The sequence below is a fragment of the Acanthopagrus latus genome, chromosome 2, assembly GCF_904848185.1.
Source record: "Acanthopagrus latus isolate v.2019 chromosome 2, fAcaLat1.1, whole genome shotgun sequence".
Classification (NCBI taxonomy): Eukaryota; Metazoa; Chordata; class Actinopteri; order Spariformes; family Sparidae; genus Acanthopagrus; species Acanthopagrus latus.
In genome coordinates, this window is record NC_051040.1 from 7,845,161 (window position 1) to 8,421,876 (window position 576,716).

Genomic DNA, 576,716 nt, shown 5'->3' on the forward strand with positions numbered 1-576,716 from the left:
TGTGTGGATGGCCTTGGAGATCAGGTATTTTTCAGCTTTTTCATTAATTTCTTACTACATAATCTTGATTTTGATGAACCAATCTATCTTATTTAGGCGGCCAGAGTACGATTTGATCCAGATCCAAAATAAAAACCGCAATTAGACGATTTGAATATGTTTTATTTAATGTTGGATTAGGGCAATGCTGGGACTTGGTGAAGGTTTGTGCTCAACTGAGTGCCATTCGAGTTACCCAGTGGATCATTTAGTCTGTTAGATGTCCAGTGTGTGGCATTTAAGAGGTATATAAAGAGAAATGGAAGTAGTGTTCCTAGTTATGATTACTATGTTTTCTTTACCTTAGAATGAAACTTCAGAGGAGTCAGACATTTTGCACTGCCATGTTTCTATGGAAGCCCAGAATGGACAAACCAAACGCTGGCTCCAGAGAGGCCATCTCACATTTTCTGCAGCCACTTAAGGGAAGATTTAGTTCAGTTTAATAAGGAATTAAACCAAAGAGAAGCAGCAAATCCTCACATTTGAGAAGAAACTGCACCAGATCATGTTTGATAAGTGACTAAAATGATAACTTGATTGCTGGATTAATTAATTTGATGGACTGATCCATTATCTAGCCCGTACTTTCTAAACTTGTGATTTTCACTTATTCTGTTTTAATCAAGTCAAGTATTTATTGTCATATGCATAATCAAAACAAGCTTCCCTGTACAATGAAGCCATTCCTTCGCCTTCCACTCTGAATGATGTTTCAAACGACTACGAGGAACTTTCAGTGTTTCAGTGAATAACGATCTGTTGTACGAATCTTTGCTGGTGCGTTCAGGCTGTACGTGCATTTGTCGTCCAGCATACAGGTCATTTATAATCTTCAGAGGAATCACAAGACTGTTTCACAAACACTTAAAATTTCCTCGTAGTCATTTTAACAATCAAACAAATCAAGATATGTAAGAATGCACAAGTATAAGAAACTATAAAAAAAGATATAACAATATACATAAGAGTTTATAAATGCAAATGTAATATTTAAATATAAGTGCAGATATAAGATAAGATGATCAGTATGTATTAACATTTACAACACTGGCAGTATGTAGGTACAGTTTTCCTCCAGGAAGTTAGAGCAGTTTTAGATGCAGCATGTCACAAACTCCTCAGAGCTGATTTTTTGACATGCCGCTCATTCTGCGCCGCTGAGTTTACACCTGCCAAATTCAAAGCAAACTCTCACAAGGCAAAAAGACGGAGTCAGGGAGAGCCCAGGGCTGCAGGTACGACTGCGAGAGAATCGAGGAGCTGGTAGGGGCAGAGATGCACTCGTCTGACTTCCAGGAGATAGATGTGTCCTGCCACTGTATAAATTGGCTGTCGGAAACATTGCGCGAGGAAAAATGCTGCAATCGCTGGGAAGTTAGAGGCAGAGTGACAATGACGGAGAGATGAAGAGGAGGGGAAAGACGGGATGAGGGTCAAACGGGAAGTGAGGTGAAAATTGGGGAGAAGGGCAAGGTCAGTGTTAAATGTCTCATAAAGGGCTGGAGATTAGGGGGTGAGGGTTTCAGAAGCAAAGACCTTCACAGACAAGAGAATAAATGAAGACAAAGATGGCTTGGATTCAATTATGGACAGAGAAAGCCACACGTAGCTAAGCTATCATAGAATAAATCTACTATACAAGCAGCAACAAACGGTTATTAAAGCTACAACTGTGATCGTTATCATTTTCATAATGACCGTGTTATTGTTTTAGTGCCTTAAAAGCCTCACTTGTACAGCATGTCTCCTGTGAACTACGCCATAAACACTAGAGCCACCTCAGTGCTGAAAAATGGCTGGCATGAATTCAGAACAATAAAGGAAAGAGCCACACTCTAGAATAGCAATTATTCAAAGGATCTGGCAGGTCTGATAAAAATGAATGAAACCTTATGACTTGGCAAACTAGCTTCATGGTTAATGCAGGACTTCCTGGACGGAGGTGGAAGTTATTGGAGGAGCGTTCCCCCCGCGGGATAGTAAAGTGATTTGGCCATACTCTGCAGATGTCTGCCATACAGAGGAGGAGATAGTGGCTGTCCGTTGCAGGATGGATGAGATGAGGAAATGAGAGAGGCATAGACCCGGGATCAGACTATGACTAGGCTGTGGATAGAGAGACAAAGTCACACCCCTTCTGCTGGCCCATCACCTTATTTCAGAAGCGATACATATGGTAGTGTTTTTTTCATATGGTTTGAATTGCACCATGAACCAAACATGATGTTTTTCAATTTAAAAGATCATTTTTCAACTTGAGAATGTCATAGTTTGTCATAGAAGTGAATACTGAAGAATAAGAGCATGGTGAGAAAGCCTACACCAACAGTCGCACAAGTCAGGTCTCGTTCAGCACTCACAGAAACCCATAACTGAAATGTAATTCTCACATAATTCTAGCTGCCAGTATGGCCAGACTTTTTCTTTTCCGTCTGAGGCGACGGCCATGTTGGTGTTAGTGAAGTAACATGATTTTCTCGGGCAGCTCACTGATGAAAGAATGATTGGTGATACTTCCGGTGCTCGACTAGCGCAAGTAACAGAGTTTCTTGGTCGTTAACCTAGATCTTCATGTCTGAACATTCGACCATATTCTCACAGCAGCCATTTTCACCTTGGTCAGTGTGGGAAGTGTAATGTCGTACTGCTTGCTCCAGCTTGAAACAATTGCCCATCCATGCACATGCATATATGCACCAATATCTCAATATGCCAAACTAATTTTATTGCCTTGCAAAGTTATCTTTTGAATAGACAAACATCGTACTGTACAAGGTCCTGTGAGGGAAACTGGAGGCCCCCCTATGACGGTATCAGAGGAGCAATGCCAAGAAAGACACAATGGATGCCACTCCGTTTCTGTTAGTTGCTGCCAGCAGAAGATCTCATTCCAAGGATTCCGAGGAGCACCTACTACAGAGAGAAGATAAATTGGCGTCCCTATAATTGCCTGAACCTTTAACCTGGAGGCAGGAAGTGGTCACTTTACCCTGGGAGGTCTAATGTTTGGCCTCTATCATAGAACAGCATCAGCTATTGACACACAGCAGTAATGGCCTACCTTAGGGCCGGTAGCTTCACGCAGAGTAATGATGACCCATGCTCGCCTGCAAGCCACTGCTTTTCTTCTCATCGATGCAATTACTGCACTGAGGCATGGCCGGCCGAAAGCGCCCATAGCAAGACGGAAGATCCCAACTCCCTGCTTGTTCCTCTCACCACCAGTGCTAAAGCAGAAAATAGCTCAAAGAAACAAGTTTGTGTGAAAATGTGAAGGTAATTGGTTAATCTGTAATGTTGAAACGGATACAGGGGATGTTCTGTGCGCAGGTCGTCGTGATGCATTAATTATTGTTGACGCTCGTGCGCGTTTAGCCCCCACCGCTGAAAAATGAGATGACAAAAGAGGTAATTTCCTCTTTCTCTCAAGATGGTGTGTAATTGTGTGAGCTCCAGTGAGGAGGGGGGGCGCGTCGGTGTGAGACTTCTCCCTCCCCATTCCTTCTGACAAAGACTTTAATTCACCGTAATTATACAGATGGATTGAAATATACAGCAAGACAGGGAATCACTCCAATTATGCAGAGTTGATTAAAACTTGGACCCCATGCCAGGGTGCTGCAGGAGCATGGGAGGAGTCAAGATGTGCACCAAGGAAGCAGTGAGCATGTAAGAACCAGCGAACATCTGCACCACGACGACCGAAAACACAGGACAGGATTGAAGTGTTTCTCTCTTAGCTGAAAAGAAACTGAGAAGAAACAATACACAGTTTGATGGTCTGATGCACGAGGAGGAGATTCTGCCTCTCGACAGAAGGCAAACTCCTCGCGCTGAATTCTCGCCGCCCCCTAATGAAGATGGATCAATGCTATTCATCCGCTGACAGCCGCACACAGTGTACGGCACAGCCCATCTCCTGTGTTGTGTCACCGCATATAGCCGCAGCATTTACACGCAGTGGTGGGGATAAGTCCTTGGCATCTGGAGAACCATGGTCAGCGGAGGAGAACGAGGAAGAGACAAAGAGGGGGAGGAAATGAAAAAAAAAAATAAAAACAGGAGACGGAGAATAAAAAGAGAAATGGACTTGGAGACAAAGAGAACGAGAGGGAGAGAGGAAAAATATCACAAATGGGGAGGAACAGAGTGAAAAGGGCAAGACATTTGTCACCCTCTCCTACAGGACCAAAGGAAGAAAGAACAATATCATTAATCTCCTGACATTTCAATATTGTATTAACCTTTCTCGTGGAATTCTCTGGGCTCATTAGTCTTTTTTGAGGGGGAGAAAAATAATAATCGATAGAACAAGCCGCGGACACGATCTAGAAATATGCCGCAGTCAAATAACATACAACCTCAAGCCAGTCATGATGCCCGCCTGTCATTAGCAATCGCTCCCCTTTTAATCTGCTTTAAAGTCAATGGTTAAGAATCCCAACCTATCAAAGGAGAAGAAGATAAATGGAGGTGAAAGGGCGTAGCTGTTGCTCCCCGCCAGGTCACGGTCATAAAAGAGAAAAATGGCCGGGGCTGTAAAACAACAGCTTAAGATGGCAACACAAGCACATCAGCCATCTTTATGTGAGAAGAGGAGGGAAAAAAAAGCCTCAAGGCCACACAAAGCGTGATGAACCCATGTCTCATCTCCCCCGCTCAGTCAGTCAGCAGCCTGTCACGTAGAGAGAAACAGAGGAGGAGGAGGAGGAGGAGGAGGAGGAGGAATCCAGAGGTGCCCACACCCTTTAAACTCCACCGCCTCGATCCTCCCTTCGCTGTAACACCTTCCACCGCCCGCTCATCCGTGTCCTCACCTTCCATCCATCAGTGCCTGGGAGAACACCAGCCACTCAAATCTCCAGCACTCCCCAGGTCATTTGACTAAGAAAACACACTAATTCATCCCCATTATGTGTCCTCGGCTGTACATCCGAGCAGCGCCGGCCGGGCCTTTTGTCCATCATCATTTGCATTTAGCCTCCTCCGTGATTGGCCGCGTCGAGCTGTTATGAAAACATGTCGCTGGTGAATGGTGTGATTGCATGTTTGCATTGGGCATTCCTAACCTCGTAGGGAGGCGTCACCTGGGTTCAAGGGTTATTTCAATGCTGTCATTATGGCTACAGCTAACACCTTGGAGAAGACAAGAGCCCTCTAATGGGCTTCTTTGAATTCACGTGGAAATGAGTGTGTGGCACGTTCACACACCTACACTATATTTCCCTCAGTGTCAGGGGAGGGGGGCTTTTAATTAGTGCTCAATTTTGTAATTTAGCAGAAATCAATAATATCTGTAATGAGAGAATTATTGTATCGGACAGGGGCCTGATTGAGGATCCACAGGGGGTGGACAAAATAACAAATACACTTAATGAAAAGCGACTCTAAATATGGGTTCAGTCAGGCTATAGATGTACATGCTGCTGTACAGTCGCCACTATGCTGTGCCTTTAACATCCCAGGTTGTATTGAACCATCACAGCTCCATGTCTTTAAGCAATGAGCTGGACTGTTTTATGGCAATAGAAAATAAACAGAATGTTTGCATCAGTGTGAAGTACCTTGTCAGGGTATTTGATTTACTGCATTAGCCCCCAGAACAGATATTCACATCTGGTTATTGATGATCCTGAAGGTTTTGAAACCTCAGTTGTACAGAAAAAATGTCCCATTGGACTGAAGGTCCATTATCCCATAAAACAAATGCTTACTGCTCTGAAGGCTCCTGGTTTCAAATATACACACTCCCTGGTGTGTTTCTGACGTTGATATCTTTGTGCTGGGTTAGGGTTAGTCTCATGGTATGTTGTCTGGTGTAAGGCCAGAATGATAGCCCATTAAAGGCTCATTCAGCACCATGGACAAGGCCAGCAGTAAGCGAACAAACAATGGCAGGAAGACATAAGGAGCAATGGGGATTTGTTTTTGGGATAACAGGCTGCTGGACAATAGGGCTTTCTGTCCAATGGGACTTTTTTTCTAGACTAGTGAGGTTTCGGATCAAAGTGCTGAATGGCATCGAATAAAAGCTAGATTTGTTCACTGACAGATAATTTGATAATCAGTGGCTTAAGTTATATATCATGCAAAATACAGCTGCCAAACACTCACTGGTTGCATTTTTCTCAGTTATGAGGAGAGGTTGGTTCTGTATCAGGATGAACTTTGTTTTCTCTCCTGTGTTTATGACTTGAGAACTGGTGGGAAAAAAAGTTTGCGTGTCATTTGTGAAACTGAGGAAAACAAAAATTTCAGCAGAAACAAAGTTTAGTAAAAAAAATTTTACTTGTGAAAAAAGATTTTGCTTTAAAAAATCTTTTTCGTGAAGAAATGTTTTGCTCCTGAAAAATGATTTGCTTGCATTAAGAAGATCAGCCTTACAAAAAAAAAAATCCCCTGATAAATGCTTTTTTGTTGTTGTTTATTATTTCCCCTGAATTTTTCTTTCAGATGTTTTTACAGATAAAAAAACAAAACAAAACAATTACAACGTGAGGTTGTGGTGCACTCCTGCCCCTTGTTGTCAATGTGAGAAAAGACACACATTACAAAAAACTTCTAAAAAGGGGGGTTGGGGGGGGGATTCTTGTGACAGAATGTTTTGCTCATGAAAAATCTTTTTCTTGTGGAAATTTCTTTTGCTTGTGAAAGATGTTTTGTTTGTGAAAAAGTTTTGTTCCTGAAAAATAATTTACTTGCATTAAGAAAAATCAGCCTTACAAAAGAAAAATTCTCCTCCCAATTATTTTTTTTTTTTCAATTGATTACACACATGAAAAAAATAACTCAGGAGATTTTTTTAGTTTGTTGTGTGTCTTGAAAATGACAATTGTGACAATGCTATTCAGTCATAAATTGTTGCTTTTAAGCCTCGTTGGCGCAGTAGGCAGCGCGTCAGTCTCATAATCTGAAGGTCGTGAGTTCGACCCTCACACGGGGCAGGTGTTTTTGAGGCAGATGATCACAATGTGGGACACACGTGGTGCACTGCTTGAACTGAGCCTGTCAATAGATTTCTGACAGAAGCAACATGTGGGCCAGATTTCTACAGCTATTGGATCTCGTCCCAGTAATGCACAATATTGGAGATGGAAGCTCCAGAGTGCTCTATCAGTTATGTGCTCAGTTAAGTCTTAGTATCAGGAAATGTAACAACATTCAGCTCTGTTTCATTACTGGTTTTGTACCTGTGATGGTCCTAGAGCTGCTGTCAGTCCAGCATCTGTCCTGCTCGTCTCTGTTGTTTTACATGATGCAGCGTGAATCTCTGGCACCATACCTCACACTCATTCATGCACACACATTCACCACTAATACAACTGACTACATCGTTGTATTATAACTTCATGTCGTAATTACATTTGTAGTCTTCTGTTCCCTCAACTTACACTGACCCTCTTTTGTCAACAGTCAACTCTAAACTAAATAAGAACCCCAAAAATGAAAAAGTGCCCAAGAAGATCCAGCGGTGAACAAGTGCTCTAAATGAATGACAATACACATGTTTTTGAGCCTCGTTGGCGCAGTAGGCAGCGCGTCAGTCTCATAATCTGAAGGTCGTGAGTTCAATCCTCACACGGGGCAGGTGTTTTTAGGGGCAGATTACAACAAATCACAATGTGGGAGAATATTTTTTTTTTTTCAAGAAAAATATTTTTTCTACAAGAGAAAAATGTCTTCCCAAGAAAACTTGTTTTTTCCCCCCAAGAAAATTGTAATTTATTTTTTTAAGTATTGAAGACTTAGACAAGAAACAGGATGAGAGAGAGGGGGACTGACACGCAGCAAAGGGACCCAGGCCGGGACTCGAACCCTCTGCATACGGGATGCCTGCTCTTTGATAAATAGTTTTTCACAAGCAAAACATTTTTTCACAAGCAAAAAGTTTTTTGGAAGCAAAACATTTTTTCACAAGCAAAACATATTTTTGCAATCATGTTTTTTCACGAACCCTAACCGTTCATTACTTATTTACAGTATGTAGTTTATGTCTTCAACATTCTACATTGCCATGAAGAGATAATTGTTCTCAGTGAAACTGGGCGACATAAAGCTTCTGTTAGATTCTTTTAATCAGATGTATGTTTGTGATTTTTATGGAAGCCTACTGACAGGCTCAATTCAACCCATGGGCCACATGTCTCCCACATTGTAATTTCTGCCTTTAAAATACCTGCCCCGTGTGAGGATTGAACTCACGACCTTCAGATTATGAGACTGACGCGCTGCCTACTGTGCCAACGAGGCTCAAAAACAGGTGTATTGTCATTCAGTCCCATCATTTTTTAAAATGCCTGCGTGTTAGAGCACTTGTTCACCGCTTAGCTGATGAAACTATCTTAACACATCTTCTTGGGCACTTTTTCAATTTTCAAACTTGGGGTTCTTATTTACTTTAGAGCTGACTGTTGACAAAAGAGGGTCAGTGCAAGTTGAGGGAACAGAAGTCTACAAATCTAATTATGACATGAAGTTGTAATACGGTGATGTAGTCAGTTGTATTAGTGGTGAATGTGTGTGCATGAATGGGTTAGGGTTAGGTTTGTGATCATCTGCCTCTAAAACACCTGCCCCGTGTGAGGATTGAACTCACGACCTTCAGATTATGAGACTGACGCGCTGCCTACTGCGCCAACGAGGCTTCGAATTTGTTGTCGTGTCCCATCATTTTTTCAAAAAAACTTCTGCATATTAGAGCACTTCTTGACCTCTTATCACATTTTTCAACTTGGGGTTCTTATTAACTTTAGAGTTGACTCTTGAGGAAAGAGGGTCAGTGCAAGTTGAGGGAACAGAAGACTACAAATGTAATTCTGACATGGGGTTGTAATACACTGATGTTGTCAGTTGTATCAGTGGTGAATGTGTGTGCATGAATGAGTGTGAGGTATGGTGCCAGAGATTCACGATGCATTGTGTAAAACAACAGAGACAAGCAGGACTGAGAGCAGCTATAGGACCATCACAGATGGTAAATTCAAACAACTTCAACTGAATGTTAAGTTTCCTGATACTAACACTTAGAGCACAGAACTGATAGAACACTTGGATTAATTTGAAATCTGGCTCACATGTAGTTCAATTCCCCACATTATGTTTTGTGATCATCTGCCTCTAAAACACCTGCCCCGTGTGAGGATTGAACTCACGACCTTCAGATTATGAGACTGACGCGCTGCCTACTGCGCCAACGAGGCTCAAAAACAGGGTTCTCGTCATTCAGTCCCGTCATTTTTTAAAAATGTTAACACATCTAATTGATCACTTTTCATTTTTCCAAACTTGGGGTTCTTGTTGACTTTAGAGTTGACTGTTGACAAAAGTGGCTCAGTACAAGTTGAGGGAACAGAAGACTACGAATGTAATTCTGACATGGAGTTGTAATACACTGATGTAGTCAGTTTCATTAGTGGTGAATGTGTGTGCATGAATGAGTGTGAGGTATGGTGCCAGAGATTCACGCTGCATCGTGTAAAACAACAGAGACGAGCAGGACAGATGCTGGACTGAGAGCAGCTCTAGGACCATCACAGATGCACAACTAGCAATAATACAATTTCAACTGAATGTCTTTAAGTTTCCTCATACTAAGACTTACACATACAACACTTCGAATTAAAATCTGGCCCACGTGTAGCTCAATTCAACCCATGCATCATGTGTCTCCCACACTGTGTTTTGTGATCATTTGCCTTTAAAACACCTGCCCCGTGTGAGGATTGAACTCACGACCTTCAGATTATGAGACTGACGCGCTGCCTACTGCGCCAACGAGGCTTAAATATTGTATATGTTGGCTGAAATGAGTTGTCACAATTGCGATTGTATTTTTTCACACATCTGCCTGATGTCGGCCAACAAGGCAGTTAGAGCCCTTGTTACATTTGGTGGTGCGCCAATCTGTTCACGTTGACAGTTCATCATTGACCGTTTGACACAACAATTGATGAAACTCTTCTTAAGACGCTGACTTGATCAGTTATCAACCTCAGAAAAGACTGCACGACAATGGTACATTGCAGTATATGCCTCTAAGATGAAACTGCCATCAAAAAGCCACAAATAATGCTCAGAACAGCACCAAACTTCAGCAACAGTACACATAGGGTCTCAGCACATAGTTCCAGGCATCAAACCTCCACTAGCTTAGCTGGATTTCTATTGTAAAGTGAACACAACTCACCACTCTCCTGCAACAGCTTCCTGTTGTGGGGAAACACTGCGAATCGATTACAGAGTGCAGTAGAGTTCCGCAGCTCAGTGATGAAAATGTATGATTATTACTCTATGGAAATGCAATCAAAATTCATATGTGTCTTGCCTACCAGTTCATAACAGTTGTTATCGAGAGTGGACAGGGAAAAGAACAGAACTGAGCATTTCTAACTGCACTCGGTAATCGACTCACAGGGACTTCCCCATAACAGGAAGCTGCGGCAGGAGTCTTTTTCATGTGTGAAACTGAGCGCAATTTACCCTGTAAGAGAATACATTGTTTTCTTTCTGAGGCTTTTTTTAAGTGTCTGTTTTTTTGTAATACTTATTTTGAACACAGGATGGAATGAAACATCCACCCCCTCAGATTTCCACCTTCAAAAGATAAACAAGGAGCTTAACGGTCACCATTTTTACAGCGATGATGGTGTTTTCTGGAGATCTAAGATGCCGACTTCTACAAAGAAGGGATGTTATCAAGCTGCTGTGCCACTGGATTAAGTGTCTAATTGTAGGAGGTGACTATGTTGAAAAACTTATTTGGTTTTACTTAATTGACTCCTACTACCTTCGGCCATGAACAGAATTTTGTACATGGTCAAAGAAACTATTCCTGTGAACACACTGAATAATACTGTGTTATTTTCTGACTGATACCTGCAGTTAGCCTAAAATGATCTGGTCTCTGTCAGGCGGCTCTTATCGCTTTTCTTAGTTTTTATCCCTTTCCTTCTACGCCATGCGCATAATTAGCTCAGCAACTCTGGTAAATTAATCCACTAATCAAAGAGCTTCTAACAGTTTTCATAATCATCATAAGCACTTTTGATAAAGACCATTACTCATTGCTGATATTAAATGTTAGATGGATGGTGAGATCAGCTTACAGATGCAAAGAGGACAGCATAGCAAAAAAAAAAAAGCTGAGGGAGGGAAGATTCCAGGGGGACGCTACGTGGAGAGTATATTCCTCTGGGTTAATTGTGCGGACCCCATCGGTACTAAATAAGGATGGTTAGAATGACTGGCTAAGTGACAAATGGATGTACAAATCACCCAGATTACTTCCCAGTTATTAAAAAAACTCTGATTTTGGCTGGTGTCCACATTCCCTCTCTCATTATGTCTGGCAGTCTCACCACTGACGGCTATCTTTTACAATAACTCATCTCGGTTTAGTTTTCACAAGTCGAAACAAGCCTAAGTGTTTAACGCTGATTAAAGACAACTTTTTTTTCGTTTGGTAACGATGTGAAATTGTGATGAGTTGGTCATTAAACGTACGCAAGTTTTTTGATGGATCGTCTGAAGAGGTGGCGTTTGACCTGCAGCTGTAGTGTAAATGGCCGTGGAGAGGTGCTTTGCTAAGCTGTCTAAACACTGTGCACCTGTGATGACGGGCTCCTCGCTGGCGGTTCCTCGCGGAGGGTAGCGACAGTGGGATGAGTTGTCAGACAGTGCACAGCTGTTCACTTAATTACCTCCTAGTTTGGGAAGGAGGTTAATGAAGCAGTTTGGCGATCAGAAATGAGAGACAGCCTGAATGTGCACAAAAGAAATTAGTTTCTGGCTGCTGCGACGGAGCTGAAAGCAACAGCCGCTTAAATTATTGATTGCAAAAAAAACTGAAACACTGAAGGCATAAAGAAAGAGGAAGCTGGAGGAGGAGGAGGAGGAGGAGGAGGAGGAGAGGTTAGTGTGCTTTACAGATTTCTACATGTTTAGCATATCCCTGTACAGAGCAATTAGGCCTCATACTGACATTGGCGTGTTAAAATCGGATGAGTGACTCTTTTGTCTTCACTTCCTTCTGAGAAATTAGACTCATTCATTCACTCGAAACTTGGATTCACTTATTTGTAGGGCTGGGTAGACGGTGACCCTGATGGGTGCAGGTGTTACTTTTTAGTCGTGTAAATATGGCTGCAGCTAATGATTATTTTCATTGTCTGTTAATTTGTTGAATTGAATCGCAATTAGAATAAATAATAAAATGCCATGAAATTGGGAAAAATTGTCAATCAGTGTTTCCAAAAGCCCAAAATGACTTACTAATAATGTTCTGTTCATCCACAACCCAAATATAGTAAGTGTATGGCCAAAGAGGAGAAAAGAAACCAGAAAATATTCACATTAATGAAACTACAAGCAGAGAATTTTGAAAATGTTCTTAAAAAAAAATCTTACACTGTTATTTTTGACATCCCTTTCTGCCTCAGTGGTTGAATGTATTTATTATTAGAGATGCTATAATACAGAGCAGTAATCATGCGTCATTGAGATTACCATCATACAACCAGGATTGTACAAATTAAATGATAAAAACAAATCATATATATGGATGATTAAATAATAAATCATAAAAATAGAAAATCAAATCATCAGGTGAGGTGATGAGAATGAGTTCAGGAATCTCTGAGCCTGAATAAAAAGAAGCTGTCCTGTAGTATCCTGTGGGCTCTGTGCAGACTCATCACCTCACCGATATAATTGATGTTCGCTCTTTGGGTACCAATGATGTCCTTGGTGGTTTTAATCACCTGCTGCAGAGCCTTCCTGTCCTTGGCTGTGCACGAGCCACACCAGTTTGCGATGTTTCTAGTCAAGATTTTAGTAGTGTGCAAGAAATGTTTCACAAACTATACTGAAACAGCCAGAGATATTTTTGCAACCAGTTAGGGCTGCAACCAACAGTATTTTATTTAATAATCAGCTTAAAATGATCGTTAAGAATAGTTAAAAATGTCCATCTTTGTTTCCAGGAGCTTAACATGAAGTCCAACCAACACTCCACAGCCTAAAGATCTTCTGTTCACTGTCACATGACATAAAAAAGCACCTAATCCTCACAATTTTGAAGCTTTCCATCTATTTATTTATTTAAAGTGCCTATAAGGAACCAGTATGAGGTTCAACTGATCTGGCTTTTGTTATGCTTGTGAAAGAAAGAGTATTTTTTTTATACTGTTTTCGTTATGAACACAGCTGTTTGCCGGATGCATGACGATGAGGTCACGTATCTGATTGCGGCCTTATTAAATTAATCACTGTGATCTCTAGAGTTTGTTTCGGTACCCTGCTGTACTCAACCAACTAGCATCTCTCCTCAGGCTGTGTGGCTGCTAAATTCATCCTCAGCACCCCGCCACGAAGACATGTTTACATTTTATGACTTATCTGACCCAGATCAGAAATAGCAAATCTTCTTGCTGACGGTCTCTTTTGCCTATGTAGGTCATGTATGGAATCAGTTAATTGTGTCATTGCTGAGGATAAGAGTTGGTTGATACTACCAGGGTGTATTTATAAGTACAGTAGTTCTATTTTTCAAATATAATCCAAGGAAACTTCACAGTCTGGGAGTAAAAATAAATGATTCTGGTAAATTCCCCCCCCCCCTTCATCCCCCCTCCCCCCAGTTTTAATGTTGTGGACGTGCCGCTACACCTTTGAGCCCCCCCCCCACCCCGAGCACACAGGTAGAGTAACTGTAAGGACCAGACCAAAGACCGTCCAGCCTCGTCGTGCATATTCATGCCATAATGGGGTGAATAACCCTGGCAGCCAGTGTATCCGCTTAATATCCTTAATCACCTGCATCTCATTGTGGGGCCCGGACACACCTCCACTCATTAAAATGATGGATGGAGGCATAAGGGGGATGCTCTCCCCTGTACCAAATTTGTTCCTGTTTAGAAAGGTGCTTATTAGAGAACACCTGGGGGAATGCAGAGGGGAGGGGAGCTCGGATATCTGGGAGAGAGCGGGGGAGGAGGGGGGAGGAGAGGGAATCCAGACCCCACAGTTGTCACTGCATTATAACAACATTACTGAAGTGTACTGATATGTTTTTTTTAATTTGTCTTGTATCTGTTAAGATTAAAAACATGTATATTTGATGTAAAACCCAATTCAATTGTCTTTTGAAAATGTTAAAAACTGAGCAGTTGTCGCACTAAATGAGTTTAGTAGACGCAGAATCTCTTGTCGCTCTGTTGGCTTCGAGCGCAGCACTTGAGGCAGTCGGTCTCTGGAGGCTCCACGATGTTGAGGTGGGCAGCACTAGTTCATTAGCTCGTGAAAACAGGACCTCCACCGCAGTACTTTGAGGCTCAGGAGGGAGTATAAATGGGGAGGAACCATCTCTCTTTCTTCATCACTGATGTTTGAATAAGCCAGACAGACAGCGGTTGACATTAAAGACTCCCATAGGCCAGGTTATTGCCTGTGTGAGAACAAGCAGTCGGCAGGTTAGATGTAATAAACTGGAACAAATGTATTTCGGTCTCCAATTAGGATAAGTCGCCGTCTGGAGTCGCTCGCTGATTTTATGGATGTTTTGTTTTGCAGCGTCAGCAGCTACCTCAGCGCTGGCTGCAGTGAGTGATGAGAAATAAGATGAGCACTGTATTCTCTCTCTTATGTAACCTCATTGGAGCCTCCTTACGCCTAATTGGCAGCAATCTAGGCCTGTCAAATTGAATATAATCCTTTCACCGTTGGTTTTAGCCTCCCTCTATGGCTTCAAATGCCTTCACTGAATGACATGGGATGCTGACATTGTGAGTAATGGAGAACACTAATGGAATTGGCATTAGGTAATACATTTGAATAGCTACTGTATAGAGCAGAAAGAGCTGCTTAGCCCCTGAGCCAAGGATATTGATGGTTCCCTCCTTGACTGTGTTGTTGAAGTACATTGTGTCCTTTGGGGTGAGGCCAGCTCACATGATTTCAGATTAGAATGCAATAGATGCGCTGACATTGAGCTTTATTATGAAGCTATTCAATTATACCCACAATAAATGTGTCAATAAAATTACATTTATGACTTTTATGAATCCTTTCTCATATCTCCATAAATGTTAAGTGTTGTGTACTTTGCAGATATTGTTAATAACCATCAGCTAAATTATGGGAAATGTAAGTTGTTTCCATTTTGCAATGTCAGGCGGCTGTGTTCTTATATTGTTCACAAACCCCATGAAAAGACTGAAACCAAGACTAACACACCGGATGAACTGATGGTCCACTGCTCCAGCAGTTAGCTTCACGGTTACACTGTTCCTTCATTAGCATAAACATGAGCGCTGAAAGTTCTTAAATTTTCAGTCCCACGTCCAGTGTCATAGAGAGGTTACATGCAAACGTATAAATGATGCATGATGCTCAAGAACCATGAAAACATCTCCAGCTGGCTTCAGCAGGAGTGTCTGGACTCGTTAAGGGCTGCACAGTCAATTAAAATATTAATACAATTTTGCAATGTGGACAAGTACAATATCCAAATCTGGTTCAGACCTCAGAATCAGAATCAGAAATTCCTTGATTAGATCTGCAAATGGGGAAATATGTGCATCACAACAGCCAAAGGACAGCTGAATATAACAATAATAATGAGAATGCTCATTCCCACTAATCATGATTCATACCGCAATCATATCTGTCAAAAAATAACTCTTTTTTTACTAGTCTCAATTTATAGCCACATCTGTGTTTAATGGTGGCCCTTGACAACCGGCCTCATTCTGTCACAGAATCACAGAAAACAAACGACCAAAAACACACGTTTAGTTTGAACTTTTTTATTCATCTTTTTTTTTTAGTTCTTTTTACTTTTTTTGCTTTACGAAACAAATGTTTGCAGATGTCCTATGAATAAACAACAGCACCCTTTCTCCTTAAAAAACAAAAAACAAAACAGGGGTCCGTCACCCCTGCCTCATCGAGAAAAGAGACTCTTCTTGTCCAATTACAACCTCTCCAGATTCCCAAAGTGACTCTTGTTTCCTGTATTTGACATTCGTTTAAGTGCATTAGTAGACGACAAAACCATTTCGATTAATGTGCAATAGCTGAGTTTATGGTCAATGCGAAAAGATATTTACATTGCAGCTATGAATCACATTAACTGTCTTTTTCATCACTTGAGCTAGCGTCAGAACCGGAGAGGGAGACAATCACAACGCAAGGAGTCTCCTTTCAAGCACAGCCTTCGTAAACAGCAACCTTTACCTACATCATTATCATCATCGGCATCATCATCATCATCATCATCATCATCAGGATTAACTAGACTCTTTTGTCATACCTGTTTTCCTCCAGTAAGACAAAAAGGTTAATAGATAGAATGGTTTAAAATAAAGTTTAGTGATTGTGCTTTTAAAACCAAAGTAAAACAAGTAACAAACATTGACGACAACACGAAACATAACAGTGCATTACAAAAAACAAAATAAAATGAAAAAAACAAAACAAAAACAAAACAAAAAAATCCCAAAGTGGCACTTTCTTGGGGCAGCTAAATAATATAGCAATTTACAACATGGATGGAAATGATAAAATAATAATTATATTTACTGGCATAATAAAATTAGAAATTCGCAAAATAAAACAAGGAAGACAAATTTGAGGTACCACGATGGGTAAAACAAGAGGACATCATGTATACAAGGATATTTACAGACAGTCCACCCCTCTCTGCTTGCAGCTATTTTATTACAGTAACGTCTGACTGTAGGGGCTCCCAGTTCTTGTCAAGGCAAGCCGAGTCATGTCAATGTCTGGAGTCGGATTTCACTCCATATTGCATTGGAATTAAACATAAATATACTACTGCGTATTTTAGTTTTGAATGCACCATTCTTTTTATCTTCAGACACTCTTTCCTTTTTTTTTTTTTTAAATGGACATAGAAAATGATAAGTTAGAAAAAAAAAACCCACTGGTCTGTTTTTTTCCAGATGTAAAGAAACACTACTGATGTACAGTATGATGGCAGCCAACATGACGGTGAAATACTGAGATATTTAAAATTGTAAGAGAAACAATGGTGCTCCGCTCTCGGGGGGGAAAAAATCAGGACAGTCCAGCGTTTTCTTCCTCCTTTCTTCAGCTTTCTACCATCTGGGCGAAACAAAAACAAACACGTTGGTTAGTACGGCTGCAACTAACAAATATTTTAATTATCAAGTAATCTGCCAGTTACTTTCACAATCATTTATTTCATTAAATTTCTAAAAAACCATGATAAATGCTAAATCACACTTTCCCAGAACCCAAAAGACATCTTCTTTTGCAGACTGTGAGGAACCCAAAGACTCTGAATTTACTATCAGAAATAACAAAGAAAGAGAGCTAATTCACTTTAAGTAGCTGGAATTGTAAAACTGTGATGTCAAGTGAAAATCTATGATATGTTTGCCACAGAAATTAATAATTTATCAGAACAGTTGGCGATTAATTTAAACAAACAATTACATTTGCTAACTGATCAATCAGCAGACATTAATGTGTTGTAGATACATCAGTATCTGTGTATATGTCAGCCAAGGAATTGACATACAGAAATGTGAAACTGAGTCTGAAGTCAGACACAATGTCACTGGTAGATTTCAGAGAGAGAGTAATAGCAAGTTGATTTTTACTGATTAAGACTAAAACATCCTGCCTAGTACTGTTAAGATCATGGCCACAGTTGTTCTAACTTGAAGGATCTGTATCAATATCTTTCATAAAGACATGCAATCGGTTGATATATCATTATCATAACATCCAAATATCAGCTTCGCTCGGGCTGCGTTTCTGTAACTGTCAGATGTGCTGAGTGTTGAGCTGTTTACTTGATAACTGTTCCCACCTCTAGCTCTTCGTCTCCTGGTTGAAAGGCTCCCGTGGTGTTGAGGCCCATGTCTGCAGGGTTCCTGCGGCCTCCTTCTCCTCTCCGCCGGCCCCCTGAGCCCCTGGAGGACATGGAGCTAGAGGAGCTTGGGTCTCGGGGGCTGTTGACTGTGGGGAACTGTGGTCGGCTGTAGGGCTGAATGTCCTCTGAACCTGGGGACCAGTAACAATGGCAGGGAGAGTTGAGACTTGCACAATTAACAATACTACACGTGGCATTGAGGGATGTCATCACATTGTATTTGTGAGCATACCTGCGTGTTGGCGTGCCTTGTTGGCGGTGCTACCCTCATGTTTATTCCCTTTCCCTCCATGACCAGTCTTTTGTCTCTCCTGAGCGTCTCTGCGCTCAGACGAGCTGGTTCTGGGGTCCGAGCCCTCTCTGGGCCGATAGCTCCCCGTCCCTCCTCTCTTGTCTCGACCCTCACCTGCTTTGGGGGAAATCACTCCCCGGCCCTCCAGGGCTGCCTTGGAGGGGTGCGTAGGCGACTTGAGCACTGCTGGAGGTGGGATGGGCGGAGGTGGGAGATCTAAAGGATAAACACAGGAAGTAAGAACACATTAACCACCGACATCAATAACAAGGCTTTACGGTAATTGCACAAGACTGAGGAACAAGAATCTGTGTACTCTTGAAACTTCAGTGTGTATCGTCTGTCACTCAGTTGTCTCACACCTGCAAGGTGATGCACAAACACAGCTGCACAGTGTGTACATACACTCAGATCTGTACACACGGGAACTCCTCGGCACAGACAGTAAACAGAACAGATGACATTAGAGAGGCCGAATCCGGCTGGAGAGTTATGAGATTTGCGCGCGAGGCGAGAGAGGAGGAAGAGGGGAGCATGACGGTCAGCAGCTGGGCTCTCTGACCTGCTCGACTTCCCCTGTCGATGAATCAATGCTGCTTGTCCTTGAGCCATTATTCATATGAGGCCAGCAAGTGGGCCGCCTAGCCTCTCACACATCACACAGCCATCTAAACAAAACAGCGAGAGAAAAGCCTTGTCCGCCTGCGATCGATGGCTTTTCATCTTCTCATCAGTTTCCCGACCTGAAGGGTGATTTTATCCATAATCCACACAGGATTATAAAGTTAATAAATGTACAAAAGTGCAGACTCTTATACCTTGCTAACATCCCGGAGGCTACCTTATACTCTTAAGAGTAAGGAACGCTGGATTTCATGCAGAATCAAAGCTTTTATTTTTATTTTGATACACGCAGGGCGAATGGGACAGGTGATGTCTTTGCTGCGTCTTGTTGGTGGAATCAAGCAGCCTCAATACACTCTTGTGATTATCCTCCACCTCCATCCACTCCTCCTGAATACAAAAGGGGGCCAGTCAATATCATAGAGCAGAGAGGCGTCTGCAGTTTTTTAATATCTCTCTTGCCTCCTGAGTCCTGCCTCAGCCTGAGTCCGATCAATGCCACAGTCTGTGAGATATAGCTCACTACACGGGAGGAGCGCAGCGCCTGTTAGATTTATGAGGAAATATCGGCGAGGACAGAGCTCCGGTCTGAAAAAGAGTCCCCTTGGCTTGCCAAGGAGGGTGTATCAGAGGGCCTGGCGGTTAATTAGGCAGACAAGGCTGAGACAGATCAAAAGAGACAGCGAAGGGTTAAGTTCAGAGAGGAGGCAGACAAAGGCATTAGAGTCAAACGCAATATGAATCATGGGGGGAAATATAACCTGGGTGTTTCAGGATCTACTGTGCAAACAAGAGTGAGATGAGAAGGTCAAAGAGGAGTGAGGGAGGCTGGTTCACGTGTTTTCCTGGCTATTTTTACTGCCGCCTTAACTGATGGTATTTACGTGTATTTGTAGTGATGCTGCCCAGATAGTCAGAGCAGCGGAGAGACAAGAAAGAAATAATGGAAACGCACATTACAGCATATTGCGTCTGCATCACAACATGGCGGGTGTTTCTTTTCTCTTCTTCCTGCTTTAAATTTCATGAAATCACCTTCCCTCACCTATCACCTCAGCGTCAGTCGTCCAGACCACAGACGGGATATGTAAGGAGGGGGTTGAAGTGGAGACAGAGGAGGTGGTTGGGGTGGGGTGGGGGTGGAGGCAATAACCTCCAAATGAAAAACAATCCATTCAGATCAAATGCAATCAGCAGGAGGGCTGATGGACAGACAGAGCAGCAGAGCTGTCAGTCCACCCCCTCGCTGCTCAAACAAAGACTGAGGAGAGGGGAGCATGGGAGAAGAGGAGAGAGTGGAGAGGGATGGAGAGATCACTCCAAAGGGAGGGGCAGCGGATGAGGAAGAAGCCAGGATATCAGGATGATGGTGGGAGGCGGAGGTTTGGGGTGGTGGAGGGGCTGGATTTTCTGCAGTGATATAGCTGGTCTGGCTCCCAGTGAGCTGGATATTAAATCTCCCTGCCAAGTGCTTCCAACACTCAAGGACACCTGACACTAAGAGGAGAGCCAGCTCCAGGACAGCACATACTGTACACAGCAGAGTGAGCGTGTGCGCACTCACATACAGATACATCTTTGATATTTCCACAAGATCAGAGCGGAGAGAAAAAAACAGCCAGAAAAAGAGGCTTTCCACCAGCCGGCCCTGTGCTGTAGAGAATGATGCTGTAAAAAGTCAGTCGCTCTTTTACTTAACGAGGTTAAAGCTTTTCCTTCTGTGTACAGCTGCTCTGGTATTTAGCCCGTGTTTGGTTTATGTTCGGGTCCTGCCGAGTAAAAAGGTGGCACTCCAGTATGAGCCAGAGCACCTGGATCAATTTCATTAGTGGCTAGAGTGGAGAGACATCCCAGTGTCAGCATAGCCAAGCTGGGCAGAGCTCCCCTGAGACAGCCCCCCTCCTCCAGCCCTCCCCTCTCTCCGCCATGGCCCTGGCCTCCAGCCTGCCACTCGCCCGATCTGTTCAGCACCGTCACAGATTAGGAGTGAGGCCATGTATGCATGTGCATAAACACATGAGAGAAGATGATTAAAACTCTGGCTCACGGCACACCCGTACTCAGTCGTTTACGGACACTACATCACAGTAAACTGCTCTTCTCCTGGCCATATCTGCCGAGGGGATGGTGGAGAGCCATTGATACAAACTGACCATCTGTGGACTTGTGGGAAACAGCGAACCCGCTACTGCTGCTACATGTCTCACTCTCCCTCAGTCTGTCGGCTGGACAGAGTCATTCACACCTTTGTTTACAGAATCATGTACATACCTGCCAACTTAGTTTGTCAATAATCAAATATTGAATTGTGATTTTAGATTAATATTCAGATTCAAATTGTGATTTTTGTCCTAAAATTTAATTGGAGGTTTACTGTAAGCAATGATCAAGGCGTGTTTGTACCAAGTGTAATCACAAACCTAGTCACCGCACAGTCTGGTTCCTACATTAGATTCAATCATAGTTGTTTTTGTGAGTAATTGTAGCTAGTGTGATATAGTAAAAACAGAATAAGCTCACTTAATGTTTATTTTTAGAGTAGGAGTCTACAAGAAATTTACAAGCAGATATCTAAAATATTATATGGTTCTAGTTTCTCAGATGTAAGGATTTGATGCTGTTCTTTGTCTTTGGCTCTGGAAAATTGTGATGAGCACCTTTTTCCCTTCTATAAACTACAGAATCAATTAGGAAAAACAACAGGAGTTTAATCACTTAAGACGATGTCTGTTAATTGCAGCCCTATAATATCATAGTGTTGTCCTGAATATAATTTTCGGGGCTTCGAGGGAAACGCTGAAGTGCAGTGATTGGGAAGAGCAACTGATTTAAAAAGCTGTTGCTTTCTCCTCTAACGTGTGAAATCCCATAGGCTACAACTTCAGGCATTTTCAGTGGTGTAAGTGGGAAATTGTGCATGCTTGTCATAGAAACGGATCATAAGATTGGGATTTTTATTGCAACTTCAGCAATATCTGCTGTCTTCCGTTCGACACGTGCAAACACTCAAAGTGGCATTTTAATGCTGAGCTGAATGTCCATTACCATGGCAACTGTAGAAGCTTTGGAACACTTGGCAGCCCTTGTATGGCGAGCGAGAAGGATTTTTTCCATTTCTGACATTTTGTAAATTGCTTGACATGATTGTGTTTGTCTAGTTATGAAATGTAAATCATATGTGTACCTTCATTATAGACTTCACGTCGTTGGCTCCCTGGATGAGCTGCAGGATGCTGTTTCTGCTTCTTCGGAGGCCTCCGGTGTACAGCTGCCATGCTCATGTTGCTGTCTGTAGACACCGGGCTGCCAGGACGGTGGCCTGACGGGTTTATTTGGTATTTTCGTGCTGAGAAAAGAAACAGAGAAGCTTGATTTTACCATTCTTCATGTTTCTTGCAGTAGCATTTTCTTGGGGACGTGTCCAACTGTTTGAAAACGTACCTGAAGCTCCTCCGACTTCGTGGCCCTGTGTGTTGGGATACTTGGCCACCCTGAGGCCTGAATACTCTGCGGCGGCGGCGACCGCTTGAGCGAAGTCGGCGTCAGTGAAGAAGGATCCATCTGATGAGCTGACGGCGCTGGACCTCCCCGAAGAGACATTATCCTCTTCAGAGGCCGACCCCCATCCGTTGATCATGGAGCCGGTCACTGAGCTCTCCAGGTCGCCCATGCTGGACGCAGGCGTCTGTTCAAGTCCCCGTAGCAGCAACCTTCGCGGATGCATCTGGGGATGGTGGGGGTGTGTGTGGGGGTGGGTGTGGTGGTAGTGCATCTTGGCTACCTCTGCATCTGTCTCATCGCCCTCCTCCTCCTCTTCCTCCAATATATCCTCCTCCTCCTCCTCCATGCCGTCAGTGTCCAAGGCCAACGGGCTGGTGATGTATCCATATGTGTGTGAAGGAGAGAGGGGCCTTGGAGGGGGTGGGGGGCTCACAGCATGGCGTCTGTAACAGACGAGACACGCTCGGTATCAGAATCCCATCACGTTTTTCAGGTTTTGGAAAAAGTTAAATAAAATACACATGGGACCATATGACTAATTTATCTTTTCTTTTCTTTTCTTTTCTTTCTTTTTTTTTTTTAAAGCAAATTAACTACAAATCACTTTTAACTCAAAACTGGAGAGTTTACAACCATGTTGTCCAGAAATCAGATCCCAAAAAAGGGGCATTAAGAAACCATAAATGCTAAAAGGAATGTGAATTTGACTTGTTTATTTTTAATGATTTCTGTTTGGCAGTTCAGTCTTAAATGAACGAGGCTGTGGTTTCTGTTCCCGCTCACAACTGAATTACCACAGAATGATAATACCACATGGACAAAAATAAAATGACCTAGATTTAGACTGTGATTTATTACTTTACATTACTTCTTAAACAACTTTCAAATTGCTGGAAGTTGATTTTTTTTTAATGCTGCGCTGAAATGAAGTGAAACCACTGGCTCCCTGGAAGGAAAGAAATCAATCTAAAAGCTAAGATATGATTTTGAGAAATGGCCGACAAGGCTGTGAAATATACAGGAGCTGGAGTTAATGGGCTAAGACGTGAAAAACACTTTCATCTCTATGAGACCTCAGAGAATAGACATATTTCTTGAACATCTCTACACGGGCTAACCACTTGTTCTTTTGCTACTTGTTATCCTCGCAGATCACGTTACCTGCGTTCGTGGCTGTCATGGGGGTCCTGGAGCATCGGCTGCATCTCCTCCTGAGGCGAGGGGGTGAGGGTGGCTGTGGACTGGTGACTGTAAGATACAGCGGCAGGGGACGAGGCGGCCCCACGGATGGGAGGAGTGGGCCCCCTCTCCATCTCTTCTTCCTCCTCCAGCTCATCAGGCTGCAGGTACATGTGAGAGGGGGGCATGGGGCACTGCATGTCTGGGTCACAGCTGCCAACAGAGAGAAACAAGCCTCATTACCTCCGTATCACTCACAGAAAAACATGAATGTTTTCATATACGGAAGCCAGAAGGAAAAAAAAAAAATATGCGCTAAATATTCATGCCACCCTTCTATCAAGGTTTGACATGAGTCTAGCGCTAATAGATAGAAAACCCTTGGGGCACACGCTTGCAATGAATGTGAGAAACAGGCGAAAAAGGCAGGAACTAGTATTTAAATACAGTGTGTGCGCGCCTGTCAGAATGTCGGAGTCTTTGTGTCTGTGCAGACGTGTCCCACCTGTCTTCCATCGATAGAGAGTACTCCTCTGTGCTCCGACTTGGGGGTGGGTTTGCAGGGGGAGGGGGCAGAAGGTCAGCCCAATTCATTGTGCTCTGTTTGGGTAGTTTGGGGGTGCGCACTCCTTTCTTCTGACCCTGACTGCCTGCTCCAAAACGGGGAGAGAGAGAAAAAAAAAAGCGCTCCATCAGTCACAAGACACCTACAAACACACAGACTTACACTCGCTCCGCCTCAGAAAAAAACACATAAATTATTAATGTTGAAGGAAAATCGCCAGGTAATGAATTGACAGCAGATGAAATGCATTAACAAGACTGTCTGAGAAAGGAAAGATCATTTTACATGTGAGAGTGCAAAGGCTAATGCAAACCCCTCGCCTTTATGCAAGTGTGCACACAGTTATTAAATGAAAAAACTCTGAAATTCCCTGCAGCAGTACTGAGAGAAAAGGTTGGAAGAGGACGGCAGAGAAGGGTCCAATTAATACCAAACTATTAGAATTGTGAACCAATGAGCTATGAGGTGCAGTGAGCATTAAAGGCTTCTCCTTAATGGCTTGAACTTCAAACGCAATATCAGAATGGATACATGGCATTAAGGTGGCAGTGTTGCATGCCGTCTGCAATGTGTTACCATTTGTCCTTGTCCACAGACAGACATTGAGGCCCTGATGAAATTAAGGCTGCGCCATACTGGAATTAAAGTAAAGCCAATTAACGAAAGCAAGGAACAACCACACAAGGACAACCAGAGAAATGAAATAAAAGGCAGAAAAACAAAACACACACAAAAAAAGAGTTGAAACCAAAATATCCCTTTCAGCTAATTTGCTTTAAGCATCCCTTGGATGACACTGCACCAGAGCACAAAAGGCACAAGAAAAGCCTGGTGCGGTGTTCATGCAGAGCCGTGTTCATTTGTTGCCAGTTTCTCTTCTCTTCTCTTTGTATCCAGCAATTTTCCACTCTCTGAACGCATCTCTCTTTCAGTTTCTCTTGAAGATAGACTGATGTGGAAATTACACAAATTAAGGCGTGCATTATTAGCATCTCAGTGAGATATACTGCGTTTGAGCTAAACTGGGATTCTCAAATAGAGCTGAGGGGGGTGGGGATATCTGATTGTATAGTTCACAACAATAATAAGCTGAGAAAATACTTTGGCAGTTAAATTAAAAACAGGCACAAGGGGATAAAACTCCAAACAACCTCAAGAGAGAGTCTTACAAGTTGATTTTAAAAACTTTGACTACCCTTCCCCGGAACTACTCTTATTCTCAATGCCTCGACCCTCTTACCCGAGGTGCTGCTGCTGCCCCGGTCGGAGCTGTTGTAGGAGCCTCCGGTGTGGCTGTCATGGGTCTGGTTGTAGGGTATGGTGGCTGGCATTGGGCTGTCACCTCCTCTGTAGCGGTCTGGTGATAGGAAGAGTAGTTAGTGCAACGTCTTGCCAACTTTCAAGCAAATCAACCACTTTGTAATGATCAAGGAAACACAGTTTGGTACAAAATACCTCACAGTGGAAATGTGACATGAGCACAGTGTACAGCATAACACGTGGCAAAGGACATGCATATCATGCTTTGTAATGTTCAGGCGAGTGTGTGAACACATGCAACATCCGCACAAAAAAATCTCAAAGCTATCACACCAGATGTGGTTCCTTTCTGCAGGTACAACAAGGTGATGATAGCTTTGTTCAAAGATCCAGGAGTTATCTTTGTCTTTCCTTTAGAAATCTGACACCAAAGATAAACCCTCACACCTGCCTTCATCACAAAAAGACAACCCAGATACCGTTCGACGACAGCCATTCAGCCCCGGCCCACATTTAGCGGCAAAGATTATAGATGATTGCATGGAGGGTGATGAGGGGTTACATGAATGCCGCACAGACAGGCAGAAAGAAAGAGTGATGACGCCTCTGTCGGCTGAAAAGGAGCGAGACAGAACCAAGAAAAATATGCGCATGAAACTCTTCTACAGGCTTCCACAGTGAGGCTGGAAGAGCCGGGAGAGGAGAGAACAGAGGGGAAAAATCAAGTGGAGGAAGATCATGGCTCGGAGTTGACCTCTTTAACCATGGCTGCTGGGTATTCCACACACTCACCCTTGTTCAGCTTGTTTTGCTCCATGATGTTATACTGCAGCTGGGAGCCCATTTCCTGTTTCTGCTGCAGGACTGAGGTGGGCTTCCAGCAGTGTTTCTCATTCGGCTCCCCTCCAACCCCGAGTCCTCCTCCACCACTCCCTCCGGTTCCTCTTTCTGAGTTTATGTTGTTGCCCATGATGGCGGACTGGATGAGTTGGGTGGTGGCGTACGGTGTCGGCTGGCCGCCCGGACCAACAAAGCGGCCATCTTTCAGGTTTGGGCTGTTGAAGGTCTTCATTTCATTGATCTTGTTGGATAGGTCTACATCTCCGTAGACTCCTGACTCCGGCACAATGAGGTTGGTCTGCTTATTTTCCATCTGGTTGTTATAATTGGCGATGCAGTCGGCTGGAGAACATGAGGAGGGTATTTAGTCAGTCGCGTCTACTGCTGATCAGCTTAGCAGCAGCATGCCAGTTCGGTAAAAGCTTAGAAACAATAGGGCATCATCTGATCTACTGCAGCGCTGAAAGCCTTTATTTGAGGAAAGTGAAATACATTAACATAACTAAAGGTCCGATTTTTGCAGATTTTCAGACTCATACTTCTAATTTCTAAATGTTTCTGGCTATAATGTTCGATACACAGACTCTGTCAAACCGCTCACTTTAAGTGACCCTTAAGTGACCCCTCCAGAGAAGCCCAGTCTGTCTTGATTCGTCACCTCTCACACGTCTGAGCAAGCAATGCCCACCTGTGCTTACACGTCAGCTCTGCCGGTGTTTTTTGCAGCCACGGCTGTGCTGGCGGCGTAGCTGAGCGACTGTATAGTTGTGATATCACAAGCAGAAGCCCTGACAGCTCTTTTTAAGGGCTCAGTTTTTAAATACAGACCACACAAATTTCTCTGTGGATTAGGCATTTTTATACTTTGGCAGTATTTATTTAGCAACTAGACCTGCCTGTTATCCAAAAAAAAAAAAAAAAAGACAGGAAAATCACACTTTCTACGGTATGGGACCTTTCACTTCAGACAGGATTTCTGCGCCCATCGGAGAGACAGTTCCGTTTCCGTTTAAAGTCTCAGTTTTGTTTGCCAAATGATGATCTACTTAAGGTGCGTGACACAGGTGGTATTACATCTCCCCGCTCAGCCTCTTCTCTTCTCAGTCCCACCCGTGACTCAATGTGGGTGTCATCTCTGTTCTCTCCCATCTGACAGTGGGAGCATCTTTGCTCATTGAGAGGGACAGGGAGACATGTCTGTATCAAAGACCTGGAATGAGATGCGCAGTAAAAGCACAGCTCCACTGACAGATCCAATTTTCCCTGGCTCATAAAATATTCAAATCCTCCAGCAGATCTGAGAGCCAGCCTTGCGGTAAATACCAAGGACGGCCATAGGTGCACGCTGCTCGTGCCGCCCGCCTCACGTTTCAGCAGCACGGAGCAGCTCGACACTTCAAAGGTTGATGTGTGAAGGCGCCCCTATGGCTGAGATAAAGGGACATTAACTCCTATTTCTTTGCTCTGTCACCTAGTCAGTGATCCTCTTAATGTTCACAGAGTTTAGGTTTGGCACAAACACAAAGCATGCGTCTGGCAAGCTCCTTAGTGTCATACAGCGGGGTGTCATGCGAGGAGTGAGGGCTGCCTTTAGCCTGTTATTCCCTGTTAAACATCTCGCTCCATGTTAAGGCAGAGTTAAACACTTCGACCTCGGAATAGTGATTAGCACAGAGAAAAAAACTGAACTTGATGACTATAAAGTCCACAAAATGAATTATTAATCTTCACTGGGAAAGGTTTCTGATGTAAGGAGAAACTCCTGCACGGCTGGACGGATATTAGGCTGAACAGCTGGATAGGAATTATGGGGCTGGCCCTTAAAGGCGCAGTCCCAAAGTGCATAATTTAGAACATAAAGCATTTCATTGCGGTCCAAGTTTCCGAGGATCGAGCTGTTTAAGACTTGAGTCGCAGCTGAAAATTAATAACATTAAGTCCTGTGTCATCCAAGCTGAAGTTTTTGGCTGCAAGTTCCACTTTGTTCTCTCTTCAGATAGATCACTCTGTGTGCGTGTGCAGTAGTGTATATTATAAAGCAGTGTATTAGATTCTGGAGGCCAAATCTGCTCCCTTTACTGTACTCGTGCTGAAGAAACTAAAAGGCCACCTGGTGGTTCTCCACCTACCCGACTTTACTTTATCTCATTCACGCTCTGTACCTCCGCCCATACATTTCAGGGTATGTTTTAGCATATACTTATTCTACTCCACTCCTTTCTCCTCCCTTCCATCTGCTCTTCCAGGTGCACCTTTCTCCCTCTATCATTCTCTCTTCCTCTGCTTCTGGCCACCATCTACAGTCCAGCCTTGACCTCTTCGCCCGCTGCACATTTCTTAAATAACTGAGCACTTAGGGGAAATTACATTACCGGCTATAACAACAGTATGGAAATCAGCAGAGCAATTCGATTAGCAACAGAGTAGAGCCATAAGCCCCTCTCAGTGTGCTCCTTTTATTTCCCTCCTAAAACAGCTCTACTTTAACCTTCGATAAATCAAACACACAAGCGCGCAGCCACTCTTAATCCTAATATTTCTTCTGTTTTTTTTTTTTTCTTTCGTGTGGAGACCTACAGAAAAGAGAGATGCACTGAACATCTCTCCGGGGAGCTAACCCAGATATCAGATTTGTACTTCCTTTTGCACTGCAGATTCCCGCCGCTCCTACATTTCTTATCTGTACAGTTATTTTTGTTTAAGGGGGGGGGTGTTTATTTTGGTTGTTGCCTGCGCACGGAAGTGCCGACGTTACTCACCTGGGCGGCTGTACGTTGCCAAGTTGCTGTCGCTGTTGCCATTGCCGGCGGTGCAGCAGTTGATGCTGCAGTCGTTGTGGTTGGAGCAGGAGTTGGGCCACGTGTCAGCCAGCCAGGGCTGAGTGGCAGATTCCCCGATGTTTAGCAAACCAGGCCTGTAAAAAGAAATTGGACCAAATGGGTAACAATAGTACGAGACTAAGCCAACACCACATTGACATTTATGTGAATGAACTCAGACACCCACAGTAACATGATATTTGAAAGAGAAGATTATGTGGAGTTTATTTATCCAGCAGCTGAGAATAAGAAAAACAGAAATCCGGCTTTAGTACTTTTTGCCTTTTGGCCACACACACACACACACACACACACACACACAGGCCCGTGGAGCGCATTATAAAAACAAGCCCAGCTAAATAAATTGTGTGTGCTTGACTTGCCCACAGCCGATGACACTTTCCCTGAGCCCTCGTGCGCATTAGCGATCCGCCTGGATTAGACAGCCAGATAAAATTCAGTCCCAATGTTGCAAAATGTGCGTCTTCAACAGCCAGTGAACCACAAACGCTCCCTGACTGGATTCCATGGTGTCACACAACATCTCCGTCACGATAAAAGTTTTTTCAGCTTTACAGAAGGAAAGAAAAAGAACCTACACCGACCAGTCCCTTCAGTTCACTTCATCCATCTCCATTGTTTCCACGTCTTGCTCCTATTTCCTCCGCTTTAATCCCAACACAATACGAGGCCGCTTGTTTAACAGGATTCTACTGTACAACCTGACCTCAGGCCAAACCACTGAGTGCTGAGAGAGCTGAGAATAAACAGCCTCGTCTTGCTCATGAAATGAATCAATCTAGCACACAAAGAGAATGCAGGCTACTCTACCAGGGCCATACATTGTCTCAGTATTCAAATCTCCACTGAACGACTCCCAGTTTGCATATCCCAACAGTGAATTAGCGTTGAATTACGTCTCCTCATTCCCTCTCAAATGACTCATTTCTTGGATTCATTTTGGGTAATGAACACATTTGTCTTGTACCACCAAATACAATCCCACAATAGCTCCTCAATCACCCCGGCAGTTGCATGTTGATATCGAATGGCCATTGTCTTTGTGCAGAGCTGACACAGCCATGCCGCATACGGGATTCAATCATAGGACTGAATAATATAATGAATATGGATTTACTGCTGATGGCTCCGAGCTAACTATTCATTAGCACATGAACAACAACAAATGTACACTTCAAGTCAGCATTGTGTACATTCTGTAATTCTACTGTATGTCTTCTTTTTTTAAATCAGCATTCTCAATTCTCTGTCGTTCACAGCTGTATGAAAACACCACAAACACCATCCGGTGATTGTACAAATGAGCGTTAGCAAGTTGATGCAGTGTTTACCAAGCCTGATCCTGTACAGCCTGACTGTCTGTGCACAATGCACCATTCCACAACATGTAGAGGTGTGGCGTTGCAACCAGCTCCGTGTGTGTGTCTCCGAGAGGGTTTTTAGGTGAAGCTATGGCACAGCCTTGTGGTTGGATGTGGCTCTCCACCATATAGGATGAGGATGGGCTCCTGGCAGACTGCATGGGGCTTTGTTCCTGTTATCATAACATACTTAATGCACCTCCTTACCCCTCCTCAGCTCTGTGCTGCCTAAGAAAGTCACAGCACTCCCCCTAGTGTTTGCTGAAGAGAATTACACCTGCCCAACCCTTCCCATCTATTCAGAGGGGGTTTAACACCCCATCGTATAAAATTCCAGTCATCATCACGTGAAATATTTGAAAAATTAGAATAACAAATTAATTCTTACCTTCCAGCGCTGCTCACACCTTCTCCACCTCTCTGATACGCCACTGAAAAGAGAGAGAGATACAACGAGTTTCCAACGTTATTATTGCTGTCATCACATCACACCATCTCTGCCAGTTGTCATGCAAGGTCAACATGAGATTATACACAGTGTGTGTGTGCGTGTGTGTGTCTCATTGTGTCAATTCAAGAGAGCTTGTGAATGAATGTGTGTTGCATCATTTCGGCTGAGTCACACACACACACATAGCAACAGGAGCAGGAAGAGGATATGTAAGAGGCTTATGAAGAACAGAGATGCAGAGCTCTTTGGTTTTCTGGCTCGGGTTCAGTGTGTTTGAAGCTCGGCACGCTGCAAGTTGGACTCTTTCAAGGAGCTCTAAGCTGCCGGTGTGTGAAGCAGAGATAAACTTCCAACTTTAATTACAATCTCTTCCCTGAGAGGAGGGAAAGCGGGAAGAGGGGTAGGTGCGGGCCCCTGTCTCTTTTTCAACACAGGAAGTGGGGTTTTTTGGTCTTCGCATGCAGCCAGAGGAGCTCGGAGATTAGCTCTCTCTGGTGCACACCAAAGCATCACGATCTGGTTCTAGATGGGAATGCACTGTAACGTCCTGGTTGCACACCCGGTGCCGGGGGAGAGATTTTTCCTCTTAAAACATACAGAAAGCGAACCACACAAGCAAGGAATGTGTTTCACCTGATGAAACACTCTTGCAACTACAAAAAATGATTCTACCTGATTGCGAGCCTCGAGGCGGAAAAAAAAAGAAACAGCACTGGCTCTGTTTAGATACGACCTCTGCACAGACAGGATCAGCCAGTGCAACCGCAAACACAAACTGTGTATTGTCTCTTTAACTCTCCTCCTCCTCCTCCCGCTCTCACTTTTTTTACCGTTTCACATCCACTATTGCACCAAGCGCTGCCAACACCCCTGACACACCTCTGGGGAACAAAGAACTTCAAGTCCACGAGTGAGGAGAAATAAAAGGGGGAGAGGACTGTAAATACAAGCTCAGAGAGAGAGAGAGGAGATAGAGAGGCACGGAGAGCTTTTCTTTTATCTGTTTTACGCTGTGTCACTTCAATTCGCAGATAACCTCCTTAGCCGCGCTGCTGCTTGCCTATCTAATTGGTGTGTTGGAGTGCTGGTGGTGTGTCATTCTCTTGAATCCCATGATGTTGCCAGCAGTCCTTTGATCAAGTCACCACTAGTTTTTAACAGCTCCTCAGTCGAGTGGCCTGCCTCTCTGTAAGCACGACATTCTGACACGACATTTGGTGGAACGTCTATTTCTTGTTAAATCTTTTAAACTTTGGCTCCTTCGACCGACTTCTCCGCAGTCGTTTTCCTCTCATCTATTGGCCGTTTCATTTACTAAACGGAGTGTTTCACAAGGCTGGTGCTCATGTACAGTTCAGTGTATTCATAAAAAAACCCCCAAAAAAACAAAGAAAAAACAGACTGAGAGTGCTTACCTGTTGGTGTGAAAGTAAAGGACGGCACTGTAGGGACAGAGAGAGGGGGACAGAGTTAGCTCCTGCTGCATACTTTCTATGCTTCATCACCACATAGTTTCTGTTCAAGAACCCAAATCCACAAAAAGTACTGTAGCCTGTATTCACACGCTACTCGCTGCCCCATGTTCTTTGATCCCAGCAGACATCCCCGGACCCCAACTGGGGGAAAGTGAGTGTTGAACCAGCTGCTGGTTCAAATCCTCGCCCAGACTGTCAGAGGCCTGCTGGGTGGGGGTCACACACCCGGGAGATATCTGTTGCTATCTCGAACACTCACATCATCACCCACACGGCTCAATTACTCACACTTTGGCATGGAAGAGGCCCTTGTGCAACGAAAATCAGGCTGCTGTAAGCAGATTCATATTCTTTAATGGCTGGTGTGGTCTGTGTGTGTCTTCTGTACAATGTGCTGTGTTTGTTGTTGGCCTCTTTGAAGACGCGGGGAAGGCTACAGTATTCATTTCAGTTGATGCAACATTGCTCCGCGCTCGTCGTCATCTGCCGAGCTGCCTTAAATATGTGCATTTTAGAAATGCTGCTGTCTCCCTTCAACCTACAGGAAAAAACATCTGAGAAGAAAGTCGCTGCCTTCGTCGTACATTTCCTTCCCTCAAGTTACATATTCGTACAGCACCTGTGCCAACAAATGTCCTTTAAATGCCACAATCATCCTATCATGTGTGAATGTCTCCTCTTGACGCTCAAACAAGTTTATAGATATGAGTGACTGGGTGGCTTTCATCTGTTGGTGAATGCCTTTGAAGAGGAGACGGGGTAACACTTGCTGTGACAAATGTAAACGTGATTAAAATACATACGAGACTGTTGCATATGTTCAGTCCCAGGCTCGATGAAGCTTTAACTGACCTGGGACGAGTTGAGTACTTGTTTAGATGCTGATATCTAAGGTTTGCACACTGCACAGCGTTGTAACCTGCATGAGCCGTGACCAACACAAGCACAAGCACGCCATCAGCTTTGCACGGCTGCATTCATTGTCAAGGAAATAAGAGAAAGTGATTGGATGAGTTTTTTTTTTTTTCAAGTTTCCAAATTGAAATACATAGTCCGAGGCAACACTGCAGCCCAAAGCTGCACGCATCGCACAAGTCTCGATTCAACCTATTTCACCCTGTGTGCAGATTGTTGCTTCATGTGGTTGCAATTATTCTCTTTTCAAAACATTCTTAGTAACCAGTCCCAACAAAGACTGTGGCCTCTTGTGGTCTGGGTGCAGGAGGAGGAGAAGGAGGAGAAGGAGGAGGAGGAGGAGGGGGAGCGTACTGTGCCCCTGAAGAGCTTTGTGAGTTTATGAATGTGAATAAACACAAATACATAGAATCATAGAAAGTCAGAGGGTAACCTCAGCCTACACAGTTCCCTACCGCCTGACCACAGCTCATTACTGCTCTCAGAGTCTTCAAAGTTACGGTTCTGTATTAGGGATGCAATGAATGACCGCTCATCTGAAAGAGAGAGACTCTACATTTGCTATCATAATTGACAAAGAAAAGCATCTAAACCCTGAATTTTATAAGCTGGAAGCAGCTAATGTTCACCGAGGAGTGAATGTTGTTAATGTGCCTGTTGGGTTGGATGGAGATGTCTCAGATTGCACACAACTGCTCCCCATAGCAACGCTCTATAATACTGTATATTAGCTCCAGCTTGCTATCAGACCTACAATCGATCAAATAAATAAAACATTTAAAATGTCATAATGGCATTCAGAGGATGTTCATCATGATTGAGATAAGGAACAGCTCTGACCATCATGGACCACACAGGTATGTATAAATCTCATAAAGACCACAGAGCTTAAAGAAAACCTCAGCTGAGGTGTCTCTCACTTGCACATAACTCACAGTTCCCACTATTAACGTGACTGCGGTGTATTCACAGCATGGACAGCCTGGGTTTTCTATGTGACAGCCGCAGATTAGCAACAGCAACACTTAAGTCAGTCTATTGTCTGCGTGTGTCTCAAGGTTGAAGGCTGAATCTCCTCTAACCCTGGCAGTCGGCAGTAAGCCTGAGCCCAGGAGTGGGGACGGCCGGCACAGGTAGCGCTCACAGGCAGCAGCTGCACAGCCCAAGGCCACGCATTAAGCCAGCCCACACATAAATGAGACTCACAAAGAAAGGCTAATAGCTCTCTTTATACTCCAACTATTGTCGGCAGAGGTTGGGCATGTCATGAACCCTGTCACTTTGACTTGAGTCAAGTAAAAAACCCCACTGGGTTACACCGTGGCTACTCTGAGAGGGAAACCAAAACACGCAAGTTGGATTTTTCCCTATTAACAGGACTGCTCAGTGCTGAACTCCTCCACATCTGAATTCCTGTCTCTAAATGGATAGCAAGAGCACTTCAAGCACAAAAAAATGTAAACATGTCCTCGATAAAGAGGGACTATGGTGAGACATTCTCTATTTACTAGCAGTGTCATGAGGGAGTTGTTGGACCTGAAAATGTACTTTTTAGTGAAAACACTCTGACAGAAATCAGCGCGACAGAAGTATGAAAGAGACATAAAGGATGTCATCACGCAGCACTCTCAGCGGGAGCTCGCATGGCGTCTTGAGGTGCTCTACTGGAGAGTACTTTCAGCTAGACGTCACCTGGAGCGCTCTACAAAGACATCTGTCTGTGAGCGACGGGCAGGATGTGAGGTGGGTTGGGAGAATTTGGGAAGAGACAGAAATAAACTGCATATCGCGCCAAAGTTTGTGGGTGAGAAAAATGTCTTCGAACCTCAAACCAGAACTATGAATCAGACAGTCGAGTGGATACCCCAGGCACGGCAGCATTCACGGTGTATCGTTGTATCGATATACTGACCTTTGCGTATGCCTGCATAGCTGCTGGAGAGGCCGTTCCTCTTCTTCCGGTGTCTGTACAACCAGATGCTGAAGACCATGAGGATGATCCAGCAGGCAGCTCCTATCCCTGCTATGAAGGCCGGCTGCTTGACCACATCAGAGATCTGCTGGGACAGGGGGTTCTCCTGGCTCACAGTCTCGGTCATTCGCCCAGATGCATCTGAGGATGGGGAAGCGATCGGAGGAGCGCAGGATTAGAAAGGATAACGGTGCCCTCGGTGGTGCAAACACACATGAAATGAAAGCAGCTCGGAAACGTGACAACAGTCGAGAAAAGAGGAAAAAAGAAATTTATTTGGCAAAGCCTGAAATAGGTAAAAAATAAATGGAACAATAAATGGAGTCAGCATGGTACATAAATAGGAACATTCCTCTCTCTCCAGACACACAAAAAGATTCTTCATCTCAGCAGGCGCTCATGAGGCTAGCTTGTGAAAATGGGAGTCGTTTTCTCTCCATTATTCAAAAGGCTTTCATCGCAAATCCCCGTCAACAACGGCAGGTGAGCAGACGAAAGCAGCCAAAGACATTCAAACACACGCCTGTGTGCCACACGAGGCCGATGGAGCCGGGATAGCAACAAAAAAAAACACAGAGAGGCATCATTTACAGCGAGCGTCGCCGGTTTCATAATCATATAAATAAATCCAGTGAGATCATCCCTCAAATACAGATGCCACAGTAATTAGCGGAGTGAGACACATCTGTGAGAAGCTGAGGTGTGAATGCCTTGAAGCCGTTCTCTAATGTGAAATGCACCGTAAAGGCAGCGTCTGTACAGAGGCACACAACAACCGGCTCTCGGTCTGTTTTTCTCATCTGTCTATTCTCTCTGTGCTTCTCCCTCATGTGTGATACATGAAAGACCTTTTTTTTTTTTTTTGGTTGCCCCACCCCCGCTGCCATTCTGAAATGTTCTTCATGTTTGTGCTACTTTGTCTTCATCTCTTTCTCTCATGAAGTCTTTCATTCTGCAGCCACTCATCTCTACCAAGAAAAACAACTTCCCCAGTGAAACCAGCTCCCTGCCTCTGCCCCTCCATATCCCTCCGTCTGCCTTTGTCTCAGTCGCTCAGTCCACGTCTCTGTTCGACTGGCTGTCTTCTCAATTTGTGGCTCTGCCCGGCCGAGTGAACGGAGCATGCCAATGTGACTAAGCAGCCCACGAGGGACGGTACAGGTATCTGGGCTGTGATGACGCATGCAAGCTCGGAGTGTGACAAATGCATTTGGGTGAAGCGCTGGTCCCCAAGGCGCATTGTTCCACTCCAGTGTTGGAACATGGCAACAATCACCACAGGAACTCTTCAAGGGGGAGAAATTGTATCAGTCACAGCCAGTGCTTCTTCATGCCCATCCCAGCCCACTCAATCACACATTTAAAACCAGATGGACTTCTCTCTCTTTCTGTCTCTCTCCGCCTCGTCCTGCTATTCACGTGTTTTCCATCCCATCTCCCGTGCAGGCCAGGCGTCGGAGCTTTGGGGGAATAAAAACTGAGAAAACGTCTCAAAATATCTGTCCGTCTAGACTGAGAGGACACAAAACAAGAAGTAAATTACAGCAACTGGCCGCGACGCAGTCTGTTTCTTAGCATTAATGGCACGCCATGTCAGAGCCCAGAGTGCAGGATTCATTATTGCCTTTGTTGTTTGAAGCGGAGCAGAGGCAGGGAACACTGCATCCTTGACTGGAGAGCGGAGCAGGGTGGGGCGGCCGTCTCGACAGGAATTTAATGTGTTGATCACTCTGACAGCTACTGGAGCTGAAAAGTTCCCTGTCATTCAAACTCATCACACTCTTCCGTGGCGAATGTGATGATGTTTGTATAACAGTAATCACACTGATTACAGTTTTTAGGCATCACTGTCAGTAATGAAAGGAAAAGCAGGCAGAGGCTTGAACATGTCCGTCGCTACAAAGAAAGGAATTACATAACAGTCTGTTTACTGGCAGGAAGTCATATTACTGAAAAAGCTCTTAATTTGAGATGACTGGATTAATGCCATAATTATTTGTCAGATGACTGGGCTCCATTCTGTGTGTGAGCGTTGCCAGAGGACAAACACATTGAAACACAGCGAACGCGTCCACTGGAGCAAAAAACAAAATAATTATCTGACCTCCTGTGAGACAGAAATAAAAAGGTTGTTTCTACCCACCAAGCTGGAAGAAGGTGATGTCGCTCTTGACTCCCGGACCCGCCCCGGTGCTGGCTGCTACCTCCACGCTGTAGCGGATCCCCGGGGCCAGACTGGGAATCAGCACGGATAAGGTTGAGCCGTCGACTGTGCGGTTGATGTGGTATCTGCTCTCGTTCCCCAAGCACCAAATCTGCCATAACAGAGACAAAGACAAAGTGGAGATTGAGGCAATGTTATGAGGGATTCGTGACAACATTCAGCTTGGTAGCTGCCACCAATCTGTGTCCTTATAATTGGCCGGTGCTGCCATTGCAGCGTTTCGGCGCGCTGTGGGTATTGTGTTACATCTCTGAGGTAGGAAAACATTTTACAGCGTGGGCTGAAGTTTTACAGGCCGTGCTCAACACAAGGTCAGTATTCGCTGAGGTAGCCATAACATGTCTCTGTGCTGCCTTAAGCCCATGAAAAACAAATGGGGATCAGTAATCACCCCCATAACCCAATTTCAGCAGAAGTTAAGTGCTGTCACTCCCAGGAAGGAGAGCGGTCACAAAGAGAAGTATACATTCACCTCAGCGTGAGGCCTGGAGACCTCCACATCCTGAACCCCCCTGACATTCTGCTTTCTTTACCCCCCACCTCCTCCCACCACCGGTTAACCAGGTTAACGTACACACTTCCTGCTACACACGTCTGCTCGTGCGTACATTTGTATTTGTGCGATGGAACTACAGAGCCCTGAAATTTTTCTGTGTATCTTAAAAAAATTGCGGTGAGTGGAAGTGCCGCTAGGGACCGAGCTGGGTAATGAGCAGGGAACGCTCTCGAGCCGCGCTTAAAAACCATGAAATTACTCTAAAGCCTATCACCAGAAAACATTTACCTGGAAAATTAACAGTGGCTTAAGTTTTTACTGGCTCTGCCTCAACTCCCCCCCTTCCACCACCAGCCCATATTCCCTGTGACACAAAAAGCTTTCCAATTAAAAAAAAAAAAAAGAAAAGAAAAAAGGACTTCTACAGCATAATGTATGAGAGGACAGCGCTGTCCAAAGTGGGGCCATTACAAAAAAAGAGCATACATTATCAGGAAAGGTGGAAGAAAAGGGGACTGAGAGAGAGCTGCTATAGGCTGAAGGACACATTAGCACAGTCACAGACCAAAGAACTAACAGGGATTATAATGGAGGCCTGTTGCTTCACGCTTATGTCCGCTGGTCATTCTCATAGCTTGTTGTCCTCCACGCTACTACACTGCTACCTGCCTCTGTATTTAACGTGGTGGTTTGTAATGTTAAAATCATTTTATTTCCAATACAAACAAATAGGTTACGTATACTATCTGACATGGAAAATGTCAGCTAGGAGGTCTATAATCACAATTTAAGGCCAAACTGCTCTGCCTTACTAAGCTGAACTGCAGAAACTACACTACCTCTGAAACTGGCTTCAGCGTATTTGACCATCTGGCCACATGCATTAAAGGTGGAACAGCACTTGTGTTATTATTTAATACGTACACTTCTAGTCATTTTTAATGTCTTAAAATCCAGACAACTTATTTGACCTATGGCCCTAAAAATAAAGCTATCTGAATCTGAAATGACTCACCTGAACAAAGATATTCAGGTAGTGCAACTGCATATCTCCCTCTTGTCTTCCATCTGAGGAAATCTAATTCCATTTTTTATTTCATATCTGTATTTAATTATTTTCATGTTTCCACGGTTAAAAAGCTGCAATAGAGAAGAGAGATTCAAACAATCCTCAAGTGATATTTTGTTGAATTTTAACCTAGTACAAGGATTTGATATATTTTGTGTTATTGTAAAATGTATGCAACCTTTTTTTTTTCTACATGATTTGCTCTCATACAGTATAATCTAATCCCTGAGGAGGAACATGTCCTGTGGTCTGCCTTTGTTTTCTGCCTTGGTTGGATTTTTTTAGTTACTGCAAATTTAACGTTGCTTTTACTCTGAGAAAGAGCAAGATTGAACTTAGAAATTATGTCACAAGATAAAACAGCCATTTAAAAGTAAGATTTCAGTCACTTTTGACCAAAGTTATGGTGCAGTTTGGTTTTGTCGGGCAGCACAGTAAAAAAAAATGACACCTATCAATAAATAGCACAGAAATTGCTTCCCCAGATGTGTCAGTCTCCCTTGTCCACCAGATGGCACTGTTTCACAACAGTTCACACCAGCTCCCTGTGCTCTCCACACATGTGCTCTCCTGTCTGTGAGTCTGTCATCACGCAGAGGAAGAGCTCTGGGGAGTGTACAAAGGTGTGCCTCAACTAGGAATACATTACCTTTCCATGTCTGTGCATCGTCTGTGTTATCTTCGCTGTCTGCGTCCCTGTTTTTCTCTCCTTTGTGTGTCTCTACAATAAGAGCCCCACTTGCTCCGACCTGATGTAACTGCTGGCTCTGGTTTTTGTTACCTTGTATTCCTGGACCACCCCGTTCTGCTCCTCTTCTGGAGGGGGTTGCCAGGAGACCAGGATGGCTGTCCCATTGTCCCCGCTCTCTGTCACTGTAACCTCACGAGGCGGGGCGCTGGGGGCTGAGGGGAAGCAGACAAAAGATTAAGGGGGAAAAAAAAAAAAAAAAACACCTTCACACATATGAAGCAGATTTTCTGTGTCATAACTGCGTTCAGTCTCTCCCCGTCTCCCATCATCCCGTTTAGCTGTCAGATTCTTTCCTTCATCTCTGCGCAAGACTGAAGCCGAGATGAGAACAAAGGACTAATCATCAAAATGACGCTGCTTTTTATCTGAAGACGGAGTTTGTACAACACGAGTGCTCTTGTGGGTAAATAAAAGCAAATAACTGTTTACTCAAACCAGACGGCGAGTTAAGACGGTGGCGTTTGAAAGCCAACCTGTGGTCCAACGGTGATTAAACTGAAATAATTATGAACACGACATAAAAGGCATAATCGCCGCGTGTCTGAATGCTATCAAAAGAGGAATTTTTCCCGCTTATGGGGGAACAAACATCGCGTTTAGAGCTGTGAAAAACAAATATCAACAAAATTGGGAACAAAGGAGAATCCAGCACAACAAGATCAAAACACTCCCACACATGAATCACTCACAGAAACTCTTAAATACTCTTGTGCGCTCACATCTCTCTTAACTGTTTGCTGCAGATTGAAATTTGTAGCTGGGTTTCAACCAAACCTCATGAGACTGCCACAACCACACCCTATGAGAAATTAGTATAACACTTGCACTGGAGCGGTGTATATGGGTTTCCATAGGGCCCTTTAAAGAGCTGAGCATGTACCCTAGCATGCTTCAATGCGCCACATTTGAACATAACATAATCCTGCCCTCGCTGCCTGCTGTGAACAGCTGTTGTACGCTCTCACACATGCAAGCTGTGCACATAAAAACTGTGTAAACATGAAAACATGCGTGCACACATGCAAGCTCTGAAGCAAGCCTCGCACACACAGTCACACACGCAGTCACACACGCAGTCACATCCCCCCCACCTTCCTCCAGCGTTTTGCCAATTTTGACGTCGCTGTCCGTCCCCTGGAATTCATTGAAGAAGGGGCGGACTTTGAATTCATATGTGACTCCTTTCCGGAGCTGTGGCACGACAGCGCTGTCCTCCCCCGGGGTGCGCACCTCGAACACAGCCCACTCGCTCCTCTGCAGCCCCTCCGGTGAGGGCCTGTACATCACCTTGTAGCCCTGGATGTACTGCGACTGCTGCTCCACCTAGTGAATGGCAAGGGAACACAGACCGGTGTCAGCTTGACTTGATTAGCTGCTTCACAGTTCCTCGGTGGAAAACGATACAGCGATGTAATGGATTGTAGCATCTCTAGACAGCGACGGATGCGTGCAACTGATACACCAGGCGCTGTATGGAATGAGGTGCTAACTCATCGCATCACCCCTCTGTTTATCCATCCACATCTACATCTCTTTTTGACTGACTGTCTATGCGCCATTTGGAGCGGCAGCGATTTGTGCAAACCACAGTATGAGGTCATTGGCCAGAGGTTCCTCTAAGTCTGGAGCTGGTTAAATAGGGCCCCGGCTCCCAGAACAGCCTGTCTCATCCTGTCCTGCTCTCCAGTGTACTGACTGGCTGCCGGAGTCGGCGAAGAAGGAGGAAAAGTGGACGTTTTGGTAAAAGTTAATCGGCATCTGATGTAGCTAAACGAAGAGAAGAGATGTAATTGGAAGAGATTTGTCTGTTGGTTCAATTTAGGGATAATTAATGTTGCTTTGTTGGAGAAGAGAATAACCGCTAACCAGTAGGCTAATATCCCTGAGAGTCCCTGTGGAAGGCAAGCAGCTCTGGCTTGTAAAGATTTTAGTGATTTCTTTATCCCTCCCCTGTAAAATATGCTGCTGGCTCAGGTGGTCTTCATTAGCCTGAAAGCTGTGCAGCCATTTACCACAAGACAAAAGGAAAATGTTAAAAGTCCACACTGGGAATAGATTTAACCCCACAAAACACGGAAACTGTGGTGTTTTACTGTAATGTCAGTCTCCTTCATGTCGTGTGTTTTTTCTGGAACATTCCACAGAGACAGGGTAACTGGGCAGTAATGTTTTAAATCAGTCTTGACATGTCAGTATCCTTTTCAGTCCCGTTCATCACTCACTGTGACACTTCATAATACCTGGGAATGCAGGGGTGGCCTTCTGTCAAAACTGGGACTTACCCTTCAGTTAGCCATCCCAGTCTAATATCTACCATGTATAGTTTTACTATACATGGTAGATATTAGACTCTTACTATATAAAAAGAGATTATATTAGGTGACATTAGCCACATCAGTTGAACGTCAGTACTTCATATTCAGCTTGTAACAGCAAGGAAACATCATCGCAAGCCCAGCTCCTTCCTCTCCCACCTATCCGTTTCAACATCTGCAAGCCATTTCCACTTAAGAGCATGAGTTGGCCGCCTCTTCCTTCTCACTTGTATTATTTTAACAGCCGTCAAGTGTTTTCAATCTGCGAGGGCACAGACTGGCACGCCACACACTGCTATACGGTGCTACGCGGCTAGTAGAAGGCCGGGCGCTGCAGTCTAGCTTTTGGAGCGGTTAAGAGAGATCTGCTGTGGGCAAAGCTGCAGATTTTTGGTCTCTGGCCAGTCGACCAGTTCAGGCTCATGCCAGATGGACACTAAGAACACTTGGACTGTGTTCCGGGCTGCTCTCCGCGGCGTCCTTCCTCTGTAGGGTGCTAGGACGTTAGCACATTAGCTCGGCTGAGTGGCCTGACAAATTGACCGCGGGCGTATCACTAAACTAACCTTGGAGCGTTGGTGACCAGCCGTACCAGTGATCCATGTGGCGATATGTAGCTTTAGGAAACAGAGGCGACAACAGTGCATTAACAGTGAAAATGATACTCACCGTCCACTGCACCCTGACGGATGAGGAGGAGAGAATGGTGGGGTTGTGAAGGTGGATGACCACTTCTTCAAGCTCCCTCTGGATCTGACGATGGTCCACACCCTGACTGGTGGGAGGGATATCTGTATGCAGACACGCAGGCATAAAGAATTAATGATCTTGTCTTTAACTACTGGGACATCTGGAACACTGTGTGCAGCTTTTCAATCCAAGGGTGCAGCTCTCACCTTGTGTTTTCACAGCATCAGTGATAGGACTGGGATCACTCAGCCCGTAGGCATTGGCTGCCCGTACTAAGAAGAGGTAGACTGCGCTGGGCTTCAAGCCCTTCAGTACAAATGACTCAGTTTTCACATGCTCTGCCAAGGTCTGCCAGCTGCTCCCTGATGCATGACTGTGGACACACAAAAGAGAGGATTACCATTAAAAAGGTTTTATTAAGGCCGTCAAATAATTTAGTGCGTCGATCGCCAAGCTGATTAGTTTTACCTGAAGGCCTCTATGATATAGGAGGTGGGTGTGGCTCCAGCATTAAGATTGGGTTTCCAAGTGAGGGTGACGGAGGTGCGGGTAACGTCAGTGACCTCAGGTTTGGACGGGGCACTGGGGATCAGGTTTGGGTCGGTAGGTCTGTTTGGCTGGACTGGGATTCCAAACTCTGAAGGCAGAACAGACAGTTGGAAAAAAATGGAAGGAACAAAGTTTATTGCTATTTCCAAGGAAAGGATATTCAATATTACCTCTAGCATTTGGCCTTTTTCGGATAATCGTTTTCTTTCTTTGTGAAAGAGAACGATTATCCGAAAATTTCAAGAAATTAAAAATGGACCCCACACCTCAGTATTAGGCTTACCGTGAACCTCTAGGTAGGCTTTCCATGAGGCCTCTCCGCTGGGTGTGGAGGCGATGCAGGTGTAGGTGCCGGTGTCACCAAGCTGGGGGAGGGAAAGTGGGAGGATATTTGGTTAAATGTGAAATCATGTGCCACAGTTTCCTGAACCGGTGGTGTGTCTTTCCCTCTCTCTTCTTCTTCTTGCCACCTCTCCCCCCACCGCCACCATCACCGCTCTGCTTATTGACATTCTGGTGCAGTCTGAAGCAGGCAGCTGTCATTGCCTGATAATCTCAATATCATCTCTTTCATAGCAGAAACTGGGGGGAAAGCAGCTGGAAAGGCCAAGTGGCAGGGCACCGCTAGCCAAATGGAAAAGATTTCCACAGGATCACAGACTAATTGGAGACCTTTTTCTTTCTCTCTCTCTGCCATCCCAGAGCACAAAACACTGAAGTGACGGCTCTGTGTAACAGATGTGGTAACAATCTGCACTGAATTTGATATGGTGTAGTCATTTGTTGTTTTGTTATGTTTTAGCTCAGAAGCTACAACTCCAGAAAAGTCTGTTGAAGTTAGTTATAGCTGAAAATCTGCATTGGATCTGGATCTGCATCAACATATATATATCAACATGGAGGCAGGTAACTGTGTGGTGCATGTGCCAGAGTTTCTTAATTGCAAAGTGCAGTAGTTCATGAGAAAAAAAGAGCTGGAGAGAAGCCCTATCGCTCTCTCACAATTCTTGGCTCATCACCTGGATTTTTGGATCCAGACCTAAAACAAATCAGTTCTTTTCTTGGCGCCACTGAATTTAATTGAATTGACTGACAAGTTCCTTAGATACTCTGCTAGCTAAAAGGCTGATGAACAAAACACAAAATGCAGCCGTGCTGGCAAAACGTATATGGCATGTTTTCACATTACTGCTTTTCTAAAGATGTCAACCGCAGTGAAGGACAAATAATTCTGCTCTGGTTTGTTGGTGATGCATCGTGCGCTGAGGGCTACAGTGCTGGTGTGTAAGCAAAATAAAGATAGAAAAACAGAAAGAGATAAATTATAGTATGATTATAACCCTCAAGGTGTGTATTTATTTGTCTGGGTGGTAAAGGAATGTATTGAAAACTCAATAATAACACCCGCACGATCACATTCATATATTACCTCATGCATCAGAAACATCTTCATTAAAATGGTGTCAGGGAGAAGTGACGAGTTCATTAATGTAAAGCGCCTGCGGAGTTTGCTCTGGCTACAGTGGGAGCGGGGCTCAGATGCATCGCCTCCCGCCTGCCTCACGCCGGCGGCCCAATCACACCGCAATCTTGTCCCCCGCAAGACACGCCGGCATCCATCAGGACGCCGCAAACTGACGCGAACTCTGACCCCGTGACGCCTCCATCTGGAAGACACGTCAGCACCCCCTGCTCGTCTCTCCCGGAGAGTGCGTTCGGCATCGCGCAGCTTGTCGTCACACACACACACGCACGCACGTACGCTCACACATGAAATAACTCACAGAACCCACTGCGCTCAGTGACTGACAGGAGCTGCAGACTGTTCGACTTCACAGACTCCATTTCAAACCCGCGACAACTAACTGACAGCCCACTGAGAGCTGGTTGCTGGCAGGGAACACATGCTTTATTTACCAAGCAGCGGGGGGTTTGCCCGGCACATTACGGATGTGATGTGGACGACTTTGAAGCTTATTGGAATGGATTTGGACATTAAAAGGCAGCCCAATAAAATATCTTGATAAAAAGCATCATTATGTTTCTACATAAACGTGTATGGAAATGCCAGGCAGGTTTTTACATTCATAGTCATATTACAGACTGCTGTGTCCTGTGGTGTGTTGTTCACTTTGCTTGATGTTAAAAAAGACATCTGAGGATGTTTGTACATGTGTGCAGGTGTCTCACCTTTGCATAGCGTATCTGCAGTGCACCCGTGTCCAGCTGTTTCACCCTGGAGTCATGTGTGGACACCAGGACACCGTCCTTCCTCCACAGGATGGTGGGGCTGGGGTTCCCCGATGCCATGCAGTTGAGGGCCACCGTGCCGTCCACAGCCACCGTCTGATTGGTCGGGCCCTGTCGGATAACTGGTGGCGGGCGATCCGAAATGACTGCGGAAGGGAAGCAGTGGAATGAGCAATTACTGTATGTGGCGGGGAAAGTGTGAAGGTGTTCATGTGCTGTAGCAGGCACAAAAGGAATCCAGTCAATTACATCGAGCTTGTGTGAGAAAACACACAAAAGGCAGAGAGCGGCAAGCATCTGACAAACAGGGGGCAGCGATGGGAGCATGCGAGAACTGCAACGAATGTGGGAGAGGAATTAAATCCAATTTTGAGAACTGGAAACAATTTTCTAATCATTCAGCAGCAGGAGACGGAGTTAGCCAAATAAAAGCAGCGCAATTAAAATGAAACGGCCTCTTCAGTCTTCTCGCTGCAGCTCCACCAGACGCCTGGCACTGCACATACGGACGCTCGCCGCCAACAGTCCCAGAGCCCATCCCCCCAGCCGTAAAAAAAAACAAAAAAACACGAAACAAGGGAGAAAAATGCTTACAAAAAAAGACATCTAGCCAGAACAGACAATGTTATTAGCATGAGGGCGTTTAAACTCCTCCCTGCCTCCCAAGCCAGCAAACCCCAGGTGTTAAAGCAGAACACAGGGACAACAAAGACAAAGAGAAAGCGTGCATTCAATGGAAAGAGACATGGAAAAGAGACTTTAATTAAATGCATCCCATGATTTTTTTCTTTTTTTTTCATTTCTATTTGGTCTGTACTGTGTGTGATACATCATGTTCCTGCTACAGTTCGTCTGCCCCCCTCTGATTATTATTATCACCCACAGTACTATTGATGACTGTGCTGCTGTCAGCACCACTGATTTAGTACGAAGTTACATTCAGTGAGGAGCAATCAAATTAATACCTCACACAGTGTAAAGGCAACACAATGATGTATGTATGTGTCCATAGATCCTCAGAACCATGCTGCGGTCTAATCTCTGGTTCGCTTTGTATTTGCTTTTGTGCCGGGGATGGTGCAATTACTAAAACATTGTCAGCATGACCTGTAATTACCAGATCTGCCTGCGGAGAAGTGGTGGCCTCAGAGCGGCCTGCTCACTTATAATAACTGTTATTATTATCCAGAGAGCATGACAGAATGAGAGAGAGAAGAAGAGCAAGAGAGATACGGAGCATACCGTCGCAGGCCTGAAATGAAGAAGGACATTTGCTAAATGAAGGGATGAATCTAGGTGTGTCGTAGACAAAATAATAGCTGCCCAGATCTCTGTGGGAATGGTGGAAACGAAGCCAAGGTTAGTCCACCAGGCTGACAACGATTGGCTACCAGGGTAATTAGAGGACCCAGTCCAGACCTCAACACACAGCCACAGCCTTCCAACGGTAGACAGCAGCAAGCCAGCCGTGGAATACCAAAGGAGACATTAGCCAGTGTGAAGCCAGCGAGGCCAAATACTGAGCCACGGTCTGGGTGCACAGGCACCAGAGAGTCTCTACCTCTGACAGGAACACACTGAACAGGCCAGACCAAACCTCACAAACCTCAATTTGGATATTAATATGCTCTACAGTGCTACCACAGCATTTCAGATGAACTGCATTATCCTCGTGAGCCAAAGATTATCTGAAACACCAACATTTATCCACTCATTTTCTTTATTTCTTCCTTTAATTCCCTCTGTATGCGTGTAGTGTGTTTTAAAAAGGAAGGCTGCTCACCATCAGTGACCTCGAGCAGAGCTTTGGTGATGACGCTGCCAGCGATGTTGAGAGCTTGGCAGCTGTAGTATCCCATGTCTGAACGCTCGGCATCAGTGATCGTCAGGTCTCCGGTCTGCGATACAGAAAATCGGCTGGAGGGTTGCGGAGGTTGGTAGGAGAAGAGGAGGTTCTGAAAACACATTGCACACAGAAAGGATTTTATTATCAGCTATTTGGCTTGAATACGTTAATTGGCATCTGCCTTAAGGTATCAGCTAACAACTACAAAATAGTTCTTTCCAAAGCTTTGACTGAGTACACAAGCATGTTCTCTGCCGCCCTGAAATGAAAAACCTTTTATCCTCGTTCATTTTGTTTACCTGACTGCCTTCCCGCTGCCAGAATATGGCTGGCTGCGGGTTTCCAGTGGCCTCGCACTGGAAGGTGACGGTTCTGCCGACGCCAACCACCTGGTTCCTTGGTCTCACCACAAATGCCGGGGGCACTGGAGGACAGCCATGAGGGTGGTTAGCCATTGAATAGACAAACACGCCATAATATATCATTATAATCCTCACGATGTTACAGTTCCATGTGGTCTGGGATATTTGAATGAAAGAAATCTGACTGCAGCTACGGCTCGAGTATTCAAATCTCCTCTAACGATTTTATGCTCTCTTTCCAAACTTTGCATGGTGTGTGTTGTGTGTGCGTGTGCGTGCGCAGCAGATTAAACAGAGAGCTGATCAAATTCAAAATGCAGGCATTATAGATGTAATGAATAGAAAAAACAAGGGTTGCTCACATGCCCCCCTCATTTGCATGGGCAAGGGCACGGACCATTAAAATTTACATGGAAATGGAGAATAAATTTGAGCCATCTGTCCACGCTGACACCCTCCAATAGCGCAGGCCTCAACCAGGATGCAGTATCCATGCATCTTAATGACAAATTCCATCTCTTACTAAGTGTGGTGTCGCGGGCCAATGTCATCCGTGCAGCTCCACGGTGACACTGGGCCTTGCTGGTCTAATAGGCCGTCTATGTGAGGGGACACACCCTGAATTTAGAGGTCCAGGAGACGGCCCAGTGTACAGCTGGATGTGCCCTCAGATATCATAAATCTGCTAACATTCTAATCATTTTCATACAGGGGCTGTGATATAAAAGCAATCTGAAAACTGTCATTGGAAATACAGACATAATCTGTCCATGAATAAGATGGAGTGTTTGGTAATGCATAAAAAGGAGCAAATAATAGAATGAAATGATGCGGCTTTACCTTGGAGGGCCCAAAGCTGAGCATATTTTTACCCATTAATGTCCTTTTGTCACTGTTGCCCATGACAACAGAAACATGAGTGCTGATTGGTGGGTGGAGAAGTGATGGGAGGTGGATGGAGGGGGGTTGTGACAGCTTCCTGTCTCTGTCAGGGCGGTGAATAGGTGACGGGTGACATTTCAACTTACCAGACACGACTAAAAAGGAAACAAAAACACAACAACAAAAAGCCCAACGATGAATAAATAAATCATAAACAGCATGACACAAGGATGACAGATAAGGAAAACAACAGAGCGTGATGTCTGTGTGTACAAGCAATCACGTTGTTATTATGCTTTGATTAAAATACATATTTCACCCCCAGAGACCATATGATACACACGGCAAAGAAGAATTACCATGAGTGATCAGGAATGCATTGAGATCCACACACACACACAAGAAAACACTGACGGACATCTGATTCAACATTTCTACTTAGTCTTGGGACATGCTCAAGGACAGGAAAAAATGCCAGATTAAAGGAAACAGAATAACAGAATCAATGCACACAGACGATAACATGAAACACACGGGACAGATGTTCTCTGCTTTGCAACATTATGCTTTTCGAACGTCCTTGTAACCTTAATGAGGTTTAGAGCACCCGGAGGATCGGCTGGATCCCGGTCCTTCAGATGCAAGCCCGATTCATAAAACCACAAGGTGAATGTTAACTGTCAGTCTTTGGCCGTAAATCTCCCCCGGCCAATCGCTCACCTTATCTAATCTGTCTGCTTCAACGGCTCCCACGGAAACATAAACGCTGTCAGTCAGAGTAATGACCGGCCCCTCCCTCCTCCCCCTGCTGGCCTTTAAAATGCAGATAAGACTCACATCAAACACTCCCAAAAGATGACGCTCGCCGCTGTCCGCCGCGCGAGAGGATCCAGATACACACAATCGTGAGAACATACACAGTCACGAGCACACAACCCCCCCGAACACCTACACACATCCATTCATGTGTGTCTGAGCCTTTAATTAGGTAACCCTACCTCTCCCATGCTGCTGTGATCACAGTTGTGGACCTGGAGGGAGAGGTGAGCCTTAAATCTGACCGGGGCGACTTTGTTGTGGGCTTTCCGCTAGCTTACAGCGCGGAGGGGAGTCTCTATCAATAAGCTGATCAGAGCGGTGGAGGGAAACGCACCGAGCACTGTGGCCTCCAGCCCAATAGGAGGCAGGCTGCCTACCAAAGACCACAGCGGAGATATTAATAGGGATTTGAGCAGTGCTGCTGTTCAGCAGGCCTGACATCAACACAGGGGCACGACTGCATGCAGAGGATTTAGCATGATTAATAGGAGCTCCCATTGGGAGGTCTGCAGCACGCATTAAATGTCCTGTCCCTCTGTGAGATTCTTTATACCACACGTCAAAACAGATAGCTATGACCATGAAACTTCCCAAGTTAATCACCTACAATTATTTTTTTGCATTACAAGTTTCCTGAAATGTTATGTTTGAATACGCAAATTAGGCTTTGTCTCTTTGATAATGCACAGATTAGATGTTTTTTTTTGAGAACAGAAATCTGACATTGGATAAATCAAGGTTTCGCAAAAAAAACAAAACAAAACACTATGATAATGTTTTTAGGAATAAAATCTTACATAAATCAGGCTATGATTGAAATAAATATGCACAAACAATTCTGGAAACAACCTCCATAATATACATGCAGATAAAGTTTGGTACATGTAAGTGCTACTGCGGTGGCGTTCCCAGGCTAGGAGTTTCAGTAAACTGACCTTTAAAGGTGCAATATGGCTGATACATTTAAAAATAGTAATTTAAGTTGACAACATACAAAGATTTACTAAAATTAATACAAGCAAACCCGCAGCAAAAGCTCCTTTGCTCGCTGTGTAGGCAGCAACAGAGTTAGCAGGTATTCTGGTGATGTGCTGCCCCCTAGGGGTTATGAGTATGAATGCACAAAGTGGACAATTCTTACATCATGCACCTTTAAGGAAACATATTTTGAAATGTAAACAGGGTAAAAAAAATATATACAAATATCATCAAATAACACCTTGTTGTGTGTTTTGGACATTGTCTCCCCTTAAATGTGGTTCTGAGAGTGCCTCAAGCACAATGAGGGTCTATTTGATGGCTGGGGATGAATCAAATGTGGAGATGCAGAGACAGAGAGACACAAAGCATCAGTTGTACGTGTGGCGCCTGACCAGGTTTTGGTATTTATCATCACTGTAACAGCACGCAGGCTGCTGACAAGAAAGTTCCTCTCGTTCTCTCTCTCTCTCTCTCTCTCTCTTGGCACCAGTTCCATGTCTCCTTCCAGACCCTTTACATGGGTTATTAGCAGCGCTGCTCTGGGGACTACCATTCTATTCGAGGACCATTCTATACATAAATCACTGCTAACGGCAAACTTAACCAGCTGAGAAATAGAAATAACATGTTGATTTTCTGGACTCTGTCCAATATAGTGCTGAAACAATGTATTTACATTCCTATGGAGGAAGTCCACTGGTGGGGTTTAATTAACAAACTACAGTATAAACATTATCTAACCACACCAGACCCCCATCAAAAATGCCCCTTGTGTAATTCTTTAATCTTTAAAAACACACACTCGTACTAAGCAGACTGGCCAGCGGAACAGCCCATCTCACTACTGCATTCTCATGTGGCTTAGATTAATGATTTTACGATGAAACTATAAATGCGGCTTGTGACTCGGCCAATTATGCCTTTCTTCCATCAATCACGCAAATATTTTACTTGACGTGTTTATAAGTCCAGAGGAGGTGTAGTGCACTGACAAACACGTGTGGAAGACAATAATTCACTGATTAAGTTGGTAACGAGAGCGGAGCGCATTGAAAGAAAAACAGCCAGAGGCGGCACGTCCACAATGGCGACATTGTTCACCGACAAGTCTGACCAGGGAAGGTGTGAAAGTCCCCCTCCGTCCACACAGGGCCGGATTCTTCTCTCAAACCGTCCTGCTCTTTAAAGGGATCTGCTTTGTAGGGTCTTGCTGTATTTTTTTTCTGAATATAATTTGCAGTGATAAGCAAATTGCGTAATGACACCGCAGGGGAAAGGCTTCTATATTTAACCGAAAAAAATCCAATCTTAACTCAGTTGGTTTTATAGTCCATTTACACATCACAGCAGATTTAGCAGAAAAAAACTTGAGTTCAAAGAATATTTACATTAATTCCACTTCAGCCTTCAAGATCGGATTACCCATTTTGCGGTGAAGCTCTCTCTGCCAGTAGCTCACTGCCACTGAAATTATATTATTCGGCTGCTCGGTTGTGCAGCAGGCTCGGCAATCGTGCCCTACTTTGACTCATGATGAAAGGTGACAGAATTGCCCACTAAACCCACAGACTAAACTCATGCCCCCCCACATCACTGTTGTCCTCGCTACAACAGCGGCATCTCACTACCTATACATCGCTTCTGCTCCTCTGGCCTGTTCAGACCTACAATTACCCGGCTTTTCTTTCCTTTCCTATGCCCGCATCTGTAATTAGAAGCATGTCATTTCCGGGCGTGGGACTGTGGCCTGCTTGTCTCTAATTAGCTGGACTACTCAGTGCCCACAGCCTCCCTGGCCTCCTCATGTCCTGGTCTGGATGAAGCTTAGGGGATCTGAAGAAAAGATGGAAATGTTTCTAGGAACTCTGCAAGCTTGGAGGTTCAGGAATCAGTTGGATATAACCACGAGAGCGGAGCGAGGATTCCTGTGATTTATGCAGTGCCTTTCACTTGAACCCTACACTCTAAGAAAGCAATTTGCCCCCTAAATCTATGGCAGAGGTTCTTCTTTGCTGAAGGGTAATCAATTTAAACGATTTTTTTTGGAGTTTTCATGCCTTTCTAATTCTTATAACATGCTAGGTTGCATAGAGCACAAGTAAAGGGGTCGGTGGATTTTGTCAGGGAGGTGGCGCGAGGTTAAGACATTTCATTTCCACCGAGGACGAGGGTGGTTTTAGCATTTCAAATATGTTGCTAAGCCTGGAGAACAGCATATTGAACCAGCACATCAATGCTGTTCCCTTTCATTAACTAAGCTTTCATCAGGGAGAGGGACAGAGTGAAAAAAGGTAATAAACGGAGCAGATATATTGATGTGGGTATTGGCAGGTGTGTCTAATCTCGCTCTTCAGACCAATCCAGAGATCGGTGTCTTGTGGAGAAAATCAAGAAATAATTGCAAAGGGTAGCCAAGTGAAGATGGAGTATCTGTGTTCGCTGGTGGGGGTTGGCAGAGGAATGGAACGGCCCTGTCTCCTCATATCTCTACTGCGCCGACTGCTGGGAGTGACATTAATATGACTGACCTCACCACAGAAACTCTCTCCCCCTCTATCCTCTTCGACACAATCGCCCCCAATTCCCAAGCCGTTCTGCATCAGCGGTGAGCCACCACCAAGACCAACATACTCACTGTCCTCCCATCCAGTCCTCATCACCCAGGCACTAAGCCTCCTCCTTCTTCCCTCCGGTCTCCTCTCACCCGACTCCCTACATTCCCATTAGTTTGGTGTTAAATGGCCCCTGTGTTCCTCTGATTCCCAGGGGGGTTTGGGGGGTGATCCCAGCCCCCCACTTCCTCTGAATGGTTTCTTTCTGAATGTTCACACTGTGTGACCGGCTGCTTTATATTCCAACTGTGTTAATAAGATGTCCACTGCAGGGAGCCACAGGAGACACATGACATATTCCATAGGTTCAAAAATAGTACAGTGCTGTCCTCAAACATGAAGGAAGGCAGGCCTCCGGAGAAATGCCACTTGTATAGGGCAAATGAAATCGATTGCTGCTGAGCTCCCCTGAGCCCAACTCTACAGCTGTTATGGATTTCTGTGTTTGGTTTTATTAGAAATCAATCAGCTAATTGAGAGAGAATAGTTGAAAGTGATGACCGTGTAGTACTAAAGCTGAAGGCTATTATTGCAATGTGGCCCGGGCTAAATTGCATTGGAATCAAGCTGCACAATAACCCAAAGTGGAAATGAATTTAGGACAGCTGCCCAAGGGCCTGTAGATGAAACATCAGAGAAAAGGGTTCTGTCTTACCGTGGACGGTGAGCGTGGCCGACGCCTCCGCCTTGCCCACCATGTTCTCGGCCACGCAGGTGTAGGAGCCGACATCAGCTGAGGTCAGACGACGGATCTTCAGGGTGTGGTCCTCACGAATCTCATATCTGGTGTAAAAACAGGTGTTCGTGTATCAGATGTTGCCAGACACAGACTCACTCAGCGCAACATGCGTCAGCTGACGGCACAGACAAAGGCGAACAGAGGATGGAACAAAGGCAGGGTGAGGGTGAGGGAGGGACGTATTGTGTCATGAAAGTGGACCAGTGGGTGAGTCATACCTTCCTTTGGGCAGGTCGCCGTCATCCTTCCTCCAGCGCACGGTGGGAACTGGGTCGCCACGGGCCTCGCACCTGAACTCTACGGCTTGGTCCACCAACACCACCTGGCTGCCTGGCCGACGGACGAAGCTGGGGCGCTCTGCGGGGAAAAAATCAGCACGCAAATTAAAAAGCACAGGGGTCACAACAGTCGTGCTGGACTAACACTTTTGATTAACGGGTCACTCCACCAATTTTACACATTAAAGTGTGTTTACAGGTCTTGGGGGAGTACTAAAAAAAAAGCAGTATAAAGTCATTGGTGTCTCCAGAGGAAGCTGCATGTAATCTGATGAATTGCCTCCAGTGATGTCACTCATTGGCTAAGTTGCATTGTGGGTAATGTAGGCAACAGATTTTGAAAGCAGTCCACTGCACTCCTGTAACACTGTTGGACTCATTATGGGCAATTTATAAACAAATGGTACAGCAGAATCAGAGATACTGCCTTTTTTTTTTTATTCCACACATTCTTCTTCCTTTTCAAAACCTGTACCTATATTACCCACAATGCAACTTAGCCACTTACAACACTGGAGGCAGTTTATCAGATCAAATGCAGCTTCCTCCGGAGCCGCAAAGGTTTTATACTATTTTTGTTCCCACATATGTGGTAGAACTCCCCAAGAACTGTGAACACACTTTTATGTGTGGAACTGGGGGAGTTACCCTTTGAGTTAAAGTCATTAAATCTGTTGCTGCTCTCAATAAATCCTGGTTTTGTTCTATACAGTCAGGCTTTAGAGCCAAGTTGAACATTAAATTAAAAATTGAATGGAGACCAGTGGAAAAAAGCTTCAAGATAAAAGCCTTATTTAAATCATGCCATTTTAGGTGCTGTCTGCTGTCCTCGAATGAAAATAGTGAAATAATGCGAAATGATCTAATTGAGTTTGTCCCCGACAGGGATAGCCAATTTATGGTTAACTTCACATAAAATGAGACAAAAATACAGTTTAGACCAGACAGTACGCATTAGTCACAAGGACAGGAAACAGTTGTGGTTCTGTAGGTGGTTTTAATTACGCACGAAAAGACAGTAGATTAATTGAAGACAGGCTGCTAAACAAGACCCGACACAGAGAGTCTGACCCCTCCTGTCGTCTTGTTAACCCCATCACCCTGAAGTCCAGTTCTGATTCTCTACGGTCACCAAATCAAAACAGCACAAGGTCAGCACAGCTCTTATGTTCTCTCAGGCTTTCGGGCGTTCTGAACACATTACATCAGACTTGGTCCCAAAAACTAACCAGGCTGGTTTATGATTAACCAGAGTTTCTGTGTTGCAATACTCACTCAGATGGACAAACACAAAAGCTCCAGGCTGGCCCTCGTTGAAGCCGTGACACTATTATTTAAGTACAATTATTCATCTTTACGAAATCCGCTTTGTTGTTGTTCAGTCTGACCGATTATAAGAGGTCTTGGAGGAGAATGGGGGGAAGGAAGTAAAAAAAAAATGTGGCGATAAAATCAAAAGTCTGGACATGTTCTCTGCGCGGGACACAGGAGAGTATCGGGGTCAGAGGTCGCTCATGGTGAAATAGGGTGCAGCTGGTCAGAGGAGAGAAGCTGCTGGGGCCAGCGTGGGATTCGTAGTTAAGTGTGAGATTGGAGGTCATCTCACACTCTATCTGATAAAGGTCAGTGACACCATTTAGTTCCCTGGGAGATAGACAATCAAAGCTTAACATCTGGATTATGTTTCTCGCTGCGGACAAACAGCAAGAAAAAACACACGTGTGGATGTGTGTGTGTGTGTGCACAGAGAGGAAAGTTGTCAACAGATTTAAAACAAACAAAGAAAAAAGGATAAATTACCAAGCACTGTAAGTTCAGCTATTTCACTTTCGCGTTCTCCAACCATGTTTGTGCCGACGCACACGTACTTCCCAGCATCGGTCTTCCGGGCATTTGTGATCATCAGCTTCCCTCCTCGTATCTAAAGGGAACAGAAGAGGAGGAGAGGAGGTGAGAGGAAGAACGGCAACATTAGAGTCTGAGAGACACTTGGGGCCTGTGGTTGACACACAGAACACAGAGAACGGCATAGCTCAATCATTACAAAACATTTCCTGATTGCATTTAAGGACGCCTGTGAGCATTTAGTTACCAAGAAGCCATTACAACACCGTGATGAAATGTACTCACAAACTCATAATGGCTTAGTGCTTAAGTGTTTTTATTGGGATTCTGCTCTGCAACTCTCTCTCTCTCTCTCTCTCTCTCCCTCTCTTGCAGCTTTTTGCAGGTCCTACCCGGCCTCCAATTGAAATCACTATCGGCCGGCCCCTTCCTCCTCAGGGTAAGCTGAGCCAAAGAACACTTTCCCAATCCAACACAACCGCAGGCCCCTGAGGGAACACCTGAGGCACTGCACAACTGCAAGCACTTCTGAGCTTCAGGACAGTTTTGTCTATTATTGTCGGGGAATGTTTGAAAAGAAAAGGTTTCTTGGATTTTTTTTTTTTTTTCCCATGTGTGCCTACAACTGCAAGTGACAGCAAGTGAATGTACATTCAAGCGCGCATACACACCCAACTCTGCAGAGTGAATGTGTGTTTGTCCAGGTGAATGTCATGTCTGTTATTTCCCAGGGCTTTGATTACAGGCCAGAGGAGGTGCTTTGTTCTCAGGCAGTCAGAGAGGCAGCCCCGGCCCCGGCACAGGCCCCTCAGCCCCTCTCTCAGCTCACAGCCATGCCAGTCAGCGCGCAGGCAGACAATAGCACGGTGCGCCAGTGATCTCTGTGCCTCGATAGGGCTTAAGGTTTTAAATGCACACATCAGCCTGGACCACCACCTGCAAGCGTGTAATCGATACCCTCATTAGAGGAGCACTGACGGAGAACTTGACACGCAACATTGCAAAAAAAATCTGCTTTCCCTGTGACTACCACTTTAATCCCAAAGCCTCCTATATGTGTGTTCGCTTGTAAGACCTGTCTGTACAGTTTCATCACTTGCACTCAACAGACAGACTTAAGACGGTGTGTGTATTGACTTTACTTTCATTAAGTAGCCAGATTCTTGAGCTTTCCAACCAGACAAATTCTTCTGGATCTGAGGCATTCCTCAGCCCTTCACCCCTGTTTAATATTCATGGTAAAGCAGGAGGCACTGGGACTTGAAGAGGCTGCGGAAGGCTGGCTTATTTAGGGCACCCTGTGGTGTTGGAGGGGTTTGAAGTATCATTATGTTACTGTTTGTTTGAGGAAAGGCTTAACAGCTAAAACACTGTGACACTCACAAAGGCCCAAGGTCAGGGCAGACCATGCAGCAGAGAAAGAGGGGGGTGTACTGTTGGGTCCACAGGGGCTTTGACATGAGGATCCACTTAAGGCCCTGTCCACTCTATCCATATTCTTACCTCTGTGGCGGTTTCCCATTCTCCACAGGCATATTTGGAGTGCCAGAGCAGCAGGGACTCTGAGAGCCAGCTAAAGTAAATGAATGCAGCAAGCGGCCCACTTTTTCTCTGCATGCATATCCTCTCCACACAACACAGCGGAGCTGAAAGCCCCAACAATCTGACCATTATCCCTGCATTACAGGGAGATGGCTCTATCCTGTCGCCTTTTGTCTCATGTCATTTGGCAATGCTGATAATGAAAAAGCCCCTATTCAGTGTGCACTCTGTTGGTATTCGCGCAGCAGCTCATTTTCCAGACATAATAATTAGCCACAACTATTGCACAAAAGGAGGAGGACAATGTGCTGCATTTTGACCATTTATGATGCTCCTGACAGACTCTTGCTCTGAGCAGACAATGGTCTGGGCATTTCTCCTGCTTCTGTTTATTTATCCTTTACTCATTGTTCCTGAAAGACCTGTTTGACTGAGCTCAGAGGAATGCCGCCAGCTGCTCTTAGCAGCACAGCAGCATTACAGGGTAATAGACCCACCTCAGTTTTTATGGCTCAGTGGGAAACTTTTCACAACCGCCCCACATGAAGCCATGAATATATGTGAGATGGCACACAGCATGCCATTGGTGTTTACACACAGCTGACTAAAATAGATAGAAAAACAGAAGGGTTCCCTCTGATGTGTCTCTGAAGTCCGCTCCCTGCTCTTTATGCTGCGGCAACCAAAGCCGAGCCGACCCATCCCAGTAAAGTGCAGTGTGGAGAGAAAATCCCCACTGCAGGTGGTTTGGGACCTCGCTCAGATCACCAGTGATCACCAAGGAGACTGCACGTTCCAGCATGTTGCATGGTGGGAGGAATGGACTGAACCAAACACAACAATGCAAGGGGGCCCTTTGACGAGCTCAGCTGTTCATCACATTATAAAGATCCCACCCTCTGCTTCTCTCTCTAAAGGCCATTTCAGATTCACTATATCATAAACAAACACTGGACGTCGCCACATGATTGTCCCATTTCTGTTACATCTTGATCTGCTAACATGGGTGTCTCCAGGAGAGCGTCAAGACTGCAGTCTGTCACCACAGTTGATTACTCATATTTAGTGCTACTTCAAAAGTGGTCTTTTGGGAAAGCTCAGTCTGTGAGGTTTTTTTGCTTGACAGGAAGTTTACAGTGAGCAACACCAGCTGGTCCACACAACACTGTTAAATCTACCAGAGCCTGATTTCAGCTCCAGAGGAGGCCCAACACTGCTGCAGGCTACAAGGACACAACTCTGAGTCATTTAGCCTGTGTTACAGCAGCACTGCTCTCAGCGTTTACTCAAAGGATTTCACCCATCGGTGCACAAAATTATATGTACAGCAGCATGAATAAGTCCTCAGTTCCACTTGCATGTGGTAGGATGGGCATCATAAACGACAAATATAGTGTGCGTGTGCTGTATTAAGTGGGGCTAAAATCTAATTATGGCCAAGGCCATGACAGCGAGAGCTGCGCATCATACAGAGTTGGAGCAGGCCTGCTTTGAATCTCGCCTAGTTAACAGTATGAGGTAGTTTGCCATTAGGCGATGAGCAAAACTGAAAATATAAGTGACAAAATAGTTGAAGGCATGCTATTTTTTTATTTCATAACAGAGCAAGATCAAACGCGCAACATCAACCGGCTCGAATGTCAGTTTTGGGAGAACAGGATGTTGAACTTTGCCTTAATAACCTTCTGTAGAGCAACAGTGGGCATTAGAGAGGTAGTAATCCACGATACATGCATGACTCCAATGTGTAGGAAATACACAACAGACCTTAAAATGAACGGCTACAAAAGTTCACTATGTGGCATCGAGGCTTTGTGCTTATCAGTAACTCCTGAATTAACCCTAGTACGGATATGATTTGATTCCCTTTAAACGTGATTATCCGCTTGTTCCTTTCAATTACGCTGCTCAGCCACCAGACACGGACGCTTCCATCTTCTGCCTGTGCGGCTTGGAGAAAGACAGAGAGAAAGAATACTTGCACTGTTTATGAGTTTAAATCGCGATCAGGGCTCAATGTGCCCAACCTCAACAGGCCCTCACCGAGCAGGACTGTGATTAGTCATGTACAGTCCTTCACTGGAAGCTGCCAGCAGCAATAAATCAGTATTTTAGCTTGAGCGAGTGAAGAAAATATATTAGGGACATCGAGCCCAGGCTGGATTCAACGCTGCGCTACGGGCGCACAGAGTGGAACATCTTTATTAGTATGTTGTATTTATTATCTGGGGAAGATTTGATTTTCCATGACTGTGCTGTGAAGTTAGCCCTCGTCAGCACTCAACAACTGCACAATACGCAGGGCCTTGAAAACCAACCGTTCAGATTGGGAAAATGGGATCCAGACCCACAGCTCCTTCTTCCCTGCTACCTGCTTGTTTTAGCCGAACGCTGAGTCAGAGTCTTTTATTTCCCTAAAGCACAAATCCAATCAGACACAACTAAAAACCTCTTCCTGCTCAAGGAAAATGACTACGGTCACAAAGTCGGGTCTGGTTGAAACAGTTGGAGGGAAGATTACACAAGGCAGGCCTTTAGTAAGCAAGCATGTCGAGCTGATTTACGCTGCAACGTCGGCTGTGCAGTTGTTTTAATTAAAGCTGAATAATTGGGGGATTGGTTGCAAATCAAACATAGGGAGTTGTTTGGATTCTGCAGGCGCTCCTGCTGCCGCTGCTGCGCACAACTTTTCTCCTCTTTGATTCAGCTCATTTCTCCTCTCCTGATCTACGTTCCTCCTCTTTGATTTCATCAGCAGGTCATCCCTAATCAATGCACTGCTGCTGGCTGATGGAGCAAGACTGATTCTATCTACCTCAGTCATTAAAGGTTGCAGCCACCAAAATGGGCTGCTTCGGGGTTTGGTAATTGCTGTACGTGAATAATGAGCCAAACAAATCAATCTTTCAACAAACACCGAATTGCTGGTAATGACTTGACCTGCATTGCTGGGTCGTTCGATCTCATACGTTTAAACACATCAACCTTATATACCAGGCAGGCTTCAGGCGTTTAGATGAGCCAACGTGTCAGGAATGACAATGTGACAAGTCACAGGGTTTCCAGATATATCTAAGAGAAAGAAGATGAAGAGTCTTACAGTGATCCTCTCATCTCGGTCGTCAATGTTGACTCCGTCTTTCTTCCATGATATGGTGGGTTCGGGATGTCCTCGCGGAGGCTGACACTCCAGGACGGCCGGCTCTCCTGCTGCCACGATCACATCTGCGGGGTTTTGTCTGAAGTCATCGCGGAGAACTGCAAGAAAACAGGGGGAGAAACACAGCACATGAGTGATTGCAATACTTAAAAAAATTATTACTAAAGAAGAAAAAAAAAAAAAACAGAAAAACTAGAAGCTGCTACATTTTCAAAGCCTAAGGCAGATGTTAAGACGGCAGTGAAGGTGCTCCGGAACACATAATTCATCCTGCACAGTTGCCAAAATGTAAGACAAACATCCTTATTGATTTACTGAATCCAGCCTGCCCTGAAAACTGTCTCTACAGCATGTCCTCACACCGACTCAAGTTCAATAAGGTAGAGTACATGGTGAAGGCTACTTTGTATAGAGGGCTTTTACATATACAGTTGCATTGTTTCTCTCATATAACCTCACTCAATAAGCTTTACAGCAGCAAGGATGTTCACATATCTGAGCCCATCATCATCTGTAGCAATGACCTTCCTCTTTGTTGACTGAACTACACAGACTCACATGCACACCCACACACACACAGTATATACCCTGATCATCACCACTCCATCATCGCTTCTTCATCTCTCCCTGACACTCCGTATTTACATCCCCTGCGCTCACACACCTGAGCTATCTTAACACAGATGAAATCTGCATTAGATCCAATCCACTCGAGCGGCCTTGCTAAGGACTTTGGTAGGATACGATTCTTATTTGCATTGATTTTCCCTGCTAGAGGAGCTGTAAAAAAAAGATGACACAGCCATGGATTTCCATTATTCCGACATGAGAGGCCCGCGGCTTCTCATTCCTAATAATTTGATACTGAAGAGAAGCGAGGGTTTAAAGAGATGAGCTGAGCAGTCCTGATTTTCATTTGGGGCTGAATGCAAAATTACAAAACCCAGCAACACCTAAACTCATTAGCTGTTGCCTGCCTGCCTTATCAGAATATCACATCAATATCATTACAATCCGGTAGTTCCAACACAGCGGATCAATGCATATCTATTTTGTGAAGAGGCAGGAGAACCACACATGTCTGAACTCCATATCTCCGGTGTTAAAGATAAACTGGGGGTTTATTGAGAGGGGAGAAAGTAATGAAAAAGCAACAAGCTCCCTCCTGCGCTCACTGTGCCAGTAATCATTTTCCCAGCTTCTCTGGATATACATATAAAAACATAAGAAAATAGCGCTTGTAAATTTCAGGCTGAAATTCGGGCCACACACTAAGTTTGCAAGGTCAGCGCAGTGTGTGCATGTGCATTGTTATCCCCTGGTGAATGCCTGCTTGTGTCTGTGTTTTGGGGGAAAAAAAAAGAATTGTGCTTTTTGCCGTCTATTGTCTCACGCTCCTCAGCTTGCTCTAAAGTCACCTCAGTCACAGATCAAAGTCAGGCTCGCTCCAGGACCCCTCACCTACTGACAGCCAACAAATTCCAGACTAAACCCCTTTAAGCACTTAATTGGTCATTGCCGAGCCCAGATACCGCTCTCTGCTTTCTTTCTTGCGAATCCGGTCCCAACTGTAGGAAGCTGGTTTTGGAGTCAGAGATGGGTGGTAACAGCTTCCCCAGTCTTCTGCCGCACAATCACACCCACACTTACCGACGTATGGCTGAAACATTACCCAGCCTTGATCCTTAAGCACAGGAACAGTGTTTATCGGGAACAAAGCAAAGAGGATTCATCAGATATTCTGTGACTCACAGCCCCGGTGCCGCCCATGAGGAGGAGGCACAGATACATGCACAGTGTGCTCTGCCACAGATGAATAATGATTAAGTGCGTGACCCCTTAAATTTTCTACGCTCGCTGCGATCCAAGCCAAACTCGGAGGTGCAGCTGCATGGAGAGTGAGCTCATTTGGTGCGGTTAAAAGCAGATACAGCCATCCAGGAATGCAAATGTAAACACTAAACATCCGATCCATTAGCACACCGGCTCCATCTGAAGAAACACTGTCTGCATTTGTATCAGCAAGGTCAGCACACTCTGAAGAGCCTCATTGTAAAAGCCGGCCTTGAGTGTGAAGGTGAGGGGAAACAGTGAAGATGCTCAAAAGAGATTTTTTTTTTGTTTTTTAATATCCAAACATCTCTCCTCGCTGTTTTTGTTAAGCGAGTATAAAAGTGTATACATTCTGTGTACGCTGGAGATCATGGCTGCTGATCCAATGTATGTGCACGCAAGAATTAAATGCAAAGAGCGTGTGAGAGAATTCATGGACTTGCTGCAGAGGCTGTAATAAATGCTTGGTTGAGTAACTTTAAGTGCACGTCGTCTCCTCTCGGTGGGTCTCTTCCTCCCCTGCTGGCCTCCCTGTAACTCTTTCAGCTAACATGCAGATGTATTTGTCCCTCCGGAAAATAAAAAAGGTATGTGTGTGGTGGGGAAAAGAGGGGGAAAAAAAAAGGGATGCAGGATTGACTAGTTGGAGGCCCCGAGGGAGAGCTGGCATCATCCAGTGTTTACACCAACAGCGCGGTGACCTCCACCCCTCCTTAACAGCATTCACTCCCCCACCTCACTGCCCTCTCTCCTCCTCCAAACCAACACCTCTTTGTTATAAACACAGCTGAGTGCAGCGCAGCGGACAGCCTCGAACATCTGCGCAGTGGAAAACAAAATCCTCTGGGATGGAGGGAGAACGAGCATAAACGAGACGAGAGGCGGCCAGACAGTCTGTCAGGCAGACAGACGGACGGATGGACCAAGATCTGGATGGGGTACAAAGCCCAAACTCTTCCGCCAGAGGCCCTGTCAGATCCGGAGCTGTGGTGGACTGGGTTGCCTCTGTCCCCCTCCCCAACCCCCGGTTCGAATAAGACATCCATCCTCTCCCTTCCTGTATTCATACTGCATACGGCCACGCTTGCCTTGCTGTTCCCCCTCTAGGACCCAGCATTGGGTGAAAAAAATGGGATTCAGAGGCTCTCACGCTGTGCGCTGCCCTGAAAGTGTGTGTGTGTGTGTGTGTGTGTGTGTGTGTGTGTGCGGTGTGGTCTGTGTCCGTGTTTGGGATAATGAGCCTACTCTACCATTATGTCTCTCCAGTGAGCCTGCAGCTGTCCCCTAGCAGATAATATTTCCTGCGCTATTAACAGGGAGGCCGGGACTCGATGTGTGCGTGTGTGTGTTTGTACGTACAGGGAGTGATTTTCATTTTGTGGCTTAATGTGTGGAAATGGGCCAAAGTCACAGGTCCCAGCATGAAGACGTCTCTTTGTCCGTCCTGGATTTGCTCAGATACGCTGATGATGGGATGAAACAGAGTGAATATCCGGACCTGGACAGATATCAATACGCGTTGTCGAGGTAAAGGGATCTACTCTGCGCTGCATTTCCTCTTTCGCAGGAGGTTATGAAGAAAAAACACGTCCTATCTCATCTGGCTGACATGCCTCGCTGCAAGTCAAACAGCTGACTATGCATAAAACTACCATTTTTTTAAAAAAAAAAATCAAAGCAGAGGTTTAGCTAGTAGTGGCAAAGCATCTGCTGGGCCAAACCCAGTCTATCCACACTCCACAGTACTGTGTGATAAATCGCTCCCCAGGTCCACGGTAGCAAATTGGAGCTACACTGAGGCTAACGCAATTAGCCGCCATCATTTCTTACATCCAAACCATCCTTCAAAGGTCAGCTGAGATGGCTGCTCACAGCTCTGAAGACTCCCAGGTTCATCACCCCCACAAACTACCCCCCGTCCACCCACACACACCCGCACACAGGCTCGCATGCACACACACACACACACACACAGGAAATTGAAAACAGATGTTTAAATGTCAAATTAAAATGAGATTCCCGTGCTGCCCCTCCAACATTAATGAAAATGGAGACTTAATGCCACACACAAGTCTGGGTGGGAAGATCAGATGAGCTTTGTTCTGAGGAAATTAAACCAAGTACAACAAGCCTCCCCGCAAATCTTTGGAAGGATACAAAAACAGACCGACCAGGGAATTAAAGATTTATCAGAAGGCACCAGGAGTCAATCCTGCAGAGACACAGAGCACAGCATGGGTCTCCCCTTTGGCTTTGGATTTTTTCCTTGAAACGGACTGGACATGGCTGAACCCCAGAGTGAATGTTAACAGCAGGAAAAAGCTACTAAAGGGAGAAAGAGGAACAGTAGAAGCAAGGGAAAAGGAAGAATCTGCATTAGATAACGGAATAATATGCCTTTCTCTCCCCCGTGGTCCTCCTGGAGGTAGTTTGCTTCTTTTAAACTCATCACATTTGCTTCATAAACTGCCCCAATGTCAGAATATCAGGGGTATAACATAATCAAACATTACCTGAGGACACAGAGAATGGATGAATGGACAGTACAACAAACACTGAGAACATATCAAATGGCTAAGCAGCTCCAGATGTTCATGGTTATGTGTGAGCGCTGCCGAAGAATCGCTCTTTCTCTCCCATTTACTGTCGAGGCTTCTCCATCAGGGGCATCATTATTCTCCATATCCACCATTTGATTTAATTTATTTTCAGCACTGACAGCTGTGCCATTGTTCGACTATCAAATCCTGATAGCGGTAAAGATAAACAGATCATTGGATTTATCCCCCCGACAACTGCCATTTAAATGTTCAAACTGTTCTTTAAACAAAAGCTGCTGGTCACAGCCGGTACCAGGCACCAGTACCAGTTGTGTTTTTCTTCGGATACCATAAAAACAAGTGGCCGATCTTCATCCTCACTTTATGATTACTGAAAATAAATGCTGATTTCAATTTAGAATCATATTTGGATGCAAGTCGATGTCTGAATGACGACAAAACACAAGGTCACAGCAGGGTCTCTGTGATTTTTCCACATGTAAAGCAGTCTGTTACATATTCACAGTTGCTGCCGCCAGGAAATTAAAATCTTCCCCATTTTGGTCAAATGACAAATGTACGTGTATTAACCTCGGGCTTACGCTGGCTGAGCTCTCTGCCAGTCCATTCCTGCTTACTGTACGACATAATTCCTCTGCCCCCTTCATGAGTGTTGTTTATGCCGCGAGCGAAACTCACTCTGCCTTATTCACAGTGCGGCTCCAGCATGTTGTGTGCTAAAACCTCCCCTGTCGACGCTCTTCACCCTGCCTCCAGCTCCAACCTGTGGGACGCACACCTCTCGTTCTCTCCCTCCACGTATCTCCCACTTTGTCTCGAAATTTCTCTCTCCCCTTTCAGCATTTGACCCCCTTATCTTACCCTCTCTCTCTCTCTCTCTCTCTCTCTCTCTGTCTCTCTCTCTCTCGGCTCACACACACACACACACACACTGAGCAGCTTACATCAAAGACGGGCTCGTAGCGGTGCTGTGTTAACCCATGCCACCCTCTTGCAAAAGGCTTCTGCAGGTGGGTAATCTGCCAGCGGCGTGCGTACAGGGTGTGTGAGTGTGTGTTTGCGCTGCATGAATCTGTAGTTTTGCTGGTGGGTGTGAAGATATAACAGGACTCCTACTGTACTCTGGAGAATCGCTGCCTCCCTCCACCTCCCTCCTCCCACTCCTTCCCTTGTTCCCTCTTGACCCCACCACCAGGGAGATGAGATTGGACACGGCAGACTCCCCTCTCTTTCTCAATCTGGCTCTCGTTCCTCTGTTCTGAGCTCATGCCCTCTTGCCTGCCCCGCAGACACTATCCTCTCCTCACAGCACGCAATCTGCACCGAGCGTGGCCATAACACCGTCCAGGATGGATGATTACGGATATAAACTTCACGCAAACACAAATACAGAGATAAAACTGACAGGAAGGGAAGTTGTAAATAAAAGTGGACTTGAAGCGAATGAAGCCAGCGTACGCCCGCCGCTCCTAAGTGTTTTTGTTCTTTTAGAATTCAATTTATGGATTTCACATTTATTTCCAAATGTCGTGTTGATAAATCATGTCCAAAACAAAAGCACCTCTCTCGACAGCCGTGACATTCAATACGAGGTCACATCTGCGGAGTCACATTGGTTAAAAATGCCTGACAGCCTAAGTGCCGGGTTGACCGCGAGACACCTTGTGGACACCCGTAAATATGTCAACAAGAGCAGACAGGCTATAACCCGACTGGCCTTTAGGGTTTGCACCTGCACACGATGCCATGAGGTCATCCTCCAAACTCAGATGTGATGCCCAGTCGCTGAGCAGAGACAGGATGGCCCGATTACCTCTTATAAACATCCAGAGCCGGAACAATAAACCCTGTGAGTCAGTCCATTAGTAAATAAACAAAACGCAGGCCTGCCAGTGCCTGTCAACATGTTCTCTCAACTGGCCTGACTTGCTACGGTCTGGAAATTAGACAAAAGGTAAAAACGGAATGTTTGTAAGTCATTTAAAGTGATCTTGACAACTGCTGATTGAGGTATGGCTTTAAAATAATACAGTGATTTCTTGGCACTGACACAATATCGATCTCAATATTTTTGAAATCTCCTGAAGAGCACTTCATGAATTCAAACCAGACTCCAGAGGAAAAGTTGGCAAAGGAAGTTTCTACAAAGCCACAAATGTTATGTTGCGACTTCATGTTTGTTTGGGTTCAATTTTCTTTTTTGTCATCGTCACAGTGCTGTGTTTATGCTCTGGTTAGGTTTAGGCACAAAAACCACTTAGCTGGGGTTAGGAAAACATCATAAATACCTGTTCTATTCATGACAAAGTCAACCAGAAATGTCCCAAGGTTTTATTACAAACATCAGGTTTGTCAGCTGCAGACTTTTTTGACACAACACAAACAGGTCTTGAAATTGTCCTGAGGTCTCCTTAAAAATATCCAGTGGTGTCAAACTTACAAATGCTGAAATGCAAACTTGAACAGTAGTCAGTTGCTTGGGAGTCATCTCTAAAACTGTCACCATCCTCTGAACCTCACGACATGAATCAGTGGTTTGCAGAAATGTTACCTGCTAACATTTTAGCAACACAAATGCTAGGTCAGGAGGACACAATGCTTCTGACCAAAAACCACAATACCGATATCGCCTCAATATTATAGGTATGACTATTAGTACTGTCACATATTAACACAATGAGACGTTTGAAAAATAATCATCAGTAACTCAGAGGGCAAGTATTGGAACAAGTAGGTTCAGAAAATGACCCAATTCTACTGGACTGGAAAGAAAAAAAAGACACTTTTCACAATATAATCCAACATCTACGATGATGTCAGTCTCATTTCACAACAACAATATATTTCCCAGCTTGATGTGCTACTGACTGTAGAGTTACACAGACACACATGTAAACCAGACCATGTAGGGATATGAACCAGGCTGGCCCTGCCAGTGTGAGGATTATAGCAGGGGTAAGGCGAGGGCTGTAAAGGCATTTACACTGTGCCGTGCCAGATGATTACAGTCTATACCTGGCACTGGCAGTGGGGGCAGATGGCTTTGCGGACCATTCAGTGGCACAGCAGAGGGCACGTCTGCGCTCGCCGTGGCCGCCGAGCGCAGACGGTTCAGCCTCAGCGCTGCTTCATCTACTACGCAACACATGTGCATCAGTATCCAGTGGCAATTATGTCTGTACATAAAGAAAACACAAACATGTGCGCACACACACACACACACACACACACACACACACACACACACACACACACACACACAGGCGCAAACACAGGCCTACACCACATAAAGGAAGCCTTACCCCACAGCCGCGCAGACAGAGAGGCCATTGAGTGCCTGTGTTTGTTTAAATGGTCATAAGTCTTCTCGTCAGGCTCGGAGAGAGAGATGGCGTTTGGCGAACACGGCGAAAGGCGCGGAGGGCAGCGGGGAGGCAGGTTTATGTGAGTGACTGAGTGAGTGAGTGACTTGGCACCTCGTAGTTCAATAAACAGTGCCTGTTTGATTGGAGTGCCGGGTGAGCAGGAGTTGGACTAAAATAAAGAGTGTTTCGAGTGCCGGGGTTTGCACAGGCAGGAATGTTGGGGTGGAAACAAAAAAAAAAAAAGAAACACGGCTCAAGAACAACTCTCTCTCCAGAAATGTTATAAAAAGGAAAAATACAAATCCTATAAAACCCTGATAGGAACACCCGCCACAATACGAGCTGTGTAATAAACATCTGTACGGGATTATCACATTTAAATTTAATGATTCAAAAACAAAGAGAAGCCATTTGTGGATTTGTCTGCTTCTGACAGATCAGCTTGTACATATGAAAGTGATTTTGAGGCTGTTTTGATTCTGAAGGAGAGTTTTACCTGTTGTGGAAACACAGCATCGAGTGGAACACTTACTAAATGCACTGAGACCTGTATTGTTTTCTTGTGACGGGGAGGCCAAGCTGAATAAAATATTCTGTTTACACAGCATAGAGCTGATGCCAGGCTTTACAGTGCAGTAAAATAATAATGAGGGAGATAAAGGTGGGAGAAGCAGGTAAATCCACACATTTTACAAGTTGAGAATTACCTTCATTTAAAAAAGCTGGCTTAATGGCGTGGCTACAGCAGCCTGCACTGAGCTGCCGGTACTTAAAGAAGCACGTCTGCGACATGTCCTCACTTATAGGTGGAGCTCCGCTGCTTACTCCCTGAGGACCGAGAGCAGAGACAAGAAACCCAGTAACTTAGCTCTCATCACTCACTGTGTAGTCATGAGCCTGGAGCTCTCTGCACAGAGACACAAAAGAGCAGATGTAACACTATAGTTCACACACAGATGTACACCTGTACAGTATGCTCTCTCATTCTCTGGCTCTTTCTCCCTCTCACACACAACACAGAGTGAGGTAATGGGGCTCTCACCTGCCCTCAGCGAACTGTGTCATGGGAATAAAGTGTGTCCTGCATACACGTACTTAGTAAGTGTACAAAACAAAATGTGGATGTGGACAAAAATCTTTAAGGCAGGAGAAGAGCAATGTCACCAATGTTATTTGCAGCTAGTGTAGTTGATGATTCATCCTCAGATTCTAAGGAACATGTATTTACAGAAACGGTAGCCACAACATGAGTGTAGTCGTTCTCTTTGCACGCTAGCGTCTGTTATTCTGAGCATTTTCCTAATAACTGTATCGCTATAAACGACCTTACTGTTGATGTTTCCATTGAACTACTGAAAAATAAGTTCCTATGAAAACTGCTGACAGGGTGTTCTGTGGATTATCCACAGTAATGCGGACATCGATTCTGGAGAGGGATGTTGCTGTTGAGTTTTCTGAAGTGTTCTTTTAACTGCCGCGAGCACCATAAAACAAAATCTTCCTTCCTTTGTGTTGAGGAAGAGAGGCAGACATCTCAGAGATGGATATCTGAAAACCTGGCAAAGTTAAACCAGCTATCTGCGTGGCCAGATGAGGTAAGTGAGAAAATATGTTTCTGTGTCATTTTAGTGAATCGACCCTTTATGACCCTCTCTCTCTGCCTCACTCTTCCTCTCCTGCTTTTCTCTCCTCTCTCTGCCTGTGTTCAGCGTTAGTAGGCTGTGCTAGCCTGCCTGAGTCTTCACAGTGTAATGGGATTTTGCACAACACAGAATTGGTGAGTGTATGCAGATCGCACATTTGTCACCATAGAATGCTCATTACAGTAAATCCCTTTACCTCCAGAAAAGCAGGCGCAAACACGGCAAGAGCCGTGGAATATCTTTATCCAATTGTGCCTAAATCTGGCTACGTGTTTTACACAGCTCAAATCACATTGTGTCAGCTATGTTTGCTGACAATATCTCACTGTGAGCTGCCCTCCCGTCTGTGTGGCCCCGCCAGCTAACCCTCTCCCAGCATCTGCAGAGATGAGGGCCTTATTAAAACAATCTTCCCAATTAACATTCCTGGCCCCCGGAGCCCCGGCAGCCCTCCCCCTGGACCTCCTCCACAGCTCCTCCAGATCTGACCCCTCCTCGGCTCCACAATGACAAAGAAGCTGTGTATGACCCGGACCAGCCACGGGACCCTCAGTACGACTGGACTGAGAAGGGGGACGTGAGGCAACTTGTTTTTGTACCCGAGGAACTGAAATCTGTGTGGTTGTCTTGTTTCTACGGCGTGTGTTTGTTTGTGTGTGAGAGAAAGCAAGAATGAGGGAGAGAGAGAGGTGATACAGGAGTGGATATATGAATTAGCGCCAGTCGCCATACACACACCTAATTTGATATGACGTGCAATGATACAGGCTCATTTACACAGCGTGGATACCTCATGATCCCGGGCAGGAAGGAGTACTGTAAGAGGAGCCTGTCAGCCAGCTAACTCGCACCATCAGAGAAATTACATCCATAAACACGGCCGGCCTTCCTGCAGAGTGCCATTTGACCTGCTGCTTACCCTCATCTGAGCATTTCGGAACATCTGCTGCAGATCTTTTCACCTCTCTGTTAGCCTGAGATCTCGCGACCAGATTACAAGACGCTCCCCAGTCTCTCTCTTACCTTCCCAAAACAAAGATATATTATCGACAAACAGAGACTGATACAGTGTTATTCTATAGCTGTGCTGTGCAAACAGGACCAGTGGAGAGGGAATTAGATCCTGGTGTGGAGCTGGAGATGAGACCATTATACGATGACAGCGGGTCTGGGTTTGCTTAATGTCAGAGATAATGGAAATCACAAACATGATACAGCTCCCGGTCTCCTCGGCTCACTTGGACCTTCCAGTGGTTCAAGTTCCTATGAAATGACGAGTGCAGCGCTGTTTTCTTCTGCATATTTATGTATTTTCTGGAAGAACAGGCAGCTAGGGGGGGACTTGTTGTGGATAATGATTAGTAGCCAATAGCTCTGGCTACGCATTACACCCCTACCATGCAGCTCTGGGACCTACTGGGATGGAACAAATGCATCCTCGTAGGCCAGTTTAACGACAGAGACGACAGCTAAATGCTAACTACCTAGCAACAAAGATGGACTTGTATCTGTCCATCAGGAAACATAAGTCACCTTTGTATTTCAACTGGCCTCTATCATTCTCAGAGGCAGCGTGGGGCCACAGTCTGGTTGTGATTTTTGGGAGGCTGCTCACTAGTAGTATTTAGCAGTCACTTTAGCAACAAGTAAAGCGATGTGTCCAGAATTGAGGCAGATCTACCAGATGACATCAGAGAATATGATGCAGTTTCACCCAGATTAGCTTTATATAAGACATAAAGTAAATTTTGTACAAGCGTATATGGATGTGTTTTTGTGCTGTAATCTATGAGGCTAAGTCCCAAGAACCACTACTCCTACTACTACTTTATATACTTTATATACATCGATGGCACCTGCATAAAAATAAAGAAATTGCTTATTGGACAAAATGTTAATGTATGTCCTTGAGTGCAGGATGAGTCGTTATTCAGGGGAAAAACAAAACTACCTACGAAACAACTTTTTTCCACTGTTTGGCCTGATGCTCGTATAGCAAGTCATGTGACTTCACAGGAACTTTAATGTTCAGCACCCTCCACTGCTACTGCACAGTTTCGGCTGAGTTTAGTATGCCTGAGTGGGCGCTCATGTGCAGGAAGGTGTGTTTGCTTGTGTTTCAGTTCTCCCTACTGATTACACTGCCAGTCTGTTTGGGCTACGCCTTATTAATGCATGCTTAATGAGATCCAGTGGACATGCGGTGTGCGGATGTTTCTCTCTGTAGCATATGTCAAACAAACTAACTCAAAGCAGACGAGTTAGAACTCTCACTTTCATCTGTAATTGGTGTAATGGAAATCTTAGCCTAATACACTTAGTTTCCAATGAAAGTCTAATTTGACAGAGGTTTAGGAAACAGTAGGAGTGAGCGATTGTTGTGGAGAACAGCGCGTCTCGGTTCGGGACGGGACCATAAAGTAGGATTACATCAGCGGCTGTTGCGGAGGTGACTGGGGAAGAGTAATATGATAGCGGCTGCGTGGAGGGAAACAGGCAGGCACAGAGGAAAATGGGGAAGGAAAAAACACAAGGGGGATCCAATGTAATGTTACAGCAGATCCCTCAGCCTTTCGTCATGGCCACTTTCATTTCCACCATGCTGATCCCTCTCCAATCACTTTACCAGGCACAGGGGAGACGTGGGGAGAGAGGGAAGGGAGTAAGAGAGGAACAAGGGTTGTAGAGGTTAAGTAAAAGTGTGGAAGTGACGGAGTCCTCCAGAGATATAGGGCACAGGAATGTTAAAGAGGGTGAGACAAAGCAAATAAGGGCACTGGGATCCAAACATGTGCAGCAGCTCCAGAGGGGCACATCTTTCTCTGATCAGATGCCGTCCCCAGTGCAATGGCTTCCACATGGACTCTAAACTTTCCCAGATGGACCCCGGGAAGATGAAAAGATGTCCATATCCCTATCTAGGAGGGGATCTGTTACAGTGGGAAGAGATACTGCGAGGAACGGAGCGAGGGAATGCCGTCACAGATACCGTGCCAGAAAGAAATAAGAGAGTCGAAATTTCATCTTTAGCACTTGCCCACCACGTGAGTGTGAACGCCTACGTGATCACTGCCAAACACTTTGGTGCTATAGCTTTTCACTGCATTTGTCAAGTTGTCCAACATGCAATATCAAGTATGACTGATGCCAAGGAGGAACTATTGCAAGTGTGCCAGAAATTACCCTGATCCCTGTGAAATTGACACTGTGTAAGGTTTCAGGACTGATGTTAAGCCCCGGATTTTCCATCTTTACATTTTCATTAGACAAGGAACAGACAAAGAAAAGTGCATACTCTTTTATTTTTTTTCCTACTCTTGTTTTATGGTATACTTTGCTACTGTTAACATGGCTGAAACATCCCGGTGAGCTGATTTATGATCCCTCTCCCCAGGGTACAAAGTCGGGCCCAGCAGCAGGGGAAATTTAAGGCTACTGCACCAACTCCACTCAGAGAGGACTCTAAAATATCTGCTAGATTTATAGAAGTGGGAGAGGAATCTTTTCCTCCTCCTCGGATTTGCGTTCATCTTGCTACTAATTCAAGTTTGGCAGCCAGAGACCAGCCCGACGGAACAGAGGGGAGTGTCAAGGTGCAATCTGTCTAAAAATATTTGTGTTAGTTTCTTAAAATGTATTTGAGCTTCAGATTCCACTTGGCCTGTCCATTTGAAAGTCTGGCTCCTCCATCTTTTCATCCTTGGCAACGCTTTCATGAAGGCTAATTTATCACAAAACGCACAAGGGAACTCCCCCCTTTATGTTTTTTTTTTTTTTTTATCTGATTCTCAAGTCTAGAAATTTCTCTCCAAAGATAAACAACTCATACAGCTGTCCATTAAAATCTCATCTGTTAAAATCATGTTTACACTAATACACTAATGTTATGATGGCTGTATAACTCAAAATGACTTAAGATTGAATAATTGCGAAGAGATGAGGGGAACACTGCTGGCTCTACTGGGTGACATTAAAAGAGAATATTAAATACTGGTCTCATATCTTTTCGATCCCATCCCCAGCTGCCCTCCCTGTAATATAGTTGGGTGATGGGTCTTCAAAACATCGGCTTCTGAAAAATTAATATATGAACACCTAATCACATTCAAAAGGCTTCCTCTGGCAGTTAATCCTCTTGGGAAGAAGTCAAGCTTTGGCAAGGATGGTATGAAACCTATCAAATGCACGATATAATAAACTCACTGCAGATCAGATGTTGGCATGTTTCAATTTTATTTTAATAAAAGCGACCTATCCTCCTGATTCCACGTTTCATTTTCTCCCTTTCAGTTATGTATTGCGCAATGTGTTGCTGCTCTAAGTAGGAATGATAGAGGTTTGATATTCTCTTTTTAAATTGCATGCAAAGATCTATGAACAAGCTTTTAACCTCGAACCTTACGGCTTATCTCCTCCCCTCGCCTCCTTCTCTGCACTGTCTCGCTGAGCAGGTGTCTACAGGGACAACCACCGGATGCAGCAACCTCTAGTTCACCCCTTCATAAAAAAAAAGAGAAAAAAAGAAAATCCTACTCAACACGGATGCCATTCCCAACATCCAAAGGCATGTGGTCAGCCCAAAGCCCCCGTGCATCGTAGACAGATTACTGTGAAAGGAAAAGAGGAGCCCATCTGGAGCAGGAGGGACGAGGAGCGAGTGGGAGAGGAAATTTAAGAAATGGAGGAGAAAGAACTGGTCGGATGAATGAGGATAAGGGAATGCAGGGCAGAAAGAAGGAGAAGTATGGGGGGGGGGCAGATGTTTGAGTTTTTCTGCCGAAGGGGGATGCAGGGATGCATTAGAGATCTGAACCGCTAGAACGCCAACTTGGGTGTGCTGTATAAATCAGGCTGCAAAAAAGGCAAGACAAGGTAAAATAGGAGCTCGTGTGAAGGAAAATTTAAATCTCATTAGTCTAAATTATTTATGAGGAAAACACTCAGTCAGAAGAGAAATATAATCCAACATGAAGACACATTTAATGTTATGCGGAACTTGGCTGAGATAGTGATATGCGTTAGCCTCTAGGTTCCACACACGGGCTTGAAGGAGTGACGGAGTTCAGTGTGTGTTTGAGGTCAGTGTCCGTGTGTACACACACAGCAATGTGTTAAGAGCTGCCGGGTTGTGTGGTCAGTGGTACATCTCATTAGCACCCTGCTGACCTGACCGGTTCACCGCACCCGCAGAGCAGCAGCGCCGTGGCGTATAGCAGGCAAGCGTGAAAGCAAACATGAAACACTCCTCTGTGCCAGCAAATAAACTGTCCCCTGGCAGGAATATAGAGGGAAAGAGTATGAGATCAACAAGCACTGGAAGAAGCCCTCGCAACCATCATCCTCTCCCTCTGTATCTCGTCAACAAACTGAACATCATCAGCTCAGCGAGGTCAGGACTGAGCGAACAGATAAACTCTCCCTCCTTTTTTCCTGGCTCTTCCCAGAGATAAGACATGCCTATCGTGCCTCACATGGGGAGACAATGTGCCGCAAAACTCTGCCACTGGCTCCCCTCTGAGCAGATCATCAAATAAATCCATGTTTAGTTTCTGCCAAGCCCAAATATGCCTACAAAGCTGTGATAAGAGTGCGTGCAGCTAAAAAGCTACATTGTGCTCAACAAAGGGGAAAGAGCGAATCCGGGCCAGGATGTGATGGGGCTTGTTGCCCTCTGGAGCAGCAGATGAGGGTGTTCAGTTTGTTGTGGGGAAGAGCAAAATAAAACAGATATGTTCACTTCATGTGGGTGAAACCTGCCTGAGAGCACAGGCCATATGGGTGATATCAATATAATGTGTTCTCTACTCTTTCAATTGAGCACAGTGTTATAATTTGTTAGGTTGCAGAGTAAGTCCTCACTGCTAAGAGTAGGGATGGAAATTGCATGCATGCAATAGTTATGCTGTCCAATCAAAGTTTAATGCAAGGATGAGAAAACACAATACCAGCTCAGAGAAGTTCTTTCTTTCCAATCGTCAGCAGGGGGGCACTCCACTGGTTATATGAAATAAGTCCAATTCTATGTAAGCTTATGAGAAAATGACTCTACTTCTCACTTCAGTAATACCAGCTTCCTAATGAGTTTATGGTCTCAATCTCTAGCCTCAAGTCTCCTTCAATACGGCATGATGTTCATTTGGTAAATCGTGGTCCAATGTAGAGTAAAACTTATGATAAGGCAGGGTATGCTTTATGGCGTGGCCACATCATGACTGATAAATTACTACCATGGTCCATCGTTGGGGCCCAGATCCAGTTAATTGTCCAAATATGGTCAACTCTGGCTCCAACCAAACAAGACGGTGACGGCCATAATGCAAAAGATGAGGTGCGCTGAAAAACTGGAAACTGTGATTAGTTGGGGTCCAGTTGGCTGTTTTGTCTCTCAGCCAAGTCAGTGCATGAATTTATGACTGTTTGATTGTCTAATCCGACCATCTGACCATCTCAAAAAGCAAAAATTGTGCGTACTTTGATCCTGGCATAACACAGATCGCCAGACTGCCTGTGAGAGGCTTCATTCTGCCTGATTTGCATCTTTGTTTTATTTTGGATTAAACTGGCACACCAGGGTCACATTATGTTAGATGGAAAACTCTGCACATATTCTAAGTTCCCCTGCAACCAATTGGATCTGCCCACAAAGTTTAGCACTGATTACAAACACCACCCGCCTGCAGTACTGGAGTCCACATGCCTTCTATTGTCTGAGTCCCCACCATGCTGTCTGTCTCTGGGAGAGATAGCATCTCAGCAAGCCCTCTCTGTGGAGCTCTGTAGCTTTCTGAGACCTCCAGAGCCCGTGGGAGGCGGCACACCTGCACGACAGACAATAGCAATGGCTCCTAAAGATTCTGCTTGTTCTTTGAAGTGGCGATGGATGTGAGCTCAATACCTCAGGCGCTGTGGTTGGAGCACGCAGCCTTTGTGATGAGAGACGGCTTTGAGATGAGACGACCAAAGCTTTTAAGGACGTTCAAGTGTCTGGTTGACCAGCCGGTCCACATCAGAGAACGTGTTCTGAGGAGACTCACGCAAAGTGAAAAAATTACAAGGACGTCTTAAGGGGGTACAAGCTCCGGTGCTCGTCCAGTGATCTGCCACATTTTCATAGCACAGTTAATTGGCTTTGGGTCAAGTCTCGAAACAGAGACAGGGAAAATATACAAGTGAGGGGGAGACGAGTCATGGAGGAAGACCCGAGAGCTACAGTGTGTTTGGGTTTGGGAGGGAAAACTCCACACAGACACCAGAGTATCACAGCCACGTCTCGTATCTCTTCCTTCAGTCTGAGCTGTTAGCCCTCCTAAGCATAAACTAGCTGTGAAATATGCCATCATAAACAGCAGTGGGTTTTTCGATTATGAGGAATCTATGAATTATTCAGAGGCAAGTGATGGCAATAAAACTCTCCGTATCCTGCTGCTTCCTGGCTTGCCTCGTAGTTCCGTCTTGTCTTTTCTCACTCACTGCTGCTTGATTTAGCTTTTTTCTTCCATGTATCTCATTTTTTGTCTCATCCCCCCCGCGCCCCCCTTCCAATTGCCTCCCTGCAGCATGTGTAGCGCTAGTGTTGAGGGGAAAAGAAGGAGTCTGGAAAACAAGGGAGTGTTACACCGTGACTGACTGGTGCTAAAGTGGACACCTCACCTCTTGACAGGGCTACAACAAAGTCAAGTGAGTGACTAGTAAACAGAGACATCGCCGGAATGCCAGACGACTGACTCCAGTGTCAACTCCGTCATCATGTGGCTAGAGAGCCCGCCAGTGTTGTCCTGACAATCCCACTGTCTGACCCTCTATCTGTCACCATCTATTTCACTATACCCCCTCAACTACACAGCATCAACACGCGGCCTTGGAATAAGACCTCTTTTACTGTACATCACAGTGGTTTACTTTGCTTGCCTAAGCGTGATACTGCAGGGGCCACTGGGGGAATGGACCAGTCACAGAAGTGCATCTTCCCCTCAGTGGTGACAGACAAGGCCGTACAGCTCGTCTCTGCATAGTGATGACTAATGATCTCTCTGGGGTTCTTTGCCTGGCTGCATCTCACACATTCATACATTTGACTGTATGTCCTGCTTTCTAGCCATATGAGTTTGCATAAAGAAACAAAAGCAGGCAGTTCCGGTTAATGATTCAACTACGCGGCAAACTGCTGATGTGGGTATCTACAGTTATGACGCCCGGGATCAAGGGTCCCTTTTACAAGCCTTTTCACACCAAGCACGGATTTACATTTGACCTAATCCTTGTTTCCAGCTGATGTCCCGATCAAAATGGGAGAAAATCTAAGTCAATTTAATCACACAGCATTCAATACTGTGTGACAAACACGACAATGATTACCTCAACAACCAAGTCAAAGACAATAAACTGTATGGCTTGATGTCTCCTTGCAGCTAGGATACAATGATGATGGTAATTTAGTTTATAGTCACTTGATTAAGTTATACACAAGTCATGCAGAGGGGCTTTTTTGGGGCCTGGGGCAACTCTTTGGGGTTCTTTCAATATCTAAATGATAAATTCATGTTTCTGTAAACAGGGTGGATTGGGACAGGGACCAAAACGGACTTGGTACCGCATTAAAACCTGCACCAATATAGTTGCAATGCGGAAAATTGCAGTGGGATTTTAACCTTTCGCATATACGTTTTGGCATTACAGCCACGTAATCTGTTCCCAGTGGTTGGTGCTTGCTATCGTCTGGTCGTTTGTTTACAGTGTAAGCAAAGAAGCTGAGAAGAAAAGGTCAGCTCCAAATGTTTGCCAGATCTATATCCAAGTATGGATTTGCACTTCACTCTCAATCCATATTTTACATTCCTGAATACTGTTGAATCTGTAGGATGGGGTAATGTTTTGCTTTAAAACTTCTTCTTGGGAGGTAAACTGCGCAAACTTGAGTTTTTTGGCAGACGCATGCAAAGAGCAAATTCATTTGAAGCCAGTGTGCATTCTGACAAAGCCTCCGCACCAGCTTGAACCCTGGACTGAAATGAATGAATATTTACTTGGCCCACTTCCAGTTACACACTTTGGGTTGTAATTTAGACCGCCAAGGTAATGTGCACTATACGTGTTTGTCAAACATGTCTGTTTCACCATCTACTCCCTCATACGGTGTACATGATTACTGGGCCACATGTTATTTATCACTGTTTTTAACTCGCGCGGCATACATGAGGATGTGATTTCATGCAAGTCATTTGACCCGAGCTGTCCTCTTCTTTTGCTACACTGTGTTTTCTCTGATTCACAAAAACATGATCACGGTGCACCAGTCCAGTGCATACGGGCACGGTGCCAGCCACAGAGGAGGACACAATCCATGAAAACTTAATTTCCTGATCCAAATCACATTTTCTTTTCTTCTTTTCTGTAATAACTCAAATAATGAGAAAGAAAATGAAATTACTTTGACGAATAGATGAAGCATGACATCCATTCACCAACTAGGCCGCACGCTCTGATTCCCTCCTCTGTTTCATTCAGGCCTTCGTATGCGCATGGATGCGTACACGTTTATTACAAATGCCGCACAGGTGTGAGCAGCAGGACACTGGGTGGAAAAACACTGCTACGCCTGTCACTAATGTACTCCAAAGTATGTGCTTCAAACGAGACACCACCACTAGCAAAAGCCATTGTTTAGAACGGCTGAGGTAAGGACCGGCAGTGATCAACTTGAATGGAGTAGTAAGAGCAATCCACGGCCACTCCACATGAAATAGAAGAGCGATGCCCGGGCTGAGGAGGCCCTCCACCTTCTCATCTGTCCACTAAAAGCCCTCTGCTACTGCTTCATGCATGCATCCTCATCCACCCACGCCCTGTATAGTCCAATAATGAGCTCAGGGCTAATGCATAGAACAACACAATTAAAGCCAAAATGGACAACTCCCCACTTCAGTCCAGGCACAAGCGTGCCAGAGAGCGCTCGCTGTGCTGATGTGCATCCTCCGATGTGAGCTTGACCACTCATGCATGTGTATATCGTGTGCCTCTGAGTGTGTGTTTACTCTAAGAAGCAGAACAGAGCTGACAGCTCCAGCCAGTAGCCCTTTGACCTGTGGCCTGAAGTCCTAGTCTAAGACGGCAGTGCTGGTTTGCAGTAAGTTCCTCCCTCTGGCACAGAATCCTTGGCAGGTCACCATGAAACACAAAGGCTAGAGGCACATGGACCCGATCCAGGATGCCACGCTTGGTTTGAACTCTTTCTTGACAAAGAGGAAAAAATAATTTCCCTGTAGAAAATCCTGGAAGAAAGGGAGCCGAGGAACAGTTCAGCAGTGTGCTGCACTGAAGTCAAAGAAATCTAAGTCAGATTTCCGCTCGAAAAGGCCAACCTCGGCTCGCAATCATAGTTCCACAGAAGCAATATTTGCTTACAACTACACTGTGTGCATGTTAAATTGCATACACAATGGCCTATTTGTTATGGCCCTGATATATTTGTCTTCCTCTGTCTCTTTTTTTTAGGGCCAAGAAGAAAATCATTCTCGGTTTCTGGGCTGCCTCGCCTTTCCCCATTTCTGTCACAGCTATTATTTCATGAAATCTGACTCCTGGTATTCTGTTTCTTTTCAATTTCCTTTTCAGCAAAGCCTGAGCGTTCCCTCCTTCCATGTCAACCACCTCTGAGCGCACAGCACAGCGTGCCAAAAATATCTCCGTACCAAGAAACAATCTTGAAACTACATTCAATTAAATTTGCCATTCCATTTCAAAATAGGAAGACTGAGCTTGGCTTTTTCACAGAAAAACAAAAGCCACTCATCCTGGAATCTCAGTCTGCCTTTGTTCTACATCGCTGTCAGTCTGTTTATTTACTCCGCTGAGAGTGTTTGTGTTTGAGCACTTGTTTTGGACAGGCAACACAAGCTCAACAGACTACCAAAGACTCCCTGACAGCCCTCCCATGATTTCCTCTCCCCAAAGATAATATACACTCTAATGTAGACAAAGAAAGAAGCAAATTGACCTGAAATCAAAGCTAATTGGCTTCTATTTAGCCTCTTCCTGTCCTAGAGCAGTGCAGTGGAAATATTCCCCGATCCAAGTCACAGAATACCACCAACAAATGTGCGGTAATCAGAAGTGGGAAGTGTGATACTGGGCTGTATCTGTATCTGCAGGGCGCGGTGAGCCCCGGGCTGAGCTGCCGGCTGCAGATGACCTGACCCGTGTGTCCTGCACCCTGTCGGCTTAGCTGATAAATATCTCTGTCTCTGGCAGTTCCCACCGTAAGGTCTCGCTCAAACGGCTATACTTCATCAGAGTTACCCTGCGACCTGCCCCCAGCTTCCCATGGATCATTTTCTAGATTTCCTTTCCGGCATGAACTGGTAACACTTCCTCCATGTGTGTCTGTGTTTGTGTGTGCGAGAACATTATTTACACAGGAGAAGAAAGAGACCTCCCCACTCACTTCACGCTGCTCTTCAACTTTTGCACTTTGAATTCTGACTGACTATAAAATCTCTCGAGAAAAATGTTGGGACTTTTTAGAGTCTCGGTTGCTGTCAATCAGCACCGCAAAAGCAATCCGCTGAAACTGTGAACTTATTTATTAATATCTGGGGTTTTTGCCTCTCAGGCTGCCCTAGCCAAAACACACTTGCAATGCCTGTTTCTCTGGAAAATAATCTAATATTATATCTATATCTAAAATTCTAGTTAACAACGTGCAATGTGAATGTCTGCCATGTTGCATGTTGTAAGACAAAAAAAAGGTAAGCAAATATTAGCAAACAAATAGTTAAAGAACAAAAAAAAAGATTTAAAAGACAATAAAAACAAAAGCCAGCTGAAAAAAACAGTAAAGTGTTCATCTAATCTGTATCATAATTATGTAATTATGTATTTATCAACCAGCACAGGATTTTATTAGGTTGGTGCATTAATAATAGCACCATTAATACATTTGTCAGGCTGCAATTGCCGCTATTATAGAAAGCATGACATCAGAATCTATACATCTGCTGTCAGAGAGACAGAGGTTCAGTCTGGGGGGTTTCATGCATTTCTTTGTCTTTTCTTTTGTTTGATTCGTTGTGAAGGGATGAGTTCATTTGCCACCCACACTTCTCAGAGCAAACTTATGCCCTCTTGTGTGACTGTTAAGTCAATAATATGTACACGGCCCTGAGAGGAGACGTTGCTTTGATTTTTATCTCAGCTCCACGGGTGCAGTGAAACGCACATAAGACACAAAATGGAGCGAGATACTCAATTTGATACATGAGGTGCAAAGGCAGAACATTCGCAGTACACAGTGATGGGTAATAAAACAAATGAAGCACGACTCAAATGCTGTTTGCACCACTGTGGCTACATGACCTACATCTGTACGAGTGGAGGAATGCTGATCCTTATCTAATGTAGAATATGGCCCGAGGACAAGACAAGTCATCTTGGCACACAAACCTCTGTTATTCTCTGTAATCTTCCCCTTCACAGTGTTTGTGACTACAAGAGGGAGCTTCAGAGTCGGTGAGTGTGCCGCCTCAATTGATGCAGCGATAGAGTTCGATTCATGTTACATTCTACAAGGAGAGCCATGAAGTATCCGATGAGAGCCCGGGCAGGGTTACATTAAAGGCATTCCCGTGAACCCTCGGCTCTCCACGGCACAGGATCCCAGTCTCTGTTTCTCCCTTCCAGACAGATGCCCAAGTCATTGTTTTTTCTGAGCCTGCTTTTCAGAGTGAAAACCCGATCCCACTGGCTGCCAGTGTCACCAGTGGCCCCCCGTCCTCCCCTGTCATTCAATCCCATCTCTCCTCCTTTCAGGAATGCACTTCAGTCACTCTTTCTTATCCTCCCTTCCCTCTTTTCTCCGGACCACGGTGCCCTAGGCAGTCTGGGGGCAGTGTGTGTTTGGTTGTCCCAGATCTATTCATCCTCTCTGGTGAAACGGGATACGGTGACCTCCTCTGTGTCCGGTGGTCTCCATCCCAGGCTCCTGTCTGGTAAGTGTCAAGAGATCGAGAACCTGCGAGGGGAGGTGGGTGGGTGGGTGGGGGGGTGTCTCGATGGCTGGTCAGGAGACAAGCCAAGAACATGAGCCTGTCGGGCACCGCAGAGCGATGATACTGGATCTGAGTGAGCCGACCAGCAGGAATGTTCTGCAGTGAGTTTATGTAAACTGTTCCACAACAGTTTGGACCAAAATCTCGGAGCCATCTGTTGTGCTGTCATCGTTTGACTCCCTCCAACAAAGCAGCAGAGTATACCCAGCATCCAAACCGTGACTAATAAACGATGCAGATTGGTGAGACATGCCATACTGTACCTCAGCAGGGGAGGTGCACATAAATGTGTCCATATCGATGCTATTTTAACACGCGGTGACATACTTCAGCGCTGTGAGCAAACCCCTCGCTTCCCATTATGTACAAAACTAGGGGCAATTACAGGAAGGGTTCCTCCATTATAAAAGGGGAATATATGACACCCCCCACCTCATGAGACATGACAGCCTCTCTGCACCTCACATTAGCATAATGTACGTTAAACACGTGAGCCACAATTTGTCTGGAAAAATCTTTCCCCCCACAGGTTTATTATTGAGAGTGTGTCCATTAAAAACAACTGAATTTCCATCTCAATTGGCTCACCATAAGGTACAGTGTTGGCAGTCTTTGAAAGAGTAATTGGATCCATTAAGGCTGAAAAAAAAAATGCAAGAGACTATAAGATGCGTGGTCTTTTGTGTGCACAAGGATGGTGTGTGTGTGTATGTGTGTGTGTGTGTGTGTGTGTCAGTAGATGTCTGTGTAAATGCTGGTACATGTCGGTTCCTCTTGAATTTCTTGAATTTCTTCTTTTTTTTTGCTGCACTAGCAGAACAATGCTTAATTGGGACCAATTAAGATAAAGTTTCATAATTTAATTTAGTATTCTCTCTCGGCATCACGGTAGCAAGTCATTTTAATGAGAATCCTCCACGAGAGCAGCGCTGGACACACATTTTAATGCGGCTCTGTCAGTCAGTTCCTGGCTGTATGAATTGCCCAATTTCTGTGATTTTTCTGATGTAAAACAACCTCAGAAATTCATCGTTTACCGTTTTAACCCCATGATTTCTACTTAATTTGAAGTGATCACCATTATTACGGGTGGTCGATTCTCATAAGAATTTCGACGACTGAACGATTCAGACTTGATTTATAAACGTAGAAAAAAAAAATCATATTGTATTTCATCGGATTAAGGACAGCTGTGAATGGTTTGGTACAGTACACCGGAGCTTTCTATTCATTAAATCCAGAATTGCTTTGAATCAAACTGACCGCCCAAGAATTAGAATGGAATGGAATCATGAGATTGCCAGAGATTCACGCCCCAAATCATTGTGTCCTATAACTGTATTGTTTTGTATAGTCGGCTGGACAACAGTACACACGACTGCAGTCACGCGCTCAGGTTTTTTGGACAAACAAGAGCTGGCAGCTAAAAATGATCCATGAGTAGAGTTTTCACCTGGGTATAGCCGCTCACTGATGTGAATCCATTTACACTTTAGCCTTAATAAAAGTCCCTTTAACTCTGCAGCACCTGCAGCTCTGGACGCCTCATCTAGCTAATGTTAACAAGCCAAACAGGAGTTGTGCTCCGTGATAAATCAGACCACAGCCGGAGAAAAGCTCCCGCAAACAGCCTTCCCCCCCCTTATGACAAATGAACAAGCCTGCGAAAGTCCTTGAAACATGGGGGTTACCAGGCAATGCCACAAACCTATCCATCTCAATTGTGTTCAATGGCCTGTGATTTCTATGAGCCCATGCTGGAATGTGTGCATCTCTGTGTGTGTGTACCCCTGAAAAGAATGACTGCTGTAAAGCCATTACCTGTCTAAAATGGTGGCCCAATTATGACAGTCTCCTTCAGCATGCAGCCTTGCAAAACCAAACCCCATGAAATTGATTACCCGCACACCTGGACCTCATTTGTGACTCTACTTTTTTTCTGGCCGTCCCCTTGTCACCGACTCTCTTGCTGGGCCTCTTTCATTTCAGCGGGAAATAAACGATTTAAAGAAACATGCATGCAAAGTAACGGAATATTAAATCCTGGATGCCGAGGCAACAATTGTGTTGGGAGACAAAAAAAAAAATGCTTGGAGAATTAATTTCTGCTGAGAGGTGAGAAAAGTCCGACAATGGCTTTTTCAAACCAATTTGAGACAAAGAGAGGGCGAGGGAGAAAGATAGAGAAGAAAAGAAAGAGAGCGGGCAGGAGATGAATTTCCTGATAATGAATTATCACCTGGCTCCCAGCGTCGCCCTCCCTGCTATCATTAGCAACCCTGAGTCTTTTATTGCCTCATTCTATTCTGTATTCCTTCTTTAAAAGACTTCCCCCCGTCGTCTCCGCTCCAGATTGACCTCCCCCATGTTAGGCTCAAGGTTACCGGGGCGGGCACAAGGACATTCCTTTGAGAGGAACAGCAACGCTTGGCTGCCACTAAATAAATAGAGATGTTTTATGGGGTGCCGGTGACAGTAAAACTGTGTGAGATGACAAATCTGCCAGTCGGGTTATTTTGAATACGCACAGGGGAAATACATTTTATTGCTGAAGTGAGGATTTTACAACAGTTAATCATCTTTCAGAAATACCTCTGTATTCTGGATTATATTCGCTGAGACAGAGACCGACAGTTATGCGGCACAAATTCACCGATACAGGCTTAAAGAAACACACCGGCAGCCGACAAAGAAGACAGTGATGGCATTTTCACCGTCCTCGTTATTGCCCCGTCCAGCTCCTGTCTTTGGTGGTAGAAAGGACTGTTGTCAGACTCCCTCCTACAGCTCCTGGAAATAAAAAAGCTTATTTGTGCTCTGCTGTTGACCTCCGTCTCTCAGTGCGAAAAAACCTCTGGGGACTCCCGTCTGCTCTCCATCTCGCCATCCTTCCGCTTGTCCAATCCTCCCTTCATCGCTGACTGCCCAGTAGCTATGCATATCTGCTGATAATGTTACAGGGCTCTTTCCCCCCACAGGGATACCTCACGGGGCAGCGGGATGACAACACTGGCAAGTCCAACTGCACACAGATGGCTTATATCACTGGCTGTTTTCAAGAGAGCTCAAATGTTGAGTTATTTTTCTCTGGGTCTACAAGTTCCTGACTTGATCTGAGTGTTTTTTCTTTTTTGTTTCTCAGATGCACTCTCGGGACTGTCTGAACTCCCACTCAGTGAGCTGAAATGCAACACTGTGCAGTGGGTGTACAGATACACGACACCTCGAAATGTAAAATACGTTTCGTAGAAGAACAACGGCTCTCTCAAGAATGTGTAGGCACGTACTATAATGGGGTAAAAAATGACTGCAAAGCCAAGGGAACGTGTCGTGATCAGTGTGTGTGTGTGAGGTAAGACGAGTAGTCACGCGGTGGTGGGTCCCACATAACAGTAGCTGTTGAGTAAGCCTGGCGTACGGCTGACTGCGAGGCGACCTCTCCTGTCTCTCCTGACTGTTGTTTTGCATTCTTCATAATTAGAAGCACCCAAGCATGCCAGGCATTCCTAATAGAGGTGTTTTACACTAGCGGCTGACACCATCACTCAATCTGAAGCCAGTGGTCCTTTCCCAAAGGTCAACAGCTCAGCCTTCATCCTCTTTTTCGAGCTTGCCTCCTTCCTGGAGATGGGGAGGGGGGCTCGTCAGTGTGACAAAGCCACACGCCTCCTTTCTTTTGTTCCCTCCCTCCTGCCCTACCTCAGTAAACCCTGACAACCAACACGGGCGGTTAAACCAAAGTTAAACCAAAGCTCCCCATAGTGACGGATGACTCCTCTGCTCCCTGCACCAATGAAGACGGATGCTAAGCATGAATTATTAAGGGCCTGAGCGGAATATTTTGATATTGAACCCCTTATGAATAATTCCAGCACGGCTACCCCCCAAAATGAATTACCTTGTTCTCCATGTACTGCAGAAGGAGACACTGCTCTTTTGTCTCCAGGGGTTCACGTAGCGGAGGGAGGCAACATACTGACCATAAAAAAATCCATCTCATGCCAATAGTTTGGTATGGTGAGCAAGGACCGGTGTAAAAAGTCTGAGCTGCGATGTGTTTGGACAGTGCAAGATTGCATATTCCCTTTGATCCAGTGGTCAAAGACTGGTCCACAGAGAGACTCACACTGGGATGAGAAGTGCGTAGAATGCAGAGGGGGCTGGTGGGAGCCGATGATTGGGATGCGAGGGCTGGGGTTGCATGTCCAATTATCTAGCAGGCAAGGAGAGAAGGGGAGCCAGCCAATTAGAGGAAGAGGGGAGAGACCTCTGCCATAGACCGACTATACTGTATCCCCCCACTGAGAGAGACAGGCAGACAGAAACAAAGCCTATAGAGATGTATGGAAGAAGAGGAAAAAAGGTCATGTCAAGAAGACAGAGGAAGATAGATAGATAGATAGTGAAGGAAAGAAAGGTGAATTTTTCTTTTGTGTGTGTGGCTGTGCACATTGTACAGGACCCCAGTGTAGCTTGAGATCCTAACGCAATATATCACTGAATACTTTATTATGGCGGGTTCATTCCTAGTTCTGCTGAAGAAAAAATAAAAATAAATATAAATAATAATCTGGGTAAAATCAAACATTTCACCTGTTTTTAGCGAACATTTCTGGACTTTGCCGCGTGTGAAAGGAACACACTCTACGATGAACATCGGAATATAATTACTTTTCAGTGCACTCTATCTGTTGACAGTCAGCTCAAGAGAGAGAGAGAGAAAAAAAAACAAGATGATTATAACCTCAGAGAAACTGCAGCTAGCCAAATCCTTGACTGAGGAACTCTTAATAGGGTTATTACTTAATAAATAATGTCATCCACCTCTACAAAAGCTCTCTGTGTCACTGCCAGTGTTCATGGGGTTTGCTATAATTTAGAGTGAGGTTGACTATAATTACACTCTCTCTTCAAGAATCTTGTCAAAGTGACTGGGGATTAAATCCAGGGGTAAACACAGAGGAGGACAGAGTCTGCTTCTTTTGCTAAGACAATGGCATCCTGTCTTTCTCTGGATATTTCATTATCTGCCGAGTGGAAAGATGCCATTTTAACGAGAGTCCTCGAGCACATCTGGAGCAGAGATAAATAGAACAATTAAGATTCATCCATTCTCACTTTCTAATTAATGGGTTCAATGCCTTATTGACCTTCAGATCATAACTAATTGCTCAGCTTAGCAGTACTTAAACTCCTCGAAGGTCTTCCAATATATTGTGATTTGTTTCTTGTAGGGAGATTCAGAGATTGGAGGTTTGGTAAGAATGTAATTTCATGAATAATTTCTCAAGATGATAAATGTGCCATGTTGAAGAAAGTGAGCATCAGGCACATAATCCGTATTCAGCAGCTATGCCTTCAAATAAACTGTAGGGACGTCTGTAAGGTCATCGTGTTAGAACTACACAGTAACGATTGTTGTGGCAAGAACACCGGCAGAGCTATTGTTGAAACATGATGGGCGGTGCTTGCACAGGCCTGTGAGAGCTGACCAATCAGAGCACGAGGGCACCTGAGATGGGCACTGAAATGAAGCATTCAGAAAAAGGTGTGCTCCAGCTATAACAATATAATCCAGGGTTAAAATTGTGTTTTTTTTTAATGTTGAAGCCCTTGACACCCAAGATAAAAAGTAAGAACTTAAAATGAGCATAAAATGAGACATTTAACAGCTGCCTGAAGATATAAACGGAGGATTATTCATTTAGAGTGCACAGGCACAGACATGAATAATGGCGTTAAGTAATTGCTGAAGTTAGTCATTGACCCACAACAAGCATGATTGGATTCACCTACAAAAAAAACAACAAAAAAAAAACAGTTACAACACCTCAGTTCCAGGAAAACCTCAGATTCCAGTAAACACTATCAATATTTGTGGTAACCCATAAACCTGTGGCCTACCTTCACCATTCCTCAATTACTTTATTACTTTGCTCTATCATTTATTTGCCTTGACAATACAGACCGATAGCTCACTCATTTCAGGAATGTCTGGTGACTTCTCAATGTCTCATTTAAGTCTGAGCAAATTGAGGGGTTTTTGAACTAAATGGCACTGCACTCCGTGGCCAAGTCAAGTCCAAACAGCATATTTTGTCTTTTCAAACCGACTGTATAATTTCTGACACCACAGGAATGAAGCCGCAACTCTAAACTGAGACAATGTTCGCTCACTTTGAGGGAAGAGCAACGCTGTCCTGAAGTCTGCCCTGCCGTTCTCCCATCGCACTCCGCGATAACGGGGAAACGTTCTTCACTGCAATCAAGAGGGAGCATTCTCTCTCGAGGCACGCGCGTTGCAGATTATCATCTGCTTCCACGATTGGAGGACATGGCCAATCATCATCAAAGCAGCAGCAGCCTCCATTTCTGTCCTCTTTCAGGAATGCTCCTCTGTGATACAGAGAAACATTTAGGTGCTGCAAACAGGATATTAAAGACCTTAGTCCTCTTGTCCTACAGCTGGCTCCCAGTACAAAGGCTCTCGGCAAGCCAATAATTAGCCACAGGTCTGTTTCACACGCCTGCCATGACCTCTGACCTTTTTTACTCACCACTACTTCCTGTGAGCATATTTAGAGTCCTGTTGTAAATGGCCCTTTGATCAAGAAGCAGCACAGATGTTTAATACATGCAAAGCCATTAGTAGTCCTTTGTGCCTTAATACATCATAATTTGGAATTAAGCAGACAAAGGTCAAGAGGGCACTGTGGTCTGACCCGCGAAGGCCCTTGGCACTTGATCAGTGGTCAGCCTTTAACAAGGCTCCTCAAGGAAGGCTAGTGTGCCGGACTGAGAGAGAGAGAGAGGGGTGGCCGGGTGAGGGGGGGGTTGCTTGCCGATGTGCGAAGCAATACAATTTACTTCACATCAGAACAGAGATTAGGAGTAAATGGGGAAAAGGACAGGGTCATCAGTCTTTTAGCCCTCGAGCCCACACCTCCTTCTTGCATAGCGATTTCCACGGCTGCACGCGTATAATTGTGCTAACTAGAAATCATGAAGAGAGCGAGCTGAAATGAAGCATGCTGTCAAAGAAGAAAATGTTTAAAGATGGGGGGGAAATGAGTGCTGAGACAATGTGCATTTGGTCAAAACTTTGTGGAAGACTTCCTTAAGCACGAACTCATCAAGTGTACTTGTGTACATTTTCTCAGCCCGCTTCTTCCACTCTATCCCCATCCATCTCTGATTCTGTGTTGTGGCTCTCGAAACCCACGTGTTTGATATATCACACACTAAATCCTATGGCATGGGATACATTTCCTTACAATGAAGGGAATACATTTATAAAAAGAGCAAATAATGGGTCCTTTTCAATCGAGGTCACGCAAATAAAGAGCTGAATTACTGCGGGTGCACAGATGGGTCCAAGTGTAAATCATCGGAGCAGCAGCAGTTTGTTAAATGTGCTGATGTGGATATCAAATGAAGACATCAATAAAAACGAGTACAAAGTCTGAAAGCACATTATGAACCAGGCTTTAAATAAATCAATCTATTTCTATGCCACGGCAAAATAGCTAGTTCCCTGTCAGCAATTACAAAGCTGCATGGAGCATTCACTCAGAGTCATTCATCATCAAATACTGTGATTTATGCAGAACCAAATAGCTCTAATAATACAAACCCCCTCCCTGGCACTCAAAGGACACTGTAAAAAACTTGAGACAGATGAAACAAGATGTATTAGCGCAGTAGGAGGGATGGGGATGGGGGGGGGGGGGCAGAGGGTGGCATCTGGATGGATTAAGATGCAGGAATTTTACAGCCCAGCATCTGTCTTTCGTGTCCTCGGGCCTTAAAGAAGACCTCGGACTGTGCATCTTTCTGATTGTAATCTGTGGGTGACCGCAATCAATGATGGCCTCTGTTTGCCAGATCAATGGAGGACAACAGTAGGTGATAGGAATTCATCACGCTGGAGTGGTTTTGGGTGCGCGGTTATACGTGTGTGCGTGTGAGTGTGTGTTACATAATCATGAACGCATGGGAACAGAGCAGCCCCCCCATCAGCACTCATCTGATTGACTAGAGGACTTGAAGGATGATTGGCAATAGTCCCCAACACCAATCACATCCCGGGATCTGCATCCAGGAGCAAGGTAAAAGTCCCATGATGCTCGAGTGTATTTCATCCATGTCATTTGTGCTTTAAAGGTGCATTATGTAGTTTGGGAGAAAAACGTTTTTATCACAAATTGTAAATATTAAAGTTTGAATTTCTTCTCCAAAACTACATACTGCCACTTAAAAAGACTTAAAATCACATCATGCATCAATGCATTTGTGTGTGCAGGCATTTACCCCATTTCCAAAGTCCAATCCAAACCTCAAATAACCAGAATTACAAGAAATTTCAGGTTTGGGAGAGTGCAGAAAAATACCCAGAATGATTGTTTGGGGTTGAATAAAAAGGCAAAGAGCAACGGAGGGAGCAGTGTCCGTCCATAAAAGGCCGGCTTCGGAGAGATGAGAGGAGAGAATGTAGGTTACTAATCCGCCCAAATTAAAGACATAAAAGAGATTATGTCTACCAGAGCTCTCACTTCTAGGCCAGCACACTGCTACCCCCTCCGCTCTCAGCTTGACTTACTTTCTGTGTACTCTCAAAACAATTTTCTCTATCCCACTTAAGCGTCAGCGGGCGACGCAAACAGACAACACAAATCAGATGTGTGTCATCGAAAACACTGTAATGAAAAGACGAAGCTCACGGGGAATTTATGCGAGCAAAGTCTAAAATCTCGTTCAGATTCTAAACACATAACTGTACACAAACACGGGCGCACACACACACACGCTGACACGTGTGCGCCCAAATGTGTGTGCTGACACATTATGCACGCTTGCCCGACACCACCATGAACGCACCGCAATTAGAATAATAAACCTTGTGGAAAGCGCCATAGGACAGACACTGTGAATGATTTACCAAGGGAATTTAGCCCACGGAGTACGGTGGGTTTACTGGAATATGTGTGTAAACACTACTTAGATGCACTTACCTCCCTTCGAACACCTGTCTAAACACAGCACAACATTCAAATGGCTGTTTATGCTCAAGCGCAACGCCACTGACCTTGCTTTCATCCTTGGGAGGACTCTAAAATAGAAAGCCTCATCCAGCCTGTGCATATGCTTAACACACATGCATACTGAGCTAGCTTCAAAGGCGGGGCGCATTTTCTGAACCGGCTATTTAAGAGGAGCTTTAACGTCAAAGTGTGGAAGAGAACCGCCCCGCGCTGACCTGGCTATTTTGAGTGGTGAACTCTCACCTCTGGACAAGGACATGCTGGACGTTGAGCAAAAAGCCAAACGCTGACACTGTGAGCCCAGGTTAACAGCAAACTACCAAAATAGAATAGAGATCTGAGCGCAGTTAATCACACAGTAAATACATGTGGCAGATCAGTGAGCACACTGTATCATATGCGGAATCTAAGTGAGCTGAGAGAATGCCCTTCCAGTCTGCTGCTCCTTTTCCACGTAATGAAGCTATGCAATGAGACCGCTCACGGCGAACGGCACACAGACGAGTGTAAATACCAATCACTCCCAGCTGTGTCTGCTCGCCTCACTGAAGGAGCGGTGGAGAGAAAAGAGAACGCTAACAGAAGACCAGGGAGCAGATAACCTGGAGCAGAGCCTCCCCGGAGCATGACGGTTATTTTGCATGCAGGGCAAATAGGAGAGGAAGGAAGGGAAACTACAGAGAGCAGAACGCACCGTGAACCCACCTCTGTCCCAGGTAATGACAGGGCAGGGCTGCGAAATGAGTAGGTGCGGAGAAACATGTGGAAAGACGAGTGAGTTAAATAGTGAGAGAGGAGGAAGGAAGAACTCACAGACAGATATGTAGCTGCAGATCGCTTCTCTGACTTTTTTTTTTTTTTTTTTTTTTTTATCTCCAGAGGAAAAGTTACCCAAAGTTTCCCCCTTTAAAGGAAACGTTCAAAAGAGGGAGGATATCCTCAAATGCCTGGCACTCCTTTATTGTAAACCTAATTATCCGTAACATATCTGTCAGAGGATGAGGCCTCAAAGAAGTGTTTTGTCAGAGAAAATACATAAAAGATGAAAAGAGCGGGGGACTAGAGGAAATATTCGCTTTGATGAGAACGCATTTATGCTAGTTATGGACGTCTCTTCTCCCCGTGTTGTATTTTCATTGCCCTCCCTCGTGTTCGGTGAGATTTTAGGGGGTCTTCTGGAATCTCCCGAATCTCCGTTGGCGGCAAACCACATCCCGGGGGAAACGGAGGATGGGAATGCTTTCATCCTTCAGAAAACCGTCTCTCCCCGTATGAAGTTTATCACAACACCGCTGCATTGCATCGGATACGTCGGAAGGATTCTTCAACTGAAGAGGTGCCAGAGTTCAGACGCTTCAGATCAAAGACACCTGTTGGTTTTCCCGAGACGTGGCTGTTTACAGGAAGACATAAATGAAAGCCTTTTTTTTTAAATGTGATCTGTGAAAGTCATTACTTCCACAGGGCTCATTAACAGCAGCACTATCATCTTGTGTGATCATCCCTACCAGCACCATCCCTCACCCCTCTCCTCCTAACTTTTCTGAAAGGTTAAGAGGGAGGTGATTTGTCATAAATAGAGGATTAATGCAGCTGTCTGACTAGCACTTGGCTGCGGGACTGTGCTGATAACAGGTGCCGCTGCGCACAAAACTGACACAGACAAATGAACAGCATCTCTGTCCACATTCGTCTGATAGAAAGTTAGAAAATGTAGTAAAACTCAGACTGGGGGGGGGGGAGCAGTCCACTTATGTGTTAAAACCTGAAATACAGAATCGCATTGTAAGAAAAAATCAGACGGACTAACAAGTGAAAGCACAATCACGATCTGCCAGACAGCCAGATACACCAAACGTGTGCTGATGCAACACACAGCAACCGGCAAACACACCTCTGATATACCTGTGCCACCACATAGCTAACGCAGCTCACACACACTGTAACATGGAATCCCTTTATATGATAATTCGCCATGGTTGACAACACGGCAACAAGATAAGACAAGTCGGGCTGAGAAGATAAATGTGGCGGGGCCCACAGGGGGATCACCGCCGACATATATGGAGTTTATTTGGGGACAGTCTGGCGTGAAAGTGAGGATATGGCCCAGTGATCTTCCTTGTTCCAGGTGAGGGCTTTGGCTATTACATTCAGTTTCATCACGGCAGCAGCTGACATCCGTGCGCGGGGAGCCGCGGTAAAGATCCTCACACAGGTGATGGAGAGAGAGCAACACCTGAGTATGTGATATAACGTTCTAGAATTATTTAACAACCCGAGAACCTTTGTTTATCTTGGGGAAGCTGACCTGGACCTGGAGTTGATCTACGACAGCCTGTGACAATTGGCTGCTGACCAGCTCTGATAGCGTAGCTGGAAGTTAAGCACACCTTGACAGCGAGATGTTGAAAAACGTACAGAGTATGATGGCGGCAGTGTAGTGGAAACAAAATTGAAATTGGCGTGCTTAGAGAGCCCCATTTTCCTGCGGAAAAACGTGAAGATTGAGGGGATCAACCTTGGCAAAGCGAGCCAGAGACGCAATCCTTATCCTGACGATGATAGGTCAGCAATTCCAACCAGCGCGCCTGACAGTTTAACTTATGTGACTGCAACCGTGCAGCAGGTCATGTACTGTAGCAAGCGTGACTTATAACCCATTATAGATAACTGATCCTCGAACACTGCCAAAGTAAAGATAGTTCAGATCACGAGGCCAACCGATTTCAGCGATATATATATATATATATATATATATATATATATATATATATATATATATATGTACACATCAGTGAAAACAGGTTAGCGATGAAAATAGCGAGGGATAAAAGGTGAGTCCACGAGCGTGTGTTTACTTCTACAAGCAGAGTCAGCCGTCAGCAGGCTTTCCTCCTGTAATTTCTCTGAAGGTAAGACATTACAGTGAGGAATAATAGCGCGACTCGACGCAGGCGGGAAAACTCAAGGATGTTCAGCTGATAGATGAAGAGACCGTCAAGTGCTGCGGAACACTGCTGATACGCAAGCTAACTGCAACCAAGAGGGAGCAATTAATTATTAGGAACTACAATCATTCACACTTACCTGAAGATGGTGATTAAGTATCTTTCAACACTCCCCCGTTTTATCTTGGCACGTGTGTGTGTGTGTGTGTGTGTGTGTGTGAGGGGGGGGGAGAGAGAGATATGGAGGGAGGGGGAGAGGTTGCGCACACATCCCATCAGACTTTGAGGTATGGTGATGAAGTGTGGCAAACAGATCTTATTAACACAGAGAAAAGCTTTGAGGCCCTCGTCGGCCCATCTCCACCTCAACGCCACAAAGCAAACAGGGTGACCCCGCTCTAACCCCGGCCCCGTCCATCCATCACCCAGCAGCAACACACACACACACACACACACACACACACAACTAATGCCCATATCTATCTGCATCGTCGACATTAGGCCGACCCTGTGGAGAGATTCATGCTGCTCCACTCCATTAACATCTCCGGCTCACACACACAGTTCAACACCACGAACAATCTAAGAGCAGTGACTGAAGGACTACCACGAGTACTGTACTTTACTTGCCCTATACTTCCACTCCTCTACATTTTGAAGGAAAACATTGCACTTGTTTTTACTCCACTCCATTTATTTGATAACTTTAGTTACTAGTTACTTATTTCAGATTACATGACAAAGCAAAGTATCTTTAGTTATTTTATCAATAATCACATAAACACTCATTCTGATAATCAGTCGTCCTATAGTTTTACATTAGATACTTTTACTCAACTTTGACTTTGGGTACTTTTACAACACTGTCAGTTTATCAGAAACACATCTGGATACAATGCTGTCACTGTACAGGAAGGTAATCTGATAAGTTACTGGTAACTAGAGTTGTTAGACAAATGAAATAGAGTACAACATCAGAAATGTAGTGGGGTAGAACTTATAGAGCTATGCTATAAAACATTAGATACTTTAAGGTTTTTTTTTCCGACACTGTCTTTGAACCATCACATATTTGAACAGGTTTGTGTGATTTCTGTATATTTGGAGAAGAAAGTTGCTCGTAAATTGACGGCAAACTGTAAACTTTAATATTTAATGTCTTTCCACTTGCTCATTAACAGAGTTGGAAGGGCGAGTGTGTGCTCTGTGTGTTCTAAGTAAATAGTTCCACAAGTAATATTCCTTATTTCCTGGAACATATTTCACTGTGAACATGTACTTTCCAACATTTACTAAAAAAAAAAGAAGAATTGCTTCTAAAGGGTTAGAGAGAAAAAAAACCTCCTGACATGCAGCGTTACTGCCAATCTCTTCTCTCTGATCTCTTTCGCTTTGTTTCCCCAAACTCTGTTTATTGTATTTCTAAACTGTGGGCATCTAACCGGCTAGTTAGACGGTACGTTCCATTCCTCATGACACCAGACAGACGGATAAAAGATAAGGGCTTAGACAGTCAGACGTGGTCAGTAAGGCAGAGGAAATCCCTATCATTTGTCTTAGGCCCTACAGACGTATGTTCAAGCTCAAGTCTCAACCCCCCTATCTGCCTCTTCGCTCGTCTCTCACTAGTTTAAGGTTCATGCGGAGGTGAGGGTCCCTAGCTCCCCCTCCCTTTCCACTGACCCCTTGCTCCCTATGTGTCTCGGTGCAACAGACCCCCTCAGGGATCGACCTCTTTCCCCTAGAAACAAAACACACACACACACACACATGCGCACACACACACACACACACACACACACACACACACACACACACACACACACAAGCACACGTGTTGCTTTTATGTGCTCCACAGGTGTTGCAACACACTGTCGAGCATACACATTACCAGCACACGCACACAAACACATTAAGAACACCAAAGACGGAGCAGGGTTCAGGATGTTGGGTGATGGTTCAGGCATTGTTCCCTTCTCCAAGAATAAAACCAGATAGGAGCTCTTATTGCTTTCACTTTGCATGTTTTTCAAACCGGTGAGACCTCACTTGACACTAGCCATCTTTATCCTAGTTGAAAAAAAATACCCCTTCTTACACTGGGCTATTGATTCAAAGAGCAGGTAAGGTCTGCACCCTGTTGTTCACGAGAGGATTTAGAGGATTTAGACAGAGTGTGGTGTGCCAAAACCTCTCAGAAGATGTAATTATTGTAATTTGAGCCTGTGCGGTGCAACAACAGAAGAAGAACCACTATTGTTTCTTGGTGGGAGGGCTTTTGGAGGGCAAGGGGCAGACAGACCTGGGATGACCCTGTGATGCATAGAGAGAACTATCAGTCAAAGTGCCAGACCAACTCTAAATCACCAAACATTTCACTGCTGCGCCTGTCTCCTAACACATGTGTTGACGGATGTTTCACAGTGTGACTGTTCAGGTCATGCGTGTATTCCCACTTACCTCTCACCCATCTCCCCCTGCAAATACATCCCGCTTTTCTGGACTTTTCAACCAAATCGTCCCAGCAAATAAAGAGCTCGGGGGGAAAAAAAAAACAAAAAAAACCAAACTCAGCAAATATTTGTGTCTTTGTCATCCCATCCATGGACTGATAAATGTGTGTATCCTACATGACCAACCAGTCCTGAAATAGGACCTCACACTGTTGTGCTCCAGCTGCACATGAATGCAGTTTCCTTGTGCATACACACAGATAATGTTATGCAGGGCTGAGAAGCTCAATCAATTTTCATCATCCGCAGTCAATAACAGACGGCATTAAGTTCGCTCGCCCATGAAAATGCAAGCTTTTTAAACCATATACCTGGTGTGAGCGCGAGCGGAAACGGCATTGTGCCCTGACCCAGCTGCTTCACCTCTCGGTGCCCTGGCAGCACCCCCAGGCCTGGTGGTGGTAATGAGAGGGCAAGAGGACAGGCAGCCTGGGTTCAGCCACAGAGCAGGGGGCAGGGGGCAGGCCAGGCAGGCCAAAGGATACGCTGGCCCTGAGATGCATACTAAAGAGGCATCAATTACAAATTCCACTGCCAGCATTCCTTGTCAGTCCCATCACAGCTAATAAAATTGCCCTGTGATCCAAAAAAAACCCTGCTGAGCTCAGAAAAATCTAGAGGGAGAGTTCTGCATATCTTAATCCCTCCGTCAAAGGCAGCACGTCTCAACATTAACTGTTTCTGTCACCTTTAGTGGGGGGAGGATGACAGGAGGACGGAGCTTCTTTCCATCACGGACAAGTGGCAAACAAGAGATGAGCGGAAGACTCATTTGAATATTTTCAGCATGAAACAATTACATTTATATTCAACCTCAACATGCAGATGTTTGAGGTGCCAAGAAAGAGTGGGTGTTGCGTCCTTTACTCCTGCGACTGCTCTTCATTCCCCCACAGGACTGTGGGTTAAGTGACAGCTTGGGCCCATCACTAAGATGAATGGTTCTGTCCCACACAAGGCCTTTTAATTAGCTCCACAAGCTGCCTTTCATGAAGTGCACACACAGGGAAACGCACCCGCACACACGTGGTATTATGCACATGTGTTCACAAATATGTGCCCACAAGCAAAATGCAGAGACACATCTATGAAGATACACATTTTTGGGGTTTTGGGCTGGTTTCGCTGGATACACATTTTTGCGAAAAGTGAAGGGTAAATAAAAAAAGCACACTAACACAACAACAGACAACAAATACCTTTGATAAACCACAGCCCCCCCCCGCCGAGCACAGCCAAAAAATGTGGGCGTTAAGGAGTCATTTCCGCTGGGCGAGATCAATCCATCATCATTTTAGATGTAGAGAAAGGGGGGGATGGGTAGCACTGGTGGATTGGGGGAGGCACTGGTGGGGTGAGCAGCCTGGCTACCAGACGGGTACCATCAAGAGCGGGACAGGGAGCAAGAGATCACACTCCTCCTCCTCTGGCTCCTTTTCCTTCCCTCCCTTTTCCCCTTCTTCTCCTCCTCCTAGAGTCTTCCTACACACATGGTCGGGAATGGCGAGCCCCATTCCACCATTAGAGCGTGGGTGGGGTTAAAACAGGGGCCTGGGAAGGCTACAACCAACCACCGGGGCTGTTCCAATTACAGAGTGACTGATACCAGATGATGAAGCTTGTGGCATCTCGCATTAACATCCACCATATCCGCAGCATCTGCCCAGATGAAGGGCTATGGAGGGACGCTGAGCTCCACACACACACACACAGTACCATCCAATTAGTGAGGCTGCCAGCTATCCAGCATCATGTTGGTGGGTGGAAAAAAAAAAAGAAAACTGCCTGAGCGGGACTCTGACAAAGTGGAGCCACTGAGCAAAGAAGCTGTAATTGTGCTATACGCACTCATTAGCAAAAGGTCCTTTGTTGAGCGGCAGTATACTGGCTTTTCAAGTATGTAGATAGAAAACAGGAGAGAGACATCATTTTTTTTGATCTGATACAGCCTGAGACGGCCAGTGAAGTGGACATAATGGGTTGATCTGTCAAGCTCTTCCTCTGGAATGTTCCCCTTTTCTTCTTCCTCACCATTCTTGTTCAACCACTCACACACACACAGACACACACACACAGACCTAAAACACACAGACAATAAAAAGCAGCAAAGAGGCTTACACTACATCTGTCACACTGCTGGAGCAAACACTGTAGCCTCACAAGACACCACCAGCTGTTATGGAGCCCGACTCGAGGTTTGTTTATAGCCCATTGTTTTCTCTGCCCCGTCGTTCGCTCCTCAATTTCAATTTACTCAGATACACGCTAACACAAAGGAGGGCAGTGTGTCAACGCCCACAGGCCTTTGAAGTGCAGGCTGAATGTTAGTTTAGACATCTGAGAGCAGCTCCAGAGTGAGCACGCTCTCCACGCTGCCCGTCCATTTATTGGACACATTTGGCAAGTCACGGGACACTCGGAGTATGAGGAAGGGGTGGAGAACACTCGACAAGCCGCTGCCCAATCCAACTGTCAGACGACCCTGGCAGTATCATTCCTAGAGATATTTGGCACACCAAGAGCTGCCTGACAGAGAGAAAAAGTATGATCTATATTGAACACCTTGGAGGGGTATGCGTTCCTACCACTCATTTCCTAACCTGCTCGCCATGGAAATAAAATAATTCTTTATCAGATCTACTTTAAATACTGACAGACCCACAAATCTGTCAGGTGCACGGTGAGTAACTGCATTCCATTCACTCAGTCCTGACATTCTCTGCCTGCATGGAAAATGGTCATAGCTGCCGGGCAAGTCAAACAGATTTGATTTCACTCATATCTAGTAACAGTACGTTTTTCTTTCTCCTGCGCTGGCTGAAACAGAATATGCCTTGTTCCCCCCCTGGCCTCGGGAGAAATCTTCTGCCTAGCAGGGCCCCGAGATGGACGGAGAGAACCCTGACTGCCTGTGGCTGGCGGCGGGTCTGTGGGGAGCGGGCTCATCAGCAGTCTATTGGAGAGGGAAGGAAGGTTGGACGGTTAGAGGATAGAGGGGGAAGGGGGGCCAAGGGAGGTAAGGAAGGGGGAAATCAATAAGCCAGCCAAGTGCATCTTTTCTCTGGTATGAGCCGGCCCAAATTTCCCTTTTCTCTCTTTCGCATAAAGGAATGGTCCACAGCACTCCAATCACAAAAACAAGATATCTAGAGAGAGATATTGCAGACAATCTTGAGAGGACAAAGAATCCAATCATATACCCACCAGGAAGACAACTTTTTCTTAGTTTATGTGGCAAACAGCTGGTCCAAACTTATTATTGTGTGAAGGTTATAGTGCTAGATATATCTACGGGCAAAAAATACACCAAAGCCAATATTACCGAAAGAGCCATGGGGCTCCAAACACATCCATATATTCTCCTAAGGGGGATTTATTCATTTCATTAAATACACAGACTTTTTCTCCATTTTCTTTTGTTTCCTCACATCTGCATTTCTTGCCAGGTTGTTTCAGTATCTACCTAATCCCCTTGTCTCCGAGTTGTCAGGATGTGGAAAATGTAAAGACCTGGTTGTGATGAAATGTACAGAGGCTGGACTCCTGGGAGATGACGGCAAAAGACAGCCTCCCCTGACAGGTGCCCCCGTCACCTCTGTGGCAAAAAAAGACGCAGGAAAGAAGAGCGCTTTCTCTAAAAAAGTTGCTCTGCATTTCAAGCTGGAGGCAAATTATCTCATGCAGCAGCAGCAGCACCCATATCTGACAAATTCTTCATCATAATCCCACTTGTTAGTCATGTGTTCAAAGGGCATCTCTGTTACCACATTCATTTAGAGAGAATGCATTAGTCAGGCCGGCATTAGGACACTTAACCTCTGCCCACGGAGTCAGCAAATGGCCTAATCGATTCCTTCAGATCAGTAAAGACTGGCAAACAATGGCCAGCAATCACTGTAAACACTGTGTTGAGGGCAAGGCCGAGAGCCTCTCCCACAAGGTCAATATTGGAGCCACTCGAAACTGATAAGGAGCCACCGGGAGATAAAGCAAGGGCAGAGGCGTTGAAGAGTTGACACTGCGGTACTTTCCAGTCAGCCTGATTCATAAAGAAGATGACCTCATATCCTGTTTATGATCTTCCCTCTGGCTAGGCTCAGAGTCCTGAATGGATGGATGGATGGTTCGAGAGACTTCTGTTTGATAAAACATATATTACAAAAGCTGTCTGATACAACCTAGATCTCTAAAGTGGCGTCTAAAAACCATTCATTCAAACTCTTGTCAACAAGACCGTGTCACTGTTATTCAGGCTTCCTCTATCTGAAAGGGCCGTGTTTGATGAAAGTACAGCTGTCACAGTGGGGGACCGGCATAAGTAGTATGATGACAGAGAGATGCTGAGAGAAAAGGAGGTCATGTAGCTGAGGGGCACTTAGGAGCCGTGGACCAAGGGGGCCAGGATATTGTTCGTCAACACGACTAACCCCACAGGGCTCACTGAAAACAGTCTGGCTCTCATTTGGCCTGTCCCTGTCTCTCCAGTTGGAACCCCAGTCCGACAAACACACGGGCACTTAAAGATGGATATTCCAAATAGAGATTCACTGATAAGCAGCAAGTTTTTCATTACCCATTAGGTCATGAAGTCAAGGACGTCTTGATTGTAATTGGATTATACATCTTACATGTGCTTAAATGAAACTCAAATGGTCTCTATGGTGACATTGAGAAATCAATGCATGTTTATACAGTACGCAAAGACCACAAATTAATCCAAATCAGATTGGTGCTTAAACAGTAACATCTGCTTCAAGTTGTGCCAGGCAATCTATCGCGCTGATTCTGAAGAAGAGAATTTTACCAAGAAGGAAAGATTCATCAGTATCAACTAAGACCCGGTGAATCTAGTCTGTTTATAAAAGAGCACAATCCATGTGTGAACACTCTGCCTACAGGAAGTGACTAATAAAAACACAAACAGTTTTTCAAACAGAAGCCTCGAGGACTCCATCCAAGAAGGGCTACACTCACCAGATCCTGACTGGCTGGGCTGTTAAACATAAGCATGCTATCTACAGTTCACTGACATTTTCCTGGCAATATTTCTGGGAATATATGTTTCAGTTTTCCAGTTTTCATTCGCCGCTATTTGAAGCCACCAATGTGTGAGTTGGCCGGCGTAACCTTAAGTCTATAAAAAACGGAAATGTTGAACAAGCCAAGGCATTAAAATTAAACCAAGACAGTAGCAGAAGAGAACGCAGCAAACACTGGCATGTGTCTTGTTGGTTTAGAGTAACATGCAATCAACTTTGCTCCTTTTCATCTTTATTTTTTTTTTTTCCCCCTGACAAGGGCTTGCAAACAAAACCGCCTCGTTGGAACAATAGAGCCATGATTGTTGTGGGCATAAAGTGAAACTTATCTGTCACGTCCCCCCCCCCCCCTTTTCAGTACGCAGCATTGAAGCCTAGAGAAGGAGAAGAAAAGCCAAAAAATGTCCCTGTAATACAATGGCTGCCTTTGTCAAACTGCAGGCTGATACATAGCAAACAAAATGGTAAATGTTTGAGCAATGAAACTGAATCCGTGTTCATTGCTCAAAGCAGGGACCAACCTGCTCAGTTTTCTGGCAGGGTCTCGATGTGTATTCGGAGAGGAGAGGAAAATAAAGTGGAGGAATCGTACAAAAAGCATTTGCAGTGCTGTAGGAGCAAATATCAATCTAACTCTTTTAATTTTCCGCCTTTTCATTTAGAGGGAGGAATTGCTTGCAGCAAGCATTTTTTTATTCCTAACGAGATGAACTTACAGTATTTCCACGTTTGGTCCTCGGCTGACAAACCTATGTTTGACTTTTTGGTTAAGGTCATGTGCTCTGTTTGGATTCGGGCCCCTGGTCTCAGACTGCCAACACATACAGCACAAATCCATAAGTCACTCAGCTGGTTCACTGCAGGACCCAAGGCAGTGAGTGTTTCTTCAATCTGAGTGAGGAAAAAGCTGAGATGACGGACGCACAAGGCAGATAATGACTACTTTCTCTGGCTGTCAAACCAATCCAAAGGTCCCCTGGATTTGGATCGTGGTGCCTCTACATGAATGGACTTTGATATTTACATGAGGAAAGCCAGACCACTCCTCCGATCTCAAGGGACGACGCTATGGTACTGGTCTTTTGACATACTTGACCAGATTCAAAGCCTCGTCCGTGCTCACTCACCCCTTGAGAATATCCAGATTTATCCTTTTTCACAAAATCTCGGGGCAGGGATACAAATTACACGTGACATCACATTGTGGAGACATTGAGCAGAACAGCAGCATGGAAGGAGGCATGGACAGGAGGAAGGAGAAGATGAAAGGAGGCACCAGGATGTCACAGTGAGTCTATTGTAGATTTTTCTCAAGACCCAACGTGCCCCATTGTAGAAAGAAATCAACCGTGCCTTCCTGTGCACGCCTGGTAATGAGGGTGTCCAACCAAGCTAACAACTGCCACCCAAACAGACCAACACACACACACGCAAAGACACATTGTCAAGACATTTTTACTGCTGAAACTGGCTTTGCTTAGTCTACCTATTCACATTGTATAGTCCGGGTCCATAAATAGATGCGGCCAAATGGTTCAACATAGACTTAAGACAGAGTTGTGTCCCTCAGCAGCATCTGCCATGGAGTAAATCTGCCCACAGCCTGCAGCTGTCAACAGGAAGCCCAGAATGACCTCCACACATACACACACACACATGCTCCAAGAGTCAAACACACACTCCTGAATTGCACACACACCAGGCTTTCATCTGTCCATGATTGGCTCGAGTCCAGCCTTACATATCAGTTCCAGTCTCTTAAAATGTATATATATAATTCTTGTTCAGCCACACTCCAGGTTATCATTATTAGAGGAAAACTGATTTATCGAAATAAATTCTGTTAGAGAAGCGTTAGAAATAAGCACATGAAAAAGTGCTACCGGACGTTTTGTAAACACATGCTATATTTAACCAGTCCACATACCCTGAAGCATAGTGCCAGCAAATGCATGCTCTGGAAGGAGGGACGGGTTTCTGCTTTTTGTCAATGCAATAGCTCCTAGCACCTCAAGTGCCGTGTCCAGATTGTCAGTTTGCTCATATTTTCCCTCAGCCTGTTGGTGGAAAATTTACAAGAACGTTTTTAACAGTTTGTTATTTCATGGGCTGGCAGAGTCAGTTTTGCTGAGTGCCTTGTAAATGTCTTTTAGGACCTCTGATAATCAGGGGGACTACGGGCACTTCACTTAGTGGAGTACATGAAAGTAGCAGTTCCCCGTCATCTATCACGCAGAGACAGAGGGAGCGAAGCAACTGGTGTGTCTACATGTGTGTGACCGCCCCCTCTGCAGCCTGTACTGGGACACATCATGTCATGTTTAATAATTTTCAGTTTTTCCTATCACATCATGAAGATAAGGCAGGCTGCTGCAGTTTTCACTGTACAGATGGGTTTTGGAAAAAAGTGTTGCAAGTGAAAGCTGAGGCAACTGCCCTCCACAAATCACATCTTTCATCAGTCTTCATTAAACCGAACACAGTCAACAGCCTTGATGAAACAACAGGAAGAGAAATCATGTACACATACACACACACACACGCACTCCCAACACACACGAGTGCAGTCAGGACAGACTAACAGCGATCCATTAACGGTAATGAGCGTATAGTAGTCGGAGGGATCTCAGGGCCTGACAGCAGTAAGAAGACGAGGGGGGGTGTGCACCCTGTTTCAGTGCCAACCTGCCATCTGCGCCCAGCGCTGGCTGAGTTAATGAGGGGATTAGGCCCACATGCACAGCCCTGGGACAGGGCCCCTACCCTGCCACCAGCAGGAGCCCACCACACCAGCACTTTTATATGGAAAACATGACAGAGGCAAGGTGGGCTACTGCACACATGCTGAGCAGAAACCCCACTGACTGCCGACGTGCAAGGGCATGCGGGTTGTCTGTTTGGCCATTCCTTTATGGATGAAATTGTGTGTGCACCTGTGTGTGCTTTTGCGCAATGATGTACTAATAAACGAGTGAAAATCCGAACATGACGTGGGATACATCGAGGCACACGACGCACAGAGGAGATCACAGCGATCCTCTCCTCATCTGGCACAGACAAAAGAGCAGCTTGATTAAAGGGGAACCAGGAGGCAAAACAAGTCTGTTCACCTAGAAAAAGATTAATATGAAGAGAAAGGGACAATCTGTTAAACAAAGCAGGAATATGTTAGCAGCTCCATTTGGCAGTGACCCGAGCCAGCACTGGGAGCACACCACTATTTACACCCAACAAACCCAACCACCTCCAGAGACCGCATGTCCTGAGGCAGCCTACCCTTCAACACCGGTCCACAAGGAGCACAGGGGCCCGCAGGCCTTCCCGGTGAGTCGCGACACCTTTATGTGTCACTGCCTTCCTCCTTACGGCCATCACCACCTCAGCTCAAATTACGGGGCTGAGGTATAGTGTTCTGCTGCAGAGGACGAGGAGACAGCAGGACTACGGCCAAGGACTCAAATGCCAAACAGCAGACAGAAAAAATTACTTACTAAATAAACAAACAGATAAGTGAATAAATCCACTGACCTTGGGTGCAATTAGCCCTTAATTACTGCACACTATGCGCCCGGGGAGATAAATTAATTAAAAGAGGATAATGGAAAGCAACAAGGGAGGCTTTGTGCGGAAATACCTGCCAGCAAAAAAAAAAAAAAAAGAGTCACCATAAGCATCCAGCATGAGGAGTTCTGCGTGAAAAGCTGGAGTTGGTATGTGTGAGAAGAAAAAGACAACAAAAAGTGTAGAGACGCAAGAAAACAGAGTCCTTGGCATTTTTAACCAACACTCAAATCTCACGAGGCTTACGATTTATTATTATAGGTTTGGGAAGTAATGAAATGTGAAATCACAAAAAAGCTCTAAAATGCCACCGAAAATGGCTACCATTAAAGGTATTATCCGCAAACATCATGTTGGACATTTTAATACAAACCTTTCATGCCCCATATTGCCTCCTGACCACAGCGAGGAAACTTTAACGACTAGTCAAATTGGGTCTTGGCAAAAATGTTAATTCGCCCTGTCCCTGTTTCACTCCATCTGCGTCTGAGCTTGTTTCTGTCCCCCGAACTGCTGTTAAATCGGCTCCCGCAACAAATACGGACATACTTTCCTGGCTTTTTTATACATTACGGCAGTGGAAACCATCGTTACCCTGCCCACCACACATTATAGCACTCCTCTGAGGGCGCGAAGAGAGACAGAAATCCACAGTCCGTAGACACGTCCAAGGGTCAGTCGTAACTACAACCCTCAACATTTGGACTCTGCTTCCTTTCCCCTCAATGCTGTGCGAGGCTACATCGGTCTTTAGGAGTGAGTGTCAGTCTTCCCATGAAACCAAAGGACAATTATGTTTATGTCCTGACCGTCCCTCTCTCCTCCCCCCTGCCCCCCTCCGGTCTGTCTGTCTCTCTACACTGGCTGATCAAGGCCCTGGGAGCCCTGTAATAACAGTCTGTTTAGACACTCATCACTGATTGTCAATTAGTGCTTCTCTCTCCTGTGACCCCCCCCCCCCCCTCCCAACACGGAGCCTTTAAGAAGCTGTTGACAGGCTCAGTCACCTCTACCTGGTTAGTCACCGTACTATTTAAAGGCCGCGTCACTTAAAAACATCCCCTAACTGCTGAGTGTCTCCAGAGCTGCTCCGGAGAAACAACACACAAAGCCACGGCCTGATGTCTAACTGCAGCGTGCGTTTAAAAAAAAAACTAATGAAATAAAATGGCTGGCACTTTCAGATATGGAATGAGTCATCACTGTTAAACCACAGACTAATAAAGAAAAAAACAGACCACAGAATACACTCAGATGGAATGAATGGCATGGCTCATGTACAGCCGTATCAGACCACTGGCAGAGCTGGAGGAACATTGTCCAGCGGTGGTGTTTTATTGGAGGCTAGTATTTGTTAATGTGTCTGGGCTCACTGCGCTGCTGAGAGAGAGAGTGGAGTCCTAACAGAGAGGCTGTTGTGCATGAGTCTGGCTGCCGTCCACTGTCCCCTCCAGCCAAACTACCATATTCACACTTTTTTTTATAAAGCCTTATGAACTGGGGGGCACTCTGTGTGGGTGAATAGTCACTCTACCTCTTCACACACAGACTACTTTTTTTTTTTTTTTTTTTTTTTAGAGTTCACCGTGTCAGCTGGGCTGAGAGCAATTGTTCCAGTGAGAGTACTTTTGCTTTATTTCCATCACTTTTTCTTGTCCGGCCTTCCTCTGTGTCTTTCCGGGCTGCTGAATAGCTGCCTACACCCTCTCTTTCATGGTGCCCTCACTGTTGCTGGAACAGTGACGCCTAGGCAGGACCTGGGTCTTAAATAAGGGCTTGAGGCCTGACACATGTGGCCTGTGTACTGACAGCAGCTTTGTACGGCTACAGGGGGTGTGGGAGTTTGGGGGCCAGGGGCCAGGGACACTCAGGGAGGAGAGACAAGCTGAAGGAGCCCCTTGAGAAACAGCCTGGGCCAACAACCACAACAACACCTCAACAAGGGCTCCAGTCATCCAGCGGAGTCGAGCTGGAAGGGAAGGAAGAAACGGCACCGCTGCTAGATGCCAACAGGAATCAAGACGGCCTACGCAAGAGGAAGGCAGAGGAAAACCTAAAAGGGGGACTGGGCAGATGATGGACAGAGGGAGAAAGAAGGTGAGGGGAGAGTGAAAGGAAACAAACTACACTGGTGGGCTAGCAGCTCCAAAGAAAACTCCTTTTCTGTTTGTCACAGAGAGGAAGCTGGAGAAAGTCCTGAGGAAAATAATCTGGGTAAAAGCTGAGCAAAAGGGATGCTGTGAAGAAATAGGAACAGACAGGTGAGAGGGAAGAAGAGAACAGCTTGAAAGTGCGCTGTGTGTCACAACACATTGCCATATGTACCGGGGAGTCTGTGAAATGGCCAGCGGGGAGATAAACAACAATGAGAGAAAAAAAGCAAAGAGTACTTCAATGTGACGGTGGGGAGATAACAAAGATAAGCACAAATTTGAGCGGAAACTGCACAAAAAGAGTTGTATGTTTGCATCGTAACACAACAGTATTGGCTACTGTTTTATCGCTTATCACCTATAGGATTTCAGCCAAAGCTCTACCAAGCTGAAAGAACTTCAGTGGGAGGGAGAAAGAAAAGGCGAGGAGGAGGAGTGGGTGGTTTTCCAGGACAGCAGACAAAGAGAAAAGACAATTACAGCGGCTCTAAAAAATCTATTCAGTGCATTTTGCTGGGAACGGTTCCTCCTCCATCTCTCTCTCCCTGAGTCACTGTGCACTCCTCTGGCCCGATCCCAGCCTAATCCTCCACTTTACCTCCATCTCAGATGATTTCACAGTTGTCACTGAACGCTGAATTTCCTCTTTCTTCCCACAAATGTTAACCGGGGGACATGCCAAGATGGCGCCGAGATAGCAAAGCGGCTGGAGTGGTGTGTGGGGTGTGGGTGTGGGTGAGGGTGGTGGGATGTGCCTCTCAAACTGGCAAACGTTTCCCTCACGGTTGTTAGCCCTCTCCACAACAGCACGTTGAAACACTTGGCCGGCAGCGTCATTTAGCAGGTGAAAACATCCATGCTGTCCTCAGAGGAGGCTGAAGAGCGCTCACGCCAGCCGATGTCCTTCACCTCACGTTAGAAACCATCAACATTTCACTAACGAGACAAGAGAGCCTCTATGTTGGCCGCACGTCAGAGGACTCCTCAGAAGGCAAACTGAAGGTCATGATGACATCGCCACCTGTCCCCGAACGATCAGCCGATGTCCACACATTATGTTGGAAGTCGTCGCTGTGGCTGGCCTTCAAGAGACTGAGCCTGAGCAGACACCCTGTCTAATTACAGTTGGAGGGGTCACTGTCCTTCCTGCTGCTGATGTGGATTCACCGACACTAAATCCTGCCTTAACGAGGCATGGAATCTATCTGACAGAAGGGAGAAAAAAAACATACAGCTGCGCGACATGGACAGTTTGGGTAACAAGACAAGAGACGGTAGCTAATGGTTTAAAATGCCACTGATCACTAAATCCCCTCTGTCATGTCCGCAATTGTTGCCCATTGATTCCCCGCTACAGCTGCAGCGCCGCTTTGTTCCCTCCACGTCAGATCTCTTGAGCTTCATGCCATGAAGCTATGCCGCTGGTATGCCACTGCCCCTGGCAGGTTTGAAGCTGGGTCAGAATAACCACGCTGGGCCAGTGCTCTTTGCATGGACGGCACCATGTGTTACCCGGCTGGTAACCACTACACACGGTGGAGTGAGGTGTGGTAACAGTAAACAGCCCAGACACAGGAATTCAGGGGGCAGTAAAAGGCTATACAGCGCCATTCATCACAGCACCCAGAGCTCAGCAGGGGCACAAATATCAACGTTTCCCCCACATGCCCTGTTCCACAAACAGATTTCAGCATACTTTCAGTCTCCCGCGGTCTATAATTCTCCCCTGTGTGCCTTACTGTCTATAACCGACCGTCTGGCATCCGTGGCGTCTGTCACTGATGTGCTTGTCAGTGAAGTTTTTTTATTAATAGCCTGGTGGGTAAACAATTTGAGGTTTAGCGTAATGCCACATAGGCCGTGGCGGTGGATGCCAGAGTGGTCACCTCTGGGACAGAACCTCAGAAAATGTCTCCAGAGTGGAGCGGGACAGCAGCTGACGATTGATAGCCTAATGCATGACGATGGGAAACAAAACATTAGGGATGCACGGTAATAGATTTGTCGCCAACATCCTGTCTGATGAGGAAGGAAATATCAAAGGTGCAATATGTAACTAAAATGATCAACGGTGTTGGCATCACGTCAAAGACGTCTATGTGTTGTGTTGCAGAGATGTCTATTGAAGTTGGCATGCTAAACAATCTAGCTCCTATCCGCTTCACACTCACCTCTGCTCTGTGCTTCCAATCTGAGCAAAGTCAGCTAACACAACTGCCAAACTAGCTAATGGCAGCTATAGCAGCAGTTAATGGTTACTCTGGTGATCAGCTGCCCCCTATTTTTATCTTTATTATAACAGCTAGTCATTAAAAGGGCATTCATTAAAAAAGCCAAACTAATCGATCAGTCTCTTGGTCTATAAGATGTCAGAAAGTGGTTAATCCATGAGCAAAATAGTTCACAATTTAGTGATGGCCAACTGATCAGTTAATCGTTGCAGCTCTAATATCCAACATGTCAATCATTTCCAACTTGGCCAACTGCCATACACATGTTGCTTTTCATCTGCTTGCAAACAAAATCAAGTCCCAAATGCAAAAGAATGAACACATTATTATGTCTGCTCTTATTGTGATGGAGAAAATGTGCAAAAATCATAGTTAGTCAATGGTTTGCATTCCTTGCACATAGTTAAAGGATCGTGTTGGTGGTCTGTCAAACTAGCTGAAATGCTCATTTTGTGGTGATTCTGATGTTTCATTTAAAAAAGATTTTATCTGCAAATACTGACGACGTGCTGACATTAGTGTGCATCACTACAGAACAACGTTTTCAGTAAATGCTGGAGGAGGACAAAAAGAAGTACTGACCTAAATGACGTGGCAGTAAACTGCGCCGTGCTGATAGGCAATGATATATGAGTCAACATTTGTACGGACTAACCAGGTAGATTCAATAAAAAGCAAGTGGATGTGACCAATGAGTGGAGGTGCAGTGCATATACACCGATACGGATCATTTAGTCCACCATCAACAGAGCAGGGCAGCAGAGCTAAAGCGTGTGACTTTCAGGAGCTGGAGGTGTCTACAGACGTGTGTGTGTGTGTGTGTGTGTGTGTGTGTGCGTGTGTGTGTGTGTGTGTGTGTGTGTGTGTGCGGGGTGTGTGTGTGTGTGTGTGTGTGTGTGTGTGTGTGTGTGTGTGTGTGTGTGTGTGTGTGTGTGCGGTGTGCGTGTACAAGCTCCTTCAAAGCCTTCGGTGATAAATCCAAACATTTCTGGTCGACTGAAACGCAACATAAATCTGTCCTCAGAGCCAGTCAGCATCAAAACGCCTCAGGGACGGACGTGTAAAGAGAACGAGCGCTGAGTGACAACCAGAAATCTATTCTCTGCTCGATGTGTCCCTCCTGACGGCGAGGACCATCACAGTTCATCTCACTAAAGGATTTCAAATTTCAGTCCCCACTTCCTCCGGTCGCCTGGACGAAGCAAGGCAAAAAGCACGTGTGAGAACCAGACACTCAATATGTAGCCACATGTGCTGCGCCCTCGCTATTCTCTCACTGATTCCCAGGGATATTGGATCGGCAAATGATTTAACAAAAGAGCCAGGATTAGAACAGTGTGAAACAAGGTGCTTGAAGCAAAAAACAAAAAAAGGAAACAATGAGTGCAAGGGAAGACTGCGGCGGGGAAGATAATTAATGAATGGCTGCGTCAAATAATACAAGCTGTAACAGTGGGACCTCTTGTCCTACTTCTGCTGCGCATTACGCACACACAGAGACACACACAAACAAATAAGGGGGAGGAGGAAGAATTAAGAAGCGGTTCCAAAAGGAATTTAATAGTGATTTACCAACAGACTTCCCCCATAAAAACGTCTTAAGGAAACAGAATATGGAACGGCACGGGTCATTGAGAAAGACAATGGAAACAAGAGGAAATCTGGCAGACAGGGACATTCTTACAATAATGATGGCGAGGCCGCGCTGCATTATAATATATTGGTCGCATAGTGGTAAAACACAAAACTTTGGGGGGGTGGGAAGGGGGGTGAGGTCAGGAGGGTTCAGGGTTTTTGTCGTGCACAGAGTTCACTTTTGATTTGTTGGGCTGTGTCAGCTAGTCAGAGCCACAGGGGAAACAGACGTGCCCTCCGAAAAAAAAGTGGACAGAGCCGAACCGGCCTGAGAACTATTTTATATGGAAATCCTGACACCGCCTTTGCATTAAAAATGCAAGTCGGACCAGGACATACAGGGCAGATAATGAAACTAGTTTCCAGAGGTGCATATTTACTATAAAATGTGATTTGTAAATTAGTATTCAAATGTATTCCGTTCATGGGTCCTGCCTTGAATTATGGGAGGTCATTTTTTTTTTCCACTGTTGAGAAAGTGCCTTATTTCTGTGGCAGGTAATTGAGAGCAGCGATGTGAATAGAGTGTCGGATATGGTGAAGGCCTGACTCTCCCCTCGGCGTCAATGTCTCTCTGAGGCCCAGGAAAGAACCATTGTTCCATCAAGGGACACAAAAAAGGGATTAATTTGAATTTGGTTTACAATGCCATGCCTTTCAAGTTAATCCATCTGGCCTGTGCCCCGGAGTTGCCGGCTACTCCCTCCATTCCCCATTCACTCTGCCAGCGCTCTTTGTCTGCAGGAGGGGTAAATGTCAACTCTGCCACTGCTTGGGCAGAGAGTCTCCTACTGAGCCAGGAGGAGAAAATGAAGACAGAAAGAAAAAAAAAAAAAAATGGCCGCAATTACAGAAATAAATCCCTTTTTTTATTATTCTTCAAGCTGTTTTTATTCACTAATCAGTGTTAGTTTCACTCCTACGGTATGCTACACATGCATGTATATTCAGTACTCACTAAGATGAAGCCTAACCAATTATGATACGCACAAAATGAAAGTCTCTCTGAATGCGGAGGAATTATGTGCAGCACTGCTGTAATTTGCCGTTAACAGATGGAGATCTGGCACCAAGATATTGTAAATAACAGGCTGTGTGGAGAAAAAAAAATCCTTCCTGTGTCGTTACTAAGTGGCCCGCATTATCTGGCACCCCTGCTGAGAGTGTTAAGATGAGTCTCCCCATACATCCATCATGTCCCCCCCACCCAAAAAAACTACCAATTTGCATGGGTCGCTCAGAGGCATTTTAGTTGCCGTTTGTTTTTGTCTATTGCTTTAATCATTTTGTAAAAAATGCCCTTTATGTCATTTAAAAAGGCTCTCTATCTTTCAAATTTTCCAAATGATGTGGCATTGAGGTAAAAAAAAAAAAGAAGAAAAGAAAAAAGAATGTGGTGGTAACTTCTTAAAATCCAGAACAGAAATAAAAGAGCAGAACAGAACTCCATGCTGTCATTTCTAAACTTGCTGCTCACACATTGTGGTGGGCTTTTTTTTTTTTTTTCTTTAGCAAAGCATCCAGAACTTTTTATGCATCCCTGGTATACAGTATTCAGGAGGCTGCACTGACCCGAAATCATAAAATCTAATTTTACTGCAGAGTGGTTTGGAGAATGGAGTGAGAGGGTGACTGCGAGGGCTGCGATGGGAGACGCATCTACAGGGAGAACTTATAAAACGTATTGCTGCCATCACTGCCTCCCCTTCACCGTCTCCCTTATTCTCCGGCTGCCACCGGAGGGACGCTCTGACTGCTGACCTGTATTCTTGCTGCACAGCTCCCTGTACACCCCTGAAGGACACGCACCTCCACAAACCAACAGAGGACAAACCCGAACAGTTGCAGCAGACATCTGCAGGTGGAGGAGCGACTGAGGGATACAGATGGGGTTTTTTTTGAAGTCTCTTGGCTGTTACCTAGTTAACAAGCCTTTCAATTAGCAGGCAGGGGCGATCCACAGCAACAAATATTACTGAAGACACAGAGAAATAGTTCATTTGGATCCGGGCTTAATGAATGCAATTTATCTTGCTCCCGAGAGAGCTAAGTAAAATACACATAACATGTACAGAGAACAGCGGAGAGGAACACAGATTGTAATTAGAGATGTTTTATCAAACAACTCTGGCGTCTCAGCTGATGTCCTCCTGGCACCACTTAAACGCTCCCCCGCATTAATCAGGCAGCTCATGTGAGGTACATTATGCAGAGAAGATGTCAGTGCAACTCTCTATAGATTCTAACACATGGCACCAATTCTCAGCTTTATCTTTAGCGCCCGCAACAGTACTTCTTACTTTGTCCCCGTTGCAGCGAAGAGGATGTTTTCAGCAGGCCGATACTAAGAAGATGAACGACGCTCGCGCTGATGTTTAATTTAGACCGTACGTAGTTGTGTGCTGAGCACAGAGCTAATGATGCCAGATGATCTGTGCATAGATTCATCCCGACAATTGACAAACCATCTCTGTAAAACAAGGCACAGCTACACAGTTGTTCCTCAAGAAAGAGGAAGAAAAGTTGGATAACCTAATTAAATTAAGATAAATACAAAAGTAGAAGGCTCGGGGGGGGCAGTACTCTCCACAATTACAGATGTCTTTTTTAGGTCAAATCTCAGTAGTATGGCCAGGATTTAACTAATATTCAATTACACAGTGGCTTAGTTTTAATATAAGCCAGCAGATTTAGCTGTCAGTCAGCGTTTGACACACGCAGCATGTAAAACTAGAATAAATGGACGCAGTGTTTTGGCCCTGACAGATGTGTTTAACCTACAGGGATCCAGCATCCTGCTCGCTATTCCTGGTACACAAGCATGCTGTCAACATTGTTTACGAGAGGCTTTTTTTTTTTCTACCTAAGAGCGTCCGTTTTCTGGCCAGTGTCACAAGTGAGACTCACGCCACGCTGTGATCTCAACAATGCTGCTATTCTTCGGAGCCAGAGGGACAAAACATTGCGAGGCTGAGAGTTGGAGAAATGCAGCTGCGAAGAGGTGGATTGAGGTAGACAGCTCATACCGCCCCCCTCTCATACGCCATTAGTCCTGGCGGTATGTTGCACATTCCAGCCCCCCTGAGTGTGTCAGGGAAGTGGGGCCCCTCCGCTGTGGACCCATCTATAGAGTGCTAATCCACCGCTGGGCCATGCAAAACAGGGGACGACCCAACATAAATAAATAAGAATGAGTCGGATCTCTAGTCCACTTTTCCCATTTCAATCAAGTACTGGGATGGAAACCAGACAGTGCAGTCGCATTCAGGGGCAAGTCAAGGCTCAATTAGAAAAGCCCCTCACCGAAAACAGCGAGTGATTATTTTTAAGCCCTTAAAGTGTCTCTCCCTGCTGGCTGAGAAGTGGGGAAGTGGGGCTCAGGAGAAAAAAAAACAAAACAAAAAAACGTTGCCTTTCTCCCAGCACCGGCTGTCAAAATGTATAAAGTTTATAAACAGAGACAGAAGGGATTAAAGGTGCAAGGAGGGAGGTCAAAAAGAAGGGGAAGGCAGATTGAGGACCCCCGACCCCTCTCACTGACAGATACCAGTCGCCAGCAAGCGCCAAGCGGAGGCCGATCACCAGGACCACACCGCTGCGGAACGAAACACAGAGGACAGCAGGACCTGTGATGTCTGCAAACCAAAACCCACTCCATTTATTCCTATCGCCCGCTTAGCATTCAGCCCTGTGCCAGTATGCACGGCATAATGACAGGCACCGCACGGAGGGAAGAAGAGTGGAATACATGGTGGTGTTAGCAGTTTATATAGCCCAGGAGCATTATCATGAAAATGGTAGTTACTGTACAGTAAAAACCCTGCTTTTAAAAATGATAGCAGCTGGGCCTTGGAGGGGGAGGGATGTATCCTGAACGTAAGTGCTCTTCAGGGACACTATCCCTGCTTTTTGTCTACTACATCAAAGAGATGCAGCTGAAGAGCTTCCATTTCCATTGCTGAACACTGTGTACTTTGTCTATGAAACTTACATATCACTCCCCCCCCCCAACGGTATCCATGTGCAGAGTATGACAGGTGCAGGTGCACAGGTTTGTGATAATGAGTGATCACGCTTGTGCCTGTCATGTTTCCCATTATATCCAGTCGCTAAGTTCTCCCCAGCGCGCATCATTCAGCTTCCATAAATATCTGAATTTGTGAAGTCAAGATCACTCCGAGTATTTCATTAAAACTCAGCTTGATAGCGCCGTTCATTTGATTACCTTGATGACATCCAGCTAGTTTAATGTTCTACAGCTGTAGCCTATTAAAGCACTACTTCCATCTACTTTCACTCATCACCCAAAGTGTAATTCTACCCCGAGCAATACGCGTTGCACAACAAAATTTCATTATCTCGATGCCAATCCCTGCAATTTTCGCAAATATGGTGATGACACTTCTTTGGATGAGGAACAAAGGGATTAAATTGGTTGGAAGAGGGCAGCTGGGGGCTGTCGCTGTAGTTCAGGCATGGTGGGTGGAATGCGGTCCAAGAAATATGACTCATATTTATTCTCTTTGTCACTGTTTACTGACTGTGTATCATTGTGTTCCTGACCCAAGGGCCAAAGTGTGGCGTTACCCGTGTCAGTTAAATGTCTCCGGCCTGGACCAATAGAAGAGGCGCTCACTCAGCCCCTCAGCCAATTACAGGCCGATGCTGTCAGCAGGACAGAGCGATGCCGCGGCTCCCTGATGAATACAGGCACGTCAACGACATAAATCTGTTTCACCTGATGTCTGTCCATACATCCAGCGTGCACATATCCACAAGCACACATATCACTGCTGAAAGATTCTCCCGCGGGTCTCATCCATCTCACTTTGTTCCACAAACTCACTTCTGATTATTTGCACAAAAAAAAAGAAAAAAAGCAAACTTAGAGAGCATCTGTTTAACTAAGTTCTACAGTAGTGCACCCGAACAGTCTTTTAACTCGACATCAAAGCTGACCGATGAAAACGGTCCCCAAAGTCCCAACAGTGCTTAACAACTATGAGCACTCGGTGCAGATCAAATGGGACTAAGAGGAGCTATGATTTTTGCACAGAAAACTCCGACTATAAGGCGCTGCATTGTGCACCTTGTGAGCAGGGTCACACCAGGACTCGGATAAATCACGCCATGAGTTTTCATGACGAGGATGAGGAATTTGTATGAACAAAAAATTCTAGTCTACTCTGCTTTGTTGTGGTTGCAGCTCAGAAAAGCTCTAAAGTGATAAACCGTCGCACTCAGCAACATCTGGTCTCGCTCAAGAGAAAAAAAAAGAGAAAAGTGAGAAAAAGAGAACTTAAATTTAAAACTACCCATTTGAAAAATGGCTTGATAATCCTTGACTTGAAAAATTCATCAAATCCCCTGACATTCCCTGTCTCCTCAAAGGTATTCCAAAACCCCATGACCAATGTGAAATCTGTTAAGATAAAATATTTTCCAATTACTCCACCAAATTCCTCATGAAATCCATAGTGGAGGTAATATAGATGTGTATTTAATGTCTACCTTTTTCCATCCAGCGAGCCTTTTGTCTACAAGCCGGATAGACGCTCATTCTGCATCTGTGGCTGAGAGGATTAGCAGACGGGCCGAGGGAGAGTCTTATCTCACCTTGCACAGATAAATCAGACACTGCTCTGGAGAGCAGCAGAGAGGAAGACAGAGGCATTTGAAGAGAAAAGCCACACACTGTGCTCCTCGCCAGACTGTTTGTTTAAAACCTGCTTTAAGGGGTTTCTGCTCTGCTCTGCCTGCCCTCAGGAATGAGCGGCCAGTGGCCACAGGCTCCAGGGTTGTTTGGAACGGGCAGAAATGGTCACCTTGATCTTCTCTCCTGTGACAGTTACCAGACAACACGGACAAAAAAAGTTGTCTGCCGAGGACTTGGCCTAGATTTTCCTCTACCTCTGACCAGACGACCCCGATTTTTCCACCTTTCGTGCGGAAAATCCTGACACCCTCGTACGCATACATGTTTCGCGGTATAAATACAATTGGAAGAGTTGCTGTTTTTATCAAGTCGGAAAACAAATTCACACATTGAAGTTGAGAAAATACTGAATTAACACGCTCTCAGTAGTTACACTGATTTGTGGCACGCATCCAGAATAGCTACAAAACTGTGAGACTGCCATCTGACACACACACACACACACACACACACACACACACACACACACACACACACACACACACACAGTTGTAACACTTGTGTGCACAGATGCAAATATACAGTTCTGTATCACAAGAAAGTCAACGCTGACATTTCCCCTGCGTCCTGCTGCACATGCCAAAGTGAATGTTATGGGACGCTTTACAACTTTATGGTCAAGATGAATAGCGGTTGATGTTCAAAATGAATATATTTATAGTCGTATGAGGACAGCTATAATAATGTCCGTGAGTCTGGAGGACAAAGCTGGCTCTTTGTGGCTTTGCCCGAGGGGAAATAGTTGGAATCTTACGCGGGATGAAAGGAAACCATACTTTCTGATACAATTCAAGCTTGAAAGTAAAGCAGCAGAAAATCTTTTTTGCGAATCTAAAACGGGTCCAAGTTGTGCGTGACCTAGTCATTGCTCCAGCAGGACTGCTTTCTCTGCACTTTTTTTTTTTTTTTCAGAAGAATAACATTGCCACTCTCACGAAGGACAAATACTGAACACATGCCTCAAGCGCAGACACTGAAAAGCGATTCTCAGTGCTAAATGTTGCGTGAAAAAAATTCAACAGGCATAACTGTTATTTTACCAGAGACAAAAGGACCCTTCCGTCTTATAAAGAATTTTTCAATTGAGAGGAGTGTGTGTGTGTGTGTAACAACCCCCAAGCAATTAGAAATTATTGATCTGCAGGATTGTCTCAACAACAGTTAATTACGAGGAGCTTCAGTCTAAATGATTACCTGATGAGATGCACATCAGGAATCTTGATGGAGTCAATCAGCTCAAATGATGAAATATGTGAAGGTAAGTGTGATTACGGTCTTGAAGGATATACAGTGACATTATGGGGCTACTTCAACAGCTGATTAGATCAGGAATACATTGCCATCACTGTTGATTCATATGTGGTGGAGGTACCAGCTTATAACAAAGACAGGTGGGGAGCAATATGTATAGAGAAAGGTGGGAGAGTGGATACAGATGGCGCTGGTGAAGAGAGCGCTTTCATCTTAAAACACCGTCATTTATTTTTGCATATGAAAAAAGTTCCCCCGCCCACAAAGAGGGCATCCTAGTCAAGGTGACCTCTGGGGCGTGAAACATCAATGGATCAGGTGCAGGCCAACTGTTCCATTGAAGGCTGGAAGCTGAAAGGAATCGCAGCGGCTTCAAAGAAACCGCTGGCAAAACACGGAGAAGAGAGACGGCACTTACAACAGTTGACATCAATCAATAACGGTCTGAGAAATGGATTCCCATTCTGTTGACCAAAAGCAGCGCTGGAGGGGAATCTTTATGCTCCGCCCGGGCGCGATTGCCATGAAGAGTTTAAGAGCATGAATTACATTTAAGAGCGACTTGCATTGTGGACAAACTCTGCATCGCCAGGGGATGAAAGCCAGCTGTCAGGCCACAGTGGCAACTGAGTGCTTCACCACTGAGGACAGTGTCTGTTTGCCAACAGCAAATAACCGCCTCTGGCCCATTTAGTACCATCTCTTTTACTTTTCTGCAAACAAAAGCAGTCTGCCACTGAGATGACACGAGCTCTTCTCAGTGGCCACTGCTACACCGCCCGATCAAACACAGAGCTGTATGTGGAACGAGCCCAAAGCCAACACAGTAAAGGACTCCGAACTAACCAGAGTACATGAACACTGCATACTGCCAGGCCAACACTAAGGAATTTTAAGTCCCTGCTGTCCTGGCTCATTTGTTATCCCTGCATCTGCTTTGCATGGAAAAGTTTTCATTGGTCATGAAATCAAGTTTATGAGAAAAGCAAAGTTAACACAAAAGAATACCTCGAATGTTTTAGACTAGAATAGGACATGTATATTTTTCCATTTGTCAGCTTTAAAAAGGCACAATATGTGCCAAACATTACCACATTGCAATCTTTAAAAAATACCAGACTTTTGTATTTTGTTGAGTTGTGTACTTCCAACAAAGTTCAAACCCAATGAAATCCGTTGTTCCATTTCGGCGTTATACCCACTTTACCCCCTCTAATTACTTTAACTTCTGGGGAAACACAGCAAACACCCAGTGTTGGCGAGCTACCTAGCTAACCACTCTGTTGGTTACTGTTGTCTGTAATGCTCATTCATGATTGAGTATTACTGCAACATCTTAGGTTTACCGCCGGCCAAGACACTTGTGATTCGCTTAAAGAAACACAAACAAGCCAGATCGATTTTCTCTTCTATTCCTGAAAGATCATTCATGCAGCCAGGTCTTTCTGAAGTCCTGACACTGAGCTGAAGTCACATAAAAAGGCAGAACAGTAGGTATGTGGCAACAGATGATGCACAAATCAGACTGGAGAACATTAATACATCTCTCCTACAGTCGGAACCGGGTCAGAACGGGAATCAACCTGCTAGGCTGTGGCACATTTTTTGCTTTAAAACTGAAGCCCTTACACGGAGAAAGACAAATATTCTAGTAGAACAGTCTGGTATAACATGGCCCAGTGCCACGGGGCTGCCAGTGAGTAGAAAAAAAGAACAAGGAAACTACAAAAAAAGAAAAAAAACAACAAAAAGCCTAGGTATGAGAGTCGAGACTGACTTTAGGGAGATATCTCTGCTGGCAGGCGTTCAAACAACTGCCGAATGCAGGCACATGTAGCCATAAACACACACGCACACACACACACAAACAAATGTCACACAAACACGCATATCACACTCTGAGGGACACGCACACATGCATTCTATGGCAGCACGCTTATAGCAAGAGAGTTGCCAGCTGTCGGAGATCTTTGAGAGAACAGAACACCACCTGTCCCCTTATCTTCCCCTCGCGAGCCAAGAGAGACTCTCCGTCCAACTGGAGCCACCTCCATCTACTCTCTCATCCCGAGCTTAATTGCAGCTTGTCCGCTGTTTTCTATTGGACAATTTATCCTCGTCTTTGTTGTTCCTTCCCAAATCGCTCCTTCTGTGCGTTTGATCTCGAAAGCGCCAGATTCCGCGCAATTATTTTGAATCACATCAAGGCTTTTTTTTTTTTCTGACAAGTGTAATCGGTATGTTGTACCTGGAATCCTTGTGGTGATGAGACCTGATGAGGTTTAGATCTAAGTTGAAGTGGACAGTCTTTCCAGATGTTGCTCCTGTTGTTGCCAGATAGGAATTTTACCCATCGGGTCAGCGGCGGTGTGTGTACGCAACGGGGTGCAAGGTCAACACTTCTCTGTCTCTGTGTTTACACTATGTCACTAATTCACCACTCTCCTCTCCTTTCTGTGCCGTTGTTTTGCTCTCGGTTAACTGAGCGTTTGGGTGCAGACAGATTGATAGAAGGCAGGCTGAAGCATGGGCAAACTCAAACCGCCGCTGAACCTGCTTTCTGTGTAAACACAAGCCAATGTGATACCCTGAGAATAAGCATGGTGGGCAGCGGGTTTTGGTTCTAAATGATAGCGCCGGCGCAGGGGTTAAAAACAGTTATCCAACTCCCCTACAGTCCACGCACTGATGTAGGGCTCAGCGTTAACAGCAGCTTTGCTCAAAGCTGTTTAAATAGGGGAGCATTCTCTCAATCTGTGCTGGCAGCTCGAGGGCCACCAGTCAAATAAAAGCAGCATGTGCAGTTTCCAGGTAACAAGCCGTAGTGAGAATGTGTATATGATGGCAGTGCTAATGGGCCAGAGTTCCTCTGAGGAACACACAGACCTTCCCGCTCATACTGTATACACATGCACACACTGCACAGGAGCACTTAGGCCTGGAAAAGGGTAGTGGAAGAAAATGAGTGATGGCCCGAGCAGCTGTCTGAGAGTTATGGTCTGAATCACCGAGGCCAGGCTGATGTTTTTCAGACAACCTGAGCAGTGCTATAGCAGATGGAGGTCACCGCTGGGTAGCATAGCTAAAATTAACCCGCACAGCTTAGCATGAATTAAGCTGGGCCCCTGGGCAGGGAGCCTGCGTCCCACAGGATTGAGGCGGGTGCTGGGCAGGGAGGACCAGGCCGGCGGGGACCAGACCGCAGCTGAGGAAAGGTTTCACGAAATCAGCAGGCCCCCCTCCACCCCCCCTTCCTCCAAGCAGTCACTCCGACTCCTAAGGTTGAAAATGAATTTACATGGAAGTGGTGATCCTTAAGTAATGTGATTAAATCCTGGCAACACACTGAGCGATGATTAACTTATTCTCTACCCTCTCTGTGCCCTTCTACGCTGCGTCTTGCATCTCTGTCAGGCAATCAATAAGCTATTATAGCTCCAAACAGTGGGGCAAATTAACTTACGGCTCCACCTGCAGAGTCGGCACTCTCCGATAATCCCATTGGCAGGGAAAAATGAGACTGGACGCAAAGGCCAGGTCCCGAGATCATCTGCTACCACACCACGATTATCGGCAGTCCAAGCATGTCCTAATGGTTCTATTGTAACTGTAGGGGAGCAGGTGAGTTGCACAATGCCTTATTTTATGATAGTTTATCACTACAGTAGAAGCAAAAGAAAGGGGCATTAATGGGCTGCGAGCAATATCTTGATATTACATATTACAAGGAAGTGAAGAACTCTGGGAAAAGTACTCGCTACATCCCGCCCGGTCACTGAAGGGCTTTCTGTCCCATCCATCAGATGGCAGCCAATCGCCTAAATGGAGCCGAGGCACCACTGACAGATTAGAATCTGATACTAGTGCAAGACAGAGAGAGAGAGACACAGAGAGAGAGAAAGAGGTCTGGCAGGGAGAATAGAAATGTCACCCTGAGCCTAACAGCAGCACTACGGTCATACAATACCGGGCCTCACTGAGTCAGATGTCAGCTATTCCAAACTTACCCACAGCAACCGACTACTGTTTGAATTTTGAATGGATCCTCTCTACTTTTCTCCTTTTACACATGACGTCCCCCTGTCTGTCTTTTATCCGACTCTTTCTGCAGTATATGGTTACATGGAGACCCTTTTGTGTCCCTGCCACACCCTGTTCAGAAAGGTCACGCGGGCACAAAGACGAGGTGAGAGTGTATCTGTTCTATTCATCGCTCAGTCAAGCCGCCCCTTCTCCTTATGGTCCTAATTAGACTATTGTATGTGTTTACATACACTCCATTGAGGATGATTATGTTCCCCGCACATGTAGCGAGGCCCGAGGTGTGTAAACAACATTCTCTCAGTTAATAAAAAGAGACAGATGTTTAAACAAGTCAGACTCAAACTTTCAGATATGACCTGCATACTTTCAATTATCTTTAAAATCGGTTTGTTGTTTTATGGTTCATCCGTTTCTTTTTACGTCCTTTGTCATTAGTGCATCATTACTGCGGTAATGGAGTCAATCCCTTCATTTGTAACATGAGGCCTAGTACGGTGGAAATCTGGGCCTTAGAAATTAACTGCTAGCGTTACATAAAGGTCAGGATACCAGAGGAACTACACCGCGATAATGAGCCACAACTCTCACTCACACTGGTCCTATTTTAGGACACACTCTTGTATCCGTGACACGACAAGGAGAAGCTAATTTTCTCCCAATTGTTGCTTTAATGATCAGATTAGCTCCCACGGCAACCAAGGGCAATTAGATGACAACTGAATGCCATCATGTATCCCCTGTTTGCGTTTGTCATTGACTGATGGCAGGCCTGCGACCGTCTCGCAGGCAGCAGCAGCAAGTTGACCGCATTTCATTTGCAGTCAGAAAGCGCGAGGCCGATCTTTATCAGTGTTTGGGTCTACTGCGTAGCTCAACCAGCTCTTCCTGCCTGCCTGCCTTGCTCCGGGATCAACAACATGCTACAACTCAGATAACATTTCAGATGTCTTTTTTTTTTCTTTTTCTCCTTGCCTTCTCCTTCACAAGGGTTTTGGAACTAACCCCTCAATCATTTTCTCTCCAGCCTTTCACAGGAGACGGTGTGAGGAAAAAAAACAACATGGTGGGAAAAAGAAATAGAAAATAGAGAGGAGAGGAAAGAGGAGATAACATGTTGGAAATGGAACATCCATTATATCAGATAAAGGCTGATACAGCAGTGTGTTTCCTGTGTTATCAGCCCACCGAACCCGGCGCAGAATCGGCTTGTCTTCCTGCTACAGCTGAGCAACCAAAACTCTGCGTCTCAACACCTCTACAGACCCTACAAAACTACAAATCACTATCCATGTCCGTGAGGAGAAAATAGATGTGCCATATACTTGAGGGCCGACCCGAGTGCTTTGAAGCTTCGCAGCTTCGACCGTTGCCATGGTACTCGACGCATCCGTACTTGCAGGAAGGAAAAGTTGCACCGGCTGCACTGATAAAGAGAGAGTTTGTGTGCACATACAAACAAGTGAGGAAGCATTTCTGCTCCACGTCCAAAACGTTGTCCGCTTCTCACGTTGACTTTTGAGAATTTTCATTAGGGGGCAGCGGATGCCGTTTCTCCTCCCGTCCTTGTCTCTCATTAGATTCATAAAAACAGCAATAGAGAAGCAATGTAAAAATATAGATAGATAATGACTGCAAGTTTGATTTGCTTGTGTTGCATCCACCCACCCCCAAACCCACACCCCTGTCAATGCTTTGAATAGTCCTAGATAATCCTCACTGACATTTCAAAGCCTCGGGACGGTTATTATACTTGCATCAATCACGCCACAGTGCATTGTCACTTAAACATAGTATAGCAAAACCTAGTATATCACTGTCGCTGTGCCAATGGACAATAACAACTGAATGTTCTTACTATGCTTTAGAAAAGAAACAGGACTTTTTTGGTTCATTTTCACAGAAGCAACTGAAACTCTGAATCAGTATTTTGGAGCAAGCTTGTCAAGTACATGTGCCTGACATTCCTCTGGTCTGGTTTTGTCCCATTGCTGTACTTATAAGATAGATCTCACAGCTAGATGACTTCCCTGCCTGCTGTAAAAAAACTATCAATAGGTGCTGCATTGGTCGTCTGCCTCATGGGAGTAAACAGTGAAGAAACAGACCTTAGCAAGGTCCATGCAGGCTCACCCTAAGTGGACTGAGCGTGCCCCCTGAGCACATTTTTCTAACTTTGCCAAAATGTTTGCTGAAAATCCCTGAAGTTCCGTCCTCCAAACCCTTTAATCCCCCCTAACTCCATCGTCTCGGATCGAGGAGCATGATAGAAGGTTTCAACCGAGGGCTTAACCCAGGTTTAATAACAGCATGTCCGCAGAGCAGAACACCTCGTCATATGACCAGACACCAGACTGGACACCTGGACTCAAGAGCTCACATTCTGTATCTTATCTGCTCGAGACTAGCACTTCATAATGTTAATATCATACTTCACTATCCTGGGACCCTGCACCCATCCTTCCCATGATCCTGCTCTGTGCTATAGCCAGAGGCAAGGATTACACAGAGATGAATAAGCAGTCACTGTGACGACCAGAACAAGGAGAAAAAAGAAGCTCTGACGCATGAGAGTTTAGGGAAGACACCCGGACAGAGAGCTGCGCAGTAGCACCACTTTTTCATCCTGAGGTATCTGGGCAGTGTCAGCGTGTGCAAATGGATGGACTGCGAAAACCCTCACAGAAACAGAGGAAAGTGCTTAAAGTGGACTCCATAAGTCAGCGTTCCCTTCCTTGTTAACAGAGGCCAGCCATTTCCTACATGAATGCACACCGAGGGGAGACCAGAAAAGGCGAAAAAACAAAAGAGGATGTCGGTGTGGAACAGCTGTGTTTAGCACATCTAATGCATGTCATTCTCCATCTGCAGAGACAGCAAGATTAATTATACGTCTAATAATTAAATATCTGTCACACTAAAAGGAACTAATGCAAGCTACGCCTTCAGTGGAAGTGTTTTATGTTGTCATTAAAAAAAATACCGCATTCACCAAGCCTCTATATTTACTGTTTCATGGCGCAACCCGTGACAAACTAACACAGATGATCAGATACAGAGTGGGAATCACGGGGAATCACATGAAATTATTTCTGGCTCTGTTGATTTCCTCGTCTCTAAATCACAAACAGTGCCCAGCTTTGTCTCCACCGTGTTTCCGTAAGAGGGAAAGAGACAGTGGGAGGGATAAAGGGGGTTCCGGTGTACTTTTGGGGGGGCCATGTCTTCCCTGGCCCAGTAGGCTGTCAGCAACGGGTGGAGCATGGAGTGATTGATGGGATTTTGGGCAGGATCCTTTCCCCATGTCTGTACACCTGCCCCTTTAGCTCATGTAAACCCTCCTTCATACAACACTCTGCTAGACATTGTTCACTAGACCAGTGTAGACACCCTGACAGATTGATGGAATCAAACACATACACAGACAGACTCATGCACCCTCCAAACACAGGAGGTCTCGCTTCGTCCAATCGTTCTTTCTGTCCGACGTTTCATTCTTTTACGAGCCAATCCATTCAACTTTCTCTCAATCCGCTGGACGTGAGATTCTCGTTAGGCTTGGTGCCAATGTTCGCTTTAAAACCACACAAAGCACCTAAAGCTCCGTTAAAAAGCTGCCCCTGCCTCTCTGCTCAGGCTCTTATCTGCTGTTACGCTGCTCTCTTTCCTGTGGTGAGCATTTTCAGCGCTTGGCCCCACATCTAGCCGGCAGTATTAGTTTTCGCGGGGGAGGGCTGCGTGTGGGCGAGTTTACGCTTTTGTGTTTGTGAAAACCAATGCTCGAAAAATCCCCCAAATCAGTGCGACATTTGACACATTTTGACATGACTGAAAGAGACATGAGCATCGTCTTTCTCTTCACTCCAGGCTGCTGTCACAGCACGGAGTGACATCTGCATTTTGGGTCAATTATGTCCGCCAATCCCTGCCGGGATGTGTCATGTACATACTCACGCAAGATGGTCAGCTAGGTTCCTAACGAGCACAGTATGCAGTGATGCAGACCTCGCTGCATACTGCAAAATTTCTCCACTTAAACTGGCATTAGGAATCGACCGAATGCAGCAAATAGATGCCGCGGGTTTAATTACATGGATATCATTGATTTATGCAAACGCCCCAAAGTGCTAAATATGCTACGGCCAACAGGCCACACGCAACATGCATGATAAAAATCATTCCATGCATATATGGATTAAGAGAAGACTAATTGAAATGCGTGTGTGGAACATATCTCAGACTGCAGAGGTTTTTCACAAACACTGAGCTGACAGTTGTGTGCTGTGGGGAGTGTAATTAGACAGTAGCCGGTTGTTTCCCATGTACTGTAATTTTAAAAGACACAGCACTGGACTGAAATAGCCTTGAACAACACATTCAAAAGGGAGATAAGCTAAAATTAACACATAATCTGTTAAATTAATAAACATGGATTGGTTTTGAAGACAGCAGAATGCTTTCAGAAGTTTTCACACTAGCATTGAACAGACTTTTCTTGGTGAACCACACACACACACACACACCACTGGGCTTTGGGATTATGGAAGGGTCTGCATTCCAACATAAAACACATTTGGATTGGAGGCCAAGGAGAGTCTGTGGTGTGGAGCCCACGCCTCAGCTGCATGTTGACTCATGAAGCAGACCCTGGCTGTGCCGTTTGCACCAATTTGCTCTGAACCTCCCTGAGACAAATAACTGCCACAGAGCTGTAACACACTCTGCCTCCAGTCCCCTGGCAGACTGCCAGCACACTCACTTCTGCTTCTACTGGGGTTAGCCGTCCTGATTTTCTTTTTTTTCCTCCTTCACTTCTGGCTCTCTCATTCACTGCAGTCCCCCTTTTTTTTCTACCCCAGTCACTTTTCGTTTCTCCTCACCTCATAGACTCATTTTACATTTGGAAGTGGTTCTTGCCTAGCAGAAAATAGAGGTTAAAAGGAGTCCACATTATACACTAAAATGACCGAAATGGAGAGAGAGGTGTGAGCAAGTCAATGAGATTCAAAAACAGAGAGCTGTTGCACTATATTGCCATCCTTGTAATGAGTCAATGAAATGCAAACACCATGACAAATAAATAATTGCTTTGCCACCGGGTGGTGAAAGACGCTGTTGTCAGTCATAGGGCTTGCTCTGTTTGAGTGGGTGGCAGTGGAGAACAAAATGAGTTGTAAAGAAAAGAGATAGGTGAGGAAACGGATGGAAGAAATGTTCGATGCGAGTAACTCAGATGTTACGTGTCGAGGGAAGGGAGGGGCCAACACAAAGACCCCGAGTCTGTGAGGGCCAACAGATGTACGACAATGGATTTCCTGCATGAGAGACAGACGAGTTCTCAAATCAGTGGGAGGCGACCGCGCTGCCGTTAGACTGGCGCATGCCAGCCAACTGTCCTCCGCTCTGCAGATGACCCTTGGGCATGGCCCCAAATCTGTCAGGATGAACTGCACCTCCTTCGACACATGTGAAGCTCTGACCCCCCCAACAAATCAGACAGTCAACACAGCCAGCTGACTGCACACGGCGACAAGAGACTTCACAGAAGCACCAAGACGATGAATGCAGTTCTGAGATAAACTTGGCTGCGTGGAGTTATGCGCAATGGACCAAATTCAAGTAAACATCCCTCCGCTTCTGTTGTTAGTGGCAGCAGAATGTAAACCCTGCCTCTGGAGTGAGGAGTCTGTATGTGTGGATATGAGGCCTCCAGCCAACCCTGTGTGGTCAGCGCCGAGCAGTCAGCCAGGCCACTAGACAGCAGGCCCTGAGGTTATCGCCTGCTCAAGTGGAGCAGTGTGCCGTCCATTACCTCACTTTGCTATCTCCGCATCCAGGAAAAGAGAAACAAGCTATTCATAGAGCCTCTCAGGGCCTCACGCAGAGCGCTGGGCAGAGGAAACTACTGTGACATTTCACAGAGTATACAGAGGGCTGCACACACACTGTATCGTGCCTGTGTGTCCATCAGTAATTACTGAATGAGGATGAGCACCTTACCTATTACCCGTTAGCTCTCTAGTGTTTGCCTAAAACTTCATTGGTATCTAAAGACGCACAGGTTACAGAAACATAATCACATTGTTTAAAATACGGTCTAGTAACAATGCCGGACAAATATCAGTGCGGTCTCGCTCCTGGGTCTTTATCAACTGGCAGCCCGCTGCGCGCAAAGGAAGTTCATTATTTGACGTCAACATCTCTAATACAAAGAAAACAATAACCTAATAGGACGAGAATCCTATCTTGAGCTTGTTTGAATACACAAGGCAAACAGGAATCACGGTAAATGCATTAGCCCCGGCTTTGGGTTAAGAGTCTGAGATAGGGAGATTGCGGGCTGCACTGTACATGTGGTTAATGATAAACCAAACAAACTGGGTTAGCTCTCCTAGCCTGACAAAACAGGACTTGTTGAAACTTGGATTATGTTAACAATTGCTGGTGAGTAAGGGAAACTGTAAAAGCCCCGCTCTTGTAATAACATCTCCAAAAAGTTGTGTTTTTAGCTTTTAAAGTGAAAACGTTAGCAGGGGGAGCACTAGGCAAAGTCAACACAATTAAACCCACGACTTCCTTCTTTGGCGTTTCATTGGAAATTAAAAAGCCTGGTCGCTCCCTCAGCTTACACTCTGTCTACAGCGCAATGCATAACACTTAAGGGATGACAAGCATCTTTAATGACAACGTGGGATTGAAAATGCTCGATAAAAAAAAAAATCTCATTTATGCCCTCATGAGTCACATTTATTGCATGTAGTTTCTTCACACTGGAGTTTAAAAGGAGCCTTGTAAAGAAGTTTCAGTGCGTCTGGGCCTTTTTCTTTTTCTACGGCCTCTTTTCTCCGGCAGGGTTCCATCCCGGTTGCTCCGACAACATAATTATATGTAGTTAAGCATGAGCTGCAGAGAGAGGGGAGCGAGAGACACCGACTAAGTGTGAGAGAGAGAGAGAGAGAGAGAGAGAGAGAGAGAGAGAGAGAGAGAGAGGGCTGGAGCGCAGTGGCTTGTCATTATGGGTCTGTTTGAACCCTATACAGAATAAGCAGCCCAAAACTTGAGACCGAGCCAGTGGTACTCTGGTCCTCACGAGTCCTGCCAACTGTCTTGTTTTTCTACTTGAAAAACCCACCTCTGAAATAAACACTGTATATCATCTGCTACTAGGGAAACATATTTTTAGCAGTCTGACCTGTGGAAACTTAAAAAAATTGTGCCAAACACTCGAGTTCCCTCGTATTTTACATGTTCATATTTCGTAAAATGACTTCGCCTCTAAAGCAGTTTGGATAATTGCGTTTAAATTGTGCCGAGTTGGCCAGCATTAGATATCAGAGGATGTATGAGGACAGCAAACCAACTGGACCGACATTCTGCACTGTATTACTGCAGCTCCCCTCTCTGATCGTCTGAAGAGAGACTTATTCACAGAATGGCTCATGGAATACACCCACAGTATGATCAAGAAGCCTGTAAACGTCTCTGATCTGATGCTTTTTCCTTTACATTTCACTTAACTGACACTGACGATGGAAAATATTGAAAACACACTCATACAGCCTAAATCGTTAAATACATGCCAAGCGGTACTACTCTGTCTGACCCACACCTCATACCCAAGACCACCATTACTCAAAAAGCCTTGAGCCCATGTTCAGCCCCCCAACACCCCCACCACTCTTCACATCCACTCACACACACACACACACACACACACACACACACACACACACACACACACACACACACACACACACACACACACACATTTCTTTCTTTCCCCATCTTGATTAGATTACAGTGAGCGGCTTGGTGACAGCCTCTGGGCATGCTAGAAGAGCGGTTGATATCTGAGCTCTCCTCCTCAGCCTTCACTCTCAGCCAGTCAAGAGAGCAAAGAGATAATATGTCTGAAGAGCTGACCTCACCTACGAACGCAGCCTTTAAATAATCATGGGAACAAATTTGTCAACACAGGTTGCCACTCACAAAAAGACTAAACGGTTCAGAAAGAGGACTTTGTCTTCCTACTTTACAAACCCACTGACTAAATGTAAACGTATTCCTTGCTCATATGTCTCTGAACATGCTGGTTGACCCTGAGGATGCTTACATCCACTTTGCATCAAAGCCAGCCTTTCGGTGCCTGACTGTTGCGGACAATAATGGGAATCTCTGATCCTTCCATGAAATGAGTAGGAAAGCTCTTCATTAAAAGATGACTAAACGAGATGCAATGATTGCATTCCTTTCGATATAAAACCTCGTATCTATCTCTCTGACAAAAAAACAGAAGCTGGGCCAAAACAGAAAGGGCTTTGTTCCCATTGTAGCTCCTGACCACCTACCAAGGGCCCTTTAGAGAAGCACTCACCCTGGAATGATCAGGCCACTTCTCCCCCAAGGCTCCGCAGGCCTACGGGGACCGCTGGGCCAAACACATCCTGCCCATCTCCTAAGAGATTATCCAACTCACTGAACACATTGATCACAGAAAACAGTGGAGGAAACTGGAGCCTGCTATTCAGCTGCATCTTAACCCAAACTCTTCCATTCACACCCACACTAGAGGCGCAGAAGAAATAGGAAGACATGCTGCACTTACTGGCTACTTCCAGCGAGGCGTTGTGGCTCACTGCCTCTCCCAGGTAGTTGCGGGCAACACAGACGTAGGAACCTTCGTCCGGCTTGCTCCGTCGTCCGTGGACGATGCGTAGAAAGAAGAGGGAGCCGCTGGGAAGCAGCATGCGCTGCGAACGGGGATTGTCCCTGTCCGTTTCCACCCGCTCTCCATCCTTGTACCATTCCACTGTCGGGGTTGGCCGCCCCTCTGCTTTACAGTTGAGAGTGGCGGGCTCCCCTTTGGAGACAATCAGGTCAGAGGGGTGCTCCACAATTCGGGGTGGGGTGTCCTCTTGGCGCAGACGGGATCCTGAGAAGAAATTACAAAAATGAAAGTTTACAGTTGTACCCTATGAAAATTATTGTTGAGCTTATTCAACTCTGGACTTCAGCCCGTGAAGTATTCATTTGAATACAAATGTTAGAATCATTTGGTGCAGTCATTAGCCCACTTAGGCCTGCAAGAGTCATTGTCTGGAGAATTCACAGCGAGTGAGTGACCATTTTGAGGTGATTCTAGCTGCTTCATACTTATTTTTTGTTGCATTGTATGTTGTTGTCTCCTCTTTTGTGGAACCATTGCAAATGAGTCTTCTTCCTCCTCATCCACCCTCTACCCAGGCGCCAGCCTTCCCCTTAATCAAACAGCATTTCCAGGAGGTAAGAACCAGTCTGACAGAGAAATCTCCTGTTGAGTGCGAAAAGGCAACTCTTTACAGTGTCTGGGCCTGACTGTCAAGACATTGTCATCGGAAGTCTTCCACTCAGCTCTTCAGAGTTCACCACATATATGTTTAAGTTGCTGTTCTAATTATTGATTGTGAGGTGAGGATGTCAAACTATCATGCCTTTTTATGCTTTATGATCTGCTACAGGAACACAATACTCAACTTGTGAGGCTGAGCAATGCAGTACACAATAAAGACTTGAATGAATATTGATGCCCCGTAAGGTTTGTGTTTTCACTCCTCCACAAGAAATACTGATATACATCTCACATTTACATACAGACAATATAGTCCGAAAGTTATAAACCAAGTTCTTGAAGGTACAATAACAGGTAGCAGATGCAAGAAGTAAAGACCAAATAAACTGCCAATCTGTGAGCAAAGGCAGCCTTTAATTACAGCAGCAGCTCCTTTAGTAAAGCTGAGTACGGCTCCAGCTGTGTGACTCTGTCATTTCTCAGATCAAAGAGCCAGAAAGAAAAAGGCTGTAACTGTAAACAATCATATGACACACCTTTAAGGTGAAAGGAAATGAAAAGATAAAAGATAAGATATAAATGCGCTGCAGGGGCAAAGATTACATACGCACCAAACAGCAGTGCCCACAGCAGTGCCAAGGGGGGTTAAGACCCTGGTGCTATCTCAGGCCATTACCACTGCTCTCTCCGACCAGTCAGCTGTGGCTATCAACCTGCTTTACATGCAAATTAGCTTCCTCTTGTTAATTCCTGAAGGGTGGGACTTGGTGGTTGTGAATTTATTGTGTGCCTACACACAATAGTTTGTGTAAGTGTGTGTGTGTGTGTGTGTGTGTGTGTGTGTGTGTGTGTGTGTGTGTCTGTGGGATGTGCGAGAGAAAGACAGAGTGTTTTTCTCTACTCGCCATATCTCCCAGCATAGGGCCTTTGGATCCCATTCAACACCAATTAAAGAGAGTCGGCTCTAATTGGAGGCACAGGCCTGCAATTAATTTGCCCAGTATCCCGTGAACTTGCCACACTGCCTCGTTTCTGTGCCCTCCGCCCATCCCCCCCCTGTTCCCCTCGAAAATCTGGTGCTGAGGAGGCATCTTCTTGTGGTCGCTGTATCTTTTTAAGTAAAGTCAGCATAAAGGGTGACAGCTCTGTGGAAAGATTAATCACTTCAATGCAAATGTGTAGCGCGGTCAATTACATATAATTAATCCAGTGCGCCAATGAAGGGCATCGTGATCATGGGTCTTTTTAAGTTCTTAAATGTTTATGAGAAGACAGACTTCTTGACTTTTCCATCACACATACATCTTCTGCACCTGTTGTAGTGACATTAATCTTATGCAACACTTGAGACTTGGTGCAGGCTCTTCTTAGGGAACACACACACCCTTAGCTGCACGTGTTTTCTACAACTACTGGTCACAAACTGCAGTGAGTGTGTATGGTGCAATGATAGTGGGAGAAGTGACCTAATAGCTAATGAGCTATTCTTAAAGGGTAACTCCACAAATCTTTACACATGAAAGTGTGTTTACAGGTCTTGGTAAACACTGCTTCATATAGGAATATAGTAGTAGAAAGCCTTTTGTGGCTCCAGAGGAGACTGCATGTAATCTGGTAAGTTTCCTCCAGTGATGTCACTAAGTGGCCGAGTTTTATTGTGGGTAATGTAGGCCCCAGGTTATAGGGAGCAGTCTCGTAGCATTGCACGCCTATAACCATGCTGGACTCATTATGGACAGTTTAAAAACAAATGATGAAAATCAATACAGAGCAGAACCAGCCTCTTTTATTCCACACATTCTTCTTCCTTTTGAAAACATGGTGCCTACATTAACCACAATGCAACTTAGCAACTGAGTGACGTCACTGGGAGCAATTTTTAATATTACATGCAGCTTCCTCTGGAGCCACAAAAAGCTTTTCTACTACTTTGTTTCACACAGGCAGTAGTACTTACCAAGAATGTTTTTCAGTGAAAATGAAATGCAAGACTTACTATTCTCACCAAATCTGTGACTCTTATTTCAATTACAGTATCTATCAAAATAATTGCAATATGCTATTGCCTCTTGTTCAGCTCCACAATGGTGAAATACAACAGATGCAGTGCAATGGAAAATTGGCAAGTAGACTAAAAAAACACTGTACTCGGGGCAATAAGACAAAAGCCAGTAATTTGTTGGTTAATTATTTGGGAACAGCATGACAAAAAAGGTCTCTCACAGAAATCCCTGTAATTCCAAAACTGTTTTGTTCCTTTCTGTGTGTCATTCTACTGATATTCTGTGGGTAAGAAAAGATATCTGTAGAGATTAAAGCATTTCTGAGACAGACAGAACCAGATGGAGAATTAACTAGAGCTGCATAAAAAGCCTTTAGCAAGAATGAATTAGTCTGAGCAAAGTTTACATAAAAATACTTATCTGTGCGTCTTGGCTGCTGCAGCCTTTTAAACCGACTAATTAACCTCCATTTGCAGCCTGCTCCCGTCACAAGCTTTTGAACCTGCGGTCCATATGCTAACGAGGACCAGCCCTTCGGTCAGGCTGAGCTAAAACACTTCGCTATGCCAGTATCGTATACAAGCCCGTTACCACCACCACGGCACCTGCACCAGCACTACCACTCTTCACCAGACAAGGCAGGCTAATATGTTTTATTAAATAGGACTTTGAAGAGCTCCGCCGCTATCTGCCCAGCCTGCTCCCTTCCTGATTTAGATAGCTCCTCTCTAATTTGAAATGGTCTGAAGTTTTGGGGTTTTATGGGGGAGCCATTAACTATTTAGATGCAGCCCACTGTGCGGAGAGCTGTGCAGCCGGCAGTGCTGTGTTTGATCAGCAGCTGTTTACTGTAGATGATTACACCGGATGTGCATGGTAACGTAGCAGAGTGAGAATACAATATAGAGGTATAGTATCCTGTTACAGGGGAAGCTGGTGAATAAACATTTGGCAGTTCATATTGAGTACTAATAAGCGTGATTCCTGCGAGGGTGTGTGTTTGGAGCTGCGAATGGATGAGAGCATGTATCATTTACACAGTGCTGTTATGCATTCCTTGTTCCTTATTGAATTCTCCATGTGTGCGTGTGTGTGTGTGTGTTGCTGCTCTGATCCCAACAGACACGGCGAGTGACCCTGGTTACTTCAGCTCCATTACCCTTCACCAGGGGGAAAAGACACAAGCAGCGTAAAGGATTATTCTGTCATGGCACAAACACCCCCGTGCTTCCCCCTCCACAGGTGCATGCCATTAGAAGATGGCCAACAAGCTAACCTCACTCCGTCCCTACATCACACACCGAGGACCGAGAATCTGAGACAGAAGCAAGAGAGGAGTGCGCACTTCCCTCCTGAACCGAGCAGTTCGGCGTCTCTTTCTCGCTCTGGTTTGAGTCGTCCAGCCCTCCCTTTATTTCAAAGCGCTGCCCTTCCTTCTCCTCTGCTGCTTTCAACCGCCCTCTCTCCTATTTTCTATCCCCCGCTTCCCCCCTTCTTCGCTTCCAGACAGAAAATGTGAGATGAGCTAATGCAATACACAGCCTCACCAAAGGGAAGCTGGGACTTCTACTGCAGGGATCTGATCGATTGGAGCCTCGGGCAAGATTCTCCTTCTCCCTTAACTCTCTCACTTGCTGGAGCTCTCTGTGTTTCTTTCTTTTCATTTACTTGCACGCACACACACACACACACACAAAGTTAAACTCTGCTTCAGGGAGCCTTTGCTTGCTGTGGAGGTAATTAAAAAAACCTACAATTCTCTGTGACTTTTCTCTCGCTGCTAAAAGCAATCTCAGTAATGAACAACAAAACCACGAGGGCCCAATAGCAACAACAAGCACAGCCTCAGACCCATCCATACAGCCACCACAAGGGTCCAGACCCAGACACTGACCCGCACAGCGTCTGTATGCATCCTAGGAATCATAAAGACCTCCGGGGTATTTGCCCACTCTGGTATCCAGGCTCTCTCCATCCTCCGATCATTAACAGACCTGGCAGCATCATGAGATTTGCGATGGTTCTCAAGAATCCAAGGTCATTCAGCTGTCCATTAGATCACCAGACATACAATGCATATTAACATTTTGGCTACCAGCTTCATATTGATTCATCTGTGTCTTGGGGGCGAAACTAGATTTTCACCTTGCAACGTGAGTAGATGTACTGTGAATCCATATTCGACGAGATAAGCCGGCTTCCTTAATCTGATCAAAAAAATTATATGCATGAGATACAGACCTACCTACCTATCATGCAAATATATTGGAACATAATTTGACCTACTGAGCAGGGCACTCATACTTCCCTCTGACTAACTTGGGGCAAACTATCGACCAGGACTGTGGATGTTAGGGTTAGGGTTACTAGCATTAGTAGCATCTAATGGTAATGTTTGCAGACTGCAACCAGGTGAACACCCCTCATCTCACCCTCCCCTACAGTGGCCACTAAACGTGTGGAAAATGGCAAAGGCCCTCCTTGAGCCACTGTAAATACCTGTAAATCCTACATACTGGACCTTTAACTTTTGGTTTTAATAATGTAGATTTGTATGGGGTGCTACAGCCCCCTTGGCAGCTTCAATTCCTAATACTATTGACAAGAGCTGAACAATTAATTATGTCTAATTACATAATAACTCCCAGAGTTACTAATGGAAGAATTTCACTGAGATCATTTCCTGTAAATGGCCAAGACAATGCAATAACATCTTATTTGTGGTGCTGCAAAGCTGGGAGAATGCAATCGATCTAACTGCTCTGACTGAAAGCATAGATGCCGGAAAACCCTAGACACTTAGCAGCCTCAGGACAAGAAAAAGCTAGACAGGGTCAGCTCTATCAGAGGCCAGGTCATTCCTTAAACACAGCATGGTTGCCCTTTACAATTAAGAGCTCATGTACCCCCACAGGCAACGTCGGGTTTACTACAGTTTCATCACTAATCACTCTCTGCATACAGCTGGAAAGAAGCAGAAAGGCAGGCCAAAAAAACAGACAAAAACAGTCACCTAGCTTAAGTAATAAGTTCAGGTCCAGTGCGTTCCCTCAAAGAAAAATAAATGTGCCTCTGTCTCTCATGGCGCTTTTCCATGGCTAATATCTTGGCAAAGTTTGAGAAGCAGGAAAGGAGCCAGGCACCTGCCCTTTACCCCAGAGAACTCACAGGGGAGAGGGGCAGGGAGGCCATTTAGATGTTGTCTCTTTTGTCCCTTGATGTAGGGAGAGAGGATAGTGTGTCCACTTCCCTGAATGATAAAAACACCTCCACAATGCTTGGTCATTCAGTTCAAATCTCGCCATAAAACAAACGCTGCCGGCCTGGATTGCATTGCATGTGACTCTTTGAACAATAGTGTGGTAAAGTTTAATTCCCCCCATAAAGATGCTCAAGGTCGCGGGATCTCATAAAGAAAGATGCTAAAATTGAGAGGTGTTGCAGGGGCCCGAGCCATATCATCACGTCCCTAATCAGATGTCCAGCTGAGCAAAGGAAGAGATATGGAATATGGGTCTGTGATAAGGAAGAGCAAGCACAGTAGGGCACTCCCTATCTACAGTGCCATTAATCTGTGATTAGGGGACTTAAGAGGGATTTATGGCAGAGATAAGAGCAGAGGGCGTGTCCCTCGTGGGTAGCCAGGCGGAGACTGGAGACACGCCCGCTCGGGACTGTGCCGGGCCAATAAATGACTGAAAGGAAAAGAAAAGGCACCCTTCTCTGTTGAATTAGAGAAGATAACGGCGAGAGAGGGCAGAGATAAGACGGGGGAGGCAGAAGGGAGAGACGGAAGCGCAGAGAAAAGGCAAGGTAGCGTTCTCCTGCTGATCAGATGACATTAACAGGAAAGCGAAACTGAATCTCGTACCGCTTCCACATCAGGATCCCACCCTGGAATGTGGCGCATGAATGACTTTGCCAGTTGCATCAGATCAGACCTGTTTTTAATGTTACACAAGGCTATCGCTTACAGTCCTAAGAGGCAGGATTAGAGGCCTGCGTGTGAGTGTGTGTGGGGACCCAGAGGTGGGGAGTCGGAGCGGGAGGGGGGATGATGGATATCTTTATGGCCTCTTTCTTTCCTCATCTCTTTGTCTCCGCTTACCAAACAGAGCGGGGTACGGTTACCTCGCTGATACTACAGCAGCACTTGAGAACAGATCGGCTTCCAGAAAAGTAGTACCACCGTCCAATTCAGCGCTTTTATTTATTTATTTTTTAATGAAAGCAAATCTGAAACACACCATCTGAGAGGTAGCGCACAACACTGCAACCCAACACGAGGCTGTTTGATTGTTTATCTGTATTTGCTGTTATAGAAACTAAGTCCACACGCTCACAGACGATTACAACGCCGCTAATGATATCTGAGTGTTATATGGCTTCTGCTGACTGCAATGCAAACATGACACAAAGCTCCTTTGTTATTGTTAGAGCCAAGACATTGAGCAAGGTTAAGCAAGTAATCATTGAAAAAAAAAAAAAAAAAAATCATCAGACTGTGGCGACTCTGCCAGGCAGAATTCATTCAGTTCTGAACAATAGAAATCACAAGACCTGCTCCACTTTACAACAGTTTTAACACGCCGACGGATAAACTATTCAGCTCTATCAGCATCACGTTATCACTGTTGCTGCCTTTGATCCTCCTGATACTCATTTGTCATAAACAATAAAGGAGCGTCAAATCTGCTGACGACGCCATAAACAAGCAGCACTCCCTGCTTTGCTCAGGGCCACAGGTTAACAACACCGGCTCCAGGGCTCTGATATAATCACGGTTGCTCATCGGGATGCGATCCAACAAAGGCTCTCCTCGGCCCGGAGCACCAGCCCCGGCTCGCGGCTGTCAGCTGGGGAACACATCCCCGGCTCTCCCTGAGACAGCCCCAGCGGAGCATTCCCTCGGGAGGCTGGGGACCATCCTGCTCTGGGGGCCCCCCATCTGGAACTGTGACAATAGGAGCAGTATCTCCACTTCTGCTCCAGGCTTCTCCCAAATGGGCCTGACACATTTGGGAAACACCAGGCGTGATCGCAAGTCTGATAAAGGAGTGCTGATACTTGTGAAACACCCATTAAATCAACTGATGACAACAAGGAAATCTTTTGTTTCGGTTGTCTTCAAAAACTCATTTTTCTCCCCTTGAAAGCTCATGGATGAAAATTAAAGATGAACGGCTTTCCTCTCACAAGTTAAATATCCATAGCACCGTCACATAAATTCTCAGCAACATATAAACAGGGAGTAACTGTGAAAAGACATGACAAGGGGAATATATACCATACAATAATGAATTTTCAACAGAACCCAGGGGACACAATTGTGGATGAGTTGTAGCTCCTCCTGATGCCAAGCTGCTCCAGCGAGCGTCATTAGACACAAATAAAAGCTGTCAAACTCTGCAGAGGGCCACGAGGGCAGAATTCATTCCTGCAGGATAAACACAGTTCCTATGCTTTATTATATCCATTCCCTGAGACAAGGAGGAAATCTGTAGTGGAAAAGACTGGAGTGCTTGTTAGGAAGCTGCCTGTCAAATTGGCTCTGGAGACCACGCAGGCAGATGGGCTGAACAGAGCAGGCTGGATGCGAGCAAAGAGTCGGGCCTGTCTTTATGTGTGCATGTCAGTCTGTCTGGTACCTATCTATCAATCTATTCACAGTGTGCGTGTCTGTGTGTGACTTTGAGCAGACTCGCAGGCTCCTCATGTTGACCCTGCATATTCACAGGGATGACCTAGAAGAAGAAAACCCAGCCTGAGAGAACTGAGAGCACCGGTGTCGAGGATGTCACTCCTTCAGCAGAGCAGAGATCCCAGGGAAAGAGCCGTAATTAGCATGTGCCAGGCTCAGACCCTCTATTAAGAAGCATCCGTAAGCAGCACAGTCAAGGTTTAGGGCATGGGGGGGATTGTGGAAAACAGAAGCACAGGGGAGCGTGAGTGGGCAATTACTTCTTGTTTTTGTTTTCCAGCATTGCCTGTTTTTAATGAGGTTTGACCAGCGCATTCTCAGTGATACATCAAAGCAGCCTGCAACAGCAGGATAGGAGAAGCAAGGGTAATTGAATATGCTGGTACATTTATTTCCCAACAGGGGACAGCGAGTGTTTCACTGCTGACTTCTTCCTCCATGAGCTGCTAGACTTGAAATCCTCAAGAGATTAATAAATTAGATTTCAGCAGTACGACTTGTGTAGTATTTTGAAAAACAAACAGTTAAACATGCCTTTAACACGAGTAGGAATGGTTTGGTTTCTGACGCACACCATATTATGCAACGATCGCAGAGGATTAAAAAACACCACCGTGGGGTTAATGTACACAAAGTGCTTAATTTAATTCAAAATCTGCTGTCTGCTCAGTTTTTCCTCTGTAACAATATGGTGCGGTGGTCTGCTCTTCCCAAGGTCACTCTGTACTGGCTGCAGTTTCCCTTCCTGTGAGCGACCCATGAGGGGAGTGGGATAGGTGGCAGGGAGTTGGGAAGGCAGGGGAGGGGCTGAAGAAGGACCAGCAGCACACTCAGCTGGCACAGTCCAGCCACAGGGAGTATGGCATTTGGGCCCGCTGCCAAGAAAAAGAACAGCTCTGAAGAGATGCCAAAGTGAATCGAGGCAGGCACGGCCAAAAAGCACCTAATGCTTTTTAAATGTTATTTAGTTGATGGCAGCGGCTGATACGGGCCCACTGTTGGACCGGTGTTATGTTACAGTCCCTGAGAGCAGAGCCGATGACCTTATGTAGGCTATTCTAAATGTTCGGCCAAACACATTCTAAAGCAAATCTCAGACAGCTGGGTGTTGAAAGGGAATTTCGGTTACAGCATTCAGACGAGGGTACAGCGGTAATGTCTGAGTGCAGAAACTTGGCACATTTCCCACCGGGTACCCTTTAGGTTAAAAGGGTAAGCACGGAGCACATAGCATCGGACTGTCAATGTGTGAAAGCTTGTGCATGTGCGTGCACATATGTGACGGCGGTTCATACACTGTGCCTAGGGATGCAAGGTATTATTAAAGTGAAACGTGGCTCCCAGAGGCATAGCGTAGGTTAAGACTCAGTGGAGCCAGTTTCTTATGTGGCAAGATCCCAGAGACACCAGCACGGGCCTGCTGAGTGGGGCATGGCCCGGGTCCAGCTAAATGGAACACAAATTGCCCCAAACTGTTCGAACCTGGCTTGGAAAAACGAGAGCGGGATGTAAGGCATGCCATGTGATGCACAGTAAATATTTGGTCAAAATTAATGAAGGGGCGAGGGCTGCCAGCAAGCCTTTTTCTAGACGTCCACAGAGGGGAGACTGTGCCCAGTCTGGCATTAAAATTAAATTTCCTTCTGCAGACAACTGCTCACTGGCCTGTCGGCTTTCCAGCACCCACTTACCAAGTCTTCCCCGCTAAACACACACCGACTGTCCAGGTACACGGCGTATCTAAACAAATTGTGTGCTCTTTCCGTGTCCTAACTGAGAATGACTTGATCACCGGTGTATCCCCAGTCCTTAATTCCCATCTGTCAGTTTTATACACCTGACACTGGAACTACTGTCAGACATCTGAATAAAAAAGCAAACCTGTCTTCCTTCAGAGTCGGAGGCGGGGGAGGGGTGAGGAGGGAGGAGGGGGAAATCAGATATGTGCAAGACAGCTGTGATGACAAATGCAAGAGACGAAATATCCCTATCACCAACAGCATTTCAGACTGTTTTGTAAGCGGAAATAATCAGCCTGAGGACACATCTTCTACTTTCCACTGACACTGCATTACGTCAGTTTTCCCTTAAAGCTCCTTTATAAAAGTGATCAGCAGTGAGGCAGCCGATGCTTTATATGGTTTGAAATCCATAATGTATGCTTTACTGTATGTATCATGAAGGGTGCACTCTCCCTGTCTGAACTCAAAACAGACAATTAAGAGCATAAGTGCAAATATAAAGGCCATGTAAGAAAGGAGGCATGAGCTCAGCTCAATCAAAGTCAAAGGGTAAAAAAAAATGCTTTGAATAATTTGGACCAGACAGAGAGAGACAAATATGTGTGTGCCGTCATTATCATTAAAGCATTAAGCAGAGGTGGAGGAGGAAGTGAATAGCATTGCTCTGAATGGGAACATTACGAGTGAAGGATAAACACCGGCTGTCAACACTGAATGTCAGACAGAATCACGGCAGTCAAGTGTTACAGCATTAATCACAGAGCACCTTCAAGCATTCTGCTACAAAGTCTCCCGAGCCAAAAAAGGTGAGATTACCGAAACCCAAGTGCATGTGGGGAAGTGGAGGTGAGGCCGTAAACCTGCGGAGCTTCCGATTAAGACTTGGTGACAGACGTGCGGCCAAATGTGAAAAGCAATCTTGTGCCCTGAGCCTGAAGAACCTGTCTCTCACATGGTGACTGCGATTGTTATTCAATTAGAGCTCCCATTGAATAGGGAGGGAGGAGGGGGTGTGGGAGGGAGAGAGGGTGACGACTGTACAGTGGGAAGGCGACCGAAACGGTGAAAGAGAGGAGTGATAAACAGCTCCGCGAGTCTTTTGAAATTGAAAAGTATAGTTTAAAAGCTTCTTGAAAAGGTGAAAATCCAGAGGCTTTCACTTTAAGTCAAAAGTGGCGTTCCAGCTCAGAGGGAGAAAGAGAAAGTGGCACTACACACATTATCAGCAGCGGACAAAATAAAAGTGCTCCGGATTATTGTGCTCATTTCAATGGTGACATCAGGTTTAAGAAAAAAAAATGGCACCAATTTGCAGAAAGTGGGTAAGCCTGATAATAGATCTGGATTAGAGTTAATCTCCCAACTCAGAGCGACTGTGTATTTACACGCTGGAAATTCACCCAGTTATTTGAATCCTCCTCACCATGGTTACAGCTGAATGGTGGGAGCGGCTGTGAAAGCAGTCCTATAATAGTGGATTTCAAGGTCACCTTCTCATTAATTATGTTTTCCAGCACTTCCTCTTAAATAGAACGCACCCCTCCTACTTTTATCACTGTCTTTGTGTGACAGAATTAGCCCTCAGGAGAACATAAAGTTGCTGATGCAGCTCGAGATGAGAGTGGCTGCTGAACACAAATCTGTCAATGCATCAATTTCAAAACAGTTCTCGGGGTTTAAAATAAACAGGAACTTGTATTTGATTGGGAGGGAGAAGCTTGTCACCGGAGAAAATCTTAACTCGGCAGTATAGCTGAGAGGGGGAGGAACTGGAGACATTAATCAACTAATTAGCAGTTTCTCTTTTAACTGCTAATTTAATCTATTCCTCTCAGCCTCTTTAATGGTATTTTCCCCTGTCAGTTATAACGAAAGAGCGGTTTAGCATTTCAAAAGTGTATCCAGGCCTTGCAATGTGAGGGTAATAGAATGGTCACAGGAGGCTGGGAGGAGGCCTGAGCTCAGGGAGCGAGGAAGAAAAGAAGGATACTGGGGAAAGGCTGTCCTCAATGCCACCTCTCAGTCTCCCCAGTGGAGAAAATGAAAGGGAGGGAGGTCCGAGGCCTTTTTAAAATGCACAAGGCAGAGCGCCCCACGGTAGCACGGCTTCTCCACCACCGCAGCGGGCCCGGGGCAAGCCTTCTGGGAGATCCTGAGTATGCAGAATTTAGACGCTACGTGTTGGCCGTCCCACACCAAAACCGAACCCTCAATGCCACACTGACGCCTTTGTCCCGGGATCATTTGTTTACTCAGCACTTTTTAAAAATCAACCTCACCTCTCCCCAGATGTCCACCTTTAAAAGAAGACCAAAAAAAAAAACCACCACCGTCCTTGCCTCACAGTTTTCCTACCACTATCACACTAATCAGCACATTCTGTGCCATGGGGGACCAGAAGGAATACGCTATGTGAGCACGGAGAGCCAGATCAAGAGAATTCCCAGAGCTGGTGTATCATGGTATGTTTGACTCCTTCGTCCTCCCTCCATCTCCCCCCCTCTTCCACACCCCGGGGTTGCCTTTGTGTAGCCGCACTCCCACCCCCAATACCACTCTCCACTCCTCACACACCCTCCGTCCCTCACGAACCATTCTCTTCCCCCTCCTCCATGCCTTTCAATCGCCCGGTTAAGGCGACACAATGCGGACTCCCCGTCCCCACAGGCTTTTTTCTGCATGTCGGCCTGCTTTATTTAAGAAAAGGCTTCGGTGCTGACCAGCCACAAAAAAGGCAAGTCTTAAAAAAAAAAAATTGGGGCCAAAACAAAAAAAAGCGCGGGGGATGGGTAAGAGGATGAAGAGATTCCTTTAGCCCCCTTTCGCCACCCCACACATACACAAACACACTCCCCACCTCTCTGTCTTCCCCTTCACATGTATATTAGTGGAGTCATGGGGAAACTAATCCACGGCGACGCCAGATCAAGTAAACACGCATCCTGAGTATCGAATCGGATCTGGATAAGCGTTATGTAATTTGCTCGCTCATCACTGCTCCCTGCAACACAAACTTCTTTGCATTTTTCACAACACGAAGTAAAGCTGCGAGAATTCTACGCGCACCGCGAGACACAAACTAGACAACACCTTTCAACCTATAAGGACACCCCATTTATAAACTTGAGCCAAGCTGGCAATGGGGGAATGTTTGTCCTCGGCGTCAACTGTCAGAGAAAGATGCATTCACAACACCGACTGACCCAGGAGTGTAATATCCTCGACACGCCGGCTGCTTTCTAGTATCAGCCAGCTCCAGACCAAAACGCTTAAACGAAGCTATGTTCCGCAGTATTCTTAGTGTAGACGGCTTAACTCTGTCAGACTATATGTTTTCCAGAGCTTACACTGACAGACAAGTTGACAGACAATGTGTCACTCGCTAAATAAGTCATCACAGCATTATCGGCAAGCGATGAGCGTAAGTGACTGTCTGAACGGAGGCGTGGTGAGACGGTTAACTCCCGAGGAATCGGAAACACCACGAGGGGTGACGCAGAGGGCACTGGGATGGATCCTCAGGTTTACGAAAATTATCTAAATCCTCTGATTCTCCGCTCAGACACGCATATCAGTCAAGCTGCAGCCACGGCGAATTACAAACTATCGACGTCAGATGGATTTCTTAATTAATCCAATTAAGCAGCGCTTTTAGGTCATTAAAGGAAGAGCAGTCAGGGCAAAGCAGATCATTAGGGTTCCCCGCCTAATTACCTGCCCTCAAACAAACTGCTCTGAAATGTTTATACAGTCCGTCATTAATGACTTAGTCGGAGTTCTCATGAAGAGGAAGAGGACACAGGCTGCCCTCCCACATTCCTCCATGTGGTTTCACTAAGCCAAAGTCTGCCTAATCCTGGATCTTAGGGTGTAAAACCCTGCTTGATTTGGATTAGGATCAGATTAATGTGTATTAGTGGAAGTTACAGAGATATGGCTTTATGGGCGCCGTCACCTCAAACAGGTGCGAGATTTTTCAGGCAGAGAGGCGACACGGCGCACCTGACCCTCTTACGTGCCGTGACTCTCAAGACGCCGGAGGGCTGGGCTCTGAAAAACAACACCACTTTTGGAATATAACCGGGTGACTGCGTGAGACGGTAAGAGGCCGGCTCTAATGAGTACGTTCTCAGGCCTTGTGAAAAGGTACGAAGACAGGAGACAGAGATGGGTCTCACCTGTGGTCTGTGGTCATTAATTGGCCCTGGAGCCTGCTGTGTCCTGTCATATAGCCGTGATGTAGGAGGTGGAAGGGCTCTGCAATTTATCAGCACTTAAGAGTCAATTTGTCAAGACCTCAACGGCTGATATATGCTGCAGGGGCTGGGGCTGATTACCAGGGCACTGCTCCCGCACCCCACCTTTTTTTTTTTTTTTTTATCAGCACTAGATACTCACACTCTGCTGCGCTTGGATACAATCACCCAAAAGAGTTCGCAACACATGGATGTGCACTCGAGGATAATTGCCCTGAAATGTCGCCATATATCGTTTCCTATCTCGTCGAAGTGATCCAGGGAGTGTGAGCGGCGTGGCCTCCTCTTGCCCTCATCTGAATGCAACCTCTGAGGTTAGCGTAAGGTCTGACGAGCACTCGGAGGACAGATAACAGCCATTTAGTGTACAGCAGGAGGACAGATCGCCTGATAACAGGGTGAGACATGATAGATGGAGGTATCAATTTACAACCTTCAGACGGGGCAAGGCGGCGATAAGCAAGTCACCACGTGTTTGACAGGGGGCAAAGGTCACCTCATCCCTCTCCCTCTTTTTCACACGTACGATCAACAGCAAAAATACTCTCTTACAACCCGGCCGGCAATGTGAGGACTCTCTTGATACGAGCCACGGATATGTTACTAAACACCATCAAGAGTTTACTTAAGAGATCTGATACCTCGCCCGCTCCAGAATGAAGTTGTTAACCCACCAATTAGCAGCAAATATGAAATCTTTTCCCGTGCGAGTGGCGTGTAATCCAATTTTCCTGACACCAGCGTCTAATCCAAGACCAATCCTTTGAGTATCTGCTGTCCAGTCCATCTCTATTAGCGGGCCCTATTCTCACGCCTCTCCCCACAAAACATCCCCAGACATCCCCACAACTAGGCGTAATTGGAAACCGTGGTGTCTGCTGGTCTTTCACACAGGCCGGGACCATTAGCAGCTCAGCTCAGACTGAGCTCAGGTTCTGGGGGCCGAGGGTCTGAGCAGATGGAGCCACCACCTAGCTATAAAACGCTCACCTCTGACCCCACTTCCTGTTTAGGTGCTACAGTATTTCCTCAAACGACTGCGGTGTCACAGGCTTTTAAGCATCGCCGCCACCACATCCCTGCCTCCGTGCAGAAAACAAAGACCCGATTCAGGAAGCCAAACTGAAATTTGAATGTGGATGATGAAATTCTGTAGAGAGACAGCGACTCAGGAGCCGGACGACCGACGGACGGAGAATAAAGACCTTTCAGTCTGAGCGTGACTGAGATCCTGAACATTCATACTCATGCAGACAGACTTCACTTCTAGGGACATGTGGTAACAAATCGAGTTTAGACAGGAAACCCTGAACAGCTTTTCAGATTTAAACTTGAAAACGACAACACTGAGAGCTTGCAGGTCCCTGTTTTTATCCTGGTACTTTAGGTTTGTTTGGGGTATCATAAAGGTACATTAAATAGCGTATAAACCCTTGACTGAAACAGTTCTATTTTGTGCCTTTTACAGGTTTTGTACAAGTCTTTCTTTGTGTAAAACGCTCCACTAGCTCCCATTCAGGGTGCTCCTTCCCTCAAGCCCTATAATGGGGTCCCAGGCATTTGCTTCCTCATAACTCAGAAGCAACTGACCTGGAAAACCCCAGCTATAATGGTCCAGGAGTTCTATAGAGACATCCATGTGATGGGTGAGGAGGAATAATGTGTAAGATAAAAAAAAAAAAAAAAAAGGAACAATGCGAGCAGACAAAGACAACTGAAAAACCAGGCTGCTGTAGCTCCACACATAACAGCCAGAGAAGAAAAGACGACACGAGGGAAGTCTCTGCATTTTGAGAACATAATACAAAATGTTGCGCTCAGCAATAACAGTCACCCGTGAGCAGAGGGGCGACACACATGGAAACATGTTCTCCATAGGGGCTCTGCTGTCTGTGTGAAGGATGATAGCTGCCCTGCACACACACACACACACACACACACACACACACACACACACACACACATCCCCACATGGCTTCAGCACTTCATGTGTGACTTTATGTGTGCTCAGCTCTTTAAAGTTAGGGTTAACCCTTCTACCAGGAGCGGTTCTGGTCACAAGAGGAGGAAAATGTCAGTTGTGGATCAGAAAGTCGTCTTCGAAAGCTAAAGAAACGCACCAGGGATGAGCCTCGAACACACATCAGACCGAGGCCTCGAACAAACTCAAAAATCCCAGATTTGAAACAAAAAAAGTTTGTGTCTTGTGTGCCAGGCAGCATGAAGGCATATCATTTATTAAATCCAACATTTTAGTAATTTAAATGAAGCTGCTGTGTTCTTCGTGTGCTGTAGGCCTGTAGATTTTTTCCCCTCCTCACCCAAAATTCAACCTCTCGAAACCCCAAAATAAAAATCCACACTGAGAGAAAAAGATGACTTCTGAATAACTGTGACTCTCTTACCTGAGCACACATGGAGAATTCCTAACAGAAATACAAATCCAATAGAAGTTGGAGACATAATTCAACGCCTCTCTTATGAGAAATGTTCTTGAGTAATCCAAATTATTCAGAAAGCAGCTCAGGCATCCGCTCCTTCATGTCAAACCTGCCAAAAGAAATCTTTAAAATCCAGAGTTTGAAAAAAAATGGAACACCCAGATTTTTTTTTTTTTGAAGGTTTTGTGAGTCACCAAAAAAAAAAAAAAAAGCCAAATATCAGAAGAGTCCAGGAGCAGTTTATCAAGAGCTTGTTTTGGCTTCTTTTTGGAGGATGATGAAGAAGAAGAAGGCTCCAACAGATGAAGGGGAAAAAACACCCAAACAAACAAAAAGAAACAGCTCCACACAACACCAAACCTCAACACATGCTCTGTTCCAGTAGTTGAGCCGGACTGAATGATGGCATGTGTGCAGAGAGAGAAGTGGAAGAGCTCTATCCTTTCTTTGAATTCATCCCGCTGCAGCCGTGCGCTCAGACCGCTCAGCTGATCTCATTCAAATCATTTAGTTCCTTTGTGCCAAAAAAAGGAAGAAGGAAAAAAAAGAGGACAAAATCTTAAATCCACCGAGACAGAAAGTTGAGTGAAAAGTGAGTTAAAATAAGGCGAGCGGTCTCTGTGGTCCGCGCTGTGAGAGACTCTGTCCCCGCACTCACATTATTTCAGTCCCCGATTCTCGAATCTGTCACTTGAGATCGGAAACTTTGCGAGTTAGTCCTGTCCTCCCTCATCCAGCGGATCTCTCGGACAGCAGATCAGTGCAACTTTTCCATCACTTTTTTTCCCTCTCTCTCTCTCTCTCTCTCTTTCTCTCTCTCTTCACCCCCCCAACTCCGAGTTTCTGCTCCTTTGCTTGCAGGATCCTGGTGCGCGTCGCAAAGACCCCAGAAACGCAGCTCAGACGCGAGGAGGGACACGCGGATTCATATTCACAGCATTTCATTCAAGGAAAAAAAAAAACAAAAACAGCGGAATGCCTCGTCAATTTGGTATGCGCCTTTCTACCCCCTCCATAGACCCGACAATGTTTCCCAGAGAAGAAATTTAACCTCTTCCCGCCTGGATCCCTGTGAGCAGCGCAGCCGCACGGCGCACACTGGCTGCCCCGCTGTATTTTCTTTAAGTCCCGTCCAACAATAAGAGGAAGCTTCTAAAACTATCCGGACATGTTGGGGTTATTTTATTTTATTTTATTTTATTTTATTCTCTCTGCGGTTCATGACTTAAAAACAAATCATCAGCCCGTTCAGATGATCGCCCAGGAGGGACTTGACAGTGTGGTTTTGGATCTGAGCGGTTATTATATAATGGCTCTAAAATACTTTAAGGTTTGTGTTTTGTCTCCTGTGGGTTTTTCACAGACTATTAATAATTCAATATTCAGAACTAGATCAGCTATAACATGTTTTTTTTTTTTCATTCATCCATATCTATCTGAAAGAAATCACTGGATAGGAATATTTAAACTGCACAAACATGTTAGATTATATAATAAAATGTCAATGAACTGCAGTTAATGCTCCTCATCAGTGCGCTGTGAGTTCATGGTGTTGATTCATATCTGCTGATCCGTGTTCCCAGTTTAACAACTTCCCCAGTGTGACATCAACTTGGGACCAAACCCACCATAAAAAAAAAAAAAAAAAAAAAAAAATGTGTTTCTCATTCTGTTATTCCTGGTTCCTCTGTGACGGCTGTGATCTAATGCAGCCTATAGCAGCGCGCTGCTTCTTTCAACTTCTGAGTCACAGACACACAACAACAACAACAACAACAACATCAGCCGCAGCAGCAGCACAGAGGAGATCTTTTTAAGATTAATTTATAACCGTGCGTCAAAAAGATCAGAAACGTGAAGACTTGAACCGTGAGTGAGTAGAAAGAACAGCTGAACGGCCTCCGCGCGTCCACAGCTGAGCTCTCTGTGCGCAGAGCCGCTGAAGATTTGTAACCCAACAGCGCCCTCCAGTGAAGCCTGCCGGAATTAATCTGATATTAAAAAAAAAAAGAACCCTTGTTTTCACCAGGGGTAAGTGTATATACGGTGATTTCAAGCTAAGGAGTGGCTGCTGACAGATCAGTCATCAGGCCCCGAGGGTTTCAATGTCCTTCATGTTCCACATACTTGTGTGATGACTTCATTTTGTAGGCTGAAGTGAGAATAAACACCATATTTTACTCTCTCATAACAGCACTTTACACTCAAACAGTCAAACAGTGAGTCAGCTCATGTGTGCTGAATGGAGGTTCAGTGATCAAAACAATACATCACAAGTATAATATATTTTTTTTCGAACTTGGGCACTTCTGTAGTTTCCTTTTATTGGATGCAAAGGATTAATGTTTAAATGCATCAAATAAACAGAGCATGAACGGCCCTCAAGCGTATGTTTATCAACAGGACCGCCACAACATCAATGTCTCTCCACATAATGCATTATTATTATAATTAATTATATTCAAACAATCTACATCCTGCAGAAAAATATCATAAGTCCGACACTGAATGAATGAATCAAAATGGCGCCCACTCTTTCTCCCTCTTTACAGAATTCTCAGAATATTTGAATAGGTAGTGCTGTAATGTTTTGTCACAAGTTTAGCTGCTGGACACAAGATGTCTCCTGTCTCACGGTCAGGTCCATTCTCAGTTCATCAGAAACACTGATGTGAATCAACAGTCACCCTGCTCAAACCTAATCCATTTTAATGAGCATGTCCTCTTCGGAAATGACAGCAGCTGATTACGACCAGTGTTAACTGCTGTGACCTCCAGCGGCGGTGGTGATAATTACAGCTGGAAAGGAGGAAGTTAGGAAACGTAGTATGAAGGATGAACCATCTGGTCAGGGAGGACAGGGACGGCTGGTTGGGTTAAACAAACACCGGACTTTCGTTCAGGACGCCGCCATTCATGTCCAGCCACAAAAAAAATAGCATGACATGAGCTAATAGCTAAAGTAGGTACAGTTACAGAAGTAACACAGTGACTTTCACCCAAACCAAGATGTTTTCCTGAGCTAAACCCAGCAGTTTTCTTGTCTAAACCTAAACAAACAGCGGGTGTGTGATGAAGGTCCAGTGCTGAGCTGCAACAGTCGCGGTGTTTGGAAAAAGTGATACGTGTCAGTCGACCCATTCAGCTGTTTAAGACGTGAGGTTATTTTACTGGATCTCTCATGATGCTGAATGCTGTCTGTCAACGCCGAGCATGTTTTTACTTCTCATCCATCCGTGTGTGCATTATATTACAGTTTTTACACACTCCATTCCCACTTGATCCTCATGTGCCCCCTTTTTTTTCCCTCCTAAAAGCTTTTACAGCCGCGGATCTTTAAAGTGGCTGTTCAGCTGAATACCACCAATTGAATAGTAAAATTTCCTCTAGCCAGCAGCAGGGAACTGTAACACAGAGGCTATTATCAGCAAAAGTCCTCGCTTGGACCCACCAGGAAAGGAGGCAGTCTGGGAGAGCTGATTGCTACAAGAGGATGTTAAAGCATTTCACTTTTTTTTGTTTGATGTAGCACAGCAAAAAAACAAAAAAAGCAAAAGTAAATCAGTGTCACACAAAACAGACTCTGTAATCACAGATCGCTTGCAGTGCTTTCATCTCTCCTTTGCTCACATTGATTACCTGCGAATAACAGGATGATAGGAGGGGAACGAGCAAAGTAAAAGAGATTGTTACGGTTTTATTGTACTGTTAAATCTAAAAAAAAAAACCCCATCCCATCCTAACAAGGTATGCGCATATTTAAGGTAGTCTTTGATTTCTGCCCACAGTTTAATGTCGAATCAAAGCATTTTGTATTCAGTTTTGGTTTCACCCGTCTTCTGTGGTTGTCAAAAAAGAAAAAAAAAAAAAAAACAGTATGTGCAAGTTAGAACGACTGAGCTCCATGAACAGCGAGGCTCTCTGTCCTCTCTCTTTCCCCTCCCTTGCAACCTTGATCAGGCCAGCAGAGGCTGAGAAGATGACATACTGTCAGGGCTGTGACGGCAGCTGAGACAGCAGAGAGCTTTTTACGCCAGAGCCAAGAATACACAAGGTACAAAAGGATCAAACTTCCCCATCCTGGACTGCAAAGCGCTCCAAGGCTTCAATGCTTTAGCAACCGCTGAAGAGAACCAGAGCTGCTTTTCATGCCGTCAAAGAGCTGATGAGTCATTATTTTTTTTTGATGACAGTTATGTAATAAAGCACTTTTTTGTACTTACTGTGAGAGACGCTTTTACATTTGTGTGGTTTGTTGTGGGAGTGGCCCAGAGTCTGGTGGTTTTGCTCCCAAGGTCCAAAATTATTAGGCAGCCGTTTGCACCAGTGAGACTTCTGTGACCCGCCGTTGCGATGGGCCCTGTGTGGACCATGATGGTCTTTGGGAACTCCCAGCATGACCAGCATGGCAAACAGCACCACCAGCAAACACACAATCTGCATGGTGGACGTGTGTGGACGACACAGGTGCCAGCAGGCGTGCGTATAACTTGCTAGATCAGCGGCTGCAGACTATTCCTTGAAACGTGGCAAGTGGTAAAAAAAAATCCAATCCAAAGAGGCTCTTGAAAATGTTCAAAAACAGATAAAAACTGCAAACATCGCTTCACTTCCCACCAAGAGTCCTTCATGCTGCTACCCGTGAGATCTGCCAAATACATAAACCCCTGCAGTCTTGGCCGGTCTCCTAAATCCAGTGACAATGTTTCCCCCCAGAGTACGATGGGATCTTAATGAGGGCAACTCTGTATACAATGTGCGTGGTGGAGTTCACTCCCCTCTCCATCTCGCCATCGAATCGCTCAATGGTGAGACCGTCTCTCATCTTCCCGGCCTTTTTATCTCCGATAATTCTCCTTTTAATATTCAAAAGGAGTTTGTGGACGTTCCGGCTTTTCTTATGATGCCTCTGTGCTTGCGGCAGGACGGGGGATCCTGTAGGCGACATGCTGTGTCCCCTTTTCAAATGTGCTGGACTCCTCACAAAACCGAGGCCCCCTCGGCATAGAGGTGACGGGGTGACACACGGGCGGGGTAAGGCGACGGAGCCCCACATTCCCCATTTTTCCCCAACTAAGACTATTTAATGGCTTTCATTCCCATCTCACCAGCGCACCAAACAAGATGGCATAAAACAAAAAACTTTCCCCCCTCGAAAAAAGATGCTCCCCGCCGAGAGGCAAACAAAACGCTCTTTCCCAGTAGATGGAAAAGTGAGAGCGCATTTCTACCCTCAGAAAAAAAAGATGCATTTTGGAATTTTCTTACACCACAAGCTGAATATGTTGGGAAGCAAACAGAAAGTTGTCCAAGTTGCAACCGGAGTCACCTTGGGCGGAGCGTGGCAGTCACAGGTACAGTTCGTCTGAGCTCCCATCACAGGCACTTTGGTTGGGTGGTTACCATACATCACTCGCCTCGCATTCACCACGGCCCTTTTATCATTCATGTCTTGTCCTTGAGGAGCCATCCTTTTATTTATTCATTGTGCGGCTTTTCTTTTTATAAGACAGCAATTCATATTTGTAGTCTTTGTGAGTTGGCAATGGGCAGCGCGGTCTCCAAGGTGTTTGGAAAAGATAAACGCGAACAACACGAGGTAAAAAGGACGGCGTTTGATTGAGCTGCTTTAGCATTTTCCAAGACAGTCAGTAAATAGCTGCAGGGTAACTTTGCCCTGTTTCAGGATTTGGGCTTTGGTCCACTTAAACAGCTAGCTCATCACAAATCAGGAGCAGTATCTGGGGTGACTGAACGACACAGTCAGGAGTGCAATGTCCTCTGACAAGAAAGGGCACGACTCTCCGGGCTGGTTTATGCTCATAAACAGACTTGGAAACAGTTTGGAATAGGCGAGAGAACTGGATGAAACGCTGGCTTTTTAAATAAAAAGACTCTCCTCACCAACCTCAGTGGAGGAGCAAAGGAGGAGTGCACACATATGGAATTGCATTTACTCAACTGAGCCAACTTCTATCCGACCTCTTGCAACATATGGAAATCTCTTATTTTTAAAACTTCCTGCAAAAAGTAACTGTTGCATGATGGATCTGTGCGGTCGCTGGAATCCGCAGGATGTACCCCGTTAAAAGTCAGACTGCTTTGTCATGCAGCCGGGCTTTCGGGGGGGAGAGGTCTCCACCGCTCGCTCATGGCACTCTGGAGAACAAGATGATTTTCAGGTGGCATGACAGATGGCCGACACGGGAGCGGCGAAGAGCGAGAGGTATGGGCGGGAGACGAGAGGCGATGTGAGGGAGGAGAGGAGAGATGACCTGAACTCCTGAGGACGTTAGATCACACTGGTGTTACGGTGTCACCGCTGAGAGAGGCAACAAATCATTTATGATTGGTTGCTGAGAGACAGGTGAAGCTCCAGAGAGCACAAAGCACGGAACAACTACCACCATGATGCCAAAAAAGTTGAGACACTGTAAAACTGTTCTTGAGTTTCCATGTACATTTACTTAAGTCATGTAGTCGAGTACAATTCTGAAGTACTTGTGCTGTGCTTTAGTATGTTAATTTTCTGCTTCTTCATCTTTTTGTACGTGCAGGATGCATATTTAAAAAAAGTATATATTGAGTACCTCCACACTGCCAGCTCTGTGGTTCGCTATGCTTTGCCCCTTTGAAGTGCCATTATGAATTTTATTTCCCTGCTGTACTAACCTTCTCTGACCTGAGTGTTATAGTGAGGTATAGTTACACTGACTTAAGTATGACTTTGGGGTACTTTTCACAACACCAGCTGGTTACTACCAGTGAACCTGTTTACCTGAGGAATGTTCCAAACAGGTGTGTTTATGAGCATTCCACAACTTTCCCAGTCTGTTGTTGCTCCCATCTAAAGGTGTTTTATATAAATCTGTGTTAAAATATAGGAATGTCATAACAAAAATCACAGATTTTTAGGAGGTAAAAATGTCAAAATGTTATTTGTTTTTCTGACTGTTTTCCACTGAGTATACGTCAGAAGGCTTAGCAAATGATCCGTCTCATTCATGTTTAAAACAGCGTCCCAACTCCTTTTGGAATCAGGGCTGTAGTCATAGTTGATTGATAAAGGTTAAAGGGTAACGCACACATCATCTGTACTTGGACGTTTGTCTTAAATATAGCAAAGGGCAAAGCAACAGCGTTAAATTCAACTCACAGCTGGCCTGTCAGACTCAAACCTACCATATTTAGGCCTTGACACACATCAGTGGAGACTGAGAGTGAAGCACTAAGTACAGACATGTCATATTTCTGGAACATCTACAACAGGAACCTCAGTGATTGTCAGGCCATTTCCTCCTGTCTGTCCACCGTGGACAATTCTCCAGCCCTTGAGCCCAAGAATGTGTATTTCTGGGCTCCAACCCAGAACAAATACAGTTAACCCGCTGAGATGAGCCTCAGAAACAAGCCAAAAAGTCTTTTAACAACTGGACAAGACTAAAAATGTCTCTTGTCACTATTACATTGAGAGTTTGCCAGCGAGTAGAGAAAAGGGAAGGACGATGCAAAGCAGAGTGTAGCAACACATGGGGCAGAGGAGTGAGAACATTCTTCTCCCCACTATAGCCTCTCTGTTCCTGCTTTCAGACATGATAAAAAAGACAGGGGTCCGGTGAAAGAAAATGACGGGGAACTAAACAAATCTGTTTCTGTTCAAGGAATGCCCCCATGCATGACGCTGCTGCAAGAAATGCGAGGCGAGGAGGAGGAGGTGGGGGTCGCGCACACCGAGGAGAAAGAAAGAGGGGGAGCTTCACAGGATGCCACGACGAGGTTTGGAGCACAAAGCAGGATGAGGCGATAAACAGGCTGTTGCTTTTCCGCTTGCCTGCGCACACTGAATCCCTCTTTCCCTGTGTCTTTTAATGGGCCTCACATTAGCATCTGTTTAGCGTCAGCCTCGACATGGCCTGTGGAGGCTGATTAAAATAACCCAGCTATCACATAACATCCTGGCAGGGACATCAAAATACAGTCAGACGGCGGAATATTTCGCAGCAACAGACGTTGAGGGAGTTTGCATGAATGTCGTGCACGTCTGTTGTCAGGAAAAACTGTTTACAAGTTGTTTGTGTTCAAACACTCCTCCTGTGAGATGATGTTCCATATGGAAAGATACGAAGTTTATTATGTTGGTGACAAATATTCAACAGTGAGATTGCGGCGCAGCGCTGCAGCGTCCAATTTGTGTGTTTCCATGCGTGGCTGCACCAACACAACAGAAAAGGTACGATTTAATCACAATTTAGACAATCTCGAAGCATCTCTCACTGTCCTTGGATCGCTCCTTCTTTTCATCAAACACAGATGGCTCAGCGACCTGCGTCTCACTCCTCCCCTCACAGAGGCAGCAAACAAGAAGCATTGTGTTTCATGCTTAATTGGCTTAATTGGTTCAGAGACAGGAGAGCTTTAATAACTGACAGAGGGGCTCGAAGTAACTGAGCCAAGAGATTCCTTTGTTCTTATCACGGCTGGACCGCAGCCAATCACATGGCAGCGAGATACGAGGCGAGATCCTGACCGGGAGCAGAGCAACAATCTGAGCACCAGTCTGGCCATTATTTAAGTGGAAACATGAACAGCAATTGCCAGCTTCAATCTCTTTGTTCTTTGTGAGTTAGCAACTTCATTATACTTATATGTGAGCTTTAGCTGTAAAGGTTTCGCTCTTGAACAGGCTTCTGTTCAGTAAGTAAATACTTCCTCTCTGCCATGTTGGCACTGGGAGTGACAGATGAAACGACTCTATTAGTGTTCGATTAAAGAGCGCCGTTCACACATTGTCACCGGGTTGAAACTACAGACTCCTTCACTGCAGAAAACTAGTACAAATGTTGAGTTCTCCGACTGCGTGCAGGAAAAGAGGCAGAGTATGATTACAGAGGATCAAATATTCACAAATTGCTTGAGTGTGTTTTTTTAGTTTGTCCATATTTTCAGCAGAACCACATCTTTTTTAGACCACAGCCCACATAGTATAATGGCAGTTTGTGAAATTGTCACGAGATATAACAAGCTGGAATTATGTACGTGGACAAGAATTTCAAAAAATTGTTTTTGAGAGTTCAGGACTGCCACACCAGAAGTCAGGGTTCGTCTGTGGTTTGGTCAGGCAACCAAAGCACTTTGGTTAAGGTCAGGAAAGGAAAGGATACTTTCAGTTCATGAAACCATGATGTGTTAATAAAATCTGTTAAAGAATTTAATCTTTAGGATTGGTCTACATGGACATGAATTTCACAAAATGTGCGCATGAACAAGACTCCTGACCTTTCGTCCCTATTTCAGGAACAACCCTGATACTAAGTTGCTGCAGGGAGTTACTGAAGGAGGCTTATGGTTTGTTCAGACTAGCGGTGACAAAGCAACAGGCTGCAGGTCACTGTCAGTGGAAGCCAGCTGGGCGAAGCTTGAAAATGATGCCAAACATTTGTCGACTCCTGTCAGGTGTGACGCGCTACAAATCACAGTTGAGCGTGCCTCAGCTTTCCAACGGTGACTTGGTGACAGTGAAGCTGGCCGTGCTCTGTAGTGTGTGTAGTGTGACCCAAAGAGTCTGCTAAAAGTGCTGGCATCTCTATGAACCTGTGCTTTGGGTGGCTTTGCTAACATGCTCACAATGACAAAGTGCTAATATTTAGTCAGTAAAAAGTATGGTCTTTGTTTATCTGGATAGCATGCTAACATTTTGCTATTTAGCACTTAGCAAAGAAATTTTTTTTTTAAAAAAGATATTTGCTCTTAAAACTTAACTGCTCAAGATAAGAAGTTAAGGATGTATTCCAGTTCATCCTGGGGTAGAAAGCCAAATTCTTGACAATCAATTCAGTAGTTGTTGAGATGGTTCATTGAAAACCACAAAGTCTACCACAATTGATGAGTCAGGAGACCACTGAAGTCAGTTAGCTTTATTCCTCTGGGGTCCATAAATATCTGTACAGAATTTCATGGTTTTCAATCTGATGGGGATGTTTTAGTCTGGATGAAATCGGTGGAGCGACCGATGATCAGACAGACCGACGTCGCCGTCCCAGGAGCCACGCCGCTACTGTGGCTGAGAATTCAGCTTGTGTCCGGATCAAAAATCCTTCCTGCAGTTTTTCTTGGCTGGATAAACATTCCTAATTCAAACGATTTGGTTTTCTACATGTTTTTCTTTCACGTTATTGAAAAGAAATCAATCACAGAAGTAAAAACACAAATTGTTCTTTCAATATCCTGGGCAAACCTCAACTGCACACCCAGACTGCCACAGAGCTGAGAATTGATGGGCCATTAATATTTCTTTTTTTTTTCCATCAAAGTTATTTCTCTCAGAAACTTTCCAGAGCTGCATTCCGAATATCATTCTGCAGGAGTTGTGGTTTCTGACGGGGACTCGGAGCCAACATCAGTGACTGATCTCTCTCTGAAGACCCCGAGCAGAGAAAAAAAAAAATGCAAAGACAGTGCTCATGCTCAAAGAATCCCCCGTCTCTTAAATAAAAAGCCTATTCTTCCTTTCTCTTTCCCTGGTGCGATCAGCTGCCAAAACAAACTGGCGCTGTGATGAATGTAATAAATATGATCGATGGGATATCTGCCGCTGCTGACCTCACACCAAGCGCCAGAGTCCAGGGAGCAGGTGCTGCTCAGATTTACAGCCCACCACCCTCCCCCCACTCATCTCAAGATATTCTCCTCTCTCGCACAGACGCTGAGCCCTGCTGGGTCTCCACAGCCCCCCTGCAGTTCACGCCGAAGCTCCGAGAAACAAGCCTAATATTGGCTCTGGCTGAACTTCATGTGCGACATGACTATGCATGAATCATATCACCACTAATAAAACCAGCAATGATTTTTACAGATCATCAAGCCGTCAGTCATGGCAAACGGTTATTACAGTCACTTCGGCTGGGAGGAGTGCACAGGGCTGTCGGGGAGGTGGAGAGGCACTCCTTATGTGTTTGCTCATAAAAAATGGATAATTGATCTGGAGGCAGTTCTGGAAAAGGAACGTGTAAACTTTGTACAGTGTTTTGTTGGGAATTAGCAGAGGCGCTGCTGGGGACATTTTAAAAAGCTCTAATTTATGAGGGAAGCACAGCAGTTTTAAAAGTTTTGCATATTAACAGCAAGTCATGTTCCTTTCTCTGTTTTTTTGGGTTTGTGCCCCTGGAGATCCAGAGGCCGTGAGGGTCCATGTTCCTCGCCAACAAAAGCTTGGAGTTTTCAGCGAATTATAATCAAAAGGTTGCTTAAAACATAGTACATCATAAATCACATCTGAGCTTTTTAAAATCTGGAGTCTGTGGTGGCGTTCCCAGGCTTGCACACTGGTAGTGAACGACTTTACATCAACCAACAACAATCACTAAACACACTGTGCTTCACACACAAGAATGACAAACTCTGGCAATCAAAGTTGCGGCAAAAGTTCGCCAGTGATTTGGATTTTATGAAGCACAGCCTGTGTCAGCTCTCCAGCATATCGGAACAGCTGTGCAGCTACAGCTGTCGTATACAGCGAACACTATACAAGTGTAGGTTGTACTCCTCATGGTTTTATAGTGCAAAAACACACATCTTATCAAGTATATTTGTACCTAAAAAGTAGCATTTCAGTCAGATAGCAGACTTTTTAAAAAAACTTCTCTGGAGCAAGAGAAACTGTATCAATATATAATCATAATTGTTTTAACCTATTTTTGAAGTGGCATTTTTTTTTATCCAGTACAGCACAGTTGTAACTGCTCTTGGCAAATGAACTAATGCATTATTGTCCAAACTGTTTTGAGAAACTAGCCCCTGTGTTCAAAGGCAGCATCCAAGTAATTTGTATAAACTGGAACTTCCAGTCAAACATAAATGACCTAAAATTTACATCAACTTCAGGCTGTCCTCCGGGGAAAATATTATGAAGAGTGACGGAGTCTGCACAGGGAAACCCAGGAGAGTGCTGTTAGTGAGCCAGTGTGAAAGTGAAAGTCATCACGTAACTGAAGTTACAAATGTTGTTGTTGTGCACCCAACCAAGTAGTTTTAGTGCCTACACATAACCAAGCGGAGACGTACACAACGGGCTCCGGCATGCCTGTTGCTGCTACACTGCAGTGGTCACGTTGTTCAGGGAGACGTGGCAATCGACATGTCCAGCTGTTTATGAGGGAGGATATGTTGAATAATTTACTGATACAGCAACTGAAGACCTTTTTTGAAATTTAATGGATTTGATCGACTGGATAAAATTCACTCAACTTAGTTTATCTCACCAGATTTAGTTTTTGTGACTGTATGCAGCCATTACTCATTATAACATGGCTCAAAGTACCACACTGTTCCTGATGGCTTGGTATTGACATTATTGTTGTATGAACATATAGTTACTCACCAGCACTTCATGGTGGATACAGCAAAGTGCTTTGAAAAATCTGAGCAGATTATCAGAATCTATTTCTTATATCTTACCGGCAACATAATGTAGGTGCCTGACTTTTATGTTAGTTTTGTCAAAGCCAGTGTTATAGCAGCCTTTTGAACTGCCGACTGCTGTACAGTCAGAGGAGCGGAAGCGTTTCCTCCTCTCCCCTTCGAGATGGCGAAGAATGTGACCCATTTACATCCCAAATAAACACTTATTATCCTTTCACCAAGAAATTAAGAGCGTTTGACGGCGCAGGAGCAGCTGATTATTAGCACTTAGCAAAACCCTATCCAATCTTCCTCCCAATTATCATGAGGACACTACAGACGTGGATCTGAATATTCTAATTTAATCCTCACCTCGCAGTCTTTGTGCTTTCGACCCCTGTGCGCTCGTGCTAACTCCCTTCTCAAATCTTACCCCCCCACTCCAGTGCCTCTTGACCACATTACTTCTCTTTCTATCTCGAGAAGAATGGCTAATAGACCCATTTCCTGGGACATCGCTACGCTAAGCTGTGCGGATGAGGGAGATGAAATGAGATTGGACGGGGAACAAAAAAAACAAAAACCTTTACAGGCCTCTGCAGCACAGAGGCTGTGGGGAAGATGCGTGTAGGACATTAGTGCCTGGTTATAACTAATTATATCTCAAGTGATTTGCTCCTCCAAGCGTGGCCAGGGATCTTTGTCTATTGTTGCACTGGTAGAAATGATCGCTGCCGCTGTACTGGGGATAATATGTGAGAGTGCAGCTAGCCAAGTGCTCTCTTTGCTTCCTGTTTCATGATTGCCACGGCACTAAGACTGATGAACATAAGTGAGTGTCATGGAGTCGTGACACGCTGATGCTGTGGTGACTCTTGGGTGATATATGTGGGGCTGACACCGTCAAGGAAATTGGTTTTCAGGGTGGGGACTCAAGGCCGGCGCAACAGCCCAGTAATAAGAGCAAAGGACGGATAAAGAGTAGAGCTCTCCATCTCTCTCATGGTAAAGCTGTCAGTGCCATGTATCCAGACGAAGACCACGCCACCTCTGCATCCGTGAGGGGGAAAACAGGCACCTGGTCTCCATCCGCTGAGCCTTAATAATATGGAGGATAACATCTATAAGCAACACAAGAGCTACAGTAAACGCAGTTAGCGCACAGCTAGCATTGCCTGGATCAAATCAAGACGATCTTGGCTCTGCTCTTCTAACAACAAAGCGACACTTGATATGCAGTGATTAACTGTGTGATGATCCAAGAGTGATTTATTCCTCTGCGAAATAACGGAAGTGTTGCGAATGTGAGCAACGACTTGCAGAAACACGTCCCGCTGATTTTTAGTTCCCGTTAAAGTAGCCTGGCTGCGCTCGTATACATGTGAACAGGAGTTGCTGAAGTGTCGTCTCATGTGCAATGAGAAACTGTGCAAAGCTCCCGGAACATTACATTCCTCTTAAAGTGAAAGCGTGACAGTGAGGAAGATTACAGTTAAACTTAGTCAGATGCTACTCAGTGGCCCTACGCTTCACTTGTTGGAGCTCCTCTCTACTGCAGCAGTATAAAGAGCAAGAAAAGTGCAAGTCAGCAGGTGGTTAGGGTTGTTGACTTTCCCTCTGGGGACAAGGGTTCCAGGGTTCTCGTCCTCTACGCATATAACAGATTGATGCCTACGTGACTACAGACCACGGGGAAAGTCAACAACAGAAAAACTGACAGATGCTTAAGCCAGCCTCTGTCCCTATTAGCTGATTAGAACTGCTTTAACTCTGCATGTTTGCTGTTTGACTCTGTTTGTTGACTCGTTTAGTTCTTTTTTGGACACAACTTCTCCCATAGTAAATTACTTAAAACTTGGTGAACTGTGGTACTTTAATTTCCAACACAGCTCTCTAACTCCAGTGGACATCTCTGCAGCACGTTTCACGGATGTCTTTGACATAATATCAACACGATTATTTTTCACATTCTAGTCAATATTTGAAAGTTTAAAACTAAAATTCTTACATACTTAAAAGCCAAAGTTAGACGTTTTCCTTAACCTAACCAAGTGGTTTTGGTCTCTAAACAAACCCCAACATTGTTGGTAATGGTCAAAATCTTGTAATGTGTAAACTGTTGGTCAGCAAGCTTTATTTTGAAAGTCTTAAGTCTTAACTTTTAATATTACGTATTATTGCAAACCTCCTCACATGCGAAACTGACACAAATGGGAAATTTATAGGGTCAAAGTTTTTGCTCTCCAAAAAGACTTGGAGACACATGTACTCCAGATTGTTTTGGCCTCCGTTATCAGAGCACTCCTGCAATATTTCCAATAAACAAGAGTCTTTGTAAACTGTTACTGTAATTACCGTCAGATGTTTATATAAAGATCACGAAAAAAAAACGTGAAAACAAAAAATGTTGGCACACAACGTTTTAATGTCTGCTAACTATTCAAACCCATCTGTGCATGTTTCACCAGAGCTTTTTCACCACTCCGCCTTTCTCACTAAAACATGCCACGTCCAGGTTCACGACACCCTCGGCTAACACTCACAGTCGGCTCTGTATGTTGAATTTTTGAGGGATATTTGATGGCGCACTCTTACTGAAGTGTAAATAAGGCTTAAGGCTAATGCACGCTTCAGTGAATGTGTCATGTGACAAAGTGTCAGCTGACAGAAGCGTGTCACACAGCACTTTCAATTCATAGTCCGACGACAGCGTGTGTTGTGACTACAGCAGCCCAGGTCAAGCTCAGCTGAGGCCAGTTTATAATCTTAAGGAGAACTTTGAGTGTGCTTTAATGTTGGATAGTTTTTTTTGGTATAAGGTAGTGTGATAGGAGGATATATCTCACCGAGCAAGCTAAATGTGAAAACTGTTTCTATATACATCCTGCTGTATATCAACCATCATGGTACCAGTCTGGGGTTACTAGCTGAAACCTTCTGTGAGATCAGCAGGGACAATAATCTTGAAGTTATCTCGTCTAATCCTTCATCCTGTGCACATAATTTCAAACAGAGAAAAGTTGTTTTTTTTATTGGAATGCTATTGAGAAAGTGAACAACATCAAAACTGCCTCTGAGATTTGGTGTTGCAACATTTATGCCCTTCAACATGTTGACTATGTTGAAGTTTAAACCGGGCACAAGTCTTTGTCTTGTGCGAAAGCGATGCAGGTCTGAACAGGTTATCAAACCTTTTTTGAATATTCTGACTGATACATTGTGCTTCCACCACCACTTTGGTGGCAGATATTGTGACCCATCTGTGCATCCATCAGTACGTTAAATGCTTTTTTTCTGTCAACATTCTGCAGCGACGGCTTTGCGAGAAGAATCAATCTACCCTGCAGCCAATCAGGTGGCGACAGTGCGGAAACCTCAGATTCTCTCACTTCCTCCCTATCTTTATTTCCATAACCTGACAAACAGGGCGGCTCTCTGAAGTTGCCGTCCTTTGTGATCTGTGACAAACGCAGTGGTAGCTGTCAGCCGAGAGGGCGGTTATGAGGGCTGATGTGCTCTGTGAAGTCACGCTCAGCCTTTCATGTCGAGGCAGAAGAACCAAAGACCTGTCTCCTCTGTGTGTGTCTGCCTGCCAAGCAGCGGCTAGCAAAGTGTAAATGCGAGAGCTTTAGCGTGCCTCTCTAATCCACTGCCTTCAGACAGGTCAGTCTCATTCATAATGAATGTGAAGTTCTGCGCAAAGCTCTTTGATATCGGGAAACAATTTAGAGCTGGCTGAGAGTCAGCGTCTGGGGGGACCAATAAAAAACACTTTTAATGCATTGCGTACTTCAGATCAGCATGTGGCTCCTTATAAAACTCACAGTTGGCTGTATTAATCCCAGGTGACTACCACACAAAACATTACCGTGTCATTACCGAGGACATTGCCAGCTGTTTTTAGTTTTATATGAAGTAAGACAAATAGGTCAAGTTACACTATTCACACTTATGCAAAGATTTTCTATCTTTTATTCCGGAGTTAAATAACTAGAACAACAGGTCATGGTGGAAGAATGACAAGGACACACCGCCCTTCTTCCTCAAAATCACGTGTTGATCAGATAAACAGTGAAACTTGCACATAAATCAGTGAACCTCCTTCTGTTCACTGAGATCACGTGGCGATTAAACGCAAGCAGCCACCTTAAAGAGTCTTCACTGTGAGCACCTGAAGGTGCACCCTCTTGTTTTTTTGTTTTATTTTTTTTTTTACCTGAGCTAAAACTGGCACCTGTCAGGATTATCCTCACGTCCCATCCAGTCACGCTTCCTGAAAATGGAGTCTTTGGCAGCCGCCCACTCTGTTCTATCAGCGGCAGACTGAGGTATTAGGGCACATTAGTCTCATTTCCAATTCACTGACTGGGCCGGATCAATTTCCTTCATTTTCATGCACAGATGGGATTAAATGGCCAGATTAAAGATGAACTCCTGGCTCCGTCCACCCGACAGATTTATCACTCTAAAGATGAACCCGGATGCAGTGAGGCAGACATGATGTGATTTTCCTCTTTAAACCCCCATTCAGAGCATGCCAAGTCTGCAGAAACTTTGACTGTGTGCTAACAGACTCCTCGACTAAAAGTTGCTTGGGCTCAAACTTTTGAAATGTCTTGGCATCATAGATTAAAGTCACAGTGTGATACAGATGAAAATATATATATATATATATATATATATATATATATATATATATATATATATATATATATATATATATATATATATATATATATATATATATATAATATATATATATTCTTGGCTGAATTTCAAGCTATATAAAATCTAGAGCTGCCAAGCTACTGCACATTGTGCTGAACCTCAATATGATTTTGACAGTTAATTTGGGCTTATTTTTTCCTGAAGCTGTGTGAGGTCCAGTAAATCACCTTGGGAGGTAAGTCTCCTCACTGGGATAACACACTGAGAACCCTTTTTTTCACCCTCACTCTGGGGAAAGAGCCCCCAAAAAACTCCAACCAAAACATGCGCGTCATCACTAATTTTCTCCAGACTTGAATCCTTTCTGTGTGTGCTCATGTGTGTGAGTCAGTCCCTCCGGCGTGGAACCCATTCATTTCCCTACAGAGCTCTATGGTCTGGGGAGATACTAACTGATGCACATGAAGTGGCGCTGTGTGCCCTCCCTTTTCCCACAATTCTCCTCTTTCAACGCTCAAAACTTTTCTGCAGCAGTCACAACACAAAGAACATGTTTGAATACACAGTATGTTTGCCATGGAAATGTGTGGAAAGCGTATTTAACCGTGGGGGAATTTCTGTTTAAAAATTGTAAATAATTGGCTCGCCCAGATGCATTTTGTCATCTTTACAGGAAGAGGTTTGTATATCTGATGTGACAGACAACACATGCTCTTTGATTCATGAAGAGTTAGAAAAAGTTGCACTGTATCCTGTTTCAGTGCAAGACGTTTTTATCTAATGTACGAAATAAACAAAGTCGTTTATTCACCTCCGACCAACTTGACACTCCCCAGGAGTTATGTATGCATGTATCCAAGGACACATTATCAACAGTCATGGGAAAGCAGCAGCAGCAGTACCTGTGTAGCCCAAAGAGTTGTCATCCTCATGTTCGGTCGTGGGAGCCGGTGTTGCCACTTCGCTGGCCCCATCCTGAGCGACTCCCGTCTCTGTCAACAATAACACCACAGGGACTGAGAACTCAGACGCATTCTGCCCACTTTCCCCACCCACGGTCCGCACCTCCAGCCCTCTGCATCCTTGAGACAGGCACAGAGCGAACACACAGAGAAAGGCCAGTCTCCAGCCTTTTAAACTCTGTCTCTGACTGCAGAATCCAAACACCCACATTGCAGTAAACAAGTAAACATCCAAAGTCCCAACAGTTGTGAGTAATCCAGCGAAATGATTTCGGACACGTGTCAATCAGCTGTCTGGTTTGGATCCATCAGCTTCAGCTCTTCTCTCTGGGCTCAGCAGGAGGTTGTTCTTGTTGTCCTGTGTTGGGCTTGAGTGTAAATGTGTGGGTGTAAAACAGAGTCATCTCCCCCGTATCAATAGCCATAAGTGGCTGCACCCCTAATGGAGCACATGGGCAGGACAGTGGAGGGAGGGCCGGGGCACACTCACACGTGATTGACAACGCCACACCGTATATAGGGAGCACACAGTCCTGATGCAAATACAATGATGCACCATTAATTGCTAATCAACTCCTTTTGATACGGGCCCGTCTTTGTGCCTCGGCCTTCTTCGGAGTGACAGGTTGAGTGCGTGTGACAGGAGGTGTGAGGGCGGGACAGAAGGGGGAGGCGAGTAAAAGAGGGCCGGGGCGTATGTCCCTTATGGGGGAGACGGGAGGCCAACTGTGCCCTTATGATGGCTCTGTGTGAAATAAATCAGATGCAGCCATGCCCATTCTCTTTGTGGCCCGCTGACAAGGGGTTAATTTGGGGGCCGGGTGGTTGGGGGCTGGGGGTGGGTGGGGGTTAAAAGGAATCTTAATCAAAGTGCATCCAACCCCTTTAGCTAACCGAGTGGCAGTCTGTCGGAAGTATCTGTTTCCTCAATGAGATCTGGCATCACTTCTGATAAATAGCAGACGGGCGGACAGAATCGTTCATTGGAGAGTACTTCAGATCACCAGAGTGTGAAGAAGAGGGTGACCCGTCATTTCATCGGGCCCTCCCACCCTCACAGGAACTGACAGGGAGAATCTTCCCAGACGGTTCAGACACAGTGATGACCCAAAATCCCACTTTCATAACAGTTTTGGTCACATCAATAAAAGTCAACACAAAAAAGACATTCAGAATGCAGTGATCATGTTCTCCTGCCTCCCCTGCTGCTCCTGTAGTGTTGCAATTAATGTGACAGTTAAAGGGCCGGACGCTGAGCCGAACCTATTATCTGCCACTTCTCTGCCCGCCTGTTTATCCAAACAGCAGCGTCTGAGTGACAACACTACAGGAGAGCAGAGCCTCTGAGTCACAAGGAAATAAGCATGTAGGTCACTCGGTCATGCAACACGAATGGATGTGATGATACACACGACACAATGAGATGAGAGGGTGCTGGCCATGAAGACACACAAGACGTCACGCCGAGTCTGATGCACTGTCTGACACGTACAGCATGACACCAGTCAGATAATGTGTGGTGTTTTTCAGTCTGTGCAAAACAGACAAATTAAACACAAACGCAACATCTGCAAAGAGTAGTTTGTCACTGGCAGCAATTACAGGCTGGAACGAGAATCAAAGTATGAATATGTTTAAAAAGAAGCAGTCTTTTTATATTCCTTCTCACAAAGAGTACACATAATACCGCTAACAACCATGTACAGTCCAAATCAAATAAAAACACATTTGATGTCTTTAAATGTTTCAACAATAATTGGCCACAGTTTTGACTGGACATAGCAGTCTCATCGAAACACTGAAGAAATAGCAAGTGTTAAGAATAAAATGTTCTTTCTTTATAATGGAAAAAAAAAAAAAATCCTGATTATCTAAAGCTTCTGTACATGGGTCACACGCTCTTACCAGGTGACCTACTGGGATGCGTGTTTCAACAGCCCAAGACATAGAATTTTCTCAAGGTTGAGAAACCCACTGAAATTAAAATGAGGAAATACAAGGTTTTCACTGGACAGCAACAATTTCCTGTCTTACTATGAAGCTCTAAACTACATCGCACGGTTTATATTAATATGTAGAGTTTGCTCAGTTGTCATAGAGATGTTCTGAAAAATCTTGTTAAACAGTTAAAAGACCAATGTATGGACCCACATAGAAATAATCTCTATCATCACTCATGAACCACTGGACGTGTGTGGTGGTGTCTGTATCTGCAGCGACCCCGCCCTCTTCAAATGTTGCTGTGTTACGTAGCCAGTAACAGCGCGAGGTTGGGACACAGTTACACTGCTGTCTCGACTCTCTGCTCCGTCTGTCTGTGTGTGAGCTGAAGTTCAGGGTTGAGCTACAGGCACAGAGGTAAACAGCAAACAGGATGAAGCGTGCTCCTCTGCTGAATTCAAACAAGATCCAGAAATGCAGTAACTTTTGGCAGCGTTGTGCAGAGGTGTCGGCGTATTTACCGCTGCTTCAGAGTGTAGCTGCTGTGAAACGACCAGAAAATAACAGATTTACTTTGAATGGTTTGTTCCGTCAACTGCTGTGTATCTCGTCTTTAAGATCATGCTCTCAAAGGCACTTCATAAATGGTGGAGCCCTCGTCAAATCCAATGATGAAGTTGAATTAATAGAACTCCTCACTGCGAGTCTGAGGATACAGCTCTTCTATTTGATGTATTTTGCCTTGAAGTCTTGCGTATTGTATATTCTCTTTATGTCTTCATGCGGATTGTGCCTGATTCCCTGGGTGGTCCACAGTGAGAGGTCCAATTAGAGACCACTTCAGAGCTCATTAACAGGTGGTGTACCCAGCTGCCCCTGGGGCATCAGGATACAAAGTCAGGACCTCAATGTTGTCTCACTGCCCCCCTTTTAACCCTCAACGCTGCACCCAGCCCCAGCTCCCCCATCAGCTAATTAATGGGGCACATGTGCAGATAACTGACTGCTTACCAAAAGATACAAAGGCCGGTCTGACCCCCCCTTCAGTCATTCCTCCTGGGCCCCAGACTATAAGTCCTGGCCCCGAGCCTTCCTCAAACATGAGAGCACGTCCTCCTTTCTGGGTCACAGGCCCTTTCTTTATGGATCAATCCACAGGGTGCCATACAGGCTTTTGGCTCTGTTACTATACTGTAGTCATAAATCACGATGCCTGCTCGCACCAGATTCGACTTGAGTGGCTGCGCACTATGGCGACGTGGACCCAATAAGCACTTGAGCGGCCGTACGACCTGACACGACAATAAACCTGATGCTCGAGTTATTGCCCCTGTAGTCGAGGTTGTTTAGTTTGACAAACACTGGGAGCTCCTAATAGATGTGAATGTAGAAGCTGGAGAGGCTGTTGTCTCATTGTTATCTTGTCATGTATTGGCAGCAGCGCTTAGGCCCTGGCAGCCTGTATAAGTGATGGATGGGCTTGAAATGATGAGTGTGGGGAGTCTGACTCTGGGGCTTGTTAACAGGACTGACTGATTGTTTGCTGTAGGACAAGTTCCTTCACACAGCCTGATCAGAGAGAGGCAGCATATTTCTGCAACATGACCTCAGGCAATTTCAATGATTAAATTGGTTTCTTGGAAAACATTCTTGCCCTAACATCTGTTTACTTTTTGTGTGATGACAGAGGAAAAAAAATATGAAGAGCCAACAAGAATGCTAATTAGGGCGCCAAGCCAACAAGTTTTCAATTCCTTCATTTGGAACCCTCATTCTGCGAGTTGGACCTTTTAAATGAGGTCCCTGCTCCAGAATATATAACCCATATCGCCATCCCAGTAACAGTAACTTCATTATTTTGGACCTGGATTCAATAGTCTTCTATTCAAGACAGAAAACAGAGGACAAATGGCAAAAGTCTTTTTCAGCAGAAGCTAGTCTGTCTGCTTCATCTGCTTCCACAGCACCATTACACTAATTTCCATTTTGATTACACTTTCTTTGTTTTCTGCATGACTAATGCAGTTTTAATCAGGCCTTGAGATAATACATACACACAGTGACTGAGCGCAGAGTGCTGCAGAGAGACAGAGAAGGACGAAGTCAAAGTGGAGAAGCGTTCTTTGTGTGTAACTCCTAAAATAACTGTAACTCTAAAAAAACCAAAAAAAAACTTTAAAGGGAACAGCCACATTTAACTGCAAAGCCCTCGAGATTCAAGGCTGGAGATGAATAACAGACTGCGTGAATAAGGAGGTGGTGAGTCTGCCAGTGTAGAAAATCAAATGGCAACAAGAAGTCTTAGCATAGCCTTATAAAGAAAAACATACATCGCCTCCCTCGTTGTTGTTGTTGAGAAAAAGCAGCCGCTGGTGGAAAGACATCACACAAACCGTGACAGTGCATCTATGTGAAGACATCATGTCGTCCCAAACTGTCGAGGCAGATGCCTTGAAAGGAAAAGTTAACATAAGTGTGAAAAGTCACAGACTGGTTGTGTGATAGGTGTTTTAGCTTAGCAGCTACAGTGAAGATGCTGGTTTAAAAAGGGTTTGAATAATAATGTCTTTGCAAATAAATTAGGGATGTCAGAGCTTCCAGAGATGGTGGACCAGCTGCATGGAGACATTTTATACATTATTTAGCTTTTTTTTAAATGTTTTAAATCACGCCCCCATTAACTTCAGTTGATGTAGAATGCTGCATCATTGTTTTACTGTGAAGCTTCAGAAATGTTTTGTTGAGTACTAAACTTCACCTGACTTTCCGTCTGTATTTCGGTAAGTGGATAGTGATGGAATATTCATTTTTGGGTGAACTTTCCCTTTAAATGAACGGTTTGACAAACTCACAATGATTATTCATGACTGAATAAAGTGAAGAAACAAACGTTAAATGACAACACAATCTCATACTGTATTACTTTGTTTATATGTGGTGAACCCCGCCACCTTTCTAGCCCCTTTAAGCAAATTGGATACCGGGCTAGTTGCTTCCACTTGTTTCCAGTCTTCATGCTAAGCTAAGCTAACTGGCTGCTCGCCGTCGCTTAATCTTTACTATAGAGAGCTGTATTGATCCCCTTTCATCTAAACTTTGGCGAGAAAGCCAAAAAGCATATTTTCCAAACTATTCATGAGCAGCAAAACAGTGGAGTCGCAGTATAAAAACACCAGGTCACAAATCATTCGCTGTGCTCCAGCTGTCGGGAGGAAGTGGAGCAAATGACACGCACGCACTTGGCATCGGCTCTGCAGACCGATTGGCTGTTAACTTTCATCATGTATGAAGCTCTGCCTCCACAGCCACTGTGAAGCACATTAATAGCTAATTGATACCTTGAACTCCAGGCATGAAATTGCTAAACCAGAGTCTTGTACCATATTACAAATCACTTAAGAGGGGAAAAAATACACGCACCATCATATATATCATTACTGTATGTATTTCAGGTCATGCTGCCAAGCCCTGCTCGTAACCCAGCAATAAATAAAGTCTTTTCATGCCCTCGTTATGATTGCCTATAACTCTTTCTGTAAGGGATTATCGTAAAACATATTAACCAGTCAAAACATAAAGACCGATTATGAGTATGTGGTAAGAAATAGTAGGATTACATGGTGGAAACATTTCATGGGTTTTTGTTTTTTAAAGTTTGTCTGTGTTCTACTGGAAGAATGAGTGGAAGAAAAAGCAAGAGAGGGAGAGAGGGAGAGATCTGATTATGTCCTAGCTCCAGTTTAACTGTACACACAGCTATTATGTTGTCAGCAGCTAGTTAAGAATCAAGCAATGGCAGTGACAAACTGTAATAATCAGGAGTATATTAGTTCCCAAGAGTGAGTTTTAGCATGTTAACGTCAACTGATTTCACAGATATTTTCCACCAAAAACCCCTCTGATGTCCTTCACAGTCACAGTCTCAGTTGTCACAGTTTCGTGGCTCGCGGCTGCAGCTGGAAGAAACATCAACGCAGCGACAAACAGATAACCATTCTGATCTGATTCGATATGTCTGCTCCTGAAGCGAGTGGATGCGCACATGATTTTTTGTTGTTGACAGATTGAACCCTCCTTTCCAAACATGGCCTGGCCCACAGTAAATACACACATGTCAGTCCTCCCAGTGGGAACAACGTGACTCATCTATGAACGCATGACTTGTTAATTGTGGTTAAATAAAAAGTGCAAAATGTCACAGAAGAAATATGAGCCAGTTCGCTTACTGATTGATTTGCTCTGAGGGCATCAGCAACCAGCCACACACATGAAAACACAGAGACAGTTCCAGGACAAAGAGTGCTGATTGGCTTGAAGGGTGCTAAATATTGCATGGTCACTTGAGTCTGCCTGGAACTGAACAATAGTCTGCAGGTTCAGCTCAGCTCACGCTGTAACCGTCACAGCCGCTTTCAGGGCATTTGCCTCTCTGGTGAGCATGTTTAATTGAAAGTGGGGCTTTTATGAAACACTTTCCATTTGTATCTCTTCCCCACACCTTTACATTACATAACAGGTGTTATTATTCCTCCTTGAAACTTCACTTCTCAGCTTTGTTTAACCACGCCGATGTCAAACAAGTTCAAAGCCTGTGAGGAGTCTGAACTTGCCCTGACATCCCGGTGGGGCTGAGGCAAGCATCCTCGAAGCTGCCAAAAGCCCAGATGTCCATCCCTATGACACCGGGATACTTTTTTCCTGCCCAGAAGAGAGGCAGTTTGAAGGGAAGAGAGCTGAAAGAGACAGAGAGAGAGAGAGAGAGAGAGAGAGAGAGAGAGAGAGACTTCTCCTAGGTGAGAAAAATGAGGTCTCTTAAGGATTTAAAGTGCTGTAGCCAAGGTGAACAGCCTCTGAATGGCTGTTATGTATCAGTCTGATCTGGTGTCTGCAGCTCACGGTCGTGACTCATAAGCAGCTTGTCAGCATCTACACCACCGCAGCAGACAGACGAGTGGCCTTCAATGACTCCTCACTACTAAGCCTGTCTCCTGCACTCCACTCAAATACCACGAGGTTACTTTATATTTTAGGGGGATTTGACTGAGTGACAACAGCTAAGGCTTGTCTCCCCCCCACCCAGCCAAGTCTCTTCAATCCGTGCACAAACAACATGATTAAAAGGGACAGTTCACCCCGACATCACAAACAAATTTTTCATTCATTCCTCATTCCCTTAGTGCTATTTATCCACAGTGTCAGCTTGTGGTGCTCAACAGGCCAAAGAAAATACCCAACAGCGTCTCTTCCCAGATCTTGCTGTTTGTGCAGTTTCTGCCCAACTATAGTGTGTCAACGCACAGAGGAAAACGTGCTCGTACTCATGGACGAGAGGCTCTTGCTCGCGATGTTGTTGGATGCAATCGTCAGCTGTTTCCTCCTGGGCTAAGCAGCAGCTTCGGCTAGCTCAGTCAGTTCAGTTAGCTAGCCTCTTGGCCATGAGTGGGCGCACGCTTCCCTCTGCACGGTGACACAGAAATGGAAATAGTTCCTAAAAGAAAACTACTCACAAGAAGGTCTGTGCCAAGCTGAACGCCATCTAGTTCTGCAATATTTGAGAAGGCAGGCATCTTTACAGCCGATCTCTCCAAAACACAGTAAGTCACAGCAAAAACAATCTAGATGGGTAAATAGCACAACAGGTACCATAAAAAAAAGTACTACGTCAAACACATATTATGGATTTTGGGAATGAACTGTCATTTTTATGACTTTCCAATCGTCTGCAGGTCATATACCAGAGTAAAACAGTGCATGCAGCTGATCTGCCGGTCCTTCTTCTTCTGTGGAAAAGGGGCTACCTCACTAAGTGGTTTTGCTGTAAAATGGAAAGGATTGACTTGTATGTACAGCATGCAATCTAAAAGTGCAAAGTCAAGTAATCTCAATGCAGATTGATGAGAACTTGTCCTACATCTGAATAAATTCACCATCTTTTCTCACTGCCCCGAGTACAAGAGGACAAGAAATAAAAGGAGGGAAAACTCATGTATAAGAGCAACTGGAGGCTTATTGCAAATGAGTTTAGAGGGCAGTGGAGCAGATAATTCAGACCTCATTTCAAGGCTGTGGAACATGAATGACAAACTGCAATGATGCTACCTTTCCCTGCTCTTTGATTCGCTTAATCAGGCACATGTGCTCTAAACACAAACACACACACACAAATTCAAAGGGGGAAAGCAAACAGCCCTCAAACTGAATTCACATATGTTTTCTGTATAATCTTTCGAAAATTCCATCAATATGTTAATGTGAACAATTCTTTCCCAGACCTAGGGACCGAAAAACCCAAGCCTCTAATCTGCCATCCCTCCCAGCAACGTTCTTCTGGAGCTGCTCCATTGACGAAGTCTGACTTTCCAGGCACAAGGAAAATTTCTCTTGAGTTTTTATACATAAATGAGATGTATTACAAAGTAGTTTTAACTGTTTTCAAACAGAAAAAAAGTCTCTATAACCGCTTGACTGGTGACTCCAAGACTTGATCGTGGTATTATATCCCACATTCAACTGTCCTGGTTAGGTTGGAGTAACAGTATGTTCTTTTCGTTTTCTAACAAAGCTGTTTAGATTTGATAGCTGTTGATCGTCCCCAGTTCATCTGTGCCCTCAGTGGCTGACAGAGTGCCCTGTGAATGCCTCCAGGCTGTTGGTGCCATCAGTGCGAGCCAAGGGGAATTCTGCGTAGTTCTTTAATTAGAGATCCAGCGAAAGGGAAAAGATCCACCGGTGATGTACAACCTCCACGGCCTTTGATGTGATGACATCCAGCTTTCAGTTCACACAAGGCACACCTATTAATCTCTTTCTTCTCTCAAGCTGTGTTATGGTCAAAACAAATGAGCAAACACTGAATGTGCCGTGGTTTTTGGCAATTATTGCTTCACACAAGCGGGCAATTATTGCTTCATACTATAGCATGTGCCTGACCTTCTTTAAAAGCACAGCAGACAATAGTGCTGCTTTTGAGGTCCATAGGTATATTTGCTGCCATAGTTTATTTACCTCGGCTCTTGAGACCGACTCTCTCTGCATTTGTTTCAGATATTTTGAAGGTGAACTATGCATAGGATGAATGGCAGTTTGCAATTGCTAATATGGTTTTCAGTGCACTTTAAGGCCATGTGTTATATTTGTATTTGTAAATCATAGAGCAAAACAGGCTTGTGTTTTGAGTTATGGTGTGGTGGGAACAAGAAGCACATTATCCATCTGGAAGTCCTACAGTTAGAAAATATAAGACTGTGTTACCAACAGCATTTTACAACAAAAAATATGAGCACCAGAAATACTAAATATTATATCAAAGGAAGTGCTTTTTGATATTTCACAGAAAAGTAGTTTAAGTTAATTCAGATGACAGAATAAATTTCTGTACATTTGCTTTATATCTGGTAAGCTCTCTTTGAATTCACTGTAGTCTACCTTAGATGTGACTTTGTCATGGCAGATGCTACTGTTTCTGTCTCCCAGTCTCTACAATATGCACCTTCAATTATGTATAAACCTGACATCCAACCAAGACAAAGAATCTACAGGATTCTAGTTAATATGTGCTAAATGCTAACATCATCATGATAGCATGGGAGTATTTGAGAGTTAGTTTCACTCTGAAGGATAACAAAGAGATTTATTTGTCACAGGCACAGCCATAAAACTGTGCAAACACAAAGAAAAGTTTATAAAAGGGAAAACATCCCTTTTTCATTCACCAGCTGTCTCTGCTGGTGGCACCACTACTGTTGACTGGATTGCTTGAAGTTAGCTTGTGACAGACAGTTTCCAGTGACTCCCTTCCAACCATTCTGGCGCGCTCGATAGCTAGATTCAAATTCAGGCGCTCGCTAAAGTCTTTATGAATTTCTTTGTCCGGGGATCATGAATGTGTGCAGCAATCCATTCAGCGAGTTAATGTGACACTCGCATCCAAAGAGCTAAAAATATCGAGCCAACAAATGACTGCGGGTTTCATGTCAGGTTCATATAAAGGAGCGTTTCTGAGGGATTACACTTTCTAATGAATTCTATAAACTAATAAATAATTGCTTTATAACGCTTCTCTGTTTGTCGTTCAAACAAGGCACTTTGCACGCAGCGGTTTGGTAATGACTTCAAGGTAATGATCATGTTCATTTCTCTGTGAGTGCCTGTGTCACAGTTCAGTCACCATCTGATCCGAAGTCAAGCAAATTGAACAAACAGCGGGCGCTATCTGCCGTTCCCAGCCTCTCTCTCTCACTCTGCCTACAAACACACACTCTCATTCCACCACGGACGGGTGCTTGTCAGGCAGGAACATGTGTATGCTAATTTACTGGAGCACACACCAACTATTCACAGTCCAATGAGAGAGTGCAGATAAACCAACTTGTGCTTTCAATATGTCGAGTTCTGATTAGAGGAGATGGAAATGAGGCCCCCGAGAAGATATGTGGTGAGGACATTGCAGGCATGCGGCCAGTTTCTCAGAGCTCCTGAAAGAGAAAGCTAACAATCTCAGTCGACAGCCAGATCAATACGGGCAGCTTAGGTAGCTGAGACTGTGCCAGGACCTCGGCGCTCTTTGCTACAGGTCCACAGATGTGCAAAGTAGTTGGTGAGACCACAGGGGGACCATAGAGACGGTTCACATCTGCAGGCGAACATGACAGGCATCACTCTTCTTTTGTCGAAACAGGGATGAAATGTCAGCGAGCCTGTGGCGTGGCTTTGATTTTGGTCTATGTGATGCTCGATAGGGATACTCTGACACTTCTCAAGTGTGTCAAACAGTCACACACAATTTGTGATATCATTTTTAGTCCAAGAAAAACAGGGATCAGTGTTTCAAACATCCACTGACTCACTGAGGAGGAATGTGAGAGAAGTTGTTGGTAAGCCAGCTGAGATTAGACCCATTCATGGTCTCACCTGTTGTTCAAAGAACCCCTCTGGCATTGCTAGGCTAGTTGTGTCGCGCTAAAAAGGAAGACGAATGGTGTGTTAACATATACAGAAATGAAATTCATTAGGCTGTCGGGGGAGAAGGGGTTTATGGTGGAGGAAGTGTAGTCTGTATCACCTAAGGCGAGTTTTGAGTCGGAATTCTTCAGGATGAAGGCTGGATCAAGATTTACAATGTGAGAACTGCTTCCTCTGACAGGTTAAGCCATACATTTCTCCGTGGAATTCAGAGAAACACTTGTAAAGCAGTCAGGTGTCATTTTATGAAAACGTCCAGGGGACTGTAGAAAAAGATATAAAGCACACCTCAGAGGTAAGAAACCCGCCATAACCAGGCGGTGCCGCGTACGGCTGCTGACGGCATGACCTCAAACGCACCTTTAAAACCGCCTCCCTCCCTCCAGCTGTCACCTCGCTAAGTCAGAACTTGTTTCCACCTGATATCCTTCCAGTTAGCGTTCAGGTGACGACATAATTATAGGTTATAACACAATTCATAATATTTCATTACGTGTTTGGCCTAACTCGTTTCAGTGCAAGATCCTGTTAGAAGGGGTCGTATATCCTTCAACATATTAATTAACGTTATTTTACGATGATGATCGATGTGAGATGGACGGGTCCGCATCTTGGAAGAAAGCGATGTGTTGGCAAATAATTTCTGCTTCCAGCATGTAGACTGCATAGTGAGTTGTGGGTGTGTGAGTGTAGATGTAAATGGAAGATACCAGCTGTGATGTCTACGCCCGTAGAGCAGCCTCGTATGGACCATATAGGGCCTTGTTTGTTATAATTGCATGTCACAGTTATTCATCATGCAGTTACATTAGCTGTTATTGTCTCTAATTGAGCTACAGAGCTATTCTGATCAACTTTATGGGAAAAAAGTCAGCCTCTTCTTTGGTGTTTACTCTCAACCCTGACCCCCGCATCTCATGATATATAGCTGCAGCTGCTGATATTACCTCAAGAAATAATAAATGAAGCATCTTCCAAAAACTACTAGTGTCAAATACACCCCCGCGAGGAGCTTCTCGGCATGATGATTTTTGCTGGCAACAAAGTGGCGGTGTCACATGACACGCGGGAATGCCAGGGCCAGAGGCTGCTTTGAGAAGCGGATCGTAAATCCTGAAAAAAAGGGCAAGAAATGCAACAAAAGACAAAGTGCAACTCTCTGCACCTCCCGTCGGGGGCCTCATACAGCCCTCCCTTCTGTCACCCCCTCACCACACCAAATCAGCCAGATTTATTAGTGGCAGGTGACTTTCTGGATTGCAGTTAGGTTATGGACTGATGTGCTGCAGCGCGGGGTATTGCATTACCATCTGTTTGTGTGAAGCTCGGACACATAAAAAAAAAAAAAAAAAAAAAAAAGAGCGTTTTTATTCTGAGGAGACTTCTGTCCTTGAAAGTGGAGAACTGCAGACAATGCTATGCCGAATGCAACTGCTCCTGCTTTATGTCATTAAATCGCCGGCAGCACTGTAAATCACACGAGACACCAACAACATTTCTGTTACATTCATGCATTCAAAGAGGGCTGCAGAGGGGGAAACGCATGCCACGGTGTCAGAGACATCTGGTGGTAATATGTCCAATAGTGCCTTCATGTGGTGTGGGACTATTTCTGTGCCGCTTCACTTTTCTCCTGCAACAGTGCTGCGCTCGCAACGTCTGTTTACAGCATTACAGATGGGAGTTCGCAAAATCAAGCAAGCGCATAAAAAGCAGTGTAACATAATTCACAGCTCCATGCTAGAGGAACCCGGCAGCCGGATGATCAAATGTACCCACAGTCTTTTCAAAAAAATGAAGACACAAAGAGTGTTCAGCACAACAACACCGGCCTTGTCTCGGTCCAGATTTCCAATTAGCAAATTCATTAGGAGGGGTTCATTTTGGGTTTTTATGGTGTGAGGCTCCTCTGCCAGTCTTCATTAGTGCTGATTAGTGCCACCGCCTTGGCTGGCCTCTCACTGAGTCATGAGCTGCGGGTGATTCCCCCTATTGTTCTCCAATTCACACTGTACTCATAAAAGTCAGCAGTATATTGCAGAGTGGAGCCGTGTTCCAGCGAGACAACACCGTATTATTTTACCGCTTATTTCCGGACGCTCTTAAAAATGGTAAAACAGAGGCTAAGAAAACGTTCACATGGACCTGTTGGAGACCTTGAGGTGTAATCTTCTGCAGTCTGTCACATATGGTGAGAATGAAGCTCAATTTAATGTTACGAGTGTAATCTACACTCAACCTTGGATTCCGCATCTCCCCTCCAGTGACGCCAATCGACGCCGACCTCGAGCCCGAAGAAAATCTCCTCTCCGTCTGTGTTGCGGAAACAGATGTCTGGAACGTCTCCACGCATGATGCAAAACACAAGCTCACCAGTGTTTTGTGAGGATCGCTTTTCCATCATGACCGTGCTGATGCTGGTAGACAGAGCCGAGGATTGTTGCGAGGAAATGATGTGTGCAAATGCTGCGTCAGCGGCGGAGGGATGCTGATGCACAAGACCGTCTCAGTTCCCACCGTGGAGGACCGACCACTGACACAGCTGGATTGAGCTTACAATGAAGGGGACGTGGCGCTGCAGGCAGCCATGCAGACAGGCTGAGGTGGAATAGTTATTAAGCTGATTTCCACAGTATTCTCTGGTGTAAAGTATACGTTTGTTCATTTAGGGTGGCTTGAAATGGTATAAAGAAAGAAAACAATCCTCCAAATACTATGAATGTTACTCCTCTTTAAAAAATATTGGATAGAATTTCCACCCGTGGTCGCATCATAATGGTGCACAAGCGCAGTAATTCCCCTGACGTTTGACACACAGCAACAGCAGCCAATTCACCTTGTGCAGCTTCATAAACTTTCAGTTGCACAAACCCTTCCGTGATGCGTCTGGTCAATGGCGTGACACAGTGTCCCTCAGACAGGCATAACAACAGACTGTCTTGAGCTTAAAGATGTCCTGCTCTGTGGAGGTGTGAGGCCTCTCCTGTAATTACCACTTCATCATTGAAGGAAAAGGAAAACAGTGGCCCCAGAAGATTCTTGTCTGGAATGGTAAACAGCTTGCCCTGTCTTTGCTGTGGTTGGATGGTAGACTTGGCTGCTGTCAGCCAGACAGACTGACTGACTGCCCTACGTGAGTTTATGTCTGAGTGCCCTACAGTATGTATTTCAGGAAACCAGAAGACAGGCTGTCTCATCAGTGAAAATAGTAATGAAAGAGCCGCCAGACTGTTTAATTTGAACTCATTCTGTCAGATGTGAATATTGTAATGTGTATGCAGGAATGTGCAGAAATGACTGGTATTTCTTTCAGACGGTGGGAGGAAAATAAAGGAAGAAATCTAAATATATATAATTTTTTTTGCACTCACATTTGCACTTTCACTGCAGGTAGACAACCATGATTTTTTTTCTCTTGACAAGCACAGTACCAGAAATATCTCCAAGATCACTGTCCAATGACAAGCTTCACCAGGTAGGCATAACATGTCCATGATTCACCAGTGTACTACTCATAACCATGATCCCTCACTGGACTCACACAAACATACACACCCTCAGACATGGATGCCACAGGCATAACTTATAAACACAGATTTAGGATATATTTGTCTAACCATTAAAATATATTACTTCAAATATTGTGCTCCTATTCCTAATGTTTATGGCACTTTATTTCATTTCTATCATTTTGACTGGTTTAGTAGAGGCCATACAGATATTCATTATACCTGAGTGTAATGACTAAACAGCTCATGACATCACCAACACTCAACCATGGCTTTGTTTCTGTTACTCTAACATAGGTACAGTTATTTATCAAATGTAGCTGCATCTGCTTAGATTTGTTACCATATAAACAGAATATCATCAGTAGGGAAAAAGCAATTATCAGCCTTGGTCTCAATCAATGTCCCGCCCACCACACCATCTGATTGGTTACATGTCACAAGTAATATCCTTTCAACAGCGGAAGTATAGTTTTGGCCCTAACAAAAAAAAAAAAAAAAGACATATACAGAAATAAAACTAAGAAAACATCAGTCCCCTAAACTTGTTTCTCTTGCTCTCAAACAATTTTTAAGGACCCCTAAATGGATATGAAACGGACCACAGAATTAACTTTTGATAAGAACTCTTTTCCCAACCCATGTCCAAAAATATTATACAATTATAGTCAACATAAATTATAACCCCTTTTTCCCGAGGACTTCCTGCAACCACCCGACCCCACTTTGAGAACCACTGCTGCAGACTGTTAAGTGTTAACTTCTTACTTTTGTTTGGTCTGCCATGCCGCTAACAGCCAATCTGGCCAAATAAATAAATAAACACAATAGCAACCACTTACTGTAATATTGTCTCCTCCATCTATATTTTTAATTCTTTATGAAAGCGGACTCATGCTGTTATGCAAATGCGATTGCAAATGTGTTATGGTTTCTCAGCAAGCAAGCCGACAGAAAGGACCAGAACGTCTACAAAGTGAATGGCGTCAAAGTAACGTTGGCGTTGGGACGGAGAGAGAATACAAATGAGAAGTAAAGCGCGAGTTTCATCTGCCCACTTTATACGTTTCAGGTCCAGATGTAGAGACCAGGGCGTGCGTAGGCGCAAACGTTTGCTGTGTAAGAATCTTGAAGTGAAAGTGGCGTGAAAAGGGAGAAATAAAACATCAAGGAGCTGTGCGAGTGGTACCATTTGATTTTTAACCTCTGCAGACCCGCCTCTGCTCTTAACGACCCTTGACCCGACATATCCTCAGAATCCCGGATCCCTGTGCTTTCACTCTGGCCCACGCCTGCCAGAGCCCCATATTTATGGCCCATGTCTGATCACGGTGTCCACCTGTTGTTTCACTTCTCTCCGCTAAGAAGTTTCAATTCCTCTCATGATTCACTGCATATGAGGTTGTTTTCCTTCATGTGCGAAAACACCCACGGACACCCATAAAGATTTAAACACACTGAGTTACCACAAAGCAGGCTGAGATAATGCATTGTCAGACACTGCCTACACTGAAGGTGAAAGAGATATTTCTCACAGCTTATTTTTCACATACTGAGAGAATCAGTTACCTTAGATTTTATACACAGTGATGAGATGGATATTCAGACACTGACCTGAGAGCTGGCCCTGATTACATCTCCACCATCTCCCTGCTCCCTGCCCCACCGCACCACTAACCGACCTTCCACGGCCCTCCTTCCTACCAAGATCACCTAATTAAAAAATGCATGAACCTCCCCGAGTCTCTCGGAGAGAGAGAAAGGGGAAAGGTGGAGGAGGCAAAGTACAGAATGATCAAACAAAACAGGCAGAAAAAGAGCAAACATCTGGACCCCGGTGCTCATTAACACCGCTAATAATGAATTAGAGGCTGAGTATGAATAATTAAACATTCTTTTGAGGTAGGGTTTTTTTTTTAGATTAGATGCTTTGAAATATCACATACGGAGGAAAACATCTTAGGATAGACAGAAAGACGTCGACCTGATGCTCACTGGACCGTCCTAGATATCATACATTCCTTATACATTCATGTGCAATAACTGTGTTGTGTGCCTGCAAAGGTCCGCTGGTTTGGGCTTTTGTCTCTGATGACAGAGTGCCTGTGGCTACGCCTGTCTGGCCTCTGACCCAAACCACAGGATTCAGTCCACAGCCCATTAGCACTCATTCACTCCCTCGAACTCCACCAGGCTGCATGTCACTGTTGCCATCTATTGGATACCCGAGTTCATATCCCCACATATGCAGCTCCCATGGAAAATAGTTCATGCGAGCTACAGTGAAAGAACTGATGCAACAACGATGTTAACTGTGCCAACACAAGGCACAAAGGTCTCATCAATTCAGGCAAATAAAGTCCAGGCTGAAACCCGCTGCATGTAAGAGACTTTCAATTACACGTGGCTTATTCGTCATGACAGCCCTCCAGACTATTTCTGTCACACAAACCACACATATCTGTCCACATCTTTATTTACTTTCCTTGCAGTAATAAGCAGCAAAGACACCCAGTTTTCAAATGATATCCATGAAAAAGACTGCGTGATGAGTAAAGTGCCTTGTACTCTGAAGTCTAAGAGGCAGCCAGTCATATTTCTGGGCTCGTATTAGCAACTAGAGCAGACTAAATCAGCCGTAAATCCTCTAATCTTCCTCATCCATCATGAGGATGAGGCCATGTCAAGGAGGAGAACCCAAACCTCAGCAGGCGGCTGGCGTACAAGTTGGACCAAAGCTCACGTTCACGCATGAATACTGTAAATATTCCGCATTAATTATGCATGATGATGTCATTTTGAAAGAGGGGCAGTCCGTCCACTTGCAGCAGAACAACTAAAGTACCCATGGGCAGGTTATTTTAACCTGTCCGGCAGATTGTTGCAAGAACACAGAAGGAGAAGACGTGAAAAGCATAAAGTTTCGGACGTGAGCGAGAGGACGGCACAGAGGGACATATCCAAGCTGCGTGGACTCGAGGAGACAAGTTGTCGCTGAAAATAGCAAATGTGATATTTTATTTATCATGAACGCACCCTCACACATGAACGTGCACACACAGAAATGCGCATGAATGCATACGCACAGTAAAAATCCCTACTCAGTCACACGGTGGGTTCATGTTCTGGCCAGGGTGTTCGTGTGCATGTGTGTGTGAGGTGGAGGAGAGACAGAGATTGTGTGCACATGAACTACAAAAGTGCAAAATCTTGCTCTGTCAGAAAGAGGAGCTCCGCCTCGCACCGCCTTTGGAAGAGATTTAGTCTCAGGTAGCAAATAATAGCTGGCAACGTTATCACTTATATCATCAGCAGGACGCCCTCATGCATATCATCCCCTGTGGGCTGCCAAATGGGACTTTTGTGTGCAGATGGCAGCGTGAAGAGGCAGGTGAGATAAACCAATGTGTGTTGTTTGGGTAACATTCTCACATTTTTAGTGGTTATTACAGATAAAGCATTTTTTTTTCTATAAGGTGGAAAGATGACAAAACACAAACCGACACCCCGACACAAAAACAGGTTGTGGTGATTCTATCATAACACAGGTTTGGCTGCAATACAAAAAAAGAGAAATAATAAAAAGACACATTTTAAGTATGTGACTATGGCAGAATCGTCCAAAATATGTATGCATAAGTTATGCACACAGTAGGGTTGGAGTTAGTTTTTTTTAGTTTAAGCACTTTGGTTAGGTTTCTGAAAACATGGTGGTTTGAGTCAGGGGTTAGAGTCAAGTCAGCTCAGTGACTGACATACACACATACATACATGTAACTTATATATACGTGATGTAACTTCATTATATTAGTGATTCAAAATAACTCACTTTTTGGTTTCCAACTGGATGACGAACAGCAGTCTGTAAGTCTTATTGTGGACACTTTGTACTACTTCACCTTTATTCCTCCTTTGCTGCTGTAATAACTACTACATCCACTTGAGGTCACCGCCTAACAAGAAATGTAAATATGGGTCACAATAGACATCACAACACATTTGGAGCCCAAAGTTCAACACTCTTTGGTTTGTCCTCCACCAGCTCTTGAGGGAGATATCTGTCTTATTAGCTCTTAAATGCTCTAATATCCCTCTGCTGTCTGCTGCATCTGAAAAACAGCACTGATGAGATTGGTGGGAGAAAAACTGTGAGGATGTGGGCCATAAAACGTATACAACTCGACTTACTAACCGTGTAATCGATTTAAACAATGTTTAAGATTGAAAAAACTAAATGCTGCTAAAGTTGTATTTGAAAGAAATCTGCTCTGTGTTTGAAAAGCATTCCTGGACTTTGATCTATAATCCAAAGCAGATACACACATCTGTGTTCAAGTGAGTGAAACCTGTAACTCCATGTTCATGTTCATGAGTCTGGTAAAGGATGGCACAGACTGACAGCTCCTGACCACATCATGAACGTATTACTATTGCCGTAAAAAACACACATGTGATCGATAAAGATGATTGACATGGAGAATGTACACCAGCTTTTGTGTTAAGCACTGTATGAAAAGTGTCTCTGGAGTGGAGGTTGGGGTCAGAGTATAAAACGGCTCTGAAATATGTACCAAAGCTCAAGCTGTAAGTAGTTATTTAAAAGAAAAAAAACAACTGTCTTTTTATCAGATCAGGGTTTTATTTCCACTGTATGGTCGTCCAGTTAGCATTCGATCTGCTGACACTGCTTCTGGCACGGTTTTCTCTTGATAACTGGTCTTATATGTTAACATACTAACATTAACCATGTGCTTGGATTTTGCTCTGCTTGTGTGTTTCTTTGAATATCATTTCAAATTAGTGCTCCTAGCTTGAAAAGTGTTAAACATATTATTCTGGTCTATCATCATAAGAATGCACAGAGAGTTTGTGGTGCAGGTTTTTGTAAAGGTGCTGTATAAAGCTCACACATCACTTGAAAATATATATATAGATTTATTTTGCAGTAACTGTAGACCCCATGGTTTTATTTTTGAACCAACATCCTGAAATTTCCTCCCAGTTCTCTGTTGACTGAAACTCACTGAATTTAATATTATTAACAGTAAGCTGAGAACAAACTGTGGGATTTGAGACCACCATTGTCACACGTATCTTCAAGCGGCTAAATATAACACCAAACTGAAGTCTTCCAGTGTCATTGCCATCCAAACCTGTTAAAGATATCACTTTCATGCCACCCTGAGAGCAGCTTGTGTCTCCTTGAGAAGGCAAGTGACCTGCTATACGTTGACTTAGTGCCTCCTCCATCCCATTCCAGTCATTTAATCTTGGAACAGTATCAAGATAGTGATCTCCCTTTAACCTCCACAGAGGGGACGGACACTGAGGGACACTCTCCCCACTTCATCACTCAGCGTCAAGCAGTGGTGGCATGCCAAACAATCCCATTAACCCAAAGCCAAAAGCCCGGGGACATCGGCTCTGTCCTGAATCAACCACAGCTCTCTGCTCGGTTCCAAACATCCTCCCTCTTCACAACATCCATGCACTCATGTGTCAGCATGTGTAATGAGCTCACTCAGAGCTACACCCAGCTTTTACTCTGAGGAAATAGGCAGCCCCATCACCCTGAGTAGCTTTTTACAACTCAACACTGATCAATTAATGACTACGAATGAGACCCGGAGAGAAATTCATACAGGAATATTAGAGTGATGCTGAGAGAGAGACGAGCGCGGGGAGATGGATAATAAACTATGAACTGCAACTTGCAGCAGATCCAACAGCAGAGAGGCACTTTCCGCAATCACGTCCATATTGATACCTCTTAAAGCTGGCAGCACAGGCCAAGGTCGCCGGCCTCATATAGACGATTTATTTCACTCTTATATCCAGGTGCTGCAGAGAAATGAGCTGAGACTCAAACAGCACCCGGAGTAATCAAAGTGGCACACACTGTTTAGTGCTTCCCGGATCTTACTTCACGAGTCCGGGGAATGAAAAAAGAACTGTAAAACAAAGTGCAAGGAGGGAAAAAGTGTTTGACACCTGAGAAAAAATCAAGAGGAAGAGGAGGAAGGAACGCCAAGAAGAAGGAATAAAGTGTAGCAGAGAGAAGGAGGAGTTACTCACGGCTCCTGTCACCTTTCCACCTCCAGCTTCCCTTGTGCTTCCCCGAGCCGTCCCCTGGTACACAGACTCCACTCAGCACCTCTGCCAGCACCACCAGCAGCAGCAGGGGCATCCTGCCGCCGGACATGCCTGCACCCGAAGCTTGCATCGGGGCTACAGCAGCAGAGAGTCGAGGGCCATGGGGACCGCTGTCCCACACTCAGTCATGCCTCGCACAGCTGTATGGACAGATCCAAAACAAAGACAAAACGTCCTCCTCCTGCTCGGCTCCCCTCAGAGCGTTAGCCCTGAGCCACGACACTGACGCCCCAGAGGGGTCACACACTCACCACAGGCGACCCCCCCGCCTCCTGGGAGACTGGAATTATCCTTCTGAGGGTCAAAAGCTTCATAGACTGACTGTAATTCCAGTGTTGGTAGAAAGGCAAAGTAAGCCTGGATTTCTGGAGCTTCACTCTCAAATATTGATCTGGTCTTTTTTCTCTCGCTCTGCACTCTTCCTCTTTTTCAGAGCCTCTTGGAGTTAAGGAGGTATTTATTGCAGTCCTGGTCAAAGCCTCAAACTGAGCTCAGTAGAAGGAGCTCCCATGAAAAGAGATAGCAAAGGAAGAAGAAAATTGTTCCCCCGTCTCGCAGAGCAGAAGTTGTTCAGGTCACAGCGTGGACCGCTGACACTGACGGTGACACACCACTAATCCAGCGGCAGCCAACTCTTGTCACCCGCACCAGGCAGTGACTGAATGAGTGAATGTGTCCAGGAGCGTGTGTGTGTGTGTGTGTGTGAACGCATGTGTGTCGTCCCCCGCTCTCTCTTTCTCCTCGTCCACCTACCACTCGTCTCAGATCACATGAGGCAGTGTTGATATGAAAATAAGGAATAAATCACAGAGATCAGTTCACTAGAGAGCAGCCTTGACTTTGTCAACAGAGCGTCTGAGAGAGAGAGAGAGAGAGAGAGAGAGAGGGGGAGAGGAAGAGAGGGAGGGAGAAAAGAGAGAGGGAGCCCATCTCGCAAAGGAAGGAGGGTGGGAGGGAGCGAGGGAGATATGGAGGAGAGAGACTGAGTGAGACAAGCGTGGGGGGTGTGAGCAGCAATTTCTCAAGTGCAGTGGCTCTTGCGCTTTTGCACGCTCGTGATGCTCGTTCATGAGCGTGTTCTCCCCCGTGGATACCCGCACAGCCCGGGCGAGCTCAACGGCTGCCACCTGTGCATGAAGGTGTGTGTGTGTATGTGTGTGTGTGTGTGTGTTACTGGAGCGGGATTATTGTGATCTTGTGCTTTCCCAGATTGAAAACAAAAAGAAACTGTTAAAAACAAACTGTTCTGCCTGCATACTCAACCAACCGACCTGCCCAGCATGCACCTGCACAGACAAGCGCACAGACCAGTTTGACTGGGTGCTAATCTGTAATTGTTGTTGCTAATCGCTACCGGCACCACAGTTCAGAGAAGATTTTCCAGAGGCAGCAAAACAAATGAAACAGTTGCTCTTTGTCAAAATGCATGAGAGACAGGTTTCTTTAAGATGAAGAACTGATCACTTGCTCCATAACAGGAATAAGTCACCAGCATGAAATTAAAATCTGAAGAAGTTTCATAGTATTGTATTCAAAGACTACTTTATGGGCTTTTTTGCCATTATTCTATAGGAATGTCTGTATAGACAGGAAAGGGGGGGAGGACATGCAGCATAAGGTTATTGATTGGAATGTAACTCTGGCTGCTGCTGAGGATTTAGCCTCAGTACATAAGGTGCACTCGCTACCAGGTGGCCGAACAGGGGCGTCCCCCTTTATAGTATTTTCTTTGCATGCGCTGCAGGTGTGTAATGAACCCAGTATGTTCTCTTGCATTGTCCTCCTTTTAATGACAGCGTGCACTGTATGTTCATTCTGTATGAAATTTATAAATCACACTTGAGCTTATAAGGCAATTGTAGTATCACAGTTGTTTGCATCTGAGAGACATTTTCTCAGGAGAATAAACCGATGGTGAAATAAACGTGGTTATCTCACAGAAGTATTTGAAGTGCAGAACTGCATAATCTACAGATATGTACCGATATACAGAGTATACACAGTTTGCACACAGTGTCTCACACACACACACACACACAAACACACACAAAGCCTATTTTTGCAAAGAAACGAGCTCAGCAAGTCTGGGTTTAGAGTTACACCGCTCGTTTCCTCCGCCTGCCCGGGCTGTCAGGAGGCAGGTGAGTGCAGGTTAACGTGGGAAAGTGGAGGTGTCAGCAGCACCTCCCCCCATGTCTCTCTCATATGCCCTTCACTGCTGCTGTGGTGTAAAATGCCATCACTGAGTGTTAACTGCTCCCAAACAAACATAATGTAATACAAATACATGGGAATTCACAGCGTGTGTGGTCACAAAACATAAATCTGTGGACTGAATTGTTTGCTGTCACAAGCTGTTATGTATACAATCTGCAAGTCTCCGTCTACTGTTCTGGCATGAAGCCTGATCTCCTATCTCTTATTTTGTAGAATGATGTGGACAATGGCCCGATCAAAGTGCCCTGATTCGTCAGTCATGTAATCCTGATGTAGTGGCCCTTAAGGAGCGCGCTCGTGGAGATGTAATTAATCGCGTTACATTAGCCACTGATGGAAGTCTGATTAAAACAGCTCTCTAATGATTAGGCCTCTGGAATAATTACCACTGCAGGGAGGACGGGGCACTTCAACCCCTCAGGACGCCAATCTAACACTCCTACTACCTGCTAAATGTCACGGCTAATGCCAACTGCTTAGAGACTTGGACAATGCAATGCAAATTCTGTGCAGGGGGGGAATAAATGGCAGGGCGAGTTTCAACAGAGGCAGCATTTACAACAACCTGTTTGCCCGAGCCTAACATGTGTGTTTTTAGTGCGCCTGAGATGTTAGCATGCAGCCTGAGAAGGAGATTTGCCTCGTGTTTACTCAGAGCCTGAAGGGTGATTAACACGCCCCGCAAAAAACACACTAATAACTTTCGGTGTCAGGTTAAAAGAATAGATACATTGATAACAGATGATTACGTCAGCTCCCAGCCGTTATTATAGACTTAGGTGGGGTTAGTTTGCTTTGTGCATCGTCGAGAGGCGAGCATCAACACGTCAACTCATATTGCATTGGATCCCAGCTGAAGTGTACACACGTAAAACACTTGTGCTTGTGTATTTTCTTGCTGCTTTACAATTCGAATGCTAATCTGCAACATATCTACTCTATTATTTAACCATTCAGATTTGTCATTGCATGTTAGTCAACGCGTTACATGCGTGTTAAATATTAGATCGAAATTGAATCTATCGGCCCGACATTACTGCTGCACTCTCCGCCTGTTAAATATACATCATAACACAACTTCAGCTTGGGCAAAAAGAGCTGCACAGCTGCGCGGGCACTTCACTGAAAGATTCAAACAGCACACAAATAAATCACATTCGTGCTGTATAACAAATGGCTTAAACTCACTCACACAATCACACGCGGAGACCAGCGCTGGCAGTTTTTCCAATCAGCATTAAAATCACGGGTAATCTCTCGGTGGGTTACCGTAAAGGCCGTGCCAGGCTGTTTGACTTGTGTTTTCCGAGGTCGTTTTCGCCACCCACCTACAGGGCAAGTGGGCAAACACTAGGCACAATACATCTGGGAAACCTCTCTCAAGCAGATACAACTGATCTCGAGCTAAACGTTGCACAGAGCAACCTTCTCCAAGCGCCTCCGTAACTCCGCCGCTGATCTCCGGCACATCCTCGGACTTGTTTATCTCCGTTTATCTCCTACATCTGTCAGATTTCACTCCGTCTCTTCGGGGATCACAGGTCCTGCTCACATCTCTGCGGCTGCGGTGCCCCTGCAGGGTCAAACCTCTGCTTTATCTTGTCATCCTCTACATGCTCCCGGATGTTTGTGTCAACAACAAGGCAGGCGTTATCTTCAGATTTGTATGCTGATAGCAACAACTAATACATTTAAGCTGCCCCATGCTGAGCCTCATCCATACTGTCTCTTAAAAGTTGCCTGGGAAGTTGTGAGGTGCGATTATTCTAGTGGAAAACCAGGCGCAACACACACACTCCTTCTCTTGGTGTAAGGTTTGATACACAATTGCTGCTTGAGAACAACTTTAAAAACTTTCGAAGGTCTCTTTCTTGGTCTCCGTCTCACCTTAGCTTTCAGAGAGGTCAGTCTTCAAGGCGAAACACACTCTTCATTGGGCTCCCTAGCAGAGGTTGCTACAGACTATAATACATTCAATACAATGTTGAGGCTTCAGTACAGCTGCAGACTTGCAGCACCCTGCCTGAAACAACTGCTCGCTCCTGCAATCCTCCAAACCTCCCATCAAACGAATACCTGCAGCCCTAAGCACGCTAAAACGCTTATGCTTAGAAAAGTATTAAGTGTTAATATCATATCCCTGCACTCATGTTTAAGTAGAGCAACAATAACCTGTGTGTACAGGCAGGAAATTGCAGCCTAATGGTGCTGCATAGCACACACACACACACACACACACACACACACGTACACTTATTGCTTTTTACAAGCCACCAGATATTCCACGCGTGACCTTGTGCATGAACACGATTCACAATAGATGCCGTGCTGTACACGCTCGGCCAGGGTGATGGAGGAGTGATGTTGGTTTTTTTCTTTATGCCTCATCTTATTCATTTTCTCTTCATAACTTCATATTCAACAATAGCACTCCGGAGTTTAATATTTATTTTCTGTCGAGCAGAAAGCTGACACGGAGAAACAGTAATTGAAGATTATTGCATGGGAGTCTTTCAGAGCATCTCTCACAGCTCAGCCACCATATAGCCTTGAAAATGAGATCCCCTTTGTGTTCCGTCGCTGTCTCCCTCGTGTCAGTATGGTGTTTATGAAGCTCGCATTCTGGCCCTTCTTAGTTCTGCCAACGTGATGTGACAGCAGCGTTGATGGGTGGTACAAAGACACCCAGCAGGGACGAGCAGGCGGAGGGCTGGACATTGGTGCACAGCTTGGAGCGCAGCGAGAGATTCGGGGGGGGACTGGCACCCACTTTCTGACACTCAGGAGAAAAAGGGAGAAAAGCTGGCCCAGGGGAAGAAGACGAGCTACAGTAGAGTCAGAAATTCCTTTATGAAAACTTGAACAGCTGACTCACTGTAATTCGACGACAGAACCCCCGAACATGCTGCAGAGATCTCAAGTCAGTGTGGCCAAATGTTATCCTCTAACATGAACAAATTCTAGCACATCTGCTCGGTGCTTTGTAGTTAAACTTAGCATAGTAGCTGTTAATCTGTTGCAGCGACCTTACACTGTAGACGCACATATCAAAATGCCCAGTGTCGCGGGAGAAGTGAATGTTTGCAGCCTGATCTCAAATATTTCCTCCCCATTCATGACAACTACAGGAGGGATTAATAACGGTATGAAAATAATAAATAATACAAATGAAATGTGTGTGTATAACTAGATGCTAGCTGTCATCAACCAGGATTCACTCAGCCTCAGCTCCACCGTGCTCCACCTCTTTTGCCCATTTCTGGAAAAGCAGGATGTAATGCTGCACTCACAAGAGCCGACATGGTAAAGTGTAAACGGAACTGTCATCCAAGTTGAATTTCAAGGTCAGAAACTCGAGCAAGAGTCCGACTTCACCAACATAAAGACTGATGACATCACAGCAAGATGGTCGCACACATAGTAAACGATTACTTTTTATGTCTTCATCACTTTCTGCTTTCTATAGTGTTGGTTATGTGAAATGTGCAGTAAATACAACTTTATATTTTTCATTTCCATTTTAATTTATTGTATCTGTGCTCAATAGAATAGTCTCTGGGAGTTTGCGTTAGGAGGCAAGTCTGCCAGTTTCTTTGTTACTTGTGAAGTTCGCAGACTTGCCATTTTAACACCTGTTTGCAGTGGGCGACCATTTTTGTTTTTCCGAGCAGATGCACCGGAACACTGCTAGATTGGAAGTGGGCAATAACGACCTGAAAACACTTGTGACTTGCAGTAGAATGCAGCATTAAGCAGCGGCAGGAGCTGCCAAGATGGTTGACAGGTGGATCCGACACCAAACTTAGCTTTACATTATCTCTTCAGAAACGTATTGCCGATGTCCCAGAGGCCACGTCCGTGCTTTAAACAGCCTATGTAACAGCACCAAAGCACTATGGTCCTTCTCTGATATACTTGGAGGGAAAAATATGACATTTTGGAAAATACGCGGTTTGCTTTCCTGTTGAGAGTGAGATGAAACTGTTGATACCTGTCTTGTATCTGTACAAAGGTATGAAGCTACTGTCATCAGCTGGTTATCTTTAATCTCAGTTCAGCACAGAGACTAGAAATGGGCAGGAAGACTCTTCCTTTCCGTACGATCTAAACAAATGAGCTATAACCTGGTGATTAGTGAGCTTTAAAGGAGCTGGTAGACGGATTTTGTTACATTTATACAGAGCAAGGCCAGCTTCTCCCCCATTTTCCAGTCATTAAACTGTGCTAACCAGCTGCTGGCTGTAGCTTCATATTTCAAAGGCAGACATTTTCCAAAATGTCCAATTATTACTTGAAGCCAGAAGTACCCACAGCGACCCACTTTTTCCACCTCTGTCACACACTCCAGCATATCTGCTCAGAGTTTTATAGAGAGTGGTATTAATCTCATAAGGGCCGCTAATCTGTTATAGCAACTTAACATTTAACTTGGCACATTAATTAAATCAAGTAGGGTCAATGCGAGTGTGTGCTTTTGTAACTTTACAGCACCATAACTGGCAGTATGTCTGTTCCAGTGCATTTGATTAGAATTTTAATTGTAGTGCTTTGGAGGAAGGCAGATGGAGCATAAATTAGCCATCAGGACATCAAGAGGTTGAACAGTGACACTGTGTGATGACAGATTTTTATTTATCTTTTTCAACCTACATACCAGAGTTCCAAGCGATTCATATTTCATTACCGTCTCTGCCCCGAGAACGCAGGAGAGAAAATCTGGATCCACCCACAGTTATAGAGCCGGGGCGTTGAATTACTGCATGACACTCGGCTCAGTGACATCTAATCTACAGGTTGTAAATACAGTTCAGCACCAGGATCCGCGCTGGTACCTCGGTGTGTGCTCCCTCTTCGAGGGGGGAGAGCGCAGTAACTCCGGACTGTTCTTGGAAACACATATTAATACATCTGCTGCAGAACCCCTGCTGCTTCTGAGTGAGTTATGTTCAGCGCGGACGGAGGACGATAAACAGGACCACACCCAGAATTCTTTGCATGGCCGGGTTGCGATGGCCCACTCCATCAACACCACCATCCCGCCCACACCTCCAGCCTCCTATCTGTCTTCTCCAATACACACACACACACACACACACACACACACACAGGACACCACCCTCCAATCAATGTGAAGTCGCAGGAGGAACCTGGCTGAAGGTTAATGTGTGCAGGGTAAAACACATGTGACTTGCAAAGACATGAAGCCGGGGGAAAAACTCACACACGTTCACTGGAGCTAAGAAAATGGCTTCAACCTGAAGTGTTTCATTTGTTTATGTTCACTCACGTCCCCTGAGAAATAACAGTAAATGGGTTTAGGAAGCAGATTTAGTCTCTTTAGAAGATTTCATGGATGTTGCCTTGTGATTGCATCAGTTTAGGAAAAAAAAAAAAAAAAGAAATCTCAATTGCAAGTCAAAGCTGAAAACTGAAGCTTGCTGAAGGGCAGACACACTTATTACTCTCATTACTACTCTGATAAAATACATCTTCCATAAAATCTACATTCTTTAATTTGCGACGCATCATGATTTATCCTCACGCCGACACTCAGGAGACTGACAACAGCAGATTGTCTTTTATGTCATATGTTTTTACGATAATGAACTGCAGCACTAATACTAGCATCTGCTCCTTTATAGAGACAAACACTGCTAATGTGATTCGCCTCCACACCCTCCGCCCTCCACCCAGAAGTCCTGGTTTCATTCCCTGTAATGGCTGTCGTCAGCGGTCTCACCTTGCAGTGAGATTCCAGCCTGCAGCACTATCGTCCGGATCGTACAACGCACTGTGATTTACAGCTGCTGTTGCTGCAGGGCCATCTGGACCATAACCACTCCTGAACACTCAGCAGTAGACTCTCCTCTCTCTCTCCTTTACTCTCTCTTTTACACCCTCCTGCCCACCCTCACTGTACGAGCTTCAGGTTTGCTGTTTATGTCTCTTCTACGTTTGTGTGAATGCACCATTGACCATTTCTGCCACATACGACCTCTCCTTTCTGCTCTTCATTCTCATCTCCTCTGTCTCTCTGTCACACAGTTACATGCACTCTAACTCATTATCCATTTCCTGTAACTGCAGATGTATGATTAATAATATATCTGTATTGTTACTCGCATTGATCGCTTGCGAAATCATTATAAGATGAATACACAGAAGGCCATTTAGATGGTTATGTAAGATATAGCACCGCAGATGGAAAGTACATTTACTCAAGTACTATGCTGATGTACAATTTTCAGTTACTTGTACTCGAGTACTTCGTAAATCTTGTTGTCAAATATTGTACTTTTCACGGCAGTACGTTGCAATAACTTTAGTTACTAGTCACTTTGTAGATTGCAAGTTGAATCAGAGCTAAAGTCAAAGTTAAAAATAATTTATTTTCTCAACAGTCGGATAAAAAAAAAAAAAAATGATTACTGATTCTGATAATCATAAAAATGCTGAATAACAGATTAGATTAACATTTTACTTACTTATTTTCTGCCAGACTTTTAACATTTCAGTACAATTAATATCAGATACTTTAACTCAAGTACAATTCATTGTACTTAAATACAGAACTTAGTTACATTCCATCACTGTAACTACTATACATGCTTCAAATATCCAGTAGAAAGTAAGTGAAGGCATTCAGAATGCAGCCCTGGACAGCAGAGTTTGATCTCTGCCTTTCTGTCTCTCTCTGGTACAAACAGACTCACACAGAGGAGTGAGTTCACGCTCACAGCAGGGGCACATTTGCTCATCTCCTTCCAAAATTTCACACAAAAGGAGCTGCCAGGAGCTCTTAAGTTGAGAATTATGTTTGCTTTGGACATAGAAAGGTCCACACTGTTATCATGGAAGACGTCCTCGAGTGAGTTGCACTAAGACAGCTGCACCTCTCAGTGCGGAGTCCACATAAAATCCACGGGAACACGCCATCTGAACCCAGAAACACACACACACACACACACACACACACTCACACATGCACACACACACACACTGGCGCTGGCTTTCCCCCAACTACACAGGTGATAATCACAAAACCCACAGCATAAATGTGTCTCATTCACGATTATGGGAATGTCATAACAGTGGATGTGCATCTTTTAACGCTCTGTACCTCGGATGCAATGTGTCCCTAAAGAGCCTCCTGCTGCAGTTTGCATTCACTGGAGTGTGTGATGAGAACCAGGTGAAACATCTGGTGTCGTATAAAAGGTGTCAGAGCACTAAAAGCAGGGCAGAACAAGCTTCAAAAGAGCTGCCAAATGTACAGCAGATGTAAGGAGGGGGCTTGTTGAGGTCACTGGCTGTAATATGACGATCGGCCAGCAGGAGGCAGCGTTGGATTCACTCAATGTTGAAGCCAAACCACCTCGGCCACTGATTCCACCCCAGGGAGGCCAGGGACACTCGAGGCACATCAGGCTCGATCAGTGTCGAAGTGACACCTGGCAGCCGCGTCCTGAATTAGACCCTTTTAGATTAGATCTGTAAATCCACCACTCTCTATCTACAAGATCACTTACACCCCCCGATTGATTGGAATAAATTATTTACAGATCATATATACGTACACAAGCCTCCATCCTCTGAGAGATTCAAGGGCAAACACTTCCTTGTGTCAGTCAGGTAGAGGAGAGGAGCCACACAGTGATTGGTGGTGGTGGCACTGACAGAGCAGGGATGGGATTGGGTTTAGTCAAACCAAGGACAGGCACATTCAGGGTACAATGCAGAGCATGAAAGGGTTCAAAACAATGTCAACTGCTTTATTTCTCTGGTTATTTTTCAGCTGGACTGTGTAAATGAAAAATATTAGGTTTGGAACATGACTCAGCTCAAGAATTTGAATAAAAATCTGTTTTTACCTCCACAGGGAGGTTTTACTTTCACCTCTGTCTGTTGTTGGTTTGTCGGCAGAATCATGCGGCTTTCCACCGCTATTGGATGGATGATGGGTCTCTCTTGTTCAGGGACAGATCCAGGATTTTTTTTTCTCGCTTTCTTTTGTTTGGATGGATGCATGGATCTTGATAGAAAAAAAAAAATCAGCTGTATTTAGTTGGCTGGTATCTATGAATGAGTTCAAAATGGGACTGTTAGGCCTTGGTGGAGGTATGCACTCCAGTGAGTGCCATTCTATTATCCAGACCATCTTGAGAGGTGCTTTCACTTTTCTGACAACCTTTATCTCTTTCTGTCTGTAAAGGGGCCCTATGTAGTTTGGGAGAAGAAACTCAGCGTTGGATTTTTTATATTTACAATATTAATGAGGTAATAACACAAACTCAGAGATATTTATCTTTCCCACAACAGAATAAAAAAGATGTTCTCAGAAGAAAATATGGTTCCCAGAACACTGGTGGGAGGGTCCGCCACATATAAACAAAGTCAAACATCATAATTTGTGTTGTCCCTTGAGGTTGGTTTGTTTATTCAATCATGAATAATCAGAGTTTGCTTATTTAGTTTGCTTAGGTATACATAAAAAAGTCTATAAACTATGTAGTGCACCTTTAAATTTCCGTCTCAACTCCGAAAACCTCAGCAGAAGACGTCCATATGCACACATAGCATACGCATAAACACTGCCTAATGAATGCGTGTGTGTGTGCACACTATTAAATTTAGTGTTGCACGGAGGGACAATTCAAACAAAACTGCATCTCACTGCCTTTCGTTGATGCGGCCACAATATTGCATATGCTGGGAAAACAATCTCTGAAGGGCTGCAAAAGTTATCCGCATAAAACATTTACATCATAAAACTGTACCGGGATCCACTCACGCATAAAGTAAAACAAAATATTGGAGCTATATTTTTCTTGTGAATCAAACGTTAGTGCCTGCTGCTGTGTCAGGCAGGAGATAATGGGGAGGGAGGGATGAAGTATTCCCTCTGGCCACGAGGGGGCACCCTCTGACAGCAAACTAACCTGATTCTTTAACAGACCTGGTTCTGTTCATCTCGTATGTGTGACGTCTACCTTATTCAGTAACTATTGTTCATTTTAGCAGATTTTATCGTATAAAGCCTTGTTTTTTTTCTTTCTCTCTAATAAATCCAGGCTCACCATTTTTTTTCCCCTTTTTTTAGACATAGACAGCAATGATGGAAAGAACACAAATCCGGGGAGAAGATGATGATACAGTTGGATCAATTCCTGATTAAAAATGGTCTCACAGGGTTTATTATTCATGAAGCTTTTGTGTTTTTCTTTCAAGCCACCGTCTTGATATTGATATCAGGCTACAGGCTGCATATTGCTTTACTGGCTGTGTGTGCTCTCCTCATTTTTCATTGTGCCCATGAAAAATCTGGAGGGCCTTGAGAAAATATGATGTTCCTTCCGCTTCCAAAAGAGGGCAGTAGAGTGTCATATTGTGAGGCTGCCGGGGCCACAGCCTCCTCACAGCTCATGCTGTTTCATTGGGACTAATTACAGTGTCCTTCACCGATGGAAAAATGTTAATGATTTGGCCGTTTTGTTCCCAAATAGATACCAAAATTGGTTGTATGGGGGGCAGGCATTCTCTAATTGGTCAAAGTAAGCACACACAGGCCAACTTAAAGTGGAAAAAGCTCAGGCCTCTCTCTCTCCTCCTCTCCCTGCAGACCCCACTATCTGTTTTATTTTCCCACTCCTTTACACTGTTTCCTCTTTCTCTCTCGCTCTGACTTGACAGACCAATAAGCCTTTAATCCCTTTAATACAAACTTCCAACAGAATCGCCTTTTAATTGCATAAAATAAACAGTGAATGCGTAACCAGATCTCCTCTCAGGATAGATTTAGCTCGGTTACAGGCGGCGGATTAAGTTGAAAAAGTAAGCCTGCAAGTTATTTTGAGGGGAGGAGGGAGGGGAAAAAAAGAAAGGATGAAAGAGAGCGGCGAGCGGCGCAGGATGTCACAATAATTCCTGTGCAGCTCCGAGTTAGCCAGCACATGAGGAGAATAATCATATGGAGATGATGGTGGTGGCTCCGTGATTAATGGGCCCATTTTCTTTGCACAGCTTGGATAGTGGGCCTACTTGGCCCCATTAGGAAAAAGCCTAAAGCCACCCGGTTTCTCTGTACGCCATTCATCAGGCAGATATGAGCAACAGAAAAAGGTTTATTCTCACGCGGGCAGGAAATATTCCCTGTTGAATACAAAGAAACACACACCTGTATCTCCTTCATGCTGCTTCTTTGATACGATCTACGCAACTGAATGCTCGTGTCAGAGGCTATCACGTCTCCAGTATTCAGAGTGAGGCGGGAAGATGAGACAAGGCCGAGTTCCTATTTCTCATAATTGGTTCTACCTGCTGTGCGGAGTCGGAGGCAGGATTGTGTAGCTCTGTTCCCTTTTTTCTTTTGATGGACTACAGGGAGCGGGAGCTGCAAAAACACTGTGGCCAGACCAGCAACAGAGACGTGCCAGTGCGCCTTTTAGAGCCGTATGCAAATCCACTGTTAAATTTCATTTTTCTAATCCCTTTAATCAGAAGCAGGGGAATAAAGCCAGCTGGTAGGAACCCATGTTAAGATGTAATTAAGCATCTGATTGAATTTCAGTGCATACCAGAGTGTGTGTGTGTGCCAGGAGAAGGGGGGGGGGGGGAGAATGACGAGGGAGGAGGGAGGGATGGGCACTTGTACACCAGATTGAGCGTCGGGGTTGGTGGGGGGGACACATTGCCCGGCGACGGGGGACCTGGAGCTCGCGGCGGGCTCGGTATTTTCCAGCACGCTCCACTGCACGAGTGAGCAGCGATCAGAGGCACATTTTTATACATTACTAGGAAGGCTCCCATGTCAATCATCTCCCCGCTGGCACTGGAATGTTTTTTTTTTTTTCTCTCCTGCTTGAATCTCAACATACGCTCCCCTCCCCAAAAATAGACAGAAAACGCCATCGCTACAAGTCAGCTCCATCAGCAAACACATAAGGAAGAAGCAGTGCAGGGGTTGTTACGCTACATTGTTTGCCTGCTAAGTGAATTCTGACACAGCTTTTCTTTTTTTTTTTTTATACTCAACATGGCTTCGCTATCACCACATACTACTCTTTTGGGGAGGGGGGGGGTCTCTGTTGACTGAAAATAGTGCATGCACACATTCTGCAGCCCACCTGGGAACTGGCCAAACATGTAACCTAATCCATGTCTAGTTGAGGGAGAAAACACGCACACACATTTACACACACACACGTACAAAAGGGGTCTGTAATGAAATTCATTCACTCAAAATGTATTCACTCACAGACAGAGACAATATAAAGGCTGGTCTGGGGAGAGGGGAGAGCTGTCACACCAGTTTAGTTGGGCTTGGATACAGAAAAGATCCATTACTGAGGCCTTTCATCACCAAACATTGCGCGCTACCTGTGGGGCTCTGAGGCGGAGCGCGGGGGGGGGTTAGAGGAGTGAGTGGGGGGCTGGGGGCTGGGTCATGGAGGAAAAAGGAAGGCACACAAAGACAGGTGACAGAACTCGACAGGTCATCATGCGCGTGCCCTCCCACCGTCCTTTCCCAGCCATCCTTCACCCTTGCTCTGTCAGCACCCGAGGCCCATCTGGTGAACAAGCTGCCTGCCGATGAACAGGGTTAAAGGAACCCAGACTGTACCACCCTGACCTCAGCTGGACTCAAATGCTACTCAGCTCTGGACGAGGATATGATGGAAATTTCATGCATCATTTGCCTGCACCCCTATTTTTTTTTTTTTTTTTTTACCTTGGCTTTAAAATGACCAAACTTGTCTCATAATTTCATCTAAAATGGTAAGAAATGTCTAAAACTGCACTTGGATTGGTCGCAGTATTCAGCACGCCTCCGTTTTGTTTGGACTCCATTAAATGAACAAATCTCTCTCAACACACAATTTTCTCCCGGTTGCCTTATTCACAGCGGTATGTCCATTATTTGAGGTTAATTTAATTTACCTCTGGAACAAATCTGCACATGCACGTTGCAACATCATTACAACCGACCTGCTTTGTTGTGGCAATAACATGCCAGACTGATGTGCAGCATCAAAAGCCCGCAAGCAAAAAAGCTTTTTTCTTTTTCCTTCCTGTTGTCACGCTGACAGATTTAAATCATGTTTTCACAACCATTTCTGGTATATGTTAGCAACTATGCGTGGCTCTTTGTCCGTGAACCACAAAGAAGAAGAGGAACTATTATGTGTTTGTTTACGACTCATTGTTGGAGAGCCTCTGTCTCTTCCATGGAGACAAAAGGAACGCAGGTAAGCAGTAGTTCAGAGAAAGGTGATGTATGATCAAACGTGAAAGCAGTATTGATTTTCCTCAATTGTGTTTGCTCCGTTTGCCACTATTAAATATGGATTCGGCGCAACTGCCATCTTGACTTTATCTTGAAATTGACACTCTCTCTGTAAAGGGCTATAGCTTTTTCAATAAAGCCCTGTGTCAAGAGAGGGAGATCGTCCTGACACAGCCGGAGACGGAGCATTTGATTTGCTCCAGAGGGCTGCACATCAGCGCCGCAGCAGCACTCAGGTTAACCACGTCAAGACCGGTGGCGAAAATGAGGAAAATAGTGAGTAGGGCTTTAGAAATGTTGTCTTAAAAAGGACGTTTTTATTGCGATTATTAATGCCCTCTGTGCATGTGTGCACATGTTGTTTAATGACAAAAAAGGTGATGGCAGTAATAACCATGGTAAGTGCTCCCCCCCTCCAAAGACATGCTCAAAAGATAAACACATGAGGCCCAGTAAGTGGAAGAGATTAATCTTTGTTAAATTGTGCTGTGGCAATGCCCCAGTCCCACAGTGATGGTGACACTGTGTCTCTGTTTCCCACCCACTCCTTAGTTACTGCAGCTCCACTGCTGACCGGCTTTCAGCGTTATCAGGAAGAAAATCTGCCTGCTGAGAAAGAACAGAAGTAAGGACAAAGTTTGCTTCTTTTTTATATATTTATATTTTTTTGTGAACATAAATGAAAACAGCCCCTTCAGTGAAATTAAAGTCTGTGTCAAAACATTGCCTTCCTTGTGTGCTAGAACAGAAGCTAATAACACATAAACCAACAGGATGGGCATTAAGTCCGCTTAAAAACTACAACCTGAGGTTAAAAGCACGCTTGAATGATTCCTCTGCGGGACGCGCGTCTCCGTGAGTTGTGGCCATGGACGCACAGCAAATGCTCTGTGAAGCGCTCATAATGGCCACGCATCCCATTCACTGCTGCTCCTGCCTTTGTGCGGAGATGAATAAATCCGAGTGGATCTCCATCTAATGCACTGTTTAAAGCCAGTGCCTGTGACAAATTGTGTACATTACCCCGGGATGCCGTGTCCTTGTGAAGCTGTTCCTGCATCGTAGCACCTAATCGCTACGTTCGTTTGATTAATTAAAGAGTTTCTGTGACCATTTACACACATCTCAAGACCAGGAGCAGCTCAGCAGAGGACTACTGATGACGTGAACAATTAATAAAGGAATGGTCATCTTGAAATGTGCGTGTCAATTTTAGAGTCCGACCAATACTTGGTATTTGGGGCCGACATCGGTAAATCAGCCATTATTCTTACATACACAGAATCTATATGTTAACACAAATGTTTTGTTTTTTTGCAAAGATCACTAAAATGTGGTTATCAAAAAGATTGGTATAAAATAATAAACTTTAAAGGCAATGTCTCTGTCTAGAAATCATGACCTGGTTACTCAGAACCCACAGAGAACAGTGAGCAGAACCATAGTGTTCACGTATCTTGTTCCTTCTTCTTGTGCCTTCCCAGGAGAGTGGTGGATGCAGAAACAGGGAGCAGAGATGTTCAATAACCACATATTGATGTAATGTGTGGGTGTCCACATTCTTTCTGCCACGCAGTGTGTCCATCCTGTGCTGATTGACACGTCTTTGGATACTCAGACTAACACCGGGCTCTCTTAAAGTCTTGTGTTTTTTCATCTGCTTGGTTTGTAAAATGAAGTATGCACGTATTTCTTTCACTTACGATCAACGCTGAGGATCACAAATTGCTGATTTAAATGGGCAACTCACAGTCTGAAGAAGTAGTAGCAGGAGATAACACAGCAGCCTTTAATATCTGCCGCAGCTGAAGCCTTCATGGGGATGTTGTAAAAGCAGTAAGCAACGTGTTAGAGGGCAACATGCTAGATGCACACTAAAGACCAAACGTTTTGACCTTCAGATTAGTATACATAGAGTCACAGATGTATCCATTCTGAAATATGCAGACACACACACCGGCACGTATATATATGCCCATACAGGTGTGTTATCCCCACAAAGCCAGTCTCATTATTCCGTGTCCCCTGACATTTCAGCACCGCGGAGAGCTCCCATATTAATCTTGAACTGCGCGGCTCCTTCTCCCCGCACATCTCTGCCCCTAATGACAGTTTTATCATAACTTATTATTGCTGCCCCAAACCTGAGCTGAAATTATGTAAATGCGGCATGTTTGGTGCAGAAAACATCTTTATGTTTTGCTCAACGCTCGCTCAAGCGGGAATCTAATTCTGCTCGCCGACAGCCCTAAATGAATCGGCTTGTTACGGTTTGAATAATGGTCTGCACGGCGGGGTCGGCCGGCTGAAGGTTGAGAAGGAGAGACCCACTTAGTTAGGTGCCACCTTATCGGATTGTGCCCCCGCCTCATTCATTACCTTCCATCACTTCCCTCATTTGCAATGAGCAATATCATTACAGGATGATTTGCCTCAAACGTGGGGTTGAAGTAACATCTCGAGGCAGGAATAACTGCGCCGAGATTTGTAATTTGGGCTGCAATATAAGCCGGTAATAAAGCCTCATATTCACTCTCACCCACACGCCAGCCCTGCCCTCTTTGTTTTGCCTCTTTGTCTCTCTCTCTCTCTCTCTCTCTCTCTCTCACACACACACACACACACACACACACACACACACACAGACACATACATCAGGACAGGCAATAATGCAGAGAACACAACACCTCGGCTTTAATGGGATTTTCTTGAATGCACTACATCTTAATTGCCATAAAAGCATTACAAGTGCCCAAAGTCTGTGTCTGTCTGTCTTTCAGACTCTCAACGTGTCAGCCTCTGACTCTTCGTCCATCTGCTGGATGCGCATTCTCTCAATTTGTCTCTTTGTCCCTCCTCCCCCTCCGCTCCTCCTAACAGGCCCATTTGCAGGCAGTGACACCAGACTTTTGCCATCCTATTTATTTAGGTAGTTAACTCAGAAGCCTCGCAAGCAGCAGGCTTGATTTCCAATTACGCCAAATTTCTCCCAGAAAGAAGCCTGTTTGATGTGTGAGGGCATGGTAGGCGATGCAGAGATTATATGTTCAACACGAGAGTCTGGATCTATACATTGAGACATGTCTGCATTCCCAGCCAACTTTAACGCAATGTATTCAAGACAGAAAGGCTCAAAGTAGGCTGACTAAAAGGCATGTTGGCAGGGGTTCTGAGTGCAGTTATTCAGCTGCATTTTGACAACTTGGACGAGCTTAGCTTGAGCACATGAATCCCTCAACCACTCCTGCCACCATGTGGTAAACCCATGTGGTGGGCACGTGATGGAATACAAGCCTCCGTAATTAGATAAACATCCCCTGACCACTGTTTCCAGCGTGCGCTAGCACGGTTCAGCGTGTGAGTCGCAATAAATTAGCAGCTTGTGATGAAATTAAAAAGATCACAGACCTATTTTGATAAGTAAGTCTCAGTCCCCATCATCCATCACTCACAAAGCATGAACGGAGTTCACCCAGGGAGCAAAATAAATTGAGGCATGAATGCAAAGCATAACTTGTGACAGGCCTTTCTGGTTGACATTTAGTACCTCGCACTGCATTTTCAGCCCGAAAATGTCACTCAAAGTTATTAAAAGTTTCTAAATCCCTGCCCTTTGTTGTAAAGTTGATACAAAAACAGTTGTTTTTCGAGGATGGGGCTGCTCAGGTGAGACCAAGTTGGAAAAACATGATCCTAATCAGTGGTTAACAATTATATAGAGGTCTGACCGATACGAAACTAAAGAAAGTCTGTAGCTGGCAATGCTCATGTTGAACATTTGCTGTTCAGATTGTAATCACAAGTGCAAACACAACACTGCTGCCTTGTGTGCCACCAGGTGTGTGTGATGTGGGGTGAGGAAGGGATCGGGATATAAAGAAAAAGACAGCCTGCTTGACAGACAGAGGCCCACACCTGCAGAGGTGGAGTCGTACAGAAGTGCCTGTCTGAGTAGTGTCTCTTCCCTTTCGTCCGCATGTTCATTGATTACGAGACAACTGAGGATTGCTTACAACAGCCTGCAGGCGGGGACAGATGGGCCGGTGCTGCTGGGGCACACCGGCTCTGCCTCTGCTTTCTGGCCAGCCGGTCCCAGATGGGTGGGAGGACAGGGGACAGTGAATTATGAGTGATGCAAAAGCACTGGGTAAGCATGCCAAAGCATTTATCATGATTTGGGCAGGTATGTAACAGAGCAGCTCGCAAAATAAACAAAAAACATATATCACATATCCACTGCGAGTCCACGCGTGATTTGTCTACATAGTCTACCGAGGGAGCATCTCAACTTGTGTTTAAGCCTTTTTCAATTTCCAGGTGCTCTTGTTACATTTTGGTCTCTTTCCTTGTTTTTCCGGTTCTGTCTGAGACATACGGTGCTCTCTAAAAATAAACAAAGACTGGCCTCTCACCTCTCTTGGCACACAAGCACAAACAACTCACGCAAGCACACATAAATACAGCCTCCCCCGTCCCTCCTGAACTGGAGGCAGCTTCTTATTCTGTAGGCATGTCTGTATATTTAGGTGAGTGGGGCTGGAGTGCTTCTCCTTGGCTCTAGGTCAGGGCTTTTGTCCGCCAGGGATTCAGTCTTCTGCAGGCTTCTCAGTGCTTTAATGGGGCACAGAGGGAGACGAGGTTTCAGCCGAGACTATCCACCTCCTGTGGCAAGCTTAATTGGGTATAAGGATATGTAGCCCTCCCTGCGCCCTCCACCTTAGGGTAAACTGTATGATATGTTTAAGTAAAGGCCCTGGACGTGGTGTGCAGGTTAAAGCTGGCTTTGCCTTGGAGGGTGGGGGGTGGGGGGGGGAACAGCGCCTCTGTCTTTTTATTCTCAAAGTAAAGGGAACATCGCTCTCAGATGACCATTTTCAGTTTCTCCTGATGACCACCAGCGGTGCACTTAGGGGTCTGTTGGAATTACCCCTGTTTCAAGGGGAAACTGGCCTTTACGTTGATGAATGGACCTGGATGTCACCGCTCTTCCACTTTCTTCAATTCCCTCTTCAAACAGATAAATCAAGTCCGAGGCCATCGGATGTGTAACAGCACTGGGGCATTTCAAGGGGTACGGCTGAACATAAACCCTCCACACACATGCAAAAAACAATCCCAATAAAACGGTGGATAAATCACTCTGAATCTGCAGGTCAATAGTATTGAACAATAAATGTCTTTTTTGCCGTTCCCTCATCAGCGCGTGGGGTTGGTGCAGCATGGAGGGAAGTGTTAATGTGTGTTAATACACTAAAAGCCATGGGGCCTTTTCTAGGTGATGGATTGTCACTACTAAATTAGTGTGTGTGACAGCTCCAGAGCTGCACTATAGGTCACGGAAGAGCTATCAGCTATGGCAGGTAAAGAAGGCTACATTATTTAGGGCTTCATCATGTAAGATAAACAGTAAGACAGGCCAGAGATGAGCCAGTGACACAGACTTACAGCTGGACGGAATTCATAGACGTATGGGAAAGACCAAGTGACCAAAACACACGCTCACAGTCAAGAACAAGTGGAGCATTGGAGTGAGTGAGTTACATGTTCGCTTGGTTCAAGAAACACTGAGATGCTAGCTGGGGTAATCCACTGTGACATGTAAGCATCTATTTCACCATCCCAAAGCATCAGTGTTTGACGAGCTGGAAACTTAAAAATCTACTTTTCTTCCAGATATGACCTTTAAACAGCCAAACAAAAAAAAAAAGATGACAATGTTACTGTGAGCACTCAATAGAGCACATACTCCCACCAAGGCCCAACAAGCACATTGTTTAATATGTCTGATTTTTTTCATCAAGATCCTTGCAAAAGTCCCTGAACAATTAATGAACATGTAGGAAAACTTTCCATCTCACAATGTTTAAGATTCATCCTGGATTCATCCCCTCATCCGGATCCACACCAGAAGTTAATGGCTTCTATTCTGGGCCGAGACCCATCCTCCATCCAAGTTTGATGGAAAATCCATTCAGTAATCCTGCTAACAAACTGACCAACAAATGGACACGTGTTGAAAACATAACCTCCCTGCTGGAGTTATTAAAAGTGAGAGTTCGACAGCAGTTACGTGGAGAATAAACTGTTGTGCTGCTCCCGACTTCCATTATTCGCTGATCAGCTCAAAAGGACGGATCAAGCAGAGCAGCAAATGTTGTGTTGTATTAAATAAGCTCAGCTCATCCTCAAATATGCAGAAAATGAAAGACTGGCTGAGATTTTGAGAAATCAGCGACACACCTGGCTATGAAACATACTCGACTCATTTCATTGATCATAAACAACATGCAAGCTCTGCACTGCTGTACTGTGGCAGCAGGTATACTGTTTAGCATGTTTTTGCAGGCATTTGAACTGATGATGGCACACTATGAAAAGTTTAGGCAACAAAATGTATCTTCCCACAGAAGGGCAGTTGATTGTTGAGTCTCATCCTCTTTGGTTTGGTGTCCGAACTGAGCTGCCAACCCAAAGCGTCTGCGTTTGAAGTCCCGGACACGACACTCAACAATCAACTATCTTTCTCCAGGAAGTTACAATGTGTTGCATTAAAGGATCACCAAAGTTATTGCAATTGATCCTGTGGGGGTTATGGATGACTGCAATATTTCATGGCAGTCCATCCAATACCTGTTGAGATATTTCAGTCTGGACCAAAGCTTTGGGATGACCGATAGGTAGACATTGCCATCCCTAGAGCCTCACTGTTTGCGTGGGTATAAGAACAAAGAGAGGCAAGTGGTTCACATATATAAAGCAGAGATAGACTTAGAAGGCAGCAGAGAGCCACCTTGGGAAAAATGTGTATGTGCACAGCGAAACAATATTTTGTTGCTATTTTGACACACATTAGGACTGCAAGCTCCATTTTCGCATTAGCTATCCATTATCTATCCTTTCTGTTTCCAGACACAGGGAGTTTTCTTCAGCGCTGGACCCAGCATAACCACATGACTGACGGTAAATCAATACTAAGCGTCCCGGTTCTCACTGAACATATGGCAGGAGAGCAGAAACATCTGGAAACGTCAAAGGTTCCTGAAAGCTTTCGTTAGGGGAGGACGCCGCCACATTCATCGGCCCATCGACAGGTACAAACACAGCGCAGACAGTAAACGTGGATGTCGGCAAAAAAGCTGAGCTGGCTAACACGTCACAGGCTCAACAAAGAAAGTAATGAAATCGAATGAAACCAATGTAAATCCTTCCTGCGGACGTCTGTGGCGCTGATGCGGTATAGGGGGGGTCGGTGTTTGACGGCACATGTCAGATGTACTGAGGACGTGTCAGGCAGGAGTGATGCGAGCCCTGTCAGCTCCTCACTCACAAAACGTGCCGGAGCGCTGCGTCAGCTACCTCGCTATTGATTGTCAGGCTTCTTTGGGGAATTCGGCTCGGTTCGTTGTCGCAGGGAGCAACGAAAAACCAATTGAATGGAGAAATCAGATGTATAAATAAGCAATGTTCTGCATGAGGGCGCCCAGGAATGACACAATGACATAGTCACCTTGACATAACCCCACCGCCGCCTCCCAGAGCAATCAGCGCTGACCAGCGCTGTAAAGCCCTCACACACTGACACACTCACATCCCTAATGACTATCTATGTGCTTTTAAATAGATGGAGAGCCTGTGCCGCTCATCGGGTTCAGTCGGAGGGCTTTTTTTCAGAACGGCAGGGAAATTTCTCCATCGATTTATATTGCGACTATAAAATTATAAGACAAGTGTTAAATCTGTCATTAAAGGCCTCATTAAAGTCTGTAATTGCTAAGCTGGATACATTTGGTGCTGTTAAAAAGAGAGCGTCCCGCCATCCGTTACTGTTACTGTCACAGGGTATCAGACGGCAGCACTGTTCTTTAAACAAACCTCATCTGATCTCTAAGACAGGAAGTCCACGACTGACAAGGATCTGGGCCTGCGCTCAACCTGCATTCCTTTGGAAATGTAACTGAAAGTGACAAAAGAAGATGGATGAAAGATTGAAATATGGGATTCATTTATTCATCCCACAGGTGGCAATATGCACTTCAAGTAGATTCCGGCAGCTTGAGCACACAGGGCAAGAAAACCCACCTCAATTGTGTTATTAATTTCCCTCCGTAGGTAAATCACACTTCATCACAGCTCATGAATAACTTTCTCTTTCAATTCTATAATTCATTTCTCCGGTATGATAAACACAAGAGGAGCATCCAAGCTGGCACAAAACACATGAATGAAAGATTAAAGGGCAACGTCTGAAATGGGACTGTGTCTCTCTCTGAGTGAGAGGCGGAGCTCTCCCGCTCTCATCACTATGCCTTGCTTACTGCTGTTGCTGCTTGCTGCTTGCTGGGTCAGGAAACATGAGCTCAGCACCTTGGCCTCACCCTCAGACATGCACAGAATGGCCACGTCAGCACGCTCCGAGGGGAAGTTTCCAGCACGGTCCACTCGTTCGGCATGCAAAAACGTTTACCGCGGCTGCACGGAAAGTGAGAAAGTATACTTCCCGAACCGCAAAGAGCCCTCAGAAAGAGTCTGCAACAACACTGAGGAGAAAATCTCAGTTTTACTTTACAATCAGGAAGCGGTGCAGATGAGCCACCCCGTGGGTCTCTCGGGGGTCCACCTCCACTCAGCACACTCGTCATCAAACACGGCTCTGATCAAGTGATTAGACGAGTGGTGTATGGGTGGAAGCCTCACAGAGCCCGGCAAGCCTTTCCTCTGCACTCCTAACCCCGGGCGGTCAGGATGAAGAGAGACGGGTGAGGACAAGGCAAGAAGATACTTCCAATGACAGTTCACTGACAGCAAGATTAATGACCCGACACACAAAGGCCCGGAGCAGCGCAGCCTTTTGATAAGACACCCTGGACCCCCTCCGCCACCTGGCCGCAATCCATATGAATCCTATAGATTCCAGTGGCCAATTAATGAGCGGCCCTGGCAAACGACTCTGTCCCTCACACCCCCACCGTCCCTGCCGGCACTTCATCTAGATAATCTGATACTGTATCACCGAAAAAAAAAGAAGAGAAAAGACCTGTCAGAGATTGTGAAGGGCAGTTATCTATGGTAATGTTCTGGTTTCAGGACGGGCGAGTGGAGTGGAATGTGTGAGTAACTCCGAGCACGTACGTTGGCGTCGGGCAATTTATGAGCAGAGCAGAGGTAAGTGGGCAGGTTGAAGGCCTCTTCAGCTCTGTTGTTCATATGGAAATGAGAAGTAATGAAGTCAACACTGTCAACTTCACATCTCTCCGCATTGTCACGGTGATAAAGGGCACTGGGGATAATTAATTTCAGTCAAAATACTGAATACAGAACGGCATGGAAATGATGCCACGGACACTGAAGAGGCTGTATTGTGTCGTTGTCAAGTTTTATATCCCTCACAAATCTGTCACAGTGCTCAAGAGACTTCACAACCAAAGTCTTCAACCATTAATAACTGTCCCTTCTGTCCATTTCCACATAAATGTATGCAAATGCGTTAGGAAAGTGTGGGCATGACAGCTTTGGCAAGTCTCTGAGGCCCAGTTGCAGAAAACTCTGTGGGAGAAGCCGGTAAAAGTCTGTTTATGCGCAAAAGGCAGCATCATATGCATAAGCAGTGTTTGCACCCATGTGTAATCCCCTGCATACATATTGGTATACATCTCATTATAGCGTATATCTCACTCATCATGCAGCTCCATCATTGTGAAATTATGCACGTGTGCAGGAGCCACGTAAAGCAGTCCCTCATCCCACACACCGACACAGTAGTCTTTATGTCGTAACACACAACTATCACGTATCGACATGATGTGAGCGCGGCAGCTTATTGATTGACACATGAGGAGCTCAAATGTCTCACCTGATGAGCGTACTTATTTCAGAATTGACTCTGATGTCACTGACGACAAGTAAACATCTTTAAAAGTCGGTTGTAAACCCTGTTTGGAAGGATGTGCTGCTTGTTCTTAAAGGATGTGTTCATGTTTTAAAATCTGTCTCAAAGCAAAACTCATGAGCCCATATATATATATTAATTCAGCTATCGTTTTTTCCTTCTGACCCTACTAGTACCGATGACGTGTTGTCATGGCACAACTCTAGAGAAATTGATGGGGGTTACATCTTCTTTCTGGAGAGGAGACAGGGAACTGCTGGCGAGCACAGGACTTTCACCAAGAAGACTGCTGTCCCTGTCCTGTGTGAAAGTGATAGTCAGGGGTGAGATTTTTTTTTGTTTACTTTCTAAAGTAAAGTCAATCATGAACATTATGTAAATTGAATTGCATAACAATAGGTGGGTAAGTTTATAACTGGAGTCAGAGAAGTACTTTAAGTAGTAGAAGTTATTTTTAAGCCAAACCACACTGTTTTTCTAAACCTAACCGAGTAGTCCTAGCTGACACAGCGACATACAGCAAAGATGCTGCTACATTCACTTGCTCGCTGCATCCTGTCATCCTGTCATCTTGTTTTTGGAGCTGTGATAAATGACATTTGTGAAGTCAGTAGCAATCGAGCTATTTGGCCATTCATCTGTTTTCCACAGAACTTTAATAGGAAGGATTGGACTTAGGTATACACACTACACAGATGTTATTTGTGCACAGATTGAAGAATCTGGGCCGCTGGATAAGTCAATAAGAAAATAAGTGTCTCTCTTCCCAAATTATAGTCTTTTTTTAGTACAAATGCCCCAGTTTGTGTTTCTGTTTCTCCACCATTCACGCTGAAAAGATGAAAATATTGTTTTCCAAAGATGGATCCTGCCTCAAATTGATTGAATTAAGATCTGAAGTTCTTGGCAAGAGATCTCAGAGACTGCCGGGGCTTTGTAAACACCTGGGGATGATCAACATTTAAATGGACGTATGACGCTAATGAAGCTTGTATCAGTGTCTGTCCGGGATAATTGCCCGAGTGCTATCACCAGCTGTAACTGTTAGAACCTAATAAACTGGTCAGAAATCCTCAAACAGTGGCAATTAACCAACCATCAAATCTATTCAGGCATTCAGGATTGTGACTAATACTAATGTTATACCAATAAAATGGGCGTGAAGGATATATCAATATATCAGTTCGAATAGCTGCTGCTCACGGGGGCACCGTAACCTTCAAGCTACGCCTCGTGCAGTCAACTCCACAGAGCTGATAAAAGCGAATGCTGAGTACACAGCTGCACTTGTGCACCAAAGCCTGAAGGTGTGACAGACACAGGCAATAAAACTCAGCAAAGAATGGCAAGACGGTGGAGGCAGTTCTGTTCTCTAACGCCCTTACTGTCGCAGGCATGACATTAATATCAGTGGGGGAAGTGCACCCTATGGATTCAAGAGGAGGAAGGAAAGAGCAGGAAAAGATGACACTTGACATAAGTCACCTGAATGCAGCCGGGGCCTCTACCAGCATCATCACCGTCGCCATCACCATCAAGCTGTCTATACAAACAAATGTGCGCTGGATGCAGTGTGGAAGTATGGGAGGGTTTGTGAGGGTGAGGGGTTTTCCCTTTTTCTTGGACCCATCTGTGTGTGTTTAACCTCCCATACTTGGCCCCTGCCATAGGTCCCCTCATCCAGGCAATCACATGACAGAGGCCAACGTCCTCTCAGCATCCTTGAGCGCCTGTGATGGGCACGCAGCCAGTGACTGATCACTCGCTCGTTCCCTCTCGTCAGCACTTTCGCTCATCCAGCTCGTCATCAATGCTCGGCGGTAATAAAACCAATGTCATCCAGCTCCTTGTGAAGTTCACGTGGAGAGATAAGGGTGGAGAATCTGCCACTGGCTTTTTTGTTCCAAATTAATTTCCCCACCGTCTTTGTGTACACCGTTTCCTGGGCCGGCATTAAGCTGCTGACAGCGAGTTAATCTCACATTTCCTCGCCTGATTTCAGCGTTCATTAGCAAAATCTGCTGCATTAAAGTCATCGTCCATTTGACTTTTATAGTCGTGTGTGTGTATATGCGTGTTTCTAAATGGAAATAACGGATCAGGTGAGGTTGTTCGGGAGCAACAGGAGCACCTCTTTCGTTAATTAAAGCCGCATGTGGCTGCCGTAAACATTAGGGAAATGGGGCTGTATATCAGGCTTATTACTTGGACATGATCATCAGTGCAGGGACTTTGTCCAGGGAAATCTCTTATTGCCCATCAAACAGAGGCTTAGCTGTTGCAAAGAGCACCTGGTCTATCTGCCTCATGTCATCCAGGTGAGGAGAGAGCGATGCTGTGATGCCAGTATGAGAGTTTGGAGAGCAAACACTGAGTGAAAACTTTTGCTAGCGTCGGGCCATAACTCATGCAGGAGATGAGACAGGGCCTATTTTCTTTTTTATATCTTTCCGCTTAGTTACCATTATGTCAAAACAGGAAAATTCCTTAAGTCTAGACAGCACGCCTATCTCCAAATGTCCCCGAACATTTCTTATCCAAATCATTACGTGAGCAGTAGACGGCAGGATGTTGGAACCGGGCTAAGAGTGTCTGTAGAGATTATGAGGGTGCAGGTGGGACAACAACATTAAGAGGAGATAAGAGAAACTCATAAAATGGCAACGTTTCATTTCCTAAATACACAATGGATGCCTGCGGTGCCTGACAGACTACTATCAGCGGGACTGTGGAATCATAGCCTGGTTATCGTTACTGCAAATGTAGAAGGTAGACTGCAGCCACGTAGGCAGCTGTGGCTGGAATGCCGATGCTGACAGTGAGAACTGAAACACCGCCTAATTAGCGAGTAATTCGTCCCGATGAAGCAAATAAATAAATAAATAAAAATGTGGGAGGTGTATTGTAAAAAGTTACTACTTCACAGCTTTTTTTAGACTCCAACCATATTCCCTCCATGCACCCGACCTTCTGCTCTAGAAGCGCAATTCACATTAATATTTCATGTCGCAAACACAGATACACACCTCGGCGTACAGGAATCTCCACAGCACAGTGTAGGCTCCTCAGTGTTTTACAGTGCATTCACACAAACAGATACAGTGCCCGCAACAAGTGTTGCTCCTCATCCAAAGTTTGTTACTTTGAATCAAAGCGGGAAGTTAATATGTCTTTTTTGGGACTAAATATAAACAACTTTAAAAAAGATTTCAACAAAATATTGACATTTATTACAGTGTAACAGTAAAAAATACTAGTTTTCATACAGTATTGTTCTACATTAATAAAACACATGTAAATCTCATTTCGCACTTGTAGGGCTGTTATACTGCCACTTCATGCCACGGTAATCTGGGTTCACTTGACCAGTTTTAATGCGTCGTATTGAACCGAGCCACACCTGACCTGTACCCTCTCCTTGAGAGGCTACTGCTGTCGAAAAACACAACATTTCCAATTAAGATTTTACTTTCAAGTAAATATACAACACAGGACTTTCATCGTCAAGTATTTATAGGACATGAAACATGTTTATAACAAAATTAGCAAAGCCTTGCTAGCGGCCATTCTTCGAAAGTAGGAAGTAAGGGGAGAAAGAGTGTTAATAACCACTTCTATGACCAATCATCAATTAAAGACACACCTTGAAGCAGGGAGTCCCATTGTAATGGAAATGCAAAGCCCTGCCGCCCCAGGCTGACATGCTGAGTCAATCCAAGTCAAGACAAGCCAGCACATGTGCGCGGAGAAGCTCCATTAGTTTAAGAAGGCATGCGATTCATTAAATGGACCATAAAACATGAAAACGTCCATACTTTCATAAACAGTACACAAAGAAGCAGGCGGTCTGTTGTCTCTCACACACCTCGAGGACATTATTAAGTCCACACTGGGCCGTCAGTTCCTCACAGTTGACAGATTTAGCTCATATAACACAGATAGCATGTTGTCCTCAGTGTGCTTCACTCCCACAAGGGAATCAAAACAGATGTAAATGGTTGTTTGCAGGTTGTCACTTACCTGCATCAAGGGGTTAATACACTTTAAACTTTACATAAACTTTTTCATCCCTCATGTCTTTAAATAAATAGTAGTGGGTGGCATCAGCATGTGATGTATTGTTTAATGTCATCCTGTTGCATCTCTAGTGTTTAAGTGTGAAAAGGGAATTAGACTAACAGGGCTGCAGCACTTTGAATATACTGAAACAAAGAGGTGCATGCATTTATTTTTCGGCAGCAGCTGTGTGAGGATGGAAATGTATTTGTCACAGAAGTGAAATATTCACTGATTGAAATCTGCCTGTACACCAAAGTGTGAGGATGTGTGTCTGATCATTAAACACTGAATCTGAGCTCAAGCACATCCAAAAGGCTTCCATTTGGAGAGAGCAAACATGTATGATGAATGATCAGCCCAAACTCTCCGGTCTTCACCACGGATGGACTAAAGATGGATCCAACCCGCTGAGCTTGATGCTGCAGTTTTCACTTAGACAGCATCCCGGACCCCTCCTTCCTCGTCCCCTCTTCCTCATCGATTGTCAGCATGTCTGTGCCTCGGTGTCTCGTGGCAGCAGAAGCCAAAGTGATGGAGACAAAAGGCGGTTTGGGTATTAATTCAGCGCTCACGTCTTCTTTCAGGATCCTTTCACATGCAAAACGGTGGGCTGCGCGTCGGGCAGAAGGGGACGCTGACAATTACAGCCGCACATTGAGCCACCGTCGGAGACTCACACTTCAGACTGATTGACAAATGAAAAGGGCCGAAATAGCTTCCATTAAAAAAACAGCCACTTGCCAGAATCGGGGGGATCATCTCCAATATCTTGTCTCAAATGGGAAACGGAAAGAAAAATGAGCGTGCATGGGAAATTGAGCCCACAATTCAACACTTTACAAAGGCCATTTAGGCTACATGCACAGAATACCCAGTGGTATCTCAGAGGCTTTAAAGCCCAAATTCAATGGAACATCAAGATAGAGCGGCGACTTTTAACAGAGGATTTGCATCCAACTGTTCTTTCCATCCATCGGAAAACTTTCCGTGCTACGCAAACTAATCCGCTCCCCTGTACAGATGGACATGAACGAGGGACGCAATCAAAAACATACACTGATTAGCAGAAATTGCCTTGTTCATAAAGCGAAAAATCAACAAATACATCTCAAAGTCTCTGCATGTGAGTTCAGTGGGAGACCAGCGGATATGTTCATTGTCCTACCAGGCACGTAGACAGATAGATTTCCAATCATGGATGTTGCTCAATTTGTCTGCTGGTCCCTCAGTATGCTTTATCTACACAGCAGCGTACAGAATCCAAATCAACAGTTTGTGGAGACGGATGCCTGTTGAGCGCCTCATCACATGTGAAACCAGGATGACATGGCTCCTGCGTGTGTGAGAATTGACAGCGTTTGCTTGCTGAGACTGAATGCGTAATATTTTCCTTTCGAATAGACAATTTCCCAACTCAGGTATGTCTGAATCAGACAACAAAGATGTGCAGAGTGGAGTTTTTAGTTGCACGAATCTTTCTCGAAGACAAAGATGAAGGGGGTGTGGAGGTAATAATTATTTATTGAGTTAAGCCTCAGTTGGAGGAATCAAAGAACCTGGAAAAGAACAAAATACAACACAAACTATGAAATGGTTTGCCCACTGGAAAAATACCCCCAGGTTGTGCAGCCTGAAGAGCCGCTTCTGAAATGTGAACGCAAGATTCACAGTGATTAATTAAAATCCTAACAAGGTCTTCAGGGCGAAAACTGAAAGTTATTATCCATTAACATGCGCGAACAAGAGCCCACCCAAAAAAGTAAATATGGCGAGACAGGATCAGTCTCACGGTTGCAGGTAGCCAGAGACACAACGCAGGTATAAATAACAAGTGCTTGTGTCTGAGAGCACAAACAGCTGCAGGGGAGTGCTGCGCGCTGCTGTAGCAGCACAAACAGGTTCTTTAATGGAGAGAGGGATGTGAGGAGAAATTCATTTGTGAGATGACGCTCTCCTGCAGCCCCACAGCACAAACCCCCGTGAGAGGGATGTTGTGGCTCGGAGGATGGGGAGTAGTGGCGGCGGCGGGGGGGGGGAGGTGGATGTGTTTGTGTGTGTGCGCGTCGGGGAAGATTGAGGAACGGGGTGAAAAGATGCAGAGGCGCCTGTGTCATGTCTCTATGGAAATCAATAAACTGTGCCGCATGCACGGCACGGCGTATCACACATGCATGCAAGTGCACACGCACCCAGAGCTGAAGGAGGCACGAGGTCTGAAGTAGCAGCACGGAGCGAGTCTGTTATTGTGTTATCTGTTAAGATATTGCTTTGTATTTGATTTAAAAGCGATGACATAGGGCAGGATGGGAAGTGATTCCATTGTGTTCTTTTTTTTCTTGTAGTACATTTTAAGCCGTCCAAACATATTTTATCGATAAAATCCTTGTTAATACCGCTTGCAGTGTTAGATCATATGAATATTCAGTAGACAAACTTCATACTGCTGCTTGAAGAGTTTTCAGAATTAGATTACGAAACGCCTCAAACGAGGTTTCCGAATTTTTAGTTAGAATGCCTAAGAGGTTGTTGACGCATGTGTAGGTGGTAATGACTGCTAAATTAGTCAGCACATTTTTTGATGACATTACAGCTTCAGCCTTTTTTTCTGTTGATCTTGCTTAAACTGCTGGAAATGACTTGCACACACTTGTGGGATCAAAGCATCTGCTATTATCAGACTTTTTTTTCAGTCTAATTACGAGTCCACCTTGATGCTAGTGCTCTCCTTTCTTTTTTTGGAATAATGTTTTTTGTCTTTTGGTCCCTTACAGTGAGCGCGACCTGCCCTGAATCTCGCCTTTTCCCACTGGAGTAACTTTGTAACTCCAGCCTTAACAGCAGTGAGCTGAGGCTCAAGGTGAAGTCACAGTGGATTCATGTGAAGCTCTAGCCTGAGGTGTGGAATAAAGAAATAGCACACTCAAGTTCAGGACATCAAATTTCAAGCCTGGGAGCAAAATATGATAGAAAAAAAATAAATAAAAAAAGCTGGCTGTGTACAAAGACACCCCCCCCCCCCCCCCCAACACACACAAACACACACACTGCAATGGCAAAATAAAAAGGAGGAGAATAATAATAAAACAAATGTCCAAACCTCCTGGAGCAGATTTTTGATCATTAAATGATGGCCTGAGGGCAGAGGGAGCATGATGAGGAAACACTGGCGTGCGCCCTGCTCTGTAATTAAATGGTGGCCGGATGGAGTGAGAGGCAGGGAGATGATAAGCACCGGGCGCTGCGCCCCGGGAAAGAGTAATATTGTCAGATGCTTGAAACAATGCGGATATCTGTGAGAAATGTCACTTTGCAAAAACAAAGATGAGAGACAGATTGCTGTGGAATTACTGCAGCTTCCCTCCAAAAAGAAATGAGAATGTTTACATAAAAAAAAAAAACAACACATACGAGCACAACATAGAGAAAATAAATCATGAATAATAAAAATATTGATTTATATAGCTTGAATGTGGGTAACAAAAATGCATAGCCTACAACGGTGCATAGTCTGTACATAGAAACAGTGAGACTCGGTCAGGTTTTAAGGACACGTTTTCTGTTAAGTAGCTAGAATCGTGTAATAATGTGTCTACAATATAAATACTTCCATGTGCCCAGAAGACCTTTTGTTGATTTATTTGCACCAGGGACGATTGCAGATCAAAGACCAAACTGAAGAAAGCGGTAGAATCCAGAGCAAGAAAATAAATAAAGGAAATCTCATAGAGTTAGAGAACATTTCCTCAAGCGACATCATAATTTCTAACTTGTGTTGTGATTCAGAGCCATGTATAATACTTTATATCCTGTGCCCTCAGTTTGCATTTGAGTGGGTTTGTCTGTCTTTTAGTGACGCTTCACATTCATGCCTCTAATAATCTCCACAGTCTGGGATATGAGTCATACTGGGTTTTTTTTTTTTAACTGCCTGCGAGAACGTTGAATATGTTCGGGTCCATTCTTTGACTGAAAGCTCACTTTTTCACTCTCTGTCTTCTGCCTCTCATTTGTTTCTGACTGGAATCAGAATGCTAAACAAAGTCACACAGATGTGATTGGTTGAGCAGCGTCATGTGAGATGATTTACGAAACATGCCATTGGTCTGCAAGTTTGGTACACTGTTCTTTTTATTAAAACTTAAATTAAAGATGTCCCACCTCCAATCACCTACTGCACGTGCTCACAGACATAGTACATGATGTGAGTACACGATGTGAGTGTACTAAAATGACTATGAATAGTGCATGATATGAATGCAGCCTCCAGTCATGCTAGCAGCTCTGTGAGGTTGTACTTTGGGCATGGCGGTGCTTTGAGCGAAATGCTAACAACAACATGCTAAAACTCTCACAATGACAGTGTTAACATGCAGATGTTAAGTAGGTATCCATTTTTTTCCTTTAGCATTTTTGGCATGCTGACATTTCCCAATTAGCATTAGCAACAGAAAGTGAAGTCGATGTGAGTGTCGTGGGTTTTGCAGGTATTTGGTCATACACTTGAAATTTAGATCAGATGATATTAATAAATAAGAAGTAAGAGTCTTTACAGTTAATACTGAGGGTTACATGAACACAACTCCATCCAAATGTACATTGAGATTGTCTCTTTTGCAGTTAGCGATCCCCTCACTCCTCTCTACAGCGAACAGGACCGCTTCTTTAAGGAGTTCTATGTCCTGATTGGAGAAAGTGTGCAGGGATACCAAGAAATGTCTTCTCTTTTACTGCATGACTGTGGGGAGGAGAGACATGGATTACTGACCGAACTCTCTTTAACAGTGATTTCTGTTGGAAAACAGAGATATCCAACACTCATTTTAATAAATACATGTTGCTTACAGCAGCTTTAAAACTACAAATGTCAACCTCGTCACCTCAGAGCTGCAGTGCTAAAGGTAAAATCTCAAAGACTATCCTGCAAGCAAAACTACTTCACTGGGACCAGAATGGGGAGGCTAACAGATCAGGTCCTGCATCAAATATGCATACCAGCTCAAAGCTCAGAAATACTCACACATTCGGACGCTGAGAAACACAAGAGATTTCCTGACATTTAATTCAAGCCTTGTCTGCACACGCCCCAATAATGAGTTTAGTTCCAGCACAAACAATCGCATCCACACGCCTGGTTTTGACTCCATTAAACACAAGCGCAAACATTTTGTTCCCCGAACAGAAATACAACCATATATCACACTTAGTGGTGTTGAAAGGATTAAACCACACACAACAAACAACACAGGCTTGAGTGCACAATGGTAGAAACTATTGGGGGGGGAAAAGTGAGAGGAAAACAATTCATGGATTGGCAACCGGGATAAGCACTCACGCAATTTCAACTGACACGGGCGAGATTGGTTTGCTTTGAGAGATCTGTACGGACAGTGTTCAGAGAGAGTCTTGACTTTCTTTGACAAAGCTTTTTAATATGTCTTAATGGAATGAATGGTGTCACTAAATTGTATCGTTCTCCCAGAAAAAAACAAAACAAAAAAAAACAGTCTGTCACAAGGATTTCATTATATGAAATGCCAAGCCTTCAGTCCTTTCACTCTTCAGTAATGGCACAAACTCCCCTGAGAGAGAAGAATAAAACGCAGCGGTGAAATGAGGATTTTTCACCTAAATACTATTACAGGGCGTTTTGCAAAGTGCTGTTTAAAGCAATCAGGAATCGCTCTTGAAAGTTGGCAAGGAGAGAAAAATACTTTGTTTTTAATGTCCGGATATTTTATTTGGAATTTTTTTCATTGGTAAAAAGCTTTTGTCTGCCCTTTGCCAAGCAGAGATTGTTGCATCGCTGCCAGTCAGGTTTTGAATTCTCTCGCTGTGGATTGAAGATGAGTACAGTCAACCCTGAAAAATGGCTGCGACGCCATGGAGTCATGCGCCTGATGCCAAAGTAGACTGCTTCATTTTTCTGGCTTTAGCTTCAAATTAGATCAGACATCAGAGACGACCTTCAGATTTCAGCGGAGCAAATATGCTGACTAGGATGCATCCCGAGAAAAAGGCCAGTGATCAAGATTTATGGAGTGAGGCTTCACCGTGTGTCAAGAGTGATGCGTGTCTCATCAACGGTGAAATGAAATGTCAAATTAGCTTGTGTGTGGGCGTGTCTGTGTGTGTTTTTTTAGCTCCTCTGTAAGAATGCTCCAACAGCTACTTGTACACAAGACCGAGAGACAAAGGGACAAAGGATCCGCCATCAAATGAGATTCAAAGTGAGAGAATGGAAGGAAAGTGCGAGTGTCAAATAGGGTGCTTATAGTGCAGAACACTAATAAGGAGAGTGTCAGCAGGACAGCTGCGGCAGATCCATTCTCCTCCGGGCTCCATCTTGGCAGTACCTGTTATAAACTTTCTCTGCCGTCTTGCACAATTGGTTCTGTAATTTAAAAAGGTCAGCACGGCTCTTGTGTAATTCAATACTCTCGTGGTGCTGTATTAACCACATATTTAATCACCCTCGGGGTGGTGTGCAAGCTGAATACTGAACGTAAAAGGGAAGATGTGGAAGCCACAGTCCAACACAGGTCCCAGCTTCTGTATGACTGACAGTATGTAGGAGGAGGAACAGTTTAACCATGAGTGTGCCTCTGTGTTTCTAATTTAGTTAAAAAGACATCTGTAAAAATACAATTTCAAATATGGAATTCATCTGTGAGGCATGGCATAGAACAAAAAGTGGCTGGTCGGGGGCGAGGAGTTTATTTTAAGCTGTTTCCACAACGGAAGAAATATGAACAAATTTAATTTGTCTGAGTCGCAGTGCCGGTATGACGGATGAAATATCGCGCATTATGGAGTTTGGTGGTCTACAATCGCATTAAAGGGCAGGTTCACCAATAAAAACTGTCTGAAGTATGAAGTAAACAAAACTCTCCATCATGAGACATGCAGAGCCATAAATGTTGCACGTTTCTTGCAGTGTAATTACGCCATAAAAGACAAAAGGTCTGCATGGTTGAGATAAACAATAGCATCAATCTCACAATTCAGGAGAAAAGACACCACAGAGTTTGATGAAAAGCTCAAATTTTAATCTAAACTGAGTATAAAGCACGTTTTATGCTTTAAACCCCTCCGCACACCCCAGCTAGAAAAATATGAGGCACCTGTTGCAGTGAGGCTGGCAGAGCATTATGGGAAATGAATGATACTTCACCCAAGAGAACCAATCACCAGGTAAATTACCGCGAGTAGGGAGTCACTTTATAATCTTTAAATAGGAGACTTATATATGTGGTTCAATATACTGCACATATGGCATGCTCAGCTGAGCAGACGACACGAGTCGACAATGAAGAATAAAGTGAAGCCAAAGAGAAAAGATGAATGAATACGCTTGTGTATTGAAATGAACTGCAGCCACTTTACCTGTATATTGTAGCTGCATTTCTCCTGGAAGAACTCTCCCCAGGGACAAGGGTCTAAATCTAGGTGCAGGGACATTATGTTTTCAACAAACAACGATGGTATGTGGAAAAACATCCAGGCATCGTTGTTGTTTTGTCACATGCAAAAATGATGAGTAAAAACAGCCCTCAGCAGACAAACCTGCCTGATCTTAAGACCGCTGTGGGAATCAGATTTGTTTCTGAAGAACATTCAAACAAAGACAACAAAAGATCCACGACAATGTCAACTTGTCAAGTCGACTGTCACTCCCCCAGGAGGAGAATGTGCGCTGCCACACCACAAAATCTGGTCAGGAATGACCAAAGGAACGTGACAAAGAGCCTGAGGCGTTGATCTGATCCCCCAGATCCCAATCTTACAAGCATCTGTGGGATGTGCAGGAACAAGTCCGATCCATGGGGGCCTGGGAACTGATCGTGTGCAGTTAGTCTCAAAGATGCCAAAAATGCAATTCTGACACTGGATTAAAGAAGGTACAGGTAAAAAGCACAGCATAGTTGGGGGTAGTTCCTCCCCACATCACACAATAATTATTGTATATGTACTGCATGTTGGTGCTGGATCTAAATTGTGAGGTGAAAGATAGACATGTAAATCTCCCATTGTCTATACACAGGGTACTGCTTCAGCAGTTATGAACGTAAGAAGGTTCATGAAGTGGGGAAACCCAGAGGATGAAAATACCTTTTACAAAAAGGCAAAAGTGAGTCATTGCTTTTGGGAACTGCTGGTATTTACTTTAAGGCAAGGAAATTAAAAAAAAGCTGTCAGTCAGCAGGTATGCAAAGAAAGTCAAAGTGATGCCTTGAAATTCCTCTAAAAGACACACAGTCCTGACGGAATTTGACTTTCCCACATCTAGATAGGTGTGACAGCTTCTTTAACTCTGCTGACACATTTGCGGAAAAGTACGAGTCATGACTTAGATGTGACATCCCCCTCTGGTTTGGGTGAATTGTCACTGAAGCTGAACACCTTGCTTGAGGCATCAAGTGTCTTACATGAGAAAGAATATCTATTTTCAAATCTTTGTTCCCATCTCCAGCACTTACAGATACGTCATTCCGCACTTACAATTCTTGTGGGTATCACCTTGTATCTTTTCAGCGGCAACTAGAGCAGAATATGAGTCATGAGCGATAGAGATAAGAAGTGCCCTTGGTTATAACAATCTGATGGCATCAGCGTGTCAAGCGCAAGTGTCAATTCACCACGAGCTGAATTCAACCCTAATATAGCTCCAACGGCTGCCAGTCAGAGATCCTGCTCCAAGGGTGTGATTGAAAGCATTTCTGCCAAGGTAGTGATACCTCACATTCACACACACACACACACACACACACACACACACACACACACACACACACACACACACACACACACACACACACACACACACACACACACCATTAAATCAGAGCACACAGAGACACACACTGCCCTCTGTTCGACAAGTAAATTGCTTCCTAGATCGTGTTGGCAAAAGAAAATAGGGAGAGAAAGAAGATGGCATGAACATGGTTAAGGGAAATGAATGAGAGGTGAAAGGCAGAGAATGAAGCAAAGGAGCCAAAATAAGTAGGTAACAGAAAGCAGCAAGTGTGAAATGCTCTTCTAAGCGGGGCTGCATGGACCTGTCGTCCTGTCTGATGAGAAATGGGGGGGGGGGGGTGTCAACATGGTGTGACTGAGACGACTGTCAATTGTGGTGACAATAAGGAGCCCATGGGTGATTCTCTTATCTCTGACGGGGAGACGTTTCAATACTAAAAACTTCCCTAACTCATTTCTTCAAAGGTCTAACTGAGCCAAGCACGTCGAAATCTTTACCGATGCCAGAACAGCGTTGATTAGTTAAGACAAACGTGAACACTTGTTTAAAATAACAGCTCACACTTCTTGCAACATGTTTCCACCTCGACAGAACAAAATGTTGAGTAAAGAAATCCATTATCATGATACAGCACCTCTGTAAGCCTAAACTGTTATTTTCTGCTCTGAAATTCCTAACTCTTACTCTGTGCCTCATTGATATATTTAAGATCATCGCCATCAAGAGTGTAGTTCAACATCTGCAGCTATAAATACCCAGAGCAGATGATTACAATCACAAAAATGAGGGAGTTTTAGCAATTTCACAAAGTAGCGGTTAGTGGTATTAGTGGATGTTCAGTCAGAGTTTCATGGTACTGCTCATATTTCTTATATCTTATTTCTATATCATATATATGCTGCAGATTCATAACTGAAATTCAGATCAACAAAAGTGTTGAGGAAAGGAAGTAAGACATCTTGTTAGGATATTGTAGGGGACCAAGACAGACATGGTGGTGGGGTTGGGTTGGTACCACCTCAAAGAATTTCAACATATATGATATATTACTTCTGCAGCATCGACCCATGCCAGACAAAAAGCTCGAACAGCAGGGTAGAGACAGTCGAGGTTGAAAAGCGTTCACTGGCATGCTGAAAAAACTGACATGATTGATGTCAGTGCATTCAGGCCCCAGAGCGCCAACAGAAAACAGTCTTTTTTAACTTTTAACTCATTTTTACTTAGTATCAAATACCAAAATGTAGTCTGTTCATTCTGCCTTTACATCCCTATCAGGTTAGTCTGCAGGCGTTCTCAGCATGGGCTAGATTAAAGGCAGGGTTCTCTAATTGGATGCTAACTTGTGGCCATTCAAAAGTGTTTGTGCAGTTGGTAAAACAGTTTTTTTTTCTCATTGCACTCATGTCAGCTGTTTAATTAAACTGTTTGCAGCCTGTAGCAGACTCCATGTGAATAATTGTTGATGGTTGCTAAGAACATTGTTTGCCATTCTGGTGCCAAACTCCTCAAACAAAAAAGTTACAGGTACGTGGTAATAATCCATCACTAAGGTAACGGTGTCAGGCTATAATAGTCAGACAATCACACAGACTCGGAGACAAACAATGATGACGGAGCCAGACCATGAAGTCTTTGTCAATGATGAGAAGACATGCCGGTGCAGAGAAATACAATGCGTCTTACCTGGGACTAAAGGAACCTCTTGGCTCTGGGCCAGTCTGAGCAGAACCATCATGAGGAGGGGCGTGGCCCCTGACCACGTGCCATACATTATGATGCTCACTGTCCTGGCATCACTAGCCGTCAATCTGGGAAAAGAGATGAGAAAACAAAAGAGTTAAAGAACGGCCATGTTGCGGGGATATCACTCTCTTTACTGCGTTGTAAAAAGAAAAATGGGCATTAAATTTATTGTGCAAATTACAATAAAATTCCAGAGTGCAGGAGAAAACAACAATTACTAAGACAGCATGACCGCGACATATAAAACATCTCAATTCTAGTGGCATTTTTAAAGCATTAGCAAATACGAAGCGGTTTTCATGACAAACGACAAACAATTCTCTATTGAGTTCCTTCACGTTGTAATAGTACGGTAGTTGAATCCATAATTTATAATCCTACGAGAGTTCTGTCTCTGAATGCTAAGAAGATTGCAAATCGACTTTCCCCCATTCTCAAACTCTTACTCACTGTCTCCTTTCGCTCACACACACACACACATAAACACAAACACACACACAACAAAAATCCTCTGTGCCAAATTGATTTCAGACAGGTGAGACAAAAGCATCAGAGTTTAGTGGTGTGTGCGAGACAATGCCGCCGCGCTGACATCACCGGCGCACGGTGACAGGGACCGTCTGTAGCATGGAAATAAATCTGAGGATTCTCCGGATCAGCCATCTGTGGAACAACCTGTTCACCCTTGTTTGATTACATCCAGCAGTGCAGGCAGCCTCGGCCGCTCCGTCTCCTGGTCTCTCTCCGTATCTCCCCCCCGCCTTTCACACTTCCCTCTCTGCGCCGCTATGCACTGTGATTTTCTCCTCGCAGACTTTTCTTCCAGGCATGACACTCTCAGAATCCTTGAATTGGATATGCTCCAGCTAAAATATGATGGACTTGCTTTATCAGAAATTTCAAGGCGCTACAGTGGGCGACGGTGGAGTCTCGTCTAGCCTTTGCATCTTTTGAGATGATGAAGAGCGTTTAACATCGCCTCTCCTCACTCAGGAGTGTGCGGTAATGAAAAGGCATGAAGAATGCTCACTTAGCAAAAGCTACCAATGGACTCTACCCGTTGCATTTTTCAAACTACTACTACTCATGTAAAAATGCACGTCTTTTTAATTCATCTAACACTAAATGGAGCCACTACTTGCCGCTCGTTATTGGCAGCTCCTTCTTTCTATGCCATCCTTTTCTTCGTGCCTCTCTCTCGCTCTCCTTTCCGTAATAGGTTTGCCGGAGAAAGAAGGCACAAGCATACCAATTTGCTCCTTTAGCTTTTCTCTCCAATCTTATCTCCGGATACTCAGTGGACACTCTTGTGCTCCTTTATATGCATTTCTTGTTCTCAGAATTAGAAGAGCTTCTGAAAAGCCTGTCTGTCGGATCCAGACCATGGGGAGCTCATTGTTGCGGGGTGTCTTATCATCACCTCTCATTCCTCCAGTGTCACAGCAGAGCCAAAGAATTATGTGTCCTATTTGCACAATTGCCCCATTTGCATGTGATGATGACAAGCATATCCCGAGCTAAATGTCCAATAGAGAAGTTCCTGTGGTTTAGTCTGAAAGATTACAGCATTTTTTCGCTCTGCTCGGCCACCTGAACCAGTGGCACACCAGTATCCTGGAGGAGCAGCTCTCTCGGTTCCCCCCATTTTTCTTGATAATTGTGTCAGATAAACACACTGCATCGTCCTCTCGCAGGCAATCTGATAAATACCCAATTACCAGTCAGGAGATGGCTGTGACAAGTGGCTGCCAAGGGTCTTTGCTTTGGGAACGTGGGATACGTCGCAGTGAGATGGCCCCCTCAACCCCGAAGCAAGTGTTGGGGAGCCGGACTCGTAATTCAACTCATCACCCCGTTCCATTTGATTAATGAATGGACGGATTAGAGATAAAGGAAGATTTATTCGAGCTTCCCCCCTCGAGAACCCCCAAACACGTATGTGAAGATGCATCACCGGCCAATCAATGCCCATTCCTCTCTACTCGTTATTAAGCGTGCTCCCATCAAAGGAAATGAGAATGTTTTACAAGACTTGTTTCAGCGGCCTCCTCTGCGTTCACTACCAATTCAGTCCGAGAGGAATGAAAGGCCCTTATTGTCTCCCTTTATCTGACTCAATGACTGCTGAATGGATTGAAGCCAATTAATCTGGCAGTGACAAGAAGCATTGCTGCTGGCTCAGTGACCAACTCCCACAAAAGACAGGAACCATCAGCAGAACAGTCACTGCCCACAAATTGATTTTCGAATGCCTACTAAACCAAGGCGATGTCATTCAAAACCTGCGGTTTCTCACTGTGACACTCCCACACGACCCGAGCACTTAACTCAACGGAGCCGAGACAACTGCGGACAGCACATCATTGTTACCACGGGTGAACAAACAGAACTTTTCCAACTCATCTTGCAAATGTCAGAAGTTCCCGGAAGCACTAATGAGATGCAATGCTCATGTGAAGTTTTCTTGAGCCCAGAAAAGGCTCAGGTGAAATGTTTAAAGGGAGGATTTGGAAGGTAACTTCAGGGGAGGGGAGTTGGAGGCCTCTGAGAATAAGATTGAACTTCATATTACCTCTGGCTGGGACCTCGACTCCTCTCCAGCTTAATCTGTTTCTCTTTAATCTTCTGCCTTTGTGCTTCTGAAGCACACTGCACGTTCTTATATTGACAAACCAGAGGTGGAGCAGAATAGGAAGCAAAGCATAAAGATGACTCAAAGAAGAAAGGTAAAGAACTAAGGTAAGTACAGATTTACTAGAGAGTATTTACAGAAAGTGGCCACTTTATTAGGCTCATCTGTGCCGTCTTATTCAATCCGCTGATCGACTGTTCTCATACTTATTATCTTCAGTTTTTGTTGACACTGCTGTGGCTGAAGGTGTTGATTAAATTACATGTTTTAGCCTAGAGGTATGTTAGTGCTAGTGTTGTACTGGACTGTATTAAATTCAGAGGTGTTTCATGATTCTGTAAGTAAACAGGTTAAGACAAAGAAATGAGGAGCAACTCTCTACAAATGGTAAACCAGTACAACACCCCACTTTATTATGACCTCAATAACAAAAAACAACTAATGAAATGTGCACAACTTTCTGACAATATCAACAAATATTTTAACATTTTAGACTTTGTAAAGCAATTGCTCAGGTGTTCTCAAAGTGGCCACTCCGTCTAACTCTAAATAACCAATTCAAAAGGTTTCCAAATAAGTCTTATGTATTAGCTGAAGCTGATATGAGACATCAGCGGCCTGTGTTGGCAAAATCAAGTGGATAAGTTACAGTATATTTGTAAAGAAGTCCCACTGATGTTTCTCCTGATGGAGATTTCTTGCCGAGGCTCAGCGGAGGGATGCATCCTGGCAGTCGAGAGCAGAATTGTGTTCAGGACACAGCAGTAGCAATAAACCCACGTACGACTACCAGGACAAAGATGCCCACTTGATTTGGAGAAGTTGTCCCTCACTTCAGACAAACAATGAAAGGAAACGCTTCATGGACTATAAGGAGAGGGTGGCACAATTACAGTGTTCAAAAGCTCACGGTGTGTGTGAGTATTTAGACTGACTTGAATTTAATTTAAACAAATTCCTTAACTGAAATCTGCGTATTAATTGCTACTTTGCCTTCATTTTAAGTAACACAAGGAACACCTGGGACCCCACCTGTATGCCCATTTGCACTGGATTTTGCAGAATAGGAAGAAAGCCACTTCTTTACAACTTCTATATGGCCAGTACTGCATTTTCTGTGCTGCTAGTACTCACCTACCCACAGGAGGAGGAGGTGCAATTCAAGTTTAGTTTCAAAGTTTTAGTCTCCAGGGTTCAGCATTAATGAAAACCTTGTTTACTCCTGTAAATCACATGTGTGGTGATAATGGGGGGCTTAAAAACCGAGGACACTGGGGTCACACACTCTCATCGATGAATCATTGGCTGCTCTTCACTGAGGTAGCAAAATTGTTTATCCAGTACTACATATCTTCTTAATAAACAACTTTATCTAGGTCGTAGATGCATAATATTTTTTTTTTTACTGTGGAGCAAGGGCTGTGTCGTACTATTTTTAAATCCATTAGTAGATTTGTGAGAAGTGCTGTTGGAGTTCTAAAATAATTACTAATAATTACTAAAGTAATAAGTAATTTAAAGTGCTGATTTCACAAATTTGGGTTGCACCATTAAAACCTCCATATAACAGATACTTGCTTGACAATCCTTTATGTATGTATATATGACTTTGTCTGATTATATGGATCCTGTACACAAAGGGATGTATGTGTTTCTTCATGGAGTTTAAAGTGACAGAGGCATATCTGGCATCCCTGTTTTCACTTATTTAGCTTAACCTGACTGTCTTACCTGTAATTTGGGGCATATTCATGAATCTATATGCAATAACATGATTGTGCATGATTGTCATTGATTGTCAAACATCCTGGTGGAAAGTCCTGTGGTAATTTGACTCACCCGTTTACCCCACCCTCCACCACCACCCGTCATCGACTTGATCTCTCTTTATATTACTTAATTTGACATTTCTTAAGGGAAACTGGAGGCATGTTTTTGACTAAATGGGAAAGGACTGGCACATCACCTGCACGTAAAATCGAACTTTGGCATTTAGAGCACGTAGTTTGAAAGGCTAAAGGTACTACTGCGATATACCTGTTCCAACTGGAGGTTAGCAGATGTAAATACAACCAAATCATTATGTGGGAACTACTGTGTGTGTTAACCTCATGTTAGAACTACTCCAGCTTTAAATCTAAAACACTGAATAACTGACTCCAGAGTTATGGTACATATTCACACAACAGCATGCAGATGAGAGAGCTATTGAAGTCTTGAAGCCGGACACATGCAGATCTTCCTGTGTGTGTGTGTTGTGTTGTGCTATGTCAGTGTCATGTTTTGATGGATGGCTCCTGAGCCTCTCAAGCACTCTGTTCTCTATGTCAGCATGGCTACTCCTTCCTCATAAAAATGCCAGCACTGGATTAAGCATCTCACATTCACAGTACATTATGCCCCCTCACTTCATTACAATAAAAGGATTAACCTGCCTGGGATCTGTAAAGTGATCGGTGGGGAGGGTGGACGACATGTGGCTGAACTGTCCTTCCCCCTTAGCATAGATCGCATCTCTTGCGCTCCTCTGATTCATGCCACTTATCATCCACGCTCCTGCAGGGGCCACGGTGCCGACTGTGGCGACACACAGGGACCAGAAACAAGTCTGAAGCCATTAGGACGTCCTGCAGTTGACTTACATAATGGCATATGCTCCATCCATTCCACAGGGAAAGACCCCTGCTTCACCGGCCCACTTTTTATTCATCGCCACTGTATGTCATAAAGTGCAGGCTGGTCACTAGAAATGTTTTTTAAAGATGGAAACTATTTCAGAAACTGTTCATTGTGTCCTAGTTTGTACATTCTGGGATAGTTTTTAAAATTGCTACAATTTAATAGGGGTGAAGGGTCTCTTCATCCAAAAACTGGCAAAATGATGGAGATATGAGAAAAACTCAAATTAGAATAAATTAGACGAGCCGAAAGCACTCCAGCATGACTGAGGAGATGGGCCCGGTCGCAAGAGGCCTCCCCACAGCGATCCGTCTTCTCATGAATGTGATCTGTGATAAATTAAAAGCTGATTATTTCCTGGAGGGAGAAGCCAAGCGCTTGGCCCCCAGCCCCCCCTCGCTGGCGGTGATGGATTAGTCCACAGTCTGCACTATGGACCTGTCCCCACTGACTGCACAGCCATGGACGCCACAGGCCTAAGTGCCTCCTACCAAGATGCCATCTCTGACAACGCTTAATTTATTTGAATAAATGCTCTGCCGTCTCTTTAAAGGACAATTCCATTTTTTTCAGGGGACAGATGGATGGTTCTTTGATTTTTTTGAAAGTAGTATTAGCATACAAACCCTCAGCCCAGTTTAGCACTGACACACTATATAGACATATTTTTCATGGCTTGACAAGACTAAGCTATTCTCATAAACAATCATAGATTTTCTGTTGTCAAGAAAACAGTTTTTTATTAAATACCAAAACAACTACATTCTGCCTAAATGACCTGAGCTTGTTAATGGTGGGCGCCAAGACTGAATGTAGAATATTTGTCATGTTTTGTGTTAAATTTCTAAGCTGTAACATGTGATGCACCCAGATCAGGGAGGCTGAAGTGTCACCCTATAGAACAGTATCACTGCAGCCAGAGATCAGTAGGTAGCTGTAGGTTCTGTGTCCGAGCTCAGGTGCAGAGTCCATGAGCCTCCACGTAGCTGAGCTTTTTACATTACGGCCCCATTCTCATGTGTCTGAACCATTTTCCCCGGGTCGGCATCATTCGGATGGCCTACAGCGCAATTTGTCTGCAGTGATTGGGTCTGCCTGAGTGGGAACAAAGGCGGTCAGCTGGGCCGTCGTGTCTTTTTGTGTCCCATATGTCAGAAGTCTGCTGCACAAACAATGCAGCGACTGCCAGGAGCACAACAGTCATTATCTGCTGTAGAATGGCTGTCATTATCCCACTGCAATCATAACTCTAATTACAAAAGTTGCTTTGTAAGCAGGTAGATTATGCAATGTTAATTGCCCGTACACAATGCAGCAAGCGCATGTTCAAATGCCACTCACTATTGTGCCCGGCACAAAGGCAGCACACGTTTTACTCTCTGCCATATGCAAAGCAAACGCCACATCCCTTGGTGGCTGCTGTGGGCCCTCATGGTACAATCAGATGGCTTCTTGTCATTAATAATATTTAATTAATAGTAGATGTGATTAATCACCCTTAACCAGATCATCTGATATAAACCTAAATGTCTGCCTGCGTAGTTCTAATTGATGAACCTCATCCTGTAAACTGGTCGGTCTCATTACTCAATCTCACCTCCAGTATCAGCTGGAGGAGGCTGAGCTCACAGGTATTCTTAAGATTAGATCCTTAGACACACTTCCTGCCTTATTTATCTGTTGCACATGGTCTAACATGTATGGTGCAAGTGCATTCAGGATGTGTCCAGCTCAACTTTTGCTTGTTAAATCGTGCATTTTCTGACTGCAAAGTGGTTGTTTTTAGTCTCAGTTTGGATTTAACTCCAAAAATAGTTGGCGTTGTGAAACTAGAAGTACAACCTGTAGGTGAAAGGCATCTTATGCCTTATCTTGTGGCAAAGTCATTTGATTTTTTTAAGATTATTCAATTTAGATTCTGACCATGCAGTTTTTATGACCAGGTGACCGTTGAAAGTCAAGTTCTGGCGCATTCCACTTTCATTTGATAGGGAACCGGTCCTGTTAGTCCAAAATAACTGCACAAGGGTTACTAAAATGGTTGCCGAGTGGAAAGACTTTCCTAAATTGACTTTGCCATCCACCCTCTGCCATCCACCCTCTGGCTCCACCATCTCCCAATCCTTTGTTTCATCAACAGCCCCATTTCACTGCATATGGGCAAATGCACCTTGGGAGGAGGAGCTCCTCTCAGCATCTCTCTGGCCTATGTATGTGTATGTACTTTCTGAATATGCCGTCCTTTAAAAAGCAGATTTGCAGCATTTGCTCACTGCTGCCTTAAGATAGCAATGCATTAACAATGCACCTGACCACACCTCATTTTAAGACATGCATGGGTGCCCAGATAGATAGAAGATGACGAGGAAACCAGGGGTGAAAATGACAACCGCACTGGTCAAAAACTAACAATGACACAGAGGGGGAAATAGCTCTTTGTCTACTTTCTCTTTCACAAGATACAACTTTTCCTTGTTCCTGCATAGAGATACTTCATTGACCTCTTTCATAACTTAACAGGCTTTAAAATCGGTCACAGTCGCCACATGACAGGCACAGAAACATACTGTGGGGATATAGTTTTAAAAATCTAAAAATAGAACCGATCAAAACGGTACGTAGGCAGACGGACCATTGTACTGTCCTCACATTTCACTTCCACATTCAATTCAACACTGAATTCAGCATTATGGCTACATCTTCCATTTCCATTTTGTCACACTACACAGCTGAAAAGACTGTGCATTCACTCATAGATTTGCTAAACAGACATTACAAACGGGAAGATTTTTCCCAAGCACACCACAGCAGCCTCTCCTGCATTAATCACTGTGAGGGTGCACTTTAGCAGCCCCACTCCGGCAAATTAAGTCTTCAGAATAATATCTCCATCATTGCTGTATTTCTGTGCTCTGACACAAGCATCTATCTGGCTTTGGAAAGCAGCGCAGCAGAGCCTGCCAACTCGGAAAGACCAGAAACCATGGGGCAATAAAAAGTGACATCAGCAATGGGAAAGTTAATAGTGTGTTTCAGATGCACTTTCTGGAGGACAGGAGTCGCATAGGTTTCATTCACTGTAAGTGACAGTGGCTGGCAATCTCCCCCCAGCCTTCCAGATGCCCTTATGAATTTCAACCTGCTCCCTGTAATAACTTATAAATAGGTAAGTCTTCCACGGGGGCTTACGTGACAGGCTGCAGTGTCGGTGCATCCGCTGCATTTCCAGTCTGTGTACATATCACAGTAACAGCTTGTTTTGCTTATTCATCTATTCAATGTGATGTCTGATTGCAGCTGGCGGTTCCTCCAGTTGTCGTGTGTTGTAAGAAGCGACACATCAGTGGTTGTGTAAGGCTGTTTTGTTCACATGAGCCCATTTCTAACTTTGAGGAGCTCATTTCGGCACAGCTGTCACCTAAAGCCTCAAGCTGAATAAACAGAATACAGAAACACAAAGAGAGCGACCGAAGACAACATGACTGCAGGCGTCTGTTTCAAATCGGGCCAATGGCACATTTCCCCCCCCCACCCGAATGTTCCTTTCACATTTCATGCTCTCTCGCTCGTTTATAATCCGACATACCTCCTATTGCCTTTGTAGTGAATCACCTCGGATCATTTATCTTTACAGGACAAGAAAACCGAAGTGGTCATCAGAGCAGCATGATGTAAGACAGCTAATTCTGCAAAGAGAGGTCAAATAAAAGATCCTGTACTCAGTATTATAACACACAACACAATCTATTGTAACACAGCACTGTAAAGCTGTTGTTGTAGGACCACTCTAAAGAAGCAGCCATTGTAGTAGAGTTCTGAAAAATACACACATGTCAAGAGACCTGCTCCTACAGCCAAGTGTAGCCTGACAGAATAACATCTCAAGCAATTACATTATTAATAACATTAATGCTTAGAGCAGGAGGAGCCGACCAGAGGGCTTCGGTTGACAGAAAACAACCTTACATATACAATAAAAAAAGGTATTTCACTGTTATGAGCTTTGATATATCTATCAGCAATTAACATATGTAATTAATACACTTCAGTAACATTTATATTATATAAATGTACATAAAAAAATAGATGGGAAAGTCGCTGAAATCTCAAGTAAGGATTATCAGACACCGGCATTTTTAATTGAACATGGCTGTGTTATAAACTGGGGCTGTGGTGGATCAGTGACTGCCTCCAACGTCACCGTGTAAGTGTTATTACAATTATTACAAGTGTTACAACTGACCATTGCGTTGCTATAGCTTTGCGACTCCTGTTGGTGTCCCCTGCTGGTGTCATGATTGATGCTTCTCCGGGACCGTTGTTTCAATTTACGAAACAGCCACAGAGTCAACATTTGGAGCAAGCTGCTGTGTGTTAGCTCAGTGGATTACAGGTGGGAATCTCACTCAGGAGACTAGGGTTTGCTTCCTGAGCTACACTGTACACTTATCATTTTTCCTTTGATTCCAGTTTTCTCTCACTGTTTAGATTAAAGATAGCATAGTTTGGGTTAGAATAGGCCCTTTAAAAACACTGAACACATGTTTAAAAAAGGTAACTTCTCTCGTGTACTTATTTTTCTGGTCTTCTTCGATGTTAGCGATGTTCCAGGAGTTACATCATGTTCAAGGAACAACTCCAACACATCAATATTAGATTTTGCCATGTAAGTGCCCTAAAACAGTCATCAATCAAGTGACAAAGCCCTTTAGTGGATGAAGCAATTAATGAGAAAAAAACAGGAAATCATATTGTAGCGCAACAAAGTCCACATAGGAGGAACCAAGACATTGTCCATTGTTGGTTGATGTTCCAAGATGAATAAATGTTGTTTTTCCATCATAGCAGCAGCTGTTCCCTAACCTTCACCCTTACCACATTTATTGTTGTAACCATGGCAATAAAGGTCCCCTTAATTTACCAAAGTAGTTATCTTGACCACCATGATCTTTCCATAATCCCTACTAGGTGTTTTTATGTCCCCAAAACTCACTGTTTTTAGAAAAGCAGACAAATGATGTTGTCTTAACAATATGAGCGTCAGATCAGAAAAGGTTCCTGTGTATCGTTCTCGAGGACAAAAACGTTTGTTCGTTGCTCAATTTGGTGGACCAGTGAAGGAGTTTCTGAAGCTTGACTCACATGTGAACTACAGAAGTCAGGATATCTCAGCCTCTCTTGTGAGTACACCAACTTCATTCAAGTGCAATACTGAACCACTGGAATACCCCTTCAGTCTACCTAAGAGGCCTGTGGAGTGCTCTTATTGTGACGTTTGAGTCAAAACTAATTTGATGGCTATCTTGTATTTGTGAGTAGGTGTGAAAGTGATCATTTCTATCTTTCTCTTTAAGTCCAAAATGTAACTCTCAGCTAAATACAGGCCCCCGGTGTCAGAAACCACTTCAAGTGATGCTGTGCATCTCAGGAGATGGACTAGTTTAAATCAAAGCTCTGAAATTGCAACACCTCTTCCTTCCCCTCGCAACACTCAAACCACTGGCCCCGACAGCCCGTAGTAGTAAAACTTTCATGCTCCAGCACGCAGCAGACAAAGATCAAATGTGTGATATGAGACGTAAAAACTACACAGGGGTAAACATCTGCAGCAGCGAAGTTCGCCACAGAGCAGGAAAGAGAGGAAAAACTCAGGTAGATAATGAGAACACAGCGGGTTTGTACTGTCGGCGTGCTGACAGACAGGAGCAGCGGTCCTGAACATGTACGTGGTTCAACAAGCCTCTGACATGGTGAGCGCTTCTCCTAGGGACTGTCAGCCTTCAGCAGAGCACATCATCGCTCTATGAGGATTTCATCACATTAGCCTAAGCCGGGTTGCTCGGGTAGGAGCGGCAGCCACAGTGTATCATCCACAGGCAGACACACAATCACCAATTAGAGCTTCCACGCACACTGTAATTAGCAAGACTGACTGATTTGAGCTTGTGTAAAATGTATTCATATTATCCAGATTACAAATAAGCACATTCATCTAATTAGCTCGCATAGCTCACAAGCTTAATTAATGTTAATACATTATGATACCCCAAAATCCAGAGATTACAATGCTCCAAGGTTCTAGTTAATTAGAGTATTCACACATTGACAGGATGGGATCACAGCTCCCCCCTCCCTCAGACAATTAAAAGTGAGGGTCAGACTGGGCCAGAACTTTGTTTCTTCAGCACAATTCTGTGCTTTTTCCCGGGCATATGCGAATGTGCTCAAGGTAACACTCTCCCTACTCCTGAACACTCTCATTCTTTCGCCAAGCTATCCTCCAGTCCTCCCTGTCTTTGTTGCATGAAACGATATAACCAGCCAAGTCAAATTGGCAATTACAGAGGCTGTCATCCACACAGCTCCGCCTTAGTGTTTGTTTACAGGAAGCTCACAAAAAGGGCATTTTTCAAATTCCTCCCTCTCTATTTATCTTGACTGTGGCAGGCAAACAGAGAGAATACTGAGCTGAATATTCATCGTATCGCCGAGGACTTTCACACTTCGCGGAATTAAGTTTGCACTAACATGCTCCGCGAAGCCGCATTAACATAAGGAGTCTCATTACAGTATTGCATGGCTACCAGGCCAGCTTTGTTATTAATGGGGGGGGGGTGTATCTGAGAGAGAAAAGACCCGCGTTAATTTGTTGTCAGGATCCGGGTATAAATCAGAAAGAGCAGAATACGGCGTCCTCAGATGTTGCCCTTATTAATGTGAATGTCTTCCTCTGAGGAGCAGGTAACTCCCACACTGTACTGAAACAGGGATGCTTGCACACATACACACACACACACACACACACACACACACTGCTTAATAATCTGAGAGCGTATGAGGACAGCGGCATCAAAAAGAATGAAATCATAGGACGAGTGTGTCTCTACCTCCGTTAATACGATATCAGGAGAGAAGCACAGTGCAGACAAATGATGGGTACAGCTAAAAGAAGTCAATATTTTGGAGAATACATCTAATCAGGCCATGGCTTAGATGAGAAGATTAATGCGATTTTGATAGCTGTATGATAAATGTGTGGCTGCGACAGCTGATTAGCTTATCACACAGACTGGAAACGGGGGAAAAAGCAGCTAGCCTGGTTCACCAAGTGGCAGCTCTGAAACTCGCTAATTATGTTACAACATGTTATATCTCATTTGTTTAACCTCTAAAACAACAGATACGAGTCATTGAAATCTCAGCAAGAAAAAGGGAATAAACATGTTTCTAAAAATGTCAAACTACGAGCCTATCTTTGTAACATCAGGACATGTGCATCTATTATTCTGTATTTCTCCTGCTCAGAAAGTAGCTCCAGAAGGATGGCAACAGATGAGAACCAGTTTGAGTGTGTTAGAATTGAAGAAATGGAGATTTGCAGATGGAGGAAATTAGGTCGAGAGTTCCTGTTTTTCTGTTTTATGGCCTGACTTCTGATTTAGTGCTTCATTTATTCATTTTCTACAGTAACTATGCTCTCTGACCAACATTGTTTAAATGTGACAGTGTTAGCCAAGAGACTCATTTGTAAATGCGGTCCTCTTGCCAGATGTTAAATTAGCCATTAAAATAACAACAAAACAAACATGTAAAGTTATAATCAGAACACACAAAGTAGCTACATAAGGGATGAGAGGCCAGCAGAATAAGGCAAGTCAGGTTTGTCATGGTGGCATGTCTTTTTCACACTCTACTCTCACTGTGTGGCTAAAAAATGCGTAGAACCGTCAAGAGTTATGACTGTCCATGACAGCCTCTAAGGATTACTTAAAATAAAAATAACAAAGCATATAAAAGTCTTGATATTAATTTATTGAAGATGAAAAATGAAAGTCAGCTCCTGCTATATGATATCCAATGTTGATGTACATCAGTTAGTCTTAAATACTAGATGTCACCTTGAATAATGGACCACAGCAGACATAAGTCATTCATGTTTGATTTTCAGATTCTCTCAGGTGCTCTTAGTACAAAGTTTGATTTTCTGCTTTTTGGTTATTTTGTCACTTTACAGCAAAGTCCTGCTTGGTTGGTTAATGGACAACAAACGTTTACTGGCAGCTGGAGCGGCTATAAGGCTTCAGTAGACATGGAAATGTCTTGTCATGAGTCAGGGCTAAAAGAAAAAACGGCATTGAAATATACACTTATTCTCATTAATGATTGATTTTCTTGTTACATTTTTAAATGGCTTCCACAAAAAAACAAAAAACAAAACAGTGTTCTTGTACACCCACTCACTCCCATTTGCTCAGACATGAAGCAGCACACATGTGCACACAGACAAATACAGAGACACAAACTAGCAGACATACTCAGAGGGTATTCCTGTCTCCTCCACCCTGATGTAGATGGATGCCCCTGGCTGCTGATCCTGAATCTACATTAGGTCATTACAATAAGCAGCGTGGCCGACCGAAGCCCGCAAAGTGGAGGGAGCAGAGCGGCTTGGGAGGAGAAGTACTCTCCCGGCCCTGTGGGGAAACAACCCTGACACAGTCATCTGTCTTAGTTACACAGGAGTTAGACCTACTGACACACACACAGAGGAAGCGGGCCAGCCCCTGCAATCCCTGCTATGTTGTTATGATACTGCATTAAAGGAGCTAATAGAGTGCGTCTGAAAATATTGAAAATATCACAGGGAGAAAAAGAGGTCTGGCCGAATGTAATGGATGACAGAAGTATTAGGGTGTTGGGGGTTGTTGCTTTTTGGTCAGCTGCTGAAGGATGCAGCAAGGTCAGAAATAACCTGACTCCAACACAGGTGACTTCTGACCCTAGGCGTCAGGTGAAGGTAATATGGGGAGGGCTGAGGGTGTGCCGGGTCACGGCGATGAGACATTCAGAGATGAGAAGTCTGGAGAGGAGGGGAGGAAGGAGGGAGAAAAGGCGGGACAAGGGCGTCACTGCGGTGAGCTCTCACTCAGTCACCCCGGGGCTGGCTGTGTTTACGGAGCTGTCAGTCACGTGGTGAGGCCTGTCCCAGGGGACACGGGCCACCAGGGCGATGAGAAAATAATAGCTCCTTCTGTCAGAGCTCCGAGGGACAGGGGTCTGATGGACACCACTGGGAATTAGAGCCAGCCTCCGGGACACATCCCGTCCTACACTTAAATACTGGCAGGGTAGACACACACGGGACGCTACGGGGAGAGGGGATAACACACCAGTCTCGTCAATGATATCAATATCCATGCTAAGAGCCCTCAGTATTTGTGGTAGACGTCTGAGGTGAAAGCGATCATGTTTCAAGAAGTCAAACAAGCAAGCAATTTTAAAGATATAATATAAAACGTTTCTGCTGCAAAATACCTCAAAAACGACTACACCTTTTTTTTTTTTTTTAAATTCTGTTCAGTTCAGTTCTTAGACATTTCCAACAATATTCCAACTGAGAGGAATCAACACGTTTACTTAAGGTAGTAAAAAAAAAAAAAAATGCAAAAAAACAAAAGGCAGGCGAAGTTAAAAAAAACTAAAGAGAATTACAAAACTGAGGACAGACTAGAAGCCCCTGGGAACAAAGCGTGGATACAGAGGACACACAAGATCCGCCGGAACAGGTGCAGGAACACAGGAGACAAAGACAAACTAACAACGAGTGAGGGGAAAAGACAGACTCAAATACACAAGGGTTAATGAACAAATGAGACACAGGTGTAGACAGAAATGGGAAAGGGACAAAGACAGGAAGTGTTAAGTCCCAACAAGACACAAGAATGAGTCTAAAACAGGAAATGACTAACCAAAAATCTCAGACTATGATGCTATGATCCTTTGTCTTATTGAGAGACCCCTACTGGCAGGAATAACATATTGTGCCTTTAAGAAGTTCTGAAATGTTGATGTAGCTTATTGATTCTTTTCTTTTCCAGCAAAAGTAGTAGTTTCAACACTGAAACTTGCTAAACATCAGCCTCTTGGATCCAATGGATGACGAAATACTCATGAGCCCTCTCAATACTCAGAGATTTGCTCATTGTTTGTCTCCTGGGTGTGATTTTAGGACAGCGCAGCTCGTCAGTGCAATGTCAGCCAACTCTCAAATGTCTTGGTGCGCTTTAATGCATCGAACATAGAGTTTTCAAAGTGCTCGCAATCCGACCTGAATAAGGAATTCTATACAGGCGAGAACTGGGATTGATTACCTCTCTCGGAAGATTTTCAAGTGTCTGCATGTTAATTTTCATATCGCAGTGAAATGAATGGCGATCAATGGCCGTCTGGCAGGGAGGACATCAATCTAAAAAAAAAAAAAAGTTCTATGTTTTGGAGGATTGTCTTGTGTGAGGTAGACACAATAACACAGTGAATGGGTTGAAACTACTGTTTGGTTTCTAAAGTAAACTAGGACCACAGTAATAACATAAAGCAGCGAGGCAGTCTTTCCCATATAAGGGCCGCAGAGTAAAGAAATACGGTCATGAAGTATAAAAGAGCTTCAGGATGGCCCCTTGGTGATGAGCTGGATTGGAAACCACCGCTCCATCCATAAAATCTGACTTTAAATCAAGCTGAACCGCCATTAAAAGGGGTGAAAGATAGCCTAGTGGAGCTCATCATTAGTACAAACACTCAGAAATCATGGGGTAGCATCTGTTTTTCTGCACATCCTCCCACATCAATGCTAAGAGCAGTAGGCCTCAGGGAAGGGGGGTGTGCAGAGGGCTATTCCCCTGTCCCTTACCATGAATAACAATCTCTACCTCCAGGTAATTAAAGGGGACAAACGATGTTCATGGGGGCCACGCCAGCCCATCATTAAGCAAAGCAACTATTGCACGGGGCATGTGTACACACATGAGGAGAAATAGGCTCTTCACACACCAGTCCAGGAAACATAATGACCATTGATTTTGAGTGGACGAGGAGAGAGCATATTCACTATATCTATTACACAGATTAGTCCATGTTTCTTTTTATCTGCCGGGCTCAACGCAACGCTGCACGTTTCATCCTTTGTTCCCCGGCTGTCTCAAATGGAGCGTCTGCTGTCTTTGTCTCTTCCTGGAGTGTGGACAAGATGATGAGATGACCTGGCCTCAGTTATGGGTTACAACTGATCCCACAAACTGCAGATGCTCCACAGTGGCAGAATGTTTTAGGCTATATAGCGATACTCCGATACTCACAAATGCAAGGACTGGGTGACAATACACTGATAGTGAAATTGTGACAATGTTGTACATATGACTACTTTCACATGTTAGTTGGAAAAACTTTCAAAAATTAAGAATTTGCAGAAGTAATTGCTGTGATGTTTTGATGTGTTGTAGAAGTATCTCCAGTTAGCATGCTAACCAGCTAGCCGTGGTCGCAGTCCAACACTTCTGTGCTATCTGTGTAAACAGCAACACTCCCCTGGTCTGCAAGCTCCCAGTCTGGACTGCTATCCTCATGGCTAACTGAGCTAACTAGCTACAGTTAGCAGCAGTTAGCGGTTAACTTGGTGATACGCCTCCCCCATTAACTTGATAGGTGGACAATTCTCACATATTGCACTTTTAATATGATGGCATTTGTGATGAATAATGACAAAGTGGCTAAAGGCAAGTATTACAACAGTTCTAACAGCCTGGTAAGTTCAAAAAATTACATAACAATCACTTTACTGTAATGCAACCTATAAAACCCGAACTTATGCTATATCAAGATATCCAAAAAGATGATTATAGTGTCATATCATGGTAGAGACATACTATCGATATATTGCCCAGCGCTGTTCACATCCCTGTGCAAGTGGATTTTTACATCATACTAATGAATGTGCAGCCACACACAGTACATTTGACTTTGTTACAGATTTAGACCGGCGCAAAGATCTGAGCCACAGACAGACAACACAAACCCGCCGACTGTGTGCTTTTGGAATTGGGTATTGACATCAAACATTGTGCCGCTGCTGAGCATGCACAACTTTGCCAGTATGTTTAAAGATACTGACTGAGACAAACAAGAGCATGCAAATAACAGCCCACGTCCTGAATCCGAGCTAACATGGGCAGACTGCAGAAGTGACCTTGCCGTGTGGTTTTGTGGTCTTGATGGATTACGTATGCGGCCCTGTCACTCTGCTGCTCTGTAAAAGGCACATTGCTCTAGATATTATGTATGCTGCAAGTAATATGGGGCACACGTCAAGACGGGAGATCGAGGGACTCTCTTCCTGGGCAAATCCCAAGTTAGATAGTGATCTGTGCTATCAGAAGAACTCGAAAGGTAGCAGGTAGAGCTGGAGGAGGAGGCCAAGGGAAAAAGAATAAAGTGGATGCTTCTTTGCGAAGAGAAACTTGGTCCTCAGTAGCCCTCTGCTGCTTTATTCCCACATTTCAAACTGTGTCCAAGTGCAGGACAGTCCCAAATCAAAAAGACACTTTAAAACACCTCAGGAATGAAAAACACCTCAAGTACAGCTCAGTGCCTCCTGCTGAGATCCAAGCTGTTTCATGACTTTAAAACCTGCTAAATTATGCAGCACCTTACAGCAGGAGAAACACAAAATAATAGACCACAGATATCCCGCCAAACGCTGGGAAGTGTGGGTGCCTACCTACTGATGTAGGTGATGCCCAGACTGTAATGTAACAGTATCATCGCAGCACGATAGACAAAAATACTTTCAATATATCAGACAAAGCAGTGCATGAATGTTAAACTTAATGCAGCACCTATTGTGATATCTAGATATGCTATTTTAGGGTGTGTGCGTTAATTAGCACATTTAAACACATCTTTGGTAATAAGCTAGCATTGCCAGGAGTTGTCAGCATTCTGTAAAGTCTACAAATGTTGACACAAGAAGGTTTTCTTTCCACTTTTAACAAAAAAATGGTGATGTAGTGATTTAGGTATAAACATTCTTGTCTCTCTTCAACATGCGAGGACTAATCCAGATATTAAAGTTGTATTCCACCCACAGAGGAGGAATATGGTGAGCCAGGCAATAGCATAAAATAGAATAGTGAAGCTAGTTAACTCATCTTTCTAGCATTATCATTAATTCCAGCCTGTATTTTTGTGGATGTGTGCACACCCAGTGTGATGTTTGTCTCACACTGACCGTATATGAAGTAGCGCGACATAACAGCTCGTCAAAAGTGAAGTTGAAACATCTTGGTTGCTCCATCAAGGCTGGCTGCAGTACAGGTCAAAAGTCCTAATACTTAATACTGATTTGTATGATGAGTTTGGTTTTAATTAGGTATTTGATGCTATGAAAATCAATCATGATTGACATCTGAGCCCTGCTCGTGGGTCAAACAAGCTCTTGCATCAGTCTGATAAGTAAGGTAAGAGACAACATGTCAGCAATCTTTACATACGTCAGTGGTCTCGCTAGTGCTAGCTTATCTTCTCCATTGATGCAGAGGTGGCATGATTAGTAGAGCAGCTTTGTTGTTGTGAGCTCAGGCATGTGTGAGCTGACAAATCGGACCAGACTGGGTATTCAGGAGGAGGGTCCTTAAAGAGACAGGAGCTAGAACAGAGCATTTCAGATAGAGGAGGGGAATACGGTGCTGCAGCACTGGACAGTATGAGAGGACTGGTGTGTTTTTTTGAGCATTAAAGAATGTAAACCTGTTCTAGCAGATACCCTAAATAAAAGGATGAACCTATAAATGAGCCTAATATGTCTTCTTTAATATTATCTTGGCTTCACCTAAAGCCAAAAATCTCCTATGTGCTGCCGGGCGTCTTGAGCGTGACAATGAACAATGATGGCTTTTCGCATCGACACAATGCTTCTCTGAGCATTTACATTTGCCTGTCAGCCTTTCAGTATAAATAAGCCTTGTTCATGCTCAGGCTGCTCACAGGCCACAAGCTTATCGCCCCATGCAGGGGCATGAAGCAGCTTACTGCAGGTGTACAACACAAGCCCCTGGATTGGACAGCAGTCTATCACAAAGGCTTACACCCAATACATTTCCTTTAATGCTAAGTGGCAAGCAGCAAAGGACCAGCTCCCTGTTTTGTTTTTTTTTCTCTTTTATATATAAATAGTTGTTACAGTGGATCATGAGACTGAGCACCTTAGTGCCTACTGATCAAGATCACACTCTGTATGGGTTGTGTTACTGTGAGTTGCGGAGCAGTAAATGCACAGTTATCCTGAGACAAATCATAGAGTACAGTCGCAGCCACATTTTCTATCTCCTCCATTTCACACTTTATGGAGCTGTACATCGCCATGCCATTACAGATTTGGGGACAGGACAAGTTCCTCTGCCGTGACAGCATGTTCATACACAGTAAAATACAAAACCAAAACTCACCCAGCAAACAGGAATATCTGACAGCAGTAGCCCTCACTGATGAAACCACACCAGTGTCACACTCCTTATAGACTGAGATCTACCGTCAAAAGTGTCTGCACACACGCATCCTCACACGCAGAGCACCTTATGATGATTTCCGTGGAGCAATCTTCCAGGTACTTAACGGCATTAATCTCCATGTGGTGCTGCAGATTGTCTGTTTGATTTACACAACACTGAATCTCCTTGAGAGGCAACCGAAGATATCTTAATCCACGCCTTTGATCAGCATCTCCTCTGTCTCATTTCCCTCTCCCTCCTCGACTCTACAGTGATCATCCTTCTCTCCCTGCCCTGCTGCTGCTGCTGTTGTTGGCGAGAAATTCATACCTAATTCACAGCATATTGTTCGTCTCATGTCCTTAGTGGGGCCGCAGTGGTTACATTCATTGTTGTGTGATCTGCCCAGTATCATCTGCTCAATTCATCCTACACGCTCTATAAAATTGTTTTTTTTTTTTTTTTTCCTCTAACGTACCATAAAGGGACTCTATTGCTACAGTTGGGCCAATGAAAGACGCCAATGATTACTGAGCCCTGATCATCGGAACAGCTTGATTTAAAAGCCCCCCTCCCCCCAGAGAACACAATTAAGTGGTAGGTCACGTCAGAGTTGTTCAGAAGGCAGGAGTTTTTGTTGTTTGTGACATGTGGGAGTGAAATTGCAAAGAAGTTTATCGCTGCTCAGTGCAGTGTTACATCTCCAAGTCCCGTTTACTACTTTCTCATTAACCCCCCCCCCCAAGGCAAGCAACTGTGCAGACACTGTTGAAATGGCCATGGGGTTGTGTGTCGACGAGGTTGGCAGTTGCTGTCAGAGCGACAGTGGGAAACAGCCGCGACTCTAATGGTGAGCTAATGTGCAACTGGAGCCCTAAGGAAAGACTGAAGGGAACAAACAGCCTCAAATGAAATGTTAAATAAAAAAAAATAAATTGCTCATCACAGTTTCCCAGAGCTCAGGATGACGTCTTGAGATTGGTTTTGCGATCCAACCAGTCCAAATCAGTCCAACACCAAAAGACACCGAACCAGCAAAATGTTTGACCTTTTCTCTTGGTGCTTTGTCATCACAGCTCTAGTCCTCATTGCAGTCAAGTCCTTGCAGCATGACAAATTAGCATAAAAGACAACAACACTCACCATAATCAGGATGTAAAAAATAATTTAACTGTTTGCATGAGGAACAATAGTTGAATTAGAATGAAAATCGAAAGCTAGTTATCACTGCCTCATGGCATGCCGTAAGTATATGAAGAGTAATTAGAGATCGTAATCTGCTTCCAGTGTGCCCCCCACCCACAGATGAATGTCAAAAATCCTACCAGCCGACGCGCCGCAACTCCCTCCAGACATGACTAATTGACTTGCCACCATGGGTGACTGACATGCCATCCAGAGGGCACCATAATGGCCGTGTCATGAGGGAATGATGAGGCCCGCCGACAGCTAGCAGCGCTCGACCTTTTGCGTGTGAGGTCGGGTGTCAGAAGGAACAGGATCCCCCCCTGTTGTCGGACCCACAGCCTCGGGGCTCTGTGGGGATGGGGATGAGCCAGAGACGACGGGGAACTGGAGCTTTTCAATCAAGCAGCCTTGCAGGACAAGGATTTCATTCGGGAATGGCGTTGCGATGAAAAATAAAAACAATAAAACAGAAATCAATTGGCGGAGAGCCTCGGGGCGCTCCAACATCTTGAGGGTGGAGGGAAGATGAAGGAGAGTGATGGTGACTTCCACCACCATCTTCAGCCAACAAAGGCATGTTATTGTCGTGCTGCTTGTTTTCTGTGCTAGAAAATATTTCAGATTTTGAGCGCGGCTTTCAGGTTCCCTCTCAATCTCCTCTGTCAGTGAATAATTGAGAGTGAGTCTCTTTACAAACAGGACATGTGACTGCAAACACAATCTGCAATGCAGCTCCGGGGGGATTTATGAAAGAAGCGTCTGTGTGCCTTTCAAAGAATCTTTACTCGCGCGTTAGTTAGTGTTGTTGGTTTTGCTCACTGGGTATTAATGTCTTATTCATTTTCTGCCTCCTGTCTTATTTCCAAATATCACTAATCCTGTTAGATGAAATCTATTAATGTTCTGCTTTGGCTGCCACACACAAAATTCCAAGTGTGCCCATAAGCCCCAAATTTGCCATGAAGGCAGATCTGGTCTGCCTCTCTGGATTAGAGAAGATTTAGCCAGGCAACCAGACGTGTGTGTGACCAGCGCTTCACGGTGGGCAAAGTCACCCGTCCCACAGACAAAAGGCGAGAATAAGCTGCAAATAAAGTGATTTTCATTTCTGCCATTATGCTGCGTGAATATGCCCCTAATTTCCCATTCAGCCCTGTATTGTATCTAATCTCCGTTGTTTGGACTTAATTAGCTCCATCTTGATCCTGTGTGATGATAAGTCACATCCAGGATGTGGCCACGACAACGACGATGATAACATACTGACGTGTCGACCAGATGTGGTGAAAAGAAAAAGATAAGGCCACACCGAAGAAGCCAAATTTTGTCCTTCAAAGACATTTTCTTTTTTTTATTGTAGTGAAATAAATGGAAAAGAAAACAAACACAAAAGAATAATTGATAACTTAATGGATTTATGGTAATACAGCAGAAAGAGCCCGTCTAAATCACTGTCAGCAGACTCTGCATCAGGAGGATCTGATGTTAGTATTTTCAGTAAGAATTTATGATTTCACAAAAAAAAGTCAAGAATGTGAGGCAAAGCTAAATATTTCCACACAAAATGGGCAGAAACAGCAGCTGATAAAGGTGAACATGAAGTGAAAGCAAGGTATTCACTGGAAAATCCACCCAGCCTCCCTCCTCCTCCTCCTCCTTCTCCTCAACCACCATCAGCACCACCATCTCTTCCATCACTACAAGCGAAGCAGAGGGAGCAAGAAGAAAGATTAAAAAAAAAATAAAAAAAAAAAATGACTCCATGGTTCTCCTGCAAAAGTGAATCAATCTGGAAAGTACCACAGTGGCTGCCAAAGGCCGGAAAAGACTCACACATTATCACACAGGGCTGACTACATCTCAGTGTGGAGCATGAACATGAGCAGGGAGAGGAAAATATGAAGCGATGCCACAGCAGCAGCAGCAGCAGCAGCAGCAGCAGCAGCAGCACTCCACCTGTCCACAGAAATCCTCACAGCCATGTTCTGAATCTAAGAGAAGTGCGGATTAGTGACAGTCCTGGAGAGGAGGCTGCTCACAGCGGGTGACGGGGACAAACACACAGCACCCTGAACACCTGAGGTATTTCTGACAGCACAGGTAAAAAAACGCTGGTATTCCTGCTGTCTTTGGTGGGGGGGAGTTAAAGATAATCCAACACACAGACATGCAGAATGTCTCACTGCCACACTGTTACATAAACTTGAATATACAGCAATGCTTAACCCCATAAATAACCACTGGTATCTATAGAGAGAAGAAGCCTCTTCGTGGCTGTTCACTGAAGGGACTGGAGCTCTTTGAATTCCTCCTGTGTTCACTCAAACTGCACTGACTCATTGTCCCTCACTGTCCGGTGCGATCCCTGCTGAGATCCTGCCTCCAGTGCGGCAGGACAGAGCCGGCAGACTTCCACGGATCATTCACACTCCCTGCAGGATGACAGGTAAATATCCTGACAGCCGTTAAATCAGAATTATGTTCAGAGGCACATCTGCGTTCACCTCATTCATCTCCTCTCCTGTTCCTTTCTTTTTTTTTCTCCCTCTCTCTCTCATCTCTCGGATGCGACAAGCCATGTGGCCAGTTGGGAAACTTTCAGCACCACAGACAGGACAGCTCCGCCAGAGCGGCCGGGGCGTCCTGTCAGTCAGCCCGTCAACAGGCTGCTCTGACAGGTGACAGACACACCTGTCAAATCACAGCACAACAGCCGCTGGCTGTGAATTACAGCGCAGAAAGACGTGACATGCACTCTCACAGATCAGAGATAAGATTTTATGTTGTTTTCTTTCTTTCTTCTTCTTTTTTCTTCTTTCCTTTTTTTTTTTTTTTTTTTTGCGCACTGTGAAGTCGCTCCGGCTCTTTACGCATAGCCTGATGTGCGCCGGTGCGTCTGAAGCTGTACCTACAGCCAGAGCGACCGCAGCCGAGCCTGTGTGAATAACACACACCGCACAGCTGCCCATCCACACAGGCAGAAAGAGCAACGCGCACCATCTTTCCGCCAAACTGCCGCTCTTGTCGCAGCAGTCTTCACACGCACAAGTCAACTGTCCAACTCACCTCTCCGGAACGATGCGAGGGCTGCTGCACGTGTTTGTCCCTTATAAGCAGAAGTCATCCATACCGGCCAGTCCCGAAAACTTTTATTGGCTGCGCACGTTGAGGGGAACGAAAACCGTGGAAATGTGCAGCCTAAAACTAGTGGCAGGCGCTGGTTTATCCCTTCTTTTCTAGAAACAAAGCATTGGAAACTGGAACCAAATCAGTGTCCTCTTACGAAGCGTATCCGTCTGGGTGGAAAAACAATATCCCGTGTCGTTGTGGACAGTGCAGTTAGTGCAGCGGTGGAGAGCCGGCGCATACAAATGTGTCCATGCTTCTCCTGCAGGGAGCAGCCGCGTCAGCCTCCCCGGGTCCTAAAGCTGCGCTGCGCTGCGCTCCACTAATGACAGCTATCACCGCCGCTGCCTGTCAGCCTGTCTGTGAGCAGGCAGTCTCTCAGAATGACTGCTGTACATATGACAACACCGAGCAATGTCTGTAATCCTCTAGTACTAAATCCCAAACAACAAAATGTGAAAGTCATATTCATTTACGGCATTATTCTAATAAATAAACCGGCTCTTTTAATCGCTCATCTCTAAATCTGTTTTTCTGTAGCCTGCACGAACCTCAGACTGGCTGAGGTGAATCTTTCATTTGACGCTGTGAGAACAAAGTTCTGGATCAATAAGTGATTCATCATGAAGTGCAGGGAAACGCGGAGCTGAGCTGGAGAGGCTGCGCACTTGAATAATCAGGCGGGTTATAAAGCTCCTTCTAAAGAACAGCTTCTGTGGATACAGTTGAGTCTGGCGGCCTGGCAGTCCGCACAGCCTCACCTCGCTGCTTTGTCTCAGGCTGTGGATCAGTGTGAGCTCACCCACCAGCGCAGGATCTGATGAGTGTGTCACCTGAGAGCAAAACATCAGCCTCCTCATCCCCCCCAACCCTTTTTTTTCTTTTTGGAACTTCAAACATGTAGACTATGTGATCATTTCTCCAATCAGCAGAAAAACAACATCCCTCAAACACGACATCTGAACGGTCACTGCGCTGGGATGGCTGTGGACCGTCTCCAAAAATGTCGGTGCGTAAATTCTCTCAAGTGGTGTGGTGTAGCTAAAGGGCGGTATAACGTCGGTAACCTGTGCGTAAAATCCGAGCACGCTTCCCCTCAAAAGCATCTGGTGGAGCGGAATTTAAATAGGAAGGCGTGGCGATTAATTATTGTCCTCTCAATTGCTTTACTCATCTCATACATTTTAAGCGGCTGTGAGAAACACAGTGGCGCATGACGACAAACCGAAAGCTGAGCTCAGGCCAGATTCTTCATTATTGTCGTCTGAAAGTGGAATATTCATACATTTTGATGAGTTTAGATAGCCACAGGGAGACACCGAGGAGGCCATGACGCGTTTTAAAGGGAAACGAAGTTATAAACCATATAAAAGCTCTTGAGGACCTATTTATATTGTCAAAGGGGCACATGTGAGACCAAGCCAGAAGAGCCTGAGCTGTTTAATGTCAAAGGAAAAAAAACAGAAATGCAAAAGTTAAAGCATTAAAGGGGCAGTATGTAGTTTTGGAGATGGAATTCAAATGCAAAACTTTAATATTTACCATATTAATGAAGTAATAATACGAACTCAGAAGTATTTATGTTCTCCACATCTGAATAAACAAGATGTTCTCAGAGGAAAATAAGGTCCCCAGTCATGAAAACAAAGTGTGTTGATTTAGTTTGTTTAGGTATTTTTCAGTGAAGCTCCTTCTCGTTGGTTTCGTATTTCTTCCCCAAAACTACAGAATGCACCTTTAAAGCTTGAAACAATTGTTACCCTCTTCAACCTGAACCTGATACAGGGATCATCGGTGCCGCTCAGTGTTGTTCAGGCAAAAAAGAAATGCAAACGAAAACCTCAATTTTATCATAATAATTTTGGGAACTTTGGCATAAAAACAGCACAAGATATTAAGATAATTTCATTTTGATGTGATGCTGCAGCCGTGAAAATTATGGCCATCTTCTGTTTTAGTGCTTTCCTTAAAGATAAAAGCATCATGTAGCTTTAAAACAAGTACTTGGGGGAAGTCAGAGGCTCGTTGAGGAGATTAAATATGTAGAATTGGATGCAGCAACTCATGACTTGTGAATTTGTATGTTACACAGTAATAGAAATGCGTGGCTGGTAAAGGCTCTCTAGTCCACTGACTTTAAAAAGTCAATTTCAGTCTCTGATTGAAAGGGTTTTCATTGTTTAGAGAATGTGGCCGCTTCAGAAGGAACACATTAACACTATTCATAAAATCTCCAGACTTCACACGTATCTGTTGATGATCTCTCCCGATTAAAGAGGAAGTTTCTTTTTATCGTCTCGGTCAAAAGGGAAAATCTCGCTTAGGACAAAAGATGCTATTTGGCTTCAAAATTGAATTTCTATATTGATGCATTTATGTATTCCATCATCCCCTCGAATCTGTCCATCAATTCATGCATTATGCTTCCCATTTCTTCACCTCCCTGTTTGGCTATTCAATGCCAAAGCCATTTTACACTACAGTGTTCTTTTTTTTCTTTTGCTTTTTTACAGTCTCATGTATTTCTATAAGGGTAAATACGGATGTAACCTCTCCTCCTGTCAATCATTGCTGAGGCTGGATGGAGCAGACGTTCATGCTGCTGCCGCTCTCCTCTGCCTGCATCTTAACAGGCCTGTCTGCAGTGTCCGGAGATGGAGAGAGGTCATGTCCAGAGGGAGCAGAGGACGCCAATCAGTCCTAATTCCACCCACGAACTCATAATCCCACACACGGACCTTTGCTAACCTCATCATGTGCACGTTGCATATGGTGTCTGTTCGGCGGGAGCACCAACTGGGGTAGTGTTTCACATCTAAATTGATTTAAATGCATCAAAGCGGTAAGAAGTGCTGCCTGCTCAGTTGTTTAATAACAATTATGCGTCATTATATTTTAGGGTAATTAGTTTCAAGGTCCTCGTATGGAGGTTAACATGACGAATGGCTGTCAGTATTGAATCGGACAACTGCATACTGCAGTGGCAAAGTGGCGTACAGCCGTCATCTCGGCGACGAGCAGCACAGGTGCAAGCAGTGCAGGAGTAAAGCTGAGGATCTGCTGTGACAAAAGCCACTGTTATTAAATACTGTTACTGTTTTTGTTGAGCATATGACCCAAAGTACCAAACATCCAGCTCCATAAATCTCCTTATACCGTGTTGGTGGAGCTGAAATGTTGTAGTTCTGCAAATACTGGAGGCATTTTATTTTTTCTCGTGAGCAGCAACCAGAGCTTCAACATTGATTTTGCAAGTGGAACAATAACACTATACAATATGATTGTAGTATAATAATTTTGATGATTTGTTCAACTGTAGGTTTATAGACAGATGATATTGATTAGTCAAATTGCGCTGGTAGGTGACACACAGGCCCTGTGGCACACATTTGCAGTAATTTACATTCATTAATCACTTCTTCATTCTTTAATGTTTTCTATGAAATAGCAGAAATATAGAACAATACAGGCTGTGAGCTGCGGACAACAAGCTTCCAGGACATCATAATGGGAGCAGCTCTATATATCAGACATTGTGAGACTTCACACCATGAAGTGTTATGGTTCAGGTACGACTCAGTTTGTAGATGGGTTGGCAATTTGGTCCTTTACCTCTGTGGTGAAATGATGTTCCAAGAGACAGACATTTTTCATCCTCCACAAAGTGCAAACGACAGCTCATCGTGAGTCTGGAGCCTGAGAAACCTTGACTTTTGAATCTGTTCTGCACATCTCTTTTTACAGGCGACCATAGCCGTGTTTTAAATGTCCTCATAAGAGACGTGCTCAGCGGGCTCAATCTCTTTCTGAATATTCACCAAAACCTGGATCAGAGTTCATAGTTTCGGTGAGCTAGTATATCTCAGTGAGGCCCTACTACAGGTCGCATCTTCTCTTGCATGCATTTGTTGATATTACTGACCTCTTGGGAGAAGCAGAAGAACTCGAAAACACACTCTGTTACACAACATTATCACCTGATGAAGTTAGTATAAAGCCACATATCATCAACCGGGTAATGTTTATCCAGTATTCACTCTCCTTTATGCTGTGCTATCGAGTCTCCACTAGTTCCTCGGGGAAATATCAGACTCTTCAGCTGCTTAATGCTCCACTGTGTTCACCAGCTCAGTGTTAGGGGGTCAGGCAGGTTGTGGGTTTATCAAAGCTTTTCGCTCAAAAGAACTATTGCCGGCTGCGTGTGGAAATGTTTTTGATGAGGGTTGTGTGCTGGAGAAAGCAAACAATGAAATAAAGAGAAGATGAAACGCGCCGTAGAACTGAGGGGAGGACGAAGAGCGGTGATAACTGTGTGTGTGGGTTCTTGGCTTTTATAGAAATATTGATTAGCTCAACTTTAGCATGAAGGCATTTCAGTAATGACGCAGGTGAGAAGATAAAAAAAAGTATGAAACACGATCCGCATCATAGATCAGAGTCGTCTCAAACAAGATCCCTTTGTCGTGCCGTCGCAGGTCCCGCAATATGTCAGAATGTGATGTTGAGAGGCAGCTAAAGTTCAAATCCATTTACATTCACCGAGTGTAGCAGGACGGAGGGGAGAAAACTGAGGAGTCAGCTGCTGAAGCCGTGCTTGATATGCAGGATAGGCGCCTACATCTGCAACTTGTTAATCATATAAAACCAAGAAAGCAATGACACACAATAAGGTCAGGAGTAAATCTTCCGTCCCTGCCACCGAGCAAAGCTGCATACAATTACTTGTCTAAAGCTGCTGATATTTAGCGCGATAACTTATACAAACCACCGTGTCTCACATGCCGGCGTGGCAGCTGGTTGGTGGGAGAGATGAAACTTTCCACTGATTCTACAGGACTTTTAGCAGAGATCTGATCGTGGCATCTATTCTTTTATGTTCTTTGAAGGTGGTGAACCGTCAGAACAGCCGCCAGCAAGCCGAGGTCTAATTTTCACAGGTACTTGATTAAATGATGAATGGAGAATTTTTATGCCTTTCAGTTCGGCTACCTTGCAGCAGGTCTTCTGAAGGAGCGAGTGTGTATCTGAGTGTGTGTGTGTGTGCGTGTGCATGCATTGCAGTGTGACAGATGGAGAGTAAACAGAAGCAGTTGCAGATGGGCATCGGTTGACTTGAACATTAACTTGTAGACAAGCCGACGCAGGTCAGCTTTCCAGGAAGACCGCCACATGTTCAGCTCAGCCAGCCAGAAATATCACGCTGCTGCTCTGATGCAGAAGTCACGATACCCACTCACACAGGAGCACTGCAGTCTGACTGAAGGTACTGTGATATCTGCTTTTATAACACGAGCAGCGATTAATAGCACAAGGCGGGTCGGCCATAGAAAAGCTCGTTACGAGTACAGCTGTGAGTGAACAGTGAGAGTTGTAATACCTTAAAGGGCGGTGAGGGAGAAGTTTCGGACGAGGCAGACTGGTGATGGAAACTGACTCTAAAGATGTGGAATGCAACCTCTCGAAGGAGCGAAGGAGCCAAAGCTGGTTCAGTCAGTTGAAAAGTACCAATTAGAGATAGTTGGACTCACTTTTGTTCACTGCCTCAGCTCACAGCGGGGGGTGGTCTCCCTCCTCGTTACGACACGGTGAAGGTGGGATGTTTCGGACAAAATTGGCAGAACTTGAAGTTGTTTCTAGATGTGGGGAAGTAAAACGCCAGCTGTATGTGCACACATGCCTCAGGGCGGGAAGAGAAATCACTGGCACTACCTCACAACAAGATACAATCACTTCGATACGAGAACGGCGTTATGGCAATATGTATTTGTGTGGCAACTGAAGGAGTCAGACGCACAGTGTGGATATTGACTTGATTGTGAAGAACTTTCCTTTTTCAGAGTTTTGTTGACAGCTCAGATTAGGCAGTGAGTACCAAAAATGCATGAAGTCAAACTGGCAAGAAGCAGGATTTCAAGAAAGCCAAACAGCACAGAATTCAAATCCTGCAGGAGAGGAAAGCAACAGTACGGAGGGAGGAGAGCTGGACGAAGCCCCGTCCACTGACTGCGTGGTTCAGATGAGACACGCATGCTAGTAACAGAGATCCTGCCCCACTGCAATTAAAAGAGCCTCCGAAAAGTATTGGAATGTGCACATTAAAACCCATGCCATGGCAAACTTGACTTGATTTTTTGGAATTCTCTGTCTGCCCTCATGTACTATGTCAAAGTAAAGTTGAAATTCACTGTCATTATTATGCTGCAGGTACAGTCAGTGTAGGCTGAGAACAATCATAAAACCGATCTGTGCTTGGAAGCTTTCAGAATTGATCCTGGACGAGCAGGTATGGTGAAATCCAGCAAAAAAAAAATGTAATACTATTCTGACTCAGTCTGAGGACTGCACACAGGTTTGCACAAAGAAAAGGGCACTTGAACAACAGGCAGAGCCTCCTGCATGACAAGTGAAGTCAAGGATGAACTTTTCCCCAAGAAATCAATCAGACCACACTGAAATGAAATACATATGCAGAAATCGTCTTCACGTGAGATGCAGTGTAACACGGTAAGTAGGTGGTAATTATCAGGTAATATATTTAAATCTTCTTTGAAATTCCCCCAAGTTACAACAATAATTACCTCATATCTCCTTTAAAATTACCCCAAAAATGTCTCAATAATAGCATCCTGCTATTTTTCCAATAAGCTGTCAATTAATAGCCGGCAATTTTTTTTCAATACAATTCCTGGAAACTTCCGACTAGTTTCTGACAAACATCTGCTGATCATGCCAGCTGTAACTCCCAAATAGTTTCTGTCACCAATTTCAGTCATTTTAGCAGATCAGTCCTGCTTTGGGACAATCACTTCATAATTTGAGACAAGAATACATTAGCAAATAAACCAACAACAGGGAAAACATTTTATATTCACAATCATTTAAGTATGAAAATCGACTTTGATGAACTGACCTCCAGAACTTAAAAAGAAAAGTAAATGACCTTGCTTGGTAATTAAGACCTAATATAGGAAGTGATACCCAGTGCAATGCTTGTATTGGTCTACTATTCTGGTACAAACCTAAAAAACATGTATGTTATAACAGGGTTGTTTGCTCTCAAGAAGTTTTAACATATATAATGCACACACTTGTGTATTATTAAATGCACGTTTAAACAAAAACAGGACGAGACATGGGACATGCCAGTAGGACTGCAGGCCGTCTCCTCACTGAGATCCATGAGTAAAAGGATGCGTGTTGAGCTTTTGCATGTCTCTTAAGCACTGCGACAGTGACTCGGATACGTATCAAGATAATGGGAGCTGATACATAATTACTGTTTGCAAATTGGAGTGACAAAACAAAAGTTATCTCTGCAACATTCTGCCGCGTTTAGAGAGCTGAGTCAACCGCTGTCCAATGGCTTGTCACATCTGTTTAGTGTAACGTAACAAAGAAAGACTCCAAGTTTATTGGTTCTTTCTCTGAAACAGACATTTGAGGAAGAGCCGTCACTACACCAAATTTCTCTTCGTGTCCTTCACTGCACCCCTGAGCTGTGAAAAGGACACAGCTCGGATGAAAGCAGAGCTCTTTGAAGGCCTGCTGGCTCGGCGCACAGTGGGATAAAGACATGAAATGCGGTATGTGTCAGAGGTTTTCATCTCCCAGCCCCTATTTTTTTGAGCAGTGCGTAGCTGTGCTATGACTCCTATCCCGGGGTGGTCCTCCCTCCTATCTGACTGCGGTCGGATGCGCAAGAGGAAGTCGTCCTCTGTCCGGCTCTTTAGGCTCACAGCGTCTTCTGTCACAAAGCGAGGCCGCCTCTGAGCTGATTTCAGACTCCCTCACTTCCTAATTGCTTGGCCCACTTATGAGCGTGACGCTGTCATCTCACCTCGCGACAGCCTCCAGCGAGCCGGCATCTGGCAAGGCATGACAAAACCGCTTTCTTTTTCTCCCTCAACCTCCCTTCTCCAAACAGAAGCGCCGGCCTCCTATCGCGGCGCTGTGTTTACAAAAGAACAGAAGTAGTTGTCACAAATTGATCACGGGGTTGACAGCATTGTGTTATTTCTACTTCCTCCTCCTTATGCGAGTCTAGAGCCCTACAGTGAGAGCTGCCTTGTTTGTTCGGTTACCATTGTGGCTTTACAGAATGTGTGCTGTAAGCCACGGTTAACAAACATCTCACAGTATAATGTGAAACATTCTTTTATTATCACATGTCTGACAAACAGGCTGAGCAGGAGAGAGGCTCCCTAACAACAGTATAGAGATGATCTGATAAACAAGCTGTTCAGAATCACAGAATATGGAGAATAGAGAATGCAAACGTCAACCCGCCAACATGCTGATATATATATATTTGCCATGCGCACCATCTTAATTTAGTGTGTTGGCATGGTAACATCTTCCAATTAGCACCAAACAGAAAGTAAGAGGCTGATGTGAATGTCATTCCTTTTGTAGATATTTTTTTGTTCACTTTATTTTTTTTTGCAAGTGAGTTACAGACAAGACCTGCGGAGCCAGTGACTGGCAGCATTTGGAAGTGGGTTTTTATTTGATGAGAGACCTCAGGACAATTTCTCGCCACATTTGTGAGGATAAAAAGCAGATATGTTTGGCAGGAAGTAGAGGCATCTGCGGCCGCATTTGCGATGACCAAAAACAGGAATTTTTAAGCCGATCCATGTGCCTAAACCTAACCAGAGCATGAGCATGGCATTGTCACAAGAAAGAAAGAAATAGAAAAATGAACCTGGGAAACTTTCTCTCTGTAAAAAATTAAACACACCTCCATTATTTCAAAAGAATTGGGCAAATTAAAACGTTTTCAGAGTTCAGGGATCACAGAAGTTACTAAAACTCCTCCTGAGAGGGAAACTGATCGACAGTGTGTATCAAATTTTGTGACAGTCTCTCCAGTAATTGTTGAGATATTTCACTCAAAACCAAAAATGTCAAATTCATGGTGGCCATAGAAGATAAGTCGAGGGATCACCAAAACCATAAGGATTCATCCTCTGGGCACCGTGAATGTATGACATGTCCCATCACTGTGAACCTGAAAGAACAGAAAAATATGACTGAAGGTTATAAAATGAAATAAAATGAACAAGGAAACCTCCTGTTCGCTGTAGGCAGTTGAATTCTGGGAGGCTTTTTTGTATCCTCTATTCCTCTAAATAGGTGAAAGGCTTCTGCAAGCATGCATCCAGTGAAACAGATTGCGAAGGCACAAACACAAACATTGTTGAGGCAGAGTGGAGGTCTCTGGCACGACTACAACTACTTCAAAGACGCATGGAGAAAGGAAAAGGTCTGAGGGAAATGGCTTTGTTGTCAGGTATTTTTTTTAATGCTCTGTGTTGCTGAAGTTTTGACCTCAAAAAGGTAAAGAATACACAAAACTCTTTGATAAACATGAGGAAATATATCTTGGACGTTTCAATAAAATACAGAACATATGCAAGAAAACGTTTCTAACCACAGACCTTCCTCCTGGCGGGTATTCTCTCATGGCAAACGCAGGTGTAGCAGCTCACATTTATAATGGCTGCATTACTTTTTAGTTGCACAAGTGCCAGGGCCTCATTATTGCCCATGCTGGCTCACTGGCATGGCTTACTGGGCCACCAAACTGGAAGTGAGCCATCATTAATGTTACACCTGCGCTTGCTGCCCGCTCCGAGAAGTCAACGCGTCTGCTGCGGAAAAAAGCTCTGTTTTGTTGTTCAAAGTTACAGCCAAGTCTCGCCGCGAAGCAGTCCGCGGCCTGGTACCATTAGCAGCAAACGCTGTAAAGCACAATCCATGAAGGGACTCTGCGCACTTCTATTGTGGTAGATTCTCCTCCAAAAGGACCCAGAGTGGATTTTTATGGGGGTTTTTTTTGTTTTTTTTCCTGCAGTGCACAAAATCCATAGGCATCAGGTTATTTTATGGGCAAGCATCAAAGTTTTACCATTCACCTGGGACAGCCACAGCGGCACGGAGGGATACCCCCACCAATCGCCATCTCCCCCAGCAAATAGCTTCTTGTATTGGAAGTTAATTCTGCCATGGAATTAAATTATAAACCATGTCCAAACAAATTAACGTCAAGCCGCAAGCAGGTGCATTTTTTCTCCTTTTTTTTGACAGGTTGAGGGCATTAGTAATCTAACGCATGAGCCCACTCTCCTCTTAGCTCGGGGGGCCCCCAGCTCTGAAGTAATACACCCGCAGCCCCCAGCCCCTCCTATTCCCATTTCAGGAGCCATCGGTGTGGAGGGAACACGGGGGAGAGAGGTTCTACACCGCAGAGGGGATGGATTAATGCACCATCTCAGTGTGGACCGACAGAGAGCGGGTTTCATCCCCGTCCCAAAAGTCAAAGCAGAAAATATTATCAGATACATCTCGCTGGGGGATTTACCTGTTAAAACATTTATTCTCACTTTCAATTACAATTTGGTGTCTCGTCAACGAGAGAAGAAAATTACCATGTATGATATTGCCATGGGATATAGAGATAAATTGAGCCCGGTACCCAGATTGATATTGCTAAGCAAATAATCCTGATACGAGCAGAAAGTGTTAAGTGTGCCTTTTTTTTTTTCCCCCAATCTCAAAGCGTGGAGTTGAAGCTGGATGTGAGGGGGCTCCAGTACATGATGAAAGTCGATTGATAGCAGAGCTGTACTCTGCAGTTCAGTGGGAGACAGACATAGCTCCAGTGTCTGCTCCTCTGGGACAACACACACTCCCCAGACACCGGCTATTGATCCAGCAGGTTGGAATCAGGGAGTGAGTGTTTAACTGATAGTCAATGGAAGAGGATTCTCGGGCACCTTAATGTGATGTTTTAATCCCGCACATTTGTTTAAAGTGCTGCTCGTTTGGCACAATTAATGAAATGTACATGCACTGCTCACTACAGCTACAGGCTTCTGCCTGAGTATATTGATTATGTACCCAATGTTTTGACTACAGCTGAAAAATAACCCAGGTATTTAACTCTAATAACCCCCCCAAACCAGCACCTAATCCAGGTAGGCCTATGGTGTATGTAGCTATAAAATAAAATAATGTGCCAGGTTTATAAAGATGTCTTTTGATTTTTGCGATCTGTCTCTGTTTCTTCAGCAGGCGTTGTTCCAACTACAACAACAACAAAAAAAAAAACACAGAAAAGTTTCAGAAAAGAAAACTCCAACTGTTAAAGTTAAGTTTCTCAAGTTACTGTCCATTGATAAGCAGTCAAACAGACATTAGCAAGACAAAAATGAGCCATAATGACATGAAAATGCTCAAAATGGATCACCAGTAGACCTGTGAAACAAATAAGAGACCAATCCTGCATGCACCTCTTGGACCACATGTAGAATATGTGATTTGGTCTCAGTCTCACCTGAAGATTTCACATTTTTGAAGGTACAGTAAATACTTTCTGCTGCTAGATTTGTGAAGCGGGGGATCATGGGAGTTGTTATCCTCAGTGTTAAACAACCACCGCTGCTGATAAAAATCTCTCTGACATGACTCGGGCAGAGATAATCACAGACAATATTAAAGTTTCATTCACATTACATTTAGTCGTGTTAGCTGACTTCCTTGCTCATTATCATCTGATGTCTCCCTGGAAGTTTTAGTGATGAAACAAATCATTACTTTTATGAAATTACAGTGCAAGTGCACAACTCCACAAAAAAAAAGAGCAAAGTTCTAGTCGTTTTTAGACATTCAATGTGAAAATGTTATATTATATCTTTGCAGAAGAATATAACCCAACCTTGACTTTTCCTATTGTGCAGCAGCTGCAGGTTGGTGGATGTTTTTTCATTATGTCTGTATTTTTTTCGAATCCAAAGGGCCCCGTGTGGAGAGCTGCATGAATGCTGAAAGAGGCTCTCGTTGAAACAGCACTCTGTAGGGGCGGGGAAAGGTCAATATAGGCTTTTTAATTATGATGAACAAAAGCGCAGCTTGTTAAGTAAATAAAACATGATGAACGTGGAAACAAGGAGATTCCCTCGTGGCCGAATGGAGGCTTGATCTGACTCCATCTCTGCTCTCGGGGAGTTTAAATATTTTTGTCGGACCAATTAGTCTGTTTGGTGAAAGTTCTCAGACAAATTCATTAGCAGTCTGCGGCCGTGCGGGGAGGAGATGAAATTGAGCATCTTTCTTGTTATTCTAGGCGTGATTTATTTGGTTTTTCTCGCCACTCAGCCCCTCTTCTTCAAACAAAAGCGACATGTTTGCTCTGCCTCGCTGTGATCTTCCATGTAAATAACGTCACCAGCTAAGCTCAAACACATTTGCATTCTCACATCCCTCTAATATGCAGCCCACAACGGGCACAAAGACCCCACGCAGACTATAAACTTCATACAGAAGCATACAGTTGCAGGAGGAGGACCGAGGCAAAGCGTACATGGTAAACATAAACCCTCCACCCTCCCCCTGGACGAGTGTTCGGCCAGCACACATAATGTACAGTCAGACGAGGTTAGCAATAATACTGCGAGGAGGAGAAGATTGAACCAGTCGTGGCTTGAACAGGTGGTTATCTGTGGCAGAATCACTTGTGAGAGGAGCTTTTGCCCTTTGATAGAGAGAAGATGAAGGTTGGGGATAAGAAATGGTTATTGATTGATGGCCACTTTATCTGCTTCAGCCCTGATGACCAGACAATGCAATCTAACTTGGTTCAGAGAGGTGCAAAGGTGCTGATGGGTTTTCAGAGTGCTTTAGTCTCATTTGTACAGTTTATATCATCTCAATTGTGTTATCTTGAATCAGAGGCATGCCTGCTCTCGCTCTGCGGCTGGACTCGAAAATTAGAAACAGTTTATGGCAAGACCTTACTCAAAAAAATAAAAAAAGGAGCCTAACTATTACCTTAGAAAAAAAAAAAGAAAAAAACACTGACTTTTTTAAAAATGTCATGGTATCATTAAAATCTGCACTGACACCATATTTTTGCATGGAAAATAAAAAACTTCATCTAATGAGAACTGGGTTGCCTGTTTTGTATTCCCAAATTTATTGGAATGAACCTCAACACATCAGGATCAATAGTCTGTGGTCAATTTAAAACCATGACCACAAACCTCTCTGCATCTCATTGTACCTGCTTTTACACATTTTCATTTGTGTTTTGTTATGCTTTATTTTTCTTTCTGTTTAAAATGAAATGAAACTGCTCTGGTAAACCTGCTCTATGCTACCATTCCAGCAACCCGCGGTAGACCAAATTAGCAACTAGCTGATGACGATAGTAACACATTTAGCAGTTGGAGTCCAAAATTTAGTGGCCAGAAACACGTCTCCACATGTTGATGGTGACATGATGATGTCATCTTTATCAGGTGATAAAATGCCAACAGTCTTTTTAGCAGCTTGTTGTACTGGCCCGAAGTGGCAAAAAATAACCCACTATGGCATTTGGGCAGCAGAACCAAGCCGTTAAAATGCTAGCAAATAGTTGTTTACAGTATTTAGGGGCTATGGTGGCACACTATAATTCATTTTAAGTTGTATTTTTGGCCACCTGAGGAATGCAAGTCCAATATTTACTCTTTTTTCGCTCCATTTTTGGTCTTCACCTCCTACAGTAACAGAAACATCTGGCTCAAGTTCACCAGCTAGTTGCCAACTTCATTGAATCTACCACTGTGTACTGGGAAAGTAGAGTCAAGTGGGTTTGCAGATGCTTTTTAGCTGAAGACAGCTGCCTGCTCTGGCCTGAAATGTCGATAAGAGAGCAGGGAAAGAGAACCAAAAAGTATTTTATGGGCTGTAAAACCAAAAGCAATGAACTGGCTGAGGGTAGCTGCAGAGTGAGGTGACCACTCTCTGTGGATCCTACTCTACAAGCGACCCCTTTCACATACAAGTAGTGATACTGTACAATCCATTGTTGCTATAAAAACTATTGATAGTCACTTGAAATTTTCATGCTAGTTATTTTATTGCAGCACCTCGAAACATTGCCTGAAATCCAGAGCACTCCAACACATTTTCCATTCCAGGACTTTATTTTGGTTTTACTCCACTGATCAAACCTGAATCAAAAACATCCGTACTGCCTGGCTGCACTCAGCTATAGCTTATTAAGTGTGATTGCTTGAACGAAAACGCATGGGGTGGAATGCATTTGCATCCTCTAACACATTACCATTCAATAAACAGAAAGCACTGGTATCATGGGAGGCGTGTGGTTTTATAATGAGGAGCCACATTGCTGTTCTCAAACGTCCCATAGCTCACAAAATGCACAGATCCAGATATATACAATCAGGGAGAGTACACACACACACACACACACACACACACACACAGTAAGAAACAAACAAACACACACACACCATAAAGTCAATGAGTGCGCTCCAATAAAAAGGCTCCACTCTCACTTCTCCTCTCTACAAGCAAAGATCATTTTGGGAACACTGATGGAATACGGTGAGCCCATGTGGCTCGAGGTGGATATCAATTAAAATGATGTATGGCCCTGGTGTTTTCTAATTGGGACATGGCGATGTATTTAATAACACACATTAGAACCCTAATTAGAAGTAAATTGAGCTGCATCCCATTGTCTACTAATCAACATAGTGGATTGGGTGGATAAATAACCTCACTTGGAGGGTCTCTGTGCTTTTAAACGCTCACATTTCAAGAGACATCCATTTGTTTTCCTCCGGCTCGGTGTTTCAGCCGGGCTTTTATTGAGCTCTGGGCTGAGCAATTTGTTGGTCACCAAATAATAACGTTGCATCCTGTGCCGCCTGAGATGATAAAACTTTAATGGCATGCTTTAAATCACTCACGCCTAGCAATAAATAATAATTTCTCTGATAGGTGCTGCGACGGATTAATCATGATTAATCACAACACCACCATTCAAAAATGTGTTTTTCTTCTTGTCCCTGCACTTGAACGTGTGAGCCTCACTGTGTGGAGTGATGTGTGCGCAGAGTTTGACACCAGGAGAAAGTTTAGTGTACATTTTATTCTGTGCTCGTTGAAAAATCTGCTTTTAGGAGGCAGACCTACGAGCGCTGTGATGCGGAAACTTGAAGCATTTAGCGAGCATACACTAACTCTGCATCAAAGTAGAAGATATGTCCAGTAGATAAAAGTTGCATCTTTATATACTGTGGAATCTTTACTGAGGCAGAAGGTGTAGGTGTCGGTTGTTAGGGTTTCTATGTGGTAATTACACTTTTTTCTCCCCTGCACAAATAATGTCAGACACATTAGAGAATTTTTATGTCAAGACAAGACACGGCAGTTGCAGAGGCGTGCAGCGGGAGAGAAGTGACAGAGTCAGCAGCAGGTGAGCGTACAGCCAGAACATTTTCACATCTTTCTTGGTGAATTGAGCTATTTGTTCGACCAAGTCAGAAACCCAAGACTGTGTTGATGAGTTTTTTTTTTTTCTGTTTCGTAGGGAAAATAGAAGTAAGAGTGTTTTTTCTTGACGCCACATCTGGCCTGCCACATTTTCCCATCTAGCCCTTTAGAATATTAATGAATTCAGAAAAATGTGCGCATCTTGTGAGAGTGATTGACAACGTGCTTGCCGGCCCCTGGCTGGGAATGAGCCAAAACGCCTGCACCTTATAGTTCAACGTTTGCAAAGGAATCAGATTATTCTCGAACAGCATTCTCTCCCATCATCAAACTGTCCGGCTCCCAGGCTGGCTAATGGAGCTGTTGGAGAGGCTAGTCTGTTAAACAAAAGAGGCGTCACTTTGGTTTATTTTCATTGGTCGACTATTGTATTGAGTCTGAAACTGAGCATGTTTGTATGTTTTGGTTTTTTTAAATTATTTTTTTGTTGAGATTTGGTGAGAGCAGTATCTAAATGTCATAATGTTGGATTTCCATGTTTTTAGGAGTCTGTTCACGCCGATATAGGTTTGATGATTCAACTTTTTTTTTCTTTGACTTTTTAGCGACTGCAAAACGATTAATCAAGAAAAAAAAAAAGAAAAGATAAAGAAGAAGTGTGCTTGATTATTGTCACCCTGCTTCGGAGGAGATCAAGTCTCTTTGTGTAACTACAGTACCTGATTGCCTATTGTCACTTCATCTAAAAGCAAAAAAAATGAAGAGTCAAATTAATCACATTGTCGGCCCTAATAAAGCAACAAAGCCTTTTTTCACTTGGCAGGAGGCGCCTTCCATCACAGATAATTGGAATATGTATGAAAAGGATGTAAAGTAAAGGGGACCACATGACCTTTCCTGTGAATTATTGGTGCATGTGTTATTTAAACAAAGACACTGTGTTCCTTACATACATTTTTCTCCACTAATGCTCGATATGAAGGATTTTTCTGTGGAGGAAAAATCCAAATAATGGTTGAATAAGCACCAACCTGGCAGGCTGTTGGATATAAAATCATGCTTCTGTGCTGCTACAGCATGACTGTTTCTCTGAAAGGGTCAGCTAACAGTAAATAGAAGTCATACAGTACATCCACACTGACTTAAAACCCCCTCCGAGCACATTTTATGGATTGGGGAAAACGTTTGACAAGCTCTCAGCATCCAGATGTGTCAGTATAAAGGATTATGTGTTTTATGGGGCCCGGTCCGAGCAGCAGATCTGCTCTTATAAACATGCACTACAATTTAGCCCAAGGTGTGCGCCGGAAAGGTTATCCAATCAGCCTCTCGAAATGAGTGAACATCTCACCCGACAAAACATCCTCCGTCAGCTGCCCGAGAACTGATGGAACTTTTCTTAAAATATTCCCCGTCAGATTGGTTTCTCTCCTCTGTTTCTCCCCCAAACAAGCAAAAACAACTCTTTCTGCATTTCCCCCCATTTATTCACAAATGGGAGTAAACACACCCACGTATTGATCGCAAACTCACTTGTACTGTATTGCTTATCTATATGGTAATGAAGGGGGCTGCGTGTCTCATTTTATTATTTCATCTTTCTCTGTCTCCTCATTACAACAGTACAGAGCCACGAACACCTCCTGCGTATCTAGATAAGCCCATTTGAAAGGATAACACATTCTCCTCTACATACAAAGGGTTATCTTTAAAAGAGCAAAGCCCACCTGCTCCAACAAAGCCATTCATCATTGCAGCCCTGTACTCCTTTGTCTTGGCTGGATAATTAGCATAACTTGGCCGAAGAAGCCCTTCTTCAGAGGCAGAAAGATAGATGGATGGATATTATCTGTCGGACGAGTTAAAATGTCAGAAACGGAGCCATCATCGGAAATATTTAGAGAGCCACTTAAAGGCAGAGCTACAACGGAAGGGGGGGGCTTCCTGACTTTGGCACAATCTTCAATGCCACTTATATTCGAGTCCAGAATGGGGGGGTTGCCGTATAATGTGCTGACATATTACAGTGGTGTCACTGCTCCAAGATTCACTCTCGTTCCTGATCTCCCTCCAGCTTCGGCCCTTTCTTCTTCCCACAAATAAATAAATCTGCAGCGCACCGCAAACAGAAAGTCTGAAGGGTGGTACGGGAGCTTCACCGTGAACAGATATATGAGTGTACATGTGAAACGTGGCTGTGAAAGAAAGGCATTTGTGGTCCGCTTCCTCACGGGAAAAAAAAGAGCAAAGCCGTGGTCAGTATGAGTGCGGAGCGAAATAAACAGAAATAATCAGAATGTCATTAGACGATTCCTGCAGCTTAATCCACTTCCCCGCTGTCCATCTGTGTGCTCAGTATGCTCCAGACTGTCGTGTTTTTGCACAGTTTCTTGGTTTAGTATGCTGCTTCTGTCGCTATTCTTACTTCTCATTTGCAACAACAAAATACAAAAGACATATAATGCACAGTTCTTTATCTTTGAACCTAACTGGGAACATTTCTCATGAATGTTTATACTAAATTGATCTGGAGTATTTGCTGACATTGTATTTCATCTGTTGCAACACAATATCTGCAGCAACTGAAGCCTTATCAACTTGTATTCCATGGTAATGTTTAGGCAGTCAAAGTAAGGGTAAAGTAGAGGACAGATTGTAGCTGAATAGTTAAATATCTAAACTCACACTCACCAGCCTGCAGTGCATTCAGCTTCCCTATTAGTCAGATATTCTGCTCCTTCTTTACTGATTGGTTCCAGGGCATGTCACTCTCAAAGTTACTTCCTGCTGTCGGTCTGACTCTAGAGAAGTGGAGTTTGTTACAGGAGTGGCGTAAGATTTCATTTCGCCTATGTAACTAATTGCCGTTGGCGATTGTTGGAACTGCAATGAAGCTGACCACAATCTCCATCCCCTCGGTCACCATTCACATCCACCTTTCAAGCTAAGAAGAGAGATTTTAGCTGGTGCATAACTCCGACTATGGTAATCCTTTTCTGTAAAGCACTGTTGACAATGGCAGCGAGGCGTTTTAGTACTTTGAGTCCATTCGCTGGAATAATTTTCCTGCTTCTCTGAACAAAGACTCAGCAGTGAACAACCGTCCCTCTGCACAGTTCTGTGTTCTGTATTCTGTAGATTCGCTCGTGGTCAGATGAACATAATGAGGGGGCCGGTGTAATTACCGAGTTGTGACAAAGTCAGTCTTTCCGTGCTTCGGGCCGTGTGCTGGCGGCGGTAAATATGGCTAATTACATCCTCTGCTTCACAGCCTCTTTATCTAAACTCAGCAAGACACAGACCTGCCCACCCAGCACTTCATTACTGTGAACAAACCTAATAGGGACCTGATGTTTTTAAGCACCCTCGCAAATTGCTTTCTAACTGTCAGCAGCGTGTTACAACATGCCGAAGGACCAATGTGAACTATCAAAGTCATAAATGTCTCAGTGTGCTTGGATGATACAACTATCTGTTGGTCTTAGAGAAAAATATCAAGTCATCATACCTCAGTGGCTTCCAAAATGTATGATTGTTACAAATGATTCATATGAAGGTGTTTCTGAATTGGTTGTGCTACTTAAACTATTTGGTGCAGCTTGGGGCTCCCTCTGTCTCTGCTTCTGATGGACGCTGTATAGAGATGTGCATTTCTTTAACTGTTCTCTTTTTATTAATCTTGCTAACATATAGTTTTTGATACTCTGCTCATTTTCTAAGACTTTTTAATGGGAGCAGCTGTTACGTAAGCAATCTCCCCTCGGGGATCAATAAAGTATTTCCAATTCTGACTCTGATAACTTTCATGAGGTTGCACTTCCGGAGCCTCGAAGCATTAAGCAAACAACTGATGCTATTATTTTCCTAGTGATGAGTGTCTCAGCAACACTAATCTGCCGAGATGATTATTTACATTTGTAACAGCCACATGTTTTATACACTAAATACATTCATGAACACAGTTCAAACTTTAGCATAATGGCTTCCCAGGGAAAACAAACACTGTTTAGTTGAAATGGCTTGATTAAACTGTCTTTTATCTATTTGTGTGTTTTTTTTTCAACGACAGGGCCGAACAGCTTCCCCACTGTACCCACTGAACTGAAGTAGCTACAGGAAGTACAAAACATCCGCTCACCGAATTATCCAGTGCTCTACTGGAGCTCAGACTGCAGAGAGCCAACTGCCACACAGCTGATGTTTCTGCAAGACCGCGGACCAGTTAAAGCTGTACATTACTATGTGTCACACATACACCACTTGGTTAGGGTGAGGAGAATATGGTTTGGCTTAAAATACCCTTTTTGCTCACAACAAATGCTGCTGGAAATGTTCCCACGTCTTCTTTAAAACACTTGCTTTTGTCCACACAAACTTAGCTTGAAATAGTCTCTCACAGTGGTTTCTATAATAATTAGTCATTCCAATCTAGATAATTTTAAACAGCTAGAATGCAGTCCGAGACCTACTTTGTTGAAATATTGCAGCTTAAAGTTAGCAACCCAAGTCAGTGAGGTAGAGTATCCCTGCACCTTAACCACCAGAGAACAGGAGAAAGAACGACACACACCAATCTGCAGGCTGGAGACAGAGAATGCAATCAACGTCTGCTTCACCTGATGTAAATGACTGGATATAAATCAAAAGATTGACGTTAATGGAAACATTCAGTCTTTAGTTTGTGCCACAGGAAAAATAAATGACAGACTTAACTTTCCAGGAAACTTATTTTCAAATCAAAACTCGACCTTGAGCCGAGCAGATTCAAGCTGAGTTGGAACCCTCACTCAGCTTGAACACTGCCGTTAACGCTGTTAGTGGTCAGACAACGTCACGGCGCAAATATAATGACATCCCTTTAAATTCAATTAAAAACACGCTCATCTAACAGTTCATAATGTGGTTTTAGTTGATATCACTGGACTCAAGACACAAGCTCACCGAGTGGCTGACTGGCAATGAATGAAAGGAAAAGAAGTGGTGTCTGCCGTCAGCTCTTTTCACCGCCGGTCCCGAGGTCAATAGTTGTGCACATGAGGGAGAGCTGGAATGAGAGGAAGCGAGTGGGAGGGACCGAATTTCACACGGTTCAACTTCTTCATCCTGCATCACATTATACTGCCTGAAAGGAGGATCATCAGGATGACACGGAATTCATTCCCCGTAATTCATTCCCCGTAATTCCTCTGTCATATCTGTGATAGAGCACATCTCATTTACTGTAGCTGAGGAAATTAATTTCCTTCTTGATTCAAACATGGCCAATGCCTATTTCACACACTTGACTTTTCACCTGAGCCCGAGTATATACACACTCTGGCATTTAATTAAATGGCCATCGAGTACGTACGAATCCGTTCTGTATATTCAGATTAATCATAAAACTCTCACACTTTATTTTCCATTACTTATGGTGAGCAATAAACCATTCATCACATTATTACAGCAATCTAATTACATGTGACAGAGTCAAGTGAAGTGTGAATTCGGCAGCACAGAGGTGTTTATACTAAAAAGGTCAGGTGTGAACCGCGACGCCTGCAGACACCAAGTTGCTGTTTAGCTTTTGCAACTAAACAGCAACTTTCACAGCCAAAGTGTGCAGTGCAGTACACGCAGCCCGGCCACTCAAACATGCACCCCTGTCATGTTAACGTCAGCATGTTTGACAGCTCAGGTTGTACAGACTGAGGAGCTCATCGATCGCACTGCAGACACATCTGTGCCGGCAAGCCCGCAGATGTGAAGGCTGAGGAGGCATCAGGGAGGTAAACGTTCCCCGCGCACAAACGGGCACTCGCCAAAGAAATGGAAGAAGTGGAGCAATAATGAATGGGCACATTTGTAGTCATTGTGTGAAACATCCTCATTTCTCACACCCAGTGTCATGCTCATTCACATTCCAGCCACACACACCAGCCCACACTGCTGTAACCCTGCTCTCCTCTTTCTCATTTTCCCCCTCAGCCCTGCCTGATTCCCCGTGGAAACTGGAGGTCATCGGTGTTAGGAGGCAGGCTTCAAGAGAAAGAGAAGGAAGAGTTGCAGGTTCAAACCTCGGAGAATATCGTGCAGCCTCCGACTGTATCGCCTTTCACATCAACATACAGCCAAGAGAGCTGCCTTACACATACGTGTCAGCTGAAGCTCATAATGTAAATGTCAGTCATTGCATAATCAAAGAGTGAGCAGTGTAATTGGGTGTCCATCCCGTGGCAGCCTACTGATACACTAATTTGCCTTCAAAATACATGCAGGAAGGAAATTATTTTTCTTTTTCAACTGAGTGTACAGTGGTCACATATGTCAGCCTGTTCTCACTCCCAATTCATCAATCATGGCAGCCTTTTCAGTAGCCCCACACTTCTTAGTTTGACACTGTAGTTATCCCTCTAGTGCCTTCTCTTGTGCAGTAGTATGAAAAGCAAAAGTCGGAGGGGCGGTTGGGGTGGTTAGATGGTCATCTACTGGACTTTGCTTCCAAAGAGCAGGATGCATGTCCAGCTTGTGACCAAGAGTCATGAGTGACCTATTTTGTTACGTAACTAAATTAAATTATGTCACTTACGTTAATGCAGGTGATATACTTTCCTCACTTTAGTTACGAGACTGGTACTTATTTTAACCTAAAGTATGATATCTTCCTTAACTTAACCAAATAGTTTTAGAGCCTAAACCTAACCAAAGCATAACCATTTGATGATGTTGATGACACTCTCAGAGACATGATACGTCATAATATGGCGGCAAGCTTTATTTTGAAAGTGGAACCATATGTTGCATGTTGCATACTGACCTCAGAGCCCTTCACATGCAGAACTGATGTAAGAGGATTAGGTAGAGTCACAGTTGAAAGCTTAAGGCCACTTGTTGACGAGTTAGGAGTGAGAACGTGTTGCATAGATTTATGAGAGGAATCACATACCTGATTGCAGGTATATGGTTCAGTGGGAATCATGAGGATTGCTCATTCTTCATCACCAGAAAGTTATTTAGCTTCCAAGTTTAATTCCCAGCTATGCAGCACACTGAATTAGCGCAGCAGTGTTTCGCCAATAGACTTTACATTGTGATAATGTCGCTGAGTGTTCAATCATCTCTCACCTCGAGTGAAGTTTAACATAAAAAAGAATCATCATGGAAGAAAAATGTATAATGGCAATAGTAATTTGTCACTTTGTTTGCAGCTGCGGTATCAGACGTCCCTTTTTATAAATGTGACAATGATATTCTATGCAGAAAATGTACAAGGGGTAATTTTTTTTGCTGCAATACCACAAATATTGGAAGCAAGGCTGAGCTGTGTGCAGGTCTAAATTGTGCAATACAATATGATAAATAAAGAGAGAGAATCACGTCTGTAAAAAAAAAAAAAAAAAAGAAAGAAAGAAAAAACACTTTAACAATCTCGCAGAATCGCTTTCTAAAATGCTGTCATTTACCTTCACTTTACTCCATCCCTGAAACCAAAAACCTCTCTTTGCTCATTTCACACACATCGATCTGCATCATTTCATGCAGTGCAGTTACCACTAAAGAGCACAATGAGTTTGCTTTCCGCTCAGGCAGACACAGATCGGCTTCCTTTACTATTCACTATGTTTTGACTCTGCTTTCCCCTCCCTCCGTCTCTCTCACTCCCTCTCCCTCCTCCTCTCCAGACAGTCGCAGTGGCCCCTGCCTCATCTTCATTTGGATCTCCCTGTTTAGGAATAAATCACATTCATGGAACACCTGAGCTGGCGACATGAACCGGTTGGGATCCGGGTCCCAGGTGGACCAATTCAAATAGCATTCAGTGCTTGTGCTCGTAGCACACACACACACACACACACACACACACACACACACACACACATACAACACAAAGGTTATGGTCAATCAAACCCCTGTGTCCTCATGGGTCACACATACAAACTATAAGCCCCTGCACACACATACATATTCTCTGTCTCACTGTTTCTTTGTTTTCTCTCTTGCTCTCTCTCCCCCTTTATCTCCCTCTCCCTCTCCCTCTCCCTCTCTCCCTCTCTCTCTCTCTCACACACACACTTGCATTTTTTCCTGCCATTCATTAACTGACAGCTCGACACTCTCCCAGGTGGAATTGTTGGGAGGCGGAGGATTTGCATTTGTATTTTTCCAATATCTCCTCTGGACGGAGGATCATGGGCTTACCAGGGGGAGAGAAAAGAGGCAGGCAGGACCGCAGCAGGCTGACATTTGTTAAAGACATTCATCTCCTCTCATCTTGTCCTTTTTTTTTTTTTTATAATTTGAGAGAGAGATGTGCTCCTCGACCCGTCGTCGGTGGCTGTGGGGAAGGGCATTGCTGTTGAGGGGATGATGGGCTCGCTCTACCTGGTTGCATACTGAGAGGAAAATCACACGGTTTCAAACCCTGAGGTCACACACATGCCAATAAAGCCATCCTCGTTAGCTGGAGTTCGGCAGAGACAAAGGGCCGCCGCTGTCAGTGTGTTGCTGCCTCAGACTAAGACCTCTTGGATGCTGAAGTTTTCCTGCTTGGGAATAAGACACTTACACGAGCATGAGCTCCTGTGTGCTGAGTCATAGTCGAGAGAGTGAGTTGACCCCCGAGCAAAATCAAACTTAAAAGATAGATGTTGCACAGGAAGACGATCTTTATTTTGATCCTCCCTTGCCAAGTTTCTGTAATGTTTTTTCCCCCCTCAGTAAAATCCCCTGGACATTCATCAGAGGAAAAAGTATCTATCGCCCTCAGCAGGCAATAAATGAGTTATTATATAACCTCTCGACTTCTGTCAGTTTCTGAAGGGGTCTTTCATTCTTGAGAGAGTGTGAGACTACAGCTGAGGCAGGTGCACACACTCAATTGGATCACGGTAAATGATTGAAATCCACTTGACAAAGCATTATTTCACGGCCTCACATATTATGAGTGACGAACATGAGGTCAATCACAGCATGGCCAGCATGGCTGTTCAGTAAAGGGCAGATTAAATTTGTTTTGCTCGTTCATTGTTCTGTTTATCTGGATCCACATTAGCTGCTGTATCATCGTATCACACATGCAGAGAGACAATTCAAACCAGCACCACTTACAACAACTAATGATCACATAATGGCAGCTACTAATCAGCACTCACAAGCTACCCAGATAGCAAAGAAACGTTCATTCGGCCCACATGCAGCATGGGATGATGGCACTTGGGCGGTCAAGCCCTTGTTTGCCAGATTGTAGCCACAAGCAGGCCAACGCATGGCCACGTCAGCCGAGAGGGAACCGAACGAATCCGAACTGGTCCAAATCAACAGGAAGTTAGATACAGCACAAGATGACAGACTTACCTAATACTCCAAGATGCACTGTAACAATTGGTACACGCACAATGACAATTCTCTGACTCACTGGATGTAGGCTGTCGGTATAAGCTTGCCAGTGGCCAACTGAAGTCACACAGTTCTCCCTGTCGCTGCAGGAAACAACAGTAACCTCCGTGCTTGTAACCTCCACGCCGAAAAACGGCCCCTTAACGTCGATATGGTCACTAACAGAGTGAACCTGAGCGAGCTAGCAGCTCTTGCACTTATCTTTTTGCAGAGATTTACCCATTCTAATGCCACAAGCAAAACAAGATCACCCCCCACACAACTGTGCACGCCGCCCAAGATTACTGTGATTGGTTTAAAGAAATACAAACAAGCTGGAGAGCTGTTTTTTTTTTCTTCTATCACCAGTGGAGACTATAATGACAAAATCATTATAAAATGCAACATAAACCTGGAATCAGTTTTCTGAGAGTGATACGTCAATAATTCATTGTTTTAAGTAATCTGCCGAGGGAGTGAATTTCCATTCATACATATACATCTTGTAGGTAAATGAACTGGGCTTTTACCATTATGATATTCCCCATACGCCAGCTAATCAACAAGCCGTGAGAGAATTTAAATCATGTCAGCATTTGATGATGATGAAGGAAGACGAACACCACAAGCTGCATGCCCTGTGGTGAAAAAAAGGAAAATGGCCAAATGAACCAAACATTTGCTGCTGTAAGTTAGACAATTATGTGCAAACACACACACACGCACACACACACACCCCTCTCTCACACACACACATGCGCATAATTTATGTCAACACCTGCAATGCTCCAAACAATAAAATCACACATTGCAGGGCCTGGCAGTTCAATTTGCATTCACTCTGTGTGCATACTAAATAAAAATAATCAGGGTTACAGAAACATTATCTGTTTTTCACAGTCCAGCTGCGTAAAAATAACTCGCACTGCGCTGGCCTCCTTCCAACGCAAATCCATCACAGCCTGTTTCCACACTACTACGAGCCCCCGGCGATCTGTGCTAGTTCTTCAAACTGAAAGTAACACTGATCATGTATAGATTGCTGGGAAGGACAGAAAGAGTTTGCATGTCTAGTCGTGAGAAGATATTTCTGTCGGTTCATGAGAGGACAGATTCAAAAACTTTTGTGATGTGAAATCATATGTAACTTTGACTCAGAGTGTGAGACGACTTATCTGTTCACAGTGAATGCGGGCAGGAAGAGGGGAGAACTGGAAAGATTCAGCTTTTATGCTGGAGGCTGGAGATAAGGTAATCTCATTCATAGTTTGATTCTTTGTGCAGAACAGAGCGGCGCGGAGACAAATAGCCTGTGGTCAGAAACGTACAAAGAGCAGCCAGGAGTTAAATAGGAAATTTTGCAGTTGGGGGATCTATTCTTGATTTTCCACTGAACTATACTGGACCGGTCTATTCTGTCTGGCACAGGTACAGGCTCAAACCCTGCTGTACGTGCCAGAGCTCAGTTACAACCATCCTTAATGCTGGTGTAACTCCATTAAGCGACTGGTGTCGCCGTATAGTAAAATGTTTTATCATTCCAATAAGACCTATAAGGGGGTTTCATTGAGGAGTATAGATTGGTGAGTGGCCACTGGGAGACATTTACTGTTCCACCATCTCACAGTATCAACTTTAGATTAATCGCAGCTCTGCCCCGTAGCACAGTTTGTCATTCAGATCAGCAACAATGACCAAACACTGAAAAGATAAGAAGCCTTGATAAACACATTTAAAGTTTGACAAACCAATAGATTTTTTTTTTCTTTTTTTCTCTTAAAGGTGAGCAATTCTCTGGAAATAGAGTTTTATTTGTTAAGTCAGACTAAGCCAGTACATTTGATGATCTGGGACTGACACTAAGCAATCAGTTATCTTTCTCCACAATCACTATAGACATGCAAAAAAAAAAAAAGAAAAAAAAAAGAGGTTTGCTGCATTCAATTAATGTCAACAAAAGAAGCTTTGAAACCTCAAACCTTTCGGTAAAGTGTTGCTAGACGAGTGTTTATATGATTAGAATTATCTCGACGGCACCATAAATGTGTTCCCATGTATTCGTCTTTATTGGGCAAAACGTTTTTTACACGTGGAGGAGATGGAAACGTGAATGCATCAGTTAAATAAAATGGACATTAAACATGACCTGAATGTCCACTGAATTTTCCACTGAACATGCTAAAAGTGGTTGCTGAAAACATCAGATGTGTGAGGACTGATGAGGCAACTGAAATCTTCCTCGGAACTAACTCAAGTGTCACACTTCCATTGTTTTTTTTTACATTTACAGTCTCCAGTTTTCCATAATTTGAAGTTTAACTGCTCTTTTAATTAGGCCGTCTCAGTGCACTCTCCTCTCGTGCAGTCATTTAATGGCACCAGACTGGAGAATTGGCCCGCCCAGCTGTTCATCTGGATGAACCAACTCCTAATATTCATATAGCTGTATCTATGGATATATGCACATATGGATAGAGCCTTTTGTGAATATTTTCCGTTCATTTTCAGCTGATGGATGCAGATTAAGCTGCCCTTTAGCATCGTTTGAGATGGGTGTGTCAATCTAAGTTTGGCTCCTGCATCACTACATTTACATTTAGAGCAGACACTTTTTGTCTTTTTTTAGGATAATGATCATACGACAAAAGATATTCAAAGTTTCAGTCAAAAACCTAAAAGAAATGACATTAAACATTGCTCAGATTTGGCTGACCACTGAACACATTTAAAAGCAGCTGCCGTCTTAATGTACGATGCAATATGGAGAAACATATTTTTGTACATGACTGTGTAACTTAAATGTTGTCTTTCTTGACCTTAAACCTTTAGTGCAGATACATACGTGATGCACTATTCTGAGTGAAATGAACAGTGAGTGTGTCTGCCTGCTTTCACTTCATCAACATTTTCATTATTTCTCTCCTCAGATACCATAACAACCAGCCCGGATACCATGTGAAGGCATCAATAGTCATACCCTGAAATAGCATCAGCAGTCAACATGGAGGTATTGACTCAGACATGTTGGGTGATATTTGAGTCAGCCTTCAGCTCTGCCTGGATTTGAGGCACCCTTTCTCAGTCTCTCTCTGCCCGGGATGTTCCATACAACATGTATGACGGCATGTACGTTCAGTCCAAACCCATTATGTTGATGCAGTTTCATCATTCATGTATTCTCGGGTTATAAACATGGGAGAACAGGTGTTGCAACAGACGACTGTGCGATGCAACAGACCTGGATCTTCTAAAACATTTGAAAGTAAGTCGGTGTTGAGGGCAATTTTTTATTCAGTGTGAGGTTGTTATGAATCTGAATTATTGACAAATTCACAGCTGCTGGAACTAATATACTTTCATTTCTAAAAAGGTGTTAAATAGCTCTATATTCCAACAATTATAAGTGTTACAGTGTTAGAGTGTTTGGTCAGTAACCCATGTCTCTCCTCCGCTCATGTAGTAAAAGACAAAACAGAGCGGAATAGAGCAGAATCCTCCTGTTTGCTGCCATGTCCTGCGATTATTGAGATTATGATGTGGTGAGGTAGAGAGGATGGAGGGGATCACTAACTGCAAGACTGACAGGAAGTTAGCCAAAACAATGACAAGGCTTACAGCAGCTTTACAGATCACAGCTCACATGTTTCAAACTAGCGATTGTTCGTCTGTGGTTAACAGAAAAACTACTTTGATTATGGACAAAGAGAAGCAAACAGACATTTCTGCCATTTAAGAAGCTGGAACCAGCAAATGTTTGACATTTTTACTTGAAAAATGACCAAAACATTTCATACTGTAGCGCTCGACAGAATCACCAAGAAAACTGCATTTCAGTGAAGTAAATCGGACTTGATTTAAGACAATTTTCACTTCTTCCATTGGCACCGAAACACCTCGTATGCAGTTTTTCTTAAAAAGTTCTTTTAAATGGCAATTTTTCCATTGAAACACCCTCACAACATACGCTGCCAACTGTACGACTGACCGCTATGAAGTGGTACAAAATCACCACTTTCACAAGCTGCTTCTGAGTAAATGTAGCTTTCTCCAAGTTTGTGTTTACTTGCTCCATTTTAGTGGTCTTGCTGTCAGAACTTGAAAGCCACAATGCCTCAAATTGTACCGTTTGAATGCAGCTGCTGATTGACAATCTGTAAACTACTTGTTTTAAAAATAGTTTGACATGTTGCCTTCTGTGTTGCTTTGCCCTCACATCTGCACAAACAAAGAACAGAATAGCTGAAGCGTGGACGCATTGCAGTACCTTCCACACAAAGGGATCACAGGACTTTGTTCCCCCTCGTCCCTTTATTGGCTTATTTTTCTAATTTGGGGGGATTCTGTGAAGTGTGAACTCACAGAGACAGACAAAACAATCCACTCGAATCCATGTGCTCACTGTCCCCCCCCAACCCCCTAATTTTAGCTGCTCTTTGTTTGAATATGTTCAAAGTTGCATAGAGTTGTGGGGGTGGGTGGCACACAGCCCCATCCACAGCCAGCGTGAAGAAGCCGGGAGGAGAGAGGCTATTGATTGTGTCACCTTTCCACAGGTTCCAGGCTGTGAGGGCTCTTTGTGGGTCCGGCTCTCGGTGGAGGACTCAGGCACTTGTACATGAAAAGATTCAGTGTATAAAGCAGCTGGGGCTGGAGGGGAAAGCTGCACGGGGCTACGAACTCCTCTTTTATGTCCTGCTGACTCTCTCCCCATGCACGTCTTACTCTCTCTGTCACTCCTGCCTCTTCATTACTCATTCTCCTCCGTTTCCTCGACTGCACTCTCCCAGTCCTCGACGGTTGTTACTGGGTCAGGTAAACAATGTCTTATCCCGTCTTAAATGCTTTGATTTGGCAATTCTTCTGAGAGATGGTGTCTCCACAGTTGTCGCGCAACAGAACAGATAGAGGTGCGCTTTTTTGGCAATTATGCAAAAGGTTGCCGTCAGTATTATTTTTTTTTTTTTCCTGGTTACTGTTCAGATACGAAGGCGGCGGTTGGCGACGGTTCCTGTGGCAACAGCAGTGCAGCCGGAACTGGCCAGATGGCTTCAATGTAGCCGTTTTACACTGAACAGAGGAACTTAAGTGGTGCACTCTTACTTTAATTTGCTTCAGGATTGGACCTGTGTTGTAAAAAAAAGAGACTTCCTTTTGTCTATTCACCTATCATGGCGTTGTCAGAGAGGCTAATTAGCTCACTCGAAAAAATGTTTTTACAGGAGCCGGGCAGATGCTGTTAGAAAAAAAGGAAAATGAGACGAAGCCCGGGAGGCCATGTTTATCCCACTGAGGCTGGAGTCACCTGCAGTAAAGGGCAGCAATCAGCCTGCAATTACAGTGTAACCTCAGCTAATGGTTCTGAAGAGTCCATTCAAATTCTGTTTACACTATTCACACACTCAGTCAGGCACAGTGATGTGCAGGTCAAGTTCAGTTTTGATAGAGAATAATAGAAATACCAAAACAACCAATCGCACGCTGGCAGGTAATCATTTCAGAAGTGGCTTTCACAAATTTAATGATTATAATTTATGTCCAAAATGACAGAAAAATACTTTGATGGAAGGGTATTCAGCCCAAAAGACAAAAGACTCCAAACCACAATATAAAATGATTCACGTTCAAAAAAAAAACTTGATACAAGTTTATACAGACACAGATCTGTCAGTGGTCAGAAGCCTCTGGGCCTCATTTATCAAACAGACGTATGATACATGTTGATCTTAAGCAGAGAACATTTAAAGCTGCTGTAAGGTTCTTATTAAACTTAAATGCTAAATAGCTCTATATTCCAAAATGAATCACTGTAACATTGTTTTTGGTCAGTAAAAGAGAAAATACATTTCCTGGTATCCCTGCTCACTTTATCCAATCAGGACAGAGAGCTCCATAAAGAGGCGGTCTTATCTACTCGAGGAACAGAGAGCAGGATCCTCCTGTTCTGGTTCTTACACCAGCAAGAGCAGGGCAGGGAAAGCTACCAATTTCAGCGCTCCCGCTGGCGGCTTATACCACCAAACAGACCGAGCAATGGAAAAGGCTTGATAAGAACAAAGAGGCAAAGACAGACGTACAGCTGTGGTAATGCAGAGAGAAGCGAGGGGATCGCTCGCTGCAAAGCAGACAGGAAGTTAGCAAAAATGACAATAATGCTTACAGCAGCTTTAAGTTAGATACATATAAAACCTTACTTTGATGTGGAAATGATCTTATCTCAAAGCAAAGTCTAGAATAGTTATAAGTGATTTTCCTGCTGATCACGTAGGGGTATTGCAGTTTTGGGACACATAAACTTTCAAGCCTCTGCCAAAACTGTTTCGCTCTGTTTGTTCACCATCGTCTTCGTCCAGTGAATAATACATGCTGCCTGGCTCATTCTCCTCTGATCTCGACTTCCAAAAAGTTTTCTTTTTAATCCATGGGTATGCGTAACTAAACCCTCATTTGTGCTGGTATTATATAAGGAGCGATCACAAGGCAAGTCCCATCAACTGAAGTCAATTTGAAATGTATAGATCAAAAATCTATAAGTTACAAATGGGATTCTCAGAACGCTGTACCCTGAGTAAACTGACTTTCTCTGGCTTTGAACACAATATATGACAAAGTTTTAATGCAGAATTCCTACATTTTATAGATTAAGACAAGGTTTTTCTCAAGCTCAGCATCTTTATAAGTAGAATGCAAGCACACTCTGGGAAATATAAGAACACTTCCATGAAAGAGGTCCCAGAACTCTTTTTTTTGAATTGTGCGATCTTTAAAGTTTTCAAAGATATCAAATGTGTCAGGCTGGATTTAGGGGAAATGTGTTGGACAGGATGTAAAAAAAAAAAATCCATTTGATTGAAGGGTGCTTCCACAGAGGCACCATCCCATGAAATGGTTTGAGTCTTGTGTTTGAACATTTCACTCAGTGTTAAGATCATCAAACTCCTGTGAAACTGCTGGAACAAACTGCTTCAGAACGGACAGAGAAAAAACTGGATTTTTTTTTTTTCCAACATTGAAATGATATAATGGGGGAAAATAAGAGGGTAAGAAAATGTATATGCTCAGAAATTAAACATTCTTTCTCATTGATGCTAAAGCTTCAAAGAGAAAATCCATATGCTCTCTGAAAGCAGAGAGGCACTGGATTAAAGGGGGAAACCGCAGAGCGAGAGCTTAAATCTGCTTGTTAATGAAGGAGATGATACTTGTTAATCCTGGATTGTTTTAGTTTGAATTCTGATGAACTAATTGTTGAAATAACTTCACACACACACAATCAAGGCCACCTGGTTTATTCTTAGCAATGCTGGACCCACAGAACAACTCCTAATTATCTCTGCACCTGCTGCTGATATACAGTATTTACAGGTAGTTGTTTTTTTCTTGTACCGCAGCTTCATCAATCTCTGAATCGGACTAATGTCTCAGCAGAGGACGCTCACTCCTACTGTGCTGATAAGGATTATATTTATCACAGGGATGGATAGCTCATTAATTTCTCCAGAAATACCATCTGGGGACAACATCAGACTGCGGCGCTACTTGAACGAGGCCAACACACCATAAACTTCCTAATCAACCAAGCGTACACACTACCACAAAAAAAAAAAAACATGCTCATGCTTCTTTCCCTGTCGGAGCGATGCTGTGAACTCACAAAGCCACTTAAAGTCACAGAGGAAAAGGTCAAGCTGATTGAAGGGAAAACGAGCTGGCTCAATGGTACGTGGCTGCAGTAACAAGCGCGTTCGGCTGCCTTCTGAGCATGCTGAATTGCATTAGCCACCTTGTCAGCTGGAGACACAGTCAGTACGCTCAATGACCTGTTGTGTGAGATGTAATTATCCGCTGCACTTCTTCTGCTGCGTTACAGGTAATTGATGCTTATTTCCTCAGGAAGGGTTGAAATCTGTATTGATTGTCAACTTAAGTAGGCCAAGTTTATCACCTGGCTCTCTTCCTCCTCCCTGAGGAATCAATACAATTTTCACCCAACAACCTCCTCCACCCATCTTCACCATCCTAAGAACTGAAGGTCCCACTCGCGCTTATCTACTCTCTAATTCACAATGCCTTCCTAGCATACTGCACTGCAAAGCTGTGCTTTAGCCTCTTAACTCCCTGCTCATGAAATCTAATTACAGCCCCGCTCACTAATCTGGAATTAATTCACTTTAGATGAAGGTGATTGATAACGGCCCGTGGAAAAGTCACCTAGGTCGCCCGTCAACACTCTGACTTCGCAGTGAATAAAGGATGAACTTGACTGATCGGGGCTGTAGACCGAATCGCCGTCACGTCGCACCAACAACAACATTCACTCCAGGGCTGACAACTGATGGTAGAATTGTATTGCAGAGATAAATTGGCAAACTTATTTCCATCGTAATTTTCAGCCGTAACGGTAACATTTAAAGAGAGCTGCTTTGCTAGCAACTTTGACATTTACCTTGTGGCGTCGAACAAAATGTGAAACCTTTCCTTTAAAACCTGTGTGAAATTGTCTTTCAACAGTTTTGCAGTCCATGGTGACTCCAGCGACTCCAGCACAACACCTCCCACCTGCATCTAGCAGCTAAAACAGCAGCTCTCCCATCAGTGACAGATAGTGGCAGAGAAACAGCAGAACACACTGAACAATGATATGGGCCATATCCTTCTATAGAGCTGACAACAATCTAAGATGGAGTCTGTGGCTGATGAACACCTCCTCCCCTGTAGAGTAATAACGTGCGCTGAGCCAGAACCTCGGAGAAAGAAGCTGCAGGGGTTGGAGGGTCGAGCATCCCTGACTGTCTCTACAATAGAGCCTCACCAAACGGCTCCAGGGGACGGACTCAGAGCTGAGTGATGAGGTGAGGATAGCTGGCCTCTCCATTGCTCCGCTGTCAGAGCTATGATGGACCCTTGCACATGGTCATTTCATCCAAATTGCAAAAAAAGACTCCTGTCTTGTCGGCGCAGTCACCAGAATAAAAAATGTTGTCATTGTACTTACGAACATTTCCACAAAATGCATCATATTATGTTTAGATTGAGTGTATGTGAGCTGACGTTCCTATAACAGACATGGAAATATTTTCCTTCCTTTCTGGTGACAAAATTGTGTGTTTAAGACAAAACCTTTACATTTTGTGGTTTATGTGCCTGAATCTAACCAGACCTTAAGCACAGCACTGTCGCAACATAAACGTGAAAACTGAAATTTTAAGTTAAGTTAACTCTAAAAGAGATGTGAGGTTCACAATGCCAACATTCATTCCAGCAACTGAGTTGATATTGTCCAAACCAGTGGGAGATTACTGTACATTTCTCAGTCCCCATGATTATGGATAATAATAGTATTCTACCACTGTCACTAGAATTTTCTACTGAGGAAAATGTCCGGAGGTGACACAGTCTTTGGAAAAGTCTGCCAAATAAAACGACAAATCACAATGTTTGAAACTTTCTGATCTGACATCATTTGTCAGTGCCTCCCAGGATTATTTTCTGATCCGACGCCATTAAGGTCTGGCTAGGTTTGCCTACAGCGGCAAATCATGGTATTTGTTGAAATAACTACATGTTCGAGGTCAGGCAACATGTGGTCATGGATGAAAGAATCCAGCGTCCTGTGTCAAAGAACAGAGGAAGCAAACATTGAAGTCCAGCTGTCCTTTGTCGCTCTCTAATCGTGTGTCCTGACTTCCTCCTTTGCTGACAGCAGCCAAGAGCAGTAACTTCTACAGCAACAAGAGGACTTTGTCACATTTGGACATAAACAAGCATTTGCTGAAATCAGTGTTCATGTTGACATCTGTAGGAAACCCATAGTTCAAGTAACACTAGTGGATATGTTTAAGGACACCTGAGGATATTTCCATCGGTCTTTGCTGCACCAAATTTAGCAAACATTTATTGTGGGGATTGGGTTTTGATACTACTAGATGGATTAAGAAAATAAAATTACTTGTTTTTCATGCTGCGTCTTCATTCTTCATTCTGTTATTTCCAACAAAATAATGTGTTTTTGTTCTGACTTGAACTGTGTTAACCCCTGTCAATCAGCAGCCTCCTAGAAGGCTGCAATGCAGAGGAGCATTGCTCAGTGAAGACGCAACCACAAAAGGAAGGTTTTCTACCTGAGGGCCAAAATACTTGAACTTAGACACTCTGGTTTCATCCATTCCCTCCATTTAGTTTTGCAGATACATGCAAGTTTTTCAGTCCGACAATATTCCGCGCTGCTGTGCTAGAATAACATCATCCAGACGACCAGCGAGCTCTCTATTCAAGATGAGCTCAGGGATGAGAACAGAAACACACACAAAAAAAAAAACAGACAAAGATAGAAAGATAATGGGCGAGAGGCAAAGCATCACACTTCAGATTTAATGGACTCTAATGACTCCATTTAGACTCTTCATTTTTGCCACATTGAATGAATAAAACACAAACTATTTTGGTAAGAGCTTTGAGTGAAGGAGACAAAGCCCAATTATGCCCCCAAAAACAGAGCAGTAACTTCATGACAGTAGACTTACTTCTAAAGGGGGAAATGAGACTCAAGCTGATATCTTTGTGCTGATGTCACTGAACAGAAGATGAATAAGCACTAATTATAGCACTCCAAAGGCCATATTATTATTGGGCATTTATCTGTATGCATATATGACATACAGCATATCTGTTACAGTTTAGCAAGATAAGCAGGTACACATATTGAATGGATGTTTTAAGTGTGTAATTCAGTCCGGTGACAAAAGCCGTGACGTTAGCTCGCTCAGGTTACTTTCAGCTCTGACATGCATTTTGTATTTTTCATCTCTGAAACAAAGCTTTGCTCTCCATCTCCGGTGTCCGGGGTGAGAATGAGTCAGAGTCTCTCTGTATACTGTGACAGTGGGAAAAAAAAGGAAAGAAAGGAGGAGAACAAAGGAAGTAGTCAGGTGAAGCCTGTGGAAGAGTCGTACATCTAGAAGATAATGGTGATGTCGAGGTATTTTTCTGAAGTCTCAAATTACCGTCATGTAACTTTGTTGAAAATTAATGAGTTCTGAAGCACGCACACAAAGAAAACCCTCTTTGCTAACCAATACAGCGCCTCATGCTGAGCAGCGCTGTCATGCCTTACATGCCTCTCTATTCATACGGCTGTGATGAATATCCCTCGTTTCGCTTTCTTCTTTTCCTCAGGAGTGTTGGAGCGATCCCTTTGTAATAAAAAAAAATAAATTGTGTCTGATTATTCATCTGTGAAAAGTTTTGTTCTTAATCAGCAGACATACTTAGCAGTCTCTTTCTGTTAGCCCCACGTGGCGGTTCCATGCGCTGTAGATATGTTGCTCGCTCTCTCAAGAGTAAAAGTCTGTTTTGTAACAAATGATTGGACATCAGAAGGGTTAAACATTGATATTTAAATAACCTCAAATCTCACACAGTGTTTAAAAATGAAAACAAAGCAAAGGCCACAGTAGCCACACAAAAATCAGGGATTGTTTTGCCTCAAGTATAGTCCCCATCAAACATCTAAGTACATTCAAGTTTTGCCATTTCTTTCAATCAGACCCGTGGGTAGGAGCATGGGATCATGGGAGTTGTTGTTAAACAACCACCATTTCCAATGAAAATCTATCCATGTGACTCAGGCAGAAAATTGTGCAGGCCACGTAATTTAATAAAAATCTATACTCACACACAACCAAATGAAACGCACCCTTACCTTGAGTACATTTAGGTTTTCTCTGGGTTAGAACATTGTTGGAAGTACACAACTCATCAAAATAATCACAAAAAGTTGAGTAATTTTCTTACAGGAATGTTACTTTTTTATCTTTAAGTATTTGAATCAGTATCCAAAACAGTTAAAGACACAACAAGCAAACTGTGGCAGTCAGTCTGCTGGCAGAGAGGAGACAGTATCCACAGGCTAACAAACACCAAGTCTACTGTGACTCTGGTAGATGATCGAATCTGGCAAAAACCCTGAAGCCCGGAAGAATTCTTGTTGCTTTTCTTCAGCTTACAAGAAGCAGTTTGGCACCGTATGAGTCAATATGGCGCTGATGCAATACTGGGTTAACTTCCCTCAGTAGCCCTGGGTAGAAAACCACAAGAAAACAGATTGGTTTGAGTCTGTTGTACAACTATTCAAATAATCATACTACCTGATAATCTTTTATAAAGTGCTTATTAATTTTAATGTAAAGCTTGATCTTGATGTGTCTAACACTGTATCAACAGCTCATCATCCGCGGGTGGAGATCCGGTGTGTATCTATCTGTCGGTACTGGGCAAAGTATTGCATTTGTGCTACATTGATTTTTAGTGTGCTGGCAGGGGAAGATGAGATCCCCGGTCGGTGTTGGTACGTATCAGACTCGAAAAAATCCTCAGCAGGAAAGACTTTTTCAGAAAAGTTCTGCTAAATATCAGAAAGTGGAGGCGTATCTGTTTATTTAATCTTTCGCTTAAACTGCAGCAGAACCACAAAACATTTTATTTACACAGTGCAATCTGTACGGCTACCCAGGGACCTGCGGGTGGTTGAATGATTGAGGAGCTCCCCGCTTTTTCGCCTCTTTTTGTCAGTAATGAGGCGAGGGACTCGTCGAGCTGGCAGCCCACTAAGGGTGCGCCGGTGGGCAGGCACCCTTTGATGGCTGCTGATGAGTGGGGATCGTCCCGAGCCACTGGGGTGAGAGTTGGCAGGATGCGGGCTCCGTCCAGATGGGGTCTCATCTGGCCCTCTCCTCTCCCTCCTCCTCATGCAGACCAGCTTCTCTTGTGCACAATGGGACGGACCAGCAGCAGACTCTCCATCTCAAATCACACCAAATGAAGATGAGAGGTGTCTGGTACATCAAAAGTATCCCTGATTGCCAGGCATCTCAGAGAGAGATCCATCACTGACATTTAGAGTTTGTCTGATGGCCGGAGAGGGAAAGGTTAGATTTTAGATGCCTGATGCTGAACTGCACAGCGGGGGCGCCGCAGAGATGGGAGGGGATGCCGAATCTAAATTGGAAAATATCAATAGGCCATTAAAGTGGCAAACAAAGATTGAATTCATAAAGAGCTGTGAAAACTTATTTTGTGGGAGGACAGTGAGATGCTAATGGGATTCTGCCTTCTCTCCTGTGCACTGAATGTCAGTTCTCTTATCAGTACCTCATAAATCCCCGAGCTGAGGGTGGAGCTTAACTCTTGGTTAGAAAAAAAAGTAGATGGAATTCCACCACTATAGCCAGCAGCGAACCATTTTCTCATCTGGCTGGAGAATAATAAACCACAGAATAGGGAAGAAAAAAAAATCTTTAAACCTCATTTGTAAGCCGCTCCTCAGAGTGGGCTCCTATTTTGCGCATGATAACATCACCAAACAATGTCTGCCGCTAACTGTTTATCAAATTGAGTTTTCTTCACTCACAATGAAGGGGAAGGCTGCCTCTTCCCGTGGACACTATCATTTCGGAGCGCATTGTTAGACAAAAAGCAATTATCGATATGGAAATGCTTTGACCAGTCGCAGCAATTGAAATCACATTTCACAGCTCGCTTGCATCACGTACTGTTTTAAACATATAGATGTCTAAATACCGGCACCAACAGCTGCCAGAGTAAAGTGGAAAAAAGTTTGTATAAGGGAAACAACACCAGAACTCTGACTGTAAATCTATATCTTGTTACTGGGGATTGTGATTTCTCACTCAGAGCCTGGGACTAATCAAAATTCAGCCGCGGTAGCAAACACCGCTTGGAGATTAGGTAGATTTCAGGATGCAGTGCACCCTAAATAAAAGGAATTAATGTTTAATTGATATGACGAGCAGAATCTTCTCCCAAGTGTCCCCGGATGACACATAAATGGTAATATGATTAACGCAAAAGGGACATTTTTAATGGAAGAGCCTCGCAAAACAAACCCTGATGACATGATCCGTCCGTGCCCTTCCCCACCCACTGTGTTTACAAATCAGCACTGCTCCTGTCCACTGGGAACTGCGAGCGGCAATGATTTTCGATGCATAGCAGATCCCTCCACCATCCCTCCTTTGAAAGCCCACACTAATTCCCCTTCCCTGTGCACACCGAGCTAAGCAGAGTTCCCAGTGGACCAGGTCCGTGCGGAGCAGGGTTAGAGCTGAGCTGACTGGCCAAGCATGGGAGTCAATCGATGCAAATCACTGAGAAACCTCCGCGAGAAACAATAGGGGGAAATGCAGTCGTAACAGCAGTGTGTGCTCGGCTATTTTTCCGACCAGTTCATCCCTCGTCAACACGCCGCCAGCCGCATTTTAACTGCCGAGGTCAAAGCGCCAGAGCCCTGAAAATGTTGAAATATTGATTCATTTTTGACACAAGATATCGCCTGCGCTGTGATGGCAAAAAGTGTCAAAGCAGTGAGCATTGCCACTCATGGATAACAGAACCTCATTATGTTATTCACACAAGTAATGACACAAGTCCACAGTGTTGCGGAACTGAGCTCACACAATTAACCTGCTGCCAGAGAATGAAAGTAATCAACCCCGGCGAATCAAAATGTATAATTAAAATGCAAATCCTCGGGGCTCCCTACAACTCTAAATGGATTATTTCAAATTACCTGTCAAAAAAAAAAGTGCCATTAATATTGCATCCACTGCTAAAAGTTTTTGAGATAAATATTAAAGTCTCGAGGAGAATTGTGGATTTCTGGAAGCAAAGTCCGTGTAGAATATCCATGTCTTCATGAACTGCTGCCTGCGTGAACTGGATCGGCTCAATTTAGTCACTTATTTACTCTCTCTGATTGAGACTTCTACCACTGGAGGTACTTAACACTGAATAATGTCAAATAACCTGTCAGTTATTTAGCAGCTGACAAAGTCAGATACTGATTACGAGACAGTGGGCTCCAGGACACAGGCATGTTAAAGGCCCCCCCAGCTACTGTATGTAAGAGCTAGACCTTCATGTTAAAAGACAAGCTGGGTCTTTCTGTAGTTGTTTTATTTAGTTATATAGTCACTTCTCTGTGATATTTTCTCTTTTTGCAGTCATTTTGCATCTCTTTGTGGTCATTTTTCATCTCTTTGTGGTCTTTTCCTGCATCATTAAATAGCTTTTTCAGCCACCTTCTGGTAGTAGTTTTGCATCTCTTCACAGGCATCTCTTTGTTGTCGCTTTGCTTCCCGTTGTGGTCATTTTGCATCTCTTTATAGTTTGCAAAAATAGATGTTTGTGGTCACTTCAAACAGAGGTTCTGGCCCAGGAGTCTGTCTCTGAATGGTCCCCAGCCAACCATCCATGTACGTGCTGCATAGAAATTCAGCTACATCAGATACATATTCACTGGGACTCAGGTGCTTTCTATAAGCATATAAAGGCTCAAAAAAAAACAAATTGACTATTCACCAGCCCAAACATTGATCATTCCACGCTTTGTTTCCCCTCACATAATGAAAACTAAACAGCACATTAAGTCAGCGGCGGACTTCTCAGCCATCTGCTGGTGCTGCAAGTGAATCCGTAGTTTAAACAGAGCAGTGTGGCAGAGCCCATGTGTCCCTTGTTTCACTGTCTCATGGTGAAGATGGGGGAGGGCTGTCTCTTGTCTCATCACTGTCACTGCTGAATTGAAATGAAGCGTGTCTCTGCTGTTGGGGGGGTGGCAGAGAGATCGGGGCATTGCTCATTTTGCTGAGCAGATTACTGAGGGGGGGCGTTGGAAGGTATTATGAAGAGTGATGAGCAGGAGTGGGAGGATCACTAAGATGTAAAGTGCTTCATCTTGTGCCTCACCGAGCAGTGAAGAGATGGAGGCCAAACAGGTGGCAGAACTCTCCATCAGAGACTTCACACAGACCGCGCATCTCGACTCAAGGCACTCAATTCAAACTGTGTGGGCAAGCGTGTATCCGCTGATTAGTTCCACTTGTTCTGTCCGGACTGAACATGAGATCTGGGATAAATATTATTGATATTGCTAGGATGAATTATTTATCACTCTGGACAGCAGATGCCTCCTTTAGTAAGATTTTACAAGAATGAGAGAACAAATTCTTCCACTGCGATTCCCTGCTGAAAAAATAGCGATATCAAGCTTATTTGGAACGAGCCTGATTATTTGTCATATGTTTACTACAGTGTGGCAGTAATGTGTTGGGAAAACTGTGCCTGGATAAACAACCCACACACATCTCATGAGACAGCCGCTTTCAATGTTAACAATCATTAAGCTATCGTGCAAAAGTCATAGCATGAGGTTATGCTCCAATTGTGTTGTCTTGTAAGTCCTGTGCCTGTAAACTCTAAGTACAGAAAGTATGTGTAACCTATATGATTGAAGCTGGCCTGTAGTTGAGGCCCTTTGGAGACAACTTTGAGAATTTCTATGCAAATATCAACAGAGCTTGCAGGTCTGAAAAGTGTGGAAGTGCCTTAAACCTGCATTCTTGATGATGGCCAGCGGGGGGGAGACTCCACTGGTTTCAAAAATTAAATCTCACTGTACGTAAGTTTATGAGAAAATGACCCTACTTGTCATTTGAGCTATGACCACAGTAAACAGGTTTGGTCTCAGTCACTAGATTATAGACTTCTTCAACAGAGGATGATGTTCATTTTTTTTTCAAACTGCAGTCGTATTTGGAGTAGAACAGACAATAAAGCAGGGCATGACTTAGAGCGGGGGTTACCTTGTGATTGACTGGTTGTTACCACGGCAACCGTCAATCAGGATACAGGCGTGGCAATGCTTACGGTCCCCAGCTCCTCGCTCTCTTCCAAATATGGTCGCGTCTGGCTCCAAAAAAACATGATGGTGATGGTTGTAATGCCAAACTTGAGGCTTCAAAATGGCGGTGCACAATCCAATGAGTGCGGGTTTACACTGGAAGTAACAGTGTTTTTTACCTCTTTGCATTGCTGCCTTGACAAGACACCAACTACTAACCAGGAAAAATACCCATTCAGACCCAGGCTCACGCACCTATGACACAGCATTAGGAGTGAACCACCAACCATCTGATAAGTGGACGACCGCTCCACCTACTAAGCGAGTGTGCATCAAGAATTGTTCTTTAATAATCAAATCAAGTTTGACCAAATCATTCCCATTCTGTCTCTGTCTCCTGTAGTGCTACATAAGAGAGCTGTCCTCTGATGTCTTCTTCTGGAGTCCCATACAATAATCTCCTGCCCTCTTTAATTACCAAGCCGTCAGGTACAGAGCATTTTCCTTGCCAATCATTATTTCTCCCTAAATCCACTGGCATTTTGAGGTGCCAGCAGTAATTGGCGTGACAGCTCTTGTAATGAAATGATTAAATATAGCTACTGTATGAGTCGACCTACCTGCGGAGGTCTAAGGCTGACAGTTTGCGGAATTGAATGGCGGCTGCACTTTGAGTCACACCAACAATCCAACGTCCTCAAGCAAATTGGAATGACTGAAAGAACGACTTATCTATGTATGAGCACGGCTCTCGCACCCCGGGGAAGTGATTCTGCATTAAATTGCTAGTTGTGATTGAAAATAATGCAGCAACTGCAGGACACAACACGCCGGACAGATGGGCTTTTTCTTCATCAAAGCCTACAAGCCATTCTGCCGAGCAAAGACGAGAGACGTTGTGTAGCGTTTGTCTGTATCTTGTAGAGTTAGAGGTGCACATTTTGTTGCGAGGGGAGGCAGACGTGTGTACAGATAAACAGTCAGGCACGGGTGCTAAAAATGTGTCTCCTCCAGGCTCTCCAGTAAGGATTAAAAGTGGGGATGTTATCTTCCTGATGTCTAGACAGGTGGCGAGCAAAGCCCAGAGTAACACAGCCGGCCACCACTCAGCCACCCGCCTGCTTCTCTGTACTCCTGCAGCCCGAGGCAGACTGCAGGACAATGGGCACTTAAGAGGCTGACAGTAACCTGCAGCACCAAGTGACGACAGCAATGAAAGTAAACACACACAAGTAAACAACAACCTCAAGGTCAGTGGCCTTATCTCTCGGAGAGGAGAGCTGTCCGTCTGGGTCCGGCGGTGACGGTGTTTGTCGAGCATTAACTGCTGCTCATGTGTTATACTGATCTCTGCATGTATGTTTCATCAGCTCCCCTCCCCCCCCCCCCCCACACACACACACCTGCCTCTATCTGAAAAAAAGATAGGCGCCGCCTTTGCTGAAAGCGTTGCTGTTTTACTTTGCATTCACGGTGATGTTCTCCGACACTGAATCAGCTGCCTGAACAGATTGCCTCAACATGGTGATTGAAAGAGCCAACAGTTGGAGATTGCTTCAGCCTTTTTTTACAGATTGCTGGTACAGAAATGGGTCTCCATGCTGTTAGCCATTTCTGCTTCAGAAATAGGCTTTAAACTGCAATAATGAAGGTCCTTTGGGACAGTTGGAGTTTGACCCCTCCGTGGGGTAATGTATGCAGGTGATCAGTCAGCCAGACTAAAGCAAGGCAGGGGGGCAGCCGGGATGTGCAGCTCCTGTCTGCGCATCCCACTGTGAGACTGTCCTCCAGCTGAAGCACTTCCATGGCAATGCTCACATGAAAGTGCTCACTGCCGGGGCTGGCAGTGGAGATTATGTTATTACACTCTGTTGATCATTAGTAATGGAGAAGGAGGGGTAAGGTGAATTAACTAAATGCCGTAAAATGGATTTGAGCATGCTGCTGCGTAGTGATATATGTGCAGGGCTTTAATGAGGTCTGTGGATTATCACAAAGATAACAATGTAGTCTTGAAGTTATTAATATTTTACCAAGATTTGAGACATGGACACAGAAACAAGGCGATTAATAGGGGTGTAAATATCAAGTATCATTATATGAAGTTATATTGATTCTTTGCAACATCACAAGTCTGCCATCATAATAATTCAATGCAGGGACCTGTGGTCATTATGAGACGATATTATATGCCAACGCATAGTCAATTATAGATGAGGCTGACACCCCTTTACACCGCCATAAGAGATAAAAACACCACATAAATAACTGTAACTGATTAAGTGTTGTAAAGTTAAATTGACTCCACTGACATAAAAAACACGGCTTAACGACAGGAACATTAAACAGCCATAGAAAACTTGTCTCATTAACTGTCAAGGTTCACAGAAAAAACAATGTTTTTTTATCATTATCAGCTTGAGTCTGTGTTATTTTACACTGCCTGAATTAGCCCAGTGGATGACTTTTCATCTCCTCATAGCTCAACAAATGACACATATTATTATTATAATACTCACCAGTGGTTTAAGTCTCTGCATCTCCCCACAGAACTGAAACACCAACACAGACTTGTCTCTTAAAATGATGATGCAAATCAATATTTTTACTTTGGATTAATAACACTGAAGTGCTGATCACTGAATCGATGTACCTCTTACCTTAATCAAGGTAAAAAAGAGGATGAAAAAATATTTGCAGAAGTGGTAATATTGTCTCATAACAATCAATAGCTCCATGTAAAGTTATGTTGCTTAGGTTTGTCGAAACAAAGCCTACAAGAGCCTCTCAAACAACTGAGCCATGTAGAGTTGAAGTCCTCTGACTTCCTGTCTAACCTTTGAAACTCAAAGCGATATCTTCAGTCAGCATTTCTTACACCAGCCCTTCTATCTATGTTCTCAAGCTAAACCTCTCCAGTATTGAGTCTTAAAGAGTTGAACTGAACAAACATCAGAGCAGTTAATGTTGAGGTGCTGCTGGATTTGTATTAACTTTTATGATTCAGACAAACAGGTGTGGTCTGTCCTCAATTATAAAATGACTTTTTAGCAAACTAGGGTGAAATCGTAACTCAGTGGCAGTGGTTTGATCGAAAATATACATTTTTGAAGTTACTGCCTCTTAATTACTGCACAAATAACTTTATTCCAGCAGCCTCTAAATCTGGGCATTCAATAGTTACATTATACAAGCCACTGCCGGCAGACAACATGCTGCTATGCTCACACATGACACATTAGTCACTGCTGTGCATCCACCTGTAGGTTCTGCTTCCCATGTGGGAGGTTCATTACCGCCACAGCCTCGATGCCAAATATAAACCCTGTGCATGCTCTGTGTTCACTTCATAACAAATCTTTTCAACATGAATTAGAAGAAGAACAACAGGCACAGACACCTTCACATTTTCGACAGTCCTCAGTATCACAGGTTTCAGCACGACCTGAATGGTTCCCCATCCGAGTACTTTGCAGCATGAAAATACATGTGAAGCAAATGTAGGGAGAGACGTTCTGTATATGCTGCACCATTACTGTAACCTGCAGGGTGACTCCTTAATACCAGCACTCTCCTGCAGTGGATCAGTGGAGATCAAAGGGAAATCTATTAGAATGGGAGTCTAAGAGTCCCCGATCAGGACCAGGATCAGAATTATCTTCACTTGACAAGTATATTTGCTCTGGAAACAGCCGCCTTATCAGAGACGGTCACCTTATTCCTGAGGAATGATAATTTTGCAGTTGGTGCAGAGAGAGAAAGTGGGGGAGCAGATCAACTTTATGAAACAAATGGTTGACAAATAATAAAAGGAAATGATAAAATAAATGACATGTTGGTTCAACTAAGGATAATACCAATGGTTTGGATCTAAATGTGTCTCTGTTGAGGTGAGGGGCGGGGTTACAAAGATGGATGTCACCACAGGGAGGACATCTTTGAGGCAGAAAATTGTTGCTTGTATCAATGTATTAGCCACAGGAATGACTTTTGAAAGAAGTGGTGGGCAGAGCTGCTGCCAGTCCACCCTGTGGTGACTCATCGTCCCTCACTCTGATCTCATGCAGCTCTTTACTGGAGAACACCTGACATGTAGCTAGGCCGTGTTGACTTTGGTTACAGATTTTCTGCTGGGATTTGACAACACCTTTTGAGGTATTAACCCTCAGTAAATATGCCATATTTGCAGGTATGTTGCTGATTTTCATGCTAGAACAGGAAACAATTAATGATACTAAAAAAATTTAAATTACATTAAAATAAAATAAGACTTCCTTTTCATAGCACACAGCCAGGGAGGACATTTTGTGTTCTCTTTGTGTCTGTGTTTGACTTTGATAAAACACTGTTCCACATGCTGTGCCCACTATTGTTTATGTTAAGCAAACATGGTCTTTACAGTGTGTGTTTAGTTTTCCAGGTGGATCTGGAGATATGTCTTTGAATAAACCAGGAGCAGGAAAGCTACTTGTGTCTGCGTGTGCTTCAAGGGAAATGTAGAGGTCTGGCACACATACCCTCAAAATCCAGTTGCCAGTTAGCATAATCTGGGGTTACACCAGCTTTTTATTGCAATAAATAATCCAAAAATACAAATGTATTACACTCAGAGATATAGATGTAATAAGAATGACCCAAAAAGACAGAAACCATCTTTGAGAAACATGGCTGTCGTGTACATGGGCGGGATTCATGAGCTTTACTGCCGCCAGGTCGAGATGTTTTAGCTTCACTTTTGCGGATGTAAACCCTGATGACATCACAGGGGTATTTTTTCCTTCCTACCTCTCCCGGGGTTAGAGCAATTTATACAACTGTGTTCCCAGTCTGAATAGTTCTCCTCATCACGAGCTCACTGAACTTAAATTGTTTGAGTGTTCCTTAAAGTAAGTGTTAATGCCCAACCTGTATTTCTATCAAACAGAGTGGCAACAAGTGATTAAGATGGATCATGTGATGGGTCGGGAGGCGTCTCATTCGAACTGGAAGGTTTTGCATTAGACACTGGCATTGAAAACAGGCACAAAAGTCTTCAGTCGTAGTTAAATGTCTTTGTCAAATCCCACACAGTTGTCAAGAGCATGCCAACCTGACAGGCCCGTCGGTGTCAGCTGATCAGGCCCCCTGAGTTTGCTTTGTGTCATGTGCAAACTGCACTTAAAGATAGAAAGCAGAGACAGATATGGGCCAAAGCTCCACACACTGTTCACTGGATCTATTCCTTTTCTCAAGTTAGAGACACATAATTCGGTCCCTGTTCCTGAAGTTTATAGTCTGTCTCAGCACAGAATAACTACAAAGCAGCAAAGGCATAAAAGTGAAAAAAAGAGCAAATGGAGAGGAGGTGTAAATAAATCATAACTTTCTTTTTTGCTCATATTTCATTAAGTAAGTGGTTATCAGTCATGAACAAGCACAGCAGCAGAATGTAGCTCGAGTCTCATCTACTGAGAGGCGTCTACCAAAACACGATATGAAGCCCTACTTTTTACATAAAAGGAGCAGGCGAACCTCAAAAGACTGCAGAACGGAAGTGTGCACTGAAACAACTGCACCACAGACATTTTCCCCTTAAATCAGACACAGCTGTTTGTCTTTAAAATGGATTCTTAACATTGTATGAATAGACTCATTACAGAATAATCCCAATGACACTGGGTGGCCCGTGATACAAATACAAATACAAAAGTTCAATCAGCTACTTACTGCTTCTTTTAATTAACTTTTCTATCAAAACATTCACCATACAAGACTTACATAAGCCAGAAAAGTAATAATATAAACATATTCTGTGTTACAGCATTCAGTGTCATGGTCACTGAGCACAAACATAGAAAAACAAAGATGCAACAGTTCCCATTCTGAAAGGTCTTTGGTGTTTCATTAAGACAGTGCCGTCGTTTTAGGGACAGTCTACAGGCACGTTGAGGCAATTTGTTGCTCACTGATGAAAATTGAGGGTGCACAGTTTTCTGTCTGTGTTTTGAACTTTTAAAATAGCAGAATTAGTCGAATACTGTTTGTCTTTAAGACGTCTGTACAAAGGGCAGTGGTTTTCATCTACAAGTAGGAGTCATCAGGCTAATGGTCAGCTGCCAGTGAGCGTCTGTGGTCCAATCTTTTGTGATTCCCACCCCGTGGCAGTAAGCGACCCTTGTCATCAACTTCAGAGTTACTCTGATTGTTCAGCTAAGTGCATCAGTGCACAGAAGCAGAAAAAAGAAAGTAAAAGCCTCTTGAACCTGTTGCTACCAGTAACTATGGTTTCACCCATTTAGTGAGGTTTCCTCTCATTTTTCGCCCCTCCCTTCTCTTGGCCAGTGCCATTTCCAGCTTTTTTTCAGACACATCTTCTATTAGAAGTGTCTACACTGGCCAGACTATCGTGAAAATAGCAGCTCATCTGTGCTTTATCATAATAACAGTTTGCATACCTGCAGTCCAGAGTCTTCCAGTTTTCCCTTTTTGAATGATGAACAACTGTTGCTGCCTGCTGGTCTGAGGAATTATTTCCTCTCACGCAGTTCCAAAACGTACGCTAGCTGCCTGGAGTCTGGAGCGGCATGTTAAAGCGTCGCACACAGGCGACGTGACTCAACGCAACAGCTCGTTCTTTGATGCCATCTTGGTGCATCTGGGACCCCAAAACACCAAATGAAGGTTTGAAACTCGCTAGCTTAAAGTTTACACTCTAAACTTGTAGTTTGATTTCAGGTTGGCAAATTGAAAAACTTTTGATTTTGTCTCAATTTAGCTCTAAAAATTGTTCTTAACAGCAGACAAACAGGCTGTAAGTGAGGTCAAAGCCTCAACAGAAGTCAGCATTGAGTTGTGAAAATGTAACTCTACACTTAAATAAACAATGCAAAGCAAAGTCACATAAGGTTTTAAATGTGAAATGATTATCGAATTATTAGTATTAAAGTTAATCCTTTAGTAATGCACTTTAACATTAATCAATCTGATTAGTTTTAAAGGACGATTTTATTTGGATGCTGTGCCACACTAGTAGAGCCTCGACAGATTAGGCCCCATAAACCAAAATCTGTCATCATAATGGAGAGCTTTAAGTGTTAATTGTTATCAGCTCACTGATGTGACAGTAAGTTATAGGGGAGTGGTAATGAATGGATGTTTCTCTTTACGTGTTTAATTCAACCCCCCCTAAAACCAGAGGCGTCATTAAGTCTGAGATCAGGCCAGCGGTCATTAAAGTCATGGGAGCCGTAAAAGCGCAGCGAGAACCTTTATCAGAATCTCCTTCTCCGCCCTCCCTCCTTCTCCTGCGTGCTCAATGCAGCATGAAGGGAAAACACTGCTTTATGTGAGCAGCAAGGGCGGCATCATGCATCCCTGCCTTCCATGGACCTTTTACAGCAACTTCCCCAATTAACTTTAATGGCCAATAATATCATTTTATGCTTTTCACTCTATTCTCTCAATTCCAACTCCTCCACGAATCCATATTACGCTCCTCCGCGCCCTCGGCCCCCCGTCCTGCACAGCCAGCTCCTCCGCCTACATTCTTCTCCTCCTTTTTTTTCACCTCTCCAGACCTGCAGTGTCAATGGTTTAAACGGATTGCTCACACAGCCAGTTAACCTTCTCATCCCATAAAAAGTATAATTGGTTTACTATAGAAAGAAGCCTTTTCCATGCTGGGGATAATCCCTCAGCTTGATTAATGCTTCTCTAATCAATTGGTGTCTGGGAGACCCGCCTCTTCAGTCACATCCTGTAAAGGAGAACAGCTGGCCTTTCTAAAGGTCAGGGAGAGGGGGGTCACCTGGGGTCAGAGGGGCTGATGGATCAAGCACGGGGTGTCGGACCACTTACACACTTTAACAAAACTCCAGGGCTATTTTTAGTGAGTCATCAAAGAGTGTGTAAAATAATCACAGGGTTTATGTTGCATTTCTCCCTCTGTGTGTGTGTGTGTGTAACCAGCCTTTATGACTCAAAATGGCTCAGTGAAAAGCGGTCATTTCTTCCAAAAGATTATGATTACAAGGAGCGTAGTTATTTTTTTTTAAGCTGGAGGGATTTAACAGAATGGCTTTGAATTAGAAATGAGCTTACGAAGGGTAAAGGTTAAGTTTACGTGTAGCCACAAGGGTGAAGGTTAAGGTCGCAGGGGTCAAGGATTGTAATGGGATCTCCTCAAAAGTATACTGCAAAGTGTGCATCTGTGTCTGTGTGATTACCATGCAGGCACTGAGATCATACACAAAATCTACACAACCCAGTCCCCAGAATAAATGCGAGTTGATGAGTTGGTGCTGAAATACAAATTAGTCGAAATGTTGCGTTTCTTTAGTTTCAATTTTCCGTTTCTCTTTTGTCACAACGCTGTGCTTATGCTCTGCTCAGGTTAGGCACCAAAAACATTTTGTTAGGCTTAAAAGATGTCATGGTTTGACTTAAAATACCTGTTTTGGTCACAGTAAACATGGAGGTATTGATAAAAACACACTGCTTTGTCTGCTACAAGCTACCCATCAAAAATATTAGTTTTAGTTGCCACAAACACGGCTGGACATATCCTAAGGTTTCGTTAAAACACCTGTTTTAGTCGGCTGCAGACTTCTTATCCAAATCATTTGTTTTTTCGTCAATTGTTTTGTTGATTTCCTTCAAAAATATCCAATCCTTTCACACTTACAAAGAAACACCTGTAACTCTGCTACCATCCCGTTTCACCCCCTGACAAGAGTCAGGTTATAAACATGTAAGGTGAATGTGATGTGATACTTCTTGAACAAACGACACATGCTGCACATACAGATGTATCTGTGGCTTCTGCAGAAAAGTAAACTACTAAAATGTTATCCTGTCGACGGAGCTGCTCCGTTCCACACGTGACGCGCAGAAAAAAACAAAGAGATGGAGGAAAATACTTCATTTAGATTGAATTGCTCCGAGATGTCTTGTGCATTGACATCACGCAGAATGAGAAAAGATCCCCGGGTGTATTGCTCTTGTAATTTTCTCTTGAAACAGGACGGGCTATCATCCTCGCAGCCAGCACTGCTGAGGGGGTTTGTGCTCCATTCAGAGCAGATTTGAATAAGGCTTGGAAATTGACACAGAGCCTGCTGCGATGTATGAATATCAATGTCACCTCTGACAGGGTAGAATGGCAGACTGGGAAATATCAATTCATTATGAGTTTTGGATCAGGGACAAACTATTTCACTTTGAACATACCTGATGTGTTTTTTCCCGCAGTGAGCAGGACTAGTCTGCATATTCTCTGTGGAGCCGTCCCGGTGACAATGAAGTTATCTCCAGCCAAACGCTGTAATCAATATACAATTTTGTCTCTTAAAGATGACCACGCCAAACAAGATGTCACCCCTGAGGACTCTGAATAGTAAAATAGTGAATCGCTACATTAGCACAATGCCCGTCGTATACATTAGCATTCAAAGTGGACATCTAAATTACTTTGAATCCATAACTGTCGCCTGTCACGCCGAGAAGATGTATGCTTTTGTTTCTTACATGATCCTCCCGAGTTAAAGGAGGCTAAATAACTGACCCGGCGTACTCCACGTTGAGCGTCGATGGACTGGAAGGTAAACCGAGAAATGAATGGTGCATTAATCTCTGAGATACGTTGATGCTAATGCCCGGAGACTCCTGATGTAATAGAGGGCAGTGATGAATTATCTCTCCGATCATTTGTTGAAGGTGTTTTGCAGCCATCAGTTTTCCAGCTCTCTCCCTCTGTTACTCCCTGCCTTTTCCTCCTTCTCCAGCCCCTTCAACTTTCGGCGGGGTGTCACAGCTGATCGGCTGGTGATTTAGTTAAACTTGTAAACAACAGCAGCCATCTGTCTCCATCAACTTTAATAACAGCTCAATGCTTATTCCCTTATTTATAAGAATCTGGAGCGCGAGGCAGCAGGCGTGCCGCGTTGGCATTGGGGGGGGGGGGGGTCACAGCGCGGCCCGTGTTAGTATGCACATACATGCCTCTCCTACACACAGACTCACTGCGACAACACTGCAGTGAGAGATGGGGGAGATGGTGAAAAGAGAGTGGGGGATGGATAAAAAAGGGTAGGTGGGGGGTAAGGGGAACAGGAAGGGAGATGTGTTTCTGAATACTCTCAGCATCTCCTTGAGGTCAGTGGTTCGGACTCCCGCATGCAGAGAGAGAGAGAGATGCGGAGACACTCAACAGATCTTTAATTGGAGCTCAGCAAGGTGTGCAGGATGAATATTTCACCGCGCACACAAGAAAAAAACAATTGATTTGCGATGGATCTGCAGTGAACTAGTGCACGAGCCCCTCATTGTGTTGTTTTATTATTAATACTCTTGAGCCAATGGGCTGTGGAATATGCATCGAGTGACCTGCCCTTCCCTCTTCTTATGCTAATCGTCATTGACATTTCCTGCACACAGCGCACCCGGCCCGGCCCCCTCTGCAGTGGACCAGAAAACCATCGAACATTAGCCACAATAAAATCCCTCAAACGGTGCAATAATCCACCCCGAGACATTACCATAGCAGAATTACGGGCATCCGTATGGTGCAACGTTGACCCCATATCTCTGAAAAGATTCTGTTGTCATCTCAAAAGGCTTTGACCGTCAGGTACTCTTTGTGTGTGAAGGGCTACAGCATTCATCTTCGGCCCATTTATCATTCCTGTCGACTTTTCTCCAGTCCTCCATTCATCTATCCGTCCATTCATCTCTCCATCCATCAGTTCATATCGCCTTTGTTCCACATGTGGATCCATCTGTCAAGGCCTCTGTGATGCCTGTGCTCTTGTATATAGACATCTCAGCCCGACTGTCCACCTTTTTTCAAATTGCTTAAAATACGCAATTTTGTGAAGAAACAGCTTTCATTTTCAGTGTCAGGGGATAGAAAAGCTGGCCATTATTCTGCCCAAAAGAGGGAAAAAGGAAAACGATTTATTCTGCATGGTTTACGGTTTGTGTAATTCCTTGGATTAGAGTCAGCCCAGTTGCCAGGATAACATTTTGGCAGTTAACATGTGTGCAAACAACTGAAATGTTCACATTGGTATGTCTCATGGGCGACCTACTGTAATGACATTTCCACAAAACGTGTCATATCATGTTCACCGTACATGTTTTTAACCTGACATTCATGTTGAGAGGAGTTACAGGAGTTTTCTGCATATGCAAATGTAACACTGCTTGATGTTTTTAAGGAGCCTTTGTGGCAGCAAAAAAAAGGGAAAATAGGAAAAATAAACAGCAGGTATTTTGGATGCGGAGTCAGGCTCTCTGCAGCCATGTCTGTGGTTACAAAACTGTGAGTTTTTAATGTAACCTCGGGACATCTCCTGTGTTTGTGGCCACCAAGACAGCTATATTAGGCCAAACAACAATGTTCTCCTAACCCTAACAATGCGTTATTGAGCCTAAATCTAACCAGAGCATAACTACAGCATTGTGGCAAGAGGGAAAATTAAAACTAAACAAAAGTTAAGCTGCAAAATATAGAAACACAAAGTTGGAACTTTTTTTCTTCTTCTGCAGAAACATAAAACTGGCAATTGGGTTGTTATGTTGGCAGTATCTTGCTGCGCCAGGACTCCAGTCATGACTGAGCTCAGCTGAGGAGTCTCTGTTGGAATTAGAGCCACATTATATCCTCCAGATTGTGATCTGGTATTATTTCATCACCAGGAGGCCCAGATCTTCTGCAGGGAGCTGAAAAGGCAGGATCGTGCTGGAGAGGAGGAACTGTGATTTTCTGGTTCAGAGAATCTGTTCCCATCCCAGCCGCACCGGCTGCTTTTTTCCCCACTTTGCTGCCAACTCACAGTCTTTCTCTCTTCAGTTAGAACTTTCAAACAGACCAAACTTGGTCTTCGTCTCTGAGACTTAAACACATTAAGAGTGAATTTAAATCAAGGTGCTCAGGCGGTAAAACGTGCTGCGCTTCCACAATGTCGAGGTTCACCACTGCTGCCACAACCGCTGTGTCCGTCTTGATCTTATTTGTAAAAACTATTATTTTGTGATCAAAACAAGGGGATCAATGAGTGGATGGAGATGGAATAACAACCGGGCTAATTGGATTTCCTGGCTCCAATACAAGCCAATTAACCTTACACTGAGGCAATTAACAGTGAATGGAGTGGTTCAATATTGCAAAAGTGAAGCCCCCAGAAGTTATTTGCGGAATAGTTTATCTCTATCTAACTGCATGGTGCCAGTCTTTGTAGCAGGCAATCCACTAAGCCTGAGCTGCAGCCACCTCCATACTAACCAGGAAATGTGACCCCGCGCCTCGTCATCTTTTAATGATGATTCATGCCGGGCTTTCTGCCCCTGCAGTCGGGCACTCCTCACCTCTCTGCATGTTAATGACGACTTTCCTCTTCGACAGGGTGCTGCAGGTTCACCCAGGACAAAGAGTGGTGCAAGGGTTTACACATGCCTCACCAGAGACCCTCTGCGGACCTCGCTGTGATAAACACATGATTAGGGAGACAAATGATATTAGGCCCAATCATCTCCCGCCCACTGCGGCCATTACAACACCACACAGCAACAATAGATCAGTACTAATTGGATGCAGAATATGACCATGACAACACATTACTCCCATCAATCAGTGGGTCCGTCTTTGAGGAGAACTTGAGTTGACCTAATGATTTACATCGAGATGGTGATGCAGCTATAAAAGTCAGACGGTCGATGGTGAAGACCGCTTCTTCTTGTTCTGACAAAAGATTTCTGTTGTTGTTGCCGTTTACACGGCATTAGCTCTGGATTAGCTCCACTCTGTGGTTCATATCATACTAAGTGGTATCTAATGTCCAACAGCTGTCCTGGTAAATCGTGTGATAGATGAAATCTTCTGGTTTGAAATGTGGTCCATTTTTGCCTCTTTGATATCTGGTTTTGTTAGTTTATTATTTGATCTTCTATTCCTTCTCTCTCTCTCCCTCTATCTACCATTCTTTAAAAGAGATACAGTCAGGAAATGCAGGGGTGCCAAAAAGAGAATAAGTACAGTGGGGTAAGAGACCACTAGTCAAAAATACTCCTATTTTACATTTGTTTCTAATGCCATAGTATTTTGTTCCATAAATAATGATAAAACCATTTCAAGTGTTAGTAAAAAAATACCTTTTTTTTTTTTTTTTTTGATATGTCCAGGAATTTCAGAATTTCTTAGTATCTGGTACGTCTCTCATTTGCTTCAATGCACTAGAGCTAGCATGGACTCCACAAGTCTGTGTAAAACCTGATTACTCATGTTATCCCAGAATGATCTGAAGACTAAGAAACCAGGCGTTCCTTGTCAAATCGTCAAAATAGTAGTACATTCAAAGCAAATAATGATAATAATCTATCAGCGTGACTCAGGCTGAGATGTTTATAGATGAGCCAATGTTTTCAGATTTCATTTGTATTAAAGTCACAATCAACAACTTGCTACCACATTCTCTGACGTTTCTGTGAAGTTAACATTGACAGGCAACCAAATGAAACGCAATGTTACCTTGAATATGATCACAGCGTTCTCTGGGTTTGAACCTTGCTGGAGACATGTGGGTACTTGAAGTGCTCCTCGGTGTACAGAGATGTTTTGTAAAAAATCAAGGACAGCGTTGTGGATCAAGGAAAAATACTTGTGAACAAAGCCTTGGACTTGTTATTCCCTTCCAGTTGAATGTTTCTTGCTCAGGAGTTGAGAATAATCACTTACTTGCATTACCAGCGCAACCTCAACCTATTTTTTTCCCTTCTCTTATCGCATTACAAGGCAGTTTTTATGAGTTATTGTTTTGGTAATCTGTCTCTGTGTTTGAGATTTGATTCCCCTTTTGAATTGATTGTTACCGCCTGTGGCTTTAGTATGAAAATGTGTTGTTTCACATTGTAAATTTGATGTCTGCCAAGGTCCACAACCGTAGCCTCATCCTTTAATAACATCAATGCTGACAGCGGGTATTCAGCCTTTTTCTTTCACCTCGCATTATCATAAAAATACATTTTAAAAACCCTTAAAAACACTGAAAAATATACAGTGCTGGGCTTTCCGACAGGATCGGAGTGTGAAGGCGCCTTTGGCAAATCCATCTGTAATCTCTTTCACAATGTGCTGCCTCTCATTAATAACATATAATTCATCACAACACCTCTGTTGATCAACACGGGATGTTCTCCTTCTGGAGCGAGAGGAGTCGGCTTCCTCTGCAACACTGTTTTTTTTTCACAGTCAATAAGCTTCTTTCTTTGAAAATCAATTTAGGCATGCTTGTCACAGCTCGAGCCAAACCGAAGTGAAGATGGAAATAAGTAAATTATTTATTACTAAGAGCATATTAATAACGCCGTATGCTTCATACTTTTCATGCTTACATGAAAACATAATTACCTTATAATAGGTTAATTTTGACATTATATTTATAGCCTCCTCAGATCCTTTGACATAAGCTTTGAACCTTGTAATCGGTTATTACAGTTCTTCTATCCCTCCCACGAAGTAGGTATTTGATTTTGCATCAAAGCAGAATAACACTTGCAGACATTTTTAGTTAGAGATAGGAAAACAGCTTCGCAGGATCCTGTCAATAAATAGGGCGGTCAGTCTCCAACCCCTAAATGACCTTGTGACCGATGTCACTGCCCTCTTCCCCATCCTCCTCCACAGACGCTATCATCAGGTCGCAGGTACAAAACCAATCACCTGTCAAATGGAATTGACCACTGCAGAAAAAAAAAGTATGGGAATTCAATGGCAACACACTGTGATGATGTTTCCTCAAAAGAGAAACCTGATGGTCAATTGGGCAGAATCCAATAAAGGTTGAGTCAAGGATGCAGCGGCCGCACCAGTTCACAGGTCAAATCAGAAGTCAAAGTTCCAAGACAGAGGATTGAAAACCTGGACGGGTGTGAAAATTGCAACCAATTGTGAACGGATTATTGGCAGGAAAGACAAAAAGGTTTTCATATGATTGCTTCAGTGATGGAAGGTGGACAAGCCTTCAGCCTGCGGAGTAAAAAAAAAAAAGTAAAGACAGGAAACAAAGCTGGCAACAATCAGACGGACAGAGGGGGAGGAAACACCACTGTGAGCGCTGACGAACACCTCTTACAGGAGCCATTAGGAGTCACGCAGTCTTTTTTATCTTCATAGCAAAGACATGATCTCAGCTGGGAAAATTTGAGATTTGGCATTCTTTGAATAGAGACAAGAACGTTTCCCCCTGCCATGTTTTTAACGCCAAGCCTCACAAAGTCAGTTGACGTCAGTGTGTCATGCCGTTGTAGAGTGAAAATTGAGAAGCAGCCCAAAATGTGTCATTAACAGCAGCAGGTGACCTGTGAAAAAAATTATAAATAACCCAATACGAAATGTGAAATGATTTATATTAGGTGTCTCATATTATAATAATTCTCTGGCTGTTTATCTTATGTTAAGTAAAGGAGACATAAATGGGTTTGGTATGATTTTATTGGTTGGACGTGTGTCCAAGGCCTGATTGACTCATGATGTGATTTATTCATGTGTCTTTTATAGGGTTAGGGTTAGGACTAACTAACTAGGAATTGCTGTCAGGGAAATTCTCCTTTGTTGAAGTTTAAGAGTTACTGCGTCTCAGGAGAATTACAGGCTCGGTGTAATAATTTGATCCCTTTATGAAAATACATGCGGATAAGACCCAAACAGACTGCCTTGACTTATATACCATCAGATCAGACAACAGAACAGTGGTCACATAGGCCGACCTCATGACGAGGCTTGCTCATTGTTCATCATTGTTTGATGCCAACCTGCTAAATGTTTTGTTTTGACAGTTATGTAGTATGTTTCCTTTTTAGGCTGCATGAATAACTAATATTTAGATATTACAACTAGAATAAAACAATATCAGATACTCTTGTTTTAAAAAACTCAACACCTTGATACCATCGCCGATTCCATTGCAAAAAGAAAAATTAAGTCCAAGGCACAAAGGACAGGATAAGTTTTTGTTCTTTGTTTTATCACACAACACTGAGCACATTCCCACATATTTGTGATAATGTTAACATCTGTACACCCTTGGCTGATATCTAACTGTAGATCCATTACTCTTCATCTCTTTGGTACTTTTGGTGGGTGCATTCGAAGTACACTATGTTGCCAAAAGTGTTCACTCACCCATCCAAATGATTGAAATCAGGTGTTCCAATGGGTTTCCATGTAATGGCTGAGCAGCTACATCCAAGCCATACATCAGCAAGTGCAATACAAAACGTTGGATGCAGTGGTGTAAAGCACACCGCCACTGGACTCGCCGCTGGAGCAGTTGAGACGCGTTCTCTGGGGTGATGAATTGAGCTTCTCCATCTGACAATCTAATGGACGAGTCTGGGTTTGGTGGTAGCCAGAAGAACAGTTCTTGTCTGACTGCATTGTGCCAAGTGTAAAGTTTGGTGGAGGGGGGATTATGGTGCTTGGCCCCTTAGTTCCAGTGAAAGGAACTCTGAGTGCTTCAACACACCAAGAGATGTTGGACAAATCCATGCTCCCAACTTTGTGGGAACAGTTTGGGGATGGCCCCTTCCTAGTCCAACATGACTGTGCACCAGTGCACAAAGCAAGGTCCATAAAGACATGGATGAGAAAGTTTGGTGTGGATGAACTTGAGAGGCCTGCACAGAGTCCTGACATCAACCCAATAGAACACCTTTGGGATGAATTAGAGTGGAGACTGAGAGCCAGGCCTCCCTGTCCAACATCAGTGTGTGACCTCACAAATGTGCCTCTGAAAGAATGGTTAAAAATTCCCATAAACACTCCTAAACCTTGTAGAAAGCCTTCCCAGAAGAGCTGAAGCTGTTATAGCTGCAAAGGGTGGACTGATGTCATGTTAAACCCTATGGATCAAGAATGGGATGTCACTTAAGTTCATATGTGAGTCAAGGCAGGTGAGTGAATACTTTTGGCAATATAGTGTATTAGTACTTCTGACAACCTTGCCATAAAATACTGAAAAATATCCATCTCAATATCTCAGACCCCATTTCTATGTTCCCAAATTCCTCACTTTGTACGACCAACAGTTTAAAACCAAAAGAGCAAAAGCAGCAAGTCATCTCGTTTGATAAGCTTGAAACAGTGAGAGTTTTGGTAAACCATTCAAATGGATATTAATGGATATTCTAAATAGTTGGAAACATTATGTCAAATGAATCATTCTGGCATAATATCTCTCAAACAGATGAGCTATGAGTCCAATTAGAAAAAGGTTAATTCCTGTTAATTCTCATGACCTGATATGGAGTAGCACACCAACTCTACTGCATAGACTTTTGCCTTTAAATTAAAACAAGCAACAACAGCTGTGTTTGAGAGGAAAAGTGGCGCAGCAGGAGACGTCCTGATTGAGAAGCCAGACTGTGGAACGGCTCGTGGTGAAAACAGGATGACGGATGGGGCCTGTGGAGGTATGGGGCTGAAATTAGATTGGAAGTGTCCATTAATTTGTGTGACGGAAAGCTCTCATGGATTGTCAGCGGTGATCTCACCTGTTAGATGACCCACATGAAAAGAGGCTGACAGGGGTTGGTTCTCTCCTCCATTAACAACTGTGTCATATCATCTGATACTGGTAGGCTCTCGGGACCCAGAGTTCCAAACCGAGAGCCGACGACGAAGCCCCTCATATGTTCATGAAATCTTGTGTTGTCTTCAAGAGCCCTAAAGATGCTGGCATTCAGAAGTGCTGATCTGTGACGGCTGCCAAATACAAACCGTCACTATGCCAAGTCGTAATCAAGCCAAGATACATAATGTACACACTGGTGAGTTAAAGGAGAATTAAAAGACCACGCTGCTGTTTACTCATGTTTTACACAAGCCACATACAGATCCAGCCTGAAAAACAGACGTATAGGTCGTCCGTGCTAGCAGCTTGTTACAACAACACGTAGACGTAGAAATTAAGACAGGAGCAAAGGAAGAAGTCAGGAAACGTAGAATGAAGATTGACAAAGTTAGCATCTGGAGGAGGAGTGGATGGACGGTTCAAACCAGCCCAGACTTTCACCCAGCATACTGCTGTCCATGGCCCCTGTGTGAGTCAGCGCCGACTGATTTTAAATTACGTATAAGCTATGTCAGGTTTCCTAACATTACTGAAGTTAGCGTACTTTAACCTGAACTATGATATTTTCTAAACCAACACAAGTAGCTTTAGTGCCTAAATGTAACCAAACTGCAACTATTTCACAACATTAACCATGTGATGATAAAGGTCCCGTCACCAATGTGTTTTTTGGGGAGTTAATGTAAGCAATCGACCAATTTAGCCATTTAGTTATGAGGACGTGTTGAAAAATCACCATTTTTTCCGACGCATTTCCAGAACAGCTAGATTTTCAGTAGTTATTTAACCTTTCAGGCAGCTTTCCCCAACTGTCTTGCTGTTTCCACGTTTATTTGTCACCCCTCTCCGTCTCTTCAATGTTTGTTTGTCCTCCCATAATGAGTGTGCTTATCCTTATCCTCCATGTTTCGTAATATGCCTAGTTGAGCCTCGTCTTGTCTCAATTGTTATGTCGCACATCACTTAAAACAACAACAAAAACGTTCTTTCTTACATAGGGCAGTGCATTGCTCCCACACCACAAAAGTTTGACAGATCAGTATCATGTTATAAAGTGAGAAGTTTGTTGTTAGAACAATACGTTTTTCATGTCACAAGAAGATATTTTCACATTATTATATTGTATAAACTGCACATTATAACAAGAAACTTCCTTCCTTTTTCCACTCTTTTCTAACATCTCTACCACACAGCAAATCTGACATATAATTCAACATGTAGCCTGTTGCTGCTTTTGGTTTCTTACATCATCTTTTTTCAAGCACACGCAGCTGAGCGGGGATGTTTCCTCATGTTACTACTACTTTAATATGACACGACACTGTTTAAAGGTCATTTATTGAAAGTATTTTGGACTTCTTGCATCATGTGGTGGTTTATAGCACGGAATAACAATTTATGGAGGGTAATTACAGGGTAATTTCAGACTATTTATTTAAGAGCAAAAACACAAAATCTCGGGGGTCGTAAGAGGGAGCAGGTGCACATACATGCATTGATCCTTTGGGTTGGATTTTATTTACAGAGCAGTTGTTTGGTGCTGAATCTACCCAAACATTAAAGTCCCATTTTTATCAAGTTATAAAAGAATGTTTTTTCATCTGATGACACATTATTTTGTTGCCTTTGTAAAGATCAGATGTTTCCAGAGTCTGACTCACAGCCCTGTTCTCTGAACAAAGACATCCCTGAGCTGATGAAAGTACAAGTAAGTGGAGGGAGGTCAAGTCGGAAAGTGAGTTTACTGAGATCCAGAAATACCAGCAGAGGGCAAGGTAACTGCTGAGTCACTTTATCAAATCCCTGATGATTTATTACAGCCATTTGTGCTATGGGCCAGTAAAATCTTACTTAATGCACCTTTAAGGTACAACAGTGCTGTAAAAACACCTCAGGGCGATGTTAAATCTTTTATGTGTGTGATTGGGGCACATCCAGCCTCTGCTTCTTCCCGTCGCCTCGCTCAGCCTCACCTTCTGCAGCTGTGATTGTGATGACCGTTGTTGAAGGGCGCTCTCGATGAGTTTATTAGAAAGTGTCATCAAATGGCACTCAGCTCCAACATCTGACAACTCACAGGTGAGTAACTCCCTTTAAAATAACAGTTTGTCCTTCAAAAACTAATGCCAAAGGCAGAAATATAGTGGCATTATAGTCCAGTGGCATAAAATGTTTTAGGACCCTTCATAAAACAGCACTTTCTTCCCTGTCCGCCTTTGAAACATCTATTTTTCTTTGGGATCTAATGGGACTCGTTGGAACTCCTAATTGGCAGTCACTGTACCGGCTGTCCTTTGAGCTGCCGTTGCTATAGGGGGGCTTTTTGAGCGTTCAAACCAGCTTTGAAGTCCCTCAAAAGTGAACTCTCTCTCTGCTGCTGTGGCAGCAGAAACGCCAACGTCCAGACGGAATCGTAATTGAATGGGAGAGGTATAAATGGTGCCCGTGTCATGATTCTACAACACACACTGCGAGTGCACAGGAGTGGCTTCTCGTTATTACCGCGGCTAAACTAGCGCCAACGCCTCCACAGAGGCCCACCGTGTTCACTCGGCTCCTATTCCGTACGGACCTTTATGCCTGTGTGAGTGTGCCGGAGCACTTGATGTTCAGAGAGCGAGGCCTTTCATGTCTTCCCTTCCCGTTTCCTTTAAACAAACTCAAATTGTTTCATTGCTTCTCTTCTGCAGCTTCACTGGACCACCTTCACAAGCACAACAATACAGCTCTCTTTGCCTCTTTCTGCACTGATCTCCCATCTGGCCCTATGAGCTAATGTTTTAAAGGTGAGATCAGGATGCTGATAATCAGTTTTATCTCCGACATGCTCTTTGGGTTTTGTTTCTGAATCTAATATTGTTGATTTTTTAAATCTAATACCTGTATATCCAACCCAGTAAGCAGAAAAAAATGTTAGGTATGTTTTGTTTTGCAAAACCACAGTTAAAAGTTAAAACTGAACTTTTGTTTATGGTGAATTTTCTATTCCTCTCTCAACAAAATACTCGGTTGAAGGCTCAGAAAGCTCCATTATTTGGCTTAAAATACCAGTTTTTGTGCCAACGATTACGGATTTGTAGATGGTCTGACTGCATGTGAAAAATAACAGGTTTTGGTTGCCACAGAAACAGCTGGACGTGTCCCAGGATGTCCTTCAAAATATCCTGTGGTGACTCGAACTGCGGTCACCAGTTTGTCAGCCTTGTTGCTTGTTAGAACTGCACCGGCATCCTGTCCACCTCCTAATGTGAAAGGTGGCTGATGAGCATGTAATATGAACGTGATACTGTACGCCACCTTTAGTACAAATGTCAACCTCAGATTCATCTGTGGTTTGCAGAAATGCTAACTGCTAACATTATATCCCAGTGACTGGGCTGGGAAACTGCAGAAGGAAATGTTGATTGCACAATGTAATGAACATAGAATAATGACCCCATTAGTGTTTAGATTGTTTCCGCAAAACCTCACTGTAACATAGTATTTTTTCAGCCACTGGGCATGAAATCTCCCAGGAAAATGAAGGCTGACTGGTTTCGTAGTCAGACTGGCAGCCTGGCACCATTTCTATCTGCTTTTATCTCCCCATTATAGACTAAACGAATGAATTAACTCATGTCTTTTCCTGTGCTGATGGTTGATTGGTACTCTGACAGCGGCGCCAACTGTACCAGTTGGAAATACTAAGTTGTCGAAGTGTTTCTTCATCTCCATCTCATTGTCATTGTGGAGTTTTGTAGTTTGTATCGCTGATGAATTGCATTTAGTGATACTGACAGATATTCCTAATGCGCTGAATTAATATAAATGGAGTGTGTTACTGTGTGATCAGGAAGAACAAAAAGCTCATTTAAGAGGAGACGCAACTGCAGACAAAGTCAATAAAAGACTTGATAAGACGTGATTTCATCTGAGGCCGTGCAAACTGATGCCAAAATGCATCAGTGTGAGTTGACAGTGTTAAAATCTGAGTGGCAAAATGTGGTTTGCCTTCTGTCAGAACACACATTTTGATGACATCACTTTTAGCCACATGTATCTAATGTGTACATAAACACATCAATGTTGCACTCTGTGACACTTTATTTCCACACACTCTTGATTTCTTAAGAGAAAATGGAAAGCACTTCAATAGGAATCCTTTTTATATTGGAGCTACAGTAATGCATCATAATGTATAGGGAGCAGAGACACAGAGAGTGAGTTGTGAGAACACAGCTTGATATTCGCAACACATTTTTCCAGTACATGACGGCCAAATATGCCCAGGATTACAGTTATTATCAAGGGTCACCGTGGAAACAAAGCATATTCAACTATAAAATGTTCTGTTTAATGCTATCAACAAGAAGCCTCGCATTACCATGCACTCTGCACGATAAATCCATTGACCCGCTCTCTGCGGCTCCTGCAGGAGTAGGTCTTACAGACTGAGAAACAAAAGCTGAGGCATAGATGGTGGTTCAGCAGACCGGATTAGACTGTAAGTCTTCAAAGAAGTCCCTCTCCGCCAAAGCTGCTCACCACAGTAATGCTAATGCTGTTTATCTTTTCTTATCCATTTGTTTTTGTTACCTCGCCCCCTCTTTCTCTCACTCACCTGGCAGTGGCGAGGAAGTGTAAAGCACCATATCAAAAGTGAAAATGCACTGACTGGTGCATATATACAGAGGGGGGGTGTTTAATGCTGACCCTGAGTGTGGGTCAGCTTTAATGCAGCATCTTCGCCTGAGGCGAGGCCGAGGGACCCTCGTCCTGACAGTGAACCCCTCCTCTCTGCCTGCTATATATATATATATATACACTATATTACCAAAAGTATTCGCTCACCCATTCAAATGATCAGAATCAGGTGTTCTAATCACTTGGCCTGGCCCCAGGTGTATAAATTCAAGCACTCAGGCATGCAGACTGTGAAACAAGACATTTGTGAAAGAATGGGCCGCTCTCAGGAGCTCAGTGAATTCCAGCGTGGAACTGTCATAGGATGCCACTTGTGCAACAAATCCAGTCGTGAAATTTCCTCGCTCCTAAATATTCCACAGTCAACTGTCAGCTCTATTATAACAAAATGGAAGCGTTTGGGAACAACAGCAACTCAGCCACGAAGTGGTAGGCCACGTAAAGTGACGGAGAGGGGTCAGCGGATGCTGAAGCGCATAGTGCAAAGAGGTCGCCGACTTTCTGCACAGTCAATTGCTAGAGAGCTACAAACTTCATGTGACCTTCAGATTAGCCCAAGTACAGTACGCAGAGAGCTTCATGGAATGGGTTTCCATGGCCGAGCAGCTGCAGCCAAGCCACACATCACCAAGTGCAATGCAAGGCGTCGGATGCAATGGTGTAAAGCACGCCGTCACTGGCCTCTAGAGCAGTGGAGACGCGTTCTCTGGAGTGATGAATCACGCTTTTCCATCTGGCAATCTGATGGACGAGTCTGGGTTTGGAGGTTGCCAGGAGAACGGTACATTTCAGATTGCATTGTGCCAACTGTGAAATTTGGTGGAGGAGGAATTATGGTATGGGGTTGTTTTTCAGGAGCTGGGCTTGGCCCCTTAGTTCCAGTGAAAGGAACATTGAATGCTTCAGGATACCAAAACATTTTGGACAATTCCATGCTCCCAACCTTGTGGGAACAGTTTGGAGCGGGCCCCTTCCTCTTCCAACATGACTGTGCACCAGTGCACAAAGCAAGGTCCATAAAGACGTGGATGACAGAGTCTGGTGTGGATGAACTTGACTGGCCTGCACAGAGTCCTGACCTGAACCCGATAGAACACCTTTGGGATGAATTAGAGCAGAGACTGAGAGCCAGGCCTTCTCGACCAACATCAGTGTGTGACCTCACCAATGCGCTTTTGGAAGAATGGTCAAAAATTCCTATAAACACTCTCCTCAACCTTGTGGACAGTCTTCCCAGAAGAGTTGAAGCTGTAATAGCTGCAAAAGGTGGACCGACATCATATTGAATTCTATGAGTTAGGAATGGGATGGCACTTCAGTTCATAGAATGAGTAAAGGCAGGTGAGCGAATACTTTTGGTAATATAGTGTGTATATATATATATATATTACACATTATATATATATATATATATATATATCTCATATGTCATATATCATATGTTTTTTTTTTTTTGTTTTTTTTTCTCATTTCATTTGAGCTTTTACACTGAAAAACTTCCCTTCTCTCCCTCATTTGCCCTCTAACATGAACACACACTCATACAGGACTCTGGGGAGAATAAACATTTAATCAAAACCCTTTTTTAATGCCATTTTCTGCCCGTGCTGTCTTTATGAAGCGCTCGGGGAGCTGTTGTCATTCAATCAGTCAAATTTGCCCTCCATCAAAATAAATCTGAGAGCTTTATATATTATAAATTATATTATCAACCGGGCGTCTGTCTAAAGAGCAGAGTAGTTTGAAGGTGGACCTGGTAAAATGTACATCAGTGTGAATGTTCTTGATCGCTATATGGCTGCTGAATTATTTTACTGAATTTATTTTTATTATGTGTCAGAGGATTAATCAGCTCACAGTAAGTCGCTCACTTAGAGTGCAGTTTGCGCAGTAAAGTTTCAGTTAGTCCACAGGGCTGTCAGCCATGGAGAATTGAACGCGAGGCAGCTGACAAGTAATTAATATCAATTAAAGGAGGAAAGTGTGTGAATGTGACTTCACCAGACGACTGTAGCTTCCACTTCTATAAGTCAGAAAACCACACAGCCTTCGCCGGCAAATGGAACCCACGTATAATCGAGTCCAACGCACTGTATTTCACACTCCACTAAAGGCGCTTAAAAGCAGGATTTAAGACTCTCGAAGCCGTGGGCCCCGGCGCAAAAAAGCCATCACGGTAGCCACTGCTATTGCTCTCCTCATAATTGCACTCGTGGACTTTTCTCTTTCACAGTGAGCGGTGTGAGTGACCGGCTTTGTGCGCCCCGTCTGATAATGGCAACAAAGGGAGGGAAGCAGCCGAGTGAACAAAGCATTATGTAATCAATATCGTCGGTCAGTCGGAACAGAGAGAGGTGTTGATCTGTTGACTGAAGTACTGTTTACATAGATTTTCTCTTCTCACGCTGCACATGTCAAAGGAACGGCCGAGTGGGGAGGAAAATAAGAAGCACTTCCACATCGGCAGAAAAAGAGAAGCATCGTCCAAAGAAAACCCCGAGCTGATTGAAGGCACCTTGGAAAGGTGCAGGGGCAGCGATCCGTGTCAGAGCAGAGCAAGGTCAAGGCCAGGCTTGCTTATCTCTGTAAATTAAAACTGTCGTCTTGAACGATGGACGGATGATTTCAATTAAATTGCGGAGTGCGTGTGGGCAAGATCTCAGGAGTCACTGAAGAACAAACACTATAGCTTTATTGCTTTCACGTCATTCCCCGCTGCGACTCAAACCTTTGACGGTCCCTGCGGGTCGAGCTGACGCCCTGTAGGCAAACACAACGACTGGACTGTAGACTCAGTTTTAATAACGCAGTGTTTATTAAAAGGCCATCAGTGTTACGGCTGCAACCCTTGCATTTACATGCTGGTATCTAAACATATTCATTACAAACATAAGACAAAAACTTGCGACTTCGTTTTCCTCAGTATTTGTTGAACAGCAGTCGGCCATTTTATTCACCATCTCCATTCATGGTGAAGAACTGTGTGATAGTTTAATGTCCTTTTCATCACTTATACAATATAACCTATATCTGCAGAGTGATCGCTTGAAATATGTGACAAATTAAACTGTATCACTGCACCAAAAAGACCAATCTTACTAATAAATTAGATGTCAAAGCAGATTGCAATTGTCAAACTGAATCAAACTTAAAGTTTCTATTTCGACAACTACGACAAAGAGAGCAGCTGTATGTGTCTGCAAACCATGGATGTGCCAGTACCTTCTTAACATATCTTTAGGTTTCATTTTCAGTTTTATGTTACAATGCTGTGCTTACTGTCCATCACAAAAAAACACTTATATGTATGTATATGTTGGATTTGGTTCCACAAACACAACTGCAAACGTTCCCGACGTCTCCTCATTAATATCCACTCTGCTGCCCCAAACTAACCTGGAAACACCCGGACGTTTTGTTAAAAACAGCCATGTCTCAACAGTCTTATACTGTGGTCTCAGGTTCGGCAGCCATCACAGCTAAAATGCCAACATTTCATTCTATACATTCTGCATCATTGTACACGTGCTGACTATAGTGCATTCATATTTAAGTTGGTTAAATAATAAACACTTTTAGGCTTGGTGAGCAGGGTAGAAAGCTAAAATCAAAAAATCACCCTTTAATCAATGGCTCTGATTGTTTTCTGATTGATTTTCGAGCATCCTGACACTGATCCTGAAAGTCAGATGTCCTGAGTGATTTGGAAGGCCCTCACAGCGCTCTTCATACTCGACATTACATTATTAACGCCTGTGATTAATACAGATTAATACTGACATTTGTGTCCTCCTTCCGTATTGACACACAGAGAGGCAGGAGATGTGTCAACAGCATTTCCTTTGTCGCGTCGGCAGTGATGATGTGGTTCGCAAACATTTGAAGACGGAAATGAAAATTGGATTGTCGAGTTTAAATGTAACACATTGTGTGCACAAGTGCTGGGAGTGAAATTTGGAATTTGTTGAACATCAGTGGAATGATGTCAGCTTTGGACTTAACAGCTGTAAGTAAGAATTGCCGTGATTTCCACACAGATCGTCTTAATGAACCTCTCTCAAGACAAAAAGGCTCGGAACATTTGGTGGGCAAACGTGCATATCAATGTGTGCGCACGCCTGCAATTATTACCGGTGATATGTAAGAGCTGCGAGCCGACTGACTGACCTTTGCTCAAAAAGTGGCAGCTGTCACTCTGTCCAAACATCAGTAACAACCTGACCTTCACAACATGTCTGTTGTTTAAGCACCAGCCTTCTGCTGCTGAGGGCTTTTATTCTGAAGCTCCCCACTGGCTTCCTTTAAATGAACCGTAATTTAAAACTGTGAATAGATCCAAAGGAATCTGATGCTTTCCAGCTGTATATGTTAGAGTTTAATGAATGCAAAGGTGAATGGTTTGTTTTCATCTCCATTCAGAGAGGTCCAGAGTGTTTGGATTGTCAGCTGGCCTAATTAAAACGATTTCATGGTTGCCACTTTATTTCGGGGCGGGGAGGGGGGAGTTTAATCTGAAATGCTCCACTGTGCTTACGCAAACCCCTCAAAATTAAAAGCACATCCCTTAAAATTAGCTTCATTCTGCTTTTCTCCCCCAAGTTTGAAAAGCCTTGCCTTAGGTAAACTGATGTGCCACCCTCTAGTGGAGCCGAACGCTAGCATTTATTCTTCATAATCACATTTGGTTTAAAACTAATTGGCAGTGGCAAGGAGGCATAAATTATGGGACAACAAAAGCTGCAACAAATATAATTAGATCAATGCCGGCAAAATGAGTCTGCTGCTATCAGAATGAAGAGGGTGAAAAGAAAGCACCAACAAAAAGCCAGATTAAAAAAAGAAATGGACTGAGAGAAAAAGACCGCCTTGAGTGTCCCGCTCTTATGTTGCTATGGACTCATATGTTATATACCGAGACGGGGGGAGCAGCTCCCATGAAGCATTGCACTTCAGGCTCTTTCCCCTCCCATCGCAATTAGAGTCTAGCACATCAGTTAACCTGCATACATATTCATATCCCATCATGAGGCGGATCCATGACCGGGTGCAGCTCTGCAGTCTTGGCGCAGCACCGACAGCAGAGTTGCTCCAGTGAGGAGGGGGAGGCTGCAGGCCTCTCGCCCTGAGCACACTGAGCGTTGGTGGGCTCATTGAGGATATCCTTCCTCGTGACGGGTGTCACCTTTGTCTCCCTCCGACACCACCAAGGCCCTTTTTAATGAAACCAGACTGCTTGTTCTGCTCAGCAAGCCCCTTTGATATTGTCCACAGGAGCCTTATACAATAGCTTGATGTTAATTGTGGCTAATAAATCCACCTTTTCCCTCCGCTGCACCTCCTCCTCCGTCCGCCATCTCACGCCCGGACTTGATCGGTGCCTGGAACGCCTTGGACGGCTGCCAGTGGGCCGAGACACAGCGGTGTAATGAAAAAGCACAGTGGCGGCAGTCATGCACACACACACACACACACACACACACACACACACACACACACACAGTCGTGTTAATTATTTGTTTAATAAATATGCAATAAGTACAGCTCCTGAGGCAATAACAGACCCGTCTCAGTGCTGCAGTCAGACTGAGTGAGTGGGCTTCCACTGATACTTTCCCTCAAACTTCTGCTGTCATTATAATCTCCACTGACTGGACGTCCACAGACTCCGAGGGGAAGTTGGTCTCTTTTTCCGCATTGTTTTATTTTATTTCTTTTATTTTGGGCTGGCTTAATCCTGATTAGGCATGTCCACACTGCCCTCTCTGCCGGCATGTCCTCTCCACAAATAGCTCCGTTTTTTATCGCCCAAGTCTTTAATCACCCACCAGAGCTCAGATCAAGGGTTTTACAAGGGTGATTATGAAAGCTTGAGAGCGAAAGTCTTCCAAAGATGACAGAGATCCAGCGTAGCCATTATAGTGCAAATTCAAATTTAATCTCTTCTGGTGGATGACACTGCAAATCTACAAATATGACCAACTAACTGAGTGAAACATTGTGTTGCAGTCTGTTAGTGTCGGTGTCCCTCAGTGGTTGTAGTTCTGGTTTAAATGAAGAGATTTAACAAGCAGTAGTGGACTGTTGGCTACAGTTTAAGGAACTGAAATGATTGAGATAATGAATAATGAGCTGACTTAAATAAGTTCATTGCCAGTTGGCTCTTTTAGAAAATCCTAAATAACTTGCCTCTAAACCCCTCTAAGCAGCTGACAGCATGCTTTAAATTAAGTGCTGATTTGACTGTCGGCAGCATCCGAGATCTCTTTTTCCAAGTGCTGAATTGTCGAGAACGTATCCAAAGATTTGTGTCTTCCTACGCTGTCTGCAAAGACTAGTTGTTTCTTGAATAACCACCTCCGTCTCAAGAGTACATTACAGTGGCGAGCTCGGTAGGTCAGACACCCACATTATGTTTCTTACAATTAATTGAACCTATAGGAGCATTATCACTGTAAAGCTTTGTTTCGCTGTGAACTGTGTGCAAACACTTTCTTGACGCTTAACCTTAAGGAAGATGTAACGTGTTTCTATTGCACAGAGGGAAGAGATAAACAAATGGGCGATGTGAAATGCTATAAACATGCAGACGCAAAAGGCATTGTACATGTTCAGCCAAAGCCTCTTCAACCTGGTGAGCCTCGGTTGTTTTGAGGTAAAGGACTAACGCAGCCTTGCAGACTCAAGAAGGAAGTTGGTAGTTGCGGCGTAGGAAAGAAATGTAGCTGCAGAATCCAAACTTCCTCCAGAACACGTCCGCTTGTACACAACGCTACGGTGGCTGAGTAAGACTAAAGACCACAGCATACCAGAATATTGGAAGATGTTTTTAAAAAGTAGAAATTCAAAAATTAATGGGCAAAGAAGCTGGTCTGAGTGAATTTAAGTCTTTATCATGTCGAGGGTTTTATTGTGAAATGTAGAGAAACATGAAAAAGGAGTCTGAAGATGACATGACATAAAAGTTTGCAGTGTTTGTTTCATTTAGTTGATTATTTTTTCATCTTCATAAAAGGTTCATGTACGTTTTCTGCCCATAAATTGTGCAAGAACCGTACCTGGAAGTTCACCTTCCTCACGTTCATCCATGACGTGTGCTGCGGCTCCAGCTGAATATACTGATTTACAGAACTCGTTGCTGCTGCTTCATGCTAAAGTACCTGCAGGCTGGAACCTCACACCACTTTTTGTGCCCTTAAACACCTTTCAGCTAACACATTCTCCAATTGAATCCCCTTTTTTCAGATGTCCCATAGCTGTATACATCAAAATCAAATGTGACCATAACACTGTGAGGAACTAAGCAAAATCCAGCCAGAGTAATGAAGCATGGAGACGTGTCCCGGTGTGTTAGGACTGTGAAGCTGCTGCAGGAAATGCTGCACGCTCAGCTATCGAGGGCTCCACCTCAGATTGATCTCACATCATGCAGCATAAGTATTGTTAAGCAGGCGCACTATATGATGAACAATATGCTTTGTGCTTGTGTCCTTTTCCAACTTATCACACTTCTATCACCTATGCTGCCGTCGTGTGCAGCAGAGCGTGTGCTCCCTTCAGGTTTGTGTGCGTAAGCTACACAATGAAAGTAAATCCAAGTCTGTATTTTTAGTTGCAACAAACGCTTCTACGACAGCTTTTCAGCGCCCTTTGAGCGGCTCTGCAGATGACACATTCTACAAATAGATTCATTTTCAAATCATGCAGAAGCCCTTCGGTTCACAGCCGCCGGTGAGCTCACCTCGGAGATGATGGAGGCTCATTCTCTCCATCTGCTCAGGGGCCCATGAGCAGCAGTGAAAGGTTGAACCTTTCAAATGTCAATACTGTGTCTGAATCCAGTCTCTTGATTCACAGGTCACATACTAATACACTGCAGCACAGTACCGGGCATGTTGGAGATACTTGGTATAGACTCCGCCAGATAACTTCTTGTTTGAGAATCCCTGAATTGTATTCACCCTCACAGTCCTCTACCTTCAAATGGACACCCTGCGGGTTTGCATTTTCTACTGTCAGATGCTGCCTTAGGTTACTGTTTGCCCTCTGTCTTAGAAGATCCTACACCGCAGACCTTCATGCAGTTCTTTGTCACAGTATGATCGAAGAAATATTTGGGATCTCTCACATATTCTTTCAGCTATAGCCTTTTTTTTTCCTTTGGCCGTCAACCACCTCTCCACTAACTCTGAATTTTTTTTTCTTTTTTTTTTTCGAAGCTCAAACAACCTGAGACTGAGTGCCTGGAGCAGTAACTCATCTGGAGTCAGGCCAGAGACAAAGAGGGGGAGAAACAGGGGAAGGGAAGGGAAGAGGAGGAGACAGAAAGGCAAATAGATGAAGACGAAGAGGAGGGAGAGAGAAAAAGACCGGGAGACTTATGGTACGTTCCCTCTTAGAGGGGCGAGCGAGACCGAGCCAACACGTTTCAGTCTTTGTCTGTCCTGGCTTGGCAGCACCTCATCGTGCTGAAAGACAGACTGCGGAAGGGGAAGGCACAAAGAGTGCTGAGATTGCCATTGTCCACCTACTTTTGTGTACTTATGGACAGTAGTGACCTTCCACCTTTTCATCAGCAATCTTAGAAAGGCTCCTTCACATTTCAACACAACAATAACTTTTACACAAAGCAGAATTATAGTTCTGTGTTTTTCATTCATTTGCTTTTTTGTTTTAGTTTCACTTATTGCAGAGTCGGTTTAAATCAGTTTCAACATTAGTGTTAGTTTAGTTCATAATAACCTTTGTATAAAGATGGCGAGTGAGGAAACAGTTCCTGGACTTGACCTCATCACCCAGCATCGGTGAAGGTTGAACCTCACTCGTGCACTTGTGGATAAACAGGAGCCGACTCCTGCAGTCAGGTTCCAACATCTTGCGGGAAGTTGTTGCGGCAGCCTATTATAGTTTTGAAATGGGATGCTCAACATTCACGGTTTATGTTCCTACATCATGATCAATGTCGCTCCGGGGCCGTGAGCGTAAATTACATATAAACTGACAGCAGAATGTTGCGGTTGAGTGAGTGAAACACAGGACTCTGAAAGTGAGATGTCAATAACACAGTTTTCTCTGTCATTTTTTTTTTTCTTTTGTGTTTCAGCTCTCTGTTACAATTTGCTCGGGTTTAGGCAACAACATTACTTGGTTATGTAGTTAGAAAGGATAACTTTGCTCTTGCGTGTATTTTTCTGTCATTTTCTCAAAGTAGCAAAGCGACGACATGTCAAAACTGGAAAGTCAGTTACTGGACCAACATTTACTATGATGTTCTTGAAACCACACCAGCACGGAGATATCAGATCATGCCTTACTGGATTTGTTGCTTGGGTATCTACATTACATTCTGCAGTATAGTGCACTCAAATAATAACAATATTTGATGAACAACATGCATTTCTACATGTATAGATGCACATACATGTCTGTATTCATTTTGTTCATCGTAGTGCAAATAATCAACCCAGTAATTAGTAATTCCCCATAATCATCTCAGACACTTTGGTGAAAGTTGGCTTTTTTACCACATTCTTTATTAGTTAATGTTTTTCCAAAATCAATTAAACAAGACAATTTTTCCAAGATACTGCAAGTTAATATGCTGAATCACAGCCAATAACAGTAATGGAGCTGCTGTATTTTTCTAAAAAAAAAACATTTTCAGCAACTTTGTGAGATAAAATTAACTTTTAAAATACCTTGAATTGGCTGATTTTTAATACAATAGTGGTTTGGAACAACCGATTGATTCACTTTTTTTGGAAAACTTTGAATGAGACCTATTCTTCTTGAGTCTGGGGAGACGAGTTCTCCGTCTCTGGCCAGAGATGAGTTGACGCTTCAGGCAAACAGAATCTGGGGATGTCTGGTGTAAAGGAAAAAAAAAATAAAATAAAACCAGGGGTGGTTTTAGAACGAAGAGGGAACAAACTGTGAGACGAAGAAAAGAAAGAGGAATGTTTGTGAGACCCCCCAAATATTTTCTTCGATCACGCTGTGACAAAAAGCTGCATGAGGGTCAGCGGTGTAGCAACCTTCTGAGGCAGAGGGCAAGCAGAAACTGAGGGCAACCTTGGGCAGTGTCTGACAGAAGAAAACACCGAACCATGGGATGTCTCTTTGAAGCCAGAGGAAAGTCAGGACAAATACCAGTCTGCTGAAATGAAATAATGGAGCGGGCTCATGGGGGAGCTGTGTGGGCAGAGTTACAGTCCAGCGGAAAGGTAGCTGGGAAAATGCTAAAGTCTGGTAGTACAGAACTAAACCTAACCTAAGTGTTTTGTGTGCTGAATATACCACAGTGTTGTCACAGTAGTAAATTAAAGTTCATCGTGATTTGCAAACATTTATTCTGACGATTGAGCTGCAATTTTCACTGGAATCATCATTTGTCTGCAAACAGTACATTTTTCCTTGCTCCTATAAAATGTACAATACCGCACATTGCCTTTCAGCTGGATTGTTATGTGTTACATGAGACGGGGGCTCTATACACTGAAAAACATGATACTGACTAAATATGATCAGACACAAAACTTTCTCATTGAAAAACTAACTAATAAATAACACTTTTCACACTCCATCCACGTTTATAGACGCTGATGGGACACAGCTCACTTTTCAGTCGATTTATCATCCTTGAATTTACTGACTTTCTGTGTTTTAACATTTTCTGTTCTTCCTCTGTGTTTTAACTCACCTCAGACTGGGCTTCCTTGTATTTGGCTTCACTGCTGAGTATTATTCTGTATTACCGTCTTCCTGAGTTTCCTGCTTTTGCCTGTTTGTCAAAACACTTTGTAAACTCTGCTTTTAAAAAGGTGTTATATAAAGAATGCTTAATATTTATTATACTGCAGTCAGGAGGCAGTGTTACAGAAAGCCTCGAGGCTCTGCAGCTCCAAGACTTCCTCTGTGAGATGAGCCTCAGCTTCCTCAGAGGAAGAAGAGAAAGAACAGAACTTTCTGTGTAAATTCAGGTTCGCTCTCAAAGCACCAAACTTCTGTTTTTAAATTAGTTTTCTGGACTAATAAATCGTATACTTTTGTTTTGCCTCTTCTTATTTTCCCCATCCATAATTAGTGTAAGATAATACATTTGCATTTACAAATTAGCCCAACAGCAACAGCACTAATATTTATGTTGGGGTGTTTGTTTTTTTTCCGTTGTAGAAAAATGTGTATTCACTTAGTATATTTTTGGTTTTATTGCTTTGATTTATGTGACTCTCTGGACATTATTGGAAATCAATTCTTACAGGGAGGGCACAAAAGCAATGCATCCTCCACCAAATTAGCATTGAAAATTTTTAATTAAGGCAGTGCAATTATTCCATTTATTTGATTGGCAGCCTCTCATTAAACGGCACTTAGGACAAACCGTTCCATCTGCACGGGAAGGAGCTCGATTTCCTTCTCTCTTGTCTGCACACGGCGGCTCCGACTCATTCCAGTAAGTGATCACAGCGTGCGGTCAATTCACCGACACGAGGCTGGGAGCCGCCGCGCCCACAACCTTTTACCTCTGCGTGCAATTACGCCTGTGGACACGCTGCACATTCACTTAGCGTTATTAAAGAACAACAGGGGAAAAGCTGCTCTATCATACTCCAGAGGTACAATCTTATATTTTCTTTTTCTTCCAAATGTGTTGACGGGTTTTTCCTTCCGTTCGCTGTTGCTTTTGTCAGTCTTCTGGCGTCGGCTAATCCTCCTCACAGCTGCAGACACTGTCAGAATGAACCAAGAGGCATTTCTGTCTGCTCCAAAAGCTGGATTACAGTAGCAAGAAGATTACCCGTCCAACAACTCCGAAACAAAGCTATCACAATGCCTCTCAACACGCGGTGATTAATAGTATTCTCTACTCCTCTCGCGTTAATACTTTCTTGTGGTTTACATACTTAAATAACAAAGAATCCCTGTAGTGCAAATTAAGTCGAGTGCTCCGAATTCGGTTTTGATTTGTTTCACTCAAACCTCCAGACAATTATTTGTTTTCCCATCTAATTTCGCTGTCTGCTCCGGATGACGGGTATTAGGCAAACACGGATCTTTTACATAATACGAAAGTGTTGTGCGTTTCTTCGGGGTGGTGCTGTAATGATGTGATAGAAGGCTGAGAACATGGAGGTGGCTCGAAAAAAAAAAAAAAAACCCTCCCGAAGCCCTCTGAGGTGGCGAGAGTGATCGGCTGCTGCGCTCCTCCTGCAGCCACTCATAAATCAAATAATTACATTGTGCTTCTTGAGGGAAGAGAAAAGTTTTCCCATTAACCAGCACTCATTAACCCACTTCGGAAATGTGCAAATGACTAACTTAAGGGGGCTTTGCAGCCTTCTCCTTAACTCAGAGACTTTTTCCCCCCCAAATGGAATACAAATTCTCCAGAAGCTCGGTTTACACGTGTGATGCGAGATCCTGCTTACCCTGTGCTGTAAGTGATCATTTTATTATCAATATTTCATGACGTACATCAATTAACCTTGAACTGTCTGCGAACGGCAGACAAACGCTCCCTGGCGACTGTGCCAGAGGAAGCTCTGTCAGGTCCGGCGTGCACTGAGCCGCCGTGATTGACAGCGTTTTTAAGAGCTGCTTTTGAGGCCGGGATGCTTCTCTTCTCCGGCAGAAAAGTCGAGTGTCACTCATTTTATAGATGTCTGTGGTGTGTAATCCAGTCTGCAGAGGCTTTTACCAAAGCGCTGAAAATGATGGGAGTCATGGTGAAGGCCCTGGCATGTAGTAATGATTATTAGTACTCAGTGGCAATGCTTGTTTGCCATCTATTAAATCCCTTTGTTCGTGTGTCTTTAGGGTCGTCTTTCTTAATAGAAGCGCATGCTGGTAAATATTGAAATAACCTGAGATCTGGTTGTAAAATCCCGAGGCCGGGCATTTATTCTTTCATCCTCCTCATTTGAAAGACGTTTCTAAGGAGAGCCAGAAGCACACGAACTGGTGGCTCATAGGTCTTACTCGTCAATTTCAAAGATAAATATCATGCTGGGACAAAGCCGTGGTCTCTGCCCTGCCATCACAGGACTGTCAGGAATGACAGAAGGAATACTTTGGTCCTGTTCGGCATGAGACGAGGACAGGACAGGCGGGCGTCTCTGATCACATCACACTGCTGATTACTGACGAAGGCGGGGGGATAAGAGCAAAGCCAAGGGTGCCATTGATCACACAGATGCATTATGGGGTGGTACGAGGGAGCGGGGACAGTACAGCACCTTTATCTGCTGTTACATACAGGCAGCACAGGCTTGTTTATCACAACCGCTGCCTGAGGGCTACACCTCAAGTCCTACACTCTTCCTGTTAGGCTACGTCAAGTCTCACACAAGTTAAAACGACGTGACTTTTAATCAGCATTAAATGTTGTGTCTGAGTTAGTTTTAGTTTTCTGACAGACATGGGCAGAAGTTGTATTTTGCTAATTCGATCCCTAGACTGAAGACATTTGTGGCTACATTTGTCAATGAAATTTCTTGTTTTTCACAGCATATTTCATTTTTATAACCTCAAAGCATTCTGACGCTGCTGACAAAGGAAAAATGGAGGTTTGTGGCGAGACAAATTTGACCCTGAGTGGCGCCATCTAGAGGTTGCATTGTGAGCTGTGTAACACCAACATCCATGTGTGAAGGAAGCATGGAAGTACGAGGACAGTGAAGGTTGTATTCTCGTTCGTGAAGGAATCAAATATTAGTCTCAACTCCAGCGAATACAACAAACGTAACTTCAAGGTGTTAGCGTAATACATTCTGGGGAGTACACTTACTGGATTTTCAGCTGAAGGTTAGGTTAGCGCAAAGACAAGAAAGAAGAGAAACAGCTAGGCTAAATCCTTCCAAAAACAAACGAGAGTGGTAGATTGTTAATTGTTGCATCTGGACAGCGATTACTTTGTCAGTCAAGGAAAAACAACACCAGTGAAAGTCTACAGTGTTGAAGGCATACAATTATAGTTTCACACTCTCTACATTCCCATACACATCAGCTGTATTTTACGTCAAGAAGATGAGCAAATGCCCATGTTAGCATCCTGATGTTAGCATTTAGCCCAAAGCCTCTTCTATGAGGCTGTGGAATTGGATGGGCTGTACTTGGTCTGCTAGCATGAGCGTAGACTGTCTGTCTAGTTTCCAATGCACAAATGTCAATGCTATTGTATTTGTGTTACATAACGAATGAAATTAAGTAATTTATTTTTATATGTACTCACATTTGCATTCTTCCATATGATCCCAGGATAAAATGTATGTACATGTCAACAATATGTTATGATTTTCTAGCCTTTTGGCAAACTGCCTTACCTCAACGCCGTATAACCCTACACCACATGGTATATGGGGTTTGTGAAAGTAAAATTACAGTAAATTAATATTAAATCAATATTTAAATTAGACATCACAAAAATGTGTGTGTGTGAATGTGAGTGTGCACACGCTGAGAAGCCATCATTGCCAACAAGACCATCTAAAAAGAGAGAAAGAAGAAAATAATGCAGGAACAGGTTGCAGAGTGGAGGCAGGAGGACGAGCAAGTGAGACAGGAGGCAAATGTCAAAAAGGGGAAGGTCTCGCATATCCTGGGTCCAGACATCCGAGTCCCCCCACTCTGCTGAGTTGACTGATTATGAATATAAATGTGGAAAGAAGTTCTACTATTCTGTCTGATATCAGGCAAGGTCTCGCAAGTGGAGTGAAATTTGGAAGCGTACGCCTGGCTTCTTCTTGAATGCAGTAACGAGTGACGCCCGTCAGGCAGGGTCGTTTGCAAGTGCTCACCTCTGCCTCTGGGTTGTGTTGCCAGCTGCCCCGACACACATCCCACAAAGACACTGGGAGACATTCATTTGATTAACAGGAGAAACTTACCAGAGCACAGCGGGAGAAAGAACTAAAAATAGGGAGACACCTGTTAAGTATGGCTTCATCTAAACATAGGTCCTGGTGCCTTGAATTGAATGTGAATAATGACTCCCAATTTTTTATGTGATCTATAAAGCAGAAACCGAACAAAACTAAACAACTAAAGAATTACCCGACAACAGCTTGATTAATATGATTGCAAAGCTTCCGCGGCTTTTGCCTTCATTGCCAGAGGAACTGAACAGAACAGCGACTGAGGGAGGTGATATTTCTTAAAGCCTTGAACCCTTTCCAATAACTCTGAATTCATGTGACCTTTTCTAGTTGGGGGAATAGTTTGCCGAACATTCGCACGGATTAAGCACAAAATCATTTTTAAAAAATGGCCATGCTGGCAGACGGACTGGGCGCATCAGAACGGGAGCCAAATGTTATAGCACCTTATGGAGTGTGAAAGGTTAACAGGCGAAGGAGAACTCAAGCCAGGAAACAAGAAGTGAGAAACATTCAGTGTTACTCTCGTATTACACTACATTTATCAGTTGTGCTCATGTATTTACTGTAATCCCAGATACAATATCGCCTTTAAATCTTACCACTTATCTGAAGAAAATATCCCTTAATGATTTATTAAAAAAGGACCTTACAGAAGCACCACTGATCCCTCTGCCCCTCATCTCCACCTGCTGCCTCCAATGGGAAGTGACTGGTGCTGGTCGTGGTGATGAAGTCAGGGAGCAGGTCCAGATGGTGGCTCCATTAGTCACAGCAGTGGAGCCACCCTGGCAATGTAAATACCCATGTCACAGGCCCAATAATTGATATGGATGATAACAAACTCTCTCTCTCTGTCTCACTCGCTTCCAAGTAAGGAGAACCAGAAGCACTCCTCTAATTGTCGGCAAAAGATGCAAACTGGCTGCAGGTCAGTTTTAAGTACTTCCCCCGCCCCAACCAAAGCTTCCTGAGCGCCAAAATACCTCGAAACTGGGGTTAACACAAGTGTGCTGATCTGATCCACCTCCTATTTCTCAAACAGCACTATTGACAAGCAGTTCAGTGCCAAGAATACAAATCTCAGCTGTCGGCAGAAAAATGATAAAATGGGCCGTTTGTTTTTAATGCAGAAATAATTCATGGAGAGAAAAATTGTGAGCTGAAGGAGAGCGATCCAAACTTTGGGTGTTTTAATTGCAGAGCTGGAACTGAGCGACTGTGAGTGTGCGCTGTCTGTTATTACTTCCACATTGTGATTCTGCTGGCACAGCCATTATCATCAGCTTCATAAAGAGGCGCACTGGGCTCACTGTAGCACTTTAATATGCTTCATAAATATATGAAACTTCTAAACAGGCTGAACTTCAAGATGATGACTCTGCAACTGTAAACAAATGAGCCTTTATTAAGCGCTGGTAAAAAAAAAAAGTTAAACAAACACAGTAAGCCACTGTATCTTTTATCATTTAATTATCTTTCATCTCCAAAATGTTTGAGACATTTATTCAAGATATTTAACACAGAGTACATGGTCAAAATACAGTATCTGATTGTGATATGACAGCTTTTTGACAGGTTTTTTCTGAAATATAAGCCATTATTTTCTTGGATGTATTGTGTATATTCCATGATTTAAGAGAGAATAAAACGTTTACTGTCCATAAGCGTGGAAACTGTCTAAGCATCGCTCCCTAAATGTGATAGTGGCTGACTGACATCTGAAAAACAACACACACAGTAGGTATTTAACCCCACAGGACCTGCGCTTCAAACATGTAAATCATCTGAACTTTGGTTTGTGGATAAAATAATTACTGACCTTCATCACTCTTGAGAATTACACATGTGGAACTCAGTTTCACGTTATATGGCAGCTGGTTATAATGGATTTGGATGTGAGATTCTAATATAGGCTAACGTATCTGCTATTAGTCAGTTGTTACATTAATTAACAATATTTAACTCCAGTATTCAAAATAATCACATCCACGATAATTACTCGTTTCTATGATAAATACCAAAATGCGTTTCTGTTGCTCAGACCATTAAATAACCACCTTTATAATGTCAGCCAACCTGGAGTCCTTTGATACTCTCTGAACACGCACTCAGCATGCAACAGACATATAACGAGTAAATGTCATAGAAACTGTTGCCCATAGCAGCCACTGTTCACGTTCCCACATGGCAGGGGGAGGTCAGTGACCACCACTGTGTAACATACAAGCTCAAACAGTTTACTTTTCTCTCACGCAGCCTCATGATTGCTCATCAGACTCTGAAACCAGCCAAGGAAAAATTATGCAGGCTTTCTGTCAGCATTCAACACATTTTAAATTCAAATCAGAGCTCGAGACTTCTGCCAAATATGTTGATGAAATACTTGTCCAGGGTAGTTTCTGCTTAGAGTGACGGGTGCTCGCCAGCTTTCACCCACTTCCTCACTGAGCACGCTCTGCTACCTTCAGTGGCGTCTGCTCCCTGCTTCACTGTCGGCCATATTCTCCATCTGTTTACAATCACCGCTGCATGTATGCAGTTGTTTTTTGTCTGCTGTGTTTTGTTTGTTAAAATGTCATTTATGTCCCGCTTCTGGTTGATTCTTTGCATAATTTCAACCTTTTCACCGAGTTGCAATTTAAGAAGATAATTGACACACAATGAATCAAACATATATGTTATTTTAAGGGCTCACCATGGAAACATTTTGTAAATAGTGTGACAAATTGAGCATGAAATAAGACACCCAGGATATTTTTTTGTGTGTGTGTGGTGAGCAAGAAGAAATCAGTTTAAAAGACATTTTCATGCTGTAGTTGTAATGAGCTGGGCACAACTTCTTTGCAGAAGTTTTTAAATCGAAGGGTCAAATGGTTGTTTTATGAAGCATAAAAATAGGCTGTTTATTCAAGCTAAATGACTTACATTTCCATTTTAAAGTTCTTATCTTTTGGCGAGTTTTTCGGTTTCTCGGAGCAGCTAAAATCCAGTCATGCTGCATATTGCTGATGTATTGAGGGCAAGGGGCCATTAATCCCAGCAGGACCTGTCGAGATAAAGCAGGGCTCTGGTGGGGTGTGCGCTCCTAAAACTACAGATTTATTGTTGTGGCAGTGATTTCTAAACATGAATCTAAAATGCACATTGCTTTGAAAGCCGTCTTATGTAGTTCTAACAGCTTTTGCAGTCAAAATGCTCGACGCTCTGCTGCCCACTCCTAACTAGGACAAAGAAATCCATCAACATTAAAGTCCTTGTGTAACTTTGATAATAAACCACTCCAGCAATTCACAATGATAGTCATGAAAATACATCCGTCATGAGCATTAAGACCGGTGAAAAGCTGCAGTACAATCAAAGCTTTTCAGTGACCCTACAGTATGTCTAATTAACGAACAGACATGTTGAGCAAACCAGGTTGTTGAAACTGTCCTCCAGCCACATCTGAGGGCAAACATATATCTATCTGTTCCGATTGAATCAAAAGCCACGGCGAAGAAACAACTGTCATAATCGTCCCCTCGAAAGGCATCATTGTGTTGTTATCAGGTTGAGAACACAAAAAGTGTGAACGATGAGAAAGAGAAGAGTAGAGAAGCCCGCCTACCTTCACACTTCTGCTCACCTGGTCAATCGATGTGTTAAGCTGGTGTGACTGTTTAAGACAGTCATAGAAATTGTTGGATGCGGCTCCTCGAGAAGAGAGTTTGAGGTGCTGTTCGACAATCCTTTCCTTCATGACAAGTGTGATGAGGTAATTTGGGTTCTTCTCAAATTGTGCGTTTGTGTATCTCCTCTTACTTGGAGGAGTCTATACAGCTGGGGGATGCTCAATACTAAAGAAGAGCTTCTGTTTGAGTGCCAGCTATCACAATCCCTGCTAATGTTCATGCTGTTGCTTGTCAACGCTCTTGTTGTTGATCTTGCCAATATGGCGATCTGGTTTGCGATGTAAATACCTGCAGTACATATGAATATTAACCAAACTGCCAGTCTCTGTTTGAGACAGAACATTGACGATGTTGTGTGTTGTCCTGTGCGACAGGAAGAAACGCTGCTTTTTAATGTGTCCGTGAGGGACGAGTCATGTAAATGATAAGGCATGAAAAATATCCTTCATTTTATTAGTGGTAAAATAAGGTTTGTATTTGTAGAAGACTTGGGAGACAAATCAAAACATCACACTCGAGAAGGAAAATTGTTACTTTCCTGCAATTTATGAATTGATCAATCTTTGATTTGTTTTATTTTTCTCAGTTTTTTTTTTGTTTGTTTGTTTTTCTTTATTTAGATAGTGAACGCTGTGGAGAGACAGGAAAGTAAGTGGAGGGAGAAGGGGTGACATGACGCAAAGGTCCTGAGGTGAATTCAAACTTGATGCACTGCACAGCGTTATAACTTGGTATGTGCTCACAAGAAAGGCTTCATGATAAATCTCCTTAAAAAAGGGTGTCCTGTAAAGTTTTTGGATAAACAAAGCTTATGTTTCCAATAAGTGTCCCTCGGCATAACTCATCGTTGGTACATGTCTGTTAAAGCTCAGACACTCACTCACATATTAAATGCATTTTATTCCTCAAATAACACTTGCAATTTTAAATCTGGCATTGTTTACTTGACTGATTCCTGTTATCTACATTTACTGGTTTACAGTCGTCTTCTTTCTTGCTGCTGCATATCTTGGAATGTAACCCACACCAGTGGATTAGTGGAATAGAGTAAAATTATTTTGCAGGAATGTGTTTATGTGCGTGCAGCCTTACATGTGTACAACAAATGATTAATGTGGGAACCCACTTGTACCTTTAGTGGTACATCTGCTTGTCACTGGAGCAATATCCTCTAAAGTACAGCTGTTGCAGCCTTGGCACTGGCTACATATTCGTACCCTGGTGGTTTGTACCCTAACCAGCCCAGTCTTGTTCCGCTGGTGGCAATTTTAACCTTAATTTGAGGGGGCAAAAACTGACCTTTTAAAAAGAGTACACTTAAAAAAAAACTGTACTTTTAGGACCTCAAAAAGCTACCATTGGCTTCATTATATCCGCTTTTTAGCCCGAGAAGGAACAGAAGTGTAGGTTGTACTCTGTACCCCTATTTCTGACAGTGTTGAGGTCAAAGACTGTTTTAAAAAAATACAAATTAAGCAAAATAAAGCCAGATAGTACTTGCTTTTCACAAACCCTTTTGTCTGTGTCCAACAAAATATACACACTTTAAAGACATGAAGGCAACTAGTGTAAAATACAACACTGCTGCAAAAAGCTAATGATAAGTACTTATTTCCACATTTCCCCAGCACTGGCCTATCCCTGATGTCTTTGCATGCCTGCACCTTTAAGTGTTAAACCACCAGGGCTCATATGAAAAAGCGTAGTGTTGGGTGAAGTCAGATTTGCCCTTTTCAGAAATGTGTCTAGCAATCCCTCTGCCTGACCCCGAGCTTAGAGAGATCCCCGGACTGGGATTTGTTACCTTGGATACCTGAGCACAGACATTAGATCCACTTCCAGCTGCATGCTTTCAGTGTTATGTACCATGTAGTCAAAGATCCATGTTGACTCAGTCTGTCTACCGGATTATATCTCGACAGAATGCTGCTAAATGCCATTGTTCCAGCTGTTGTGTAATCATTCACAAATGCGTTAATCTACGCATCATTAGGCTGATTCTTACAATCATTTAGATTAGTCTCCTGTCGCTGCGATCAAAGTGTCCATTGTTTGGAATAGGAGGTTCTTCTTTGTTCTGCCCTCTTCTCCTCCTCCCCATTTGAATCCACGCTCCTCGTCCCTGATACCTCTCACAGTCAATGACTCCATCAAAAGGCCTGACAAAATACAGACAGCCCCCTCTCCATCACCCTCTGCTGCGCTGAAATGAGCTCTGGATCCGTTTGTTCAAGGCGAAGGGGCTTCATGGGCAGTGATGGGACACAGCGGCCGGCCTGTCCACAGAAACAAATGGCTCGCAACACACCTCATCTTCTTGTCTTTTTTTAGCATTATTGAGATTTCTTACACGCAAGACGGACATCAATCATTGTCACACTGCATGTATCGTCTCTAAACCTGCCAGTGTCAGAGTCCAAACTAGTTGGCAGTACAGTGATGGGGTTGATGAGATTTTTGTTTTCTATAGACTGTCACTGCAAAAGCACCGCCAGTCATCTTAGTCGTAAAATTCACAAAAACAACATGCGTTTATCTACTGCCAGCCATAAAAAAAATATATACCTTTTGTTTGTGTGGAACAAAGGAGGAAACAGTTTGATGGTGTTTGTACAACAAAATGTCCAACGTTGACATCAGAGACAACATTATTTTTATGTTTGCAATGAATCATGTGACATGTTTGTAAAATTGGTCATACTGACAGAGAATTAATGCTTTAGTTTTGGTTCATTATTACTTCCACCAAACAGTTTTGTTGTTGTTGTGGTTGGTTGGTTTGTTTGTCAGCAGGATTACACAAAAGCTACAAAACAGATTTACACAAAACTTGGATGGTGGAAGGGTCTCGGCCCAGAAGAGACCACATTAACTTTTGGTGTGGATCTGGATGAAGGGACGGGTCCAAGGACTTCTTTTCTAGCTAAATTGGACAGTTTTACATTTTCACTGAGACTAATGCATGGATCTTGATGAAAAGGCAAATTCAGGTAGAGTGGAAAGAAACAGAAATTGCCCTCAGGAGTTGCCGGAGACCAAAAACAGAGCAAAAAGGAAAGCGAATATTTGACGGTCATTTCTCACATCGACACAAACACAACGTAAGATGACTGCTAATGTGGCTCTGTATCAGCTGGTTGTGTTTGATCAAACAATTGCAAACGCCACAAAAATTCACCAATTCAGGTTCAATCAAATGGTTCTAATAGAAACCATGGCAACAACGGCACCCTACCTTTAAAAAGACAGTTATTTAGCCCAAAACTGTTATCTTTCTTTAATGTTAATCAAACCAAACCTTAACCACATCAGTGTTGGATCAGAAAACTGATTTATTTTTGCAGGTATTTGTAAATCCTGCTGACATTTTTCTCTTCTTCCCATTTCGTTCCTTTGCATGAGCTTCATATAAAACCCTCATGTCTGTTTCTATAAGCTTCTGAGGAGTAAACCAGAAGCTTAGGTTAGACATTGATGTTTGGCAAACGTATGCCAACAAGCGTTCGTTCACAGCGTGATGACCGACTGCTTGGTGCTGTCTTACGTCTTTTTTCTAACTCTGTAAGAATTTGCCCAGGACCGCACGACTAACATTATTCTGTCTGTGTGTCATTGTGTGCACAGTTGAGCAACCAACTGGAAAAAAAAATCTGCTCCTGCTGTGGTCCAGAGAATGGATTAACAAGATTGTTGCCTCATTGATGAGACCATTTCTCAGTCCAACAGGATTACCTAGCCACTTTACAGAAAACACAGCAACAAAGGACAATGACTTGGAGCATAATGATGGTGCATTTAGCCGCTCTCACTGTCTTGTTCATTCATTTTTTTTTAAGGAGTAAATGCAAAATCCACTGTTTACTGACCCAATAACAATAGCCACAACTCCAGGCAGACACACTTAAACTGAAAAGTGTGACGTTAATTGCCATTTAAATGGCCTCTTTTGCCTGCTAAATTGTTAGACTGTTTATATTCTCTTTAACAAGATTGGTAGTTTGGGAAAGGAGAAATGAATCCACGGTGAGATGCCGCTGAGAGGGAAAAGGGCACAATTAGTTTCCCGATCAATTTGCCAGGAAGAGGAGGGTAAAAATCAATACTCTGATTATGCATGAGGACGTCATCCGCTTACATTGGGATCAAAGCGTCAATGATCTAAGCTGGAGCAACCAGGGATCCATCTATACATGATCCATAAGTCATGTGTGGAGAGGACGACGGTGAGACAGGCCGACACGTATACAAAGGGATAAGTTGCAACACGATATGTAAATGGAGACAAGTTATCTTTACCCCAGGGCCTATGAAATGATGCAGGCTTTTATTATCTCATTTGTAATCAATAATGTGGAAATCCTCGGTGGGGGCACTTAGAGGTGTCCTTCGGGAATTCCCGCGTTTGCTTTTCAAACACGGAAAAAGAGGGAGTGGTCGGCTTTTATCTGAACGACTGGGGGTTAATGTGAGGATCAAAAGGCGACTGGTTAACGTTGAATACTCGCGCAGGTCTGGTGCCGAGACTGAGAATGAACTTGGCAATGCCACGTGTTCTCTTGACAGTCAGAGGAGATTCTTTGTCTGTGTGAAAGCCACATTTACACTTGATGAAGCAGAAAAGAGGCACCCGGAGGCAGAGACCCAGTCGCCACAATACATTTTCGTATTATACTTTTCTGCAAACCACAGATATTGTGAAACTTTAGAATTTTTTTAGCTTTCAGTTTTTAATCTTATATTGTCGCAGCTCTGTCTGGTTAGGTTTAGGCACACACACATTATGGCTTGTTTCAAAAGGTCAAGTAACCAGTGTTCCAACCCGTCAGCCCAAAGGTGGCTGCAGATCTGAAGCCAGTTAAGTTTTTATGATGATTTTTAAGTTGTTAGCAGTTCCAAAAAAAAATAAAGGACACTTTGCTGCCTTTTCTTCATTACCAGCTAGCTATAACCTGGGGCAAAAAAAACAAAAAAAAAACATTCACAATGACTAGCAGCATATTTTAAGTTGGTGCATTTTCTTGCAGTTTACTCAAAGCATGAGGTGATGTTGTGAATCAATCAGCGCACCTTAAATGTCATTAGGACATCGTTGACTATTCCATTTATTTTAGGGGGAGTTACTTCTTTTGCATGACATATGTTTTGGTGATTATTGGATCTTCAAATGTTGCTGATTTTACAACTAGATGATGCAAACAGAGCATTTAATTTCTTCACAGAAAGACAAGCGGTGGAAGCGGTACACCTTGCCTGCAGCTGCACTTCCAGGCATGAAGACAAACGACGGAGATGTTTCAGGGATCCTTTATTGACTTGCTCGATTTGCTTGCAGATGGCGTACTCTGGTATGAGAAAACAAATTTTGTGATAAACTGAATTTCTATCTTCTGTTGTTTATTGTTGTTCCACTGAAGGGCAGCCTTTTCTTTCTTTGCTGAAGTCTGGAATCTTTATTTTTTAGTGAATATTATTTGAACTCGCCCAACCCTTAACCTTCAGAAGCCACCAGGATCAAGTCAAACTGGTAGTGCCTTTTTAAAGACACATTTGAGCATGTAAGTAAAAGGTTTTCAATGCATAAAAACAATTTTGTGTTGTTGTTTTCAAATCTGTGACCTAAAAATCAGTTTTTGAGAATTGGGACACCCCTATTACATATTGTAAAAACCTTATTATACCTGTGAAACATTGTAATGTAATAATGTAGTAATGTTTTGCAGAAACATACGATGCCATCATTGCATTCTGGCAACTGTGCTGCAGTGATATTCCGAGTTTCAGGAAATCAGATCTTTTTCTATTCCCCTTTCGGAGGTCGAAGGATTAAGATGGAGCCCTAAGATGGTGCTCGTACCTCCGAACCACTGCTTCAGCTATTGTTACTCTTATATGACATTCAAAATGATAAGAAAGTGCAATAAACCCGAGAAACATTATCTGTCAGTGCCACTCTTTTTTGGGGGTTGTTTTTTGTTTTTTTTACACGCTACATACCACCGTTAAAATCATTCACTGCCCCCTGAAAAGGAGTATCTGAAATTGAGTAAGTCGCATTGCTGTGAATTACGGAGCGTTCCTGAATGGGACACATTGTTCTGCCCCTTTACAGAGAATGGGAAGCGGCGGACAGATAAGTAAGTGAGATGAAAGAGCGATGCACCTGGCAGGTCCACGCTCTAACATCTTTGATCCGCTGAGGCGAACATCAAAGACTCTGTTGGGGGCTTTGTGTGGACTCCAGCTCGAGAGGCACTCACCGCTGTAAGCACCAATCTGCAGCGTAAAGTGGGACCGAACAAGAGGGGAGGCTTAAGAAAGATGGTTGCTCCGCGGCTAAAATGACGACAATTGTTCCTTATCTTCCGTAAGCGAAAAGCTCAAAACGTGATCAATCCTGTGATAATAGGAGTGGCATTTCAGTGCGATTGCTGTCAGAGGAAGTGTTTGTGGGAACATAAAAAACACCCATCAAGTGTGTGCCGTGTGTTTACAGTTGGCTGGAGGCAGAGGGATGGACAGAGGGATAAGTGTTAATGGGTGCTGGTGTCCACTTGGACCACAGTGAAACACTAAACTCATGATCGCCCTCCACATACTCAGACTGCACACACGCATCAGCTTGTGACCTTTAACAGTGAAGCGATACCTACTCATCACCTCACCTCCTATAGGTTACACGTCTCAGAATGACCATCTGCTATATTGCAGTTATTTAATCAGATCATTTTTCAAGTCTTGAAGGAAAAAATAAGCAACGATTTTCGAAAAAAGTCTGACAAATAAATATACTTTTGAGCGTTGTCTTCTTTTTTCTATTCCATTTGTCACCTTGGGGCTTCCTGAACATGAAGAACAGCCTCGACTTGCTATTGAGACAGTGAACTATTAACCATGAAGTCCAGTTGGAGTAACAACATCAATGCGTTCAACGATTTATAATGCCTACAGACAGATTTTACAACTCTGGAAATGTATCACAGTGTATAAACTGTGTTCATGTTACACAATAATCAACCAGGAACTTGCATGCATTATGTTTCAAAGACAGTGTATCACAAGTCCAAAAACAGAGAACAATTCAGGAACACATGAGGACCAGGGAACAGGTACAGGAGATGCATGGACAGAAACAAATGAATCAAGAAAGTCAACACACGCTTCAATACAAACTATACCAAGAGGGGGTAAGATGCAGGTGTGGAGACACTGTGAGCAGAGCTGTGCTAATGAAGCTGATGTGAGGCAGGCGTGGGGGGGAGGGGATCAAGCTGAGAGGAGCACAAGGAACACAGGAGGACAACAGAACACAGGTGTGCAAAGTGACAACAAGACACAAGAAGATATGACTACAAAATAAAACAGGAAACAACCAAGACAAAAACCAAAGTCATGACAGGTCGATTGGAAGTCACTCTCAAAACAGCCTGACAGCTGAAACATACCACTGACAGACACACCGGACCTTTATGGAACGGTCAGTTGTGATTTGGGCTAAAAAAAACTACTTTACTTATATAACTTAAGCTACCAAACTACTCTCATCATGTATGGAAGTGCAGTTACCTTGTGTATATGATGTTTGTTTATAGAACTTCACCTGACCTCCTCCTCTGCTGCTGTAATAATTACCGCAGCCACTAGAGGTTGCTGCCTAACACACAGTCAACCCATCTGATTGTTTTTCTGATAAGGACGGGCTGGACATCACATTGCAGTAAAAAGTCGACCTTAATTCAACTGCTTTGCTGCATTGGCAGCCCGTTAAAAAAATAATAGAGGGGTGCAATTTGCATGCAAAGCCACTGTGGGTCTGACAACATCTCAGCTTACCATGAGCGAATACACAGATGGGACCATTTGTTTTAATAACCACAGCTGAGTTTTTTGTTTGTTTTTCAGAAAATGACATTTATAACATATATTAATTAGTCTAGTATTAATTGCTGTCATAAAACTAAAGCCCCTGAAAGTTTGGTTGTGTGGTTCCATCAGCATGAATTACACAAGCGTCAGGTGTCGCTGAGTCCTGATTGGTGCACAGAAGTAAGTGACATCACCTCGTTTCACCGGTCCGGCCCGTTTCAAAATCAGTGAGGAGATCACAGACATAACCACAGTAACAGTAACAGTAACTGAAATAAATCAACCTTGATGTTCACATAGGACCCTTTAAAAGGCAACAAAATCAACATATTTACTGAAGCGTCTGTTGAGAAATGTTCTAAAGTTTCACATGTCTACTGCCAACAAATTCAATTCAAACTGCCAACAAATTCTATTCAAAACTGAGTCAGTACTCTTTTGCATTGGCTGTTTCAAGGCTACCAGTCAGCAGCTCTGGCATCTTTATTTTATAGTAAAAAAAAAAGCATAATTTAAGTTAATATCTCAAAGTGCAGGAAAAGTATTAACATGTGGAAAGTAACAAATTTCATTTTTCGTCACCAGGAGATGTTATTGCAAAAAATTGGTTTAGCTTGCAGACTTTAACTGGTTGTATATACCTGATGAACATGGTGTGATTTCTGTAAAAAAAAAAATCTGTTTTTTTTTCCTTTCTTTTTAAAAAGTCAGACTACTTCTGCAAGTCCAGCTGAAACCAGACTTTTAAAGTCCATGTAAACATGTTGGTCCAACTGAATTCGTACTGAATGGCATTTCTCAAAGTCTGATTAACACAGTCAGATAATGCGGTTGGAAGTTTCATGTATACGCCTTAGTCGAACATGAACTGGCCTCGGAGAGTCCCTGCGCCAGGCATTGACCCCTGGAGTCCAGGAAGCTGGGAAAAACAACCATGACCATGCAGGTATGAGCACAATATATATTATGTATTGTACAGCGCCAAAAAGTCATCCATGTTTTCACCATTCTATGTGTCGCCCCTTAACTTGCTTGGTATGTGACGTAATAGGTGTACCAGATGCAGGTCCAGCAGCATGTAGCTGAAAAGTTGCATAGCGCAACCTACGGAGGTGTGGTTGGACATACTTCCATCAATAAATCGATTCTCCCCTGGTGCCTGTATACTTTGACAATGGCAGTAGTCCAGTTAATCGAGCTATGGCCGTAGCTCAACTTAAGAGCGAATGAAAACCTACTGACTTTTTCTTTCCAAAGTAACTGCCATCTACAACAGGAGGTGTTTAATGGGGAGCTGCACCTCTAATCTGCCCAATGGAGGAAGACTGGGCAGCTGAAAAGCCTTGAAAATTGATGAAAAAGGTTGAAATACAACAAAAGGATTGATCGAGGTGTTGGAGACCTACTGCATTTAGCAAGAAATCCAGCGGAAAATCATTTTCAGAGGGGATGTGAAATGTACAGTTGAGAGGGAGAGAGGAGGGATGTTCCGAGTTTGCTCTGAGAGTAAAACCAGCTCATAAAAGTGGTCGGCCCTGCAGTACACCAAACCTCACAGTGCATCTACTTGTGTAGTTTACAAGTCGTAGAGAAGTTGCAGATGTACTCAGAGCTGAATGAGCCTTTTATTGTGCAGCGAGCAGCTGTCCGTATGCAGCAGACAGATGCGGTTTATCAAAAGAAATACAGCTCACAAGAAAATGAAGTAATTAGTTCATGCACTTAGCAGATTGGCAAGATGTTTGACAAGAGATGAAAGAACTCATTTTATGGAAAGATTTTCAGTGATAATGACTTAAAGTTGTCTTTTTTTTTTCTTTTTTTTTGGAGGCATCTCTCAGCAAGTAAGTAAAAGTTAAATCACTAAAATCCTTCAGAACAAGGTTTATTTTCATCAAGTATCAGTGCGGCTCTTCGTGCAGGTTTCAGGTTCTACCTGAAGTTCATCTGCCAACTTCTGTTTAATTTATACAAATGGTTCCGTTCAATTTGTTGGGAATTCTGTATTGTTTTCCCATCAGTGTGATTTAATTAGCTGTGGGAGAACGGCAAGCTGGTTTGCTCAGTAAGTGGTTGGTGCACTGGCTGCGTTGGGGGAATACTTTGACTAGATGTAATTAAACTAGTAAATTTGCATTAAATGTTACAGTCCTCTGTGGTTGTTCAACTTAATTCTAATATAAATTGTGATAATGTTTGTCGTCTTTGTTTGCATTGGATGCAGTGTTAACTAATGGAACCATACAGAGATTCTGCAGAGGAAAAAGGTTTTTTTTAATGACTCTTCAGCAGATTACCAAATGTATACATACACAGTACAGCACGCAGTACATGTGTGGAGAAAACTGACACTACCAGAGCGACTCTGTGGGTGCCGGGTGATGAATGCTGATGAAGTGGTGGTCTTGCTTTATAGATGACATGAAACCATCTTTTCAAAAAAACGAACAAAGGAAAAAGTTTGGAGACATTCCTGTTGCTCAGATGAATCTACTGTGAAAAGGGCTTGACTGACAGCTTGTTGATAATGTTAAATGTGCTCCAGTTGTTTAAGGCTTTAGTGCTGACCACTCAAAAGGGTCAGTGTCTTGTCCAAGGACACTCCGAATTGCAGTCCGGAGGAGTTGGAGATCAAACGACAACTCTTGATTAATGGAGCCAGCCCAAGTTTTGCATGTAGGCTTTTTAGTGATTTTAGTGACAATGACAAGAGGGCAAAGTAGATGTGCTGACAAAATGGTTTGTCAAAGTTGTCATTGTTATCAGCTCTCGCCATTACTAAAGCAAGTATTAAAAAAAAGTAACTGTAACCATAATGATGTCGCTCTTTGGCAATTTCCACTATCAGCTCTGGGGAAACGGATTGGAGTATCATCCATTAAGTCTTTTTTAAAATAAGTTTAACGTCTTCTGATGAGGTATACAATCTCATGCTTTCTACTGAGCCCTATTTTTCCCAGCAAAAGCAGCATATAGACATTAATTTGAACATAAAAGTGGTGTGACTGACAACTCGTAATCTTTCAAATAATTGTAATGATGGCGCTATATAAAACCTAACCTATTTTATATATCAGACTTCAAATTCCCTTGATATGTATGCAGGTATATATATCTGACAAAAGCAAGAGATTAAAAAAGAAATCCTTCTGAATTTCCATGATTGATGACGTGCATGTGGGTCATTTTGGACTGGGAAAAGTGGGGTAAAAATTCAAGAATGCATGTAAGGTTTATTGAAGTTATTTTCTAAACAAAAAATCTAATATAATTTAATGAAGGTAATGCCTCCACATGTACCAAGTTTCTCAGCTCCGTAAAATACATCTGAACAGTGGAGGATGTAAATGAGAGGCGAGCCCACACAGCGGCAGACCGAGAGGAGTCGGCTCATCATTACTCCTGAGGATGCTCCTCTGATGGGCCGCTCATTGAGCTGTGGAGCAAAAAGGGCTGACGACTGTCTCCAGTATAATTGGACAAATGAATCAATTACATCAATAGCAAATTACAACATTCATAATTGATCCCCCAACAAACGCAGTATAGATCATCCTGCTGTTCGATAGCTATACCACAATATTCATGTTACACTGAGCATATTCAGGAACTAATTAAATCTCAAAGGAGCGGATCAATGTTTGAAGTAGCATGAGGGAACTATCGATCGTACAACCACGATCTCTTATACCAGTGATTTAAACCGCACAACGTGATGCGAGCATTTGTTTTGATTAATTTGTTAAATCTTCTCCAGGAAACAATATTAATGGAGCAGACAGAGATCACAGCAGCAGGGACAAGACGGTGAATCAAATAAGTCCATGTCACATGTGATATTTCCTCTGGAATGAAAATAAAATATCTTGTGCATCTGTTTCATCCTTATTATGACTTTTCACGTAATTGCATGAACCATTAAACTGCAATTAGGTATTGGACTCGCACTGAGCACAGAGCTGAGGACTTTCAGGAGCCCTCACTGTACAAAAAGAGTGTGGTCGTCAGCATGAGACGGATCGATACCACAGACAGCAGGATAAATGCTGATGTCTGGATGCGAAGACAGAACATTTCTGCCTGAAACGCAGAGCAGTTATGAGGCTGCTTTCTCTCTGGTTCCACTCCGCTCTCATCATGATGAAATGTTTCTAAATTGCTCTTCCAAAACAACAGCAGATAAATGTCCCGGCTCACTCTCGTACAATATTCATATTTCTGTGACAAAGCTTCAGAAGTTCATTGCTTATTATTTTTGCACAGCTGTCATATTTTCTTTCCTTATTTTTTTTTTTCTTCTCAGCTCTACAATCTCCACAATTACGTCCTCGAAAATGCAGAGAGCGGAAACCACAGAGGCAGTGAAGTCGAGAGGAGGAAAAGTTTTAAGTTTACAGGCCGACTGGGAAGCTGCAAAACAGATGAAAAAGTTTTAATGCCCTAATTTTGGGCTTACAAGGCTGACTCTTTCACATGGAAAATCATTGCCATATAGCTTATATTGTATTGAAAAAAAAATGTGTATACTGCCTCTGAATCATCAGAGGAATTGGCTTCAGCTGGTTTAAGAAAATTACCCTTATTTTGATTAACAGCATCCACAGCTCACTGGAAATAAATGGATCTGTCTATTTGGTGTCTTTTTTTACATTATTTAATGATATTGATATATCAAAGTCAATATAACATCTGTATCTACATTAAAATATCCGTAAATTCAATCTTATGCTGTCAAATTAATTGAATTAATGAACTGGTCCACTGTAAGAAAAACTTTCCTACAGGCTTCCTGACAGGCTGCTACAGTAAAAAATGAGGTCCGTCTTGTACGAGAGCTTGTCAACACTGAGGACAACGACACTGATAATGATGATTTTTGTCTCCCTCACTGATACAAATGGGTCGGACATAATATTGAAAACAGAATAGACCTAATTTAACAGCACCAAAAACAAAAACAGCCTCAAACAAACAAAAAAGGCTATTAGCTATGGCTAACTACCTGTTGTTTGAGACTGAATTAGTTTTTGCAACATGTACCTAATAATTTGGCCAGAATGTATGTTTTGCAGTATAAAATATGTAAAAAAAAAAAATATATATACGTATCACAATGTAGGGCTTCTGCAAATAAAGTCCACAAATGCAGTGTACTAGCTAGCAGTTAGCTAACGCTACACAGCCACCATCCGCTCATTCCTCTCTACATATGTTTACAAGCTGTCCAGTTTCACCAAGAGTAACGGTTTACAAATGCACCCTACATTTGAAAATAGCTTCAGCCCACCAAATCACTTTAGCTCCAATGGATTCAGAAGCTAAGCGAAAAGCTATTGAGAGCTGATGAGCTAGTTACCTTCTTCCAGGAGTTCGAATTTAGCCAGACTACTTCACAATTTAGTTACTTTTAATAAACTGAACTGCCAACATGTCAGCTCATCATAACGTAGGGGCTGTTTTCCATGTACAGATAAGTTTAAATTTCATATTGCAAAACATACGTAATGGCCAAATTATTAGGTACATGTAGCAAAACCTAATTCAGTCTCAAACAGGCCATAGCTAATAGCCTTTTTTTGGGTGCTGTTAAATTAGGTCTATTCTGTTTTTAATATTATGTCTGACCCATTTGTATCACTGAGGGGGACAAAATTCATAATTTCAACAGCATCACAAACCACAACCTTCAGTATCCTCATGACATGACTCCACTCAAAATGTTTCATCAAAAACCGAACATGATAACCTTTTACTGCTGGGTTGCTCCATTAGCTGCACCTAATAAACTGGCCGCCGAGGTATACAGTGTAACCGAGCAACAAAAAAGGTAGATGCAGGTCTAAACTCAATTTTTTAAAGTTCTGCCTTTGAAGGAGAGTCACTGAGAAGCATCAGGGTTCATCTCCCACAATGGGAAAAGGTTAAAATCCATTTACAGCTGAAAAATTGGTTGTGTCATTTAAAGCCTTGCTTCCCTTCCATCCCCCTCTCCGCTCGCTGACCTTTTTCTACTGTCCACGTCTCGGTGCCGGTTGGAGAGTATTTTGGCCACACTCCATCTCTTCCCAAATGAGGCCAACTGAGGAAGTGAATCAATGTGTTTTTCCCCTAGTCATAGGAAACAGCTGTCATGCTGTCGTCTGGTACAGAGCCGGGCTGACTTAATGCCAGAGCCGGCTGGGAGAGTCAGCGGGGAGGAGCGAGCCCCCCTTCTCTGCATCCGCTTGTACTAAACCCATCACCTGAGCGAATTCCACTTGCCATGCCTCCCAGCTACACTCACAGCACACACATATAAACAAAGAACCAGCCACGCTCCAGCAGGGTCCCCTCCTTGGCACTGCTGCTGTATTTCACAAGGTCTGTCCTAATTAACCGAGTATCACTTTTACTCGTCCTTCGGATCGTTTTAACTTTCATTCATGCAAATGTTGAAGGTCATTGTTGCAGGTGAGCGATCCGACACGGGGAAACAGAGGCGAGAATGAGGCGCTTCAAAATAAAAATGTGAAGTCGAGACAGGAGGATTTTTTTTTTTTTTTTCCCCCCAATGCAAACCTTCAGCATGTGTTTCATTAGCAGGACCTGACCTTATCTCCCAGGACCAAACCTTATCTCCCACAGATACCGCCAGCATGCATAATAGGAGCAGGCCCTTTGTGCCAAATGCTGCGGGGCAGAGCCCGCACCTCTCTCCTGGTACAGCCCCCCTTTCTTTACGCTCTGGAGCCACAGCTGTACACACAAATATTCAGACACTCAGGGATGCAGAAAAGCACACACAGAAAGACACTCACCCCCTCCCCTCGCGCTCCACTCCTCCTTCATGTTGCTCTTTGCCGCTAGATGCTGCCTTGTTATGAGTCAGGAGGTGATTGTAACCAGGCTTGCATGCTGTAAGAGACACGGCACGGTTTTATTTTTACCAGAAAGCAATAAAGGATAACAGTGAAATCTCCCTGTCAGTCATGGAAATGTATGCCGCTTTAATTGTTTTAATTAAAAGACAGGGAGCGCGCGCGTGTGTGTGTGTGTGTGTGTGTGTGTGTGTGTGTGTATACGTTAGCCTCAGCCCGTCTACGTACAGTATGTGTGTGAGCATCTGTGCAAAGCTCAGAGACGAGCGCAGGCTACCTGCTCCATATTCATGCCTGTTCCCCCATATGTGACCCTCCACTGTAAACAAAGAATATTAAACACGGATACTCAGAGGCAGCCCTAATGAACACACACACACACACACATTACTCACGGTGTAATGAATCGATGGAACTTCCTCTTTCATCAAATATTTATTGAAGTAATATTCCTGAGCCCTTCAAACCCGAAGCAACCGGAGCTGTCTGGAGTTTTAACGGCGGACGCGTTTCGGCCTCGGAGCGGCATCCCAGCACATCGACTCATTACAGGAGAAAAATATAAATCCTTGACTTATAATCAAATATATTAAGTCCACCAATCACCCCTGGCCAGGTGCATCAAATCACTGCTAAACTAATATTTAGTTGTTTCCTTCGTAACCGTAAAGATTTTTTTTTACAATATAACTGAAATAAACAACTTTAAAATCCTGTTTCCCTTGATAACACATTGAGTCTTATCATCTCCAAATCATCTGTCATAATGAGCGTACAATCTCATTAATCTTTAGAGGATGTATGAAGAGCCGCCTCATGACGACTGTGTACGAGAGTCGAGGACACCAGCAGAGCGTGACGGCAACGCAGGGTAGCCGCTGCCGCTACGGTTGTGAAGGCTGTAGTAACAGAAAAGCCTGCGGGCCCCCTGAGACCCTTCGTCTCTTTCTCTGAAGCTGAAGCGAACCAGCTGACAGGCTCCTATAGCCGCCTGGAAACCTCTGGAAGGCTAAAAACACCTTGGAAAAGTGACGGACCACAGCTGTCCCGGACTCCACAAACCCCCCCCTCGGCACCCATCTGCTGGGGCTTTAAAGCCCTCCACCTGGCTTTCAGTGCTTCCTCACAAAGGGCAGCAAATACATTCTAGTTAGTGTGTCAGACAGGGTGAGATATATCAGGAGTCCTTCTGAAGGCGGTCTTCCTGCGTGTACCTTTGTGACCAGCACCATTAGTTTTGCTTTTATTAACTCATTAGAGCATTTTGCATGTACACAAACTGCAGTGGTAGCCCCGCGCCACGTCTCAGCTTGAGGACAAATAGCTATTGGGCTCCCTCTATTGGCCTTCATGCACCCATCTGCATTCTGTCCAGCAGCAGGTTGAAAGGGCAGACGGGCCGGAGCTTCCTGCCATGTCCCGGACTTTCTGTCAAGAGGTGCTGTTAACTTATATTGAGCTCACACTATCACACTAGCCCACAGGCTTCCTTTACAACCCCAACATTACAGGCTTTGGTATAAGCATCAGGCCTTTCTTTATCATCACATAAATTAACTGTTGAGAAAATTATGCTGTTACATCTTGACATCGTAGAGGCTGGATGTGTGGATTTATTTGGAATTTTGTCTTTTGAAAATGACTCAAACTCCAACAGTTGCTGATACATTTGTCAATCAAGTGTTTCAGTTAGGACTGCACTAAATGGCAAAAACAAATCACATCTCAATTAGTTTGACAGATGTTACAATTGTGACTAGTAAAATCATGATGATGTGACATTTGTTGTCATCCATACTAAATTAAAAAAAAAAAAAACATTTCTCACTTCTGCAGAAAAGCATTTGTAAATCAGGACATCTCTGCAGATCTGCTGCACTCCATTGTGATGCTGTTTTGACATATTTTACCTTTAGCAAAAAAACTGAGCAACACACGCCTATAATGCATTATGATGCATCGTAAACTTAAGAGTAATGCCTATCATGTGCTCTATAGCCATAGTTATAAGCACTTGTGAATATTCATAATGCTTTGTTAACAATAATGGTAGCTCATTATTGCACATGTGTATCTAGTGCATTACCTGGTAAGCCATTGTTTGTTGGAAACTGGCTTAAAGCAACATTATGCAAGTTTTTTGCCTGACATGAACAACTTCAAAATCATGTTGATGGATGATAGATGTCATCACATTACATCTGTCATCACATTACATCTGTTTACAAACTGTTATAGACCTGAAATTTCAATTTACGATAGTGGTGTTGCACTCAGAAACTGTGGGGGGGCGCAAAATCGCACAACATGGCAATTTCTACATGATGTTTCTTTAGTATTAGTAAGTTCATTTTTTCAGGTTACTTAACTACTACAAATAATGACCACTTAGAGTGACATCTAAGCAGCTTGTAAGTTATTGCATCTGCATACACACAGATGGATTGTATTGCTTTAATTAAACACCCAATAGCCACTTATAACGCTTTATAATAATCACAATGTGTTATAACATGATTATAATGTATAACAGTGTGATCACACAATAACACATTATAGGTATGTATTTAATATATGACATCATAATAAGTTATTGTGTATTCACATTATGAATATTCACAAGTTCTTATAATCGTGATTATACAGGACCATAGGCGCATTATAGCACCGGTACACATTCTGAGTATGTTTATAATACATTCACACCAGACATTGCAGCCTTGACGGTGACGTCATGTTGTGATTTTGATTGTATTTGGATTAATTGTGCAGCCCTAGTTTCAGCTCTGCCAAACAAAACTTCAGCCACAAAGCACAAGTTCCTAAAGTTGTTGAGATGTTTTCATCTTCCTGTCGAGTGGGTCATAAAATCAGCCAGAAGGCTGCTACATTAGATGATTCTTTATTTCATGCAGCATCCATCCTCTTTAATCCTCTAAGCTAATGTTTGTCTGACATGCTGGTCTTTGGGCCAGGTAGCACTGCTCTCTTGTTATATTACCTGCACTTACTGCTGCGTCCCCTGTTTTAATTAGATAACAGCCATCCCCAACAATTTCCTCAAGTCAATATTGTTGCCAGGGAGCCAACTTCTGAAACACAGTCTCCTAAAGTGATGAATTATTCATGGGCGAAAGCAGCAGCGCCCCAATCATCCATCAACATCAGGGGTAAATACATAAACAAAATCATTCACATAAAGTCAGCCCTAAATCTTAGTTTAGTCGTTTAGTGTGCCGCCTGTAACACTGCACTTACTATTCCCATTCCGGAGAGGTTGTGGAGCAACTAATATGGATTTAGCCAATATACCTGCGGCTCAAGGAACACAATTCATTTTCTGGACAAGTACAGGAATGGTGGAGAAGTGATAGCATTGAATAAAGCTTTTGTTGAAAGTCTCTTCTAAAGGCTGTCATGGCAGAAAGTTTGTGTCTTTGCTGTAGCAGCAGAAAATAACTGTATAACTTTATAATAAGCTGAAGCCTGGGTTCAATACTCGACACCGCATGGAGCTAACCTGCTCGTCTATCTCACAGATGCCTTGTGAAAGACACCTGATTACTTTCAGTGTACCGTATTGACATTTGTGCAGAGGTGTCATATCACATTCACAGAACATGCTTGTTACCTGACTTTGATATCGAACCATGAAGTTTTCCTGACATCATCACAACTAAACAAGTGTTTTCTGTGCATAAACCTAACTAGAGTACAGGGCTTCAGCTGATAACACTGCACGATGCCGACACCTGCTGCATGTCTATCTCAGAGACACCTCATGAAAGACACCTGATTATTTTGCACCTCAGGCCGCCTTTTGACCACATCGCTCCAGACAGCAGACACACTTTATGAAGCCGCTCAAGCGTAGTTAACACAGTCGATGGTCTCCGGCTGTCACTCCAAACGAGAAGATCATTTGCGCTCCCCGAAGACCCGAAAGCAAAATCCAAGCGGCCATTTTCAGATCATGACACAAAATCCATAGAGTCAAACATTATGAGTAGATTGGATGTCAGGCCGAGTATTTGATCTTATGACAGGTTACAGAGCCACTCTGAATCCAGGGCTGACAGAATCGGTTACCTTCATTCTCCAAAGTGTGCGAGACACCTGGATGAACAAACCGATCCTGCGCGAGTACACATTCAGGGGCAGCGGTGTTCACGTCGGGGCCAGGGGATAAAACAAACAACCATAATAGAGTCTCACATCTCAAACAAAGCCGTTTGGTGCTTTGTCAACAGCGTGCCGGCCACTGGAGGGGCCACTGACATTTCAGATGGGACATATGTTAACCCCCCCAACATCCAGCCTCTCAAATATTTATGATATATGTATGTGGGGGGGGAGCAAGCGAGGAGACATGTTTGTGGACTTCATAAATAATTGGACTTGGAAAGGTTACATTTAGCATCAGCTGGACAGAGGAAGACGTATAAATTCTGCAGGGGCCCATTTATAAGCATGACCGTGAGGACACAAGTGATATCTATACTGATGCACACATCTTTATGCTCTCTCTCTCACACACACACACACACAGAGACACACACACACACACACACACACACACACACACACACACACACACACACTTCTACAACTACAGAGGTTCAGAGCTGCCAGATTTTTTACATTTTTTCTCATAATTCAGAGTTCAAAGTCAGAATTCTCTCTTTAAACTCAGAATTAAAGTCAGAGAAGAAAGTCAGAATTACAATTTTAAAGTCACGATTTTGAAAAACAATAAAATTGGCCCTAATTCTCTTCCATATACAACAGAAATACATATTTTTTACATGTTTTTTTGTGGCTAGAGGGTAATATCCAGTATGCAATGAATAAAATAAACCTTTATTCTACATAGAAACTACAAAAAAGTATGTATACTGATGATGAAATTAGTCAAAAACTACATACACAGTATGTTAAATAACTTGTAAAAAAAAAAAAAAACACACATAAGTACACGCCTGAATTATTTTATAATTGGTGTAATCTCCGAGTTAATTATTTCACTATATTCCGAGCACTGAGACAATCCACGTGGGATTCTTTTTCCTCAACTAGCCTCATTTATAAGCAGCTCAAACCTGGCTCATTTATCTGTTGAAATTATTCAACGGTGCATGCCTCATTAATACAAAAAAGATGACTGCGTTCACTTTATTTGCAGGGTAGACGCACCAGACTGAACTGTATTTTCGAGTCACATTATCAATCAAGTCAATCCTACAAGGTAGAAGGGGAAAAAAATGATTAAAAAGGAATTCAGAGCAGACTTTATCCCGGTCCTGAACAGACTGTTTAACTCGGTGCCAGAGGGACAGACAAGCATCCCCAACACTTTTCTTTGTCTGACCTTTCCTGCCAGGATGTGGAGGGCTTTTTAAAAGAAATGGAAAGGCGGGAGCTGATGGAGCGATGTCTTTAATGAGGTATGCTGGGGCTGTTGTCTCTCCATTTAATTAGACAATTATGCAGCCTCCGACGGAAGAGGGAGCATTCGGGGTCACAGGGGAGGGGGGGCGGGCGGTGCCACAATGCCACCCCGTCACATACAGAAGTGTAGAGGCTAAATCACAGGTGAGTCCCTCTGGGGCGCAGCACAGACCTCGCTCTCCATTTGGGAGCCATTACGGGCTCATTGTATTTTAAATTCAGTTCAACTGTCTTTGTCCACCTTCATTCTGTTTTTGATTAGGCTGGTAATTACGAATCCACAAAAGACCCCGGCAGACACCAACACCAGCATCGCCGCAGTCCGACGGTGCTAAATGGCCTTTTCGTCAACATTTGAACTCCGCGGCGGACTCAGAAAACAAGCAACCTCAGAGAAAGTACGACGGGACGACTGCTGAACCTTCTGCCGCGTAAACAAAGCAGGGTATTCGAAGCAAGATTTCATTCCACCAGTGACTCATTTTGCACCAGAGAATTGTAATTACAGATTCACCGCCATCTGGTATCCATGCTTGTCTCTGCCCATTCTTCAGCGGTGCCAAAGCAGGCTCTAGTTTCCTCCGTGGTGAATTGCCTTAACCTCGTGTCTGCAGTCCCAGCGGATGTGTCACTACACTACACGCTCAGACGGGCAGAACCAAAAGCACAACGCAGTAGGTTTAAAGATATACAAGTGAGGTGAAGGTTGAGGTAGCACGGATCCACTTCTGAAGACGGACCATAACTCACGTAGATGAATGGTCAGAAATCTTGGCCAATGATGAGGAGAAATTCATTGTGGTGATGTATGGAAGGCTTCTCTCGGAGCGGTGTTATTTGTACATATGTCAGCACAACTGAATGTCCACCATTTCCTTTGTTTTATCTTTTTTCCCCCCTCTAGCAGAGATTACACTGAACTACAGTACATTAGCGATATTGACATTTTGAGAAATGGTTTATAATTTCTTTTTTTGCCGTTAGCTGAGCAGCTCCATACAATTCTCCATCTGTTTAACTACCTTTTTTTTTAAAGGAACAGTCTACATTAAGGATAGAATATATAACATTTCGATGTCTAAAAACAACCAGACCTTTTTTCTAATATGTGTTGAGTTACATTATCCCAGATCTGAGAAAATCTGTAATTTTACTCAAACTGTATACTTTTGGTCACCAGTCAGAGCCAGAAAGCCACATTTTTAAGCTTTATATTGTCCGCGAACCTGATTCTGTGAGAGTAACATCAGACAGATTTCCATCCCCAGTGGTGGTTGTTTAACTATGAAGATGCCTGTGATTCTGCGCTGGTGCAGGACATCATCAAACCAGTCTTTTGTTTTCATTGTTATGATTGAGAGACCCAGAGCGTCAGAAGATACATACTGTGCATTTGATCAACATTCAAACAAATGTAAATGAGTTAGCTGAAAGGCTAGTTTCACGGGCAGTGCTTTCGTCTGCTGATTTTGAGCATCCTAGAATGGTAGAAAAATAACAGGTTCAATAGTTTAAAACACTACATTATGGTGAAAAGCAGATACAATGCAGTTAAATAACTCAAGTGGGCAAAATCCAATTAGCAGATGTTACGAGAACAGTATAGGGTGGATAAATATAGCCTGTGTTGACAGATTCGTTCTCATCACGCCATTTCCTGACAGTACATTTAAATGAACAATATAATAGAGACCAATTAACAGCAACCCAGTCTTGGTCTCACATGTCGAGACTCATTATCGTTGTGCTATAAAGAGGAACAAAAGCACACTAGCTTGTTTCTATCGCTTTGCACCAATCACAGTTTTCTCTGGAATTGCAAAAGCCAAGAAACCTATAAAATAACGAAGGCTCAGTGTGTCACCAAGTCTTGCTTTGGTGCTCTTCTGATGAGGAAAGTCCTCCAGAAATAGAGAAGAATACACTTCAGGATTTAAGATTTTTTTTTTTCCTGTCCAAATGACTGACAGGGCTGATGAGACTGCAATTACACTGTTAACAGGAGCCTTTCCTGAACAAAATTGTACCAATTGTACACATTAAAGTGTGCGTCAGAGGAAGATGCATGTAATCTGATAAACTGCCAAACAAAAAACAAATCCCAGAAAGCTCTCTGGAGTCGTCACAGAAAATGTTTGGCAAAGTGAAAATCTACTGCATCTTTATACATTTACTTCACACTGTATGCGCACAGTCTCGGGAAAGAAATCACAGCTGCAGCTTCCCAGATGACCATAAATCTTCATCAGCCTCCAATCTTTTCCCCGCACATATTCATATGCAATTCAGAAAATGAGCGACATCTCCCAGGGAAGCAGTCGCCCAGCAGAGAGCCTGTCTGTGCGTCATCCTTCACCGCGACCAGTGTAGTTAGAGAATAACAAGACAGAGGAGGTTGAAAAAAAAACAAAACACTGTCCTGCACAATATCCCAGCGTGAGAGACACTCGCTGTGTGATGGCTGGAAGCTGCTCGGTGAGACAATTAATCCATCATTACCGCCGGTTCACCTCTAGTTCAGGCTGAAGACTGATGATAGCGCGCAATCACAGTATGGCCTGTGTGTGCTTAAGTGAGCAACTGCAGGCTGTGTGGATGTGCTTGGATTAAAACATACTGTGGGGAATTTGCTCCTGAAGTCACATGTTTAAATAGACACAGTGTGGTGGTGGTGGCGATGTCACTTAGCCGGAGCGCTATGGTGGCACAATGCAGCTGTTTTCCTCCAGAACAACAAATAGTGATCATTTTCCTACCACAATCAACCTGCATCCATGAAAAGTTGCAGAAGTTAAAATGAAGACATTAAGCAACATGATATGAGGTGATGCCTCATTCCCTCTAATGGCCTTTTAGGATTCTAACTTCTTGTCTGTGTGTGAGAAGCCCTGCAAGCTTGTAGCTGTTCAGGTTTTGCACCATTCACCTTCATCTGCATACGAACAAAAGGAGACACTTGAGCAGAAATTGGCACATTCCTCCCCCAGACAACGAGCCGCCTGGCCGCCTGGAAAATAAAACCTCATTAAGAACCCAGAGAGGAGATGATTTTAACGTTTCACTTAACCTCCTTCACCCTCCAAAACTGTAAGCATTCACAGGTGTGCCGGCTTTTCTGGCTGTAAAACTTTCCAAGGATAGTTGTTTTTTTTTTTGTTTTTTAGAGAGACAAACTTACTTTTGGAGGACAGTCTGGAGCCTCTCCACGGGCTCCTTTGTAAACAGGAAAACAATCCGTTCCAGACTCAGGTGCTGGTTGATGTTGATCCCAAGCTTCAAGTTAAGTCCGCTTCCTCACTTATTTCTGTATATAGCATCTCGACGTGTCTTAACAAGTCTGTGTTTTGTGCAGAAGGTCACAATAAATGAGAACACTACTCAAAGCAACAGCAGCAGCACAGCCACATGACGAGCACACGGGCTGACTGTAATGTATGGTGGCTGATGAGGGTCAAACAGAGTTTCCTGACTTTTCTAATTGGGATACACAACACCTGTCGAAGCCTGCAGAGACAGAGTTCATGCATGTGTGACCATGATTCACTGTTAAAAGCATTAATATGAGATTAAAGAAACAGTTTACAACACTCTTGAATTTTAAAGGCAACGTTTAAGATTTTAAACACGGTCTTAAAAACTTGGATTGAAGCTCAAATCAGCAGCCATCCTTCAGAGTTCCTGCGCCACTGTTGTGTTGTTAAAGGAGTTTGAACACTCCTGATATTTGCATCGGTGGTGATGAGTTGGATGTTGTTTTAAAGACACTGAATTTGGTTATCTTTGTTGGCTGTGTTTACAGATACCAGCGCTGAATGAAAAAAAGGCTGCTCGAAGGACATGAAACATCTCTCGCATTTTCTTTATCACAAACAACACAAGGAACTGATGTAAGCCCCCCCCCCCCAGATGGCAGACTGTGACTCAAGGGAAAGCAACCAGCTGCAAAGGTTGTAAAAGGTATAAGGTACAAAAAAAAAGTGAAGAGAAAGAAAGAAAAACACTCCAAGTCAAAGCACCCACTCAAACTGGTTAGAACCTGAGTGCAGCTAGAACTAACATTTATTATAGTGCATGTCTTTTAGAGGGAGTTGTATGACTGATATATATCTTGTTCTTTATGTGTCCTACTGGATGTTGAGAGTGTGTTTTGTGTGTCACCTGGATTCCTATTTTCTGGGGTATATACAGTATGTGTTTGGGAACGATAACTTCCTGTAAGTGGAATTTGAAGGTTAGCTTGGACATTTTTCAGCCGATATTGTTTTATGTATGACTGCGGTGCCTCTCTAGATGCAGGTCTATCCATCTATTATCTGTGACCGCTTATTTTCTGCAGGCTCGAGGGCAGCTGGAGTCGATCCCAGCTGGCACTGGGCGAGTGGCAGGGTAAACCGTGGACAAATCGCCAGTTCATCACAGCGCTGACATATCGGGACAAACATCCATTCTCACTCACATCACACCTAAGGGCAAATCTGAGCTGCCAGTTAAGCTAACGTGCATGTCTTTGCATAAATAGGGGGACAGCTAATCTCCAAAGTAGCCACTAACAGCTGCTTACTCTACCTGTCATTAGCTAATTAGCTCAGTTAGCCATGCAGGTAGCAGTCCAGACTGGGATCTGAGGGACCAGGGGACTCGCTGGAGGGGCTAGCTGGTTAGCATGCTTACTTGAGTAGATAGCTCTGTAATATGTAGATATCATAACTGCAAAACTGTTTCTTTACATTCTAGTAGTAGTAGATAGTTTAAGTCAATTTTTTTTAATGTTCTCAACTAAACTTCTTTCGTTGTGCACCTTTAATGCTGTCAAAAGAGCTGCACTTATGGTGAATTATTCCTTTAAAGATACAATATGTGACTTTTCTGCATTAAAATGTCTAAAAAACAACTGTAAGACCTGTGTTTTATATTTTGTTGTCACTTCTCCAAAATGTTTCCAACAATTCAAACCCAGAGAAATCTGTAGTTTAATAAACTTCTCGATCAAGGAAGAGAACAACTCCCATGATCCCGTGCTACTGCATCAAATTACGTCTTTTTCTTTATTTTTTTTAACACATGTTCCAGCATCACACATCATTCAGATGAAGTGATCAGATTTAAAGCTGCAGTACTGAGTAGAACAATCTATATTCCTTTTACATAGTTTTTTATCTGTGCACAGTTCAACATGATATAGTCCGTGTGGGTTTGTACTTGATTTTTAAATGGAGTTCTGTGGGTGTTAACCATCAGCAAGTGTCAAGCTTTACCTGTCAAAGGCTCAGTGGGTGATTGAAAATCTTAAGTTTTCAGATATGCTTTAAAGGACTTCTTGCAAAATTACATATATTAGAGAAGGACCGTTAAATATATGCAGAGACAGTTTTTTTATATATATTTTAAAAAAAAACATCTAGCTCTACATGTAATCATTTTTACCACCAATTGGATGAAATTGAAGAAACGAAGCACAACAGAGCCAGCTCTTTTTCCCAGGGACGGAGTTAGTGTCAGTCCAGCAGGACTGGGTCCAAATCAAGACCGAGTCCAGTTGGAATCGCATGTATTTTTAAAGCAGTCCATCAGTCTCCTCTTAGATAGTCCAGTGTTGCTATTCCACTCACGTCTGATTCAAAGATTCATGTCCCACAGGCTTTGTGTTGGATACTTTGTGCAGTTTCGGGGGTTTGTGCAGTATTATTCTGAGTGTTCACACGAACCACACACACATACATCGTAGCTGCCAGATAAAACAAGAGATTATGGATCTTGTGTGCTCAAATTAATCACAAAAACACACATACACATACGAGACAGATTTTTTATAACAGTAATTAATAATCAGAATTTAAATCTTTAGCATTGGACCAGAGCTTTTGTTGCATATGAAATCCTGCATTCATGAATATCAATTAAAGGCAGACATGATAAAAACACTAATTTGTTTATCTCTCAGTGGTGCACCGCAATATCCTGGGCTTTCACAATAATTCATGAGGGGGCTCCGTCTAATCCATTCTGAGCAAAACACCATATGCCAACGAGTGCACACATACGCGGGGCACCGAGGCCTGCGAGCCCAACGTCCGGGCTCGATGGATTTGTGTTGATTTTTTTTTTTTTTTCCTCTGCTCGCGGCTCAAGGTCACACTTCTCCGTGACTCCGCGTGGCCTCTCGATTCCTGCTGCACGCTGCGTTCTCACTGAAGGCCGTGCTGCCTCAGCTTTCTGTCCCACAATCTGCAAATGCTGCCCTTGCCCTCTCGACCTCCCAGAGCTCAACCTGTCAACCCGCACACCCCCAGAACCCCACCGCGAGGAGGGGGTGGAGAAGATATAAAAATGGAGGAAAAGAAAGGAAAGAAAGATTAAGGAAAATATGAGGGAGGCAGGAATGGGCTGTGGAGCAAGAAGACAGAAAACAATTTAGAGCTGTAAGAATGGGGAAAAGCCAAAGCGCTGGAGATTGAAAGGCCCCTTCCCCTAATTTGCACCGTATTCATCACCTCGGAGGGCAGACACGCTCATATCGCTTTCCATTCACTTCCTCACCCTTGGCTGCAGGTCAAAGGAAAAGGCAATTTCCCCTCAGCCCATGTACAAGCTGCTCCATTCCTCATGGATAAACTGTACTTTTGAAACGCAGAGAAGTGAGGGCATTCATCACCGAGCCAGCCCTCCTCCTCCTCCTCCTCCTCCTCCTCCTCCTCCTCTGCAGGAAAAGCTGGAAGAAGCACACACATCTGATTAATAACTTTCTCCTTGTGCAGTTAAAGACCGCTCGGCAGGGCCACTGTCAGTCAGGAGGGGCAGTGTTGGGCGCACTGCCCACCTAATTCGCTTACTGAGCACTGGGCAGCGTGCCCACCTGCTGAAGACGCAGAGCAGACTGACTCAGGCTGTCAGGCTTTCATCTTGGAGATCCACCATGCTGGGCTTGCCAATGAAGACACCAGGAGTCTGTTACAAATCCACTCGAACACTCTCCCACACATCTTCAGCTGGGAAAAGAGAAGAACTGATGGCAAGTGAAAGTCAACAGAGCTGAGTAAAATGCAGCCAGGATTTAACAGATGTCAGTGCAGATGGATATACTTATATCTGTGGAGGCAAATGGGTATACGGTGTGACGCTTTATTTAGACGCTAATATAAAGAAAAAAAACACATTAAAAATAACTCAATTTTGTCCCTGTCAAGATGGCTGCCACATGCCGCAAAAAGCAGAAATAAACCGTCATTTGCAAACACGAACGGAGCCGTTCCTCTCTCCTATCCAACCAAATTTCCATCTCTCACTCACATGCTGGATTCCTCTCTAAAACATCACTTCTACTTCAGAGAGATGGAGAGAAGGGAGAGAGGGCTGGAAGTAGATGGATGATGATTATTCAGGCACACTCTCTCTTCTCTTTCTCCTCTCTCCATTGATCCCGTCCCATCAGAGAGGCTATAAATATTAATAGGGGGGCTTTGTTTTAGCAACCTGTGTGAAGATCAGAGCGCAGAACAATAGAAGTATCTGGACATGTATTTCTTTTTTTTTTTGCAGGCAGACAGGCAGGCAGGCAACCTGCCGAGTGTCCTTGGGGGAGGGGAGCCCGCGGGGGGAGCCCAGCCCTCAGCCCAGCGCCTCGGGCTCAGTGCGTTCGAGTCAAGGGCAGCTCAAGGGGAACTGCTAATGTGGGAGACCTGAGTCTGGTTTAAAATTAGCCTATCGCAGGCTGAATGGTGCATGAAATCGCACACAAACACACATGAAAGTGCTGAAGATACACAAAACACTTATGTACACTTGTGTTAGATCTGTGTGTATCTACTCCACAACAACAAATAAAACAGAAATTCAATTATTTATATCACTCCAACATTCCTCTCTGAATCTATTTGCAGTTTCTGAAAGGGTCGGTTCACCAAAATCAGAAAGAAACACATTTACTGACTTACTGCTAAAGATATGGAGCCATGCAGACAGTTTCCAGTTTAAAGGCTTGGTTCAACATTTTGGGAAATGCAAAGGCCAGACTGCCCACCAGATCTGTATATATAAATATCCACATATCCAGATTGATTTAGGAAGTCTGGCGTGACAAGTGTCTGACCCAATAGATGAAGACCCAAATGCACGACTCATAGAAAGTTTGGTTTCCACAAAAAGGCAAAAAGGTAGACTACTGAACGTGGTTCGGTTCACAGAAAATCAGTTAGCGTAGCAAACGTACCCAAAGGGCCAATGCAGGGTCAACAACACCAAGAAATAAAGAAAGAGAGCGAATGCTGGGGCGCCTGCAATGAAAAGCAAAGGGCGAACTGGCAGAGAAGAGAGGGAGCACGCAGATTAAATACACAAGGGAGGTGGGGATAATTACACACAGGTGATACACATCGGGAAGGAGGAGACAATCGCACCGGTGGGAAACAATCAAGGGCAGGAAGGTGATCTGAAACAAGACGAGTGTCAGACACCAAAACAAAACAAGAAACATGACCTAGTGCTCACAAGACATGATATGGACGACAAAATAACCCCCCAGATTTCTACAGATTATTCTCAGTCTGAACACTTTGGCATACAGCTGCATCCAGCGGCGACTAGCAGAACACATCACTGAGAACAACAGTCTATATGCAATCTTACTGGAATAAATATTCTGCACTGCGGCTCGACAGCATGATTGTTTGAAGGGCGAGATGACGGATCTTCATTTCTCATGCTTCCATCCTGGAAATAGTGTGCAGATAGGTTGGTAGCATCAGGACACAAAAACTCTGATCTGATCACTTGCAAATAATAATAGGTTCAGATGTTCTATCTTAAAGAACAACCATTGGGGGGGGGCATATTAATCTTTCTTCATGGCTGGATACCACCGGAGTAAATGAGAAGAAATGCTGAAGTGACCCTTTAACTGAATCAAAGCATACAGAGATGAACCAGGTCAAATATAAACCTAAGTGGATCTGACCCTCCCTCTCTTCTCAGTGTCATTTAGTGCCTTAGAATAATATGTGTTTGTGTGTTATGTGACCTCCATCTTCTCATCCTGACCCGACAGACAGTGCGAGCGTGTGGGGGCACGGCGCCCCTCCACTCGGTTAAACGCTCTAATGTTGTACCTGACATCATTGTGCTCACAAACCACCGTCCTCCCTCTGACGGCGGAGACAGTGATGGAGGAGCTGACCTGCTGAGGTTGCAAAAAAAAAAAAAATGAAACCGAGACAATGGTTTGACCCGGGACAGGGAGAGAGAGATGGAGGTAGAATGGATCCTTCTGGTTAATGGGAGTTTATGATTTACTGCAGATGTTGGCAAACTCCTTTTCGATCTAGAAACAATACGTGTGACACGGGGCCCATTTCTGGAAGGGAACTAATCGATGATACAGAATGGTGTGGGTTTTTATGAGAAGTTGGGCTGGTCTGGCTGTGGGGGTTTGACTGATGCAGGCTATCCAAGCTGATCCACCGAGCAGCGAGGTGCGGCGGGAGGCTGCAGTCTCTGCCTGTCGTGTATTAACAGTAAAGTCACAAAAGGCAGGCGAGGGGACAAGGTGAGGCATTTGGAACTTTTTTTCAGTCAAACCTTGAAACCTCTTTGTTCTTTTTGGAGAAAAAAAGACTTGACAGAGACGAAACTAAGCATCTGATGATTTGAAAAATAAATACTCTGCTATCTTTGAAAAGCAGAAGGTCGTTTAACGGAACGTACGGCTTTCCCAAAGGTATTACCGGAATTTTAAAAACACTTCAACAAAATCTGGATGACAAACTGCTCTGTCTGCTGCACAATAAATAGATTTTCAACTCATCCCTCAAGCCGCGACTGGAATGATTCCATCCTTGCTCTTTTTGGCAAAACACGGTCAAAATATTCATTTATTTCTTATTATTTTGTGTGAAAAAAACAAAATACTGGAAGGAAACATCAATATATGAGTCCATTTGCAAAAATAGATAAAAAAAAATAACCTTTTTTACAAGGATTACACAGACACCAGTTTGATTTATACTCCCTGAAGTGCACACGGGGGACACGATTTAGGATAACAAATAGATGCCAAGAAAACTGACTGTTGACTGAACAAATTCAACAAGAAGATAGGCGATGTCATATCAGCTACAATCTTTACATCCGGAAAAATTGTCAATGTTCTCGTGCAACAGAAAGAATATTTGTTCAGCCAGATGGTTAGAAGAGTGTTTGAGGATTCAGATGAAAAAAAAAAGTCAGAACAATGTTTTAAAGTTTTGTCAAACGACCTTCTGGATTTTTCAAACAATGTCCTGAACAAAGTTTTTGGAAAATCAACATATCAGATGATCGCATCGCTGTCAGTTCTTCACATTTCATGTTTTGGAGTCGACTTCATGCGGCTCCCCACTAACTGCTCTTTCTCATGGTAATCCACCCTCAACTCCTCTTCTGCCTACTTATCCATGAAAAGCCCTCGGTCAGGTGTTTTTAGTTCAGATGCCTTTGTGTGTTTTCCACCTTTAGGTGTTTCAGCTGTCCATCATTAGTCTTCCCTCCCTTTACATTAGTTTACTAAAGTCGGTATAAATTCTACCTGTGCGTTTCCTGCATTGACAAGTCAAAATGTCTGCCATGTAAAGGGTCTTCTCCTGTTTTTTTGGAATTCAACATTCAATCTTTGTATTTTCCTTTGTCCTTATGGTAAAATATTTTGGTTTTGGCATTTTAACGTTTTGAGATCTCTCATGTAAATGTGCAATCAGAAGGAGGAGTGTTGACTTCAAGTACAAACGGGAAATAAGAGCGCAGCCACAAAAGAGTCCTGCGGTGTATCTGATGATTTCTGCCTCAAAAGAAAGGCTGTTTTTTATCATTTCACCAGAAAGACTTGTATAATGAAAGTTGATTTATTCACACTGTTGAGATCCACCAGCTTGATTTTATACCCACTGCAGAAAAAGAAGCAAAGACGTGTATGACAGTAGCAGTGGGAGGAGATAATCAGGGCTCATTAGAGTCCACATAGAAACGAAATCGAAGGCTTAAATCAACAGCTGAAATTAGGAACAGTGGGGTGTGCTGCTGAGGACGAATCTGTCTGACGGTTTGACAAACTATGTGACATGAATCCTGCAGGGGCAGCTGTAAAAAAAATAAATAAAATGGCATCTCGATACCAAAAATTAGATTTTAAGAGCTAAACGTAGGAGGATACGCAGAGCAGGGCAGCTCTCATTCAAAAGACGAGAATCACCCGAGAGCAGAAGACGAAGAATGAAATGAGGAGCAGCGTGTCCTCCTCTATTCTTCAGACTGTCGGGTCACAGCGGGAACCAGCCCCATCTGAGACTGACTATACAGCGATGTATATACACTTGACCGGTTTGACTATATGAGGCTTTCTCTCTGCTCCCTCTTTAATCCCTATCGAGGGAACCAGCAAGGTGTGCACTCGCATTTCATTTGCTGCGAGCCACTTGAGAGTCTCCGGTACGACCTGTAAACAGGTTTCTCTGCATCCCAGGCAGCCGTGCTCTGGCGTCGCCTGTCTGCAATAGTGGCGAGCCAAGCGTCGCCCGTGTCACGCTCCAATAGCTCAATTTAAATGGAAATTGGATGAACTGCTTGGAAGTGATCCAGCCATCCAGAACAATTAACCCATATTACTGGCAGGCCTTGAAGGAGTCATTTGACTTTGAATGAGAACGTGGAGGGAACCCGGTGGTGTTTAATACAACTGGAAAACAAAAATAGCCTTGAGTTTCGAAAAGGAGCCTGTTTGCTGCTTTAAGGCCCAGAGATTTAATGTCGAACATTGTCTCTAAATCCCTTTAATGTAGGATGATGCTAACAATAATCCACTTAAAGATGAAAAGTACTCCAACCAAAAAGGATTTAACGGCTGATAATGTTTATTCTCATGATTTATTTGGGACTATAATACGACTACTCCACTGGTTTCTATTACTGCTAAAACTGAAGAGACAAGCTTCACCGAAGAAGTCACGAATACGCTGCTGTCTTCAGCTGAAATTTACAGCAGTGTTAGAAGAAAACACTGTCAGCTGACTCTCTGACTTTGTCAGGACTATTTTCAGCTGGGGATGAACACGCATTCGGTGGCTAGCAGGATGGTGCGTGTGTGTGGGACTGATGCTGAAAGAAAAAAACAGTGCCTGTGTTCATCCTCATGAGCATGTCATCTGATCACTTTTGGACAACAGTGGAGATCTGTGGCATGGAGGAATAAGCTAGTAGTCATTTGGTGTTTTGACTGACTGCTTTCAGCCCTAAAGTCAGAGCCAATATAGGCTTAGGTGAACTTGGCAGTGACCAGTTAATTAAGGTGAATCAGCCATCATTTAGTAAACAGTGCTAATCAAATCCTTCAACCTGAAGGATTCAGTTTGTGCATGCAAGTAGCTCATACCGTAAAGACTCCATGTCTGCAAACTGGATATGGGCCGAACTGAAATCTCAAAGACCACATCAAATATTTCTTTTCTCAAGGATGGTTTCTGTCTTTTTGTTGTTCTCCTTCTTCTTATCCAGCTGGTGTCTGTTCATTTGTCCATTTTTCTGATTATTCTGTTTTTAATGTGATCTGTGCTGCTGTATAAAAAGGGGTGTGACGTCATGATTGACAGCTGAGCCCGCCACTGCCCGATCACTCCCACCCACACTCCCATCCCTCGCTGTCTGCATTCACATCCACACTGAAGCATGAATGGAGCTTAACCGAGGTATTTCACGAGGGTTAGCGCAGCCTTATCTTGTGAAGTTGTGCCGGCGGCGCTCAGGGTGACCTTCCTCCTCACTGATTTTAAAGCAGATACCCAAGCACCTTCATTTTAAGATTCGACCATGACCCATCGCGGCCAATCTATTCAGAATCAATAAACATAATTAAAAACAGAACATTAAAGGAGCATGTAGAGATCTAGAGATTAAGAGAGCGGCTGGAGCTCATCATGTCCTCACCTTGCACGTTCCACTGTCACATGTTTTACATGGCGTGATCTCCGGGCAGGTTCAACACCCCCAAAAAGATTTTATTCACCTCCGTTTTCTTGATATTTCGGAGACAGACGTGTCACAACCTGGTCAGATAAAACCAAAACTGTCTGTGAGATATAAAAATCCACTGGAGGTAAGATAACATGCTTTTTTATTCGGGTGAACCGACCCGTCAGTTCTACCATGAAGAGATAATAGAGTTGCTGTTAAGGTCAGGAATTGTTCAAGGATTAGACTGTTTTAATCTCAATATGATCTGTTACATCTGGTTGCACACCCCTCTCCATCTGTACTTGGACAGAAAAATAACCATTTTGCATCTTTTTTCATCTCTTTACATTGCTTATGTGAAAATGTGGCCAGATTGCTTCCAGATTACATTACGACCATCTGCAATCTCAGTCCGAACACTGGAAAGTACTGTAATAGCAGCAAAATGTATTTTTTTCTGGCTTTCAGATCTATTTGGCATTGATTTAATAGTCCATCACACAAATACTGTGATTACAGTAAGTATAGCCTTTGAAATTCAGTGATTTGAGCCTAAACGCACAGAAGGCCAAGATGCACATCAAATGAAATGCCTACTAATTTTTTCCACGAAGCACATCACTGCCATAGTCTAAAAATCAGAGTGAGCAATTCTCCCTCGTCTTCCTGTTGTGTTGACACGAGGGAGTCAGATGAAAGGCAAAGGAGGGGCGACAACAATGGCGGCTGAGATGGCGGCACTCTGTATGCAGGGGACTCTGAAGCGTGTTGGACTTTCGAGTCAGGCAGGTAATGGGTGAAATTGTGTCTGCTGCACAGCTTATAAATCGCGGTGCTGGCAGTATTTATCTATGTCTCAGACAATCCTGCCGGGAGATGGAAACGGTGAAATGAGAATCAACAGCCTGCCTCTCCTCCCCTCAGCTCCCGTCAGGTCATTTCACCCCCACCGCAACCCTCCTCTCCAAGGCAACATGTGAGGAGAGACTGATAAATACAAAGCAAGTCGAGAGCTGCCTGCCTCTGCCCCTCGTCTTTTTCGACACAATTCCTGGGGTCATTTTAATGTATTTTGTCCGGAAACCCGACTAAGCCGCCTCTCTTTTGCAGAAATTCCCTGCAAAAGATGAAGTGTGTATTCCTCCTTTAAAGCACTCCCTGTCCACCACCACTATATTAAAGGCCATCAGCTTTAATCCTCCATCCCATTTCCTCTCAAACTTTGCATATTCCATCTCCCAAATCAGAGGTTTTTACACTCTGGTGATGGCAGGTGTGCTCTGTAATAAAGATTGGAGCTATTTCTAGTCTCCCATCTGAGACAATTGCCCTTTGGCTTTGTCTCTACCAGTCACACCTTGTTACCACATCCCTGAAGGATAGAATAGAGGGGACAGACGTGGGCATGAGGAGCATGGTGGCTGGAGAAAGAGGACAGGAACACAGGGAGGTAACAATAGCACACAATTTCAGGCTTCATTGTAATTCCGCTCTCATCTCGGTCCCAAGTGACAAGCGGCGAGCCGCCCAGGATTCTAATCATTCCTGTTGTCAGATCGGTACCCCAAGTGAGATTGAGTTGATTGCTTGAACAAATTTGCAAAGTAACGATGCAATTTGCCGCAGTCTGCCTTGGGAGGGTTCGGGCCGTCAGATTGGTGGGGCCTGGGAGGGACTCGCAGGAGACCAGGCTGTAAGTTGTTGACTTCTTAGAGGGACTTGTCTGAAAATAAATTAATCTCAGTTTTAATCAGTACACCTGTAAGGCAATTAACTGTTTTACATCTTCATGGGCTCGACTGTCGCAAAGCACAGTTACAGGGAGTTCAAGGAATCTTTTGACATTTTGGGAAATACTTGTATTTGCTTTATTGCCAAGAGTTAAACAAGAAGGTTGAAACCCTGATTCTATCTGTGCATTAAATACCAAGATAAGCCAGCAGCTGGTTGGCTAGCTTAGCTCAAAGACTGAAAAAACAGGGGAAACAGCGTTGCCATGCCGTTGTTTCTACAGCCAATTACTCTAAAACCCTAAAAGTCTGAAAAATGTCCCATTGCCTCTAAAGCCTGTTATTCTGAAAACAAACACTCTAAAAATACACCCACTCCCCGTAGTTATTTCCTAACCCTGACCCTGTAACACAAATGCTTTTTTGACTGAGGTAAAACTCTCATGTTTTCATTCCAGCACTGGAAATTTTGCTGTAACAGTAAAATCCCACAAAATGTTTAATGTCAGGCCAGAAAGACCCTCCCAGACTCAGCACCGTGGACTGGACTGAAATAACAACTGCAGAGAAAGTATATATTTCAAGGGTAATGGGCCTATTTTTTCAGGGGATAACCATTTCTCAGGCAAACAGGATTTTGGTTCATTGGTACAATTTCAGACTGTAAGAGTTTTGGAATACTGTGAGGTCGGAAAAATGGACTTTCGCCTAAATGGAGAGCCTGACTCTGACTCTGCTATCCACCTACCAGCACCTCTAAAGCTTCAGTTATACTTCTGTGTTATGCATCATTTTCACACTGTTCTGTCTCTGTAAATACAGACATATGCTGCAAGGAAATGCATTTGTTTACCTCTGGACACCACGAACATGAGAGAGAAGCTAATTCTCTCTGTTTTTATATGCATGGTGACAAATAAGTACTGAAGTTAGCCCACCAGTTGTTCAGACAGTTACGTCAAGTCAAGTCAAGTATTTTGTTGAAAAAAGTATGAACCATTAATGTCACGTATGAACTCTATAAAGTGCTGTAGCAATGAGTCCTTTTTTTTTGGCTAAATGCCTGAAATAAAGTCTGTGGTTTCAGCAAGCTTTAAATATTTTGTTCTATAACCTAAAATATGTCATGAAATGTCCTGACATATTTAAAACTCAAGTTGCTTAAATGTCTTAAAAACATGTTGCTAAGTGGCTAAATTAGATCTTATTTCTGGCGATAATCCAAAATCCAGTTCAAAAGTCCCCATAGGCTTTTTGGCAAGGGAGCCACGGTGAAGCTAGCTTCCATGTTAGCCTTCAAAAATATGTCATCCTCTACAGCACTTTATATATGATACAGCTAGCATGCTACCAAAGTTTGCTCGCTAACATTGCCATCAACTTTTCACTTTGAAAAAGATTTAGAAATAGAGTTGTAGGCATATCACATGCATGAATCAGTTAGCCAATATGTTTATGCTAACTTCCTGTTCTGTCCAAATGTTCTCTCTGCACACAGAACTACGTTGAAGGTGTTTAATCTGCTTTGCTATTACTTAGCCAGGTGCAGTGACTTCCCCTGAAAAGTTGTGTTTTTATGCAGATAATTAAAGGCTGAATACGTGTTCATTACTGAGATTTAAAGGTGTTGATTAACAGATTTTACATTAAATCAGAGCAAAGCTAGCTGTGTTTTTGTTGCTGGTTGTAGTTTTGTGTACAAATGTGAGAGCAATATCAATCGTCTCGTCTAAGAACAAAGCAAAAAAACAGACTTCCCAAAATGTCACACTCCTCCTTCAAAGAACAAAATATCTGTGTGAAATTGTATGTTGTGCTTCTGACAACCTCTGTAACACTGTTTTAGGGTTTCATCTTCACGCGTAATGAGACGTGTCGTTTTCCCTCTAACTCCAATCATCGAACATTACAGCCTGACAAACCCCCAATCATCGCCCAGTATGAATATGAATTGGTGGACTGTCATCTCAACTTTAATGATTAAAGATTCCAGTGACATGGCAGTGCACCAAATGTAAAGACCATTCATTTCCGTTTGACAGTTGCTATTCTTCACGGCAATTACTCTATTATGGAATTTGACAAATTTAAATAGAAATGACTGATTGGGGGTGGGAGGGAGGCGGCCAAGGTGCGCCAGAGAAGTATATTTGTCTTGGAACAGCAGCACTTGTCAGGGGGTCGTATTGAGATCTTGGCGGCATTTCCATTCATGCATTTCCTGCAAACAACTACGTGACAAACTCTATAAAGATTAATTCAAAGGTAACCAGCAGGAAGATCAATGGAATATTTGTCAAACACGGACACTTTCCCCCCACAATGCAGCTCTCTTTTCATTTCTCTCTCAAGAATCCGATTTAAAAAAGATCTAATATCCTCAAGCTGCAGGGAAATAAAAATGTCTACAACCAAAGTCAGCATGGGTTGTTTAAGACGAGCATTCGGCATCACCACAAAAAAACAGTTCTGAAGATTATTCTAAGTCGGGGCAGCTGGATGGTATCAGGTAACCAGGTGAGTTAGTTTCACAACACTGGAAAAGCTCCACATTCTCTCAGAGAAGACAAATCTGCACACACAAATCCTCACACTATACTTATCATTTTCTTATCGTCTATCATGTAGATACAAATGTGTATTGACAACACAGACATGCATGTTTGTACACTGTGCTATCTATAAATGATCCCTTTAGTAAGATCCACTGGGTATGACGAACATGAATGTACTTTACAGTTTAAAGGAGTATTTATAGGAAATCATTTTTGAGATCATTTTAATAACCTTCCAAAACTCCTGTACCCGAGCCAACGCTATGCTGCCATGCTGTTAAATCATGAAAACAAATGTAATTGCAATCTGTTGCAGTTATTTAGAAAAAAAAAATGCACTTTTGTCAGACTTCCAGAACGATGTAGGTCAGCGAGGCTGATGGAGCAGATTTGGGTGCAACACCATCGAGGGTAGGAGCGTGTGAGCAAGCTCCAGTCATTGGGTCAGTCTGAGCGTTGTGTTTGAATGGTTCTCTTGTCAATTAGTTTAAAACTGAAACAAGGTCTAAAATGTAATAAGATGCTTATTTAGTTTTTAACAGGGTCACTAGTAATCTGCAACCTTTTACATTTCAGTGGCAACCCTCCAAACTCTAGCTGTGGTTGCATGGACGCTTCTTTCCTGATAGAAACAATTCAATTAGAGATTGCAAGTTTTTACACGGGACTTTAAATTCATCAATTGATTTCCTCTGCCTGTTAACACAATCTACTGGTTCGGTAGATTCCAACTTTGTTCATCTTCTCAATGATTTATTTTAACGGTTGTCGTCTTGATCCTTTCAGTGAATGAGGCGATCAACAACAACTTTTAAGATCCCTAATTAAGAACAGCCACAGACCAGTTTCTGTCTCTTCTGGAAACAACAGCACCTGTTGAACTCACTTGAGGCAAACATTTGCATGATGAAGTTATTTTTTTACAACCAGAGAGAAATGACTGGGTTAAGTTTAGGTTATTATCAAAAGTTTACACCATCCAAAAATGATTTCTGATTGAGGGGGGTTTCATCCGGGTTATTGTCCCATAATTGAGAAGCAACGCTCTTACTGTCATGTGCGCTGCTTAATAAGTGATAGCTAAAGCTGACCAGTCTTGAGATACAAGGGAAGGATGTGTCTGAGGTTTTAGGTCATCTAGGTCGACATTGTCATGCATCATCCCATGCTGCGGAGTCAGTAAAGACATCGGCTCCTGTCAAATTTGGCGTGCGGTGCACTGAACTGCTACTTAGCCGCCGCTGAGCTGCTGGAATCGCCGGAGGACCTCTGGAGAAACGATTACTCAGACGGCGGTGGGCTGCCGGCTGCACCTGCTGGCAGAGCAATCACCATGTTATTTGGGAGAGAATGAATTACTGAACATTTTCAGATTAGACCGCTTAATCCCCAAATGAATGCCTCGGGGTGGTAAAAGGAGACCGACGTTTGTGTCTCCTATTGTCTGTCTGTATTCTCTATCACCTGTCAGACCGTGGTTTTTCACGTATCTTACTTTATTATGGATTTTCTAAGACTGAAAGCAGGACTTCTTATAACACTCCCTACAGTGGCAGTGTACAAAGCATCGTCCTTTCCTTTGGTTTTGCTTTGTAGCTGATCCGACTCTATTCTGTCTACGCATCTCCCATGGATGTGTTTGATTTGCCCAGGCTGCGACCAAAGCTCAACGCTCGGTGGCGTCGTCCCCCGATCACTACAAAGCACAGATCCCTGCAGAAGCGGGGCCAAAACAAATGAAAAAAAAAAAAAAACCCAGCAGAAATCATAATGGCTGAGCGCTGTTGAAATAAAGGCAGCAGAGGATATGAGAATCCCCCTTCACAGACGTGTATTCTCGCAATATGAATCCGTCGGAGAAAAGGGCCTACAGGGATTTCCATCGTCTCGCTCAGACCTTGATACCAGGTTGAAGACGGAGCTTGCACCAGCTCCTTTTATCTAGTCTGAGATTGGTGATTAGATTGAAGAGCCGGGCGGGAGGAGACGCGAGTCCTCTCCTTGCAACACCGAGAGGAAAAAGCAATGTTCCACAAGACTACACATTCATTACTCAAAATAAATCTCCATTACACAAATGCCATATGCATAATTAGGCTATAGGAATAATTATAATTGTGATTAGTTTCTCCATGAGCCGACCCGTGTAGATTGTGATTGACACCTGGCAAAAAAAAACAAAAAAAAAAAAACAGGGAGTGCATAAATGTGGCCTCGGAGATACAGGGGAGGGACACACTGCAGCACATTAACAAGCCTCAGGATACAGAGGCCACGAAGGGATTTAGGGCATGTGTGGCTGTAAACATGCCACCGCCACACATTCATAATCCAAGATATACATACGAGACTACACAGGCCCGCTGTATGATTTTATATCGCGAATAAACAGACACAGAAAATATATACCCACTATTAGTCGGTACAGCAGTCTCACATTGAATCCTCCCTCTCTGTAGTTTATAATCTTCAGGTTTTATTGAAACTATTGAAACAAAACAGTTTAACAACACCACAGTTCAACAAACACCTCTCAAGACCTCAAGCTCAAGCTGCGATGACTCAACACGACTCAAGCTGTGTCCCAGTTCCAGACTGCACAGTAAACTCTGCAGACTTTATAGCATATGTTTTGCAGTTCGTATACAACAAATCCAAACTTCGATAGGGAAATTATACAAAAAGTAATGAATGAGTTTTTAATTCACTGTGTCAGTCCTTTGATAGCATTATCTTGCTAATGAAGAGACAAGCTATAATCCCCCTCCAAAAATCCTTCCAGGAAACCAAAAACAAACATGTACATATAATACATGATGATATAATAATGTTATTTTGTACGAGGATGAATACAGGGGCGCCCTGGGCACTTAAAGTACTGTCCTAAAAGATGCGATTCATCTGCTTCTCTCTTCAGAAAAGACAAACTTAGATGGTTTGTGAAGATGTGAACATAAACCAGCATGTAAATCATGTATAAATGTGTACATCTGACTCAGGACTTGCCAAGTCCTCCTCAGACATGCTCTCAAATTTCACAAGACACTCTGAGGACTTTGACCTCCTGTACGGTCTTAACCTGTAGACAAACTTCTATATGGAGTGTACTTTTTTCATCAGTTTTGTATCACTGCTTAGTGTTGAGACTTGATGAATTCTGCAATGTTTGCGGTTATTTGTTTCATGAGAGCGACTATTGATTTTAATATAGGGTCTCTCCAACCTCTTCTGCACACAAAAAATGCCTACTATCTGTTTGTATATACATGCAACTAAATTTGCTGTAATCAATATTATTTTTAATAATAAATGTTTGATTTTTTTTTGTCCCCTGGTGTAACTGTTTCATCACCATCAACAATTAGTTGGAGGAGTAAAAGGATATTGGACAAAACGTACAGACAATACTTGTACAGACAGAAACGTACAAAAGACACAGATACATGTGAATCTCTTCCAACAGGAACTGTACACATATGCTAGAAGAGACAAAAGGACAGAGAACACAACTACTGACAAAACTCAGTCTGGGTAATAAAACAACCTGTAAAGTAAATGTAGTTTTTGTGAGGAGTGGACTGATGCATAATGGGAACGACACACAGTCAATATCCTCTGTATCTAAAAGGAGAGTTGTGAAGAGTTGTTCTACACCTTGGAAGGTACAAATGATTTTTTCACATCTTGCGGCTGCTGGAAAAATATATTCAAAAAGAAGGAAAAGCTTCAACAAAAACTAAACGCTACAAAGTGCATAAAAGCAGGCTTTTATGTTAGACTGCATTACTTTAAGCTCTGTGTTCCTAATATACTGACTGACTACACTGAGTTTATATATGAGCTATAACCTGTCAACAGATGGTTAAAATTCACTCACACGTTGCCCAAGTCCACTCCTGTGGTCAGAAGCTGAGCAGTGATGAACAGAGGCAGTGTTTTTTGTTTTAAAGACACACAGTCTGATGTGTTCAACACACATGATGCAACAAGACAGACTGTAGCGGTGGACTTTGATATGTTTAATTCATACAAACAGAAGTCAATAAGTCGCCTCGCACAGAGGTCCCAGTGTATCTCTTCAAAAGGGAGCGATTATAGCGAGGGCCTTGATCTGTCTCGCTGCTCCAGGACCCTGCTGGCAGAGCAGTCCTGATATTTGTGTGGAGACGGTGAAGCCAATTATTACCAGTCTGCGGCTGCTTTGGATTCCACTTGATGTGCACCTTTCATCTCCAAAAGCCATCTCTTAGGAAAACAATAAGCAGCTCTGCCCATCCTTTTGAACTCACCAGGTGGGGGCAGCAGTGCTGATATGAACTGAACAGGTGACTGAACAGGAGGAAAAGAAGGAGGAGGAGGAGGACGAGAAAGAGGAGGGTGTACTGCTTTTTTTTTTTTTTTATTCACGGCTGGTCTGTCGATACATATGGTAAAATCAGTGTCAGCAGGTTTAATGCATATGCAAATAGGGCCCAGACAGGTTGTGTGTGGCTTCTTTTACATTTTAATGGAAAAGCTGGGGATCACAGATAAAACCAGTAATAGAAAAGGAATAAATGTCTGTGCCTCCACATCCAGAAACCAAAGGAGACACTTCTTCGGGCTCAGACTTGCCCTTTGGAGGACAATCTCCTCACACAGTCCGAGATACTAAAAGACCACAAGATACACAGTGGTGATATGTTCACATTTATTGTGCAGTGACTTTTATATACATACATTTTATACACCTAATTTACATGAACAGAAATAAATTAATCTGCTAATTTTCTTTAACTCATCTGGCTTTTTAGTGTTGCCACCAACTGGACACAGCAAACTTTGAAAGAGAAAATAGTTCCAAGTGACACATGAGTGACAAGGCAGTAATATGAGTCAACGTAGTCTACTTTTCATTAGTGTTATATCGTACACGTATAAAGAAGCAGTTGGTAAGAGTTTTTAGTGTTCAATAACTTCTAAAATGTTAAAAACATCTATGAGAATCTATGAGTTACAGTTTGAGAAAGGCCAGTCATCACAAAGCACCGCTTCGCTTTCAAAATCGGGTGACGAAGGTCAGAAAACAGAACAGACTCCATGACAGCTTTTATAGTGGGAAATCTGTCACACATCATTTCTAATCCATATTTTCAATCATTATTTTACAAGTACGAAACATATTTCAGCACTTCTGAGGACACTTCTGATTTCAGCTTTTTGCGATATAGAAAACATATCAAAGATTTGTTGGGGTTTTTTTTACAAAACAAAACATCTAGAAAGTTAAATAAAATCTGACAGCAGGTAAACGAGACTTAAATCAGAGTTGTGTCATTATGCACCACTTAGACATTTAACACAAAGTCTCACTTGTTTCAATATCACCATCATATACAGAAGTCAATCACTGTTTCATAGACGTATGTTTTGCTCTTTAAAATACAAACATGTAGTTGTTCTGCATGTCTATACATTCCTTTTGTTGTAATTTCTTTGAGCGACACATTTGCTCTAAAATAATTTTCAATTTTTCCGTCGGACACATTCTAATATATTCATTTCATCATTATGTAGTGGAGTCAGTCAGCCTGAGGATATCTAGTAAGTAGCTACTAGTGTCTCAGACAACATGGCCAAACAAATGCCCTGCAGAGGTCAAATAAATCTTACAAACTGCATCTTTAATATTAGAGATGACTATTACTATTGTGCTACATACAGTATTGATCACTGACACACACATAAAGATCAAATACAACTTGGCTAATTAGTGTGTTCTTTATAAAAAAGTAAATCTAACGAGCTAATGTGAAAACCATCTTAAATTGTGTACATTGCAGTGTGTGGAAACAATAAAAAATACATTAACTGGAGCGGCCAGGAACCCACACACGTCAAAATGTGGAAAAAATAAAAATGTAAACCACAGGAGAATTCATCTCGAGGTTTCTCATATACACAAAAAACTGTAGATACAAACATTAACCTGCTCTCATCTTTTCAGTCTGAAGGAACCGACAGGAAGTCTAAACTCTCTACTGCTAGCTTATGATGAACACTGGCACTAACTAGAGTGACATGCCTATGAAACACGAAACAACACATCGACTCCATCCTCCTCTTACCGTACAGAAACACAGAAAGAATTTACAGGATACATTGATGGGTCTTAAGCACTAAAACCGCTGCAAGCAGCAAGAACTCTAAGCTATCAAAACATGCAGCTTGTGGCGAGTCTACAGTACTATTCAGTAGTTGTTGGTGATACACGACTGTGTGAAAACCCAGAGTTTGTATTCTTTTATTACTATTATTTATCTCACACGATAATGATTTTAACATGGCTCTGTTGTTCCGTTAGCCTCGCACTCCATCTAGACAGACGCTCTCACTAAAGTGAACAAATAATCACATGGCAGCCGTCTTATCACCACACCGTACAGGAACATCTGATTATTGCACACTAGCACTGAACTTGCAAATGTTCATGCAGAATGTATGAGAAACACACTACACTCAAATCAGTGGTTGCTCACTATGTGACAGATGACAGTACAGTTCTTTGGAAGACTAAAATACATTGTTCGGGAGGGTCGGGGACATATATCTACGTGGCACGCCTACAGTGCTTGTATTTCAGCCTAAGATGGTAGAGAGAGGTGCAAATGATGTTTTAGAAAAATCAGTATGAGGATATTTGACACCAACTGACAACAACTGTGTTACAGTACCTTCATTCAAAGTAGAAAAAGAAGAGCGTTGGAGAGGATAACTGCACCGAGGAGGGGTAGGGAACGAGAATATTTCTGTGAGAGAATCTAGCAACCTCTTCTTCAAGCAAATTCTAGCATGTAAAATATATTACATCCATATCCAACATTCATAGCATTGTTTTCTGTTAAAACACAAAAATAGTTAAGACTCACAGAAAGAATCCCAGCAGAGAAAATATAGATGCCAGGGGTTTCATCTGTTTGGAGATGGAAGTGTAAAATTGTACAAATAAAAGCGGACAACATGAAATAAATGTATTCTTTTCAGACACACATTTTCCTCACAAACTACTCAACACACTAGTGACTAGACAGGTGAGGCGGTCATAAGGCGAAACTGTGGCAGAAGGATGAGAGGAGGAAGTGGAGAAGAAGTGAGAGATTGTGGTGATGGACCGTGTGTTTAATGGACTGTGGATCATCTTCACTTCGACTCAAGGGGACTGAGAGCCTGACCTGTAGCTCTTAAAGCTGCCGAGCAGACTCTGCACTCCCTTCTTGACCCGTCGAGCCACCGAGTCAGCAGGAGGAGTGGGCAGGCAGGAGGCCAGGCTGGGTGGACGAGCATCCAAGCATTTCTGGTAGCGAAGCTTAAGAAAAAAAAAAGAGAAAAAGGCGTAAATTTGTTATTACAGACAGTAGACAAACTAGCACTAGCTTAAATATGGTAACAATATGAAAACACAAATATTGTGTTTCTGGAGAGTTAATCATTTGCAAGTTATCTTCATCTCATCTCCACCTGGTTTTCATCTCACGCATGTGTTTACGACTCACCATGCAAGCGGCCTGCACGGCTTCACTCAGACTGGCAGCGTTGGGTTCACACCAAAACATGTGACAGGTGAAATCTCGGGGACCCTCCGCCATGATGAAAGCAAATGTGTGGACATCCTTTCCCACGCCCATGAAGGACAGGAAGCGCACTCTGCACTCTGACAGCACCTCTTCTTCCTGGGATTAGAAATGTATATGACAATAAAATAATTAGCAATTATTCTTTTTTGATTTTTATCTTGCATTGTTTCATTTTTATCTGATAATCTGCTAAATCTATGCAGTCAAAGTTGAGTGAAAGTAAGCAATGTAATCAGCACACACTGAAGGTAATGAATATCTTTTCACTGAAACTGCTGACACCCCTGTTATGAAGCTTTAGCTCATAATTTTACTTCATCACCCTCCCTGAGCACATTTCATTGTCGGTTTGTGGTGTGTTACCTGTTTAGAAAGTATTGTGAGGGTGGCTGGCGCCACATTCACAGAGACAGGAATCCATTCACTTCTATCTTTGCCATTCACTGCCATCTCTAGAGTGTCATTGATTATATCAATACCTGAGAAGAACAAATCATGGAGAACATGACACATCAGCCTCACCATAGAAAAAACACAATCATGATTACTTCAAGGCATAAACTTCTGAAGCATTTATATAAACAGTTACACACTGTAGGTTTTTTCTTACCAACTGGCTTCGCCACAGCCTCACAACCAAGGTAATAAACATGGAAGTGCTGGAAGAGTTCATTTTTTGGAACAGGAAACTCTGTAGGAGAACGAAAAAGCATTCAGTGATTCATTTTCACATATTGAATTATAAATATATTCAAGGTATGTTAGGACATCAAGATACATTACCTTCAACTGGGATGACTCCAGGGTTATTTGGATCAGAGTTGAGCCTGCTTACACCTGGTTTAGTCGCCTTTCTCTCCATCATTATCTAAAGTCAAAGTAGGGGAAGAAAATATGTATAATCAACGTAATGTAATATCAAATGAAGAAAACCACTGTCGACTGTGAATGAAAAAATTGAATCAAAATTAAATCCAATAGTAGCTGACCTTTGAACACATCTCATGTAAGCTGGTCGCTATGTTCTTGGCGGGTGAGTCACAGCGGAAAACATGACACTTCAGAACTTGGGTCAGGTTGTCTCGAGCCACGTAAGCAAAATCCCTGCAAGTGAAATGAGATGTAAAAGGTCACGTTTAGCTATTGAACCATTCATACGCCATAACTGGGTGAGCCAGTTTGAACAAATACATGCTTACGTTCACATAAAGACCACTGCAAGTAAGAACAGCACCCAACACTTATTTGAAAAAAACATTTCAGATCAAAGTCATCAATATATACCTTTCCCTGTTCATCACAGAAAATGCAGCATGAAAGAAAAAAAAACATGATTTGTTAGAATTCAGTGAGACAGGATGCAGGCAGAAACAGTCAGTGTTATCTTTATCAGCAATGCTCCAAACTATCCAGCAGAGGGAAGCAGTGTACAGTAAAAAAGAGCACACACACACAACAGGAGAACAATGTGCTTGTCCTCACAGATTCCTTGAGGAGTGCAAAGCCTCTGAGTCATGAATGAGTCATGACTACAGGAGGCTGTACATTATCTTAAAGGAGAATCAACCACTTAATTCAACCTGAACATTTCAACCAATGAAAAAAAAAACAATGACACTAAAATTTCACCTGAGGTATAAAAGAAAGTCAGTTTCCTTAGCAAATATTTGAGATGTTTTGTTGACCAGTGGTCAAACAAAGCAGTGTCGTTTGTTTAGACCAAAAGTTTGATGAACAAATCAGGTGCAGTTCTGCCATCTTCATTCCGGTCTCATCCTGCAGATACTGACCTTCCATTGTCTCGACCAACACCCCAAACACGGATGCTGCCAATCGGTTGAGTGTGAAGCAGAGTCTGGCCCAGCGAGTCGATCAAGTTCATGGTGTCATTCTCCAGGACCATCACCATATCCTTACCCTGTCAAGACACATACACACTCTTAAAATGATCAGCCTGGCTTAACAGTATTCACCAATCACAGTCATTCATGGGCTGCTATTGAGTTAAGATGTATTAGTCCACGTCTTAACTTTTAGGTTTCAATTTAATTCCTACATTAATCTAGCCTTGAAAACTTCTTTAAAAGCTTAAAAATATCAAAAAATAGTCACATCTTTCCAATGGCTGAAGTGATTTTGAATTGTCAGGACAGCGACTGTAGGATTTAATAAAAGTCTCTCACCTCTCCCCAGATACCAGCAGTGTCATGAAGGTTATGTTTGTGATAAGACAGCTGCCTAATGCAGTTGTTGACAGCAACACTGCTCTTGCCAGGTGCCATGTCCTCCTCAGACATCTCTACCCAGCCCAGGGAACGCACTGCAAAACACTGGAAGTACAAATATGCATCATATTAGCACAAGAAAAGACTGAACAGGGAAGGTGAAGGTGAGTGAAGTCAGAAAAGGATGAAAATGTGAGTTAATGCTGCCCATAGTGCCTGTAGTTTTGGCTTTACTGGTTGAACCAGTCCACAAAGTTGCAAAATATAATTATCCATGAGAACAAGTTGAAAAGATCAATGACTCTAAAGTGTTTTGACTCTTTATGAGAGCTAATGTAAAACCATTAGTTCCATACTTTAATAATCCCTGGGGAAAAATGTAACCTTCTGAAGTTGACCCATCTTAATGTTTCATTAGCCACACTGCAGCAGCCATGGACCAGTGCTAATGCCATCTTTTATCTTAAGAGCAGAGTACTTCATACTCAGTCTGGTTTTGGGACCTTAATTGACTCTCATTAAAAGAATAAACATGAAACAGTGATTTACCTTAGCTTCTAAATCTGTGCAGAGCGGAGCGAGCTTCTCTTCTTCGTCAGACTGGGAGCAATTATAACTGCAATGATAAAGCGAGAGAAACAAATCAGGATAAGCAGCAGAACGAGAATAACAACAGGTTAAAATATACAAACTACTAACTCATCAGTAACGTTTTAACAACACATACTTCAGGTTGATGGATGCATAGCGTAGAGTTGCCCCTTCAAACTCCTTCAGACTTTGATCAGATGCAACCTCTCCCTCCTCCTGAAGATACAGCAAAGAACAACAGTTAACACAATATGAACAACATTTGAAAAACAATTTGACAGACATCATGCAGTTGTTCTCATAAAACATTCTGCCTTCACAGTAACTGAGTTAATATGTTTAAAAAAAAAAGTATTCTTGATGATTTGTCATCGGCAAAACGTGAACATTTGTATGAATTCATATCGCATATCCTTTACTTACCTTCCACAGTTCCCCTTCACCTTCACCTTCACCTTCACCTTCTCCTTCACCTTCAGCTCCTTCTTCTGTGCTGGAGAGCTGAGTCCAGGATTCCTGAAAAATTTAACAGAATATATCAGTGTCTACAGACTTGCAAGTCGTTGCCTCTCTCCAAGCAAGATTCACATAACACCTCACCTCAGGCTCCTCACAGGGGGTAGTCTCCAGGGACATAGTGGAGGACATCATGGAGTCACCAACTTTACCCAGGGGTGAAGGGGGCTCCCATTGGGTGGTGCCTGTTGGGATGTGCCAGTAGTATGTGCCTGATGTATCTCGCACCCTCATCCATCCTGAAGGCAGGTCTGTGTCAGTCTCAAAAGCACTGGAATCCCAAAAGGACTCTGAAAGGCAAAAGGGAAAGGAGAAAGAACATGTCGATAGGGAAAATATTTAATGTATGTTTAAATAAAAACAGCACAAACTCTGTCTGTATAGGAAGAGACAAGAAGAAACAAGGTCTGTAAATTTTGATGATCGGTTTGATGTGGCCAGCATTCTTCTATATAAGCTTATCAATCAATAATCACAGTTATCTGTTGTTGCCTCAATTTATCTTTGATTGTTTTGACATTCCTTTTTACTGGTAAGAAAGAGAAAAGGTTTTAACAACATTGTTGTTATGGTAAATAAGACATATTCATAAACATCTATAAATACATGTTGTGTTTTCATAGCGATGTACAGATTTTGTCAGCAATTATATCTCCTCCTATAAAAGGCATATTTGATATTAATAACTTTTTTTTCCTATGTTGTCGAACACTATCTGTTCATACACCAGCCTCCAGTCCTGGGTGCTAATAAACACTTATATCTGCTGACAACTACATTACAGTGTGTTATAAATCATATGTGTATATACTGCTTATAAATGCAGTTTAGCCCTTTTATCCACTCTGCAATTCATCGACTCAAGGCTCATTTCATAAAGAGTTTCTTTGTTGTTTTATGAAAGCATACAAAGACATTTTCAGCCTTTAATATTTATTTTTCTTTCTTTTTCTAATTCAAGGTGTCTGTGCGGTGTGACATCTGACTGCTTTAACGTCAAGTCTGGTGTTGTACGTGTGGCCTAAAGATCAACTTCTATTTACCTTTGTTGCCATTAGGAGAGCTGTCAGCTGTGTTGTCCTGAGACACCGCAGGCCAGCTGGGCTCTTCCTCATTCGGTGTCCCGTTCATGTTGGAGAACAGGAGGCAGGCATTCCTCCCCACCACGCTGCCCTCCCTCTGAGACTCCACACTTCTCTGCTCTCCTGCCACTCCTCTGGTATCACCTGATGTCTCCTCATCTTCCTCCAATTTACTTTCCTTCTCTGTGCTATCTTCTTCCCTCTCTTTATCTTTCTCTTCTGTTGACTCCAGGGTGTTGATGAGTAGCGGCTCATTAAGGATGTTCTTGGACTCCTCCTGACTGAGACCAGGGGTCATTGCTATTTTAGGAGACTTGGTCTGCTCCTCGTTCCCCTGTTGTTCTTCCTGAGTGGTGGTCTGATGTGGGAAGTCTTCCTTGTTCCCATTCTGGCTGATATTGCAGTTGTGGTTCTGGTCCTGCTGGTTCTCGGCTACTTTCCGCAGCTGGTTCTGGCCTTCTTTGACCCACTTGGCATTGTTGCCTGTGGAGTCCTGATCGCACCAGTGGCTGCTATCGTTCAGCTTGTTCTTCAGCTCTTCATCTTGTTTTTGTTTATTTACAACGTAAGACATGTCTTCATCATCATGGCCACCCATGGTAACTTTCCATATAACTGATCTAATGGAGGAAAGGGTTGAGATTTATTAGCGTTAACAGGCTAGCTAGCTAACTATCTATCAGGCAAGCGACTGAAAGCAGACATAAAGATGCAGTCCTGACTTTCTAATCAAACCTCGCGGAAATGTACTGTGGTTGCTGGTCACAAATATATTCAGAAGGCCTATCTGATTAAAAAATACTGATGCTAAATTAACCGTGAAGCTGCTAACATCATTTTAATCTTCAAACTGAAGTCTGCTTCTTGATCGATTATTCCGGGTTGGCCTTCACTGCGACTACTTTCACCGTTGGATTTTCAGCACGAATGTGAAACGTACTTCAGTAGCTGCACCTTCCATTTGCCAACACGACCTTTTTCTCTATTAACATTGAGCTCAATGCACCGCCAGTCAGGGGCCCAGTGCACCGTATAAGAGCCAGTTGTCTAGTTGTTCACTAAAATCCAAGTCTAAAAGCAGACTGCAAACTAAACTACACCGATATCAGGCGGGTGCCATCGCCGCAGCTGGAAATAACGGAATCCATCCGCCATCATCGCCGTCGTCATATTGGCTAGGCTAAAGTTAGCTCCTCAGCTAGCTAGCTAGCTAACGTTTCCAAACAGGGGAACTAAAGCAAGCGAGAACGTTGGCAGTGATTTATCATGCAATGCTGAGCAATGTCGACTTACCAGCTCCACCGATCCCCCTGTTGTCGAAAAATACGCGGAACGTTGCGAGCTAGCTACATATTTCCGTGAATCTTGAGGGCTCGCTTCGGTTCTTGGTGGTGTTTTCTGTCAGTGGGTTCGGCTGGTGATGGAGGGCGAGCCTGCGTCACGGACTGACGTCACGGCCAGAGCCCACTGCTGCCACTGAGGCAGAGGAGAGAGGAGGAGAGGAGCTCAGGGCATCTAACATCACGTCTACTACTGTTTTTGGACATATTCATCCGGTGCTGCATATCCTCAGCTTCTTACAATTAAAGTCAACTCTAGACCGAATGCTTTGTTTCCAACTGTAATACCAAAACCTTCCCAACAACAGCTGGCAGGACTAGAACCAGAACCAGATATAAGTAGTTTTGGAGGAGAAATTCAAACTTTTAATATTTACGATATTAACGAGGATCCATTACTATTTATCTTTTCCATAAGTGAATAAACAAGATGTTCTTAGAAGGAAAAAGAGATCCCCAGAGCACTGCTGGAAGCTAAAAAGGTGGCAGGGTCCGCCACAGTATGAAACTATGTTGTCCTCTGAGGTCAGTCTGCTATTTAGTTTAACGCATAAAAACAAAGATCAGTCAGTGAAGAAGAAAATTTCTTCCCCAAAAACTAAAGTGCACCTTTAAATATGTCACTACATTTTTAACAGCAGAGACGATGGATTTTTAAAAGACATTTACATTTACTTGTGCTCATGTTCTATTCATATGGGTGACTTCCACTTTTACCAAAGTAATATTTTTACATGATATCTTTACTTTCACTCAAGTATGACTTTTTTTTCACAACAATGGCTCGAGGATTATTAATATGTTGAAAAGTAGTGATACTTATTTAATACATGTGTTCGATTAATGTATTAAATGTGATACTTGATTAGAAAGTAACAAACTCTAAGTGGCACACCAGCTAGAACATTTTCACAGTCCGGCTAAAGGGTGTTCTTTATTTGTCCTTTATGAAGGGTGACTTTTTACATAAAGAACATTTTTATAGACAATCATCAAAGGAGAATGACATAAATTTAAAGGAGATTGCAGTACCAGTCATGCTTCTGTTCCGAGATATGGTGTTGAATAATGGCAAGAATCTTTACAGAATATTTTCATGCCACAGTGAGGCTGACCTTTGATATTGATGTCATCGCATCATTATTTTGTCCTATCAGATATTTATGTACATTTTCCGTCATACTGAATGTGAAATGTTGAGTTATGGACGAAAAATGTGTTTTCCTGGGTCTCAGTGACCGTTTACCACTCAAATTTAATAAGTTTAGCTTTGAGTCCAAAAGGACATTTGTGCCAAATTTAATTACATTACCTCAAGATGTTCTTGAGATATCCCATTCACAAGAATGAAAACATAAAACTGCCACTTGCTTTAGAGATAGCAATGGAGAAGCAAGACGCCCACTTCTTAAACAACTAACAGATGCTGCTGAAAACTTTCTACACTATTTAAAATCCACACATTTTTTTCATCAAATTACTCACAAATCTTTCTCCCATTTAGAAATAAGGCCTCCCTTTTATAATTCAGGTATTTTAGTTATTGCATGTTGCTATCAGTCAGTGATTGCACGACCACCAGACATCTTTTAAACTTCACATGAAAAATTAATGCCTTTTTGTTGATATTTTTAAGTCTTTCTTCTCTACAAGTAAATCACAAAAGCACTGTTTAACACCGAGCAACATATCAGCAGTTAAATGACACTGGCCTGATATAATTGTGTCTTTGTCATCCCAATTGAATATAATGACTTGTAGAGTTTATGCTTTTCTCAATGACCCAATAATGTCCACCCCCCACCATAAATTCACACATTCAACTTGGCCATATTTGTCCTTTTTAATATACTTATATATAAATACATACATTTGTATAAGTCATTCTTGATTTTGGCTTCAACCTGTGATTCAGCACAAATAAGCAAGCTGGTGGAGGCACAGAAACGTTGCAGGTAGAAGAAACAACCCATGAGATTGACATAAAGTCAGAAGTCAACTGGATAAACTATCTTTATCAAAAAGATAAAAATAAGTGAGGAAACAATGACAGTTTGTTGGATATTAATACCAACCCTCTTAAGTCCCTTCTGTTGGCAGCAGCTTCAGATGTAGCCATGAACGTGTGAGAAAAAGCAGTCCCCATGCTCGACAAGATAACAAATATAACTGTACATTTGATATCTGTGAATAAATTACAGTCTGGGCTGCAGTATTCATTCCTAACTCTACAAGGTATTACATGTTGGATTATGTAGTTTGACAGTATTCAACATGGGAGTAACACTTGAGAGAGAGACTTTGTTGAACAGTACAGCTAACAGAGTTCAAATCATAATTAACGGTATGTTTTAGAAGCGAAAATAAACTAGATTACAGTAATACATTTGAGTAATCTAGTTACATTACATCGTCAGATTTAACAACACAAAATCGGCAAATGCAATGATCAACTCCGAAATGATTGCTGCAGCGAAGAAGAGTTTCAATGGCCAGTTTATGTTAATGTCAGCAGGATGAACAGGATAACAATCAGGGACCGATGCTCAAGACAGGTCAAGTTCTACACATCACTACTGAGCCAAGCCGAATGGTACAACACTGCAAGGTACTCTCATTGGAAACGCTCATTCAAATACGTTTTCTTGCATGATTAAATGCTTGGTTTTCAGACACTGGCCATGCTTGCCCAGAAAATGTTACCTTTTCCCCACAAGACAAGCTTTATGTAATTTCTTTAATTAGGAGCCATCATCATGATTCCTTTTTGACAGTGAGCCCACTCCAGATACAAAATAAGGCCTTAAATCCACTGAAGCAAAGCAGCAGACTGTCATGCTGACCTCCACAGGTTATTCAGTCTCAAAGATTGTACTCAGTCCATGTGATTATAGCTTGCAGAGACAATATCAGCGGATCCGTGATGCATAAAGACACAAATAAAAACTTGATATCACATTGAAAAAAAAGAGAAACATAACAATATAAAAGAAGTGACTGCTGCTGGATTTGTCTCAGAAGCAGAAGCTACAGGAGCGTTGAATGCAGCGGCAGAGTGAGAGTTTAAGGCAATACTGGTAAGCACCACACCACCATTCGGGGCAAGATATCCTGTTCAGCAGAGGAGGAGGGTAGAGGAGGATTTTCACTTGTCCTGCATCTTTTCCAGAATTGGCACTATCATGTCGAATTTAGGCCTCTTTGCTGGGTCTTCGTTCATGCATATCTTCATGAGCTTGCAAATGTGGGGTGAAATGCCGGGGGGGATGGTGGGCCTCAAACCCTCCAAGGCGACCTGAGAGGCAAAACAGACGGACATTTGTTACAGTAGAAAAGACATTCCTGAATGCATCAAACCCATGACTAATCGCTGACTTTGCCAGCAAGCATTTGCTACTCAGTTGTAATCTAATGAGCCAAAGATAGCTCTGCTAACCTTCATGCCGATTTCCATGTTGGACAGATCAGCATACGGCACTTCCCTGGTCACCAGCTCCCACAGCAGGATGGCGAAGCTCCACATGTCTGCTGACCGACGGTTGATCTCTTCTGGCTTCTTCTGCAGGGCTGGAAATAGCAACAAGTGTAAACAAACACAACAGGTACTGCCGCTCTGTGCCTTCTGCAAAAAGCACTACCACTAACACAAACAACAACTTGTTAGATACAAAGATGCAAAGAAACAGTGAATATTAACTTGAAATGCAGGATTTCTAATATATTTAATTTAACTAGATGAACAGTTTTGTTGATAACAGTGCTTCATAACCACTGTAGAGTCCTGTAGGCTCTATGTGGCTCCATGGAAAATAAATAACATAAATAGGGAAAAAGTAAAGGACATAACTTTGATATAATTATTTTCTGTTTTTTGTTCTTTCTAAGAAGCAATTGAAACCTTGTATTATAATGTTATATTATTATGTTTATTAATAGTTTTATTATTATGTAGTTCATTTCACTACACACATAAGAAATGGACAGAAAAATCTGAGTCAAATCTGAATGGGGAGCAAAGGTAACAGACAGGCAGAATAAATCTTTTTCTGTTTCTCTCCGTCAGTATATTTACTAAAATTCACTTTTACAACATAAGCCGGTGCTATGAGTTAACATTATTCTGTGGTGATAAAGGCTTGGCAACAAAAGCAAAGTTATCAAAGCAATGATCAATAAACCCTCCCCTGCAAAACTGTGTGGGGTGGAACTAGAGCTGTCATACAGAAGTACTCCAGATATCCCTCTTTAATAAATCTGATGTTCTTCTGTATATCACATGATAAAAATAGAGGTCTGACTCTAAAGGAGAGATACAATTATATTGTCCCAGCAATCCCAGTGATTGACAGACCTCAGTGTCTCTGAAACCAAATCAAATCTTAAGCTTCTTTTCCCAAGTGACTCTTCCAATATCTGACACACTGAACAAAAAGTACTTGTTTAAAAATAAATCATGACATGCAGCTTCTGCTGTTACTTCCATCCCAAATATAATGTCTGTAATATGATTTATGAAAGATGAAAGTTTAGTACATGTATTACTTAAATATGAAAAACAAAAGTGTATCTATCTTACTCTACATGTTTACCACTCACTGCTCTATAACTGTAATTTAAATACTACAAAGACATCCTTGTTGAAGATTTGAAGGCATTTTGAAACTCACTTCAGCTAAACCTGTGCTCACTACCTACACTCACTACTCACTGTACGGATCACTGTATGGTTGTTTCTATGGTAACAGGCTGCAACATATTTTCTGTATCCCACACGGTCACCGCAATCACGCTTCATATACGACTTAAAATGTTTTCTGTGGGTTGCTGTTTGAAGCACTGCTGCAAACCTCCCGTTTATTTTCACATAATCAGTTTATGTTTCCAACTTGTTCTGCTTTCACTGTATCTCAAAGGGGAAATCAGCCGCAGATTACATTTAGTTCTGAGAAAGTCTAGAGTTCCCTGCATCCATCATTCACGCCCCAGCTTGAGTGGCTCCAGCTGTCACTTTAGATCTGTGTTATATGAGTGATGCCTACCCTCAGGGGCTACCCATGCAGGCGAGTACATCCTGCCAGGACACTGGAAGGAGAACTTGACGTCTGCCATGCTGATCCTGGCTGTCATATCTTCATCTATCTGTGGAAACAAGGAACAGTGACTGAGATGTCACTTTACATCACTTCTTTCGCTAGGTTTTTGGGGGAAAACTATCTCCTTTGAAATGTATGATCCTGAAAACAGCTTCCTCTTACCATGACACTCTTGCTGTTGAGATAGTGGCGAGGGATCATCGGTTCCAGTGTGTGTAAGAAGGCCATTCCACAAGCAATGTCCAGGGCAAACTTCACCGCCTGCGTCTGGTCCACAACAAAGTCTGACAGCAGGATAAGTGACAAATCATGACAGGTTTCATCACAAAACAGGTTCAGAGATAATTGCTACTGTACTTAAAGTGATAGCAACATAATGACAAATGTGTAAGTGCAATAAATCACAAATCCCTGCAAACCACCAACAAATGGTGACAAGTGCGGACTTTGTGACCAGAGCATAAGTACTCACTGGTGCCTTCATGCAGCACGTTGTAGAGGGAGCCATAAGGCATCCAGTGTGTGATGATGATGGGGTGAGGGGCGGGAGGAGACTGACATGCTCCCAACATGGGTAGGACATTCGGGTGTGAAAATATCCTGGGATGGAGCCCAAGAAGGAAGGACAGGGGAGAGACAGACAGACAGACAGACAAAAAGAGGCAAACCCAGAGAGGATTTGACATAAACAGACGGCTTGTGTGAGATGCAAAAAGAAATAATACATAAAGTTTGGAAACAGACAAATGAGTGAACACGACAGCACAGAACATAGAGGCCTTGGATAAGTCAGGATTCAAAGCAAACCTGAGTTTGGGATATTCCTCGTTGAAGTCTCTGCTTTTCCTTGTGGTCCAGTCGCGAACTTTTAGCACCTTAACAACGATTTCATTTCCTTGCCAGCGCCCTTGCCACAGCTACACATGAAAAATACACACAGAGAAATAGAAATGAGTGCTGTTATCTGATAATCAGCAGCTCTACAATAAAATAAAATAGGAAACAAGAATGTAAAGTACCTCTCCAGACTGGTTCTCATTTATTTTAGCCAGAAGAGAGAGCTGTTTGTAGTCAATGCCTGCAAGTTTGTTCAAAGTGCCATTTCCTAAAAGATTGGGACAAATTTAAGTTAGAGCTCGGACAAAAGCTACACTGTTCATGTGAAATTCAGCACAACGCTTTGCAGACGGAAACATTTCAAAACACCACATTAAGACCGGTTTGGAGACCAGCATGGAACATTTTTCCCTTTCATGCATCGCTTTGACCAACTAATGGAAACTGGTCAGCTAATAAACCAGTTTATGCGTTTGTGGAACTCACGGGGTCGAGTTCTGGTGGTGCCTTTCCAGAATGTGTCTTTGAAGGGGATTTTAGTCAAGTTCTGTCCCATTTTCTCTGCTTTGTCTGCGTGTGGAAGGAGAGAAGAATGCAATGAGAAAACTGATCACAAAGCCAATCAAAAAGGCATCTGGATCTGTTAAAATGAGGGGGTCAGGATACCTCTGAGCAGTTCACGCAGGTGAGGTTTGCCTTTGTCAAGCGGAGTTTCCCCATATTTGTTGCAGATGCTCACCTGAGCCCCATTAGTCACGAGATCCTGAGAAAAAGGGAAGAGTTTACTTTGATGGGAACTACATATAAAATCAGAAAAGTCTCCACCAGGGGGCACACTTACCTCAGCCACTTGGTCTTGGCCCCAGAAGCAGGCATAATGCAGTGGTGTGTTCCCGTGTTCATTGGCTGCATTTGTATCTGCTTTGCACTGGATCAGCTAAAAGTGAAAGCCAAAAACAAAGGATTATATAAAAAACAAGGCTGGTCACATCATGTTTGGGCTGTATACAGGGCTAGTGTTAATGCTGCCAACAGAAATCATGGAGTTTCATCTCGCCTGTGGACACATACCAGAGGTACTGAGACATGCCTAACATTAAATTCAATAGCTGCCTGGCGGCCATTCTAAATCAGACACCCCGGAGCAGAAGCCTCACATTATGCCATATGGTACACAGACTATATAAACTCGACAATCTGACAAGTCATGTTGTGTTCTGCTTTTTTACCCACAAGCCCTGCTGTTTTACAAAACCTAAGAAAATAATTTTGGGGCCACATGGAGCTCAACACTCTGCACGTTGCAACCCTTACAAAGCCTTTAAACAGGACATGCAGTACACCCATGTGATGTATCTTAAAGGCTGATGTAGAATAAGGCAGTTGAGTTTTTATGTTGCATAGGAGCGCTATACATGAGGGAATCCCTATACTGCTGGTTGCATTATATTGTGTGCAAACTGTGCCTTTAAATGTCCATCAGCCATATATTCATCCTGTTATTTAAATGGTCACTTATACTGCCCCCCCCCATGTATTAAGAAAAAATACTACTTCTTTTGCATCATAAATGGCTTGTTCTACCCCAAAAAACTGCAGTCTTAAGCACGTTTTGTAATCATACTTGCACCACTGAAACATAAAATTTCCCCTTGACACTGACAAATTGCTTTCCTCCAGTTTAAGATGGCTGCTAGTGGAACTGCAAGAACAGACAAGACTTTTGTCTTTATAATTGCTGTTCAGATGACATCATTTCAGGTTTCATAATATCTTGCCTGTATGAAGCAAACTTGAAGAGACATTGTTTTACACAGGGAGATTTGCCTGCAGAGGAGAGACCGAGGTCAATTTAACAGCTCTGGCATCAGTTTTTAACTTGATTTCTAGGGAGAATGAGTTTTTAATTTGGCATTTTATAAGATTTATTCTGACAAACAGACCATTGAGAGAGAGTCAGCCATGATCTAATGTCAAGGAGGTAGCTCATATTCTTATAATCGTCACAAGAAGTTCTACTGTTGTGTTACAGGATGACCAAAGGAACCAGGAAGTAACCTTTTTTAGCAGCACTGTGTGAATGCCCCAATGCTACCATACCTTTCCCACAATGTCGCGATGTCCATGGCTGGCAGCCAGGTGCAGAGGTGTGTCATCGCCACGGTTCATGACGTTAATGCGAGCCCCTCTCATGATGAGCATGTCCACCACACTGGAGCGGCCCTCCCTGCAGGCCCAGTGGAGAGGGCTGAAGCCGTGGTCATCTCTACAGGGAGAGAGGAACAGTCATATTCAGCAAAGGTTCCACAAAAACCTTCAGCAAAGCAAGGACTCTGAATAAATGCTACACAGGCAGGAAAAGTGTATAACTCGAGGGAGAAAAAGTAAAACATCTTCAGCCCCTTGGCTATACACACCAAGTTTGTCTCTGTGGTTTACTTGGCTCAAGGCCAAGAGATACAGACTGCGACTGTTTTTTGGAGCATATGTGTTTTTCTTTGACAATCCAAATACCATTATACAAAAAAAGACAACAAGTGTGCATTCCTGAGAAGAAAAAAAACCCATGCACTGTACACAGACCAAGTGTATCCCCGCTGTGATGTCAGACATTGGTTTGTGGACTACTAGCCTCAGGTTTGGCATTACGGTCATCAACAACTTGTTTTTTAGGAAACCAGAATTGTGGAGCTGGGGATGATCTTGATTACATCTGACAGAGAACCCATTCTACATCCTGGTAGCGAGGTAGGCATACCCTGCTTCAGCGTCATTTTTACTGTGAATGGGACCATAACGTACAAAATGATCATCATGCTTTGTTGATGAAGACTTGAAACTAGCAATTAAGACTTTAAACTCGGGGGGGAAACTGTTTACTGAAGTAGTTAATCAAAAAAGTATGGTCGTTTTCTCATAAGCTTCTGTACAGTTGGAATTATTTTTGCAACCAGTGGGGTTGTCCCCTGCTGGCTATTAGAAAGAATGTAGATTTAAGGCTCTGGGTTTCACTTTTCTGACTCAGCTCCATCAGTTATTTTGACTTACAATGACACATTCATTTGGCAATTACAGTTTTAAAACTGTCAAGTTTCCATTATCCAGTAATTACCATTTATTTACCAAGACAATGTGTCCAACAAATGTCATACTGTGGTCCCTCTGAATTGTTTTTAAGCTTAAACATGATCATACCAGACTGGAATTTCACTCCTGGACCCTGATATTTTTCCCTGATTTTACCGTTAGTAACATTTCTCAGTATGATTCAATAAAATTTAACAGTGCTGCAAATTAAAGCCACTAAAACTGACACAAAGTTGAATCGACACCTCTCTGAAACAGTCAACAAAAGCTGAATGTTGATGTTACTGTAGGTTGAATGTTCTGCAGTATTTTTTATAACCTGGCAACTGTAGCTACAACATTTAGTTGCTTTAGGCTATTCAGCATAATGAGTAATGTGGGTGTTTGTATTTCTGTCATCTTCCTCTTAAAAAGGGAAGTTGATGCAACTCAGACTCAAACAACACCTAATAGGCCTCTGGCACCCATCATTCCTCTTTGTCTCTGTGACACTGGCAGCAACACATGTAGGACAGTGGCCTCGATTACATGGCAGGATGACTGATGAGCAAACCTCCTCAGAGAAGAAGAGATAAAGACTGAGAGATTAAGACGCAGTGAGAGCTGAGTGACAGAGAGTCAATCAGGAAAAAAAAACAGTGGGCTGAGCCTTCGCTGCAGCCCTTATAAGGTCCAGAGAGACACGCATACACTACAGCTGCTGTGTGTGATTGTGTCATTCTTCATTTCCCTCCGCCTGGCCGTGGGCACCGCCTCCTCTAATGCAAAGTTTCCTCCCTCGTTTGAGTCCCTCCTCTCCCTCGTCTGAGTCCCTCCACTCCCTCATCCTCCAATTCACAGTTCCACTCATACAGCTGGACTGTGCTGATGATATATTCCACTTTCCACAGACTTGTATTTTCCATGTGGGCTTCACTGTCTGTGTCAAAACACAGCACAATTCTCCAGATAATAAAGTTATGCACTTGTTCTGAAATTAAGAGTGGGCTGCCAGCATAATAATGGGATCTGAGAACTGAGGGAGTATTATGAATCTGCAGGAATCTGAACCCTCTGCCCGGCCCGCCATCAATTCGCTGGCTTGTATTCACACATCCTGCAGAGCTCAGCTCAAAACAGCATCAACAGCCCCACAGAGACCCTCAGTCCCACAACACACACATCTATGTGTGCATCTGGGTGCCTGCCACAGGCTCACCAGATCTGATCGGACTGCAATTTCCTCTAAGACTAAAGGCTGAATCCTACAAGCTAATTAGCCAGAGTTTATGAGAGAGGAACTCCCCACAGGCTCACCCTCATGATTTTATTAGTTTTCTGTGTTAAGCTCGAGTCTGTTTAGGGGAGGAAGTGGAGTTAGGAAGCTGATTGTGTAATTCAAAAGCAACAATGCGCACACAAACTGAGTGAATTAATTTCCAACCTGCCGATAATCTGTATCTTACATTATTTGCAAATAATTACGGCTGAAACAAGTAATCGATTCATCAACACCATAATACATTCAATAATAATAATAATAATAATAATAATAATAATAATAATAATAATAATAATAATAATAATAATAATAACAACAACAACTTTTACATGTACTGTTCAGCCCCAATAAGTAATTGACTGACTTAGTTTAAACAACTCAAATGTACAACCTCCACATTAAGCAAGACTCAGCCCTTTGGTTTGTGTGTGTATTTCTATTCGGGGCCCCTTTTTATAGGATAGATTTTCCCTGTAAGCTAGTTTCATCCCCACAACCCATAGGCACTCGAGTGCCAGGGTTTTCTCCTGCTCGCCCCCTCCACACTGGCTGCGGTAATTTATTTCAGGCACTTCCACCTGCCAACAGTGCTCAGTTTGGCAGACGGAAAAGCCAGAGGAAGAGCCCCTGTCTGCACCCTCTATGTCTCTGGCCCTACATCCCCACCAGGTCACATAACAGGCCTCAGATTAGGGAAAGACAAATTCACAGAAACATCCAACAAATGAAAAGAACATCAAAGAAGCAGAATTCATTGGTTTCCAGAGACTTTAAGTGTTGAGTGATACTGTACTTCTGCAGTTTACACTGGACAAACAAACATTTGAAGGTTTTCTTTGCCCCCTTTTTCTTTCACCTCACGAAAAGTTCATGAAACTGTTTATGCCCTCTAAAATGTTGAACAAACAGTACATAAGAGGAGCATTTATGGCACTAAGAGCAAGAAATCACCAGCGATTTGGCAAATGATTTCATTGGCATAATTCACGATCCTCGATTTGTTATTAAATCTGTACCGGTGCACCTCCAATAACCCATTCTTATACTGCTGACACTGGCTTTTCTGACACTACTGCAACCTGCTTCAACTAGCCTCTACACCACTGTCTGCTTGCAACATTAACCACTGCAGAGCAACAGGCTCATAATGCTGCTGTCCCCACCACAGAGGATAAATATAAAATCAGTAGTGACACTGTGGAAAAACAAGGAGCCTCAACATCAACAACTTTGTAAAATAAGTGAGACACAATCATGAGTGAAAAGTTTAAAGTTCTGCTCAAACTGTTTTTTGCAAACGTACAGGGATTCTTTTGATGTGAATTCTGATGAGGCTTCATACAGATAACCATCAAAGCCATGATTACATATTCATATGTCAAGGAAAAGATAAGAGATTCAAACTCAGTCGTCTGTTTGAGACAAAACACAACAGATGGGACGCAGCGAGGAATGGATGTCAGCACACGGCCTCATAATAACTGGCAGAGAATTGGAGGACAACAGTTAATTAATGTATATTGAGACAATTATCAGCTAATTTAGTTACTGAAAACAGTTACCAGTTGCATCTCTCGGCTAATCTATTATCAAAATATAACTTGAATTTTGAAAAAGAAAAAAAAAGTCCTAAAATTGTTCCAAACCACAGATTACTCTCTGCACTAAATTTCAACACGAAACTATTACTTGTACTAAGCTTATGCACCAGCCAGCACAGTGCCAGTGTAACACATGTACAGAGAAGACCAGAGATGACGATTTTATTGTAAATGTTTAGGAGAATTTGTTTCAAACTTTGCAATTAACTCTTCTAAACTTGGAGGAAATGTTGAGGGGAAATGAGTGGAGTTATCTGCTGTAATGCCACTGGGAGATGGATACCGGAAACCCTGGCATGGAGGAGGGGAAGGTGATGTGCTCTGCTGAAGCTTACTGTGCAATTCACTGTTGAAAAATGCACTATTTGGCCCCACACACACTCACACACAAAGATTCCCTGTCTCGTCACACATAACTCTTCCAGTCAGGCCCCACTACAATAATCCCCTCCCCCTCGCTCTTGGTATTTGGTAGGTGGTAGATGGTTCCCTGGAGGCCCGTGTGTTATTCCTTGTAAGGAGATTCAACATTCCACTACTACTCTTAGTCTGGGCGTTACATCAGTGTAAACACACCATCATCCACATGCAAACTGCTGGGCTGAGATATATCAGTTGTACTGAAATATAGGTAGGTTCTGTATGGAAATAAAAAGGCAAGAATAAAGTGTGTTTCACCCACTGGGTGAGATATATGGTCTGGAAAAGGGAACCTGACATGCAATCAGCTAATGGAGGGGGGCATGCATCCACTAGGACTAAATGTAATCATACAGTCTTATGACAATGGGAAAATTTAAATAAAAGCATAAGCAGCTCAGACTTGAAGTCAATTTGGAGTGAACAGTTTCTCTCTTCATTACGGTACAAATGGTTAAGCTAAGAATCTTGTGTGAGCCAACTTCCTTGTATCATTTCTTGCATGTTATTGCACTATAAAAACTACTCTATAAATGTACAAGTTCCTGGTATATCTTTGCAGCAATAATCCAAAATAAGACATTGCTGACCAGATAACATCAATTTCCTCTTTCAAACCAAATGAACAGACAGGTCTGATTCCTCAGAAGGAAATTAAACGATTCAATGTTTTCATATCTTCCCTCGTTCAATAGTGTCATTGTACAATGACAAATAAATTAGCTTGTCATTATCAATCACACTGTTACATGGTTAGACTGACTAGTCTGGATGTCATCAGTCAGACCTCATAAACAAAACCATGAATCAAATTCTTCCCATCATAACAGGTAACATTAGAGGCTGGAACATCACTAGTTAACCATTTTAACTTCAATTTTTCTTACAGTAATGAAGGAAAATGGGGTTTTCCAGTTTTAGAAAACTACTGTTTTCTTTGAATTGTCCAGAACTTGCCAACAATTTTCTTTGCAAATCCTGTGCTCAACCTTGTGACCATAAATGTACTGAAACACAAGACAAAAAAGGTAAACAGTCATCATAATTAAATGGATTAATTCATTCTCTTGAAAACAAACATTGGCAGTCTAAATCTGGGACAGAAATGTCCAAAAGAGAAGCTCCTCGGGTGGTGAACACAGCTTCACTGGCAGCCTCTGCCGAGATTTACTTTGCAGTGTCAGCTGAGGATACAGAAGCAGCTCAGCACTGACTGATGATGTGCAACTATCAGACAGATATTTTGTATAATAAACATGTCAAATCTTACAGAAGCCTGCAGTACTCTCATTATTCATGTCCTCTCTAAATTTAATTGCAGAAACAAATGCAAGCGTGACTAACTCTGCCATCACAGTAGGTTTCCTGTCCAACATCTTGCTTTTGAATTGCTCTGCTGGCATTCTGGACATAAACACGGGTCCACAAGGAAATGGGTTCAATCGCAGGCCATGATCTCGCTGGGGACTGAAAAGGCGGGCTTTCGTTCTGCACCAGAAATGTGCCTTGAACCTTGCTTTGTGCCTTGCAACATTTTAAGTTGGAGACACTACAGTTCGACTATTTCCTTGAGATTCTGATTCATGTTATCTGCCATCAAAAAATCATGTTGTGGCAAGTCTCAGGCAGAAGTACAATTCAGCAAAATGACTTGTTGACTGAAGAATGAAGACAGAGAAGAGCAAAGCTTGTATTTGTGTAACTTTTTGATGATACTTCAGTTTAAAACTCAGTCATGGTCAGTGTAATATCATTACTGACTAATGGCATCAAAAAGTGGGGATTTTTGCACCTTTACCCAGGCAACTTAAAACACAACCTGGACACCAGTATCATCCTGCTGACGAGAAAATGAAACAAATAAACCATGGCTCACCCTTGATTGAGGTCATTCTCTGTATTGTCCAACCACAGGCGTACTGCTACAGCATTGCCTTCCCGGCACTGTGTGAAGATGTCATCCATTTCAGCTGTTGTATTCTTCTTCTCTTAAGGGGCTGCAGAAGTAAACTGGGACCGATGAGAGAGGCGACCCGAGGGGTTCAGCAGAGTCCTGGCCAGCATCAGTTCCTCATTTGGGACAATGAGGGACGCGATCAGGGAGGCTCAGTGGCGCTCAACGCCTGGAAAATGGTACAGAAAAGGGGGAGGATCCTCTGTTAACACATTTTTCAATCAGTTTGGCCTCTATCCCAGGCAGGTAAAGCCTCTCTCATCATATTCTGCTGTACAAACCTCAACAGGAGAAGAATAAGCAACCAAGGAACTTGGTGCTGAGTAATCTTATCCGCCTCAGTAACACTGGGTGTGTATGAAGTTTACGCTATTGTGACTCACAACACTTGGCTGTGAATCGCACCCAGCAGACCAGGCTAGATAAATAATCCTTACTAACTCTTTCGATAAACAATTCATCTGTTTGAGCTTTTTTTTTTTTTAAACTCAGATTTAAGCTTCTTAATTGTGAATGTTTCCTCCATGTTTCTCTAACTAAGTATCTCTGAGTTATGGGCAAAACGAACATCATCTTTTTTCACTGATTTCTAACATTTTATAGACCAAAACACCAATCAATTAATCAAGAACTTAATCTATAGATTAATCGACAGTGAAAATAATCTTTTGTCTAAGTTCTATCAATACTAAATTTCTGTACTTCTTTATTTTTTCCTTCAGTGATTAAATGAAATATATCAGCAATTTCAGTCACCTATCAGTGAAATAAGAAAAAGAAAACCACACATTATGCACTAACATCCTCTCAGTTCTGATGATTTACAGCTTTTCTCTGTCATATATGACATGTTTAACTGATAGTAAATTTGGGTCATTGATCAGACAAAACAAGCCATTTGAAGATGTCAGCAGGTTCTTAGATATCAAATCCGACATTTTACACATAAAAAACAAAAACAAAAACACAATCAGTAGATTAATGTGATAATGACATTCATTGTTATGTGAGCCCTAATTTGATAATCAAGATGTAAGACACAATTTCATTAAAAACAGTTGATTCAGGAACACAATGTTCATATGAGTATATGACTCGTTGGCTGAATAAAAAGCAGAATGCAAGTCTTTATTGATAGCAACATGTTATGACTGGGTTAACAAATGTAGCATGACACCTAGCAAAGACCTGGGATTAAAATCTTGACTTTACATTAAGGTAACTATTATCATGCATGAAAGAAAACACTGCAAACTCACTGTCTAAATAAACCAAGCACTCATAATGAGAAAGATTAGGCAGATGATGACTGAAACTGCAGCTTAAGTTTAAATACATCCGGACCTGTAGGTTGACTCTGTAATTCAGCAGGATTTGCTCATGTAGTTAACATAAACACTGCAACAATCCGGTGTGACAGTTGTGACTTCACCGTTAACTGTTCACAGCCTCCACAGCAGTCTGACTAGCTGCGCTGCTATCCGGCTAACACATGAGAACAGTTAGCTCGTTTAAGTTAGCTAGCAGGTGATCCCTTCCACTTCTCTCTGGCTGTGCTATCGCGTTCTTCCATTTACACCAAATTAACTCGAAGTGGCTCAATTAGCTTCACACATTAGCTAGCATCCTCTGGTTGACCAAATGACACACAGGCAGGTTTGGCTAACAAGCTAACCAACTTGCCCCCCAACCCCAACCCCCCTTGACGTCGCGGACTGCCTCCGTTTCTCTCATTTGACGCTGACTTCACTGAGATGGACGCTGGTAAAACACAATGTCGAGGTTTGACAATAAATACGCCGATGAACCTACCAGGTGTGTCGGCCTGCTGTGGCGTGATGCAGTTTAGAGAGAGCAGAAGTTATTAGCAACGTTGTGTTGTGTCCTGGGGTTTGAGTGCTGTGGGTCGTCCACACCCTCACCGCCCGCCGTACGTACGTGGTGGTAACGTGTAGTGGAGGGAGAGAAGCGCCCCGCCCCCTACAGGCCGTGGAGAGAACTGCAGGAAGTCAGATATTCACAGCCTCAGGTCACAGTTTTTTTTATATTACAGTTATTTGCATGTCGTCACACATCTCTTATAGCATTATGATAATACGTCCTGTTATATTATATGCCATCTCTCACTGGACCATCCCACAGAGTCTCTTAGCAGCTTTGGCTCGAGTATGCAACTAGGGATATTTTTTCTATCTTGTCATTTCTGTACAGCTCTCCCGACTTTATTTATCAATCATCCCACACATCCCACATGTCTGTGTTTGTTTATATTGTTTGTACTGTGTATATATAATAGTCAACGTTTGCTTATTGTTTATTGTCTTCAGGGCATGCACCTCACCCACCAAGACAAATTCCTCGTTGGTGTAAAATCTTTCTTGGCAATAAATCTGTTTCTGATTCTGATCTAGTCCTACAAAACAGATCTATCTATAATGCTTGTTAGTTTGTATTTTAAAGTTTGTTAAAACATTAAAACTGTATCCCCAGTGGTGAAGTATTTTTAGCCTTTACAGATACTTTGTTACAAGTAAAAGTCCTACATTGACAAAGTATGTGAGTATAATCATGAAAATGTAGTAAAAATTTCAAAAGTAAAACTTGTGCAGAAACAATGCCCCAGTGAATGTCATACTGTTTTGTCATTAGATTATTATTACACTTGCACAGGTGCATAAACAGTTTTGTTGATGCTGATTGAGTTAAAGCTTATTATTTGAGCTATTCTGTGTAGGAATACAGTTATTAGTTATTTACATTAAGGATTCATCTGCTGATTCTTTTCTTTTTTTCAAATATTCGATATCTTTTATATTTTTAGCAATGTTTTTATTTGTTCAATTAAATAAAGTATGAAATTCAAAGACAGTAAAAGTTGATTAAAAATTTTTAAATCAACATAATTGCTAAAAACTTCCTGTCCCATAATCCTCTGGTGTGCTGTCGTCATCCACGTGCGCCTGTAATTCTGTTTTGCTTCCTTCGCGCACATGAGCAGAACCAACGTGGCTTTTGCTCTTGACAAGACATTTCTGCAGATGTTAACAGTCGCTATCTGTTCGTTAAAGAAAACATTATTGAACAAACAATAAAACACGCAGTCGGTGAAGTGAAGCAGTTTGTTTCGGCGCCTCGGAGACGAACAGGTGAGTGAGTTAGCAGAGTTAGCTTGGTGAAGGAGTAGAGAAGTGACAGTAGCAGGGTGGTCCTCTGGATCTCCAGCAGTGGTTTACAGGTGTGTGTTTGTTTCTTACAGTCAGCATGTTTAATGAGGATGAAGACTGGAGTGACGAAGAAGACGCTCAGGCTCTGAGCAAAGCTGTCCTGAAGAATACTCAGAAGAATAACAGCAGCGCTAATGTCAAGGTGAGAAATACCTTCAGTTTAGTTACCTGCTGCAAGAGAGGCACAGACACTGTTTCCATACCGTCCTTTAATGGTGTGTACTACATGGCTTTATTCAGTTGTGGAAAGTAATTTAGTATGTTTACTCAGTCACTGTGCAAACGTGCAATTTCGAGGTACTTGCTTGTACTTTAGTATTTCCATGCTATATACCTTTACCTCTCCACATTTACAATTCAGCATTTCTTTCAATGGCTTCCACATCATGTGACCCAGTGACTCTGAACCAAAGCCGAATCGTATCACTACCCAGGCCAGATAGGATACACCTCTTTGTAATGGATCTTACTGATGCTTCTATTTTATATCAATATTTTAATCTAAATTCAGCGTTTTTCTCAATAGATGCCATTTCATGTGACTCCAAACTGGTGCTATATAAATGTTCCATTCCTAAGCAGATCTGGCAAAATCATAATAAATGTTATACTACTGTTAGTGAAACTTCTTTTTTTTTTTTATTTATTTATTTATTTTGTGCCAAAAAAGATATTTTCCACAATAACACTGCAAGAAGTGACGCTGTCTCATCGCTGTTGTTTTGATACATTTATAATTGCCAAGGCTGCACATTTTGGTTTAAACACTAATTATATCATCTGAATTTATCCCCTGCTCAGTCCAAGGCTGTTGGAAAGAAGAGCCTGCTGCGGACCCTGCAGACGCTGGGATCAGTACCAGACTGGAAGAGTGACGACCATCAGCAGGACAGTGACAGTGAGACTGAAGTGGCTCCGCCGCCCAGTAAGAGGAAGAAGAAGAGAAGGAAAAGGAGAAAACAAGCGGAGACGACGGGAGAGCAGCAGGAGAATGGTGACGTAGATCAGAGTTTAACTGGGGAGAAACCTGAAGCAAAAAAGAGGAAACAAGACAACAAATTTGGTGAGTTATTAACCGGTTAAAGCTTTATATTTCATAAATTTGATAAGTATTTGATGGATCCAGAAACAGAACAATGTTGATGTCCAAACAATAGAGATGTGATATAATATAAAAAAATGTGTCTTTCTTCCTTAAGGGGATTCGAAGGTAAAATCCACATCTGTGAGCGAGACGAAAGACAAAGATGTCACAAAATCTGCAAAGGTGGAGGCAAACAAACCAGTCAACACACACAAACTGAACAGACAACAGTGGAAAAACAAAATGAAGAACAAGAGGAAATGTAAAAATAAATACAGACAGGACACGCCTGAGGAGGAAGTAAATAAAGGCAAATCTGTAGAGAAACATGAGCCAAAGGAAGAAGTCAAAACAGAGTCAAATAGCAACAACACGGGTGAAAAAGTCCGTCAGACACCAGGAAAGAGAAAGGAAAAGCAACTGCAGAAAAGGAAAAAGACTGTAGTAGACACTGACATATCCTGTCCAGCAGGAACACAGACACCCAAAGAAGAAAAGCAAATTCAAAAGGAGAAAAACACGAAAGAAGTTGAAACAGTTGCTACTGAATCTCCTGTTGATGGATCCAGACAGGCAGCAGTGGAACCTGAAGTGAAGATCACGGATGATCAGCACCAGCTTCCCATGAAACAACTTAAACCTGAGCTGAGCAAAGAACAGAGCCTGAAAAAGCAGAAGCTGCGGAAAATGCTCCACAGGCTGGAAATGGACCGAAAGGAGAGTCCCGCAGAGACGAAAGAGGAGCCGGCGGCACCAGAAGAAGAAGAAGAAGAAGAGGTGAAACTGGACCGCTCTGCCTCCCTCAGGTTCCGCATGGAGCAGCGTCTGGAGTCGGCCCGTTTCCGCTACATCAACGAGGTTCTGTACAGCACGTCCAGCGGCGAGGCCAAGCGCATGTTCAAGCAGGACCCAGACGCCTTCTGGGTCTACCACCGAGGATACACAGCGCAGGTTCAGAGGTGGCCCGCCAACCCAGTGGATCAGATCATCGCATACATCCAAACAAAGTGAGATACTGTAAAATTCTGCATGTAAGGCGACTGAAATGTGGGCACTGAAGATGAGAAGCAACAGTTCTGCGTAGATTTCATTTAAAGGGGGAGCTCCTCCTTTCAGTTTTGAATTCTAAACACACTTTGTATCCTTCATTCCAGGCCCGCCTCTCTGGTGGTCGCAGACTTCGGCTGTGGCGACTGTAAGATAGCGCGCAGCGTGAAGAACAAAGTGCACAGCTTCGACCTGGCAGCAACCTGCAAGCTTGTGACGGTCTGCGACATGGCCAACGTGAGTGTGTATCTCCTCTGCATGATAATTCACGTACAGTCTGTGCGATTGCTGTTAGAATATAAAACACACCTTCTCTGTGTGCAGGTGCCGCTCCGGGATGCCACGGTGGACATCGCCGTGTTCTGCCTCTCTCTCATGGGAACCAACCTGGCAGATTTTCTAGCTGAGGCCAATCGGGTCCTAAAGATGGGGTAAAACATTTTAAATTGATTCGATAACGGCATTGCAACTGTTGTTTTTCATAAATATGTCTGTGTAACTGTTCTGCACTATTGTTACAGGGGTGTCCTTAAAATAGCAGAAGTGGCGAGCAGGTTCGAGAATGTTCGGAGCTTCATGACCGGACTGGCAAATCTAGGATTTAAGATTGTGTCCAAGGTGAGGAAACAAACAAGTTGAGATCAGTGAGCATGTTGACAGAGACAGGGAAACGCTGTCTTACTTGTCTAATTTCCCTTCATAAATATTAGAATAGTCAGAGCATGCAGCTGTTGTTGAAATGAAGATGTGAGCGCTCATACTCCAGTTGTGAGAACCTGATGAAGACGAAGGAAATGGTGCTTGTTAAAGATCTACATTTAACATCTTTGTGTTCAGCTGTTCAAAAAATGTACACGAGAATTTTTTTTTTGTCAGTGCAGGTATCACACCTTGTTCTTTTAGCTTTTTAAGAAGTCAGTGTGCTCACAGAGGGAGCTGGTAGCTGGCAGCTGTGTCTTCTATAATTGATGGTGTGTGGCTGTGGTGCTGTGGGCAGGAAAACCTCAGGTGGAAAAAAAAATAAATAAATTCAGTGAACTGGTCTGTTGTTGTCTGCAAACAGGATGTCTGAAGGTCCTTAAAACAGTCTGAGAATGTGACAAATGTCTGAAATGCTCGCACATTTGAATTTGTGAGGTTTTCATTACCACAAATATTGTTATCTAATTTCATTTCCCTATTCTTCTTCTTTGTTTTTGCCAAAACTAGTCGAGGTGTTCTTGATGAAAGTCCACATTTCTGATGTTACAAATCTCATCAGCCTACCACTGAATCCAGTACTGTTGTTCTGGTTTATGCTTGTACTTACACTTTAACAAATGAATCTAATAACCATGTTCCTACATAAAACCAATCTCTGCACAGAACCACTTATATAATAGGTAGCTTTATACTTACCTGCTACATCTTCAGTATCCTTAACTTATGGGGTTCTACCTGTAGATTTGCAGAGAAATTTGGTAGAAGGTAGATGAATATTATTAAAACAGTTCAGTGTGAAAAGAGTTTAGCCACGTGATGGCCAGTAGTGAAGTTACTAAAGTGAACCTGTACAAAACACATCTGTTGAGTGACTGATCGTATGTAAAGGATGATTTTTTTATTTTTGTTTCTCTTCAGGATGCAGAGAACACTCATTTCTACTCCTTTGAATTAGTGAAGATGGGAAACGCTCCAGAAAATATAAAGACATTTGGACTCCAGCTGAAGCCGTGTGTCTACAAGAAACGATGAAGTCATGTGATGAAGACTTCGGGGTTTGAGACGTTCTCCAGCTTGGATCGACTGTTTTTTCAAAACAGCAGTTGTACATTTTATGTAAATGTATCGTGTTTGCTGCATTTTGAAGCCTATACTTTATCACAGAGTGAGCAGAATTTCCTGCTTTATTTGTACATGTTTTCTATAGATATACAAGTACATGCAGATTTCCTTCCATTGTCTCTGGATGAAGATGATCAGTGAAATAACCCTGTGAGGATGAAAACCTACACAGATCAACAATTTAGTGTTTTTTCTTATTTTTTTTTTTAAATAAGAGAACAAGTTATATACATGTAAAGATTCTCCTGAAAAAGTTAAAAACAAAAATACACATTTTTAATATGAATCTGTCTTGTTATTTCATGAATATTTCAAGATATTGTTAAGTTGAGGTTCAACAGATCTCAGAAGGAATCAGTGTGAACGGTCCTGATTCATCCCCTTGTGTGTTTTATCCTTTGCCACAAGGGGGAGCAACAACACTGCAGCATAATGTGGAGCGATGAGCTGAATACAAGTCTGGACCATCATGTACTGTGTGAGAATTGAATTACAGAGTTACTCCTGTTGTCACAGCAGATGGTCCAGCACTGATTTAGTCGAACAAAGACATCACAAGGACAGATGGTGAGTAGCTAAAAGTCACAGCCAAGTCTGTCAGTCATCTCTGCTGAGTTTGTTGTAGCTGTAGTCATATGGTGAGAAATTAAACAAAACAGTGGACTGGGGAAGAATGAAATCAATTGATTTTATTGAGAAATACCAGAAAATACATTGTTCACAGTACAAAATTCAAGTAAGATGAAAAAGTGCAAAAGTATTTAAAAACATTAATGCAAATCCAGAGCAAACATAGTACAAAGAACCGATACTACAGTACATGAACTTACTTCTCACATCTAATGCTGACCTCATGTAAAAAAAAAATACAGCGCTGCAGTTTGAGTAAGCTTTCACATTTTATGCGCAATTTTAAAGCTGAATGTGACCTCCAATGCCCTGCAAGCACCTTTTATCTCCGTCTTCACACTGTACTCTTGACGTCGATGACGATGGAGTAGCTGACCAGGTGAGCGTACTCCTTACTGCCTTCTCCTGTCGCCGGTGGCTTCTTCACCTCCGGAGAGCCGGGATCTTGCATCAGAGTTGTCAAAGCTGAGAGAGCCTCCTGCTCCTGGAAATTTTCACAAACAAGATGATTTACAATGAAAAATGGGATTTATTATCAGGTATCAAAAGGAAAAATGAAATTACTAATTTTACTCTCACCTTATATTGTTTTCTGCCACTTGCTTTGCTGTAAGACAAAACAAAAAGATGATTGTATTAAAGGGTAACTACTAATTTCACACGTTATTTACAGGTCTTGGGGAGAACCGCTGCCTATGTGAAAAAAGTAATATATTTGTAGTGTATTTGTGGCTGCAGAGGAAGTTGAATGTAATCTGATAACCTTCCTCCAGGGTTTGGCACTTTATCAGAAGTAAAGATACTATGCTGTGTTTAGAAAAAAAAACAAACACAAAATCTGGATAAAGTTTTTCTTACACACACACTTCAAACATGGTGGAATAACCCTTTAACCATGTGAACCCTTGATTATTTTATGAACTTGTTGTGCTAAAGACCACCACTAGATGGCACTGTGACTCAGTCTGACACCCTGAGTCAGTTCAAGTGTGCAGGTTGCAGGTGAGACTGTGAAGGGAATATCAATGGAGACGAGTGGCGACCCGAGTCGTCCTCATTGATCTCTGGTGTCATGAGCAGCAGCTCACTTTGTCCATTATGACCCCGGCGACATCAACTCAATGAAGATCTGCTGCCGTCCCCAAGTGTCCCCATGCGGCACCGGAGGGCAGGGTGAGGGTGAGGGTGAGGGTGAGGGGGGGTAGGGTCTGGCGTTAGTCCCAAAATAGCTTTCCTCCCGGGGAGTCATGTTTTCTTGTGTACGCTGTGTGACTGACCTTCCCAAATTAGCCTGACAGGACCCTCCCACCGGAGCAAGGGATAATGGGACCGGGACTCTATCAACCAATGGCACCTTGACCAAATGTTCTGACCAGCGAGAAGGGCCCATTGAAAGAGCTGCACAGTGCAGCTTTATTCACAGTGAGACCTGATCTGATCCCGACTAACATTCCTGAGAGAAAAGTTAGATTTGGCAGCCGACGTGGAAATGTGCAAACTTCTGCAGGCAGAAACCATAAACAGCTTCAGGATCGTGACAGATCCCACATCAGTCGTAAAAGACGAGTGACTCACTGATTTTTTCCAGCAGCAATGAGATTATGAGATGGATTGTGGCTTTTCCTCATTGATGAATGGCAGCTCGAATTTCATTATACTAATAACTTCCGAAGATGTGGACTTTTTGAACCTTTCTGCGATGTGGCGCTGACGATAATGAGCCAACTAACAGCAGTCGGGCTGCAGAAAGAGCCAGAAGTAACACTGCTCAAAGTCAGAGCAGGAAACTGGATATAAATCTGTTGTTCTCGCTGATGGAAGGAACATTTTCTACCTGTCTGCGGTGATGCAGGCACCTGTCTGCTTCAGTCACACCGCTTCCTGTTTGTGAGGGTTAGGGTTGTAGCTGCACGATACTGGGGTTTTGGTGAGTTGGGTTAACAATCTGTGCTTCCTGTTTGTCTTGTACTTCATGGCACCCGCAGCTTTGCCCTCATTTGCCCGTCAACACATCACCTGCCGAGCTGCAGCCTGTCACCTGTGGAGGCATTTAAACTCACCAGTACACCCAGAGAGCGACGGCGGCGATGATGGTGATAGCTGAGGCCGAAGAGATGCAGATGATAGTCACCAGTGCTGAAACACACACACACACACACACACAGTTGTCAAAGCCACAAATAGCAGATTTAAGTCTGAAAACATACCTCAGCATGGTGATATGATCACAATCTGTTGAGTAAACAGGTCACTCTGCTCTGTGCATGTAGATGGAAAGTACAGCATCAGTCACATACTCACCAAACACTCTGTCCTCGCTCATGACCTCCACATGAATGTTGACCCAGGCCGTGTGGTGATAGAAGGACGCCCGGCAGGTGTACAGGCCTTCATCCTGCTCTGTGAGATCCGACCGGAAGACCATTGCGTCTCTGTCCATTTGAACGGACGAGCCATCGCTCCTGAAACACAAGTGACCTTTAACTACAGACATAATTATATATTCTTCTTATCGACTAAAACCAACCGTTTCCTTCGCCTCTGGCCTCCCTCCCTCATCCGTGCTGCTCATTTCCAAGCCAATCTGCCCTCTAAAGACATGAAACTTCACAGTTGCACCACATATATAAAGTTTAATTTGTTTTTAAAAGGCTTGGCACTGTTGTTCTTTGCAAATGGAATAAATGTGCATTAGTCGGAGGCTATTTTCAGCTGTGGATTAGAACACATTTGGTGCTCTAGTGTATTTATGGCAGCAGGATGTGAGCATGAGACTGACTCAAAATAAACTACTGTGCCCATGTTTGAATAGTCGGACTGATGGCACGAAAGGTTTATCAAGGCTTAGGCGCCACAGTAGGATGAGTTTATTTGGTCTTTCATGGGATTGTTGTCAAAAAGGAAAATACCGAATATCTCCAAACAGCACTTGAGCGTCAAAATGAAGCTGGATGATATCTAAACCTGCATGATTCATTGTTTAGCTGTCTTTATTAAGCACCAACCCTTTTTATAAAAATCGATCGGTTTGAGTCATTTTTCAAGAGAAGAAAAGTCCAAATTAACTGTATATCTGTAGAAACTGAAAAGCTTTGAGTTGAGGACGAATCGAAACATTTGACAATGTCATTTTGGCCTTTTGAAAACACTGATCAATTTTTTTTTGCATTACTTTCTTACATTTTAGGGCCCAGACAGGCCAAACCGACATCAAAGAAATTGCAGCAATGGAGGCCGACTGTTGTGTCGCCTTACAGAGCCTGTGGCTGCACCTGAACAAACAGCGAAGACTGCAGCCGACATCTAACTACCTTGTACTTTCTGTGGCTGCGTGACAGGAAAACACTCTCTTCACTACAAGGTGGTGACAGTCAGGTAGTATAATCATCACTCAAAAAGGGAAATTAGAAAGCTCTGGGCAGTGGATGTGCTGTTCTTATGATGAAATATTTGTTTTTATTACATCCCTCTTGCTAAAATAGCTATCACCAATCAAGAATATGTCTGATGGAGGCAAAAAATGGCTCTGATGGAACAAACAACCAATATATTAGTCTGGAAAATAATAAACACATCAATCAACAGTGGAAATAATCTTTGGATGCAGCCTCTAATGAATGTCATGGAAACAATCCAGCAAGTAAATCTTAACTCTCAGCGTAGTCACTAATTTTAATGGGGAGAACATTGACTTTTGTGTGTACAGGTGCTTTCCTCCTGATATTTAGGAGGTAGATGATAAAAGATACGCCACCTTCGACAGTTAAGGTTGTACTCTGGCACGTTGCCCTTGACTCGGAGCAGCACTCTCTGTTGGTGATGATTTTCCTGGAGAGACAGTCTGCGTGTGGCGGCCTCACCACCGTAGCGGCTTTGCAGAGGAGTGGTGTGGTTGAGGACTTTCACAGAAGAGATGTCTGCAGAGAGAAGGTGAAACTCGTATCATTTGTATGAATTTCTACATGAGCATGCAAGTGTTTCTTGTTGTTGCCAGTTGAACTCACAGTATTTGGGGACGTGAACCGTTTCCTCTGTGCTGCCGTGCTCGTAATGATACACACAGGTCAGGTTCTGCCCCTCGTGATGGGCCAGACTAAACTGATAAGTCAGCCTGGCTTTCTGGATTTGGCCTTCATACTCTGACTGCAGGGATGTTTGGCTTTGTGCGTTTTCGGGAAGAACCCAGGTGAGGTTGGTCCCGACACCCTCCCCTCTGCAGTCGCACACTGCCAGCCAGAGGGAAGAATCACGCTGTCTCTGCAAAGACACGCTCAGCAGATGGGCTCCTGAAAAAGAAAAACAATGGGTGACGGGAAGAGGATGAGCAGCTGTGCGAGTGTGTCACGGAGAGGAATATCTCAAAGAGTGAAACAACGTACTGTGAGCAAGAATGCGCGCTGTTCTTTTTTCCGGCGCCTCCAGGCTCGGATGCTCCACCGTGCAGGTCAAATTCTGACCAGAATACAAAGAAGACTGGAAGTGCACGGAGCTATGGGCTGATGCCAAACCACCAGCCTGAACTTCAGTCTCTGACAGCCCGGTGATGCTGCTGTCACCGTCTCCAACATGCCAGGTTATGGTTGCTGCAGGGGCGACGCTGTCCACAGAGCAGTCCACATTTGTGAACTCATGACCGTCTCTCCACTCAGTGTGGGAGCTGATGGTGATGTTTGGGCGAGCTGCGTGGGAAAGAGAAGTGAAACCACGGGAAGTGAGGGGTCTCTTTCCAGAACAAGATAAAATCTATGGTCAAATACGTCCGCCACTCAGGCAATATTAAACATCTCCCTGATTTGTTGAACATACCGCAAGGAGGGAGTGTTATACTTCTGTTCTGCGGCTCCTCAAACGCAGGATGATTTATCACACACTCTGCAGTGAGCTCCCAAGGCGAGCAGGCAGGGAGGAGTAAAACTCCCCTGACAGAGTGGCTTCCATTATAAGAAGTGAAATTGAACCAAGAGACTCCAGACACACCCTCCGGTAGAAGCCAGGAGATGTTGGCTGCAGGAACAGCATCGGCGGCTGAGCACTCAATCACCCTGCGTCCATCCTCGGTCTGCAAATCAACTTCTATGGTCGGAGGAACTGCGAGGAAGGGCGGCGGAGGGGAGACGGTCCACATCAATATTTTATAGTCAGACATCGCAGGTAATGTATTCATCAAAGTGTTTTAAGGAAGAGTCCCACCTACCAGGCTGTACAACACGAGGTTTAACGGTGATGTTAAACTTCAGCGCCGCTTGAAGATGGTGATAGGAGAAGAAACACTCGTACAGCCCGGCGTGATGATTCCCCACAGCACCCTGAACCCTGAGGCTGCTGTCTACCAGCTCCACACCCTCAGGCAAGGGCCCATCATCTCTAGAGGGAAATGCACACACACAAACGAGAGACAAATGCTTCAGTTTACCATGATCAAAATATGGCAGTTGAATGCTGAATAAATTTGTTTTTTCAATCAGGAAACACGTCTAAATCTGGTTCCTGCTGTCTGCCACTTGTGGTTTGGTGCCACAGAACGTGACACCACATCCTCCACGTGATTTGTAGGTCGTTTCAGTCTACGTGTGCACGAGTAAAAAAAAAAAAAGGTAAACTAATGTCACTTGTTTTTAAAATGTTTTTGGAGGAAAAATGTGGGATAATGTGAGTAATCAACCGGACAAAATATATAACAAAGGTCTAGACTTTGGAGATGTTTTCATGCTGAAAATGTTACATGTGAGGCCTTTAAAGCTCATCTAGATCAAAGAAACTGTTTCTGCAGAGTAAAATGTGTGAAATTCCCCTTTAACACCAAATATGTCTCACCTTTTGCACGTGACATTGACACGTGGCACATTCCCGGTGACCTGCAGGCTGATGGAGGTGTCGCTCTGTCCTTCCAGCAGCTCTACAGATTCGGGCTCTTGGACGTCATCGCTGTCGCTTCCCAGCTCTGAATTCAGCAGCTGAACTCCTGAGATATCTGCAGAACAGAAAGTCACGTCTCAAATTCTGTAACTCCTGCCTCATGAGCATCGGCAGAGTGTTTCAAGTGCGATAATACTCACAAAAAGACGGCAGTGTGATGACTCGGGAGACTTTGCGTGTAAATTTGGGGTGGTGAAACACACAGGTGACATTGTGGCCCTCGTACGCTGCGACGGGGAGGAGGACTGAGCTTGTTTGCGTGTCGGAGTCTGTGCTGTTCAGTCTCTGCAGCTCTTCATCGGCGTCCAAAGCCAAGGAGATGTCAGTCTCGGGTCTCCCCCCAGATGAAACGCAAGAGACCACCCAGAACTCACTTCCTCCGTCTTGTATCATCTCTGCTTTAATGGTCACATTTGGCCTCGCTGCCGAGCAGGAAGAAAGGCGAGAAGAGTTATTCTTTCACAAGCTTTAATGTTTTTTCCAGCAAATTAAAAAGTCAGATTGTCAGACAGAGGCTCAGGGTGTTTTTGTTGAATAGGAAGCCGAGGCCGGATGAGCTGAATGTTAGCTAAACACAGGCCGTAAGGGTCTTCTGCTGCTTGGGCTTTTGGAGAGTGCTGACTCCAGCTTATCACCTGTCCCATCTGTTGGCCGGACTGCAGCTGAGAGCAGATGTCTGGCCCAGCTGCTGTCCAACCAAAGCTGAGAGAACCGCAGGCTTTAATACAGGGGAATCAGCAGAGATCAGAGTCTATTATCAAATACATAAAAGTTGTGGTGTCATACAATAGCCAGCCATCCCTAATGAGTAAGAGAGGTGAGCTAACACCTCGTTATAGCTCCGCTGATGGGGAAGAGCTCGTACGATGAAAGTGAGTTAAAGCACTTTGGCTTTAAAAAATTCCATCTGTTAACACCTACATTTATGTGTGGATTTAACTGCAGTTAGAAAATTACCTAAGCTGCAGTTCTTCAATGAGGTGTGAATGTACCACGGACAAATGAGCTGGCTGTTCTGGCTGATGCTAAGGGGATCATAACCGTGCGGGCTGCAGTATGAAAATTCACTTTTGTCCGCGCAGGGACCTGGATTCTCTGCAAGTGCAGGTACAAATTACATTTTAAATCAAATCAAATTTCTTATGCGTGCTAGAGGCAGCGCATGTACTATGAGAACCAGAGCCCACATGTGTGTCTGAGGATACAAAACAAAAGTTGTGTGGGGTTTCTTTGTTTCTTTTTCACCATCTGTTTTTATGTCAGCCTGTTTTTCTTTTGGCTTTTTTTTTTACGTGTCATGTTTGACTTCGAGATCTGTTTGCTTGATGGGAATGAATTATGCAAACAAATCAGTGTATTCGCGTAATAAATTCTCATTTCAAAGCTAACGTTAACTAATTTCTTTGGCCACTTGGGGGCAGCAGAAACAATTTGTGGGCACAACACTGATGTATATTTAACTTTTCATAAGTTACGGAACAACATTAGTGTGTATGTGGACATCTAGTAAATGTGAGGGCCGAGAGACACCAAATCAACATCAGAGGACTGGTGGCAACGAAGGCTAACTGTGGCGTCACCTCACATCGCACGCCTCGGCCAAAAATATTGCACTTGAACACACCGTAAACAGCTGACGGCAACCTGTCTGAGAGGAAATACCTCCCCACACCAGCAGGAAGCGGTAGTCAGTATTAAACCGCAGGACTCAGTTCTGTAGAGACATAAACTGTTGTTTGTGTCACTTCTAATCAAGAATGTGTCTGATAGAAAGTTGCAAATGGTGCTGGTGACAAGGCTGCAGAGAAGAACAGGATGAAACTGCAGAAAATCACTCATACTACAAGCAACAGGCTCAAAGGAGATTCTTTTTCTGTTTCTCTTCTTGTGCACTGATTTGCTGAGTTGAGCTTCCAATCAGAGTGAAGCGGGACACACTGCAACAACTAGAGCCACGGACGATCACCAACGGCCCATTGTGTCAGGGCCCAAAGTCCAATCTTCACTCTCTTTTAGCTCTTTTTTTTGTTCTTCAGCAACTGTTGAAAGAAATAATTGGCTCTACAGCTGCTGAATTCTCACCAGGTCGTAGTCAGCTCTATTGATTTTTGTTTTTTGCAGAAAAAAGAAGTGCTGGTGAGAGCGAAGCAAAACGGAAAGGTGGAGGCCTGAAAGAGGCGCGAAAATGCTCAGAGGAGCTGAGTGAAACTGCACAGTCAGGTCATGACTCATCACAATGCCTGACCTACTTTTTTATGTTACACGTAGTCATCTGATCCATTGTTAAGATGCTTTAATACTGTATGTTTACCTGAGAACTAAATACAGTGAGTGTGCTGAATTTCAAACCCCGTCTCACTCAAGATTCACTGATCCTGTGCTCCGAATCATGAATACTTGAATAAAGTTAAAAGCTGTACAATTTGAAAAGGTTTTTTTCATGGATATTGTACTGGAGAAATACATACGATAGTCATTAACATTGCCTCCCGCATTGTGGTGTGATAATCAGTTAATGGGTTGCCGCTGCATTACGGTGCTCCATCTGCTCAACACCAGTGAACGACTGCTTTCCTACATGAATGCATTGCACTGTGCAATGTGATTTATGGTCCGTCACTGTGTTTGCGGAGCAGAGTGAAAAGGAACGGCCGGCGTGAAAAATCAGCTGGAGAGACTCATTGTGTTGCGAGATGCTGAGTCATGATGCGTGATTACAGAGCTCTGCCCGGTGATGCAACACAATATGTCACCTCCCGGCACAAACACAACACTGACGCTCAGCTGTGAGCGTGAGCTTACTGTAGGTTTCCACCCTCACTGTGGTGTGTTTGGGGTTTGGGAAGGTTGGGTGTTGGACCACACAGGTCACGCTGTCCTCGTCCTGGAGGTGGGTGGGGAAGCGGAGGTTGCTGCTCAGGGTGGAGGTGCCGTTCGGGTGAGCGGTTTCAGTCACGTTCACAGTAAAAGGGGGATCTGGGGGAGGAAGGTCGTTGACCAGCCAGCTGATCTGTGGCGGAGGCCTGCCGCAGACAGCGGAGCACGACACCGACTGGTAGTGAGAGCCGTTTATGATCTCTGAGCTCACCAGGACGTGGACATCAGGCCGAGCTGTGGATGGATGAACAGGTAAATGTGATGTAGGCGTGTCTCGGGTCAAAGCTGCATGAAAATCAGAGAGGTGCATTGTTGGCTTGTCTTACCTACTACAGTGAGGAATACAAGCTCAGTATAATCTGCGGCATCTGTTACAACCTCACATTCGTACTCTCCCTCATCTTGCACACTGGACACGTTCATCTTAACTGTGAGGTTGGTGGCAGAGACTGGCTCTGAAAAACCTTCTACATGGCTAAATGGTTTGCCAAATCGATACCCCGCCAGTCGTGTTTTAAATTTAGAGTTATGCTGGCGTTTCCACAGGGCGCTCTCGACCTCACCGCTGCCCAGGTATCGGCAGCTCAGATAGGCGTCCTCTCCCAGGACCGCTGTGATGTTTTGTTGGACCTCAAGCATCGTTTCACCCGCACCTGAAAAACACGGAGCAACACAATGTTCAATGACAATAAGAGGTCATAAATTCACCTGAGCAGTCTGAAAAATTGCAAACACAAGCAAATCAGAAGCGTCTTGAGGGGGAGAATGAGATTGTTCCTCTCCCTGAGAGGACGGACAGCTGGCTGATAGATGTCCACTGTTGTGCCTATGAAAGGGCTTTTCACACATCCTATTGTCTCCCACTAGTTAAGTGAAACTGTGATGGATGAGGCAGACTAACTGGGTCAGTGGTTAAAAGGTTCTCAGTCATTTTATCATAATTAGAACGTGCCAATGATGGATCGATAGAAACAAGACTGAGGGCTGAATTCACAAAGAGCTGCGGCTGCTGACAGCACCATGAACTGACCCCGTGGTGACACCCCTGATAAAGTTACTACCAAGTCTGTGAAGATGCTGATCATTTTCACTTGTACTGCGTGTGGTTTGTGAATGAGATTTTTATTTATTTTTTTGCAATTTTGTGTCTAATGTCTGCATTTTACAACAATTTCGTTAAGTGCAATCAGCACCAGTATGCAGAAGGGGTGCACTTCACCCTTGTGGGTATTTTGAGGGTTCCATTTTTGTCTTATTTTTGCAGGTATGGTGCTTGTAAAAGTTCACCAGTGCAGAGCCAGACCATCTGGAAAAATAAACACCCGCAGTAACATCGGATTCTGTCAATCTAAGGATGAAAAGTTGCTTTGCATTCATGTGAACACACAGTAAAAGTCTATGGCCATGTTAGCCTTGCTTTACGCTTAATGTCAGCATCCTAACACGCTCACAGTGACAATGCTAACATGGTGTTGTTAACCAGTAAAGTTTACCATTGTTTAGTTAAGCATAGTAGTAGGCTAGCTTTCGCTGATTAGCAGTAAACACAAAGTTCTGTTGTAAAGTTTTGTTGTATTTGGTCGTATCCAATTTTGCCTTTGCCATATCGACTTAAGTTCTGTATTTAAGGAAAAGGGGGGAACATGAATATCTGAACTAAGTCTGAGGAGAAGCCAAAATCGTAAGGAGGAGCACAAAAATCGTAAGGATCCTTCCTCTGGGGAACATGAATATCTGTATAACATTGTGGACCAAACCGCACAGCAGAATTTGAGATATTTCACTGAATAAGGAAGAATTTTGACCTGCTGGAGGCACAAGGTGATTCGTCATAGTCATGAGGATTCATCCTCTGGGGACCATGAATGGGTAAAAAAACAGAGTTGCAACACAAATAAAGTTATGAAAGTAAAAGTTAAAGATGGACAGACGCTGTAATAAAACTCAGCGAGCTGAAAACGGGAATTTCTGCACACAATGACACTTGACAAATGTGTCCTGTTCCCCTCAGTGTACATTTAATAGAAGACTCCATTATGTTAATGGAATGAAAACAGTCCAAAAGTTACGCCCTGATCCATACCCAGACGCCGACGACCTCTTCCCTCCACACTGAGAAATCAGCCATGATTAGGGGAGGTTTCAGAGGAAGGGACATTTAATAGAGCCTGACAGGTTTTAGCACCAGCAGAGAGGACAGTGTGCAGACTCCAATGCATACCAAGTCCTTTTCATGCTGCTCCCTCCGCTGACTTTATCAAAGTGCACTCGAGGACACAGTTTGTTCTACTGAATCCAATACTTCCTATTCAGCTTCAGATGAGTGAAACGGTGACAACAAACTGCTGCACTGCTTCATGGAAACACATTGAACCTGCAGCCAGCTGCTGCACTCAGAGCTGTTTGCATCAAACAGCATTAAAGCTGAAATGCTGTTGGTCTTACTATACATCACGGCAAATGGAAACAATGTGGAGAGCCTCCAATCCTTTAAAGAGGAAAGGACACAGAGGGAGGGAAATAAATATGCTGTACGGGTTCAATTATGCCTCGTGGGTTCATAATTCATTTGCCCTTGCAGGTTATTGCCAAAATAAATGTCAGCCAAGCATAAAAAAGGCACACCTTAAGGACACAAACTAAGTAATAACTGAGAAAGAAATCAGGTATTCATGCACTGCATCATATTTCCTGAGCCCCGGGGGCTGCTTCTCCTCACCAAACTGCAACCATCCACCCGTGGCACATCACAGCAACTCTTCCTTTCCAGCAGACTGGGGATGTGGTGAACAAATAAGACTTTCGAAAAAAACAGCTCTTTTCACACGTTTAATCTTTCATCTGTGGCTGGAAGTCCTAGTGACTCCACAGAAACGAAGACTTCTAACAGAACAGTAGGATCTTTAAATAAGTGCAGCCTGCAGAGGGTTTTCCCCTTACACACAGAAAAACCCCTTAACGACCCTCGTATATTAACTTTAAAGGGCTGTAAAGAAACTAGACGTGGCTTCAGGTGGCACCGCTGATCAATAATAATGAGCTGCCAGAGTGACAACACCAACATGTCATCAGCAACATATTGCACAAATAGTTATTATTAGTGCTCTGGAGATGCATCCAGCACGCTGCTTTATTGCCCGTGTGCATTTATAATTGGACTAATCAGTAAGAAAAACCATAGCAACACTGTTTAGTGTGAATGCCACAGGTTAAACAAGACCTCAGGGGCCAGTAAAAGAAGCCCATAAACAGCTGACAGTCACAGACGGATTGTAACCCTGCAGACTTACCCAGAATTTCCAAGCAGTGAGCAACATTTAGGACCAGACCCAAAATCAACAGCCATGAGCATCCCATCATGGTGTCACTGAGTGAAAAAGGAGGTGGACTGGCTGTATGTAAGGCTTAAGGATATTTAAAGTGTGTGTGTGTGTTTTCTGTGGTTTATGGTTAGAGGTGCACACCCTCTACAGCTGACACTGACGTGGGTGCATGTACCTTTGTGTGTGCCTGTTTGCTGCCACTCATACAGCGCATAAAAAAAAAAAAAACGCTTCTCTCGTCCGCTCTCTGAAACAATAACTCTTCAGAGCGTCTGCAGATTTACATGGTTTTTTTTTTCTTCTCCAAGTTGCCCGCGTGCTATGCATCTGCTCAGTAGCTAAGTCACTGCATATAGCAGGGTTGCCTTGGGGAAATGGTAAAGCCATACATCATTCATACCGTTCCGTCCCTGCTGGGGCACTCCGTGCCAGCCCTGTCTGAGAGGCAGCGGCAGCTCCTGCTCACACACTGCAGTTTGGGAAATCACTCACTTCTGGGTATTGTTTCATGGCATTATGCTCCGCTAATTCACTTTGAGACTGTGTGTTTTTTGTTTTTCCCAGCAGTCAGATTTATTTGCTGAGCACTACTTCTCACCCGGCAAGAAAAAAAAACTGCAACAGAAAAAAATGTGGGTGAGAAAAGGTAAAGACGTGCAGCGCAGGGGCTCAGCAGCACCGCCTGTGTGAGTTTGCCATCTTTTATTTCCTGTTATAGTGGATCAACTTCAGCATTTAGTCACCAGAGACCACAGTGAGGATGACAGTGAATGAATTGACCGGACGCGTGCATTGAAGCAACATCACACTCTGACTGAGTGTGGTTTGTAACGGCTTCTTGAATCATCTGGTATGAAACTGGCACCGAGACAAAGTGGGTTTTACAACAAAGAAAATTAGTCGTGTCATCCTCTTTCACTCTCAGCTTCACGCATACTCACTACTATCAGCACTATACAAACATACCTGAAAAAGGCTTGTTCATCCATCCGAACTTTAAAGCCTTGTCGTTTCTTTCTTTGCATTTGAGGCCAAGAACCTTAAATACACTTTAAATTCAGGAGTTGGACCCCTGAATAATTTATGTAAGAGCAGAGGAAGGAGCACGAGCAACATTTAGGGTCCCTCTTTTGTCTGGTCAGGATCATTTACTCAACAGACTTGTTTTGAAACTTTGAAACAACCACATATTTTTTTCTTTAGAACTCATCAAACATAATCCAAATCTGTGGAAGTCAAGAGATTTCAAATTGATTAGATAAGACATTGTTTACCTGCTTTTTAAGACACAATGTTCACTACAGCTGCAAAGCTACAAGCATTAGTTTGCACCCTGATTGAAGTGGGTGAACAAGCTTACCTTGTTTGCCCTCTGAAGGTAAAAGGAACTTCTTTTCAAATCAATTTGGGATCTCTGGGCATCAGGGGGAGACTTGGAGTATGCTGGATGAGCTGTATGGAGCCGTTTTACGTTGTTTTTGGTTGCTTTTTCCTTCAAATTGATTTCAAATTAAATTTGATGATTGATGTGCGGTTGAACCTGTGCACCCATTTCAGGTCATGTTGACACTTATGCTTTCAAGATTGAGTGAAGAGTGAAGATTTCAGTTTAAAAAAGACTTTTATGAACATCCTTTCAAATCAAATTAAGATCTCCGTACTTTAAGAAGGTGAAGCTCCAGAAATGTTTTGTGGACTACAAAACTTCACTTGACTTCTGATCAGCATGACGGTGAGGAGATAGTGACTGAATTTCCATTTTTGGGTGAACTTTTCCTTTAACCCCTTATAAAAGAACTTATTTCATGCAGATTTCGCATCAACATCCAGTTGAAAGTTCTTCAAAGGCTTTGAAGAAAAGTGTTAATCAAGCCAAGTATTGTATCTTGGTTCCTTGTTAAGTCATTTTGTTTAATAAAACAGATGAAAGGAAGCAAATTGGTGTCCACAGTTATCAGCTTCTGAACCACACAGATGAGAGGAGTTCCTCTGGCGCGATCGATTGCAAGATTATGTGAGATGATCATATCTCCGGAAGGTAAAACACAGTTCAGTCTCTTACCGAAAATTACACGCAACATTTGATTTCAAGGGCAAACACTTGACACAGAGTCAAGTTTATCTCTTAAAACCTGGTGTAATCACATGAAGATGGAGCTGGTGGTAATTTTTCCAGCTAATTAAATTACCTGAAGTGGTTATTCCCTCCGGGTAGGCGGAGGTGGAGCGTAGTCTGGAAAACCTTCGGTCTTTTCCGGCTGTGCCCTGTACTGTCTGCGAGCTAATGTATTTTTCTGACAATGAATTGTTAACGTTTCACAGACAAGGTACTCATAGGTTTCACAGATGTACCACTGGCATCCCTTTCACCTTGCTGGCTTTCTCTTTATCGGCCTCTCCACGGACACGCGTGCGGAAATTCAGCTGGAAAAAAAAAAAAGGTAGTTGGTGATCAGCCAGTAATAATGTGTGTGTGCAGGAAAGCACCAGGAAAAAGGTTGTGTGGTAACCTACTTAACTCAGTGGAACCTTATCATCACTTTCTACAGGGGAGGAAAATCACCGATCGTCTGCACCATCTCGTCCTGCTGTTACTCATTTACAGCTGAATTATCACCAAACCCTCTGGCAGTTTGTCACACACACTGATTCCACGCTGACACAAAACTTGATGGATAAGCCACTATCGATCTGAGTCACAAACCGGTATTGGCCTGTGATGCCGCTGGCAGTCATGTACAAAGAGAAATTAAAAAATAAAAGAAGTCGATGTATCAGTACCATCAGCACGCACCTCCATCTGGGCTTCCATATCTGGAAGTACAATCTAATACCGCTCACGTTTGAGTAGACATGTGTGGTCTGCACGGACAAAGAGTCTGGTTGGAAAGGCCACTCGCTCACTCCCCTGGTCTGGAAAACAAATAGGAATAAAGGTAAAGGAGGTTTTAATGTGAAACAATCTCTCTTTTTTTTGGTGAAGGCTGCCTTGGAACGCATCTTTTAATGTAAAATTAAGCCTTACCTCTTTGGCAAGGACTTTTGAGATATTATGAGATGAAATGTATTGAAATAATAGCTTGATATTCTGGAAAAATTGTGGGTTTTTCCAGTCTGCAGACCATCCTCAGCGCTTTGTCACATTCACCCTTTCATGCACACCATGCAAGGTGCCAGACTTGCGATTAAGGGTTCATTATCTTGCAAAGTGATACGTTGACATGCAGTCAGAGGAGCTGGGGAATCAAACCAGCGACCATCAAATTACTGGAAGACCCCCTCGACCTCATGAACCACAGCCGCCCCAAGAAAATATAACAGGAGAAATATCTTGCTGGCTTTGTTACCGAGAGTCAGATGAGAAGATTGAAACCACTCAAGTGTGTCTACAAATATGAAGCCAGTAGCTCGTTAGCTTAGCTTAGTTTAAATCTAGAAACAGTTAGTCCGTCCAAAAGTAACACAATCTGGCTCCAGCGCCTCTAAAGTTCACCATCGAACAGACTATCTTGTTTCTTGATGTGTGCAAGATCCAAAGTGTACAAACAACAAAAGGGCAGAGCGAGGATAGATGATTTCTTGTTTTCTAGTCTTTATGCTAAGCTAAGCTAAGCTAGCAAGCTGCTGGGGTTGCAAGACGGCAATCTAAACTCTTCACATGCGTTTCATATATTCTACTTGTATCAGATGTTTTGTTCTTGAATCCTGTCTACTCTGTGGTTTTAATGGTCAATGTGACATCTGTTGCATGGCTCTTCCTGAGGTTTCTTCCATTTTTTTCATTCCATGCTTCCTTTATTTGTGAGTTTTTCACACCTAAATCGAAGGTCTGAGGACGAAGGGTTATGTTCACTGTAGGCTAAAGATTGTAAAGCCTACTGAGGCGATGTTATTGTGATTTCTCGGGTAATAAATGAAAGTTGACCTGACTTGACTTGATGTTTTAAGGCCTGGAGACACTTATCTTAAGTACTAGCACCAAAACAGCAACGTGTGCCTGTACGAAAGCAAATTCAATGAAGAAAGGTGCGTCAGTATTATCTGACGATTTCTACTTCAAAAGTGCAATATTTTTATTATATGATTGGGTTATCACTACTGATGTATCAACATAAAAGCAGCATTTCATCGTTATAGCTTGTACTTTTATCATCTACTTCCTCATCAGTCACATCAGAGCCTATATGAAAAGTGGTTCACGCAGGTTTGATAGATTGATTGACTGATAACACCCGTTGCAGATGAACAAACGCTGTGAAGTGGCAACCACAGGAAAACAGCTGCACCTCAAAAACAAGAGTCACATTTTGTCAACAGCATTTCAGCATCGGCTTCACAAGTCTATATAAGAATATATAAGAGGACACACACAACTTAAAACTCATTCACAAAACATCCTGACCTTGTTTTTTAAGAGCACATAATGGCCACTGATGCATTTTATCAGCTCCTATAAAACATTATACACCCATAATCAATCATAACCGTCTCATGAATGTTTATGACTTATTGTCTGACAACCTTAAAGTACCTTTAATGCTTTTCAAATGCATCATTCAACAGTGCGAGAGACAGAGAGAAAACTTTCCTTTTCCACATTTGACACAGTGGTGAGTCGTGTTTCTTTGTCTTCTATGAGAACTTTGTGACTCATATTGAAAGACTGTTACTTATAATTTCTACAACTGTCAGAAAACATGTGAAAGGTTGTTCAGCACATTCATCCTCGTGCTTTTTGTGTTGCAAAAACTAGAACATCTTACGCAACTGCAAGCACACTGAGTGGGTAAAAATGTAACAAATGCTCCTTTTATTCAGGATTAAGCTTTCAAACGACGGAAAAAAAACTGCACATGCAGCTTCTTACTTCTTTTCTCTGTGTGAGTCACAACTTCTCTGATCAATCTCTTCTTCTTCTCTGATGCCCCAGTGTGTTTTAACGGTCGACGAGGCTGGGACGCTGAGTGCTTAATGGTTATTTAGTTGGTGGAAATTACTCAAACAGAGATGCTTCTGATGTTCAGGTCATGAGCCATTTGTGTACTTCAACAGTTGAGGCCGAACTGCTGAGTGCTTAATGGTTGTTCAGTTGATGGAAATGACTCAAATACACTCATGAAGAGTGGAGAGGCAGATCTGCTCATTACAGTAAGTAGAGGATGGAGCTTGGAAGAGGGTTTATGATAAATGATGCCACTTTGAAATGTGTTTCAGGGAAGTATATCTCTTTGTTTTTGAATAACTGTGATGTCCGGCCAGCTCAACCCCGAAGCTCTTGGTGGCTCATGTGGGGGACGGCAGGATTAGTCTCGTTCCAGGGGTGAAAAAAGAGAGCTGCTGGCAGAGCATCAAGTGAGAATGTAAGTGAAATGGACAGCAGATGGCTCTGGTTCGTGCACCGGTTGTTTGGGACCTGCTGAGCATGGCTGGGCCTGTGCACCCCTCCAGACCTGGCACCCGTCCTGGCTTCCCCCTCAGCAGGACTCTTGAAACCAGCAGGCTGTGAGTCTGTGCTAATGCAACCTGTACAACTCCCACCACGAGAGCAGGAGAGTAACTGAAGCCTGTCCAAGGAAATTATGCCATTTAGACCGAAAAAAAATCTTCACAAGACCCTGAATCAAGACCTCTTGCACGTTACATTTCGGACATGAAACACAACCAGTTAAGGCAGCGACATTTGAATCTCATATACTTCCCATCTTGTTATACACAAACCACAATGCTGTTGTCTTGTTGTTGCAGAACGGAAAGGCCACACCTCAGCAACCATTTCCAGAAGTGGCCTTGTGAAAAGATCAACCAGCGGTTAAGCTGCAGTCACGTATTTAAAAGACTCCCTAAGGTTGTATAAGTGAAATTCAACACACTACAGCTACACAAACTGACTTTCAGGGGGCCTCCTTAGTTTCACACAGCCACTCACAGCAAATCACTGTGCCCGCTTTTTTAAAAAAAAACAAAGAAACTGCCGCCAGATCGACACAGCTTCCTGTGACACATCGTTCTCAGGATGACAAGTGTTGAATGGATACAAGTGCTGAGAGGTGAAGCATTTATGTAACTTCATTAAAGAGCAGCTGGCATCAAGATGACAGGGAATGAGTGAAAAGAGAGAGAGAGATAATAAAAGTCATGCTGCAAAGGTCCTCTGCTGGACTCAACCTGGGACTGTGGCCTCTTCGGTTGTGTAAGATATGGCCAGTGTTTTTGTTTAAAACATTTTAAAAATGAGGTAAATCCATCAACAGAGTGTGAAGGAACAACAGCATCGACGTTATGTCAGGGAACAGACTTGTGAATTTTTCATATTTTGTGTTTTCTGGGATGTGAGTACAGTTACGGTTAACCCTCCTCAGGTTGCCATGTCTTACATGTTGCACCTTTAACCACTATGAGGGTGCTCCGTTATGTTCTCATTTTGATTAAAACGTAGGCATGTACGGTTTGTGATGACGATTGCTTGGCAGGTGGATTTTCAAAGCTTGACTCGGAGGTGAGGTGCAGACCAACCAGGTGTTTATTTCACAAAAAGACCAACAACAAACTCACACTTGGTTTGACATTGGTCTCAAAATGAACCCCACAGACACCTGATGGGACCTGACCTCAACCCCTGCCACAGCATAGAGAAGTGTGACCCTCAAATTACTTAAACACTGAAGAAACACAACAAATACATACAATCTGTCTTTTTTGTTAGTTTATCTTTGACTTAATCTCAACTTTAGGGGCAGAAATGGAACTTAACATTCATAATCAATGTTTTCATTCGTGTTTAATCACCTGAAATTAAAGATCTAATGTGTTTTTTTCTTAGAATGATTCTTTTATAGCTGCAGGTCCATTTCTAATTTCTACAGTAGACCAGAATGGACAAACCAAACACTGTCTGCTGAGATGAGGGGTGTTTAATTGGTTTCAGTCTCCAACCAAACAACGTCAAGTCATTCAATTCGATCATTTTGGAGTCAATAATACGTAATCCCCTGCTGAGAATACCAGAGTATTCTAGTGTGTTCTTCTTCACAGGGCAGGCCATCACTCATTACAATACATCAGGAGGATACGTCTGTTCCCCCTCCAGGAGGAGACGCAGGTTCTGGTTTTTGTCATCTTGCGCTTTGACTACTGCAGCTTCCTCCTCGCTGGTTCGTCTGCATTTGTGAACTGATCTCTGCAGCTCATCCAGAATGCAGAAGTGCACCTTTTCTTCAACCTGCTGAAGTTTTGCTCCTGGGCACCCTGCACTGGTCACCAGTGGTTGGTCCCATTCAAGACAGTGATACTTGCCTACAGTGCTGCAAAAGTCTTAGGTTCATCCTGCAACCCTGATTACAAAAGAGTTGGGATGCTGTGTAAGACATAAATAAAAACCACAGCTGTTTACTGTCCTGGCTCCTCGATGGTGAAACAAGCTCCGTGTTGACATCCAGATGACAGAAACTCTATACATATGTTGTCCCATGTGACGACTCCTCTGTTCAGACTGCCAGTAAAAACTCTCTCTCTTTCTCATAATGCAGTTGATGTCCTTGTCTGATCTTTTGGCTGAACTCACTTATTGCTGTTGTTTTGGGACAAACGCTGCCAAGAAATTAATATAATGTACAAAACACACCTACTTCATCAATCTCAATGAAACACATTCAACCCCAAAAGGTTTGTGCAGTAATTTCCTCCTCTACTGTGTTAATTTAAACAAATTGATGAAGTGCAGATCTATGTAATGTGCTTTAGCATGCGGGTAATGAAGCCGACCTTCATTACAGCGTCCCCCATTTGTTTTGTTTTGGTTTATTTGTTTGTACATCTTCAAGGATCCTGTGGATTTTTAAAAAAAATGATCTTAATGCAGCTCTAAGAAGAGGAATATTTCTTCAACCATCCAACAACAGTAACTATGAAGTTTATAGAAACATTGTGGTCATGAAAACTAAATCATTGTGATGGTATGACTAGAGTTTGGCAACTAGAACTTATGTTCAAAGTTGGAGAAAAGTTGTGGTTGTGGTTAATGGTAAATGACAAATGTTAACCTCGGACCTCCTGCATGGGAGTCGGTCTACATCCTCACTTTGTGCCTTGCAAGAGAAAGGACACAACACTTCTTACATCTGAACTGAACCTATAACAGGGTCACACACATCATCCTCTGACTCTCACAGTGAAGCATTTACGCTGTCTTTTATTAAATATAAACCTTATTTTCTGCTATGATTTGTCGCCCTGCAGATGTATTCGTGACAAAGTTAACACTCGACTGTGGAAGATGAAATATTGGCTCTTGCCGTTTTGGAGATGCCTACTGCAGGAGGTAATAAATGAGTTAAAGATGTTGCTTTGGTTGACAGCGAGCTCTTAATTAAAGCAGTGTGGGATAATGAGAGTTCACCTCCTCTCAGGCATGCACTGCACTAAACTCAGCTGACACAACAGAAAATTCACATGCAACCTTAGACCTGAGGGACAAATTACTCTGGCACCAGCCAGGCAGGGACTGTGCAGGAAGGCAAGCAGAGAATCAATACACTTTTATAGACCTGAATCATGCCTAAATGTTGCTTCTGAGCTCTGATGCTTCCACTTATCGTTGTGTCTCATGGAGAGCAGAGAGGAGACACGCACACACATTCAGATCGCCGTGATGGAGGTGATCATGTTCAACCTCTATTCTGATCATGTTTTATAGTTTTATAGAGTCCAGTCCACATTAACTCTGCACAGGTGCAGCTTACAAAACGGAAAAGACAAAAAGGGTGTGATGAAAACTTTGTGCAACAGGACTGAGTTTTGGGTTCCAGCTGTATAAAACTCATGGCTGCCATCTACGGGCACAACTGATAACTGAGTTGTGAACCACAGCACTGTCTGTCTTATATACCACATCCTGCCTGAGATATGTTGACTGGACTGCTCTTACAAGACTTTTTCCAACTCCAACACATGGCGGTGGAGCTGAAATGAAAGGCGCAGCCAGGTGTAAAGTATCCTGCCAAAGCGACGTGGACAGAGGGAGCCGTGGATGGAACCATTGACACAGAACCAGTGGTGGAAAGTAACTGAGTATTATCTCATTTCCCAATCATGATGTTGTCCTTCTACTCTGCTACATTTCAGAGACATCTATTGTGCTTTTTACTTTGTTCAGCAGTCTTATTTACCCCACAAAGATGATCAATACAAAAAATAATCAACACCTACATTCTGATGTTTTATTATACATTGAGCAGTGAATAAACTAATCCAAATGAGCTCCAACTTTATCAGCTGCAACATAAAAGTGTAGAGCACATTTTTGTAACAATAATTACAATCCAAAGTTGTGATATTAATCATTGTGAGACAGGTGATTCTGCATGATGACTACTTTTGCTCTTTGGTATTTTAAGAAAATCTTGCTGCGAACACGTACTGGTACTAAAAGAGTTTCAAGTCCAGTGTGCAAAATTCAGTTATGTTGGCAGGAATTCCTAATTCTGTTTTCATTAGTGTAAAATCACCTGAAAATATGTAGCAGTGTGTTTTTGCATTTTATATTTTCAGAAAGAGGAGGTCCTCCTCTACAGACTCGGCGTTGGTATTGTTTGCCATCTTTAACCTCACTACTAGATAACGCTTAAACCTACACGTGGGAATTTTGCTTCCACTACTTTCAGATTTCAAGTTAAAGAGCATGTATTTCTATACACCTGGTACACCACCATCCCTGCTCCACACCTCTACCTTCTTTCCCTCTGTTTTCCTCTTTCCCTGCGCCTCTCATCATCCTTATCATTTGGCCCAGGTGGTTGGTCCCACCCGTCAAATCATGCCATTGGTCCCTTGTGCCATTCTCAGAAAACAGATTGGTGGTCACCAGTGCCTGTTACAAAAACAAGAGATCTACCAGGTGCAAGTTATCAGGCAATCAAATTAGTCAAGGGGGAGTGCAGACCTCAAACAGTGACAGGAAGTGCAGACACAAACCAATTTCCAACTATAAAAGCATGCAATACATCAACACAAACTCACGCAGATAAAAACACAGCAAGCAACAATATGAACTACTTAAAAACAGTCACTGCTGCTCTTCGACAAAAACATTACGGCACAAAGGAAAAGTCTGTCATTGCACGACCAAAACCTTGGGGCATTGTATTCCCTGGTTGCTATCCCCAGGTAGCAGTGGAGGAACTTTGGAAACTCTACACTGCAAAAGAAAAACAATGAAGGGCATTTACTCAATGGAGAGTCCTCTGCTGTTATGTCAAAGTCTGTTCTCTTGCTTTCTAGATCACAAAGAAACAAAACCTGCCTACATGCTAACAGAGGCAGGTGTTTTTCACTGCCGTTTCATAGCACTGAGATCAGTGCAATCTTACAGTGTTTATTTGCTTTGGACAGTAGCCAGGCTGCTAGTGGTAGCCATGTTGCTAACGCTGTCTTTGTGAGAATGGTACCTACAGTAATATCACATGGAAATGGTGGGAAAGTTGGAAAGTGTGTATTATAATTCTGCAGGGCGGTCACCTTTATTTGCACCTCTGTCAAGAGTTAGTGTCACTGATCAGATTAGATTAATTTTAAACCAACCAAGCACACAGTATGTATACTTAAAAGGCAATTGTTTATTATCATAAATTATGCCCCTGAGATGTCAAACACACACACACACACACACACGCACACACACACACAGAGGGAGGCCCTCAGAAATCCCTGTGGCGCCTCTTGTGTACGCATTGACTGCTCAACCAGTGCATTCCTGCAGCACACTGTACTGCAGGACCGCCCCTGTTAACACAAGTCTCTAGAATCTAAAGGGACATTCCCACACTTTTAGCCTCCACCATGAAAAAAAATCATATCTGCGAGCTGTTATCAATAGTTTTAAAAGGAGGCGTCTCCAGTGTCCCTGAGTGACCGCTCTCTCTGCCTCTGCCAGTAACACGCAGCCTGACCTTCGCTTTACCTACACTGACTCAGCATTTGCTGCTTAATGTTAAGTGATTATGCTGCTGGTGACGCCCGCTGGGTGTGAGAGGCATTTGTCAGTGATCAGTCCTGCATCCTCTTAACTGCAATTTAAAAAGCCTGGAAAGCCCGAGGCCATAAATCCATCTGGACTCACTGATCAGAAACTAATTGATTCCTGTAATGAGTAAAGGTCAGTGATGAGCAGTAAGTTATGCCTTATAAGTTAAATGTGAAGCATGAAGTCCCTTTAAATAGTGTATACTGTTTGTTGTTTGCAGCTTTTTTTCTTCAAAACTCAAAAGTAAGGTAGATGATTACTCTTTCCATTGACATATTCCTTTAGTTATGAAGCTTATGAGCTGTTTTTTTCACTTTTAAAAGTCTTTCTCACAGGAAAAAGGCAATAATTACCGATATACTAGAGAAAGAAAGTACAGAAACACAATATAGGAAATATAATATTGGCTCATGTTTTATCATCAAGTATCAGCCTCTAAAACCTCACACGGACCTTCTGCTCCTCAGTGAAACACAAGCTTTACCATGGTTTAACATTACACCTTCAGTTTACCTCACAGGACTCTGTGTTCTTGCTTATATTTAGATTCGGTTCATTTCAGGGTCAGACGGACCTTTTGAGCTGAAAACACTCACATGAAGACTAAAACTGTGATACAGGAAGTAAGGTTAATATCAGAGGGTCAGGTGACAGTGAGTCAGGCTTCGGTGTAACAGATCTGTATTCAAAGTCATTGATAGGTTTCATATCCTCTGTATTGTGTCACTGCTTCACAGAGTCAAGGAGAAATTTAAGTTTTATTCATAGCGATAGAGATTTTTTTTTGTGCCATGGTAGCAACATCCGTCAAACTGAAATATCTCAATTATCAGATGGACTGCAATCAAAATTTTTAAAAACATTCATGATCCCCAGATGAGGAGCCCTACTGACTGTGGTGATTCCTCCTGGTCCAAGTATTGGATACGTAACTATGAAATGTTGCCCAGCTAGTCACGGTCCCCTCAAGATGAATCACAATCACCTCGGTCATGCCAAAGCTTTTCATCTTGCGCCATCATCAGGTGAAAGTTGAAACTTGGCTGGTTCAGCCCCATCTGTAATTTCATCTAGTGTTAATCGTATAGTGGAAATGTTAGCATGCTTATGCTATTATGTTGTTCAAAGCTTTACAGTGTTTAAGCACAGCCTCACAGAACCGCAAGTGTGGCCGATGTCTCTTAGTTCTGTCAAGTTCTGTTCGACTCAAACTTGAGCAAATAGTGCATCTGTTGCAGACTTTTTTGGCGAGATCACATACATTTAATGTCCCGGTGAGTATTTATGGCAGCACCAGGTCAGTGTATGTGGGAGTGACTGAAAATAAACTCCAGCGGCCGTGTTATTTTTTACTGAAGGAGGACGTCACCCAGGGCTGCAGTATGGTTCACTGATGTGTTTTTGAGGGGCTCTATGACACAGAGGAGGGAGATAGGTCAAGCTTCAGCTACAGTCAATATTCTACTTAACTGCAAGAATCAATTAATATTGGTTTTGGTCTTTTTATGAGACATTATGCAGTATGACATTGGGAGAGAGAGAGAGAGGCTTTTAGTGATGAACCTACAGACAATTATCACCTGGATCTCAGCTCCCCTCTGCCTGAAACTCGACTGCTTGGTTCACTCTCACTGCTCTCATGGTGACGTTTTCAGCTGCAGCAGGACACTGATTCTAGTTTAAAAGTTTTAAACATCACCTGATCAGCACCAAACAGCAGACAGACACAGCTGGCAACTAGCTGATGGACACTGTGGAGTGTTTAGCAGCTAAAGAGCCAGAAATGTCCATCAGTAAGTGGTGGAGACCAAAAATAGAGCTAAAAGGAAAGGAAATGTGTGAAATGAGCATCTGTTTACTCACAAATTCAAAATATTTATGTAAGAGTTGATTAGAAGTCAGTGTTGTGCTGCTCCCAAGCTGTTGAATAAAAGCAGTTATTGCAGGTTTGAAGTTCGTTTTTATGACTTCTCCAAAATTAGAAAAGAAAGGAACTCAATGAATTATAAATGTCTCTGACTGGAACTGTTCTTGAGATTATTATCCATTCATGAGGGTATTTATCTTTACAAAACTGCATACAAGACCAGTACAGGACAGTGCAGAAGTCACTTGTTTGTTTTGTAAAGTTGACCGAAACCAACTGTGAGATAATGTCTAAACCCAGAGACACACTTTCTGCGCACAGCTGCAACTCCTTCGCCAACATAAACACAGCCTGACCAGACTGCAGTGACCTGTGTCCTCGCTGGTGTCTTGGTCAGGTTGTGATGCACTCCCTTATTATAACACATATGACTCTCTCCACATATATAATTACTGACTCCCTCCTCCTGGCAAATAGCTGTTTAATGACATCTCAAATTTTAGAGGGGAAAAAAAGAGAAAGGAGCTCTAAACTTCTATTTTGAGATTTACATTCCACTTAATAATATCGAGGGGGGGTAGGGTGGACATTTTTGTGAGTAAAGTTGGTCTGACTGGAGCCAGACGCAGGGGCCAGACAGTTTTATTGCATTGTGGGATTACTAGCTGGCTGAAATGAAAGTGTATCGTCACGGCTCCCAGACCCCTGATCCTCGCGGCTGCTGAAGGGCCACTGCATGACCTCTAAAGGTAACACAGCCTGGGGAGATTCTTATACACGCACAAACACACGTTTCAGCCAAAATAAGAATGCTGTGTGACATTCAGTCCGATATCACCACAGGAGACACTCAGACGTTCGGCCAATTAGGAAAGAAAAGAGCCCTGACTGTGCAGAATGATGTGGAGTTACATCAGGTGAGATTCTGTCCAGTTGCAATAAAACTTTCCTCGTAAAACTGGTCTAATAATGAGTAAACAAATACACAAAATGCGAAACTAAGACGAGTAATGTGTAATTTAATAAACCTTTATGTATCCAGGTTGTCTCTTGAGATAATTACGTCTGTTTCACAAAAGAGATGGGGCCAAAAAAGGCAGCGCAGAAGTTAACGCACAGTCACACGCAATGAATTTACAACACTCGGGGAGTAAAGTAAAACAGAACCTGAGAAGCATGAAGAGGTGAAGCTTGAATATTCAACACAGTAACATGACTTGTGGACCACTTTTTCACAAGTGTCTGAAACTACACCATAAAATGCTCCATTCCGAGTAAAACTTCTGCACTGAGAAAAGTAAAAGTACGAGATAAATGCACTTAAAATATCAGAAACTGGCTGAGAGTAATTTCATTTCCTTCATTTTAAATTCTCTTAAATTGATTCTGTTGGGCAAAATATCAATCAAGACCTAATTCAAAATTGAAAAGGTGTTACTAATAACATTCAGCCATTAAATGTGTTCTTCCATCTCCCACCTACTATCGCATTTATGTCAGAGCTCCTCTGTTGTGTAGCTAATGTTAGCTAGCAAGTGCTACTAATGTTGCTAACTCTAGCTAACGAACATTAACGTTGTAGAACTCAGCTATTCTCTTGTTCTTTTCCTCACAGGCTACAGATACCAACTCAGTTATACTATGATACTTGGCTAACAAATGTTTTCTTACACAGACATACAAAAAATGATTATTTAACCTTTTCAGAGCAGCACAACACAATATGAAAACGGAGACAATATACTCTAGTGAAGATTGGGACTGTATGAAAATGAAATGTTTCACAACTGACGGTTGAATTTTTCTTTGTAAATATTTTATGATACATTGGAACTCATAATTTAATCATACTAACTGCTGAAGGAATCTTACTTACATTCTTATTTTATGGTAATTTATCTTTATCTTATTCTTCTCTTTTGTGTCGAGCTATCTTTTTGTCCTTTTGTGAACATAATTATTGTTTGTGGAGGTTGAGGTGGAGCTAATTCTGACTGATTTTATTTAGTAGGTTTAATCTATAATGATGCAGAATATTTTATATACAGACCATATACACTTTTGTGGAGTAGAAGTGCACGATAACATAAAATGGAGCACAAGTACCTCAAAATTACATTATTAGTACAGTGCTCTAATAAAGGCATACATTTTACTCCTATTGTTATACTGTAGTTTTTCAGAGCTTTCAAAAGAAGCTGAACTTGTAAATTATTTCCAGCCCAGCATCCGGAGTATGAAAATGCCGTCTTGCCAAATTCAGAGCCGACTATGGAGACACTGAAGATTATCAGTCTGGATAATCTGACATGAAAGCTGTAAGAAATAACACAAATCATTGTACAGAACTGCTCTCGAGATGAAAACATACACACGAATCTCCATCTGTATTCTTATTCCTTCCAGTTAACACAAATAAATTACATGATGAGTTTGTGACCCGACAGTTAAAATAAAACACAGAGATGAATGTGAGACAAGATCAAGTCTGTGCTGTAGCCGAGCTGTGGCCAAGAATTTAGTCCCCCCACCACCAACTCCTCACATATTTGGATTTGTCATATTTTACTTATTAAGTTAATTGTTTAATTATATTTTATGGAAAATGCTTTCGTTCGATTTAGACCCAATGTGATCTACATGCCGCTTCAAAGCCTCTTCCACGCTGCCAGGAGTAAATTCTTTTGAGGATTTTGGTTTGCTTCCTTCTTCATTCTTTGACATATCATCTGGTGTTTCCCTGGTAGTCAGAGTCTCAATGAAACGCACCATTTGTTGAGTTTCACACATTTAGAGGAAGGAGTGGTACACAGATTCCACTGGAAACATTTTTGATGGTGTAAACACCACTCAACAAAATCCGTTACAAAGGCCCTTATGTTTTTTTTTGACATTTTAACACAGAAATGTTGCACATGGTATCTTTAATTGTCACATGTAATTACCTTGGTTGCTAAAACCCCAGATTCCAAGAAAATGACAGAGAACATATTTACCAGAGTCCTGAATGGTAGGTTTTTCCTTCCTCTTTGGTGACGAACGGAAACCAAATTTCTCAGACTGACGATGAAAACTTGAAATGGCCTTTAGCTTCCCTAAGAGAACACTTTCTCTTCTTCAAATCCAGCAAGTGTTTGAGGAGGACTGTTACCTACCTTTTCAGCGCATCCTCATCAGAAACAAGACCATATAAGTTTACAAGTCGAGAGCAGCATATTATGGGAATCATGTGGGGATACTCTGCCTCGGTGTCTGTGTGAGAGTTACAGAGGGATGGGGATGTGTTGTTCTGATGGTGTTCACAGTCTGACAGCTAAACAGATCCTTGACTCATCAAATAAAATAGGACTGTCCCACATTTTAACCCACAAAGCAATGTTACAGGATCAAACAACAGTAATGTTTTCAGCATAAGCTTATATAGGAAAAAAAAATACTGTATCCATACATGGAAAAGTGTCTGTCATCCTGTCTGTCCTACCAACTCTTCGTCACATTTCTGAACAAAAAACAGCGCCTCTCCCAGCAGTTGATTATGTGATGTGCACCAAAACAAAAAATGTTAACTCACCATGTCTTTGTCACCTTCCACCATTGTTTTTTTGCAGTTCCTGTCTCTGGAAATTCATATACTGCGACTGTCAGCCCTCCTGACCGAGAGTGAACTTTCCCCCAGAAAACATCGGTCCTTGTAGAGGCTGAAACAGAGCATCTCAGACAGAGAGGGGAATATAGTATGGGAAATCTGATGTGTGTTTGGAGCATTAGAGCATGTAAATCTATTCTAGTAGTAGCCCAAAATACAATTATGAATGTGAAATGAACAGTATGTCTCCTTTCCATAATTATATAATGTACCATATTTTGACATTATGCAACTTTTTCTTGCAAACCAAACTTTAAGCACACAACAGAGGTCCAGTACGCCTGTCACTACCCTTCAGTGGTCATGTAGTTTTAGAAACAGTGTATTATGTTGTTTGGGAGTCACTGGCAACCAATCTCCTCAGACATTAAAGTATGAGGATGTGTTGACCGACTGCACTTAAGGTTACAGAACTTGTTTTTGAGCGTTCAAAGTTAACTTTAATTGGTTAACATGATAACAGAATTCAGTTGAATTTGATGATGCTTAATTCAAGCAGGGGTCAACTGCATCGATAACATCTGCATAGACATGAAACTTTGCTGAATTTTCCATTATTATCTCTTAAAACAGAAAACAGAAGAGGTACTATTATAGACCCCTGTGGTACACCTTTTCCTCATGATTTTAGACGTAGTTGTCAACACAAAAACGTTGTGGTCTGAACTATACTACTGGCTTGCTTTCTATAATTAAACGTGAGTATTTTTCCCCACTGAAGCAGTAAAAGCAGATGTGAAGTCTGGAATCTCGGAAGGGAAGTAAAGGTCAAAGGTCAGCATGTATATCTATATTCTCCTCCACACCATCACACCTTTAAACTAATGGTGCCGGAGCCTCTTACCCCCTCTTGGTTCTTTTCCAAGTATCCAACCCTTCCCCCCTTCATCAGAACAGTAGGCATTAACACGTGATTGGTCAGCGGGGAACAACCAGGGATCATTACTGCCAATAAACCCGAGTGTGCATGAAGGTTCAATCTGACAGGAGGGATAAAAGGTGGATAAAAAGGTGCAATTTGTTGGAAATCCATTTCATCCCGACGTGAAGTGGAGAACAGGGTGAGGCCCTGGTTGCTTTTATCTACAATCCAGAAATGAAATGAAATTTAATCAACCTTTTATTTCCCGTCCTGTTGGCAGAAACAGTGGAAACGTTCTGTTTTATCTTCAGCTGTCTGTCTTCTCTCCTTCCTCTGAAGCCACGGGGGCAGCAGCCTCCAACTCCTGACCGTCGCAGCGTGAGCGCAGCGCTGGCCAGTGTTAAGTCTCAGTAATTAAGACTTCACGCTGTTCGACTTTAAAAGCTCCTAAATGGGCCTCCTGCAGCCGGCCGTCCCTCCTTGTTTCATGTAATTTATTCGATTTGACATGAGTTGTGCTTCACCTCATCCTCGCCTCTCCCACAGCACAAGCCCATGTTGTTGTTGAACAATGGAGTTCCTCTCCTCCTTTTGTCTAGTCTTGCTTTTGTCATCCGTGCTTCTTTGTATGATCATGGCTGTGTTTAATGAAGTCATAAGTGCCTCTGTTTTTAGATTAGGGTAGATGATTACGAAGTCAAGTGGGCAATCAGGAAACTATTTTGAAAAGAGAAAACAAGTCCAAGACAGAAAGAGGGAACATTACATGAATACTGTACACACTCTGTACAGATGCTGGAGATTGTTGTTTCTGGTCCGTCATGACACTCAAGTGATTCAGGATGTTTTTGGTTTTGTGATTAATCACAATCAATTAAAAGATTAACATCTGCACACTGACCCCAAACCACCAGTTCATTGAAATATATTATCAGATCCCAGCCCTCCATGGAGCCCCAGTGTAGCAAGCACCATTTCTGGTGTCATTTCAGAATGACACCAAGTCTTTTTTTTTTCTTCTGATTTGGTCTGGTGAGCCACGTCCCCAGCCAATTCAAAAGTTGTCTTTCTCTTGCTTTCAGGTCCGAGCAGCAATATCTCTGTTTTGTCTTTGTTTAGTTTTACAAGCTTTTCACTCCTTCATTGTTTAATCGAGTCGACAGGCCAGTTTGACATGGGAGAACATTTACGTTACGTTAAATATACCTATTAGACAAATGAGGTAAATACCCCAGATGAACAGAAATGATAAAGGTTTTAAGACTACACCTTAACTCAGCCTGCCTGAAACAGCATGGGTCTTCATTATTACACAGTAACAAGTGTTACTAAAGTTGGCTAAAATGTCCGTTGTCATTGTGGTTTTCAGGACTTCAGACCCCTCTGAGGGTCCAAGGTCATGGGACAGGCCCCCGGCTTCCCAGTTGGCTTTATGATGACAGGGATAGATCACTATGAGCCCCGCCTAGGGAGATAAAGATCTCAAAACAATTAACATTTCAAGGTATGTTCAGTGAAAAGTCAAGCAAAAGGACATTCATCTCAAAGACGGGTGCACGAACAATAACACATCAACTACAAATATATGAAAAACATATCCAAATGATAAATAAACATGAAATAAAGATGTTGGCTAGATGTTGAATTAAATTGTAGCTTTAAACACTGACCAAGAGGACTATTATTGTATTCTCACATTGCTTTTTGTCATGTAAATGTGTAAATCTTTCCATTTGTATTGTGTAAATGAGAAAGGAAACACTTTAAAATGTCTCATCTGGGGGGGGTGAATGACAAAAAACAACGAGAAGATGGAAACAAAATTCACCAGAGAGATGAGAGGAGACTTTACGAACACACATACTGTAGTTAAAACATCAAAAACAAACTGGTCATAAAATGAAACAGATTAGTCTCTATCAGCTCCAGATAAGTGAATGCTGTCTGCCCCTGCTTTAAATCACAGCTATAAATCAGACATGTTGGGGTCGGAGCTGATGTTGTTGTAACAGTAAAGCATATGTCCTGACTGTAAGCCCGAGCTTCAGTGATACATCATCCAGCCAAACAGCTGAGCATGACGGGCTTCGTCTGCCCCGTCAGATAAAAAGACTTGAAGAGGAAGGCTGTGAAATACAGGCAGCGAACACAAATCAGAGCCAAACAGACGGCTGAACATTGGAAAACACAAACTAGCTGACGGATTCATAAGACGCCGAGCTTGTTGGGGCCTGATGTGAGGTGAGGTTTTAAAACCACTCATCTGCTCCAAGGACCCGGAACTAACAACAACAACAGCCGGTGGTGGTGGTGGTCTGCAGGCCGCTGAGCTCTGACACCGAGGCAGGCAGTGGTCACATGACGAGCACCCTCACGTGCACACATGCTCACAGTTGGTGGCCACAGAGCAGGCGAGCGGGCGGCTGGTCCGGCTGTCAGGCTGCATCCACACCACCAAGGCCAGCTGTTCACGGGAAGCATGCAGAGGGAGCGGAGGCCGTCTGGACGGTCAGATTAGACGGAGCTCGTCGGGCCTTGCGGCAGACGCAGGCTGACGGATGCAGGCAGGTGAAGGAGACGGAGCGCTAACAGTAAAAATAACAACAGCAGGAGTGGACGCAGAGGACAGCAGATGGACAGCAGACAGACAGACAGAAGACCCTGAAAGTGATAGATGGTGGAATTCTTACGTCAATTTGAATTTTTGTAGCCGTGCTCACAACGTGGAAATGTCGCTTAGTGAGTCGGTCCAGACTGAAATAACTCAACAGCTACTGGATTTATTGTCTTCAAAGTTTGTCATTTGTCATCCCCAGATGATCACATGACTCTCGCCTCTAGTGCCACCATGAGGATGAGGATGACTTGATAACAATTGAATGCACTGACATTTGTCACAGATACGAAAGAGGGCTGCAAACAACACTGGTTACCTTAAGTGACATCAGCAGGCCAAAACTTTCACAATAAAATACCTAAATATCTCTGGCTCTGTTCCTTTCATGAACCATTATCAAACTTTCAGTGAGTCACTGAGTTTCCCTTCAAAATAATTACCTGGATAATGTTTGGGCTGGATTTACAATCAGACATCCAACTAGGGCTGTCACGATAACAGATTTTCTCAACAAGATTACTGTGAAGCGATATTACTGTGATGTTTGTCACCTCCTCTCTGACATTAGTCACACAATGTGGTACACAAAGTTAGCACAGTGTCATCTACATCTTTACAGAAATGATTTTTCAATATCACAATTGTCATTATCAATTTATCATGACACCCCCACATCGAGCAATACAATTTCACTTTGCATGTCTGGACTACAAGAATTTACTCCTTATGTCGCCAGACATAATACCAATGATCTGCACTGTACACATTAAAAAATGGGTGATGCCAGATCCCCTTATTTGTAAGTGAATTTACAACACTATTCTATACTACAGCTGCATGAAATGTGTTTTGTTGTATTTAATGCTATTCATGCAACAAAATTTAAAAAAGAATAACTTCTGGGCGACTGTCACAAAACACTTCTCGGTTTTCTTGGAGAAAGTAGATAAGAATTTGGTCGCTCGCAAATATAACATCTGTGTTTCCCAGACAATAGATTCAAATGACTTTTGTGATCATGTGACCTGTCATGCAGCACCACCAGCAGTTCAGAGAGAAACGTTGAGGCAGCTGTGAGATTTTGTACAGACATTCATGATAAGCCTATCAAGTCGGGTTTGGACAGAGATGTTATAAGAGAGGAGGTGAACCATTTGAAGCATTTTAGTTATAGAAGTCTGTAACGTCAGAAATGTTTCTCCTCATCCCAAAAAGCCAGTCGTCTGCTTTACGAGTTTACGCAATGTCACGTCACGTCGCGTTGCATAAAAGTTGCAGTCAAGAAACTGCACATGCATGGTTGAAGTATAATCTGTGGAGAAAGTAACTGAACTTCGCAAGTGTTTCTCATCAGGTTTGATTGTTGATTCTTTTCATGCAGTTTTTGTGTCCTAGTGACCGTTGAAAGTGAGGTCATGGCTCTCTCCACGGTCATTTGGATCAGAGCCCAGTGCTAGTTAGCCGAGAGATATCTGCCTGGGATATCCTGACATCCATTGGACGTGTTCCCCTGATACTTGTTGCAGCTATTCATGGTTCCCAGAGGATGAATTGTGACGTAAGCGTGCTGACCCTTAGCTCAAACCACTGCTGAGTCCAAGTACAGCGATCCTCTTTCTCTGGTTGATTGCATAAAGTCAACTTTCTCCAGGCGTGTCTCATATTTGTCTGACAGACGTCTATGGAGCGGCAGGTCTAGCCCAGTCCTCGCTGTGCTCAACTCTGCTCCACTCACTTGTGTGTCGTTGTATCCTTATTTTTATATCCTGTGGACATTTCCCAGGGTACGTTGCATTGTTTTGCGGGGATTAAAATTCACTGGAGATTATATCTGCTCCAGCACTGCAGAACAATGCCGGGGGGAAGTGGGGGTCTCCCTGTCATGGCCCAGTAAGACCGCTGCCCACCCATTCTGATCAGAGCCTGTGTCATGCCATGAGCCCAATTAGAGGCTGATCCATAAGAAAAACTCTGGGTCGCATATGTAAAACCATGTAGCTGTCTGCCCCTTGCACCTCAACATGTGCATGTTTTAGTCTTCAGAGGTGCCTGTTACAGCGGTGGGCGGCGGAGATGGTCAGTCTGCCAGGAGCTTGAACGATCCCATAGAAATTTTCTCCCCGTCCGCCGTGTTTAGACCTTATTTATTAGGCCCCTGAGAAAACCACTCTATCATCCCAGTTTACTTTGATATTGTGCAATAAGATATGCTTCTCTCAGTGCTTTTTCTTAAACTGTCTCTGGAAAACTTTCTGAGTCAGCAGAGAAGAGAGAGAGCGATCCAGAGCAGCGAGCTGTTCTGCGGTGGCGGCAGAGCGAGCCGAGCTGCAGCGCACAGGACCTGATCTGTGAATGGGCCTCAGTGAAGTCTAGAGTAACAATGAGGCTCATCGATGAAAACCCTCATTGTCTTTGCTGTCGGTCTCAGGGGAGTCGCTGCACAAAGGGGGTTTTGTCACGGTGCCCAAACCTCTCGGCTTTGTCGGAAGTGCATGTCCATACTGCAGACGAGCCGAAGCTCACTGCTTCAAGGTGATGCATGTCGGAGGGTTTGTAAATATATCACGACACAGAAGAGAGCTGGTTCTTCATTTTAATCGTAGATTTAAAATGAGAATGCTTCCTGCCTTGCTGATGAAATACTGCCTCATTTGAAAGCTCCATCGCACATCACAATGAAACCTACACTTGTGGCTTGTGAATCACAAAGGCATACTGAAACAGTAGCAGAGTGCAGACACACAGACCAGAGGCTGCAAGGATTTTCCAGACTTATTCTACATGTTTTTTCTTTACAAACTTTGAAAGAAAGAAAGTTTATTTGTCTATTTGTTTTTGCTTTACAGTTTGAACTTTGTATGCTTCTAGTAAATGACTATGTCTGCTCATTTGTTTAGGGTGGCCTTTGGAGAAAAAAAAAAATATAGCAAATTAAGCATTGAAAAACAAAGACAGAAAACCCAAAGTCTTTCTCTGCTGAGTTGGCCCACTTGTTGTCATTTGTATTTTTCTGAACACTGAAAAAATCTGAATTCTTGAACCTGCATCAGCTGAAGTTTTCTGGCTTTTTGAACTTAATAGCAGAAAGTTGCTTATTTAGAGATCTAGCAAATGTGGAGCAACATTATCAGCTCCGATTGTAACTCTGCTTTAAACTCCGTGTTTGGTCTCTACCATCTCCTGAGGGAAATATCTGGTTGTTCAGTGAAAATCCTCCATAGATTTGCCACTATGACGACTATGAGCTGCACTAAACAAGCTGCTCCTTTAACATCATGCGTAGTGTGTGCACTATTTGATCCATCTGTAACATAAGTATATTGACTATGGCAACTATAACTCAACGTTCAATGTCCGCATTTTGAAGTGTTGCATCAGAAAAGGTCGATGGAAAATTGCAAATTCAAAAACACCTCCTAAATTTCACCAAAACTTCAAGGCTGCTAAAGAGCAAATGCGTGTAATGGGAGATTGAACAGCTTTTCTGAGTCGGTTCTGACATGGCCAACTGACAGGACTGAGCAGCCTTTTTTTCACAGACAAAAAGAATGAGAGGAAAGTGAAGAAGTAGAAGAAGAGGAGGTTATTGGTAGTTTGCAAACAGTTGATTTGTCTCGATTTGTTTGTCACCACCTCTGCTTCTGCCACCCTTCTACTGTTCATGGCATCCATGTGGGACGCAGCCCATGCCACCATCTTTTAAGCTCAGCTTAGTTTATTCACTCCAAATCAATTGATTTAAATCGCCTATGATATGAAGAATTTCAGTACTCCGCTTCAAATTTTCTTGACAGTAAGATGAAAATGCAGCTACAAAGAGAAGAGCTACTAATGGAGAACTTTCAACCTCCTAAAATGTAATCACTATTCTCTTGTATAAAGGGACAACACTGCTCATGACTGACAGATTTGTGTTTTTTCCCCGGTGCTCGTCACCCCTGTCTCAGCCACAGGTGGCTGCTGCCCTGAAGCCTCACACACTTCACACCGAGACGAGGGCCGGTGAGACCGCGGGCCATGTGACAACATTTTTGTTGTAACTGCTCCGCACTCTCCCACCCTCTGCAGCATTTCATTATTTCCAAACCCATGAGCTCAAACAATTTGTCTGTTCAGCTCAGTCAGCTGTGGCCTTTGATGTGAGCTCCCCGGTGCTGCGTTCGTGTTCATTAGCTAACAATCAGTGTTTTTGCAGAGGAGGAGGAGGAGGGGGAGGAGGAGGAGGGGGAGGGTTGGAGAACAAAACAGAAGTGGCCACCTCTGTTTTCTTCGGGTCTGCATGAATGAATCATGAAAGGTAACAAAAGAAAACAACACGTGCAAGAAGAGGCATTTTTACGAGAATAGTTTTTAAAGGTTAAAGTTTGATATTAAAACCCCTCTCCAGTTTAACTTCTTTGGGTGGGGTCTGAAAGAATGTTTCAAGAATGGACCCTCCGCTGTTTTACGAGGTAACAAAACCAAACACATTTGCTGACGGATTCATTAAGTGTGAAAAAAAAAAAATGCCCCTCGCAGCCATCTGCCAAAAACTTAAGAAGTGAAAAGGAGAGGTAACCCAAGCCCACCAACACGGCGTTATTTACCCACACTGCCTGCACAAACATGCAGATGGTAGCAGTGATGGATTAGGCCGAGGTTATCCCAGTCAGGCAACACCGTGATAATAGAGTGAGTGCTTTTGGGCTGAGGCGACGTGGACGCCGAAGTGATGAAAGTGATGTCCAAGAAGGGAGATTTGTGTCCAACATGCCACAGAGGATTAAGTATCTGGTTTCTCCTCCTGCATTTAATCTGGACCAGAGGGGACGAGTGTCACTTTGCTAAACAACACATATTGATAGTGTGTGCGTCACCTCCAAAGCCAGGTTAACACTGGGGATTAAACATGGGCACTTAAAGTGGGAGGGCTGGGATTAGGGATGCCGTTGTGAATTCCTTTGTAAATGTTTTGAGGGCATAATTTCGGTGCGATAAGACAATATTCAAGGAGGCGCATCTTACTCTCTGAGGACTGACGGCTGACAGCAGGGAGTTGTGGGTGGTCAGCGACCGGCCAAGTCCACGCAGGTGTGACAAGAAACAGCCACTCGCTTCAGTCTGTGAACCGGTGATGAAGAGGGTGCTGAGTTAGACAGGATGGAGGGTTGTGTGAAATGGGTCAGTTAGTTCCGATCACAGGTGTGGACAGTGGAAGAGGCTGGAGGTGACAGAGACTGATGGCCACCGCCCTCAGAGACAGAAACACCTTCACTTGGTATGGGAAGAAAAAACACTCTAAGTCTTTGCTATCTTTTTTAACTATCTGGCGTATGTGTAGCTTTTAAAGTTGCCACATCACATCTTAAAAACTCCTGCAAAGGGCTGTGAGTTGATCATAAGTATGTCAGTTTTGTTTTCTGGACAATTTGGCCTTAAATAGACAATACAAGTATCAACATTATGAAATCTTCTAAAAAGCAATCCATAAATACATGGACTGGGCAACAGAAAACAACTACTTTGTGTTCAAATGTATAAATATTGATGTTGTGACAATAATATAAGGATGGTATCTATTGTTGTCTGGTCATTTTATAAAATTACACCACCTTATAACCTATGACGATATAAAGATATCCAAGAAGATGATCTATATTCTCATCCACGATACTGATATCAAATTGATAAATTGCCCAGCCCCACATCTAGTCTATAACTATAAAGAAATCACAAGTTTCCAGGTCCCATTGTGTCGTATTTAGTTTACTTATGTCATGGCCCCGACTCATGAGCCATGACAAAAAATCTGGAGACACGGAAAGTTTCACAAATTTATGAATTAATAGACACAAACATTAAAAATTCATACCAAATATATGAGGTGTGTTCTCTAAGTGTCAGCCAATGAGGGAGTAAATGTGATGGATGCAGAGTGCTGTAGTGTTAAATTATAACTACTAACCAGGCCGGAGCCAACTAACAGGATCGTGGTGCCAGAAGATGGGACGAGGATGATACAGAGAGAGAGAGAGATTTGTGACTGCTGGATCTTAAAGGCTGTGGGAGTCTGTCCTGGTGCTCCCAGTTACCTTAACCAACCCCACACACCAGGCACCCGAACAAAGGGAAAACACACACCAGCAGGAGGCCGTCACACATATTCTGTCTGTACAACAGCCCCAAACATATTCCAATTGAAATGTTATAAAACAGAAATAAGAAATGTACTATATACACCTTTAAATTGTATATTTATGGTTGAAAATGACAATGGAAATGAAGAAGTCTGCAAGTAAATCACCTTGAACTTTGCTTTGGTTTGTTGCAAATTGAAGTAGGGTCAACAGCTTTCATTTATTTTTTACACAATCTTCCTCAGTTTGCTCAGTTTTTTGTGTGAATTGTTGTTGAATTTCTCTTTTGAGCACTTCTGAAGGAGAACTCGTCCATGCTGTAGATTAAAAGTTTGCCTTTGACCTTGGAAACAGCAGATGACAAAACAATCTCACCACGACGTCAATTTAGTCGCTGTCCTGCAGTTTTTGATTGAGTCACAAAGCCGTCCTGAGCAGATTTGGGGAAGACTGAAAATTAAACACCTACGATCAGGAACAGCTAACTAAAAATCTTGACATTCATCAAACAGCTACAGTTTGTTCCTGCAGGGGTTCTGTACTGCTTAGCGAATTGGTTTTTTGTCCTCCCTCATGTCTCCCTGTACAGCTCTAGAGGGATACGTGCAATCAACATATCACATCAACACGGTATTCCCCTAAAAACGCTGAAAAAAACCCCTCCTTTCTGAAAGCAGAATCCCAGGACACGTTTGAGTGCAATAATGATGGTCTTTTATTGCAAACAAAAGGAACAAAACACAATCTACCGCACTCTCATCTCTGATTCCTGCGAGACATCAATCATTCAAAGAACAACATACAAAATAATTGGTCAGAAACTCTCCAGAACAAATACAAAATGCAGTGAAAACAGCATTGCCCTCTAGGTTATCATGAGCTCCTCAAAGAAGAGCTAATACTCTGTGAAAATTACAGACCTCATACAAAAAAATAAGATTTTTTTTCTCAATAATAATAATAATAATAATAAAAAAACAAAAACAGCCAGCATATTTACAGGACAATAATATTTTCTATGATTCTGGCTTGCCTAAATTCCCAGTGAAACTTTACTTATTAATTTTCTCAGTAACCGACTTGTTACATGTGTCCGCTCAAAGAGTATAAGGCATGACAATCAACCTTTTGTCTATTCTGACATTTTTGATAACAGCAGAATCTTAAATATCAGGATGGAAGACGTGTTAATGGACCAGTCAGTCCTCCTCTCGAGTATCCTTTATATTAACGCTTTCAGTAATTGTCGAAGTTTTCTGTGCATTGCTCAGCCCATCTAAGGCACCGACTGTTCAGTGGAGGGGGAGGGGGGTCCAGAACAAACTGTACACGAACATAGAAATCAAACAGCTAATCCTATGCTAACCTATTAGCATTATGTACATGTGTATAAACATTAGTGATGAGAAATAATGAGCGTAGTAGTGTAGCCAATAACTTAATTTACATGCAACCGGTTAAATGGGCGACCATTTCATCATCACTTCAGTCCATTTCGCTTTAGAGATGAAGCAGGATAAAAAAACAAAAAAAACCCAACAGAAAACGACAGAGACAGCAGTTTTACCAAGTAAGAAACAAGTCGACGTCGATGAATCAGATGTGTGCATGCAGACACGGATGCGCAATAAATCATGGAGTCAGAGCACTTTGGTTGCCATGGGCGACGAGAAAAAAAAAAAAAAGACAAGTTAATTGAAAAGCTCACGGTTTGAGGTGAGGACTGCTCTTTGGATGTGGGCTGCAGTGGCAGATGTGTGGCGGCTGGGTGCGTGCGTGCGACGATGAGAGTGAGAGCGAGATTAAAGTAGTTTATTCTCAGACATCTAAACCTTCGACCAAAGCCCTGGCATGGGAAAGTGAGGGTGGAGAAGGGTTAACAAAAATAAAAAAAAGGGAGAAACTGCAACCACAATCTATAAAACCCCAATAAGAAAGCGCAGACCGCAAACTTTAGCCAACCCCCCCATTTTGATCCAACTGTAACACACATATATGGTTCCGTCTTCGAGCAACAAATACCCTGATTGACTAAATGGGGATCTTTCCAGAAAAGGGTTTGTTTTCCCTTTCATGCGAGGCCACTTTGATCCATGTATCATTCCTGAGGAAATAAAAAAAAGGGGGGGGGAACACTAAGTGGAAAAGCGTAAGGTCAAATCAAGCAGCGAGAGATGAGATCACTGATGATGTCAACTCTTTGTTTCTCCTTTAAGTCGCTGGGTTTGTTGTTTGTAGGAAAAATATATGTCCCTTGGGGAGCCGTTACACAGACAGCTCAGACCTAGATGGGTTTTTTTTTTTTTTCACTCACGGATTAAATTTCTAGTTTTCCATAATCGCTGTGTATCCTCAGAGGAGCTGCCGAGGAGCCAAACCCCAACATTATAGCCTGTTCTGTGATCAGTAGTGATGTCAGCCGCTCACAGTGTTTCCAACTCTTCTGTGAGGTAGTCGCCCAATCGTACTTCAAACAAACTGAAGCTGAGCGATCGCTTTATTACTGCCCCTTATTTCTGAGCTCCCCAACCTCGTTTTCAACAACCATTTTGCTTATTTACCGTCATGAATCACAGCTGAGGAGTCTCGAGCGGGAGCAGCGAAACTGTTGGTGGTTAATGGAGCCACATAACATCAGACGATGACAGCTGTGATAGTCACATCTGGCATTTATAACACGTTGCTTTGATTCGGTGTTTAAAATAAAAACTATAACGACCAATTGGTGTTAGTCGCGCAGACAGAAATCATTGGATACAGAGGAGGGTAAATGGAAAAGACAGCAATGCAGTCTGTTATCATGGATAAGTGCAGAGGGCCGAGGCCTCGTTGGCTTCCTTTGATGTGTACTGACAACTGTAATAACAGAGCTGTGCCTTTCACTGCAAGGAGTGAGCGTATTAACACAACTCAATAATGATGATAGTGTGTTTGGTAACAGTTATAATCTTGAAGCCCAACTCTGATACTATTTATGGTCAACATTTCTTCTGTCATAGCCCTGTAACTTCTTCACTGTAAGTGGCGGAGTCCACCATTCCCACACAAGAATCAGACTGCCCTCCTCAACACAAGCGATTCAGTGGAAATGATGCGTGACTTCAGTCCAGCACGATTTGATCTCGATATCAGCTTCACTGTTTACCATTTACATTCTTTGACACTGTGTCAGAGCTGCATCTGCTAACCGAACGTTTCCCTCTGTTGCTGGGTGGCTTTTACTGTGAAGCCCCACAGGAGAGTAGTTGTCACTGAGTTGAGCGCAGAACAAGATTGTTCGTTAAAAATGCGTCCACAAAACAAGACATTTTTTGGCACTTTCTTTTGTCTGCAAGGCTGCAAGTAATGACTAATTTCATTATCAATTAATCTGCTGATTATTTTCTGTATTTTTGTCTCTTTTTGGCATATAAATTGAGTGAAGAGGCAACCAATTCATGATCAAAAGATCCACTTGGTCTAAGATCTCTGGAATACTAGCAGGATATTATCATAGGTGCATTATAAACAAAGTATCAGTATTTCATTTTTCAATATAATGGCTATCATCAATACTGGTATATAGCAACACCTTGCTCAAAGAGTCTTCAATTGATATCATAAAGGACAAAGAAAAGCATCATCAAATCTCTAATTGTTTATCAGCTGATTCATTAATTGCTGTTGCTCTAAATGCCACTGGATAATTTTTCAATTTCAAAAGCAAGTCCTCAAACAAGACGGAGCTGCAGGTGACAACTCCTCAGAAAGGTAATTTCAGTTTAACCTGCTGCTGTTTAAAAAAATTCTCACGCCATTCAGACACAATTTATTATTGACTGACAACTTCATTAGTCACTATGTTTGGCTGCAATGAAAACAAATGCACCTCATGCTCCTCTTATATTTCTGACAAAGCGACTCAAGTTTGCAGTTTTAAAACCAAACTGGTGGTTACTAGAATAATCACGGGTGTCGCCAAATCAGTCAGGACTTTAACTGAAGGATAACAATGGTAGGATCAGAGATGTCTGTGGAATAAATAAGCTAAACTGAAACTGAAAGTAAGAGCACTTCCACAGGGAGTAACCTCTTCTGCTCTGTTGTCATCTTCACTGTCAGGTAACAGGCTTTCTATTTCATGAATAATTTACAGAAGATACTGAAAGTTTGCAGAAGCCACTGAAGAACTTAATCAGAAGTTTAACGAAGGGCAGTTTTTTTTGTAAGAGCGTCAATTTGCTTTTCCCTCGGTATAATGCCTGTGTAATCTCCCTTTTAACCATGTGTCTGACAAACGTTCCCTTTAACGTAATCATACATTTTTGCCTTTAAAAAAAAAAAAAAAAAAATCATGCAATACAATTAGCTGTAAATACTGATTGCAGCCATGATAAACATTTCTTGTGTATGAAAATGCTGTATGCAATTGAGAGATCAGTTTCAAAATGCCACAGAAGCTGTGAGGTTTTATGGGAGCAGAGCTCAGTCAGTCAGGGTTATAAATACTTCACTAACAAGGGTCCGAACACCTGACCTGTGACCTGCGTTAAAGACAGGTGCAAACACAAACAAGCACAATACAAAACCTCATTCACATCAGCTGAAACTCCATTGTGTGCCTCTTAAGCCTACAAAGATAATATCATCAAGGTGTTCCAGCTTAGTTGTAGCTCCTTGAAATGCTACAACAACCGTAATACAATCCATATCCACGTCCTTAAGGTTAAGTGGTTACAATCAAGGCAGAGCAGTATTGTTCAAAGAGCTCACTTTGAGACTGAGCTGAGCAACTAACATGACACGACCTTTAATGATATTTATATCTGTCACTTGTTTAATTTTTCTCAGCCAGTCGTTTGTCTGTTATTTTCTTCGCTCCATTCCTCAAACATACCACTCCCTGCGTGAGATCACAGATCCATCCATGTGGGACACATAGTCGCTGTCTGTACCATTGTCATAACAGTCCTCCGGGATATAGGGGGAGCCGTTGTTCACCACGGGGCTGTGCACAGGAGGCCCACAGGGGTGCATGTTTTGGGTGTTGTAGTGATCTGGGTAGTAGTTTCCATCCTTGAGAACCCTGTGGCCATCCCCCCTGTCAGCCCAGTCATCCCTATCCTTTCGTTCAGGGGTGTAGTCGGGGTAAATGATGTCTCCCCCCAGTTTGGGTTTCAGATCCTGGCTGCCTTTGCTCGTCTTGTCCCCGTAGACCTCTTGCAGCTCATGCGGCTGCAGCACGTCCAGCTGAGACTCCTTCTGCATGTCGGAGGGTCCCAGGTACTGTTTGGTGTAGTAGTCTCCTCTGAAGGTGCGGCGCTGTCGCATAAAGCAGGCCCCACCGAGGATAAGCAGGAGAATCAGGAATAAGACTCCGCCTACAGCCCCACCGACTATAGTACCCAGGCTGCTGTCAGGTAAGGAGGCCAGGGTTGGTGAGCTGAATGGGGATTTATGCTGGTCCACTGCAGTACCGGTTCCGGCGGTGTCGTGCAGGAGGGATGCAGTGGTGCTGGGGGCGGCCGTGGTGGGAGGAGGATCTGCAGAGTGAACATGCGATGAAAAGATTTAAACAGAGAGGAAGGACTGCATATGGAGTGAGGAGTCATAAAAATAAAGGGGAGAAAGACCGCACTTTATGTTCTGTAACGACTGACGAAGCAAGTGTGACTGGTTTTTAGATTAATCTATAACAACACTGAGCAGTGTTGGAGCACAGACATGCCTCTCCTGAGACTACAGAATCTGTTGAAAGCCGTGCTGTAGAGCTTAAAGAGGGAAATGAAAGGGGCAGAGTGAGGTTAAGTGCTAAATGTCATTGTGTGTCTGCGTGACAGAAAGACAGAGAGGAATCAGAGGACAAGAGGACATGCGCTCATGAGCATCTGAGTGAGCGTGATTGGCTCTCCACCGCGCTCTTGCGAAACCCTGCTGTGGGGAAGTCATGTGAGAAGATGAAGCGCTGTGTGATCGATGTGAGGTTCCTGCATCTGATTTGTCCTCTGGTGGCCGGCGTTTCTGATAGCTGCCAGAGTCAGATAGAAAAGGGCTGTGTGGAGCTCAAGGTCAGGATAAGTGTCTCCATTTTGACCTCCAGCCTCTGGGGCTAAGAGCAGCCTGATACCACAAGTCAATCCCTGTGCCGGCACATCAAAGGCCTGACTACAAAGCAATATGACTCGCACTAATAGAGGTCTGCATCTCCAGGAGGTTCTGAAGCGCTAGTTATCAAAACCAAATTCCCTGTAGAGCCATAATGATTTCCACAATTTAAGTAAGAATCCAATTACCTGCAATTATGCACTGTGTGTGAGCCTGAAGGATCAGGGCTAAAGTAAAAGCATGAGTTAGGATAATGGAGACAGATCAAGGTCAGTGAACTGATACACTGGCAATCGTCTCATTCGTCAGTCATCAATCCCACCCTGCAGCGTGACATTTTAACCTCATGTAGGTTATGAGCATCTGCAACCATGTAGCTGATCATCTGAGTGACGAGCAGCCAAAAACCACAAGGCAGCACAGACAACTGGGAATATGAAACAGCTACACCAAGCAGCCTTGGAGGGGGGAGGGGGGATATATAGCTGAGCTCAACCTGACTATCTCCACAGGGGAGGGAAGTGAGAGGCCGCATGCCCAACTCTTAATATTTGACAAGAGAAGCAAGATAATTGCTCAGTGCAAGTCAGTCCTGGACAGGATGTCAGCTGTGCTTTCGTTTGGAGCAGGACTCCAAACCAGGCCTGTACACAGATGGAGCCTGACAGCCCTTTTTGGGGCTCCTCCAGCTTTTCCCTCTTGACAGTGAGAAACGAAAAGGGTTGTGTGTGTTAGCCGAGTACGTGTCCAAAAGCAGCAGTTGCTTTGTTTGGAAAAGGATTAAAAGGAGCAGAGGAGAAGTGAAAATAAAAAGAGATGCAGAGTTCTCAGGATCCACGCCCTGACCTTACAATAATGGACTCCAAACCCATGGACAGACAGAGGGAGCAGACGGGAGTCGTTTGGTTTCCTGTGAGTTTTCTGACGAGGATTTATGTCAATGAATCAACTAATCCAAACTCAGGGAAACCCCTTTAAATGAGGCAGGGAAGTCCCCTCTCTGGCTATTGGGTTTCATCTGTGAAGTGTTGAGTTGAACTAAATTAGTTGATCAATTTTCATTCAGAACAGCTTTAGGAGAAGAATAACAAAGGGAGTCGAGAGTACACACACGTACTTCTGTGTACAGCAAATCTGTGAACACAATTCATTATGCCCTGCTGTGAAATCTGACCTTAAACAAAACAAAGAAAAAAGGTTACATGGGGGCATACTTTGCTGAACCAGCAGGGGTAAACACCCTCTTCCTTATCTGAGAAATCTCATGTTGCCAAAACCACAACAGTGGAAATGTTTGGTACTGATACTCTTTATCTGCGCTCCGTGCTCCTCTGTTGCCAGGAATGTGTGAAAGTGGATCTGGGCTGGGACATTTATACGGCGGCTTAGCTCGGCTAGAAGTGTTGAACCAAGGGCTGATCGTACTGAGAGGGTAATCTTACATCAGAAAGGCACCATGGAAGTAGATGGATTCCTCTTTTGAACTCAGATGTTAAAGTTTATTTATTTAAGTTAGTAGATGGTTATAAAAGCATCCACTAGCATTTTAAGAAACTGAGAGAAAAAGTCAAAAGTACCTTGTACCCAGAGGTTCACATCTTGACTGCGGAGACCGACGTCATTTATCACTTCACAGCGGTATACTCCAGAGTCATTGCGCTCCAACGGGCGAGTAAAAGCAAAGCTATTGTTTGAGATCTCAACACCCTCAGGCATCACTCCATCCAACCTGTGAAAAAATAAGACATTACATAAATCTCACAGTGCATCAAACATAGACCTTAAAGTTCATACATTGTTATTACTCTTATTATGTTTCAGAGACAAGTATAATTGAGAAACCACTTCATGACTTCCAATGACGCCACAGTAGGCCTGTTGCAGCTATTAAAAGATCACATGACTGTGATAATTCAAGATGACTGCACTTCCATCAATTGAGGGGAAAGGCTTTCTACTTGAACACAAGGTTTCAGTATCAGAGCAAAAAAAAAAAAAAAAAAAAAAAAAAATGCCGGGGAAAAAAAAGGAAAATAAAGAGCTCGGCTTTCTAGACTTTACTGGTTGTGTCTGCTCAAATGAGACCATATTTCTTGTTTTCAAAGCAAGATGATGACAAAGAGCTGCCAATAGGCCGGTGTTGTTCCGGTGCATGAACCATTTGGAATCTTTTATTTATAGCAGGGAGTCCCGATGGGCGCAGCAGAGCATTCGACAGCTCCAGTGTCCGGGTTCCAAAGTTATGCTGGAGGTAATTTATAGACTGACGCTTCTTCACTACGAGGCTTAATATAAGTTTGTTAAAACCTAGTTTGGACCGCTGCAACAGAAGCTGATCTGTTGTGCAGTATTTGCTATAACATTAATTACTCAAAATGTAAAGTGTAAAATACCAGTGTATAATAGAAAGCAACAGTGGAGATTAAGCCTTATTTTAACTATCTACATTCTACAATGGCTTTTTCAGAGGTGCAGACCATGTTACACAGCTTAACATTAGCTGCTGACAACCTGAATACAAATATCAAAAGATTTCCCAAGGTTTACGCACTGAAAATAACCTTCTGAACACTCTGACACTACCAAGGTCTGCAAAGGATAAAGCAGGTAGAAGCAGCAAGAAACTTGGCAGAATATGCAGCCTGTATTGACACCAAGAAGTATCCGAGACCCTTCGAAAGACACAGCCATTGAATTAGACTGTAGCTTCATCTCATTAATTTTTCAAGTCCAAATTTAGATGTGTGTAGCTAAAGTTCAAGGAGTACTACTGAATGACATGCTCAAGTAGAGTTGTTTGATGGCATAAAGATTTGGTGAGACTGAAGAGTAACAGGTTTAGTGGCCAAGAAACACCTGAAGACACGTCACGTTTCATAAAATCTGTCTGTTGAATGGTTAAATGGTTTATGGAGCCTTCCTTAAATCGACAATCTGACATTCACACCCACTTCAGGCTGATTAGCCAGCTGTCAACGGGGTAACTAACAGGGTTTGAACGTCTCAGTGAAATGCGCTTTTGTGATTCTGCGTACAAGAATTTCTGTCACTTTGTCATATCTCTCTATGTATTTAAACGATTACTGTGTCTCGTCCATCTGTGACTTTTTGCTCCATATTCAAGTGTGGCTGAAATCTTTTGCCATTCGCATGATCAGAACCAGTCATTTTTGAGCATAACTCAACCCTTAGAGGAACACGATAATCTACTGAAACCATGGAAAATGTGTGATCATCTATTTCCGATGACAAGTGAGGTTTTTGGAAGCAAGTATTAAGCCACCATCAGAGAAATATCCTTGTTTGTTTTAGCATTCAGTCATAGAGGTTGAAGCTTACTCTCAGAATCACCAGAGTGCCATTCAGTAACTGTGTTGCTACATCTATAGGATGAACATCTAACAAAACGGTTTTCCATGAGATCCCATCTCAAAAATCAGACAGATTTCTGGCAGCTGATACTGACCTGATCCATGTGAAGCGATGGGCAGCTGGGTTTGCTTTGGCACCACAGATGAACTTCACATTCTCTTGACCCACATGCCAGTTTTTGTCATTCCCTGTTATTGATACCACTGGTGCAACTGTAAACAAAATTTAAAAAAGGGTTACAATGTTTAAAATTATTTACAAAGACAAAAAAATAAGAAAATATATCTATATCAAGGCTGTGTTATTCTTTTACAACTTAAGGTTGGTTGTCCTAACCAAAATGTTATTTCATTTAAGGTTATTTCAAAAGGTGAAAGTCCACAACTCAATAATCAGTCACTGTGATTCCAGCAACCTGATGACAAATGAGCTTTTCCAGAAGGAACAAAGCTTGCATTATAAGCACAGTAGCGAGCGCTGACAAAAACAAAGGCTGTGCAGGACTGTAGCAGGGTACAGCATCTGCTGGTGAACGAGCCAAGAGAACAAACAAATGACCCTGGGTTGGTGGAAAGTTAGAAAATGACAGACTCAGTCAGACAGTAGATGTAGTGCAGCTAATAATAAACTCCACTGCCTCACCATGACAAAGAAAAAAAAAAAAAAAAAAAAAAAAAAAACAACAACGGAAGGCAGGAGGATGCCTAAATGAGGCCCGGCACATGCCACTGCAATAAAAAATGGCAAACACTGCCTTAGATATCCAATTTTTCATTTTGATTTCTCTGGAGGACAAATGAGGAACTCATTACAACACGCAGGAAGATGCCCCAGCTCACCGTGTCCACTGACCCTTTTCGTACAGCTCGACGTAGAAATTGTGCTTCTTTTGCACTTAAAATCCCTTGCCTCGGCATTTGACATGATTTATTGAGCTGGAAAACCTCTTTCTTCCTGTATTAACCTTGTTTTTTCTGCATCTCCATCCACTGCCCCCCAGCAGCCCCCCCGCTACTTGTGTTGCTGCGGATCCCTGATCAATATTTCATAAAATATCTTCATTAGCCTGCACTCAGATAGTCCAAACACAGACTCAACCTCTGTGCTGATCGCCAAGGAAGTACATATCAATGATTATAACGTTAAATAACTATTAAATGGCCTCTTTACAGGTGCAAAAAGAAAGGTAGGGAGCCATAAATCAAGCTATCAGCATGGGATAATATCAATAAGATATGCTGTACCTGTTAGGGCTGCACAATGAGAGCTACAATAATCATTACTTCTCATATGTAATGATCATGATTATTCAACTCGGCGATTTCAGGAGGAAAATCGTTTTTTCTCTGTTTCACACTCAGGAAGAAGACATTTAAATCAAATTAATGCTTTTAATGATGATAAAAAGAATTTCAATACACAGTGTAACCTTACACATTTAACTGAGCAGCCATCTTATTCAATTCAATCCAAGGTGGTGAGCAACATCATCAGAGGCAATTCTTTACAGAGGATGATACCATTCAGACTAACTTTGAACATTTAGAGGTAGAACCTAGGGCGGCTGATATTCTATATTTTTGTTGTTTTAGTTTTTAGTAAACATTGCTGAAACAGGAGTACATTGTAAATTGATCAGGGACTGCAGATGAGCTGGTGAGTATTTACTGCAGCAGGACAGCATATGTGACTCAAAGTAAACTACAGTATCCATGGTCCTCATCAGTGTTGTGTTTTTGGCCAGTCAGCAGTATTTCCCACACAGACTTTACTTGGGCGGGCCGCCCAGGTAGATTAAACGCTGCCCAAATATATGTGGCGACCCATTTCAGCATGTTTTAGAATTTCTTTTCATCCATTTGAGAGGACACTTCATCTGCGATCAATTAACTAGTGGAAAATCTGACCTCTCTACACCTCTCATCTACTGACAGTCACACATGCTCTGCAGAGAAACAGAGGGAGAGAGATGTTCTCTTCTCTGGTATTATGTTCCTCCTGTAAAAGCACTGACTGTGATATCTAATGTAGCTATCTTTTATGCTTGTAAGTGCAGCTTGTTTTTGTGATGTAATTTGGGACCACCTTGGTTTCAAAAGGCGGACAATTAAAGCAACACTATGCAGGCACACTTTTAAAGCAAATCTGAGGCTAGGTTGATTTTTTTGAAGCTCATTCTCAGGTCATCAAATACAGATGTTGCAGGTTGGTGGATTGGATTTGATATACCCACCACAGGTACGCGGTCATTCTGTAGGAAACACCGATCAGTGTTCAAAACACATGCAAATCTTTCTTGTCAAGGTTCTGAGTCCAAAAATGTAAAGTAATTTTTCGTCCATAGAGGAATTGCAGCTGTGTTAACTGCATTGGGAAAAGTCAGATGTTTTTAGCTAAACATATTCCGCTGTACTTGCAAAACAGCAAATGTTGGTTTAAAATGTTGTTATTTTTTTTTCCCAATAGAAGCAGTGGAATCACTTTATTGTTGGCTCTCTTTTCAACAAGAAAATATCACTAAACTTTTTCTGGCAGATGTAAGAAGAACAACACAGTAAAGACGGAGGTCTTATAACTCAGAACTTACACTGAACATTAAGTACGTAGGGTATGCGAAACTCTGTTTGCAGGGCTGGATGGCGCACCACACAGGTGAGCGTCTTCCCCTGGGCGTAGCTCATTGGTGACCACATGTAGCGCACATGTGTGGTGCTGGTGCCGTTGGGCTCATCCTGACTTTGTTTCTCACTTCTTCCATAGAGCTCTGTCTCCCAAAAGACCTCCGCGGCGGGACGACCTCGCTCGGCTATGCAGGTGGCCACCAGTGACTCAATGCCGCCATCCAGCAGAGCTGTGGGGCCGGCAGACACGTAGACCTTTGGCTCCACTGTGTGAAAGAGAGAAGGGGGAGGGGAAGAAATGACAGAATAGGGAAGAGATTACAAAATGAATATCGATCTTTCTGTGTATGTATATGAATAAATAATGTCCATCATATAGTCAATGGACAGAGGGAAGTGGCTTTAGTATACTTAACTGCCAGAGAGAGCAGATTGAAGTCTTCCATTTCACATATATGCATTAAAAATTGATGAACCACGCTATTCAATCATATGGAAGCATTTCAGTGGAGACATAGCTCTCTTTATTGTTGTGTGTCAAACATACGGTAGGGTAATTTATTGATCCTACTGTATGGTTCTAGCAAAGCACATCAATGCCTACAGTATGGATTTGATGTTGGGGGACAAAACCCTAAATAATGCAGAATCAGAGGATACTGATGCTAAACTGTTGTGTTTGTATCTGACTGTGTTGTACTGGAAGATGAGAAGCTAAGCCTCAATGATGTAGAGCTATGGTAATGTTACCCCGGCTTCTGATGAATAACTGGAGGTTTAGATGTAACAACGATTTTTTTTCAACAGACAGGCAAAGCAGACTCATGTAAGGGGGACACGACCAGAATAATGCAACACTTTACCTGTTGTGCAACAAAGTAAAACTATTTATCTCTGGCTGCACTGGCCTAAAAACACATAAGGGACTGTATTTAATAATCACAAACTGTGGGAAATGACACTTGGGAAAGTTCAGCAAGACAAAAGAGGAAACAGGACAGTGGAAATACAAAAGATAATCTGCTGAGGAAGGGGAGGACATTGTGTAGGGGTAGTGAAGTAAACTGGCAACTAAGGTTACACAAGATTACACTTCCATCACTAGAATTTCTCTTGAAAGCTAATTTCTTCTTCTTTGTCTTGCAGTGCGCCACCTCCTCCATCTCTGTCCCTCTTGAAACAACAATAACAGCTGCTCCACTTACTGCAACGATGACAGCTTTAAAGGCAGCACGTGGAGGCACACATCGGCCTAAGACAAGGCCATCACCTTTAAAGACATCTGCCACCCCACTCCTCCCTAACCGAGCAGGAGGTCCAACAACAAATCCAAATAACTCCTGGCTCCCTCTTTTCCCAAAATAAAACCTGGCGTCTCCTGTGCCCAGTGCAGGGGCAGGGACGCCGTTCTCAGTCATCCACCCCACATTCTTCACTCCCTTCACTCTGCCCCTCCTTACAGGCCTCTGACTATAAACAGTAGCAGCTCTATGTTCGGCAGCGAGCTGGCTGAAGCTCCACAATAACTAAATCAGAGAGACGTGTTAATTTGGAGCCGCTGTCAGGAAGGGAGGGGAGTGCTTTGGGTGAGTGGAAATGCTTCGGGGAAAGGGTAACGATTTCCCTTCAGCAAACTGGCTGCATTGGCCCTTTCCCGCCCACACACACAGACACACACTGATGCACATATGCACAACGAATGACGACGTCAGAATGGGATCCCCTAAAACGAGGGATGGTGTGATGATCTATAGCAACCATAATTTCTGTTTTAGATTTTGGATGCTGTGATGTAAAAAGTTGGAGTGTAGACAAAGATTAAATTCTGCACCAAAAGCAAGTTTGTGATGCAAAACAACTATAATTCATTGTGCAAATGGAGTCACACATGGCAGCAAGCAAGTTCAGTGGAATTATCTGCAAGTAAGGTCTGAACTAAGATTCGTTTAGCTGATAGTTAACAGAACAAGAAACAAGGCAGGTTATATAGTAACTGCAGACGAAATATAGCTTAACGACACATTCAGCATGATTTCACTAAAAAAAGGAATAAATACTTTTAACCACTGGCTTCAGTGAGTAAGCAACTTTAACCAACTCTGTGGGGGGATTTCTCAATTTTATGTCTCAGAACAAAAAAATCTGCATTAGTGGGCACATGATGAAAAACCAATTCTAAAGATAAAAGAATGTAGGCTAGAGGAAGAAAGTCAAATATGAGGTTTAAGATTATCTGCAGCAGAACTGCTTATCAAAAAAATCTGCCTTTGTTTTGCTTTAAAACCTCAAGTGCAGTTCAATAAATGCCCCATTCATCTGTCAGCACTCCAAAACAAAGGGTCATTCTAATTCATTCACTTTATGTGTCATATTTTCCTTCCTGCCTCTTATTGGTAGGGACTTTTGGCTCAAGTACTGTAGCGCAGTTCCTGTGGAACTGTTCCTTGAATGCTCGGGCCTTTTCTGTGAGAAGTTGCAGACACAAGGAGGGGAAAAAAAATCAAGAATGTGCTGGTCCAAAACAAATATTTTGTGTTGAATGTCTGGTGATACTGATTAATACAAGACGAGTTTTGAAATTAAGTCAATGTCCACGGCACCTGTTAATCATTATAATGCGTGTTGTGACTTTGGTCTATTATTTATGTGTTTGAGCCTTTTCACTGATTTACTTTAGTTCATTTGAAAGGAATGAAAATGAGGTCAAGCTCTCTCTCATAAACCTCAAATGTATAAACACAAATCAAAACTAGGAACTTTGAGTTGAGTTAAAAAAACAAAAAAAAACATGTTTAAACTGAAACAAACACAATACGCTCACAGATACATTGTCCATATACTGACGTGTTATACACAGTGCAGGGCTACAGCCATCATGTCCTTTCTCAAAACAGCAACAGTCAACCAAAACAAGTCAGAGATGAAGAGTCTACTCTTCATCGCTGCCTTGGGAAATAGAATCTGCTGACTTTAGCTCTTGTAATTGTGATGTACTCCCTGTGAGAAAATATGCTACGAGACAACCTAATTCCAACACGACATGTATCAAATTGCAAAGAACATACATGTCGTCCATAATTAAACCCTATAATTACATGTGAATTGTAAAGTAGGCCGAAGCATGTATTTGTGAATGGGTGTGCATGTTATGTGTTTATATGAGCTATGTCTGACAAGCTGCTCAGAGAGGACAGAAAGGTGTAGTTGAACTCTGCGACGCCCCAGACACTGTGGCTGTCACAGCAGCACTTAATGTACTACTCATTAGTCATCAGAGTCTCCTCCACTCTCTGGAGAGAGACAAGAAACTTCTGCCTACAGTGCAATCTGCTCCTCTCAGCCCTGCCTGAGTGCAATCCAACCACCCATTTGGGGCTTTGAAACATATGCTGACCACAGAGGAAGTTCAGCATTCATGCTCCTCAGACAGAAGGTTATAGCCCAATCCCATTTCTAACTTTTGCTCCTAGCCTGTGCTTTTGAGTGCTCCTTTTCCCCTCAGATTAACTAGGGGCAGTTTTCAAAATATCCTCCTACTGAATGACACAACCCCTTAAGTTGACAATTGCGTTAACAGTCGCAACCGGTCATTTCCAATATGCCGTCTTCAGCTGTTGTGATTTCACTCGATCCTGGTGTTATCACAATGCCATTTGCCATTTATCTGTTGGACATAAAAAAGGATGGACACCCGCAATTTGTTCACAACCTCACATTATCATTAAAGCCATCAAATAAAAAAGATCACTGCTTCATTACCTGGCCACTAACTGGGATTTATAAGGTTACATTAAAAACCATGTGATCCTACCCCCGTCAGTCTGCACTGATATTAGAGCAGCATTATTATCAAGTGCAGAAGATTTGCTGCCAGACTTTAGATACATAAAACAATGTAACATGTAAGCTTGCTAGTTAGGGGTTGTTTTATGCTTTTTGGTTTAGAGGGGAGGGTGAAGCATTAAGGCTACATGGCCCTCCAAACAGAGCTTTTTCAAAGGCACATTTGAAACCAAGGATTATGAGAGTCCAAGATTTTGAGGTGTTGATAGTATATATTACCTATATTACCTGGAGTTACTGTGCTTGATACTGCTCCTCTAATATTAGTGCAGACAGGCAAGGTAGGAGCTAACATTAGCAGTTGGTAACAAGGCAGCAGTCTATTTAATTTGATGACTTCATTGACTTGTGAACAAATTACGAGCCTTCATGCTTTTCTGTCTCCATCAGAAAAACTGGAGAAGGCATTGCAATAATACAGGGAGTGCCACAGTCACACAAGAGGAATCACCACAGCAGACATCTTGTTGGAAACGTCCGGATGTAACTTAAACACCATCAACTGATGACATATGAGCATCTTGAAGGGTTGTCCCATTTCACAGGAGGGATTTCAACTGGTACCCTTTATAAACTCTGTTCTGAGGGGCAGGGGTAAATGGGACTGGGCAAAATGGTATGGGTAGTAGTAGTATTAGGCCTTTGTGTCCATACTCTCTTGTATACGGTCACTACACAATGCTTTTGGAAACTAAAAAAGTTGGTAATGAAAACCCCCATTGAAATGGAAGTTTTTCATATTCATAAAAGCAGCACTAAATAAGCAAACTTTGGACCAGGGTGTGTTTGATGTGATGTTGAACGTTTCTAATTGATTTTTTGGTCTTTATTACAAACTGTAGCCATGTTTTCTTGTTTGGATATCAGGGGCAGACCAACAGCCTAAAACAAAAGATGTAATATCAGCAACAATAAAGAGAAGCATGAAGCACCAAGAAAATTGGTGAAGCTAAATGTGCAGACACAGATAAGTATAGCTTATTTTATGATATACTGTTTACACTGGAAAGTGAAGTTTGTCATCTGCTTACTCAAGGCATGTGAGAGCTTTAGAAATGCCAATTATTCAGTCTGAGGTATGATTTCATAATTAGTGACAAAGGCTAAAGAGGGCAGAATTTACAACAGTCCTCACTGCCTCCAGGGAAATAGCTCCACATTGTAGTTTTATGACCAGTGCTACAAATGAAACTTTTTCATGCTGCTTGGTTAAATGCGTCTGAATGTCATGAGAATCACGCTGTATCACACCCTGCAATTAACTTGTTGTTGCATGCGACTAGTTGCATCAAGTTGGGACTGTTTGAACTTCTTGTACTCTATTTACACAGTTGCTACATGAGGAAAGAGTCTGCATAGTCCATAAGAATGTTATAATGTGAACTTAGTGCGCAGTCTGCAAGTGGCTTTATGGAGATCATTATAGAGACTCAGTGAAATTAATTTAAACCTGACGTAGCAGTTTTTCCACAGTGAGCGACATTGGAGTGATGAGTGGGGCCACACCATAGCAGCTTCTGAACAGATGCAGATTCTTACTGGGATTTAGGTTTACATCCCCTCTGTCCAGGTAATTTAAAAAGCTATGTAGCTTCAGGAAGTAGTTTATCCCTCCAGGGAAAATGCTTAGTGGTCACCTCAGCTTTGCTTAATCACAGCAAACAATACTCTGCTTTGAAAAGTAAGATTCAAAAACAGCATAAATAACTCAATACAATGAAAAAGGAAGTGACAGAGCACTTCTTTACCTAATACATTGACGTAGGTTGATGCTTGCGTATTGCCCAGGGGAAATGTTGCCACTTTGCAGATATAGGACCCAATATCTTCAAAGCTTGCTCCTCCGATGTTAATGGTAGCATCACGAACAGAAGGGGAAACAAACGAGACCCGTTTGATATACTCTGGAGCGATGGAGATCCCAAATTCAGGATTGAACACTGCCAAGGTAATGGTGCCTGAAGGAAGGCGACGCTCCCAGGAGCTCTGTGTGAGACTGAGGTTGGAGCCCACTTCTATTCTGCAGCTCAGTGTGATGTTCTTTCCCAGCACCGCATTCACTTTCTCGGGAACAACCACCTGGTTACTGCTCACACCTGCTGAGAGAGAAGATGACAGAGATATGATTCAGATAAACAGCAGTGACACGTCATTGTTTAAGTTGTTAGAATTTTTAATTCAACTATAAAAATGCATCACCACATTGGATTCAGAAATGACAGTTTTTGATCTCTGGTGTCTAATGATAGAGGACAACTGTCTGGGAACTGAAATTCAAATTCAATTTGTCAGACAGTGAGTTTCTTCTCTTCCACTGTGACAGCTGTAACACCGCAGAAGTAGACCAGCTATCACCAGACTAGGTGTTCACAGCATGAGGAAAATCTGCTGTGCACCAACATTTGAATACTATGATGATGAATCAAGATAATAGTTCATATCTTTGCATGATTGACAAAAAAACTGTCCAGCTTACTGACGTACAGTCTTATATTGGTTTCTGGTTTTATTTGAATTAGCTGAGCCTGTCACTTGCCTTGCTCATCGTATCCCCCACAAAAACAAGTTAAATCAGGTTATAAAATAAACACAACAAGGAGGTGAGGTTTCCACCATTTATTTATGCTTACTTATCTAAAATTTAATTTATTTTCATTAAAAAAGTTGTATGTCCTATCTGTAATGCAAAATACTGATTTGATTCCAGTATGTTTTGGTGCAATTTTTTACCTGAAAGTTTTATAGAAGTTTTGATGATTACTGGGATATAAGCATGAATCCCATTTACTTTGGACAGAATACTCTTTAAATTAAGTTTTCATATCACCCCATGCCTAATTGCAAAGACCAAGAAATTACAATTTATTGGTCAGCACTAAACCACACAATATGATAATTCTAACTACAGTAGCTGTTATGTGCCAATCCAGGGAGCTAGTGTGGAGACATTTTCTGCTTTTAAGGCATGCTCATCATTGTTAATGCTGGAAAAAAACAGGACATTAGCACAAACCTACATGGCATAGTGAGTCACAACTTTGTACCACTCATGTGAGATCACACAGTTGTGGTTTGCTGTTGATGACAGTGTATTCCATCCATACACAAAAGCAGCAGTGAAATTCAGAGTAGAGTTTAATTCTTGATTAGCTTTCTATAAGCTGCAGTACCCTGTATCACACATTCCTGTCCCTCACTCATTATCATCATCAGCACTAGTGATTCCATGGTCTCATTAACAGCCATCATTTGTTTCAGACATGTTTTCCTGTGGTTGAAGTAAAAAAGACCAGACTTCATCCGTGTTACTCTGAGTGCTTTAATAAGCAACACACTTTCACCGCAGGACACTCAGACTGTCCCTCCTGCTAATCATCTGAGCACCTTTCAAGCAGGGAAGGAAAAAAAACAACCTCTGGAAGGAGATGAAACAAAACAAGCAATTTAATGGCTTTATTCCCTCTTTTTATATGGCCCTTAATTTGACTTGAAGCCCACCACAGGTTTTTTCAAAGCTAATGCAACATGTAAACTTGGTTTTGAATGTTAACGGCTGTTTGGATGCTGCAATTCCTGAAGTTGGGTAAAAACACAAAGAGCATGTCACAACGAATATCTGAGTGGTCTCAGTGGTTAAAATCATACCTAGATTTTGATACATCAACAGTAAAGAGATGTCACTCAACATTCGTAATGTGTGAGCTGTATGGACAGTAATGTGCATGTCACAGTTGATAAATGTGCTACTGGGTTGTATGAAAAAAAAAGCTCTGTGGGAATAAATGCAGTATCTTGGAAAACTAGCTGGACATAAATCCTAAATTACAGGTTATAGCTAGGCCTATAACCTTGAATGGAAAAAAAATCCATCCTAGCTCTGCTTTTTGTGAGTATAATCACATAAATGAGTCAGTGATAGCAAGATTTTTTGGGGCGCTTCATAAATTTAAAGGTAAATTGACATGTAGATCTGCACTAAGACTTTTCGAATATGTCGCTGTTGTAAACAAAATACAGAAAGTTGATTTCATTCAAAAAATTCAAACTGTCTCTGTTTTCTCAACACAGTTGCAGTTGGAGTAAGCTATATTGGGAGTCATAAATTTCCACTTTGTACGTAGTCTCGGATGTGTATGGAGTAAAGCTTATAAAAGTGGTCCATTGGCTGGTATTTTGAGTCTTTGGCATGAATGTGAGTGGTAAGCCACAGCAATGCTATCTTGGTTTGTGAGGAATAAAGCCAAGGGAGGCTGAGGCTCCCCGTGCTCCATTACGTCCCCTGTAATTTTAGTGATTACACACACACACACACACACATACAGAGTTTCACTCTTCCAAAATAAGGAATGAGTGTGACCATGTGTGTAAGAGTCAGGGATTTTGTTTGAATCGCTGCTGCATCCTAAATGTATGCTGCATTGTGTTGTGAAGTGTCATGCTGTGCTATAATACTTGGGCTTTCCTGATTGTTTTTTCTCTCTGCTGACCCACATTTTTCAAAATATTTTCCTTATGTTTCCTGTCTTGCTGTGCAAACTACTCTTGCACACTTGTGCACCGTATTTAGGCTTTTAACCTATCAACCTAAAGCATTTAACTCGGCCTGCCTTATTTGTCTTTCACTTAGAAAGACACCATGGAAAGTCACTTCCAAAGGAAAGATTATTATTAAGACATTTCTACAAGATAATTCAAGGGATCCGTTAACATAATTTTCCCACCTTTGAATCATGACCTGCTCTACTAAAGAGAGCTCATGCTGCTATAATGTGTTTTGCATTGCGGCTGCTGGAGTCCTCTGGGTGCACTGGTGTGGGGGAGAATGAGGGTCAGAGCCTTATGAGTTTTGTGTTCTCCACCCCACAGACATCTGAGCCGACAGAACAGCTGTTTGTTGCCACCTTACTAGTTCAACTCAGTTGCTTTGCTTGTCAAAATATAACATAATTACACTGCCATGACAAAAGCTTGACAGTCAGATAAATGTTTGCAAATATATATCTGTAACCGGCATACGAACAATGATGGAATGCTGATAAAAATTCTCCTGCAGCACTGGTTTTCTCAGTAGTAAACCAACATGCCTGGCATGCGTGACATTGCGTTGATGCATGCAGACACGTGTCTCAGACCAGGCTTCTTCTACCCAACATGCTCCACATACTGCAGCTACCTGACACGACACTCCAACTGCTACCGTACGTAGTTTGTCTATCTCAGTGTGTCAGCTTTCAAGCCTGTCAAAGCATACAAAGAAACTAGACTCCATCCATGCTATGCTGTTTGTTTTACAGTGAGTATTTGGGAGTAAGTCGGAAAGGAGGGAGAGAAAGGGGGGAAGTGCTTTTAGAGGACTCCACCCTTACCATTATGGGAGGGGTGACAGATGGCCTCTGCATGGGATACCTACAGCCAGGAGGAGAGTGGGGAAACTTGGCACTACAAGCTGGGAGCATGAAGAACACAGCCAGGACTCGCAAACTAGAGCACCGCGAAATATTATATAAAATACTGCAGGCAAACGTAATGTAAGCAGTGCGTTAAACAAAGCTGTCATGCTGTTTCATCAAGGAAAAAGGAATACTGCTGCAGAGCTGAAGCACAGCTCCAGGCTGTCACTAGTTGCATTACTGGTTATCAATCTTACCTGGTAAACAATAAGACTCAGAACTTGAAATGGTTATTTTGGTGGCCATCTTTATGCTGTGTCACTGTTTTGATTTGCAACTCATTTAGTAAGCTCAAAGTGTGACTCCCTGCACCACAGAACATCCGGCAAAAACCTAATTTGACCGAAGAGAGCACAGCTGCACTTTTGCCCCCTTTTTTCCTGAGAAAGGCGAGGAAAGAATGAACTCATGGGAAGGATATGCCTGCCCTTTGAAGAAATGCTTCATATTTGTTTCTTTCCCTCCTGACATCACTAATTGCGACAAGCTGCTCGAAAGACGCAATGCAAAATCAAAACCTTCCTCTTTGCCTGGCAACCGGCTCAAACATTCCACGTCAGCCACTTGATGAGCCAAAATCTCCACCTACTCAGATCTGAACCCAGCTTCAGCCCTGACCTCCGCAGAGGAGGCCGTCGCCTGGCTAGAGATTCTCGCAATGAAGCCCGCAGTGCGTGTCAGAACCATGTGAGATGGGGGAGATCCAAGGCCAGAAACATTTACAAGCAGCAACAAAATAGACAATATGTCATGTTCGTGTAGACAAACTCCATGCATAGATTATCATGTCAAACTGCACTCATGAGGGACTGATCGGAAGACCTCACAGGAGAAGAATGCAGACATGAGATCTGCGCAGGAAGGAGTGTGGTTTAGGACTAAAGCAAGAGGAAACTCTGAATACAGTGAAAAGAGGATGACTAAGGACACATGGCAAGAAATAGGGCAGTTATTGAGAGGAAGTAGAGGAGTGAGATGAACCAAAAAAAGGACTTTTACAACAGTGTGAACTATGTTACGATATAAAACTGTAACCAGGCTGGGTCAATCATTTTTACAAACTCATATTAATACATGACAGGGAATGACAGAGACCATCAAGTTTGCTGCTGAACCAGGACAAAATTGGTTGATCTGAGCAGACATTGTAGTGCCTGCTTTCACAATCATTTCTATAATTTATGATTACATGCATCGTTTATGTTCTAACTAAACTACTATTGACATTTTGAAAACCTGTAACATCACTGTAACAAAGTCGAACAAGACAATAAACGTGGTCAGACAATCGGAAAGGAGGCTGAGAAAGAGTTTAGCAATAGTATCTACAACTTAATTTGGAGGAAGTTAGCACACCCTAGTAATAATCCCTCATTGAAATAATCCCTCAACAGTTACTTTGAGGAGTACAATGTGATCACAACCAGGGGCAAAATAAGATCCAAATTATCATGTCAAGCACAATTATTTTGAGAAATGTTTTTTTAACTCTTAATTTTTAAGTAAAATGTTATGCAATGAAGATAAATAGTCAAATTGCTGTTTTGGGGGATTCAAATTGTAGTTAGACGCCTTCTCCTGGTTTTGAAATTCAACTTACTGCAGCAAAGCTGATTCAGCCCTTTCTGATTACATCACATTAAACATTTTAAAGCAGCCAAAACCAAGTTGGCAAAATCTTTATGTGCCCCTTATTTCAAAATTGGTAATTGGAATGGAGTCGGTGGAAATCTGTCTCCTCTTCAAGGTGTTAGCAAGCATCCAGGGCACCACACCTAGTCTAGTCCTCCTCAGCCTCTTCTCTGCTCCAGTAGTTTTTGACTGTGAGTAGGAGGTGGACACAGGCTGAAGGGCAGTGTTTCATTACTGTTTAATGAGTGCAGTAATTTACACTCTTTCCAGGCACTGAAGTCCCTCAGTCTAATATTGGCCAATGGCAACATTAGCTGACTATTAAACTTCCATCTTTTTCTCAAGGTCACATTTCAAAAATGTCCATTAACATGTATTTGAAAACGGTATTGCAAAGTATGCCAATCTCATGCAACACATCCAAATGGATCTATGAATATAGACTAATAAATGACTACAAGATAGAGTCATAAAATAATCATTCATTGAGGACTGAATGGGCTTAAGACGTTGGCAGCTACTGTCCCTGACCCATTCTAAGTCGTGTGTGTGGAGGACAAAAAATAAATACAATAAAAAAACATGTGAGAAAGGTGAGAAATTTGTACGAAATGAACATAGAGTGTAGTATTTGGGAATTTTCAATAGCACATCAATAAATCTTCCACTGGGGGCAGCATTTTCTTACTCCTCTGTGCCTTTAAACACTGCGAACTCAAAGAAGTCAATAGGCGGTGTGGAGCCATTTGTTTGCTATTGTTACTCTCTAAAGTGGTGACTAGGAAAAAAAAAAGCACAGACAATGGCTAAATGCCTAGCACAGGCCCCCAGACTGTATTTTTGTCTTTATTTTTGTATGGTCTATAACTCTGTCCCAATCAGTTGGACACAGGATAGACCAAGTGGTGACTTGCCTGTTTTATAGCGTGTCTTATTCGTAAGAAATATTTGTGCAGTGTGTGAAAACATTAGTTCCTACACCAGCTCCATCAACCCCCTTCCTTCCTCGCATTGTATCCTGTGAGGGTGGGTGGCTTTTTCAGTGGGCTAATTCATGGTGGAAACAAACACAGGCTGACAGGCCTTTAAAAAGGGGCAGGCGGGCCTCTTTCACATGTCACTGTCCTCTTCAAAACCTTTTTCTCATTGCTCCCCCATAGTGGTGTGGACTCTTGCGTCCTTGGCATCCTGGTCACATTTGATTAAAGATCCATGCTTAAAAGAAAAGGATCAATAGTGTTGACATACAAAGTGTCTGTGTAGGTTACAACCTCTCGTCAGAGTCAACTACAGCGATGAAGTGGAACTCGTGAAGGACAATGTCTGCCACTGTGTATCAAGGCAACACAAATACTCCTACAGCATCCTGCCTTATTGTGTGGGATTTGTTATTGTTTGCTGTGGGGGTTTGTGGTATTTCAGCATGTGAACACAGCGCTATGGATCCAGAGTGGGCCAGCATTGTTATTTTTCCATGCACATGGAACTTATGGAAAACAGAAAGAGTAAAGAGAACTGCAAAAGTCACAGATGGTCACATGAGGAAAAGAAAGGCATTTTCAGTCTGCTGTGTGAAGTGAAGTAACCTAATTGTAAAGGTCTTCTTTTCAAGCGGAGAGGCTACAAAGGGACTCTTTCTCAATTAGAGCTTGAGTGTATGTCATCCCTGACACGTTGATGCTAATAGAGACTGCACTGCACTCACCACAGCAGTGTTGAAAATTGCAGTGGGGTAGAAATGTTGTTCATCGTAGGGTCCTGCAAGCTCATCAAGTGCATCCGTACTGCTCCTGTCCGCTTTAAGAAAGCTGAGTGTTCTCAAAAAACCTTTATCTTGTCTCTGAAGTTGACAGCCATGAACGAATGTTGAGACATTTACTACACAAAGCAATTAGTCAAGACAATTGAAGCGTCTACACTTTCAGAACAAGAGGTGTTTTATGGTCGGCCTAGTATCTGTGTAATTGATTTTAGTAAATTATTCACAGCGTCCACTGAAATCTACCATCACGAACAAAGACAGCACAGACAGGCTACCTAGTGATAATTGGAGGTCTAACCCTCTGCATTAGCCACTGTGATAAAAAAAGATTAACTGTATGTTGGACTGGCATTTGTTCAACTTTGACTCACCGCAGCTGCATCCATGGCCCCACTGACTCTGCCACTATGTCTCACACAACTGTGCTCATGAACATTTGGGTGAAAAGAGGAGTAATATCCTTTTCCTCATGGCAATCTCCTTAGCAATGCTCAAGTGGTAACCCAGGCAGCAATGAACCATACCAACTGTTTCAGTAAAGATTTATGCATTGTTTCAGACACGTTAGTGTCCTTTGATTCCTGACAAGAAATCTGATAAAACCAAGTTAAATTTTCTTTCATTAGGACAGAAATAGATCAGGCCCTTGTTGGGTGGTGGTGGTGGCAGAGGGTGGGTGGAGCTTTGCAGAGACGAGCGAATGAGTCCTGTACTAATCACAGACTCCACTGCCCTCGACTGGGTCTAAATGGGCTACTGTACTTTCATTAGGCCGATCTAACATAATGGAAACAAAGTTTCCCACATGCCACAGAGACCCTGAAGGGAATTAGACTGTTTTTCTTTAAAATGATTCCCATGATTGTCCAATTTTAGACTTCTTGTATGACGGCTGTTTCTGCCAACAACCAGCAGCATGTCCTGTTCTTTTCCTACATGATGTCAGTGACTGTCACATGTAGGCTACACCCACTGGACTAGTATTATCTGGGAAAGTGCAGAGATTTGAAATATGTTTTGGTGTGGAAGAAGAATACTGGTGGGCGGCGAACAATACACAGCTATTTTTATATACAACTACATCTGTTATCCAGTAACACGCATTTCAGACTAAAAGCAAACCACTTTATCTTTTAAAAAATGCTATTTGAACATGTTTACAGCCCTTTTATTGATACAAGAATAACAGTCAGGCTTTGTTTAAGTGCTTGATCTGCCAACCAAGCATTTAACCTTGTTAGTGTCCTCTAATGGGACCTTAATGCTATATGGGATAGTTTGCTATGTTAAATACATAATTTTATGTGGCCATTCTTTGAATACCAACAGAGGGAAGAGGGAGCACTGGGAATCCTCGCTAAAAGCTATGATTTGAACAACTCAATCTGTTTCTCAAACAGCAAATTAACATGGATGTTGCATGGCAGAACTAGAGTGGGATTTAAATGCATATGTAATTAATAGGCCATATGGCAATACATGATATATACCTTGATATTTAAAATTCTTCTCAAAAGCACTTCATTAACAAAATCAAACAACACAGTATTTTTCACTAAATAGGCCCTACTTTGATATGGATGTTGCAACAATATTGTAGGGATGACTATTTGTACTTTCACAAAAAACACATCGGTAATGTGGATAATGACTAAGCGGGTAAAGGCAAGTGTTAGAAAAGTAGAACAGTCTGGTAAGTTTAGAAAAATGACATCACTTTACTGTAATGCAGCCTTTAAAACCAGGAAAAGATGACAGATGACATATCACAATATAACCATATCCAAAATCTGAGACGAAATATATGTTCTTATCATGGTAACCCAGCCATACACAAATGTTGACCACTTAGATGCAGCCTCTATCAACACAGCATCTAGAAATGAACAAACGTACAGTGCTATAACACATCGATGAAGTAAGTGCCGTTGAACATTCTTGAGCAATTAGCATCACTGCATATGTCAACAATCACCACTTAACAACAGGAAGAAGTAAAGCAAGCCAACAGCCTCAGTACTGTGTGTATCCAGCGGTCAATAAAAACAGTAGAGTTCGGTCAGTGTGGCATTTCAGCAGCATTATCCTGGTTAGAGGGAGTTCACTTTCCCGGCACACACTCTCACCCTGTTTCTGCAACAGATTAGAGCGGTACTCTTGAATCACACTTACCACCCACTTTGAACAGTGAAAACAAGGAGATTTGGGTGAAAAAAAATCCCAGCTGACTAAAGCACATCTATAGTGACCTCACAATTATGTGCAATGCCAACATGCCAATGCAAAGCATTAAGCCAGCTGTTTTGTGTATGATGACATTAAGTTGCCCTACATCCTGTAAAGTTATGTATAGACTTCAATCGAAGTCTACGCATCGTTGCAATGTACACCACACTCCCCTCCTACAACTGCAAAGTCCAAAGAGATTCAATTTGCTAGAAGACTAAAAAAAAGTCTGTATGGCAACATCCAAGTGTATTTTTTCTGGGACTCGGGTTACATGTCTACTTTGACATAGTATTCCCATAATGTGAAACTCGCTTGGATCTGAAAGACAAATATTTTTAGAAAATAAAGGTAGCGGTATCCCATTTATTGGTGGCTTAACAGCTCTGGGTTGGAGAATAAGTACACTTTTCAACTTTGACGCCCTCCTCTTTAAAATGAAATGCAATTGACATTTAAACAGCCCTAAATAGAACTGGCCACTTGTTTTGTTATGATCTTTTTCACAATCCAAGTAGAGGCAAAATATAGCAACCACAATGACCTATCGTGTTTGTCAGCAGTGAGCAGTAATCTATGACTCTGTGACAAAGCCACAAAGAACAGTGTGGGTTCTACCTTTCTTCATCAATTTTAAACATTGATGAAACAACTTTAATCAAACAGGGAGAAATATCTTCAGTTTTAAAGTCTATTTGAAAATAAAGAGACCATCAGCAACTTAAAGAAAAGTAGGGGGGATTATGGACAAAGGGGGTGCAGCTGGGATGGCAAAGAAATACATAATAATTTGGCTGAATACCAGCAAGGATATAGTTATCCTATTAAAGCCATTACTGCAATATATCTGCATCAAGAACTAGGGCCTTGCTCTGCAAGCCAAATCAGGGAACTCTGAGGTAAGGGACAGGTCTTTCTTTCGCTTAGTTTCAGTGTCTGATGTTATCTCACACAAAAGGAGGGCAGAGGGCGGGTGCTGAAGCCTAGAAAACTTGGACAAAAGCGCTGATAAAATAGCAAAACTCTATGAGAAATCCAACTGCGTCAAATCCGACTGTCACAGGCAGTCTGCTTCAAATGATGTGAGTGTTCCCAACTGAAATACAGGAATGTTAACACTCAGTACTACAAGACATGGTTCTGGACTGTCACTCATGAGCAAGTCCTTTATTGTAAATAATGCATGCAGTGAACATTTCCTGCTCACTTATGGTTTTGGGCCTGTTATTCTCAGAGACTCCGTGGTACTGTTGTTACACAGTGTTTGGGCATATACCAAATACATTACTTGCCCACAGCTCCTCACTGTCATTTTGTTTTTTAATAAATATTTAGTTGATAATGAACGCACCAGCAGCGCCGGCAGCAGAGTCGTTACGTGGAGTAAAAGGAGTCAAATTTCTCTTATGACAGGAGTGAAAAGCAATATTTCAGATTTAAACAAGTCTAATAAGGAAGCAGATAATGTTAAAGAGAAAAAAGGAGATGGTTACCTCACTGAGAAGTTGTATGCAGCTTGTTGCCTGTAACCTTTCACCAGCTAAAGGCTTTTAATGTGGAGCTGCATCAGTAGAAATTGTTCAGTTTGCATTTGCAGCAATATAACAAAGCACTCCACAGATAGTGAACATCTTGTAAAAAAAACCCACAAGATTATTAGCTGGTGGAGACATTTCGACACCTTGAGCTGATAAACTTTGTAGGAGGAAATATAGTCTAGTCTCTTGCTTGACTGGCTATGCTGAAATTCTCCCGAGCCGAATGTCTGTTATCACACTAAATAAACACTGTGGTAGACAGTTTAAAAGTTTGAGTGTAATACTGAAGGATCCATCTTGCAGGTGTTGGGAAAACATCAGCGAAAAAAAGGAGATTCCTATCTTGCTGTGGTATACTGTATGTCCACATTTCTTGTGTACAAGCAATCAGCACTTCCCCGTATCTGACTGGTGGGTGTTAATAATCTCCCACTTGGGTGGTAGGGGGTGTGTCAGTGCATACAACTGACTGTGTGCTCTTCCCAAACATCAGAGCCACCTGACAGCTGAATGAGTGAAACAAATAAGACTGAGCGGTGAAAAGCAGCCACACCTGTTTCCCATAACCCCGGCGCTCCTCTCCTGGGGGATTCAGCTGCTGAGTGTGCACATCCTGCATGTATACCGCTTTAATGTGGACTGTGAAGCCTCAGTGTATCCGAGTGACCCTAGCCTCAGTCACATACTGTGATGTGTTCTTTCAAGGAAAAAAAACCTTGACTCCTGAAAACAGCAGGCAAGAAACTGTTTAAAGGTTTCCCTCTGTTCATTCACAGTGGGTAATTAGCCATGGAAATATCTGGAAGCCATTTTTACAGCGTACTTTCCTATGACGCAGTGATTCAAACAGTCGATTCCTGTCTATCTGAGATTTATTCAGTAGACAAGACATAGTAGCTAACACACAGCATCCCTAACATTAGCATTTTCCTCCCAATTTTGAATGGCCAATTACCAGTGCACTGTGGTCCTAATGACTGGTAACTCCCAGTGTTGGTCTGGGGAGGAAGGAGACACAAAATAATTAATGCCACAAGGACTGGGATTGGCTCAGGAAACCAGACGGTTGGGTTAAAGGTTGAGGTGTGGTGTTATTCTATATTTGTGTCATTATCATTAAATCTCATGAAAAGACCAAATTCAATAATTAGTTAGTCTGACTGTAAAATCTTTCCAACTTCCCTACTCTGTCTGTGGCACTCAGCCCCAAACCCATTAACTCTATAAAAGCAAAAGTTAAGTTACACTGATGACATTCGGTACATTTGGTGAGCTAGCTAGTATTTATATCTCCAGCATTGTTTATGTGGGATTTACTCAGAATAACCTAAACTGGCCACGTTCAATGTAATGTAGGTGAATGGTGTGACTCACTGGTGGGTTTTTTTTGGATAACATTGGAGGAATAAGCCACATGAGGACTAAAATGCCATTTATAAAATGATCATTCAGCCATCTTGACTCGACACATTTGATTTCCACATGATTATTTATCTCACTGTGTGACTAACTTACTTTTAAAATGTATTGGGTAATGATCCATAACAGATTAATTTACTTATATTATCTTTGCTCACGCTTAGCCATCCTCACCAATTTCTTAAGTAGCCTAGTTTAGAACGTAAAAACGATGCACATGTTTACATCAGATCTGGTTTAACATACAAAATTTTGAGGCATAACAAACGTGTACATGACACTATCACCTGCGTGTTTAACGTTCAATATGTATCACGACCAATTGGTGCAGCAAAGTCCTGTAAAATTGTTAAAGGCGATTATGATGTTGAGAACTATTTTTGACTTTTCTGCATCATAATCATCAGAAATTTAGACCAGTGGGATTGTGCAACTGAAGCGCATAAGTAGAGGACCACTTAACATGGAATGAGAATGATAACAAATAACTGGAATGGATGCCATCTTAAAGATCCCCATTATAAAGTATATTATTTAGTATTTAGTGTAATTCAAGTGTGAATAGGTTGGTGTAGGCAGTCTGAGCTGAATGTATTCAAGTCAAGGGATAAGCTAAAACTGGGGGTTACAGCTCTGAATTTACTAATGGACCACCAGGGAGCAGCTTGGCATACAAAGCCTGTGACAGTCAGTCACATCTGTCGGGGCAAGAGGAAGCAAAGGGTGGAGTCAACAGAAGCTGGTGACCACAGCCTGCTCCCTGAGCCCCACACACAGCCTCCGTGTCCCACAATAAAGCAGCCAACTCATCTGCTGATGGCCTTCCATCAAAAAGAAAACACTGCCTGCATTTAATGTGATTAGGAGTTTTCAGTCTGCTGCCTCACAACCAAGATTTCAGATCAAATGAAAGGATCAGATGAATACTGCAGCTGTGACCAGCAGATGTGCATCCAAATTTTTAAACTTATTTTTTGCACATAATTCCAACTCCAAATAGTAACTGGGCATCAGCAGACTAATTTTGATAGTGGGTCACAGTTTGTCATCTTGCAAAGAGTTATGATTGTTTGGAGAATACTGACTGAAAAAATGGTAAGTGTATCTAGTAAATCGAGTAAAATGCTTCCTAGCTTATTAAATGTTCAAATATTTATGAAAAAACAGAAAGGTCAGCACATAACTATATTTCTTCATACATGACACATATTTAGTGTTCAGACTGATGAATGAATGAAGTTATCCAATCAAACCCCCCTGAACAGAGAGTCCCAGAAATGTGTTTGACCTGATGTGCCCTATGCCATGTGGTGACAGAGCTGAATGACAAACCTACTTTTCCTGGCCACGTTTTGCTTTCAATTAATAACTAACCTCTATAAGGACCAAATCTGCTCAGTCAGTGCACTGCTTTTTCAAATCTATTTCTGTGTTGAGTCTGTAATTTAGGCGGCTCCATTACTACATTATTTATTTAGATTATGAATCATGCGGCCCCAAGAGAAGAAACCTCAAAACTATGGTCTTCAATTACAGACCTCACAGCCTGTAGCCACGCCTCGAACAAACCCCCTCCTCACAAACCCGTCTACACTACAGGGAATCTGAAAATGACACACTGAAGGAAACTGGCATCAAAACTGTTTTTGTCTCTTCAGTCCCCCTAAACACTTGTGCTCTGCTGCTAAACACACAACAGTAGGCCTATGCCACATGGGCTCCAACCATATGCTAGTGAGAGTCAAAAACCTGCACACCTTTCTCTTCCAAACACGACACCACAACTAACCTTTCACTGGCTAGTTTGTCCCATGTTAATAATCAGCTAATTTGGCATTCCAGGTGACTAGTTCGGCTGAAAACTTGTATGCACATGGCACCAAAGAGCACATGTTGGGAGCCTAATCAGCTTAGTTTGGAGCAGTTTGTTGTTTATCAGTTTTCTGTGTTGATTTACGAACTAGTGTTTTGTGGGTAGAGACAGAAAGAGCATGGTATGAAGAGGACTCTGTAATTGTATGTGTTGGAAGTGTGTGTGTGTGTGTGTGTGTGTAAGGATGACAGAGATGACACTGGCGGCAGCTGTTGAGACGCTGCATACTAAAGCTCGGCCAATGAATCCGTCAGGCCAATAATATATCAGATGACATTATCGCAGATATAGCAGTATCTGAAAATGCGTCCCCTGATACATGACAAGAGTTGAGAAATGCCAAAAATATGTTTGGGGTCATTTGGAAAGGTCTCTATTATATTGTTTGTGCACTAAGAAGGACCAAAAGGTTTACAGTTAACCCTAAAATGTAGCACACAGCACATGGGACATTTTTCAACATCATCTGATGTTTTACACACCAAGAGATTATAAATCAACTGAGAAAATATTCTGCAGATCAATCAGTTAAAATTATTACTTGTAGCTTGGGGTGGGGACCCACAGAGCAACTCACGACACAATACAACCCACCAATAACATTAGTAACACAACACAGCGATTCTGAAATACCTGGTGCATTGCAAGATAATCATCTACGATACCTCATAATGTCTATGTAACACATTAGTTTTATTTATTCACTGTATTGTGTTATCAGCGTCACAGAATTTGACATGAACTGAGATGAGACGCTGTACAAAAGAGATTAGGTCTCTTTAACAACACTGACAGAAACTTGTCCATGTCCACATAGCATCATTATCATGTAAAGAGAAACATTAACTGACTGGTTAAAATACCTTTACAAAAGTTTACACCTGGAGGAGTCATAAAGTTGTGACTCTTGTAATCAAATTGTCAGGGAATATGTTACGTGCCTGCACACTTTAATGAAAATATAGATATTCTGTGGCAGTGTAAGAATAATCGTATCACAAGAGGAGGCGATACTATATATTGCCATATTGATATTTTGTCCCATACAAAGGGACTGATCAATGTCAGCTCTACAGAAATGATTTTTGTGGCTGTCATACTTATTACAGTTAGTGATGCAGTCAAGCTTTTATGTTTGTTTATAGAAACTGCTACCATGGCATATCCGAGAGGTTTTTATTGCTTTTGCATTGGGGAAGAGAAAACAAATGGTGCATTCCTGGGTGGTATTTACTTCACTACCCACCAGTGTTTGTCTCTTCTTTTGTCTTAGCGGTCCTGTCATACACTGTAATCCCAGCTCAGGAATGGGATACAGCAAAGCTCTCCAGCTGCACTACCCGGGACAGTATGGTGGCTGGAAGGTGCTCTGGCTGGCATGCAGCCCAACTGCAGGTCAATACTTCCAGAGACTCTGCGACTGCAGTGCCTCTGTTGAAATATGTCTTCATTTCCCCTGCCACCCCTCACGCCCAAAGCAAGACAAGTCTGCGCTGCCTCTCCTGTCCCGTATCACATATCCCCCCCTCATCTGTGCAACCACTTGGCAAACTTTTTACAAAGGGGCTCCTCTTTGCTCACCATAAGTGACACCCTTAACACTCATTTCGTTTCTATTTCTGTACGCTGCTGCTTGATCCCCTATGTTTATGGCCATCTGAATGCGAGAGAGGAGCAGAGCAGCCGGTATCTCCCCCCGAAAACACTCCCTGAGTAATGAAGGCGAAGTCATGATGTGACACACTGGAAGTAACGTTAGCTAGAAAATGTGCGCATAATCACCACCGAATCAGTGCCGAGCCCTAAGTTCTGGTTGAGTCACTCGGAATGAGAAGCTTAACAGTGATTAATTAGCTGTGGCTATTATGGGGTAAGAAAGTTAACACAAACTATTGTTGGTAACATTAACGAAGTTGCGTTCAAACGGGACGGACGAACGAGGTTTAGCTAACGGTTAACTGACGCCAGTAGCTAGTTACTTTCCAGCCGCCGTGCTGTTGAGATAACCGTCCGCAGACAAGAACCGCTAGCTCAAGTAAAGCTAGCTGGCTTCAATGGAGCACAGCCCCCCACTTCAACACAACGAGGTCCGGCCGGTTTTGAGTTTTTTTGGGGGTTTTTTTGTTTTTTTTAATATCGGGGAATAACGCCGGAGAGCCTCCACCGCAACTTCCCTCAGCAGCCTCAAAAGTAGCGCAATGACAAAGAGAGCGGTTAACTCACAGGTAAGTCCGTATAAGGTGAGGAGTGATGTTAAAAGTCGCAGTCCGTTAGATGGCAAAGTCCTCCTGAGAGCGGCTCTCTTCTCCATGATTCCCGTGTGTCTGTGCGCCTTCGCACTCTCTCGGTGGATCGTCCTCCTCTCTGTCTCTGCTCGCTGCTCGTCGCTGCTCTCTAACTGCTGCTGCTGCTGCTGTTGGCTCGCGCTCCTGGGGAGCTGCTCTCCATAGCGACGGACCCGCGTGGGCTGTACCACTGCTGCGGGACAACACACGGACACACGCAGCCAGCACGCGCACGCACGCACGCAAGCATACGGTCCCAATCAGCCCCCATCTGATCTGATTTGAACCACGCGGGACACTTCTGAGATATAATGACAAGTCATCAGAGCAGTGTGGTGAGTATGGGATCTATAAAGAGTATTTTATCTGGTGTTTATCTCAAGAAGCTTTATTACGTCCAGTGATGGCATGTAACTGAGTACATTAACTCAAGTACTGTACAAGTTTGAGAGATTTTACTTTAGTGTTTCCATTTTCTGCAATTCATACTTACATTTTTGAGTATCTTTTTGTCCTTTTTACTCCACTACACAACTTAATTTATTTGATAACCTTAGTTCCTAGTTTCAGTGTTGGAATGTAGCTAAGTATATTTACTCAAGTACTTCTGGACAACTTTGAGGCACTTGGACTTTGAGTGCTTGAGTGTTTAATTAATTTTTACTTTATACTTACACTCCACGACACATTTGGAGAAAATGTTGTACTTTTAACTCCACTACATGTAGTTGATAATTTTAGTTACTAGTTACTTTGCAGGCTGATCAAAAATAGCACATGTTTAAACTAATTTATTTGACAATCAGAAAAAAAAAATGAAGATGGATGGGCTGAAGATGGGCTCTGATAATCATCCAGGCAGTTAAACCTATAATATGAAGTAAATACATGTATATACACTGTACAGTGTGCATAATTTACTTTTACCTCTGTTTTTATACATTGAACATCAGATAATTTAAGACTTTCACTCTAATACTGCTTGCATTGGTAGAGTAATATTTTATTCATTTATCTTTATTTTTTACTCAAGTAGGACTTGTGAGTACTTTTACATAGTTCATATCTCATCTGATTCAATGCAAAACAACAATAACAAACAAACAAAAACAACAAACAAAAAAGCCATGAAAACTTCCAAGAGAACTTATTGGTAGCCTGGATCAGGGGTAGCAGTGGTGAAGGTATTCAGATCCTTTACTTCTCTATAAGTATCAACATAGCTTAGAATCGTTACAAAGCCTTTGTCATGTGATATGTATGTAAGTCTTAATTTAAAAGTAACTTGTTGTCTAATGGGTGTCTTGGAGTTGTAGTAGTAAATATAATGAAGTTATAATCACCATAGAGAACCAGAGCAGACATGAGACAATCATTCATGAGACAGCTTAAAAACATTAGAGACTTACCAGCTGGACAAAGTCAGCAGCTGCCCTGAGCCCCCCAGAAAACCTCAGGGGACCTCAAAGGCTCCAAGTTCACCATGTGGCAATTAGTTTTTGATCATTTGTTTAACTGAACATTTGTTACCTAATGCTGTTTGCAACACTAAAGCACAATGTAAGCTGCCATGATAATTGCTCTAATGACCTTGTTACATGCAGTAATTGTGAGGCCCCTGCTTGTGATGGTGCCTGAGTAAAAGTCAGTAATTTCATGAACCTTTTAACACAATTTAAATATTAACATGGGAATTGATATATGAAAAAGTGATCTTTATGCATGTTTCTCTTAAAACCAGTCAAATTAAAGTGGGGGTTGGTTGGGAACCCCCTTGTTTTCGGAGGGCACGGTTGTGAAAAGTGGCACCGCGCACTCACTAAACTGCAATGAAACCATTAATTGCACAAATAACAGTTTACTTCTTAAGTGTGATTGCATTCTTCACAGCAGCGACTGAACAAATAAAGACTCATTGTCTTGCTGGAGGAGACACCAAACCTTTATCTGTTTTTGGCAGATCTCATGGGTGTTGTGGAGATCTGCAGCTGGTTACTCTATAACTCTCTAACCACCACGTCCAGCCTATTTAAAGACGGAGGTTTCGAAATGTAAGCTGATATAAATGTTGTTTTGACTTCACACATCTGAAAGGGCTCTCAGATTGCTGGAGCAGATTCAATCAGTCAAGGGGAAATATGGATAAGACAGGTTAACACAGCCAGGAAGGAACATTTCTGAGCACCTTCACCATACAAACTGTTCGAGCTAAACCAAGATTAAAAAAGGTTAATCAGCGATTGTTGTAACAGAGCAGGTTGAGGCACATATTTCATAGACAAAGTGTAACCAATGTCATAAAGTTATTCTGAAAGTGTGAGGGGGTGAAAACGAGGAAGTGAATGTGAAAGTTAATATAAACCCCAGGAGATCAGCCACTGAAGGACAAAGCAATCATATGCAGCTGAACTTCCCTTATTCCTGTTTCTGAGAAAGTGAAACAGTGTGCTTTCTCCAGCTTAAACTCAGGCACACTGCTCCACTCTGTCCTAAAACAAAGTGGTAATGAAGCACTCTCTTGCATTGTTCTTTTTCTTTGAGATAATTACAGCTTTTACACATTCAGGAATCCGGCGTTGTGTGCTGCACGGTGTTATTATCATGCTCCGTAGCTTGAACTGATAAACACGCTCCCTCAGCAGTTTTAGGCGGACATCATATTCAGTCAGTGAAGATAAGCAAAAACCTGCTCTTCTCAGTGTGATTCCCTCACGCTGTAGCTTCCCGTTTCACTCTGCTGTGACGTCCTCATCGCAGGCCTGCATCAGTGTCCTCATCAGAGGACTGGAACTCTCCGGGGAGCCTCCATCTCCCGCAAAATTTACCTCACTTTCCCTCTCTCTCTCTCTCTCTCTCTCTCTCTCTCTCTGCGCTACAGCCCAGCTTCACTGTGATTAAAGCATGACCCATGATGTGTCACCACACTATACCCCCTGCCTTTATACCCTCTGGTGGTTTATTTATATCCTCAAAGAGCTATAAATCCCCAGGTGAAAGTGCTGCCCTTTTCACCGATCAATCTCCCCTCCTGGGCCACTTTACATCGGAACAGTAAAGTCAGTGCAGGGAGGAGGCTCGTGTATTTATGAGATGATGAATCACGTCTTGTTTTCTCCCACAATACATTTAATGTGTTAATGATATCACTACCCTGGGTGAAATAGTTTCACAAGGCTTACTTTCATGCCGCTGGCATAACTTGTGCTGCACCAATGCTGCGCGAATGCTCAAATCCCCTCAGAAGCACTAAATAGTTTATGAGCATTTATTACCCATGACCTTTGTAATTGTGGTTACCTCATTGAGGGTTTATGCTGCAAAAATACTCAGTAAGCACTATTACATTTTCTTCCAGGCAGGCAAGGCTGCGCTGGCACCACCTCCCCTGTGACCAGTGGGTGCACATCCACACAGACCGTCTGGGACATTTGGTTTTACAGTCTGTGAAAACAGCCTTTGTTAAACACAACATTCCTCACTAGTCACATTGGTGAGCCGGGCCTTGCACACCTCAAGCCCCCCCCCCCCGTAGCCACTCTCATGGTCCCATCCCCTGCCAAGGCATGACCATCTAGAGCAGGGAGAGGTCACCTCGCTGCTGACGCCACACACTTGTGTCTGCAGCCTCACACAGGTCTTTCCCTGTAATGAGCTCCCTCCAAAATGACCAAATGACCTTCTGCGGTACACACTGACCTTTTGGAGGCATACGTGAAGACAATAAAGACAACGGAGCCTGTTAGTGAGCATTCATATTACTGAACATGCGTAGATCTGGTCTCAATCTTGCAGGTTAGGTATATTTTTCTATATTCTCCCCAGAATCTAATACAGTGTGAAGGCATGCACATCAGTGGTAACAGACATGAGCATGGCGTTTAGAGATAATAAGCTTCACTCGCAATCTGGTGTTCCCATGTATTCACAACCATTAACACCAAAGAAAATAGTGTGGGTCATAACTCTTGCTATAAAAAAAGTGACTCAGAGAAAAAACAATTAATTGACAAGAAATTAAAGTGCAAAGTGCATCCAACTGTAGCAATAAAAAAGAAAACGTGTTGTGATGGATTTAGATCGCCATCTGCTGGAATTAAACGAGAGGTCCTTCAATGTTCAAGTCCATCTTAAAATAATCATGTCGACATGAATATTAGAATTAGAGCTGTAACAATGAATCCTTTAATTAATTAGTTGTCAAAATTATCTGACTGCAGCTTCTTTAATGCAAATATTTTATATTAAGGGCTTTGCACACAACTGAACAAACAACTAATTGATTAATTGAGATTATAATCCACAAATTAATCGACAATGAAAACAATATTTTGTTTTATCATTAAAAGTTGTAGTCATTTCTTCTGTTCATACCAGCCATTAGGAGGTTTTTCATAATTGATTATTTAGATACATTTATCTAAATAATCCATAAATATACTGTTTGTGTTGTTGTTATTATTATTACATTATATTTGATTAAAGCTTTAACATTTTTAAGTTTCGTCTTTTTATTTTATTGCTTTTAATGATCTCTTATTCACTCTTTATTATGTTAACTAGATTTGTGCCAGTGGAGTCCATTAGTCTCTGAATCAAATCACTTTTAAAAACATATTGCATTTTCATTTGTTTGAAAGATGCTATATAAATAATCATCCAGTGTAAGTGGCCACAGTCCTCCACCTGTGTAAAAATAAAATCCAAGTTTTAGATTGAGCTAATCAAAATAAAGAAACAGACAACCAAGTGACTCTTGAATATATTTTTGGATAGAACGTGTACTGTGGATTTTGTCAATAACATCACTAGCATAAAGAAATCTCTTAAGGCCAAACCTGGTTCAGTGTACACACCAATCTGGAAAAAATTGGAAGCTGTGCTTCAAGCTTACAGAGCACGGTGGTTGTAGCAGAAAAAAAAAACAAACTAACATGGTTGGTTGTCTGACTGATATTCTAAATCATGTGTTGCAATGGGAAATAAAAAACAAAAACAAACAAACAAACAAACAAAAACAAACTCTTCTATAAATGCAAATGACATCAGTCTGCCATCCTCTCAACTAAAAGCTTGGGCAACATCCTGCACCATAACCTAAATCTAACTTAAAGAAAAACTATAATTTTGAAATCTGTATGTTTAAAACAAAATCATTCTTGTTTTCCATTATTAAAGTCATCATATTTCAACCAGTTTATTCATTTATTTTAAGTAAATCAGAGGCAGACTGTGTGCTAAGAGGTGACACTGAAGATGAAGTGATGACAGGCAGAGAAGGCTTTGAGAAAACACCTAAAAGCTTCTTGACAGAGAGTCAGGACATGGGTAATTTGCAGCGAAGGTAGAATTGCTGAGTGATAAAGAGAGACACAAATAACGAGTAAAGCAACACTGCCTTAAACAGTGTTCTCATGGGAACACAAGTAGTTGGAATCAGCAAGAAATGAGTTCATTTGTGGATTTAAATTTGTGTGGATGAGATGATCACACATTACAACATGTAAAAACTGCAGCTCCACCAAAAACAGTGTTGGTCAGCCAATCGTGTGGTGTCTCTGGGTTTTATGGTGTTTACAAAGTGGCTTCTGGCGACTTCAGCAAACAGAATATCTCCCAAGATGACCGCAGGGGACACTGTGTTCACATCGTTGGCAGAGACACTTCTCGTGTGAAACATACGTTCACACCAGCAATTAAATCAGAATCAGAATCAAACAACTCTCATCCTTTGGCAGCAGTATGAGGTGGACACATTGTTTTCTCTCCATTTTTAGCACTGGTTAAGTGTTTTTCAGTCCATTGGATCAAAAAACAACCACAGCAAGACAAGACTAGTCGCTCAGTCAACACAAATATCATCTAGTAAACAGGAAATGAAGTGTTATGCTTCATTATCTGACTTAACAAAGACCAAAAACAATCAGTTGTATGTTTTTTTGTACTGTGCTTTGTCTTTATTAAAATGAATTCTATCAAAGTATAAAGCAAAAATCTGATGCTGATCAAGTGACAACACAATAAACAGTGGAGAGAAATTCAAAAAGTAGTCTTAAAAGTGGTCCTTATTTTGTGTGATTCACTTTTTCTGCATTGCAGTTTAACTGCGGATGAAAGGACATAAATTGACTGCGACACGACAAATCAGAGTCAAACATGATGGAGACCCAAAAAGAAAGAAGACTATGTAGAGTTGATATACAATTATTGTTTGCATTGAACACAAATGAACCTTTTTTTTATGGTTTCTTTTGTTTTAGTCTTCTCTTAGATAAGCCTCAGGCACCTCTTCGTCATCGCTAGTATTCTGTAAGGAGGCGGTGTACTGTGCCATCCTTTCAACCTCCATCACTTTTGTCTCTGCCAGCTTCTTCTCTGCATCCGTTGACAGTTTCTGCACCTCCTCCACCTGCGACAGGGCCACCTGAATGTTCGTCCTCATTGTGACCGACGCATGTTCAGCTCCTGGACACAAACACACACTCATTCAGTGTGCTGTAAAAGGTTCAGAGGTTGACATAACACCAGCTCAAGTTCAGACATTAGTGTGTGGTCATTAAGAAGGCACTCCTGTCCATCATCTCCATTTGGTTTTACACAAAGGCCTACTGAGTGACAGCAAATGATCTGCGCAATGTCCAAAGTGTAACACTGACAGCAGCTGAATGGGAGCAGGCACAGACAACAACATACAAAGCTTTCAGAAGATGATTCACAGCCAAACACTTGAATTCATCGTCACTAGAGCCCTGAGAAAACCTGCCTTAACCTATTCAATCACACAGCCATATAACCACTCTGACATGTTCTTTTACACACCTGACGTGTATGCTGCCTCTGCTGCTGTTTCACACAGCTTGACAGCATTGATCCAGGTGGACTCAAAACGCTTGCATTCATCTTGTCTGTCATTAACCTGTCAGGACAGAGAGAATTATAAAACCCAAGTGAGTTCAAACAGATCTGCAACTGTTTGTTGTCTGTCGGTGTCACGATCAATAAATTAACACAATGTCTTCAGGTTTGTTTTGAAGGACAATATAAACTAACCTGTGCACGCTGGCCAATGATCACCTGCCAGATTGTGTCCTCTTCTGCTGGACTCAGTCTTCCCAGAGAGTCCAAATATCGTTTTTGGAGACTGATTAGTGTGTGCACAGCCTGTAAGCAAACAGAGGGAGGACGTACACAGTTGACATTTAAAAATCAAAGGCCTAGCATGGAGAATAGCACAGAGGAGAAGTTTACACAGTACAGATAATCTTCACACTTTTTTAAAGAGACAAATAGGTCTGTAGATTATCCCTGCTCGCTAGCCAGAGCAGTGTTTCTTTAAAGAGTGTTTGTGGATAAAGTATTTTGGTGATTTGAGTACCACAAATGAAATCCTTTTCACGACTGTTATCAGAGTTTAGTTTTGCATTCAAAACTAAATCAAACTTGTCTGCAGGTCAACAATGAAGCGTCGGTCTATGGAGCACCTAAACTTTCTCTGCACTTTTTGGATGTGTGTGAATTTTCCTTCCATTTTCTTTTCTATTTTTCGAACAACACTGATGCATGTGATTGTGTTACAAGGGTAGCGTTGCTTGTAGTGAGTGTGTGGTTACACGGGAGAGACAAGACATGCAAGTGAAAACAACAAAATCATTTGGTTTCAGTTTCAGCTGATTCATTTCATGTAACTGCCTGTCTACTTTCCCAATTAGGTAATGTATCTTCTAGTGACAAAATTGTGAAAAATGATGATCACAATTAACGTCTTCAAATTGCTTTTAAGTCCAAAACCCAAAGACTCTTTATTTTCTATCATATATAAACAGAAAAGCAATAAATCCCCACATTTAAGAAGCCGCATCCAGCAGATATTTGACATTTTTGCTTTAAGAATTATGATGTACAATGAATCCATCGCCAAAAAAACAAAAAAAAACAAAAAAAACGTTGGGAATGAATTATTTCTTCAACTGATTAAGCTGTCACAGGTGCTACACAGAACATTACTTGAAATTACACTGACTAAAAGCACTTGCACTTAAAGCTCCTACCCTTAAAAATACAATTTCTAAAACTCAGTATGAAGATTCTAATGACATAGGAAACAAGATTTAAAAAAACAAAACAAAAAACTTACTTTTGAGTACTCTGTGATGGCATCTACAAGAGCCAAGGTGGCCTGAGAGAGAAAGGTGCTTGAGCTGTCTGTCACCAGAGAAGCTGCTCGTTTGATCAGAGAGTCGTGAGAGAGGTTTTCAACCTGCAGCAGAGACACAGAGAGGAAACAAGGAACAGAGTATGAAGTAACATACTGTTATATATGTTTATAACCTCAATGTGTCTCGGACTCACCTGTCTGAAGGGTATGGCACACAGCCCGCCGCCAACTGCAAAAGATGCCACACCTGTGTACAGAAGATTCCTCCATTTCCCAGGTTTATAGAATGCAGGTTTTCTGCTGCTTAACAGGACACGAGCAGAAGTCCTGAACAACACAAATATCCAGGTTCAGCTCAATGTCGAGTCCCACTGCATCAAATACTGTCATATTAATCTGACACACTGTCACATTTGGCAAACTGCTCTTACATAACGCCAAAACTACCTACGTAGAAATAAAGTGGCGACAAAAGCAGACTGACATCAAACGTCAACCTAATTTGAAGATATATTCAACACCGCTTTTCACAAAACTCTCTTTAGCGAGTCACTTCTGCATGATTCAGTACGTAGACAGACATACGTGCAGAAAATAAAACGACAACGCTTAATTTATGGAATGAAAAACAAGTTAAACGTCTTTTCTGACAACTTCCGGTTGTCTCTGCCACCGATGTTATGAAGCGAAACACCCTAAATTCCCCACATTATCATCACCAGCAGCATTTAATCCGTAAGAGACTGGTTGTTAAGTAAAGCGTATATATATGAAATGACAAACGTTGCCAGTGTGAAGTTATATAGCTGTAATAAACATCCTACCTGAGGAGACGGAGGTAGCTTGTTACCCTCCACAGCGCGGCCATCTTGGTCCGCCACAGAAACATGCTCGTCGTCACCGGGCAAAGGTTCCCCTGGTGTGTAGCTGCCAACAATGTCGCCCCTGGTGGTCAAAACAACAATATCATCTTGTGCTCACCCACGTTGAAGATAACAAAAGATAGGCCCGGCACAAGGACACAAATTGATACAGATAAAAAAAATAAATAAATAAATAAAAAAACAGAGATAACTAAACACAAAAATAAGAATTGAAATAAAAATAGAAGCTATACAAGACCAATTATATTCAAATACTGATAATGAAACTATCTGGGGTATAATGGGGTGGGTATACATTGTGTTAGTATCTGGTATTTAATGTACCGAAGTATCAAGAGTAAAAACACAAGTAAATTATATAAATATTTACATGTAATTAAATAAATAAAATCATGACCAGTTTCTCTCAATCACATTTTAAAAAACCTTTTTGCTTATCAAATAAAACTTATAAATATGTGCTCCTTAACCTAGTAACATTTCATCACTGATATTTACACTGAGTTTACATAGTGTTTGTGTGTACTAATATTGTAATAAGATGTACTTGATTATGAATAAAACATTTAAACATGTTTTAAACATAGTAACATAATATAGCATGATAAAGTACAGTTGTGTCAGATATGAAATATAGTATATAAGGTGAAATGTGGCATAATAGTATAACTTAATACATAGGCTAGTATATTATATAAAATATAATAAAAACAGTAAATAATACAAAATAATTTGTGTATGCTATTTGTATTGTTCTTATGTTCAGTATTTGCAGATTAGCCAAAATCAGTTTGTCTGCTAAAAAAAAAAAACTGTCATGGCCTGAAGGTTTTATGAAGTCCCATTAATGTTTTGCACAAAACACACAAAACATTATGAGTTTCATGGCAAATGAAGATTCTTTTGTCCAAATGCTAAGTTTCTCCGCTCTGAGTGGCTGGTTGTGTTTATCAGGAAATCAAACCTAATGGAAGTTAAAGCAAAATTATATAAAACTAAACTAAAGGGAAATGGGTACACACATCAATAAATTATGTTAAGATGTGACAAACAGTGGTCCATATATAATAAACTGGGGATAGTTGTTTGTATATTAGTTGTATATAATTTAAGAAGTTGTTGAAATAATATATGAGTGAAAAGAAGAAAAGTGAGAAAGGGCTGGGGATGTATAAGTTTTACTTTCACCTACACTTTTCAGACACAGTTACTTTTGTTTTATTTGTTTTTATTACATTGTTTTGATTGTTGGATTGAAATAAAGTACTTCATTCATTCATTCATTCATTCATTCATTAATTCATATATTCCAGATTTGTAATGATGAAACCCTTTTAAGGCCTTCAAATCTTCTTGTCAGCCCCGAACAAACTGTCAGGAAATGTGTCCAATATGAGTACAAACATTTCAAATGAAGCACACGTAAGATACTTGAAAACTTTTTCTCCTTACAACTTATTAAAGCATATAAGGAATATCCGTGTTAACTGAGGTCTTACCCTCATTGATTATTTGCGATACTTCACATATGCATCACTATACAACAACCATATTTCATTCAAAATCCCTGGTTCCACTTGAAGAGAAACAGATAAGAACATCATACTGAAATATTATTACTCCTCTATAACAGCTTCATGATTGCACTCTAGAAATTATTAATGTTATGCTATGATTGTACAGTCTGTAGGTTTCAACAATATTCATTGTCAAGAACACTCTGAGGTCAAAAGGTAATAAAACTGCGGGCTAAATTTTTTTATCTGGCTTTGTCAATTGATCCGTAGTTGGTTTTCATTCATTAATTCAAACAGTTTTTCAGAAACTGAGCTGTGCTAGCTGTGCTTATAAACATATCTAGTTTTGTGACTTTTCATTATGATCTTTTTTCATCTATCTTTCTTTTTTTAATTATTGAAATATTTGCATCAAGACCACAGCTGTACCAACGCATTGGCCTCTTTGAAAGAAATGAGAACGCACTACTACTGTTGATGTGAATGTAGCTTGAATGCACCATTATGAGCAATTCTAAATACAAATATAACAAAGATGAATAAAATACATTTTATTTAAAGTTTTGTTAACAATGTTGAACTCTAAACAAACTTTTACAGGTACATTCATCATTAGCCAAGTCAACACCAACAGAGCAGTCTTTAAATAATTAATGATGCCATTAACTATGTCTGTTAATTAGGTTCTCTGGAGTTTGTCATTACACACAGGGATACAGATGACTAATGGCTAATTATCAGAAATACAACAAAGAAAACATCTGATGATGACAAACAAGCCACCGCTCTGACTGTGATGTTCCCTTGTGATGTCTCAGAGTTAACTATCAGAAGTTTGACAATTACATAAAATTACTCAGTTACATTAAAATTTCATTGTATATTAAAGGGTATTTTATATCACATTTGAACCTATATTTGTCACTTTATTCTCTGCGTTTACTCACATATTCACTGTATGTGTCTTGTTTAAAAGGGCAAACTGTACACTTAAAGGCAATGCTTATGTCATAGCATTTACCGCCTTGATTGACGGACATCTCATTCTTCTCTCTGGAACCTCCGCACTTTATAAGATGTATTCGAGACACTATGCTGGACCACACAGAGTACTGTACTATGAGAGCATACAATTGCCATTAAATAGTGATAACTAGAATTCATGTATCAAAGTGAGGCAGTGAAAACCGCCCTCCCAAGATTTTCTTTTCTTATTTTTTGTTTATTTATGTTTTTATTTATTTTATTAATTTGTCTACTTTTATTCCCTTCTTTTTCCCCTCCTTTCTTTATTTAATTTTTAGTGGGTTGAGAAGGTTACGTTTGCTGTTAAAATATTGCAGCTGGACTGTGCTCGTAAGAAATTCATCTTGAATGTGTACTGCAAATTGTTTTATCAAATGAAAAATTAATAAAAATTGAAAAAACAAAAACAAGTTTCTTCTACAGAGTTTCCTCTGGTCTGTCAAGTTTATAAGTATAGCTTTTATTTTTGCTTTAAATATAGGGTATATCGGTGTAGGATGGTTTATTGTAAAAAAAAATATTAGTTTGCATGATGTTTTGCCCTGCTCGTGGCCTCATCCTTGGAATGGCAATGTTTCCAGGTTTTGCAGGTCGATCTTTGATCAAAACTGAAATGCCTCAATGACTATCAGATTACCATTACATTTTGGACAAGTATTCATGGTCCCCAGGGGAGGAAACCCACCAAAATTTTAATCCACTGATTTTCATGACATTGCCATCTCTAAGCTTTGGTGACATGTATTGGCAATTTCCTTTTGTGAATATCTAATACTAATAAAATGGTTGTTGGCAACGTTTCAATGGAAATGACAAATTAAATAAAATTGAATCTGACTGTTTAGATACATACTTGAATCCAAGCATGTTGGTCATCATTTTGATAACAGCACAGAAACTTTGAGACGAGTCAATATTTTTCCAACAATGAAAACTTTTTTTTTTTTTAATACCTGTTATGTCATCCATCTTTCATTATAGCAAAAATCAACAAAGGACAGTTTAAATAATAAATGAGGCAATTAAGTTTCACATGAGTTAATTTGCCATGAGGGAACACTGTTGATCAGCTCATTAGCATCGCTGCTCTGTTTCGAGTCTAAATCCCTATGGAGAAAAACAAAGCAAAAACAAAATTAACCATCATATCAGACATTCTTTCAAATGTTTTCTGCCGCATAACAAACAGGCCTTCACAAAGCTGTACCTGGAGAAATTAAATGGCAACACAGAGAAGGCCCAGTAAAGTTTCTCATGCTTCTATATTTCATTCAGATGTGGTGTCAGTTTATAGAGGCTGGCATACTGTGTATACATATCAAAAGCTTCTCAAGCTGAGCTTTCATAATTGTTAATAACTGTAGTGATAAAAAGTTTTGAAACATAACACAGTGCTGCTGTAAACAACAAACAACGTACTCTTAAACTGTTGTTTTGTTGGAGGGCCCCCATTTTTTGAGTGCAACACAAGATGTCAGATGTAATGTAACATAAAGTTCAACAGCAACACTTCACCTTGACCCAGCATAGCATGACTCTCTCCCATCAACCTGTTAACCCAAGCAACCACTCAGTTCACTTATTACTTGAGCCAGCCTTAATCAATTCAAGACCATCACTGTTTATGTGTGCAAATTAATGCAATGCTACAGATGCATTCGAGGAGAGGCTGTTGACTGCTACAGATGGATTTACACCCAACCTTCTGTCAACATGTTTGCTTTGGTCATCCAACAGAAAACATATTCACAATTAAACCTCCAACCTCATGTGACATCTCTCTATAAAAGCAAGGAATCTTTGTGTGTCTGTGTGTGCCTCAAATATCTCTGCAGATCAGGATCAGACTGAAATGAGAGTTTCAACATGGCTGCTGCATGGTTTAAGGGTGTGAAACGTTGGATTTGTTTGGACTACAATGATACCGTTAATAAATTATTTCATAAAGTATTTACCGATTCCGCTAGCATTGTCAACCATAGCCACCATAGCCGCTTGCACAGCAGAGCCAATCACTGCAGAGCTCACCCACAAGACACACTTTAAGAAACGAATGGTTACATTGTAACCTTGGTTCTCTGAGTGAAGAGACAATCTCTCCACTCCGTTATATATTCCATATGTACGGGATATAGCTATAAAGCACCTGTGCCAGCGTGTAATCACTGATAGATTGAGCGAAACGTGTCTCCAAGTGGCCCAAGGACTGGAGAGATAGTCTGGTGAAGATAGGTGAAGGGAGGAAAGGCATAGAGCAGACCCCGGGGCCAAGGATGCGCTAGAGCATCCCAACCCATGGGGGGATCGTCATTCCTCAGGGAGAAAAAGAGTGGGCTGTGCGTTGACTCCCTGGACGCAAACAGGTCGACCTCTGCCCTGCCTAGGTGGCGCCATATCTCGGAGACCACCTGAGAGTGTAGTCTCCACTCCCCCGGCTGGGGCCCTCCCCTTGACATGGTGTCTGCCGCAGAGATCAGTGCCCCTGGCACGTGCACGGCTCTGAGCGAGAGGAAGAGTGGGTGAGCCCACTGCCACAGGATGGTTGTGAGCTTGCACAGGGCATGGGAGCCCCTGTCACTGTGCTGTCGGTGTGGACAATGACGTGGTGACCCCTTAGCCTTAGCAGGAAATGACGCAGAGCGAGGAGAAGCGCCCTCTGCTCTAGGACACTTATGTGCTGACACAGCCTCTGGCCGGTCCAGACACCGTTGACACCATGGCCTTCGTGTACGGCGCCCTACCCCAAAGAGGATGCGTCTGTGTACACTAGTTGGCGATAGATCACTGGACCCAGGGCTCGGCCCAGCTTGATGTTTGCTGGGACCCTCCACCACCGGAGGGCCCTGTGAATCCTCTGAGAGACCACCACTTTGGTCTTGTGGGACCTCTGAGGGCACAAGCCCAAGCCCAGCAGACATCTCTGCACAGGCCACATGTGTAAGAGGGCGAGGGGGACCACCTGCACCATGGCTGCCATTAAGCCCATAAGGCGAAGGCAGAGTCCCCAGTTGACCAAAGCATGCAGCTGGAAAGGGGCGAGGCAAGTCCTGAAAGCCTGCTGCCTCTTCAGGGTCAAAGCAACTGTCGCCCTCCTCGAGTCCAGGCCCATACCCAGAAAAGTGGTCACCTGAGAAGGCTCGAGCCGGTTTTTTTTGTGGTTCAGGTGCAGACCTAAGCCCTGGACGTGGTTTAGCAGCCGGGCTACGTGGTCGCATACATACAACGAGTGAAGGGTCGTGGTGGCAGAGAAATGCCGAATGGCAGCACCCGAAACTTGTACACCCTGCCTGCAAACCCAAACCGAGGGTGGGAGGCACCTGGAGGAACTCTGAGCCTTAGCAGGTCCTCTCCCTCTGCCCTGTCGGTGGTACCTGTGCTGCCGGGAAGCCTCCAACTGGAGTCTAAGATCCCCTTGACCCCATGTTGAGGCTTCTGGTGCTGGCTGGGCCCGAGATGGTCTTGGCCTCCCCGAGCCCATGATGTGCCTGGCCAGGCCACCCGAGACCTACTTCGCACAGCGGCGGCTCTCCTGAGCCTGCTGTATCAAGGCAGTAGCATGGGGCCCAAACATCGCGGTGGGTTCCACCGGCACCTTAGGCCATCTGCAGCTCCTAACCTACACTGGTGTCCGCCTGAACTTGATGAGACAAGTCGTGGAGGTAAAGTGCCAAAATAGCCCCGGTATTGGCCAACCGAGTCTGCACCGCCACAGCCTTATGTATCTTAGCGAGCAGACTATCCATAACCCTGCAGTTCTTGCTAGAGCAGGTGGCATTACCGAGGATGGAGCTGGAGGGAGAAACTAGTGGAGTGAGGGTTCGGTCCACTGCGGGAAGTGGCCCACAAGCAATCTGATTTCTGTCATGCACGTTGGAAAAACGGCGACATGCTGCAGACCACCTGCGGGTAGCAGCTGGAGACTAGAACTGCTGACACATCAGCTCTTTAAAGTCAGATAGGAGGGGCACCTGGGTTGATGCAGGGCGCACCTCCATACCCTCTGTAGTTTCTGGGCTGTCCTCCTCAAAGGTGTCGGCGTGTAGTATGTTGATAAAAAAATCTGCGGAGGCAAGGCTGGGTGGAATGATAGAGCAATCTTTATTAAAACAGACTTGAGCCTAGCATCCGAACAGAGTGTGGCCACACATCTGATATTCTCCAATCTAGGGCAAAGTAATGCCAAACGTGTTTGCCCTCTGCCCTATCAGAACTCCTACGCCCTCGATCTTAGGAATTCTACCAAATGCCACCCCCCTTTCTCTGGTGTGGGGGCCTTTTTTAAAGTCTGTTCTCCATAACCGCCTACTTGTCCCAATTGGTCACTTTGGTGGGTTCAAGGTACATCTATCCAATGGGAAAGAAGAGAAGGATGGGTCTGCCTCACATCCTCTATGAAATAACTCTTGTGTGCGTTACTTAACTTTGCTGATGTCAGCTAAAGTGGACAGGATGGTCTCTCTACACATAAATGACAATGTATACCTTGAGTCAGCTATTAACCTCTGGTGTGGGCTCCTTCCTGTAACTTATCTCTGATTCCCACCTCAGGGCTGATCAGGGCTCCTGGTTATGGGGACCCTCACACTGTCACATTCCCGCAGTTGTCTAAGGAGAGCATCTGGTCCCATCTCATCCTGTCTTCCTCCTATTCACTATTGTCTTAGAGCCCAGGATGTGTAGGAAACACACAGATACTACACCTCTTCAACCCTAGAAGATGTGGCCCCAGGGTTCTCAGGGAGGGCAACACCCAGAGCCCTGGAAGCCCTGTTAATCACCTCCTCAAACCGGTGGGCCAACTCCCCTCTTGTTACTTTGCTCACTGTGTGCTGTGCACAAGAGAGGTCGTTGTCATCAGAGTTTCCACATCCACGTTCTCCTCCTCGGCTTCTTCTTCCTCCCTGCCTAACCCGAAGCCTGGGGCGGGAAAGAGCTAAGCGGAGGCCGGACCGCTATAGGCTGAAGAGGAGGCAGTTGAGCCTGCCAGGCTCCTAGATACTCCCTCCTCCCCTCCAAGGCTGCCACCATTCTCCCAATTTTCTGCCTAGGCCCCTCAAAAACATGGGAGCCCGCACGCTTTGCCTTTTCTCTCTCTTTTCTCTTTTCCGTTGCAAAAAAGCAACAGCGAGCCTCCCTAGTGCGTGCAGGTAAAATAAAGCAATCCATGCACGACTGAGGATTTTCCCTAGAGACCAGAGCATGCTCATGTCCCAAACATAGCACGCAGTTATCATGTCCATCCTCTAGGGGCATGGCCACCCCACAACCCACACAGCAATGTCCCTCCTGGTCTGCCATATTGCCAGGGGCCGGAACCCGGAAGTACTTCGCCACTTCCTGTTTACCTGCTAGCCGGTAGCACTGCAGCTCTCTTATTGTTTTTTTTTTTTAAAGTGTACTCTGTGTGCCGCCCACTGTGAGGGCCATATTCTTATGAGGGGATGGGCGGGAGAGTGCTTGAACTGGGAGAGGCATTTGCCGCCAAGCGCCGGGGAGAGGATGCCGCTACCAGGAGCCAGAGGCGGGATGATGGCTTGCTGAGACAGGACAGAAAGAGTTCTATACAACAATCCAGGGAGACTGCCAGAGACAGACGCCCCGACTTACTCTTTTCCCTCAAACAATCAGTGATTACACGCCAGCACAGGTGCTTTATAGCTACGCAATGGGGCGTGGCCGGGCAAGCCGGTGTGTCTTAAAGAAATATCCAAGTACCCTGCACAGCAGCGGGGGTGATATCCCGTACATATGGAATATGTAACGGATTGGAGAGATAGTCTCGAGATGATAGAGAACAAGCAGATTTATACCTGCAGCTGTGCAAGCTAGACCGGGATTTTGCCAGCAGTTTGGTCCCGTTCTGTACATCTAAACTGACTGTGGATTAATAAATGAGTCCAGACGGAGTCTGTTCGGGTCTGAGGAGATCCGGATACACGAGGACAACAAACTGGAATCGGAATCTGTGGGTGTTCATGTGTAGCTAGCTGCTAGCACACCCCCACAGCCCACCTCCTGACTCGACGTGCCAGTGCATCCGAAACCGGATTTCTAACCTCTGCCTCGCTTTTTCTTGAGCATTGCTGTCACTTTTGCTTTGCGTCTGGTGCAGGAAACGGTAAAAACGGGCTTTTGTCACAAAAGTAGCCGCTAGAAGCAAGTGCTTGCAAGCAAAAAACATGTTCCTATTGGTGGAAAAAGGCACTACACCAACCAGTCACAAAATATATGGCAAACCACACGATTTGGTTGCTGAGGAACAGGGGGAAGTTGTGGGCGGGATGTCGGCAGAAGAGTGACAGACAGTGATGTGATAGAGACAACGATGAGAAAGCGAGTTTTGAGAGTTGAGAGATTTGTGGCTAGAGATTTGTGACATATGTTTGGAGTGTATAGCTAGTGTGTTATGTAGTGTTTGGTGTAGTGTATTTAGTGTGTAGTGGAGTCGTTTCTCTGTGTTTGGCAGGCATTGCCTGCATTTAAATGTAAATAGTTACATATAAACAATAATTTATATTTGCATTATAAGTAATAAAATTGGTTCGTTAAACAGTTTCACAGTAAAAAAAAATCTAATTTTTTCCAACTCTGATTCTATGTTTTTTGTGATTTTAGGTCCATAGTGTTAATATAGTATGTCAAAATGAAAAAATAACTGTAGAGCAATACATGTGAGGTTGTGCTGAAAATAATGACACCAAACAAAGCAAGGGAAATAGTTTTTAAGGTGAAATATAATGGTAAAATCAAAAGTCCCACCTTCAAACACAGTCTCATTCGGCCATCCATGAAAAAAACTACTTAACCTCCCACTTTTCTATAGGAATACATACTTCCTACAGGCAATGCACTAGTCTCTGTAACACAAAGTGAGTAACTATATTTAGCATAATCATTGAGGTCTGTTAGTAGCAACAGTTGATGATGACAACACTGTGGTGAGTTTCGTCAATAGTTAGTCCAATAAAGTCCTCATACACAGCCCTCTCTTAGAGGGCCACACAGAGCTCAGTAGAAGATTATTATCTATGGGACTCTGTGCCATAATTCCATGTTGATGCAGGGATGTTTTGTTACTCTGATGGTTTTATGCCATTTGACCTTTTGATGTGTTTCTGTCAAATCTATTTTATGTGCAATGTATGTGGTATTATACTGATGTGTGTAATGTTTGTGTTGATCATCTAGATGTCCACTAATCACATCTTGTGTTATGCCATAGAAAATCTGGGCATCTTGCTTCTACAAATATTTTAGATAATACTGACAGATATATGAATTCTTGAATTTTGAAACTGTCTTTTGGTTGATAGAGCTGTGGAAGTGTCTAAACCCTTGATATTTCAGGATATATGGCAGCCAATAACTCAGTGAATGGTGGTGAATCCTCTCTGAGGAGCATCAATGGTCGGGTCCTTTTTGTTCAGGTTCTGGTGTTCGTCTTTCTTTGCATCAATTCTTTGCTAATCATGACATTTTTTATGAAGGATTACTTCTACTCAACCATGCGCTACATCTTGTTTGCTATGACACTACTGTCTGATTGTCTGTATCTACTCGTGACTGATATCCTGCTCATTTTAAACTATTTTAATGTTGCCATACAAATGTGGGTTTGTCTTGTTATATATATGATTTTGTCGCTGTACACATATTTAACACCTGTCACCCTGACAGCAATGACCCTGGAACGCTATGTGGCCATTTGCCTGCCCCTGCGACACTCTGTGCTGTGCTCCACACGCAGCTGTATGCACTGTATCCTCATCATTCATGGCATTAGTTATTTACCCTGCATTGCTGTTCTGTCCATTTTCTTTACATCTGCAACTCATGGCTTCTACATTCAGAAAAATATATGCTCTGTGGAAATATTCATTTTTCACAAGTGGCAGGGTCATCTTCGATCAGCTATCAGTCAGTTCTACTTCTTAGTTATGGTGAGCATTATTATATTCTGTTATGTTCAAATAATGAAGGTGGCCAAAGCTGCATCTGGAGAGAATAAAAAGTCAACATGGAAAGGTCTCAGAACAGTAATTCTTCATGGTTTCCAGCTGCTGCTCTGTCTCATCCAGCTGTGGTGTCCATTCATAGAAGCTGCTCTGCTTCAGACGAATTTTCTGTTATTCATCAATGTCAGGTATTTTAACTACATTACTTTTATTCTTGCTCCGAGATGTCTGAGTCCTCTCATTTATGGCCTTAGGGATGAAATGTTCTTTCAAGCACTTAAACACTACGCTCTCTGTGGCTTGAATAAAAACCCTTTGGATTTTTAAAGTAATGATGTTGTGCTTTTAAAATAAAAGGTTTTACATGTTTCTCACTTTAATTCGATTGTCATTTTACAGAGAAATGTCATTGAAATGATTCAATAGATCTTTTGGGGGGCATTTGCTCCTCATGAGGATGTTTGTGATTATATTGCACTGATAAATAACCAATCTGATTCCCTATACACGCAAAATTAATCTGACCTTCATGCTTTCATATCAACAACAAACCAAAATACCGATCATGTGGTGCGTTTCTTTTTGTCTCAAAGTTGTGTGATTGGAACAATATTTTAAAACTATTCACAAACACTCGAAACATAAATGTTCATGTGCTGCACAATTTGGATGTGTGCCTGTATCATTTAGTGTGCCTGATGTTCAAAGTTAAGCAGTCCCGCAGTGACACATACACAAAAAATACATCAAAGCCTCTAATGGGAGGTCCTGGTAGGATGAACTCAAACCCACTCCTCTTTGGGGCCTTATTGTTTTATAACAGGTGTGCATTGCAGAAAAATGACATCATCACTACAGTGGCAAGGAGTGGGAACAAATTCTAGAACATTTCTCTTAATCTTGATTAAGGTCCCACAATTTTCACTCTACACAAATAATGTATACACATTGTTGGCAAAGCAGAGTCTGCCATCTTGATTCCCTCTTATCTGTTGTGTACATGCAACCTGACCAGGCCTCCATGAGAAAAACAATGCTCCATGCTGAAAAACAAATGAGGTGTTCTTGTTTTCATCACCTGTTTAAACTGTTGCCCTCTGGTAAACGCTACTGCTCCATCAAAACATGCACTACATGATTTTTTTTAACATTTATTTATGTATTTTATTTATTTAAACTCTTTCTTGACAAGCGAGGAACATTACAATCCTGAGGTCAGACAAAAACAGATTTAATGAGACAGAGAAATGTCATAAAACAAAGAACTAATCAGGAGAAATAATAATGAAAATAATAATAGTAAAAAATAATAGAAATAAAAAAAGGTGCATACATTGGTCACTCAGAGAATAGAAATTACATAATGTCTGTGCATTCACTAACAATAAGAAAAAAATCATATAGTGATTAGATAGATATTAAGGTTATATGTTCATCAGGCTGTATTGGAGAAACATTTTTTTGTCTTTTACAATTCTGAGAGACTTAAGAAGATAGTTGAATTCAAGGAGAAACACCTTAAACATCAGCTTAGCTTTGGAAAATCTGGGTTTGTGTATCAAGAACTTACAAGAGAGAATGAAGAAATCTGTAACAAATTCAACAGAGTTGTTACAATGAGTAAAATGACAGAACATCTTTTTTAGTGAATAGGTATGAGACACTTAGAAAGGTAGATCAATGGTTTCTCAAATCCATCCAGAAATCATGCACAACATTAGAGATACAAAATTTATAAGGCAGTAACCATGTTCTTTTCCAGTCAATATCATCAATTAACTCATCCCAGGAGAATTTCCCTCTAGGAGAACATTTGTTTTTAGCATGGATAGCATTCCTTATGAATTTATTATTACATTTACATTACATTATCCAGGAGAGGGCGACCATCAATAATCAATTTGGAGTCAATTCTTGCACTAGTGCTGTGTGAGAGATGATATTTCATCAACTATATGGTACCAGAAGGAACTGCCTGGCATACAAGACTAAATTCTTTAAATCTAATAGGAAATTCAAAAGTACTGAGAAAATCAGAGGAGGTTACCATGTTTATCAAATAAGTCAATATATTCCGTTTGAATGCCAGGAAGGAAGAAAGATAGATTTGTTTTTTATTGTGATGTCTTTGTTATTCCATAGCAGAGCTCTATGAGGGGAAAAGTTATGAACATAAAGAAGATTCCATGCCAAGAAAGCTTGTCTATGAAAGTTAGTCTAGAAGGAGAATAATTACACTTTAAGAGAAACTGTAAACACCACATTTTAAAAAGATATTGCAGGGAATGAAATACCATAAGAAATCCTCACCACTGAACAGGCATCTTCTCAACCAATTAATTTTGAAGGTGTTATTGATGTCAACAAAGTTGATAACTTTGAGACCCCAGAGTATCATGTTTTAGACAGTACGACAGTACAACCGAGATATGTTTACAGATAGCCAAGAGGAGGAGCAGAAAGTGTCAATGACGACACTGTGATGAGCAAACTTTAATTAGCTTTTACTCTCCTTGCAGTGGGGTCACTCCTATAAAGTCTTCGTACAGAACCTCCACTCAGAACAAAGGCTGAAACAGACATCTGTGCCACAATGCTGAGACATTGCAGGGGAACAGTGTGTTTGTGATGAGGATTACATATTCTTTCGATGGATGATGACTGAACACTTGGCAGTAACTAAACAACTTGTGCATGTGTCTAGAAAAGTGATGGGGGACAACAGCTCATGGGTTGGTAGTGAGGTGGGACAGATCAGTGATCGGGTGATTTCTGTGCAGCTCCTGGTCACGATGTTTCTTGGCATCAACTTTTTACTCATCCTAACCTTTTTCAAGAAGAAGCCCTTCTACACAATTGCACGCTACATCTTATTTGCTGTTACACTGCTGTCTGATAGCTTTTTATTACTCATATCTAATACGCTGTACCTTTTGTCCCATTTTAATTTTACCATACAAGTGTGGTTATGTGTCAATATTACAATGATAGTGCTTCTGTATTCGATGGTCACACCAGTTACTCTGACAGTAATGACCTTGGAGCGATATGTTGCCATTTGCATGCCTCTGCGCCATGCAGAGCTGTGCTCCGAACGCATCCATGTGCATTGCATTCTCATCATTCATGGCCTCAGCTCTTTACCCTGCATTGCTTTTTTTTCCTCCTTCTTTGCATTAGCCTCTCTGAGCTTGTACAAACAACACAGGATTTGCTCTCCACAGATGTACATTTTGCACAGATGGCAGGATCACATATGGTCAACTGTACAACAGATATACTTCTTCATTATGGTTATCACCATTGTATTCTGTTATGTTAAAATAATGAAAGTGGCCAAAACGGCATCTGGAGACAATAAAAAGTCAACACAGAAAGGTCTCAGAACAGTAATTCTTCATGGTTTCCAGCTGCTGCTCTGTCTCATCCAGCTATGGATCCCATTCATAGAGAATTATGTATTTCAGATTAATTTAAGTCTATTTATTAATGTAAGGTTCTTTAACTATGTAATGTTTTATCTTGCTCCAAAATGTCTGAGTCCACTGATATATGGGCTCAGGGATGGGATTTTTCTTCATGCACTGAAAAACTATGCCTTCCTTGACGTGTATAAAAGTAATATTTTGCAAGGTAGACTAGTTGTTTATAACAGAAAAAATGCACAGTGCAGTTAAAAAAAGGACTCACTATGGTTGCAATTCATTTTCATGTGACAATTTATGGAACATTTCATTTTAAACTGGTTCATTGTTACAAGCCCTACTTATAACAAGCTTAAATAGAATGTTGTCATGTTACATGTGTGCTGTATGCTTTTAAGAACAAGACAACACTCCTTTTGGCAGTGGATCAGTTGCAGGATTATTGCAGGAAGTTCAATAATGGACCATGAAAAAGCAGTGAGATGTGCGGATTGTTAAGTGGTGCTGGGATAAGAGTATGGTCAGATGTTGGAAGAATTTCCTGGTATCCAGTGAATGCAAGCAGCCTTTGTTGATGATGTCGATGGCAGTGAGGTTGTCTGAGTGGATCAGGATGACTTTTCTGGACCATTAGTGCCCCTAATGAAGTACAGCAATTATGACTGGATACAGTTGATAGAGGGCAGAGGAAGGGGAGAGTGGGGACAGTTCTGGGGGTAAATGGAGGTGAACAATGTACCACTGTAGTAGCCTCTGAAAACCTACTGAGGATGCTGTGTCTGTGTATAGCAGGATGTCCTCTGGCTGGGTGATTTGGTTGTCGTAGAAGAAAGACGTGTCTTTTCAACATAGAGGAAGTTATGTCACATTTTCAGCTCCATTTTTGCAGAGTCAGAGTTGTCCAGGGTGAAGTAGTCGTGGAGGGATGGAATGGTTGGAGAAAGGGATAGTGGATGTGAGATGAAGGATTGACCCTTGGGGATAATGCGAGTGGTGTAGTTGAGGTGTCCAAGAAAGGAGAGAAGCTGTTGCTTGGTACAGCGGTCGGCAAGGAGGTAGTTGGAGATGAACAAGGAGGTACATAGTAGCTTCTCAGTTTGGAGTGTGGTTTGGAAGATTAGTGTATTGAGGGTGAAGCTGAGGAATTTGAGGGATGTACTGGCTCCTGTTGTTCGGCAGAAAGAGGAATGCCGAGTTTGTGAAAGGTTGATTTAAGAGTGGAAAGACCTTGTGCTGGTGGGGAAGATGGCGGAGTGACCATGGGAAACATCTCGGAGATGGACAACATAAGGCAGGTTGTGGTTGTTTAGGAGTATCCAGCAAAGGGCTTGGGAGAGGGAATCAAATATTTTCGGGTTACTTTTACATCTGAAGGTGAGGCGGACAGCAAAGTAGAGGCAGCCTCTCCATGATATGCTGAGGAAATCTGGGCAGATGGGCAGGAACTTGAAAGCACTGGTGATGTCTGCTTTTTCCAACCAGGCGCTGTGGCTGGCAAGAGAGATGAGATTGACGGCCTGGGTGATGGTGGTGTAAAGGATGGAAAAATCTGGGCTCGAGAAGAAGCTGTTGACGATTGGTGTGGTGGTGACGTGGGGAAAAGAGAGGTCTATGACAAGCCTCTTTTTTCCAGAGTACTTTTGTGTGGCAATGCTGATGTTTCTGATACAGTAAATGGGGAAGGGGAGGCTGAAAAATGAGCCAATCATCGGAGATCCGGCCGATGAATCAGGGGTCCATTCGCCTCCTGCTAGTGTTTCACACTCTGCTTCCCGGCCGACACCTGCCATTGTTTCTATGTTGGCAGCACTGCCGACACCTGGAAGTGGTTCCCAGTCGACACTCCTGCCTGACGAACCCTAGCACTTCTCCATCGGCATACAAGAACCTGTATGGGCCCCTAGCTAAACGCACCACCCACCTCAGCACCACCAATACTAACTATAGACTGTCCAAGCTCCATTGTTTGTCCATTGTACATCTCACACAACCATTATCATGGCTTACTGGTGAGCTGGAAAGTAATAAAAACCAGCAGACAATGCTTTTACGACAAGAAATATTTAATTATGAAAAAGTGCAGAACAGTCAACTGCAAATAAATAGTTTCTCACAAAAAATAAAATGTTAATGTTAAAGGTCCTCACGTTTCCTCTGGTTTCGACATATATAAACTGGTCCTCCCTGAGCCTACCAACTCCCAGCATGAGGAAAGCAAACGCATCCTGCATCGTCTCTGCAGTCCGCCCACTGGTAAAACGGGGCTCCAACAGGCACACACAAACAAATTATATCTATCAACCTGTCAACCCAAGCAACTGTTTTGGTACCTCAGTGGTGGAAAGAACACCCGATCAATGTCAGGACAGCGGAATCACTCTCCATCTTCTGCAAAAGACTTCAGACTCAGTTGTTCAGACGTCACCTTGACCCCGCATAGCATGAATCCCTCCCATCAACCTGTCAACTCAAGCAACTGCTTAGTTCACTGATTGCTTGGGCAGGCCATAACCCAATAAATCCCATCACTGTTTATGCCTACAAATTAATGCAACGCTACAAATACTTCGAGGAGAGGCTGTTGAGTGCTACACTTTGATTTACACCCAAACTTCCTGTGTGGCAATTTGGAACATCTATCAACATGTTTACTTTAGTCATCCAACAGAAAACATATTCATAATTAAACCTCCAACCTCATGTGTACATAAGGTGTGTGATATGAGAAGTTTTAATATTTGTTGGAAAACATCTCTGAAACACAAACTGAGTAACTATATTTAGTATGACCTCTGAGGTCATCACTGGTAGCAGCAGTTGATGATGACAGCACTGTGGTTAGTCTCATCAGTAGTTAGTCCTATAAAGTCCTCATACACAGACCTCTCACAGAGGGCCACACAGAGCTCAGCAGAGGATGTTCATCTGGGACTCTGTGCTACAATTCCATGTTGATGCAGGGATGTTTTGTTGAGCTGATGGTTGTATGCCATTTGATCTTTTGATGTGTTTCTGATAAATCTATTTTACGTGCGTAAGGTTGTTGAAGTTGAAATCATTTCTGTGTTGTGCCACAGAAAATCTGGGCACATTAATTACACAAATAGTTTAGATAAAACTGACAGTTATGTGAATTATTGAATTTTGAAACTGTTGAAAGAGCTGTGGAAGTGTCTAAACCCTTAATATTTCAGCATATATGGAAGCCAATAACTCACTGAATGGCACTGAACACCCTCTGAGGAGCATCAATAGTTGGGTTCATGTTGATGCAAAGATGCCATTTGACATTTTGATGTGTTTTTTTAAGTCCAGTGTCTGTGATATTATACTGATGTGTGTAATGTTTGTGTTGATCATCTAAACGTCCACTAATCACATCTTGTGTTGTGCCATAGAAAATCTGGGCTTCTACAAATACTTTAGATAATACTGACAGATATATGAATTCTTGAATTTTGAAACTGTCTTTTGGTTGAAAGAGCTGTAGAGGTGTCTAAACCTTTGATATTTCAGGATATATGGCAGCCAATAACTCGGTGAATAGCGTTGAATCCTCTCTGAAGAACATCAGTGGTCAGGCCATTTTTGTTCAGGTTCTGGTGTTCGTCTTTCTTTGCATCAATTCTTTGCTAATCATGACATTTTTTATGAAGGATTACTTCTACTCAACCATGCGCTACATCTTGTTTGCTATGACACTACTGTCTGATTGTCTGTATCTACTAGTGACTGATATCCTGCTCATTTTAAGCTATTTTCGTATTACCATACAAATGTGGGTTTGTGTTTTTATATATATGATTTTGTCTCTGTACACTTATTTAACACCAGTCACTCTGACAGCAATGACCCTGGAACGCTATGTGGCCATTTGCCTGCCCCTGCGACACTCTGTGCTGTGCTCCACACGCAGCTGTATGCACTGTATCCTCATCATTCATGGCATTAGTTATTTACCCTGCATTGCTGTTCTGTCCATTTTCTTTACATCTGCAACTCATGGCTTCTACATTCAGAAAAATATATGCTCTGTGGAAATATTCATTTTTCACAAGTGGCAGGGTCATCTTCGATCAGCTATCAGTCAGTTCTACTTCTTAGTTATGGTGAGCATTATTATATTCTGTTATGTTCAAATTATAAAAGTGGCCAAAATGGCATCCGGAGAGAATAAAAAGTCAACATGGAAAGGTCTCAGAACAGTAATTCTTCATGGTTTCCAGCTGCTGCTCTGTCTCATCCAGCTGTGGTGTCCATTCATAGAAGCTGCTCTGCTTCAGACTAATTTTCTGTTATATATCAATGTCAGGTATTTTAACTACATTACTTTTATTCTTGCTCCGAGATGTCTGAGTCCTCTCATTTATGGCCTTAGGGATGAAATGTTCTTTAATGCACTGAAATACTATGCTCTCTGTGGCTTGTACAAAAAACCTTTGGATTTTTAACGTAATGTTTTTATGCCTTTAAAATAAAAGGTTTTACATGTTTCTCACTTAAATTATATTGTCATTTTACAGAGAAATGTCATTGAAATGATTCAATAGATCTTTTGGGGGGCATTTGCTCCTCATGAGGATGTTTGTGATTATATTGCACTGATAAATAACCAATCTGATTCCCTGGTACATGCAAAATTAATCTGACCTTCATGCTTTCATATCAGCAACAAACCAAAATACCAATCATATGTGGTGCGTTTGTTTTTGTCTCAAAGTTGTCTGATTGTAGCAATATTTTAAAACCATTCACAAACACTCGAAAATTAAAGGTCATGTCCTGCACAATTTGGATGTGTGCCTGTATCATTTAGTGTGCCTGATGTTAAAAGTTAAGCAGTCCCACAGTGACACATACACAAAAAATACATTAAAGCCTGTAATGGGAGCTCAAACCCGCTCCTCTTTGGGGCCTTATTGTTTTATAACAAGGTGTATATTGCTGAAAAATGGGTGACATCATCACTACAGTGGCGAGGAGTGGGAACAAATTCTAGAACATGTCTCTTAATCTTGATTAAGGTCCCACAATTTTCACTCTACACAAATAATGTATACACATTGTTGGCAAAGCAGAGTCTGCCATCTTGATTCCCTCTTAACTGTGCACATTCAACCCGACCAGGCCTCCATGAGAAAATGGCATCAGGTAAAGACATCATGCTGAAAAACAAATGAGGTGTTCTTGTTTTCATCAGTTTATTCATTTTTCTTCAACTTCACCTGCTAAACAGCTTAGAGAAGGAACTTTTTAAAACAATAGTTCTTATCATAATGGTAATACTACTACTACTACTACTACTACTACTACTACTACTACTACTACTAATAATAATAATAATGATAATAATAATAATAATAATAATAATAATAACACATGTTATTTATATAGTACTCTTCATGAGCCACAAAGACACTTTACAACATTTTGAAAGGAAACCAATAAATCATATAATGTATAAATAAATATACCGCAGTGTTGCACTGTGGCTTATAAGTCAGGTTAGGATAAGGGTCAGTCAGGGGCCACGACAGTAATGGTGGCTGACAACCCAGATATGTCTACAGATAACCACTGAGAGGAGGAGCAGAAAGTGTCAATGACAACACTATGATGAGCAAACTTTTATTAACTGTTACTCTCCTTACAGTGGGGTCACTCCCATGAAGTCTCCATACAGAAACAGACATCTGTCTTCTTAAAGAGTACCACAACACTATTGCAGGGCAACAGTGTTTTTGTCATGAGAATCACATATGCTTTTGATGGATGATGATTTAACACTTTGCCGCTCCTCAACAACTTGTGAATGTGCCTAAAAAAGTGATGGAGGACAACAGCTCATGGGTTGGTGGTGAGGTGAGACAGATCAATGATCGGGTGATTTCTGTGCAGCTCCTGGTCACGATGTTTCTTGGCATCAACTTTTTGCTTATCTTAACCTTTTTCAAGAAGAAGTCCTTCTACACAATAGCACGCTACATCTTATTTGCTGTTACACTACTGTCTGATAGCTTGATATTACTTATATCTAATATTCTGTACCTCTTGGCCTATTTTAATTTTACCATACAAGTTTGGTTATGCATAATTATTTCTACAGTGCTGATTCTGTATTCGATGGTCACACCAGTTACTCTGACAGCAATGACCTTGGAGCGATATGTTGCCATTTGCATGCCTCTGCGCCATGCAGAGCTGTGCTCCCAACGCATCCATGTGCATTGCATCCTCATCATTCATGGCCTCAGCTCTTTGCCATGCATTGTTGTCTTATCCTTTTTCTTTGCGTCAGCCTCTCTGAGCTTGTACAAACAACACAGGATATGTGCTATGCAGATGTATATTTTGCATAGATGGCAGGGTCATATCAGGTCAACTGTACAACAGTTTTACTTTTTCATTATGGTTATCATCATTGTATTCTGTTATGTTGAAATAATGAAAGTAGCCAAAACGGCATCTGGACATGATAAAAAGTCATCACAGAAAGGTCTCAGAACAGTGATTCTTCATGGTTTCCAGCTGCTGCTCTGTCTCATCCAGCTATGGACCCCTTTCATAGAGATCTATGTATACCAGATTAATGTATTTTTTGATGTAAGGTTCTTTAACTATGTATTGTTTTATCTTACTCCAAAATGTCTGAGTCCTCTGATATATGGGCTCAGGGATGATCAGTTTTTTCATGCACTGAAAAGCTATGCCTTCTTAGACTTGTATAAAAGAAATATATTTCGAGGTAGACTACTTGTTGTAACAGAAAAAATGCACAAGGCGCCGTAAAAATAGTGACTCACTATGGTTGCAATTCACTTTAACATTAGAATTTAAAGAAAGTTTTGGTTCAAACTGATTTACTGTAACAAGCTCTACTAATAAAAAAAAAAATCAAGTTGTGACAGTTGTGATGTTACATATGTGTTGTATGCTTCCTATAAGAAGACAATGGTCTTTTTCTGCCTTTTTAGACAAGGGATCAGTTTTAAATATTGCAGGAAGTTCAGTAATGGAACATGAAAAAGCAGTGCGAAATCACATAAGGAGCTGCAGGATTCAAACTCCAGCCATGTGCTGCATAAAATCAGATCAAGGTTGCTCATAAAATGATTGAAATAGGCTAATTAGCATACTATATATATATCAAAAATATATATTCTATCATACTGTGCCACTTTAAAAAGTCTTCTGGAAAAAATATTATGATAGAGGTCCTGAATTTTACAGTGCGATACATTTCAACGTCGCAAGCCAAGATATCTATCATAGTTCTTTCGCATACATCCTTACACTGCAGTACAAACATTCTTGTATTTTTACATGTTCACCATAAAAATAAACAACTAGTGACAATGCTAACTATATTTAACACACAGAATACTTTTAGGATTTACTCAGTATACTCAAGCTGTTCCTACTTTATTCAAATACAAAATGGACTGTCTATAAGCACAACAGATTAAAACCTTGCCTTGTAGTCCATAAATGGACATTGCTCTGGAGTGTTTTCTCCAAAAATGTTGAAGTAAAGATATTATATGAGTAAGTATGAGTAATATGAGACTGAGAGGACTGAGTAACTCTGGCGACGTAAACAATAAATGTGTCACTAACAAGACTACAGCATAGTTTAGTAGTACGGTAGTTTATTTAAATTGAAAGAAGACTTGGGAAGGGTAGGAAAGGGGGCCAGCTTTATTGGATGAAGAAAGGGGGTCGAAGTCGGTGGGTGAAGAGGGGAGTTTGAGTTAGGTTGCAGAGTGGGGGGACCAACTAGGATCCGGGGAGGTTGAGACGTGTGGGGGCACTTCTAGATGGGTACACATCTCTGTTGGCTTGGCTTCATCAGCGCCCCGTGGTTCCTGTGCCAGAGTGGCTGGGGTCACTCTTCAGGGTTCAGCGAAAAAAATTGATGCACCTGAGATACACTTGGATTGTGGATGTTCAGGTGGATGTTTGCCTTTTTCGCCCCATTCCTCGAGGGGTCTCACTTCATTTGTGTTACATAACAATGGGAATGAAATAATACTGTTACTGGTAGCAACATAGCATAAATGCTCTTTGGTGATCGGGCAGGAAGAGAAGCTGTTGCTTGGTACAGCAGTGGGCTAGGAGTGTCAGGCTTGGACAAAAAGAGAGGACTCAGATGTAGAATGGCAGAAGTAATGTCAGGTTTTATTTTACTGATTGCAACTCTTCAGACAGAATGATAAAGTAATATGCTATGAAACTCTATGAGGGACGGACAAGACAAACAAGACATAAAACACAGAAGAAACAAAAGACGCTCCCGAAGGAGGAAAACCTACACTGTTTTAAATTCTTGAACTATGAAAATTTAAATAAAACAAAAACACTGACAAAATACGTTGGCAAGGCAGACAGACAAAGACTTTATACACATGGGGGAGGGGAACACATGTGAAAAAAATCAAGGATTAGGGATGACGTCAGACCAGGGACACAAGAGGAAGGGCAAGTGACCTGAAATGAGAGGAGAGTTACCTTTCAAAATAAAACATGAATTTCACAAGACAAAAAACCCAAGACAGGACATCCCTCACCGTGATGTGACAAGGAGGTAGTTGGAGATAAACAAGGAGGTACGTAGTAGTTTCTCAGTTTGGAGTGTGGCTTGGTAGATTGGTGTGAGGGTGAGGGTCGAGGGTGACGCTGAAGAATTGAGGGATGTACTGGTTCCTGTATTAGCAGAGAGGGGAACGCCAAGTTCATGGATGGTTGATTTAAGAATGGTAAGACCTTGTGTTGGTGGGGAGGATGGCGGGATGACCATGAGAAAATCATCCAGTAGATGAACAACATAAGGCAGGTTGTGGTTGTTAAGGAATATCCAGCAAAGGGCTTGGGAGAGGGAATCAAATATTTTCAGGCTACTTTTACATCTGAAGGTGAGGCAGACTGCAAAGTATAAGTGACCTCTCCAGGATATGCAGAGGAAATCTGGGCGGATGAGCAGGAACTTGAAAGCACTGGTGATGTCTGCTTTTTCCAACCAGGCACCTTGGCTGGCGAGACGGATGAGGTTGATGGTCTGAGTAATGGTGGTGTAATAAAGAGAGGTCTATGATGAGCCTCTTTTTTCCAGAGTACTTTCGTGTGGCAATGCTGATCTGCCTGATACAGTAAATGGGGAAGGAAGCCTTGAAAATGGGCCAATCATGAAGCCATCCTCTAGCAGTATTTTCCAGTCGGCGGTGCAATCGACCAACCCCTAAGTTTCTCCATCGGCGATCCGGCCGATTCATCCCGGTTTCTCTGTCAAGGTCCAGTCGCCTCCTGCCAGTGTTTCACACTCTGCTTCCCAGCTGACATCTGTCACTGTTGCTACATTTGCAGCAGTGCTGACACCTGGAAGTGGTTCCCAGTCGACACTCCTGGCTGACCAACCATGGCGCTTGTCCATTGGCATACAGGAACCTTTATGGGCCCCAAGCTAAATGCACCACCCACCTCAGCACCACCAGTACCAACTACAGACTGTCCAAGCTCCATTGATTCAAGAAGCTTTATTTATCCTGAGGGAAATTGATGTGCAATAGTTCCAATACAAAGGTGGGAAAGTAATATAGGGTTAGTGTAAAAATAAGCTAACACAAAATAAAATAAAGTAAGACAAAAATACAATAAAGTCTAACTTAACATAAATCAAACAGTAACTAAATGTAACAACATGTAGCAAAAATTGCAGTAAAATGTTGGTATATACAATATACAACAATACGCACAGTACAGTTTAGCAGCATAAATTGAGATAAAATAAGTACCAACTAAATAAGTGATGAGGACCGATTGGGTAAAGTGGTAACAGTGGTAAAAGTGATAAATATTGTAGCAGCATTTGTTAGCAGCATAAATTAACTAAGGTAAAATACAACTAAATAAAGTGACAAAATGAAAATTGGTTAAAAAATAGTAAGTGACATTTGTTCAGGACACAGTGTCTCCACTGTCCCTCTCGTGGCCGGAGGTAGATGAGTCATAGAGTCGGATGGCTACAGGAAGAAAAGACTTCCTCTGGCATTCTGTGTTACACTGGGGGGTAATGAGTCTGTTGCTGAAGGTGCTTCTGCTTGAGGTTAGCATCTGATGGAGAGGGTGAGCTTTGTCCAGGATACTGTGCAGTTTACATAGCATCCTCCTCTCAGACACCATCCCCAAGAGTTCAGCTAGATCCCCAGGACGGAGCCAGCCTTCCTGATGATCCTGCTGATCTTGCTGGTATCTGCTTCCCTTAGCCTGCTGCCCCAGCACACAACACAAAGAAGATGGTACTACCTACCACCGACTGGTAATAGATTTTCACCATGATGTTACATACAGTGAATGACCAGAGCCTCTTCAGGAAATAGACTCGACTCTGGCCCTTCTTGTAAACAGCCTCAGCGTTCTTGGCCCAGTCCAGTTTGTTATCCAAGTATACGCCAAGGTCTTTGTAATCCTGGACAACATCCACAGTCACATCGTTGATGGAGATGGGTGTGGGGGCATATTTCCTCCTGCGGAAGTCCATGACCAGCTTCTTAGTCTTGGTGGGATTGAGATGCAGACGGTTAGTTGCACACCTTTCAACGAAGGAGTCCACAACACCCCTGGGCTCCTCCTCCTTCCCCTCCCTGACAGAGCGAACAATTGCAGAGTCGTCCACAAACTTATGCAAGTGGCAGGAATCAGAGAGGAACTGAAAGTCCAAGGTATACAGGGTGAACAGAAAGGGGGAAAGAACAGTTCCCTGTGGAGCCCCAGTACTGCTGACCACAGTATCAGACACACCGTCCTGCAGTCTGACTTACTGCGGTCAACCCGTCAAATAGTCCATAATCCAGGAAACCAGGGGAGGGTCCACCTGCATTGCTGTCAGCTTACTCCCCAGCAGAGAAGGCCAGATATTGTTGAATGCACTGGAGAAGTCCATGAACATGATTCTCACAGTGCTTCCCGGTCTGTCCAGGTAGGCGCAGGCACGGTGGCACAGTGGAGCTGGTAGGCAAACTGAAGAGGGTCCAGTGATGAGCTGACCAGAGAAGTGACAGGACCAGCCTCTCCAGGGACTTCATCAGGTGAGACGTCAGCGCCACCGGTCTGTAGTCGTTGGAGGTGCTGAGACGCACCTTCTTCAGTACTGGTACCAGGCAGGATGTTTTCCACAGCACAGGCTCAGGTTGAAGATGTGCTGTAGGACTCCACTCGGCTGGGTTGCACGTTGCATGTTTTGAGGACCCTTGGGCTGACACCGTCGGGACCTGCTGCCTTGCCTGGGAAGAGTCTGCACAGCTCCTTCCTCACCTGCTCTGCAATGAAGGTCTGTCTGTCGTGTGTGTTCATGGAGGTGGAGAGAGGCAATGGAGGGGGAGGGGGGCAGCAGGGCTGGAGGTTTGGAGGTGAATGGTTGTAGAGGAGCTGGGGGAGGGGTAGTCCAGAGCCCTCTCATCAAAAACAGATTCAGCTCGTTGGCTCTTTCAATACCACCTCCTGTCTGGTTGCCAGATGGTTAGCCATTAATGCTCCTCATGCCACTTCACACGTCCTTCAAGCTGTTCTGCTGGAGATTGTGCTCCAGCTTCCTCCTGTAGCTGTCTTTACCCTGTTGGATCCTCTTCTTAAGCTCCCTCTGAACCCTCCCTATCTGCTCCCTGTACCCATCTCTGAAGGCCCTCTTCTTCTCATTCAGCAGGACCTTGATATCTCTGGTGACCCACAGCTTGTTATTTGGGAAACAACGTACAGTCACTGTAGGAAAAACACTGTCCACACAGAAGTTAATGTACCCTGTTATGCAGTCCGTGAGATCATCAAGGTCCTCTCATGCGAATCACAGAGCAACTCCTAGTCTGTTAGTTCGAAGCAGCCCTGCAAAGCTTCACCGGTCTCCTGTAACCATCTGCTCACAGTCCTGGTGGTCACAGGAAGCTGCTGGACGTGGGGCTTCATGGTTCAGTTCTGATGCTCACATGCCCATTGTTGGCACTTTGGGTTGCTGACAGGGGTCATCATGGGCACCCTGACTGGTCTGCGGCTATTCAGCCTCATAAGCAACAAACTGCGATGCGCTGTGTATTCTGACACCTTTCTATCAAAACCAGTATTAACTTCTTCAGCAATTTGACACACAGCAGCTCGTCTGTTGGATTGGTCGGCATGGGCCAGCCTTCACACCCTCAAATGCATCAATGAGCCTTGGCCGCCCATGACGCTGACGTGGATTCACCATTGTTCCTTCCTTGGTTCACTTTTGATAGATACTGACCAATGCAGAATGGGAACCCTCCTCAGAATGGGAACCCCCCTGAAGAGCTGTAGTTTTGGAGATCCTCTGACCCAGCTGTCTAGCCATCACAATGTGGCCATTACAAACCCACTCAAATCTTTACATTTGCCCACTTTCCCTGCTTCAAACACATCAAATTTGAGTACAACATGTTCCTTTGCTGCCTAATATATCCCACCATCTAACAGGTGCCATGGTGAAGAGATTCAATTCACCTGTCAGTGGTCATAATATTATTCTTGATTGGTGTAAAATTAATTAACTTGTGCGGAAATGATTTAACCAGTAGTATGGACTTGTCACACAGAATAATCACAAAGTATGCTTTTCTTTTGTATGATTACCACTGATAAAACATATCACACAAAGAAACCAATTATATTTATCAACCTGTTAACCAAAGCAACTGTTTTGGTACCTCAGTGGTGGAACAAACTCCCGACCAATGTCAGGACAGTGGAATCACTCTCCATCTTCTGCAAAAGACTTAAGACTCTGTTGTTCAGACTTCACCTTGACCCCGCATAGCATGAATCCATCCCATCAACCTATCAGCCGAAGCAACTGCTTAGTTTACAGATTGCTTGGGCAGGCCATAATCCAATAAATAAATCCCATCACTGTTTATGTGTACAAATTAATGCAACACTACAAATAATTTGAGGAGAGGCTGTTGACTGCTACAGCTTGATTTATACCCAAACTTCCTATGTGGCAGTTCGGAACATCTATCAACATGTTTACTTTAGTCATCCAACAGAAAAGATATTCATAATTAAACCTCCAACCTCATGTATACATATGATATGAGAAGTTTAAATATTTGTTGGAAAACATCTCTGAAACACAATGTGAGTAACTATGTTTGGTATGATCATTGAGCTGTGTTGGTAGCAACAGTTGATGATGACAGCACTGTGGTTAGTCTCATCAGTAGTTAGTCCTATAAAGTCCTCATACACAGACCTCTCTCAGAGGGCCACACAGAGCTCAGCAGATGATGTTTATCTGTGGGACTCTGTGCTACAAGTCCATGTTGATGCAAAGATGCTATTTGACATTTTGATGTGTTTTTTTTAAGTGCAATGTATGTGATATTATACTGGTGTGTGTCATGTTTGTGTTGATCATCTAGACATCCACCAATCACACCCTTTGATGTGCCATAGAAAATCTGGGCATCTTGCTTCTACAAATATTTTAGATAATACTGACAGATATATGAATTCTTGAATTTTGAAACTGTCTTTTGGTTGATAGAGCTGTGGAAGTGTCTAAGCCCTGGATATTTCAGAATATATGGCCACCAATAACTCAGTGAATGGTGGTGAATCCTCTCTGAGGAGCATCAATGGTCAGGTCCTTTTTGTTCAGGTTCTGGTGTTTGTCTTTCTTTGCATCAATTCTTTGCTAATCGTGACATTTTTTATGAAGGATTACTTCTACACAACCATGCGCTACATCTTGTTTTCTATAACACTACTGTCTGATTGTGTGTATCTACTCGTGACTGATATCTTGCTTATTTTAAGCTATTTTCGTTTTACCATACAAATGTGGTTTTGTCTCATTATATATGTGATTTTGTCACTGTACACATATTTAACACCTGTCACCCTGACAGCAATGACCCTGGAGCGCTATGTGGCCATTTGCCTGCCCCTGCAACACTCTGTGCTGTGCTCCATACGCAGCTGTATGCACTGTATCCTCGTCATTCACGGCATTAGTTGTTTACCTTGCATTATTGTTCTGTCCATTTTCTTTAAATCTGCAACTCATGGCTTCTACATTCAGAAAAATGTATGCTCTGTGGAAATATTCATCTTTCAAAAGTGGCAGGGTCATCTTCGATCAGCTATCAGTCAGTTCTACTTCTTAGTTATGGTGAGCATTATTGTACTGTGTTATGTTAAAATAATGAAAGTGGCCAAAATGGCATCCGGAGAGAATAAAAAGTCAACGTGGAAAGGTCTCAGAACAGTAATTCTTCATGGTTTCCAGCTGCTGCTCTGTCTCATCCAGCTGTGGTGTCCATTCATAGAAGCTGCTCTGCTTCAGACTAATTTTCTGTTATATATCAATGTCAGGTATTTTAACTACATTACTTTTATTCTTGCTCCGAGATGTCTGAGTCCTCTCATTTATGGCCTTAGGGACGAAATGTTCTTTAATGCACTGAAATACTACGCTCTCTGTGGCTTGTATAAAAAACCTTTGGATATTTAAAGTAATGATTTCATGCTTTTAAAACAAAGGGTTTTACATGTTTCTTGTCATTTTACAGAGAAATGTCATTGAAATGATTGAGTAGATCTTTTGTTTTGCAAGTTGGCAATATAATCACAAACCTTCGTTTGTGATTATATTGCTTGTTTTTGGCACACCTTCATATCAACAACAAAGCAAAATGTCAATCTTGTGGTACGTTTCTTGTTTTGGCTCAAAGTCGTTTGATTGTAATAATATTTTAAAACCATTCAAAAACATTTGTTTCCAAAATAAACATTTATGTGCTGCACAATTTGGATGTGTGCCTGTATCATTTAGTGCGCCTGATGTACAAAGTTAAGTAGTCCCACAGTGACACATACACAAAAAATACATCAAAGTCCCCAATGGGAGGTCCTAGTGGAATGAGCACAAACTCTTGTTGTCTAAAATTTTATAATAGGTGTGTAGTGCAGTAGTAAAATCTGCATTTATTTTCAATGGCTTCTAGGTCATTTGACTAATCGACTCAAAGTCAATGCCAAACTATCTTCCTGTACTGGCAAATTAGAACTGTGGACTTTACAGGGGTCAAATATAAATATTGCCCAATTGCCTAGGGCAAGTAAAATGCCATGTCAATCTAGCGAATCTGGCAACGGACTGATAATTGGGCAAGTGCGTGAAAAGAATAAAACACATTGTTTTAGTAGATGATGAAAGTGGCAACGGAGTCAGACAACTTCATTCCCTTTTACCTGTTGTGCAGATGTAACCTAACTAGGTCTCCACCAGAAAATGGTGGCAGGTAAGGAAATCATGAACTAATAAATAAACAAGGTAAGCATTTTTAAACATTTTGACAGTCTTATTAAAGAAGCTACAAGGAACTCTATTTTCTTGTTAATTCTGGCACTAACTGATTTTTCTTTTGTGAACATAATTGTTAGCAGGATGCGGGGCGATGAGGTCATGAATGTATTTTGCAGCTATGTAGGACCCAAATCAATATGACACAGTAGTGTAGTGTTGCACTGTGGCTTACAAGTCAGGTTAGTGGGCCACGACACTAGTGGTGGCTTACAACCCAGATATGTCTACAGATAGCTTTAGAGAGGACAAGCATAAAGTGTCAATGACGACACTGTGATGTGCAAAATTTAATTAGCTCTTACTCTCCTTGCAGTGGAGCCATTCCTATAAAGTCTTCATGCAGAGCCTTTGCTCAGAACAAAAGCTGACACAGACATCTGTCTTCTTAAAGAGTGGCACAACACTGAGCCATTGCAGGAGACTGTAGGTGTTTTTGTGATGAGGTTAACTTCCGTTTTTGACAGATGATAATTTAACACTTGGCTGGAACTCAACAACTTGTGTATGTGCCTAGAAAAGTGATGGAGGACAACAGCTCATGGGTTGATGGTGAGGTGAGACAGATCAATGACAGGGTGATTTCTGTGCAGCTCCTGGTCATGATGTTTCTTGGCATCAACTTTTTACTCATCCTAACCTTTTTCAAGAAGAAGTCCTTCTACACACTTGCACGCTACATCTTATTTGCTGTTACACTACTGTCTGATAGCTTGATATTACTCATATCTAATATTCTGTTCCTCTTGGCCTATTTTAATTTTACCATACAAGTGTGGTTATGTATCAGTATTTCTATGGTGCTGCTTCTGTATTTAATGGTCACACCAGTTACTCTGACAGCAATGACCTTGGAGCGATATGTTGCCATTTGCATGCCTCTGCGCCATGCAGAGCTGTGCTCCGAACGCATCCATGTGCATTGCATTCTCATCATTCATGGCCTCAGCTCTTTACCCTGCATTGCTGTTTTTTCCTCTTTCTTTGCATCAGCCTCTCTGAGCTTGTACAAACAACACAAGATATGCACTCTGCAGATGTACATTTTGCACAGATGGCAGGGTCATATCAGGTCAACTGTACAACAGTTTTACTTCTTCATTATGGTTATCATCATTGTATTCTGTTATGTTAAAATAATGAAAGTGGCCAAAACGGCATCTGGAGATGATAAAAAGTCATCACAGAAAGGTCTCAGAACAGTAATTCTTCATGGTTTCCAGCTGCTGCTCTGTCTCATCCAGCTATGGACCCCTTTCATAGAGATCTATGTATACCAGATTAATGTATTTTTTGATGTAAGGTTCTTTAACTATGTATTGTTTTATCTTACTCCAAAATGTCTGAGTCCTCTGATATATGGGCTCAGGGATGATATATTTTTTCATGCACTGAAAAACTATGCCTTCTTTGACTTATATAAAAAATCTATTTTTCAAGGTAGACTAGTAGTTTTTAAGAGAAAAAGCGCACAGTGCATTTAAAAAAAGTGACTCACTATGGTTGCAATTCACTTCATCATGACATTTTTTAAAATTTCTATACACGCAATTTTGCAAGCCAAGATAACTGTATTTCACCTAAATCCTGACACTGCAATAAAAACAAACTGTCAAGTTTTTTTTTTAACATACAGAATAATAATGAGATTTGCCTGAACTTCTACTAAAAAAAAAAAGTACTCCGACTGTTCCTAATTTATTCAAATACAATACTGACTGTCTATAAGCACAACAGATTGAAGCAGAATGCCTTGGTGTCTTTTATCACAAAATTACAGTGTTGATTTTTAAATCTTTGTAAATCTACAAATTGATAACACTTGTAAACTTTTCAAATAAAGTAAATCTACAGATTTTTAGGGTTTTTTTCTCTTGAGATTGTATTCCAACTGCATATTGTATTATTATATGTGTAATACAAAGATATGAGATTGGTATTGTTCATCTGAAGTTTCTCTCCCAGAGACAGAAGATACTGTGAACATTTAATTCCCAAAATATTGAAGTAAAGATATTACATTTAGTAACATGAGACTGAGAGACTGAGCAACTTCATTTAAGTGAACAATGAACGTATGGTATCTTAATCTATATTTTACTTTCATTTGTTACCAACAGATCTGAAACAATTTGACACAAGGCCTTTGGTCCTGAATCTGTTAAAAGTTTGTCTGTTACAAAGACTCCTTTTCAAATGTAATTTCAAAAGAATAACAGATAAACACTTTGATCATTTCTGCACGGTTTCCATTTGTCCCAGTTCATTTTAAGTCATTATTTACGTTTCTATTGAATTTATTTCATATTGTTGCATTGTCTTTTTTCATTTTCATTTTATACATATTTTACATACTCCGCATTTATTATTTTGTTAGAAACAATGTATTTGTAGATGTCTCTTTTGTATCTTTGCACATTTCATATTAAACAATTAATTTGTTGACAGTGAATGCATTGACTACTGATTTATTTTGTTATTTTCCAGCTCACCTATGAGCCAAGATTATGGTTGTGTGAGATGTACAATGTAGAAAACGATGTAGCATGGACAATATATAGTTAATATTAATGGTGCTGAGGATGGTGGTGCATTTAGCTGGAAGCAGAGGGCACCAAATAAAATTCTGCTTAGGGCCCCATAAAGACTTGGGCCCTTTAGTTAACATTCGGTTGCTATGGTTTCCGTCCCTCATTTCCGCTACGCATTGGGGTGGGCCGGTACAAAAACAGTAGTCCGCCCGCCGGTTCGTCCTCTGTGCTCTCATTGTCACCTGCAACCCAACTAATTTCTTATTTCCTCCCTTTTCAGTTGCTGTAGGCCAGTGGTAGTAGTGCTGGTGACCTGGTGGTGGCATCCTCCCGTCTTGTCTTGCTGTTTCCCTGGGAGTGGGTTTTTCTTCATTGAGAGAGTGTCTGCCATGTGTGCCCGGTGACTTAAGTTTGTGTCTTTAATTTGGTGGAATTTGGTCCTTCCCATGCACTAGCCTTCGTCCATCCACATCGGCCTCAGCCCTGATTAGGTCTTTTGTGTGAAGGAGTTTTATAAGTGATTTTTATGAACATATGAAAATAAAGTGTATTATAAATTTTGAACCACGTCTCTCGCCCTCCAAGTACCTACGAACCGCTGTACCTTGTGTTAGAGAATAATTCCCTAGGTGAAACTCCCAGCTCTTAATATTTTTAGCTGTATCCTCTTTTTCTTTTCTTTCACCTCCTCCTTGCCACCGTTGCTTACAACCCAGATATGCCTACAGATAGCCAGTGAGAGGACAAGCAGCATGTGTCAATGACGACACTGTGATTAGCATACTTTAATTAGCTGTCACTCTCCTTGTAGTGGAGTCACTCCTATAAAGTCTTCATGCAGAGCCTTCGCTCAGAGCAAAGGCTGAAACAGACTTCTGTCTTTGGAAATGAGAGCCACAACACCGTGCCACTGCAGAAGACATTACGTGTTTTTGTGATGAGTATCATTTTGTCTTTTGACAGATGATAATTTAACAGTTGGCAGTAACTAAACAACTTGTGTATGTGCCTAGAAAAGTGATGGGGGACAACAGCTCATGGGTTGGTGGTGAGATGAGACAGATTAATGATCGGGTGATTTCTGTGCAGCTCCTGGTCACGATGTTTCTTAGCATCAACTTTTTGCTTATCTTAACCTTTTTCAAAAATAAGTCTTTCTACACAATTACACGCTACATCTTATTTGCTGTTACACTACAGTCTGATAGCTTGATATTACTCATATCTAATACTCTCTACCTCTTAGCCTATTTTAATTTTACTATACAAGTTTGGTTATGCATCATTATTTCTACGGTGCTGATTCTGTATTCGATGGTCACACCAGTTACTCTGACAGCAATGACCTTGGAGCGATATGTTGCCATTTGCATGCCTCTGCGCCATGCAGAGCTGTGCTCCCAACACATCCATGTGCGTTGCATTCTCATCATTCATGGCCTCAGCTCTATTTCCTGCATTGCTGTTTTTTCCTCTTTCTTTGCATCAGCCTCTCTAAGCTTGTACAAACAACACAGGATATGCTCTCCACAGATGTACACCTTGCACAGATGGCAGGGTCATATCAGGTCAACTGTACAACAGTTTTACTTCTTGATCATGGTTATCATCATTGTATTCTGTTATGTTAAAATAATGAAAGTGGCCAAAACGGCATCCGGAGACAATAAAAAGTCAACACGGAAAGGTCTCAGAACAGTAATTCTTCATGGTTTCCAGCTGCTGCTCTGTCTCATCCAGCTATGGACCCCATTTATAGAGAATTATGTATATGAGATTAATTTACATTTATTTATTAATGTGAGGTTCTTTAACTATGTAATGTTTTATCTTACTCCAAAATGTTTGAGTCCTCTGATATATGGGCTCAGGGATGATCATTTTTTTCATGCACTGAAAAAGTATACTTTCTTTGACTTGTATAAAACCAATATTTTTCAAGGTAGACTAATAGTTCTTAACAGAAAAAATGTGCAATGCACTTAAAAAGAAGTGCCTCATTATGGTTGCAATTCATCTTGAGACGTTTTTTTTTCTTTTTTTTTTTTTTGTAACAAGCCCTACTAATAACATACTTTAATATTTGTGATAGTTGTGATGTTACATCTGTGTTGTACGCTTCCAAGAACAAGACAACACTCTTTTTCTGAGTCTTTTGAGAGTCAATCAGTTTGAAATATTGCAGGAATTTCAGTAATGGGACATGAAAAAGCAGTAAGTTGTCACATGTCACATCACAAGGAGCTACAGGAGACAGACTCAGACCATTTGCTGCTTAAAATCAGATCAAGGTTTGTTTCAGAAATACTGAAAGATGCCATTAAGCCTACTGCCTTACTGGACATTCTTCAAATTCACTCCATTACACTATATGAGTGGCATTAATCTCCTTGAAATGCTTAAGATAGTTTTTTTGTTGTTGTTGTTGTTGTTGTTTTTTAATCTGGACTATGCTGTACACTTTGTAAATAAAGTATAGTTACATTTCCCATCATGGCAAAATTACAACTTTGACATCTAAATCTTTGTAAATGTACAAACTGATAACACTTGTAAACTTTTCAAATAAAGTAGATCCACAAATTTTCTATAGGGTTTCTTTTGTCTCTTTAAATCCATAGCAACTGCTTACTGTATTGTTACATATTTAATACACAGATATGAGACTGATATTGATCCTCTGAAGTTTCTCTCCCCCAGACAGAAAATACTGTGAGTGTTTTGTTCTCAAATTATTGAAGTCAAGATATTATACTCAGTAACATGAGACTGGGAGAACTAAGGAACTCCAGTGAAGTGAACAATTAATGTATGGTATCTTAATTTATATTTTAATTATTAATAATTTGTATAGGTTACAAATCGATTTGAAACAATATGACACAAATCGGTCCTGAATCTGTTAAAAGCTTGTCTATTACAATCATTCCCTGTGAAATTTAAGTTTAGATGAATAATAGATACACAGTTTAATCATTTTTGCAGTTTCCCTTTAGCCATTATTCAAATTTCTATTGAATTTACTTAATGTTGTTGTATTCTCTCTTTTACACTTGCATTTTACATACTCCACATTTATTAATTTGTTATAGACAATTTATTTGTAGTTGTATGTTTTGTACATTTCATATTAAAATAATTAATTGTTTGACAGTAAATGCAATGTCTACTGGTTTATTTTGTTACTTTCCAGCTCACCAGTAAGCCATGATTATGGAAAACGATGTATTTCAAATTAATTTCAGTTTATTTATTAATGTAAGGTTCTTTAACTATGTATTGTTTTATCTTACTCCAAAATGTCTGAGTCCTCTGATATATGGGCTCAGGGATGATCATTTTTTTCATGCAATGAAAAAGTATGCCTCCTTTGACTTGTGGTGACTCACTATGGTTGCAATTCACTGAGAATATTAAGAACATTTTATTTCTAACTGGTTATTTGTAAGAAGAACCTACTAATATCAAACGTCATTAATTGTGATAGTTGCGATGTTAAATCTGTGTTGTTTGCTTCCAAGAACAAGACAATGCTCTTTTGTTGCATCTTTTGTCAGTAGATCAGTTTTATTAGTGATTTTTATGAACATATGAAAATAAAGTGTATTATAAATTTTGAACCACGTCTCTCGCCCTCCAAGTACCTACGAACCGGTGTACCTTGTGTTAGAGAATAATTCCCTAGGTGAAACTCCCAGCCCTTAGTATTTTTAGCCGTATCCTCTTCTTCTTTTCTTTCACCTCCTCCTTGCCACCGTTGCTTACAACCCAGATATGCCTACAGATAGCCAGTGAGAGGACAAGCAGCATGTGTCAGTGACGACACTGTGATTAGCAAACTTTAATTAGCTGTCACTCTCCTTGTAGTGGAGTCACTCCTATAAAGTCTTCATGCAGAGCCTTCGCTCAGAGCAAAGGCTGAAACAGACTTCTGTCTTTGGAAATGAGAGCCACAACACCGTGCCACTGCAGAAGACATTAGGTGTTTTTGTGATGAGAATCACTTTGTCTTTTGACAGATGATAATTTAACAGTTGGCAGTAACTAAACAACTTGTGTATGTGCCTAGAAAAGTGATGGGGGACAACAGCTCATGGGTTGGTGGTGAGATGAGACAGATTAATGATCGGGTGATTTCTGTGCAGCTCCTGGTCACGATGTTTATTAGCATCAACTTTTTGCTCATCATAACCTTTTTCAAAAATAGGTCTTTCTACACAATTGCACGCTACATCTTATTTGCTGTTACACTACAGTCTGATAGCTTGATATTACTCATATCTAATACTCTCTACCTCCTAGCCTATTTTAATTTTACTATACAAGTTTGGATATGCATAATTATTTCTACAGTGCTGATTCTGTATTCGATGGTCACACCAGTTACTCTGACAGCAATGACCTTGGAGCGATATGTTGCCATTTGCATGCCTCTGCGCCATGCAGAGCTGTGCTCCCAACGCATCCATGTGCATTGTATTCTCATCATTCATGGCCTCAGCTCTTTACCCTGCATTGTTGTTTTTTCCTCTTTCTTTGCATCAGCCTCTCTGAGCTTGTACAAACAAGACATGATATGCTCTCTGCAGATTTACATCTTGCACAGATGGCAGGGTCATATCAGGTCAACTGTACAACAGATTTACTTCTTGATCATGGTTATCATCATTGCATTCTGTTATTTTAAAATAATGAAAGTGGCCAAAACGGCATCCGGAGACAATAAAAAGTCAACACGGAAAGGTCTCAGAACAGTGATTCTTCATGGTTTCCAGCTGCTGCTCTGTCTCATCCAGCTATGGACCCCATTTATAGAGAATTATGTATATGAGATTAATTTACATTTATTTATCAATGTAAGGTTCTTTAACTATGTAATGTTTTATCTTACTCCAAAATGTTTGAGTCCTCTGATATATGGGCTCAGGGATGATCATTTTTTTCATGCACTGAAAAAGTATACTTTCTTTGACTTGTATAAAACCAATATTTTTCAAGGTAGACTAATAGTTTTTAACAGAAAAAATGTGCAGTGCACTTAAAAGAAGTTCCTCATTATGGTTGCAATTCACCTTGAGACATTTTTTTTTTGTAACAAGCCCTACTAATAACATTAATATTTGTGATAGTTGTGATGTTACGTCTGTGTTGTACGCTTCCAAGAACAAGACAACACTCTTTTTCTGAGTCTTTTGATAGTCAATCAGTTTGAAACATTGCAGGAATTTCAGTAATGGGACATGAAAAAGCAGTAAGCTGTCACATGTCACATCACAAGGAGCTACAGGAGACAGACTCAGACCATTTGCTGCTTAAAATCAGATCAAGGTTTGTTTCAGAAATACTGAAAGATGCCATTAAGCCTACTGCCTTACTGGACATTCTTCAAATTCACTCCATTACACTATATGAGTGGCATTAATCTCCTTGAAATGCTTAATATAGTTGTTTTTTTTAAAAATCTGGACTATGCTGTACACTTTGTAAATAAAGTATAGTTACATTTCCCATCATGGCAAAATTACAACTTTGACATGTAAATCTTTGTAAGTGTACAAACTGATAACACTTGTAAACTTTTAAAATAAAGTAGATCCACAAATTTTCTATAGGGTTTCTTTTGTCTCTTTAAATCCATAGCAACTGCTTACTGTATTGTTACATATTTAATACACAGATATGAGACTGATATTGATCCTCTGAAGTTTCTCTCCCCCAGACAGAAAATACTGTGAGTGTTTTATTCTCAAATTATTGAAGTCAAGATATTATATTCAGTAACATGAGACTGGGAGAACTAAGGAACTCCAGTGAAGTGAACAATTAATGTATGGTATCTTAATTTATATTTTAATTATTAATAATTTGTATAGGTTACAAACCGATTTGAAACAATATGACACAAATCGGTCCTGAATCTGTTAAAAGCTTGTCTATTACAATCATTCCCTGTGAAATTTAAGTTTAGATGAATAATAGATACACAGTTTAATCATTTTTGCAGTTTCCCTTTTGCCATTATTCAAATTTCTATTGAATTTACTTCATGTTGTTGTATTCTCTCTTTTACACTTGCATTTTACATACTCCACATTTATTAATTTGTTAGAGACAATTTATTTGTAGTTGTATGTTTTGCACATTTCATATTAAAATAATCAATTGTTTGACAGTAAATGCAATGTCTACTGGTTTATTTTGTTACTTTCCAGCTCACCAGTAAGCCATGATTATGGTTGTGTGAGATGTACAATGGGGCAAACGATGTAGCATGGACGACATATAGTTAATCTATCTGCTTAGGGCCCCATAAAGACTTGGGCCAGCTATGAATGAATATAATGTATAAGTAATTATAATGTAGTGTTGCACTGTTGCTACCAAGTCAGGTTAGGATAAGGGTCAGTCAGGAGCCACGACAGTAATGGCTGCTTACAACCCAGATATGTCTACAGATAGCCGATGAGAGGACAAGCAGCAGTTGTTGATGACGACACTGTGTTGAGCAAACTTTAATTAGCTCTTACTCTCTTTGTAGTGGAGTCACTCCTATACAGTCCTGATGCAGAGCCTTTGCTCAGAACAAAAGCTGACACAGACATCTGTTTTCTTACAGAGTGTCACAATACTATGCCATTGCAGGAGGCAGTATGTGTTTTTGTGATGAGGATTACTTTGTCTTGTGACAGATGATAATTTAACAGTTGGCAGTAACTCAACAACTTGTGTATGTGCCTAGAAAAGTGATGGAGGACAACAGCTCATGGGTTGGTGGTGAGATGAGACAGATTAATGATCGGGTGATTTCTGTGCAGCTCCTGGTCACGATGTTTATTAGCATCAACTTTTTACTCATCCTAACCTTTTTCAAGACGAAGTCCTTTTACACAATTTCACGCTACATCTTATTTGCTATTACACTACTGTCTGATAGCTTTTTATTACTCATATCTAATATTCTGTTTCTCTTGGCCTATTTCAATTTTACCATACAAGTTTGGTTATGCATCAATATTTCTATGGTAGCGCTTCTGTATTCGATGGTCACACCAGTTACTCTGACAGTAATGACCTTGGAGCGATATGTTGCCATTTGCATGCCTCTGCGCCATGCAGAGCTGTGCTCCGAACACATCCATGTGCATTGCATCCTCATCATTCACGGCCTCAGCTCTGTTTCCTGCATTGCTGTTTTTTCCTCTTTCTTTGCATCAGCCTCTTTTAGCTTGTACACACAAGACAGGATATGCTCTCTGCAGATGTACATTTTGCACAAATGGCAGGGTCATATCAGGTCAACTGTACAACAGTTTTACTTCTTGATCATGGTTATCATCATTGTATTCTGTTATGTGAAAATAATGAAAGTGGCCAAATCAGCATCCGGAGACAATAAAAAGTCAACACAGAAAGGTCTCAGAACAGTAATTCTTCATGGTTTCCAGCTGCTGCTCTGTCTCATCCAGCTGTGGTGTCCATTCGTAGAGAATTATGTATTTCAAATTAATTTCAGTTTATTTATTAATGTAAGGTTCTTTAACTATGTATTGTTTTATCTTACTCCAAAATGTCTGAGTCCTCTGATATATGGGCTCAGAGATGATCATTTTTTTCATGCAATGAAAAAGTATGCCTCCTTTGACTTGTGGTGACTCACTATGGTTGCAATTCACTGAGAATATTAAGAACATTTTATTTCTAATTGGTTATTTGTAAGAAAACCCTACGAATAACAAACGTCATTAATTGTGATAGTTGCAATGTTAATTCTGTGTTGTTTGCTTCCAAGAACAAGACAATGCTCTTTTGTTGCATCTTTTGTCAGTGGATCAGTTTGAAATGTTGCAGGAAGTTCAGTAATGGATCATGAGAAAGCAGTGAGATATGTCACACAAGGAGCTGCAGGGGACAGACTCAGACCTTGTGCTACATAAAATCAGATCAAGGTTGCTTACAGAAATACTGAAGGAGCCAACTAGTTTACTTCTTTATCAAAACAATATATTCTAACATTTTTTATTTTTTTTTGCAAAAACTCTTTTGGAAAAAAAATATGATAGAGAGTCTGACTCAACAGTCAGCCAACATATCTTCTATTGTTCTTTCTATCTACATCTTAACACAATACAAACACATTGTGAAGTTCAAGTACTTTTCCACATTCACCATGATGTAAACAAGTGACAATGCTGACGTTTTTTTTTTTTTTTTAAAACACAGGAGAAGGTTAGGACTTGCTTGAACTTCCCCAAAAAGAATTTGAAATACAGAAACTTTTACTTATTTATTCAAATACAAAATTCAATGTATATAGCAGACTGAAGCAGTGTACCTCTTGATTCAGAAATCGACATTCTTTAATCAATTTAGTAAATAAAGATGGGTTACATTTGCTCTCATCACAAACTTGCAGTGTTGATATTTAAATCTTTGTAAACGTACAAATTGATAACACATTTGAACTCTTCAAATAAAGTAAATCCAGAGATTTTCTCTCTATATATATATGTTTGACCTTTAAATGCACAATGAGATTAGTATTGATCCTCTGATGTTACCCTCCCCAAGGGAGAAAATCCTGTGAGGATCCTGTGAGGATTTTCTCCTAAAATGTTAAAGATATTATACTCAGTAACATGGGACTGAGTGGTCTAAGCAACTCTGGTGAAATGAACAATTAACATTTTCACTAACAAAACCACATCATAATTTAGCATTATGGTATTTGTTTTAAATTGGTAGACGACTGGGAAAGATGGGAAAGTGGGTAGGGGTTGCTTAATGAGGAAAATGGGTTGAAGTCAGTGGATGAAGTAAAGGGGGATGAGGTTTGCGGACAAAGGAAAGCAGGGTTGAGGTTGGTGGATGAGGTAAAGGGGTTGAAGTCGGTGGATGAAGCAAAGGAGGTTGGCAGATGAAGAGAGTGGTTTGAGTTGGGTTGGATAGTGGCTAGTCCATTTGAGAACAAGGGAGGTTGTGACTCAGAGTTGGGTCACATCTCGATGGGCACAAGTCTCTGTTGGCGTGGCCTCTTCATCCTCCTGTGGTTCCTGTGCTGGAGTGGCCCAGGTCCATAGTCTAGAAGATCTTCTTGCCATGGGATGGTGATGTTAAAGGAGAGGATCTGGGGACGGGAGGGTTATGTGACAACTTGAGACAAATGGGAGAGATATGGTTAGGGTTGCCGATATTTGTTTGCATAGGTGATAGAATTGGGGAGAGGCGGTCAGGTTGATGAGACACAGGTGGTTTTGACTTGGGTTGCGGAGTGATGGGATGAAGTTCGGGAGAGATCCTTGAATTGGATAAGACCTGGCGGAGATGGTGGTCGAACGAGAAGCCTGTGTTGACACTGCCATATTCGGTGGTTAATAGTGGGTCTTGTGAGTAAGCCTGCTTGTTTCTGGTGTAGAAAAAACAGGATGGGTTCCTAAGGGCTTTGGTATGAGTTAAATCTGAAGAGGAGAATGGGATGAGAGAGGCCGAACTGGTCAGTCTAGCTTTGTTTGAGTTTGAATTGGAGGGTGTCTTGGGAGTGGATGAAGACGTCGTAGGGGGTTGTTTGTCAAGATTGGGTCATGAGTGGATGTGGTAGAAGTGAATTCGGACCATCATAAGAAGCCGATGAATGCCAGGAGGAACACTGATTCCAGGGTCAAGTTGATGGACGGGGATAAGTATCCTGAGTGGAGTATTTGGATGAAACAGGTGAGGAAATCTGTGGTTGAAAAAAAGTTGATGCCGCTGAGATATACTTGGATGATAGGTGTGCAGATTGTGAAGACTCTAGGGGAAAATGTGATGAAGCTGGTTATTGTTACAGTGTCAATGGAAGGGAAAGGGAGACTGTGAAGTTTATGGAATAAAATGAAATTGCCTCATCTAGAATAGCACATTGAAAGGGTTTTAGGAGATAGATGTGCCGCAATTATGTAGAGGGCAGAGGAAGTGGAGAGTGAGGACAGTTCTGGGCAAACGGAGGTGAACTATCTACCATAGTGGTGGCCTCTAAAACTTACTGAGGGTGCAGTGTCTATGTATAGCCAGATGTCCTCTGGCTAGGTGATTTGATCATTGAAGAAGAAAGAAATGCAGTTCCAACAAGAGAGTAAGTGCCACATTCTCAGCTCCAGTCATCCAGGGTGATGTAGTTGTGAAGGGATGGAACGGTGGAAGACTGGGATCGTAGGTGGGAGATGAAGGATCGACCCTGGGGGAAAATGTGAATGGTGTAGTTGAGGTGTCTGAGCAGCGAGAGAAGCTGGCACTTGCAGAGGTGGGCAAGGAGGTAGTTGGAGATGAACAAGGAGGTAGTTGGAGATGAACAAGGAGGTGTACACTTCTCAGTTGGGAGCTGGGTCAATCAAGGGTGATGCTACAGAATTTGAGGGGTGTACCCGGCCCTGTTGTTTTTTGTGCAGAAAGGGGAATGCTAAGTTGTTGGAAGGTTGATTTAAGAGTAGAAATAGATGTGGTGACATCATCGCCACGCCTGGCATCATAGGTGCACCGTGAGGGTGTGGCAGCCAGAGTGGTGGTGGAAATGGAGGCAGTGAACAGCATGAAAAGCCAGGCTTTATCATCATTTGATTACTTTCTAGCTCACCAGTAAGTCATGATAATGGTTGTGTGAGATGTACAATGGTGTACAGTGGTGTGTTTAGCTGGGGGCTTGGGGCCCCAAATCAAATTCTGACTAGGGCCCCATAAAGCCTAAGGCCAGCTCTGAATCAGTATAATGTATAGATAAATATACTGTAGTGTTGCACTGTGGCTTACAAGTCGGGTTCGAATAATAATCAGTCAGGGGCCACAACAGCAATATTGGCTTACAACCAAGATATGTCTACAGATGAGCCACTGAGACGATGAGCAGGTGTTGATGACGACACTGGTGAGCAAAGTTTAATTAGTGGTTACTCTCCTTATAGGGGAGTCACTCCTATAAAGTCTTCATGCAGAGCCTTTGCTCTGAACAAATGCCGAACAGACGTCTGTCTTTGGAAATGAGTGCCACAATGCTGTGACATTGCAGGAAAATGTAGTGTTTTTGTGATTAGAATCACTTTGTATTTTGGTGGATGGTGATTTAACACTTAGCAGCAAATCAATGACTTGTGAATGTGCCTGAAAAGTGATGGAGGACAACAGCTCATGGTTTGGTGGTGAGATGAGACAGATCAATGATCGGGTGATTTCTCTGCAGCTCCTGGTCACGATGTTTCTTGGCATCAACTTTTTACTCATTCAAACCTTTTTCAAGAAGAAGTCCTTCTACACCATTGCACGCTACATCTTATTTGCTATTACACTACTGTCTGATAGCTTGATATTACTCATATCTAATACTCTCTACCTCTTAGCTTATTTTCATTTTACTATACAAGTTTGGTTATGTATCATTATTTCTACAGTGCTGATTCTGTATTCGATGGTCACACCAGTTACTCTGACAGTAATGACCTTGGAGCGATATGTTGCCATTTGCATGCCTCTGCGCCATGCAGAGCTGTGCTCTGAACGCATCCATGTGCATTGTATTCTCATCATTCATGGCCTCAGCTCGTTACCCTGCATTGCTTTTTTTTCCTCTTTCTTTGCATCAGCATCTCTGAGCTTGTACAAACAACACAATATATGCTCTCTGCAGATGTACATTTTGCACCGATGGCAGGGTCACATATGGTCAACTGTACAACAGATTTACTTCTTGATTATGGTTATCACCATTGTATTCTGTTATGTTAAAATGATGAAAGTGGCCAAAATGGCATCCGGAGACAATAAAAAGTCAACATGGAAAGGTCTCAGAACAGTAATTCTTCATGGTTTCCAGCTGCTGCTCTGTCTCATCCAGCTGTGGTGTCCATTCGTAGAGAATTATGTATTTCAAATTAATTTCAGTTTATTTATTAATGTAAGGTTCTTTAACTATGTATTGTTTTATCTTACTCCAAAATGTTTGAGTCCCCTGATATATGGGCTCAGGGATGATCACTTTTTTCATGCACTGAAAAAGTATGCCTTCTTTGACTTGTATACATCTAATATTTTGCAAGGTAGACTAATAGTTTTTAACAGACAAAATGTACAATGCACTTAAAAAGAAGTGACTAACTATGGTTGCAACTCACCTTGACATGACATTTTCTTTCATTTCTAACTGGCTTATTGTAACAAGACCCACCTAATAACATACTTACATCTGTGTCGTATGCTTCTAAGAAAGAGACAATGCTTTTCTGCATCATTTGACAGTGGATTAGGTTGAAATATTGCAGGAAGTTCAGTAACGGAAAAATTAAAATGCATTGAGCTGTCACCTAAGGCGCAGCAGGGGACAGACTCAAGCCATTTGCTGCATAAAATCTGATCAAGATTTGTCTCAGAATCATTTAAAGATGCCAATCAGCCTACTGCTTTACTTCTTAAGTAAAGAAGTAAACTTACTTATCAAAAGAATATATTCTATCATATTGAACTACTTTTCTTTTTCTTTTTTTTTTCTTTCTTTTTTTTTACAAAAAATTAAAAGTCAGGAGCTCTACCATGCTAGAGCTCCTGACTTTTACAGTACGATACACTTCAGTGTTGCAACCCAACACATCTATGGTCGTTCTTTCACCTACATCCTGACACTGCAATACAAACAAACTATGAAGTTCTTGTATTTTCCCATGTTCAGCACAAGGATAAACAACTAGTGAAGATGCTGGCTTTCTTTTTAACACAGGATAAGTTTAGGATTTCCCAGAACTTCCCTAAAACAATGAATTATCCAACCTGTTCAGAATTAATTCAAATACAAAATGGACTGTCGATAAGCAGAACAGATTAAAGCAGTTTGCCTTGTTGTCAAGAAATAGACATTCTTCAAGTTCAAGTCATTTCACTATATGAGTGGCATTAATTACTTTGAAATGTTTAACATCGTTTTAATTTGGACTATGCTGTACACTTTGTGAATGAAGTATAGTTACATTTCCCCTCATGGCAACATTACAGTGTTGATATGTAAATCTTTTTAAATGTACAAACTGATAACAATTGGAAACTTTTCAAATAAAGTATATCCACAAATTTTCTAGTTTTTTTTTTTGTCTCTTTAAATCCATAACACCTGCTTAGTGTATTGTTACATATTTAATACACAGATATGAGACTGATATTGATCCTCTGAAGTTTCTTTATTTTGCAAGGCAGGCTAGTATTTTTAACAGAAAAAAACACAATTCACTTAGAAAAGGTGACTAACTATGGTCGCAGTTCACTTTAACATGAGAATATTAAAAACATTTTATTTCTAACGGGTACATTTTAAAAAACTCTACTAATAACAAACTTTATTAATTGTGATAGTTGTGATGTTAAATCTGTGTTGTATGATTCCAAGAACAAGACAATGCCCTTTTCTGCATCTTTTGTTAGTGGATCAGTTTGAAATATTGCAGGAAGTTCGGTAATGGATCATAAGAAAGTTTTAGGAGATAGAAGTGCAGCGATTATGTAAAGGGCAGAGGAAGTGGAGAGTGAGGACAGTTCTGGGCAAACGGAGGTGAACTATCTACTATGGCGGTAGCCTCTAAAACTTACTGAGGGTGTGGTGTCTATGTATAGCCAGATGTCCTCTGGCTAGGTGATTTGATCATTGAAGAAGAAAGAAATGCAGTTCCAACAAGAGAGTAAGTTGCGCCACATTCTCAGCTCCAGTCATCCAGGGTGATGTAGTTGTGAAGGGATGGAACGGTGGAAGACTGGGATAGTAGGTGGGAGATGAAGGATCGAACCTGGGGGAAAATGTGAATGGTGTAGTTGAGGTGTCTGAGCAGCGAGAGAAGCTGGCACTTGCAGAGGTGGGCAAGGAGGTAGTTGGAGATGAACAAGGAGGTAGTTGGAGATGAACAAGGAGGTATACACTTCTCAGTTGGGAGGTGGGTCAATCAAGGGTGATGCCACAGAATTCAAGGGGTGTACGTGGCCCTGTTGTTTTTCGGGCAGAAAAGGGAATGCTAAGTTGTTGGAAGGTTGATTTAAGAGTAGAAACAGATGTGGTGACGTCATCGCCACGCCTGGCATCATCGTGAGGGTGTGGCAGCCAGAGTGGAGGTGGAAGTGGAGGCGGTGAATAGCATGAAAAGCCAGGCTTTATCATCATTTTATTACTTTCTAGCTTTCTAGTGGGATGTACAATGGAATAACAATGGAGCATGGACAATAAATAGTTAATAGTGGCGGAGCAGTGGGGGGTGGTGTGTTTAGCTGGGGGCTTGGTGCCCCAAATCAAATTCTGACTAGGGCCCCATAAAGCCTAAGGCCAGCTCTGAATCCGTTTAATGTATAGATAAACATACTGTAGTGTTGCACTGTGGCTTACAAGTCGGGTTAGGATAAGAGTCAATCAGGAGCCACAACAGCAATGGTGGCTTACAACCAAGATATGTCTACAGATAGCCACTGAGACGATGAGCAGGTGCTGATGACGACATTGTGGTGAGCAAAGTTTAATAAGTGGTTACTCTCCTTATAGGGGAGTCACTCCTATAAAGTCTTCATGCAGAGCCTTTGCTCTGAACAAATGCCGAACAGACGTCTGTCTTTGGAAATGAGTGCCACAATGCTGTGCCATTGCAGGAAAATGTAGTGTTTTTGTGATGATAATCACTTAGTATTGTGACAGATGTTGATTTAACACTTGGCTGCACCTCAACAACTTGTGAATGTGCCTAAAAAAGTGATGGAGGACAACAGCTCATGGGTTGGTGGTGAGATGAGACAGATCAATGATCGGGTGATTTCTCTGCAGCTCCTGGTCACGATGTTTCTTGGCATCAACTTTTTACTCATTCTAACCTTTTTCAAGAAGAAGTCCTTCTACACAATTGCACGCTACATCTTATTTGCTGTTACACTACTGTCTGATAGCTTGATATTACTCATATCTAATATTCTCTACCTCTTAGCATATTTTAATTTTACTATACAAGTTTGGTTATGCATAATTATTTCTACAGTGCTGATTCTGTATTCGATGGTCACACCAGTTACTCTGACAGCAATGACCTTGGAGCGATATGTTGCCATTTGCATGCCTCTGCGCCATGCAGAGCTGTGCTCCGAACGCATCCATGTGCATTGCATTCTCATCATTCATGGCCTCAGCTCTTTACCCTGCATTATTTTTTTTTCTTCTTTCTTTGCATCAGCCTCTCTTAGCTTGTACAAACAACACAGGATTTGCTCTACACAGATGTACATTTTGCACAGATTGCAGGGTCACATGTGGTCAACTGTGCAACAGATTTACTTCCTCATTATGGTTATCATCATTGCATTCTGTTATGTTAATATGATCAAAGTGGCCAAAATGGCATCCGGAGACAGTAAAAAGTCAACATGGAAAGGTCTCAGAACAGTGATTCTTCATGGTTTCCAGCTGCTGCTCTGTCTCATCCAGCTATGGACCCCTTTCATAGAGAATTATGTATTTGGGATTAATTTAAGTTTATTTATCAATGTAAGGTTTTTTAACTATGTATTGTTTTATCTTACTCCAAAATGTTTGAGTCCTCTGATATATGGACTAAGGGATGATCATTTTTTTCATGCACTGAAAAAGTATACTTTCTTTGACTTGTATAAAACTAATATTTTGCAAGGTAGACAAATAGTTTTTAACAGACAAACTGTACAATACACTTAAAAAGAAGCAACTCACTATGGTTGCACTTCACACTGACATGACATTTTCTTTCATTTCTAACTGGTTTATTGTAACAAGACCCACCTAATAACATACTTACATCTGTGTTGTATGCTTCTAAGAAAGAAACAACAGTTTTTGACAGTGGATTAGTTCAGTATTTAATCCTCTTTAATATCACAATGTACATTTCGCACAGATGGCAGGGTCATATCAGGTCAGCTGTATAACAGATTTAATTCTTGATCATGGTTATCATCATCACATTCTGTTAAAATAATGAAAGTGGCCAAAACGGCATCCAGAGACTTTAAAAAGTCAACACAGAATAGTCTCAGAACAGTAATTCTTCATGGTTTCCAGCTGCTGCTCTGTCTCATCCAGCTATGGACCCCATTCACAGAGAATTATGTATTTGAGATTAATTTAAGTTTATTCAATAATCTAAGGTTCTTTAACTATGTATTGTTTAAGCTTACTCCAAAATGTCTAAGTCCCCTGATATATGGCCTCGGGGATGATAATTTTTTTTCATGCACTGAAAAAGTATGCCTACTTTGACTTATAAAATAAATATTTTGCAAGGTAGACTAGTATTTTTTAACAGAAAAAAACAATGCACTTAGAAAAGGTAACTCACTATGGTTGCAGTTCACTTTAACATGAGAATTTTAAGAACATTTTATTTCTGACTGGTAAATTGAAAGAAGCTCTACAACAAATATGTCTACAGATAGCCACTGCGATGATGAGCAGGTGTTGATGACAACACTGTGGTGAGCAAAGTTTAATTACTGGTTACTCTCCTTATAGGGGAGTCACTCCTATAAAGTCTCATGCAGAGCCTTCGCTCAGAACAAATGCCGAACGGATGTCCGCCTTTGGGAATGAGTGCCACAATGCTGTTCCATTGCAGGGAAAATATTTGTTGTTTGTTGTTGTTATGAGACTTTATATGTTGACGGATGGTGATTGAACACTTGGCTGTACCTCAACAACTTGTGTATCTGCCTAAAAAAGTGATGGAGGACAACAGCTCATGGGTTGGTGGTGAGGTGAGACAGATCAATGACAGGGTGATTTCTGTGCAGCTCCTGGTCACGATGTTTCTTAGCATCAACTTTTTACTCATCCTAACCTTTTTCAAGAAGAAGTCCTTCTACACAATTGCACGCTACATCTTATTTGCTGTTACACTACTGTCTGATAGCTTTTTATTACTCATATCTAATATTCTGTTCCTCTTGGCCTATTTCAATTTTACCATGCAAGTTTGGTTATGCATCAATATTTCAATGGTAGTGCTTCTGTATTCGATGGTCACACCAGTTACTCTGACAGCAATGACCTTGGAGCGATATGTTGCCATTTGCATGCCTCTGCGCCATGCAGAGCTGTGCTCCGAACGCATCCATGTGCATTGCATTCTCATCATTCATGGCCTCAGCTCTTTACCCTGCCTTGCAGTTTTTTCCTCTTTCTTTGCATCAGCCTCTCTGAGCTTGTACAAACAACATAAGATATGCTCTCTGCAGATGTACATTTTGCACAGGTGGCAGGATCACATATGGTCAACTGCACAACAGATTTACTTCTTCATTATGGTTATCACCATTGTATTCTGTTATGTTAAAATAATGAAAGTGGCCAAAATGGCATCCGGAGACAATAAAAAGTCAACATGGAAAGGTCTCAGAACAGTGATTCTTCATGGTTTCCAGTTGCTGCTCTGTCTCATCCAGCTATGGACCCCTTTCATAGAGAATTATGTATTTCAGATTAATTTAAGTTTATTTATTAATGTAAGGTTCTTTAACTATGTATTGTTTTATCTTACTCCAAAATGTCTAAGTCCCCTGATATATGGGCTCAGGGATGATCATTTTTTTCATGCACTGAAAAAGTATGCCTTCTTTGACTTGTTTAAAAGAAACATTTTTCAAGGTAGAGCAATAGCTTTTAACAGAAAAAATGCACAATGCACTTAAAAAAGTGACTCACTATGGTTGCAATTCACTTTTTTCGAAAAAACCCTACTTTTACACAATTTACAGTACAACTAGTTATGATTTTCCACTGTAGTAAAGGCAACAGTGCTGGAGGGCAGAACAAACAAATTAGATTAACCTATAGTTAGGTTAGATATGGATATAGATAAATAGTGCTTTTTAAAATTCTTGTGCTATTGTGGATTGTTTATGATGCACTGTGCATTATTTTTCTATAACTGCGCTGCTCAGAGATCATGCTTTTTTTTTTACAAACAAAAATCTGCTGATATTGCTGCCATCAGACAAGTCAGAGGCAAAGAACATAGGACTTTAAACCCTTTTTGTTGTGCACGCACAGTTGTCTGTGGTAACCAGTAATATCCAGTGATTTAGTTTTACTTGACATTGTAAAAACAAGGACCCACCAACACATATATCAAGTCAAATACAAGGTTTAATTTTCATTTATTGCAAACATACAAACCATAGTTTTATAAAAAGAAATGTCTTTGTTACAATACAACATTAAATAAAACAACATTATGATCTGATGTTGGACATGCCTCACTGCTACACAATATAGACATTTTAAAATCACCTTCAAGAAGCTCTAGGCTGATATTAACAAATCAAATAAATAGTTTTAAATAATGATTTTTGCAATCCTCAGCATTTGCAAATTGTTAGCAAGCCATTTCATTCCTTTTCAAAATTTTGTTTGCAAACATGTAAACATATTACAGGCTTACAAATGTTGTTGTTTTTTTTTTTTTTGTCATTTTTTACACTTTTCAATACCTTATCTATGTGTCTCAGTCTTCACGGAGGTAAGCTTCATGCAGCTCAGGCTCCTCACTATCTTCTCGAAAGGCAGCATATTCTGCCATCCTTTGGATCTCTTCAACTTTAGTCTCGGCCAACTTCTTATCTGCGCCTGCTGACAGCCTCCGTGCCTCCTCCACCTGGGACTGGGCCACCTGAATGTTTGTCCTCACTGTGATGGATGCCTGCTCAGATCCTGGAAACACACAGACGCAAAAACAGATTTTGTTAAATCGCAGTTTTTAAATACAATTGTGAGAAGATGATGTAAATGTCTAAGTCTAACTTAGGCAGCAGATTAATTTAACGTTAATCCTTTCATTCTCCCATCATTATAAATGCAGTGGCATTTCAGCATTACATCTAGACACAGGACATAAAGATGTACTCATTCAACTCACCTGAAGCCTGAGCTGCCTCAGCTGCCATTTTACACAGGTTGACAGCATTGATCCAGTTTGACTCAAAACGTCTGCATTCTTCTAGTTTAACACTAATCTGTCAAGACGAAGAGAATATGATGATGAGTCAATATAATGCATGCATGTTGTTCTATTGGTTCTGCTAACAGCTGAGGAGGAAAAACCGAATGCTAGAGTGGATTTAGATGTGTTTTCAACTTTAATTCAAAAGGGCAATGCAAACAAACCTGTGCACGCTGGCTATTGATCACCTCCAGGAGCGAATCCTCCTCTGCTGGAGTCAGTTTTCCCAATGAGGCTAAATAACGTCTTTGGACAGCAATGCGTGTGTACACAGCCTGTTAGCAAACAGAGAGAGGACAGAAAGTCAGGGACGGTACAAGGCAATTTTCCAAATAATGACATTACAATACTTCTCTCTACCTGACATGATATTTAACAGACCACACATGATTAAACAATATTATTCTCCATTCTAAGAGGGCTCATCTTTACCTTGTAATTGTAATTATAGTAATATAGACATTAATATGTTCTGTATTGTGATATTGGGCATTCTCATACCATTAAATATTGTGTGAAAATATTTGCTTCCCAATGATGAATTAAACTTCTAAGATGAGGTTGGCAGTAAAGAAAATGTGAATATTATGTTTATGTTTCACATTTGAGAAAAAAACCTACCTTTGAATAGTCTGTTATGGCATCTATGAGGGCCAAGGTGGTCTGGGAGAGGAAAGTACTTGAACTATCTGTAACCACTGAGGCTGCTCTTCTGATCAGGGACTCATGAGCGAGGTATTCCACTTGCTACAAACAGAAGATCAGTATTTTAACTCCCCACAAACAAAATATGAAGAACAAGAACACACTTTTTTCTGAAGATTTGCTGCAGTTTGTGTTATACTGTCTCTGACATGAGACCTACCCACCTGTGCAAACGGTACAGCACAAAGCCCACGGGCAACATGAAGAGATGTTATGCTCATGTGCACAGCATCTGTCCTTTCCCCCAACTTCTGGACTCCAGTCTTCCTGCTGTTGAATAGGACACTCTCAGTACTGCAGTAGAAAAAGAATTAAAGAATATAAGCAGGTTTTAATAGTCAAAATAAGTGGTATCTCAAAATAAATAGCAATGCAGGCTACACTTGACTGCATATGATATGGCATTGCCTATTACTCATAACATACCTTTGGAAACGGATGCAGGCTGCTCCTCTCCTGACAACACTCTTGCTGGACCGCAACAGTGAAAAGTCTGTGTGATTTCGCAGAAGTCCTCCAGCAGCACGGCTGGTGCAGGCTGAACACTGACCAACAGCTTGCATCTTGCAGATTAACTGCAGCACTTCAAGAATGTACTTGATTTAATGTGTGTCAAGCTAGTTGCTAAATGACGGTTTTCTGTTGTCAGCAGTTCAGACTAATCCGTTGTCCACTGACTGTTGCCTTGAGAAATCAGAGGAGTATTCTTGTTCGCTGCTTGCAATTTTCTGTCTGCTCGACGATGACCAACTGTCATGGCCTGCGGGTATTTGTAGGGCTGGAGCACCCTTTCATTGCGTAAAAGGCATTGATCTGTTGACTCTGCCTGCCAATGTGCGTATATGGCTTTATCTGAAAAAAGCTCACAGAGACAGAAATTACGTGCAGGTCTCACAGTCTTGCTCTGCTACATGTGTGAGTGTGTGTATATCTGTAGTTCATGACAAAATAAACATGAACCTTTTAGAATTTTATTTTTTTTTATATATATATCCTCTCTGGAGATGGACTTCTGTAGTTTTTAGGTTGTAACTATCCTAATTATTAGGGTTTGTTATGCATTAAATGAGAATTTGTTCTGGAATTGTATAAAATTCTCATACAGGTAATAAAAGGTATTGCAAATCAAATTGATTCATCACATGTCATGACAATGGCAGTAGATTTTAAAACAGTACTTGGCACACCAAGTTGCACAGAATGCCTCACAAGGAGCTCCACTGACAAATGGCTATACATGCAAACCACATGTGTGTAAGACAGCTGAAGATCTGTTACATAATGGGTTAGCTGACCAAAAGAAAGGTCTTTTTTTTTTCGCAATCACGATCCAAGATATAAATTGACATTTTAAAATGTTCTGTGGGTTACAGACAGACATTAAAACACAATATTGCATTAAAAACAGTTCTCTTTTGGCACAAGCCTCCATGCCACTAACTAACTCAAATTGTATTGTTTACAATATATCACCTAAGAAGAAGCCCCTTGAAGTAATTTGTCCAATCAGCATAGCTACTGTACACAGTTTGCCATATCACTCTATTGGCTTGTTCAGAGGACATTTAAAGTCACAACCTCTATGATTTGCCTCAAAAACTAGATTGTATAGACCTTCAAATTCAATCAATTGCACACCCTACATACTGTAGACTAAGCAGATGTGGAGTATTTTATTACATCAGTAATTATACAATGTCAATATTTAGGTTTAAGGATGTAAACCTTCACATATGCTGAATCATGAAAGAATTGTGGGTCTTATTCTGGATAACTATCCAATTCTTGTGGCCCAACATGTTGTCAAGCCTACATCAGCCTTCTGTTTCTCTCAGAATAGCAACAACAAACAACATTCGACAAAAGTGTAAGTTTCATTAATTCAGTGGAGATGTGAAAGCAGATACAAATGGTGCATGGCTATATTGATTATTTGGTTGGAGATCTTTTGTTATCTATGACTGCAAGGAAGTTTACCACGTGTTATGATCTTCTCTAGTGATCCTCAGCCAGTCTTGCAGCCACCTTCAATTCCCAATAGTTTTGGTGCATTTATGTGTTCAGCCTGGTCTTTAGCAGGCAAAGCACAACACGGTCAGTTGCATTGTTGTTGTCAGCTAACCAGTCAAGAAGATTCTTCCATTAACGAAATTTCGAATAAAGTCTACACATATTTACTGCTTCTCAAATGAACATATGCCTGTATGCATACTTTACTGACTGATTTCATTGATTGCATGATTCCAATTGAATTGGATATTTTTTTAATTTATGCTTCATTGTAATTCATTCCATCATTCTTTATTCTAAATATTAAGTACAAACTATTTAGTGACATAACTGTAATGAAGCAGAGTAACTGTGATACTGTAAATGGCAGATGTATGGTTTGCTTTTATAAAAACAACTAAAAAATAAAATTATTGTCAACGTGATAAGTATTAAAATATCTTTTTGTGTGTGGGAAGTTACACATTTCTATCATTTGTATAGTCTATTTTATACCCCTTTTTTACACCTTTGGTAAAATCTTATTTTTGTCCATCATAAGTCACTGTTTCATGTCATTTGATATTTCATTAAAACTTTTGTTGCCAACAGTTCAGCAATAGCAGCCTGCAAATAAGTTATTTGCTGAGCTGGTATTGGCTGGTGCTCAGAGAGAGTTTGTTTTGGACACAGATTTTAGTCCAACCCCCTGAAGTCCCGACTACTGACGCAAAACCTGCGTAAAGAGCTGATGAACCCAAGTGAGCTGCTCTCAACAGAGTCATCTTGTTTGCCAAACAAATGAAAACTTCTGGTTGCACAATTAGACTCGGGAGCTTTATGTTAATTATTAGCCACTCTGTTAATTACTAAGCAGGGGATACGAGACCTGTTCTCTAATCATGCCCTGGAGAAATCTAACCATGCCTCACTCCAGTGCTGCACAGCGCTGAAACTGGAGTACAAATCTGCGGCCTGTGGTTGCACATCTGCATTGCTGACAAAGAAATATGAGATATTAGAGATATTAGGAATTGTCCCTAACAGGAGCATGAACCTAACATTCATGATTGTGATGGTGAGCAAAACCGGGGCATGTCCAGAGGAAACCCACACAAACACGTCAAAATGATGTAAACTTGTCTACTCCAGTTGACAAGTACAAATATACAGCCCTGAAACGTACACTTCTGATCTTTACATTCACTGTCAACAACCCCCAGTGAGTTAGTGATAGATAGTGATGGGAGCAGGTCAGGTTTGACAGTTAAAGTGAAACTCTCGCCAAAATGCAACCAAGGCTTTTTTTTTTTTTTTTTTTTAATGTATATGAGTCAAACTTTTGTGTAAACGCATAATTACGACAATAGAGGCACTTTTAAGATTTACCGCATTTTGGTTTTCGGGTCAAACTCGTTTTCTCAGTGCTAGGGGCACTTTACGATAGCATCAAAATCGCTATTTTAGAAACACTAAGAAGGCTCGACACAAGATGACACTTTGCTCGTAGTATCACCAGGGTCTCTATACATGAACACGAGAACAAAGAACATTGTTTGTGTACACAGAGTTTGCTAAAAAGAAAGTTTTTCTAACAACTCACCTTAGCAGTAGCTTGTTCTGCTGCCAGTCATTATGGCAGCCGAGGAGTATCAATCTCAGAATGCAACGTAACTTTAAGGGGAGTTAAGGTGGAATGCTACTGTCTTCTGGCAACCACTGTCCACGCCGTATATCACGTGACTTTTCCAGCTTTTTATTTTTGTATTGTTTCATATATGAGCCTCCTTTTTCAACTTCAAGGTCAATATTGTTTTTTGGCCAAGCTAAACCATCACCGTAACACACACTAGCAAGCCTACTTTTGGCACTCTTGGCTTGTAAATGAATATATCCAGCCTCAGTCACTGTCATTAAAGTGATTTTATTTATTTGTTCTAAGAAGCAGAAAATGTAAATGCAAATAATTACAAACCAAGAAAAGAAAGATTTCTTTTCAATTAAGTTTATGAATTTAAAAATAAAATTGAAACACCCACTGCATTTTTTTCTAATACCCGTTTCTGAAAAGAAAATCACAACAGCTAAAGATACAGTAATCCAGATTTCATTCTTTTTCATTCTACTTTTAGTACATATATCAGTAGATCAATGTATAAATTATAGAAATGAGCTGCAAAAATATGTGATACTTAAACTTAAATGCTCTGTAATATTTAATTGCATAGTCTGTCATCTGTTATTGAGCTTTCATCTGTCTGCGCTCTCTTTGCAGCTCTGTCAGCATATGTTCTGCTGCACAGAGGATTGTAGGTTAGATTTGCCACAAAGACATACTGGATTCTGCAAAATTTGACTGGATGAAGTAGGACATCCTTGTATTTTTGAGTTATTCTATTGACATACTATGTATTGGGATGCACTTAATAGTACAGTAGTATAGTTAACACAGCACAGGAACAGTTCTTAAAGCCAAGAATCTCTTTTGTTAAAACTGTAGTGATGAACTTATCTTATAGTAGACTTAATTTTACTGACAGCACCATCTGCAGTTAAAAACAAAACTTCAGCCACACTAAAGCCACCAGAGTCACACTAAATCTAAAGTAAATTAAGCCTTAAGGGACACTGTCAAAACATTTTGCTCAACAGTTCACAAACTGCAATGTACAAGTTACAGCTGGAACAGAGCTCATTTGAAAGTGTCCACTCAGCAGAATCATCGCTATGCAAAAAATCAATATCAGGGCTCTCCGTTCAGCTGAAAAAGATTCAGTTCAGTGACTCAGGAACTATATTAAATACATTTGAGGGGGATATTAAAATTACAGGGATATTTATCTAGTTCTATAGAATGATAACCACTTGACTGCCATTCATTTTCACTGATATTCGACAGCTCATAGTTTGCAACCCATTGTACATTCGCACTGTATTGTACCAGCATTACTTGAGAGGTCTCTAAACATGAGCTATCCTTTTAACACAACAAACTTGGATTAGTCATTGGACCACACAAGTAATGGTTTGCTGAAAATTGTCTTTTGTACACCTATGTAGCTATTCTATTGATCAATGTTATTTATTTCTATTGAAAAAGGAGCTTTTTTCACAAACAATTAAAGAGGTCAAGTTATGTTATAGTTAATTTTCAGCTTCATACTTTTTTTGGGGTCTTAGACTTACTAGAATAAGTTTACATACATGAGTGCAAAAAAAAACCCAAACATACATCCTCATACGATGCATTGCTGTAGCATGCTTTTACACACCATGTCTTAAACGCTCCATTTTAGCTACACAGCCATCTTGCCTCTGTTCAGTCTTTGCACTTGTGCATGACTTAACGGGCAGGATGTAGCCAATCAGAGGCAGAATTGGGTGAGTCATGCCAGGGAAGGTAGTCTGAGCCAACATAATGCCAACATGATGCCGCTAAAGCTAATAAATGTAGCTGTGGTACAGCCGTATTTTATAATATATATATATAAACATATATATTTACATCTGTTAAATGATGATGCATATAAGTTATAGAAGTAAAAGCTCAACTCCAAACCAAGCATTTCATGCAGTGCAGGAGCCGTGTTTTCTGTGGGAGAGGGTAACTCGCTTTGCGAGGTCATGGGCTTTTGCACTTTGCAGACCTTTTACATGCATAAAAATGTTACATTACAAAATAAAAGACAAGCAAAACCCTAAAACACATCCTGGAGTTTTTATTATTGGAATATCAAACAAGGTAAAACATTTTAAAAAACTGTGCCTACTTTGTAGATGTATCTCTGGGGACTTGTTAATGCCGCAAAAACAACATCCCAGAGATGTTGCGCACTGAAGACACATTACATGATAAGAAGAACAGAGATCTAAAGCTTTGACTCTTGTGGCTGATGAAGACATCCTCAGGTGAGAGGAGTTCAGTCCATGTCCTGGAGCCTATGTAACATGTATGGTCGTTGAGGTTGAGGTTTTATCTCAAATTTAAGACATATGGCACTTATTTATTTGGTAAGAAAATGATGTGTTATATGCTGTTCATTTTAGCTTCAGAGACTTTTAACAAGTTTTATTCTGATTGTAATCACACTGATATTGTTGGTGCATGTCTTAAATTGTGTGTCGGAGTGTATATGGAAATTTGACACATTTTTTCTTGAACAGGTTTGCTTCTGGCCACATTTGCAAAATGCAGAATCTGACTGAATTTGTAACAGGCAATGTAACATCCAACAACATCCTGTCTGTGATCATTAAGGTGTGTGTTGTTATCCCTTTTTTCTGTGTCTTCCTCTGCTGCATTGCTGTCATGCTGCACATATTTGTGTCTCACAGGCAGTTCATGGACACTTCACGGTACATCCTGTTTGCCTACATGCTGATCAATGACACCCTGCAGCTCTTGTCCTCTGTTATACTCTTCCTCTTTGTCATGGGAGGGGTGAAATTTTCTCTTGTCTACTGCATTCCCTTGCTGATCATTTCCACTGCCACCTTCCAGAACACACCGTTAATCCTGGCCACCATGTCACTCGAGCGTTATGTTGCCATCTTTTACCCCCTACAGCGTCCAGTCGCCTGGCGCTCAGACCGAATCTGGATTATTATTCTGTCCCTGTGGCTCATAAACTGCATCTTCCCTATAATTGACCACTCCATCAAGGAGCATAATCCAGCTGTGGATATCCTCTCCACCCCTGTGCTTTGTAAAGCTACTGTTGTCAACTCATCTCAAATTCAGACATTGTTCAGAGCTGCTACAAGTATTCTCTTCTTCACAGTAGTGGCTGTTATCATCCTCTTTACATATGTGAGAATCCTGCTGGAAACCAGGAAGCTCAAACAAGACAAAGCGTCTGTGAGTAAAGCCATGCATACTGTGCTGCTGCACGGCTTCCAGCTGCTACTGTGCATGTTGGCTTTCACCATCCCCATCACTGAGAGTGTCATAGCTCTGCATTCCAAATGGAAACCAGAAGACGTCGCCTATTTTAATTTCTTCTGTTTCATTCTAATTCCACGCTTTCTCAGCCCGCTCATCTACGGCTTCAGAGATCAGAGTCTCAGGAGCTACATCGAGAAAACATTCCTCTGCTGCTTGAACACAGTCAAACCAAGCAGGCAAACTGCAGGACAACGTATCTGTTTGTCTAACTTTTGAAATCATGACTGAGTACAATTTGGGTTAATAGCTTTACCTTTCATCTGCATTTTTGTAGCTAATAAGGCTTTTTCAATCAGTATTGGACATTTTTGTAGGAGTCTTTAGGGTTATTCAGTAGATTAAAGATCCAAAAGACACCCCAAAAAATGTCCAATAGTGATCGGAAAGCCTTATTGGCCTTGTAACAATGACCCAACTGCACTCTCATAATAGGCATGTGTCAATTTTTGCACACTTTCAACAGATCAGCTATCAATCTGCTCTTTTATTTTATGCAATTCATCAGGGTAATTATATCAAGAGAAATTATTTGTACACACTGCTGTGAACTTCTGAGAAAATGTGATCAAATATGAAATAATTTTTTCGTATCTGTTGGTTTTCAATCATGCTTTAAAACCTAAACATTATTCTTATTAAATTGCATTCTGTTTGATATTACAAAGGTCTCAGATATAAAAATAAGAACAACCTAAGCAAGTCTTGAAGAAAAAGCCTTTATTTAGATTTAATTTCATATTGAAAATTACATTTAAAAATCACCTAAGTAGCAACCCACACAGGACACCAGGCCTTCTTTTGATCATGCTTGATGGAAAAACAATGAGACTGGTCAGATGTTTTGTGTCTATAATCATAATCTGCAAATCACAAAGAAATCAGACAAATGTTGTGTAGCAACTGTTCGGCCTGTAAAGTAGATTATCATTTAATTGTATTAAATGTGCAATACAAAAGAAAGGTAGGCCTACAGGCAAGAGACAGTTTGTATAGAATAGAATAGAATAGAATAGAATAGAATAGAATAGAATTTATTGTCCCCTAGGGGAAATTTGTCATGGACTCAAAGTGCATCAAACTAGTAGCTGCCCTAACAGACAATAAACACACATAAAAATACATACACCAGCTAAAGGTGTACATGTAGGCTACATACACATTCATGACACATCCAATAAAAGATTAATAAATAAATATATCAAAAAATCAAAAAAACAAAAGCCCGACACCGGAAGTAAGGGATGCTGTCAAGCTGAAGAAGGAGTACTATCGAGCATGGCTGGCTCGGGGGACTCCTGAGGCAGCTGACGGGTACTGGCAGGCCAAGCATGCTGCGGCACGGGCGGTCGCGGAAGCAAAAACTCTGGGTCTGGGAAAAGTTCGGGGAGGCCATGGAGGAGGACTACCGGTCAGCCTCGAGGAAATTCTGGCAAACAATCCGGCGCCTCAGGAGGGGGAAGCAGGTCTCCACCAACACTGTTTACGGTGGGGGTGGGGAGCTGTTGACCTCAACTGGGGATATCGTCGGGCGGTGGAAGGAATACTTCTCGGATCTCCTCAATCCCACTGACACACCTTCCATAGAGGAAGCAGGGGCTGGGGACTCGGAGGTGGATTCATTTATCACCTGGGCTGAAGTCACTGAGGTAGTTGGGAAGTACCTCGGTGGCAAAGCACCGGGGATGGATGAGATCCGCCCTCAGTACCTCAAGTCTCTGGATGTTGTGGGGCTGTCTTGGCTGACACGTCTCTGCAGCATCGCGTGGCAGTCGGGGACAGTGCCTCTGGACTGGCAGACCGGGGTGGTGGTCCCTCTATTTAAAAAGGGGGACAGGAGGGTGTGTTCCAACTATCAGGGGATCACACTCCTCAGCCTCCCTGGGAAAGTCTACTCCAGGGTACTGGAGAGGAGAATTTGGCCAATAGTCGAACCTCGGATTCATGAGGAACAATGCAGTTTTCGCCCTGGCCGTGGAACATTGGACCAGCTCTATAGCCTCCGCAGGGTGCTCGAGGGTTCACGGGAGTTTGCCCAACCAGTCCACATGTGTTTTGTGGACTTGGAGAAGGCATTCGACCGTGTCCCTCGTGGCATTCTGTGGGAGGTGCTCAGGGAGTACGGGGTCAGAGGCCCTCTGCTAAGGGCTGTACAGTCCCTGTGCGATCGAAGCAGGAGTCTGGTTCGCATTGCCGGCAGTAAGTCAGACCTATTCCCAGTGCATGTTGGACTCCGCCAGGGCTTTGTCACCAGTTCTGTTCATTATTTTTATGGACAGAATTTCTAGGCGCAGTCAGGGGCCGGAGGGGGTCCAGTTTGGGAGCCACTGGATTTCATCTCTTCTTTTTGCGGACAATCTTGTCTTGTTGGCTCCGCCGGGCCAGGACCTCCAGCATGTCCTGGGACAGTTTGCAGCCAAGTGTGAAGCGGCTGGGATGAGAATCAGCAAGTCTGAGGCCATGGTTCTCGACCGGAAAAAGGTGGCTTGCTCCCTCCAGGTTGGGGGAGAGTTCTTGCCTCAAGTGGAGGAGTTCAAGTATCTGGGGGTCTTGTTCACGAGTGAGGGAAGGATGGAGTGTGAGATTGACAGGCGGATTGGCGCGGCGGCCGCAGTAATGCGGTTGTTGTATCGGTCTGTCGTGGTGAAGAGAGAGCTGAGCCAAAAGGCGAAGCTCTAAATCTACCGGTCAATCTACGTTCCTACCCTCACCTATGGTCATGAACTTTGGGTCATGACCGAAAGAATAAGATCCCGGATACAAGCGGCCGAAATGAGTTTCCTCCGCAGGGTGGCGGGGCACTCCCTTAGAGATAGGGTGAGGAGTCACCCAGGAGGAGCTCAGAGTAGAGCCGCTGCTCCTCCACATCGAGAGGAGCCAGCTGAGGTGGCTCGGGCATCTATATCGGATGCCCCCTGGACGCCTTCCTCGGGAGGTGTTCCTGGCATGCCCCACCGGGAGGAGACCCCGAGGAAGACCCAGGACACGCTGGAGTGACTATGTCGCTCGGCTGGCCTGGGAACGCCTTGGGATCCTCCCGGAGGAGCTAGGGGAAGTGTACGGGGTGAGGGAAGTCTGGGTGTCCCTGCTCAGGCAGCTGCCCCCACGACCCGGCCCGGGTAAATGGAAGAAAATGGATGGATGGATGGAAAAAACAAAAAACAAATGGAACACCAAGTTATTGTACACTTCCCAGGCCTCAGCGTACAGAGCTATTCAAAATTTTGATGGACGTGGGTGCGAAAGAGTATTTAATACTGTTAAATTTGCATTTGGGGATTCTGTACCTTCTGACAGAAGGTAAGAGCTCATGTTCCGTTTGAAGGATGTGGGACAGGTCCGACAATACCCCCTGCGCCTAACTGAGTGCAGACTGCTCATAGGTGGACTGAAGGGAGAGCTTGTCAGTCCTCCCCATCACCTTAATAGCAGTCTGTACCAGGCACTGCAATTTAGATTTGGACTGCGTGGAGAGACTGCTGAACCATGCCGTCATCTCATACCTGGTGACACTCTCCATCACTGCCTGATAAAATAAAAACGTGATATTCTGGCTAACACCAAACACCCTCAGTCTGCATAAAAAAATACATAGGGAACATACACAGTCTACATGATCACACCAGCTGAAGAGGTTATCTAGGTGGATACCCAGATACCTATAAGATGTGACCTGTTTGATCTCCTCCCTGTGTATGGACAGTGGTGTATGATCCCCCACCGACCGAGGGTCAAAAACCTCCGTGAAGTACAATGACGGGTCAGAGTTCTGGTGAAACAGGCTGAGAATGGCAGTGTTATCAGAAAATTGAAAAAACAGTCAAATCATTGAGTTTGTTTGCTTTACTCAGCTCATCACATGTTATGAGGCACTTTCTATGTGTTGTCATGTTGGTAACAGCTTTCATGGAGTTTTTTAGAGTCCATAGAAACAAAACTCTGTTCTATGACATCCCTGTGTGTCCTCCTTGCCTCTCTTAAAGACTGATTAAGCTCCCTTTGCACTGATTTTAACCCCATCCTGTCATGATTCCTAAAAGCCATTTTTTTCCAGTTGATACAGTCCTTTAACTCCCTGGTGATGTATGACTTATTGTTAGGATAGACTGTAATATCCTTCTTGGTGGCCACACAATCCACACAGAATTTAATATACTCTGTAATAGTGTCAAGGGCTTCATCAATACCCAAATTGTGCTGTTCTTTGATGGAAGTAATGCAGTTTCTCACATGGAATATCCTTAATTTCTCAAAACACAATAATAGACTGACGAGGTTTAGAAGAAAGCTCTTTTTTCCTGGCCATATTGAGACCACCACCCAAAAAAAATGCTGATGCTCCAGATATTCAATTTGCCTTTGGCGGGCCAATTTCACTACTTCTTTAATCAATTAACCAATTTTCAACTGTGCTTATTAGTTGAACATGGGTTTCTGACCATTAATTACCCTTTTAACACAACAAACTTGGATTAGCCACTGGACCATGGAAGTAATAGGTGCTGAAAACAGTCCTTTGTACACCTAAATAGATATTTCATTAAACAAATCATGGATTCCAAGCTAAAATGGTCACGTACCACATCAATTTTGGAACATAATTTTTTTAGTGGAGAAAAAAAGTTTCCTTTTCTTTACAAAAAAAAAAGAAAATGCACTGCCAAATTTGGCTACAAGAACTTCATGAGTTATTATTTCAGTTGCATACACGGAAAAGGGTTTGCAAAAAAACTGAGTTTCGATTGACCTCAATCTCCTCATTGAATTCTGTTGCTCATGACAACCATAATGTTTTATGACAACAGCATGTACATAATATACACTATATTGGCAAAAGTATTCACTCATCCATCCTAATAATCTAAATCAGGCGTTCCAATCATGGCCATGGCCAGAGGTATATAAAAGCAAGCACCTAGGCATGCAAACTGTTTCTACAAACAGTGTGACAGAATGGGTGGCTCTCTGGAGCTGAGTGAATTCTGGCATGGCACTTTGATAGGATACCACCTGTTCAACAAATCCAGTCATGAAATTTCCGCACTCCTTAACTTTCCACAGTCAACTGTCAGTGGTATCATAATAGTGGAAGTGATTAGGAACGACAGCAACAAACTGGTAGGCCAAGTAAAATGACAGAGCTGCTGAAGCGCATAGTGCGCAAAGGTCGCCAACTTTCGGTAGAGTCAATCACTACAGACCTCCAAACTTCATGTGGCCTTCAGATTAATTCAAGAACAGTGCGTCGAGAGCTTCATGGATTGGGTTTCCATGGCCAAGAAGCTGCATCCAAGCCATACATCAGCAAGTACAATGCAAAGTGTTGCATGCAGTGGTGTAAAGCACGCCGCCACTGCACTCTAGAGCAGTGGAGACGTGTTCTCTGGAGTGACGAATTGTGCTTTTCCATCTAGCAATCTGATGGACAAGTCTGGGTTTGGCAGTTGCCAGGAGAATGGTACTTGTCTGACTGCATTGTGCCAAGTGTAAATTTTGGTGGAGGGGGGATTATGGTGCAGGGTTGTTTTCAGGAACTGGACTTGGCCCCTTAGTTCCAGTGAAAGGAACTCTGAGTGCTTCAACACACCAAGAGATGTTGGACAAATCCATGCTCCCAACTTTGTGGGAACAGTTTGGGGATGGCCCCTTCCTGTTCCAACATGACCATGAACCAGTGCACAAAGCAAGGTCCATAAAGACATGGATGAGAAAGTTTGGTGTGGATGAACTTGACAGGCCTGCACAGAGTCCTGACATCAACCCGACATAACAGTTTTGGGATGAATTAGAGTGGAGACTGAGAGCCAGGCCTCCCTGTCCAACATCAGTGTGTGACCTCACAAATGCGCCTCTGGAAGAATGGTCAAAAATTCCCATAAACACACTCCTAAACCTTGTAGAAAGCCTTCCCAGAAGAGTTGAAGCTGTTATAGCTGCAAAGGGTGGACTGATGTCATGTTAAACCCTATGGATCAAGAATGGGATGTCACTTAAGTTCATATGTGAGTCAAGGCAGGTGAGTGAATACTTCTGGCAATATAGTGTATCTCTGGAGACTTGTTAATGCTGCAACACTCAGATAAGGGGAAGAACATCTCAGAGATGTTGCTGTCTTAAGACACGTTATATGATGAAGACATCCTCAGGTGAGAGAAGTTAATTTTATGTCACGAATGTCAGTTGAGTGTTCAGTAACAGTGTAAAGTGTCTCTAAGTTGTGGTTAAGATTTTATCTAAAATTTAAGACATTTACATGTTGTATGTCATTCATTTTACCTTCAGAGACTTTTAACACATTTTATTCTGATTGACACTGAATTTTTTGGTGCTTGTACATGTACATGCTACTGTACATGGAAACGTTTCTTATGTTTTCTTTAAAAGGTTTGCTACTGGCCACATTTGCAAAATGCAGAATCTGACTGAACTTTCAGGCAATGTAACATCCAACAACAGCCTGTCTGTGATCATTAAGGTGTGTGTTGTCATCCCTTTTTTCTGTGTCTTCCTCTGCTGCATTGCTGTCATGCTGCACATCTTTGCATCTCACAGGCAGTTCATGGACACTTCACGTTACATCCTATTTGTCTGCATGCTGATCAATGACACCCTGCAGCTCTTGTCCTCTGTATTGCTCTTCCTCTTTTTCATGGGAAGGGTGAAATTAGCTCTTGTCTACTGCATTCCCTTGCTGATCATATCCACTGCCACTTTCCAAAACACACCGTTAATCCTGGCCACCATGTCACTCGAGCGTTATGTTGCCATCTTTTACCCCTTGCAGTGCCCGATCGCCTGGCGCTCAGACCGCATCTGGATCATTATTCTGTCCCTGTTGCTCATCAGCTGCATCTTCCCTATCATTGACCACTCCATCAAGAAGCATGATCCAGCTGTGGACATCCGCTCCACCCCTGTGTTTTGCCACGCTACACTTGTCAACTCATCTGAAATTCAGACATTGATTAAAGCTGCAACAAGTATTCTCTTCTTCACAGTAGTGGCTGTTATCATACTCTTTACATATGTGAGAATCCTGCTGGAAACCAGGAAGCTCAGACAAGACACAGATTCTGTGAGTAAAGCCATGCACACTGTGCTGCTGCATGGCTTCCAGCTGCTGCTGTGCATGTTGGCCTTCACCAGCCCCATCACTGAGCGTGTCATAGTGCTGTATTTCAACTGGAGACCAGAAAATATCGCCTATTTTAATTATTTCTGTTTCATTCTAATTCCACGCTTTCTCAGCCCGGTCATCTATGGCTTCAGAGACCAGAGTCTCAGGGGCTACATCAGAAAACATTTTTGTGCTGTTGTAACAAAGTGAAGTAAAACCCTGCAGGCAAACTGCAAGACAACACATCTGAAAATGCAATTAAATAATGCTGGCTTTCTATCATGCTTTAAAGCTCAAACATTTGTATTAAAATGAATTCTGTGTGATGTTAAACAAGAAAACAATCCAACAATGCTTAGGACTGTGCCCGATGTAATATAAATTCCTTGACTTTGCCACTTTATAGGAGGTATTCTGCCTCCTAGTAGCCAAATATGATTTATGCATCTTAAAATGTGCCCTGTTGCAACTCAAACATTACTCATATTAAATTGCATTGTGTGTGATTTTAAAAAGGTCTTAGATTTAAAACAAGAAAAATCCAAGCAACTCTTTTAGCTAAACGGATTAAAAAGTCTTTATCTAGACAGCTATATAATGTTGATTTTTTACTGACAGTTCAATTTAAAAATCAACTGAGTAACAACCCACACGTAGCCACACACAGGGCCTTCCTCCCTCTCTTTTGAACATCAGATTTGTCTCTTTTTTGAACTTCTGTGTCCCCAAACCACCTTCATCACATTCTGTTTGAACTTGAGCACTCCATATTTAATCTTCATGAAGATCTTAAATTTTACTTTTACTCTGCCATTCAGAAACCCTGTAAAATATTTACCATCTTCATATATCAATGTTGCATCGCATTATAGACTCATGAAACGTGTAAAAGCAAGATTTATCTTGATAATTCTTTCCCCAAAAGATTACCACTTCAGTGCAATTTACTTGTACAGATTTTCACTGAGTCTGCTGCACATTGTCCCTGTGAACTATATTGTATCTTTTCAATATGGAGGGAGTAGCACTAGTTTCAGCACTTTTCAGAGGCTAATTTTGATTGTGTATGAAGGAAAAAAAATTAGAGTGGTCAGAGGGTTAATTTTTCCACTGTCTTACTGTTTTGTTTTTGTATATGCCAGTGTAGTGATGTGTTAACTGCTCAGTTTGTGTTCTGTTGTCCTACCATAAAGCAGGTATTGAAGTGCACCAAGTTACACAAGTTACTCAAGCCCCTTCCAGTGGACCTCCTAGGACCTTAATTCAGTAAAAAAAAAAAAAAATGTAAAGTTCAAAAGTTCAAAGTTCAAAAGTACATAGTAGAAAAGAGAGAAACAAAAACATTTCTGATGCTGTTTAAAATGTGCCTTAAAATACACGTTTGTGAATCAAAAATATATTTTTTTTAAGTCAATAAAGTCCCTGTCTGTCGTTAAGATAGTTAAATATCATCTTGTTTTGTGTGAAACCGCTCAGGGAACCACATCATCGTGCTCAATATACTGTGCATCACACAAACCAACACAGTTATGTAAAAGGAGAGTTTGTCAGTTCAGCAATAACCTAACATACAGGACCAGCTCTACAATGTTTAAGATGACCATTCGACAAAACAATGTCACTGATGCGACTGTTGGCCGTGGAGTTTAAAAATTAACTTTTGAAATGATCACATACCATACGTGTAATTCATGTTACAATTCAAGTGGGACCTAAACATTATTTGTTGGTCTTTATTCCCTACCAGGCACATTTTTTACAGAATAAGGTCACATGGGTCAAACAGACCAACCATGAGTTCAGCTCTGTATGCAGTAACTATCAAGTTAACAGCTAAAAGATACCTGCGTAACACTTACTTGATGTGTTCACCTGGCTGGCAGGAAAGACCCAATCATTAAATTTCTGTTGTCTGTCAAACACACAAAAACATGTATTATTGCATATAACATAACAACTCAGGCCAATAATGTCCAGTAATAATTGGCTCTGTCAGCTAGCTAGCACTGTTCAAACCTCAGGAAATTAATGATCTTCATATTTTTACTCTTACATTCTTCTGGTGTGACTTTTCTAAACTTACTGCTTACTGACACCATTAAGCAGTAATTAGTTAATATAGAAAGCAAAAGTTAATGACAGCAAAGCCACGTTAAGCTGATTTTTTTTTTTTTCATGACATATTTACTATTAATCTCACAATGCTAACAGCAGCAGGCTGCAAACAGGCACAAACACACTGTAAAATTACGCTAGATTTGCCATACTGCCCCAAACCACACAGCACTTACAAAGTTAGTAAAGAAAGATAGCTGGTAAATTGGTATTTCACTCAGGATTTCATGGAGACTAAATCTAAAAGAAGAGTGAATATCAAGCATACCTTTGTCAAGAACACAGAAACTTCACTTCACTGGGATGATTGTGTTGCTCCATTTTCAGCTGAAAGTGAAAGTGGTCGACCACAGTGTTGTGCGTGAATGCACTCAATGAACGATCGAACGATTGTTTTCTCAAGATCTAAAATTACTTATGTCGTTATCACGAGATTTTGAGAAAATTATCCCGCTATCTCGGGAAAACAGAGGAAATAAAATGTATGAATACATGGCCCTGTAGTAGCCTTAATATGTAGCGGCAAAACACTCAATCTGGCTGTTGTGTATAAAAAGGACACTGAACGAGAGGTTTGTGCATGCAACTCGCTTTACTTTCGATCAAAACGAAACTTAACTATTTCAGACAGAAATTACCAGACGAACACAGATTAATTGGTCCTGACCGGACATAACACTGGCAACACCACCCACCACAGAGTCGCACCGCTGTATGCGTCATCAACATACTGAGCATGGAGGCAAAAACAAATGAAGGCAGCAGCACTACCTCAGACTCTGCCTCCACAATTAATATGGCATATATGATTGATGATGATATTTATGATTACTTAAAACAATTTCATGAAAAGGTCAGTGATGATCCAGGTGGAAAATATCTGACCTTTTTGTATAAACTTCACCCGCCACGTTTCAAGAAGCAACTGTGTACATCAAAAACGTCAACAGCAAACCCAAAATGGCACATTGAGCGAAAGCACCCGGCTAGTCTTTCAAGGTACCATTATGTGCGAGTGAATTAAAAATCAAAAGACACGGTAACGGCGAGCCAAAACAGATCCTCTACCAGCTAAATCATATTAACGGCGTACAATAGTGGCTCTGCTGTCTTCATCTCCCATCCGCAGCTGGACAACCTGGTTTTCCAGTATATTGTCAGACAGCTGCAGTTTCAGCGGTAAAACTGATAAAATAATTGCTGTCTGTGGTTCTATATGGGCAATAACTTCGAAAAATAATAGATCACAGCAACATTTGGAAAAAAAAGAACATTATATTATTTTCATTATAACATTTGTGAATTGAACTTTGAACTAGTTCATGTAGAAAGTGAACTTTCCCAACACTGGTCGACCGCCTGTTGCTAACACGTTAGCATAACGGTAGGTGATGATGTGCATGTGGCCGTGCCCAATGTAATATGATGTGCTTGACCGTAACGCTGTTTAGGAGGTATTCTGCCTCCTGGTCGCCAAATATGATTTACACAACTTAAAATGTGCTCTTTTGCATATTTGTGATATTCACTCATGGATGTATAACTAGAATAAATTCATATAATTCATCCATGTCTTGATTATACTAGCTGGTACTGTTGCAAACTGTTCCTGGTGCCATTTGGCTAGCTCACTCTGCCAGTGCTATAATGTTTTTGGCAGTGAGCTACGACTGTGGAATACAAGACTGGGGTGAAAATTTCTGCATTGATAAAAGCCAGCTATCATTAATACATTAATTCATAGGCCTACAAAATGTTTTTAATATTCATAATGTGTTTCTGTGTATGTTGGTCAATGTGCAACTAACACATTTGTATTTTACAATATCTGTATATAGGATCTGTGGATATCTGTGACCGAGGTGACTCTCGGTCATACAGGCTGGCTACTACGGCGGCAGGTGGTTCTCAGCCACATGAATTCACATCTCTCATGCCTTCCTCTGTCATACATGAAATGTATCCAGTCCTGATAGCAGCCATCCTTTGGGGGGCACGAATGGTCAGAGAAGACCATCGCCATCTACTCTGACAACAGCGCTGTCATGGACATAATCAATAAAGGGCGGTCGCATTGCCTAGATATCATGCAGTTCGTGTGGAGGCTCACCCTGCTTTCGGCCCAACACCAGATCATCATCCAAGCCTCCCACATCCCAGGCCATAGAAACTCAGTCGCTGACTCACTATCTCGTTTCAGAGATTCAGACAATTGGCACCAACCTCTGACCCTATTCCAATTCCAGTCCCACCGTTTTCAGCCACCATCTTCAACTGACTCCGCAGTACCTCTAGTCACTGCTTCTCAAGATGCCATCCTGAATAGCATCACTCCGCAAATGCACTCATCATACCTGACCAGATGGAATTGCTTCAAAACTTTTCATGCCACATACAGCCTCTCATTCCCTTCACTCGATGTCCTGACTCTGTCTAACTTCATCACATTCGCCCATTCAAGATAAAATCATCTACCATCATGGTCTACATCAGTGGTGTCAACTTCTTTGTTAAACTGTCCTCAGCAGCTCCGTGTCCACCCTCGTCCCACTCACACATCAGCATGTTAATGAAAGGTCTACGTAAGGCCAAACCACGTCCTACACTGAAATGTCTGCCCCTCACTTCAGACCTCCGTGCCCGCTGTATCACTACTCTCCGCACGGGCTACCTGTCCACGCATGTTGATAAAGTCCTAGAATCCATGTTCCTATTCGCATTCTTTGGCTTCCTACGCTGCTCAGAGTTCACCGCACCATCCCTCAACCATCACCCAACTCAACACCCAACTCTAACTGACGTTTCCATCCATTCTTTCGACACTCTCATCTTTCACCTCAAATGCAGCAAGACCAACCAGTCCAGAAAACCCCAACCCATTTACCTCATCTGCCTAGACTCAATACCTAAGTCCATATGAACCCATATGCAACTACGTAGATTCAAGATGAGTTAGTGAAGCTTCCCCTCAAGACCCTCTGATCATCTCAGAGACAGGTCAAGTCACCACACGCTTCTGGTTTCACCACCACGTCCGCCAAATCCTTTCCAGATCCGGCATATCCCCAGAGCTATATTTTGGATATTCATTCTGCGTCAGAGCCGCCTCCGCCACTTCCAGGGAGGGAATCCCTGACCATACAATAAAAATTCTTGGCCGCTGGTCTTCTCCAGCATGCCTCACGTACATTCCTAACGACCTGAACAACAGAAACGCCCACGCACGTCTTTCTGCCTGAAGTTCTCTTGAGGATCAATCGCATGACAGGACACAGAGAGACGGCACACCTACCCAGAGTCTCAATTTCCCGATTCCATCCTGTCTCATCGCCACCAACTGACACCGGCCAACCAACCTTCTCCTGCATCCAACCATCCACGACCCCTATAACTCCCTTCAACCCTTCGACCCTTCATCCCTCGACCCCAATCCTTTCATCCCTCTACCCTAGACCCTCACTTCCCATCCCCCTACCCTCGAACCTTACCCCTTGTGCCTCTAACCCTTCATCCCTCTCCCAGAATCCTCGATCCATCCCTCCCACAAAATATCGGTCCCCCCCATGTTTATACTGTACTAATAAACCATTCTAAATCCATATCATTGTTTGGCGTGGACTGTGTTAGTGAATGTGTTATCTGTAATGGCAGGGCATAGTGCTATTTCAGCCTGTGTCAGGCCTTGATTGAAAAGATATGTGACACGGTGATCGATATGCTCCTGCTCCTCATTGACATTGCTACACGGAATGATGTTTCCTTCAATGATTTAATATACTACACTATCGCTTTGTTTTCTCAAGATCTAAAATTACTTATGTCGTTATCACAAGATTTTGAGAAAATTATCCCGCTATCTCGGGAAAACAGAGGAAATAAAATGTATGAATACATGGCCCTGTAGGACTTCCGTATATAACAGCCCGTTAGAATTCTCTTTTAATCAGCACAACAGTTTTCAGGTGTGCGTTTTTTATAGATACACTGCTAAGGTTGGCAAACAAAAAACTTCACAGTTTCTATTATTTCAGTCGCAGTGCATTGTAAAAGGTTAAAAAAGAAAAAAAAAAAGTCTTGATAGGCCCAGCTCCTCACTGAATTCTGTTGCTCATGACAAACATAATGCTTTATGAGGACAACATGTACATAATATATCTCTGGAGACTTGGGAATTCCACAAACAATCAGATAAGGGAAAGAACATCCCAGAGATGTTGCTCTCTTAAGACATGTCATATGGTGAGAACAGAGATCTAAAGTTTTGACTCTTCTGGCTGATAAAGACATCTTCAGGTGAGAGGAGTTCATTTCATGCCCTGAATGTTGGTTGTGTGTTCAGTTACTGTGTGAAGTGCTTCAAAGTTGAGGTTGAGGTTTCATCTCAAATTTAAGACATTTATGTGTTGTATGCTGTTAATTTTGCCTTCTACTACTTGTAACAAGTTTTATTGTGATTTACATCACACTGAATTTTACTTATTTTTTCTTGGACAGGTTTGCTTCTGGCCACATTTGCAAAATGCAAAATCTGACTGAACTTTCAGGCAATGTAACATCCAACAACAGCCTGTCTGTGATCATTAGAGTGTGTGTTGTTATCCCTTTTTTCTGTGTCTTCCTCTGTTTCATTGCTGTCATGCTGCACATATTTGTGTCTCACAGGCAGTTTATGGACACTTCATGTTACATCCTGTTTGCCTACATGCTGATCAATGACACCCTGCAGCTCTTGACGTCTGTGCTGCTTTTCCTCTTTGTCATGGGAGGGGTGAAATTAGCTCTTGTCTACTGCATTCCCTTGCTGATCATTTCTACTGCTACTTTCCAGAACTCACCGTTAATTCTGGCCACTATGTCACTCGAGCGTTATGTTGCCATCTTTTACCCCCTGCAGCGCCCGGTCGCCTGGCGCTCAGACCGCATCTGGATCATTATTCTGTCCCTGTTGCTCATCAGCTGCATCTTCCCGATCATTGACCACTCCATCATGGAGCATGATCCAGCTGTGGACATCCTCTCCACCCCTGTGCTTTGCCATGTTAAACTTGTCAACTCATCTCAAATTCAGACATTGTTCAAAGCGGCTACAAGTATTCTCTTCTTTGCAGTAGTGGCTGTTATCATCCTCTTTACATATGTGAGAATCCTGCTGGAAACCAGGAAGCTCAGACAAGACACAGCGTCTGTGAGTAAAGCCATGCACACTGTGCTGCTGCACGGCTTCCAGCTGCTGCTGTGCATGTTGGCTTTCACCATCCCCATCACTGAGCGTGTCATAGTGCTGCATTCCAACTGGAGACCAGAAGACATTTCCTATTTTAATTTCTTCTGTTTCATTCTAATTCCACGCTTTCTCAGCCCAGTCATCTATGGCTTCAGAGACCAGAGTCTCAGGGGCTACATCAGAAAACATTTTTTTGCTGCTCTAACAAGGTGAGGTAAAACCCTGAAGTAAAACTGCAAGACAACGCATCTGAAAATGCAATGAAATAATGCTGGTTTTCTATCATGCTTTAAAACTCAAACATTATTCGTATTAAATTGAATTCTGTGTGATGTTAAAAAAGAGAACAATCCAGCAACGCTTAGGACTGTGCCCGATGTAATACAAAGTCCTTCACTGTGCCACTTTATATATATGTTCTGCCTCCTTTTAACCAAATTGTCATTTATGCATCTTCAAATGTTCTCTTTTGCAACTCAAACATTACTCATATTAAATTGCACTGTGTGTGACATTAAAAAGGTCTTAGATTCAAAAAGAGAACAATCCAAGCAACTCTTTTGGCAAAAGGGATAAAAAAGTCTCTATTTAGACAGCTTTACAATGTTGAATGTTTTATTGACAATTAAATTTAACAACCCATACGTAGCCACACACAGGGCATTTGAACCTCAGATTTGTCTCTTTTTTGAACTTCTGTGGCCCCAAACCACCTTCAGCACATTCTCTTTGAACTTGAGAACTCCATATTTAATCTTTCTTAAGATCTTAAATTTTACTTTTACTCTGCCATGCAGAAACCCAGTAAAATATTTACCATCTTCATATATCAATGTTGCATCACTCTATTAGAATTTCAGACTTATGAAACATGTGTAAAGGAACATTTATCTTCGTAGTTATTTCCCCCAAAAGATAACCACTTCAGTGCAATTTACTTGTACAGATTTTCACTGAGTCTGCTGCACATTGTCCCTGTGAACTATATTGCATCTTTTCAATATGGAGAGAGTAGCGCTAGTTTCAGCACTTTTCAGAGGCTAATTTTGATTGTGTATGATGGAAAACAATGAGACTGGTCAGAGGGTTACTTTTTCCACTGTCTTACTGTTTTGTTTTTGTATATGCCAGTGAAGTGATATGTTAACTGCTCAGTCTGTGTTCTGTTGTCCTACTATAAAGCAGGTATTGAAGTGCACCAAGTTACACAGAAGACACACAAGTAATTATAAAAGAGAGTTGAAGTCAAGCCCCTTCCAGTGGACCTCCAAGGACTTTAATTCAGTAAAAATAATTGCACATAGTACAAAACAGAGAATCAAAACTATTTCTGATCCTGTTTAAATTTTGCCACAATATACACGTTTGTAAATCAATAATATATTTTTAAGTCAATAAAGTCCCTGTCTGTCATTAAGATAGTTAAATATCATCTAGTTTTGTGTGAAACCGCTCAGTGAACCACATCATCATGCTCAGTGTACGTCACACAAACAAACAGTTATGTGAAAGGCGAGTTTGTCAGTTCAGCAATAACCTAACATACAGAACCAACTCCACAATGTTTAAGGTGACCATTCGACAAAATAATGTCACTGATGCAACTGATGGCCGTGGAGTTTAAAATTAACTTTGGAACTGATCAAATACCATACGTGTAATTCATGTCACAATTCAAGTGGGACCTAAACATTATTCCTCTGTCTTCATTCACTACCAGGCATATTTTTTACAGAATAAGGTCACATGGGTCAAACAGACCTACCGTGACTTCAGCTCTGTATGCAGTAACTATCAAGTTAACAGCTAAAAGTATGATACCTGTGTAACACTTACTTGATGTGTTCACCTGGCTGGCAGGAAAGACCCAATCATTACATTTCTGTTGTCTGTCAAACACACAAAAACATGAATTACTGCATATAACACACCAACTGGCCAATTTCAACCTACCTGAGAACTCAGGCCAACAATGTCCAGTAATAATTGGCTCTGTCAGCTAGCTAGCACTGTTCAAACCCCAGAAAATTAATCATCTTCATATTTTTACTCTTACATGATTCTTCTGTTGTGACTCTTCTCAACTTACTGCTTACTGACACCATTAAGCACTAAATAGTTCATATAGAAAGCAAAAGGTAATGACAGCAAAGCCACATTAAGCTGATTTTTTTTCTGTTTTCATGACATATTTACTGTTAATCTCACAATGCTAACAGCAGAAGGCACAAATACACTGAAAAATTACGCTAGATTTGCCGCACTGCACCAAGCCACAGGGCAGTTACAAAGTTAGCACCTAAGCTAGCTGGTAAAGAAAGACAGATATTTCACTCAGGACTTCATAGAGACTAAATCTAAAAGAAGAGTGAATATCAAGCGTACCTTCGTCAAGAACACAGAAACTTCACTTCTCTGGGATGTTTGTGTTGCTCCATTTTCAGCTGAAAGTCAAAGTAGTCGACCGTTTGTTGCTAACACGTTAGCTTAACGGTAGGCGCTGATGTGCATGTGGCCATGCTCGATGTAATATGACGTGCATGACTGTGATGCTGTTTAGAAGGTATTCTGCCTCCCGGTGGCCAAATATGATTTATGCAGCTTAAAATGTTCTTTTTTGCGTTATTTGTGATACTCATTCATGGATGTAGAACTGTAATAAATTCATATAATTCAGCTATGTCCTTATTATACTAGCTGGTAATGTTGTAAACTGTTCCTGGTGCCATTTGGTTAGCTCACTCTGCCAGTGCTATGATGTTTTTGGCAGTAAGCTACGACTGTGGAATACAAGACTTGAGTGAAAGTTTCTGCATCAACAGTGAAAGCCAGCTATCATTAATACATTAATTCATAGGCCTACAAAATGTTGTTAATACTCATAATTTGTTTCTGTGTATGCTGGTCAATGTGCAACTAACACATCTGTATATTATAATATGTGTCTGTCTATCTATCTATCTATATATCTATCTATCTATCTATCTATCTATCTATCTATCTATCTATCTATCTATATACACACACACACACACACACACACACACACACACACACACACACACACACATATATATATATATATATATATATATATATATATATATATAGGATCTGTGTATATATCTGTGACAGAGGTGACATCTCTCTGAATGATTTCCTGCAATGATTTAATATACCACACTATCGTTTTGTTTTCTCGAGATCTCTAATTAATTACATCGTTATCTCGGGAAAAAAGTTTTGTTACCTTGAGATTATGAGAAAATTGTCCGATTGTCTAAGGAAAACGGAGGAAATAAATTGTATGAATACATGGCCCTGTAAGTCTTCTGTATATAACAGCCAATTTGAATTGTCTTTTAAGCAGCACAACAGTTTTCAGCTGTGCCTTTTTATAGATACACTGCTACAGTTGGCTAACAAAAAACTTCATAGAGATTTTGTTATTTGAGTCGCAGTGCATTGTAAAAGGTTTTAAAAACAATGGTCTTGTTAGGCCCAGCTCCTCACTGAATTCTGTTGTTCATGACAAACATGATGCTTTATGAGGACAATGTGTACATAATATATCTCTGGAGACTTGTGAATTCCACAAACCATCAGATAAGGGGAAAAACATCCCAGAGATGTTGCTCTCTTAAGACATGTCATATGATGAGAACAGAGATCAAAAGTTTTGACTCTTCTGGCTGATGAAGACATCTTCAGGTGAGAGGAGTTCATTTCATGCCCTGAATGTTGGTTGTGTGTTCAGTTACTGTGAGAAGTGTTTGTAAGTTGAGGTTGAGGTTTCATCTCAAATTTAAGACATTTATGCGTTGTATGCTGTTAATTTTACATTCAGCGATGTGTAGCAAGATTTATTCTGATTGATATCACACTGAATTTTACTTATTCTTTCTTGAACAGGTTTGCCTCTGGCCACATTTGCAAAATGCAAAATCTGACTGAACTTTCAGGCAATGTAACATCCAACAACAGCCTGTCTGTTATCATTAAGGTGTGTGTTGTTATCCCTTTTTTCTGTGTCTTCCTCTGCTGCATTGCTGTCATGCTGCACATCTTTGTGTCTCACAGGCAGTTCATGGACACTTCACGGTACATCCTGTTTGCCTACATGCTGATCAATGACACCCTGCAGCTCTTGTCCTCTGTGCTGCTCTTCCTCTTTGTCATGGGAAGGGTGAAAATTGCTCTCGTCTACTGCATTCCCTTGTTGATCATTTCTACTGCCACCTTCCAGAGCACACCGTTAATCCTGGCCACCATGTCACTCGAGCGTTATGTTGCCATCTTTAACCCCCTGCAGTGCCCGGTCGCCTGGCGCTCAGACCGAATCTGGATCATTATTCTGTCCCTGTGGCTCATAAGCTGCATCTTCCCAATTATTGACCACTCCATCAGGGAGCATGATCCAGCTGTGGACATCCTCTCCACCCCTGTGCTTTGCCATGTTAAACTTGTCAACTCATCTCAAATTCAGACATTGTTCAAAGCGGCTACAAGTATTCTCTTCTTTGCAGTAGTGGCTGTTATCATCCTCTTTACATATGTGAGAATCCTGCTGGAAACCAGGAAGCTCAGACAAGACTCAGCGTCTGTGAGTAAAGCCATGCACACTGTGCTGCTGCACGGCTTCCAGCTGCTGCTGTGCATGTTTGCCTTCACCATCCCCATCACTGAGCGTGTCATAGTGCTGCATTCCAACTGGAGACCAGAAGACATTTCCTATTTCAATTTCTTCTGTTTCATTCTAATTCCACGCTTTCTCAGCCCGGTCATCTATGGCTTCAGAGACCAGAGTCTCAGGGGCTACATCAGGAAACATTCTTCTGCTGCCCTAACAAAGTAAAGTAAAACCCTGCAGGTCAGCTGCAGGACATCGCGTCTGAAAATGCAATGAAATAATGCTGTTTTTCTATCATGCTTTAAAACTCAAACATTATTCGTATTAAATTGAATTCTGTGTGATGTTGAACAAGAAAACAATCCAACAATGCTTAGGACTGTGCCCGATGTAATATAAATTCCTTGACTTTGCCACTTTAGAGGAGGTATTCTGCCTCCTCGTAGCCAAATATGATTTATGCATCTTCAAATGTGCTGTTTTGCAACTTAAACATTACTCATATTAAATTGCATTGTGTATGATTTTAAGAAGGTCTTAGATTTAAAAAGAGAACAGTCTAAGCAACTCTTTTGGCAAAAGGGATTAACAAGCCTTTATTTAGAAAGCTATATAATGTTGATTTTTTTTTAGTAAGAGTAGCGACCCACATGTAGCAGCACACAGGGCCTTCTTTCCTCGCTTTTGAACCTCAGATTTGTCTCTTTTTTGAGCTTCTGTGTCAACAAAACCACCTTCATCACATTCAGTTTGAACTTGAGCACTCTATATTTAAGCTTCCTTAAGATCTTAAATTTTAGCCACACCCAGCAACTCTACACAAGCACAAAAATAACTATGGATGCGCTAAAGGGCCATGCATTCATTTATTTCCTCCTTTTTCCTGGGATAATGAGTTCATTTCATTTGTTGTCATGATCTTGAACTCGAGGTCTTGATCTCGAAATAACAACTGCCATTTTCCCAAGATAACGGGATAATTTTCTTGAGATGTGAAGGTAACGAAACTTTGTTTTCCCGAGATAACAACATAATTAATAGCTATGTAGTTAACGACAACATCAGGCTCACTTAGATTGCACCGCCAGTATAGCTGAAGCCTTGCTAACTTTCTTTTTAGATTACGTACACTAACATGTAAATTATCTGTAATAGCAGGGCATAATGCTATTTCAGCCTGTGTCAGGCCTTGATTGAAAAGATATGTGACGCAGTGATCGATATGCTCCTGCTCCTCTGACATTGCTATACTGAATGATGTTTCCTGCAGTGATTTAATATACTACACCTTGGCCATTCAGTTAATTTGGAACTGGGGCCAGTTCATGAAACTAAGGCAAAATAAGGGGCCAGAGAATATGAGTAATTATGGTAACAAATAAAGAAATTACAACAACAAACTGAAGGATTAAATATTTTCTATTTTGTAAATGCAGAACAACATATACTCAATGTGATGCACTAAGACACATTGTTACGTTCAAATGGCAATACAATGTTGAAATATCAGAGACACAGACAATCAGAGAAATGCAATTAAGTAACAGTTAACTGCATATAACTGTACCAACACAACTTTACAGCTTGTTATCCTCAATTGACAATGAGAAGACAAATGTCAGTGTTACAAGTGAAGAGGAAAATAGTTCTCAGAAACATCAAAATGTCCCCCTTCTCCACTGGCTAAAAACATAAATGCAGCTACTTGTTAACTGAATACAACTCACACTTTTTTTCCTTTTAAAAGAATAAAATAGACTGCCCTATAAATCCACACATGGACAATTAATATACTCACTTTTGTCCATTTTGAACATAAACCAGACACCTTAACAATCAGTCTAGATCAGCCATATCACAGATATTTAGGATTGCACTCATTTGAGTGACAGGCAACATCAACTGTATCTCCACCAACAAACATAAAACTAAAGTGCACAGTTTGATCCAGAACAGAATTAAAACAACACTACAGTGCATGGAATTTTATCAAGGCAATGTATTTCAAATTGCATCACTCAGTATAGGTGAGCCATATCAGTTCTTTAGAATTTCATTCATTTAACTAACAAATAACGTCAATTCCAAGTGTATACAAAAAAAAATACAAAAAAAAAACTCTGCATAGTATGCCTCTGTATAGAATTATAACAACATAACAGTTCATGGCACTTTATTAAGGCAAAACATTTCAAACGGCATTCAACAATAATATCACATCAAGAAATACAATAAGTGCATCGTATGAGGTGAATAACATGTTAATTGCATCATACTGTTCAAAATCGATCCTCATTTCTTGCTTGACTAACATGCCTGTTATCTTGCATGTAGTTTGCCAACATTTGTCATCTAATGAGAGAAATGGCATTTTTTTGACTTGGCAAGAGCAGTGAAGTCAGGTGGAAATGTTGTCCGGGCAATACGCAAGCAGTGTTGCAGATGCTGGTCAGTGAGGGATATGTGATTCTGAGTTTTAATGGCATTCACGTGAGAGAATGACGACTCACAAGTGTATGTTGAGCCAAACAATGTCAGTGAGTTCCAGTTGTAAAGACCCTTCATCCAATGACGATACCAGCTCCTTTCCTTTCAGTGCAAAATCTGCCTCAATATTCACACAGAAAGGGTCCTTCACAAATCTGATCACTTCACTGGAGATGCTGATATCCTCAAACCCAGTGGCAAAGTTATTTTTCAGTGAGTCAACAAAGCCTGATGTGACCTTCCTCAGTGTGGGGAAGTGGCGCATCTTGCCAGGACCAAGATCAGCAGAGAAGAGTGAGTGCATGAAGTTTCTCCACAAGTTCTCCAACTGTTTTATCTCTGCCCTGCAACTCCATGTTGAGTTGGTTCAAATGATGGAAAACATCGCTCAAAAAGCAAACAGAGGCATTGAACTCATTCATTTTCCATCAGAGACAGAAACTTGCCAACTTTTTTCAGTTTTGAAGACTGGAGAAACACCAGAATCTCCTCTCTTATTTCACAAAATCAAAGCATTTCCTTTGCTAAGCCATCTAATGTTATTGTGAATGACCAAATCTTTATATTCTGCAGACATGTCAGTCAACAGCTTGCGGAAAAGGCGGTGCTGTAAACTGGAGGTACAACGGATGAAGTTTATAATTGCCATGACAAAGTTGGCACACAGGAGGCTTTGGTGGACGAGGCAATGTAGAGATCTCACCTGCAGAGCCACAGCCGCCATCCTCCTGGCGAACCCCTGATCCCTCCCCGCCATCGAGGGCTAACCATCTGTCACCAACATGTTGATGCGCACCACATCCAAGTTGTTCTCCACAAAGAATGAAGCAATTTTGGTGAAGAGAATCTCCCCTCCATGGGAATTAGTCCAAGCAGATCCTCACGATAACATTCACCATAAAAACATTGCAGCGTCGCACCTGTGCAACATCACTGTTATCAGTCGATTCATCCACAGCCAAAGACATCACCTCAGCCTTCCTCAGCTTGTCCAAAAGCGTCTCGAAATGATGATTTGATTGGTCATGTGTGATCCCCCAAAATAAATGTCCAGCCGAAATAGGTCGATATTCCACCTCTTTTGCCACCATGGCTTAAAGGGATGCATACCGCCTCCTACATTAACCATATTCATGCACTGCATGAGTCTACCCATATGTAATAACTACACTTCACTCCAAGGGCCAGTAAAAACTTCCTCAGGGGCCAGACTCAGCCCTGGGGCTGCCAACTGAATGGCTGGGTAGCCATCAATAGCCATCATTTTCTTTCCTCAGGTTCTCAAGAAAATTATCCCCTTATCTCTGGAAAACGGAGGAAATAAAATGTATGAATGTACAGCCATTTAGGGCTTCTGTATATAACAGCCAATTTGAATACTCTTTAAAGAAGCACAGTAGTTTTCAGCTGTGCCTTTTTGTAAATTCACTGCCAAAGTTGACAAACAAAAACTTCATAGAGTTTTTATTATTTGAGTCACAGTGCATGTGAAGGGTTAGAAAAAATGTCTTGTTAGGCCCAGCTCCTCACTGAATTCTGTTGTTCATGACAAACATGATGCTTTATGAGGAAAACATGTACATAATATATCTCTAGAGACTTGTGGATTCCACTAACAATCAGTTAAGGGGAAGAACATCGCAGAGATGTTGCTCTCTTAAGACATGTCATATGATGAGAACAGAGATCTAAAGTTTTGACTCTTCTGGCTGATGAAGACATCTTCAGGTGAGAGGAGTTTATTTCATGCCCTGAATGTTGGTTGTGTGTTCAGTAACAGTGTAAAGTGTTTGTAAGTTGAGGTCGAGGTTTCATCTCAAATTTAAGACATTTATGTGTTGTATGCTCTTAATTTTACCTTCAGCAACTTGTTTTATTCTGATTGATATCACACTGAATTTTACTTGAACAGGTTTGCCTCTGGCCACATTTGCAAAATGCAGAATCTGACTGAACTTTCAGGCAATGTAACATCCAACAACAGCCTGTCTGTGATCATTAAGGTGTGTGTTGTCATCCCTTTTTTCTGTGTCTTCCTCTGCTGCATTGCTGTCATGCTGCACACCTTTGCGTCTCACAGGCAGTTCATGGACACTTCACGTTACATCCTATTTGTCTACATGCTGATCAATGACACCCTGCAGCTCTTGTCCTCTGTGCTGCTCTTCCTCCTCATCATGGGAGGGGTGAATTTTGCTCTTGTCTACTGCATTCCCTTGTTGATCATTTCCGCTGCCACTTTCCAGAGCACGCCGTTAATCCTGGCCACCATGTCACTCGAGCGTTATGTTGCCATCTTTAACCCCCTACAGCGCCCAGTCGCCTGGCGCTCAGACTGAATCTGGATCATTATTCTGTCCCTGTTGCTCATAAGCTGCATCTTCCCGATCATTGACCACTCCATCATGGAGCATGATCCAGCTGTGGACATCCTCTCCACCCCTGTGCTTTGCAAAGCTACACTTGTCAACTCATCTCAGATTCAGACATTGTTCAAAGCTGCTGCAAATATTCTCGTCTTTGTAGTAGTAGCTGTTATCATCCTCTTTACATATGTGAGAATCCTGCTGGAAACCAGGAAGCTCAGACAAGACAAAGCGTCTGTGAGTAAAGCCATGCACACTGTGCTGCTGCACGGCTTCCAGCTGCTGCTGTGCATGTTGGCCTTCACCAGCCCCATCACTGAGACTCTCATAGTGCTGCACTCCAACTGGAGACCAGAGGACATTTCCTATTTTAATTTCTTCTGTTTCATTCTAATTCCGCGCTTTCTCAGCCCGGTCATCTACGGCTTCAGAGACCAGAGTCTCAGGGGCTACATCAGGAAACATTTTTCTTGTGCTCAAAGAAAGTGAAGTAAAACCCTGATGGAAAACTGCAAGACAACGTGTCTGTTTCTAATTTTACAAATCATAAGTGAGCACAATTTCAGTTAACATCTTAATCTTTCATCTGCATTTTGTTGCCAATAAGGCTTCCTGATCACAAATGGACTTACTGAATGGTTTTTATGCTGCACATGTACAAATAAAACGAGACAATCAAACACTGACACAACAGCACATCAGAGGCGTCTTCTCTCATAATAGGCTTGTGTCGATTTTTGCACACTTGCGAGTGATTATCAGTTCATCCTTTTTATACACTGCTGAAAAGTTCTGAGAAAATGCAATGAAATCATGCTGTTTTCTCTATCATGCCTTAAAACGTATATTTTACTTTACAGGAGGTATTCTGCCTCGTAGTGGCCAAAGATTACTTTATGCTGTTTTGCATATTTCTAATCTTTACCCATGGATGTGTTTGGATGCCAGCCCTGAATAGAATACATGAGTGAAAGTTTCTGCATCAACAGTAAAGAGCCAACTATCATTAATCCATTAATCAATAGGCCTACAAAATGCTAATATTCATAATGTGTCTCTGTGTAAGCTGGTCAATATGGAACTAACTGTATACACTTTTGGCTTGTTGATGATTAAAAACATTGATATTTTTTAATATTTGTTTATAAATATAAGATCTGGTAATTATATCAACAGAAATGATATTTTTATACACTGCTGAGAAGTTCTTGGAAAATGTGATTAAATAATGAATAATTATTCAATATCTGCTGATTTTTCAATTGTGCTTTAAAACTTGAACACAACTCATTAAATTACATTGCATGTGATATTAAACAGGTCTTTTTAAAAATGTTAAACAAGAAAAATCCAAGCAAGTCTTTTGGCCAAAGGGATAAAAAAAGTCTTTATTTATAGAGCTAGATAATGTTGATTTTTTTTGTTGAAAATTCAATTTAAAAATCAGCAGAGTAACAACCCACATGTAGCAGCACACAGGGCTTTTTTTTTTTTTTTCAACCACAAGATTTGTCTCTTTTTTGAACTTCTGTGTCCCCAAACCACCTTCATCACATTCTGTTTGAACTTGAGCACTCCATATTTAATCATCCTGAAGATCTTAAATTATACTTTTACTTTTTGCCATGCAGAAACCCTGTAAAATCTTTACCATCTTTATATATCAATGATATGTCACCTTAATCAAATTACAGACTTATGAAACACATGTAAAAGCAACATGTTTCTAGATAGTTATTTCCCCAAAAAGAAAACCACTTCAGTGCAATTTATTTGTACAGATTTTCACCAGCTCAGAAGACGTTTTTTCTCCCACATCAAAATTGGGCGAAAATAATCATTTTAGTCCTCTGGTAAGGATTTTGACAAAGTGTTACTCAAAAAGTACACAGTAAAAGTACTTCTTATTATGCATGCAAGTAGTCTAGGAAGTGCTATGTTCAGCAGTATATGACACTTGGACTATGTATGGAAACAATGTTTTTAGGGCCCAAGCAGATTTCAAAATGCGAGGTCCCTATTGTTTTTGTCGTGACGACTTTTTTGTCCCAGATGATCACATTTTTCACTGCCTGAACATACCCCAAAACTCACCAAACGGTATATAGGTCACACCTTGGGAAAACATTTAGAATCTATTGTTGTTGTGAATTTCCACCACTAGGTGATGCCATAATCGAGGAAGGTGGGTTTTGCCTTATAACTCCCATAAACTTTATTGCATATTCAAAAAACCTATATCCACACGTTCCCTGAATTGTGATGACTCTTGTGATATAAGCTACACCCATTTTTGCCTACCGTGTTTTTTTTTTAGCGAAATTCGCGAAATATCGCAAACCTACTTTTTAGAAGCCCTTCTCAGGCAATTTATTATTATTATTATTATTAAAATAATTTTGATATTCCAAACAATATTAAATAATAACACCCTGCAGATTTCGTTCTAAACAGGAAGTGTTGCATATCTCCACACTGGTGTGTCCAAATGACATGAAACTCAGCTTTCTACTTCCCCATGAGACCCTAAGCCTATGTGCAAAATGTTGTTTCATTACCAATAGGTGGCGTTCTTTACATTGAGGTATTTCATATCTCCACATCGGTAGATCGGATTAAAGCAAAACTTGGACTCTATAGCGCCCCCTGGAATATTAAAAATCCAAGCCCCGCCTCCTACATGCATGTACATGAATGACTTTTGGTATGCAATGTATCATGACCAGTTGCACAAAAAACAACACGGGTACTAAACTGTCACTCCAACAGGAAGTCAGCCATTTTGATTCAAAGTTCCCGTTTCACGCCCATTTTGATCTATTTCCATGCCTTGTACTTTAACAAACTCCTCCTACAGATCGAACAGGACAGACTTCCAGTTCACTCAGTATCATCCTCAAACCTTTAACACCAAAACTTGTCAAAAGCTTCCGCCTACATCAAACATGGTGGGTGTCATGGTGCGGTCCATTTTCATGCTTGGCCATAAAGCATCAAGTCCAAACAACTTCAACATGCAATTTCCCATGTACACTAAATTCATCACACATGTATACAATGTCACCCTGAATACGTCCATGCATCAATACAATGCAATACTGTGTAATATCCAAAGTGCCACCCACTGGACACAGGAATTCAGACAAATATCATATTTACATGACATTTATAGGTTTTTTCCTCCATATCATAAACTACAAGATGACATGCAACTAAAAGGTGAACACACCCTTCAACAGCATTGCCGCCAATCAATAATTAAAACACAACAGACCACAAATTAGTTTGAGGGATTCTAAACCTGTAGACCAGCCTTGCCCTAAACACGTAGGCCAATATACAGTCATAGTTGCAGCGCCAAATGTTTGACACAGGAAATGACATTTAACTCCTTCCTGCACTGTCCAAAACACAGGCAGTTAATTGATGTGTACACAATAATCCGGGAGTGGGGCCGGGTACGCGGTAGCATGTCCCGTCGCGCATGGACTGCGAGGGCCCATTTATCACTGCTTGCAGCTTTAATTTTTTGTTTTTGTTCTTCTCATGTCGTCCTATACTTTGAAATCTGGAAGTATACCTGCACGATGCCCTCAGTATATTACCGGGAATCATTACTGTAAATGTATCGTATGTTTCATGGGTCTGATTGTGAGACTGCAGCCTGCCCCAAATTCACTACCAGCTGCTCTTCAAAGCATTTTCACTACAATTACAGTAAATGTTTAACAATGCAAATGTGAACCACAGCTGGCTTGACCACAGTCTTTAAGTTACAGTTGTGCTGACGAAAGCTGATGCTCCCAGCAACACGTAACTCTGGGACTGGGGTTGTAACGGGCAAGCAGTTGCTCTCATTTTCATCCGGTCATTGCGGAACTGACGATGCATTTAGGTGTGGTCTCAGACAATGGGGGATGGGACTTGCCGAACCTGGGGGGACTGTGTCAACCAGGCACCACCTACTGGACATTACGGTTGATGCACTTTCCTTTGTGCAATTTAGGCCGCCCTCATGTCAGAACCATCATGTGATGGTCCCAACACAAACATGAAGCTTCTGGCCTGAGCCTGATGAGGAAGCACCGGCAGGGTTGTTGCTGGGGGTACGGAGGTTTTACTGGGATCAGCTGATGCAGCTCTCTGAAGAAGGATCTGAGAGTAACTGACCACTGTGCCTGTAGCTTTAGGGAGAATCATCTGACTGGCGATAAAGTGAGGTGTGTCTTTGCTGATTCCCATTCCCAACAGGTCCTCTTAGCCAAGGCCCTCTTTCCGTTTCAGGCAGCTGAAGGGTACAAACAAGAGCAGGGATGGCTGCAAGTAAGCTTCCAATGTAAAAAAGACATTTTGGAAATGTTGTTTAAATATGTATGATTATAGCCTGACCAGAACTGGACTTTTGAGGCCAATACCAATAGTGAGATTTGTTTGTTTATATCAGCTATTGGTACATTTTTTAAACATTAACAAACAGTCTTGATACAAATACCTTAGATTTTATCCAGGCTAGTAGCATGACTATGAATGGCAAGGTTAGTCTGTCAGCTGGTCGAGTGTCCCTTTTTTCCACAAATCCAAGGTGGCAGCCCTAGTAAGCTACGACTGTGAAATCCAAGAATTGAGTAAAATGAACTGCATCAACAGTAAATGTAAAACTATCATTAATACATTAATTCATAGGCCTACAACATTTTGTTGATATTCATAATGTGTCTCTGTGTATGCTGATCAATGTGCAACTAACACATTTGTATTTTATAATATTTGTCTGTCTAGGATCTGTGTATATATCTGTGACCGAGGTGATTCTCGGTCATACGGGCTGAAAGCGCGAGTGAGTGTGAAACAAGGAACGTCAGGTGACGCAGGCTGGTGGCAGAGGTGTGGGAGGCTGGGTCGTGGCGAGGCCAGGAAGCAGACTGGTCACTGGAGGAGTTAGAAGTAAAACAGATGCTGTGTCTCTATTCACGGTCTGGATCCTTGGGAGGCCGCATTTGAAGGCCAGTTACAACACTGTGCAAAGGCTGTCCCAATTCGATGGATCCTCCAAATGTGGCCCTCTTTTTGGCGTGGCTGCACACATCCTAAGATTCTTCATGCGCTCTAAAATGGTGACATCACATGCCGTAGATCGTCACTTTCGCAGGCCTGGACGGCAAAAATTGTGACCTAAGGGTAAATGCGGGAACATCTGGTGGCACAACCAGGAAATGCTCCAAAGACTAGACATTCCCATTAAACAAAAGTTGACAAGACCTTAGTAGGTCTCTCTGAAGGACTCACCTTCAAAGACCGCGAAGGCCGGGTCCTTCGAAGGATGCAGACCATGAATTGAGACACAGGCACAGTCAGATCACCTTGTGCTGACTGCATCAATGTGCTGCAGGTGTGTGACAGGTATCTGATCCAGCCATCCAGGAAGCCATGCCCAGCAACTCCACAAAAGCACAAAAACACCACCAACTGGCCACAACAAATATAAAAGCCAATTTAAATTCTTTTTATTTCAGTTTTCAGCTGTGCTTTTTTGTAGACACACTGCTAAAGTTGGCTAACAATAAACTTCATAGAGTTTTTATTATTTGAGTCACTGCGCATTGTAAAAGGTTAAAAAAAAAAAAGTCTTAAGATCCTCACTGAATTCTGTTGTTGAGAACAAACGTAATGCTTTATGACGACAGCATGTGCATGATATATCTCTGGAGACTTGTGAATTGCGCTCAGATAAGGGGAAGAACATCCCAGAGATGTTGCTCTCTTAAGACATGTTATATGATAAGAAGAAGATCTAAAGCTTTGACTCTTCCGGCTGATGAAGACATCTTCAGGTGAGAGGAGTTCATTTCATGTCCTGAATGTTGGTTGTGTGTTCAGTGTGAAGTGTTTGTAGGTTGAGGTTTCATCTCAAATTTAAGACATTTATATGTTGTATGCTGTTAATTTTACCTTCACTGACTTATAACAAGTTTTACTCTGATTGATATCACACTGAATTTGTTGGTCTTTTAAATTGTGTATCAGACTATATACGGAAATTTTACTTATTTTTTCTTGAACAGGTTTGCTTCTGGCCACATTTGCAAAATGCAGAATCTGACTGAACTTTCAGGCAATGTAACATCCAACAACAGCCTGTCTGTGATCATTAAGGTGTGTGTTGTTATCCCTTTTTTCTGTGTCTTCCTCTGCTGCATCGCTGTCATGCTGCACATCTTTGCGTCTCACAGGCAGTTCATGGACACTTCACGGTACATCCTGTTTGCCTACATGCTGATCAATGACACCCTGCAGCTCTTGTCCTCTGTTCTGCTCTTCCTCTTTGTCATGGGAGGGGTGAAATTTGCTCTTGTCTACTGCATTCCCTTGTTGATCATTTCTACTGCCACCTTCCAGAACTCACCGTTAATCCTGGCCACCATGTCACTCGAGCGTTATGTTGCCATCTTTTACCCCCTACAGCGCCCAGTCGCCTGGCGCTCAGACCGAATCTGGATCATTATTCTGTCCCTGTGGCTCATAAGCTGCATCTTCCCGATCATTGACCATGCTCTCATGGAGCATGATCCAGCAGTGGACATCCTCTCCACCCCTGTGCTTTGCAAAGCTACACTTGTCAACTCATCTCAAATTCAGACATTGTTCAAAGCTGCTACAAGTATTCTCTTTTTCGCAGTAGTGGCTGTTATCATCCTTTTTACGTACGTGAGAATCCTGCTGGAAACCAGGAAGCTCAGACAAGACACAGCGTCTGTGAGTAAAGCCATGCACACTGTGCTGCTGCATGGCTTCCAGCTGCTGCTGTGCATGTTGGCCTTCACCAGCCCCATCACTGAGACTCTCATAGTGCTGCACTCCAACTGGAGACCAGAAGACATTTCCTATTTTAATTACTTCTGTTTCATTCTAATTCCACGCTTTCTCAGCCCGCTCATCTACGGCTTTAGAGACCAGAGTCTCAGGAGCTACATCGAGAAAACGTTTCTCTGCTGCTCGAACAAAGTAAAACCCTGTGTCAGAGGCAAACTGCAGAACAACTCGTCTGTTTTTTAAACTAGTCTTGAAAGAGCTATTTAAAGAAAAATACAATAAGAGTTATTAATGAGATGAATATTTAATAAACATGTTTTTCTTTCTTCCCAGCTGTAGGCAGTCATGTTCGTTATTAGATGTTATTGCAGAATGTGGGGAGACATTAAAGTGTAACACTGTCATAACAGTCCTTAAAAAACGGTAAATAAGTAGTTTATTAAACTTAAGTTAATATTCAACAAACTGTTCACTGATAATGAACAACAACACGCTTTATGAACCATTTACTAAGCAGCTGTTTGTTTGTAAAGTTGCAACTGATGTTTAAAAACCTTTACAGTTGTTTAAATAATTAACCAGGTATGAAAGTAATTAATTACAGCTGCTCAAAGTATTGTAATTAAGTCATTTGTTTGGTTACTTTTTAGGTAGTAGTTGTTTTTTAAATATGTAATTTTAAGTTGACATTTCACCATGTAATCTGCTTACTAGTTACTTTAAAAATGACAAGTAAAATTTGGATTAATATCTAAATCATTAATTTGCATTTTTTTTGTAGCCAATAAGGCATTCTGAACTTTAGGGTGTTTTGTTTTTAACTTATCAAATATGCATTTATGCTGCACTCTGCTGCGAAGCTGCTAAATTGACTTTTACCGTTTTTACCTATTTAAGTGAATAAGTAGTATGTGATTAGTATGTT

The 576,716-nt window shown here is 42.8% G+C and overlaps 25 protein-coding genes, 3 long non-coding RNA genes, 6 other non-coding genes and 1 pseudogene across 51 annotated transcripts; 22 read left to right on the forward strand and 13 right to left on the reverse strand.

The window, feature by feature from the left end:
- Positions 1-6,913: 6,913 nt before the first annotated feature.
- On the forward strand, positions 6,914-6,986 carry trnam-cau. The gene has a single exon. It is a non-coding gene; the product is annotated as a tRNA-Met (tRNA).
- A 570-nt stretch (positions 6,987-7,556) lies between these two features.
- trnam-cau lies at positions 7,557-7,629 on the forward strand. Its single transcript has one exon. It is a non-coding gene; the product is annotated as a tRNA-Met (tRNA).
- Positions 7,630-8,219: 590 nt separating this feature from the next.
- trnam-cau lies at positions 8,220-8,292 on the reverse strand. Its single transcript has one exon. It is a non-coding gene; the product is annotated as a tRNA-Met (tRNA).
- Positions 8,293-8,613: 321 nt separating this feature from the next.
- Positions 8,614-8,686, reverse strand: trnam-cau. Its single transcript has one exon. It is a non-coding gene; the product is annotated as a tRNA-Met (tRNA).
- A 483-nt stretch (positions 8,687-9,169) lies between these two features.
- Positions 9,170-9,242, reverse strand: trnam-cau. The gene has a single exon. It is a non-coding gene; the product is annotated as a tRNA-Met (tRNA).
- A 507-nt stretch (positions 9,243-9,749) lies between these two features.
- On the reverse strand, positions 9,750-9,822 carry trnam-cau. The gene has a single exon. It is a non-coding gene; the product is annotated as a tRNA-Met (tRNA).
- A 6,017-nt stretch (positions 9,823-15,839) lies between these two features.
- robo1 (roundabout, axon guidance receptor, homolog 1 (Drosophila)) lies at positions 15,840-250,863 on the reverse strand. 7 transcript variants are annotated; one of them, XM_037075190.1, is made up of 32 exons: positions 250,121-250,863; positions 226,175-226,299; positions 166,662-166,751; positions 131,830-132,156; positions 60,588-60,745; positions 55,901-56,021; positions 54,041-54,179; positions 53,739-53,866; positions 48,818-48,826; positions 47,727-47,851; positions 47,365-47,536; positions 45,522-45,727; positions 43,615-43,696; positions 43,251-43,419; positions 42,989-43,155; positions 42,762-42,883; positions 40,869-41,100; positions 39,808-39,929; positions 37,381-37,552; positions 35,178-35,378; positions 32,291-32,317; positions 30,813-30,855; positions 28,983-29,137; positions 26,176-26,565; positions 25,364-25,480; positions 24,064-24,208; positions 23,541-23,771; positions 22,320-22,822; positions 22,063-22,224; positions 18,195-18,470; positions 17,900-18,093; positions 15,840-17,166 (listed from the first exon to the last, which is right to left on the reverse strand). In XM_037075190.1, exons 2-32 carry the CDS (start codon positions 226,260-226,262, stop codon positions 17,152-17,154), a joined length of 5,088 nt encoding a protein of 1,695 aa, XP_036931085.1. In that variant the 5' UTR covers positions 226,263-226,299; positions 250,121-250,863; the 3' UTR covers positions 15,840-17,151. The 7 variants fall into 7 exon arrangements, with proteins under 7 accessions (XP_036931085.1, XP_036931068.1, XP_036931078.1 ...); XM_037075173.1 differs by lacking the exon at positions 250,121-250,863 and adding an exon at positions 226,832-226,878; XM_037075183.1 differs by lacking the exons at positions 48,818-48,826; positions 250,121-250,863 and adding an exon at positions 226,832-226,878.
- Positions 250,864-316,609: 65,746 nt separating this feature from the next.
- LOC119007346 lies at positions 316,610-356,198 on the reverse strand. Of its 2 annotated transcripts, none has more exons than XR_005071106.1 (3): positions 355,698-356,198; positions 347,012-347,108; positions 316,610-319,203 (listed from the first exon to the last, which is right to left on the reverse strand). It is a non-coding gene; the product is annotated as an uncharacterized LOC119007346 (long non-coding RNA). The 2 variants fall into 2 exon arrangements; XR_005071105.1 differs by lacking the exon at positions 316,610-319,203 and adding an exon at positions 323,350-323,669.
- Positions 356,199-358,311: 2,113 nt separating this feature from the next.
- Positions 358,312-360,827, reverse strand: LOC119007140. Of its 5 annotated transcripts, XR_005071040.1 has the most exons (4): positions 360,726-360,803; positions 360,451-360,541; positions 359,337-359,505; positions 358,312-359,228 (listed from the first exon to the last, which is right to left on the reverse strand). It is a non-coding gene; the product is annotated as an uncharacterized LOC119007140 (long non-coding RNA). The 5 variants fall into 5 exon arrangements; XR_005071036.1 differs by lacking the exon at positions 360,451-360,541 and having other exon boundaries at positions 359,373-359,505; positions 360,726-360,827; XR_005071035.1 differs by lacking the exon at positions 360,451-360,541 and having other exon boundaries at positions 360,726-360,827.
- A 13,622-nt stretch (positions 360,828-374,449) lies between these two features.
- apbb1 (amyloid beta (A4) precursor protein-binding, family B, member 1 (Fe65)) lies at positions 374,450-383,263 on the reverse strand. Of its 3 annotated transcripts, XM_037076645.1 has the most exons (15): positions 383,094-383,263; positions 381,762-382,420; positions 380,803-381,008; positions 380,626-380,718; positions 380,339-380,418; positions 380,161-380,227; positions 379,570-379,716; positions 379,177-379,304; positions 378,671-378,676; positions 378,376-378,490; positions 378,170-378,254; positions 377,997-378,077; positions 377,750-377,865; positions 377,306-377,482; positions 376,963-377,118 (listed from the first exon to the last, which is right to left on the reverse strand). In XM_037076645.1, the coding sequence occupies exons 2-15, from the start codon at positions 382,396-382,398 to the stop codon at positions 376,963-376,965; spliced, it is 2,094 nt and encodes a 697-aa protein (XP_036932540.1). In that variant the 5' UTR covers positions 382,399-382,420; positions 383,094-383,263. The 3 variants fall into 3 exon arrangements, with proteins under 3 accessions (XP_036932549.1, XP_036932540.1, XP_036932559.1); XM_037076654.1 differs by lacking the exon at positions 383,094-383,263 and having other exon boundaries at positions 374,450-377,118; positions 381,762-382,398; XM_037076664.1 differs by lacking the exon at positions 378,671-378,676 and having other exon boundaries at positions 383,094-383,261.
- Positions 383,264-384,968: 1,705 nt separating this feature from the next.
- On the reverse strand, positions 384,969-399,361 carry LOC119005623 (integrin-linked protein kinase). The gene is made up of 13 exons (XM_037073409.1): positions 399,206-399,361; positions 397,316-397,562; positions 391,171-391,336; positions 389,912-390,007; positions 389,737-389,833; positions 389,557-389,640; positions 389,253-389,338; positions 389,041-389,150; positions 388,706-388,833; positions 388,396-388,517; positions 388,180-388,279; positions 386,577-386,707; positions 384,969-386,435 (listed from the first exon to the last, which is right to left on the reverse strand). Exons 2-13 carry the CDS (start codon positions 397,402-397,404, stop codon positions 386,286-386,288), a joined length of 1,359 nt encoding a protein of 452 aa, XP_036929304.1. The 5' UTR covers positions 397,405-397,562; positions 399,206-399,361; the 3' UTR covers positions 384,969-386,285.
- Positions 399,362-400,338: 977 nt separating this feature from the next.
- On the forward strand, positions 400,339-404,858 carry rrp8 (ribosomal RNA processing 8). 2 transcript variants are annotated; one of them, XM_037073393.1, is made up of 8 exons: positions 400,339-400,539; positions 400,650-400,759; positions 401,419-401,680; positions 401,817-402,708; positions 402,856-402,985; positions 403,073-403,179; positions 403,270-403,366; positions 404,369-404,858. In XM_037073393.1, the coding sequence occupies exons 2-8, from the start codon at positions 400,655-400,657 to the stop codon at positions 404,480-404,482; spliced, it is 1,707 nt and encodes a 568-aa protein (XP_036929288.1). In that variant the 5' UTR covers positions 400,339-400,539; positions 400,650-400,654; the 3' UTR covers positions 404,483-404,858. The 2 variants fall into 2 exon arrangements, with proteins under 2 accessions (XP_036929288.1, XP_036929295.1); XM_037073400.1 differs by having other exon boundaries at positions 401,425-401,680.
- Positions 404,859-405,241: 383 nt separating this feature from the next.
- si:ch211-149e23.4 lies at positions 405,242-419,697 on the reverse strand. The gene is made up of 15 exons (XM_037073383.1): positions 419,689-419,697; positions 419,508-419,599; positions 414,322-414,648; positions 413,921-414,229; positions 411,259-411,540; positions 411,017-411,173; positions 410,397-410,566; positions 410,009-410,290; positions 409,582-409,881; positions 409,207-409,488; positions 408,957-409,119; positions 407,504-407,664; positions 407,263-407,338; positions 405,782-405,809; positions 405,242-405,686 (listed from the first exon to the last, which is right to left on the reverse strand). Exons 3-15 carry the CDS (start codon positions 414,632-414,634, stop codon positions 405,537-405,539), a joined length of 2,673 nt encoding a protein of 890 aa, XP_036929278.1. The 5' UTR covers positions 414,635-414,648; positions 419,508-419,599; positions 419,689-419,697; the 3' UTR covers positions 405,242-405,536.
- A 24,699-nt stretch (positions 419,698-444,396) lies between these two features.
- nectin3a (nectin cell adhesion molecule 3a) lies at positions 444,397-477,804 on the reverse strand. 2 transcript variants are annotated; one of them, XM_037085140.1, is made up of 6 exons: positions 477,487-477,804; positions 461,112-461,462; positions 455,487-455,786; positions 452,994-453,111; positions 451,105-451,256; positions 444,397-448,965 (listed from the first exon to the last, which is right to left on the reverse strand). In XM_037085140.1, the coding sequence occupies exons 1-6, from the start codon at positions 477,572-477,574 to the stop codon at positions 448,310-448,312; spliced, it is 1,665 nt and encodes a 554-aa protein (XP_036941035.1). In that variant the 5' UTR covers positions 477,575-477,804; the 3' UTR covers positions 444,397-448,309. The 2 variants fall into 2 exon arrangements, with proteins under 2 accessions (XP_036941035.1, XP_036941026.1); XM_037085131.1 differs by having other exon boundaries at positions 461,112-461,459; positions 477,487-477,748.
- LOC119011860 lies at positions 477,786-482,470 on the forward strand. The gene is made up of 3 exons (XR_005072287.1): positions 477,786-477,883; positions 479,509-479,599; positions 480,904-482,470. It is a non-coding gene; the product is annotated as an uncharacterized LOC119011860 (long non-coding RNA).
- Positions 482,471-482,727: 257 nt separating this feature from the next.
- diabloa (diablo, IAP-binding mitochondrial protein a) lies at positions 482,728-486,645 on the reverse strand. Of its 2 annotated transcripts, none has more exons than XM_037085277.1 (6): positions 486,525-486,645; positions 485,895-486,027; positions 485,680-485,802; positions 484,596-484,706; positions 484,365-484,461; positions 482,728-484,010 (listed from the first exon to the last, which is right to left on the reverse strand). In XM_037085277.1, the coding sequence occupies exons 1-6, from the start codon at positions 486,587-486,589 to the stop codon at positions 483,802-483,804; spliced, it is 738 nt and encodes a 245-aa protein (XP_036941172.1). In that variant the 5' UTR covers positions 486,590-486,645; the 3' UTR covers positions 482,728-483,801. The 2 variants fall into 2 exon arrangements, with proteins under 2 accessions (XP_036941172.1, XP_036941181.1); XM_037085286.1 differs by lacking the exon at positions 486,525-486,645 and adding an exon at positions 486,152-486,388.
- Positions 486,646-496,479: 9,834 nt separating this feature from the next.
- On the forward strand, positions 496,480-497,409 carry LOC119007973 (odorant receptor 131-2-like). The gene has a single exon (XM_037077979.1). It carries the CDS (start codon positions 496,480-496,482, stop codon positions 497,407-497,409), a length of 930 nt encoding a protein of 309 aa, XP_036933874.1.
- Positions 497,410-499,732: 2,323 nt separating this feature from the next.
- On the forward strand, positions 499,733-500,759 carry LOC119007980 (odorant receptor 131-2-like). The gene has a single exon (XM_037077989.1). The coding sequence runs from the start codon at positions 499,737-499,739 to the stop codon at positions 500,757-500,759; it is 1,023 nt and encodes a 340-aa protein (XP_036933884.1). The 5' UTR covers positions 499,733-499,736.
- A 3,269-nt stretch (positions 500,760-504,028) lies between these two features.
- Positions 504,029-504,958, forward strand: LOC119007993 (odorant receptor 131-2-like). The gene has a single exon (XM_037078010.1). It carries the CDS (start codon positions 504,029-504,031, stop codon positions 504,956-504,958), a length of 930 nt encoding a protein of 309 aa, XP_036933905.1.
- Positions 504,959-506,153: 1,195 nt separating this feature from the next.
- Positions 506,154-507,487, forward strand: LOC119011807 (odorant receptor 131-2-like). Its single transcript, XM_037085190.1, has one exon. It carries the CDS (start codon positions 506,337-506,339, stop codon positions 507,294-507,296), a length of 960 nt encoding a protein of 319 aa, XP_036941085.1. The 5' UTR covers positions 506,154-506,336; the 3' UTR covers positions 507,297-507,487.
- Positions 507,488-514,095: 6,608 nt separating this feature from the next.
- On the forward strand, positions 514,096-515,025 carry LOC119011812 (odorant receptor 131-2-like). Its single transcript, XM_037085203.1, has one exon. It carries the CDS (start codon positions 514,096-514,098, stop codon positions 515,023-515,025), a length of 930 nt encoding a protein of 309 aa, XP_036941098.1.
- Positions 515,026-516,401: 1,376 nt separating this feature from the next.
- On the forward strand, positions 516,402-518,708 carry LOC119007998 (odorant receptor 131-2-like). The gene is made up of 2 exons (XM_037078023.1): positions 516,402-517,317; positions 518,689-518,708. Exons 1-2 carry the CDS (start codon positions 516,402-516,404, stop codon positions 518,706-518,708), a joined length of 936 nt encoding a protein of 311 aa, XP_036933918.1.
- Positions 518,709-519,428: 720 nt separating this feature from the next.
- On the forward strand, positions 519,429-521,612 carry LOC119008007 (odorant receptor 131-2-like). Its single transcript, XM_037078032.1, has 2 exons — positions 519,429-520,350; positions 521,602-521,612. The coding sequence occupies exons 1-2, from the start codon at positions 519,429-519,431 to the stop codon at positions 521,610-521,612; spliced, it is 933 nt and encodes a 310-aa protein (XP_036933927.1).
- An 872-nt stretch (positions 521,613-522,484) lies between these two features.
- LOC119008017 (odorant receptor 131-2-like) lies at positions 522,485-523,450 on the forward strand. The gene has a single exon (XM_037078044.1). It carries the CDS (start codon positions 522,485-522,487, stop codon positions 523,448-523,450), a length of 966 nt encoding a protein of 321 aa, XP_036933939.1.
- A 1,704-nt stretch (positions 523,451-525,154) lies between these two features.
- On the forward strand, positions 525,155-526,060 carry LOC119008023 (odorant receptor 131-2-like). Its single transcript, XM_037078056.1, has one exon. It carries the CDS (start codon positions 525,155-525,157, stop codon positions 526,058-526,060), a length of 906 nt encoding a protein of 301 aa, XP_036933951.1.
- Positions 526,061-528,629: 2,569 nt separating this feature from the next.
- Positions 528,630-530,511, forward strand: LOC119008034 (odorant receptor 131-2-like). Its single transcript, XM_037078067.1, has one exon. The coding sequence runs from the start codon at positions 529,546-529,548 to the stop codon at positions 530,509-530,511; it is 966 nt and encodes a 321-aa protein (XP_036933962.1). The 5' UTR covers positions 528,630-529,545.
- Positions 530,512-533,142: 2,631 nt separating this feature from the next.
- LOC119011799 (odorant receptor 131-2-like) lies at positions 533,143-534,117 on the forward strand. Its single transcript, XM_037085177.1, has one exon. It carries the CDS (start codon positions 533,143-533,145, stop codon positions 534,106-534,108), a length of 966 nt encoding a protein of 321 aa, XP_036941072.1. The 3' UTR covers positions 534,109-534,117.
- A 556-nt stretch (positions 534,118-534,673) lies between these two features.
- On the forward strand, positions 534,674-536,430 carry LOC119011787 (odorant receptor 131-2-like). Its single transcript, XM_037085152.1, has one exon. The coding sequence runs from the start codon at positions 535,074-535,076 to the stop codon at positions 536,094-536,096; it is 1,023 nt and encodes a 340-aa protein (XP_036941047.1). The 5' UTR covers positions 534,674-535,073; the 3' UTR covers positions 536,097-536,430.
- Positions 536,431-536,535: 105 nt separating this feature from the next.
- LOC119011837 (diablo homolog, mitochondrial-like) lies at positions 536,536-562,035 on the reverse strand. Of its 2 annotated transcripts, none has more exons than XM_037085256.1 (8): positions 561,884-562,035; positions 561,335-561,387; positions 538,538-538,973; positions 538,276-538,405; positions 538,028-538,153; positions 537,571-537,681; positions 537,323-537,419; positions 536,536-537,117 (listed from the first exon to the last, which is right to left on the reverse strand). In XM_037085256.1, the coding sequence occupies exons 3-8, from the start codon at positions 538,672-538,674 to the stop codon at positions 536,912-536,914; spliced, it is 807 nt and encodes a 268-aa protein (XP_036941151.1). In that variant the 5' UTR covers positions 538,675-538,973; positions 561,335-561,387; positions 561,884-562,035; the 3' UTR covers positions 536,536-536,911. The 2 variants fall into 2 exon arrangements, with proteins under 2 accessions (XP_036941151.1, XP_036941159.1); XM_037085264.1 differs by lacking the exons at positions 561,335-561,387; positions 561,884-562,035 and adding exons at positions 553,346-553,416; positions 554,019-555,240.
- Positions 538,967-546,442, forward strand: LOC119011792 (odorant receptor 131-2-like). The gene has a single exon (XM_037085163.1). It carries the CDS (start codon positions 544,290-544,292, stop codon positions 545,259-545,261), a length of 972 nt encoding a protein of 323 aa, XP_036941058.1. The 5' UTR covers positions 538,967-544,289; the 3' UTR covers positions 545,262-546,442.
- On the forward strand, positions 548,099-553,332 carry LOC119011823 (odorant receptor 131-2-like). The gene has a single exon (XM_037085230.1). It carries the CDS (start codon positions 551,452-551,454, stop codon positions 552,367-552,369), a length of 918 nt encoding a protein of 305 aa, XP_036941125.1. The 5' UTR covers positions 548,099-551,451; the 3' UTR covers positions 552,370-553,332.
- On the forward strand, positions 557,897-560,277 carry LOC119011816 (odorant receptor 131-2-like). Its single transcript, XM_037085218.1, has 2 exons — positions 557,897-558,567; positions 558,769-560,277. Exon 2 carries the CDS (start codon positions 558,794-558,796, stop codon positions 559,709-559,711), a length of 918 nt encoding a protein of 305 aa, XP_036941113.1. The 5' UTR covers positions 557,897-558,567; positions 558,769-558,793; the 3' UTR covers positions 559,712-560,277.
- A 1,400-nt stretch (positions 562,036-563,435) lies between the features above and the next one.
- On the forward strand, positions 563,436-564,353 carry LOC119011828 (odorant receptor 131-2-like). Its single transcript, XM_037085242.1, has one exon. The coding sequence runs from the start codon at positions 563,436-563,438 to the stop codon at positions 564,351-564,353; it is 918 nt and encodes a 305-aa protein (XP_036941137.1).
- A 4,199-nt stretch (positions 564,354-568,552) lies between these two features.
- Positions 568,553-569,470, forward strand: LOC119008049 (annotated as a pseudogene).
- A 5,289-nt stretch (positions 569,471-574,759) lies between these two features.
- or129-1 (odorant receptor, family H, subfamily 129, member 1) lies at positions 574,760-576,034 on the forward strand. Its single transcript, XM_037078094.1, has 2 exons — positions 574,760-574,812; positions 575,044-576,034. The coding sequence occupies exon 2, from the start codon at positions 575,069-575,071 to the stop codon at positions 576,032-576,034; it is 966 nt and encodes a 321-aa protein (XP_036933989.1). The 5' UTR covers positions 574,760-574,812; positions 575,044-575,068.
- The last annotated feature ends 682 nt before the right edge of the window (positions 576,035-576,716 follow it).

Excerpts from the sequence above, each read along its gene's own strand:
- robo1 (XM_037075173.1), bottom strand. The coding sequence starts at position 226,863 with ATGCTACAGACGGTCCCTGTCACCGTGCGCCG. Across the intron at positions 24,209-25,363 it reads GGGCAGCAGCAGCACCTCGG|GCAGTCAGGGTCAGAAGAAA; the intron begins GTAAGAGGGTCG and ends GTTTTGGAGCAG. Across the intron at positions 18,094-18,194 it reads CAAGGCACGCCAACACGCAG|GTTCAGAGGACATTCAGCCC; the intron begins GTATGCTCACAA and ends ACTGGTCCCCAG.
- apbb1 (XM_037076654.1), bottom strand. The coding sequence starts at position 382,398 with ATGGGTGGCCATGATGATGAAGACATGTCTTACGTTGTAAATAAACAA. Across the intron at positions 381,009-381,761 it reads CTCTCCTAATGGCAACAAAG|AGTCCTTTTGGGATTCCAGT; the intron begins GTAAATAGAAGT and ends TTTGCCTTTCAG. Across the intron at positions 378,078-378,169 it reads TGGAGTCATCCCAGTTGAAG|AGTTTCCTGTTCCAAAAAAT; the intron begins GTAATGTATCTT and ends GTTCTCCTACAG.
- LOC119005623 (XM_037073409.1), bottom strand. The coding sequence starts at position 397,404 with ATGGATGACATCTTCACACAGTGCCGGGAAGGCAATGCTGTAGCAGTA. Across the intron at positions 391,337-397,315 it reads GAGAATGACCTCAATCAAGG|AGATGACCACGGCTTCAGCC; the intron begins GTGAGCCATGGT and ends CTCTCCCTGTAG. Across the intron at positions 389,151-389,252 it reads ATGAGAACCAGTCTGGAGAG|CTGTGGCAAGGGCGCTGGCA; the intron begins GTACTTTACATT and ends TTTCATGTGTAG.
- rrp8 (XM_037073393.1), top strand. The coding sequence starts at position 400,655 with ATGTTTAATGAGGATGAAGACTGGAGTGACGAAGAAGACGCTCAGGCT. Across the intron at positions 402,986-403,072 it reads CGGTCTGCGACATGGCCAAC|GTGCCGCTCCGGGATGCCAC; the intron begins GTGAGTGTGTAT and ends CTCTGTGTGCAG. Across the intron at positions 403,367-404,368 it reads GATTTAAGATTGTGTCCAAG|GATGCAGAGAACACTCATTT; the intron begins GTGAGGAAACAA and ends GTTTCTCTTCAG.
- si:ch211-149e23.4 (XM_037073383.1), bottom strand. The coding sequence starts at position 414,634 with ATGCTTGAGGTCCAACAAAACATCACAGCGGTCCTGGGAGAGGACGCC. Across the intron at positions 411,541-413,920 it reads AGTGAGGGTGGAAACCTACA|CGAGGCCAAATGTGACCATT; the intron begins GTAAGCTCACGC and ends CCTGCTCGGCAG. Across the intron at positions 409,882-410,008 it reads TATAACACTCCCTCCTTGCG|CTCGCCCAAACATCACCATC; the intron begins GTATGTTCAACA and ends TTTCCCACGCAG.
- nectin3a (XM_037085140.1), bottom strand. The coding sequence starts at position 477,574 with ATGGAGAAGAGAGCCGCTCTCAGGAGGACTTTGCCATCTAACGGACTG. Across the intron at positions 453,112-455,486 it reads CTACGTACTTAATGTTCAGT|TTGCACCAGTGGTATCAATA; the intron begins GTAAGTTCTGAG and ends TTTTGTTTACAG. Across the intron at positions 448,966-451,104 it reads TGTGAACCTCTGGGTACAAG|ATCCTCCTCCCACCACGGCC; the intron begins GTACTTTTGACT and ends TTCACTCTGCAG.
- diabloa (XM_037085277.1), bottom strand. The coding sequence starts at position 486,589 with ATGTTTCTGTGGCGGACCAAGATGGCCGCGCTGTGGAGGGTAACAAGC. Across the intron at positions 486,028-486,524 it reads AGCTACCTCCGTCTCCTCAG|GACTTCTGCTCGTGTCCTGT; the intron begins GTAGGATGTTTA and ends TGTGTTGTTCAG. Across the intron at positions 484,462-484,595 it reads TCATTGGCCAGCGTGCACAG|GTTAATGACAGACAAGATGA; the intron begins GTTAGTTTATAT and ends CTGTCCTGACAG.
- LOC119007973 (XM_037077979.1), top strand. The coding sequence starts at position 496,480 with ATGGCAGCCAATAACTCAGTGAATGGTGGTGAATCCTCTCTGAGGAGC.
- LOC119007980 (XM_037077989.1), top strand. The coding sequence starts at position 499,737 with ATGATGACTGAACACTTGGCAGTAACTAAACAACTTGTGCATGTGTCT.
- LOC119007993 (XM_037078010.1), top strand. The coding sequence starts at position 504,029 with ATGGCAGCCAATAACTCGGTGAATAGCGTTGAATCCTCTCTGAAGAAC.
- LOC119011807 (XM_037085190.1), top strand. The coding sequence starts at position 506,337 with ATGGAGGACAACAGCTCATGGGTTGGTGGTGAGGTGAGACAGATCAAT.
- LOC119011812 (XM_037085203.1), top strand. The coding sequence starts at position 514,096 with ATGGCCACCAATAACTCAGTGAATGGTGGTGAATCCTCTCTGAGGAGC.
- LOC119007998 (XM_037078023.1), top strand. The coding sequence starts at position 516,402 with ATGGAGGACAACAGCTCATGGGTTGATGGTGAGGTGAGACAGATCAAT. Across the intron at positions 517,318-518,688 it reads TAAAAAATCTATTTTTCAAG|TTGCTGTAGGCCAGTGGTAG; the intron begins GTAGACTAGTAG and ends CTCCCTTTTCAG.
- LOC119008007 (XM_037078032.1), top strand. The coding sequence starts at position 519,429 with ATGGGGGACAACAGCTCATGGGTTGGTGGTGAGATGAGACAGATTAAT.
- LOC119008017 (XM_037078044.1), top strand. The coding sequence starts at position 522,485 with ATGGGGGACAACAGCTCATGGGTTGGTGGTGAGATGAGACAGATTAAT.
- LOC119008023 (XM_037078056.1), top strand. The coding sequence starts at position 525,155 with ATGGAGGACAACAGCTCATGGGTTGGTGGTGAGATGAGACAGATTAAT.
- LOC119008034 (XM_037078067.1), top strand. The coding sequence starts at position 529,546 with ATGGAGGACAACAGCTCATGGTTTGGTGGTGAGATGAGACAGATCAAT.
- LOC119011799 (XM_037085177.1), top strand. The coding sequence starts at position 533,143 with ATGGAGGACAACAGCTCATGGGTTGGTGGTGAGATGAGACAGATCAAT.
- LOC119011787 (XM_037085152.1), top strand. The coding sequence starts at position 535,074 with ATGGTGATTGAACACTTGGCTGTACCTCAACAACTTGTGTATCTGCCT.
- LOC119011837 (XM_037085256.1), bottom strand. The coding sequence starts at position 538,674 with ATGCAAGCTGTTGGTCAGTGTTCAGCCTGCACCAGCCGTGCTGCTGGA. Across the intron at positions 538,154-538,275 it reads GTGCTGTACCGTTTGCACAG|CAAGTGGAATACCTCGCTCA; the intron begins GTGGGTAGGTCT and ends TTCTGTTTGTAG. Across the intron at positions 537,682-538,027 it reads CCATAACAGACTATTCAAAG|GCTGTGTACACACGCATTGC; the intron begins GTAGGTTTTTTT and ends GTTTGCTAACAG.
- LOC119011792 (XM_037085163.1), top strand. The coding sequence starts at position 544,290 with ATGCAGAATCTGACTGAATTTGTAACAGGCAATGTAACATCCAACAAC.
- LOC119011823 (XM_037085230.1), top strand. The coding sequence starts at position 551,452 with ATGCAGAATCTGACTGAACTTTCAGGCAATGTAACATCCAACAACAGC.
- LOC119011816 (XM_037085218.1), top strand. The coding sequence starts at position 558,794 with ATGCAAAATCTGACTGAACTTTCAGGCAATGTAACATCCAACAACAGC.
- LOC119011828 (XM_037085242.1), top strand. The coding sequence starts at position 563,436 with ATGCAAAATCTGACTGAACTTTCAGGCAATGTAACATCCAACAACAGC.
- or129-1 (XM_037078094.1), top strand. The coding sequence starts at position 575,069 with ATGCAGAATCTGACTGAACTTTCAGGCAATGTAACATCCAACAACAGC.